Below are 576,716 nucleotides of genomic sequence, written 5' to 3' on the forward strand. Positions count from 1 at the left end.
TTATAGAAGTTAGCAAACTGTACTTATAACCTAATTTTCAATAGAAGCATCCAATTGTGGGTTTCAATATACCTAGGTGTAGGCAAACACCCTTACAGTGGCTTAGCTATTATTGGGGAGTAAAATGACATTCGTGGTGTTCAACAACACCCCAAGTGCTACAATACTCCCCTAGGGTGTTGTAAATACCATGGGTGTACATGAACACCTTTACGATGGGTGTACCTGTAACACCTCGTTTTAACAGTGTAAGAACAATTGTTACAAGATGATGGTCCGCCCCATTGTTGAATATGCATCCTCTGTCTGGGCCCCCCACACTCACACCAATATAAACCAACTTGAATCCATCCAAAGGAGAGCAGCCAGATTTTGCTACAATAATTTTTCTAGATTTAGTAGTGTAACAAGAATGATGTCATCATTAAATTTACCTACCCTCGAAGAAAGAAGAAACAAGTCTAAGATAACTACAATGTATAAGATAATTAATGGCAATCTAAGTATACCTACAAATGATCTAATACCTAATCATCGTCCATCAAGGGAAGGATATTATAAACAGCTTGTCACTATGATTGACTCCTATAAATTTTCCTTTTTCCCTTCTACAATCAGACTCTGGAACACACTCCCCCCTTTTGTAATTCACTCCCCTACCTTAGATGAGTTTTGTACCAACCTGAACATGCATTATGATCACACCTGTGCACAACAATCTTTTTGATTTCTGCACAGTAACAAATATAATAATAATAATAATCCATCGAAAGGTGAAAATTGTGAAAAACTGACAGTATAAACCAGTTTATTTTTACTCTAAAGTGCCTAACCATTGTGCCAAATAGGAAATGTACTGTTAACCTGAGGGAACCATAACTTTAGTTTTTTTTTTCAAATATTGAGTAGCTTGCCTTAAACTAGTTAATTGTTAATGAAAGTTTAAACCACTTAGCGTCTGCTTAGGTACAGTTCAAGCTAATCTGTCTGTTTCCTTTATTAGAAAACCACCCACAAAGTGGAACCGAACATAGGAGAACTTTACTAAAAGAGTGAGTCGTCTAAATTCACCCGATATTGGTGAGACTCTAAATGACATCATTTCAATGTGGCAATATATATTATACGGTGTTGCATAAGCAGGGACATAGCCAGAATCCGGATCCTCTGAGCCTATATAGGCCTTTGCATCAATCAGTGGCGTAGCCAGGCCTCCATGGATGGGTGGGCACACTCGCCCACACATTTCACCCCATGCAACTAACTAGCACAAAATGCGAGTCCATCCTTAGTGGACTCTACATACATTTGGTTTAAAAACTGTTTCAAAAGTGCATAAATGTAACTAGCTAGCTAATAATACGCTATGCTGCTGTTCCTGCAGCTTATTTCACTAGTCTAATGCTACTGCATGAATGATTTAGAAGCTAGAAATTGAAACTAACTTATTACACTTCCTTGTCTTTGTCTCCTTTCACTCATCTATACTTGTACACAACTCTTTGTACTCAGGCCTGACTTCAGATAATCGTATGGCTTAATTCAGCCACCAATTACAATTTATCACCTCCAACCCCAACACCTAAAGAATATCTGTGCTGTTGCTCACAATTCAATGTTCCAGATGTGAAAAATAGACTGGATTCCTCCTTCCTCTATTCCCAGCCTAAAATTTGGATCACGTGATGCTGTGCGTTAAATAGAAATTATTTGGATTACGCTATGTAATCATTGAACTTATACCAATATCCACAGCTGATTTACAATGATAATATCGCGCTACCAAGGTATGCACTACTTTTCTCTTGTTCGTAATAACAAAATCGGGTGGGCGCCGCTCTCTTATGGAAATTTGGGTGGGCGCGTGCCCACCCAGGCCCACCCTTGGCTATGCCACTGGCATCAATAGACTAATGCTGCATTGGGAAGCGCTGTAAGTGGTACACAGAAATACCCTAATAAAACAGACACTTCTCTCACAGCTATATATGGCTAAACTGCTGACACTATAACTCACTCTCTGATAGCTCAAATAGAATTAATTCATGGAAGAGACCTGTCATTAAAGTCATGTCATGTATATATTGTACATGCATTGGTAACAGTCTGGCTATGGCCCTATGTATCAAATGAGTTGTGATGAATGCATACATATAATTATGCAGGAATGCATTCCACTTGCTAGTTGTTATAGCTGCAGTGGTGGCCAGTGTATGCTAGCCAGTGTTCATGCTGATGCTGCTGTCAGTAATATAATGTAATGGGAAGAAGACAACTAAAACTATGTAGTAAAAAACTTCGGCAACAAATAGCGTACAAGAGACAAGCTAAGGTGAGTTAATGCATGTGTATAATGCATGGAAACAATCACTATGTAGTTACAGATAAGCCATGATAGCAGCCAACCAGAGCAGATTCCACAACCTTGTCTAAACACCATTAATAGTGACCTTAGCAGAATAACTCTACCAGGTGGTTGGATACAGATCAGAGACACACCTAACATTGTGCTATGCCATACCATCTATAACTCTAACAGCAATGTAGCCGTGCAAACTACAATAACAATATTTGATGACTTGACATGGAAATGTCACTATTATGAAAAAGAGGTTAAAAGCTGTAGCATTTTGTCCTCTCTGCCATCTCATATCTGCAATGTTGATGTTGTTTTAAAAGTAATAAAGAAACTATCAGTAGCACATGTATGTATTGGAAACTGTGATGACAATTTTGAGGAAATAGTAGAACATAGAAAAGGAAAATTTTTAAGCTTATCAGGTGAAACAGCTGCAACAATTGATAGCCATGAAATTGCATTCCAAGATAGAACTATCTCTAACACTATTCGTCGTGTAGAATGTGACATATTTGTTGATACAGAAGATGGACAGTGCAAAACATGTAGGAATTATCGCCCAATCTTAAGAGCAATGTACCACCGATATAAGCAGACAGCACTAGCAGATAACGTGAGCAGTAGTCGTACCAACAGCAAGACCTATACTCTTACAAAATTAAAGGAATGTCAAGCTAGACTGCAGGTGGCAGAGGAGCAACTAGCTAAAGCACAGCAGATATCAGATCAATACATTGAAGTTGATGAAGAGGTGCATAATGACCTCACCATCATAAATGAAAATGCTGCAGATATCAACAAAGCTCTGCCAAATAATTCATTCAGTCAACTATTCTGGAAGCAGCAAATAGATGCATTACTTTGCAGTAATTTAAAACAGATGAGATGGCACCCATTGGTAATAAGGTGGTGCCTTTCCATTAAGCTAAGATCATCATCAACATACGAAGCAATGTGTAAGTCTGGGTTGCTAAAGTTGCCATCGCAAAGAACCCTACAAGACTATACTCATGTAATCAAACCTTCATCAGGATTTTCAGATGAAGTAGATGAGATGCTTATGAAAGAGGGTAGAATAAATGAAATTGAAGAATGGCAAAAACATGTAGTATTAATATTTGATGAGATGCATATTAAAGAAGATTTGGTTTTTGATAAAACTACAGGAGAACTGAAAGGATTTATAAGATTAGGAAACATTAATGATCATCTTTTAAACTTGGAGAGTGCCCTCAGCGATGGTTGTGCTAGTCAGATACCACCACTTGCTAACTCAATGTTAACTTTTATGGTTAGAGGGATTTTTATAGACCTACACTTTCCCTATGCTCAATTTCCATCCAAGAATCTCACCGGTGATCTTCTATATCCTCTTGTGTGGGAGGCTGTTCAGCGTCTGGAAAGTTGTGGATTCAAAGTGCTTGCAACCATCTGTGATGGAGCATCTAGCAATCGTCACTTTATCCATATGCATGGCAACTACAAATCTTCACTAGTATATAAGACTGTAAACCCCTAAAGTAATGATACAAATCGTGACCTTTATTTTATGATAGATGTTCCTCATCTTATGAAGACTGCAAGAAACTGCTGGTCTAATCCAAAGAGAAAGTTATGGGTATGCTACTATATATATATATTCCTTAGTTATCCTATGTGTAACCTCATTTATCTGAAATTGGAAATAACTGTTCTATTATAGGGTATTTTGAGTGCAGGAATTATGTTATGGCTCTAGCTATGCATAACTATTCAGGGGTGTACACAGGAATTCTGAAAAGGGGTTTCCACCACAGCTAAGTGACTGTTATATTAGAGTAATTTATAATACCTGACTGCTTTATTAGAGTATCTCGATCTTTTCACCAAAATCATAATTCAGAACAAAGCCATAAGTGTTACTATCATGTGAGAAACTATTACTTAACTGTAAAAATGTGTTCTGTTCCATGACAGATCCCAGATTCTGGAAACCTGAAGTTTCAATTTCTTAATATTTCAAGTACTGTGTAAAATCCAAAGGGGTTTCCTGAAACCCCTGGAAACCCCCCTCCATAGACCCCTATTTCTATTGGTATAGCAAAAGATATTATTGTGTTTTATTTTGTAGAATGAAGGAAAAGATATTAGCTCGGGCCATCTGAAATATATGTACTACAATGACCATAACACAGACAAAAAGTCTATTGGTGTGTGTTTATCGAAACTGAAACGTGAACACCTTGAGCCAACATCATTTTCTAAAATGAGAGTGGACTTAGCTGCACAGGTTGTAGTGATGTTACATGTGACTGAAAGGTGATTTGCCATTTTGTTATAGGTACTGAGTAAATCTGTGTCAGATGCTTTGCTGGAAGTGGGGGGTGAGGAGTTTGAAGGAACTGCAAAATTTTGTGAAATTATGAACAAGTTTTTTGATGCATTAAATGTTACAATTACACTGAATGTATCACAAACCTGAAGTTCTACAGAAGACCATACAAAAAAATGCCCAAGTTTGAGGATGATAGATTCAAAGTTAGTAAATGGTTGGCAATGACAATGGATTAATTACCTTGAATCTTTTGCAGTGGCTTGAAATGATTTTATTGGGTACTTAAACAAATGGGAGGATAGTGCAAAGTCAAGAACAGGGTTCTCTGAAGGTGAAAAAGTGATGATGACTCTAAGTAGAGAAACATCAGAGGGAATTAGAATAGCAGGTAACTATATAGTACATAATTCATGCCTATTATGCCTTTTCTATTACAATGTTTACAGTGAAGTCATTTTGTGAAATGGCACAGTATCTTTTGCAACTTCCAGGAGTGGATAGCTTGTTGTCCAACAGGTTGTGTTGTCAAGATTTACTTGAACATTTCTTTGGGAAACAGCAACAACGAGGGGCAACAAATGACAACCCAAACGTCCAACAGTTTGAGTGCTATACGGGTTGCCAGCTCTATAGCTCTGGCTCCAGTTCGTGGCAATTGTAGGGGAACCAACTCAAAGAAGTGACCTGGTGAATTGTATGTTGCAAGTGAATTGGAGCTTCCACTTCCAAAGAGACCACGATACAAGAAAATCAAAAAGTCTACATAGTTGATCTGTTCTGTAATTATACATACAGCAGCAGCTGTATTATGAATTTTATCATGCAGAATGTATACCATAATAATGATAATACACTGTACATTTGTTATATTATAATCTTAAGTGATGCTTTTACGTAGGGACTTAGCTTTAGATGTGTTAAGTGAATACAGTTGTTTATGCAGTTCCATTACTGATTTAGCAAATGAATAGCATCTAATTGTTATCCACAAGTCAACTATCATTTGTAGTAGTTCCAACCTTGAATCCTCTTGAATATCTTCAAGTTCTTCTGAAAGCAGATACCAATAAAAGTATATATCCTCTGATTCTAAGAGTTTCTTAATAGCTTCTTTGCGTAATGGGATGGATTCTGTCTTTAAATTTGCTAGATTGTAAACTTTCTGTGTTTCAATCTCCAGCTGTTTAAAAAGAAGATACGCTCCATTACTGACTGGAAAAAGACCACCTCAATTAACTCTTTCTATCCAGGATTTTGTGTACGTTAAAAAATTGTTTGCGTTGGTCTCATCTTCATCTTCACACATACTCCATAAGCATAAAATAAATTCCTCCTTGTGTGGATGGGATGACCTCTCTAGCTTTTTTCTCAATGATACAGGGATGTAGCCAGCTATGTATCTGATCACCTTCTCCTCATCTTCAGACAAGACAGTACCTATAGCTTTATCCTCACAACTGGCAGACTCCGTGGCTGTGATAGGATATTCATGCCTAATGATCTTCTCAATTAAATTGCTTAAAACCATTTGCTTGAAAATTGGATCCCTTGATATGCTGTAATATAATAGTTGGGGTAGCGTTTTCCACACTGTCTCCAAATCAACAGAACTTCTAACCTCATGGAACTTTCTCCAAACACTCTCCCTCCATCCTGGCTTACCTATTTTAGACTGTTTGGCCGAAAAACAGCGCTTCAGCATATCGACCAGCATATCGACCAGCATCTTCGAAACAAGGCAAGCTTCGTGAGAATGACTTTTAGTCCATGTTAAAAATTCTGTGGAGCATTCATGTACTAACTGCTTCCTCCTAGAAGTCACAGCTATGGCTTTCGATAGCTCGCCCACGCGGCCTAATGGTTGAGGCAGTATTCCATTCACTGATTCAACAAGCATTAAATAAACAATTGTAGGCCGGAAGGAGTTGTCTGAAGCGCCACTCACATAGTTTATTCGTTTCTCGCTCGTTCCTATGCTACTATTCATCATTCTACAACTAGGTAACTATGGACAATTACGCAATGGACCTACGTCACGCGTAACGAAAATAAAACCAGAAATAGCTTGCGTTTCCTATCCCTATTACTAGGCATTCCAGCCCGATTTTTAAATGTTGGAAAAATGGACTTTTTATATGCTCAATAGATAGAGTATTGATTGCCGATCTCAGAAATATATAGTTTGTTGGGTTGGAATTAACTACTTTGGCATGCACAGTGCTTTAAAACTGAAAAAGGTACATTTTTTCTCCGGGGCTCCCCATACATTTTAAAGGGAAAAATGGCACAATTGAATCAGGAAGCCATCTAGCAATCTGGACTGTCTTGAAACTGTAGTTGCTTCTAACTGCAAGTTTGTACATATAATGAGAGTAACTTCAGATGTTATCGGATCTCAGCGATCTTTGTATGCTTTGTAGTGAGCAAATATGTTTCACCTACTGCACACTTCTCAATACAATGGTGCATACCCACAGGCAAGAGGCTATCTCAAGTAAGTAAAAACATCAAGTTAACAACTTATAAAGGTAAACAACTAAAGTGGAGGTGCCACAATGATGCAACAATACCTAAAGGTGGAGTTGTGGTTTCAATTACGGCATTGTTATGCTGACTTTGAAGTGGTTTGTATTTTTGAGCTGATGACACAGCCATCAGAAAATTGCTCTGGAGCTGAAAATCGCTAACCCGAGCAAAGTAACTACACACTTTAAAGTAAGCACCAGTGACTACCTTCCAACCGACACTACGTTTTTTTAAATTTTAAAGTATTCTACAATGCTTAAAAAGATTACAAAACAACACAAAACTTACTTATATGTAACGCGCACGACAAAACTAAGATTTTCATGATGATCAGCGTGTGGAGAAACCCCATAGCGATTTTCATCCTCATTGGAGCTCGGACTACAGAGCAATCCCAAGTTAAACGCAAGTTGTTGTTTTGTGCCAGGGTTCTATTGGGGAATATACGGAGAATTTTTTTATTTAAAAATCTCAGATACTGGAATGCCTACTATTACTCTATTATCTATGGTGATGTTTATCTAAGAATTTACCAAAAAGAGCAGTTAATGGATCAATTATTTTCACTGAAGCTTGCACTTGTTTATGCTTAGTGTGACTATAGACTACAGTCTGCAGTGGCGTAGCTACCATTGAGGCAACCGAGGCAGCTGCCTCGGTAAAAATACTCAACAACAGGCTGAGCAGGCCTGACTTTTGACACCACAGATTTTCTACTCAAACGTTACTAGACAGCATTGATTACTGTACTACACATTATAGAATCTATACTGTAGTACTAAGCAGGGCTGGAGCCCATGGTGACACACTTTCAGTTAGCTACTTGTAAAAAGATCGAGATACTCTAAAAGAGCAGTCATCGTAATATACTCTAATAGAGCATTCAATACAGATTATAGCCACTGTTTTGATTACACTTGTTAATTGTCTTTACATTAGCCACTTTTCAAAAGTTCCAATCAGTCAACAGCATGGCATTGCATTGGACTAATTGATCATGCATTAGCAGTTACAATAAAAAGTATAGCCTCCACATGCCATTTCAAAGCATATATTCTCAAAAGTTTCCTTGAGGGAGCATGCTCCCAGTCTCCCTAGCTTGACATGCTTAGCTACATGCAGTTGAGCATTACATGAAAGCAAGGGTTCATAATATTGTATGGGGCCATACAAATAATTTATTATGAACTCTTGATGAAAGAGATAATCTCTGACTTAAATATCACTAAACTATACAGTGTGCATGACCATGATCTCCCCGTTGCAGTCCTTGGGATGGTTTGACCACTAATATCTCCAGAATAAGTCAGTATTTTGTGTTGAGGTTATATACAACTAGACAGATGCTAAAAGCATTGTGGGGCAAGCCTGATCTATAGCTAAAAGACTTGTACAGCTAGCTAAACACATTAGGGATGCAACAATACAGGTAAACACCCTAATTGCGTATTGTCTTTATTGCATTCCACACCATGACTTTCTCGTAAAGTAACACTGAGAAACGAAGAATAATAAAGAAGAAATTACGTAGTCTCGTCCCAAGCCACCCACGCGCTCCTAGCCAATCTATATGAAAAGTATAATCAATTTTTATTATGTGATGAGCTATATCAAGAAACATGTAAGCAAGTAGGGTTTTTGCCTAGTGGGTCACATAAAATCCCATATTCAAAAAAACAGTATAGTCAGCTTATTACTGACTTATGTTGACATGCAACAGTTACTTTCATCTAACCAAGCAGACCTTCAGTGCTGGTTACTGTAACGTGTTAATAACAATAACAAGTATAGAGTCAACCTGTAAATGCTGTACTACCTGTACTTGAAAGTATTCGTGAATCAGTTGAGTCAGAAGCAAACCCTCTCAATCAAGACACACGGTAGTGTGTCGTGCGGCCCAAGAAGCCAGCGCGTAACACCCGTGAGTATATTGACAGGAAGAAAGAAAACGCAATTTTTGCACCTCCGTAGCTCTGTGCTGCCTTGATGAAACAAGACGATTTTTGCTGTGGACACTCCCTCCAACTTCAGCACTCCACATTCCAAATTTGAGCGAAATCGCTTCAAGCGTTCCCGAGATATGCGACTTCAAAAATTGGCTTAGTTTCTTCGTCTTTTTTTTCTTATTTTTCTTTCTCTTGTCGCACACTTACAAAAACTGCTATAAAACGCGAACGCCATATCCGATCGCCTTGAAATTTGGCACACAGAAGGGGGGTATAAAGGCGCATCTCTGTACCAACTTTGGCTGGAATACGATAAACAGGCAAAGAGGTATGAGCTATTATTCACGAAAAATAACACCAATATGTTGTCACGCCTACAGGGTAAACCGCGTATGGGAAGAAGCTGAAAATCGGTGGGTGAATAGGTTAACTATTGAACCTCAAACCTTTTGTGGTTTGAAAGAAATCGAGCTAAAAACCAGGAAGATACAACGAAAAAACCAACAGTGTGCAACAATTACGCAATCGAGATTAGCTAATAAAAAACGACTGCTTGCCACGCCTACCAGATAAACCGCTTAGGGTAATGCTTTGAAAATCGCTGTACAGATGGAGTTATCATCTTAGAAAGGCTCTTCAATGGTGTAGAAGAATCAGACTTAAAGCCACGGAGTTATAACACGAAATCCAACTTGGTGTAGAAAGTGCGAGATCGAGATACTCTAATAGAGCAGTCAACCTAATAGAGCAGTCATCCTAATAGAGCAGTCACCCGAAGAGAATTCAAGAGATCACCTAGAAACAAGTAACCTGTATAGAGATCAGCTACAAACAATTCACCCTGTGGAGAGATCAGCCACAAACAATTCACCCTGTAGAGAGATCAGCTAGAAGAAGTTACCTTGTAGGGAATTCATGCAACTATAGAAAGAGACAATTCAACTAGAAGAAATCACCTTGTAGAGTTCAGCTACAAAGAAACCACAATGTAGAGAGTTCAGCTACAAACAAATCGCCCTGTAGAGAGATCAGCTAGAAGAAGTTACCTTGTAGAGAGTTCAGTTACAAAGAAACCACCATGTAGAGAATTCATTTACAAACTAGTGACCCTGTAGAGACATCAGCTAGAAGAAGTTACCTTGTAAAGAGTTCAGCTACATAGAAACCATTCTGTGAAGAGCTCAGCTGCAAACAAATCACCTATACAGAATTCAGCTACAAACAAATCACCCTGTAGAGAGATCAGCTAGAAGAAGTTACCTTGTTGATAGTTCAGCTACAAACAAAACACCCTGTAGAGAGATCAGCTAGAAGAAGTTACCTTGTAGAGAGTTCAGCTACAAAGAAACCATCATGTGGAGAGTTCAGCTGCAAACAAATCACCTGTAGAGAGTTCAGCTACAAACCAATCTCCCTGTAGAGAGATCAGCTAGAAGAAGGTACCTTGTAGAGAGTTCAGCCACAAACAAATCACCCTTTAGAAAGATCAGCTAGAAGAAGTTACCTTGTAGAGAGTTCAGTTACAAAGAAACCACCATGTAGAAAGTTCAGCTACAAACTAGTGACCTTGTGGAGACATCAGCTAGAAGAAGCTACCTTGTAGAGAGTTCAGCTACAAAGAAACCATTCTGTAAAGAGCTCAGCTGCAAACAAATCACCTGTAGAGAGTTCAGCTACAAACAAATCACCCTGTAGAAAGATCAGCTAGAAGAAGTCACCTTGTAGAGAGTTCAGCTACAAAGAAACCACCATGTAGGGAGTTCAGCTAGAAGAAGTTACCTTGTAGAGAGTTCAACTACAAAGAAACCATCATGAAGAGAGTTCAGCTGCAAACAAATCTCCCTGTAGAGAGTTCAGTTAGAAGAAGTTACCTTGTAGAGAGTTCAGCTACAAAGAAACCATTCTGTAAAGAGCTCAGCTGCAAACAAATCACCTGTACAGAATTCAGCTACAAACAAATCACCCTGTAGAGAGATCAGCTAGAAGAAGTTATCTTGTAGAAAGTTCAGCTACAAACAAATCACCCTGTAGAGAGATCAGCTAGAAGAAGTTACCTTGTAGAGAGTTCAGCTACAAATTTAAAGAAACCATCATGTGGAGAGTTCAGCTGCAAACAAATCACCTGTAGAGAGTTCAGCTACAAAGAAACCACCATGTAGGGAGTTCAGCTAGGAGAAGTTACCTTGTAGAGAGTTCAGCTACAAAGAAACCATCATGAAGAGAGTTCAGCTGCAAACAAATCTCCCTGTAGAGAGTTCAGTTAGAAGAAGTTACCTTGTAGAGTGTTCAGCTACAAAGAAACCATCAAGAAGAGAGTTCAGCTACAAACAAATCACCCTGTAGAGAGATCAGCTAGAAGAAGTCACCTTGTAGAGAGTTCAGCTACAAAGAAACCACCATATAGAGAGTTCAGCTGCAAACAAATCACCCTGTAAAAAAATCAGCCACAAACAAATCACCCTGTAGAAAGATCAGCTAGAAGAAGTCACCTTGTAGAGAGTTCAGCTACAAAGAAACCACCATGTAGGGAGTTCAGCTAGAAGAAGTTACCTTGTAGAGAGTTCAGCTACAAAGAAATCTCCCTGTAGAGAGTTCAGTTAGAAGAAGTTACCTTGTAGAGAGTTCAGTTACAAAGAAACCATTCTGTAAAGAGCTCAGCTGCAAATAAATCACCTGTACAGAATTCAGCTACAAACAAATCACCCTGTAGAGAGATCAGCTAGAAGAAATTACCTTGTAGAGAGTTCAGCTACAGTACAAAGAAACCACCATGTAGAGAGTTCAGCTGCAAAGAAATCACCCTGTAGAAAATTCTGCCACAAACAAATTGCCCTGTAGAAAGATCAGTTAGAAGAAGTTATCTTGTAGAGAGTTCAGCTACAAAGAAACCACCATGTAGAGAGTTCAGCTAGAAGAAATTACCTTGTAGAGAGTTCAGCTACAAAGAAACCATCATCTAGATAGTTCAGCTGCAAACAAATCACCTGTAGAGAGTTCAGCTACAAACAAATCTCCCTGTAGAGAGATCAGTTAGAAGAAGTTACCTTGTAGAGAATTCAGCTACAAAGAAACCATTCTGTAAAGAGCTCAGCAGCAAAAAAATCACCTGTACAGAATTCAGCTACAAATAAATCACCCTGTAGAGAGAACAGCTAGAAGAAGTTACCTTGTTGATAGTTCAGCTACAAACAAATCACCCTGTAGAGAGATCAGCTAGAAGAAGTTACCTTGAAGAGTGTTCAGTTACAAAGAAACCACCATGGACAGTTCTGTAATAAATATATGTATTATATATATAATTTGTACATTTACTGATAAAATCAGAAATATTTAAGGTACATCTGCTTCATCTTTTCTTCTTCCTGTGGTAAAGAAAAAAAAGATAGGTTAAAAAAGTCCCAAAGCAGGCCATAGGCTGGCTTTGGGGTATACAAATACAAAAAGAAGTGAAATCTAATCCAAAACAGCCAAGCTGTAGAAAAAGTGTGCGGCCCTCAAAAAGGCTATGGTGAAAAAAGATGTGAAATCCAAGGTGGCGGCCAAGAAATGGCTGTGATGGTAGGTTAATGGTAAAATTTTAATAACGACAATTCAGGTGAATTTTGTGCCAATTGACCAAGCGGCACCAAAATTCACCTGAATTGTCGTTATTAAAATTTTTACCATTAACCTACCATTACAGCCATTTCTTGGCCGCCACCTTGGATTTCACATCTTTTTTCACCACAGCCTTTTTGAGGGCCGCACACTTTTTTTACAGCTTGGCTGTTTTGGATTAGATTATAATTACTGTAGCTAGGTTAATGCATAAACTTTGCCTCAGTACAAATTTTTTCCTGGCTACGCCACTAGTCTGGGTCCAGTATTTCAATCATAAATCAGTACACTGAATGTTGTATGCTACAAAGGAAACAAGCAGGAAGGCAATGGTGACAAGAAAGAGCCAGCTGAAGGAACTCAGTAAAAATGTAAGGAATTTTGTGCAGTGTGTGAAGCGCAAACATTCTGGCGGACTGAGTGCCACAACAGGGCTATTTTCTGTGAAAATCAATAAAGTTCATGGATTCATTAACACTGCAGTGGACTAAAACCAGTAGTGAGTTGAAATTTTTCTGTTGTATGACAAAGAGTTAGCCAAGTCTTCGACTGTTAGCCTTGAATCAATACTTGAGACCACCGACAAAATCAACCAGATCTCCTAAACCTTTCATGCATCCATGCTCATAGCCACCAGACCTTGATTTGGACCAAGATCCTAGGGATTTCTAGAGTGTAACATTTCACATGCTTCTTTCCATACAATGAAACTAGCATGTACTGTAATTTGCTGCAACAGTGTGGCTTGTGTGGGCTCCCTGGGAGTCTACCTTGAAATATAAACTACAGCAGATCTAGTGCAGAGCGCGCTTCATAGCAAGAACCTGTGATCCCACTGGACCAGCTGCATGGACTAAGAATCCTCACTCGAAAATAGTGGTGAAAAAATGTTAAGATTATTCCAACATGTGAAGTTATTTGATGTGCATACATCCACTTAGCAACATATTCAAGACAAGAAATTACCACCTTTTAATCTCCAACCTTCATCTTCATCCAAGACCCAGCTGATACCAGTCCACCTTTATTCCATCAGTGATTTTGTGAAAGTATATATCTAACCTAGCCAAAGACTTTGCCACTCTAACTCACATCATTTCTTTATAATCACCATATTGTATAATTGCTGCTATGTGTATATCTTCATTTGTAAAGTACAAAATAGCTAGGTATGTAAATTGTAAGGCAGGATTCTATTGACTGAGAAAATTTAAAATTTAGAAGACAATAATTATGACAGTCAATTTACTTTAATTTGGATATTTAATGTCTTGCAACCCAAATCTAGGCTCACTCGTCTTTGACTGCCATCTAAAAGATTACAGATTATAGTAAAGAAGTTTTCAGTCAGTAAGAAACACCAACAAGAGTATCATCCAACTCACATGTACTTGTAAATAGTACATATACTTTATTAAGTAGCACACAATAATTATAGACTATTAGAACATTTATGTATATAAGGCAAGAATTTTTACAGTTAAAAACACAGTACGATTTTCTTTTTACTGAGAGAAAAATTCTTATCAATGTCCAAATTTTGATGAATCCATGCATCTCATCAACCTTCACATTGGTGGTCTAAACTTTCTGAAAGTGATACCACGCACTATGTGTTTAAATAAAATCGAGTTATGATCAACTAGCCTTTTCCTGTCACACCAGTGTCTTTCTGGTTTCTGAAGACAATTTCAGGAAATTCTACTGTGATTATGCTCTGAAACCAATGAGATTGATTAACCTTCTAAATATTGTACTATCTCATCAATATCAGCAGAAACAATTAACTGAATGACATCATCCAATCAGCTATACTGTATATATCCAGTAACAGCCTCACAATCATGTAATAAATGAATTGAAGAGCACTACTAGGGAAACAATCATTGAGAAAGCTAATCTTGGTGCTAATGAAAACTAACAATCAATCCTTTAATATGGAGAATGTTTGATCACAAGCTGCCGCTGGAGGTCTGCTGATAACTTGTAATGAGGATAGTTTCAGCGATGAGTTGCCACAATTTGAGAAAGCACTCCATTCCATAGTTTAGTCCATCATTCCATTCTGTTCTGTACCATAGATCCCACCTGTTTAATTAATGGATCCATGCACTTATAGTGATGTTCACAGAATATAGCCTCCTTGTGGCACACAGCCCAGTCCGCCAGAATGTTTGCGCTTCACACACTGCACAAAATTCCTTACATTTTGACTGAGTTCCTTCAGCTGGCTCTTTCTTGTCACCATTGTCTTCCTGCTTGTTTCCTTTGCAGCATACAACATTCAGTGTACTGATTTATGATTGAAATGCTGGCCCCAGACTGTAGTATACAGTCACACTAAGCGTAAACAAGGTACATACTGTAAGCTTTAGAGAAAATTAGCGATCCATTAACTGCCCTTCTTAGATAAACATCACTGAGACAGCTAATCCCACAATAAGTACTTTGTTACTAATGACAACCGACAATCAGTCCTTTAATTGTTTCTATCTTTCTTGGGGCTTTGTTTAATCACCGGCTATAGGTCCATCAATAACTTGTAAGGGAAGTTTCAGCAATGGTAAGCTGCAGGCTTCATTTTGAGAAAGCGTTCCGTTTCGTAGTTTAGTCCATGATTCCGTTCCGTAGAATAGACCCCACCCGAAAAGAGGACTGAAGAAAAATAAGAAAAAAAAATGAAGAAACTAAGCCAATTTTTGAAGTCACATATCTCGGGAACGCTGGAAGCGATTTCACTCAAATTTGGAAAGTGGAGTGCTGAAGTTGGAGGGCGTGTCCACAGCAAAAATTGTCTTGTTTCATCAAGGCAACACAGAGCTATGGAGGTGTGCAAATTGCATTTTCGTTCTTCCTGTTAATATACTCACGGGTGTTGCGTGCCGGCTTCTTGGGCCGCACGACACACTACCGTGTCTTGATATAATGGAAATGCACAGTAGGGATATAGCACTTTTTATTGTTTTATTGTGATTTAATATCATGCACTACTCCAGCTTGTTTCAGTACTTTTTATCGAGGTGCTATGGTACCTACTCTAGTTGAAAATTCCAATTTTTTTCTGTGTACTTGTTATATAAAGAGAGTACATACAATTCCAAGCTAGGGAACTTTCAGCCACTACTTATAAGTTCCAATGTTGGTAACTTTGTGAAGCTACCGTAATGTGTACAGGAATAGCCAAATTTGGCAATCGTGCACATCCTGGAATGTGCAGTCACATCCTGTTTTCCCATTTTTGGTAATTTGTTTTTGTAGCTTGTGGTTTCTCATCTCTATAAAAAGGGCAAGAATTTGCTGTTTCATGCATTGTACAGACATTACAAATGCTAAGCTAGAGGTTAAAGGTCTCTGGAAGAACAGCTCAAGTAGCCAGTCCTCGCTACTCACCCCCAAAGGGATACCCTTCAAGAAGAGTTAATTCACTTGGGCAAATGCCAGTAGCCCCTTCTCCAGGTTACACCCACCAACCTGCTAGGTTGTCTGGACAGCTGGTGTCCGAGGCAGGATCTTGGTGAGGAAGAACACAGGGAGTCTGTAACTGTATGGTGCTTAAAAGACCTGTGGGGCCTGGACTAATTTGAGATAGTGTGGAGCAACTACAAATGCCTGCTGTTTGTAAACCTAGCTTACTTGGAGAGCTATCATCGCACAAGGGTGTTAGGAGCAAGCTGGCTGATGTCTCTGCCAAGGTTCGCCCTGTTCACGCAAGGGGGACATTAACCTCAGTCACTGTACTATTCCACTTGTCCAAAGGAAGAAGTGTCTGCCGATGGTCTGCTGATGAGGGTGGTCGGCAATTACACCCGAAACAATGCCACCTAGACTACTAATCTAGAAGGGCCATCCAAGATCCAACGGTGATGGATCAAAGCCACTAGCCTATTGACATCATCGTTGGGTATACTTGAATTAAAAGCTGGATGTTTTATTCTGAAGTATATAGACACGTTGGTTGTTACAGAGAGGCAGCGACGCTCCTCAATCTGAGTACTAGAGAATTTAAGCAGACTGACCTGTCCATTCCTGTACACTGTGCTACTCAAAGAATATACTGCCAGGGATGGATTATGGATGTGGTATATGCATAATGTTACCCTGTGCCACACTGCTGATGCATGTTGGAGGCTAGAACTAAGGAGAATGGGGGATGGAGTTAGCGGAGTAGATCCCGGAGACGGCCGCCCATTGATGCAAAGTACTCCTGGTTCCAATCCCCACTGATGGTATACTGAAGGGATTGTTACCTCAAGACATAAACTGTCTTGTAACATCTCAGGAATGTGCAAAAGTCACATCCTGTTTCCCATTTTTGGCAATTTGTTTTTGTAGCTTGTGGTTTCTTGTCTCTAGAATTTGCTGTTCTATGCATTGTACAGACCTAACAAAATTAATGCTAAGCTAGGGGGTTAAGGGTCTCTGGAAGAATGGCCTGAGTAGCCAGTCCTCACTACTCACTGCCAAAGGATACCCTTCAAGAAGAGTTAATTCACATCCTGAAAGTTGCCAAATTTGGCATTTCTGGGAAATAACCAATTTTGGTAATTTCTGGAATTGCTAAAACTGAGAAGTTGCCAAAGTGGTAACTTTCCAGCATGTCCATTATTGCCAAAAACACTTATATTACATACCTCTCCATAATCACCTCCCGCCCGCATCAGTTTTTGCTGCACTAGGTGACAGGAAACAAGCAATACAATATAATAATGATGGCCTTATAATGGAAATGGACAGCCCGCCCTCATGCAAATATGCCTGAGTCCAGAATGGGAAACAGGAAATTTATATGGAATGGCCTAAGCAGAAATTTCACCATTGTTGCCAATTTATACCGAATTTTCACTGAAATATCATAACCCCTGCATTGCACCAACGGTTTGGAGGGAGGCAGTAGTAATCCAGTAGTAAGACGGCATTGGCTGGTGACAACATGGGTTCAGGGTGGGGAATGCTGGCAGTACAGTAGGGTCCCCAATGAAAAAATTGACTTCCACCAAATAATTTCTTTACTATTGCAGGATACTTAGCTTGTTGTACTGATATTTGAACCACTACAAATCAGAAGCCACGAGGCACATCGTATTTCATGATTTGCAGCAAAAACATGGAATTGCAAGTGCAGCTTCTTGCAAAGGACTGAGTTGAACTTTCTTTTTAGTTGTATGTTATCTTAAGTTGTTGTGCTGTGCAAACGTGCATAGTAATGGGTAAACGTCTAGCTGGGTGGCTTTCAATGGCTCGTTTTTGTGTCTGCAAAATCATGAAAAATGTGTTTGAGTTGCTCTGGCTCCTACCACAAGAGAAGCCAGATCTTCCTCACTGCATGGTCATGCAACTGGATGTTCCCTCAGTCTATAATGCAGTTTCAAAAGAATCCTAAACTGTATGCTATCTGGCTGGTGACGACGAAATATTACGGTGATTTTACGAAAAATAATGCAGCCCACTGCTTGTGCAATTGAAACTACTTTACTAATTATGGGTTAATTGCAACACTAACCACTTACAATCAAACCAGATGGCATGAAGCTGCAGCTGCTTTGGTGGCAGAGATCGCTGACATCCCAAATTGGTGATAAAATATTTCAACATCACCAGCCAGATAGCATGCATACATCCTTGGATTCCTTCCATCTTTGCAGTATAGACTAAGTAAGCATCCAACCGTGTCACCACGTGGTGAGGAAGATCTGGCTTCTCTCATTGTAGATGGTAGTGCTTTCAAAACAATTTTTTTACGATGCTACTTTGAAGAAAGCAACCTTGTGCAAGCAATACAGCCAGTCATTTGCCAATAACTACGTACATTTGCAGAGTATAGCAAGCCTAGATAACACCTAGCAAATAAAAAAGCTCAAACCATTTCTTTGACAGTAGCTAGAAACCGGGGCTAGAAACTGACCAAGCTGAGCCTAGATCAGTTTCTAGCTACTGTCAAAGAAATGGTTTGAGCATTTTTATTTGCTAGGTGTTATCTAGGCTTGCTATGCTCTGCAAACGTACATAGTTATTGACAAATGACTGGCTGTATTGCTTGCACAAGGTTGCTTTCTTCAAAGCAGCATCGTAAAAAAATTGTTTTGAAAGCACTACAATCTACGACAAGAGAAGCCAGATCTTCCTCACCACATAGTGACATGGTTGGATGCTTATCCAGTCTATACCGCAAAGATGGAAGGAATCCAAGGATGTATGCTATCTGGCTGGTGATGTTGAAATATTTTATCGCCAATTTGGGACGTCGGCGATCTCTGCCACCAAAGCAGCTGCAGCTTCGTGCCATCTGGTTTGATATATTTAAAGTGTGAGTGGTTAGTGTTGCAATTAACCCATAATTAGTAAAGTAGTTTCAATTGCACAAGCAGTGGGCTGCATTATTATTCGTAAAATCACTGTAATATTTCATCGTCACCAGCCAGATAGCGTACAGTTTAGGATTCTTTTCAAACTGCATTATAGACTGAGGGAACATCCAGTCGAGGGGTCCGACACTCTTGAAATCTCGTACGCTTCCTCAGAAATCACATTTGAAATCATGAAATCACACACTCAAAAGAAATCAGAAATCACACTTTTGAAAATGAAAATCGTAAAACTCCGTATATTTCCGTAAATTACCGACGAATTGAACGACGCGATATTATTAATTGGAACTTAACAGAAATGATCTAAGGCCAGAATCACTTGATCTGGCAGCGATTTAAGGCTCGAATCACTTGATCTGACACTGGTTCGGCTGCCAATCTCTTGAATTTTACAGCCCAAGCTGAGTCCACTATAATGGTCAATAGCCTCCATTACTGGAGCCACACGAGTGATCTGAGAATCTATTCAGTGTTAACTAGCAATTTAGGCTCTACTTGCAGCAATAACTGACAGTACATGACTGCATGGGTTAACCGTTAATGACGAAACGGGTTAACTATGTAGAAGGTCTGCAAACTATAAGCACACTTTTGCAAAGAAAGTAGTTCCCAGCATTACTACTAGCTTCAGGACAAATATGCAACTTGTCTGAGAAAACATGTATGTCAGTACTGGTTAGTAACTACTAGGTGTTAACTATTCAAAAATTAGCTCACATATTATGATTCTGCTTGTTCAGCTGACCCACTTAACATCTTTGCACAACTCACAAGCAAACATTTCATATAAAACAAAACTCATATACAATGAAGACCATGGATGTAGCCAGATCAGTCAACTCACTCAACTGTGTACTTAAGTGTTTCCTGCTGCTGTGGTTGCTAGTCAAAATGAAATGAGATCAGGTTTGTTACCAGAGAGCCACTTTAGTTTTCAATTCCATTGTGAAAGAAGGGACGTGCACGTTACTGATGTTAGCAGAGATATTGTTCATGTAAACTTTCAGGTGTGATTTAATCTATTGTGTATTATCAAACTGGTAGCTAGTACACACAAGTAACTATTTTTCTGCATAAGTCAGCTTGGCTATTACATGTAGATTAAATACATCACATATTGAGGTATACATTCTTATTTCTTACTAATAACTATTTTGTGAATATACAATCATTGTGCTGTATAAGGTTTATACGTTCTGCTAAATTTTGCAGGTATACTCATTGCTGGCAATGAGTATACCTGCAATACTTATGCAGAAAAATAGAAATTGGTTGTTTAGGCCACTTTTTGCCAGAAACAATTGCTCAAATGGCTACTGCTTGTGAAGTGCCAAAGAAAACCATAAGATCCTTGTTTGAGCAGGCAGCTCGCATTGCTGTGTCCTGTTCTTACAGAATTTTTAATTCTAGAGCCTCCCCGGGCTGGGATCTTTTAGACCACCTTAGGTAAACTTTATATGTAGATATAGTTTTTGTTTTGTTTTGTTTTTTTTTTTGTTTTTTTTTTGTGTATTGTAATTTAATTTACCTTTAGTTAATGTAAGTCTTGCCAGGGCTCCTGTACTGATCCATCAGCACATGGTACCCCTGTGTCTAGGCCCCTGTATGCTTGTAACGTATATTTTGTCTTAATCATTAAGACGTTTATTCTCTCACTGGTTTGCATTGTATTATCTGAAGAACTGATAACACAGGATGCATTGGAGCTAGCAGTGTATAGCGCATAAATTTTGCTGAGAGCACTTACCTAATCATTACCAAGTCTATCTACCTGCCAAAGATACTGTTTTAAAATTCATCATGACTCAGTGATGATTGTAGATAAAGGTGAAACTGAAATCATGTGGACCCATGGATGACACGCAACCATGTAATAGTAACCAATTCCAATATAAGATAACATGTACAACAGTACTGCTTAATTATATCTACCGGTAAAAGGCAATGCTTTTTACTTTACAGCACAAATATGTAGTAGCTATATGCTAGTACTTTCTGACTCAATCACTGAAGTTGGCAAATTATTCCAGTCGATGACAGCTCTTGGAAAGAAGGAATGCCGGTTCATGTAGCTATACGTACCTGGATGAAGTGGTAAGGGTAGTGGTGCCCAGTTGAATATTGTGTGGCTAAGAGTATAATGGTATTGATAGTTGTGGATTGCCAGCTCAATTGCCAGCATACAGGCCAGTGCGGCATTCCTTCATCCACGCCTATTTTTACCCTTGTTAGAATGATTATAACTTATGCACGAAGTTCTGGGACTGCTTCTAGTAAATTAAATCATTTTTAAGACTCTTTTGCACTGTTAGCTTGCCTGTTAATCATCAGCACTACCATACGACCTCACTGACTCGGTGAACCACGAACCATCACCGGTCGCTACTGCCTCGCCTACTGGTGCCTGGACCTCAGCCAACCGGCTATGTTCCTAGCATCTTTGTTTCCCAACTAGTGATGATATAACTTTTACCATCCAGGACACTGATGACGAAGCTTCCAGACCTGTTCTAGCTCCATAAGAGTCAACTATGGTGAAATCACGGAAATCACGAAATCAAAATTAAAATCACGAAATCACAATTGAAATCATGAAATCACTAATGAAATCATTGATTTCAAAGAAATCACTGTGATTTCGAAATCTCGTACACCCTTCGAGAAGTGACGAACCCCCCGCATCCAGTTGCATGGCCATGCTGTGAGGAAGATCTGGCTCTCTCGTGGTAGGAGCCAGAGCAACTCAAACACATTTTTCATGATTTTGCAGACACAAAACGAGCCATTGTAAGCCCCCCAGTTAGACGTTTACCCATTATGTTTGCAGAGCACAACAACTTAAGATAACATACAACTAATAAGAAAGTTCGACTCAGTCCTTTGCAAGAAGCTGCACTTACAATTCCATGTTTTTGTTGCAAATCACGAAATACATGAAAATACAATGTGCTAATTTCTCAATCTAAAAGACTCGCGGCTTCTGATTTGTAGTGGTTCCAATATCAGTACAACAAGCTAAGTATCCTGCAGTAGTAAAGAAATTGTTACAGTTTAGTGAATACAATACATAACACAAATTACAAGTAGAATGGTAACTAAATACAAAATTAACTCTACTACTACAATTACAGTACCACTAATACTACTACTACTACTAACTAAGGGTAAAGGGGATTGTCATCATCAGACCCCTGTAGAGCCCAATATCAAAGGATCATCCTTGCATTGTAAGTCCATAAGGCAACAGACAGTTGTAGGAGGAGATTCTTTTGTGCCAACTTGGGAGGAACACCACTACAGGGGTGGTTCGGTCAGCAATGGTGTTTAAGGATCTCAAAGCAAATGGGGTTCAGACTCCAAAAGTTTCCACTACTCAGGGAATAAAATCAGCTCCCACCTTCATTACAGCTGCCAGATGTTTCTCATCCTTGGCCAACTCTCCAGCTGCAGCAGCCACCCCAGCACAGGAAGTAGAAGAGGAAACATAAGCAGGTTGAGTAGTACTGCGTATGGAGACATCAAAATAGGCAGAACGACCATTCTGGAAGTCAGGGTGGCCAGGGCGTAAGCCATCATTATAAGAAGCACACTGCTCTTTGAGAACACCAGGGTGATCTTGTGATAGAGCATTATAAAGGATGTTGACCAGGGCATCATGACGACGGATTCTCATTGGACCATGAGAACAGCCGTAACAAATGATCACCAAAGCAATCTATGGGAGAGAAGCAAATACAAAGTGGAGAATGAGGAAATAAAGCAACTCCTAACCACAGATGTAGGCCCACAACAAATTCAGGTCCAGGGATGACTAATCCAAGACAGGCTCAAGGAATAGCCTTAAACCAACCACTACTGGTACCAGAGGAATGTGCCAGGGCAGTCAAACGAGCCTGATCCCTAATACTGAAAGGCACATACAAATCACCAAACAAACGTTGATCTAAAAATGCTTGCAAATCTTGCTGAGATTATTATTATTATTATTATTATTATCAAGTCTACCAGTTGGGCACTGGAGGGTTTGCACAGAAGGCAGGGCCTGTACGAGGTGCTTCACCACTAGCCCAGGGAACCTAAGCGAAATACTGATGAGATGGAACAATCACTGGGAAAGTCAGGAAAAAACAGCGGCAGCAGCTACTGCAGCCCCTTCATCAGGAAAACTAAGCTGGTCTGCATCAATAGAAAGAAGGGTTGAAGCTAAATCATTTTTTGGTGAAAGTCGATTTTTTTCATTGGGGACCCTAAGTACAGTTGATTGCAGAATTCTTGAAAACCTGGATCCCTCCTCTCAACGCGCTTTAGATCTAGCCTCAGCCAAAGGGGCCTCCAACTGGCTTACCACCCGGCCCCTACAGGAACATGGCTTTGCACTGCATAAGTCCACGTTTCATGATGCCGTGGCACTACGTTATGGGTGGTCTCCTCAGCGGACTCCTGCTCACTGTGCATGTGGGACTTCCTTTTCAGTGGAGCATGCTTTATCCTGTCCCAAGGGTGGCTTGCCTTCTATCTGACACAATGAGATCAGAGATCTAACTGCTACCCTGTTGACTGAAGTATGCTCTCAGGTAGCTGTTGAACCAGAGCTCCAGCCGGTTTCACAGCAGGACTACCCTGCTTCTGCCAATATCCAAGATGGTGCCCGTCTTGACATCGCCATGAATGGTTTTTGGGGTGGAAGAAGTGAAAGATGTTTTGTGGATGTGCGGGTGTTCAACCCTCTGGCTGCTTCTAATGCGTCCTCTTCACTGGCCTCCTGTTATCGGAGGCACGAGAACATTAAGAAACGCGCGTATGCTCAGAGAATTCGTGAGGAGGAGCATGCCTCTTTTACCCCCTTGGTAATGTCTGCCTCTGGTGGTCTGGCTCATGAGGCTTCTGTTTTTTATCAACGCTTGGCTCGTCAACTTTCAAATAAGTGGGGCGATGATTACTCTGTTGTCATGGGGTGGTTAAGGTGCTGTCTATCTTTCTCTTGCGGTCCTCCATACAATGCATCCGCGGAGCCCGCTCATCCATCGGTCACTATGTTAAGACTCCCCCAATTGTGGAGCTGATTCGGGCAGAGTCTCAGTTTGCCGTGGACTAAGAAAGTCCCGGTTTGTCCAGCACAGGCCATTTATGTGCTGGGGGTGGTAGGCAAGGGCAGTCCATCAAGAAAAAATAATAATAATAATAATAAAAATAAAAAATAAATTTTAAAAAAAAGAATTCTTGAAAAAAGTATGCCGTACCGTGAGTGTTTCCGTAAGGCTCCTTGTGAGTAAATTTTATTGTCCTTGCCACGGATTCAACAGCAATTAAATCACACTGATCTTTTTCCTTAATACGGCTGATCCGGCGTCACTACAAATACTTCTCAGCTCACGGAATGTTTACGGCAGGGGAAGAGAAATTTCAACAATTCTCCAATCGACTGTACAGATGAAGTTTTATAGTACTACTGAGCTGATCTGTCACGACATATATGTCGCCACAAAGTCACCGATGATTAATACCTCTATAATCTATGTTAATACTATATAAATACCCACCTGTAGACTCTGAAGGGCTAGCGAAGGTGAAGCATAGCAAACACGAGAACAAACAACAGAGGAGCTGCCACTCGAGCTGTCGTTTGAAAGGTCTCCCAACCGTGCTAGTCAGGAACTTCATCACACAACAGCTTTTAGCAGTATGATGACAACAAGTTCGCTCTTTCAGCTCTTGCTTTTATAATATAATAAAAACCAATCACTCCAGCGGCGCAAAGCTGGCACTCCTCCACATCCATGCACGTGTCTTATGAAACTCCTCGATTCTGATTGGTCAGCCTTTCGCTGCCGGGGTCACACTTCCGGCAGACTTAATATTATTATTTATTATTATTACTAGGACCGCGTCGCATACAACCAAGTACATACACCAACATGACAGCCCCCCTGTTGAGGCTATTAGGTGGTGAAGGCACGATCCCCAAATCAACTCAATATGTCACAGTAGTGACAGATACAACACAATAGTGGTATCTTAACGGTGGGGTCTATTCTACGGAACGGAACGGAACGGAACGGAATGATGGACTAAACTACGGAACTGAATGCTTTCTCAAATTGAAGCTTGCAGCTTACCATTGCTGTACAAGTTATCGGTGGCACCATAGGCACTTCCAGCAGGTAATCAAACGCACCCCAAGAAAGATAAAACAAATTTAAGGATCGATTGTGGGTTCTTGTTGGTTGCACTGGGCGAAAAGTTCCATGTCCGCTTGTAGGTAATGCGTATAAAATGGCCATGAAATTTGTCATTTCAGCCACATTTCATACTTAAAACATTAGTAGATTTCAGTAAAGTTTCATACAGAGGATAGAGAAAGATTTACTGCATCTAGAATGGTGCTGGAAATGAGGCAGTGAAGAAATGTACATTTTAACACTGTGAAATATGCATGCAGCATGTAAAAAATCCTGTAGATGAAATCAACATTTTCTATATTGTGCATCTGCTTTATACTGCGCTAGTAATATAGCTAGCAATGTCTCCCTCCTGTGTTGTATTTACTACCCACAATACGTATTTCATTAATAAGTAAAATAGCACATCATTTGTACAGCAACTATAATTTTCAGTTCACAAATTGAAGTTCTTGACACCTTCAGGATTCTTTTTTTTTGAGGGATGTTACATCACTAAAATTAATGTAGATTTGCTCTTTTACTTCTGTCCGTTGAGTGCAGCTTTCTTCTCTTAATCTGTTTCATCACTAGTTATATATAGTTCTTATAGGTAGCATCTGTAAAAATGTTGTTACAATAAAAATATTGCTATAGCAATTTTTTTCTGTAACAAACCTTGAATTAATGTATACTATTCCTTGTACAGTGTCAATCATAGCTTTCACAAGATCCAGCCATGATCACAGGTTTCTCCACTGCCTAACTTCAATAGACCACAAAATACTCATTTCCAAGAACTATAGCAGAACTTACTATCTGATTTCATCTACATGATACAGTACTACCACAAGACATCATCAGCAGTCCAAGTTTTGAAAGCATCAGTAACTACTTTGTAACTTCCTTTGACAACTTTAAGTAGCTAGGTGATGTTGATGGCAGATCCCACTGCCATGCAGTGATAGATATCAAATTAATAATGAATCATGAATTAGCCACATCTTCTTACCTCACAATTGCTACAAATGCAGCTCTTCCTATATGTCTTTCTGCAAAGTTCCCTATGTCAGGGTAGCTTGCACTTGCAGTCATCTATAAAGTAGACTTAACCAATTCACTGTGAGGTAGTTGTACTAGAGATGATGAGTGCTTGTGGAATGCACCCAGTTGTCTCTCGACCCAGGGGGTGTTATCCTCTACTCCTTTTGCCACAGGGGCGTAGGGAGGGGGGTTCCGGGGGGTTCAGGAACCCCCTGTAAAATTTAGACTTCTGCAAGCAGGATCCTAACACACCATTTAGTGTGGCAGGACAAAATGAGTGAGCAATATAGTGTAATGGCACAGCACAACAATTGATAAAACTTACATTCATCTCTCAGGGAAGGATTTACAGAGGTAACATGAGCCCTCTTCAAAACTTGTTAAAAAGATCGATATACTCTAATAGAGCAGTCAGGTATATACTCTAATAGAGCAGTCAGGTATACTCTAATAGAACATGCATGTAAATATCCATGTCCATATGAAGTTTTTCAGACATTCCAACATTAAATGCAAAACTTAGCATGACCTTATACTGCTATAGCTTTGGTATGCAGTGTTTAAAGATATAGAGCTCCAGTAATTTATCACTTGTGTTATGCAAAATGAATTCATGCTATGCATATTTGTATAGTTATATTGTTTATCGTCATTTGTATCAGTGGATTCATGGCTCCTATACCACAGTGAGATATAACCATCACTTACAGATTACTAGCTATATGTGTCTCTATGTGTTATGCTGTCTGCTTCCACTAGGTGACTTTATCCAGTACTACAGTACCTTCATCCCAGGGCCACTTAATGCATCATAATTAATGTACTTTTTGCATAAAATATAGCGATTTGCTGAGTTTTGATTTATTAAAATATTGAAAGTCTCTCAGCGGCTGGGGGCTGCGCCCCCAGACCCCTGCTTCTAGTAACTCAATGCTGGTGCTGGAACCCCCCTTCAAAAAATCCTGGCTACGCCCCTGTGCCAGCAAGCAACATGCGATTTTGTAGCCGCCAAATGCGTGTAGCACTGTAGCTAGCTACTGTAGCAAAGGTATACAATTGTGGCGTCGCTAGAAATTGGCGGAAAAGGATGGAAGAGGCGATATCTATGAACGATCATAAATGCTGTGACAGTCTTTATAGCTATACCTGCAGGTAAGTCTGCCATGGAGCACAAGCACTGTAAATAAATAAAAAAAAAAACAAGCACTGTTCTAGTTCTGGATGACAACAAGCTGCATCATTGCTAGAGCCTCGTTATTAACTGCGACTAGAACAATCGGAAGAAACATGCAGCGAAGGTGATTGTGTGCAATCTGTGCATGCATGCATGCTGTTGGTATATATATACGAGCATGATAGAGCAGTGACCTCATCCATGCGCAGCCATATAGCTAGTGCGGTGGATGCACTGTGGCTAATTAGATTGTCCACACTGATTAGTAAAAATATTCATGTACTTGAATGCATTCCTGTCAACTTCTTAGTCAGCCTTAGCCTACACTAACAGAGCAAAGCCCAACACACAAACACATACAAACACACACACAAAAGACAATACCTTCTCTTCAGCTACCACTTGCCTACCTGACTGTATCTGTGTGCTAGCTACTCATGTAGGCTGGTGCTAAGAGTCATCGTAAGCATAATCCTTCAAGGGCAGGACTAGTATTATACGTAACTCACAGAAAGGTGTACCATACAGTATCTCATGTGAATGTGTGGGTATGGCAGCCCAATTAAGTATCACCTGTACCTTCACCCACTACATATATTATATTAGAGCTATGGATGGTCTGCCTCCCCAGTTGTCATTAGGTTGCCACTTAACACCTGGGTAACTGTACTGGGAATCAAACCTGGCTGAAACCTTTCAATTACCAAACTCAGACCACTTATCTTAACTGCCTCATTTACTCTCTCTCTCTCTCTCTCTCTCTCACACACACACACACACACACACACACACACACACACACACACACACACACACACACACACACACACACACACACACACACACACACACACACACACACACACACACACACACACACACACACACACACAAACACACACACACACACACTAGCTACTACACAACATTAAATTTTTCCATGTATCAAAGCACTGATTGTGCCTACCAAAGGTAATGGATTTGATAGTGACAGACTGTTAGCAGCTACAGAATTTTTTTGTGATTTATAATGTCCGTGCTTGCATGCATGCATGAGTCAAAAGCAATAGCAAAGTATAAGTCCTTTCAAACTATTGGCACACAGACTAACAGCTGTTCCTTCAAGCCATTAAAATGAATATAACCATTAACACTAATGAAATAATGTGCTGTGGTGGATTCCCAGTATGCAAATTCATAGAATTTTTTGCACTACACATCACTGCCTGCTTCGAAGAGCTTTTGCTCAATATGCTTCACACATCACTGTGGAGATTATTGTGAACACTTGGCACTTTTAAGTTAGTTTTAATATAGAAAAAGCTAGCTACCACCATTAGCAGGACACATGTGCATAGATGGATTGCATTCCATCTTAAGAGCCTCTGTGATTGAAACTTACTTTGCTACATGCTTAATGCATGTTCCTGACATGTAGGTATGTATTATAGTGCACACAATAGTTGCTAACAGGAGACTAGAAATTCATTTACAACAGAACAAAGTAATGTTATAATTTAATATGTATTCAACCAAAAGCATTTAAAAGTAGGGCTACCAAAAAAGTCACCATTTAAAAAAGGTCCCTATTTAACAACTGGGTAAACCGGAGCAATGTGAGTAACCTTTCTTGCTCAAGGAAGCAGCAACAGCAACTAAGCATTAACCCTGGCTGAAACCTTACAATTACCAAACTTTGATTGTGCCTACTAAAATTCATGCATTTGGTAGTGACAGACCGTTAGCAGCTATAGAAGTTTTTTTGTGATTCAAAATGTCTATAGACCATGCTTACATGAATGAATAGCAAAGTATATAAGTCCCTTCCAAGCATTGGCGACACAAACACACTAACAGCTGTTACTTCAAGCCACTAATTGGATATAACCACTAATGAAATAACGCTAACGGCTGTGGTGGATGCCCAGTATGGAAATTCATAGAGTAGATTACTAAGCTACACTTCACTGCCTGCTTTGAAGAGCAATGTGTTTCACATATTGCTGTGAAAAAATTGTGAACACTTGACACTTTAAACACATAAAGCTGCAGCTACCACCATGCAGGATCAGGTAACATAGTTAAGCAGGACACATGTACATAGACGGATTGCATTCCATCTTATGAGCCTCTGAGATTAAACTCTTACCTCGCTGACATGATAGAATTTTGTTCACACATTGCTGCTAAGAGGTGACCAGAAACTCATTTACAACAGAACAAAGAAATGGGCAGGTAAAAAGGTCTACCAAAACATTTGAATATAGTTATGTGTAATTCTTCAACTCTATGAATATGACCAATTAGCTGCCACCACCCTTCTCACTCATGCAGTTTCTTAGCAAATAGCTAATTTTAAGAGAACTTTATTCCTCATGCAAGTCCTTGCACATTACTAGCTACTAGTTACATGTGAATGATGATCACATCTAGTTGGTCTCATAATGTTATTAAGGCATACAGGTCTATAGCAAATCTGTGAACTAAAAAAATTTAATGTGATACTAGCTATAGACCACCATATGAGAGTGCTGTAATCCAAACATTTTGTTTTCTTACTACATCATAATTCTTGCATGGCTTCTATTTAACTGTAAACCAACATTGCAATTAATAAACCATCTAAGTGTCATTAGTGTTTTTTTCCTGCAATAAAGTTCTACCAATAACCTCTTGTACCAAGAGTCCATACTATAAGATCTCTTTATTATGAACTATAGATAGTACACATATACAATCAAAAATCAGTAATTTATTGTTATACATTACATACACTTGTCAGAAAGTGCCCAGTGGCAGTGACACAAGGACTAACACCTTTTAGTTTGACAACCATCCACTATAGGATTGCGGGAAAGACTATACCACAGTTGGCTGTGGTGCCTCAACAGTGACTAGGGGAGGTCACAACATTACAGTATACTGTGCTAACGTCATCCATGACTGACCAAAGAGTTGAGATTAGCCATATTGTATATTGTCAATGTAGACTTGCATGCATCATGTATCAGGTAATGTAGACAGCACGATGCAGCTAATGCACACAGAAACTAGCTATATGTAAAATGATGTGATATCATCATAGCTAAGTTGATAGCTTGCTTCAGTTATAAAATTAATGTAAAGCAACATTACAATAATATGTCACCCGAGCGATAACCGGGAATGATAGGATGGCATCAACTTAGTCACTGCACTGTAGCTATGTTACACATAATCACCCACATAACTGTAAAGGCATATATTCCCATTCCTTATATATACACTAGGGGAAATTTTTATGGTGTACATGTATAATATTCATAGCCACTTACATTTCCTTTATTATTATATTCATGAAATGCACTATTTCTTTTTTATCTCCTCGCAATCAAGTGCAGGTTATTTTATCGTAGTAATCAGTACCTTTCCACAAATCCAGGTATATCATTGTAGTATACATTAAAGTACATAGCATGAAGATGGTGAACCGCTGAAACAGTAAGTAAAGCCATCGCTAGATATTTACTAAAATAAACACTTTGTCACAACGCCATACTCCCCAGCTGTCTGTCACTATTCATGACAAATTCTAACATCCATATTGTACAAAGACACAAAGTGTAACACACAATTAAGGCCATAATATTTACCTTGGCATACAGTACATAACTATCCAGCTCCGCGTGTTGACTGTTTACATTGTCATGTTGAAAGCCCTAAAGGGTTGAGTATCATCACTGTATGCCATAGCTTGTTTTTTCTGTAGCACGGTAAGTCACTGAGAAATATGATTTAGATACAATTCTGGCATCACGTAAAGTTAATTTTAAAAGTAAAATAGAGCTTCCTTAGTATAACAATTCATATACCACTAAAAAGTTATTGCAGCAGCATAATATGGGTTACAGTGTTACACATTGTTATAGAGACACTCTGTTATATGATGTTGAAAGCCTATGTTGTGTTGAGAACCATGTTTTGGCTCAGTATTACACTGAGCTAAACAAAAGAAACCTGTAGTATCCATTTGATCAGTTTACAGCTGCATTTTCACTAGTCATGAATGTGGTGAAAATCTTAATACTCATTTTATCTACATTTCTTGTAAATGTTAGAACACTTTACTGCAATGTGACACTAACAGGAAATTGTACAGAAAATGTTCAAAAATGTTCAAAAACATTTCCTGCATGATAACTCAAATAGGAAATTCTAAAGGAAATCATTAAAAAAATTTCCTACATGCTGACACAAGCAGGACATCTTATAATTACTTTTCGTGCAGTGTTGTCATCAGTAACGTGGGAATCGCTGACTCAATGTGTTCATCTTCGGATGTATCAAGTAGGGAACTTAATGCATGACTTGTTTTTACTAGTATGTGAGTTGTTTTTGCTTACTTTGACTTTAAAATGTACATGTTTGGGGCCCAGCCTTTCTAATCAGCATAAATCAGTATGTAGCTACACTACAAAGGAAACAAGTATGGTGACAAGCTGAATCAACTCAGTCTAAGCAGAATCTAAAGGAATTTTGTGCAGTGTGTGAGGAGCAAACAATCAGATACCTCGAGGAGGCTACATTGTGTGAACATTAATGATTCATTAACAGAGTAGTGGACTATTGCCAGATATCTCAGCCCGAGTAGTGAGTTGAATCCAGGATGGAGTCTATTTTACAGAATGGAATGCTTTCTGAATCAAAACTTGCAGCTTGGCTAGCCACTGTCATCGCTGAAATTGCATTTTATCAGTGGAGCCTCCAGAAAAATTGAATAGGATAATAATAAAATATTAATAGCTGTCTCATGCAGTGATTGTTCTACTACCTGATATATCAAGCAGGTCTCTTCAATTCATTTATTGCATGACCAAGGCAAGTTTTGTTACTACAATACAGTAGCTGATTGGATGTCAGTTGTTTCTGCTGATCTTTACAAGATAAATAGTTTAGAAGACCATTCAATTTCTTCAGTTTCAGAGCATAATATCCACAGAGAAATTAACTAGAAAGTTACTGGTGACAGGAAAAGGCTAGGTGATCATGACTTTATTCAGTCTACTAAACAGAATATGTGGTTGATTGAGTGAGGTATCACTTTCAAAATGTTCAGACGACCAGCGATGGAGATGCATGGATTCATCGAATTTTTGTTGCGGTTGGAGACACCAAAAGCAAACTGACTATGTTTTATTAATATTCATTCACTTTCTTTATATTTTCTCAATTTTGAGCCGGTATACAAATAATTAAATTTTTCTTAGTCAATAGAAATCCTAGGATGGGAGAGAAAATTTATCTTTGTTTACCTATACTGTACAACTTCAAAGGAAAATGAAGAAAACATAAAGACAAATCAATAAAATTAGTACAACTACAATAAGGTGAATTACAGATTTAAATACTTAGAGCCTTTTAGTTAATTATTGTTCCAAAGCAAAATTGTAGATGGAAAAAAAAGACTGGTGAGATCTTGGTTAATTAACGACAGTGGATGGAGATTAAAAGGGTGGTAACTTCTTGAATATGTTGCAAAGTGGAGGTACAAATCAAAATGGGATATCAATTTCATTATGAAAACTTGGTATACATAAATAATCTAGCATTACTGTATTCATTTGTTCTCCACTTAAATATGCTACTAGTGTCGGTACATTGGCAGTCTACCTTGAAATCTCAACTCTAGAGTAGATCCAACACAGAGCAGCCCGCACTGTAACAAATACATGTGATCCCACTGTAATTTCATGGACCAGCTGGACTGGGAATCGCTTGAAAACAGACGAACAGATTTAACCTGTTTTGTTTGAATTGAAGCATGTGAAATGTTACACTTAAGAAATTCTAGAATTCTTAGGTGGTATGTAATTAATGTGAGTGTTCCATTTCAGGTCTGACTAGATATATTGAAATTACACACACATCTTGGTCCAAATCACGTTTGCCTGGTGGCTATGGGCATGGTTTCACATGTATAGAAGGCTTATAATTAAGATTTGGTTGATCTTGGAGTTTTGGCATTTAGCCTGATTCAAGGCTAGCAGTCAGACACATCCTTGAATTTGTGCAACAGAAAAAATCAGCTCACTATTGAACACAGCATTAGTCCACTGCACTGGCTGTTAATAATTCCATGCATACACTTCAGTGATGTTTGCAGAATATAGCCTCTTTGCGGTCTGCCAAAATATTTGTTCCTCACATACTGCACAGAATTCTTCAAGTTTTAATTCAGCTGGTTCTTTCCTGTTACTAGTGTCTTCCTGCTTGCTTTGTACACTGATTTATGACTTGAAAAGCTGGCCCAGACTGTTTTTTAAAGTCAAAATAAGCAAAACAGCTCATAAAAAGTGCCCTTCTTGATATATCCATAGATGAAGCATGGATGAACATCACTAATACAGCTCATCCCACAATTAATACTTCGTTACTAATGACAACGAACAAGAACCCACAATCGATCCTTTAATTCTTTTTATCTTATGTTTAATCACCCACTGGAGGTGCCACTGATAACTTGTAAGGGCAGTTTCAGCAATGGTAAGTTGCAAGCTTCAATTTGAGAAAGCGTTCCGTTCCGTGGTTTAGTCCATCATTCCTTTCCATTCCGTGGTTTAGTCCATCATTCCTTTCCGTTCCGTAGAATAGACCCCACCTATCTTAACTATACACTGTAAAAATTTAGTAGTGAATTGCTCTGCCACAATACTCACTACTTTTAAGTAGTGACGTTCACTATTTTTTGTAGTGAACGTCACTACTATCAATGACTGGAATTCATTACCCCAATCTATTGTTGATTCTCCCTCTGTCAATGATTTTAAAACACTGCTGGACAGACACTACAGTAATTGCTTATTTGATTTTGTATAGTAATTAGAATAGCTAAGTACATAATAATTATTAATTTTGTTTATGGATGTACAGGCATAAGCCTTTATCCTTAAAATACAAATACAAATATATAAATACAAATACTTGGTGGTCAATGTAGTGACGTTCACTACAAAATTAGTAATGAACGTCACTACACAAAAATAGTGAGTATTGTGGTAGACCTTATGCACCTATCAATGTATTGCCCCACTACCCCCCCTCGGGCATATATGGGGCTATAGTGGGGATTTGACACAGCCGAATGTCAAATTCCCCATAGTAGGGCAAACCTATCGTGTCAAATCCCCACCGTTGGCCCCAGTTGCAATGCGGGGTTTACTCGGGATTTGACATCAGCGAAGGAAAAAATATTTGGGTGCTTACTGAACGATCGTCAAATGCCCCATAGTGGGGCAGCAGTTTCGTGTCAATTCCCCCTGTAAAGCCCCACTTACGCCCGAGGGGGGGGTGGTGGGGCAATACATTGATAGGTGCATTAGTATAGTGACGTTCACTACATTTAGTAGTGACGTTCACTAGTTTATTTTTACTGTGTAACGGCCACCATAGATAATATATACCTCTGTCCGGAGGTATATATTATCTATGCGGCCACCAGTAGCTGTGCCAGTACATCGTTGGTGTGGTAATGGCACAGTGATGTGTACACAGTATATGTATACAAAACATATATACAGGAGAGAACTATACATTATTGCAGTATTGTATGCAGCAATACATTATAGGCAACATCAACACATAAAAATTATTAACCAATATACAGCACAGTATATCAACATCAACTAGAGCTAAATAAGATTTATTAGTGGTGTAGCAATGCAGGGGCGGATCTAGGGGGTGAGTTTTGGGGGCTGAAACCCCCCCTTCACTTTTAGGCTTTGCTTGTCAATATGCTGAGTATTATAATGAAATTTTGTCTTAGCATAATTATATGATGACTAATAATAGTGAATTTATGCTAAAGGTTATGTAACAAGAACCCGGATCAGCATTGGAGGTGTACAAGACCGAGATACTCTAATAGAGCAGTCACCTAACTACTCTAATAGAACATTCAGTGTAAGCATAAGTTGGTTCTGTTATGGAATTTTCCTGCACCTATACATACAATGAAGTGCATTGGTCTGTTTAAAAGGCTTGTTCATTTACTTGTGTAGTTATTACCGGTACCAATACGCTTAATTCAGGTACACAATTTCCATTGAAAATGCTCTCAGATTCAATCTCAAATTTCAAAATTTTCCAGTTTCAACATTATCTTGCACGCAATTGTGAGAGGGTGCATCATGTACTTGGTTGTCTGAACCTACCCAAACCTTTTCATTAGCAAATGCTGCAGAGAGCCATGCATATCTAAAGGCAGTATATAAAATATCTACAGGCAGAAATATGCATTTTATGTGGAAATGACTCCAAATTGCAGTATTTAGCATCTTTTTTTTTAAATTTCCTGGGGGGGGGGGGGGCATCCCCCCAGACCCCCTAGTTCCAGCATGCTTCACATGCTGGGAGGTGTGCTTTGCACACCTCCACCCAAGCGATTAGTACCTTGAGTTACCCCCCCTCTTATAAATCCTAGATCTGCCCCTGCAATGGCACAGTGATGGGTGACACAATGATATGCATACACAACTTGCAGGAGATAGCTACACAATATTGTAGGAGTATGCAAGCCAGAATAACTACTTCAAATCAGCCTTTACCAAAGAAAACCTGACGCATATTCCTCCCATGGTCAACTCTGGAAGTTCATTACCATGTATTCCTAATATGTGACCTGATCTTGGAAAACCTACCTTTTTGGCACATGGGTCAATTTTCTGTTTTATACCTTAAATGAGGTACTAGGTACTCATCTATCTTGTGTTAAAATTTCAGCTTAATATCTTTAAGCATTCCTGAGATATCTGTCCTGTACATTACAAACTAAGTTCTGTGGGTGATTAAGGGTGACAAATGGTGACAAATCACTTTGTTTACTAATAATTCCTTTCTTACCATCTAAAATACTTTAAGACATTTCTGATAGTTTAATGAAGCATTCTTGGTACTTTTCTGCAATTAAATGCCATGTATCATTGTCTAAGACTAAGTTTTAGCCATTCCAGCACCTGAACAAATCACCTAATTTGTAAGTTACTTGTTGTCCCACGCATGTGAAATTACTACATGGTCTGATATAATCATCCATATCGCCTAGGAAAAAGAAGCTATGGGTGTGAAACGTCACAGCAAGAAGGTTTAATAGTTGCTTTATCTAAATGTGCAAAAAATTATTAAAAAATATTGTTGAAATTTTCATTTGAGTTTTCCTAAAAAGTTAGCTTGTGCCCAAAAGGTAGGTTTTCCAAGATCCGGTCACATATTACATTTACAGTTTCTGGTATACAACATCTGCTGTCTACACTTGATACCAACAAAGCCAGTGGCCCGGACCATATATCTCCATATATATATATTAAAGCTGCAGAAGAAATATCACCAGTTTCACAAATCCTTTATTCTCAATCTCTTGACTCTGGATTTCTACCAACTGATTGGTTAGCTGCCAATGTATGTCCAATCCACAAAAAAGGAAGTCGTACAGCACCTTCAAATTACTGGCCTATTTCTCTAACCTCTGTCTGTTCTAAAGTAATGGAACACATAATATATCACACCATCATAGAACATCTCAACATCTTAATTATTAATCAACTTGGTTTTAGATCCCAACATTCTTGTGTAACACAGTTAATTGACTTGGTGGAGGACCTGTCCTTTGCTCTGGACCATCAGAGGCAAGTTGATGTTGATGTTATCCTGCTAGACTTTCCAAGGCATTTGACAGTGTCCCTCACCAAAGACTTCTCAAGAAACTTAAACACTATGGAATAAGCAACAACATCTATAATTCATAGAAACATGGCTTACTAGAAGATCTCAATGTGTAGTCCTGAATGGTATTTCCTCACATCCAGTTCCAGTTCAATCTGGTGTACCACAGGGAACTGTAATTGGTACTTTAATGTTTCTTCTGTACATTAATGATATCTCCAAGAATATTCACTCGCAATTACGTCTTTTTGCTGATGACTGTCTTCTCTATAGAGTAATAAATACTGAACAGGATACCCTTCAACTACAACAGGACCTTGATCTATTATCCAATTGGGCAGAAACATGGCAACTGAAATTCAACATTAACAAATGTAACTATAATGCGATTTACTAGGCCTACATCACCACTTACATTTAATTATCAACTCAACAATCAAGTCTTAACCACTGCAGATCAACATATTTATCTTGGTGTACTACTGGACAAGAAATTATCATGGTCACCACATATATCTCACACTGCAAGTAAAGCCACACGAACTCTAAACTTCTAAAACGTAATTAATTTAAGCACCTGCTCTACAGATGTAAAAGCTGCAGCTTACCTTTCAATGGTCCGTCCCTCAATGGAATATACAGCAGCAGTCTGGGATCCCCACCATACTGGAGATATAAACAAACCTTGGAGGAGGAACCACAGAGACAGTATAACCGGCATGCTAATGACGTTGAAATGGCCATCGCTTGAGAATCGTAGAAGACATTCACGTTTAATTCTGCTATTTCAGTTCGTAAACAAGTTGATACATATTCCTACACAGTATTTGCCAGTGCCATCCCCCTTAACAACTACCAGGGCTAACCACGATCAAAAGTTTATGCAACAGTATGCCAGAACGGACCGATATCTTTATTCATTTCTGCCAAGGACAATCCCTGACTGGAATAACTTGAATATTCAGAATTTAAGTAATTGTAATCTAGATTTTTTAAGGATTATTTATCTAGTTAATCACATACATGACCTTTTTTTGTACATTAGCGTTATACCCTTGATGGGTTTTGCTAATCAATAAATAAATAAATAAATCCAACAACGTTGAAACCGGGACACTACTGCTGACCCGGATGACCCACTGACCCGTATTTGACCCGGATGTGACCCGGATTAATAGGCGTGCGATAAGAGCTATGTTTTGGCTAGTCTCGAGCGAACGAGACTACGTTTTGAGCGTTCGATTCGTGTTGAGTAAATATTGCAACTTCAGCCTAGCTGTAGGTTGAAGACCAAAAAAAAAAAAAGTCATCACCTACTGACAATAGCTACCCCTCACATAGATACCCTCAGTTTCGTGCTACATACTGCACTTACTAATAAATGGGCGTGCCTGAGCGTATGTTGGTAACGCGATAAATGGGCGTAGCTCACGAAAGAGCTACGCGATAGCGTTTGTAAGTTTCCACGTCGTCAAACGAACAATTTCGTTTCTCACGTGATCCAATCCGGGTGAGACCCGGAGAAAATGTGACCCGGTTGACCCGACCCGGTTTCAACGCTGATATCCAACATTTGGAAAAGGTACAACGCAGAGCTACAAGATGGGCACTCAATGATTATGGACGTTATAATTCAGTTACATCTATGTTGAAATTAGGTTAGGTAATCCTAAGGCTGCAGCACATGTTGCTGCAGACCTTCAGTGCTGGTCACTGTAAAGCATTAATACAATAAATACTTTAGGATTAAGGAAGAAAATCCATCCCTCCTGGAGGAGACTGAGTGTGGCCCCGACTATACATTGGGTGACCTGCAGTTCGATTCCTGGGGTTGGAGGGATTTTTTCCTTACTTTGGCCCCTTTTCTGTTACACCTTTTCAGCTATAAGTCACTAAGTCTAAGTCCTTGAAATTAGGTTAGGTAATCCTAAGGCTGCAGCACATGTTGCTGCAGACCTTCAGTGCTGGTCACTGTAAAGCATTAATACAATACAATAATACAATGTTGGAACATTTAGGATGGGACACTCAAAAGACGCATGATTACAAGACTACAAACACTATTTAAAATATTACACAATGACTATGCACTTGAAATTCCACATCACTATCTCCACCAAACACGAACACCAGACAGTATCACTCCCAACACTTCATTATTCCAAATTCATCTACTGTAACGTATCAACAGAGCTTCTACTCAAAAACAATTAATGAATGGAACAACTTACCCACTGCAATAATTGATTATGATGATTTGAACTTATTTACTAATAACTTACAAACATTACTATAGACTCTTAAATCATTGTAGCTAGCTAAGGCCACTCCAAATAAATTCTCTGTTTCCCGTCCTGGACTCAAGCATATTTGTATGCGGGAGGGCGGTCCATTTCCATTATTTCATTATAAGATTGACAGCTTTTCAAGCCATTAATTGCCTGGCACAACCATAAAAAGCTGCATAAAAGCATACTTAACCTTTTCAAGTTACAAAACTAGTGTAAACGTGAAGTTTGTGCCAACTCGAAGACACTGTTTCAAGATGGCTTTTACTGAGCCTCTCAGTATGCAAGAATAACCGGAAAATAATGGAAGAATACGGAATAATGGAATATTTAGAGCTGACAGTATCTAGGTGCGGGCGGTGGACGGGAAACAGAGAATTTATTTGGAGTGGTCTAATACTAGTAAATTTTTGTAAATTCTTTTTTTCCTGGGAACATCAGCAGAGCTGCCTGCCCAGTAATAGTAAATAAATAAATAAGCCACATGAATCAGATAAAGGAAGACAGCCAAGCCAGCCAGAGCCTAGTAGCTAAGCCAGGTGACAGCAAAAAAGATCAAGCATGTATTGAACTGATTGCCTGACACCAGCACAAAGGAAGTTCGCCATGCCAGCTGCACAAGACAAGATTGTTTACTTGTATTTTATATGTAACTGTATTGTAAAGAGTGTGGCATTTGTTTTAATGCTTTCTTGTGTGCCTAATTCCGGACAGTTCCTAACTCCGGACACTTCCAATGTTTGGCGTCATATCTCCAAAACTATCTACAGCATTTACTTGAACGTTTAGGTGATTAATGCTTCATATACAATGATGCTGTGATCCTAAAATCAGCTTAAACATCGTGCTGATTATTTATTGCCGTGTGTGGCAAAATTATCAAAAATTATTCGATAATCGCTGCTTATCCCCAAACTCAAAGAGCTATCTGGCTGATTTTAATACAGTGCAGAGGGACAACTATAACTTACCGCTGTACCAAGTTTCGTTTGCAAACAATCAGCCAAACACTTGCTATGGACGATTTTGTAAGAGCCAGTCTCATTGAAGCTGCATAAATATTTTCGTAAATACACCTATAAATTTGAAATACCCATAAATCAGCAACGAAAGGTACTATGACTCTTAAAATCGAGTATGAGGTGGGAAATAGATGCAAGTTTAACGTGGTGGTGTTTAAAATTCAAAATCAACTTCGTAAGTGTTGTATCAGGCATGATAAAAAGCATCCGGAGTTAGGAGCATGCGCGAAATTTACACATAGTTGAATGTTGGAGCGCACAGCTCCTCGACGGATGGAGATATTTTGATGAAACTTGCAGGACTGATGCACCATAGGATAGGCTTTATAACCATATTTTAAGGATTAAGTGATTCGCTTGCATGGCGGAGATAGAGCACCCAAAGCAAAAACTGTCCGGAGTTAGGCGCACTTACCTTATTGTTTAATTACATACACTGTATGTGACCAGATTTGCAAAAAAGTACATTTACCAGTGTTTATTCTAGGATTTCTTGTTTGGGGGGAATCAGGAATTTGGGGGGTGACCAGGAGAAAGCCTACATATAGTTGTCCAAGTTTACAATTACGTAAAAAGTTGAAATAGTAAACTGGTTAGTCATTTAAGACTGTACGGGGTGTTGATTTTGATTTTAGTGTGATTGGGTGCAGTCCTACTGTTGGTAGAGCTTGATGCATGAGTGTAGTAGTGATGACATAATGATGTAATATTTTTAGGACAACCATGTACACTTCATGTACGCAATTATTCTATTAGTAGTGCACTACATTTGTTGAATCTGTTGAATAAAAGAATTGTGTGAGATTATCTATTGACCATTATTGTATGATACCACCAAGTTAAAAGATCTGCATGGGTGGATGTCTTCCAAGAAATTTAATTAAGTTATATTTGAAATGAATATTAGGTTATGGAAACTTTTTAAAATCAGATTAAATCAATGGGTATATTTGCTGGCTATGCATGCCAGGGGACACACATTTTGACAGTTAAGCATGCTATTTAGAAAAAAAACCCAAGAAACTTGGGCTCTCAGGTGTTGAATAGCCATCATGTCTGTAGGAACTTTTGTTGGTTACTAGGAGATTTTTTAGAAATTAAATGATCTGATACTAAATCTGAGAGCATTTTAAGGTTGCATTCGCAATTTTTAACCTGGGAAAATTTTACATATTAAAACACTCTGAGATTGAATCTGAGGGGATTTAGATAAATTTTGGGTGTCATTTAAAAAACAAGCTCAACCTTAAGTGTCACTCACAATTTTAGGGGGTGAGTCTGAGATTTTAGGGGGGAAGTTCCCCCCTAACAGACCTGGAATAAACACTGCCTTTTCCACACATTTTACATACCAGCAAATAAAATGATGTAACACTTGCCTCCTTATATACTGATTAACATATCTTAATATCAAACTGTAGCCAGATACTTTAGCTGCATTCATGGAAAATTTGATTGAATTATATCCAATGATAAAGTTACAAAGCTTGAAAGTTTAAAAAATGGGTCAAATTTTGTGTGTGAAAAAGGTACTGTACCTTTTTGCAAATCCGGTCACATATTCAGTTTATGTGAATGAATCCACGGCAGCTGGCATGGAGACTTGAGGCATTACAAACATAAAAACTTACTTGTAATCTTCTTGTTTACATGTAAAATGGCCTCTGGCTCTCCTGCAGTCACTCCACGGACATTCGCTAATCTCCTTCGCACAATCTGTAATTAAGCAAGGGTGTGGTATTGGGCGTTATATAGAATTACACGTATGGTCAAGTCATCAGCACGAACACGCACAACGATTATACGCTTGTGCCTTCATTCATAGGCGAATCTATCCCTGGTTAGTTCATGTCTCTACACCTCGTAGTTTTCGAGAACATAATTTATTTATTTACTTATCTAGGACCGCGTCACATACAACCAAGTACATACACCAACGTGACAGCCCCCTGGTAAGGCTATTAGGTGGTGAAGGCACGATCCCCAAATCAACTCAATATGTCACAGTAGTGACAGATAAAACACAATAGTGACATCGTAACTAAAGGCCACCAGTAGCTAAGTGCCAGTACATCATTGGTGTGGTAATGGCACAGTGATGTGTACACAGTATATGCAATTATGTATACAAAACATACAGGAGAGAACTATACATTATTGCAGTATTGTATGCAGCAATACATTATAGGCAACATCAACAGATAAAAATTATTAGCCAATATACAGTAAAGTATCAACATCAACTAGAGCTAAATATTTATTTATTTATTTATTTGTAATGTACAGGACTCAGAATTGAGTATATGGTACATGTAAACATGCAAGTAATTAGTTAAATAAGTAATTTTCTAAAAGTGTTTTGAATTTGTCCAAGTCTGGTGATGTAACAATATGTTCTGGGAGGGTGTTCCAAAGTCGGATGGTAGAGGGAAAGAAGGAGTGTAGGTACATGTTAGTTCTGGCTGCCAGGTGTATGAATCTCACACTGTGACCACGGGTGGTTGTAGATGATTGAATAAGATGGTCATGTGGTACTGATATAAGATTATCGATAATTTTATAAAACATATGTAACTTGGCTTGATTTCTTCTGAGCTCTAAAGTTGGCCAGTTCAGATGGTTTAGCATTAATGTTACACTAGCTGTTCGGTTGAAGTTGTTATGCACAAACCTCGCTGAGCGACGTTGGACCATTTCAATTCTATTTGTATCTCCAACTAGATGTGGAGACCAGACAGTTGAAGCATACTCAAGTGTAGGGAGGATGTAAGTAGTGTAGCTAGCTGACTTGACAGATGGTGGGCACTGATTTAAGTTTCTTTGCAAGAAGGCTCTAGTTGAATTGGCTTTGTTGGTTATCTTGTTAATGTGTTCAGACCATGAGAGATTGTTGGTAATAGTAACACCGAGGTATTTTGCACTGTTGCTTTGTTCAATAACTGAGTCACAGATTGAATATCTTGATGGTAGCGAATGTGTCTTATGGCTGATAGTTAAATGTATACATTTGGAAGGATTAAAACTCATTAGCCATTTCTTTGCCCATTCAGATAAGATGTCCAAGTCTCTTTGTAACATTGCTATGTCTTCAGGTGTGTGAATAATTCTATCTAATCCAAAACAGCCAAGCTGTAAAAAAAGAGTGCGGCCCTGAGAAAGGCTATGGTGAAAAAAGATGTGAAATCCAAGGTGGCGGCCAAGAAATGGCTGTGATGGTAGATTAATGGTAAAAATTTTAATAACGACAATTCAGGTGAATTTTGTGCCAAGACCAAGCGGCACCAAATTCACCTGAATTGTTGTTATTAAAATTTTTACCATTAACCTACCATCACAGCCATTTCTTGGCCGCCACCTTGGATTTCACATCTTTTTTCACCATAGCCTTTCTCAGGGCCGCACTCTTTTTTTACAGCTTGGCTGTTTTGGATTAGATTTCACTTCTTTTTGTATTTGTATACCCCAAAGCCGGCCATAAAGCCGGCCTATGGCTGGCTTTAGGGCTTTTTAACCTGTAATTTTTTCTTTACTACAGGAAGAAGAAAAGATGAAGCAGGGTGATTTCTTTGTAGCTAACCTCTCTGCAAGGTGATCCTTCTGGCTGATCTCTCTACCGGATGACTTGTTTGTAGCTGAACTCTCTACAGGGTGATTTGTTTGTAGCTGAAATCTCTACAATGTAACTTCTTCTAGCTGATCTTTCTACAAGGTGATTTGTTTGTAGCTGAATTCTCTACAGGACAATTTGTTTGCAGCTGAACTCTCTACATGGTAGTTTCTTTGTAGCTGAGCTCTCTACAATGTGACTTCTTCTAGCTGAACTCTCTACAGGGTGACTTGTTTCTAGCTGATCTCTCTACAGGGTGACTTGTTTCTAGCTGAACTCTCTACAGGGTGATTTGTTTGTAGCTGAACTCTCTACAAGGTAACTTCTTCTAGCTGATCTTTCTACAGGGTGATTTGTTTGTCTCTACAGGGCAATTTGTTTGCAGCTGAACTCTCTACATGGTAGTTTCTTTGTAGCTGAACTCTCTACAATGTAACTTCTTCTAGCTGAACTCTCTACGGGTGACTTGTTTCTAGCTGATCTCTCTACAGGGTGACTTGTTTTTAGCTGAACTCTCTACAGGGTGATTTGTTTGTAGCTGAACTCTCTACAAGGTAACTTCTTCTAGCTGATCTTTCTACAGGGTGATTTGTTTGTCTCTACAGGGAAATTTGTTTGCAGCTGAACTCTCTACATGGTAGTTTCTTTGTAGCTGAACTCTCTACAATGTAACTTCTTCTAGCTGAACTCTCTACAGGGTGACTTGTTTGTAGCTGAACCCTCTACAGGGTGATTTGTTTGTAGCTGAACTCTCTACAAGGTAACTTCTTCTAGCTGATCTTTCTACAAGGTGATTTGTCTGTAGCTGAATTCTCTACAGGGCAATTTGTTTGCTGCTGAACTCTATACATGGTAGTTTCTTTGTAGCTGAACTCTCTACAATGTAACTTCTTCTAGCTGAACTCTCTACAGGGTGACTTGTTTCTAGCTGAACTCTCTACAGGGTGATTTGTTTGTAGCTGAACTCTCTACAAGGTAACTTCTTCTGGCTGAACTTTCTACAGGGTGATTTGTTTGTAGCTGAATTGTCTACAGGGCAATTTGTTTGCAGTTGAACTCTGTACATGGTAGTTTCTTTGCAGCTGAACTCTCTATAATGTAACTTCTTCTAGCTGAACTCTCTACAGGATGACTTGTTTCTAGCTGATCTCTCTACAATGTAACTTCTTCTAGCTGAACTCTCTACAGGGTGACTTGTTTCTAGCTGAACTCTCTACAGGGTGATTTGTTTGTAGCTGAACTCTCTGCAAGGTAACTTCTTCTAGCTGATCTTTCTACAAGGTGATTTGTCTGTAGCTGAATTCTCTACAGGGAAATTTGTTTGCTGCTGAACTCTGTACATGGTAGTTTCTTTGTAGCTGAACTTTCTACAATGTAACTTCTTCTAGCTGAACTCTCTACAGGATGACTTGTTTGTAGCTGAACTCTCTACAGGGTGATTTATTTGTAGCTGAACTCTCTACAAGGTAACTTCTTCTAGCTGATCTTTCTACAGGGTGATTTGTTTGTAGCTGAATTCTCTATAGGGCAATTTGTTTGCAGTTGAACTCTGTACATGGTAGTTTCTTTGTAGCTGAACTCTCTACAATGTAACTTCTTCTAGCTGAACTCTCTACAGGGTGACTTGTTTCTAGCTGATCTCTCTACAATGTAACTTCTTCTAGCTGAACTCTCTACAGGGTGACTTGTTTGTAGCTGAACCCTCTACAGGGTGATTTGTTTGCAGCTGAACTCTCTACATGGTAGTTTCTTTGTAACCGAACTCTCTACAATGTAACTTCTTCTAGATGAACTCTCTACAGGATGACTTGTTTCTAGCTGATCTCTGTACAGGGTGACTTGTTCCTGGCTGAACTCTCTACAGGTGATTTGTTTGCAGCTGAACTCTCTTACATGGTGGTTTCTTTGTAGCTGAACTCTCTACAAAGTTACTTCTTCTAGCTGATCTATCTACAGGATGACTTGTTTCTAACTGAACTCTCTACAGTGTGATTTATTTGAGCTGAACTCTCTACATGATGGCTTCTTTGTAGCTGAACTCTCTATTAGGTACCTTCTTCTAGTTGATCTGACTACAGGGTGACTTGTTTGTAGCTAAATTCCCTACAGAATAACTTGCAATGTAATATAACTGAGTAAATTATACATGCAGCTGAATGCTTTATTAGGGTGACTGTTCTATTAGAGTATCTCGATCTCGCATTTGCTGCACGTAGTTACCTTTCGAATCATAACTCAGTGATTTGTAATCCGATTCTTCTGTACTACTGCAAGAACTTTCTATGATGATTATTCCAGCTACATACTGATTTTCAGCTCGTTGCTCTAAGCGGTTTGCCTGGTAGACACGAAAACTAATAGTTTTTTTATTCATAAAAACTGATCGCGTAATTTTGACACAGGTTGGGTTTTGTGTCATATCTCCATGGTATTTATCCCGATTCCTTTCAAACCACAAAAAGGCACTCCTACGATGGTTGCTCCATCTACATATCAATTTTCAACTGATTCTTCCAAGGCGTTTACCCTGTAGGCGTGACAGACCTTCGATCTTATTTTACGCAAATAATCGGTCATAACTCCGTGAATGTTCATCGGATTCCTACCAAAGTTGGTACGGAGATCCGCCTTAATGAGCCCTTTAAGTGTGCCAAATTTTAGCCCAATCCGAGCACGCATTCGTGTTTTATGGCGAATTTTGCGAAGTGTGCGAAATGAAGAAGATGAAGAAGAAGAAGAAAAAAACGAAGAAATTAAAACGAAATTTTGTTCGCTCGTATCTCGGAAATGGCTGGAGCGATTTTCTTCAAATTTGGTATGTAGACTCCCCTAACTGGGTGGCACGTCTCTAGCAAATTTGGTTCCAATCGGATAAGGAATCACAGAGCTACATAGGTGTGAAAATTGCGTTTTCTTTCTTCCTGTTAATATACTCACGGTGTGGCGCGCCGGCTTCTTGGGCCGCACGACACACTATCGTGTGTCTTGATATACTAAAGTGTCATCTGGCATACAGCTTAACATTGGATGAAACAGAGGAAGGGAGATCATTGATATATAGTAAGAACAAGAGAGACCCCAGGACAGAGTCCTGGGGAACACCTGACAGTACATCAACTTAGCTACTAGTAACATTATTCAGTACAACCTTTTGTGTTCTATTTGTGAGAAAGTCTTTGATCCATTCAAGTACCAAGTCTCGAATTCCATAATGTGCAACAGGTGCTGATGTGGTACTTTGTCGAAGGCTTTGGAGAAGTCTAGTAATATGACATCGATTTGTTCTCCGGAGTCAGTATGATGTGAAAAATCTTTAATAGTGGTGAGTAGTTGGCTTTCACATGAGTGGTGTTTTCTAAATCCATGCTGGTAACTAGAGAGTATGTTGTGAGTAGAGAGATGCTTAAATATGTGACTGTAAATGACGTGTTCGAAAATCTTACAAGGGATACATGTTAGTGAGATCGGGCAGTAATTTGATGGATTTGTGCGGTCCCCTTTCTTGAAGACAGGAGCAACCAGTGCCCTTTTCCATTCTGAAGGAACTTTATGCTGTTTCAGAGAAGCTTGGTACAATAGTGTAAGCATGGGAGCAACACTATGAGCGGTTTCTTTTAGCAGTCTGGGATAGATTCCATCTGGGCCACAGGCCTTATGCACATCTAGACCACATAGTAAGGAGGCAATTCCATTTACTGTAACATTGAGAGGATCTATGGAGGGATATGGAGAGCTATCTAAGTTTGGTAAATTGACAACATTTTCCTTAGTAAACACAGTTGAAAAGTAATTATTTAAAATATTTGCCCTAGATTCATATGAAGTATATGTTCCATTGCTGTCCTTCAGAGTTGGTATGCCAAAATTCTCTTGTCTTTTACTTTTAATGTAAGACCATAGTCTCTTGTGATTGGTATCATAGTCAGGGTTGGTGAGTTGCTGGAGATAACGATTGTATGCCTTGCGGCATTCTTTCTGAGATAGTGTTTTATGGGAATGATAGGCTGACCAGTCCGATGCTAGACCAGTGGTATGTGCTTTGTTGTATGCTCGCTTCTTTCGATTAGAAAGGCGTTTAATATAAGCAGTGATCCAGGGGGCTTTAAAGTGGTTCTTGGGGAGTTTGTGCTAGGAATAAGACTGAGACATTCAGAGCATATAGACTTGAAGGTTTCCTATATCACTTCAACTGGAGTGTCTGATGAATAGTTAGACAAAAATTCAGAACAATGTTGCATCATGATGTGATTGACTTGGTAAAAGTCAGCCTTATTCCATAAAAATATATGCCTAGATATTTCAGGAGTTGTCATTACATTAAGTTGGGTTTCAACATGTACAGTTTCATGGTCGCTTATACCAGGGATTACCTTGCATTCTGTGATTAAGGATGGTATATTTGTGGCAAAAATGTCGAGTATATTGTTGTTTCTTGTTGGATGGTCAACAAGTTGACAGAAACCATGAGTAATAAACAAATCTATTATAAGGTTACACAATGCAAGTGGGTAGCTGTTATCTTTAACTGTCCAGCTTTTCCAGCATATATTGGGTAAATTCAGATCACCAGCTATCCATATGTACAGCTGGCTATGCCTTTTGGTGCCACCCTGTCATTTTGACAAATTAGATAAATAATAATAATAATATAACACTATTAGGATGGTCAAGGATTATTCTTTCAATAGTTTCACTAAGAGTTTCAGCATATGAGAGATTATTGGTAGGGGGGCAATATACTGATATAATAATCAAGTTGCCTTCTTCAAGGTCAATCTTACATGATAAAATTTCACAGTCATTGGTTATGTTGATACGTGTGCATGTGTAGGTGTTACGGCAACCAAAGAAAACCCCTCCGTAACCATCAAAACAATCTTTTCTATGAATTGTGTAACCCGAAGGAAATATTTCATTGTTGTTGATGTCATCTGAAAGCCAAGACTCAGTACCAATAAAAAAGTCTGGATTGGTGGTTAATAATAGGTGGGTAATGGAATCTTTTTTGGATTTAATACTTTGGCAATTTGTCACAATCAACTTACATGTACTTGGTGGATAATTTAAGGTGTTAGAATCATGAACATGATCAGGGATGCGGGGGACAACTATTTGTCCCTCCGCACAATCTTCCCGTTTTTTATTTTGTAGTGTTTACCAGATTTATTTAACTCTAGAAGTTGTGACCTTAAAGCCTTATTTTCCTGTTGTTCCTTTGGAGTAAGGTCTGGTGTGATATAAATTCTTTGGATGTCTTCAGGATGGTCTTTGTTATGAAGCTTTGTACAGTTTTTTAATATTGAACCATAAGGTTCATCAGTGGTGTAGCAATGGCACGGTGACGGTTGACACACTATAATTATGCATACACAACTTGCAGGAGATAGTTACACAATACTGTAGGAGTATGCAAGCCAGATGAACCAGATAAAGGAAGACAGCCAAGCCGCAGCCAGCCAGAACCTAGTAGCTAAGCCTGGTGAAGACAAAAAAGATTAAGCATGTATTGAATTGCCTGACACCAACACAAAGGAAATTCACCATGCCAGCTGCACAAGACAAGATTGTTTACTTGTATTTTATAAATAGCGTGGCATGTGTTCTAATGTTTTCTTGTATTGTTAATTAATTACACATTTTATGTAACTGGCAGCTGACATGGAGACTTGAGACGTTACAAACATAAAAACTTCCTTGTAATCTTTTGTTTACCTGTAAAGTGGCCTCTCGCTCTCCTGCAGTCACTTCACGGCAGCGGCGGAGGAAGTAGTTGATATGAGGGGGGGCTGGGCTGACCCAGACTTACTTCTATAGTTTGGTAAGGTGAGACCAAAAAAAAAAAAAAAAAGGTCACAACCAACTGACAAGAGCTTTTCACCTCACTAGCTACCACTTCTAGCTGATAAACTACATAAAAATCCTTTCATAGCTCGCTACACACTGACTACTTCATTAGAGTGACTGCTCTATTAGAGTATCTCGATCTTTATCACGGTTTTCAGCCCCACTCCAAGAAAGATAATTTCGGTGTGATATCATTCTGAGGGGGGGCTTTAGCCCCCCCCCCCCTTTCCGCCGCCTATGCTTCACGGACATTCGCTAATCTTCTCCTTCGCGCAATCTGTAATTAAGCAAGGGTGTGGTACTGGGCGTTATATAGAATTACACGCATGGTCAAGTCATCAGCACGAACGGGCGCAACGATTATACGTTTGTGGTATCGTTCACAGGCGAATCGATCCCCGGTTAGTTTATGTCTCTAGGCCTCGTAGTTTTCTCAAAGATTAATAATTACATAACCAAGTAATAATAATAATAAGTGACGTCATAAATAATTAAATAATTAATTAATGTACAGCGAAACTACTTAGCACACACACAAATGCTCACCGGGATTGTGTTAGACGGTAGTAAAACAGGAAAAATAAAAAGGGATTTTTTCTTCCGTGCCTTCGTTATTGAATACAGTTTTCCATATAACGCCATCCTTTTTCAGTGCCTGACAACCAGTAACTCGTTAGTTACCACTCGTAAAACCTATTTGCGTGCCCAGAAACTAGTAAGGCCGGTTTGTAGCTCATAGCAACCAATTCAAATGCGCTGCGCCGCCTGCGCGTTAAACCAGGCGCTTGACTCCTTATCTCCTATGAGGGAAAGCACTATTATTGGTGGAAGCAACGATGTTTTCTTACTTGGAAGTTAGTTCTATGTAATGTACTCCAACTATTACTTTACTGCAAGTAGTTTTTAGGGTATTCCATTTGAGTATTAAAATGCGCAAAAGCATTAGAATACACTTACGAGATTTTAGCCAATAGTCAGTAGGGGAAAAGTCTTATTATTGGACCAAATTTACAAGTTTGTACTACTGTCAAATCACTGATACTACGCTGTGTGGTCTGTTATTTAGTGACTAGTCCATAAGTGGTGACTTACTATTTGTAGCTACTGTACAAGCGTTGTTTAGCTATTAAAAAGGTAGCAAAACAAAATTTCTATGATAAAAGACTCTGTTTACTGTGCTCAGGATCGAGTAAGGGGCACCAAGAAATAGTTTTTCATATAGAGCAGTCGTTCTTATAAGACTTGTTTGTGTTTCATGTGTATGCAGCTTCTGTAGACATATCAGTACTGTGCATGTTGTACACTAATGATGCAGACACATGTGTCATAAGATAAATAATATACTTTGAACATTTGCTTTTACCATATGCTTGCAGCACTAGATGTGCGACTGCTGGTCAAGACAAATCTATTGTAGATAACATGGCTTATAGCTACTATAGCATTCAAACCAATATTGTTAACACTGAGTAATAATGACTACAATAGCAGTGCAAATGTAGATGTAATGAGCTATTCAATTTGTGGATGGTAACAGTGTTAGTGGAGTTTGTACTAAGATTCTGTCTTATAGCAGTGCTGCCTGTTCACGTCCCAAAACAAACCCAAAGATTCACTCGCAAACAACTATAAACTTGTTGCTAACTACTCGCATAACAATAGTCTATATATCGCATACATACAGTATGCTATAGGATACTAATATAATTATGTTCTAGTTAAATGTCTGTTGTTACATATAGCTTGTAATGTATGACTGTTAATACCATACCTGTTTCACTGCCCGTACAAAAGTCTCAATAGTAGCAGTGAAATTTATCCCGTATTTCACTGACAGCAGTGAAAAAGTTGTAATTGCAATTTCATTGGCTAGAATTTATGTTAACAATGTAGCGCCAATTAGTGTCGACGCGTGTTTAGTACATAGTGACAAATTGCGTACATAGCAAAGCTAATGCAGCATATGCAGCGAGTATGGTATTAACTAGGAATAGCATGGGTAGCAGTGAAATTTGGGATAAATACCACTCTTGTTGTATTGGAAATGGTAAATTTCACTTGGCTTCGCCTCGTGAAATTTATCCCCATTTCCAATACAACACTCGTGATATTTATCCCAAATTTCACTGCTACCCATGCTATTACTAGTACGTACAGTACGTATGTATGATGACTTACGATATGTGACCGTCTCAGCGAATACCTGTCTAGTTCGCACAAGCATGAGTATTTAGAAAATAGAAATTTTAAAATAATCCGTAAAATTACACATGCTACAAGAAAAAAATATGCAAGTTTTTATCGGGCCAGTACTCAAAGAAGGAAGATTCAAATCAATTAAACTATGCACCATCTTTGTTTTAGAATCTTCCAATGGTTTGTGTGTCACGTGAGTTTGTTTACAGAGCAGTAGACATAAACAAAGTTATTGCTGTTTTTTTTTTAACAAAACTACCTTCATACCCTTATGCACAGGTGAATGCAAGGCAAAAACTATACCTTAGTTGGTCTGCCAATCCATGGTGAACATTGTAAGCCAAATTTCAACTTTGTAGACTAATCCAAATGGAAGTTACAGGGTATGACTGCGAATGCAAGCGCCTGTAGTTTATTTTTAGTTTAGTCACCGTACAAATTGATTTCCTTGTTCTTCCTACTTTCTAGCACTGTAATTCCAAAATTACTCACCACAGAAGGCTGAAACTTTGGTGAACCATTTCTTGGACTATGCAGATAATGCTGAGAAATGAAAATAAATATTTGGAGGTTGTGCGAACTAGACAGGTTTTCACTGAGATGGTCACATATGTGATTATTGTATGTACATTCAGTAAAATTAAGTAGTGGATATCATTCAATCTTTCTTTAATAATGTTACTCTGTGTTGTGTTGGCCGGTCCATCTGTAATGCTATAATTTTTATAGCATACTGTAGTATTGTTACTAGGTTTTACTGAGAATAAAGCAGATGGGGTTGATAATGGTCCTATTCAGTGTCATACTGTACATGGTATTGGGGACGTTAGCTTTATATAAGTTGACCATATAATATTATTAATTGTGTACACCGAGCACAGAGTTGACGCTTGTTTTCTGTGTAATAGTGTTGTGAACCGGTATGGAAAAACTGATTAACTGGTATTGTCTTTTGCCCACTTACTTGGTAGACTTCTGCTGACAAGTGATAATGTCATAGCATAACCTCAAAGCATGTGTAAATGCTGTGTAACAACAAAATAATATTTAGGCAATTTGCAGTTGTCAATTTGGCAAAATACACACTATTTAATTTTTATTAAATTTACTGGTAAATTGGCTCTATACTGTTGCAGATGTTGTAGGCTGACAGAAGGATGAATTTGTATCCTGAATGTTTGTTGTGCTGAAATGTCTGCCTTGTAGATTTAGTGTTCAGTCACAGTGAGCTGTCCACTGATCCCTTTCATAGGGTTAGATCATCCGATGCGCAATCAAATATCTGGATTGGATCATGTGTGCGATGGATCAATTAGTTCACGTTGAAGTGTTTTAACTTAGTCCTGCTATATACAATCTATTTTTTTGTGAGCCACACCCACTTATCGTTATCATGTACAGGGTGTGTATCTCGAAGTAATACAGTAAACCTTTGATTTCTTTAGGATGTCATATCAAGTTACACATACAGTGTTGACAATGTCATCAGTGGACTGCTTATTGCAAACTACAAGGGTTATTGAAACTTAATGCTGAGTAGATACCTGACCAACTAACACATTAAAAGTGACTATAGGTATTGCATCATCGCTTCGAGATATGCATATGCACAGGCTATATACTGAAGTAGGATACTCTCCTCTCTTTATATATTATGAACTCTTGCTAGTGGCCATGGGCTTGGCTCCATGTAAGCTCACAGACAGTATCAAACATAAGATTCATGCAGACTGTAATACTCTAATTGATAAATGAATACAAGCAGCGTCTTATAATTAGAGTGAATTTGTTAGTTTGTGCGTAAAATCACTGATACAAGCAGTTTTTCTTATAAATAATACTTGTTCGTGTTTCATGTATACAGCTTTCCTAGACATATCAGTACTGTCCATTTGGTGCATATAGGCACACACGTCAGAGAATGATAGTATAGCTTTGAGCATCTTATTTAAAGATCACTTTCACCATACCTTGCAGCAGTTTGAATGTGTGACTACTGGTTAAGACCAATCTATTGTAGATACACTTTTCTGTACACTTCGTAGAATGAAATTAATTTGTGTATGAACATGGCTTATAGCTACCATAGCAAATAAACCTATCACTTTACAATTATATTGGAGTACTGATGGCTACAATAGCAGTGCTAATGTAAATGTATTGAGCTAGTCATTTTGGGAGTGGGTAGCCATGTTGGTAGTGTGCATACTAAGATTCTATCATATAAACTATTGGCATATAGCTTATAATGTATGTGGACAGTATAGATCCTCGCTAACCCAAACTCCTGTAATCTAATCCCAACAGTAGAAATGACTGTTCTATTAGGGTATTTTGAGAACAAGTGTTTGTTCTATTACAGTATTTGAATAGGGTTCTGTATATGTGACCGAATTTTACAAAACAAGGCTTCCACACACATCCACGTTTATGACTTTGAAGTACCATAACGTGATGTAGCAGTAAGCCATTAGTCTCAAAGTTTGACCTGGTATTGTACTATGCTATGGAAGGACTATGTGAAAAGTTGAAGCCAATAGCTTGCTGAGTAGTCAAATTACAGCTGGTTAAAGTCAGAAAATTGGATGTGTGTGGAAGCCTTGTTTTGTCAAATTCGGTCACATATAGTTTATAATCTGAACAATTTTACTACTTTTATCAACTTGAGAACAGTGCTGTTCAGATTATTGAGGATCCACTGTTTAATAAATTGCTATAATATCCATTATTAGCTTACAATGTGCGACTGTTGTGTGCTCATATGATAAAATTAAGTGATGGATAACTCCCAATCTTTTTATGATAGTTTTTCTCTGTGTTGGTTGATCCATCTATTTCCCTATAATTTTGATAACATACTTTAACATTGTTACGAAGTTGTACTGAGCTTTCAGTGTCTTTGTATTGGTACTGGTGACATCAACTTTATAATATTACCATGTATTTTGTGTATGTACACTGTGCACATGGCTTTCCCCTTGTTATCTGTACAGTGGTCCTTCTATTATTTAAATTCATTAAATAATGGGAAGTTAAAACCGATTGATTTATACACAGAATTCCATTCAAATACTCTAATAGAACATACAGTGTACACTCTGAAACAAAATACTCTAATAGAACAGTCACTTCTGTTTGAATAACAAAACATTTGGGTATCGATGGCCGAACATTAAAGGGACCACTGCACTGGGGATGTGTAACCTATTAGAGTATTTTCCATTACATGAACATTCTATTAGAGCATGTGTATGTTTTATTAGAGTAGTTGAACATAACTCTATATAAACAAATGGGCTTCATTTATTTGAACAAATTCACTTAACTGGAAGCTTTTAATGTTGAACTGAAACAGATGTTCGGATAATGGAGGTCCTACAATACTTATTATACATCACAGTTAGACAAAGCAAATACAAGTTGTTTTATATGTTAACAAATTTACTTGGTTATGTGTGACCCGGTCCTAGTAATAATAATAATAATAATAATAATAATTAACTTTACAGTGTACATATACCTACATACATACAAGTTGCAGATGTTGGTATGATAGAATTGGGACATATGGCAGCACACTGATGGTCCACTGACATCCTGTGTCAGTGGCCGGAAGCTAAATTGTAGCAGTGATTAGCTACAAAGTTTACTTACTAGTCTAAGATTACTTAAGGGGGGGGGGGATTAACAGTTAAAGGGAGTTGAAGTTAGGTTGGTGAGGGATCTTTGAACACTTTGAGCATGGACATAGAAATGAAAAAGAGCAGGTGTTGTTGGTGGTGAAATTGACAGTGAAATGATTCCACAGATAATCTAAAAGTTTGGCCTTTATCTTGAGTGGGTTGTCCTGGTAGTTGATAACGGGAAGGGCATTCCAGATGCGAGGAAGCCGGTTAAAATAAAAGTTACTAGTGGAATTGTCAGGTGATCTTGTTTGGAGTAGCTTGTTTCCAGAAGCTAGACATGTGTGACCAGTTGCAAATTTAATGAAATTATTGATGTCAAATCCATTGTGGGGGTTGTGGAGATTTTTAAGAAAGAACATCACATCATTTACATCAAGAATGTACATCAGGGGTAGCATATGGAGATTAATAAGACGAGACTTGTAGTCAGTAGAGTAATCATTTAGAATGTATTTGGTTGCACGCCTCTGAACACGTTCGAGTTGCTGAATGTGCTTAATTAGGTGGGGTTTCCAGATGACCGAGCAGTAGAAAAACTGGGATCTAACAAGAGAGGTATATAGTCGAGATTTGGCTTGGACATAATTTTGTAGGGAGAAAGATCTTCTTAGAAGTCCAAGTACCTGATAGGATTTGGAGATAATGTGGTTATAGTGAACATCCCATGACAGGTCGCTTGATAACATAATTCATAGATCTTTGTATGTATCAACACATGAAATCTGGGAGGTGCCGATATTATAAGATGTTGGAGATTTCCTTTTAAAAGATAGCAGAAATATTTTTGATAGACCGAATAGAAGATTCCAGTGGGTACTCCAAAAGTTTAAATTATTTAAGTCTTCTTGAAGTTTAAGTGAATCTAGTGGTGAGGAGATAGTTTTGATGCATTTGGTGTCATCTGCAAATAGAAACAATAGACAAAATTTAATGATGTCCGGAATATCATTAACATATATGAGAAATAGAAGTGGGCCAAGTATACTTCCCTGTGGGATTCCGGATAGAACTGGGAGAAGGTGAGACAAAGAGTTGTTAATCTTCACACACTGATAACGATTAAGTAGGTATGATTCAAACCATGACCAAAGCTTGCCAGAAATTCCAAGTGATCAAAGTTTGAATAACAGTTCCTTGTGGGGGACACTGTCAAAAGCCTTTTTGAAGTCAAGATAGACTACATCAGTTTGGTCATTAGTACTATGTATGGTGTTCAACATGAGAAGCAACTGTTGCACTGTGGATCGATTTTTTAAGAAGCCAAACTGCTGAGGTGAGAGAAAACTTGAAATGTAAGAAATGGTTTTGTTGTAAACTAGTTGTTCTAATACCTTAGATGTTATACAGAGTAGAGAAATTGGACGATAGTTAGTAACTTGAGTCTTGTCACCAGATTTATGTACAGGAACAATCGTGTGTATGCGCCATTCATAAGGTATGGAGCAACTATTTAAACTGATTGTAAACAAATGGTGCAATGGCTTAGCAAGAATGTTAGCATATTGTTTGAGAATCCTTGGGCCAATACCATCACAAGGTTGGCCCAAGGATTCTCAACTAACAATATCTCCCACCCCAGATTGAGAAATTACCGGAAAAGCACAAAAACAAACCAAAATAAAAAATAATAATACTTTTAAGTTGACTTTTGTAGAAAACCAGCTACTTTCAAGTTCGATTGGCCTTTCACCCCTAATTATAGGTCATCCGAGGTTTTTGTCACAACCACCGGTTCATTCCTCCCCTACATGGACACATAGATTCAAATTACCCATAACTAGATCACTTGATATCGGGATTTTTGACTTTAAATCTCACATTCAATCTCATTACAAATCTCTTTTTGCCAAAAACTTCTTGCAAATCCCTAATACTAAAGGTACGATATCACTATCTGCCAAAACAACAAATTTCATAACTTTCCTTCACAGTACTCTTCACTATCGATGACAAAATTAATTTAAAAATTTCATTCTCCATTACTTTCTTTTTTATTTTCCAAAACCCCCTTTATACTAAGATGATTCCTTTTTTTAATATTCTAAAAGACTCCTTCATCCCAAATAACTTCCAACTTTACAATGTCTCGCTTCTATCCAAAATATTAATTGCAAAAACTTATATCGCATATTAAATTTCTATTTAATTTGCACAATTTAATTTTGCTTAATTTTAGATTATTCGTTATCTCTAGTCTCCATCTGTTGTTCTTTATACTAATTCTAAATTAATAAAACCTGAATACAAAATGGATAATCTTTGATTGTCCATTTTGTATTCATTGAATCCACAAATTGATAATTTAAATTATCAATTTGTGGATTCAGAATACAAAAATTGATACAAAGTGTCAATTTTTGTATTCATTGATTTAATAAATGGCTATTTAATACCATGAGTTGAAAAATGTATTTCAATAAATACATTTTTCAAGTCAGTTACCCAAATTTAGTTTAATTATTAAATTAAACTAAATTTGGCTAATTTATTAAATCAGAATACAAAATGGATAATCTTTGATTGTCCATTTTGTATTCATTGAATCATAAATGGCCCACCATTAGTTTTCCATTTATGATTCTGAATAATAATTAATGTAGTTTTCTCAAACATTAATTATTATTTATTTATGACGTTTAGCACAATTTATTGAATCACGTATTGTGGTTGTTGGTGGTATTAAATATCCATCGAATTACATTTGGTAGTGTCGTCTAATTCTACTGACAATTTTAAAATTTTGATTGATAACTTTTATTCTTAATGTAATTGTTTATTGTAATGAGCAGGACTCACAGGCATAATGCCTTTTTCTCTGTATTTATTAATAACAATAGATGTTGGTGGTATCGACATTGTATACTTTTTGGCAGGTGGTCAGGTTGTTTCATCACGTGATCCTCTCTCAGCGTAGGTTGGTGACAGGTGCATAGCTGCTATTGCGTTTTCGAGCCTTTGTTGTAATCTGTATGGCTCGATGTAGGATTTTTGGCCCCTGCAGCTAACTCGAGCCTATTTGGGCGAGAGTTCCATAGCCCCAAAGAAAGCCCATAGTGGGATAGCAGGGGGTTCTATTAAGTAGCTAGTTGGAGAAATTTAAACCTTGACAAAGTGATTATCTTGGTTTTCCTGTCGCCCAGATGAAGTCTTGTCGCCTTTGATAGGCGCTGTTAAGCTTTAGCACGTGTGCCTGCCTGCCTGCCTTTTCATGGCTACCTGGCCACCTCCATGTGAACCATGCCAGCAGCACGATTAGGAGCTGCAAACAGCTAACAAGGATGCTAAACTTTGTTAAACGTAACCTTTATAGATGTTCTGCAGAAACTAAATGTTTAGCCTACACCAGTATAGTGAGACCACTGTTGGAGTATGGATCGGCTGTATGGGACCCCTACTTGCAGAAGGAGATACAAAGTATAGAAATGGTACAACGACGTGCTGCTCGTTGGGTCAAGTCAGACTACCGATATAACAGTAGTGTTACATCTATGTTAGCAGATCTACAATGGCCATCACTTCAAAACCGACGATATGTGACTAGATTAAAAGTCTTCTACAACATTGTTTACTCCTCATCAGTCTTAACAGCATAGGCGGATCTGAGGGGGGGCCAAGGGGTGCTGTGCCCCCCCCTGGCCTTTCTCTGGCCCCCCTTGGACCTACAGTACTATATGTATACCAAAATTAGAATCATGCACTCACACTGTATTTAGAAGAAGAGAAAGCCAATAGGCAAATAGAAGACAACACTTATAAATGTAGTTAACATTTATAGTTAAACTGTACACCGTAAAAAAAGTGAGGCAAATAAATTTGAATTTTTGTGCAAAGATCGAGGTACTCTAATAGAGCAGTCACTACTCTAATAGAACAGTCGCAATTCTGATGTCATCAATTTACAAATCGTAGCAATGCTAGCTACTCCTTATTTTGATTTGGTATACACTTTACCATCAAACAGGTTATCTCAGATAGGCTAACCAATCTTTGTATGCATTGTAAAGCATACACTTTTTTAGCTAAATGTTATCAAAAATGCTCTGAAATTCAAACCTGGGAGGTCTGATTTTTAAAAATTTCTCCAACTACAGTTTTACAAACTGTATGTCCATCATTCATCCAGCTATATGCTGAATAAGGTTATGCAAATGAATACAACTTTATTATTATTATTATTGTTAATTAGCCAAGCCCACTAGGGGCAACACGCTAATGAGCATTACAATCACACATTATATTATATTACTTACAGCGTTCTTAAATGTTTCAAGATCTATTGTGTCGATGTTAGGAATTTGAAACTTGTGTTCTAGAATTTCCCCATAGCTCATAGTAGAATAAACACTGTTGTGTACTAAAACTTCTTGCCCCCCCCTTGGCCCCCCCTGACAGTGTCTCCTAGATCCGCCTATGCTTAACAGTCCCAAATTACTTCACTAACACCACATATCCCACCCACCACCACCACCCCTTCCATTTTGAGATTCCGTTTGCTAGAACAGATCATTATAAATTCAGCTATTACCCCAAATCTATCTGCGATTGGACCAACTGACACAATAGAATCCCAATCTCTACAAGTATTTTTAGATAAATTATAACTGACTCTTATCTATGTGATTTGTAATGTTTTTCCTTACCTGAACATATCAGTTTGTAACTGTGTTTTCAGTAATCATAATCACAATCATAATCATAATGGTTGTTGATACTGGCCGGCATAGAAAGGAACATATTTCAAAACGTTAAGTGAGTGATGTTGTATCAGTGCCATGCCCTGATCTGGCAAGCAGTCAACTGTCAGACTACGCCAGTTTCATTGATACTTAGCTGCGTGACACTACAGTATAGCTAGTACCCGGCTTGGCCTTTGTTTGATTGAAGTTTTATGGTCATATATAGTTTTGATTTACGCACATGCTAAGACTGCTATAAGTGTGTCACCAGCTAGTATGTTGCAAAGTTGGCAGTATTGGTAGCGATAGCTGTAACTTGTAAATCTATAATATACATGTGGATGCAAGTGCGTTTTAGTGGCTACACGGCCTGTTGGATTTTAGCATTGCGGTCACGTGCTCACGTGCTGACCTAGCTGATTTGCAGCTGCACTATGTCCTCAGCTCACAGTGCAGTCATAGTGAGTAATATTGGCTCAGCTACTTGTGCACTCTTGACACAACCATAATTGATGTGTTCCCCATATCCAGAGAGTTGAGGCGCAGCTCAGTCTGACGTGTCTATGTGTCACTAATCTGATACTGTTTAGAGCAATCTCACATCTCTATTCATAGTGTAGGCACCTGTGTTAAACATGCCTGGTGTGATTTCGATAAGCCAGTGTGTGATACAGCTGGCATGTGGTAATGCTCAAATAGCTTAGTACGACTTTGTCTTGTTGCCTGAAGTAGTGCTACCAGATCTATCCTCACTCAATTGTTTTGTTCAGTAGTCACCATAGCTGTTGTAGTGTGCTGCTCATCTGTCACATCCTGAGTCGCTGGATATCGAATATGCCAGTATGTTTTTTTTATTGCTAGCAGTTCTAGTCAAGGTGTTCCCAGCAAGTGAGCTGTAGTAGTAGCTGGTCATCTTGATTATCAGCTATCGATTTAGCTGATATGTGTGTACTGTACATGCATGTGCTACTGAACATCGCTGCCACATCTAGCTGGGGCAAATAATGTAGTCGGGTGCTAATGATCAAGTTGATGTCTGACTCCACTGTGTTGGTCGCTTAGCAGGTGCAGTCATAAGCTCTCAGTGCAGTGCAGCTGAAGTGTGCTTAAACTGTGGCCGCATGCAGCAGCTGCATGTCCTGTCGTTTAGTGGTAGTGATTAGCTGATGTGTAACTGTACAATGCTACAAATGTAGCTGTCCCGTCATTCAGTTAAGTGCAATAACTGATATGCCACTGTATAATCAACTGAGTAGCCGTTATGTCTACTGCCATCGATGCTATCATGTATAGCTGATACGCATCTATAATGTACTGTGCTACCACTGTGTAGCCGTCAAATATACTGCAAATGATGCTGTCAGGTGCTACTGTTATAGCTGCATGATGCAGGCACTATGCCTTTATGATTAGGTAGATGAAGAGGAGTCTTTAGAGTACATGGCTGAGCATGCTAAGTATGCAGAGACCTAAGCCCAACCTCATGCGATTGCTATGGTCCTGTAATGTGCAACTGTACTTCACTACTGACATGGCTGTCTCACCCACTATGACTGATACTGAACAATAGTGATGGAATCAGGTTTAATGCTCATGACTGTCCTGTGCTGTTACTATCTGTAAGATCTGTCAATGGTGCAGGTACTACTAATACAACTGATATGTAGCCACAATCATGAGATGGTCAGGAGTATCAAAATAGTCCTATCCTGGTATGGCTGTTACATCTGCAACTAATTCATCAGGTGTTTTCAGTATGTAACTGTGCTATTGAAATTCCTGACACTTCCGCTCGAGCTTCCGCTGCACCTGATTGCGTCAAGTGTTAGCAATATCTCTGATGTGTGGGTGTAGGATTATGGCATAGCCAGGTGTCACATCTACTACAATTGATGCGGTCAGATGTAACAATATACCTGGTATGTGACTGCACAGTGCTACTGGTGTAGCTGTCCTGTCCACTGTAGCTGATCATGATGCAGTTAGGTAATGATATAGCTGTTGTGTGGCTGCGCTGCTGACACCTCTGCCTCTGACATGTTTCTGTGCTAACAATATAGCTGATGTGTGACTGTGGCTACAGTGCATGGTAATACTGTATAGCAGTACTATGGCTGTGTCATTTTTAAATTCTATTTTTACCACTGATGTAGTCAGAAGCTAGCAATATAATGACTGTACAGTGTTGTTGACGTAGCAATCGCCTCAACTACAGCTGATGCATGCAATGTAGCTGTCGTGTAACTGTGTGATGCAGGGCCGGAGGAGAGAAAATTGAATTGGTCAGGCCATTGACTATAATGTTGAAATTGCTACTATATACATACCAATGAGAGAGGAGCTGTTGCACAGTGTGCGAAGCACAAGCATTCTGGGGGCATGCCTCCACAGGAAATTTTTGAAAATTAGACACTCAGATATGCAATTTTAGTGATATTTCACTGCTAGCTAGCTATATAAATATGCTCAAGTCTATCTTGTTCTTCAGACTTTCTATACTATGTATAAAATTATTGTAGACCTGACATACCCAGGGGACAGAGCATGAAACTTGCTGTATGGTTCATTTAGTTATAGCTAGCAATTAGAAGTTCAAGGGGGGTCTGGGAGTGCAACCCCCAGGAACTGCAGAATTTTTGCAATTTAAAGGCTTGAAAATGCCTTAAAATTTTAAATTGATGCTAAATTTTAAAGTAAAACTAGCTGTAGCAACTTGCAACCAAATTTCACAGGGAACCCATGCAGCATGGCCCCCTTTAGCTAGGATATAATTGCTATACAGTGAATTCACACAGCTACATTAAAAAGCTACACAGCTACAAAAATACAGTATACTACTATACTGGTTTGTATGAAGTGAACGGATCATCACGTATAGTAAATTAAATATACTGGTGGACAGTCACGAGACCAATCAGTATTCGAAAATGGCGTGATGTGGGTGAGACTGAGAGTTTGCTCAGTATCTCGACAGGACGAGTGGGTAGTTGAAGAGGAGTGATTTCTACTCAACATCTCATCCAGATGGCCACCATGTAATGTATGGGTGTACAGCTTCTTGCCACGGAATGAGTCATCTGGTTTGTCACTGCCAGCCCTTCGCTGGTTTGTCACTGCCAGCCTTTCGCCCAGTAAAAGAAGCCAAGAGAGACAAGCCAAGGAAAATGCTAATGATTATTTTATGAAGATTGAATTGTGATATAAGTGTGCTGGTTTAGAATCAAAGAAGGCACCTGCCTTACACGTGATAAATGCCAACTGTCAGCACACGTGATACTGTACGTAGAACCCACAATCATTTCTGTACAAAACGATACGAATGCTATGCTATACTGTAAGGTAATTGGAGGTACTATACGTGTAGTTCTGTGCTTTAGTTAGGCTGAGAAACTAGGCAACTACTCGTGGCATGCTTTTCAATTACATCTGTAAAATGTACGTAGCTGCATGTAGATGTGATCGTCCAAAGATTGCATGAGAGTAATGTAGTTCGAGCTGGTCAGTTAGTTGGTTCAACTCCAGATTATTGGTCCGGCTCAGGCCTGACCAACCGGACCGTCTCCTCCGGCCTTGTCAGATGACAAGAGGTCACATTCACTGTGATTAATAGTCAGGTAGCTGATGTGTGACTGTACTGTGATACCAACATGGCTATAACATTAGGGGGCATCTCCAAACTGATTTTGGTACGCTTATGACGTTAAGGGGGGAGGGGGTTCAGCCCATGACGTTATTAATTTTTATTAAAGCAGTTATAGTGTAAACAGCTATAGAACAGAGTGAGTGACGTGATTAAACAGCTATACTGTTTATAGAATATGTTTTCAGGTAAAGAATATAACGTTTTGTGCTTCTATTACCAATGCATTGTTTTCATAGTGTGACGTTAAGGAGGGGGGGAGGGGTCTGAAGTTAGCGTCATTATGACGTTAAGCGTACCAAAATCAGTTTGGAGATGCCCCCTTAATTTTCAGTGGCGGATCTAGGATTTTTAAAAGGGGGTTTCTGAAAGTTGGTATAGCTGAATAAGGCATCTGATGACATTTCTCCAGAAAATTTTGAGACTTTAGAAGTTCTGAGATCGGATCTTAGGCTATTTTTAATTACTAATTGCAATAAATCCAATGCTTTAAACAAACACTATTGCTAACTATTGGGCGAAGATGGTGACTGCAATCTGTAGCTTTGATTGCTCTATTAGAGTAGTTACATGACTGCTCTATTAGAGTATCTCGATCGTTTTTAATGCAGCGAGAGATGAAAAGTGAAGTGTTGCTGAGGGTTTAATACCTATAAATGGTGTCAGTTATGCATGCATACTACTGAAACACAGTGGTATATAGTTGTTTGCTATGACAAATTGTCAGTGCAACAATGTTTATGTGCCACTGAGCTAAATTTAAAAGGGAGTTTCTGTCGAAACCCCAGAAACCCCTCTAGATCCGCCACTGAAAAATTTTACTGGAATTGATGCACCCAGGTCAACGTTGAAACCGGGTCGGGTCATCCGGGTCACATTTTCTCCTGGTCATCCGGGTCTGACCCTCGGTCTGACCCGGTTTACGGGTCTGACCCAGATTGGACCACGTGAGAAACGAAATTGTTCGTTTGACGACGTGGAAACTTATAAACGCTATCGCGCAGCTCTTTCGTGAGCCACGCCCACTTATTGCATTACAAACATACGCTCAGCCACACCCATTTATTAGTAAGTACAGTATGTAGCACGAAACTGAGGGTATCTATGGTGAGGGGTAGCAATTGTTAGTAGGTGATGACCTTTTTTTTTTTGGTCTTCAACCTACAGCTCAAGCCCGTAGCCAGGGATTTTGAAAGGGGGGTTCTTTTTGACCAAAAGTGGACCTTTAGTAAAGGTCCAAATATTGTGCTGCTATAGTAAAGGTCCAAAAATTTCAGTACTGTATAGCTCGTGTGTGAGTGCTATACTGACGTATGACATCACTCATGCTTGAGTGCTGCCAATTTACCTCATCTGAGTGCTACTGACATTGCTCATGTATGGCTGCTACTAACGTAGCTCATGTCTGGGTGCTACTGATGTAACTCATGTCTGTGTGCTACTGATGTAGCTCATGTTTGAGTGCTACCAACTTACCTCATTTGAGTGCTACAGACATATATAGCTCATGTCTGTGTGCTATTGACTTAGCTCCTGTCTGGGTAAATGTCTGAGTGCTACCAACATAGTAAATGTTTGAGTATTAGCGAAGTAGCTCATGTACTGACGTCAAGCATGTGTGAGTGCTACCAACATGGCTCATGATCATATCTGAATAATGCTACTGGTATAGCTAATGTTTGAGTGCTACTGACATAGCCTGTGTTGAGTACTATCCCGACATATATAGATCATGTTTGAGTGCTACCAACATAGCTCGTGTCTGAGTGCTACTGATGTAGCTCATGTTACCAGCTTACCTCTTTTGAGTGCTACTAACGTAGCTCATATCTGAGTGCTACTGATATAGCTCATGCTTGAGTGCTACAAACATAACTCATGTCTGAAATTGAGTACTACTGATGTTCATAGCTCATGTTTGCGTGCTACTGACGTAGCTCATGTTTGAGTGCTATTGACATAGCTCATGTTTGAGTGCCACCAACATAGCTCATGATCATGTCTGAGCACAGTAGCTCATGTTACCAACTTACCTCTTTTGAGTGCTACCAGCATAGCTCATGTCTGAGTGCTACTGATATAGTTCATGTTTGAGTGCTACCAACATAGCTCATGTCTCAGTGCTACTGACATAACTAATGTTTGAGTGTTACTGACTGCTTGTGTTTGTGTGCTACCAACATAGCTCATGTCTGATATTGAGTGCTACTGATTTTTGTAGCTCATGTTTGAGTGCTACTGACATAGCTCATGTTTGAATGCTACCAACTCACCTCTGTTGAGTGCTACTGATGTAGCTCATGTTTGAGTGTTACCAATATAGTTCACTTTTGAGTGCTTACAATGTAGCTTGTGTTTGAGTGCTACTGATGTAGATCATGTTTGAGTGCTACCAATATATTTATGTTTGAGTTCTACTGTTGTAAATCATGTTTGAATGCTACCGACATAGCTCATGTGTGAAAGCTTTTAACTTACCACATTTATTATGAGTGCTACTGATGTAGCTATCGTAGCTCATATATGGGTGCTACCAATGTAGCTCATGTCTGGGTACTAACAATGTAGCTCATGCCTGATCGTGAGTGCTACCGACGTATAGTAGTTCAGTTTGAGTGCTACTGACATAGCTCATGTTTAAGTGCTACTGACATAGCTCATGTTTAAGTGTTACCGACATAGCTCATATTGTGAGATGTAGCTCATGTGTTTGAGTACCAACTTACCTCATTTGGGTGCTACCAACACAGTTCATTTCTGGGTGCTGTAGTAGCTCGTGTCTGGCTACTAGTGGTGTATATAGTTCATGTCTGAGTGCTACTGACAGCTCATGTCTGGGTGATACTGACATATTGAATGCTACCAATATAACTCAGATTTGGGTACTACCAATGTAGTTCATGTTTGAGTGCTGCTGACGTAGCTCATGTTTGAGTGTTACCAGCTTAACTCATGTTTGAGTGTTGCCGATGTAGCTCATACGTGAGTGCTACCAACGTAGCTCATGTTTGAGTGTTACTGACATAGCTCATGTGTGAGTGCTACCGACATGGCTCACATTGTGAGATGTACCTCATGTTTGAGTACCAACCTACATCATTTGAGTGCTACCAACATCGCTCATGTCTGACTACTACTGTTGTAGCTCATGTCTGAGTGCTACTGACAGCTCATGTCTGGGTGTTACTGACATATTGAGTGCTACCAATGTAACTCAGGTTTGGGTATTTCTGACGTAGCTCATGTTTGAGTGCTATCGATGTGGTTTGTGTCTGAGTGCTACCAATATATTTTTCTACTGTTGTAACTCATGTTTGAGTGCTACCAACATAGCTTGTGTGTGAATGCCTTTAAATTTACCACATTTGAGTGCTACCAACATAGCTCATGTATGGGGGCTACTGACATAGCTCATGTCTGGGTACTATCGATGTAGCTCATGTCTGGGTACTACCAATGTAGCTCATGTCTGAGTGCTAACAACGTATAGTAAATCAGTTTGAGTGCTACTGACATAGCTCATGTTTACATGCTACTGACACAGCTCATACTGTGAGATGTAGCTCATATTTGAGTACCAACTTACCTTATTTGTGTGCTAGCAACATAGCTCATTTCTGGGTACTATAGTAGCTCATCTGGTTACTACTGATGTAGCTCATGTCTGGGTGTTACTGACATATTGAGTACTACCGATTTAACTCAGGTTTGGGTACTACCAACGTATATGTAGCTCATGTTTAAGTGCTACTAACATAGCTCGTGTTTGCGGCATAGCTAGTGTTTGACTGAGTGCTACCAACATAGCTCATGATTGAGTGCTACCGGTGTAGCTCATGTGTGAGTGCTACCAACATGACTCACGTTGTGAGATGTAGCTCATGTTTGAGTACCAACTTACCTCATTTGAGTGCTACGAACTTAGCTCATGCCTGGCTACTACTGATGTAGCTCATGTCTGGGTGCTACTGACAGCTCATGTCTGGGTGTTAATGACATAATTGAGTGCTACCGACTTAACTCAGGTTTGAGTACTACTGACCTAGCTCATGTTTGAGTACTATTGACATGGCTCACGTGTGAGTGCTGCTGATGTAGCTCCTGTGTGAGTGCTATCAACATGGGTCACATTGTGAGATGTAGCTCAAGTTTGAGTACCAACTTACCGCATTTGAATGGTACTAATGTAGTGGCTACTACTGATGTAGCTCATGTCTGGGTGCTACTGACAGCTCATGTCTGGGTGTTAATGACATATTGAGTGCTACTGACAGCTTATGTCTGGGTGTTAATTACATATTGAGTGCTACTGATGTAACTCAGGTTTGAGTACTACTGACATAGCTCGTGTGTGAGTGCTACCGATGTAGCTCATGTGTGAGTGCTACCAACGCGGCTCATGATCACATTGTGAGATGTAGCTCATGCGTGAGTACCAACTTACCTCATTTGAGTGCTACTAACTTAGCTCATGTTTGGCTACAATTGATGTAGCTCATGTCTGAGTGTTACTGACAGCTCATGTGTGGTTGTTAATGACATATTAAGTGCTGCTGACAGCTCACGTCTGGGTGTTGATGACATACTGAGTGCTACCGATGTAACTCAGGTTTGAGTACTACTGACGTAGCTCATGTTTGAGTACTATTGACATAGCTCGTGTTTGAGTACTATTGACATATCTCCTGTGTGAGTGCTACTGACGTAGCGCATGGGTGAGTACTACCAATGTCGCTTATGTTTGAGTGTTACAAATGTAGCTCGTGGGTGAGTGCTACCAAGTTGAACGTAGCTGATGTTTGAGTGCTACCAAGTTGAACGTAGCTGATTTTTGAGTGCTGCTGACGTAGCTGATGTTTGAGTGCTACCAACGTAGCTGATGTTTAAGTGCTACCGATGTAGCTGATGTTTGAGTGCTACTGACATAGCTGATGTTTGAGAGTTACCGATGTAGCTGATGTTTGAGTGCTACCGACGTAGCTGATGTATGAGTGCTACCGACGTAGCTGATGTTTGAGTGCTACCAATGTAGCTCACACTGAGTGCTACTGATGTAGCTACCAATTTACCTGTCCCCCGACTGAACCAGGCCTAGCTATCATCCCCCCTCCTACAGAGGGGCTAGACTTAAAATGTGGAATCCAACCAGTTTAATTTGTAGTCGACTAATCCATAAATTCCTTCTAAAAGAAAATACCAGCAACCTTACCCTAAAAGGCCAGGTACCCTCTACGCTCACTCCAGGATTTACTATATTTCACTCCCTTCTGTGTGAAGGGAGGAGAATGGGTAACCGGCCCCGACTGGTTTGTGGGGACTTCCGGTGGTAGATGATAACTCACCCAGTGAGACGATACTGGAGGATTTAGCTACTGATAGATTCAGTTGTGTTGATCTGTGTGTGCCGCCACGGCTAGAGTGCTATTGTGATCAAACTAGTGTTGGAAACTTGCTTGAAGATCTTCATGGTATTTATTTTTATTTTTGTATAAGTCATTTAATTGATTCAAGAGTTATTTTTGTATAATTACTGCATTGATCGGGTATGCAGGCTGTGCCTTTACCCGTATTTAATCATAATCATAATCTGGCAGTTACCACTGTGGTTCGCTAGTCTGGCGGCGCCCGCCCCTTCGCATGGAGTAAGGACTTACTCCATGCGAAGGGGCGGACGCCGCCAGACTAGTGGTTCGCGGGGGTAACAGTAGAAGATGATACCCTACTAGTCATCAGGATATCGTTCCGTTTGAGGTAGAAATGAAATGTCAATGTTCTCCGTCTCGCACTTTTACGCACGACGAGTTGAAGTTCGATCACACGAGCCAACAAATGGCGCCTTCTACATCACGTGCGTGATTGGCTAGAGGCGTGCATGATTCTTTTGTGCTAACCACGGATAAGCTATTAACCTCCATAATTTTAACCACGTTTCGTATTATTCTTAGTACTTGGTTAGCACATTTGTCGAATCACATTTTGTAGTTGTCGATGTTGGTGGCATCAACATTTATATTTTTGGCAGGTGGTCAGGTTGTTTCATCACGTGATCCGGTGTCACGTGATCCCCTCTCAGCGCAGGTCGGTGACAGGCGCGTAGCTGCTTTTCGAGCCTTTATTGTAATCTGTATGACTCGATGTTGGATTTTTGGCCCCTGCAGCTAACTCGAGCCTATCTGGGCGAGAGTTATTAATTAATTAATTTACTTACTTAATTACTTATACTTAATTAATTTACTTACTTATTTACTTACATTCTAATTTAATTTGTAACTAATCATTGTACTATGCTCATGCATATGAGTCTTACAATTATAAAATATAATATAATAATAATAAAGAGTTCCATAGCCCAAAGAAAGCCCATAATGGGGTATAACTAAATGGCTAGTTGAAGTGTAAAATGATTATGTTGTTTGAGCTTAGTTTTCTTGTTGCCCAGATGAGGTCTTGTCACCTTTGATAGGCGCTGTTAAGTGTTAGCACGTGTGTCTACCTATTCGTGGTTGACCTGGCCACCTCAATGGAAACCATGCGAGCAGCATCGTTAGGAGCTGCAATTAGGTAATGATTGTTGATACTGAACAGCATAGAAAGGCCAGATGTTTCTGCCACCTTTATTGTAATTGATATGGTCTGATGCCACCTCCTCTGTAATTGATATAGTCTGATGCTAACAGTATAAACTGTATGATGTTACTGGTCTAGCTGTCTTGTTCACTGCAGCTGATCATGGTGCAGTCTGGTGATGACATAGCTGAGGTATGGTTGCTGTGCTGATGTTTCTGCCACCTTGTTGTGACCTGGTCCCGTGCTAACGATATAGCTGATATGTGGCTGTAGTTACAGTGCATGGTAATAATGTATAGCTGTTCCAATTTTTTGCCACTGATGTAGACGGACGTTGACTGTATAGTGTTGCTGATGTAGCAGTCACCTCAACCGCAGCTGATTCCTGCAGTATAGCTGCCGTGTAGATGTGTGATGACAGGTCACATTTGTGATTGATAATTGGGTAGCTGATGTGTGACTGTACTGTGATATCCACGTTAATTTTACTGGGATTGATGCACCCAGGTGCTAATGTCGTAGCAACGTGACTGAAGAGCACTACCAGCGGTGTCACATTTATTGCAGTCAGCTGCAGGTGTTACCAGCATTGCTGAAGTGTGAGTGTACCGGCTGAGTTACCCAAGTAGCTGTCATATATTTATTGCAATTGATGCAATCAGACACACGTAGTAGATGTGTGATTGCAATGTAGTTGTCCCATTTAATGCGGCAGGTGCTGCCAATTGACATTGCTGATGTGTGACTATGAACTCCCAACTTGCATGTCTGTGGGTGATGCAGTCAGGTGCTACTCATCTTACAAGTGCTACTGATGTAGCTCATGTTCGCGTGTTACTGACATAACTCATGTTACAAGTACTACCGAGGTAGCTTATGACCATTTTTGTGTGTAGCTCATATTTACGTGCTACTGACGTAACTCATGTTACAACTTACAAGTACTACCGAGGTAGCTCATGTGTAGATAGTTCATGTTTGAGTGCTACCAGTGTAGCCCTTGTTTGAGCGCTGACGTAGCTCTCGTTTACCAATGTCACTCATGTTTGAGTGCTACTGAGATAGCTCGTGTGTGAGTGCTATTGACATCACTCATAATTGAGTGCAGCCAACTTCCATCATCTGAGTGCTACCGACATAGCTCATGTATGGGAGCTACCAACGTAGCTCATATCTGTGTAATACCAATGTAGCTCATGTTTGAGTGCAACTGACGTAGCTCGTGTTTGAATGCTACTGATGTAGCCCGTGTTTGAGTGCTACGGACGTAGCTCGTGTTTGAGTACTGCCAACGTAGTTCAAATCTGAGTGTTACTGATGTAGCTCATGTTTGAGTGCTACTGATGTAGCACATGTGAGTGCTACCAACATAGCTCACATTGTGAGATGTAGCTCATGTTTGAGTATCAACTTACAGCTCATGTCTGGCTACTACTGATGTAGCTCATGTCTGAGTGTTACTGACATATTGAGTGCTACCGACATAGCTCGGGTTTGAGTACTACTGGCATAGCTCATGTGAGTGCTACCGACGTAGCTCATGTGTGAGTGCTACCGACATAGCTCATATTTAAATGATGCTGGCGTAGCTGATTTTTTTTTTTTTTTTTTTTAGTGCTACCGACGTAGCTCATGTTTGAATACTACCGATATAGCTCATGTGAGTGCTACTGACGCTGCTCATGTGTAAATGCTGCCGATGTAGCTGATGTTTGAGCGCTCCCGACGTAGCTCATGTTTGAGTGCTACTGACATAGCTCATGTGTGAATACTACCAACATAGCTCGCGTTGTGATATGTAGCTCGTGTACGAGTACCAACTTACCTCATTTCAGTACTACCAACATAGCTTATGTTTGAGTGCTACTGACGTAGCTTGTGTTTGAGTGCTACCGGCATAGCTCATTTTGAGTTCTACCGACGTAGCTCCTGTGTGAGTGCTACCAACATAGCTCACATTGTGATGTGTAGTTCATGTTTGAGTCCAAACTTACCTCATTTTAGTACCACCAGCATAGCTCATGTTTGGCTACTACCAATTTATCTCATGTCTGAGTGTTACTGACAGCTTGTATCTGGGTGTTACTGACCTGTTGAGTGCTACTGATGTAGCTCAGGTTTGAGTACTACTGACATAGCTTGTGTGAGTGCTACCGACATACGTAGCCCATGTGTGAGTGTTACCGACGTAGCTTATGTTTGAGTGCTAATGGCGTAGCTGATGTTTGAGTGCTACCAACGTAGCTCATGTTTGGGTGCTACCGACGTAGCTCATGTTCGAGTGCTACCAACGTAGCTCATGTTTGAGTGCTACTAACATAGCTCATGTTTGAGTGCTACTGAGGTAGCTCATGTTTGAGTGCTACCAATGTAGCTCATGTGTGAGTGCTACCAACGTAGCTCACATTGTGATATGTAACTCATGTTCGAGTACCGACTTACCTCATTTCAGTAATACCAACGTAGCTCATGTTTGAGTACTACTGACACAGCTCATGTTTGAGTACTACTGACATAGCTCATGTGAGTGCTACTGACGTAGCTCATGTGTGGGTGCTACTGACGTGGCTCATGTTTGAGTGCCACCGATGTAACTCACATTGTGATGTATAGCTCATGTCTGAGTACCAACTTACCTCGTTTCAGTACTACCAACATAGTTCATGTTAGAGTACTACTGACACATCTCATGTTTGAGTAATACCAACTGAGTGATACCGATGTAGCTCATGTGTGAGTGCTACTGATGTAGCTCATGTTTGAGTGCTACCAACGTAACTCACCTTGTGATATATAACTCATGTTTGAGTACCAACTTACCTCATTTCAGTACTACCACCATAGCTCATGTTACTACTGATGTAGCTCATGACTGAGTGTTACTGACAGCTCATGTCTGGGTGTTACTGGCAGATTGAGTGCTACCGATGTAGCTCAACTACTGACATAGCTCATGTGAATGCTACCGACGTAGCTCATGTGTGTGCTACCGATCGAAGTAGCTCATGTTTGAGTACTACCGATGTAGCTCATGTTTGAGTGCTACCAACGTAGCTCATGTTTGAGTGCTCCAGGCATAGCTCATGTTTGAGTGCTACTGACGTAGCTCGTGTTTGAGTGCTACCGACGTAGCTCATGTTTGAGTGCTACCAACGTAGCTCATGTGAGTGCTACCGACGTAGCTCATGTGTGTGCTACCGATGTAGCTCATGTTTGAGTGCTACCGATGTAGCTCATGTTTGAGTGCTACCGACGTAGCTCGTGTTTGAGTGCTCCAGGCATAGCTCATGTTTGAGTGCTACTGACGTAGCTCGTGTTTGAGTGCTACCGACGTAGCTCATGTTTGAGTGCTACCAACGTAGCTCATGTTTGAGTGCTCCAGGCATAGCTCATGTTTGAGTGCTACCGACGTAGCTCATGTGAGTGCTACCGAAGTAGCTCATGTGTGTGCTACCGATGTAGCTCATGTTTGGGTGCTACCGACATAGCTCATGTTTGAGTGCTCCAGGCATAGCTCATGTTTGAGTGCTACCAACGTAGCTCATGCTTGAGTACTATCAGCGTAACTGATGCATAAGTGCTACCGACGTAGCTCACATTGTGAGATGTAGCCCATGTTTAAGTACCAACTTACCCCATTTGAGTGTTTCCAATATTGTTCGCATTGTGATATGTATTGATACAGCTTATGCATGAGATGTAGCTCATGTGTGAGTGCTACCAACGTAGCTCATGTCTGTGAATGCTACCACCGACATAGCTCATGTTAGTGAGTACTACCGGCGTAGCTCATGTCTGTAAGTGCCACCAACGTAGCTCATGTTTGAGTGCTACCGATGTAGCTCATGTTTGAGTACTATCGGCGTAATTGATGTGTGAGTGCTACCGACGTAGCTCACATTGTGAGACGTAGCCCATGTTTAAGTACCTTACTCCATTTGAGTGTTTCCAACATTGCTCACATTGTGATATGTAGTGATACAGCTCATGTGTGAGTGCTACCAACGTAGCTCATGTCTGTGAGTGCTACCACCAATGTAGCTCATGTCTGTGAGTGCTACCGACGTAGTTGTGTGAGTGCTACCGATGTAGCTCATGCTTAATTTATTTATTTTATTTTCCAAAAATGTGCAGCCTCAGTTTGAGGATTAACGCACATATGAAACATGCATACAAAATGTTTTACAATATGATTGATTATGGGATTACTGATTGGTAGGGGAAAGTAATAATAATTTCAGTTGTTTAAGTACCAACTTACCCCATTTGAGTGTTTCCAACATTGCTCACATCGTGATATGTAGTGATACAGCTTATGCATGAGATGTAGCTCATGTGTGAGTGCTACCAACGTAGCTCATGTCTGTGAGTGCTACCGACATAGCTGAACCCTGTGAGTGCTACCAACGTAGCTCGTGTCTGTGACTGCTACCAACGTAGCTCATGTCTGTGAGTGCTACCGACGTAGCTCATGTCTGTGAGTGCTACCGACGTAGCTCATGTCTGAGTGCTACCGACGTAGTTGATGCGTGAGTGCTACTGATGTAGCTCACATTGTGAGATGTAGCCCATGTTTAAGTACCAACTTACCCCATTTGAGTGTTTCCAACATTGCTCACATCGTGATATGTAGTGATACAGCTTATACATGAGATGTAGCTCATGTGTGAGTGCTACCACCAACGTAGCTCATGTCTGTAAGTGCTACCGACGTAGCTGATGCCTGTGAGTGCTACCGAAGTAGCTGATGCCTGTGAGTGCTACCGACGTAGCTCACGTCTGTGAGTGCTACCAACGTAGCTCATGTCTGTGAGTGCTACCGACGTAGCTCATGTCTGTGAGTGCTACCGATGTAGCTCATGTCTGTGAGTGCTACCGACGTAGCTCATGTCTGTGAGTGCTACCGACGTAGCTCATGTCTGTGAGTGCTACCGACGTAGCTCATGTCTGTGAGTGCTACCGACGTAGCTCATGTCTGTGAGTGCTACCGACGTAGCTCATGTCTGTGAGTGCTACCGACGTAGCTCATGTCTGTGAGTGCTACCGACGTAGCTCATGTCTGTGAGTGCTACCGACGTAGCTCATGTCTGTGAGTGCTACCGACGTAGCTCATGTCTGTGAGTACTACCGACGTAGCTCATGTTGAGTGCTACTGATGTAGCTGCCAATCCACCTGTCCCTCACTGAACCAAGCCTAGCTAACATCCCCTCCTACAGGCTAAAAACACAAGAAATGTGGAATCCAATTTAATTTGTGGTCAGCTCATGCCTAAATTCCTTTAAAAGAAAATTCCAACAACCTTACCCTAACAGGCCAGGTACCCTCTACACCTATCCCAGGGATTTACTATATTTCACTCCCTTCCTGTGTGAAGGCCGGGAGGAGGCACGGTATTAAACCGGTGACTGGTTTGTGGGGACTTCCGGTGGTAGGTGACAACTCACCCGGCGAGACGATACTGGGGGATCGATCGAAAGAATCAGTTGTTGATCTGTTTGTGTGTATCAGTGCCACCACGGCCAGAGCACTATCGATCAACTAGTGAAACTTGCTTGAACATCTTTATGGTCACAATTAGTCTCGCGGCGCCCGACCCTAAAAAGAGGGTCTGGTGAAACTGTGTACAAAAAGTTTGGCGCTGCCGGAATGTTGGAAGCTCCAATCAGATCGCTCCATTTCAAATTGATTATGTAATGCGTACATTTCAAAAGATTCGCGGCTTACGGTTAATTACATCCGGTGACTTTGCCGCTTAAAATCATTGAGAAAACGGCCATACAATCCTGTTGAGTTCGTTTCAGTGTTGAACAAATAAAGTAGCGCCATTAGTTTGGTGATGCTGTAAGCGGATCTGGTTGAATGGATGTTGGTGACGTAAATATTGCACTTACGTAACACGTGAACGTCATCCAATAAACATTCCAGAGCTCAAACTTTTTGTACAGAGTTTCACCAGACCCTCTTTTTAGGGTCGGGCGCCGCGAGACTAGGTCACAATCTGACGGCTGTCACAGTGGTTCACGGGGAGACAAAAACCTACTGTAGGATATCGTTCCGCTTCAGTGAGGTAGAAATGCCATTGTTCTCTTTTACGCACGACAAGTTGAAGTTCGATCACACGAGTCAACAAATGGCGCATTCTGCATCACGTGCGTGATTGGCTGGAGGCATGCGTGATTCTTTGTGTGCTAACCGGGTAAGTGGAATTATAGGAAAGCGGATACGGGAACGGAAAACGGACACGGAAACGACCGGCGGAAAATATGTCATCACGTGATATTGCCCTGTATAGAGGCCATAGTAAATGTACGTAGCTACGTATATATAATACCGTATAGCCAGGCGCAAGGTAAAGTGCAACTGCAGCCGGTGCGCATGGTAGAGTGCAGCTGCACCTAGTAGGATGACTTCTCTAGATCCAATAGTTATTTCAGACTCAACATCGTCTGTTGACGATGATTCCAGTGAGCCTGAGAGGCTAGAGAATATTGCGAAGTATCCAAGGTAAGCCACTGATGTGTGGGACTGACCTACTAAGAATGCATGAACATTATAACATTATACGTTTCCTAGAATGAGCAACTGGAGTGATAGTGAAAGTGATGTTGAAACAGAAAGACAGCATGTAGCTAGGTCAGTGCATTGGCCGTAATTTCATTACTCAGTCAGTACACAGTAACTATATAGCTATAGCATGCAGTTATTAACTGTTTAATTTGATTTTTCAGGTTAGAAAATAGTCCAGTGTGCTTGAATAGCTACAGGTAAACATTTACATCTAGCTAATTATTATCCTATACATTAAATACATGCAGTGACTCTGATGACCAATTTATGCCAGCAGTAGTGAAGAAAGTGAAGTCACCACTCAAGTAGGTCTTCTGTATTGTTATTGTAATTGATTTAATGTATTTGAGCAATGTATATTATGGTAGTCAACTTATGTTTTAGTAGAGATACATTGCACTATTATAGTGTTTTGCACAATAATGTTTAAATTTTAAAGTGCTACTTGCCAGAGTACCATATCACAATAATAATTATCACCTAGCTTGCTTGGATATATGTTGACCTCATACAAACTTGTGACCCCTGTTCTTTTGGTCACATGGAGTAGTGATTTCATATCTTAATTGTATTCACAGACTTGTTTATGACTGCTGGATCTATTCACTTTGTGTAGGCTTAGCCTCCCATTGGTTACCACCCTGTCTCTGGTTTTGTTATTAAAGGGAAGCTATACAAGTCAGGTTGGGCCATCTTTATACACATGACCTGAACTTTGTTACTGTATGCGTTGTTAATTTTGTACTGTAAGTTAAGTAATGTAAGTCTTGCCAGGGCTCCTGCACTGATCACTTTTTGGCTATCAGTGTACGGTAACCCTGAGTCTAGGCCCCTGTTTGTATACTATATATATTGTTTTAATAATCAATAAGAAGTTTATCATCATCCAGCACATATATCCCTATATGTGCAGCTGCACAGTGCTACGGCAATGGTAGAGCACTATATCAGAGTGCTACTAAACCTACTATTATAAATTTTCTTTGATAGTGAATAATGAAAAATTGATCTCCTGTGAGTCCTGTCCACATGATAATCCCAATGTTTGTAAGCAGTCAAGCTTGTATGCCTATAATAGAGTGGTTTCAAGTGACGTCATAGGGTGCAACATTAAACTGAAACTTGTGGCATTTGTACAGGTGGAGTGTGTATATCATTATTCTGCTGCTGTAGAAACACGGACAGCCAAACAACTACGGTCGGGTAATCACTTACCAGTTGGTATTAATATACTAGAAGGTGGCACTTTCTGATATCACAATACAATGCTCCATCTACTCGCCTACGCATTTTCTAAATTTGCGCACCTATTAAATAGAACACTCTATGGAGATATCAAAAACCAGCCTAGCTACACTATCATCCTTTTAGTATGTTGATGCCAAATGATAAATGATTGTTTTACTTTGATAAAGTTGCTGTCCATGATTCTGTTGTGGCAGAGGATCACAAAACGAAATTTTGTATTGTGGTATTGGGGTTTTGGGGTTTTGCCACATATTTATTAAGCATGTAAAAAGGTGAAACCGCTCTATAGTGGTGTATAATGGATGTTCTGGAAATAAATATAGTAATATGTACAAGGAATTAGTACTAAGGTTTTATTATCTAATTTTTAAGGCTCTTGGCCTGCACAGGGTTGCTTCCCAAACTACAAAAAGAAAACACACAAACAACTACAGATACATGCATCTAAAGACAGTAATAATGGCAGTCAAATACAAGGTGACAATGCAGAGCCTGATAAATGAAGGTACAGGGGAGAGATAGAACATTGATGGAAATATAGTTCCAAAGGAACTTGTAATGGTTGACCTCATGGAAAGTGGATGGCTTCTAGGGGAAAGTGAATGGAATTTGGTAATGATAAAGTTGAGTGTAGCTAAATCATATAGTAAGCATAATGACGTTTGAGTTGCAAGGCTTGGCAATACAAGTAGCTGGTCCTCCTTGTGATAGATGGGTTCCAAGTGACTGCCACATACCCATCTACAATAGCAACACGGTACTGCATACACTTCACTCCATGCTCCTCATTAATAATGTTATACACTTCTTCTGTTTTATAAGTGGCACTTTGCTGGAACCTAGGTGGTATCATGCAGGGTTGGCCTTAAGGGTAGGAAGTTATCTAGGATAGGCAGCTGACTAGGAGTAAGGGGGCCACCAAAGCTCTAAAACTAGGACCCCAGTTTTCAGTTTTCAAATACACCCATACACTACATGGTGGCCATCTGCATGAGATCTTGAGAAGAAATCACTCCTCTTCAACAACCCACTCATCCTGTCGAAAGACTGAACAAACTCAGTCTCATTCCACATCACACCATTTTCAAATAGTGATTGATCTCGTGACTGTCCACCAGTATATTTACGTGATGATCCGTTCACTTATGTTGCATACAAACCAGTATAGTACACTGCATTTTTGTAGCTGTGTAGCTATTCACTGTATCCAGCTAGCATGTCTAGTATCCAGCTATCCAGCTAGCTAGAAGGGATATAACACTTCTTATCATTTGTTTGTCGTGCACTACTCCAGCTTGCTTCAGTACTTTTTATTGATGCAATGGTCCCTACTCTAGTTGAAAAGTCCAATATTTTTGTGTACTTTTCATATGCAACCTTGTAATCTATGTATGTAACTATTTGTATGTAACACAACAACTGCACATGGACAAAAGAACAATGATACAATAGAAAGAATACTGCTACAGACAAGTCACTTAGCTAGATAGTATGAATGCAATGTTTGGTTGTTGCAAACAAATACTATAAATAGCCCTTATAGTGTGAATGTATGCAATCAATTACTGCATAGTAAAATGATGCTGCTGAGGGTATGTTGGGGACTTACATGGATTATTCAAATACAGTGTACATTATAAACAGTGCTGTTGCTAAAAATTGGTTACTTACACTGGGTTAATAAGTTAATAAGTATAGAGCTTTTATAAGCAGTACAAAGAACACATGTAAATACTTGGTACAGTGGGAAGATACCCAACTCTTAAGGTAAGAGGTCAACAGTTCATTTCTCACTGCAGGCAAATATTATTTTTATTTAGACCACTTTTAGGAACAAGTTTTTACAAAGCACATTGACTGCTCTGTATTAGTGGGGTATTGAGAGTTCAATATATTAGAGTATGTAACACTTTCACACCTCAGATAAAAGGAATTTTTAGTGCTACAAATGTATGCACTCCCCTTATACACTGTACGTATGCACTAACCATCGGGCACTGTATGCCCTTGGACATTGTGCGTACATATCAGGCAATGCACTTCTGCCTGTGTTACAGCTATTACATATCAAGCTTTTCCAAGAAGTTTGGTTATATATCATTCTGAGGAGGAAAGCCCCCTTCATGGATTGAGGGGAGCCCTATGGAATAAAGTAATGCTGGCCTTATTTGTAAAATATACAAAAAAAATTGAAAAAGTAATAATAATGTTTATAACTGCATATATCATGATGTTGTGACACTGGTGTATGCAGTAGATAAAGCAAGCATCATGGATTACTTTTTACATCACAGGAAGAATCCATCTACTTCATGTGATGAGCCTCAGAAGTTTCTACACAGTTTGCCAGGACTTCCTATATATTCCCAACCAAACAAGCAGCTATCTACAGTGCAGTGTGTTGATATTCTCCTTCACCCCGACCTATCTAAACATTTTTTATGTTCACGAGTACCCTTTGATGTAAACTGTAATTCAGTATATGTTGTTGACATGGCCAACTTAGTTGACCCCAAGGATATAGTATGTGATGACATGGGTGCATGGAAATGGAAAGGCAGCTATCGCAGATGGATAACTGTAGATGAAACTGGATGGATTACAGTTATTGGCAAGGACCTTTCAACACCTCCACAGTTACCCTACTACCGTATATGGAAGAGGTACACAGTAAACAAATCTAGTAGTGACCTGAACAGGATGATAGTCACCATGGAAGGTATAATTAGCACAAAAGGCATATAACCATTTTAAATGAATTCCATTAATATTATTGTGATTAACAGTGGCTTGGTAGTATGTTTTGTAAGAAACTGTTGCAAATTTCATACAGTAACAATTAATGCAATACTGCATGTCAGGCTTTCAACAAAGCAAATTTATGCACACTGTTAGAGTTTTATTCTTAATTTTGTAAAGTGTGATACATAGCTACATACTCCATAAACATCATAATGCACCTAGCAATGTTATGCCCCACCCCTATCCTGGGATAGGGTGGAGATTTGACAAAGTCTAGTGTCAAATTCCCCAGTACTGGGGGCTAAGATGCTTGTCAAAAACCCCACTATGTCCCCACCTTGATAGAGGGGTTTTTGTAGGGGATTTGATTTACTTATTATTTAAATAATTTTTGGTTAGCAAACTGCCACCATCAAAAGCCCCATGGGTGGGGCAAGTGTAGATGTCAAAACCCCAGTAGGTATATGGGAACCCCGGGTGTGGAGTTTGACATTGATAGGTGCATAATAAATACTTACTTTAAATTTTAACACAATGTTATATGCCTATCTCTTTTTCTTTCATAGATTCTGATAATGACACATTAAACCTTGCCTTATTGCAGTATACTTTTAAAGACAAAGAACACAAAATCAAGGTGGCTCCACATGGCAATTCAGTTAAATCAGAGAGCTATGTTCGTACCATGCCAAGTGTAATGGAAAAGTTAAAGTGTGCGTCTTCAACAAACACAGCCAAGCATGCCATCGCCTTAGTAGAGAACACTACAGGCAGTGTAACAACAGCCTTGTCAGCTGCAGGAATACCTCGTGGCCGGCAGCAAGTAGATGACATACGAAAAAAACTTTTCAAAACTGATTCCGATCCACTGTTTAGTCTGATGACCATGTGTAAAGAAGGGGAAAGCAGTAAGTCACCAGATGCTTTTGTCAGAATAGTGACTGGTGCACCATATCCCATGATGGTATTAGCATTTGATTGGGTATTAAACGATCTTGTCAGATTTTGTGCTTCTTCTTCAACTACATTGAGTCCATTGGGTATAGATCCTACTTTTAATCTTGGATCATTCGATGTTACAGTCACTACATATCGCCATTTGCTACTAACCAAACAGGGTAATATATCCACACATCCAGTGTTATTTGGGCCTTTGTTTATTCATGTGAAGAAAGATTTCGAAGCTTATCACTTTTTTGCATCTTCATTAGTTAGTAAACAACCGCAATTAGCCAAATTACACTGCTTTGGAACAGATGGTGAGGTAGCTTTGGTAAAAGCTTTTTCTGCTGTTTTCCTGGGGCTATACATTTACGCTGTTTTCTTCATTTTCGTCAGAATATTGAGCAGAAATTACGTGAGTTTGGTATAGGTGCTGCAGCAGTTAAGGAATACAAAAAGGACATATTTGGTGATCCAATTCAATTGCAATTTGGTCTGGTTGATTCTAGCAGTGAATCCGATCTAGACAACAAGTTGGATCAGTTAGAAAAGAAATGGGATGACCTAGAAATCCCATTTAATTTCCCTCCTGAATTTCATTCATGGTTCAAGGTATACTGCAGAAAAGTCATAGCCATGTCTATGCTACGCCCAGTACGAGAAAAAGCTGGTTTGGGTTGTCCGCCTTCCCCGTATTACACAAATGACATTGAATCCAAAAATAACATTCTAAAGCAGCATCTTCACCGCAAACCTTCCGCATTGCCAGATTTTGTTGACAGTATGAAGGCACTGATAACAAATCAGCGAACTGAGGTTGAGAAAGCAGTAGCATCGCATGGTGAATATCGTTTGGTATCCCAGTATTCCAAGTTGGCGTGTGATCAGCAAAAGTGGTTTAAAATGTCAAGCAAACAGAGACTGGGTAAAATATCATCATTCATGAAAGCTTCTGTTATACCAACGTTTGAAAGTAATTCTAGCAGTGGTAGCATGCAAGAAAAACCTTCACCACTTGAAGCTCTAACACTACCTGTAAATATGGCTAGAACTATCTGGAGCCGAGCCAGATCAATCGTGGAGGATGCAGCAATCACAAATGCTCCTGGCGATGATACAGCATACATTGTAAGAAGCAACAGTGGAAAAAGACCTCATTATGTTCAACCTGCCAAAGGTGGTGGTTATCTGTGTGATGAAGAATGCCTGGGTTACAAATCCTCCAAAATTTGTGCTCACACAGTTGCAGCTAGCCTTAAAGGCACAGGGATCGAATCATTAGTAGAATGGTATAAAAAGTTGAAGTAATTTTACAGCTCTAGCTGACAGTGGCCAGCCATCTTCTGCAGGAAAGAAAAACCAGAAAGGTGTTTCTAAGAAGATTTCTCGGGTCATTTATAGCATCACAGATGAAGAAGATTTCACTAGTCGTATACCACCAGTGGATGTGGGTGAGGAAACCTCTCTGTCTGCGACAACGGATTCTGGAATGCTGGGAACTTCATCACAAAGTACATCACAAAGTACTGGTAGTTCAGTCTGCAGTAGCTATGGTGTAGTAGCCCAACCTCAATGTGGTTCAGCATCACAGAGTTCAGTGGTAGGTTCCAATCTATCATTTCAGCAATTCCATAACACATCGGTACCTGTTGGTAGTGCACTGAGACAGCAAGTTTCACGACATCCAAATGTCCAGACAAATGTCTTTAATGCCACACCTCCTGTGCAATCTCCACAAGTGCCACAACATCACTTTGGATTTATATCTGGAGTTCCACCCCCCCTTATTCCCTATACACCCCCTGGCCTTGGTCTTGTTGCTGCAATGCCACCTGTTCATCTAAATACAGCAGTTGTACAGTCACAACAACCACCTCCTGTTGCATTGCCATTTTGGATTGACTTTGCTCATGGTAACATATCTAGGTGCAATGGATGCAGAAGGAAGATAGAACGCCCACCACCACCCGATAATTTAATACTTCAACACAAGGAAAAGGTGCTTTTCCAAAACCCAAACACAGGAATGTACCAATTGAGTCGAGAGCCTAGAAATGTTTACTACCATGCGAAGATGTCATGTATATCACCCCACTTTTGTGATTTTAACCCAGCAGTTCATATTAGAGTAGATGCAACAGCCAAAGCTAAATTAACTGATGTACACATTAGACATATCAGCGAACAGTTTAACTTGAACATCAACTAGCCAACAGATTTTCTGTTTAATTTGTATAGGCAGTTCCTTGACATTGTAACCTAATAGTTACTCATAATACTTGTCACATACTTTTCATTTGAAACAAAGCATTAATTTAATGTAGCTAGTTAGTACTTATGTATGGTATTACCCTTCCATTGGTGATAATACCACATAGCCACGAATTGGCTGCTGCTGTACCAGGTCTGGTGGAAAGAATGAAAACGTGTTATTTTGAATTGTGGCATTGGACTTCTCACCGATGCACCTCGTTCTTTTCGTGGATTTAGTGGGCGCTTTATCCATGAAATTTAAATCTTTTGTAGCTCCTGTACAAGTTGTATGGAGATCGATGTCTAAATCACGAAAATTAATTTTGTTCCACGGATTTACCATCAGATATTATATACTATATAGCTAGCTAACAGCTATCCAGTTATGTTTCCGCAATTTGGCAATAGACGGATACTTTTACGTCACAAAATTGCATTAAAATGGGTAACTGCCACTAGTCAACGGGGAAAGAAGTGGGGCTTGTACTTTAAAATTTGTGTAATTTAATTTTATATAAATCACTATTAGCTACAAGAGGCTGCAACTCGGTTTCTGGTAATTCATTAAGCAACTGCATGAAACACTTATACTCAGGAGTCCCAGCGGCGGAGGAAGTAGTTGATATGAGGGGGAGCTCCGCTGAGCTGACCCAGACTTATTTCTATAGTTTGGTAAGGTGAGACCAAAAAAAAAAAAAAAAAAAGGTCACAACCAATTGACAAGAGCTTTCCACCTCACCAGCTACCATTTCTAGCTGATAAACTACATAAAAATCCTTACATAGCTCGCTACACACTGACTACTTTATTAGAGTGACTGCTCTATTAGAGTATCTCGATCTTTATCACGGTTTTCAGCCCCACTCCAAGAAAGATAATTTCGGTGTGATATCATTCTGAGGGGGGGCTAAGCCCCCCCTCAGCAGATAGAGGGGGGCTTTAGCCCCCTAGCCCCCCCCTTTCCGCCGCCTATGCTCAGGACATAGAACAGAACTCGAGAAAGCGATTGTCATGATCACAACTGAAACAACACTTCAGTAAGAAAGAATGATCTCTTGTAGGCCTACGTAGATTAGTCGATTTTCAAACTACTTGTTTTAACTTGAAATCCTTGTGCATGCCCACGCCAATTATCAGTCGTAACTCGCCCAGCAAGGATCAAATTAACCTGCACTACTTAAATATTACTCTCTTCGTAGCTCATAACGTGCAAGGCCTTAGAAAAATAAGACACAACAAACCTGAGATGAGTAAACTCGAGCTCCAATGACATGCGTACGTTATTTCGAAAGCGCATTTGGCGAGGTGATTTTACCCGTGATGTAAGTAGACTTGTGTGTTGCTATATGACTTGTGTGTGTAATCTGCAGGGCTGATCTGCTCCATTAGTAATTTACCGCTGGTCGTTTCCGTTCCCGCTTTCCGTGTCCGTTCCCGTTCCCGTATCCGCTTTCCTATAATTCCACTTACCCGTGCTAACCACGGTTAAGCTATTAACCTTCATTTGTATAATTACTTATTTATTTATGATGTAATTTTAACCACATTTCGTATAATCTTTATAGTCCAGCGCCTAAGCCAAATATTCGTTCACTTTTGATAAAAGCCGGCACCAATTTTTTTACAGAGTATATGGAGCGTGCACTAAGTGTTTTAAGAAGGGGAGGCACGTAAAAAGTCCTCAGGAACACCCCTTTTTGCACCCTGACAAGAAAACTATTTGTTACTATTAAAAATCAATCATGTTTCTATCAAGTTAACTGCTGGGCCTAGTATCATAGTAGTACAAAGCATACAGCTGGAACATAGCTAATAGCTTATTATTATTATTATTATTGTTAATTAATTAGCAAAGCCAACTAGGGGCAACACGCTAATGAGCATTACAATCACATATTATATTACTTACAGCATTCTTAAATGTTTCAAGATCTATTGTGTCGATGTTAGGAATTTGAAGGGAGTTCCATTGAAATAATTGTTCGAGGGAGGAAGGAGTATTTGTATACATCAACTCTTGTTTGCAATTGAGTTAGCTTGAGAGGATGTTGAGCATGGGTGGAGGACACTGGAGTTGGTGACAGTAAGCAATGGTCAGGTATTGCTAGTAAGTTCCTGACAATCTTGAATAGGAAGGTGAGTCTAGCAATTGTTCTTCTGTTTTGAAGTGTAGGCCATTCAAGACTGGTTAACATGTCTGTGATGCTATCATGGTTTTGGTTAGATCTGTGCCAGGGTTTGTTCAAAACAAAACGAGCAGTGCAGTATTGAATCATTTCTAGTTTACTAATACTAGTGTGATGATAAGGGTCCCAGATGGCTGAACAGTATTCTAATGATGGTAAGAGCAATTGTTTGTAGACGTGTTCTTTAATTTCTGATGGTGCATTGTGGAGATTTCTTTTTAAGAATCCAAGGAGTCGATTTGCCTTGTTACAGATGTAATTGATGTGAGGATCCCATGATAGTTTGTGGTCTATTAGTAATCTATAAAAAAAAAATAGTTTTCTCACCTAGGCAGTAAACAAAATCACTAAAATTTCCATTTGCAGGGATTCTGTTAAAGTTTTGGACCTTCAATGCTGATGATTGTGTAGTACTATGTACAAGAATCATCCTGATGTGTATCGTTTCTTTATTAAAGGGGTATAACAAAAGTTATTTAATGCTAAAGTCACAGGTGAATATCTCAACAGAAAACCATGAACTATAGCAGTTCAATTATCAAGCACATAGCTTGAACAAAAGGTCCCTTGTCCTTATACTGGGCACCATATGAAAGGTAATTAAATTTCTAGTTTAATGAAGGCAGTTGCAAGTTGTTTCAACATCTTGTTCTCAAGTTACAGTGCTTTTGAATTCAATTCAGTGTTATATAGTATAAGCAAGAAAAGCACAAGGATGTGTCATAAGGTACTTCTTAGTGCTCAAAATCTCACTTCATTCGTGGAACCCAGCTCCTTTATGTTTATTTTGAGCATTATCACAACACTAAGAAATACCTTAATACTCATCTGTGTGCTTTTCTTGCTTATGCTATATTACACTGAATTGAAAGCGCTGTAACTTGAGAACAAGATGTTGAAACAACTTGCAACTGCCTTCACTGATTAAACTAGAAATTTAATTACCTTTCATATGGTGCCCAGCAAAAGGACAAGGGACCTTTTGTTCAAGCTCTGTACTTGATAATTGAACTGCTGTAGTTCATGGTTTTCAGTTGAGATATTCACCTGTGACTTTAGCATTAAATAACTTTTGTTATACCCCTTTAATAAAGAAACAATACACATCAGGATGATCCTTGTACATAGTACTACACAATCATCAGCATTGAAGGTCCAAAACTTTAACAGAATCCCTGCAAATGGAAATTTTAGTGATTTTGTTTACTGCCTAGGTGAGAAAACTATTTGTTTTTTTGTAGATTACTAATAGGCTATTATGTTCCAGCTGTATGCTTTGTACTACTATGATACTAGGCCCAGCAGTTAACTTGATAGAAACATAATTGATTTTTAATAGTAACAAATGGTTTTCTTGTCAGGGTGCAAAAAGGGGTGTTCCTGAGGACTTTTTACATGCCTCCCCTTCTTAAAACACTTAGTGCACGCTCCATATACTCTGTAAAAAAATGGTGCTTTTATCAAAAAGTGAACAATTATGCCAATTTTAAGGGCTTATGTACTGCACTATTAGTAGCTACTTGCAATTGGTTGTATAATTAGTGATTATTGTACAGAACTCAAAGTGAGTGTAAAAGTACAAATTAATTATAAAGATTACTTAAACTGTTCTTGAATTGAGACAAGGATTCTGACATCACTACAACACTTGGTAACCTGTTCCGCATAGTCTCGCGTGGCCAGACTGCTTTTTTTCCCTTTTTTGAGTGATGGTCGGTGGAACAGTCAGTCAGTAAGTCATTAGGTCTAAGTCCCTGAAATTAGGTTAGGTAATCCTAAGGCTGCAGCACATGCTGCTGTCAGACCTTCAGTGCTAGTCACTGTAAAGTGCTAATAATAAATACTTTAGGTTTAAGGAAGAAAATCCATCCCTCCTGGAGGAAGACTGAGTGTGGCCCCGACTAGACATTGGGTGACCTGCAGTTCGAATCCTGGGGTTGGAGGGATTTTTTTCCTTACTTTGGCCCCTTTTCTGTTACACCTTTTCAGTCAGTCAGTAAGTCATTAGGTCTAAGTCCCTGAAATTAGGTTAGGTAATCCTAAGGCTGCAGCACATGTTGCTGTCAGACCTTCAGTGCTGGTCACTGTAAAGTGCTAATAATGAACGACCATCACTCAAAAAAAAGGGAAAAAAAAAGCGGTCTGGCTCCGCCGACCATCACTCAAAAAAGGGGGAAAAAGCGGTCTGGCCATGCGAGACTATGTTCCGCATAGCTACAAATAGTTGATGGAAAAAATGAATGTTTATATGAGTCAACCCTGGTAGCTGGCTGAATGAATCTATGAGGATGGCCTCGGGAGATGTTGTTTAAGTTGGAGTAAGTTAATGGTAAATTATGCTGGATATAAATAAGACATAGTCTAGTGCCCAGCCGGGCTCATGCTATTAGCGCGAGCCCTGCTGGGCACGAGTTTTATCTGGTGTCTTTCGATTGTGGTATTACTTACACGTGGGTAATGGCAGACTTCAATGACAGTGAGTTATTTTCTGTATTTGAGAAAGGAGAGCCCTCGAAAGCGGCAAAGAAAAAAGGCGCACCACCGCTAAAACGAAAAAAGGCGGCACAATCAACTCCAAGTGATTCACCAGGAAACAGCACATGCAGCAAAAGAGCGAAGAAAAGTTCTGAAAGCGCTACAAAACCGAAACCAGAAGTAGTCGTAATAAACGACACATCTGATGAAGAGCCTACAGTAAAGAGGTCCACACAACTAATAAGTGAGAACGTCGTACCACAAGAGAGCACAGATGGGTGAGCGTTATTAAGAATATGCAACGAAACTTAATTAGGCAGTATAAATAAATTCTCTGCTTCCGTCCTCCTCTCAAGCTATTTGTGGGCCAGAGGTCCATTTCCATTGTAACAGCTTATTTGCCTAGGCACAATCATAGCAAACTGCCTAAAATTTTAGTGGTAGGAATAACTGCAATCAAACTCTGGAATTCTCTACCTCAGCGCGTAATTGACTCTAAGGACATTGATCAATTGGCTGGTATAGCAACAATAATCAATTGATCAAATAATTGTAATTTGTGTATTGTGATCTGCTCATCATACTCTTCAGAGGCCTGCACAGTAATGATATAACAATAAAACATGATTGTAAATTTGTGCCAACTTGATAGCTCATTGACACGTGAGATGACCTTGGAACTGACAACCTTATGAAATCTGTTTTACTGAGCTTGTGGAGTTTGCAAGAAAAACTGTGAAATATTCTCGTGGTCTATGATCCTCCTAGCTTTTATGATACATGTAGGTAGTGTTTCCTTAACACATCAGAACCATACTTGCATAGCCAACATGTTAGGTTTATTAGGTTACCTGAAAGTCAGAGGAGGTTGGTCACGCGTCAATCCTATGACGTGAAATTATGCAACGAAGCATTGTCCTATGTGTTAAGGCTTGTTTAGAAGCTAGGAAAGCAGCGCATTATACTGAGAAGGCTTGTAATATCACCGGGACGCTCTGGTACGGATATACAATCGGTCCTTTAGAATATTAAGAGGTGTGAAGGTTGAATTAGTTCAACCTTCCTTTGAGATCACGAGATGAATGATGACGCGTGACCAACCTCCTCTGCCTGAAAGTGTTTTATACAAGCCATAAATATGTGCTCATTACAGACCCACCCCTGTTCCTAATAAAGAGACAACAACAGATCCGGTGGATGCTACAGAAGCTGAACAGGTTGCAGAGAAAGTTGCTCCATTGTTTGCCAGACCAGCCACTGTAGTGACTATTGACAATGAAGCATGTACCCATCAGGTTTGTGTTCGTGAGTGTTATAACTAGAATAAGACCTGGATACCTTTGGACCAACTGATAGTCTTGATTATCAAGTTGTCCATGTCATTTTATGCACATGTATTCCCTTACTAAGGCAGTGTCCTTGAATATTTTTAAGTGTTTTCTTTAACAAGTTCCACTGTAGTGCTGTGTTAGCTTATTCAGTAAGTGAAGTCTACCAGACTTGATTTATAGACTTGGTAATGCAAAGTTTATTACATGGAAGTTTGTAATCCTTTTTTGGCCACACTTGTACCAGTACCTGCTTTTGTGCATATATGAACTTATTGTATATTACGTACATCATTCTTACTGCATCTCATCATTCCACAGGTAGCCATTCCTCCAGGGTTTGACTATAAACCACTAGTAAAACCAGCTGGTCCACCTGCTAAAGTATGTACATGCGTATGTGATCACTGTAACAGTACTACAGTCTCATTTATGTTAATTGTTAAATTTTGGGACCACCATAGTATTGTGATCCAACTGTTGTAGCAAGTGATCAGTTTTGCCATGTGTTGTTCATAATTGGGGGTATGCATACACATGTTATATGGGCACGCATGCCAACATTAGGTGGGGTAACTTAAGTCTTACAGCCTAAAACTACACAATGATTGAAGTCTTTTCATTGGGCTACTTGGAGAAGGTTACTGTAACTACAGCAGCTTACTTGTTAGGAAGTGATGAACAACAGCGAGATCCGTGTTTAATTTCGATTGTGTTTTCACTCGTGTGAGTCATATATGCCTGATAGAAATTTTTATAATGAAACAAACGTGACTTGTTGCAAGCAGCCACCATCGAGTTATGGATCATTTTATAAAGGTGTGTAAAGGGTTTGTGTGTTTCCTTACTGAAAAGTTATTAACATGACTAGTTTTGGCCTCACTGTTTGATGTCCTAGGTATCATTTTAATCCTTGTCACATCATAAAGGAGAGTGACATAAATTGCTTAGCCATAGGATGGACACTTTGAAAGTTATCATACTTTGTGCAAGGCAAGGCATCCGTATTTTATTAATTTAAATCCTTATTCAGGTTTAAGGGTTAATGGCTGAGGTTCCACTGTACATATCTACAGTATCAGTGATGTTTGGCCTTAGTTAAGACTGTACAGTTATTTTATCAAGTACTTTCTAAAATATATCTGACTATTGCTAGTCACTCACAGCTAGTAATGTGTAATAAATCATGATGTAGTGATCAGTGTTGTACCATAAACATTTCTTGTTGTCTGTTCACAGGAATATCCATTTGTGCTGGATCCATTCCAGAAGGAAGCCATTAATTGTGTGGAGAATAAACAGTCAGTGTTAGTGTCTGCCCACACCTCAGCTGGAAAGACTGCAGTAGCAGAGTAAGCTAAGTGTACTGTGGAACCTGTGTGTAGTGTGTGAACCTGAGCAACCACTCTCAATGAGTTGGCTTTTCAATTCTGAGGTTTATATGGTAACCCAACATTTTAAACAGACACTTACTTGGTCTACTTGGTGTGATTCCAACTACAGCATATTCTATGGGGGTCTTTTATCTGTGCTACTGTATGTTGGTACAAGTAGATATGATGGAATTCAGTATTTGTTCTGTGAGTTGTATATCATTCAGTCATTACAATTGTAGGTATGCGATTGCTTTATCATTGAGGGATACCCAGAGAGTCATCTATACCACTCCTATTAAGGTTAGGGGGACAACTATACAAACATTATGAGTGTGTTTGTGTACATCTACGGTTGAGACAGGTTGATTACACTGAATGGTTTATAGGCCCTTAGCAACCAGAAGTATCGTGAAATGTACGAACAGTTCCAAGATGTTGGACTGATGACAGGTGATGTTGCTATTAACCCTAGTGCCTCTTGTCTTGTTATGACAACCGAGGTGAGTGTTAGTGAACAATGAAATAACACACACACACACACACACACACACACACACACACACACACACACACACACACACACACACACACACACACACACACACACACACACACACACACACACACACACACACACACACACACACACACACACACCACTTAATATCTGTGCAACTAACTGTATTTTGATTTTTTTTTGATTTTTTTTTTACTTTTCTATGCACAGATTTTGAGATCAATGTTGTATCGTGGATCAGAGGTATGTCTGGTAGTGTAATTTTGCTATTAATATAGTTTGAAAATAGTATGTGAGCAATGCTTTGAAGTTTGACTAAAATAGAAGTTTCTGATTCACAAAAAGAGTCTCTTGGTGCAATGGTACTAAGAGACTCATGTTTAACTGCACTGGTTAATTAGTTATCACTATGCACACAAGAATTTATTGTTTACCACTGAAATATTGTGAACAAAACGAAAGCACAACCAACTCAGTAGCTAGCTAGTGTTGTTCACCACCCGGTTATAACGGTGAGTTAACTGCAGTACCAAGGCAGATAGCTATTGGTGTCTTACTTTTCTAGAAAATGGGCTACATGGCTACATTGCCGTGACAAGTGGTATTTTAATGTTGCTAGGTTTATGACACCCACTTTCACTTTTTGTACATGAGTAGTGTGAAGCGATAACTGCTCGAGTCTTATTCATGGTAGTTGTGTGGATACTTGTCTGGTATGCGTTTCGTCCTTACTTAAACTGATGCAATACTTGTTGATGCCACTAAAGTATCACCAGTCCCACAGTAAAACATCTGGCTCCGTGTTCAAAAGGCAGGTACTTCAGATTTCCTGTACAGCGCTTTCATAAACTCTTCACTGATTTAGCAAAGCTGAGTGGCACAAGCAAGAGTATATAAAAAAAACAAAAGTGTGTCAAATAGTGTATTTAACCTGTGATTAATGATTGCATAAAATAACACGAATATTTCAGTAATATTGTTCATTTATGCGAAATGGTAATGGTAATTTGAAATGCGTATGTGGCAATGGGTCTTTGTTCGCCAGTTTTCCGTGTTATTCAACCAAGTATTCAACAGTTATTGTACCAGGAAGGTATAGTAAGGACCCCAGCTTGCTAAAAAAATACAGTTGGACAAACAAGCATGCTGTCACGCCTTCAAGGATCCGCCTGGCAGTGCCAGAACTTTAACATCAGCCATATTCCTTTAACGCTATCATGTGTTCACTTGGTTTAGTGGCGGAATTGGGCTAAATACTGCAACCTTTAATTCGCAGTATAAACGAACAATTACTGAAATATCCACGTAATCAAAGTTGCTACAGACTTTAGAAAAAAAATTATTCAACAGAATTTTCTACTGCCTGCCTGCCTGCCTCTCTGCCTGACACCTTCAGTCAAGCGTAGCAGAAAAGTGGCTACAGCTACAGCCCTAATTTTTTCACAGAAACGTTTCTAGTTCGCTTAAGAAAAAACCTTTGGTATATTGATAAGCATACAATGCTTGCGCTATTGTCTTACCTTTTATCCTTCTTTACCATGGCTATCAGTCAAGGTTCTACCGCTGAGTGTTAATAGACTACAGTACGGCTTCCATACCAGTATATATTGCATCGAACTATTCGAATACACGTGGTTGCCGGTTGCACCAAAAACACACGTACATGACTTGCTGTTGATATCGATCAGAGAGAGCAACTCACAGCGAACTATATAGCAATGTGTAAGTCAATAAAATAGTTTATTTAGTAACACTGTTAAACCGAGTCGGGTCATCCAGGTCCTGCTTTACAGATTATTCGGGTCTGACCCCACGTGCTAAATTAAATGTGGACGTGTTACTACATGTCATAGCGTAGCTCTGCTTCTTTCGTGAGCCACGCCCACTTATGTAAATTACTGTCTGTAGACATATGGTAGCCACGCCCATTCATCAGTCTGTAGGTATGCACGAATCCATGTCCATTATTGTCTGCAGGCTTATGTAGAACCACGCCCACTGATCAGTTGTTATTGTATGAGTCATAATCTAGTATAACAGTGCTGTGAGTAACTCAGCAGATATTTAGTGGTCATGAGCTTGCAAAAAAACTTCACAAACAAGTATAAGAAAAAAAATTTAAATTAGATTAGGGACAATGCAATGCTGCAATAAAAAGTACTGAAACAAGCTGGATCGGAGTAGTACGTAATGTCCAAATACTGTAAAACAATAAGAAGTGAATATCCCTACTGTGCATTGAGTGTAGCACAGTAGGGATATTCACTTATTGTTTTACAGTATTTGGACATCACGTACTACTCCGATCCAGCTTGTTTCAGTACTTTTTATTGTAGCATTATACACTGTCCCTAATCTATTCCAATTTTTTTCTTATACTTGTTAAAAAGCATAGAGCTAACACTGAAAATCATTAAGTTTCCAAGATGAAAATTTCACAGAAAGCCAAGCAACCACGAGATCCATGAAAATTATTTCCCTTGAAAATTTGTACATATACAGTAGATGGCATTACAATGACATTTTAGAGTGTATTACTGGATACACTACATCATATCATACAGGTGATGAGAGAAGTTGGTTGGGTGGTATTTGATGAGATCCACTACATGAGGGATAATGGTATACACACCACTACCACCCGTAAACTATCGATTATGGGTTTGTATTTTATACAGAGCGAGGTGTAGTGTGGGAAGAGACAATCATCTTGTTGCCGGATAATGTCCACTATGTGTTCCTGTCAGCCACCATACCTAATGCCATAGAGTTTGCTAAGTGGATATGTCACCTGCATAAACAGGTCATCCATTGATGCCAATAATTTTGTTCACAATTCATGTGTACTCTCTACCCCACTACAGCCATGTCACATAGTCTACACTGATTATCGTCCTGTACCATTACAACACTACCTGTTCCCTGCTGGAGCTGATGGTTTATATCTGGTAGTGGATGAGAAGGTACTGTGTGTCTGTCAGCTACACTGTATTTAACCCAGTTGAATTTGACCACCACAATTATGTAATTTATTCACATTAAAATTTGGTCAAGCGTCCTTTCTTTTGAATTATGTCTGTCATTCCAGGAGTATGTTATTTTGCGACTCCTTTGAGTACATATTCTCTTGTTTGTATGTGTTGTGTGTTGTTCACTTATCAGGGTAACTTTAGAGAGGCTAACTTTCAGAAGGCGATGGACAAGTTGAATGATGGAGGACAGCCAGAGACCAAAGGAAGAAAAGGAGGCAGTAAAGGTAACTGACCAATCCTTTCTAGTACTCTGTATCTCTACGTATTTCAGCTTCATGCAAGCTCTGGTACATACAATTAGAATCCTGTTAATGTGGACACTTGAAACAAGGACAATCCATGCATACACTAGAAGAAGTTGCCCTTTTCTGGATAACCAGGACACTTACCGTTACATTTGCTATCATCTCAACAACAACCCACCTAGCATGCGTTTTGAGAAAGAAGAAGTTAAAATTTCGTAATAAAATTATGCATGTCATTACTCAGAGATGCAATACTCAAACTAGACACCATCTTATTTGCTTGCTTGCGAAGAATTTGAAAATCTGTGTTTCATTTCTGACTGTAACCCCGATGGTATGCATGTCACATGTGTTTGTTTACATTCAATGCAGTAGACATAAACAAAGTTATCATCATTTCTTCAATAAAAACTGCTTTCATATGCATTTGCTCAAGTGACTATAATGCTAAAACTATACCTTGGTGATGTACCAATCCGTGCTGAACATTTTAAGCCAAATCTCAATGCTGTAGACGGAAGTGATAGCTGCAAATGAAAGTGCCTACATTTTCAGTGTAGTTTCTGTACAAATTGATTGGCTTGCTCTTCCTACTGCCTAGCACTGTAATTCCAAACCTACTCAACATAATAGGCTAAAACTTGCATTCCTTGGACAGTGGACACTAGAGATAATCAGAATTTAAAAAAGAACATCCTTAAGTTGTGCAAACTAGACAGGTTTTTTTGTTGAGACAGTCACTTTTAGTTACTTCTTCGTGCAGGTCCATCAAGTTGTTTCAAGGTAGTTAAGATGATAATGGAGCGTAACCTTCAGCCAGTGATTGTGTTCAGCTTCAGTAGGAGAGACTGTGAGGCATATGCTCTACAAATGTCTAAATTGGACTTTAACTCTGGTAAGTGGACTATGTAGTCTGTGTGTGTGTGTCATTTATTATTGTTCATGAATTTACATCTTATGAACGTATTTCAGCTGATGAGAAGAAACTGGTTGAACAGGTTTTCACTAATGCCATCGACTGTCTGTCTGAGGATGACAAGAAACTACCACAGGTAATGTAGTCAATACGTATAATATCTTGTGTGTATAGTGAAGGGTGTCGATGAGATGATCAGGTGGCCACCAAATCAGCTTTTACTATTATAACTAAGGGAATGGCAGGAGAAAAAAAAACATGAAACAAGAAGAGATTGTTTGGATTAAATCAACAACAGATCCCTATTTTGATTAACACATTAACACGGTATTAAAGTAAACAGTCAAAATAGGATTTGGGAGATTATTGGATGTAACCATGTGTTGTCCTTGTCGATTTAATCCAGCATTCCCTTCTTGTTTCATGGGTTTTTTCAGTGATCCCTATTCCTTGATTTAAAAATTTAATATGTCTAATTTGTGTACTTACTTTTATTCTTTTAAATCCACTTATGGATTAGCTAACGTTTTAAAAGAGAATTTTCTACTGCCTTCCTGCCTGATGTACTCAGTCAAACATAGCAGAAAAGTAGCTAGAGAAATTCACCTAATATCAGACGGGTTCACCCCTGACACGCGATTATACAGAGATGCATTACAATATTTCAATACTTTATACATACTCACCTAGGTCAAGGTTGTATGAGTTCCCGGATTCCTCATCTCGTCACAGCAACCTTCCAAAAAATTATCCAATTAATACGTATAATTGAGAAGAAAAAAAACAGTCAATTCATGGACACCTACTGTCCACAAATAAAACTTACATCCAATCAACAGTTTTATATTTGTAAGTTGTAGAGTAACTTATTTACTTTCTAAATATCCCCAGTTTATTTAATCAAATCCTTTTAATCACGAATTACAAATCAAATAAAATGATACATCACTGGAGTAATGATCGCACGATGAATTTAAGTATACGGAAGTATACGGGTGTTTGTTAAAGTATACGGTATACATTTCCCGTAAACATATCTAAAACTACACATACTTAATCATGTTTCCGTATACTTAAATGTATGGTGCGATTATTACTCCAGTGATGTCTCATTTTATTTGATTTGTAATTCGTGATTAAAAGGATTTGATTAAATAAACTAGGGATATTTATAAAGTAAACGAGTTACCCTACCACTTCAAGATTCACATCCAATTTTGGAGCCCATCCGATAATAGGTCAGTTACTCTATACAGTAGTTACGTTCACAGAAACACTTCAAATTCACTTACCTTGTGCAATAAATAAAACAGCCTGGAAGTGATTAAACACCTTTAGAAATTAATTACGCAGAAATTTTGGGGATGAAATAACGTGTGAACGATATAACAGAATGTGACATCATTATTTAATATACATACCTTGAAGTTAACTCGTCAAATAGAGTTATATCATTTTTGTCTCGAAATTTAGAGAACTTTTACGAAACAAAGCACATTTTCTTAATGCTTTTATGAAGCATAATCTTGATACATGTATCTGATGAGCCCTGTTAAGCCCTACTGTTTGCTAGTTTTTGTATTCCAACTAGTGTTGCACCAATAATCAGTTGAATTATTAGTAACAGCCGATATTAGCTAATTTTACAAGTATCGGTATCGGCTACAAAGTGGAAATAATTTTACCGATAAACCGAAACCCACAATCAATCGTTAATGACGGCAGGTGAAAGTAAAGAAGGTGGTGAATGTAGCAGTAAGTGGTTTGCTGTAACTGTTTTGGCTTGTTTGTTTGCACAAGTGTGGTTGCAAGGCTATAATAGGCTGTGTATATTTATCGTCTGCCCACGCAATTAGTTGATCACTCTTCACAAAGTGTCTGGAGTCCCACTAAAAACACTGTTTGATAAGCTGGCTTAGATGTTTTATAACTACTTGGCTACCTTTTCCATGAAAGGGGTTAGTGGCAAAACTGTAGAAAACATTGTAATGAATTACATTATCATTACAAATGCAGCTTATACACATAAACTTTAGGTGATTTTCTGCTCCTCCTCCTCTGTTCTGAAGAATATCAGTAAATATTGGTATATCGGTTACAGGAATAGGCAAATGATCGGTATCGGTAAATGTGGCATATCGGTGCAACACTAATTCCAACTATTGAGACTCATGTGAAATTTCAAGCCAAAAAATGCAATATTTTTAAGCAGCACTTAAAGTGCTTCCCACGTGTACCATGTGCAGTACACATGGTAGGCCACACTTAACTATTTGTGTATCACATATATACTTGTTTACATCTGATTGGATTTTAGTGCCATCTGTCTAACCAGGTGGAGCATGGAAGTAATGTTTTTCTTTCACACACACACACCACACGCACGCACGTACACCACACACCACACACACACACACACACACACACACACACACACACGCACGCACACACACACACACATCACCCACACACACGCACACACATCACCCACACACACCACACACACACACCACACACACACACCACACACACCACACACCACACACACACACCACGCACACACCACCCACACACACCACCCACCCACACACACACACACACACACACACACACACACACACACACACACACACACACACACACACACACACACACACACACACACACACACACACACACACAGTGTTGTATTCACATCCTCTATAGCTAGTCTGTACCACACATCATTCACAAAAACAAAGTCAGAAAGCTGCCAAGAACAGTATTAGAACAGGAAGTACATAATGCCGTAAAGGCTGGTCAACATGAGGCCATTTTTGTGGTCAGACATTGTGGCACTAAACATTTGTTTTAATTTTAACCCTACACTTTAGTCTTTGTGTGACAAGGAAACACTTTGTGAAGAAACGAAATTCACAACAATGAATAATCATTGCTGTGAGAATGCATGTGTATGGTTTCTGGTGTGTGTGTGCTCACAGGAAGAACCCCCATACAAAGACACCACACGCAATCTTCCAAGGGCAAGGCCAGAACCCAGCAATTTTGAGTGTGATGGACTACAATGGAGGTCATGCACACTACTTATTGATCTAATATGATCTTTATTGGTTAGAGATTATCCCAAGTCTGCTTTCATGCGATACTCAACACACACAACATGCCAAGCTAAGGGGTGTGGGGCATGCTCCCCCAGGAAGTTTTTGAAAATAGATGCTCTGAAATGGCATCTGTAGGCTAATTTACATGCAAAGTCTCTTTCTCCTTTTTGTTAACATCAGTGGTAATTTTGTGCTACAACACCTATCTAGTTGATGATACAAAGTGAAAGTTTAGTTCTTTGAGATAGAAAAAAATTAGATTGTAACTGCTAATACATGACATGCATGGTCAGTTATGCCATGCAGATGACTTACTGGAACTTTGAGTAATTTAAAGACAATACAATGGCTTACACAGCAGTGTAATTAGAACAGTGGCTATATTCTGAGTACTGTAGTGTACAGAACTATTTATGGCAAAGAAAACTTAGAAAATTTATAGTGGTTAGCAATCAGTGGAATATAAGAGTTTATTAATAGGTCGTGAACGTGTAGAAAACACTCGCTAAGAGCATGGCTTTACAGTTTTAGCATGAATATATATATGCTCAGTTTTGATCTATAATATGTATATGCTCAGTTATATGCTCATGCATGCAGTTTTGTGTGTGTACTGTCTGTTTCAGTACACACACAAAACTGATCAAATTGCAATGTGATACAGAGTCTCCTACAGTTTACTAGTACCATTTATAGCTGTCAAATTCATGCAAGCTTTGTTATCAAATACATTTGACTGTATTAGTTGTTGTTTTTTACGTGACTGCTCTATTTGAGTATTTTGATCTTGGATAACCCATCCATGTACGTGATCAGAAATAAAACCATCTTTTGTAACAATTAAGGCTTCATCAAAGATTAAGCTATCTCTGGCCTATACTGAGTTTAATAAGAACAAATTTATCATTCACAACAAGGAGCGCAAACCAGGAAGCTAAACTCTTTGATTGCAATCATTTATGACTTTGCATGTGTAATAGTAGGGTCAAAAATTGTGGTTTCGTGACCAACCTCTGGCTAACAAAGTTTGATGGTTTAATATTGTACTTTAGGGTATTTTAAACAAAATGGGCTCCCACGCCGCTTTTTAAAGTCCGGGGAAAGTTCAGTAGAACCAAAAGTCCAAAATAGCTACTAACTGACATGCGCAAAAATAAAAATAATGATAAAAATTCAAATAAAGGTTCTTTTAAAACTAATTTGGGGTCAAGCAATCCATTTCTGATGTTATTTTTGTGATTGGATGTTCTGTTAATGTAAACTTTTAAGAATTTTGCTCAATAATATGTAATTATAAACAGTGTGTTAAGTCTAATTCAAGGTTCATCCAATGACTCCAACTCATTTGTGACCGGATTTGCGAAAAGGTACCTTTTTCACACATTTGACATACCAGCAAACAAAATAATGTAACACTTGACTCCTTATACCAATTAACTTGTTCTTAGTATCAAAATGTAGCCAGATACTGTGGCTGCATTCATTGAAAATTTCAAGCAATTATATGCAATGATCAAAAAGTTATGAAGCTTTGAAGTCCAAAAAATGGGTCAAATTTTGTGTGTGAAAAAGGTACCTTTTCGCAAATCCGGTCACATTTGATGATTCAGATTCAGTATCAAAATCAGATTCAGATTCAGATGCAGCTTCAGATTCAGCTCTGAATTGGCAAAGTCATAGCCATCCTGTCACACTGATGGGACTGGAAGTGAAATTGGAAGGGCAGGTTTGTGTGGCGCACTGGCCATTCACCAATTCCCAAACATGACCTATAGGAGAGGGATGTCTTCTCAGGTCAGGGTGGCACTGAACATAGGCTAAAAAGTTGGCACATTTGATATGCTGCTCAAGATTGTCATCATCAGGAAGCAAACGCACTGAAGATTTTTTCTTTAGGCTTTTCCATTTGGTTGCACAGGCTAGATTCAGAGAGGAATTTTGTGTGTCTCCATAGATGTAGCGGATAACAAAGGACTTAAGGTCATTCAAGACATCATCACTCAGCAGAAGGCCTTCTCTACACTTTGAGATGAGGCTACCGGCCTCAGTACTTTTTGACAATTTCTCATAGAGGGATATCTTGCTGTGCCCAGAAAAACAGCTGTTGGCATCACAGCCAGACAAGACACAAAAAGGTATAAGAGATTTGGCAAAATATTCAGTACACATGCCTCTGCAGAAAAAAATTTGCTTCTTAGAGGTATTATAATACCTGGAATGTCATGTGAAATGGCTGCAGCCTGAATGTATACATCTGTGTCTTCTGCATCGCTTACTATGAGATTGCTATAACCAGGTGATATCGATCTTAGAGCTGCATAGACAGATAGCATAATTGTGTCAGCCCCACCCTGGCTAAAACTCAGGCTTTCTTTGGTGTCACCAGTTGACAGACTCACTCAGTCCTCACCCACTGAGTAGACTAGTTCCTGACTGATAGACTTAGACAGTTTTGAGAGCTGATGAGTTTTGATTAGAGCCTGGAGGCATTTCTTGTTGCCAGCAGTGCAGAGAATTGTCTTGAATTGCAGACCATGGGAAATAGATCAGCTGGCTTCATATATACATTGGGTATGGGACCTTGACCCTGAATGCGCAATTCACGCTTATCTTTGATCAGTGGACTCAGCATAGTCATGGGGATCATTGATGCAGATGATGGTGGTAATACTGACATGCTGTGCCAGGATCACAGACCCTATTTTGTTGGTGTAGTCACCCCAAGTGTGTGGAGGCCCATCACTCTTGACACATAGGTGATGCTAGGCACTACGTCTTGTCCACTAATGCTGTGTAGGAGTTGACATCAAGAGGCAGTAATGCTAACTTCTGCAGAAGTTTGCTCTTTTGAGTCTTTCTGAAAGTACCATTGGAATTGGACAGTGTTAGGTATTCTTCAGATATACGATGTTTCATGAGCTCAGGTAGAAACAGTAGACCATTGACATCAACACGGATGCTAGTATCCTGCTATCCATTTCTCCTTGTTTTATTTTTAGTGTGTTTTCAGAGACTTTTCTTGATGGAATCCCTGCAAAGGTGAGATGTGAATTACGTTTTATGCAATCATGGATGGATTTTTCTTTAGAGTAGATGTGTTCATCCATGAAAATTTTTATCGGCTGGGTCTCCCCATCTTGCTTGGCCTTCTTGAAGTCTGAAATGAGCTCAGGTGTAGCTGGAATAGCTAATTGTGAGGTTCTTAGAGCAGGCAATGCCGGATCAAATGGAAAGCAATATTAAAGCATGATGTTAGATCTTGTACAGCTTGCCCATCTCTGTGCATACGTGCTGGAGTATATTCCTCGTGCTTTTGAGAGAGTTACTTTCTATTCACCTGAGCAGCTTGAATTCAACCAATGTTGTTGACAATTTTTTGGCATCAGCCATTAATTGCTTCTCATTGCAAAGAATTGACAGTCAGCTAGTTTTAGTCAGCTAACTCTGCCAAGGGGGCCGTGTACTGTCAAGAGGGATACTATTATTGACTGTGGAGCTGAAAGAACAAGGCTTAATCACTGTAAACAGCTAGCTAATTGTTTGTTCCGGTAGCTACCAAACTTAAATTTCTAGGTTATAGGAACATCCAATCACAAAAATAACATCAGAAATGGATTCCTTGACCCCAAATTAGTCTAAAAGGAACCTTTATTTGAATTTTTATCATTATTTTATTTTTGCGCATGTCAGCTAGTAGCCATTTTAGACTTTTGGCTCTACTGAACTTTCCCCGGACTTTAAAAAGCGGCGTGGGAGCTCATTTTGTTTAAAATACCCTAAAGTACAATATTAAACCATCAAACTTTGTTAGCCAGAGGTTGGTCACGAAACCACAGTTTTTGACCCTACTATAATGGTGTTTTGATGGGCTGTTTCTTCATTCAAAAATGAAATCAAAAATAGGCCATAGACACATACAATGATCCATAAAACAAGCCTTGCTACTTATTATCCCAGGATTCTCCTTGTAATTTTGCTATACCTGTAAAACAATATTATGAATGAAAAAACAGCAAATTTCAGTTTTGTCACAAATACACTTACTGACTTCTTTTCACTTAATACTTACTAGTGGACCTATACTCATTGCAAATAACCACCAGCGAGTTGTAGAATGCTACACCTGTAGTTTTTACAGTAGGCGTGTGTTCTATTAGGATTTTTCCAAAAAAACATGGACAGTCCCTACTATGACATGAGAAGGTGTACAAGTTATTAATACTGTCACCTGCTTATGTTCATTAATTATATTGACCATACTGTAGCTGGAGTTCACCATGTTCAGTTATTGTATACATGTACCTCACTAGGTGGAGCATGTACTACCACTACTAAAGAGAGGTATTGGTATCCATCATTCTGGACTACTACCCATACTGAAGGAGACTATTGAGATATTGTTCTCAGAGGGACTTATTAAGGTGAGCTTCCTAACCTCTGTGTTGTATTGTGCTGTTTGTCCAGAGCTTGCTACATGGTACTTCTGTTAAGAGCCTGTTTTAGCCATTTTTATGAGTAAGGTTATTGGCTTGCTTGACTACCAGAGTTAATTCTCATATACAATGTGCATAAGTTCATTCACAAGCATTGTACCACCTGTTTCAAAAATGTATACTCCAATAGAATTCACACCTACATAACAGTCACTACTGTGGTCATGTTCTCTAACATGTTTTCTTCTTTTCTCTTCCACAGGCATTGTTTGCTACAGAAACATTTGCTCTCGGTCTCAATATGCCAGCTCGTACTGTTGTCTTCACAAACACACAAAAGTTTGATGGGAAGGAATTCCGCACTGTGAGTTATACTGTTGTGATGATTTTACTACTACAATTAGGCATTATTATATTCCTGGCATATGACTGTGAACTTTCTAGATCACATCTGGAGAGTACATTCAGATGAGTGGGCGTGCAGGTAGGCGTGGTATTGACGAGCGAGGCATGGTGATGATGATGGTGGACCAGAAACTGGACTGTGCTGCTGGCAAGAACCTCCTCAAGGTGAGGGAGGCTATATCAATACACCTGTCACCTCCTAAGAAAATATGTGTAGAGAATTGAATTGATTAACTGATAGAAACAGTTGCTGTGTGGTGCTGTGATGAACTGCTATACTGTATGAACGATTGTGATTAACACTTTACCGGCGTTCTGAGCACCATACAACTTTTTTTCCCTTTTATGCCAGTACTATAATCCTATAAGCAAATCAAATTGGTGAGATACTGTAAGTTAGAAAAAAATTTAAAACAAAAGCCTTCAAGAAGGATGGGATTCGAACCCACATGTGCAGAGCACAGTGGATTAGCAGTCCATCACCTTAACCACTCGGCCACCTTGTCACACTCTCTCATATCTGTGTCATCACGTGATTTATATAATCAAGTCTTAACATGACGCATTGCCAGAGTGGACACATTTGTATCTATTCATTCTAGCGTAAAACATTACAGTACAACAGTGACCTATTAAAAGTGGATGACAGCAACGAAGCAGAGGACCTCGTAGCAGATGAACCAGACAGGAAACTGTTACACTATTCTAGTCATGGTGTGTTTATTAACTGAAACTGTAAGGGCTCCCTTGGCAAAATCCTGGCTAAATTGCTAAGTGCCACAACCACATAGAAATCCAGTGAATCTGTGATAGCAAGAATGGCACACTGTAGCTAGCTAGCTCTGTTCTACTATGCTACTCATCACTGAATTATTGCTGTACATGTGATAGCACTGAAACAGCGCTGCAGGACTTTTAACAGGGCTAATGTATTGCTTACCAACCGGCTCTGCCTTAGTCGTGGTGAGAGTCTAGCGTATTTGCTGGTGGTTAGCTAAGTGTAATATGTGGGGTACATGGTAGGCAGCAAATTCTTGAGTAAATTGCTTTGGACTCACTGGTCAGTATCTTCTCATGTCTCCTTAATTGATTTTTTTATTTTTATTCTGGCACTCCCATCCTCCCCGATCTCTAGCTAGAAGTTAAACCTAATTTATAAAAAAAAGCAGCTAAACCTACAGAGCCTACACAGTCCTACAAAACACTGCATGGACCACCAGTTTAATTGTTGTCAGCCATTTATAATATGATAACTACGTTTCTCTACCAGTAATCTGACTTTCTGTACTAATGAAGAATTGACACCTGTTCATTCCAGCATGTCTCGATTGATTCCACATCAATGCACCATGCCGAAGACTTGTCATATGACTCACATGATAATTAATGGGCACAGAATACTGCTCTGAAATTCCTAAAAGAGATTATAAACTCATGATATCATTCATCTGATGGTGCCATTTGGTGATCATGCCTTTGCTGAGATGTTGCTAGTTACTAATGGTAACAACAACTGTTTTAACAGCTAACACAATCATATGTACATATTCGTATGTACTCTTGTCATAGCATAATCCCCACCATTAGTCCTTTAAAGCCATTTTTACAACTGTAATCAAATGATCAAATGATGAATCAACCATTAAGTCAGACAAAGTGTACGAAGAGATACTATTCTGTGTAACTATCACTAAGCAGTTCGTACAGCTGCTTGAATGGTTTGGATGTTATGCTTAAAGTACAAGGAAGAGTCAGTTAACTCTTGGTACAAGTGAGAAAGAAGATAGTGTGTGAATGACAAGGTGGCTGAGTGGTTAAGGCGATGGACTGCTAATCCATTGTGCTCTGCACGCATGGGTTCAAATCCCATCCTTGTCGTTGCTATTTTTTCTTTCTCTTTTATCATTCATTTTTCATACTTTCATGGACTTTCATTGAATGCTTTTCCCTTGCTTAGTAGGTCTATTCATTATGTTATGTGCTCTTGTATTGATGTTAGGGTGCGGCAGATCCTCTAAATAGTGCCTTCCACCTTACCTATAACATGGTACTAAACCTGCTGAGAGTGGAAGAGATCAACCCAGAGTACATGCTGGAGAGGTCCTTCTACCAGTTCCAGAATAACTCCTCCATCCCTGTACTAGAGGAAAGTGAGTAGTACAGCTACTGTAGTAGCATGTGGAGTACTGTGTGTGTGCATGTGTAGATGTAATTTTGTGATGTGTGTTTGTGCACTGCTCTGGGAGTTTTCATGTGGGTTATTTGCTGTGTTGGTGAAATCCCCAGGGAAGCATTCTACCCAACTGTTTTAATACCTGATGCTGTTAACTAAGAAAGTGAATGCCACATCTTTGTCTCACATACTGGGTTAGGGTATTTGGGTGCCCATAACAACACCCGTGAGGCATGGTGTAGGCCTGCTCCCATAAGAATTTGTGGAAAGGTACTGATTACTACGATAAAATAACCTGCACTTGGTTGCCAGGAGATAAAAAAGAAATAGTGCATTTCATGAATATAATAATAAAGGAAATGTAAGTGGCTATGAATATTATACATGTACACCATAAAAATTTCCCCTAGTGTATATATAAGGAATGGGAATATATGCCTTTACAGTTATGTGGGTGATTATGTGTAACATAGCTACAGTGCAGTGACTAAGTTGATGCCATCCTAGCATTCCCGGTTATCGCTCGGGTGACATATTATTGTAATGTTGCTTTACATTAATTTTATAACTGAAGCAAGCTATCAACTTAGCTATGATGATATCACATCATTTTACATATAGCTAGTTTCTGTGTGCATTAATAGCTGCATCATACTGTCTACATTACCTGATACATGATGCACACAAGTCTACATTGACAATATACAATATGGCTAATCTCAACTCTTTGGTCAGTCATGGATGACGTTAACACAGTATACTGTAATTTTGTGACCTCCCCTAGTCACTGTTGAGGCACCACAGCCAACTGTGGTATAGTCTTTCCCGCAATCCTATAGTGGATGGTTGTCAAACTAAAAGGTGTTAGTCTTTGTGTCACTGCCACTGGGCACTTTCTGACAAGTGTATGTAATGTATAACAATAAATTACTGATTTTTGATTGTATATGTGTACTATCAATAGTTCATAATAAAGAGGTCTTATAGTATGGACTCTTGGTACAAGAGGTTATTGGTAGAACTTTATTGCAGGAAAAAAACACTAATGACACTTAGATGGTTTATTAATTGCAATGTTGGTTTACAGTTAAATAGAAGCCATGCAAGAATTATGATGTAGTAAGAAAACAAAATGTTTGGATTACAGCACTCTCATATGGTGATTTATAGCTAGTATCACATTAAATTTTTTTAGTTCACAGATTTGCTATAGACCTGTATGCCTTAATAACATTATGAGACCAACTAGATGTGATCATCATTCACATGTAACTAGTAGCTAGTAATGTGCAAGGACTTGTATAAGGAATAAATTTCTCTTAAAATTAGCTATTTGCTAAGAAACTGCATGAGTGAGAAGGGTGGTGGCAGCTAATTGGTCATATTCATAGAGTTGAAGAATTACACATAACTATATTCAAATGTTTTGGTAGACCTTTTGGTTAAATACATAAACTATAGCTACCTGCCCATTTCTTTGTTCTGTTGTAAATAAGTTTCTGGTCACCTCTTAGCAGCAATGTGTGAACAAAATTCTATCATGTCAGCAAGGTAAGAGTTTAATCTCAGAGGCTCGTAAGATGGAATGCAATCCATCTATGTACATGTGTCCTGCTTAACTATGTTACCTGATCCTGCATGGTGGTAGCTGCAGCTTTATGTGTTTAAAGTGTCAAGTGTTCACAATTTTTTCACAGCAATATGTGAAACACATTGCTCTTCAAAGCAGGCAGTGAAGTGTAGCTTAGTAATCTACTCTATGAATTTCCATACTGGGCATCCACCACAGCGCGTTAGCATTATTTCATTAGTGGTTATATCCAATTAGTGGCTTGAAGTAACAGCTGTTAGTGTGTTTGTGTCGCCAATGCTTGGAAGGGACTTATATACTTTGCTATTCATTCATGTAAGCATGGTCTATAGACATTTTGAATCACAAAAAAACTTCTATAGCTGCTAACGGTCTGTCACTACCAAATGCATGAATTTTAGTAGGCACAATCAAAGTTTGGTAATTGTAAGGTTTCAGCCAGGGTTAATGCTTAGTTGCTGTTGCTGCTTCCTTGAGCGAGAAAGGTTACTCACATTGCTCTGGTTTACCCAGTTGTTAAATGGGGACCTTTCTTAAATGGTGACTTTTTTGGTAGCCCTACTTTTAAATGCTTTTGGTTGAATACATATTAAACTATAACATTACTTTGTTCTGTTGTAAATGAATTTCTAGTCACCTGTTAGCAACTATTGTGTGCACTATAATACATACCTACATGTCAGGAACATGCATTAAGCATGTAGCAAAGTAAGTTTCAATCACAGAGGCTCTTAAGATGGAATGCAATCCATCTATGCACATGTGTCCTGCTAATGGTGGTAGCTAGCTTTTTCTATATTAAAACTAACTTAAAAGTGCCAAGTGTTCACAATAATCTCCACAGTGATGTGTGAAGCATATTGAGCAAAAGCTCTTCGAAGCAGGCAGTGATGTGTAGTGCAAAAAATTCTATGAATTTGCATACTGGGAATCCACCACAGCACATTATTTCATTAGTGTTAATGGTTATATTCATTTTAATGGCTTGAAGGAACAGCTGTTAGTCTGTGTGCCAATAGTTTGAAAGGACTTATACTTTGCTATTGCTTTTGACTCATGCATGCATGCAAGCACGGACATTATAAATCACAAAAAAATTCTGTAGCTGCTAACAGTCTGTCACTATTAAATCCATTACCTTTGGTAGGCACAATCAGTGCTTTGATACATGGAAAAATTTAATATTGTGTAGTACCTAATATGTGTGTGTGTGTGTGTGTGTTTGTGTGTGTGTGTGTGCGTGTGTGTGTGTGTGTGTGCGTGTGTGCGTGTGTGCGTGTGTGTGTGTGGAGAGAGAGAGAGAGAGAGAGAGAGAGAGAGAGAGAGAGAGAGAGAGAGAGAGAGAGAGAGAGAGAGAGAGAGAGAGAGAGAGAGTAAATGAGGCAGTTAAGATAAGTGGTCTGAGTTTGGTAATTGAAAGGTTTCAGCCAGGTTTGATTCCCAGTACAGTTACCCAGGTGTTAAGTGGCAACCTAATGACAACTGGGGAGGCAGACCATCCATAGCTCTAATATAATATATGTAGTGGGTGAAGGTACAGGTGATACTTCATTGGGCTGCCAAACCCACACATTCACATGAGATACTGTATGGTACACCTTTCTGTGAGTTACGTATAATACTAGTCCTGCCCTCGAAGGATTATGCTTATGATGACTCTTAGCACCAGCCTACATGAGTAGCTAGCACACAGATGCAGTCAGGTAGGCAAGTGGTAGCTGAAGAAAAGGTATTGTCTTTTGTGTGTGTGTTTGTATGTGTTTGTGTGTTGGGCTTTGCTCTGTTAGTGTAGGCTAAGGCTGACTAAGAAGTTGACAGGAATGCATTCAAGTACATGAATATTTTTACTAATCAGTGTGGACAATCTAATTAGCCACAGTGCATCCACCGCACTAGCTATATGGCTGCGCATGGATGAGGTCACTTCTCTATCATGCTCGTATATATATATCTAATCCAAAACAGCCAAGCTGTAAAAAAAGTGTGCGGCCCTCAGAAAGGCTATGGTGAAAAAAGATGTGAAATCCAAGGTGGCGGCCAAGAAATGGCTGTGATGGTAGGTTAATGGTAAAAATTTTAATAATGACAATTCAGGTAAATTTTGTGAAGCGGCACAAAAATTCACCTGAATTGTCGTTATTAAAATTTTTACCATTAACCTACCATCACAGCCATTTCTTGGCCGCCACCTTGGATTTCACATCTTTTTTCACCATAGCCTTTCTGAGGGCCGCACACTTTTTTTACAGCTTGGCTGTTTTGGATTAGATTTCATTTCTTTTTGTATTTGTATACCCCAAAGCCAGCCTATGGCCAGCTTTGGGACTTTTTAAACCTATGTTTTTTTTCTTTACTACAGGAAGAAGAATAGATGAAGTAGATGTACGTACTTTAAATATTTTATCAGTAGATGTACAATTATATATATAATACATATGTGACCGGATTTGCAAAAAGGGGCCTTCCACACATCCAATTTGCCAACTTTGACAATTGATAACTTCAGATTGGAAAGAGCTATTGCCTTGAAATTTGGGCAGTGATGATTTCTTTGCAGCTGAACTCTCTACATGATGGTTTCTTTGTAGCTGAACTCTCTACAAGGTAGCTGATCTCTTTACAGGGAGATTTGTTTGTAGCTGAACTCTCTACAAGGTAACTTCTTCTAGCTGATCTCTCTACAGGGTGATTTGTTCATAGCTGAATTCTGTACAGGTGATTTGTTTGCAGCTGAGCTCTTTACAAAATGGTTTCTTTGTAGCTGAACTCTCTACAAAGTAACTTCTTCTAACTGATCTTTCTACAGGGTGATTTGTTTGTAGCTGAACTATCTACAAGGTAATTTCTTCTAGCTGATCTCTCTAAAGGGTGATTTGTTTGTAGCTGAATTCTGTACAGGTGATTTGTTTGCAGCTGAGCTCTTTACAGAATGGTTTCTTTGTAGCTGAACTCTCTACAAGGTAACTTTTCTAGCTGATGTCTCTACAAGGTGGCTAGTTTGTAGCTGAACTCTCTACATGGTGCATGGTTTCTTTGTAACTGAACTTTCTACAAGGTGACTTCTTCTAGCTGATCTTTCAATAGGGTGATTTGTTTGTAGCTTCACTCTCTACAAGGTAACTTCTTCTAGCTGATCTCTCTACAGGGAGATTTGTTTGTAGCTGAACTCTCTACAGGTGATTTGTTTGTAGCTGAATTCTGTACAGGTGATTTGTTTGCAGCTGAGCTCTTTACAGAATGGTTTCTTTGTAGCTGAACTCTCTAAAAGGTAACTTCTTCTAACTGATCTTTCTACAGGGTGATTTGTTTGTAGCTGAACTATCTACAAGGTAACATCTTCTCTGTACAGGGTGATTTGTTTGAAGCTGAATTCTGTACAGATGATTTGTTTGCAGCTGAGCTCTTTACAGAATGGTTTCTTTGTAGCTAAACTCTCTACAAGGTAATTTCTTCTAGCTGATCTCTCTAAAGGGAGATTTGTTTGTAGCTGAACTCTCTACAAGGTAACTTTTCTAGCTGATGTCTCTACAAGGTGGCTAGTTTGTAGCTGAACTCTCTACATGGTGCATGGTTTCTTTGTAACTGAACTTTCTACAAGGTGACTTCTTCTAGCTGATCTTTCAATAGGGTGATTTGTTTGTAGCTTCACTCTCTACAAGGTAACTTCTTCTAGCTGATCTCTCTACAGGGAGATTTGTTTGTAGCTGAACTCTCTACAGGTGATTTGTTTGTAGCTGAATTCTGTACAGGTGATTTGTTTGCAGCTGAGCTCTTTACAGAATGGTTTCTTTGTAGCTGAACTCTCTAAAAGGTAACTTCTTCTAACTGATCTTTCTACAGGGTGATTTGTTTGTAGCTGAACTATCTACAAGGTAACATCTTCTCTGTACAGGGTGATTTGTTTGAAGCTGAATTCTGTACAGATGATTTGTTTGCAGCTGAGCTCTTTACAGAATGGTTTCTTTGTAGCTAAACTCTCTACAAGGTAATTTCTTCTAGCTGATCTCTCTACAGGGAGATTTGTTTGTAGCTGAACTCTCTACAAGGTAACTTTTCTAGCTGATGTCTCTACAAGGTGGCTAGTTTGTAGCTGAACTCTCTACATAGTGGTTTCTTTGTAGCTGAACTTTCTACAAGGTGACTTCTTCTATCTGATCCTTCAATAGGATGATTTGTTTGTAGCTTCACTCTCTACAAGGTAACTTCTTCTAGCTGATCTCTCTACAGGGAGATTTGTTTGAAGCTGAACTTTCTAAATGATGGTTTCTTTGTAGCTGAACTCTCTACAAGGTAATGTCTTCTAGCTGATCTCTCTACAGGGAGATTTGTTTGTAGCCGAAGTATCTACAAGGTAACTTCTTCTAGCTGATCTCTCTACAGGGAGATTTGTTTGTAGCTGAACTCTCTACAGGTGATTTGTTTGAAGCTGAACTTTCTAAATGATGGTTTCTTTGTAGCTGAACTCTCTACAAGGTAATTTCTTCTAGCTGATCTCTCTACAGGGAGATTTGCTTGTAGCTGAACTATCTACAAGGCAACTTCTTCTAGCTGATCTCTCTACAGGATGATTTGTTCGTAGCTGAATTCTGTATAGGTGATTTGTTTGCAGCTGAGTTCTTTACAGAATGGTTTCTTTGTAGCTGAACTCTCTAAAAGGTAACTTCTTATAACTGATCTTTCTACAGAGCAATTTGTTTCTGGCAGAATTTTCTACAGGGTGATTTCTTTGCAGCTGAACTTTCTACATGGTGGTTTCTTTGTAGCTGAACTCTCTACAAGATAATTTCTTGTAGCTGATCTCTCTACAGGCAGATCTGTTTGTAGCTGAACTATCTACAAGGTAACTTCTTCTAACTGATCTTTCTACAGGGCAATTTGCTTGTGGCAGAATTTTATACAGGGTGATTTCTTTGCAGCTGAACTCTCTACATGGTGGTTTCTTTGTAGCTGAACTCTCTACAAAGTAATTTCTTCTAGCTGATCTCTCTACAGGGTGATTTGTTTGTAGCTGAATTCTGTACAGGTGATTTGTTTGCAGCTGAGCTCTTTACAGAATGGTTTCTTTGTAGCTGAACTCTCTACAAGTTAACTTCTTCTAGCTGATCTCTCTACAGGGTGATTTGTTTGTAGCTGAATTCTGTACAGGTGATTTGTTAGCAGCTGAGTTCTTTACAGAATGGTTTCTTTGTAGCTGAACTCTCTAAAAGGTAACTTCTTCTAACTGATCTTTCTACAGGGCAATTTGTTCGTGGCAGAATTTTATACATGGTGATTTCTTTGCAGCTGAACTCTCTACATGGTGGTTTCTTTATAGCTGAACTCTCTACAAGGTAACTTCTTCTAGCTGATCTCTCTACAGGGTGATTTGTTTGTAGCTGAACGATCTACAAGGTAACTTCTTCTAGCTGATCTCTCTACAGGGTGATTTGTTTGTAGCTGAATTCTGTACAGGTGATTTGTTTGCAGCTGAGCTCTTTACAAAATGGTTTCTTTGTAGCTGAACTCTCTACAAGGTAACTTCTTCTAGCTGATGTCTCTACAAGGTGACTAGTTTGTAGCTGAACTCTCTACATGGTGGTTTCTTTGTAACTGAACTTTCTACAAGGTGACTTCTTCTAGCTGATCTTTCTACAGGGTAATTTGTTTGTAGCTGAACTCTCTACAAGGTAACTTCTTCTAGCTGATCTCTCTACAGGGAGATTTGTTTGTAGCTGAACTCTCTACAGGTGATTTGTTTGAAGCTGAACTCTCTAAATGATGGTTTCTTTGTAGCTGAACTCTCTACAAGTAAACTTCTTCTAGCTGATCTCTCTACAGGGTGATTTGCTTGTAGCTGAACTATCTACAAGATAACTTCTTCCAGCTGATCTCTCTACATGGTGATTTGTTTGTAGCTGAATTCTGTATAGGTGATTTGTTTGCAGCTGAGCTCTTTAAATAATGGTTTCTTTGTAGCTGAACTCTCTCAAGGTAACTTCTTCTAGCTGATGTCTTTACAGGGTCACTAGTTTGTAGCTGAATTCTCTACATGGTGGTTTCTTTGTAACTGAACTCTCTACAAGGTAGCTCATCTTTCTACAGGGTGATTAATTTGTAGCTGAATTCTGTACAGGTGATTTGTTTGCAGCTGAGCTCTTTAAAGAATGGTTTCTTTGTAGCTGAACTCTCTACAAGGTAACTTCTTCTAGCTGATGTCTCTACAAAGTCACTAATTTGTAGCTGAGCTCTCTACATGGTGGTTTCTTTGTAACTGAACTCTCTACAAGGTGACCTCTTCTAGCTGATCTTTCTACAGGGTGATTTGTTTGAAGCTGAACTCTCCACAAGGTAACTTCTTCTAGCTGATCTCTCTATACAGGGAGATTTGTTTGTAGCTGAACTCTCTACATGATGGTTTCTTTGTAGCTGAACTCTCTACAAGGTAACTTCTTCTAGCTAATCTCTCTACAGGGAGATTTGTTTGTAGCTGAACTCTCTACGTGATGGTTTCTTTGTAGCTGAACTCTCTACGTGATGGTTTCTTTGTAGCTGAACTCTCTGCAAGGTAACTTCTTCTATTGATCTCTCCACAGGGCGATTTGTTTGTAGCTGAACTCTCTACATGGTGGTTTCTTTGTAGCTGAATTCTACAAGGTGATTTTTTCTAGCTGAACTATCCCTTTCCATAGTTGCATGAACTCCCTACAAGGTAACTTCTTCTAGCTGATCTCTCTACAGGGTGACTTGTGTGTAGCTGATCTCTATACAGGTTTCTTGTTTCTAGTTGATCTCTTGAATTCTCTTCAGGGTGACTGCTCTATTAGGATGACTGCTCTATTAGAGTATCTCGATCTCGCACTTGCTGCACCAAGTTGGATTTCGTGTTATAACTCCGTGGCTTTAAGTCTGATTCTTCTACACCATTGATGAGCCTTTCTAAGATGATTATTCCATCTGTACAACGATTTTCAAAGCATTACCTAAAGCGGTTTATCTGGTAGGCGTGGCAAGTAGTCGTTTTTTTATTAGCTAATCTCGATTGCGTAATTGTTACACACTGTTGGTTTTTTCGTTGTATCTTCCTGTTTTTTAGCTCGATTTCTTTCAAACCACAACAGGTTTGAGGTTCAATAGTTAACCTATTCACCCACCGATTTTCAGCTTCTTCCCATACGCGGTTTACCCTGTAGGCGTGACAACATATTGGTGTTATTTTCCGTGAATAATCGCTCATAACTCTTTGCCTGTTGATCGTATTCCAGCCAAAGTTGGTACCGAGATGCGCCTTTATACCCCCCTTCTGTGTGCCAAATTTCAAGGCAATCGGATATGGCGTTCGCGTTTTATAGCAGTTTTTGTAAGTGTGCGACAAGAAAAAGAAAAATAAGAAGAAAAAAAAACGAAGAAACTGAGCCAATTTTTGAAGTCGCATATCTCGGGAACACGCGAAGCGATTTCGCTCAAATTTGGAATGTGGAGTGCTGCAGTTGGAGGGAATGTCCACAGCAAAAATCGTCTTGTTTCATCAAGGAAGCACAGAGCTACGGAGGTGCGAAAATTGCGTTTTCTTTCTTCCTGTCAATATACTCACGGGTGTTACGCGCCGGCTTCTTGGGCCGCACGACACACTACCGTGTGTCTTGATACCAACAGCATGCATGCATGCACAGATTGCACACAATCACCTTCGCTGCATGTTTCTTCCGATTGTTACGAGGCTCTAGCAATGATGCAGCTTGTCGTCATCCAGAACTAAAACAGTACTTGTGCTCCATGGCAGACTTACCTGCAGGTATAGCTATAAAGACTGTCACAGCATTTATGATCATTCATAGATATCGCCTCTTCCATCCTTTTCCGCCAATTTCTAGCGACGCCACAATTGTATACCTTTGCTACAGTAGCTAGCTACAGTGCTACACGCATTTGGCGGCTACAAAATCGCATGTTGCTTGCTGGCAAAAGGAGTAGAGGATAACACCCCCTGGGTCGAGAGACAACTGGGTGCACTCCACAAGCACTCATCATCTCTAGTACAACTACCTCACAGTGAATTGGTTAAGTCTACTTTATAGATGACTGCAAGTGCAAGCTATCCTGACATAGGGAACTTTGCAGAAAGACATATAGGAAGAGCTGCATTTGTAGCAATTGTGAGGTAAGAAGATGTGGCTAATTCATGATTCATTATTAATTTGATATCTATCACTGCACGGCAGTGGGATCTGCCATCAACATCACCTAGCTACATAAAGTTGTTAAAGGAAGTTACAAAGTAGCTACTGATGCTTTCAAAACTTGGACTGCTGATGATGTATTGTGGTAGTACTGTATCATGTAGATGAAATCAGATAGTAAGTTCTGCTATAGTTCTTGGAAATGAGTATTTTGTGGTCTATTGAAGTTAGGCAGTGGAGAAACCTGTGATCATGGCTGGATCTTGTGAAAGCTATGAATGACACTGTACAAGGAATAGTATACATTAATTCAAGGTTTGTTACAGAAAAAATTGCTATAGCAATATTTTTATTGTAACAACATTTTTACAGATGCTACCTACAAGAACTATATATAACTAGTGATGAAACAGATTAGGAGAAGAAAGCTGCACTCAATGGACAGAAGTAAAAGAGCAAATCTCAATTAATTTTAGTGATGTAACATCCCTCAGAAAAAAGAATCCTGAAGGTGTCAAGAACTTCAATTTGTGAACTGAAAATTATAGTTGCTGTACAAATGATGTGCTTTTTTACTTATTAATGAAATACGTATTGTGGGTAGTAAATACAACACAGGAGCGAGACATTGCTAGCTATATTACTAGCGCAGTATAAAGCAGATGCACAATATAGAAAATGTTGATTTCAGCTACAGGATTTTTTACATCCTGTATGCATTTCACAGTGTTAAAATGTACATTTCTTCACTGCCTCATTTCCAGCACCATTCTAGATGCAGTAAATCTTTCTCTATCCTCTGTATGAAACTTTACTGAAATCTACTAATGTTTTAAGTATGAAATGTGGCTGAAATGACAAATTTCATGGCCATTTTATACGCATTACCTACAAGCGGACATGGAACTTTTCGCCCAGTGTCAGTAGCCACTACCTTAAATATTTTATCAAGGTTTAAGGCCAACACGCACAAGCCCTCTCAATAAGCAAAGGAAAAGATGCTTAGCAGTAGGCTGCTGCTATGCAATTGTAAATATATAAGCTTCGGTCGGATCTCACTGTAAAGCTTTATATAATAGGCACAGCCTATTCTGAAACCGGGAATAGCTAGATTCACTTGTGAACGATGGGACAAATGCGTAATAATTGCGCCCGTTCGTACTGATAATAATCAAGATTCACGGTAGTGAGTCGCGCGGCCAAGAAACTACAAAGCGCACGCCCAATTAAAAGACGCGCGGCCACTACTGTGAGTTATTTACGTGTAGGGCCGGTTTCGCAATATTAGTCCTAAATTATGCAACATCTCTCAATAGATTTGTATTGCGTTACGTGATAAAAAATCTTTAGGAGTCATTATAGTTTTCTTGCGACCTCGCTAAAATAAAAAGTAACCATCGCAAAATAAAAAATAGGCGTATTTCACTTTATTTCTCTACCTTATGTTACAACTACTGTCACGTTATACCAGTCAACCAGTCAACATAGCTGTGTTTGTATAGTCCATCTAGCACTGACATTATCCAATCCTGGTTTGCCTATACGCGTATTTTCTTCAATCAACCTCTAATCCCTACAATAACTTTTAAAGACACAACGTGGACACAAACTCTAATGCCTGATAAACAAGTTGTGACAGCGTGCTGAACCGTAAGTTCCCTAGGGATGGCGTTTTAAGCAGAAATCTTTTAAATTCCATTTAGTACCACACCCCATGTGAGCGTTTATAAATCGCCAGTTGTCTTATATGGTTTGAAGAACAAAATCACTAGCGAAGGTGCTTTAAGCATACTCTTCAATTCTCTATTTACATGTAATTTTTATAGATTAACCACAAAGGCCGATAAGGTGAATACAAAAGGTAACAAGCCTTTAGGGGTTACCACCTCTATGTAGTGTGTACCATGTAGCTTGTGTTGTGGCTTTCATTAAGTATTATGCACACACAAATGGTGCAACAAAATTTTGTAATGGATTGCTCGAATGTGGTTGGTGGTGTTGTGGCTCGAATGTGGCTCGTGGTTTGCCAGTGACCATGTATGAGTTGGGGTTGGTCCACACAACTTACACAATATTCAAATTTCATGATGGCCATGATAATTTCTTGCCATATGGTAAACATACAACAATGTGTAACAACGTTAATTAACATCACATCAAGACTTGACTAAAAATAGTTCCAACAATAGTGATGATTTCTTGTATGTCAGCATGACGATACTGAGACCTGTAAAAGAATAAGCAGGCACTGAAGTTAACCTTAAATTAAACACTCATGCAACTGACCTGGAACATCGGTCGCAACACCAAAAACACTTGTTTCGATATCTGATGACACAATCCAGCAGGCACTGAATTAAAAGAGAATGTACAAAAAATCAATATGCCGGGCTGTGTCAATAATAGCATGGATAATCGAAATGAACAAAAATTATATCCCAGGCTAAGTGAATGAATAACATAACTGTTGGGTAAGCATGTTAAACCAGAACATTAGGACATTAGTCAAACAAAAGTACGCTATCACAACTTGGTCATAATACAATGTTTGTACCACCGGACTTCACACTGGTTGCCCAAAAATTGTGCCATTCCGGGACAACAGCATAATATTATGAAACAAATAGTTACTACAACACAGAAGGCTTACTGTTGCACTGTCTACACTGATATACCATAATTTAAAAACATAACAGGTGGGCATTAAATACAATACACTTAATATCTGGGTACTAGGAAAAAATCACTAACATCACAACATGTAAACTGACCTGGAAATTAACACCCTTGATGCCACTACAGTCTACACTGGATACTTGTTCGAACCCATCAACACTATGCCTGATACATCTGAGTAGACTGACCTGCAAATTCACATCACTAGTATACAGTGATAATTGATAACTGCAAAAACAACAATTGCAATAATACAATTCTTCTGTACGTCAACTGCCCTGAAATTCATGACACTCAATACCGAGACCTGTAAAAGAATAAGCAGGCACTGAAGTCAACCTTAAATTAAACACACACGCAAACTGACCTGGAACATCGGTCGCAACACCAAAGACATCTGTTTCGATATCTGACGAAACAATCCAGCAGGCACTGAATTAAAAAGAGAATGTGCAAAAAATCAATATGCCAGGCTGTACCAATAAAGGATGAATAATCAAAATGAACTAAAAATATATATCCCATATGCAGGTTAAGTGAGTAACATAACTGTTGGGTAAGCATGTAAACCAGAACATTTGGCCATTAGTCAAACAAAAGTACGCTATCACAAACTGGTCACTGATAATTGATAACTACAAAAAGAACAATTGCAATAATACAATTCCTCTGAATGTCAACTGACCTGAAATTCATGACACCTCTATCTTTGTTCCTGCATGGTCTCAAATTACATATGTACCATGATCACATTCAACTGCTAGTGGATAAACCAGTATGACCAGATGGCCTGCAAAAACCAACATGCAGGTGTTAAATACAATCCACCCCAAAAACACCTTTGCTGTAAAAAAGGCGCGCCCAAGAAACTACAAGTACCTGGAACCCAATGTAAAAAAACAAAACGAAAACAGCTCAGCTGAAGTGAAAAGTAACTGGTAACTTAAAGAGCTGATATCTGAAGCGGCCAAGAATACAATTACTAAAGTTTAATCCATGCAAGAACACCTTGGCTATAAAACAGGTGTGTACATGAAAGTAACTGGCAACTGAAATGGCTGATATCTGAAGTGGCCAAGAATGAATGGTCATATACAACTAATTCAAAAATTTAACAATGAACCTTTATAATTCAGCTGTGTTCTATATTCACTCTTGCTGCATCGTAAAGTAATTTCTTTTAACTCTAATTGGCTGGTAATTTGGCCGCCTTTTTTTGCTCTATTATACTGACTATTAAAAAAGGCGGCCAAATTACCAGCCAATTAGAGTTAAAAGAAATTACTTTACGATGCAGCAAGAGTGAATATAGAACACAGCTGAATTATAAAGGTTCATTGTTAAATTTTTGAATTAGTTGTATATGACCATTCATTCTTGGCCACTTCAGATATCAGCCATTTCAGTTGCCAGTTACTTTCATGTACACACCTGTTTTATAGCCAAGGTGTTCTTGCATGGATTAAACTTTAGTAATTGTATTCTTGGCCGCTTCAGATATCAGCTCTTTAAGTTACCAGTTACTTTTCACTTCAGCTGAGCTGTTTTCTTTTTGTTTTTTTACATTGGGTTCCAGGTACTTGTAGTTTCTTGGGCGCACCTTTTTTACAGCGAAGGTGTTTTTGGGGTGGATACAATATTACTCCTTCACATAACATCCAACAAAATGCAGATATGAAGAAATATTGTAGAAGTACTGCCACAATAATACAAGATGTCTAAAAATTACAATTACATTTTACAAATTTATTCTACAGATGTAGTAATGCCTACTCGGTATTCAGTAGCAGTTTCTATTCCAGAAACAAATACTATCAGACCCAATGCAAGTGCAAAGCATAGATTAAGATGGATGAAGACGTTATTCTTCTTATCTTCTGTTCTATATCAAAAATAACAATGAATTATAACATACTGAGTGTAAATACAGAAGGATCACTTACCTAAACAACACACATGTCAGTATCACAATGGAAAGACAAAGACACACTAGAGATATTACACATCCAATATATGAAATTATTGACAATGCATCATCAGCTGGTGTTGGCTATGGAGGGAAGCAAAATTATACATCCGTATTTTATTATGCTCCCTAATTATATATCCTTACTTTTGTGCCACGTATGCTCACAAGTACAGCAAAACTAGTCAAATGAGTTGTAAAACAAGTTATTCTTGTGTCAGTAGAACTGTTATCTAATCTTAATCCTTCCTGTGACCAACCACCGGCTTGATTACTATGGACAGTATGAACAATTTGCTAATTATTACGAAAATGATTTACTATATAAATGAGATCTCTATTTGTTTAGTAACCACATTAGCCATAGTTGCTGCCCTTAAACATATTATAATGTGGTTTGCATTGAATTACGCTGAAAAGACATGTTAGAAGTAGAAACTAGACTGGGTTTGTTGCTAAGCAGTTTATTAACTCAAATGGTTTACGTTATCATCTTTTAGAGAGTGACTAAAAGTGTTGATTGCAATCAGAAAAGAATAGCTATAAATGCTGCAAGCTCACAACTGTGGTCACTGCCTACTGACACTATAATATAAGCCGCGTGTATTAAAGTTATTATGTGCACGCAGTAGCAGTGGAATTTAATTGGTAAAATCAGTAATATTGTGCTTACAGTTGCAAATCCTGCAAGTTGTGATCATAAAATTGACATGATTTGGTTCTCAGTTGTCTTGATGCAAGTGTCTACAAAGTATTTGGCAAATTGTTAGAAAGTTCCAAACTTTCAAATATCTGTGAGTCATCTTTCTATTAGAAGACAACATCATTGTTACAGTGAGTATACAGGTACTACAGTAAGTTTAAGGTAGTAGCAGTAATTATTGTAAATCATAATCATTTGACAGAAACTATCATACAGTGCAATAGTACTGTATAGTAAAGATGTGGGTGTATCCCATGAAAAAAAATCACCCAAACACCAGCCTAAGTTTTCCCTGATGATGATGAGACAGTATTGGTTAGGTGAAACTAAGCCCAAAAAAGCCTTTAGATCAACTAGAAACACTTTCAACAAGTTGTTATGGAATTTTTTTTAAATTATTAAACAGAATTTTTGTACTGACTGAGTAACTGATGCCTTCAGACAAGCATAACTTGATAATGGCTAAGGCTATGGGCTTGATTTTTTCAATGTTCGATGTCGACCAGTCATATTAATTTTATTTTGCAAAAAAAGTTAACAAACAGGTATGAAATATTGGTGGTGCTAAAAGAAAAATTAATAGTGGTGATTGTGTGTTATCTAACTAAATATAAGAACAAGTTGGATGCATATCAATTGAACTACAGACATAAATTACTTCTCAATTGTATCATGTGTAAAGTATCACAAAGGTAGTATGAAACATGCAATTTTCTGTATGGTGTATGTATATACTCACCACAGGAAATGATACCATGATGGCATTGTTTTCAGAAGTATTAACAGGTACAGGAGCTTGAATGGAGACTATTGGAGAAATTGGAAGAAATGTTTTTTCTATGAAAGAAACACAATATATAGCAGTAATGTTTATTATGACTTGCTACTGTTTTCTTATGCATTGCTAGGGTTAGGCAATTGTATCAAGACACACGATAGTGTGTCGTGTGGCCCAAGAAGCCGGCGCGCCACACCGTGAGTATATTAACAGGAAGAAAGAAAACGCAATATTCACACCTATGTAGCTCTGTGATCCCTTATCCGATTGGAACCAAATTTGCTACAGACGTGCCGGCCAGTTATGGGAGTCTACATACCAAATTTGAAGAAAATCGGTCCAGCCATTTCCGAGATATGAGCGAACAAAATGTCATTTTAATTTCTTCGTTTTTTTTCTTCTACTTCTTCATTTCGCACACTTCGCAAAATCCGCCATAAAACACGAATGCGTGCTCCAATCGGGCTGAAATTTGGCACACTTGAAGGGCTCATTAAGGCGGATCTCAGTACCAACTTTGGTAGGAATCCGATGGACATTCACGGAGTTATGATCGATTATTCGCGTAAAATATGGTCGAAGGTCTGTCACGCCACAGGGTAAACCCCTTGAAGTAATGAGTTGAAAATTGCTATGTAGATGGAGTAACCATCGTAGGAGTGCCTTTTTGTGGTTTGAAAAGAATCGAGGTAAAGACCATGGAGATATGACACAAAACCCAACCTGTGTCACAATTACGCAATCGATTTTTATGAATAAAAAAACTATTAGTTTTCACGTGTACCAGGCAAACCGCCTAGAGCAATGAGCTGAAAATCGGTGTGTAGCTGGAATAATCATCATAGAAAGCCCTTGCAGTAATACAGAAGAATCGGATTACAAACCAGAGTCAGGATGCGAAAGCCAACTACGTGTTGCAAATGCGAGATCAAGATACTCTAATAGAACAGTCACCCTAATAGAGCATTCGGCTACGTTTATAACTTCTTCCATTAAAGAATTATATTACATTGCAAGTTATTCTGTAGGGAATTCAGCTACAACCAGTTAATCTGATAGACAATTCAGCTACATGCAAGTCACCCTGTAGAGAGTTCACCTAGAAACAAACCACCCTGTAGAGAGATCAGCTAGAAGAAGAAACTATGCACCATGTAGAGAATTCAGCTGCAAACAAATCACCCTGTAGAGAGATCAGCTAGAAGTTACCTTGTACAGAGTTCAGCTACAAAGAAACCATCATGTAGAGAGTTCAGCTGAAAAAAATCACTCTGGAGAGAGTTCAGCTACAAAAAGATCACCCTGTAGAGAGTTCAGCTAGAAGAATTCACCCTATAGAGAGTTCAGCTGCAAATAAATCACCCTGTAGAGAATTCAGCTACAAACAAACCGCCCTGTAGAAAGATCAGCTAGAAGAAGTTACCTTGTAGAGAGTTCAGTTACAAATAAACCATCATGTAGAGAGTTCAGCTGCAAAGAAATCACCCTGTAGAGCATTTAAATCACCCTGCAGAGAGTTCGGCTGCAAACAGTTCACCCTGTAGAGAGATCAGCTAGAAGAAGTTACCTTGTAGAGCGTTCAGCTACAAAGAAACCATCATGTAGAGAGGTCAGCTGCAAACAGATCATCCTGTAGAGAAATCAGCTACAAACAAATTGCTCTGTAGAAAGATCATCTTACCTTGTAGAGAGTTCAGCTACAAAGAAACTATCATGTAGAGAGATCAGCTACAAACAATTCACTCTGTAGAGAGTTCAGCAAGAAGAAGTCACCTTGTAGAGAGTTCAGCTACAAAGAATCCATCATGTAGAGAGTTCAGCTGCAAACAAATCACCCTTTGGAGAGTTTCAGCTACGAAACGATCACTCTGTAGAGAGTTCAGCTAGAAGAAGTCACCTTGTAGAGAGCTCAACTACAAGAAATCACCATGTAGAGAGTTCAGCTGCAACCAAATTACCTTGTGGAGAATTCAGCTACAAACAAATCACCCTGTAGAAAGATCAGCTAGAAGAAGTTACCTTTTAGAGAATTCAGCTACAAAGAAACCATCATGTAGAGAGTTCAGCTACAAACAAATCACCTGTAGAGAGTTCAACTACAAACAAATCACCCTGTATAGAGAGATCAGCTAGAAGAAGTTACCTTGTAGAGAGTTCAGCTACAAACAATTCACCCTGTACAGAGATCAGATAGAAGAAATTACCTTGTGGAGAGTTCAGCTACAAAGAAACCATCATGTAGAGAGTTCAGCTGCAAACAAATCACCTGTAGAGAGTTCAGCTACAAACAAATCACCCTGTACAGAGATCAGCTAAAGAAGTTACCTTGTAGAGAGCCCAGCTACAAACAATTCACCTTGTACAAAGGTCAGCTAAAGAAGTTACCTTGTAGAGAGTTCAGCTGCAAAGAAACCATCATGTAGAGAGTTCAACTATAAACAAATCACCTTGTAGATATATCAGCTAGAAGAAGTCACCTTGTAGAGAGTTCAGTTACAAAGAAACCACCATGTAGAGAGTTCAGCTACAAACTAGTGACCTTGTAGAGACATCAGCTAGAAGAAGTTACTTTGTAGAGAGTTCAGCTACAAAGAAACCATCATGTAGAGAGTTCAACTACAAACAAGTGACACTGTAGAGACATCACCTAGAAGAAGTTACCTTGTAGAGAGTTCAGCTGCAAAGAAACCATCATGTAGAGAGTTCAGCTACAGTACAAACAAATCCTGTAGAAATATCAGCTAGAAGAAGCCACCTTGTAGAGAGTTCAGTTGCAAAGAAACCACCATATAGAGAGTTCAGCTGACCCTGTAGAGACATCAACTAGAAGAAGTTACTTTGTAGAGAGTTCAGCTACAAAGAAACCATAATGTAGAGAGTTCAACTACAAACAAGTTACCCTGTAGAGACATCAGCTAGAAGAAGTTACCTTGTAGAGAGTTCAGCTGCGAAGAAACCATCATGAAGAGAGTTCAGCTACAAACAAATCACCCTGTAGAAATATAAGCTAGAAGAAGTCACTTTGTAGAGTGTTCAGTTATAAAGAAACCACCATGGAGAGTTCTGTAATAAATATAATTAATATGTATTTTATATCATGTATATATATAATTTGTATACATTTACTGATAAAATATTCAAAGTACATCTGCTTCATCTTTTCTTCTTCCTGTGGTAAAGAAAAAAAAAGATAGTTTTAAAAAGTCCCAAAGCCGGCCATAGGCTGGCTTTGGGGTATACAATTACAAAAAGAAGTGAAATCTAATCAAAAACAGCTAAGCTGTAAAAAAGGTGCGGCCCCAAAAAGGCCATGTGGTCTTGGCACAAAATTCACCTGAATTGTCGTTATTAAAATTTTTACCATTAACCTACCATCACAGCCATTTCTTGGCCGCCACCTTGGATTTCACATCTTTTTTCACCATGGCCTTTTTGGGGCCGCACCTTTTTTTACAGCTTAGCTGTCTTTGATTAGATAACATCATCACTGAGTATTGTACTGGTAATTGGAAATCCCATAGTGTGACCTGATCTTGGAAAACCTACCTTTTTGGCACATTGGTAAATTTTCTGTATTTTAGCTTAAATGAAGTACTGGGTGCTCATCTATCTTGTGTTAAAATTTCAGCTTAATATCTTTAAGCATTCCTCAGATATGGCCAATTTTCTGTCCTGTACATTACAAACTAACTTTTATGGTAATGTATTGAGTTCTGTGAGTGATTAAGGGTGACAAATGGTGACAAATCACTTTGTTTACCAATAATTCCATTCTTACCATCTAAAATACTTTAAAAGACATTTCTGATAGATTAATGAAGTATTGTTGGTACTTTACTGCAATTAAATGCCATGTATCATTGTCTAAGACTAAGTTTTAGCCATTTCAGCACCTGAACAAATCACCCAATTTGTAAATTAATTGTTGTCCCACGCATGTGAAATTACTACATGGTCTGATATAATCATCCATATCTCCTAGGAAAAAGAAGCTATGGGTGTGAAACTTCACAGCAAGAAAGTTTAATAGTTGCTTTATCCAAATGTGCAAAAAAATCAATTTAAAAAATATTGTTGAAATTTTCATTTGAGTTTTCCTAAAAAGTTGGCTTGTGCCCAAAAGGTAGGTTTTCCAAGATCCGGTCACATAGTATCTATAGTGATTTTAATAAATCAAAGTAAAGAACTGTTAGTGTCCTTAATTAATCAGACAAACTATACATTACAAGGTTAAAATAAAATATACATGTTGTGGGTTCTAGTTTGCAGGCACCTACATTGTAAGTCTAGTATTAATTGATAGATAGCTCATTAATTTCTGGAACTGATAACACTGTGAAAAAGGTGGGATATAAGATGGTATTTCCAGTGGCTTATTGAATACAAATAAGCCTTAATATAAACCCTGTATTATACTCATGTTATACTTTAGTATAATGCATACTATACTATTACATATATGGTTTCAGTTTATTTACCACAATACCAAAAATAGCTTATATCAAATATAATGCCCACACTATACCATCACATATATGGTTTCAGTATGTTTAAACACATTAACTAAAGCCTTACATGTGATTGTTAGTATACTACAGGTTATATCAAGCTTTTTTGTATTCAATAAGCCACTGGATATACCATCTTATATCCCACTTTTTTCATAGTGTAAATGTTTCAAATCATTCATATAAATCATGTGTGATAGTAAATGGATCAGTTAGTCAAAAAAGTTGTTGGAACAATTAAAGAGCAATTTAAAAGAATGACAAAATTGGAGGAAATTCTAAACTGTTTTATAGAGTGTCTGTCGTCTTCTCATGCAAATTGCTTAGAGAAATCCATGAGGCTGCCCTTCATTTTAATTTGCATAAGTATGGACATGCCCCCTTCCTCTTTGAAGACATTACTTATTTCTGGTAGCCTACGATGCCAGATACGCTGGTTTTGGTTGTTTTATGCCCACATAGCCCATTGTGAAAGCCATTCATTTCATCTTCAGGAACCTGCTTCACCCGTTTTTCAAGCTGGCATGAATAAACTGCCTCAAAGTAAAAACTTACGTACCGGGAAGGTTTATACTGGCTTTGTGCAGCCTTCATCTCTCACATACAGGCTGCTTTTAGCATAAGCCACTTTGCTCACATGGGTGCGGAAAGACAAACAAATACCGTAAAGTGGGTTATTTTCGAAACAGAAAATTTTGTATAAGAAGCAAAATCTGAATTTCAAAGGATTTTAATTTTGAAGTGTGCATATTTTGAAGTCCGGATGGATTTTAAATAAACAGAAATTCACGTCACAAATTATGAAGATGCATGAATGTTTGCCAAAAACTGACGTACTGATGGAATAATTCTCATCCCTGTGCATTGGGGAAAAAAGACTGAGGGAGTTTTGAGTGGAGTAAGTTCACTGGCTCGATCACGCTTGATCGTAGCTAGCTATAGGCATAGCGTAGCTTCTAGAGCAGATTACATCAATTCCCATTCTGGATCACCTGCTTTCTGGTTATTGGCACAGTAATGATACAGTTTACCCATTATCATTAGTAATACTGAGCTAAAACTCGAGGAATACACAAGTGAATTGCCAAAAGTTGGATCGTGCTTTCACTTGTGGGAATTTATTTTCGATGACGTGGGAATTTATTTTCGATGACGTGGGAATTTATTTTTGAAGAGAAGGGTCTCTTAGAAATATCCAAAATATAAACCTTTCAAAAATTGCCAGCTATATGGTATACTACATACATACATACATAAAGCACACACAAATTTTTTGGAAAACAATTTCAGTAAACCAGGCACGTGTTCACAGCCAGCCTTTTTAATAACACTGAATTTAAGACTTGGATCATAGTGAGGAGAATAACAACACACTGTAAAGACATTCCAGACTGATTGAAACTATACTAACTGCCATTTTGCACCATTATGATCAACATATGTGTGACATTCGTAATATGACAATACAAACCTCTCTATACATGATATGGTTATACAACACACACTTACAATTCGGAAGTTGTTTTAAAACACCTTTCAATGCATCATTAGGGAATGTAAACTGAGTATTTCCACCAGTAAAGTTACTCAAGTCATCATTTTCTCTGGGAAACAGATAATCTTCTCCTGCTTGTACACTATCGTTGGATATTAGTGAAGCTTTTACGATTAAAAATAGTAATGATAATAACAGATTCAAATTCTTCTTAATGAGCATACTTACCAACATTACTCCTAATTGTAATAGCTTCTGGTGTTTCATCATTTAGTGTTCCACCTAAAAGTGTTCCAAATTGTTCAGTGCTATTAACCAAAGACTGGCTGGTTTCTGGTGATGTCTACATTAATGTATATTATGAATTTACCACAATTAAAATGTATTAAAGTATTAGTATATACTTGTGTCTATTTATCTTGGTTGCTATTATCAAGTAGATTATTAATGACTGAAGCTGTTTCCTGTTAGTATAATATTATCCACACAAAAACAGCCAAGCTATGAAAAAATGGTGCGGCCTTAAAAATCCTGGGTGAAAAAAGTTGTGAAATCAAAGGTGGCGGCCAAGAAATGGCTGCAATGATGTTAATGCTAATAAATTTTAACAATGCACACAGCCATTATTAAAAAATTTTTAGCATTAACATCATTGCAGCCTTTTCTTGGCCGCCAATTTTGATTTCACAACTTTTTTCACCCAGGTTTTTTAAGACGGCACCATTTTTTCATAGCTTGGCTGTTTTTGTGTGGATTTCACTTCTTTTTGTACTTTATAGGGTCCTAAAACCAGCCTATTGCTGAATTAGAGGTTTTTTTAAACTCACATTTCTTCTTTTCTATGTAGATACAATGATGATTATTGAAGACAGACTTATAAATGTATTTCATTGCATGATTTAATTCAATATTTGATAATATTTTTGTAATACTCTAATAGAGTGCACATTTTTTGAGGACTTCTAATAGAACATACATAGAATGTTCTAGAATAATCTAGTACTTCTATTGGTAGATCTATGAAATTACAAATGTTTGATTATTTCAACTAGAAATTTCATTTATGAAGCAGAAATTAAGTGAGGTGATCAGCTAAGGTAGCAGTGGTTCAGTGGTTAAGGATGCAGATGTTAGGTATGGAGATCCCTGGTTCAAAATCTGGTAAGTTTTTTTGACATTTTTTTGCACACCTTTTTTATCCCGTGGTGATTGCTCTATTAGAGTATCTCAATCCCGTGATTTTACACTTGCTTAGTGTTTGCTTTATAACTTTTTCGCTGTAACTATATTGCTATTCAAACTATCAAAAGGCACTGGCACTATGATCAGCCTATCTACACACCAATTTTCAAGTCATTTCTATACTTGGTTTACCCTGTAGCCATGACAGAAGTTTGATCTTTTTTACGTGAATAAATGCTCATAACTCCCTGAATATTACTCAGATTCACAACAAACTTGGTACGTGAATCTACCATTACACACTCTTCATTTGTGCCAAAGATCGAGGCAATCCAGTTACAAGTTTGTATTTTATAGCAATTTTGCAAAGTGTGCGAAAAGAAATTGAAGGCCCCATAGCCCCCCGTACGGCATAAGAAGAAAAAAACCAAGAAATTAAATTGAACACCCATATCTTGCAAATGGCTGTTGCGAATTTTATCAAATTTGCTGTGTGGCGTACCCTACTTGGTGGACAGCTATCAAGCAAAAATGGTGTGTTTTGGAGAAGGAGCCATGGAACTATGCACGAAAAAGCTGTTTTCTTTCTTCCTGTAAATATACTCACGGTGTGGTTACCGGTTTTCTTGGCCGCACGACACACTACCGTGTGTTTTGATAAACATGAAGGTGTGGTCACCAGTTTTCTTGGCCGCACGACACACTACTGTGTGTCTTGATAAACATGAATAACATAATACACGGTCTGCTCTACAATATGTATCAAAGTTTACTTACCTCAAATAATGTATCATTATAGGTTTCAACCTGGTAACCACTCGCTGACTGTTCTTGTAACACTATACATTGCATATAATCATACATATACATTACTGACATTCAATTTACTTTGTGACAGTGTCTAGAACACCAACTGCTAAGTCAATATCCTCTGCAAAAACATCATCTTCTGGAGTGGTCAAGTTGGATATGGCCATAACAACACCAGTAGCTGCATCTATTTTCACTGTTTCATTTAGTGTGGAAATGTTTTTGCCTTGAGTGAATATACACTTACTATTTGTGATACTCACTGCGTCACAAAATTACCTCATCTAACAACTCCTTAAATCTTACTTTAAAGCACTTCACAAATTCCTCCCAATCATCTTCACCTTTGCATCTCCTTTTCTAAGGGTATGTAAACATTTTAATGGGTGACACAAACCCTTAGTAAACCACTTTGGATATTGTTTAGAATGGAACTGGAACTTGGGAATAAACAATGTCATTGCTTCATAGATAATAGACTTGATAATAGCCTAAGTGGTTTCGACATCGGAAAAATACAGACAGTTTAAGATATCAGAGTTACAAATGTAAAGATTCATTCTGGGAAAGTCTGCTTTGGAATAGTCATATGCATGTTGAGTTACATTGTCTGATGGCTGTGATCTGACATGAGATAATTCAAATGTGATGGGGAAATGATCAGACGATATTTGTACATTGTCATTAGAACAGACTGAAATACTATCAATTAGATCTTCATTGTTTGTTAACTAGATCTAGAGTATTACCATGGATATGAGTAGAGCAGGTTATGAGCTGTAGCAGGTTGTATTCAAAACAGATTTCACAGAATGCATCAGCGACTGCAGAATTTCCACAGAAAGTATCCCAGTTAATTTCAGGCAGGTTAAAGTCACCTAACAATATAATGTTACAGGATGGTGGAAACTGGGACAAATGGCTTGAAAGAAACTGGATTTGCAAAAGAGTAGGATTGGGAGGTGAATGTGAGATCGAGATACTCTAATAGAACAGTCACTCTAATAAAGCATTCAGCTAATTTATTTACTCCATTTTAGGGAGTTCAGTTGCAAACAGTTAATCTTATAGACAGTTCAGCAAGAAGCAAGTCACCCTATAGCTAGAGAGTTCAGCTAAAAATATATTGTTGTAGTGATTCAGAACATTACAAGTAGTGATTCAGAACATTACAAGTCACACTGAAGAGAGTTCAGCTATAAACAAGTCATGCACCCTGTAGAGAGTTCAGCTACAAACAATTCACTCTGTAGAAGTTCTGCTACAAACAAGTCTTCATGCGTTTAACAACCAAACTCCACCATGTAAAGACTTCAGCTTTACTAACAAGTTACTCTGTAGAGTGATCAGCTAGAAATAAGAGAGAGCTCAGCTAGAAAATGTCACCTTGTAGAGAGTTCAGCTACAAACAAATCACACTGTAGAGAGATGAGATAGAAGAAGCCACCTTGTAGAGGGTTCAGCTGTGAAGTGATCACCCTAGAGAGAGTTTAGCTAGACAAAAAATCACCCTGTAGAGAGTTCAGCTACAAAGAAACTATCCTGTAGAGAGATCAGCTACAAACAAATCACCCTGCAGAGAGTTTGGCTACAAAAAATTACCCTGTAGAGTATTCAGCTACAAACAAATCACCTTGTAGAGTGTACAACTGGATACAAGTCACCCAGTAGAGAGATCAGCTACAAGAAGTTACATAGTAGAGAGATCAGCTAGAAGAAATCATTTTGCAGAGAGTTCAGCTACAAAGAAACCATCCTGTAGAGAGTTCAGCTACAAACAAATCACCCTATAGAGAGTTCAGCTACAACCACATCACCCTGCATTGAGTTTGGCTACAAAGAAACCATCATGTAAAGAGTTCAGCTGCAAACAAATCACTCTGTAGAGATTTCAGCTACAAACAAATCGACCTGTAGAGAGATCAGCTAGAAGAAGTCACCTTGTAGAGAGTTCAACTACAAAAAACCACCCTGTAGAGAGTTCAGCTGCAAACAATTCACCTTGTAGAGAGTTCAGCTATGCACAAGTCACCCTGTAGAGAGATCAGCTACAAACAAGTTACCCTATATAGAGTTCAGCTACAAACAAATCACCCAGTAGAGAGTTCAGCTATGAAAAGATCACTGTGTAGATAGTTCAACTATAAGAAGTCACCTTGTAGAGAGTTCAGCTACAAAGAAACCACCATGTAAAGAGTTCAGCTGCAAACAAACCATCCTGTAGAGAATTCAGCTACAAATAAATTGCCCTGTAGAAAGATCAGCTAGAAGAAGTTACCTTGTAGAGAGTTCAGCTACAAAGAAACCATCATGTAGAAAGTTCGATTACAAACAAGTCACCCTGTAGAAAGATCAGCTAGAAGAAGTTACCTTGTAGAGTACGAAGAAACCATCAAGTTGAAAGTTCAGCTACAAACAAGTCACCCTGTAGAGAGATCAACTAGAAGAAGTTACCTTGTAGAGAGTTCAGCTACAAAGAAACCATCATGTAGAAAGTTCGATTACAAACAAGTCACCCTGTAGAAAGATCAGCTAGAAGAAGTTACCTTGTAGAGTACGAAGAAACCATCAAGTTGAAAGTTCAGCTACAAACAAGTCACCCTGTAGAGAGATCAACTAGAAGAAGTTACCTTGTAGAGAGTTCAGCTACAAAGAAACCATCATGTAGAGAGTTCAGCTACGAACAAATCACCCTGTAGAAAGATTAGCTACAAACAAGTCACCCTGTAGAGATATCAGCTAGATACAAGTTACCTTATAAGAATCAGCTACAAACAAATCACCCTGTAGAAATATGTGTTGGAAACAAATCACCATGTAGAGAGTTCAGCTAGAAACAAGTCACTCTGAAAGAGTTCAGCTACAAACAATGGGAGTTTCAGCTACAGTTCAGTTATGTATAAGAAGTCACCTTATTATCTACAGTATGATTATCTTTCATTGTTAAATATACAAATATTTTTAATCAGACAAAAAACTGTACACAACATTTCTTCCTTTGTTCCACAATTCCTGCAGAAAAGAAACAAGTTAGAAGGAAACACCAAAGCCAGTTAATGGCCGGCTTTGTGGCTTGCAATACAAAAACAAGTGATATCTAAACCAAAACAGCCAAGCTGTAAAAAAAGAGTGCAGCCCCCAAAAAGGCCAGGATGAAAAAAGATGTGAAATCCAAGGTGGCGGCCGAGAAATGGTTGTGATGGTAGGTTATAGTAAAAATTTTAATTACGACAATTCAGATGAATTTGGTGCTAAATCCTAGTGGAGGAGGCAACGCAAATTCACCTGAATTGTCGTAATTAAAATTTATCACAGCCATCTCTTGGCCGCCACCTTGGATTTCACATCTTTTTTCATCCTGGCCTTTTTGGGGGCTGCACTCTTTTTTTACAGCTTGGCTGTTTTGGTTTAGATTATAATTAATTGTACTGCAGTTATGCACAACCTACCACTGGAAGTGTGCACATATAATTACGTTATATTTCTGTGTTACATGAAAAAGGTCTAGTTAAAGCATTTAAAATCTGTTTCATCCTTTTCTACTTCCTGTTTTGAAGAAAAAAGATAGGTTAAAAAAGCCCCAAAGCCAGCTTGGGGTATACAAATACAAAAAGAAGTAAAATCTAATCCAAAACAGCTAAGCTGTAAAAAGAGTGCAAAGCGGCACAAAATTCACCTGAATTGTCGTTATTAAAATTTTTACTATTAACCTACCATCACAGCCATTTCTTGGCCACCACCTTGGATTTCACATCTTTTTTCACCATAGCCTTTTTAAGGGCCGCACTTTTTTACAGCTTGGCTGTTTTGGATTAGATACTAATAACACGGTATTGGAAACTCTATTTCGCGTGCCAGCACTCCTTGTTGTACCTAAGTAATTAATTTGATGGTTGCATCATGTCATTAGTTTCGTCGCTATCTCAGTTGCTATGCTCTATATATTATCACAGGACGGTATTTGGCTCTTGTTCCATGGGCTGTAAATTTGTCCGTATGAAACAAAGAACTGTAATTGTTACACTGAGCCACACTCGAATACTTCAGAAATTTTCTGGAGGATGCTTAGAACTACCCAAAATAGGTGCACAAACTACGTAACTTCTCATTTGGTTAGCAATAAAAGTCTTCTGGAAAAAGCATTGAACCATACCAACGTGTGGCACAAGCCATTTGGAATTGTCTCTACTGTAATAAATTTCATTAGTTTTCACTATATGTCCTCAAAGACTTGGCAAAGAGTACACAATGTTGTTTCATGGTGTTTCCCAATAATATGTTGTGCTACAAGCCAATTTGAGCTTACAATTGCACAAAACTACTTGCTTGTATATCATCCTATGCACCTACCTTGGTTCTTCACTACCCTTAGCTAAGTTGGTATTGAAATAACCAGACTTTTGTAGCCTACACCAACTGAAAGGTAAGTCCATGAAACTATGAGGAGTGCATATTTGGTATGTACATGCTATATTGAGTTCGTGAGCGGAGCTTCCAACCTTGTGTTACTAGTCTATGGTAATATTAATTGTATTGGCTAAAATTATGTTTGACATATTTCAAAATACATCAAGGTATTATTGAGAGTATTATAATTGTAACACATTCACTTGTCAAATTAAGTCTTGTATCACATGATGCAGTGGGTGCATGCTCATATGCAATGGCAATATACAGAGAACATTATTATCGCAGTGGTAGCTAGGTAAATGATTATGTGCATGCATGTACCAGAAAATCACCAGCTATCTTTCTATACCAAAGATATAAGTCCTCTCAGTAATATATAACTCTATTAGAACATCTGTCTGCTCTATTAGAGTATCTCAATCTTTTTAAGCATTTGTCAGGGAAGAGTTTGGGGGCTAAAGCCTGTTAAGCTCTTATATGTCTTCTGCTGTATCTGACTCATGCACTAAACTCTGGTGATCATTGTTTGCAATAGCTCTAGGATGTAGCTTGACCATCTATTAAACTGGACACACAAAAAAAGAGAACAAGAGAACTATGCAAATCACAAAGACACCACATAATGTATACTTTAGAATTACCAGAAGTGCACTTGTCAAAAAGAGAGCTATCTGATCACCATTGTCACACCTATCAGACAACATGCTCAATAAAATACTGATTGTACCTTACATCTTCCTAATCATTGTTCATTATTAATGGAAACGTCATCACATTGTGTATCCCCTAAAATGTCATGTCATATTATATAGAACCAAGTACTGATATATTAACAGGTGTATCAATACTAATCTTCTTTGTTTATTGCATCAATATCTCACGTACAATCTATAGGAGCACCTGCACACATAATAGCATAACACAATAATGTTGTTAGCAAGCCACAAGTGTGCACAATGTTTATGAATTCAGCACATCAACTTGTTCATTTGTCAAGTTTTAAGCATGTAGGTCTTAGTAGGAAAGCTGTGCGCTACAATACGCAAGATGTGGAGAGTGAAATTGCCATTTTTTTAACTTTGTAAATACTTGTCTTTGCCACATTCACTATATTGTCCTAAATACATGGACAAAATCATATACAAGAGCAGAAACAAATAATCAGCTGTTGCTATAGATTTATTATCTTTAGTCATTCAACTGTTGTAATCCATCCATGTAGTACAACTGTGTATGACAAATAACCTACTTACCATCAAAATCACTCAAGATCTTGTCTTGCCTATAGGAAATGATGGTTGTTCAATAAACATCTTTTTTGCTGGCTATATATACCTTTCCCAATCCTTCACTAATACATATCTCCTTATGCCAATAAAACTCCTGTTGCTTAGCTCATTATGGCTAGTGGAAAATAACAATCATGGTAAAAATATGGCTATTACTACATATATTGCACACACCTCAATGTTGAAGGAGGAGTTCACTGATTCCAAAGGACTAATTGAGCTCCTGGTTGAAGCATCCAACACTTTCTGAAACTTTGTGAAGAATTGTTTCCTTGTTATCTGCTTCAAAGTGTTGAAACTTGACCCAGGTTGCTCAATGAATTGGACTTGCATGATTCACTGATCATTTACACCAGTCATGAAAATATTGTGTGCTGCTATCGGTGGTTGCTTTAGCAGAGCGCAACTATTCATCTTGTTTTATCAGGTGTATTGTTTTATTTCTTTGCTTGATGGATGCTTATTCATCAGTTCTTATGATTTGATGTTACGGAATCAGTGCATAGCATGTAATTTGATTGAGTCCACACTCAATTGTGTGTAACCAAAATTTAAACATCATGCAATCCTTTAAATGCATTCATGATATTACATTTATAATGGCATGCTTGCATTAGCTCATTTTAGCTGCAACCTCATGCATCATCCAACAAATACATGATAGCAATGTGTAAAATTAATGTGGCAGCCAAGTAAGTACAGTTTTACATTACTTTATGCCGTTACCATGTAAAAAATATTTGAAACTTACACAACCAACATGGCTATTACATGATAAAACAACTACATACCCAGCAATTTAAAAAAACACAACACCACATTTCAGATGTTTTAAGTATGTGTAACCACTTACGTACACTACTATGATACTTACTCGTAATAGTAGTAGTAACAGACAAGGCTTTACTTGTAGAAAACTGTAAGAAATAACATAATAGGACTGTAACAATGTAACTTATATATATATATATGCATGCATATGAGTGGCATAACCTATCTTTCAAAAATATTGGTATGTATACATATCAGGGAATATTTCCAAATATAAGTACCATTAATAATTAAATCAGGAGGTGGGAAAAGTCATGCAACATGAACTGGTAATACAATTGCATATAAGGCCACAAATAATTAATTATATATTTCTGGTTCCCTTCCTGGTCATTTTTTCTGCTGAATGAATTGCACAATCACCATATAATAATTTATAATACTTTACATCTGTTGAAAGTTTTCATGTCTTGTAAACACTGTTTTCTTACAAAGATGCACTAACTTTACACCATAACTTTTGTTTTTACCCATAATTCCATGTTAAATGTAGTGTATCACATAAAAGTTGAAAAAAAAATTGGTCACCTGGTCAATTTTGGGGAATTGGTAGGAACAGAAACACATAATTAACTTTGTACAGCCTAACCACTACTAAACAGTACTCTAAATAAATGTGTTGACAGGTATTGATAGGCACAAATAAATGAATCAAAAACTAAAGATTACCATTTGTTTTGTCATTACAAACACCCTTGAATTTCAGCTGAAAGCTCAAGCAACATTCGGTCACAGAGAGGAGTAGCCAGCAATTACACAACAAAACCAAAACACTGAAATGGCTGTTAACTTTATGTACGAATTCTCTCAATGATGGTAATGTTCAATGACTTTGAAATTTTTGTCATTATTTATTTTGTGACAACATGTTTGGTCGGGTCATTGATTGGCAATGGAAATAGGCAATTAGTTACTTACAGACATAATTCCACTCACCAGGTCATCAGTTGTATATGCTCTGACCAGTACAGCATATGTTGTGTTAGTTTGTAATTGTACATTCTCATAATTTATTCCACCAATACTTGACCTACTCTCATCCCCCACTACGTAAGGATAAGGATAGTCACTGATATCACTAGTCTCTACTATGCCAGTAATATAGGTGTAAGGTTGATCATTACTGTTAGCTGTATCAGCTTCCTCCTCATTAAAAGGACTAATATCCTTCACATTTGTACTACTTGTTTCATCTCCACCAATCACCACAATAACAGCATAATACCTATCATAAGGACAACATGAATAGTGTTATAATTTCTACAAGTATAAGAAAAATTTGAGAATTTTAAATTAGAGTAGGGACAGTGTATAGTACAACTGTCCCTACTCTAATATAAGATTCCTAATTTCTTATACTTGTTTGTGAACTTTTTTGCAATCTCCTGACTACTAAATACCCTGGAAACCATTATGCAAGCAATCAACTAGCATAACACATGTGCACCACTACATGAATTGCTAAAACGTTGGATTAACATAACTAAACATAGTGTTGGTCACAGCAAAGAAATGCATTTAGAAACACAAGCAACTTTTCCAGTTATACGATAGCTACCATTCGAATGCAACATCACTATGGTCAAGCGATTAAGACTTGACAATTAAGGGGCGTGGCAGCCGTTTCCATCGTGAGTCATCATCCCTTACCATGAGGGATAAAGACCCGCAATTGAAGCAGCTGCCATGCCCCTTAATTGGTAAGTTGTTTAATCACTCGCACTTGCATGTATACAGTACATGGTAGCTACATTCTATCATAGATTATAAAAAAATTCAGGTGAAGCACCATTCACCAAAGTTTTTTTTTGCCAATTTTGCAATACTGGGTCATCGTCAAAGTTTTTACTACCCAAGTTTTTTTGTATACAGTATCAACTGTCAATTTTGAAAACCACTAAGCCACATGTGTTCAAATAGTTGGGTGCAATGCCATGTGAATTCAAATAGTTTGATGCAATGTACACCCGTAGATGGAAGTCCTACTGTAGTCTATTAATACTATCAGCGGAGAACCTTGCCTGATGGCCATGGTAAAGAAGGATAAAAGGTAACACAATAGCGCACTCATTGTATGTTTATCAATATACCAAAGGTTTTTTCTTAAGCAAACTAGAAACATTTCTGTAAAAGAATTAGGACTGTAGCTGTAGCCAGTTTTCCGCTACACTTGACTGAAGGTATCAGGCAGGCAGGCAGGCAGTAGAAAATTCCATTGAATAATTTTTTTGTAAATTCTGTAGCAACTTGACAGAAACATTTCGGGGTGATCTGAAGACACTTTTGGGCTTAGTTCTACCCAACCTACACTGTCATGATGTTGTGAGGAAATATTGAGGCAGTTTTTTAGGTTATATTATATCACATGCCACGCCCACACCTTTGCCGTCCCTACTATTAAATCACTATTGTATAGTACTGTACAATAAGTATTCAAGCTACATAGCTCACTTTGACACCTCTAACATAAATGTTAAAGGCCAATGTACACAGAATTATTATTTTGACATATATTCCATTCTTCCCAAAGTAGACATGTGTGCATTCAAGTTCAATTTAATTAATGCATTTGAACATGTTTGAAAGATTGATTGATTGATTGAATAACCACAATGTAGCTTGGTGTCGAAAGTAGTACTGACTAAAGTTCTTTTTGTGATGAAAAATGTCTGCAAACCATGGTGAGCACCCAGTTCTGTATGAATGCTTACGACCAAAGTGTGCAATGACTGCAGCAAAATACCATCACTAAGATAATGATCAAACATGGTGAGGATACAGTATAAACTTGGGTGTGGGAAGCCATCCAAGGTTTACCCTATGCTATGATGCAAGGTCATACTTCTGTAAACCACAAGTTAGATGGATTCCAAGGATTCTATCAACAAGGATTCTATCAGGAATTCTAAACTAAGGACTCTATCAACATCTTCACTATGGTGTTAAGCAAATACTTACATAATATGACATAATTATATAACCAAGTACTAATAATAATACAAACGTGATGTCATAAACAATTAATTCACAGACAAAACTACAAGGTATAAAACAGAACACTAACCGGTATTGGGTGAAGCAATATCCAAATGTTAGATAAAATGATGGGTTTGTTTCTGCAATTCTTATTAACCAAGTAGAAATTTTTAAATAACACCGTCCTAGCAACATCAGTTCAGTTCCTGGAAACCAGTTCAAACGTATCACACATTACTAAGCACCCGCCTATGTAACCTGTTTAAGTGTCCAGCAACTAATTTATTAACCGCAATTTTTCATTCATAGCAACCAGTTTATTTGTTCTGCGCATTAAACTAGGTGTTGGATACATTGAACTTACTTGCCTCTATAATCTACGGTGGAACTTTTAGCTCATTCCCCGAACTCATGCGATAAAAACTCAATGTATTTGTACGACCAAAATTGTATAGAGCAACTCTACAGAACCAGACCTAGGCTCTTGCCTAGAATGGGAGTGTGAAGTTGAGTCGAAAACCACCATGAACAATGGAATATGAACTAAACAAAAGTGAAAACAAGCTGGCTGGAATAGAAGGTTTGCAGCTAGATAAGGCCACTCCAAATAAATTTCCTGTTTCCCGTCCACCACCCGCATCTGGTTACTGTCAGCTCTAAATATTCAATTATTCCTTATTCTTCCATTATTTTCCAGTTATTCTTACATACTGACATGTAGTTTAAAATACCTTTAAACAAAGTTAATGTTGAATTTGATGGCGGCCTCGAGCATTCACTTTTAGACACGAGACATTAATAAGAATAACGACGCACTAATAAGAATCCTAGCACATGCGCAGTAGCACGTGGCGTTAGTTGTTAGACAAGTGTTATCAATTGTTATCAAGATGCCTACGAAGGCAGTAGGAAAGAAATCAAAATCGTCCGTAAAGAATGGAACAGGAAACAATGCTCAGCAGAAGAAGAAATCCCCGCCTAAGAAGCCTCCTGTTAAAACTAGATCATCCGCTGTCTCGCCCGCCAACGAATCTTCCGCTAAGGCAGGAACGAAGCGGGGAAGTCAAGCTGAAAGTCCCAGAGCCTGACGAGAGAAGAGATCAAAGACGCGTCCCTTAACAACTGCTGACATTCCGGACATCGTGTCGGCGGTGGTCAGGAGCATGCCACAGTCTGCGGAGGCCACCCCAAGTTCCTCTACACGCCAGAAGAGAGCAAGTCGTCACAAGCAGAAGAACACAGACCAGCCTAGCCAATCAACCCGTCGTCGCGTTACTCGCACGACGCCTACTCCTGAGACGGACGACAGTTCCAACGAAGGAGACGCCGACCACGAGGATTTTGGTAAGTTATGTAGTAGTGTGTGTTATGTCCGTGTAATGTTTTGTTTTACAAAATAATAAAGTGCACTATGCAAAGCCTTCTTTATAACGCGCACCATGTAAAGGCTTCTTGTAAGGCGCACCATGCACAAGCCTATGCTTTAAATGTACACCATACTTTATGTAGCCCGCACCATGTTCTAGCCTTCAGTTAATAGCCATCCTTATTACGCCATGCCTAAGCCTCTTACTGCCAGGCAAATTATGGCTTGCCAATCTCATAATGAAATAATGGAAATGGACCACCCGCTCAGGACGGGAAACAGGAAATTTATTTGGAGTGGCCTAAGTGTTGGAGTTAAATAGGGGTGGGTTCAAGAGGTAGAAAGAAGATGGCAATTTACTATTAACAAATTTACCAAATATTTGTTTATTCTATAAGCATTTAGTTAGTTAGTTCTGTTGAATAACCTTTATTAGGGAGAAGGTAAAGCTTCAGAGTTGTTTCTATCTCCTCTAAAATAGAATTTTAAATATGCCACTTTTCTCACAATCTTAAGTTTCAAGACTGGCTTTGTCCATTTGATCACAGTGTACAAATTGAAGTGCTAATGAATATTGGAATGGTGTGTTAACAAACTGAATTGTTTCATGCTGATCCAATAGTTAAATAGCTGAATAATTGTTTCAGCACTAGGTCAAACCCATTGAGATACTCTAATAATAAAAACAAAGAGATGCTGAAAGTACAGCAGGTAGGTGGGCCCTAGAGCTGTATTGCTGTAATTATAACCACACCTTCCTTGTCTTGCCCATGCAGGTCAAGGGTGGATCCAGGGTTTGGCAACGTGGGTGCACCAGGGTGGGAGGTATATGGAGCAGGGGTATAAGAGTATGGGATGATGCTGCAGATAAAAGTTTTGCTCACCATTAATCACCATTAGCCATGGTGGATTTGGTTATCTGCAGTAACTGTTGTATTAGAGTATTTGACTTTTGACTGACTGCTCTATTAGAATATCTCAATCTTGCATGCAATTTTTTGGGGGGCACGCACCCCACTTGGATCTACCACTGCATGTATCTTTTTGTGGTCCAGCTTTGTTGCATGTGTTTGAGGACATACCTGTGTTTTACTGGTTGTCACATTCTGCATTATATAACAAATGATAGATCAGTCAAGTTATGCTTTACTAGAGCAGTACAGATCAACAACTAGATATGGTAAACAAATGATGTTTTGTAGCTGAGTTCTACTTTCAAGAACCGATGCCATAATATCTTTAAACTACATTCAGTGTACTGGACTGTATCACATGCAAAATTTCATTCGAGTTTGGTCAGCTACAAGTACATAAAATTATGATTGTTGCTTAATTTAATAGCATAATATTATAACTAATACAATATTTATAACAAAAGATAGGTGCAGCATGATTATTTCATGTCTCCTCTGTGGTTTGAAGATGATGACATTGAGGACATGAAAAACCTTATATATAGTTAAGGAGGGTGCAACATGATGATTTGATGTCTCCTCTGTGGTACAGCATGTTTGAAAGTGATTACATTGAAGGAGGGAGGGTGTGGTGAAAACTCTACAGTTTAAAATCAACAACAGATAAAGTGAACATATAAATAGCATTTATCAGCCAGATAGACTATTGAAGATGTAACTCTAGTTTTAACAAATGCTTGACTAGTGTTGTAAACTTGTACCACACGTGGTGTACAGCACACGTATGTGTGATAAATATCACATTGCCAGTGGTGTAACTAGACTAACATGATGCCAGGGACAAATGAAGTGTATATATATAATCAATAGTTGAATTTGCACCAATAGTGTGCAAGTGGCTCTCATGAAATTTTTGGAATTTACATACTCTGACAAGGGCATATGCAGGGGGGTTCGGATGGTTTGGATGAACCCCCCCTTTCAGAGGCAGAAGTTTTAAAATTAAAAATCACACCAATCTTACAGCCCTGGAGCTCTCCGGTAGCTACTTGCCCACTGGCACTCCTCTGTACTACTCTTGAGGGTCACATCACATTAATACTGAACCATTGCAAAGCATATGTGACCCTATTTTGGAAAACCATACATCTGGGCACATTGTCCAGTTTTCTTTTTCATAGCTACAATGAAGCACTGAGTGGTTATCTACCTTGTGTGAAAATTTGTGATGATACGTTGAAGCATTCCAAAGATATGGCCAATTTACTGTCTAATACATAACAAACTAACTTTTCATTATCAGTTTATAGAACTGAATAGTGATCAGATGTGACAAATTGATGACAAATCACTTTGTTGACAAAGATTACCATTCTTACAATCTAAAATTAATGAAGAGATTCTTGAGAGTTTAATCATGTGTTCTTTGTGCTTTTTCTCAATTAAATCACTTGTAATATTGTGTAAAGTCAAGAAAATGTTTGGTTTTGGGAATGAACAAATCACCTAATTTGTAAGTTAATTGTTGTCCCACGCATTGTGAAACTACTACATGGTCTGATATAATTCAGTATATCTCCTAGATAAAAGAAGCTATGGGTGTGAAATTTCACAGCAAGAAGGCTTAATAGTTGCTTTATCAGAATAATGTAAAAAAATTAACTTTAAAAAAATCACTAAAATTTTCAATTGAGAATTCCCACAAATTTTGCATGTGCCAAGATGTATGGTTTTCCAAAATAGGGTCACATATATCTATGCATCACATGATCAATTGTGTTCGTGATGCATGGTTGAAATGGCACGAGTAAGGACTGTTCAAAGGTGGTTGAGACATAACAAGGTAGCAGCTACTAAACTTGAGTGGTCGTGTTATACATGTGTCAGGTTAGCACAAATTGTGAATTGTTGATGTATATTTACTTGATGAATAGTTTGTTTATTTGTTACATGTTGTGGGCATGTGATGTCTCGAACATATTGGAGTACAAGCCAAGTCAGAATTTATTGACAATCAACAGGAAGAGGACCAGTTGAGAATAATGTATAGCTGGAAAGAAGTATTGCCAATTAAGTGACTCCAGTGTGGAGGGCTTCCATGTACTAGGAAATTGAAGTTGGTTGTCAGTATATTATGCTGTCTGAAAGTGAAGATTAATAGTTTTACAATAGGTTTATAGTTTCTTAAGCTGCATAAACAGCAGTGTGTAGGTTTTAGCTAGTTAGATGCACAAACAGCACCTTTTAATGTTACTGCGTAAGGGCAAATTTTGTTTATGCATCATTTTCATCCAAACATGGTCTAGGGGAAGCACCCAGGCCTTCTCTTAAGACAATCCACTTTAAATCCAAACCCCCAGCTACGCCCCTGTCTGATATTGCACCTAGTGCACACAAGACTCCTTCAGCAGCTTTAAATTCATGTAGCCACATGCATTGTACCTTTGTTGTAAAACTTTGTACAATACACATTGATTGCTCTATTAGAGTACAGTGGAGAGTTAATTCTCCAAACTAATGTGGGGGTAAGGATGTTCAAATAACTGAAAAGCATGTAAAATCAAACTTCCATACATTTATATGCTGTGCATTATTAAATTTTATTAGCATTAACAATATTGCAGCCATTTGTTGGCCACCACCTTTGATTTCACAACTTTTTTCACCCAGGCTTTTTCAAGGTCAAACCTTTTTTCACAGCTTGGCTGTTTTTATGCAGATATATTATCTAATCCAAAACAGCCAAGCTGTAAAAAAAGAGTGCGGCCCTCAGAAAGACTATGGTGAAAAAAGATGTGAAATCCAAGGTGGCAGCCAAGAAATGGCTGTGATGGTAGGTTAATGGTAAAAATTTTAATAACAACAATTCAGGTGAATTTGGTGCCCCTTGGTCTTGGCACAAAATTCTCCTGAATTTTTGTTATTAAAATTTTTACCATTAACCTACCATCACAGCCATTTCTTGGCCGCCACCTTGGATTTCACATCTTTTTTCACCATAGCCTTTCTGAGGACTGCACTCTTCTTTTACAGCTTGGCTGTTTTGGATTAGATTTCACTTCTTTCTGTATTTGTATACCCCAAAGCCGGCCTATGGCCAGCTTTAGGGCTTTTTAACCTATCATTTTTTCTTTACCACAGGAAGAAGAAAAGATGAAGCAGGGTGATTTCTTTGTAGCTGAACTCTCTACAAGGTGATCCTTCTAGCTGATCTCTCTACCAGATGACTTGTTTGTAGCTGAACTCTCTACAAGGTAACTTCTTCTAGCTGATCTTTCTACAGGGTGATTTGTTTGTAGCTGAATTCTCTACAGGGCGATTTGTTTGCAGCTGAACTCTCTACATGGTAGTTTCTTTGTAGCTGAACTCTCTACAATGTAATTCTTCTAGCTGAACTCTCTACAGGGTGACTTGTTTCTAGCTGATCTCTCTACAGGGTGACTTCTTTCTAGCTGAACTCTTTACAGGTGATTTGTTTGCAGCTGAACTATCTTACATGGTGGTTTCTTTGTAGCTGAATTCTCTACAAGGTGACTTCTTCCAGCTGATCTCTCTACAGGATGACTTGCTTCTAACTGAACTCTCTACAGGGTTATCTGTTCAGAGTGGAACTTTCTACTGGGGGATTTGTTTGCAGCTGAACTCTCTACATGATGGTTTCTTTGTAACTGAACTCTCTACAAGGTAACTTCTTCTAGCTGATCTCTCTACAGGGAAATTTGTTTGTAGCTGAATTCTCTACAGGGTGATTTGTTTGCAGCTGAACTCTCTACATGATGGTTTCTTTGTAGCTGAACTCTCTATTAGATACCTTCTTCTAGCTGATCTGACTACAGGGTGACTTGTGTGCAGCTGAATTCCCTACAGAATAACTTGCAATGTAATATAATTCTATAATGGAATAAATTATAAACGTAGCTGAATGCTCTATTAGGGTGACTGTTCTACTCAGCAAGCAGCTCGTGTTCCAATCTCTTGCTCATACAGGATCTTTAACTCCCGTGCTTCCACTACTTGGGATGTAGTTGATCTGTTTACCTGTTGAGAAGCCATGTATAATTGTTTAGTTTTGTATGTAGTTTTTTTTTTGGTCTTGCCAGGGCTCCATACTTTTTAGAAATAACTTGTTAACCCTGAGACTGGACTCCTGACCCCTTGTAATTATTTGTTCATGTAATTGTCAATTATTATGATGTTTATCTCTCTTAGAGTATCTCGATCTCGCATATGCCACACGTAGTTTGCTTTGGAATCATAACTCAGTGGTTTGTATTCTGATTCTTCTGTACTACAGCAAGAACTTTCTATGATAATTATTCCAGCTACAAACCGATTTTCAGCTCACTGCTCTAAGCGGTTTGCCTGGTAGGCATGAAAACTAATAGTTTTTTTATTCATAAAAATCGATCGCGTAATTTTGACATAGGTTGGGTTTTGTGTCATATCTTGATGGCAATTCCTTTCAAACCACAACAAGGCACTCCTACGATAGTTACTCCATCTACATAGCAATTTTCAGCTCATCCCTTCAAGCGGTTTACCCTGTGGGTGTGACAGACCTTCGACCTAATTTTACGCAAATAATCGGTCATACCTCTGTGAATGTTCATCGGATTCCTACCACACTTGGTACTGAGATTCGCCTTAATGAACCCTTTACGTGTGCCAAATTTCAGCCCGATTGGAGCATGCATTCGTGTTTTATGGCGGATTTTGCAAAGTGTGCAAAAAGAAGTAGAAGAAAAAAACGAAGAAAAAAACCCTAACTTTGGCCACTCGTATCTCGGAAATGGCTGGAGCGATTTTCTTCAAATTTGGAATGTGGTCTCCCCTATCTAGCCGGCACTTCTGTAACAACTTTGGCTTTAATCGGATAAGGAATCACGGAACTACAAAGGTGTGAAAATCGCGTTTACTTTCTTCCTGTAAATATACTCACGGTGTGGCGCGCCGGCTTCTTGGGCCGCACGACACACTACCGTGTGTCTTGATACAAGTAGGTTTCCCTGTTTGTGTATATACTTGTTAAGTGACCTGTTTGATAACTGGAAGCGGTATACTGGAATAAATTTTAGTGATTTCTTTGAGTTCAATAAATTGTGTACAAGGTCGCACTCCCTAACTTCAAAACTGTATTATGTGTTCTTCTACTACCAATGTTTTTCATTATTTTTTGTATCTGTTGCATTCTTGTGGAACACTATTCCAGTAGATATTTTAGTGCAAAGTTAGATTAAATATTTCAAATTTAAACTGAAACAGTTTCTATTCTAAAGTATTGTGATTTTTAAAAATTTTGAAATTGCATCGTGTATATATATGTTGTTTTGTTTTTGTATTTTTTGTATTGTACCTGTATGAATTGTATGTAAGGGTATCACCTTGTACAGGCATCTGCCTTTTGTGTATTTCTTTAAAATAACAACAATGTAATGACATAGGATGTAGCCATGACAAGTCAATGGCATTGTATTATTCACCATAAAAATTGGATTGCATGTACTTGGTTATATGTGACCCAGTCCTAGTTATACAACCAAGTACTAAAGATAATACAAAATGCAGTTAAAATTACATCATTAATTGACACAATTCCACCACAATTCCATCTGACACTAGTTCTGACACTGGTTCTACCTTGGTTGCTGAATCACCAACCAATACTCTCAGCCTTATTAGCTCTTCTCCTGGAGTTGTCTGCTGTCCTTTATGCGACAAAACCACCACTACTGTTTCTTCCCTCTGGCAACATATTAATAGTGTCCAAAACTTGTTCTCTGTTCCCACCCTCGTGCTGGTAAAAAGAAGCGCTATTTGATTGGTTCTTTGTTGTGTGATCGTTTGAACAAGTGGAAATCTGGTGTTGATGGTATCTTAGATCTTTGGCAAACTGCAGGTGCTCTGAAGCGGGGCTCTTCAGCTCGATCTGTTGCTACTTCTGCTGAGTCTTTGGAAAAGGGGAACATTAGACGTGCTTTGCGCTGGGCCTCAGATGGATGTTATGGCAATGCACTACATGCCCTAGGCTCTAGGGGTGTTGCTTCCTATGACAATGTTGCAGCTCAGGATGATTTGATCCGTCGCCATCCTCAGAATGTAGTTCCTTCCCAGTCCAGTGATGTCCCTGTTTCTCTTGTAGTCGAGCCCTCGGTTGTGTTGTGTGCCCTGCGTTCCTTTCCCAAGGGAACCTCTCCTGGTAGCTCAGCTCTCCGTCCTCAGCATTTATTGGATGCTGTGTGAGGTTCAACTTCACCAGCTGCTTCTGAATGTCTGTCCAACCTGACAAGATGTATTAATGCCTTGCTTGCTGGTAAGCTTGATTCCCATCTTGCTCCTTGGTTTTGTGGTGCACCTTTGACTACATTGGTGATGGATTTTGGTGCCTTTCTCCTGAGACCCTTTGTCGTTTGGTCAGCAAGGTATGCTGTGTGTCTGTGCATGATTCACTTCCTAGTTTGCTACTTCCTCATGGTAAGGTTGGTGTAGGTATTTGTAATGGATTAGAAGCTGCTGTACATTCTCTTCATACCATCCTTGCTACTATGGGTTCTAATTGTGAACTATGTCCCTTAAAGGTGGATATGACCAATGTATTTAATGAGTGTGGCCAAGATTCCTTTCTATCACGTTGTCAATCTGATCTCCAGGAATTGTTTAGCTGGGTGCAGTGGTATTACTGCTGCATTGGGGAACTATGTTTTGGCCCCCACCGGATTGCATCCTCAACTGGTGTGCAGCAGGGTGATCCCCTTGGACCATTACTGTTTTCCCTTGTCCTTATTGATTTTTTATCCAGTGTTACTTTCCCAGCTGGACTGGCTTTTCAGTTGTGGTACTTGGATGATGGAACCTTGGTGGGTACGCGCTCTGGCCTTGCCTCCTTTTTGCAAATGCTTGTACGGCATGGTCCGAGTTTTGGTCTCTACCCTAATTTATCTAAATGTGAGGTATTTTGGCCTTCTGGTAATCAGTCGTTTCCGGAGTTTCCATCGTCTGTCACCCGTATTTCCTTGTTGCAAAAGGAAGGAGCTGCCTTCTTGGTTCCCCTGTGTGGGGATCCTCTGATTATTTCTTGTCATTTGTTGGCAAGGTTGTCGATAAGGTGGCTTCTCTTCAGGACTGTCTTGAGGGTTTGGGGAACCCTCAAGTTGAACTCCATCTTCTCCAAAGTTGTCTGGGTGTTTGTAAACTTAATCATCTCTTGCGTACTATACCCCCAAATTGTGCTATCTCTCAACTCAAAAGTTTTGATTATAATTTTCGATCTGCTTTAGGTCATATTTGCAAATCTTCAATATCTGACATAGCTTGGCTGCAGGCTACTTTACTGTGTTCTATGGGAGGATTGGGTTTGCGTGAAGCTACCAGTACCTCTTTAGCAGCTTTTTTAGGCTCTTGTTTCAGCTCCCAAGAATTGTGTTTTCGTATGCTCCGGTCTTTTAGTGGGGGTGCTGACATGTTTCTTTCCATCCAGTTACTACCTCAATTCTGCTGCCCTTGATAAACAGTGATTCCCTTCCTGATCTTATCCATCCAGCTTGTGGGCAGCATGTTTTCCAACATGAACTTGATATTGCTCGTCAGACCCTTTTGCTTAATTCATTTACCATTCGGGACCAAGCCAGGATTCGTTCAATTGTTGCTGACCCCTGTACCAGTTCATGGCTTCGAGCCATTTCTTGTGATTCTTTGGGCCTATCCATGTCCTCACAGGAGTTTGTATGTTCTCTTCGATACTGGCTTGGTGTCCCTCTCTTTTCTGACACTTCTCCAGTTTGCTGCCCATGTGGTAGTGTTGTTGATCAATTTGGTGATCATCTACTGGGCTGTGGACATGGACCCATGCGTATACATAGGCACGATACTTTATGTGATGTGATATATCATACTTTACTTCAGGACAACATTGGTTTCCATAAAGAGCAATGGTGTGCTGGCTCCTAATTGGATCACCTGGGTGATGTTTTTCACCTTGACTTTGTGCATGGGAAGCCTACATACTTCAATGTTACTGTACATTGTCCATTACAGGAATCTTTGTTGGGTGAGTCTGCAGTTTCAGCAGGTGTGGATACTGCTAAGGGAGAAGAAGACAAGAATGCTCACCATGATGAGCTTGTGCAGGCTGCTGGAGGTATCTTTGTCGCCCTGGTGGTTGAGTCCTTGGGTTTCTGGTCTGCTGCTAGTCATCCTGTCTTGCAGGATATTGCTTTGAGGACAACCACCAGGAGTGGCATTTCTCGTAGCCTAGCATACCGCCATCTGCTAGAGCAACTCTCTGTTTGTCTGTGGTGCCACAATTCCCGGACATTTTTATACCTATTTAGCCTGTTGCCTGGCAGTCCTTTGTTGGAGTTGAACTTTGTTTCATGCTCCCACTCCCTGCAGTTTGGTCAGTAGCCTGCAGGGCTTTCTTCTTAAGGCCCCTGTCCGGGGGTTTTGCTGTGTGTATTCTGGCGGTCCATGCAGTGTTTTTGTAAATCTGTGTATGCTCTGTAGATTTAGCTGCTTTTTCTTGCTTTTTGTCATATAATAAATAAATTATGCAATCAAGACAAGCTAATAAAAAACTACTACTTACCATGCCTACCAGATAAACCGCTTGGAGTAATGCTTTGAAAATCACTGTACAGATGGAGTAATCATGTTAGAAAAGTTCTGTAATGGTGTAGAAGAATCAGACTTAAAGCCACAGAGTTATAACACGAAATCCAAACTGGTGTAGCAAGCGCGAGATCGAGATACTCTAATAGAGCAATCATCCTGATAGAGCAGTCACCCTGAAGAGGGATCAGCTAGAAACAAGTCACCCTGTAGAGACATCAGCTAAATGCAGGTTTCCCTATAGAGATCAGCTACAAACAAATCACCCAGTATATGTGCAGGAAACAAATCACCATGTAGAGAGATCAGTTAGGAACAAGTCACCCTGTAGAGAGATTGGTTGCAAGCACATCACCCTGTAGAGATTTCAGCTGGATACAAGTTACCCATAGAGATCAGCTACAAACAAATCACCCAGTAGAAATATGTGACGGAAACAAATCACCACGTAGAGAGATCAGTTAGGAACAAGTCACCCAGTAGACAGTTCAGCTAGAAGCAAGTTGCCCTGTAGAGAGATCAGATACAAACAAATCATCCTGTAGAAAGATCAGTTGGAAACAAGCCACCCTTTAGAGATATCAGCTAGAAACAAGTCACCCTGAAAAGAGTTCGGCTATAAACAATGAGAATTCCAGCTACAGTTCAGTTATGTAAGAAGTCACCTTATTAACTACAGTATAAGATAATCATTCAGTGTTAAATATACAAATACTAAATCAGACAAAAAGCTATACAAACAATTACTTCTTTAGTTCCACAATTCCTGCAGTAAAGAGAAAAAAACAAGTTAAAAGGAAGCCTCAAAACCAGTTTATGGCCTGGCTTTGTGGCTTGCAATACAAAAAGAAGTGATATCTAAACCGAAACAGCCAAGCTGTAAAAAAAGTGTGGCCCCCCAAAAAGGCTAGGGTGAAAAAAGATGTGAAATCCAAGGGGCGGCAGCCAAGAAATGGCTGTTATGTAATAGTTTTACCATGGCTGCGAGGGATTTTGCTGATATATACACCCAAAGCACGAGGGCCGCAGGCCCGAGGGCTGCGGGTGTATATGTCAGCAAAATCCCAAGCAGCCATGGTACAAGTGATATATATCACTTGGGGCGCACTCACCTAATAGGTGAAAGAACTAACGAGAACTCATCCCATTTGTTTTATACAGTAGCATCTGAAGATCGATTGTGGTTTTAATAGCGTGGGCTAATAGCCATCAAAACGTTGTCCATACGTTAAAACGTCATTAATACGTTACTATGCTTCAACACGCAATGTTAGAAAACTTGCGATTGTGGGATGGAGTTTATATTGTTATCAATTTTGTACTAAGTTAAGCCAACTAACTTCGCTATTGGGACAGTAAGTAAGTTATTATATTAAGTTAAGTACTTAGAATTGTAAGTTACTAACCTATTTCAACGTAGCAGTAGTAGCTTTGCTGTTCCATGGTCTGTTCAAAGGTTGATACGCGGTGGGTAGAAATACGCATCCACAATCGCCCAAACAATTATTTTGTGCCTTCATTATCCTTTAGTAACAACCAACTACTCTATCTTAGCCTATGTACTACTAAGCTTAGCAACCTCTACAAAACCGAGTCCCACAATACAAAGCTCTATGTCGCTCAATATAACGAGTCAAAGCACATCGATTCTTTGAACTGGCTGGGTATCAAAGTCATTGGCAAACCGCTTTCCCATGATATTGCCCGGGCAATATGCAAGTTAAACACCGAGCGGTGCCTTTGAACGCCCACGCTAAAGTGGTATATGATAGGTTAATGGCAAAATTTTTAATTACAACAATTCATGTGAATTTGGTGCCAAATCCTAACGGAGGAGGCTAAATAAATTCACCTGAATTGTCATAATTAAAATTTTTTCCATTAACCTATCATCATAGCCATTTCTTGGCCACCACCTTGGATTTCACATCTTTTTTCACACTGGCCTTTTTTGAAAGCCGCACTCTTTTTTTACAGCTTGGCTGTTTTGGTTTAGATCAAGACACACGGTAGTGTGTCGTGCGGCCCAAGAAGCCGGCGCGTAACACCCGTGAGTATATTGACAGGAAGATAGAAAACGCAATTTTCGCACCTCCGTAGCTCTGTGCTTCCTGGATGAAACAAGACGATTTTTGCTGTGGACACTCCCTCCACCTTCAGCACTCCACATTTCAAATTAGAGCGAAATCGCTTCAAGCGTTCCCGAGATATGCGACTTCATAAATTGGCTTAGTTTCTTGGTTTTTTTTCTCTTATTTTCTTCCTCTTTTCGCGCACTTACAAAAACCGCTATAAAACGCGAACGCTATATCCGATTGCCTTTAAATTTGGCACACAGAAGGGGGGTATAAAGGCGCATCTCTGTACCAACTTTGGCTAGGATACGATAAACAGGAAAAGAGTTATGATCGATTATTCACGAAAAATAACACCAATATGTTGTCACGCCTACAGGGTAAACCGCGTATGGGAAGAAGCTGAAAATTGGTGGTTGAATAGGTTAAGTATTGAACCTCAAACCTTTTGTGGTTTGAAAGAAATCGAGCTAAAAACCAGGAAGATACAACGAAAAAACCAACAGTGTGTAACAATTATGCAATCGAGATTAGCTAATAAAAAACGACTACTTGCCACGCCTACCAGATAAACCGCTAGGGCGAATGCTTTGAAAATCGCTGTATAGAAGGAGTAATCATCTTAGAAAGGCTCTTCAATGGTGTAGAGGAATCAGACTTAAAGCCACGGAGTTATAACACAAAATCCAACTTGGTGCAGCAAGTGCGAGATCGAGATACTCTAATAGAGCAGTCATCCTAATAGTACAGTCACCCTGAAGACAATTCAAGAGATCAGCTAGAAACAAGTAACCTGTATAGAGATCAGCTAGAAACAAGTCACCCTGTAGAGAGATCAGCTACAAACAATTCACCCTGTAGAGAGATCAGCTAGAAAAATTTACCTTATAGGGAGTTCATGCAACTATGGAAAGGGATAGTTCAGCTAGAAGAAATCACCTTGTAGAGTTCAGCTACAAAGAAACTACCATGTAGAGAGTTCAACTACAAACAAATCGCCCTGTAGAGAGATCAATAGAAGAGGTTACCTTGTAGAGAGTTCAGCTATAAAGAAACCATCATGTAGAGAGTTTAGCTGCAAACAAATCACCTGTAGAGAGTTCAGCTACAAACAAATCTCCCTGTAGAGAGATCAGCTAGAAGAAGTTTCCTTGTAGAGAGTTCAGCTACAAACAAATCACCCTGTAGAAAGATCAGCTAGAAGGAGTCACCTTGTAGAGAGTTCAGTTGCAAGAAATCATCATGTAGAGAGTTCAGCTACAAACTAGTGACCTTGTAGAGACATCAGCTAAAAGAAATTACCTTGTAGAGAGTTCAGCTACAAAGAAACCACCATGTAGAGAGTTCAGCTGCAAACAAATCACCTGTAGAGAGTTCAGCTACAAACAAATCTCCCTGTAGAGAGATCAGCTAGAAGAAGTTACCTTGTGGAGAGTTCAGTTACAAAGAAACCATCATGTAGAGAGTTCAGCTACAAACAAATCTCCTTGTAGAGAGATCAGCTAGAAGAAGTTACCTTGTGGAGAGTTCAGCTACAAAGAAACCATATTGTAGAGAGTTCAGCTGCAAACAAATCACCTATAGAGAGTTCAGCTACAAACAAATCACCCTGTAGAAAGATCAGCTAGAAGGAGTCACCTTGTAGAGAGTTCAGTTACAAAGAAACCATCATGTAGAGAGTTCAGCTACAAACTAGTGACCTTGTAGAGACATCAGCTAAAATAAATTACCTTGTACAGAGTTCAGCTACAAAGAAACCATCATGTAGAGAGTTCAGCTGCAACGAAATCACCTGTAGAGAGTTCAGCTACAAAAAAATCACCCTGTAGAGAGATCAGCTAGAAGAGATTACCTTGTAGAGAGTTCAGTTACAAAGAAACCACCATGTAGAGAGTTCAGCCTCAAAGAAATCACTCTGTAGAAAATTCAGCCACAAACAAATTGCCCTGTAGAAAGATCAGTTAGAAGAAGTTACCTTGTAGAGAGTTCAGCTACAAAGAAACCATTCTGTAAAGAGCTCAGCTGCAAACAAATCACCTGCACAGAATTCAGCTACAAACAAATCACCCTGTAGAGAGATCAGCTAGAAGAAGTTACCTTGTAGATTGTTCAGCTACTAACAATTCACCCTGTAGAGAGGGCAGCAAGAAGAAGTCACCTTGTAGAGTGTTCAGTTACAAAGAAACCACCATAGAGAGTTCTGTAATAAATATATGAATTCTATATATAATTTGTACATTTACCGATAAAATCAGAAATATTTAAAGTACATCTGCTTCATCTTTTCTGCTTCATCTTTTCTGCTTCATCTTTTCTTCTTCCTGTGGTAGAGAAAAAAAAGACAGGTTAAAAAAGTCCCAAAGCCGGCCTATTTGTGGTATACAAATACAAAAAGAAATCTAATCCAAAACAGCCAAGCTGTAAAAAAACAGTGCGGCCCTCAAAAAGGCTATGGTGAAAAAAGATGTGAAATCCAAGGTGGCGGCCAAGAAATGGCTGTGATGGTAGGTTAATGGTAAAAATTTTAATAACAGCAATTTAGGTGAATTTTTTTCCAAGACCAAGCGGCACAAAAATTCACCTGAATTGTCGTTATTAAAATTTTTACCATTAACCTATCATCACAGCCATTTCTTGGCCGCCACCTTGGATTTCACATCTTTTTTCACCATAGCCTTTTTGAGGGCCGCACTGTTTTTTTACAGCTTGGCTGTTTTGGATTAGATAATATATTGCTCTACAGAATTGTCGTAAAACTACACATACAGAAAACTTTGGCTTGCAAGGGACATACAATTCTGAGGATCTACCAGACACTAGCTCTGGTAGCCTATGTAGTTAACTAACTAGCTATCTAATTACAATTACCTAAAATAACTTACAAATAACTATAATATTATTGCTTGGTGCAGGAGTCTTGGAGCATCGAGAACAAGGGCACAAGTAATGAAATCTACAGGGAGTATTGTCAAAATTGGCTAGAAAATGGTTCCATAGAAATCTCTTCAGCTTTACTTTGATTACTTCTAAAGATTGAGACAAATCAATTATTGGTAGGGAATTCCACAGTCTGGGTAGGTCATAAAAATATGAATTCATAATAGGGTTGGTGTGGGCTGTCTTAGGGTAGAGCTTAGAGCCAGCAGATCTTGTAGTACCAGTAGTAAATTAACATAGTTTAGTATAGCGAATTTATCAGATGGATGTTTGATGGATTTGATAAAGAATAAGATGTCAGCAATTTCGTAAGACATGTTTCCACAAATCTTTGAAACATATGAGCCTGTTGTCAAAAGTTACTCCCATTTGTGCTTTAAAGACTGATAGAGGAGTATTATCATGTAGAATTGGAGGTTGGAGAAAAGAAGGTGGCTTATTAATACTGAACCACATTACACTATGTTAAGCTTCGTTTTACTGGTGGTAATCCATCGTGACAAATCACATAAATCATCTTGAAGCACCTGAGCAACAGCATCAGCAGAGTCATCAGAACAAATAAAGCAGGTGTCATCAGCAAACTGCATGAAGTAAACAGCCACGTGACTGTTGCAGAGGCATGTCATTTATATATTGAAAACAGCAGAGGCCCAAGAGCACTGCCCTGTGGGATACCCCGAAGTACAGTACCCCAATCCAAATATTGAGTCCCCTTCTTTACACGCTGTTTACGATCACTTGAATAGTAAACAAAGCAATGAAGCTCAATGCCAGAAACTCCCAAGCCAGACAAACAGTTCAGTAAAAGATGATGGTCTAAGGAATCGAATGCTTTCCTTAAAGTAAAGAAAGCAGTACAAACATGTTTACCATGGTCTACTGCCTGTACAATCGTATCAACTGTATATGACAGAATTTGGTCAGCAGATTTCCCGTCCTATAAGACACCTAAAGAAGGTTCAATAACTGATGGTGCTCCAGGTACAAACTGAGTTAAGAGGCAATATATCTTTCTCTAACAGTTTTGCTACAATTGGAACAACAGAAATAGGTCAATAGTTCCCAGGATCATCAGTGCTACCACCCTTATGGACAGGAGGGGGATAGGGAGTGACAAGAAGTCGCATGCATGTGGCAATGGTGTCCATTGTGTTTGTAGGTGGTATGACTTAAACCCTGTGTATAAAATATTCTTTGCATATTGGTTAGAGTAAAGTTTACAATTGCAGAGAACAAATGAAAGTAAAAACTATATAGATTGGTAGATATTTGAATGAATGTGCAAGTCAAAGATTTTCTGCACAAGTTTTAATTCTCAAGGCTAAGTCTTATAATGAGCAAAGCGTTACTGTACATTAATATGCATGTACATCTGATGTGAGAACATAATAGCATAAGTCTACAGCAATCACAAATAATTTAAGGAAACAAATACAAGTTGCTTACATGACATGACCAGGCACCGGCTGTATTCCTATTTGTACAGTAGTATCATCAGTTGTCGATAATTTTAGAATGACAGGAGTAGGAGGAACTGAAATAATAATATCAATATCATATCAATATCATACAGTACAATAGTACTGTATCAGCGTTGAAACCGGGTCAGGTCAACCGGGTCACATTTTCTCTAGGTCATCCGGGTCAACCGGGTCACATTTTCTCCCGGTCATCCGGGTCAACCGGGTCACATTTTCTCCGGGTCATCCGGGTGCGACCCGGTTTACAAATTATCTGGGTCTGACCCGGATTGGATTGCGTGAGAAACAAAATTGTTTGTTTGACGACGTGGAAATTTATAAACTCTTATTGCATAGCTCTTTCGTGAGCCACGCCCACTTATCATGTTACAAACATACACTCTGCCACGCCCATTTATTTGTAAGTGCAGTTTATAGCATGAAACTGTGTCCGTTGCTGTCTGCAAGCTTACATGGAGCCACGCCACTAATCGATTATTGTACGAGTTGTGTATAGTCTAGTCTTGCAGTAGGATAAGTACTTTTGTGAGCCACACCCACTTCAATATATCGGGAAATTGTAATACTAGGTATCTACGAAGCTAAACCCAATTGCTGTCTGTAATTTTTTTTGTTTGTAACTTTTTTTAGTTTGACAATGATAATATAAATAAACACTTAAACAGTGGGCAGAGAGGCAAACTCTGCCCAGTCCTGGGATGATGGTATTGTTGCCATTACAGAAGCAGCATTGTCAGTAAATTCACAGTAGCTACGTAGAACCAAAATGTGTGACCCACTGACTGATATTGAATTATAAACTTACCGGCTTAGTTACATAACTACTCGTTTACTCAACACGAATTGAACGCTCAAAATGTAATGTCGCTCGCTCGAGACTACCCGAAACATAGCTCGTACTCGAGCTCTTATCGCACGCCTCGGCTTTAATTAATCCGGGTCACATCCGGGTCAAATCCGGGTCAAATCCGGGTCTGACCCAGATTGCTATCTGGGTCAGTGGGTCATCCAGGTCAGCAGTAGTGACCCGGATTCAACGCTGTGCTGTATAGTAGGGACCAGAAAGGTTTGGGCATTATAATGATTAAAGTACCTGGTAAAGGCAGAGCCTGTATACCAGAAGGCCTTATAAAGGCCTAAGATGTTTATATTAACTGCACTAAGTATGTTGCATGGCACGCATGAAAAGAACATCACCCAAAAACCAGCCTCGATGACAATGAGGCAGTATTGGTTAGGTGAAACTAAACCCAAACAAGCCTTCAGACCAATCCAAAACACTTTCAACAAATTGCTATGGAATTTTAAAAACGTTTACTAACAGAAGTTTCTAGTGACTGACTGACTGACTGACTGACTGACTGACTGATGCCTTCAGACAAACGTAACTCAATAATAGCTAAGGCTACGGACTTGATTTTTCACTGTTTGACGTTGCTTCAGCCAGATACATGCCCTTTGACATACCACGCAGTACATACAATGCATTCTTCATGATCCTCCTTTGTGTTGTGTCCCATTCATCTTTTCTGACAGCAAAACATGTTGATTTGGTGTTAGCGCGTGATGGTTTCCCTTCATAAACAGATATCTTTCTTATTTTTTTATAAAGACTACTTTGATTGCAGAGGTCCTTTTTGAACAGTTCTTGGTTCATAATGCTGTGTAACAGGTTGAACATAGTTGAACATAGTTGACAACTAAACACAATGGATACTTCATTTTTCAAACGATACTTGATAGCTGGGGTGCACGGTGCCATTTCTTTCTTTTGATGCGGTATGTGTGGGGTCACCAGTCATAATAATTTTATTTTACAAAAAAATTAACTAACAAGTGCATGAAAAAGTTTAGAATTTTCAACTAAAGTAGGGACAATAATAAAAAAAAAGCAAATCAATAAAAAGTACCAAAACAAGCTGGAGTAGCGCATGCACAATATTAAATCACAGTAAACAATAAGAAGTATTGTATCCCTACTGTGCATTTCCATTATGGTATCTTGAGCACAGTAGGAATATAACACTTCTTCTATCCCACTGAAGCCATACATCAAAGTAAACAACTGGGGCAGTTAAACCCTGGTGCATGGTAGTTAAACCCCAGTACATTATGGAAATTACACATTAAGTTAAAAGAAGTGCAATCAAAGCAAATTGAAGCCATACATACCATAAAATCTACAAGTTTAGCAACTTTGAAGCAATACACACTATGAAAATACATGTTCAGCAAAAATTGATGCCATACCATTACAAAAACTACATATTCAGCAAACAATTAAGCCATACACAACTGACATGCTTATTAACACATTGTTTTTGAACTTGACTGCTTCAAAGTGTGGGATAGAAGCTAGTTAAACCCACCTGCACTCGTAGGATATCTAGTTATCAACACCTTGGCTTTGCCTCGGGTGGTTGATAAGGTGGTTGATAACAACGATATCCTGATATCCTACTCGTGGTGGGGTTTAACTATAACTTATTGTTTTACTGTGATTTAATATTGTGCACTTGTTTCAGTACTTTTTATTGATGTCATATGGTCTCCACTCTAATTAGAAATTCCAAATTTTTGTGTACTTGTAAGAAATAAAAGTCAGTGAAATAATGCAAACAAAGCAAAAAAGATTTATTTTCAATTGAAAAAAAAACTATTTTGGAAAACAAACATTTTAAAATAAAAATCATAACATAGAATACAGTTTTTTAATGAATCATAATACTGTATACTGGAGAACCTGTAGAACAATATTCTTCAAGCTTCAAGATTTGTATATCTTTTCTTATTTAAAACAAAACCATCACAAATACCAAAATACAATGGTTACACAAAATGTTGTAGGTTGTTTAATTTTACCAACCATCATGTAGTGTAGACACTGAGATCATTGCTTCAGGTCCTGGTCCCACATTGGTATAAGCCACAATAGTGAACTGGTACTCTGTACCAAGTCTCAGATCAGTAAAATTCAGTGAAGATAAAATAATATTGTCATCAGCTAAAACAGTGGTTGAGTTATTGATGCTAAATGTGCCCAATTCACCAGTTGTTTGATTGAAGTATGTTACCATGGCAATATATGACACCTACACAAGAAAAATTTACAACTACTACAAAACATGATATTAAGACACACAGTAGTGCCATGCGGCCCAAGAAGCTGGCGCACCACACCGTGAGTATATTAACAGGTAGAAAGTAAATACAATTTTCACACCTTTGTAACTCCGTGATTCCTTATCCAATTGAAACTAAAGTTGCTACAGAAGTGCCAGCTAGGTAGTGGACTCCATGTTCCAAATTTGAAGAAAATCACTACAGCCATTTCCAAGATACGGGTGACCAAAGTTTGGGTTTTTTTTCTGTAGAGAGTTCAGCTACAAAGAAACTACATGTACCATGTAGAGAGTTTCACTGCAAACAAATCATCTGTAGACAGTTCAGCCAAAAACAAGTTCACCCTGTAGAGAGATCAGCTAGAAACAAGTCACCCCGTAGACAGATCAGCTACAAAGAAACCATCCTGTAGAGAGTTCAATTGCAAACAGATAACCCTATCGAGAGTTCAGCTAGAAACAAGTCACCGTGTAGAGAGATCAGCTAGAAACAAGTCATCCAGAGATCAGCTAGAAACAAGTCACCCTGTAGAGAGATCAGCTAGAAACAAGTTACCCTGTAGAGAGTTCAGCTAGAAACAAATCACCCTGAAAAGAGTTCAGCTACAAACAATGAGAATTTCAGTTATGTAAGAAGTCACCATATTAACTACAGTATGTGATAATCATCATTCAATGCTAAATATATAAATATTTTGTCAGACAAAAGCTAGACACACAATCACTTCCTTTGTTCCACAATTCCTGCAGTAAAGAAAAAATAACAAGTTGAAAGGAAGCATCAAAGCCATATGGCCAGCTTCGTGGTTTGCAGAAGTGATATCTAACCAAAACAACCAAGCTGTAAAAAAGAGTGTGGCCCCCAAAAAGGCCAAGGTGAAAAAAGATGTAAAATCCAAGGTGGCGGCCAAGAAATGGCTGTGATGGTAGGTTAATGGCAAAAATTTTAATTACGACAATTCAGGTGAATTTGCGTTGCCTCCTCCTATGAATTGTTGTAATTAAATTTTTTGCCATTAACCTACCATCACAGCCATTTCTTGACCGCCACCTTGGATATCACATCTTTTTTCACCTTGGCCTTTTTTGGGGCTGCACTCTTTTTTACAGTTTGGTTGTTTTGGTTTAGATTGTCACTACTTACTGTATAGTTGGTGATCAGTCCATTAGGAGGATCAGGTCTCTGCCATGAGAGGGATATACTTGATTGTGTTACACCAGTAGCAACAATATCACAAGGCTCAGTGGGAGCTATAATTAAAATTAACAATGTTTTATGTGTCATTAACAGACACACAGAGAATTTTTTAATACAAAACTCACTTCTTTGATTTGTAATAATCACTTTTTCATCTGATCGATCTCCAACTATGTTGTTTAATGCAACAGCTGATACTTGAATCCTGTATGTCACTGATCCATTAAGATTAGTTAGTGTACCAGAAGTTCCAGTAAAGTCCATAGCAAACTCTCCATCTTGTACTAGTTGTCTCTTCCTCCTATTACTAGTTATAATAGGACCATAGGGACCACTCACTGGCAGGTAGAACACTGTGTAGTGAGTAATAGCACCATTTGGTATATCAGGCTCCATCCAGTTTATTGTTAACATAGAAGATGATATGGATTGTATAGTAACACTAGGAACAGGAGTAGGAACTAAAGAATATTAATATAATATATAGAAGCATGAAATTCTTATCTTAGCTTACCCTCTGGCAAAGTCATCAAAGTTATCATACTACTAAATGGTCCTATTCCCACTCTAGTATATGCTCTTATTTGAAGAGTATATAATGTAACAGGTGATAATCCTTCAACAGTACCCATCAGTGTATCAGCAAAGTTAACAAGTAATGTTGTACTGTTAACACTATACTGTACTTCATATTGTATGATGATCCCATTAGGAGTATCAGGTGGCATCCATGACAATGTCATAAATCTTGACTGGATAATGTCTGCTGTTAGTAAACGTGGAGCAGTAGCAGGTCCTGAAATACATCCATAAAATTTAATACATTACAACAATTCACTCACTGTCTTGTCCAGATAGTCCATACACAACATCACTGAATGGCCCAGTTCCATTAACATTAACAGCAGCCACTTCTCCTGAGTAGTTGACAAAAGCTACTAATGCTGGTATGACTGATGTACGCAATCCTCTACTACTGTCACTAATTGTTATCACTTGTGATATACCACTACCCACTCTGGTGTATCTGATCACATATCCAGTCACATCACCATTACGTGATGATGCTGGTGGTGGTCTATATCTTACTGACAACATTGCTGGATCAGTATCCATTATTGTGATATCTCGCGGTGGACCATCTGGAACTAAAAGGTATAAAAGAATACCAGTTTGTTACTAAGGTTACTAAGGAAAAATTAGAAATTTAACATTTGAGAATAGGGCTGGGTGATAGTGAATTTTTCAATGTCTGATAGTAAGACACTGTTCACGATAGACAATAGCATAACGATAGTGAAAATCTACTTATAACCTTCACAGATATATGCAAGGAGGGATGTACATATGGATATGTTTTTGACTAAGAGACTAAACAGCCATTTTTAGACTGATTTTTTGTTTCCAAATATTATTTTAACAAGTGTTTTGCATGAATATTTGCATATTTTAACATTTTAATTACTGTCCGATAGCAATGTTTCAAAAGATAAGTGATACACGATAGCGATACTATCCCGATATTTCAATATGTTCATACTATCCCCCAGCCCTATTTGAGAAGGGATCAAGAGGTCATATCCACCTGTACTACCCTTGTTTCATTGCTTTTATTTCTGATTATAAATCAAACAAGCAATAATTTCTTATTTTTTCTTACACTAGTTTGTTTGCTTATTTGTAACATAATTTATGTCTGCTAAACCAGTGCATGCATACTGCATCAAAGGAAAGAATGGCATCCGACATTTTTTTTACAATTTGACTGCATGACTGAGCTATATCTCCTTAAAGGATATTGAGTCTGCCTCAGTCTTTTTGTATTTTGTATTGCAACTATCATGGATGGAGGAAGCACTTTTTCAGCATTAATTTTAAAAATATATATCCAAGTCGCTGGTAGGCACTGGCTGAATATGCTGGTGTGTTTTTGGGAATGATAGATGCCTAAAGCATCATGCAAGCATTGTGATATAATGCCAGTAGAATGTTTAGCTGTCAAATCCTTTCCCATGACTATCAATCATGGAAAAGATCAAAACACTCTAATAGAACAGTCACCCTAATAGAGCACTCAGGTATCTACTGATTTATTAGTCAAATGCTTTATGAAGCTAGCAAATATGCATGGAAGGATACAAATTGGATGAATATTTGAGCACTGCAGCATAGCATGATAGAGTAAATATTAAGCATATAGCTTGGTGCTCAGCTAACTATTCACTTAGTCCGGTAGTCAAATGCAAAAAAAGTCATGTACCCGGAAAGAAATGGTATAAAAGAAGTTTTGGTACCATTCTGTGTGAAATGTAATGGAGAATAACATATCTAATCCAAAACAGCCAAACTGTACAAAAAGTGTGCGGCCCTCAGAAAGGCTATGGTGAAAAAAGATGTGAAATCCAAGGTGGCGGCCAAGAAATAGCTGTGATGGTAGGTTAATGGTAAATATTTTAATAACGACAATTCAGGTGAATTTTTGTGCCACTTCACAAAATTTACCTAAACTGTCATTATTAAAATTTTTACCATTAACCTACCATCACAGCCATTTCTTGGCCGCCACCTTGGATTTCACATCTTTTTTCACCATAGCCTTTCTGAGGGCCGCACACTTTTTTTACAGCTTGGCTGTTTTGGATTAGATTTCATTTCTTTTTGTATTTGTATACCCCAAAGCCGGCCTATGGCCAGCTTTGGGACTTTTTTAACCTATTTATATACAGGAAGAAGAAAAGATGAAGTAGATGTACTTTAAATATTTTATCAGTAAATGTACAAATTATATATATAATACATATGTGACTGAATTTGACAAAACCCGGCTTCGACGCACAAAGCTTCGTTAGGAGATATGGCGATTTTAAGTAATCATTGTGTAATAACTTCCCAGTGCCTACAGCTGTGCGAACAAAATTTGCACCAAGTATGCATCTATTTACTAGCTATCACTGAGTGGGTGTATACATTTCTTATACCCAAAATTAGCCCTGTTTTGGGCAGCTTTTCTCGAGTGAGTAATAATATCACAGGTGATAGTAATAGGGTGGGAGGGTGGGGGTGGACGGTGGTCTTAATATAGGGGTATAAAATGAAGCAAGAAGACGATTGGAATCCAGAGGCCAAGTTTGGGCTCTCCATGGCCCTCAAATCACTCCAAATTGACTGAGAACACTATTGGTGAGCTCTCTGTGAAGTCCCAGCTCACTACACACCATTATCACAAAGCCATGGCCATTCAATGGCGCCAATCTCCCACTCGTGGCTTTGACAGGGTCGGAAGAAAGCTGCCACAGAAACCAGACTTGCCAGTCCTGAAGGAAGTACAGTGTGGAATGTGATAGTGTATTAGGCCAGCAATCCATTTCTGGTAAAAACGTAAGTTTGATTTTGCGTGTGTGGAAGCCTTGTTATGTGAAATCCGGTCACATATGTGACCGGATTTGCCAAAAGGGGTCTTCCACACACATCCAATTTGCCAACTTTGACATTTGATAACTTCAGATTGAAAAGAGCTATTGCCTTGACATTTGGACAGTGGTGAGCACCACTATAGCTGAATACATGGTGAAATTTTCAGGTTAATATGTTACTTGAACACTGAGTTATGGTCTCCAACGTTTACGGAAATGGATGTGTGTGGAAGACCCCTTTTCGCAAATCCGGTCACATATATTGATTACAGAAATCTCCATGGTGGTTTCTTTGTAACTGAACACTCTACAAGGTGACTTCTTCTAATTGCTCTCTCTACAGGGTGAATTGTTTGTAGCTGAACGATCTACAAGGTAACTTCTTCTAGCTGATCTCTCTACAGGGGGATGTGTTTGTAGCTGAATTCTGTATAAGTGATTTGTTTGCAGCTGAGCTCTTTACAGAATGGTTTCTTTGTAGCTGAACTCTCTAAAAGGTAACTTCTTCTAATTGATCTTTCTACAGGGCAATTTGTTTCTGGCAGAATTTTCTACAGGGTGATTTCTTTGCAGCTGAACTATCTACATGGTGGTTTCTTTGTAGCTGAACTCTCTACAAGGTAATTTCTTCTAGCTGATCTCTCTACAGGGAGATTTGTTTGTAGCTGAACTATCTACAAGGTAACTTCTTATAGCTGATCTCTCTACAGGGTGATTTGTTCGTAGTTGAATTCTGTACAGGTGATTTGTTTGCAGCTGAGTTCTTTACAAAATGGTTTCTTTGTAGCTGAACTTTCTCCAAGGTAACTTCTTCTAACTGATCTTTCTACAGGGTGATTTGTTTGTAGCTGAACTATCTACAAGGTAATTTCTTCTAGCTGATCTCTCTACAGGGTGATTTGTTTGTAGCTGAATTCTGTACAGATGATTTGTTTGCAGCTGAGCTCTTTACAGAATGGTTTCTTTGTAGCTGAACTCTCTACAGGGTGATTTGTTTGTAGCTGAAATCTCTACAAGGTAACTTCTTCTAGCTGATCTTTCTACAGGGCGATTTGTTTGTAGCTGAGTTCTCTACAGGGTGATTTGTTTGTAGCTGAACTATCTACAAGGTAATTTCTTCTAGCTGATCTCTCTACAGGGTGATTTGTTTGTAGCTGAATTCTGTACAGATGATTTGTTTGCAGCTGAGCTCTATACAGAATGGTTTCTTTGTAGCTGAACTCTCTACAAGGTGATTTGTTTGTAGCTGAACTCTCTGCAAGGTGACTTCTTCTAGCTGATCTCTCTGCAGGGTGATTTGTTTGTAGCTGAACGACCTACAAGGTAACTTCTTCTAGCTGATCTCTCTACAGGTGATTTGTTTGTAGCTGAACTCTCTACAAGGCGATACTTCTAGGTGATCTCTCTACAGGATTCCTTGTTTCTAACTGAACTCTCAACAGGGTGATATGTTCATAGCTGAACTTTCTACTGGGTGATTTGTTTGCAGCTGAACTCTCTAAATGGTGGTTTCTTTGTAGCTGAACTCTCTACAAACCTGATTTGACACGAGAAGAAAGAGCTATTGATTCTGCCTTCTTAAAGACTAGATGGAACTTAATTCAGAGTGGCACAGATAAGAAGTACATCAGGCTAAGAGGCACCAATATATACATCAACAAACAACTTTATGCCAGATTGGACAAATCTAAAGATGGTTCATTTGTGGTTAATATCATCGATACCAATCTGCCCACCCCTTCCTACTCACAGGACACCACACACAGTAATTCTACCTCCATACCCACACATACCCAACACTCAACGACTTCTAATTCCAATAACCCCGAGCCCATGATCACTGCAGCTTCATCTGCATCCAACAATAACCAATGACTAGCTTCTGTATTTTACATCAACGCTAGAAGTATTGTAAATAAACTTGACAAATTTCAATCATTGATTTATGCAAATTCGTATGATATTATTGGAGTGTCCGAATCCTGGCTGACCAGCGAGATATACAGCAATGAAATCCTTCCACATGGCTATTCAGTGTACCGTAACGATAGACCATCACGGGGAGGTGGTGTGATGCTTGCTATCCATAACAGTATTCCGTGTCAACTATTGGCATCCCCTGTAGATATCGAAATCATTTGTGTTAAATTGAACCTGCAACATCCAATTACCTGCTGTGTAATCTACATCCCCCCTAACTCATCATCCTCTTATTATGACTCCCTATTTAGTACTCTTGCTGACATCTGTCACAACCCATCAGATATCGACAATGTCCACTTCCTCTTCCTCGGAGACTTCAATTTCACCGATATAGAATGGAATACCTTAACAGGTCAATCTCACGTATCTCAACAATTTTGTGATTTAGTTTTTGACATCGGTCTTGATCAACTCATAAACCTTCCAACACACATCAAAGGCAACACCCTGGATTTGCTTTTAACCAACATGGATGATAGTATCGATTCTATAAAGGTTCATTCCGTCCCTTTACTTTTCCCGTCTGATCATTATAGCATAACTTTCAACTTGTCGTTTAGTAAACCACCTGTCAAACAAGTTACCTATTATTCTTACAATTACTCTAAAGGAGACTACCAAGGAATTTATGAACATTTGTCATATCACAACTTGAGTAGCTGTTTTCTGTCACACGATGTTGAATTCATTTGGGAAACATTAGAGCTGATTATATCCAATGCTATGAGACTATTCATTCCTTTTACCAAAATTCACTGTAATAACCAACCCTGGTTCACTGCCAATATTAGACATCACATCAAGTGCCTGCGCACTCTTCGCCGCAGGTATAAGCAACAACCTACTAGACATCTCGAAGAGAAGATCAAATTATCTCAAGAGTCACTCCAAGAGGAAATTGCTAACAGTAAAACTAACTATGAGACATGCCTCATCAGAGAGTTTGCATCTCACCGCAACAACAACATTTTCAAGTATATCAGGAACCTTACCCAATCCAAGAACTTTCCTTCTGTTTTACAGTTTGACAACGAAATCACCGAATCTGACACTGATTCTGCTAACATGTTCAATCGCTATTTTCATTCAGTTTTCTCAGACTCATCTGATCTATCCAATGTTGATAACCGTTCAGAGCCTACTGATCACATTGATTTTATTTCAATCTCAATAGAAGAAGTATATGACGCCCTTGTATCTTTGGACCCTACCAAAGCACCAGGCATTGACCTTATTTCTCCAAAAATTCTTCAGACATGTGCTCCAATTTTGTGCCAGCCGTTGCACCATCTTTTTTCTATGTCTCTCCAATATGCATACATCCCCTCGAGCTGGAAGATCCATAAGATTGTACCTATCTTCAAGGCTGGTGATAAAACTTCGGTAAAGAACTACAGACCCATCTCATTGCTTTCCAGCACATCAAAAGTACTTGAGCGATTAGTGTATAATAAAATAGTAAATCATCTGGTAACTCAAATTAATCCCTGCCAGTTTGGCTTTATAAAAGGAGCTTCCACCTTACAACAGCTTTTAACATTCTTTGACTTCTTGACCAACAGCCCAACGCAAATTGATACTATATACCTGGATATACGTAAAGCCTTCGACACTGTTTCACATGGAATCCTACTAAATCACCTCTGGTCTTTTGGCATTACTGGTACCCTATGGTCGTGGTTTAAATGCTACATCACTGACCGAGTACAGCAGGTATCTATCAACAATACCTTATCTGACAGTGTACTACCAGTTATATCTGGTGTCCCCCAGGGAAGTATTTTAGGTCCCCTGTTATTTCTAGTTTATATGAACAACATCTCTTCCAGTATAGAAGTTAGTCAAGTTTTGAAGTTTGCTGATGACATGAAATGTTTTATGACCATCTCGTGTGATGAGGACTGCATCAAGCTCCAGCAAGATGTTGACTCTATTATTCACCAAACATTCCTTTCCAATCTAACTATCAACTTTACCAAGTGTGTACATGTTCCCTTCAAATCAACGTCCAATACCAGATACCTTATTTCCAGCACAGAAATCAATTGTCATGAGACTCAAAAAGACCTGGGAGTGATTGTCTCCAGTGACCTGAAGTGGTCAAATCACTACAATTCTATAATATCTAAAGCATATAAATCGTTGGCTCTGATACGACGTACTTTTTGTTCCAATCACTACCCATCAGTCAAGCTACATCTGTATATTACTTTAGTTCGTCCTCATCTTACCTATTGCTCTCAGTTATGGCGACCGTACCTAATCAAGGACATCTTATGTTTTGAGCGTATTCAACGTCGAGCAACCAAACACATCTTGAATAATTATAATATCAACTACAAATCCAGGTTATTAGAACTTCATCTTCTACCATTCATGTATATCCTCGAGATTCAGGATGTTTTGTTTGCGATCAAGTCACTTAAGTCACCCACAAGAAACTTTGACATTAATAGGTACATTACATTTACTCAGGGTCACACCAGATCCTCTACACATAATAAACTCAAACATCATCTCCATAGTACAAACTTAAATAGAAACTCTTATTTCCATCGCCTTCCTTGTTTGTGGAATGCTCTTCCTGTAATCAATACCAATTTATCAATTGCAACCATCAAGGCTAAACTAAAGAAATTTATGTGGAATCATTTTGTAACTCATTTTGACGATGACAATCACTGTACCTACCATTATCTATGTCCGTGCAGCAAATGTCACGATCTCTCGCCACCATCAAACTTTCAAACACTATAGCTAAGTTATAATTAGTTAAAGTAATTATAATGTATGTATAACTTGTGTTTTAGGCTGCAAGCACCAGTTGCTTGCAGACCTTTGGCATACTTGCCATAAAGTAATAATAAATAAATAATAAATAAAGGTAATTTCTTCTAGCTGAACTCTCTACAGGGTGACTTGTTTCTAGCTCATCTCTCTACAGGGTGATCTGTTCATAGCTGAACTTTCTACAGGGTGATTTGTTTGCAGCTGAACTCTCTACATGGTAGTTTCTTTGTAGCTGAACTCTCTACAATGTGACTTCTTCTAGCTGAACTCTCTACAAGGTGACTTGTTTCTAGCTGATCTCTCTACAGGGTGACTTGTTTCTAGCTGAACTCTCTACAGGTGATTTGTTTGTAGCTGAACTCTCTACATGGGAGTTTCATTGTAGCTGAACTCTCTACAATGTGACTTCTTCTAGCTGAACTCTCTACAGGGTGACTTGTTTCTAGCTGAACTCTCTACAGGTGATTTGTTTGCAGCTGAACTCTCTACATGGTGGTTTCTTTGTAGCTGAACTCTCTACAAGGTAACTTCTTCTAGCCGATCTTTCTACAGGGTGATTGAGTTTTTTGCAGCTGAACTCTTTAAATGGTGGTTGCTTTGTAGCTGAACTCTCTAAAAGGTGACTTCTTCTAGCTGAATTCTCTACAGGATGATTTGTTTGCAGCTGAACTCTCTACATGATGATTTCTTTGTAGCTGAACTCTCTACAGGGTGATTTATTTGTAGCTGAAATCCTTACAAGGTAACTTCTTCTAGCTGATCTTTCTACAGGGCGATTTGTTTGTAGCTGAGTTCTCTACAGGGTGATATTTTTGCAGCCGAACTCTCTACGTGGCAGTTTCTTTGTAGCTGAACTCTCTACAATGTGACTTCTTCTAGCTGAACTCTCTACAGGGTGACTTGTTTTTAGCTGATCTCTCTACAGGGTGACTTGTTTCTAGCTGAACTCTCTGCAGGTGATTTGTTTGCAGCTGAACTCTCTACATAGTGGTTTCTTTGTAGCTGAACTCTCTACAAGGTAACTTCTTCTAGCTGATCTTTCTACAGGGTAATTTGTTTGTAGCTGAATTCTCTACAAGGTGATTTATTTGCAGCTTAACTCTCTACAAGGTGACTTCTTCTAGCTGAACTCTCTACAGAGTGATTGATTTTTTTTGCAGCTGAACTCTCTACATGGTGGTTTCTTTGTAACTGAACTCTCTACAGGGTGATTTGTTTGTAGCTGAACTCTCTACTGGGAGATCTGTTCGTAGCTGAACTCCCTATAAGGTAACTTATTCTAGCTAATCTTTCTACAGGGCGATTTGTTTGTAGCTGAGTTCTCTACAGGGTGATTTGTTTGCAGCTGAACTCTCTACATGGTAGTTTCTTTGTAGCTGATCTGTCTACAGGGTGACTTGTTTCTAGCTGAACTCTCTACAGGTGATATGTTTGCAGCTGAACTCTCTACATGGTTTATTTCTTTGTAACTGAACTCCCTGCAAGGTGACTTCTTCTAGCTGATCTCTCTACAGGGAGATTTGTTTGTAGCTTAACTCTCTACAGGTGATTTGTTTGCAGCTGAACTCTCTACATGATGGTTTCTTTGTAGCTGAACTCTCTACAAGGTAATTTCTTCTAGCTGATCTTTCTACAGGCCGATTTGTTTGTAGCTGAACTCTCTACATGATGGTTTCTTTGTAGCTGAACTCTCTACAAGGTGATTTCTTCTATAGCTGATCTTTCTACAGGGTGATTTGTTTGTAGTTGAATTCTCTACATGATAGTTTCTTTGTAGCTGAACTCTCTACAAGGTGATTTCTTCTATAGCTGATCTTTCTACAGGGTGATTTGTTTGTACCTGAACTATCTACATGATGGTTTCTTTGTAGCTGAACTCTCTACAAGGTAACTTCTTCTAGCTGATCTCTCTACAGGACAATTTGTTTGTACCTGAACTCTCACATGATTGTTTCTTTGAAGCTGAACTCTCTACAAGGTGATTTCTTCTAGCTGATCTTTCTACAGGGTGATTTGTTTGTAGCAGAACTCTCTACAAGGAAACTTCTTCTAGCTGATCTCTCTACAGGGAGATTTGTTTGTAGCTGAACTCTCTACACGTGATTTGTTTGCGGCTGAATTCTCTACATGATGGTTTCTTTGTAGCTGAACTTTCTACAAAGTAACTTCTTCTAGCTGATCTCTTTACAGGGTGAATTATTTGTAGCTGAACGATCTACAAGGTAACTTCTTCTAACTGATCTCTCTACAGGGTGATTTGTCTGTAGTTGAACTGTCTACAAGGAAACCTCTTTTAACTGAGCTCTGTACAGGGTGAATTGTTTGTAGCTGAACTATCTACAAGGTAACTTCTTCTAGCTGATCTCTCTACAGGATGATTTGTTTGTAGCTGAACTATCTACAAGGTAACTTCTTCTAGCTGATCTCTCTACAGGATGATTTGTTTGTAGCTGAACTATCTACAAGGTAACTTCTTCTAGCTGATCTCTCTACAGGGTGATTTGTATGTAGCTGAATTCTGTATAGGTGATTTGTTTGCAGCTGAGCTCTTTGCAGAATGGTTTCTTTGTAGCTGAACTCTCTACAAGGTAACTTCTTCTAGCTGATGTATCTACAGGGTCACTAGTTTGTAGCTGAATTCTCTAGATGGTGGTTTCTTTGTAACTGAACTATCTACAAGGTGACATCTTCTAGCTGATCTTTCAACAGGGTGATTTGTTTGTAACTGAACTCTCTACAAGAAAACTTCTTCTAACTGATGTCTGAACAGGGTGAATTGTTTGTAGCTGAACTCTCTACAGGGTGATTTGTTTGTAGCTGATCTCTATACAGGTTACTTATTTCTAACTGATCTCTTGAATTCTGTTCAGGGTGACTGCTCTATTAGGATGACTGCTCTATTAGAGTATCTCGATCTCGCACTTGCTACACCAAGTTGGATTTCGTGTTATACCTCCGTGGTTTTAAGTCTGATTCTTCTACACCATTGAAGAGCCTTTCTAAGATGATAACTCCATCTGTACAGCGATTTTCAAAGCATTACCCCAAGCGGTTTATCTGGTAGGCGTGGCAAGCACTCGTTTTTTATTAGCTAATCTCGATTGCGTAATTGTTACACACTGTTGATTTTTTCGCTGTATCTTCCTGGTTTTTAGCTCGATTTCTTTCAAACCACATAAGGTTTGAGGTTCAATAGTTAACCTATTCACCCACCGATTTTCAGCTTCTTCCCATACGCGGTTTACCCTGTAGGCGTGACAACATATTGGTGTTATTTTTCGTGCATAATCGCTCATAACTCTTTGCCTGTTTATGGTATTCCAGCCAAAGTTGGTACCGAGATGCGCCTTTATACCCCCCTTCTGTGTGCCAAATTTCAAGGCAATCGGATAACGCGTTCGCGTTTTATAGCGGTTTTTGTAAGTGTGCGAAAAGAGGAAGAAAAATAAGAAGAAAAAAAAACGAAGAAACTAATCCAATTTTTGAAGTCGCATATCTCAGGAATGCCTGCAAGCGATTTCGCTCAAATTTGGAATGTGGAGTACTGAAGTTGGAGGGAATGTACACAGCAAAATTTGTCTTGTTTCATCAAGGCAGCACAGAGCTACGGAGGTGCGAAAAGTGCGTTTTCTTTCTTCCTGTCAATATACTCACGGGGTTGCGCGCCGGCTTCTTGGGCCACACGACACACTACCGTGTGTCTTGATCCAAAATCCCAAAAAATCCATCTTGGGGAATTTTTTTTTACTGTTGTTTAAATGTTTGCATGTAATTTCTGTAAGAAACGGTTGACAGCTGGTGTCTAATAGAATAGTAATCACCAGCTACAGCTTACTTGTTGAGTTGATATTTGAGGGAAAATGGATCACAAGCACAGTACTATAGTTGTGCATATGCATTAGTTTGGAATTGGCAAGTCTAAGTGATAGCTGATGAAAACAAGTTTGTACATGTACATGCAGTACATAAAGGACCCTCCATGTAACGTACACTCTACATTTAACCTACTTATGAAGGACAGTTTCTGAAGTTCCTGTGAACCTCTATGATTACAATTTTACCTCTAAAAAGGAATAACAGTAAAATTTCAATCCTCTTGCTTTCTCCAACAACTTCATCTCTTATATTTTGTCTTAAAGAAACATGACAATATCAAATCTCGTAGCACATTTGTGAGGTTGAACATGCCACTTTTAGATGCACCCATCACAATTAGCTCACGAAGCTATTATCTTTTATAAGCCTTTGGCTTTTCTTTTGTCCACTAAGTGAGGGCTGAGTATTCAGTAGTTTTAGGTTTGCTTCATGATTGCATGTCTGAGATTTTCATCGCTTTGATCAGCTATCCACTGTATTTGTAGGGCATGTTCTTCTATTGGTGTATACACTAGGGCTCCACTGTTAATGGATTTGGTGAGTACGGAGTCCCTTGTCTTAGTAATGTTTGGGTGCTGTCTCTTTGATGGTCATGAATATTTTAATATTGGTGCCATGATTATGGTAAATTTTATATCAATACATCTGTATAATCACACACATTCCTACTGGAAAACTGAACAAAGTATATGATAGCTGTACATGGCAGATGACATAAATGATTATAATTCAAAAATGGCTGGCACAAAGTTTGTCAACAGTAGTGTGAGTACCTCTCCGACACTGGATGTCTCAAGGTAAATACCCACCCATGCCGCTAAGTTCATGTCTTTCAAATGTGTTACTGTAAATACGTGATCAGCTTCACCTCCCAGGAACCATAGTAAGGGATTTGACTATTATACAATCAGATTCCCTATGCACATTGCATCATTTGCCATCATATCCCCATGCACTTATAAACCTGGGCTACTGTAGGGGCATTGTTTGAATACAGTAGAACACAATAACGATATAATCACTATGACCATAATATGTACATAGGCTCAGAAGCCATGGCTAGCTACTATCACCCTCTATTATTCTTGTAAGAGGAGAGGAGGGGAATAATATTGATAAGTACATTAATATACAGATATTCCCTTCCTGTTACGAATAAGTGAATGATTGCATTAAACTTTAGCCTGTGTGAGATGCATTCATAACAAATGTAGTTAGGTATGTAACCATAAGCACTGATCTTGTTTCAGCTACACAATGATCAAAATATTGATGATGCTTTTTTTGTCATTTTCAAATAAAACTGCAGAGCAAGGGTGTGCAATATTTCTCAAGATCAGAGTATGTAAGTGAGATTTAGTACATCTTCAAAATCAAATGACCAGAATGATTTTATGGCAAAAGATGGCACCATAGGACCTGTGATGAACTGTGAGCAATATAAGGATGAAGGCACATACTGTAGCATCAAACCCTTTAAATGGAGTGCTGCAGTTTTGAAAGTGTTTTCTTAATCCTGATACTGATAACGACACAGCTGTTGTAAATAAAGCTGCAGGTAATTAGCTTTTGCTACGTAGTTTAAAAGCTGATGGAACCAGAGAAGGCTGAGATGCATATACTCTAAATAACCAAACACCTGTACTACATCTCAGCATGCATTGATCTCAGAGATCCAAGTAAGGTTTGTGAAACCAAAATTTCTATGATTCAACTAATGCACAGTTCAAGTAATCAGGAGGATGTGAGATTAGGAGCTAACATCAGTAGCGTGCTGCAGTGCAGAAGGCATGTAATCAAAACTAACTGCTTTTACATAGCTCTTTAAGTAAAACAGAATGCACTGAGCTAGCAGTAGCTTCTTATCATTGAATGGGAGGCGGAGGCATCAACTGTCTAACTTACACATACATAACATGTTAGCTTGCAGGATTACCTACGTATGTAATGTGCAGCTTTTCTTTGTTGCTGGTATAGTGAAGGAGAACTGTGCACAATGCTATCATTTTGAAAAACAGCTTTCCAATTATCACTATACTAAGAAGTCTTAGCTAATGCTTTCCCTGTAACTTTGCAGAATGAAATCAACCATACATTACAGTATGTCTATTAGCATCTTATAGTGAGGCACTAGGCCAGTTGTTTCCAAATGAAAAGGTGCAAGAAAGCTTGCAACTGATAGGTGACTACTTATATCTGGTGTAAATGCCAGCAGCAGAGTGAGGCATCCTATTGAGTAAAACTATTAGCCTGCCACACCAAGTCCATACCAGTTTGCTAGTTAAAAGATCAGAATTTTCTTTAGCTGCTTTTTCATAGGAGCCAGATGCTTCAGTAGTATCCTTAGCCTCCTATCCAGCTACAGTAGCCACCCCATGGGAAGCACAGGAAGCAGAGAAGGAAATTATATGCAGACTGAGTAGTACTGCAGACAGAGACACCAAAATAGGCAGGATAGCCATGTTGATAATCAGGATCAAATATAACTCCTGCATTCTATAGGTAGCTACTGCAAAATTAGGTTACACTAACATGTAGGATTCTTGCAGATTTGGTCACAATTTGTCAACGCAATTACTACAGATCATTTGTGAACAAGTCTCTGCTATTGAACTCAGTGTTTAGAGTAATAGCTTTTAAGAGGAGGTCATTTCATTCCACTAGTTGTGGAATCTTTTAGGGTAAGGACACCTTTTTCACCATCAATTCCAAGATCAATTCTTAGACCCATTACTGATCATAGTTCCGTGGCTAAGAGGAACTTACATCAACAACTTTCAGTGTGTTCATGCTGAACAAGCAATGCCAGGATTATTTTTATGATATCGGGCTCACAAGGTTTGGATGATGACTTCTCCTTTTCCCCATAATTGTAGTCTCGTTGTTATAGTCATATCATAGTTGTTATACATGTAGCTATAGTTTATAGTCACAATTTGTAGTTTCATGTGTAATCGTGTAAAATAGCTGCGGTTTCCCTCTGATTTATGAACGCAATGCCATTGGGTGAAATATTTTGGAATTATTTGAGCGCTTCTTTCTCAATGAATGAAGGTGCTAACAGCAAAAACCTTGATATCATCGTGATCCCCAAAGCAATAGGAGTTTGTAAATCTTTGTTTCATGTCTGTACCCCCAAGGAGACAAAAAGTATGAGCATTGGTCTGCCTTGTGTTGAACAAGCAGATCACCATAGTTGTGTTCTCACGTTGTCAATTTTGCCTGGCGATGGTTGTAGGAAGGGCATGGAAGACAACACTTACCCAGGAATGGATTCGCCTGTTCATAGAGAATCTGATGATGCAAGTTGCATCTTGGTAGAGGACTACACGCGTAAGTTATGACCGTTTAATTAGGTGCCTGTAGTTTATATTCTTTTTTGTCACTGTACAAATTGATTTTAGTTCTGTTATTACCACTTTGTAGCACTGTCACTTCAAAAGTGCTTGGCTTCTAGAGCTGAAACTTCAGTTTACCATTCCCTGGCTATCAAAAGAAAATGGAAATACAAAAAATGAACTAGAACTAGTACTGACATGTGGGGTTCTTGCAGACCCAATCACGATTGTTAGCAGCTGCTTGTTCTTTGCACATACTGATTGAAAATACCTGGAAATTTTAAACTGATATAAAACAAATACCCCAAGGGGTATTTTTTGGGACTTTGGATATGTTGTTCTATGAGAAAAGAGCTTTAAAATGATACCAAACTTTCTTTTATACCATTTTTTTCCGGGTTACAAGTTTTATCTACCAGACTAACTGAGGTGTGACTTTATCATATTAAAATTAGTTATGTTATATAGCTATCAGTTTCAAATGTTAGACTCATGCTGCATGCGTATGGCTATAACAAAAGGGAACAATACTGTATCTACATGTGTTACAACTGTATAATGTAAGAAATTAATGTGAATACATGATGTAGGCCTGCCTAGCTACATGCAGTGAGTTTTACACAAGTGTTAGTTAATAATTTGCTGGGAAATTTACAGCTGAAAATATCTCAGATTTAATACCAGAGCATGCAATTTTGAAAATTTTCCTGGGGATGCATGCCAGCAGACCTCCAGTATTCACACAAGTGCTCAGCATTTCACTGCCTACCCTTGGCCTGATCACTTTCGAATTGCTTCCTCCGGCCCTGACTATGGAGGGTCACATGAATACCAATTAATTAATTTTACTTCACTCACCTGTAAACATACAAACCATCCACTCTTCTTTCTTCAGCACCATACAGTGCCTAAATTCCCACCACTCTCAAATGATTGTCGTTGGGGTTGGTAGGTGTACAAGGACTCTGTCTGTCTGGGAGTAACCTAATAGGGAACTTTTCTGTTGATCATTAACCATACCAGCATGAAGCTTTATAGTTAACTAGGATAGCTCAAATGGTATGAGAGCAACTGCACAAAAATACTTGGGTGTTATACCGTTGAAACATTAATCATACATATACCCTTAAAGCCATACATTAGACATCATGTAGGGAGTCAAGTAAGGACCTATACTTTGCAAATTATAAACAGACACCTAGTGGAGCCCTCATTCGTCACATCCCACTCTAAAGCAGGATGGAGATGTCAACTAGGCAACGGCACTGGTACTGCTCCTACCAAGTATAGCACACCCTTGACACTTTTATTTTTGAATTGTTTTATACCAGGAGGAATTGAACACGCCTTATTGAACCATTAGCTGGTGGTGATGGAACGAACACACTTACAAAAACTACACTGTCACATATGCATTAGATTTGCACTGCAAAATCTCTGTGCATCTTAGGCAATGGCAAACTGTTCAGTTAAGTGAGCTGTTTGGATAACTGAAGCCCATACATTTATATAGAGTTCTGTTGAAATACTCTAATATAACATACATCTGTGCTCAAAATACAATAATAGAACAGTTATTGGATAAATGAGGGTCAGATAACTGAGGGTCTACTGTATCTACAGACTGGTGCTGCTACTATCAGGCAGGACAACTGCAACAAGAATTTTATACCAATGACCACTGCTATTTTTGATATTTGAAGGAATGATTAGCTGCCTACTAAAGAACAGTAATCAGTTAATGGGCAGTCACTCATCAGTGAAGTTCTTCTGGTCATTGATTTACACCACAGGAGTTGAACTGATGTCCTCACAATAGCGGAAATATCTATTGTCCGGGGTTTACTTTCAAAGCTCCTAGATGCAGGATAGTTAACACATAAGTAACATACTCATGTACATAGTTAAAAGTCTTAGAAGGTGAGACAAACCTGACTACTTTCGTTAGAGTTGACTCTAGGTGACAGCTCTGTTAGAGTATCTTTACTGTTTCCTGTACTGAATTCTCTTTGGTACATGCCTCGGCTGCCTGAATTGTAATTATGCCACTACATACACACTTGGTTGTAACTAAATGTGCAAGTCAGCTATGGAGTGTCATTCCATTGGTAATGGGATAAACTGTGATAACATATATCTGTTAATATTTGTTCATTTGGGTGCGGCGAAGCAATATTCACAGCAGTTTGATCAAGCTCCACAATGTTAACTCAACTGCAGCCCAAATGAGTTTGTTGGTGGGAAGCTTCCCACTGCCAAAAAAAATGTCATAACCTAACCAACAAATTCACTGTAGTTCTCCAGGACTATCAATTGGTACCCAATCAGAACAGGGGTGTGGTGAAGTTGTTTCCACATATGTTACAAACCCTTGAAGGAACCCTGCAATGACTCAATTTCAACAGAACACTAGTTTCCGAGGGATTTAAGAAAGTGCTATTCCCCAAACAGAAGAATTAAATCACTGGTCTCCTGTTTTGTAATTGTCCACTGGGATATCAATCAACCCGACACTATTCAAAGCAAAAGAAGGATGTATGGTCAAAGGGTAGCAGGACAGCAAGTGGAGAAGTGCCGAATCTACCCATGTGTGTCAATGTTTACAGTGCTACTGATGCAATACAGAGTAACATTCAGAATGTTTGGAGAATGCTTAGCATGATATATATTATTTTGTTTGTGTGTTTTATTGTAAGTTATTCACTAATTGCTCATTCAGCACACAGGACCTCACCCACATGTTTTAAAGAATGGTATTTTAGAACAATTGCTGATTCAGTACACCAGCATTGAAACCAGGTTGGGTTACCCGGGTCAACTGGGTTACATTTTATCTGGTCAGACCTGCTTTAAAAATTATCAGGGTCTGACCCACATTGGATCAAGTGCGAAGCAAATTGTTTAGTTTGACTGTACAGAAGTTTATAAAAGCATCATAGTCAGGTCCTGATACAACTCAGCTTCTTTAGTGAGCCATGCTCACCTATCAGTCAACTGCCTGCAATCATACATGCAGCCACAACCATTTATTGGTGATATTAAAGTCTACAGGTGTGCACAAAACCATGCTCATCATAGCTGCCTGCTGGCTTATGTGGAGCCACGCTCACTAATTGATTGTTATTGTACGAGATAGGTCAAGGTCAGTTTCTTTGTGAGCCACACTCACTTACTATTAATGTCATACTTTTAAAAATTATGGAGTGTTAGGTATGCACAAAGCCACACCTACTTGCAGGAAACGTATCTTGCTTTTTGTAAACGTTATACATGGAATTGTGCCTACTGACTACCATCATTAAGTATAGACACCCTTGTGCTTAACACACTAGTCGGCACTCAAAACATAGCAATTGACACATGCCTCACTTTAAATTATTCCAGATCACATCCGGGTCAAATCCAGGTCTGACCCGGATTGCCTTCCGAGTCAGCATGTCATCTGGGTCAACAGTAGTGACCTGGTTTCAATGCTGCAGTACACAAGATCACCCATAGCATGATTGGAGAATTTAATTAGTGTGCAATAAACAACACGTGTACTACCTTGTAAACATGCAGAAGCACCACCATGCAACAAATAAGTAGCTATCACTACAAGGCCGGAGGAGACCGTCTGGTTGGTCAGGCCTGAGCCGGACCAATAATCTGGAGCTGAACCAACTAGCTGACTAGCTCAACTATATTACTCTCATGAAATCTTTGGACGATCATATCTACATGTAGCTACGTACATTTTACAGATGTTATTGAAAATGCATGACATGAGTAGTTACCTAGTTTCTCAGCCTAACTATACTACATGTATAGTACCTCCAATTACCCTACAGTACAGCATAGCATTCGTATCATTTTGTACAGAAATGATTGTGGGTTCTACGTACAGTATCACGTGTGCTGACAGTTGGCATTTTATCACATGTAAGGCAGGTGGTTTCTTTCATTCTAAACCAGCACACTTATATCACAATTCAATCTTCATAAAATAATCATTAGTATTCCTTGGCTTGTCTCTATTGGCTTCTTTTACTGGGCGAAGGGCTGGCAGTGACAAACCAGGTGACTCATTCCGTGGCAAGAAGCTGTACACCCATACATTACATAGCGGCCATCTGGATGAGATTTTGAGTAGAAATCACTCCTCTTCAACTACCCACTCATCCTGTCAAGATACTGAGCAAACTCTCAGTCTCACACACATCATGCCATTTTTGAATACTGATTGGTCTCGTGACTATCCACCAGAATATTTACGTGATGATCCGTTCACTTCCTACAAACCAGTATAGTAGTATACTGCTTTTTTGTAGCTGTGCAGTGTAGCTTTTTATTGTAGCTGACTAGCTGTGTGAATTCACTGTATAGCTATACAGCTAGCTGCGTAGTTGATTAATTATATCCTAGCTAAAGGAGACTATGCTGCATGTGTTCCCTGTGAAATCAGAAAAGTTGCAAGTTTCTAGCTAGTTTTACTTTAAAATTTAGCATCAACTTTTAAGGTGTTTTCAAGCCTTTAAATTGAAAAAATTCTGCAGCTCCCAAGGGCTACACCCCCAGACCACCCTTGAACTTCTAATTGCTATAACTAAATGAACCATACAGCACAAGTTTCATGCTGTGTCCCCTGTATGTCAGGTCTACAATTATACATAGTACAGAGAGTCTGAAGAACAACAGATAGGCTTGAGCATATTTATAATAGCTAGCTAGCAGTGAAATATCACTAAAATTGCATATCTGAGTGTCTAATTTCAAAAATTTCCTGTGGGGGGGGGGAGAGGGGGGGCATGCCCCCAGACCCCTCTGGAATGCTCATGCCAGAGTGTGCTGCGCACACTGTGCAGCAACTCCTCTCTCATTGGCATGTATTATGATTAAAGTACTTGGTAAAGGCAGAGCCTGTATACCAGAAGGCCTTGTAAAGGCCTAAGATGTTGATATTAACTGCACTAAGTATGTATATAGTAGCAATTTCAACATTATAGTCAATGGCCTGACCAACTCAATTTTCCCTCCTTTGGCCCTGCACTAAAATACATAATATAGCTATAATGGTTGTCATTAAACCATTGGTATAGCTACAGTTTTCTCAGCCGGTAGAACAACACATATGAGCTACCATACACCAAACCTTCTTCCTCTTCACCGAAGCCATCCTATTCCTACTCCTCACCATCATCTTCGTGGCCCTCGGTGTACATGAAGCGAGGTGTAACATTGTGTAGAAACTTTAACAACACCCCAGCCTTGCAGCGGGTATCATCGTTCCTGCTAGATCACTGTTAGTATACTGTTTCATGCATCCCAAGGTGCTCCCACTTGACAATGGTCATTCTGGCTGGTCCTTTTCCGAATGTGATGCCAAGGTTCAAGGTGGCCAGTTTGGTTCGGTGGACCGCCAGAGGATGCTTCATCAGTGGGCAAGGTCTTGAATGTCAGACAGAGCGGACTTCTTCATTTCACAACGTGGCCTAACAGATACAATCTAGTAGAAACCACAGGAAAGGAATCAGCTGACAATTGGGTAGTGCCAACATTTTGCCGAGGTGACAGATCAAGGTGACAGATAATGATCATGAGCCCACATTGCGCATGCGTAACTCCTAGTTGCAGCTGTTTCTGTTGACTGCAATTACCCCATCCATTTCATAGTCTAAATGTTACCAATGTAAACCTCATATAATACTATGCAATTAAGGGTAGGTGGCACTTAAGCGTGTCTAACTTCCTCTGGTTTTAGAATGGATGTTGTCAATAAGTAGAATAAACAGACCGTGGACATGAAGAAAGGCTATACAGTTTTTGTTGCCAAAAAGTGCTCAGATTTTCTTGTATGTTTGTGGAAAAATATTAGAAGAGGATGAACAAATGTTCCTTTATTATTTATCTACACACCAGAGCTTTTACTGATATATGGAAATGCATATTTTACAGCTACCGTATGGGCTTTTCTGCAAAAAAAATTATTATGCAAAAACCAGCCTCCAATTCCTTCTTGACAACTTGGAAATTAGGCATAATCAAACCCAAACTAGTGCTGCCACAATACATAATATATTAATGCATCAATAGTATTGATATGATATGATATTGATGATTAATATGCTGCATAGTATAATGATGCGGAGGAGGATAGACATATGTTATTTGGCATTTAATTAAGTTATGTGTTGATGGTTAAGTGGTGACTCCAAGCCATGCCTAAAGTAGGGAAAGGAGATTTAGTGGAATGGCAGAAATGGTGGAATTGGCAGAAGCAGCAGAATCATTGTTTACAGATTATGGACAGCCTTAGAACACCCACTACAAATTTGCTGTTCACTGTTACATATATAAATACAACTACATAGAACTCACCACAATTGAAGTGCATGATATTTTTAGTGCCAATTTTCCGTCTTCTTGCAGCTTCTGTGGCAATAATTTCCTAGAGTGTAGTCTTATCTCAAGCCTCATCGATCATCAACACACCGTATTTCGAAGTACATGTCACTAGAAGCATCTTATAGGTACTCAAGGGGGCACTTATATTTGAAAACCTGTAAACGCCACCCCAAGTAAATAGAGTCTGGCCACGTGAGACTAAGCCTGACCATTCAACACCAATTGTTTTGCAATTCAAACCATGGTAATCAGTAACATAAGTTTAAGAACATTCTAAAATACTCTTATTACATGTTGGGTACCTACATCTGAGCTACATGTAAGGCGCTTCTAGTAACATGCATTTTATATAAGATGTGTTAATTGAAAGGTGATGATCGATGAGGCTCAAGATAGCTAAGACTACAGTCTAAGAATTGATTGCTATAGATGATGGTAAGCTGCAAGAAAACAGAAAATTGGCACTACAAAGACCATGTGCTTCAATCGTGGTGAGTTCTATGTAGCTGTAACTATTTATACAAGTGCAAGAAAAAAATAGGAATTTTCCATATGAATAGGGACTGCAGCAATAAAAAGCACTGAAACAACCGCTGAGACAAAATACAACTCAATGATTGCATTTTAATCCCTACTTTAACCATACATCATAGCACCTTGAGGTATGTTCCTGAACCACTGTTGGCAGGTTCTACTTTTTGCTATTTTTGGCAACTTCAAAAGCTGCCAAAATTGGCGACTTTCAAAGCTGCCAAAATTGGCAACTTTCAAAGCTGCCAAAAACTGGCAACTTCAGAAGCTGCCAAAATTGGTAACTTCAAAAGCTGCCAAAACTAGAAACTTTTAGAGCTGCTTCAGAAATGTATCACTAGCAGTTCTACGATATTTCCAAAAGTGGCATAAATTCCATGTCCTTTTATAGTTGCAAAAGTATCTTTTAATTGTGGGATTGAATTTCAGTTTGGGGTTTCAAAACTGGAAGCTTTTATAGTTACCAAAATTGGCAAGTTTTTATAAAATTTCCAAAATTGGCAAGTTTTGTAATATCCAGTGTTAGTAAGTTTGAATTTCCAAAATTGGTAAGTTTGAATTTCCAAATTTGATTTTCCAAAATTGGCAAGTTTGATTTTCAAAAATTGGTAAGTTCTATAATCGGTTGATATGCAAGTTTTAATTTCCAAATGTGGCAAGTCAAAACTATTTCTAAAATCAGCAAATTTTGTTATGACCAATTTGTACATTTCCAAAATTAGCAAATTTGGTAATGTTAATGCACTGTCACATTTGGCTTCATGATTGATTTAAGAACCTACATAAATACAAAACTGTGGATTATAAACATAACAATTACACATTACATTAATTCTCCTACATAGTCACCAACTTTTAAAAATGTATATGGAATCATGTTGATAGATGATCATCTTTTGGAATGCCTAATTTCTTAGTAACATCTTGGTTTTTTATGGCTAAGAAGAGTGATACAGTGTGCATGAAATTTTCATGTGACATATAGGCTAACTGGCTTTTTATATGCTGCAAACCAGCATTGGCTTGTTCGTTGACTTGACTGGTGATGGTGTTTGTCAGTGCTGATTTGTAAAGGTTAAGATTGTAGCCTGACGAACAGCCTACATGACCTTTCCAGTGAAATCGATCCACAGAAAATTGTGTGTAACTGAAAAAGCTGGTTCATGATTAAGACAGTATTGATGTAATTTGCAGGCATTATCATAGATGATTAACTTTGGGGCACTTGTAAATCTAGAGTGAAGATTTTAAATGGATAGCGTGGTGATTCATGTGATCCATTACTTGAAAACCATAGTAAATTCCATGCTGACAATATATGGTAAAGATTCCAGGTGTAAGAACTGGGTGAGAATCTGGATATTTGTGACATTCATCTGATGTAGATTTAATGTTGAGGTGATTAATAGCATAGTTTCCTCGGCCAACTAATGCAGGTAAGTTTGGAAAAAAGCTAAGTGAATCTTCTTGAGGGGGTAAATAGTGAGATGGGGTGGGCTCTGGCATAGTATTTGGTGCAACCATATGTTCTATGATATCTCCAATAAGTGCTTGAACTAAGGGAGGTATATGGTTTTAATTTTCTCTATAACATTTTGAGAGAAATGATGCCAGAAGAGGAACATATTGCTGTACAATACTTAGTTCATAATGCCTGGAAGAATGAATTAAACAAATTTGATCATGTTGTACACTCTTTAGGATCTCTAATACTTTCTTCTTGTTGAGATACTGAAATGATCCACAAACAGGAGAATTATGAGCAAGCTTGCAAAATAATTCAGCAAAAGATACAGGTGCTATATGTGTAATGTATGTAGTGAATGAATTAATAATTTTAGCAAGAGCTGAGGGATCCTTTTGGATAATAGTCACCAATGATTTAAATTCACTTGTACCCAGGGGTTTAGGGGCTATCAACTTGTTCTGATCTTTGTTGCAACCACTGTATTGCAGCAACAGCCTTCTACCTTGAGCTGTTTTTATAAAAACGTGGTCATTGTGCTTGCTTCCATGGATAACAGGGAGGGATTGTACATCTGGTTCATGAAGGATAGTTGGAAGCATATCCTTTCTGAATCCCAATGAAGTACCACCACAGATAACCACATCAGGCAAGTTTCCACAAGCAGCACATTGAACAATTCACTAAAATTTAAGTGTTGAAAAGCATCCCATGCTGCACGGAGTAATTTTAATGATGGTGCCTTAGTAATATCAAGATTGTCATGATTATGAGGAAGGGATCTGTTAAATGCAGCTAGTGAATTTTTCCCTTCTATCATGATATGAAGATACTGAAAGAACATGTCATAGTAGAATAAGTGATGATTATCAAGGTTCAATAGCAGATCTTCTTGTCCATCATAGTAGAGCCTGCAATCACACCCAATGGCTTTGCAATAGAAAAGTTTCATTTCAGGTAGCATAATAGATGAAGAAAATTTGTGCACAATCACATCATTAGAAATAGCCCAGCCAGCTGAATTAGGATTTTCACTGCTATAAGGATTTCCATGAATACAAGTTTGCTTAGTGTCATACATAAGAAGCAGAATGTTTTTAAGCCTGCCTCATAAGCACTGTGGAGTAAGCGAGGGTTTTCAGGTAGAGGATAAGGAATTTTATTGTTTGTAATGGACTTAATCGGGTTTATCCCTGGTTCTTTATCATTGCTTTCTGGGTATACTCCTTCTGTAAAATTTTCTTCTGTATTATTTTCTTTTATCCAACCTATAAAGAATTCAATGTGGTTGCAGTGTTGACTTGTACACATAACACAGTAGTATTTTGCTCTATGATTTATTCTATATTTTGTTGATAACTCCATAATTTTGCCCATTCCACACACCTGCTAAAAATGGATCTATTGATAAAATATCAACACTAGTTTGAGGTTCATCAGCATCAACATCCACAGGTTGGTGAATAACCTTTTCAGATAGAAGGAAGGATAGAGCTCTGATGTGAATACAGTACAATGATCTATGGATCCAACAGAGAATGCATATAAATCTGGTATTTAATTCTTGACAACTTATGCTAGCATTAGTTACCAATGTACCATACTATTGGCAAGAGTTCATAAGGAGAGTTCATAAATAATATTATGAACTCTTGCTATTGGTTTAATTGTCATTTAACTGCCTATGCACCTTTCTCATTCAAAAGTCCTTCAGGTGATTCTGTGATGCATGAGTCTGTGAGAAGTAGTCACTCTTCATGTAATTGTGAACCATCACAAGAGCACAACAGTAAAGCTAGCTTCTGACTAGGCGCACAACTGGAATAAAATATCTTCTGTTGAACCAAACAGTATGATCTTGATAGTTGTCCACATGTCTTAAGGTCAGAAACAACGTATGCCAAACGTTTGTCCAGCTTGTAGTATGAATTACACATTTTCAAGTTTTCAGCATAAATCTTTTCTACTGATAGCACATTAATCTGAAAAAAGGAGTGACATGTATACATCAGCGATGAACCGGGTCGGGTCATCTGGGTCATCCGGGTCAACTGGGTCACATTTTCTCCGGGTCATCCGGGTCCGACCCGGTTTACAAATTATCTGGGTCTGACCCGGATTGGATCGCGTGAGAAATGAAATTGTTTGCTTGACGACGTGGAAACTTATAAATACTATCGCATAACTCTTCCGTGAGCCATGCCCACTTATCGCATTACCAACATATGCTCAGCTATGCCCATTTATTAGTAAGTGCAGTATGTAGCACGAAACTGAGGGTATCTATGGTGAGGGGTAGCTATTGTCAGTAGGTGATGACTTTTTTTTCTTTTTTTTTTGGTCTTCAACCTACAGCTAGGCCGAAGTTGCAATATTTACTCAACACAAATTGAACGCTCAAAATGTAGTCTCGTTCGCTCGCTCAAGACTAGCCGAAACATAGCTCTTATCGCACGCCTCAGCTTTATTTAATCCAGGTCACATCCGGGTCAAATCCGGGTCTGACCCGGATTGCTATCCGGGTCAGTGGGTCATCCGGGTCAGCAGTAGTGACCCGGTTTCAACGCTGGTATACATGTATATCAAATTCATATAAGTTGTTTGACTAGCTAAAACATATTTAATTTATTGTACATATGTATATACCTTTTCTGAGCCACTCTGAACTTCATTAGTTGATTTTCTCTGGTAACATTTATGCCCTTTTTGATCTTACTCTGTACAGCTTGCTTTTTTGAAAACTTTTTCCAACCACTGCTTTGCCACTGCCTGATGCCATCTTACTGTCACTAAATGAATTGCCTCATAAATAATACATTATTTATAAAAGCAAGTTGTTTTTTATAAATATCTTATGATAATCATCACCTAAGTAATGTGATAAAGCTATCAAAAATGTCTCTTGCTTTGAAATTTGCTTTGAAGTTGCTGTGCTTGCTAAGACATCATGTGCAAAGGTCAGCTGTTTGATCTCTATAAAAGTCAAGAATTCATTATTTTCTTTGCTGAGAGTGAAGGATGGCTTCTAACAATATGTTGACAAGAGATATCAATAGAAGAGTGGGTGTAATTGAGAAGAAAATTGAAGATCTTCAGAGATGGGGTGTACCATGTGCATTTGTATATGCTACATGCTGGACAGGAAGACTTTATGTATGTGGTGATAAGAGGATAACAGAGCAAATCAAGGCATCAACAAACAAGTTTCTTGAAACATTGGAGAAGACTTCTGAGGAATACCCAAAGGTTTTGGAGAACAAGTTTTGTCTACCATATTTGCCTGGAAAATAGTTAGAACTAAATGGTAAGACTATTTGCAGTATGCTAGTTGGCCTTGGAAAGACCTAAAAATTCCTGGAAAGAAGACCCACCAACTTGGTGGCCATCAAATATTCCTTATCACCATCCTAGAAGCTCTGTTACAGATGGAAATAGAGGTAAGTAGCTATACATAAGCGTTTATATAGGTAGTTCACTAAAACTATGATTTACATAGGGCAATGGATAAGACAAAATGAAGGAAGTTATACAACACCTTTATGCTCACTATGGGATAATGAATACTGATGAATATGTGATGGTTGCTGACCAACATGCTTTACAGCAGACTAAGAAGAAACAAGATGTTCCAGAAAGAGAGTCATCCACAGATTGTGATGATGTTGCAGAAAGACATTCATCTCCAGCTGATGGCATCCCAGAAAGACAGTCATCTCCAGTTCCTGATGGCATCCCAGAAAGGCAGTCATCTCCAGTTCCTGATGGCCTCCCAGAAAGACAGTCATCCACAGATCCTGATGATGTTCCAAAAAGACAGTCATCTCCAGATCCTGATGGCATCCCCCCAGAAAGACAGTCATCTCCAGATCCTAATGGCATCCCAGAAAGACAGTCATCTCCAGATCCTGATGACATTCCAGAAAGACAGCCATTTCCAGATCCCAATGCTACAATAAACTATATACTAGCAGAAACAAATTCCTTTCCACCTATTTCCCCATTAAACACACCACCAATAAAAAAGAAGACCAAGAAGAGACGTTTAGCTGAAGACTTTACTCCACTTGCTATCAGACGTCCTTGAAGAAAATGACTTGCATAGTTATATAAGTAAACATAGATTTAGTGTATTATCGTTCTCATTAGTATGCATATTAATGATTAAAGTATAATACAAAAGTTTGATTGGGGAATAACAAATTGATTGTGGGTTTAAGCTTGTGGTATTCTAAGTGGTGAATCAGTGATTTGTAAATTTTTTGCACAGACTATAATAATTCATGTAGTGATAGCATTTGCACTGTTGTCAATATCAAAATGCAGACTTGAAAGTTGCCAGTTTTGGCAGCCTATAAATTGCCAGTTTTGGAATTTGCCAGGTTTGGCAGCCTTGAAAATTGCCAGTTTGATAGCCTTGAAAGTAGCCAGGTTTACTTGAGCAGCCTTGGAAATTGTCAGTTTTGGCAGCCTTGAAAGTTGCTCTATTTAAATTGCCACAATTGGCAATTAGATAATTTCCCATTACTACCAAAATTAGAATCTATACCACAATCAGATATATCACACACCAATATATAAAGTACAATATAAGTGTGGTATTGTGCAAAGTTGTCAATATCAAAAGCCAGACTTGAAATTTGCCAGTATTGGCAGCCAGCCTTGAAAAGTGCCAATTGTGGCTTCTTTTTTTTTGAATTGCCACAATTGGCAAATAGATAATTTCCCATTACTAACAAATATGAATCTATACCACAATCAGATATATCACACACGAATATATAAAGTGCAATGCAAGTTCTGCCAATTTTGGAACATTAGTGTTACCAATGGTTAAACTATGAATTTACCAAATAGCTACGGCTAGATATAATTTGCAAAAAGTTGCCAGTTTTGGCAGCTTTGAAAGTTGCCAAAAATGGCAAAAAGTAGGTTTACCAAAACCTGCCAAAAATGGCTTGTGAACATACCCCACAGGGTGATTTGTTTGTACCTGAACTCTCTAAAAGGCGAGTTTTTTCTAACTAATCTCTCTACAGAGTGACTAGTTTCTAACTGACATCTCTCTACAAGGTGACTTGTTTGTAACTGATCTCTCTACAAGGTAGCTTGTTTGTAGCTAAAATCTCTACAGTGCTATTTCTTTGTAGCTGAACATACCTGCATAGCAAGCTAAAGTAGGGATTAAAATGCAATCATTCAGTTGTGTTTTGTCTCAGCGGCTTGTTTCAGTACTTTCTATTGCTGCAGTCCCTACTAATATGGAAAATTCCTAATTTTTTCTTGCACTTGTTTGTGTGCTTTTTTTGCAAATTTTTATTGAATAACCGTACTTAGTAATTCCCCCCTCTGCAATTCTCGAAATACACAGCAAACGTTCCTAAGGATGCAGATTTTTAACAAACCGCTTTAAACAACACATTACCCACAGAAGTATCTTTTCAACTGTTTTATAGTATGTCTACAATATTGATTTTCCACTAATTCTCTCAACAGAGCCTCAGGGCTGCTCTTACTTTTAGTTCGCATAAGTACGGGTCACGCCCACTTTCTATACGACGAGATACGCAAGCCTATGAGGCCTACTACGGTGTTTTTCAGTTGCAGTATGCCTGAAAAGTGTTCTGGGAAAGCTACCCATAGAGTTTATAGAGAGGCGCCATATACAACCGGTTTTTAAACTCGGAAAAGAAACCACCTTCAAGCCAAAGCAAACACTCTAATCCTTACACGTGTAGTGGCGATGTTGAACAGGCTGCAGCATATCCCGAGGTGTATCCCAACATTAAAATCACGTGCTTACTACAATTATGCTACACGTTTATTCCAATATGTTGGGGCGCTGTGGTGTGCGTGTTTTGATGGAAGCCGTACCTATGAGAGATGGCCATGATAAAGAAGGATCAAAGATAAAACAGTAAAGACAGTAGCGCACACATCGTAGGTATTTAATATTGTGAAAGGTTTTTTTCTCCACAAAATTCAAAGCGTTTCTGCCAAAGAAGCAAGGCTGTAGCTGTAGCCAGTTTTCCGCTACGCTTGACTGAATGCATCAGTGAGGCAAACCGTGAGGCAGTAGAAAATTCGCTAAAATAATATTATTTTTAAACTTCATAGCACCTCGTTGGAAATGTTTTGGGTCGTTCTGAAGACACATTTGGGCTTGTTTATACTGTGAAATGGCCATGAAGGATTTCTGAAGATGATTTTGAGTAGATTTTTCTTTGTGGACCACGCCCACACCTTCATCGTCCCTACTATACAGTACTATTGTACTGTATGATATGTAACAGTAAGCAGCTAACTGGTAGTGGGTGTTCTAAGGCTGTCCATAATCTGTAAACGATGATTCTGCTGTTTCCGCCAATTCCACCATTTCTGCCATTTTGCTAAATCTCCTTTCCCAGTGCTGTGCACCCCAGCTGTATCAATTATCATCTGAAAAATGAAGTAGATCCAATAATCAGCTATGTTCAACCTGTTACACAGCATTACAAATCAAGAACTGTTCGAAAAGCACCTCAGTAATCCATGCATGCCCCATCAAACAAAAATGATGCTGTGCACCCCAGTTATATTAATTATTGTCTGAAAAATGAAGTATCCGTTATGCTTCATTATCAGCTATGTTCATCCCATTACACAACAGTATGAATCAAGAACTGTTCAAAAAGTAGCACTGCAATCGAAGTAGCCACATGAAAAATAAGGACAATTTCCATTACAAAGGGAAGCAATCATGTGCTACCACCAAATTGACACTTTTTGCTGTCAGCAAACATGAATGGGACATAAAGGCAAGTCCATGAAGAATGCATTGTACGTACTGTGGTATGCCAAAATGTACCTCTCGGGTTGAAGCAACGTTGAACAGTGAAATTATCAATTTTGTAGCCATAGCCATTATTGAGGTATACTTGTCTGAAGGCATCAGTCAGTCAATCAGTAGAAAATTCCATAAATCATTTCCTTTTAAATCCCGTAGCAACTTGTTGAAAGCATTTTAGATTGATCTGAAAGCTTAGTTTTACCTAACCAATACTGCCTCATTGTCATCTGGGAAAAGTGAGGCTGGTTTTTGTAGTAATATATGGTTGTAGTTGTATGTTATATTATGTGGTTGTTAATGTGTGGTTGTAGCTGTATAGTTTCCTATTGTATTATGGTTTGTTGTAAAGGTTTCACATTATTCTATTGTTGTAGCTGATCTATATCTATTGTATGTATGCTATTGTTTGATCAGTTATTGTCTAAGTAAAGCTGAGAGAAGTCACGTGTAGCTAGCTAGGCGTCATATAGCCAGATATTACATGGTGTCAGAAGTGGGATCCATAGGATGGCCACATTTCAAGTAGCTTCACCCACTAGCTTCAACTTTGCTAGGCCAGAAGAGTGGCCTAAGTGGCTTAAACGTTTCAAGCAGTTTAAACATGCTTCAGGACTCGCAGAGAAGTCAGAAGAAAGTCAAATCAATACATTGATCTATACAATGGGCTCCAAAGCAGATGACATTTTTCAATCCTTCAACTTGTCGACTGAGGATCAGAAAAAGTATGACAATGTTGTTACCCGTTTCCAAGATCATTTTATTGCTCGCCAAAATGTTATTTTTGAGAGAGCTAAATTTAACTCTCGCATACAAGAAGAAGGAGAATCAGCAGACTCTTTTATTACTTCCTTGCATGGACTAGCAAAACACTGTGGGTTTGGTACACTACATGACGAACTAATTCATGATTGTATTGTTGTGGGAATCAGAGACACTAGTCTATCAGAGAAGCTACAAATGGATCCCAAACTCAATTTACAGAAAGCTGTTGATGCTGTTCGCCAGAGCGAAGCTGTAAAATCACAGTAAGCCACAGTAAGGGGTGTGGCTAACTCCTCTGATGACGCCATTGATGTTCTGCAAAAAGGTAGACACCCGAAGAAGGGGCAGGGCTACAAAGTCCGCAAGCAGTTCGGCAGATATAGCGACAAACTACCAGTGCACAAACCTCTCAGCAAGTTTCATAGTAAGGCACCGAACAATTACAACTGTTCTCACTGTGGACAATTGCCAATGCATCCACAACAGCAATGTCCAGCCAGAAATGCTACCTGTCACCGTTGCTCTAAGAAAAGACACTTTAAGTCAGTATGCCGATCTATGGCTGTGGATGACATTTCAGGCAATAACTCCGATGTTACCTTAAGCACTGGAGAACTATCTTTCCTTGATACAGTTTCTTCAGAAGTTTCTGTTGTACATGGAGGAAGCCAACCATGGACTGTTGTACTTGGTCTGAACAGTAGTCAGACAGAATTTAAAATTGATACTGGAGCAGATGTTACAGTTGTGCCAGAACATGTTTACAACAAGTCTAGAGATGGACCTTTGAGCTCCTCAGACAGAATACTCCATGGCCCAAGCAAACACTCCCTACAAGTATTGGGCAAGTTTCTAGCCACTTTACAGAAGGATCAATCCAAAACACAAGAGCAAATCTATGTTGTCAGAGAGCTACAGAAAGCACTTCTAGGAAGACCTGCAATTGAATCCTTAGGGCTACTAATTCTTGTTGACGAAGTGTTGTCAAGTAAAACAGTTGTTGTTTCCAAATTTCCTCATCTTTTCACAGGCTTAGGCTGTATGAAAGGAGCTTACCACATTGATCTCAGACCTGATGCTACTCCGTTTGCTCTCACAGTACCTCGTAGAGTAGCTATACCTCTCATGGAGAAAGTCAAAACTGAACTATAATGAATGGAGAAGATGGGAGCGATCTTTCGAGTCTCAGAACCAACCGACTGGTGTGCAGGTATGGTAGTTGTCCCCAAACCTGATGGGAGAGTCAGAATTTGTGTAGACCTCACCAAACTAAACCAGAGTGTGCGACGTGAGCAACACATACTACCATTTGTTGAGCAAACTCTAGCTCAGTCGGGGGGAGCTACCATATTTTCAAAACTGGATGCAAATTCAGGCTTCTGGAAAATTGAACTGACCAAAGAATCAGCACTGTTGATGACTTTCATAACTCCTTATGGCAGATATTGTTTCAATCGCCTCCCATTTGGGATTACTTCTGCTCCTGAACACTTTCAGAGACGTATGTCAGATATTTTACAAGGCCTTGAAGGTGTTGTTTGCCTTATTGACGACATTTTAGTGTATGGAAAAACCCAGGAAGAATATGACAAACACTTGACTGTTGTTTTACAAAAAGTTGCTGCTGCAGGCATTACACTCAATCCAGCCAAATGTGAGTTTTCCTGCAAAGAAATCAGATTCCTGGGACAGTTGGTTGATACACAAGGCGTCCGTGATGACCCTAGCAAAGTCAAAGCCATACAACAGATGAAAGAGCCTAAAAACATTTCTGAGTTACGCAGATTTCTAGGGATGATCAACCAACTAGGCAAGTTCACACCAAATTTGGCAGAGAACACTAAACCTCTTTGTGATCTACTGAGTACTAAAAATCAGTGGACTTGGGGGAGTACACAACAAGAGGCATTCAAACAGCTACAAAGTCTGGTGAGTTCAAACTGTGTACTTACCTTGTTTGATCCTTCAGGAAAACCTGTGTAAGTGCAGATGCGTCCTCGTTTAGCCCGGGGGCCATGTTGACTCAACAGCAACCATCAGGCGAGTGGAGGCCAGTTGCTTACATTTCAAGATCTATGACTCCAACAGAACAGCGTTATGCCCAGATCAAAAAGGAGGCTTTGGCAGTGACATGGGCATGTGAAAAGTTTAGAGATTACTTAATTGGTCTTTCTTTTCACATACAGACTGATCATAAACCCCTTATGCCGTTGTTCACCTCCAAAGGCTTAGATGAACTTCCTGTTCGTGTTCAACGCTTTCATCTTCGTCTGATGAATTTTAACTTCACTGTATCACATGTACCTGGCTGGCAAAGACCTCGTAGTGGCAGATACACTCTCAAGGGCACCAGTTTCATCAGGAGTTACTGATGATGAAGAGTTTCAACAAGAAGTAGAAGCTTATATCAATCTCACTGTGCAACAGTTACCAGCTTCTGAACACAGACTGAAAGAGATTATGGCTAGACAGCAAGAAAATGACACATGCAAAACACTAATCAAATACTGTCATGATAATTGGCCACATCGCAGCCATATTGCAAGTTGTGCTAAGTCTTACCTTTCAGTAGCAGCTGAACTTTCTGTGTGCAATGGCCTTCTACTCAGAGGTGACCGAATTGTTATTCCTCAATCACTGCAGCCAGAAATTTTGGGGAAGTTACATTGTGGACATCAGGGAATATCTAAGTGCCATGAGAGAGCTCGTCAATCTGTTTGGTGGCCTGGGATCAACAAAGACATAGAAGTCATGATCTCCAAATGCCTGATTTGCTGTAAGCACAAGCAGCAAAACACAGAGCCATTGAAACCAACTCCACTTCCAGAATATCCCTGGCAAAAGGTGGTCACTGATCTGTTTGAGTGGAAGAAAACCACATATGTTTTAGTAGTCAATTACTATTCACGATACATTGAAGTGTGTTCCCTCAGAAGTACTAGTTCTGCAAGTGTTATTCACAAGCTTAAAACTGTCTTTGCTCATCATGGTATTCCAGATAGCTTAATGTCAGACAATGGTCCACAATTCTCTTCACGAGAGTTTTCCAACTTTTCCAAGGATTATGGTTTTGATCATGCCACCAGTAGTCCCAACTATCCACAGACCAATGGAGAAGCAGAACGAGCAGCGCATACTATCAAAACTCTACTGTCTAAAAATGATGATCCACTATTGACACTACTAACATACCGTTCAACTTCTTTGCAAAATGGATATAGTCCAGCTGAATTGTTAATGGGTCGAAAACTCAGAACTACTTTACCTACTATCTCACAAACTCTCCAACCAAAGTTACCAAACAAGAGAACTTTACAAAGCAAGGAGGATGATATGAGAAATAAACAGAAAGCCAATTACAATTGTCAACACAGAGCAAGAAACTTAGAACCACTACTTCCAGGAGAAACAGTGTGGTTGCCAGATCGTGAGTCTAGTGGAACAGTAGTCGAAGAATCTAGTCCACGATCTTATACAGTTCAAACCCCCAATGGACAGTTTCGACGAAATCGCAGACATATCATTTCAACTCCAAGTAACTCATCATCAGAGTTACCACCCAGAGCTGAAACCATTCCAACTAACAATGATTTACCTACCAACAGTAACAACCAAGAAGATTCAATACACACTCGTACTAGAAGTGGCAGAGTATCTAAACCACCAGATCGATTTATTTCTAGCGGAGTTATTTGAACTGGTTTGTTAATTTTTGTATGTTTTATTTATCCCAGAAGGGGAGATGTAATAATATATCTAATCCAAAACAGCCAAGCTGTAAAAAAAGTGTGCGGCCCTTGAAAAGGCTATGGTGAAAAAAGATGTGAAATCCAAGGTGGCGGCCAAGAAATGGCTGTGATGGTAGGTTAATGGTAAAAATTTTAATAATGACAATTCAGGTAAATTTTGTGAAGCGGCACAAAAATTCACCTGAATTGTCGTTATTAAAATTTTTACCATTAACCTACCATCACAGCCATTTCTTGGCCGCCACCTTGGATTTCACATCTTATTTCACCATAGCCTTTTCAAGGGCGACACACTTTTTTTACAGCTTGGCTGTTTTGGATTAGATTTCATTTCTTTTTGTATTTGTATACCCCAAAGCCGGCCTATGGCCAGCTTTGGGACTTTTTTAACCTATGTTTTTTTTCTTTACTACAGGAAGAAGAAAAGATGAAGTAGATGTACTTTAAATATTTTATCAGTAAATGTACAAATTATATCAAGACTCACGGTAGTGAGTCGCGCGGCCAGTAAAGCAGAAACGCGCGCCGCAGACAATAAATGACGCGACCACTACGTGAGGATTTTACAAGAACGAACGTTCTCAAATTTGGCCTTCCTGTAATCCACCCGTCACTTACGCTATCCCTCTGAAACTCTGGAGTTGAACTCATCATGTCACTAGTAACTACCACACAAGCAGTGAAGCAAATCCATGCCGATTGTTTCGTGATCGAGATTGCCGACATGAAAGGGGACGTTTCATTTTTTTTTATTTTTTTTTTTATCGCATGCGGTTAGACGCAACCGCAGGTGTATGCCTTGCGTTCCTTTGTGCATTCCGAACATTGATCGCCCTGTTATCGCTTCAGTATTCACTCAATCACCTCAAGATTCACATCATCGATTTCACCATACATGATTACCCTACAGTCGTGATTTCAGCACCAAACGAAGTTTCAGTCGTCCTCAGTCGACCTAGAGGCCAAATACAAATCCCAGATTGTTGTTTTCCGCAATACTCGCTTGGCATGTAGGGCAATGTGTCTTTAAACTGTTCTGAAAGTTTCGTTCAGATTGAAACATTTGTTTTCGAGAATGGCTAGTTTGAAATTTGAATTTAGTCGCCCCCACGTCATTTGCTCTCTAAGAATTTTACTCGGAATTTAAAGAATGACGCAGAGCACAACTGCGGTCTCTGGGTATTGATGAACTGGCGCTCTATGTAGTTAATCAGTACATATAGCCACCAAGAAGTGTGCTGCCATAGATTATAGTCCATAGATATAGCTAATCTATGGTGCTGCATACCATCCTTCGTTTTGAAATTAGTCGCCCCCACATAATTTGTCCTCTAAGGGCGCGGCTTAAAGAATGACACAAGAGTACAACTGCGGTTACCAGTTGTTGACACAAGCTGTGAGTAATTAGCACATGTAGCTAGCTTAAAAGGAAGTGTGCAAAATCGCCTAATACAATTGTCACCATGCATTATTGCATTTTATAGCACCCCCACACAAAATTACACATGTAATTACAACATACAGAGGAGACACATGAATACCAAACACTTTTCACAACAATAATGTAAGAATTGTACAATAATGACTGTAATATAACTGCTATGCAAATGTTTTCCAGTGGCCCGCCATGGTAGCAAGTCTCACATGACGGCATGTATATTCATCCAAACACAATGGGAGTAACGAGTGAGTATGATGACAACAAGTTGGTATGACTCCATTTGTAGAATCCAGATGAGTGGGTGTGGCTCCAGTATGTCTAAACGGTTAACAAACATTCCTGTTATAAATACGTGCTAGAGTTGCAATATAATAGTATAGTATTTAAATGCAATAATACACAGTCTCCATTGCATCACTATCAAACGACACTAAGTGGAGGATATTGTTGCATCTCTAGTATGTACACTCTATCAGTACAACCTATCTTAATGGCCACTAGTATAGAAAGACAACCACTCTTGAAAAGCCAATTCCAATTGAGAATTTATACACTGTTACCTGCTGAATGAGTGAAGGTGGCAATAAACAAGTTCCACCGTAATTTATACACGTGATCTGATCCTGTATATTCTGTCAGTGGATGAGATCCACTTGGCCAGGACAAAATGTGACTCAAGTGCCCTGGATGATCCATACTCAACCAACTTATGACCCAGTGGCACAATGGAACTGACTATTTATAGAGAATACAATTACATTTATTTCTAAGATGTGTGGATGTGTGGACACATTACAACACATTACATGTACATACAAGACACGCTACGTACTGTTTTAGCATTTCAAGTCACCACATTATACACGTACCAGTCAACAATGCTTCATAGTGCCCATCAGTAAACCTGAAGAAAAGTTACGAAAAATAAAAATTCACATAAGTACAATGAAACCTCATTAATATGGCAGGCTGTGGGACCAAAAAATTTGGCCTGAATAACAAGGTGGCCTTATTAATGAGGTCATAAGTAATGCTTAGCTATATTTGGGACCTACTAGAGGTGGCCAATATAATGAGGTGGTCTTATTAAAGAGGTGGCCACTAAGTGAGGTTTCACTGTACATATAGTTCACAATATTGTGAACAATATTAATGGTTAACGATATACACTGAAACCTGCAGGTCACTTCTTGTGGAAGATTGCTCTCTACACAAAATGACACATTCAGAGATTGTATTTAGATGGATGATACAGTAACGCATTGTGACTTCAATACTCGTGATGTGTCACTGCTAGGCAGCAACCATATACACGGCACTGCCACATCGCACTTGCTCGCACACACAATTTTGCTAACGATTTTACAAATTGATAATTAAGGGGTGTGGCAACTAGCTGTTTCCCTTCTGTACAAGTGGCCACCAAGACAGGTCCACTGTGGATGAAAGCCAGGCATTAGATATTTGGTATTTCATGTGTTGAAGACATTCCAGGGCTTCTGGTAGTCTCAAATCTCACCACAGTTTAACTCAGGCAGTGTTGTGGTCACCACTAAACTACTGGAATGCTGTGTTATGTTCATCTTATGCTTGGCTACTATATTGTAGAACTGAAATGGATACTCTGAAAAATATATCCTATGGATAATGACTTCATCACTTTCTTCATCAGGAGCTTATAAGGACCAACAGTGAAACTTTTTACACTTGGGGCTGACAGTCAACTGCCTATGTCTGAAGCAGTGCTTTTGGTGCTCTAACAGATTGGCTGCCCCCTTGCTGCCAGCACTCACTGTCTCATACGCTGTCATACACTAAATCCATCTCTATAGCCAGTTAGAACAGCATGCTTCTTACCTTTTTTTTAAGGCCGCATAATGCAGCCACCTCTTTAAAAGGCAAGGTTAGAAAATTTTGTCCCTACGGCCTGAATAATGACCAGTTTTCACTGTACTATTAGTGATTAGTGATCATGGGGGATTATTTATTAAGATACTAAGATATACAAACGCTACAACCTCTAAATATAGCAGTAAATTTTTTACCCTGGTCCAATGTCTCATAATAATCGTGACTTCGTGAGAGACTCTACTGTGACAAATACATGTTTATCATGATATGTGCTAATCGCCTTTTTACAATTAAGTTTTACAACACAAATACATGTATAGTTAAACTCACCAATTGCGACTAAATCCCTTCAACACGAAAAGACAAATAATGAGACAACCTTGGAGACAACAGCCACACAAGCCTATTCTGGTGCGTTTATTTAGTAGTAATATAAATTTTAAAGGCGTTTATTTACAACAGGACATAATTACGCGCCCCTCTATTGTCTCTGTACATACTTGCCTTTTCTTTACTATTCTCATTTCATTTCACAAGATCTCTTGGCAGGGGCGTAGCTTCTTCACTTGAATTAGTCAATGCTTGAAGTAGATCGAGATACTCTAATAAAACAGTCACATTTCTACAAGTGCCATATTTTTATATTGTAAAGTCTGTAAGTAGCTAGTAATTTAAACTATACAATCCGATGCTAAGCAGAAGTTGTAACTATGCTAAATATTGATTGCTGTGTTCAGCGGTGGAGCAAGTAGTTGATATGAGGGGGGCTGGGCTGACCCAGACTTATTTCTATAGTTTAGTAAGGTGAGACCAAAAAAAAAAAAAAAAAAAAAAAAAAGGTCGCAACCAACTGACAAGAGCTTCCACCTCACCAGCTACCATTTCTAGCTGATAAACTACATAAAAATCCTTACATAGCTCGCTACACACTGAATACTTTATTAGAGTGACTGCTCTATTAGAGTATCTCGATCTTTATCACGGTTTTCAGCCCCACTCCAAGAAAGATAATTTCGGTGTGATATCATTCTGAGGGGGGGCTAAGCCCCCCCCTCCCCCCCTTTCCGCCGCCTATGGCTGTGTTACAGCTGTTTTGTGACTGCTCTAATAGAGTATCTTGATCGTTTCAATGCAGTACAAGATGAAAGGCAAAGTGTTGTTAAGGGTTTACTAGTTAAAATGGGCGTTAGTTGACTGCAGTTGCATGCCACTAACAGGGCCGTCCAGAGAAATTAGAGGGCCCAGGGAAAAGAGTTAAAGAGGGGCCCAGGGGCAAGGAAGGGTCTAGATCCTGACTGCTCTATTAGAGTATATCGATCTTTCTTTAAACAGGTATTCAAGTGGCCCCTTTCAGGCTGTGGTAGGGGGGAAAATACCCCAGTTACCCCCAATGTGGGCGGCCCTGGCCACTAAAATTACAGTTATATTTTAATATTCTGTCACTGTAATCTGGGGTTTCTGTCAAAACCATGGAAACTACTGACTCACCTACTGTTATCAACAGTGCATTGCTTATTCTAACAAAAAGTATTGAAATCCCATCCAAAAACAGCTTATAGCTGTAAAAAAAGTGCGCGTCCAAGTAAAGCAGAGTTAACTGCGACAAAAGTAATGATATCATAATGCGGCCATGTGCGAGGTGTGCAAGTTGTAATATTAGCTAATCAGATAATACAATGTTATTGTTAAAGTGTTAATGAGAACTATGTGATGCTGCTAGTTTTGAAGTGTGTGAGCATCTTCATAAATGCCACATAAATTTAATTCTCAATAAAGCAATGTGTATAGATTCTCTGATAGTAATAAATAGTTTGAGTTTGGCCGCCTTTCCTGTATACAGCAATGCTACGAACAAAGGAAAGGTGGCCAAACTCAAACTATTTATTACTATCAGAGAATCTATACACATTGCTTTATTGAGAATTAAATTTATGTGGCATTTATGAAGATGCTCACACACTTCAAAACTAGCAGCATCACATAGTTCTCATTAACACTTTAACAATAACATTGTATTATCTGATTAGCTAATATTACAACTTGCACACCTCGCACATGGCCGCATTATGATATCATTACTTTTTGTCGCAGTTAACTCTGCTTTACTTGGACGCGCACTTTTTTTACAGCTATAAGCTGTTTTTGGATGGGATATATAATACATAAGGGACCGGATTTGCGAAAAGGGGCCTTCCACACACATCCAATTTGCCAACTTTGACAATTGATAACTTCAGAATGGAAAGAGCTATTGCCTTGAAATTTGGGCAGTGGTGATTTCTTTGCAGCTGAACTCTCCACATGATGATTTCTTTGTAGCTGAACTCTCTACAAGATAATTTCTTCTAGCTGATCTCTCTACAGGGAGATTTGTTTGTAGCTGAACTATCTACAAGGTAACTTCTTCTAGCTGATCTCTCTACAGGGTGATTTGTTCGTAGCTGAATTCTGTACAGGTGATTTGTTTGCAGCTGAGCTCTTTACAAAATGGTTTCTTTGTAGCTGAACTCTCTACAAAGTAACTTCTTCTAACTGATCTTTCTACAGGGTGATTTGTTTGTAGCTGAACTATCTACAATGTAATTTCTTCTAGCTGATCTCTCTACAGGGTGATTTGTTTGTAGCTGAATTCTGTACAGGTGATTTGTTTGCAGCTGAGCTCTTTACAGAATGGTTTCTTTGTAGCTGAACTCTCTACAAAGTAACTTCTTCTAACTGATCTTTCTAAGGGTGATTTGTTTGTAGCTGAACTATCTACAAGGTAATTTCTTCTAGCTGATCTCTCTACAGGGTGATTTGTTTGTAGCTGAATTCTGTACAGGTGATTTGTTTACAGCTGAGCTCTTTACAGAATGGTTTCTTTGTAGCTGAACTCTCTAAAAGGCAACTTCTTCTAACTGATCTTTCTACAGGGCAATTTGTTTGTGGCAGAATTTTATACAGGGTGATTTCTTTGCAGCTGAACTCTCTACATGGTGGTTTCTTTGTAGCTGAACTCTCTACAAAGTAATTTCTTCTAGCTGATCTCTCTACAGGGTGATTTGTTTGTAGCTGAATTCTGTACAGGTGATTTGTTTGCAGCTGAGCTCTTTACAGAATAGTTTCTTTGTAGCTGAACTCTCTACAAGGTAACTTTTCTAGCTGATGTCTCTACAAGGTGGCTAGTTTGTAGCTGAACTCTCTACATGGTGGTTTCTTTGTAACTGAACTTTCTACAAGGTGACTTCTTCTAGCTGATTTTTCAATAGGGTGATTTGTTTGTAGCTTCACTCTCTACAAGGTAACTTCTTCTAGCTGATCTCTCTACAGGGAGATTTGTTTGTAGCTGAACTCTCTACAGGTGATTTGTTTGAAGCTGAACTTTCTAAATGATGGTTTCTTTGTAGCTGAACTCTCTACAAGTTAACTTCTTCTAGCTGATCTCTCTACAGGGTGATTTGTTTGTAGCTGAATTCTGTACAGGTGATTTGTTTGCAGCTGAGCTCTTTACAGAATGGTTTCTTTGTAGCTTCACTCTCTACAAGGTAACTTTTCTAGCTGATGTCTCTACAAGGTGGCTAGTTTGTAGCTGAACTCTCTACATGGTGGTTTCTTTGTAACTGAACTTTCTACAAGGTGACTTCTTCTAGCTGATTTTTCAATAAAGTGATTTGTTTGTAGCTTCACTCTCTACAAGGTAACTTCTTCTAGCTGATCTCTCTACAGGGAGATTTGTTTGTAGCTGAACTCTCTACAGGTGATTTGTTTGAAGCTGAACTTTCTAAATGATGGTTTCTTTGTAGCTGAACTCTCTACAAGTTAACTTCTTCTAGCTGATCTCTCTACAGGGTGATTTGTTTGCAGCTGAGCTCTTTACAGAATGGTTTCTTTGTAACTGAACTTTCTACAAGGTGACTTCTACAAGCTGATTTTTCAATAGGGTGATTTGTTTGTAGCTTCACTCTCTACAAGGTAATTTCTTCTAGCTGATCTCTCTACAGGATGATTTGTTTGTAGCTGAATTCTGTACAGGTGATTTGTTTGCAGCTGAGCTCTTTACAGAATGGTTTCTTTGTAGCTGAACTCTCTAAAAGGTAACTTCTTCTAACTGATCTCTCTATACAGGGCAATTTGTTTGTGGCAGAATTTTCTACAGGGTGATTTCTTTGCAGCTGAACTCTCTACATGGTGGTTTCTTTGTAGCTGAACTCTCTACAAGGTAACTTCTTCTAGCTGATCTCTCTACAGGGTGATTTGTTTGTAGCTGAACGATCTACAAGGTAACTTCTTCTAGCTGATCTCTCTACAGGGTGGTTTCTTTGTAGCTGAACTCTCTAAAAGGTAACTTCATCTAACTGATCTTTCTACAGGGCAATTTGTTTGTGGCTGTATTTTCTACAGGGTGATTTGTTTGCAGCTGAACTCTCTACATGGTGGTTTCTTTGTAGCTGAACTCTCTACAAAGTAATTTCTTCTAGTTGATCTCTCTACAGGGTGATTTGTTTGTAGCTGAATTCTGTACAGGTGATTTGTTCGCAGCTGAGCTCTTTACAGAATGGTTTCTTTGTAGCTGAACTCTGTACAAGGTAACTTCTTCTAACTGATCTTTCTACAGGGCAATTTGTTCGTGGCAGAATTTTATACAGGGTGATTTCTTTGCAGCTGAACTCTCTACATGGTGGTTTCTTTGTAGCTGAACTCTCTACAAGGTAACTTCTTCTAGCTGATCTCTATACAGGGTGATTTGTTTGTAGCTGAACTCTCTACAAGTTAACTTCTTCTAGCTGATCTCTCTACATGGTGATTTGTTTGTAGCTGAATTCTATATAGGTGATTTGTTTGCAGCTGAGCTCTTTAAATAATGGTTTCTTTGTAGCTGAACTCTCTCAAGGTAACTTCTTCTAGCTGATGTCTTTACAGGGTCACTAGTTTGTAGCTGAATTCTCTACATGGTGGTTTCTTTGTAACTGAACTCTCTACAAGGTAACTTTTTCTAGCTCATCTTTCTACAGGGTGATTTATTTGTAGCTGAATTCTTTACAGGTGATTTGTTTGCAGCTGAGCTCTTTAAAGAATGGTTTCTTTGTAGCTGAACTATCTACAAGGTAACTTCTTCTAGCTGAAGTCTCTACAAGGTCACTAATTTGTAGCTGAGCTCTCTACATGGTGGTTTTTTTGTAACTGAACTCTCTACAAGGTGACCTCTTCTAGCTGATCTTTCTACAGGGTGATTTGTTTGAAGCTGAACTCTCTACAAGGTAATTTCTTCTAGCTGATCTCTCTACAGGGAGATTTGTTTGTAGCTGAACTCTCTACATGATGGTTTCTTTGTAGCTGAACTCTCTACAAGGTAACTTCTAGCTAATCTCTCTACAGGGAGATTTGTTTGTAGCTGATCTTTCTACAGGGTGATTTGTTTGAAGCTGAACTCTCTACAAGGTAACTTCTTCTAGCTGATCTCTCTACAGGGAGATTTGTTTGTAGCTGAACTCTCTACATGATGGTTTCTTTGTAGCTGAACTATCAACAAGGTAACTTCTTCTAGTTGATCTCTCTACAGGGTGATTTGTTTGTAGCTGAATTCTGTACAGGTGATTTGTTTGCAGCTGAGCTCTTTACAGAATGGTTTCTATGTAGCTGAACTCTTTACAAGGTAACTTCTTCTAGCTGATGTCTCTACAGGGTCACTAGTTTGTAAATGAATTCTCTACATGGTGGTTTCTTTGTAACTGAACTCTCTACGAGGTAACTTCTTCTAGCTGATCTTTCTATAGGGTGACTTGTTTGTAAACGAATTCTCTACATGGTGGTTTCTTTGTATCTGAACTCTCTACATTGTGGTTTCTTTGTAGCTGAACTCTACAAGGTGATTTCTTCTAGCTGAATTATCTCTTTCTATAGTTGCATGAATTCCCTACAAGGTAACTTCTTCTAGCTGATCTCTCTACAGGGTGAATTGTTTGTGGCTGATCGCTCTACAGGGTGGCTTGTTTGTAGCTGATCTCTATACAGGTTACTTGTTTCTAGCTGATCTCTTGAATTCTCTTCGGGTGACTGCTCTATTAGGATGACTGCTCTATTAGGATGACTGCTCTATTAGAGTATCTCGATCTCGCACTTGCTACACTAAGTTGGATTTCGTGTTATAACTCCGTGGTTTTAAGTCTGATTCTTCTACACCATTGAGGAGCCTTTCTAAGATGATAACTCCATCTGTACAGCGATTTTCAAAGCATTACCCCAAGCGGTTTACCTGGTAGGCGTGGCAATCAGTCGTTTTTTATTAGCTAATCTCGATTGCGTAATTGTTACACACTGTTGGTTTTTTCGTTGTATCTTCCTGGTTTTTAGCTCGATTTCTTTCAAACCACAAAAGGTTTGAGGTTCAATAGTTAACCTATTCACCCACCGATTTTCAGCTTCTTCCCATATGCGGTTTACCCTGTAGGCGTGACAACATATTGGTGTTAATTTTCGTGAATAATCGCTCATAACTCTTTGCCTGTTTATCGTATTCCAGCCAACGTTGGTACAGAGATGCGCCTTTATATCCCCCTTCTGTGTGCCAAATTTCAAGGCAATCGGATATGGCGTGCGAGTTTTATAGCAGTTTTTGTAAGTGTGCGACAAGAAAAAGAAAAATAAGAAGAAAAAAAAAACGAAGAAACTGAGCCAATTTTTGAAGTCGCATATCTCGGAAACGCGCGAAGCGATTTCGCTCCAATTTGGAATGTGGAGTGCTACAGTTGGGGGGCATGTCCACAGCAAAAACCGTCTTGTTTCATCAAGGAAGCACAGAGCTACGGAGGTGCGAAAATTGCGTTTTCTTTCTTCCTGTCAATATACTCACGGGTGTTACGCGCCGGCTTCTTGGGCCGCACGACACACTACCGTGTGTCTTGATGTGGTTGTAGTTGTATGTTATATTATGTGGTTGTTAATGTGTGGTTGTAGCTGTATAGTTTCCTAATGTATTATGGTTTGTTGTAAAGGCTTCATATTGTTCTATTTTTGTAGCTGATCTATATCTATTGTATGTATGCTATTGTTTGATCAGTTATTGTCTAAGTAAAACTGAGAGAAGTCGCGTGTAGCTAGCTAGGCGTCATATAGCCAGATATTACAGTTTTGAGTGATGGTTTTTCATGGGTGACTCCCACATCTTTCATGTCTCTACTATACAGTACTACCATACTGTATGGTAACTACAATTCTACATACTGACTAACTGATTACCTGACTGACCTTTATTATTAATGCTTGGTTTTTTTGTTGGATGTCATTTCAGCCTAGATGATGTCTTTTGGCACAAAACATGCCCACATTATCTTTGTCCTCTTTCATGTCTTGTTTCTTTTCACAAAGTGTTAATTCGCAGATAGCGTGTCAATAGCTTTGTGAGTTGCCTATCAAACAAAACAGTAATGAAAAGGGAACCACTCATAACTTTTGCACGTAACCTCCAATCAGCAAAGAAAGAAAACTATTCTAGGATAGCTCTGTGTATTGTTTTCTACGTGTAGGGTTGTGTAACAAGTAGAAATAATTAAGCAATACTGGCTATGATTAATAGTAATTGGCATGTTTTATCATACATTTATATTGCCAGAGTGAAAAAAAGAGAAAAAGAAGAACAGCCCTTAGCTGGATTCTAACTCGGGATCCTGTATTTATGAAGTGTGTGCCCTAAACACCAAGCCAATTATCTAACATTAAAAGTCAGTGACTGACCTGCTTACTATTATGGACCAATAACCGACCACGTTGCATGCTAATCAGTCTTTTTGACAGATCAATTATACTGAGCACTGTAATTTGTTATCAAACCAGTACAGGATAAACTACTTATGCGAATAAGCTGAAAATCTGTAACCATGCATTGTAACTAACCTCTTTAAAAGTAACCGGAGCAAGAGCAAAAGCTTGGTAATGAGGGTGCAGTTTTAAGTTTATAAAAAATTGATGTTTGCCATACCTACAGAATGAACTGCTTAAGGGATCACATTGATAATCATTGTGTAGCTAATCAACCCAACACTGCTCAAGCCTTCAAGTAAATCAGTGTACCAGCTACAGAATTATAATGAAAAATCTAACATGTCTAAAATGATGGTCCAATAACAGAACAGTCACCTCAATAGGACATCCATGAGAATACACCCAATCTGCTATTACTGTGGAAAGGACTACAACCTGCCTTGGGGCTTGTGAAGTAATATCTATACCAAACAGCAGAGTTGTGAAGAAAGAGTACACACTCTAAAGCTAAAGTAAAGAAGTTGTGAGAAATGGATGCTTGGAATAGTACGTAATAGGAGGGGTTTAAAATGGAATGCAAAGCCAGTTCAAAACCTGTGACGAGAGTGATTCCTGGGAATGCATGACAGAAAGAATTATCCAAGTTTCTCAGCATTCATATTAGTGAAATAGTATATATGAATCTGTTGTAAGCTTGTTGTGTGTTTCTGAATTGAAGTGGTAAGATCACAGAGGATATGCAAAACCATTGCTACATGTAAATGGTGGTAATGCTTGGTTTTGCTGCATGTGCTTTTCACTTTTTGACCATGCAACATATTACAGTGGAACCTCAGTTACTTGGATCTCACTTATCTGGATTCTCGATTAACCGAATTACAGAAATGACTGCTCTATTAGAGTAGTGACTGTTTTATTAGGGTGGTTAAATAATACTGACCTGTATTACCAACATTTCTTATGCGTATTTACACACAGTTTCAGAGATATGGACATTTCAGACCTATGAACCATCCCTGGTCCCAAGGGATTCGGATAACTAAGGTTCCACTGTACCATGGGTCTTGATGTACATAGCTATACTGCTATGGCTCAAAATATGCCAACCAATAAACTGTAACAATCTTTCAGCAGGACTTCTAATTCTGTATAATAAAACCTTGTAAGTGAAGCAATGAAATACAGAAATGTACTTTGAGAAATTTTAAGCTGATCTGACATAATCCGATATACTGAGTCTAAACACTGAATATAGATACCATGATATACCCCTATAATAAAGTGTAGCCATTTAGCTTGGAGAAAACTAAATAGGGAGCTTTTAACATTCTATTTACCCCATCTGGTTAAGATATGCTTTAAAAAGTAGTTCAAAGTGCTAACAATCAATGGCAATGCTTGCCTCAATTAACAACCCAAACAGTAATGTACCCACAAATATATTAATGCATAAGATTGGTCTGAATTAATAGCTTGTATGGCTGGTTGTATAAGTTGTGTTTGTAGTTCATTCATCCTATAGCTGCTTTGTATAGCTTACCACTATGATTGTTTGTTGAATGGTTGTTGAACAATGAATGTTAGCTGCATGCATATATCTATGGCTTCTTGTAGAACACAATCATATAAAAACACACAGTAACCATAATTAGTCTAAATTATTGCAGAATCGTCATTGTATGATGGAGCAATTACAAATAATAGTGTAGTACATACTACTGTTTCCCCAACCTTGCTAGCTATATGACAAAGACTATAATGTGGCTCAACCATGGCAAAGACAATTCAGTTTTATATTGGTATATCTTATCGATTTTTGGTAACTATATCGGGACCAGCTGACATTGGCAAAATCTCCATATCAGGCACCGGTACAATATGTATCGGTATATCGGTATAACCCTAAAGAAATTCTTGTACAATATTTTACTTACCATCTGACCAAGTCATCACCCTCACTGGATTGGAAGGAATATTTCTTGCATCATACACTGCTTGTACTGTGATGTCATAACTAACAAACTCTTCCAATCCATTAATAATAGCCCTAGTGGATGATCTATTCACTGTCACAATGCCATCATCTGCAAAACCTTCCGTGCCATTATATAATATGATGTAAGCACTGACATCATTGATATAAGCTTCAGGTGGATCCCATGTGACCTCAATACTACGAGGTGATAATGTCACAGCATTAATATTAGTGGGAGGACCATCTACAAAACAATTTAAAAGCTACATGTATCATGTGTGCCACTTAATATGTAACTACTAATAAATTTACCAAATCATACCATGACGACAAATCAACACATACAATAATGTACCACGTGATCAAGGAAAGCCAATGCATCCAAACACATTACAGAAAAGTGTGTATTATACAGGAATCAGAAAAACACAGTTTTCATGCATTTGTACCTGGTAATAGTTGGACAGAATAAGACCATTTTTTCTGTGGAACTTCTGGATATCAAATTTGACCTAACTCAGTCTTGCAGTCTTTGAGATGTACCCTCAAAGTCTTCATCACATTTTTCCTAATCTTCTTCAACCAAATTTTCTTTTCACCACATGCCATAGCTCATGAAGCTTTATTGGTTTCTCTTTAAATATGGAGGGTGAAAAGAGCATATTAAAGTGCATTTATCTTCTAATTTGGGTACAGATTGGTAAAGTAGTACCAAGTTACAAGCGATTTTCGGTGCGACTTTTTGGTAATAAACCACTTACAGAAATAAGTTAAATCTGCAGATAGGTTAACAACTGTAGCACTTGTGATTTGAAAATACTGAGAGTATAGCTAAGGAGGTATAAAAGTAGAACCAAACATGTGAAATAAGTACGATCAAGATACTCTAATAGAACAGTCACCGAGAAGCAAAAAACATACTGAAAAAAGGTGCCCAGAGTTCAAACCAGGGACCTCCACAGATACAGTTTTAAAGAAAGCGGTTTCACAGTTTCTGGAAATCAGTCAGCTTTTTAAAATGAAAAGATTGGTATGCTCTAATAGAACAGTTGAAATAAGCTAAAGCCAATTTTTTTTCTCTGGCTAAGATTTATTGCATGACCAATGAGATTAGTGGTGAAACCTCATAAATAGATTTTAATTACCCAAAATGATTCTCTAGCCAAAGGCATAGCAACTAAAAGTGAGGGGGATAAGCAGGGTGATACAATTTGAATGTACAATGTGTAAAGCTCACTCAAAATACAGACCATGGGAGTTCTAGGGAGATCTGAAGACATGTCCCTCAGGAAATTTTTTTTTTTAATTAGCCTTTTGAGATTGAATTTTATAAAAAATTGGCTAAACTTTGTACATGACTGCTCTATTAGAGTATTAGACTGTTCTATTAAAGTATTTTTTACAAGTGGAAGGGCTAAGCCCTTTCTAAAATAAGAGTGGGGTACTCTAGCCATGTAACTCCTCCTGGTTGCTATGCCTATGTCTCCAGCACTGCTAAGCAAATTTTAAGCCCCTCTAAATAATTATCACATTAGTGATATAAACTTTAGAGACTGTGTTGTTAGGTATGACCATAATTATAGGTAAAGCTGCTGCTCTTATATTTTGGAATCAGAAATTAGTCAGCAAATTTTCTAGAACTGCCCCTGGACCCCCACATCATAATAATTATAATTATGGTCAATTCAGCTACTGCTTCATCTCACTTAATTTTTACCATATATATGAAAGTTCTAGTTTACTACATCAGAATGGTAAACTTATCAGAGTAAATTATAGATTTCTCTATGTGCGTTGTATAAGAAGTCCTCAGAAAAGGGTGCTTTATTAGAGTACTACATAAAAATATTAACAGATAGTCAAATAAAATAGGCTATGCCAAACATATAAAAATCATGTATTTGAGATACTCTAATAGAGCAATCAGCAATAGTGTGGTTTGTTGTCATAACTAAACCGCTTAAGAAGCAAAGCAGTTAAATTTTCTTGCACATTCTATCAAGGTGCAAACTTTCATATCAATGAAAAAACAACAACAAAAAAACAACAACAAAAAACAACCACACATGTATGTAACAAGTGCATTGTGAGATATCTTATTAAAACACAGTGGGATCTCCTTTATCCAAACATCTGTGTGCCAATTCAATCATAACAATGTAAATTTGTTCAAGTAAATGAAGTCCATTCATTTATATACAGAATTCTGTTCAACTACTCTAATAGAACATACACTTTACCTAACAGAACGTTCACCTAATGACGAAATACTTTAATAGGGCAGTCAGATTTGGATAATTGAGATCTCACCACAGTCAAACATGTAACATAATATGAAATAATACTTAGGTACCAGATATATAGTTTTGAAGCTATCACAAATGAAGCCACACATCCCACAACAAAACTTGATATGTGATTAGTGCTCATGCAATAATTACTAGCGTAAAAATAATTTTAAAATTTAAAACACAGGAATAGAAATCACTGAAAAAGTAAGGAAACAAGAGTCAAACAAGCCAGGATGTTAAACACACAGAGATCTCTCTTTGGACTCAATGGATATGGCATAAACTAAGGAAAAAAACAGTAGTTTCTCTATAAATCCGGGCAGATAAGTACTGAGAATGCTTCTGTATAAATGTTTATTTGAGTCCAAATAGAGATCTCTGTGTATTTACATGCTGGCTTGTTTGATTCTTGTTTCGTTACTTTTTCCAGCGATCTCTATTCCCATGTATTAATTTTTTTAAATTATATTTACACTAGTTTGTTTACTATAATTAGAGGTGCTGGTGGTGCTTGATATTACTCAGTATCAAGTCAGTCATCATGTACATTAGCAGTTAACTAATATTATCAGTGCTATCAAACACCATTGTATTGTTTCCTTACTATTGAATGTATACTTTGTACTACACAGCTTTGATATACCCGACTATAGACAATGTATAGCATGCTGTGGGTAGCAGAAGTTTAGGTAGCGGTTAGTTTAGGAGTAGTACACAACAACATTGCTGATGTGGTATGAACTTAATATACTGTGATTTATAAAATGTAGGTAATGATAAAGTTTCCAAATGAACAAGTTAATGTGAATAGTACTTATCAACATATATTAACACGTTGGTTACCCTTGCAGAGACTAAGTCAATGGTAAAGTGAATCTAAAAGAAACATATTTGTTTGAAAGTGGATGTAAACATTACAACATTTGGTCATGGACATGAAGAAAGACATAGGAAGGCAAGTTATATAGTTTTTATCCCTAAATAGTACTCACATTTTGCTCTAGCCCTGTGGTGAAAAAGATTTTTAAAAGTACTTTATGAGGTGCTTTTGACTTCATCTTTGCTAGTGGACCTAAACGTCTTCCAAATTAAAGCTCAACTGAAATGGAAAAACAATTTTTGATAAATGAGGTTTACATGCACATTTAAACCAAGTTAATGTAGGAGCTATTAATTATGCACGCATTGGTTAGAAATGTTAGTGAGCATTCACTGGAATTTGCACATGCGCAGTGTTCAACACGTGCCTCCTAGTGTGAACAGCGTGACTTGTTAATTGTTGAGGGTGAGCCATCATGCCACAGACAGAGGACAAAAGGAAGATTCCAAAGAACAAAAGGAAGACCCCAGCGAATTGAAATTTATGGGTGAGCGTCTTCTCTTTATCGCCCATGCGAAACCAGGAGAATATACATACGGCAAGCATCTTCTCCGAGGATTTTGTCTCTGCCGAGCGCAACAGCGAAACCAACGGGCTGAAGACGGAGGATAGAGATTGGATAACACGAAACCCTGGATGGTGAGCACCGCTCTGAATGTGAGGGAGGAGTGGCATCATCGCCCGGTCTATACTACACGTCAATACGCGTTGATAGACGGTGGCATCATACATCGTCACGGTGGAGAACATCTCGATACAAGCAGCACTGGATCGAATGGTGATAAAGGTAACTGATCTAACACCCATCTCAGTAAGTAGTGGTGATGGTGTTTAATGTGTTAAACAGCTAGCTAGATTAATTTTTGACGTTTCCATTGGCAGCTGTGTTCTTATTACAAGTGGTGTAATAAATTAGGGTAATGACGGGCTTACTAACAACAGAAACCAGTAGTGGCTGATCATAAACGGCTTTGGATTGTGGCTTGTGGTAACAGACTGTGGCTAGCAGGTTATGAGCTACTTAGCTTCCAGGCATTGCAATACCACTACACTGTAAATTAGGAAGGTGGGGTTCGTGCTGGTGATGTGCTGCTTGTGTTCGCTTGGTGTGGTATGCGTAATTTTGAAATAATTATGTGGATCATACTGGGTGGCATGCCATTGGTGTGGGCTTCGTGCTTCTGACGTGGGAATAGCTTTTCAAAGGGTCGGGCATATAGGCAATTTGTTATGGTTTGTGGTGATCACAAGGAACAAAACATGATGATTGGACTCTTCGTGATCAATTTCTGAGCAGCAAGTTTGATTGTAGTACGTGTACAACCGAATAGCTTTATAAATATTACTTTTACTGTATTGTGCGGTGAAACATTTAGACCCTTACGATTTTGAGTGGGCATCAGTAGACCATTGCACAACAAAAGACATTAGCTTAGTCTGAAAAGTAGAAATCACTGCAACCCATGATCTTTTAGTTTTATACATTTGCATATAGCTGTTTGGAACAGACTAGGTAACAGCAGGAGCATAGAATAAATATTATATCTTCAGAGCATATCAAGTTCACTTATTACACCAGTATACATAATTACTTGATTAGTCTGTGATGCATGATGAAAGACATAACACATTGATTGACCCATAATATTGTTAACACCGATTTCAATTATAGTGATTCTGAAAGGACTAGATTTTATTACCAGTAGTGTGTAAAAAGTGAGTAAACGTGTTGAGGAAACTAGTATTATTAAGGTGCTTCTTTGGTGTAATTATCGAGTTATGACACCTCAAAATTGTGGAAGAAGATTTGCGGTTATTATTGTGGAAGCAACATCACAATACTTCACCTCAAGCGGAAGTGTACGTGATGACGAAGGCAGTAGTACAACTATAAGAGAGCTTATCATCACTATCACATACAATTGTCAAGTCTTAGTTATGTCTTGACGTTGCATTGCTGCTGATAGTAAAACTACTAGCGGGATGGGGTACAGTTTGCACTTGTTCCCTACAGACGAGAATATGCAATGACGGTGGACAAATGCTGTGAAGTGATACAGAAAAGACTGGGATGGCCCCTCCACAAGCTCCCTTTTGTGCTCAATGAATTTTACTGAGGATTCTTTCGAGACAGAAGGATCTCTGTATCATGATATCTTTGGAATTCCTGCCCAGAAGCACCTAAAGCCAGACGCTGTACCTACCATATTTCCAAAAAACATCAACCAATTGCACACTAGCAGCAGCAGTACTTCACATAGTCATCCATTATCCGAAAGAAGAGAGCAAAGATCGGTAAGCCCATAGCTACGTAGTACACATGCAATGGGTATATCATTATACAAGTTAGCTAGCTATATATTATTACATTTATAATTACAAATGATGTCAGTATTAAAATTATTGCTGTGATACAGGTGGTAGAAGAACTCCTCTCTGCAACTACAAGTGCTGAATCAACTCTTGAGCATATGGATACCACAAATTCCACTGTACAACTTCCTTTGTGTCACACTTCAACTGACAGTATGCGTCACTCCTCAATTCTCCCTTTGTGTCGTGATGCTATGTGTCACTCTTCCACAATGCCTGATCCACCTACATAAGAGAAAAACCCTAAGAAGAAGTCTGTATCTGTGACTGTTCGTGTCAAAGGGAAGAATAAAGGTATAAATTATATACAGGGTGTAATAGTATAGCATGATATAATAACATCATGTTACTCTATGATAGCAACACAGACTGACACTTGTCCTCTACAAATCAGTATTGGCACACAATGTAACTTGTTAAATGCCCCACCTCTGCAAAGGCTTCCACAGGTGACATCACTTGATGATTCCTTTGTCACCGAAGAGGAAACACATCTGGACACATCATTTTTGTTAAACCAAGAAGACTACACCACAGAGTAAGCATGCATATAATAGCAACACAAAAATTGAATAATATGCCTTTGTGATGTCTTATAGTGTGTTTACACTAGCAGTTGGGCACGGTACGGCACAGTACAGCATGGCACGGTACGCTTAAGTTTGCTAGTGTAAATGGGTATCTATCCGAGTCAAACCGTTACGTGCCGGGCTAGCCTGGCCCTGCTACTTCAACCGTGCTGGCTTGGCACGGTAGACAAATTGAAACAAACCTTGCTATATCCTTGGCTGCTGTATGTAAATACGATGGCTTCTACCATGGCCAAACGTGAAACAAAGTCCAGTTACCACGTTCGACTTGAAATCAGCTGTCCACCGAGTGGTAGCCGCTGATATTGTCCCTCAAACGGATTGCTGGTAACTTGTACAACAGCAACAGCTTGAAACGAACTTGAAAACGGCAAGGGCATTTTGTAGGACAATACTTTAGCCATCACATGCTTATGTATAAACTTTCCCAGCACGATTATTTCCTTACCAATGTAAACGCACACTTAAAACGTAACGTACCGTACCGTGCTGTACCGTACCGTGCTGTACCGTACCGAGCTGGAGCTACTAGTGTAAATGCACTAATAGAGATGACACACAAGAGCTACCATCTCAGGATGAAGTCAAGTTCCTTGTGTATAGGTCCCATCTGTTAAGTCTATTCACAGCTTGCAGATTATGCCACCAACTATGTGATGGTGAGGTTGCCAACCTGAAAGGTACTTTTATTAGCATAAGACAAAGCTGCCATCACTGTGGATACACAAGGGTATGGAACAGCCAGCCATTTATCAGAGATACTCCAGCAGGAAACATACTGTTGTCTGCAGCAATTTTATTTAGTGGTTTCACTCCTGGAAAGATTTTCCACTTTTGGGGTGCTTATGTGTAGCATGCACCACAGATAGAACATTTCACCTCCACCAATCACAGTATCTCCAACCATAGATATTAGAGCCTACGGAAACGGGATTAGAAACGCATCACGTGGGCTCAATACTGCTGTTGAAGCACTCCTCGTGGTGTGATTGACACTTTTGTGAATGTGTGAAGAAGTTGCTGTAGCGCTTGGAGTAGCAAAGGAGGATCAGTAAGTAAGCTAGGCAAAGAGACCTTGTTTGTTTGTGTGATTTTATCGTTTGAAGTAAGAGATTCTACCCAGAATTCTCTATTTTAGCGTTATTTATCATTTTTTCGTCCTACAAGCCTTTTTGTCCCCCTTTTCCATCGAGTCTGCTACTGTTAAAGACCTGTTTCAACTTGCATTTTCATCCTTGATCTATGCTGCTTTGCATAAGACCTAAAGTAGTCCGTTTAACAAGCCTATATATCATTTATTTGATTTGTACTTCCAGTTACAGTCTATTTTACACATATAATTTGTCTCCCTCCTAGTGTACTACCAATATAGTTAAGGGTTATTGTTTGCATTTATCTGAACCTTCTATAGTGTAAGTTTTGCATGATGACTTTATTTTTCAGGTAAAGCAATTTCAGGTGTCAGGAAATGCCTCGAAAATTCAAGCTGTCTGTTTGCCGAAAAATGAATATAGAAAGAAAAGAGCCCTTAAAATTGCTGCAAAGCAGGAATCATTGCAAGATGAGGATGTAGCCCAGCCTGATACTCTGCCAATTTCTTTGCCCAATTTGCAGCAGATTTACTTTGATGCAAGCACACCATCTCTGTTACAGCTGAAGCACCGTGTAGAGAAGACTGCTGTGTTACCTAAAGGTACTTAAGTAGAATTTCTTGATTAATTAAGTAACATTTTAATGCTGTTTAGGATGGATAGAAGCATCAGAAGAGATGAATAGCAATGAACTGTGGTATTCAAAGCTATGCCATACTGATGAGGGACATCCATACCTTGAACGTACTTTAGTGATACACACTGATTTCTCATGGCATGTAAACTACAGCACAGCTCAAGTTCCATACTCTGATGTGTTCCATTCTCTTCCTTCTACAATCGCTTCAGTCTCTGCCTGTAAGGAAGCATTGAATCTCCTCGATACATTTCCTTTGTGTTGTGGGAATCCAGATGAAAAATTTCATGTACTTGCTGAGCAAAGAGAAGGAGTCTTTACTAATGGTAAATTAGTGGGCTATCAGTGTATTAGTATAATATTGAAATTTTGCAGGAACCAAACAAACAGCTTTTTATGATAAAAAGAAGGATTCAATATTTACCAGTAAATGTGCAATATTTAGTGAGAATGGTGATCGTTGTGAGCAATGCCATGCTTATCGCCAAGTGTTGAACAAAATGTTATATGCTAAAGAGCATCCTAAAGACCAGGATAGATGCGATCCCAAGAGCCATACGAACTACAGGCGTCTTAGTAGTTCAGAGAAGAATGAACGTATGAAGAGACTGCATTCACAATGTAAAATGTTAAAGCAAGAGATCAGCAGAATCCAGGAAAAGCTAGATCATGCACTTGAGCCTAGGGGAGTTAGCATTGGTGAAGATCTCCATGAAAACCTTAAAGCTATTGTTGATGATAAATCACCTTTAGTGGCTGAGAATTACCCAGAGCATTCATTTGCAAGGATGTTTTGGGAAAGCCAGAAGAAAGCATTATCCTTGTCTAACCCTAAGACGATGAAGTGGGACCCTCTCATGATCCGATGGTGTTTATACCTTCGGCACTATTCACGCGGTGCATATGAGATGTTGAGGGAAACCAATGTTATCAAGCTACCATCACAGAGAACTTTACAAGATTACACCTATTACACTAAGGCTTGTGTAGAGTTTTCAGATGACGTCGACCAGCAACTAATGGACCAAACAGATATTTTGAATTGTGAAGAAAAGGATAAATATGTTATTCTTTTGATGGACGAGATGCATATTAAGGAAGACGTGGTATACGATAAGCATACAGGTATACAACAAACTAAACTGCTGCATTTTAAAATATTAATTACAGGTGCCATCACTGGATTTGTTAACCTTGGGGACATAGAATCACATTTGTCTGATTTTGAGAAAGCTGTTCAACAAGATGAAACAGGAGAGCCACAACTAGCAAAGCCGATGCTAGTGATAATGGTTAAAGGCTTATTCACAAAATTAGAATTTCCATATTGTCAGTTCCCTTGCGCTGCTCTGTCTGGTGATCAGATGTACCACCCCTTATGGGAGGCAGTTGAACGGTTGGAGCTATGTGGTTTCAAAGTGATGGGTTTAACTTGTGATGGGCTTGCTGCTAACAGAAGATTATTTCGTCTTCATGACCCTAAGGCCAAATCTACTTTTGTCCATAAAGTTTCCAATCCCTATACAGATGATGACAGGCCTTTTTTTTTCTTTTCTGATCCGCCACACCTTATGAAAACAGTGAGAAACTGTTGGGCTAGTTCCAACAGACATTTGTGGGTATGTGTGATATTGTGCAGTATTATAAATTCACTTATTTTTGTATACATATAGAATGGAAAGGATATTTCTTGGAGCCACCTGGTGAACTTGTATTATAACAACCGATCACGAACAAGTGCTGGCTTAGCATTAGTCAAGAAACTAAAGTATGAACACGTGTACTTGACAAGCTACTCAAAAATGCGGGTAGACCTAGCTGTACAGGTGAGTACTTGCAATTTGTTGTTTACTACAATAACAAACATTGCATAGGCATTAAGCGATACTGTGGCTGATGCAATGAGGAACAGAAAAGAGGATTCACTGACAGCAACGATAACATTCATCGAAAAGTTTGATAAGTTTTTTGACTGTCTGGATGTGAGGAACATGTCAAGTGGTAGAAAGGAGAAGAATCTTTTTAAGTCACCTTATCGAAAAGCAGGTGATTTTCGTGTGGAGGTGAGTCATGTAAGCATCAGTGCATTTTACGCTGGTTGAATTTGTATTTGCTATCTATGTAGTGGTTGAAAGATGTGTTTTTAAAGTACCTTGATGATTGGGAGAAAGCAGTGCAAGAAAGACCAGGCTTCTCTGCAGAGGAAAAAAATACTATGCTGATAAGTCATGAAACACGTCTTGGCCTTAGAATTACAGGTGAGACCTACACTGTGAATGCAAGTGTTAGTATTATCTTTGCTTCTTGTAGTACATTCATTCATAGAATTCCTGCAGTACATCTTCAAGATACCTGGAGTAACGCTGTTTCTGAGCAATAGGTTGTCTCAAGACCCCATTGAGAAATTTTTTGGACAGCAAAGACAAAGGGGGTCATCTAATGACAATCCTAATGCAAGTCAGTTCCAGAAGAACACTCAGACGATAAGAGTTGTCAACACCACTTGTTCCAACATCAGGGGCAACTGCCGGGGAACGAATAAAGCCAGTACTCTACTAGGTCAACAGATGTGGATTGCTGGAAAAGAGAACAAGCCACTTCCTAAGCGGAGAAGTATCAGAAATAAAAAATTGTGAATCACATTTATGTGCATAATATTTGGTGAAAGTGTATAATTCTGTCATTATCAGTTATTTAAAATGAAAATATTTATAATGAGAATGTATTATTGGCTTGATGACAGCTTCGTGCGTAGTCCCTTCTTCTTTTGCAAACTTTGTTTGCTGGCTTGCTTATATAATTCAAGACAAGAACTGGCAAATGCATGACCTCTTATGGTAAGGTACAACTCTGCAATTTGTTTTAGTAGTACTTCTGATAATTCTGTATCTACCACTGTCCTCACCACAAAGCACCACTGAAAAAGTAAATCCTCATCACTTAGTATCTTGTCAACAATCTTTTTCTTTGTGCCTTCATCTATCTGGTCCGCAAACTCTTTCCTTAGGATTGGTCGAATAAGTTCTTCCATCATAACAAAAACACTGTACACGTCATCATTTATTCGCCACAGCCCTCCTCTATTCACCATGCTGACCCACTCATTGCAATCTAAATCATCACCAGTGTTGCTGCTTATGTCCAGCAAACATTGGATCATACACCACTTGTTTGGGATTTTGCAATGTGCACTTATCAGGTTATCTTTAACTTTGCTGCATACATATCCTGCAACATATCGAAGTGCATTTTTTTCTGTTGTTGTTATTGTGTCAGATGTACCCTCCCCATCTGTTTCTGTTACAAGTGGAAATTCCAAGTTTATCAGTTCTGTAAATACCTTATGAGTAAGGTGCTGGAAGAAATGGATATTTGAAACTCTTATAGATGCCTCCAGAAACTTTTTCCACTCCAGTTTAAAAGCAGAAGAAGTACGAAGCTGGTGATACTTGCCCCACATCCGCTCCTTTTTCAAATGCATAGATTTAGCTTTAGTTTGAAAGCATGTTTTGAGTTGATCAACTAAATACTGAGCAAAATCAGTTGTTGGTTGATGCTTCTGTGGCTCACTGTTCCACAGTTTTACTAGGTCTTTAGCACTCTTGAGTGCAGTGATGGCTTGAGGTGACGGTAGTTGAAACTTTCTATCAGTCAATACGGATTTAACTGCAATAACAAGCAATCGTGCAGGGCCTAAAATAAGACAGCACATTACTGGGAAATCTAGTTACAAACATGCAGCTTAGTAGGCTCTAATATCTATGCTTAGATATTACAGTAGTAGGCTATGCATGTCCAGTACAATCAAGACTTCTTATACAAATCTAATCCCATCATCAGAACTGATGATTGCATCATAGATATCTACGATTGAATGGTCAGGTTTATATATCACGAATACATAACTCAAACCTTAGAGCCACAATATTAGTGGGAGTGCTTTAAGACCGTAGTCATTCATTAGCTCTGTGTACATCCAGCACCAGTCACGGTGTTCAAGGCCAGCGCACTCACCTTCCATCGTTGAAATTAGCCGCTCTAGTGATTCACTGAGGTCTTTTGAGCTCGTTTGTAAGCATGATTCAGTGGTCACAAGCCTCGCCATGGTGCTCGGAATTATTTAACTTCGATAGATTTACGCTTGGATTTACGTTATTTAAGAGAATTGATTGTAATTCGTAATTGGAGCAATCACATGCGGAGTGAGGTGTTAAATAGGTGCCAGACGGGCTGGTTGCTTATCCCGTTCCTCTAATATCTATGCTCCAACTGGCTGTTATATCTGTATGGAATCACCACCAACATCAGATACTTTCAGCCATCACAAAGAAAGACTGCCCTCTTACAGTTGGTGGAGATGGAAGAGCTGACAGTCCAGGTCATTCAGCAAATATGGATCATATGGTGTTATTGACCTGGATACAAACAAAGTTTTACATATCGAACTTGTACAGGTATAATTGTCAAGCATACACTTTAATGTTTCAATTAAATTTCTGAATTACTTACAGAACAATGAAGTGAAATCCAGTAATCATATGGAGAAATTTGGATTGGTAAATGCTCTTTAGTTTTTGGCGGACAATTCATTGCAAGTGACAACTATGGTAACTGATCGTCACAAGTAAATTGCCAAGTACATGTCTGAGGAAAAGCCAGATATTGAACATCGTTATGATGTGTGGCACATATCCAAAGGTGTGTAATATGTGAACAGATTTTACAAAACCAATCTAAATCGCACATCAGGCAAAATCAAACTAACACCTCCAGTGGATAGCTACACTATTGTACTAGTAGTTTTGACACTCAGTACCACTCAAGCTACTCGAGGCTGGTTTCAACAGACATCTTTTCTGGGTGGTGTGTAGAGCTTGAGTGGCGGTTTTAGGCCTTGTGAAGGACCTGGCTTTGCAAGAAGCAGTGGTTTACCGGTGGACAGCCTGATAATGTTGGCCGGACATTTTTTCTGTGGATTTTGCTACATATCAGCCACTACGGAGCCAGCACAGCCCTGTAATCTCGTCTCTGGACTCCAATCGTGGTCTGCCTCCATTTTGAGGTCTAACGCTTGCCTACCCCGCCACCCCCCACCCCTTTGTGAAAACTCGTGATGCTACTTCGCTCGTCCAACTGCTCAGATTTTCTATCTTATTTGGCGGGAAACTCTACAACACAAGTACTGGAAGTGGCCTGAAAGGTAATAGATTGATGCATCTTTTGTGTAAATTTCATACGCGTGCTTGCTATCCTTGGAGACTTATGCTGGCTTGACTTCTTTAAAACCGTTTATCTCAAAACTTCTAATGTGCGATTTGGATCGTTTTTCCAAAATCCAGTCACACATATATATATACACCTGCATAATAATAATAATTAATATCATTGGTTAACAGGAATTAAAAAGAAGTTAGCACACTTAGCAAAGACCAAGTAGTGTGACCTCATTGGAGAGTGGATTAAGAGCAATACCAATCATTTGTATTGGTGTGCTGCCTCTGCTCCAGATGGCGATAGTGAAGTGGTGAAAGTCCTTGATGTACCATGTTTGCAACACACATGAAGATTGTTACCATCACCCTCTAGATAGCCTAGAAGAGAGATGAAAGAAATGGTTTATACCAGGTCAGCATTAACTCCACTTTTATTTAACATGTACTACACTGTAGTCAATCACTTTGCCCCTAAGCTATTGGCATTTTCAGACCATGGAATGTATGCAAGGTGACTGATGTGCAACTGAGCTCCATTGTGTAAATTAGATTACTGATAGCAGCACTACACTTCAATGAGAATTTTGGGAGGGAACAAGCTACAACTGCAGCTGGAGCAGAACGAAAGCGAATCTGTTTTTCTAAACCTAAACAGGGGGAATTTGCACCAAAGCCAATTCCTGTTCCTAAAACCTACAGTTAGCTGTGTGTATTCGTTTATTGTTTGATTAATGTATAGATTACGTTGATGAACCAACTAAAAAGACCATACAGTACTGCATGAAGGATGATGAGGATAAGCCCACACTACCCCCTCATAAACCATCATTAGCAAGTGTATACATACACCCAGGTAAAGACCACATACCATTATTTTCATGTTATAAAAAATAAAGAGTGACTTGATATTAATGTAATTTATAGACATGCATATGTACATACATTACTATGGTGTTGGTGGCAGAAATTGATGACCTGTGTAATCATCAGAAGGGAATTCACTCCTTATTTGTGATACTGCACAAGAAGGAAGTACCACACGTCTGTGTCAGCCCAAGTAGCCCCAACCCCACCATGCCAGTTGTCTGTATGCCAGAAACCTAAACTTTCTATGAAGAAATAATTATTTATAATTATAAGACTTCATGATTAACAATGGAAAAATCACCTGTTCTCCTCAGCAGGGATATCACTAGTTTCATAATGGTGTCGGTGGCCATGAGAAGCTATCAACAACACAACTCTACACAAGCAAGCATTGGCAAAGTCCATGTGCTGTGTGATACAAACAGGGACAGGATCACCAACCAACAGATCTTTGATTTCGTCAATTTCTTGACAGCAAACAGATTCCCTGGCTGTTGGCATTGGCTGGCAGTGATAGCACGTGCACCTGAACAAATAGCTTGACTAACTGAGCATCAGATAGTCCCCATTCACTTACCAGTTTGTGTTTCCAATTCACTCTTCGTCTGAGTCACCTGTTACTACAGCCTTTTCATCTTCAGATTTATTGTAGGTCCCGGAACATCTCTCTGGTTTGAACAGATATTTTGTCATGGGATTCGTCCACCTCCTCTGGCTCTGATATCGCTTTGCTGTCTTCACTGAGATCTGTCGAATAATGCACAGAGCCTGACAGTATCGAATCGCCATCAGACTCAGAGAGAGAACTCGAGGTTAACACTTCACCCGCCACTGTCGAAATATGACGGTGTAACTGTTGTACAACTTTTACGCGGTGGCTCGAGTTGACGTCATAAGGTTGTGGTTGATTTTCCCAGTAATGACGTTTCGCTGCTTTTAAGGCTTTATAACTCGATAATTACAAATAATTGAATTATAAAAATTGTTGTTCTGTGCATTGCATGAGTAAACAAACATATTTAGCAAAAAATTTTTTTCATTTCAGTTGACCTTTAACTTATAAGGCTTCTTTTGAGGTTGGAAAATATTTATAAGGTGGTGTTTAGTTGAGTGTTCTATTAGAATTTTGGAAAAAAACATAGGCGATCCCTATTATGAACCACTAGTGTGGTTCATGAAAATCGCTGTTGCTCATCCTAAGCCACATGGCTTTGTAATAGGTTGTACTGGTTTGTGAATAATATTAAAGAACACATCCACTAAAGTACGTAGACTAGTTTAAAACCTTTGTTCAGGGGAATTTGGGTTCTTTGTGTGAAACTTTAGTGGCATGTGGCTTTTGTGGGTTTAGTATGGTATACTAGAGTGTTAGTACAACTTACTGCATCAGTTTTCCCTGCAAACTAGTGAGAGAGACATCTACATTAGTGTAAAATAAGAGTGTGGTAATAGTAACAGGGTTGCATGTTGAGAAAAAGATTTTGTACTGCCTATTAAGATTACAGTGGGTTTTAGTTTAGGTCCTTCATAGTGGCCAAAATCTTGTAAATGTTTCAGCCAGGTGTCAGCTCAAGTTGTGTTCATTGTTCCCTGCTTATGTTGCTAAAGAATATATTCCACAAATTACTGGCTTTAATGTATAACAATCTTTGTAATAAACTGACGCCAAAAGTATTTTCGCATACTCTTACAATTGGTAGCTGTTTAAAATCTGGTGGTCTACAAATCAGCATGTAGATAGAGGAACAGCTGGTCAACAATGTGGTGTTTTTGCTTTAGTATATATAGTTCTCCAAAACTGAGTTTCAAAAACACTGTATCCTTTAAACCAGAAATTATCAGGTAACCGCTATCTTAAAATCTAGTCATTTGATTTTGTGTGCGTGTGCAGCGTGCAACCTTCAAGGGTGAGGTTGTAGTCAAGAAATGGCTGCAATGATGTTAATGCCACCAGTGATTGCAAAACCTTTTGCCTACACCACACAGACGTACGTTCAAACACATAATTTCCTCAAAACGATTTCAGTAACCTGACACATAAAACTGGCTACTGATCTCACACCTGATTGTGTTTAAGTCAGCCTGTGCCATGTATCGTCACTACCATCATGATAAACAGCCTTGTTTGCTCCTTGATCCTCCTATTGTGTTCGGAGCACAACATAGTTACAACACACGGTGTAAAGACTGTTTTACCAACCCACTTAATTACCATTTATCAACCACCAAAAAATACTTCTGTTCCTCTGCTACAACATGGTGGAATTCTCTTATAAAATCTATTCCAATTGATTGTAATTACAATTCCTTTGTATTCACTTTTATCTCAACACTCAAATTTAATTTATTGTGATTATAGTTAGTTTCTTGTGCTTGTATTGTTTTGTAATTTGTATGGCTGCTTGTGTTTTTGTTTTTGTACTCTGTTGTATGCGTGCTCCAATAGGGAAGAATAGCTCTGCCGACTACTGCGAGGATAAACAATAAATCAAATCAAATCACACATATCCCAAACCCAGCATTTAACCAGTTGCAGGAGATGTGTCTGATTAAAAAGTGTGCACAAAAGTTACATATAATTAGAAGAAATTATGCCACGAGAAAGATTCAAACCATGAGTCCATGACTATCTATAATTACACATTATATTACTTTGTATCCACAGCCTTAAGCTGTCACATGTGCAACTACCACCTTATCACATGATATAATTGTGTTATTGGACTATGTGTAAATCTTGGTTATAATTGTATTCAAGAGAAAGAAACTGGTCAATAAGCTGCTTTGTTACTTTGTTGTGGTGATAGGCGTTACTCAGTGGATTAGTAACCGGATTAGTAACTTTATTACTTGTAGTAATAAAATTACTTAATGTTATACATACACTTCATTACTTAGGTGATTCGTTACATTTGTAAGTAAAGTATGTTGATTTCTATTACTAGTTTTTATAGCATATCTACTTATTACCACAAAATTATTATATAACTTATTGCATAAGTAACTCGTTACCCCCAGCACTGACCACACCAGTGTGTATTAATAACAAAAAAATGCAATTTTCATGCATGTGTAGCCCTGAGCTGCCTATGTTAAACAAAATGACATTTACCGTGAAAGTGCCTTCAGTAGTCTGCATTCCAAAGTTGAACATGATTGTTCCAGGCATTCCTGAAATATGACTTCAAAAATCACCTAAATTTCTTTTTTCCTTCTTATTGTTCTTTTGGTGCACACTTATAAAAGCTGCCATAAAACACAACTGCATTAACCAATTGCCTTGAAATTTAGCACACATGTGGGTGATTTAAAGGAAAATATTGGTATCTACTGTAACTGAAGGAAGATTTTAAACTATGCATTAATTCTTAGCATGTTTCATGTTTCGTTTTACATACTCTAAGAAATGTGACCCAGTCTGGGAAAACAAGTCTTATCACCCATGTCAACAGATTCGATTTTTCACCCAGAACACAAAGCTACTCGAATAAATTATTAATCTCACAATCAAAATCAGCTGCTTTTCTCAAGCCCAGTGGTGATCCGTACATGCGGTTTGGGGCCTTGATGAGGCTGTGGTCAGCTTGGGGATAGCTGCATGTGGTTGTACAGTTTTGTGGTGTTGAATAAGTATCATTGCTGTGAATTTCTTTCCATTTTAGCCAATTTTGAGACCTAAATGGCCCATAACGTGGCCTAATTCATCCCTATGCCTTCCTTTTCAATTTTTTGAACAGCCTCTTGCCCTCCTGTTGGGCCCCCGTCCCCCTTCCTTTTGGAGCTCACCTGATACAGTCAACCACGGTTTTAAAACTATCTAAAATAGCAGGAAACCTAGTTGTTGGCTACTTGCACAGTAGATGCTCTGGAAGGTAAGGAATTGGTGTAAAACATGTGAAAATTTAGTATGCACAGCTTCAACCATTGGTGAGCTACAACACATTAAATACTTAAAACCAAGAAGTTACATTAGGTAACAAGGTGACTTCTTATACATAACTGAACTGTAGCTGAAACTCCCATTGTTTGTAGCTGAACTCTCTTCAGAGTGACTTGTTTCTAGCTGAACTCTCTACATGATGGTTTCTTTGTGGCTGAACACTCTACAAGGTGACTTCATCTAGCTGATCTCTCTACAGGGTGACTTGTTTGTAGCTGAATTTTCAACTTGATGGTTTCTTTGTAGCTGAATTCTCTACAAGGTAACTTCTTCTAGCTGATCTTTCTACAGGGTGACTTGTTTGTAGCTGAACTCTCTACATGATGGTTTCTTTGTAGCTGAATTCTCTACAAGGTAACTTCTTCTAGCTGATCATTCTACAGGGTGATTTATTTGTAGCTGAATTCTCTACAGGGTGGTTTGTTTGCAGCTGAACTCTCTACATGGTGGTTTGTTTGTAGCTGAACTCTCTACAAGGCGATTCCTTATAGCTGAGCTATCTTATCTACACAGTGATCTTTTCATAGCTGAACTCTCTACAGGGTGATTTGTTTGTAGCTGAACTCTCTACAAGATGATTTGTTTCTAGTAGATCTCTCTATAGGGTAACTTGTTTGTAGCTGAACGATCTACAAGGTAACTTCTTCTAGCTGATCTCTCTACAGTGTGATTTGTTTGTAGCTGAACTCTCTACAAGGTGATGTTTTCTAGCTGAGCTCTCTCTTGTTTCTAGCTGATCTCTCTACAGAGTAACTTGTTAGTAAAGCTGAAGTCTTTACATGGTGGATTTTGGTTGTTAAACTCTCTGCATGAAGACTTGTTTGTAGCAGAATTTCTACAGAGTGAATTGTTTGTAGCTGAACTCTCTACAGGGTGCATGACTTGTTTATACCTGAACTCTCTTCAGTGTGACTTGTGATGTTCTGAATCACTACAGCAATACATTTGTAGCTGAACTCTCTATAGGGTGACTTGCTTCTTGCTGAACTGTCTATAAGATTAACTGTTTGCACCTGAACTCCCTACAGAATAAATGTAATGCTATGCCAAAAACAGCCCAGCTGTAAAAAACGGCGAGGCCAAGAATGCACAAGTACATGTTCATGGTGTAACTACAACCAAAAGACATGATATCAAAATCTGGCCAAGAAAGCATTTACAGTATAGGCACTTTTGTGCATTCATTTTCTATATGCTTCACATTATCACATCCAGCTAGCTGTACATGTGTGCTTGCAATATAAACAATACTACTGAGACGATAAAAGATGATTACACTGCATTGCTACCAAAATTAATTTAACTAAAAATTTACAATTGGTTTCTACTTGGCCATCTTTTTATTTTATTATACAGTGCAAAAAGATGGCCAAGTAGAAACCAATTGCAAATTTTTAGTTAAATTAATTTTGGTAGCAATGCAGTGTAATCATCTTTTATCGTCTCAGTAATAATATTTATATTGCAAGCACACATGTACAGCTAGCTGGATGTAATAATGTGAAGCATATAGAAAATGAATGCACAAAAGTGCCTATACTGTAAATGCTTTCTTGGCCAGATTTTGATATCATGTCTTTTGGTTGTAGTTACACCATGAACATGTACTTGTGCATTCTTGGCCTCGCCGTTTTTTACAGCTGGGCTGTTATTGGCACAGAATATCACTACTTTTTGTTGAATGGAGAACATACAGTTACTAAAGATTGGCTATTATATTACAGTGGCGGATACAGGGAGGTCGCAATGGTTTCAGCTGAAACCCCCCTGAAAATAGCGCACGCCCCAAATTTATTGACGAGTCGTTGTGTGGGTGATAAAATCGCTACAAGTTATACACAGTGTGTTACAGAAGGACTTTCTACTGGTGAAACTTCACACCGTTGCCTTTTAAATGACAATTATGACGTCCAACAGTAGGTTGTAACCTTTTTTTTTTTGGTCTTCGACTTACAGCTAGGCTGAAGTTGAGTGGAATCTGAAACCCCTCTGGAAATTTCTAGTTCTGCCACTGTATTACATAGGAGACACTGCATGGATGCATGCATAATAACAGCTTCAGTATCAGATTAGCTAGCTAAATCAGTAGCAAAAGCTTCAAGTTCAGTGTTTAGAAGCGCTACTAAAAGTGACTTGCTAAGAGAAAACTTCAAACCGTTCAAATTTCCCTCAAGGACTCACGTGATATTTTGCGTGATGTTTCACGTGAAAATAAGAACCGGGGATGGTGACAAAGTCGAGGCTACCATCTTAATGGTTTTTCCTGAAGCGGTGGGTTGGTGATATAACTAGGCTTTGTGCATAACAAGTGGAAGTGTATCGGCTGCAAGTTGTTGCTGAATGTACGCCTTGGAATGGACATGAAGGCACTGAATGCATCACACTATTCTCCCAGCGAATTGCCGAGTAAGTTCGTGTATAAGTCATTGTAAACGGATATATAACTACCGTCGTAATTTTAGACAGGAATCCCCCACGCCATAGTAACTTCCTGGGATTATATATCTATGCTTTCGTAGGCCAGATCCTTGCAGCTGGCTTGTTCTAGCAGCTGTGTGGGTCAGACCGCGAACAAGTTGAGCTGAACCCTAGTGAGAAAACAGCTAAAATTGAAAGAAGATTTTTTCTCAACATTTCAACCAACCAGATTGCTGGTGATGACAACGAAGTTGTCAAGAGCAGACAAATGCTTCCATCAACAGTTCAAGAAAGGCTATATACTTTTATGGCTTCCTCTAATGTATGGTGAAATCTTTGGCTATAAATAATGTGTCAGGCATTTGAATGATTGACAAGTAAGTCAATACTACAAAACTAATAAGTTAATATTTTTGAGGGCTCAGCTCAATGCGTACATACAGTATACCATAATTACTATGCATCAATCGATTGATGTGATGATAATATCTAATCCAAAGCAGCCAAGCTGTAAAAAAAGTGTGCGGCCCTCAAAAAGGCTATGGTGAAAAAAGATATGAAATCCAAGCCAAGCGGCACAAAATTCACCTGAATTGTCATTATTAAAATTTTTACCATTAACCTACCATCACAGCCATTTCTTGGCCGCCACCTTGGATTTCACATCTTTTTTCACCATAGCCTTTTTGAGGGCCGCACACTTTTTTTACAGCTTGGCTGTTTTGGATTAGATTTCATTTCTTTTTGTATTTGTATACTCCAAAGCCGGCCATAGTTGGGACTTTTTTAACCTATCTTTTTTTCTTTACCACAGGAAGAAGAAAAGATGAAGTAGATGTACTTTAAATATTTTATCAGTAAATGTACAAATTATTATAATACATAATTATATTGATTACAGAAGTCTTCATGGTGGTTTCTTTGTAACCGAACACTCTACAAAGTGACTTCTTCTAGATGCTCTAGTATCTCTACAGGATGAATTGTTTGTAGCTGAACGATCTACAAGGTAACTTCTTCTAGCTGATCTCTCTACAGGGTGATTTGTTTGTAGCTGAATTCTGTACAGGTGATTTGTTTGCAGCTGAGCTCTTTACAGAATGGTTTCTTTGTAGCTGAACTCTCTACAAGGTAACTTCTTCTACCTGATCTTTCTACAGGGTGATTTGTTTGTGGCTGATTTTCTACAGGGTGATTTCTTTGCAGCTGAACTCTCTACATGGTGGTTTCTTTGTAGCTGAACTCTCTACAAGGTAACTTCTTCTATCTGATCTTTCTACAGGGTGATTTGTTTGTAGCTGAACTATATACAAGGTAATTTCTTCTAACTGATCTCTCTACAGGGTGATTTGTTTGTAGCTGAATTCTCTACAGGTGATTTGTTTGCAGCTGAGCTCTTTACAGAATGGTTTCTTTGTAGCTGAACTCTCTACAAGGTAACTTTTCTAGCTGATGTCTCTACAAGGTCATTAGTTTGTAGCTGCACTCTCTAAAAGGTGGTTTCTTTGTAACTGAACTTTCTACAAGGTGACTTCTTCTAGCTGATCTCTCTACAGGGTGATTTGTTTGTAGCTGAACTCTCTACAGGTGATTTGTTTGAAGCTGAACTCTCTAAATGATGGTTTTCTTTATAGCTGAACACTCTACAAGGTAACTTCTTCTAGCTGATCTCTCTACAGGGTGATTTGTTTGTAGCTGAATTCTGTATAGGTGATTTGTTTGCAGCTGAGCTCTTTACAGAATGGTTTCTTTGTAGCTGAACTCTCTACAAGGTAACTTTTCTAGCTGATGTCTCTACAAGGTCATTAGTTTGTAGCTGCACTCTCTAAAAGGTGGTTTCTTTGTAACTGAACTTTCTACAAGGTGACTTCTTCTAGCTGATCTCTCTACAGGGTGATTTGTTTGTAGCTGAACTCTCTACAGGTGATTTGTTTGAAGCTGAACTCTCTAAATGATGGTTTTCTTTATAGCTGAACACTCTACAAGGTAACTTCTTCTAGCTGATCTCTCTACAGGGTGATTTGTTTGTAGCTGAATTCTGTATAGGTGATTTGTTTGCAGCTGAGCTCTTTACAGAATGGTTTCTTTGTAGCTGAACTCTCTACAAGGTAACTTCTTCTAGCTGATGTCTTTACAGGGTCACTAGTTTGTAGCTGAATTCTCTACATGGTGGTTTCTTTGTAACTGAACTCTCTACAAGGTAACTTCTTCTAGCTGATCTTTCTACAGGGTGATTTGTTGGTAGCTGAATTCTGTACAGGTAGCTGAGCTCTTTACAGAATGGTTTCTTTGTAGCTGAACTCTCTACAAGGTAACTTCTTCTAGCTGATGTCTCTACAAGGTCACTAGTTTGTAGCTGAGCTCTCTACATGGTGGTTTCTTTGTAACTGAATTCTCTACAAGGTGACTTCTTCTAGCTGATCTTTCTACAGGGTGATTTGTTTGAAGCTGAACTCTCTACAAGGAAACTTCTTCTAGCTGATCTCTCTACAGGGTGAATTGTTTGTAGTAATCTCCCTACAGGGTGACTTGTTTGTAGCTGATCTCTATACAGGTTACTTGTTTCTAGCTGATCTCTTGAAATGTCTTCAAGGTGACTGCTCTATTAGGATGACTGCTCTATTAGAATATCTCGATCTTGCACTTGCTGCACCAAGTTGGATTTCGTGTTATAACTCCGTGGCTTTAAGTCTGATTCTTCTACACCATTGATGAGCCTTTCTAAGATGATTACTCCATCTGTACAACGATTTTCAAAGCATTACCCCAAGCGGTTTATCTGGTAGGCGTGACAAGCAGTCGTTCATTTATTAGCTAATCTCAATTGCATAATTGTTACACACTGTTGGTTTTTTCGTTGTATCTTCCTAGTTTTTAGCTTGATTTCTTTCAAACCACAAAAGGTTTGAGGATCAATAGTTAACCTATTCACCCACTGATTTTCAGCTTCTTCCCATATGCGGTTTACCCTGTAGGCGTGACAACATATTGGTGTTATTTTTCGTGAATAATTGCTCATAACTCTTTGTCTGTTTATCGTAATGTAGCCAAAGTTGGTACCGCGATGCGCCTTTATACCCTCCTTTTGTGTGCCAAATGTCAAGGAAATCGGATATGGTGTTCACATTTTATAGCAGTTTTTGTAAGTGTGTGACAAGAGGAAGAAAAATAAGAAGAAGAAGAGGAAGAAGAAGAAAAAAAACGAAGAAACTAAGCCACTTTTTGAAGTCGCATATCTCGGGAACGCTTGAAGCGATTTCGTTCAAATTTGGAATGTGGAGTACTGAAGTTGGCAGAAGTGTCCACAGCAAAAATCTTCTTGTTTCGTCAAGGCAGCACAGAGCTACGGAGGTGCAAAAATTGCATTTTCTTTCTTCCTGTCAATATACTCACGAGTGTTGCGTGCCGGCTTCTTGGGCCGCACGACACACTACCGTGTGTCTTGATGTGCAGATCTGAGACAACCATGGACCCTACTATATAGTAACTGGGCAGATATATAAAGTTATGTATACTGTGATATAATTGTTGAGTGTTGTAGTTTGCCAATGGTCAAAGCTAAATTAGCCATTTTAGATAGCTTTTTGTAATGTTGAAGGTGTCAGGCAAACTCCAGTTAGGGGCAGGCAATAAAGATCATTTTTCAAAACAGGAGAGGAACATGCTTAGGCCCGCAAGGTAAGACTTAATCTACTTACCCCAGTAGATGCACCATATTATATATAATGCACATATCAATGTATTGCCCTACTAACCCCCCCCTCCTTAGGGCTATAGTGGGCACAACCGAATGTTAAATGCCCCATGGTAGGACAAACCTATTGTGTCAAATCCCCATTGGCTCCAGTTGCAAGTGGGGGGTTTGACATAGTGTAGAAAAAATACTTGGGTGCTTAATGAATGATTGTCAAATGCCCCATAGTGAAACAGCAGTTTCATGTCAATTCACCTTGTAAAGCCCCACTTACATCCAAGGGGGTGGTAGTGTAACACATTGGTAGGTGCATAATGAGTTTGCCTTGTCTTGAAATTTAGTCTGTCTTGCTTTTTTCATGCTGATAGCAGCTAATGTGCTTATCCTCAAACAATCAGGACTAAAAAACTACAAATTGTCTTCTACTTTTATCTATAAACTATCTAATCACAGCTAGTTTATTAAAATTTCCTTTTTTATCATTATGCCATTACCATTAGTCCCTCCTAGTTTATATGTCTCCTAACAACAAAAATTGTTATGTCAACAATGTAGGTGAGAACCACAAAGATATAATGTAAAAACTGGGCAGAACAGACTGCTCTTGCCACCACCCTCAGCACTGGTTGTCAAAGTGCTGGACAGATGGAAACACCAAGGCAGCCAGAATCAAGATGACCCTTGAAGTAGATCAACATTAGATGGTATAGGATGATTAGTTGATAACTCCTCAGACACATCACAGCAAATCTTATTAACGAAAAACATTACCTACATTGCAGCCAGAACAGACATTTACACTCCACTTATCAGTCAACATGAAGGCAAGTGTGCTAGACACATTAGTAACAGCCAGAGCCATGCCACTAGTAGCCAGCCACAAACATCAGTCGTTAAAAGCATGCTCTTTCAACTTCCCGAATACATTCAAAAATCAACAGTGTGTAACAGTCACTTAATCAAGTTTTGTTAATAAAAATCATTTAGATACCACGTCTACTAGGCAAACCGCTTTTAGGAATGAATTGAAAATTGGTGCATAGGTGGATTAATCATCACAGAATAACCTTTCAGTGGTTTAAAAAAGAATTCACAATAAAAACACTGTGAAAACCAACACTACACATGTAACAAATGCAGATACTCTAACAGGGCAGTCACCCTATTAGAACATTCCATAGGTAGTCAGCCTATAGAGAGTTCAGCTACAATAAAGCGACCAGTATAGAGTTTGGCTAGAAACAAGTCAGCCTGTGGAGAGTTGATTGATATGATTTTTTATTTATCCTCACAGTAGTTGTCAGAGTTGTTCTTCCCTACCAATGAAAACTACACAATATAAAAAATTCATACAACAACGAAAAAACACATATGAGAGGCAATCACAAAAGTATTGGCACAGTTGAACTCTCTACAGAGTTTACCTACAAACAACTAACAAGTCAGCCTGTTGAGGGTTCAGGTACATACACTGTTGTCACCCTGTAAGTAGTTCATCTGCAAACGAGGTTCCTGTAGAAGGTACAGCTACAACCAAGTCATCTTGCAGAAAGATACATTACAAGCCACCATGTAGAGAGTTCATCTACAAACAAGTCACCTGTAGAGAAGTTAGCCACAAACAAATCACCCTGTAAAGAGTTCAGCTACAAAACAAGTCAACCTGCAGAGAGTTTGGCTTCAAACAAGTCACCCTGTAGAGAGTTCAACCAAGAGAGTCACCCTGTAATAATTTCAGCTACAAACAAGTCACCCTGTAGAGAGATCAGCTGCAAATAAGTCACCCCGTATACAAGCAAGTCACTCTGTAGAGAGTTTAGCCACAAAAAGTCACCCTGTAATAATTTCAGTTACAGACAAGTCACCTTGTACAGAGATCAGCTACATGTACACCATGTAGAGAGTTCAGCCACAAACAAGTCACCCAGTAGAGAGTTCAGATACAAACAAGTCACCCTGTTCAGCTACAAACAAGTTACCCTGTAGAATTCATGATATCATGTTTTAGAATGGCTATGCCTAGACGTATCTCCAATTTCAATTGGGTGAACTCTGGAGTTCTTATCAAATGCAATTATGCAGTTGTTTAACAATGGTTAAAAGACAAAAGGATCATGTGGAAGTCTGTCAAGCTAAGGGAACAACAGAGATCATATGAAGCAGACTTATATAAACATTGGTGACCATGGTCCAGCAGCAGCCTTGGTGCAGAGAACAGCTTTTCTAATACCAAAATCATCAAGAGATTTGATTTTATAACATGGTGACAACTCTCCAAAGGAATATCGTTTACATTAGAATATTTGTACATGATGAAAAGTGCATTTTAATAAGTTCATTTGAAACATCCAACCTTACTTAAAGTGGAAGGAATAACCCACATGAAATGGTTTGAGAGAAAGTGTAAAGCCGCTTTGACCTTCCCCTGAAACATCAGGATATCACAGGAAGTGGAGGAACTATTACTTTGCAATTGCTGTTGAATATGCTTCCCTCATATAAAAGAGTAAAATATGTCTCCATTGTGCCAAAGCTGTAAACAATGCTATAGATGTTTGATATGGTAACAAGACTTAGAGTTTGATTGTGGTTGCTGCAATAGTAGAGCAGGTATGACCATTGCACATTTCAATGTGATACATTCCATGGCATATATAGACTGAACCATATTTATTTAAAAAACTTTGACAGTGCCATACAAACTCCTTTGCTGCTCTGCAAAATGGTATCATAAACACGTTCTGTCTCCAATGAACAATTTTGTCACATAGAGATGTTACACAAGCACAAAATTCATTTCCCTTCCATGATGAACTCCACAAAAACAATTTTGATTATGAGCATGGGTGTAAGAGGGAAGGGCTGGTGAGTTGAAACACACTGAGCAGATAAAAGGCTCACCAGATTGAGACATAAGCTTACCCTCATTGGGAGAGATAACAACACAATCCCTATGCACAACCAAACTACGTACCAATATTTTAGGTGCAGGTTTGCTAACAGAGGAAGGTCAAACTCTAGTACAATGATAAAGATCAAGGCTACAAAGAGTTACAGCTCGTGATCATGAATTTTACAAACATTTCAGTTGATTTGGAGTAGAATATCTTAGTTTGAAGGGTGTGGTCATCATGTTATACTTTCAGTTATGTGTCTATCATAAAGCAAGACCTCCCCTAAAAGGAATTGTAGGTGAGGTTCAACTTGCACATCATGACACACCTCAGATAACAACTTGGCAGTCAGTTTCCTTATATCATTACAGTGCAAGATGGGGAAAGCACCATCTATGCAGCTAAAGGCATGAGACACAAAATAATCTTTACCACATACACAGTGAAAAGGAAGATAAGGTTGCAATGAAGGTACAGGACATCAAAAAAAATTCACCCTTGTGAAACGAACAGCCATACAGCTCTAAAGGAAGGTGTAAGAGACAGTAAGAGGCCCTTTTTTCCTGACAGCACTCCCAACAGAAGTGAGAAGGACAAAAAAGACACAACAGATCTGTAGAAAAAACTGATTTTCAGCAGAGGTAATATGCTTAACAGCTCATTTTGATGATTGATTACCTCAATGAATTGCTGGTATAAGGTAAGGGCAACCATAGTGTGCAAAAGTTCTTTTGAGAAATTATACTTCTCATCAAACATTTGAGTTGGATCACAAACTTCAAGACCCCCAAGATGCACTGGAAGTGCAAACAGCTCAACTTCTAGATCATTGGGAGGATTGGGGAATGACTTGGTTAAGAAACTGATGGCAGATTATAGACTCAAGTTGAGAAAGTAGTTGAGGAGCGGTGCAAAAATAGTATTTCCATTTAGACAGAAAACCATGAAGAGAAACTGAATAGGGCTGACTTTCAGCAACTGTTGATAAGTGAGACATGCCTTCACATCACTGGTTTAACCAGATAAGGTCAACCAGTCAACGCCACCTGGATACCTGTACCTGTAAATAGTCATCTAATCCAAAACAGTCAAGTTGTAAAAATAGAGTGTGGCCCCCAAATATGCTATGGTGAAAAAAGAAGTGAAATCCAAGGTGGCGACCAAGAAATGGCTGTGATGATAGGTTAATGGTAAAAATTTTAATAACAACAATTCAGGTGCATTTTGTGCCGCTTGGTGTTGGCACAAAATTCACTTGAATTGTTGTTATTAAAATTTTTACCATTAACTTACCATCACAGCCATTTCTTGGCTGCCACCTTAGATTGCACACCTTTTTCACCATAGCTTTATTCGGGGCCACACTCTTTTTTTTACAACTCGGCTGGTTTGGATTGGATATCACTTCTTTTTGTATTTGTACAACCCAAAGCCGGCTATAGAGGGCTTTTTTAACCTATTTTTTTTTCTTTACCACAGGAAGATGAAAAAGATTTAATCATAATCATAATTAAGATTTAAAGTAGATTTTTAATACTTCAACTGTTTTTGATTTTATCAGCAATATTATACAAATTACATATATTTATTACATACAAATTATTTCCTACATATCTCTCTACTGTAGAAAGATCAGCTAGATGAAGTTACCTTGTAGAGAGTTCAGCTACAAAGAAACCATCCTGTAAAGAGTTCGGCTACATTTCAAGTCAGGGTGACTTGTTTCTAGCTGAACTCTCTACAGGGTGATTCGTTTGCAGCTGAGCTATCTACACGGTGGTTTCTTTGTAGCTGAACTCTCTACAAGGTAACTTCTTCTAGCTGATCTCTCTGCAGGGTGACTTGTTTCCAGCTGATCTCTTTATGGGTGAATTGTTTTTAGCTGAATTCTCCGGGATGATCTGTTCGTAGCTGAACTCTCGACAGGGTGATTTATTTGTAGCTGAAATCCCTACGGGTTTGCAGCACAACTCTCTAAAGGGTGGTTCCTTTGTAGCTGAACTCTCCAAAGGTAACTTCTTCTAGCTGATCCCTTGTTTCTAGCTGAACTATCTGCAGGGTGATTTGTTTGTAGCTGAACTCTCTACAAGGTGATCCTTCTAGCTGATCTCTCTACAGGATGACTTGTTTCTAGCTGAACTCTCTACAGAGTGATCTTTTCATAGCTGAACTCTCTACAGGGTGATTTGTTCGCAGCTGAACTCTCTACATGGTGGTTTCTTTGTAGCTGAACTCTCTACAAGGTAACTTTTTCTAGCTGATCTCTCTACAGGGTTACGTGTTTCTAGTTGATCTCTCTACAGGGTGATTTTTTTGCAGCTGAACTCTCTACATGATGGTTTCTTTGTAGCTGAACTCTCTACAAGGTGACTTCTTCTAGCTGATCTCTCTACAGGGTGACTTGTTTCTACATAGGTGAACTCTCTACAGGGTGACTTGCCTGTAGCTGAATTGTCTATCAGATTAACTGTTTGTAGCTGAATTCCCTAAAGAATAACTTGCAATGTAATATAATTCTATAATGGAGTAAGTTATAAACGTAGCTGAATGCTCTATTCGGGTGACTGTCCTATTAGAGTATCTCGATCTCACATTTGCTACACATAGTTGCCTTTCAAATCATAACTCAGTGGTTTGTAATCTGATTCTTCTGTACTATTGCAAAGGCTTTTTATGATGATTAGTCCAGTTATATACCAATTTTCTGCTCATTGTTCTAAGCGGTTTGTATGGTAGGTGTGAAAACTAATTTTTTTTACAATTCATAAAAATCAATTGCAAAATTGTGAAACAGGTTGGGTTTTGTGTCATATCTCCATGGTCTTCATCTCGATTCCTTTCAAACCACAAAAAGGCACTCCTACAATGGTTACTCCATCTACATCAAGACACACGATAGTGTGTCGTGCGGCCCAAGAAGCCGGCGTGCCACCCGTGAGTATATTAACAGGAAGAAAGAAAATGCAATTTTCACACCTATGTTGCTCTGTGATCCCTTATCCGATTGGAACCAAATTTGCTACAGACGTGCCGGCCAGCTAGGGGAGTCTACACACCAAATTTGAAGAAAATCGCTCCAGCCATTTCTGAGATACGAGCGAACAAAATTTCGTTTTAATTTCTTCGTTTTTTTCTTCTTCTACTTCTTCATTTCGCACACTTCACAAAATCCGCCATAAAACACGAATGCAAGCTCGGATCGGGCTGAAATTTGGCACACTTAAAGGGCTCATCAAGGCGGATCTGTGTACCAACGTTGGTAGGAATCCGATGAACATTCACGGAGTTCTGACCGATTATTTGCATAAAATAAGGTCGAAGGTCTGTCACGCCTACAGGGTAAACTCCTTTGAGGAATCAGTTGAAAATTGATATGTAGATGGAGCAACCATTGTAGGAGTGCCTTTTTGTGGTTTGAAAGGAATCGGGATAAAGACCATGGAAATATGACACAAAACCTGACCTGTGTCAAAATTACGCGATCGATTTTTATGAATAAAAAAACTAATAGTTTTCGTGTCTACCAGGCAAACCGCTTAGAGCAACGAGCTGAAAATCAGTATGTAGCTGGAATAATCATCATAGAAAGTCCTTGCAGTAGTACAGAAGAATCGGATAACAAACCACTGAGTTATGATTCGAAAGACAACTACGTGTAACAAATGCGAGATCGAGATACTCTAATAGAACAGTCACCCTAATAAAGTATTCAGCTGCATTTATAATTTACTCAATTATCAAGACACACGGTAGTGTGTCGTGCGGCCCAAGAAGCCTGCGCGCCACACCGTGAGTATATTGACAGGAAGAACGAAAACGTCATTTTCACACCTTTGTATCTCGGTGATCACTTATCTGATTGGAACCAAATTTGCTACACAGTTGCCCGCCAGCCAAGGGAGTCTACATTCCAAATTTGAAGGGAATCGCTCCAGCCATTTCCGAGATACGAGCTGCCAAAGTTTCGTTTATTTTTCTTCGTTTTTTTTTCTTCTTCTTCGTCTTTTCGCACACTTGCAAAAATTGCTATAACAAGCAAACGCGTACTCCGATCGCCTTGAAATTTGGCACAGAGAAAGGGAGTCCAAAGGCGAATCCTAGCATCAAATTTGGTACAAATCCGATGAATGGTTCAGGAGTTATGACCGATTATTCGCGTAAAACAAGATCGATTTGTTGTCACGCCTACAGGGTAAACCGCTTCATGGAATGAGTTGAAAATTGCTATGTAGATGGAGTAACCATCGTAGGAGTGTCTTTTGGTGGTTTGAAAGGAATCGAGATAAAGACCACGGAGATATGACACAAAACCCAACCTGTGTCACAATTACGCGATCAATTTTTATGAATAAAAAAGTATTAGTTTTCACGCCTACTAGGCAAACCGCTTAGAGCAATGAGCTGAAAATCGGTGTATAGCTGGAATAATCTTCATAGAAAGTCCTTGCAGTAGTACAGAAGAATCGGATTACAAACCACTGAGTTATGATTCGAAAGCCAACTCCGTGTAGCAAATGCGAGATCGAGATACTCTAATAGAACAGTCACCCTAATAGAGCATTCGGCTAATTTATTTACTCCATTATAACATCACAAGTTATTCTGTAGGGAGTTCAGCTGCAAACAGTTAATCTTATAGACAGTTCAGCAAGAAGACAGTCACCATGTGGAGAGTTAAGCAAATATATCACTATAGAGATTCAGAACATTACAAGTCACACTGAAGAAAGTTCAGCTATAAACAAGTCATGCACCCTGTAGAGAATTCAGCTACAATTAAGTCACTCTCTAGAGAATTCAGCTACACAGAATTCAGCTACACACAAGTCACTGTGGAGAGAGTTCAGCTACAAACAAAGTACCCTTTAGAGTGATCAGCAATGAACAAATCAACACAAATCTACCTGTAGAGAGATAAGCTAGAAACAAATCACCCTGTAGAGAGTTCAGCTACAAAAAATCACCCTGTAGAGGCATCAGCTAGAAACTAGACACAATGTAAGGAGTTCAGCTACAAGCAATCACCCTGTAGAGAGTTCAGCTAAAACAAATCAACCTGCAGAGAGATCAGCTACAAACAAATCACCTTATAGAGAGTTCAGCTACAAACAAATTACCCTGTAGAGAGATCGGCTACAAACAAATCAACCTGCAGAGAGATCAGCTACACACAAATCAACTTGTAGAGAGATCAGCTACAAACAAATCACCCTGTAGAGAGATCAGATACAAACTACACACAATGTAAGGAGTTCAGCTACAAACAAATCACCCTGTAGAGAGATCAGCTACAAACTAGACACAAAGTAAGGAGTTCAGCTACAAGTAAATTACGCTGTAGAGAGTTCATCTACAAACAAATCAACCTGTAGAGCAATCAGCTAGAAACAAATCACCCTGAAGAGAGGTCAGCTACAAAAAAATCACCCTGTAGAGAGATCAGCTACAAACAAATTGCCCTGTAGAGAGATCAGCTACAAGCAAAACACCCTGTAGAGAGTTCAGCAACAAAGAAACCACCATGTAGAGAGTTCAGCTACAAACAAATTACCCTGTAGAGAGATCGGCTACAAACAAATCAGCCTGTAGAGAGTTCAGCTAAAACAAATCAACCTGCAGAGAGATCAACTACAAACAAATCACCTTATAGAGAGTTCAGCTACAAACAAATTACCCTATAGAGAGATCAGCTACAAACAAATCAACCTGCAGAGAGATCAGCTACACACAAATCAACTTGTAGAGAGATCAACTACAAACAAATCACCCTGTAGAGAGATCAGCTAGAAACTACACACAATGTAAGGAGTTCAGCTACAAATAAATCACCCTGTAGAGAGTTCAGCTAAAACAAATCAACCTGCAGAGAGATCAGCTACAAACAAATCACCTTTTAGACAGTTCAGCTACAAATAAATTGCCTTGTAGAGAGATCGGCTACAAACAAATTAACCTGCAGAGAGATCAGCTACACACAATTCAACTTGTAGCGAGATCAGCTACAAACAAATCACCCTGTAGAGAGATCAGCTAGAAACTAGACACAATGTAAGGAGTTCAGCTACAAGCAAATCACCGTGTAGAGAGTTCAGCTACAAACAAACCAACCTGTAGAGCGATCAGCTAGAAACAAATCACCCTGAAGAGAGGTCAGCTACAAAAAATCACCCTGTAGAGATATCAGCTAGAAACAAATCACCCTGAAGAGAGGTCAGCTACAAAAAAATCACCCTGTAGAGAGATCAGCTAGAAACAAATCACCCTGAAGAGAGGTCAGCTACAAACAAAACACTTTGCAGAGAATTCAGCTACAAACAAATCAGCTTGTAGAGAGATCAGTTACACACAAATCAACCTGTAGAGAGATAAGCTAGAAACAAATCACCCTGTAGAGAGTAGCTACAAGCAAAACACCCTGTAGAGAGTTCAGCAACAAAGAAACCACCATGTAGAGAGTTCAGCTGCAAACAAATCACCTTATAGAGAGTTCAGCTACAAACAAATCACCCTGTAGAGACATCAGCTAGAAACTAGACACAATGTAAGGAGTTCAGCTACAAACAAATTACCCTGTAGAGAGATCGGCTACAAACAAATCAACCAGTAGAAAGATCAGCTACACACAAATCAACTTGTAGAGAGATCAGCTACAAACAAATCACCCTGTAGAAAGACCAGCTAGAAACTAGACACAATGTAAGGAGTTCAGCTACACGTAAATCACCCTGTAGAGAGTTCAGCTAAAACAAATCAACCTGCAGAGAGATCAGCTACAAATAAATCACTTTACAGACAGTTCAGCTACAAACAAATTACCTTGTAGAGAGATCGGCTGCAAATTAATCAACCTGCAGAGAGATCAGCTAGACACAAATCAACTTGTAGAGAGATCAGCTACAAACAAATCATCCTGTAGAGAGATCAGCTAGAAACTAGATACAATGCAAGGAGTTCAGCTACAAGCAAAATCACCCTTTAGTGAGTTCAGCTACAAACAAATCAACCTGCAGTGAGATCACCCACAAAAACGCACTTGTACAGAGTTCAGTTACAAACAAATCACCCTGTAGAGAGATCAGGTAGAAGAATTCACCTTGTAGAGAGTTCAGCAACAAAGAAACCACCATGTAGAGAGTTCAGCTGCAAACAAATCACCCAGTAGAAAGATCAGCTAGAAGAAGTTACCTTGTAGAGAGTTCAGTTACAAAGAAACCATCATATAGAGAGTTCAGCTACAAAGAAATTACCCCGTAGAGAGTTCAGCTAGAAGAAGTCACCTTGTAAAGAGTTCAGCTACAAAGAAACCATCATGTACAGAGTTCAGCTACAAAGAAACCACCTGTACAGAATTCAACTACAAACAAATTACCCTGTATAGAGATCAGCTAGAAGAAGTTACCTTGTAGATGGCTCAGCTACAACAATTCACCCTGTAGAAAGATCAGCTAGAAGAAGTCACCTTGTATAGTGTTCAGTTACAAAGAAACCATCATGTAGAGAGTTCAGCTGCAAACAAATCACTTTGTAGAGAGTTCAGCTACAAAGAAACCGCCATGTAGAGAGTTCAGCCTCATACAAACCACCTTGTAGAGAATTCAACTACAACAAATCACCCTGTAGAGAAGAAGTTACCTTGTAGAGAGTTCAGCTACAAAGAAACCATCATGTAGGGAGTTCAGCTACAAAGAAACCACCATGTAGAGAGTTTAGCTGCAAACAAATCACCTGTAGAGAGTTCAGCTAGAAGAAGTCACTTTGTAGAGAGTTCAGCTACAAAGAAACCATCATGTAGAGAGTTCAGCTGCAAACAAATCACTTTGTAGAGAGTTCAGCTACAAAGAAACCGCCATGTAGAGAGTTCAGTCTCATACAAACCACCTTGTAGAGAATTCAACTACAACAAATCACCCTGTAGAGAAGAAGTTACCTTGTAGAGAGTTCAGCTACAAAGAAACCATCATGTAGGGAGTTCAGCTACAAAGAAACCACCATGTAGAGAGTTTAGCTGCAAACAAATCACCTGTAGAGAGTTCAGCTAGAAGAAGTCACTTTGTAGAGAGTTCAGCTACAAAGAAACCATCATGTAGAGAGTTCAGCTACAAAGAAACCACCATGTAGAGAGTTTAGCTGCAAACAAATCACCTGTAGAGAGTTCAGCTAGAAGAAGTCACTTTGTAGAGAGTTCAGCTACAAAGAAACCATCATGTAGAGAGTTCAGCTACAAAGAAACCACCATGTAGAGAGTTTAGCTGCAAACAAATCACCTGTAGAGAGTTCAGCTAGAAACAAATCACCCCGTAGAGAGATCAGCTGGACGAAGTCACCTTGTAGAGAGTTCAGCTACAAAGAAACCATCATGTAGAGAGTTCAGCTGCAAACAAATCACCCTGCAGAGAGTTCAGCTACAAAACAATCACCCTGTAGAGAGTTCAGCTAGACGAAGTCACCTTATAGAGAGTTCAGCTACAAAGAAACCATCATGTAGAGAGTTCGGCTACAAAGACACCACCATGTAGAGAGTTTAGCTGCAAACAAATCACCTGTAGAGAGTTCAGCTAGAAACAAAATACCCTGTAGAGAGACCAGCTAGAAGAGGTTACCTTGTAGAGAGTTCAGCTACAAAGAAACCATCCTGTATATAGTTCAGCTACATTTCAAGTCACCCAGTAGAGAGATCAGCTGCAAAAAAATATCCTGTGGGGAATAATGGGCATGTAATAAATATATGTATATAATTTGTATAATTACTAATAAAATCTAAAATAATTGAAGTACTAAAATTCTTCTTTAAGTTCTTTCTTCTTCCTGTAGTAAAGAAAAAAACACATGGGTTAAAAAAGCCCCAAAGCCAGCCATAGGCCGGCTTTGCAGTATACAAATACAAAAAGAAGTGATATCTAATCAAAAACAGCCAAGCTGTAAAAAAAGGTGCGGCCCCCAAAAAGGCCATGGTGAAAAAAGATGTGAAATCCAAGGTGGCGGCCAAGAAATGGCTGTGATGGTAGGTTAATGGTTACATTTTAATAACAACAATTCAGGTGAATTTGGTGCCAAGACCAAGCGGCACAAAATTCACCTGAAATGTCGTTATTAAAATGTAACCATTAACCTACCATCACAGCCATTTCTTGGCCGCCACCTTGGATTTCACATCTTTTTTCACCATGGCCTTTTTGGGGGCCGCACCTTTTTTTACAGCTTGGCTGTTTTTGATTAGATATTACATTGCAAGTTATTCTGTAGGGAATTCAGCTACAAACAAGTCACCCTGTAGAAAGATCAGCCAGAAGAAGGTACCTAATAGAGAGTTCAGCTACAAAGAAACCATCACGTAGAGAGTTCAGCTCAAACAAATTTCCCCTGTAGAGAGATCAGCTAGAAGAAGTTACCTTGTAGAGAGTTCAGTTACAAAGAAACAATCATGCAAAGAGTTCAGCTGCAAACAAATCACCCAGTAGAAAGTTCTGCTATGAACAGACCACACTGTAGAGAGTTCAGTTAGAAACAAGTCATCTTGTAGAGAGATCAGCTAGAAGAAGTCACATTGTAGAGAGTTCAGCTACAAAGAAACTACCATGTAGAGAGTTCAGCTGCAAAAAAAATCACCCTGTAGAGAACTCAGCTACAAACAAATATACCCTGTAGAAAGATCAGCTAGAAGAAGTTACCTTGTAGGGAGTTCAGCTACGAACAGATCACCCTGTAGAGAGTTCAGCTACAAACAAATCACCCTGTAGAGAGTTCAGTTACAAAGAAACCACCATAATTATAGAGAGTTCAGCTGCAAAAAATCAATCACTCTGTAGAGAGTTCAGCTAGAAGAAGTCACTTTGTAGAGAGTTCAGTTGCAAATAAATCACCTTGTAGAGAATTCAGCTACAAACAAATCACCCTGTAGAAAGATCAGCTAGAAGAAGTTACCTTGTAGAGAGTTCAGCTACAAAGAAACCACCATTTATAGAGTTCAGCTGCAAACAAATTGCCTGTAGAGAGTTCAGCTAGAAACAAGTCACCCTGTAGCAGGGTGGATCCAGGGGGGGGGGGGGGGGGGCTTTGGGGGCTGAAGACCCCCCCCCTTCATATTTAGGCTTTACTTGATCAATATGCTGAGTATTGTAATGAAATTTTGTCTTAGCATAATTATATGATCACTAATAATACAAACACTCATAAACCACCTTATAAACATCTTTCCAAGGTATTATCAGTGGATTTTTGCTAAAGTTTATGCAACAAGGACCCGGATCAGCATTGGAGGTGTACAAGATCGAGATACTCTAATAGAGCAGTCAGCTAACTACTCTAATAGAACATTCACTAGAAACATGTAGTTGGTTCTGTTATGGAATTTTTCCAAATCTGCCTGCACCTATACATACAATGAAGTGCATTGGCCTGTTTAAAGGGCTTCATTCTGCTTGTGTAGTTAATATGTATGGAAATACCTAATTCAGGTACACAATTTCCATTGAAAATGCTCTCAGATTCAATCTTGTATTGTTCAAATTTCAAAATTTTCCACTTTCAACATAACATGCACCTATTCAGTGTTGTGCAATTGTGAGAAGAGTGCATCATGTACTTGGTTGTCTGTACCTACCCAAACTTTTCCATTAGCAAAATGCTTCAGAGAGACCTATATAATCTAAAGGCAGTATATAAAATATCTACAGGTATGAATTTTATGTGGAAATGTCTCCAAATTGCAGTATTTTAGCATCTATTTTTCAAAATTGTCCTGGGGGAGCATGCCCCCAGACCCCCCTAGTTCCAGCATGCTTCGCATGCTGGGAAGTGTGCTTCACACACCTCTACCCAAGAGATTAGTACCTTGAGTTAGCCCCCCCCTTTTATAAATCCTAGATCCGCCCCTGTGTAGAGAGATCAGCTAGAAACAAGTCACCCTGTAGAGAGTTCAGCTAGAAGAAGTCACATTGTAGAGAGTTCAGCTACAAAGAAACTACCTTGTAGAGAGTTCAGCTGCAAACAAACACCCTGTAGAGAACTCAGCTACAAACAAATCGCCTGTAGAAAGATTAGCTAGAAGAAGTTACCTTGTAGGGAGTTCAGCTACAAACAAATCACCCTGTAGAAAGTTCAGCTACAAATAAATCATCATGTAGAGAGTTCAGCTGCAAACAAATCATCCTGTAGAGAGTTCAGCTATGAAAAGATCACCCTGTAGAGAGTTCAGCTAGAAGAAGTCACCTTTTAGAGAGTTCAGCTACAAAGCAACCACCATGTAGAGAGTTCAGCTGCAAAAAAATCAATCACTCTGTAGAGAGTTCAGCTAGAAGAAGTCACCTTGTAGAGAGTTCAGCTGAAAAAAATCACCCTGTAGAGAATCCAGCTACAAACAAATCACCCTGTAGAAAGATCAGCTAGAAGAAGTTACCTTGTAGAGAGTTCAGCTACAAAGAAACCACCATTTAGAGAGTTCAGCTGCAAACAAATCACTTGTAGAGAGTTCAGCTAGAAACAAGTCACCCTGTAGAGAGTTCAGCTAGAAGAAGTCACATTGTAGAGAGTTCAGCTACAATGAAACTCCCATGTAGAGAGTTCAGCTGCAAACAAATATGCCCTGTAAAAATATCAGCTAGAAGAAGTTACCTTGTAGAGAGTTCAGCTACAAAGCAACCACCACGTAGAGAGTTCAGCTGCAAACAAATCACCCTGCAGAGAGTTCAGCTAGAGTCAAGTCACTCTGTAAAGAGAATCCTGTAAAGAGTTCATCTACATACAAGCAGATCACCCTGTAGAGAGTTCAGCTACATTTCAAGTCACCCAGTAGAGAGATCAGCTGCAAATTATCCTGTGGGGATTAATTGACATGTAATAAATATATGCAAGAGTTCATAATAATTATATGCATTATATATATAATTTGTACATTTACTGATAAAATCAGAATGAGTTAAAGTATTTATAAAATCTGCTTTATCTTATTCTTTTTCCTGTGGTAAAGAAAAATATATAGGTTAAAAAGCCCCAAAGCTGGCCATAGGCCTGCTTTGGGATATACAAATACAAAAAGAAGTGAAATCTAATCAAAAACAGCCAAGCTGTAAAAAAGGAGTGCGGCCCTTGAAAAGGCTATGACAAAAAAAGATGTGAAATCCAAGGTGGCGGCCAAGAAATGGCTGTGATGGTAGGTTAATGGTAAAAATTTTAATAACGACAATTCAGGTGAATTTTGTGCCAATTGACCAAGCGGCACCAAATTCACCTGAATTGTCGTTATTAAAATTTTTACCATAAACCTACCATCACAGCCATTTCTTGGCCGCCACCTTGGAATTCACATCTTTTTTCGTCATAGCCTTTTCAAGGGCCGCACTCCTTTTTTACAGCTTGGCTGTTTTTGATTAGATTTCACTTCTTTTTGTATTTGCAATCAATCCAGTCACTACAAAAAACATAAATGATTTCCATTATAAATGTAAAGGGAAGCATCACACACTACCACAAATCGACATCTACTTGATGCTTGATCATCAACCATAAAAACTGCAATAAATTATTGTGTCACCAAAAAGTTGTCTTTAAAGGTGTCTGATTGCTACTTTTAGGGATGTCTTGATTCACTGCACCCCCTCGATCTTTGATTGAATCTTGATCCTGGTTGTAAGTGTTTCAACAGACAGTATAGGACTGACTACCCCTTGCAAAAGTTATAGAGTGCTCAGAAAGTAATGGCATTTTATAATCAATTCTGCCATATGGCGGTGGGTGGGTTTTAAGTGAGGGTTCTGTAGAATGTGTGAAGTTATAGCATACATGTAGCTACAAACAGGAGAGCATCAGTTATACACACAACAGTTTGCTATGGTATGTATGTAGCACACCACAGCATGTTTGATCTTCCCACGCAGTGTGGTATATAACAGTAATCACCATACCTCTTATACAAGTAGTGTTAGTACCATTCCAGGTACAATTATCTTGACATCTTCTACTAGCACTACCTCTTAGTTCATAACCACCATCACATTTGAAGAGACAAAGCTGCCCAATAAGATACCTTCCTCCTTCCGATAAACAATCAATACTCCCATGATCAGGGGCAGCAAGTGGTGGACAAGTTATAACTATAGGTGTATACAATACATTGCCATTATTTCACTATATGAATATTTGCAGGTCAATATTAGTTTTAACATTTATAAGGAGAAATACATACGTACAAAAGTTGATAGGGTTAAAATCATAATGAAGGATTCATCATTGAAAATTATTAGGGATAAGGCATTTATATCAGCAATTGGAATCAAGGCATTAAAGTTGACATAATTAATCATAAAGCAGTTAGAAACTCTAATAGAACATTCATGCAGTCATAAAAGGTTAGGTAAGGTTGTCCATTATCTAGGGACCCGCCAATTATGCTAGCATAATTATGAGCATAATTATGAGCATAATAGGTGCTTGAAAGCATTGAGCATAATGCTAGCATAATAGGAAGAATATTTGAGCCATACTACAAATCCTTGGTGGTCAAAATAAATATCACAGAAAAAGATTGATATACTCTAATAGAACAGTCAGCTGCTCTATTAGAGTAATAAAATATCGATCTCTTCTGCTACATACATTTTGAAGAGCAAGGATGTGCTTCAGCCACTTATTATGTGCCCATAGCTGCAAATTTATTAGCTAAACATGGAAATGACGTATAAAGCTTGAGCATAATTTAAGCATAATGGGTAAAATTTTTGAGCAGTGCAGCATAGCTTAATAGGTAAAATTTTGAGCATAATAGGCGTGTCCCTACCATTGTCTCCCAGTGAATAATTAATATCTACACACTGTTGTATTCTGTAACAGTCCATGAAATATATGTACCTCTTTCATACCACAGATCAAAAGGAATAGCCAGTATTATGTTGTCCACACAAAAACAGCCAAGCTGTAAAAATACGGTGCATCCTTAAAAACCTGGGTGAAATAAATTGTGGAATCAAAGATAGTATCCAAGAAATGACTGCAATAATTAGCATTAACATCACTGCAGTCTTTTCTTGGACACCACTTTTGATTTCACAGTTTATTTCACCCAGGCTTTTTATAAGGTCGCACCATTTTTCACAGCTTGGCTGTTTTTGTGTGGATTTCACTTTTTTTTACTTTGTAAGGCTCCAAAATCAGCCTATGGCTGACTTTGGAGTTTGTTTTTACTCATATTTCTTCTTATCTATACAGACATAATGATGATTATTGAAGACAGAATAATTATATTGTATTGCACAGTATCACTGTACTACTCTAATAGAGTGCACATTTTCTGAGCACTTCTAATAGAACATACATAGAATGTTCTAGAACAATCTAGAACAATCTAGAACTTCCATTGGTAGATCTATTCAGTGGCAGACCAAAGGGCCTCCTCCCCAAAAAAAGAAGGGGAAAAAATTGAGATACTCTAATAGAGCAGTCAGTCAGATACTTTAATAGAACAGTTTCCACACAAGATTATTAGGACCCCTCCATAGTTGCTGAGTATGAAAACTAGCATCTGCAGCACTATCCCATGCATGGGAACACTTAGCCTGCTAAGAATATTTTGTAAATGAAATGCACATTGTCTTGTGTATGCCATTCTTTAGGCTAGCTAGCTCGCTGAACTACTCATGACAGCCATTTTCAGTTCACTTAGAAAACAGTTATATATTTGTGCATAAACCACTGCACATTAAAATTTTCAGTCCTGAACATATGAAATAGCTTCTGTTGGGGCAGACTCCACTCTGGATTTGCCCTGCTTTACTTCGATATTTGGTAACACTACTGTAATACTCTAATAGTGTACATTTTTGAGGACTTCTAATAGAACATACATAGAATGTTCTAGAACAGTCTTGTACTTCTATTGGTAGATTACAAACATTTATCAGCAGATTTAAACTAGAATTTTCATTTATAAAGCAGAAATTAAGTGAGGTGATCAGCCAAGATAGCAGTGGTTCAGTAGGTAAGGATGCAGGTGTTAGGCATGGAGGTCTCTGGTTCAAACCGTGGTAAGTTTAGTCAGCATTTTTGTGCACCCTTTTGCCCTGCGATGACTGCTCTATTAGAGTATCTTGATCCCACGATTTTATACTTGTTTGATTTTTGCTTTATAACTTAGTGGCTGTAGTTCTATTGCTTTTCAAATCACCAAAAGGCACTGCTACAATGATCAGCCTATGTACACACCAATTTTCAAGTCATTCCCATACTCAATTTACCTTGTAGCTAGTCATTACAGTCAGTCAGTCAGTCAGCTAGCTAGTCATCTGTTTTACATGAATACATACTTATAATATTCATCAGATTCGCTAAAAATGATATAAAATGCAAACGTATAACTTGATTGCCTTGATATTTGGAAAAAATGAAGAGTGTATGTATAAAGGTGAGTTCAACAGTTGATGTTTCTCACTATATGAAAAGTACAAGCACTTAGCATGATAGCTAGTCATCACAGCCACAGGTAAGCCATATCATGTTATTGCAAATCAACACCTTGCTTTGTCAGTTAAAAGAACTGGGACACAAAGGAGGACAGCGGTAAGTCCATGATGCATGTATTGTACATACTGTGGTTAGCAAAAAGGCACATTTCGGGATGAAGTGACATCGAACAGTGAAGAAATCAATCCTGTAGCCTTATACATTATTGTCCAGTTATACAAATTAAAAAAAGAAAATTTCATTGAAACTTGTTGGAAGGACTTTGTCATTGATGTTTTAATATGTTTTAGGGTGTATGACATTCATCAGTGAAGGATTAGATCTGTCAAGAATTATCCAATTCCATTCCTGTTGCTGGTAAGGTGTGCCACAAGCTTGTGGGCTGGTGTAGGTGAGGAGTGCACACGAGAATAAAACTCAACCAGGCAGTGGATAGTTGATAGATACATGAGTAAGCATTATGAGAGAGTACTATAAACTACTTCGCGGTAGTAGTTTATAAAGAATAGCATAATGCTGACTGTCACAACAAATTTTAATAAATCATGTGATAATTTTCTATCCCTTCTCTCTATAATCTATGCTTTTGGGCTTTGTTATACTTAAACAATACTCTTAAGGTGCCAGGATGGTACTGTGAAGCTGGTTTTGGGTGATTTTTTTGGCCAGAAAAAACCAAATTTCAATAATTATTCTTTCACAGACATAGCAAAGTTTACAAGGAGAATTATGGGATAAAAAGTGGCAAGGCTTGCTGAATGGATCGTTATGCATGTCCATGACCTATGTTTGATTTAGGTTTCAGATGGAAACAGCCCAAACCAGGTCATTTATTCTTACCAAAATGCCATTACCCACACAAAGCCATACAAAATTGCACTCAGAGTTAGGTTTTCTGGTGTGCACTGCTTTTTGCTAATAAATTATGTCCTTATTAAACTCAGTATAGGCCAGGAAGCTTTATCTGTGCTGAAAGACTTTGTCACAAGGTGGTTTTTTTCACTCCATGTTTATTGTACATGCATGGCGGGTTATTTAATGACTTTAATAGAGCAGTCACTGACATAACGTAAATACTATAATAATGCAGTCAAGTGGATATCTGATAACAACTTTCTTGCACCAAATTTGATAGCTATTAAAGGAACTAGTAATGTAAATTCTAACTCATATTAGGGGACGCTATAGGGTCATTCCATGTCAAATCAACAAGGAATTTAGGGTCACCTCTCAGATTTTGACGAAACTTGGTATGTTGGTAGTACCTGTGGTGCTTATCACTCATGCAAAATTTTAGCTCCATACATTCCATAGTTTCTGATTTATAACCACAAATATTTTGAATATTTCATGAAAATTTGGTCCATCTCTAGTTATAAAATTGACTGCAACTTTGCACTGTGTAAATATTTTTAAACACAATTTTCACTGATGCAAGACTGTTGATTGACCTTTCCAGTGATCCCTAAATTATGGGATATCTACTTAATTATGATTCAAAAGTACTTCATTGAAAACTTTAATCCTTTATATTTTGAAAAATGCTGCTTGAAATTTTTTGAATTCTTTTGTGAATAATGATTGGATCATAGTCTATGTTTGATAAAATTTTTGTGGTGGGACCACAATGGGCTCAAGAGATATAATGAATTATGTTGTGGTATGCGATGGAATTTGCAGTCTATTATTGCTGTATTGGAGTCTACACCTCCAATAACCACTCGCAACAAGGCCATGCCAAGTTTATCTTACAGAGTGAAGGTATCTAGGTACATTGCAACCTGTATTAGTGACCACCTGCATTGAAAGGCCATCTATGTGCTGCAGTCAAGTTATACTTCTTTAATGTATAGCACCAAAGCATCAACCCTTTCTAGCAAATCCAACAATGGTCCTTATTAGACAGGTTGACTATTAATTACAGATCTGACCACCATGTGTCCATAAACATCATGTAAATGTTGTACCATCTCTTCACAAGTACCTTCTTTATTAAGTTGAATCCCACTGTAGTGGACTTAGCCATATTTAAGTTCCGTATGTGGCTGCATAGGTACATACAACAGAACTCCTCAGAAGGGATACCTGGATACCTTGATAACCAAGACACTCGTTTATACACTGTACTCCCGCCCTAGCGGTGCACATACATTTAAACCAAGATACTTCTGTGGCTTCTGTAATATGAGCACTTTATTATGGTCCTAGGGATGGAGGAGTTTTACTGTATACATGCAATACATCTCAATGTGTGAAATTAATTACTAAATTACTTTACATTCACGACCACTTTGAAGATCAAGCCATAAATTCATACACATACTCACGTAGGAAGTAAACATGTTGACCACATATTTAACATTTACCTGTAAAGCTCCTCAAGATGTGAACGCAAAATACTTTGAAAAACCATTAAGTTTAGTAATTACAGTACTATAAATCACACATTGAGGTGCAAGCAAGTGTTAATAATATAAAAATTCTTGGTACAAGTAATTCATCTACCGTATATAGTGTAACTCTTCTATTCCCTGGACCATTGATGAAGTGTTCATTTTTGAGAAACCACAGACTTGTCTTAGGTCCAAAATGTATATACAATTATAAAGTAAGATCACGAGGCTATCAAGGTGCCCAGATATCCTTTTTGAGGAGGTCTGTTGTACCTATGCAGCCATGTACGTAACTTGAATAGTGTAGAGTGGGGATATGTATGTAAGTGCATAACGGCAAGATTTTACTTAATAAATAAGGTATAACTGAAGCGATGGTACAACATTAATGTGTTTATGGATGCATAATGATCTCATTTATGGTCAACCTGTCTAATAAGGACCATTTTTGGATTTGCTAGAAAAGATTGATACTTTGGTGCTATGCATTAAGATCCAATTAAAGTATAAATTAGCTGCAGCTTATAGATGGTCTTTCAATACAGGTGGTTATTACTACAGGTTGCAATGTACCTAGACACCTTCACTCTGTAAGATAACCTTGGCATGGCCTTGTTGTGAGTGGTTATTGGAGGTGTACACTCCAATACAGCAATAATAGACTGCAAATTCCATCGCATACCACAACATAATTCATTATATCTCTTGAGCCCATTGTGGTCCCACCACAAAACTTTTATCAAACATAGACTATGACCCAATTATTATTCACAAAAGAATTCAAAAATTTCAAGCAGCATTTTTCAAAATATCAAGGTTTAAAGTTTTCAATGAAGTACTTTTGAACCATAATTACGTAGATATCCCATAATTTAGGGATCACTGGAAAGGTCAATCAACAGTCTTCCATCACTGAAAATTGTGTATAAAAATATTTACACAGTGCAAAGTTGCAGATGATTTTGTATCTAGAGATGGACCAAATTTTCATGAAATATTCAAAATATTTGTGGTTATAAATCAGAAACTATGAATGTATGGAGCTAAAAATTTGCATGAGTGATAAGCACCACAGGTACTACAAACTTACCAAGTTTCATCAAAATCCGAGAGGTGACCCTAAATTCCTTGTTGATTTGACATGGAATGACCCTATATGCACATTGCAATCTGATCAGTTTCATGTGTGTACTGAAATGTTGACAGTATTACTATGCAGAATGCAAAATTTACACTATTTACAACAATCTTCATTATCAATAAAAGAAATCTATCAAGGATTATAAAAAGTGTACAAACTAGATAAATAAAAATTGAAAATTTTAAAAGGGGAACAGGGATGGCTAAAAAAAGCCAAGAAACAAGAAGGAACACTAGGGGGAGGGGGGTAATACAAACCACAAATCCCTATTTTGACTCATCTCACTCAAAATTTATGATAGAGAGTCAAAATAGGGATTTGTGGTTTGCATTATCACCCCCGGTGATCCCTTCTTGTTTCATGGCCTTTTTTAGTGATCCCTATTCCCCTTGTAAAATTTGCAATTTTTTATTCATCTAGTATTATTATTATAGTATTTTAAAATTTAAAAATGAAGTAGGGATCTATGAATGATAAGTAGCGAAACAAGAAATGAATGATGGTATTGCAGCATAGCTCAGTGGGAAAGTCCCTACTTTGGCACAAAAAAAATTTTAAATACTACTTTGTTTAGTTTTTTTCTTGCTGCTAGCTACAATGTAACTTGTGACTGTTTGAATAGAATATCATACATGACTGTTGTATTAGAGTATATCTTGAGTCAGCCAAGAGGTGTGCAGCTAGCTAGACCAATATGGGGTGAGGTCATCTTGTTTACTGTTAAGTAAACAGCTAGATTGTTAAGAGGTGTGGTACCCATACTCTATTGCTATTAGTCCACCTAGATCTTTAATTGATGGGCGTGCTCATGAACCTATCGCAAACGGGATCCCAATCATGAACTTGCAGATATCTAGCTAGTATAGCACTGGGACTAACAATCTAGCTGTTTACTTAACAGTAAACAAGATGACCTCACCCTATATTGGTCTAGCTAGCTGCACACCTCTTGGCTGACTCCAGATATACTCTAATACAACAGTCTGAAATCCAGTTCTAAAATAATTCTGTGGCGTCTATATACGTATGTTGCTAAAAGAAAGTGTTGGTACGGAAAATCAATGTCTTGATATGGTTTCATTGGATGAAGAAGACAAGCAGCCTGATTGAAGATAAAAGACAAGGTGCAGGGGGCCTACTCTTGCTAGAACCCCAGAAAGTGCATCCTATTGGTGAGTTTGTTATTGTGGCATAAAATGGTGGTCATGGGCTGCTTCGCTTAGCCTCTAACCTTGTGACTGTGGTCAGTGAGGCAGTGAGGCAGTAAGACTAAAATTCAAGTTGTGGCAATTTTAAAAAATCCTATATATGGCCACCTGTAGCTAAGTGTTTTGTTATATTTAATGCTGTTTTATATATTACTAGTATATTAAAAATTATAAATTTAAAAAATGAAGTAGGGATTCAAGCATTATCGCTTTGATCCCTACTTCATTTTAATTTTAATATACTAGTTTGTTTAGTTTTTTTGTTAAAGCATACAGCTAGCTATAAACATGCGACTGTTCTATTAGGGTGACTGCTGTATTAGAGTATCTCGAGTCATGTGTGCTTGCCCAAAAGGAGTGTGGTCATTGTGGTTTCGACTGATTATTAGAATAGAGTATCTCGAATCAGCCTACCAACTTGAAGGTGTGTGGTCACAAATGCAGCTAGCATAAAAGGGCGTGGTCATCGTGGTCTTGATATTTAGAATAAAGAATGGGAGTGATATTGTGACCTATCATGAAGTACTGGTACCTCCGTACATTAGCGTAGTCTAAGCGCCTTAAATAATTTTGTGGTGTCTATTATGCTGTTTAAAGAAAGTGTTGATATGGAAAATTAATGCCTTGATATGGTTTCTTTGGATCAAGAAGAAGACAAGCAGCCTGATTGAAGATAAAAGAAAAGACAAGGCGCACAGGGCATACATTCATCGGAACCCCAAAAGGCACATCCCACCAGTGAGTTCATAGTTGTGGCGTAAAATGGTGACCATGCACTGCTTCGTTTGGGCTCTAAGCTTGCGACTGTGGTAAGTGAGTGAGTGAGTGAGTGAATGTGAGTGAGTGAGTGAGTGAGTGAGTGAGTGAGTGAGTGAGTGAGTGAGTGAGTGAGTGAGTGAGTGAGTGAGTGAGTGAGTGAGTGAGTGAGTGAGTGAGTGAGTGAGTGAGTGAGTGAGTGAGTGAGTGAGTGAGTGAGTGAGTGAGTGAGTGAGTGAGACAAAATTTTGAGTTTTAATGATCTTTTAAAATTCTATTCCTGGCAACCAGTAAGCATTTTCTTATTTTTAACACTTCATTTGATCTTAGATGGACTAATATATTCCATAAAGGTGATTTTCGTCGCGTAAGAAGTTTCTAGGCTGGTTTTTAAAGGCGGTATTTTTGGCGGCACACGTCACTTTTGATGCAAACCCTACTTAAACAGTACTATCGTACTGCTTGATATGGACTAGTACTATTCCGTAAAGTTGATTTTCATAGCGTGAAATGTCTCTACAGTAACTTTAAAAGTAGAATTTTGGGCAGCATGCAAAATTTTCTAGGTGATCCTGCTTAAATGGAACTACCATACCATTTGATTATTCATAACATTATTATTCTTACTAAAGTTTACAGGGAGAATCCTGGGATAAAAAGGAGCAAGGCTTGCTGAATGGACCATTGTGCATGTCAATGACCTATTTTTGATTTCATTTTTGGATGGAGACAGCCCCGTTACTTCCCTAAATGCCATTACAAGTGCAAAGTCATACAAGATCGCACTCAGAGTTAGGTTTTCTGGTGTGCATTACTTGTTGCTTATAAAATCTGTCCTTATTAAACTAATTAATCTGTAAATATAGGCCAGCAAGCTAAATCTGTGCTGAAGACTTTGTTGCAAGGTTTTTTTTGCTCTGTGACTATCGTACGTGGGTGAGTTAACCAAGATAAATACTCTAATAGAGCAGTCATGTAAATACTCTAATAACAGAGGCTTTCAGAAGATTATATACGAAATCACGTATTTCATCGTATACGCATAATCACATAGAGGATTACGTAGCTAATAAATTACGTACAAGAAATTGTAGCCATTTTGGATGCATTGAACTCGCTGAGAGATTTTTTTGTTGAAGGCAAAAAGAATCGCTGTGGGACTACTGTTATGCAGTGAGTTTTTGTCTCAGTTTTGTTTAGCTAAAACATATTGTGTACATGTTTAAGAGCTATTTTAAATGATGCTCAGTCTGAGTACAGAGAGTCAGAGCCCTTTCTCAAGCTAGTCCAGTACCCGTCTCCACCCTCCTGTGCTTTCTCAGACAGGGTGCATGTGCTCTTAGGCATGTGTGTGTTGGATAGCTTGGCTATGACTGTTTTGATTAACCGTATACAGTTATTACAATGATGTGTGTTTTTTCCACAGAGTTCATGCACTAACACACCTCTCTAGAACTTAGTGAATATACACAAGGTCTTACCAAAAGAAGCCAAAGAGAGATGTGGAAAAGTTACAGAAAGTTGGGTGCACCATGGATCCTTACTTGGGCTACTACACAAATCAAGTATCTTTACTACCAACTGTGAACTCACTGGCTACTCTCATATCTACAATTTCATTGTGGTCAATGGAAGTGATCCACAAATGGTATTTATAGCCCTTTGTGAATTACTGGAAAATGGTTCAGTGAGTGTACATGTGCTAATAGACATGTTTTAACTGCAATTGTACAGTTCATCATTTGCTTATAATGTATCATTAAATGTGTAATGTATATGATAATTTATATTGTATTGTATATAAATGTAACATTTAAATTTTTTTATTATTATTATTAAGGCTTTGCAGCATGAGTGCTGAAGGTCTGTAGGACACCTGGTCCTACAGCCTGTTTAAAGTTGTTACATAAAGTGTGTTTGAAAAGGTGGGAAAAGGAGAAAAAAATCCATGGCTGTACTTGGGCAGCCTTAAACCTGCAGCCATCCGATTAACGTTCAAATTCTTACAGGAGTCTGCCAGGTGGTTGGGATGTTTTCCCTTCGTCAATTTCATGTATTTGTATCCACAGGAACTCTAGAGAGTGACTTATTATCTCTAAGTACTAGGTACAAGGGTTCACATAGGTTACCTAATGCTAGGTTACCTTATAGTATTAATTTTTTCCTATAGTACCCAGTTTTGTTGGTGTATTTTACGTATTAATTACCCTGTTGGTTTTGCAGGCAGATATCTGGTCATAGTAGTTTTCAACAACTAGCAGTTGGATATAGTCATGGTAAGTCATTTGGGACCAGGCAAAAATGCTTGCTTGTTTTACAGGACTGGTCTCTTGTGTCGTCAGATATCCAAGCAAGTTGTGTTTTGTGGTGACCACAAACCCATCCCTATATAAACAGTGATAATTGGAGCCCAGCCCAGTTGTCTGATTAGCAGCTTTGACTTAAGGTATGTGCACAAGCTCACAGCATTAACCTGACATAAGGTATAGGTTGTAAAATGGGGTAAACAATATCAGGCATTGACTTAGCTTAAAAAGTGGGAATTGGTACAACTCTCATCCTGATTTTCCTGTTGTATATAGCTAAGTGATATATTTATCATGTCGTACATTCTGTTTGGTGGTTGTTTGATAGGTTTCCTTATGTTCATGTTTACGTATGTAGGCACCAAACATTTATATTACATTACCTCTGGTACACTAGCCTTGAATATAATTTTTTTGTATGTTTAATTCAGCGCCTGCTGGTTCTTTTACAGGGCTCACTTAATCTTGTGTCATCATGCAGACATCCAAGAAATCATCACTTTTGGTGTTAAACTATTTGATGTGATGTTTATTAAATTTGTGCTACGTGTTGTATTAGCATTGTTATATAAGGCAAGAAATTTTCATGGATTTTGCAGCCATCTTATCTGCAAATAGATTCGCCTTATTTGTTTTGTTTGTGGCTATCATAGCAGTTTCACACTTCCACAAAGTACTAATTAAGGTATAAAGCTCATGTTGTGGCTTTCATTATGTACACACTGTAGGGCAATAAAGTTTTGCCTGGAATGTGGTTCATGGTTTGTGACTTTGTGTACATGAGTTTTGGTCATTCCACACAACTTGCAATATATTTCTTGCATGGTGCATGGCGCTAAATGGAATATTGACTAATGATTTATACACCTTTCCTAGAGTGTCTGTACATTTTCACTCATGTACACCTTGTTTATAAGACATCTGTTGATTATAGACGCTCGCATGAGGCGTGGCACTAAATGGACTTTTAAAGATTTCTGTTTAAAACGCCTTCCCTAGGTAACTTACAGCTCTGCACGCTTTCACAACTTGTTTGTCAGACATTAGGGGTGGTGTCCACATCCTGCCTTTAAAAGTTATTGTAAGGATTAGAGGTTTGATCAAAGAAAATATGCATATGAGCAAACCATTAGATGATGTCAGTACTAGATGGACTGTACAAACATGGGTATGTTGACTGGTACAATGTGACGCTAGGTGTAACACAAGGTAGAGAAATAAAGTTAAATATGTCTAAATATGTGTTTTTATTTTAGCAAGGTCGCAAGAAAACTACCACTATGACAAGTAAAGATTTTTATTACATAACACAATACAAATCTATTGAGAGATGTTGCATAATCGACTAATATTGCAAAACCGTCCCTACACACAAACAACTCACAATAGTGGCCACACGTCTTTTAATTGGGCATGCACTTCAAGTTTCTTGGCTGCGTGCCTCACTACCCTGAGCCGTGATCATTTAATAAAGTTACCACATAGTGAGTTCAGCTACAAACAAGTTATCCTGTAGAGATATCTGTTACAATCAAGTCGCCAAGTCTAAAGTTCAACCATAAACAAATCACCCTGTAAAAGATTCAGCTATGATCAAGTCATTGTGTAGAAAGATCAGCTGCAATGAAGTCACCATGTAGGAAATTCAGCTACAAACACATCACGCTGTAGATCATTCAGTTATGTAAAAGTCACCCTGCAGATAGCTCAGCTATACATACGTAACACTTTGTACAGGATTCGGTTACATAATAGATCGTCACCCTAATAGCTACATGGTAATCCAATTTACAATGGACACATAGTTGTACACCTTTTTCTTTGTCAACAATTCCTTAAAAGGAAGCTGCAAAGCCGGCCATATGCTGTCTTTGGGACTCGTAATTATAAAAAGAAGTAATATCTATAAAACAGCTAAGCTGTGAAAAAGGATCCAGCCCTCCAAAAAAAACCATGGTGAACAATTTTGTGAAATCAAAGATGGCGGCCAAGAAATGGCTGCGATGAAGCTAATGCCAATGATCACATCATTAAAAATGATTGGCATACTGCTAATTTTGTAGTTCGCTATTGAGCGACATTCCTATTACAAATAAATATTACTGCAATCAAATGTTCTGAATGCATGCGTGTATACAATATGCACAGTGTATATTATGTTCAATACAATACATACCTTTCTCCTGAGTGTAAGTGTAACCAAATGAAGTCGCTCTGTGGTGCATATCTCGATTGGTAACAGTTGGAAAGAAAGGTACCAGGTATTCATCTATGTTATGACCAGGATCCACATCATAGCTAAAATTGCTGGGTTGAAAGCTAGGAAAGCTTTTGTTACTGAAGGTGTTTAGCCATTCTTCATATAGACGGTCAACATTGGAATGATGTAAATAAAATATTGGATCATTAGCAGATGCTGGAACACTAATCATTGTTCCTCCTACATAGATGTGCACCCTGTTGTGAAGTTCTGTGGTACTAAATCCTTCTACAAAATGTGTACATACATTTTGATTTCTTGGGATTAAATAGTTGAATCCCTCTAAAGAATTTCTAAACCCCATGGTGTTGTTATTAGCATGATATGGAACATGATCATAAACTCGTTGCTTCAATGCTATTTTGAATTCCCTTGTATCTGGCAACATTTTTTGAACTCGACATTGAACACCAGTAGTTCCACCAATACACCTTTGAATTTTACCAGAACTTTTGGTTGGATTACACAATTGATTTTGTGTATTGCACACTATTTGTTGAGAATCTGCACAAATTGTACTCCAGTTAGAAAAGTGGCCATTTATTGGTGCTTGAGTAGTATTGCTGTTTGCAGGAGGCTCAGCAAAGATACCACAATTGCTAGATCCCATATATGCAATGTTCCAAATATTATTTCTCGTTTTCTCATCAGTCCAGTCCCAGTATGGAAAACCAAATGTAGAATCATTTAACACCCTTTGGATTTCTGTTTCTACAAACAACATAAATTTCCTATGCCAGGTAAGTAAAGCAGGACCCTCATGAGCATAATCAACTACTGGGCATGGAGTATGAACATTGCAAAACTGTGATATAGTCGAGCTTTTATTACAGGAATTTATATCTTCATCTCTGGCTGCATTGAAATGAAAAGATGCAAAAAGATCAAAAAGAGAAATTTCAGAAAAGGAGTCTCTGGATTCTCTAGTAACAGGCTCTATAATGGCCACTGTATACCCAGATGTATTGCTTGTTTTAATTGTTTGTAACACTTCTAAAAATCTGTCCAGTTCTCTTTTAGTCAGGTTCAACACATTTTTCCTTACTACTACTTGTGAATGAGAGCAACTTTCACCGGTGTAACCTCGTTTGCATCTCATGCAATTGTAACCATCATAGTTACCGGAACAATTACACACTTTATGAAATATTTGGGTTGGCCAATTGTACCTAAAGTCTGTTCTGTTAGTGCCAGGCCTATTCTTAAGAAATTCCTGTGCTAAACAGTATGTACTGTTACTGTTATTTCCTTTTTCACATTGACCTTCAGCATATTTATTGGTAATGTCAACACATGATCCTCTGGTAGGTCCTCCACACACACCAAGTGTAGTATTAGGACAACACTCAAAATCAAATACTTCCTTGTCCAGGGTGCATTCTTTTGGAAACTGTCCAAAGCTTTAAAGTTAAACACAGGTAGTGAATTACATAATAGACTATAATAATTCATGATACCCTTTAGTAATTAACCCATTTGGATTAGATACTAGTAGCAAACTTATTTAAACTGAACCAATTAAGTCCAGCTGCACAAAACAATTTGTTTCAACCCACACACTTAATGAGCTATTTTAGGGTGGCCCAAAACTTTGCTAGTGTACAACTTAATCTACGCTTTAAAAGCTGTTGTGATAGCCTGTGATGCTTTAGTTTAGCATACAAAGTTTAATGAAATAACATGCCTTCACTTTTCGCCTATAAAACTCTCAGTTTTTAACCGGATTTTTAAAATAACTTGGCCAATGAACAACCTAGCGCTAAGCCACTTCAGTTCCAACCATTTCTCATCGTGTAGAACAATTCTACGCTTTTCTTTTCACTGATAACAACATGCATGGAAAGTAGTGAAAACGCACACCTATGGGCTACAACATTGGCTAACAACTCCATCAAACCCGAATCGCAAAAATTCGAAGTGTACTATAGTAGAGTATTGTTTACCCAATGCCTATACCAAATTTTGATGGTCTGTGGTGCATAATTTTGAAGTTTTTTAAGGAGAAAGGAAACGGTGTGCCTAATCAGGGCGCGGTCCGTATAACAGTAATCATGCGATGGCAGCTGGTGCCGTTCACCAGTGAATTAACCAGAGTTGTGACAAGCTAATAGTTTTAAAGCGTGAATAACAACGAAGTAGCTGGGCTATCTGACAGAGCTTGTTCTGTTAGTCAACTGAGACGTTTTTCTGTGGTCTATGAATTTCCACGTTTGTTCGCGCATTACCACAAACATGCTGTACAATTAACTTTGTGTGGCTGCCCTTAATCGGTTCAGCACCACCTTAACCTATCATGGTTTTCCACTTTTTAAACTTTGCTACCTAGTACTTTTCTCATCAAGATACAAGGTAGCGTGTCATGCAGCCCAAGAAGCCATTGTGTCACACCAGTGTGTTATTGACAGAAGGAACAATAATGCAATTTTTAGGTGGGGTCTAAACCACAGAACCACGAAATGGAATACTTCCTTAAATCAAAGCTTGCAGCTCACTATTGCTTACAATATATTAGCACCTCCAGGCAATCAGACTTGTCACACAAGTATATGGAAAAGAATATCTGTGCATTGAGTTTCCATTAGTAATAAAATATTAATTATGGGATTAGTTGTCTCAGTATTGTCACCTACTAATATATCAAGTCAAGAAACTTCGATTCTCTCAATGCAAGCTTTGTTACTGCAATAACTATTGTATGTCAACTGGTTCTGCAATGATAATAGAATACCAATCAGTCTCAGTTCTAGCAAATTTATAAATTATTAGTTTAATAGCGTAAACAACCAATTATCGATGGATCAAGACACACGGTGGTGTGTCGGGTGGCCCAAGAAGCCGGCGCGCAACACCCATGAGTATATTGACAGGAAGAACGAAAACGCAATTTTCGCACCTCCGTAGCTCTGTGCTGCCTCCATGAAACAAGACGATTTTTGCTGTGGATACGCCCTCCAACTTCAGCACACCACATTCCAAATTTTAGCGAAATCGCTTCAGGCATTCCCGAGATATGCAACTTCAAAAATTGGCTCAGTTTCTTCATTTTTTTCTTTCTTCTTATTTTTTTTCCTCTTTTCGCACACTTACAAAAACTACTATAAAACGTGAACACCATTTCTGATCGCCTTGAAATTTGGCACACAGAAGGGGAGTATCAAGGCGCATCTCTGTACCAACTTTGGCTGGAACACGATAAACAGGCAAAGAGTTATGAGCAATTATTCATGACAAATAACACCAATATGTTGTCACGCCTACAGGGTAAACCGCGTATGGGAAGAAGCTGAAAACAGTGGGTGAATAGGTAAACTATTGAACCTCACACCTTTTGTAGTTTGAAAGAACTCGAGCTAAAAACCAGGAAGATACAACAAAAAAACCAACAGTGTGTAACAATTATGCAATCGAGATTAGCTAATAAAAAAAACGACTGCTTGCCACGCCTACCAGATAAACCGCTTGGGGTAATGCTTTGACAATCATTGTACAGATGGAGTAATCATCTTAGAAAGGCTCTTCAATGGTGTAGAAGAATCAGACTTAAAGCCACGGAGTTATAACACGAAATCCAACTTGGTGCAGCAAGTGTGAGATCAAGATACTCTAATAGAGCAGTCATCCTAATAGAGCAGTCACCCTGAAGAGAAATCAAGAGATCAGCTAGAAACAAGTAACCTGTATAGAGATCAGCTACAAACAAGTCACCTTGTAGAGAGATCAGCTACAAACAATTCACCATGTAGAGAGATCAGCTAGAAGAAATTACCTTGTAGAGTTCAGCTGCAAAGAAACCACCATGTAGAGAGTTCAGCTACAAACAAATCTCCCTGTAGAGAGATCAGCTAGAAGAAGTTTCCTTGTAGAGAGTTCAGCTACAAAGAAACCATCATGTAGAGAATTCAGCTACAAACTAGCGACCCTGTGAAGACATCAGCTAGAAGAAGTTACCTTGTAGAGAGTTCAGCTACAAAGAAACCATTCTGTAAAGAGCTCAGCTGAAAACAAATCACCTGTACAGAATTCAGCTACAAACAAATCACCCTGTAGAGAGATCAGCTAGAAGAAATTACCTTGTAGGGAGTTCATGTAACTATGGAAAGAGATAGTTCAGCTAGAAGAAATCCCCTTGTAGAGTTCAGCTGCAAAGAAACCACCATGTAGAGAGTGAAGCTACAAACAAATCTCCCTGTAGAGAGATCAGCTAGAAGAAGTTTCCTTTGTAGAGAGTTCAGCTACAAAGAAACCATCATGTAGAGAATTCAGCTACAAACTAGCGACCCTGTGAAGACATCAGCTAGAAGAAGTTACCTTGTAGAGAGTTCAGCTACAAAGAAACCATTCTGTAAAGAGCTCAGCTGAAAACAAATCACCTGTACAGAATTCATCTACAAACAAATCACCCTGTAGAGAGATCAGCTAGAAGAAATTATCTTGTAGATAGTTCAGCTACAAACAAATCACCCTGTAGAGAGATCAGCTGGAAGAAGTTACCTTGTAGATAGTTCAGCTACAAACAAATCACCCTGCAGTAAGATCAGCTAGAAGAAATCACCTTGTAGAGAGTTCAGCTACAAACAAATCACCCTGTAGAGAGAGCAGCCAGAAGAAGTCACTTTGTAGAGTGTTCGGTTACAAAGAAACCACCATGGAGAGTTCTGTAATAAATATATGTATTATATATATAATTTGTACATTTACTGATAATATCAGAAATATTTAAAGTACATCTGCTTCATCTTTTCTTCTTCCTGTGGTAAAGAAAAAAGATAGGTTAAAAAAGTCCCAAAGCCGGCCTATTTTGGGGTATACAATTAATAGTTATACCATGGCCACAAGGGATTTGCCTGATATATATGCCCAAGCCCGAGGGCCGCAGGCCCGAGGGAAAGGGCATATATATCAGGCAAATCCCGAGTGGCCATGGTATAAGTAATATATACCACTAGTAATATATACCACTCTGGCATGCTCACCTAATAGGTGAAGGAAGACAAACCTGCATTCACCACATTACTTTTATACAGAGGTTTGCAAAAATCGATTGTGGGTTTAAATTGTGGGCACAAAAAAGAAATGATTGTGGTTTCACTGGTTGTAGTGATACCATTTTAAACCAAATAACCACTTTGTGGATAAATAAAGTTACCTAAGGTGCTAAAATAAACACTTAGACATATAGGGTGTGAATGTTTGAGGCATCTTTTTATGCAGTTGAAGTGTACTCTGTAGAAAAACAATCCCCACATTGCAAAAATGATTATTTAGTGATGCTTAGTAACTGAACTATGCAATGTTGACTCACTCAATTCTTTTTACTTCACAACAATGCCCCTAACTAAATCTACATGTTTAACTCAAACCCACAATGCAAAACTTTAAGCAGCTCTAATTCAAACACACTATGCAAACTTTAAGCATCTCTATATAAATAATCAAAGGGAATTGATGCTTTGTAGCTGCCTCAAAAGGCAGTTGTGGTCAGGGCAATATGTGATATATAACCCTGTGGTTTCCTTTGATCTGAGGTGTACGTCAAAGTGGTATATATATAAAAAGAAATGAAATCTAATCCAAAACAGTCAAGCTGTAAAAAAAGAGTGTGGCCCTTGAAAAGGCTGTGGTGAAAAAAGATGTGAAATCCAAGGTGGCGGCCAAGAAATGGCTGTGATGGTAGGTTAATGGTAAAAATTTTAATAATGACAATTCCAGGTGAATTTTGTGCCAATTGACCAAGCAGCACCAAAATTCACCTGAATTGTCGTTATTAAAATTTTTACCATTAACCTACCATCACAGCCATTTCTTGGCCGCCACCTTAGATTTCACATCTTTTTCCACCATAGCCTTTTTGAGGGCCGCACTCTTTTTTTTACAGCTTTTACAGCTTGGCTGTTTTGGATTAGATATTTATTATCAACAACAATGAGGCATGCGTAATGTAAACAGTAATATATCGAGAATAGTAGTACAGTGGATTAAACAAGGAATAAAATAAGTAGTTTTCTTTACTGGTAAGTATTTCTTGTATAGTCTCTAGAATTTCTACTAGTCCTAGGTTCTAGTTACCAAGTTATCGTGAATAATTTGGTGGTTTTCACCAACTTGTAACATAATAACAGAATGATGGTGTAGCATAACAAAGCCAAACTTGAGCCATTTACTCTTCAAGGTTATCCCCACATTATATAAAAATCTTTTGTAAACCCATAATTACACAGAAAGTTAGAGGGAAAAGTCTCCAAATCGTTGATAATAGATCTTTGGTGATGCATTGGGCAGACAATAACACAGCTGGAAAATTTTCGATACCAATAGTCCATTTTCAATAAGCAACCAAGGAATCTAATTAAGTTTATGGCTTCAGTGGAGTACTTTATTTTAGTTGAGAAATTGTGTTTTCCAATGGCTCCAATGTGTTTTAGCCTTTTCTTTCTACGCATGCTACTTGAGCATAATTCACAGTATTGGTGACTGCTATGAAACTTTATAAACTATAAGGAATACTCTTTAAGCCAGTCCATGTTGGTGGTTCATACCACAAAGCATGACACTAATATGCAGCAGTATAAATAATGGCTCACATATTAGTTATGACATCATTTAGAAAGCAGGGAAGACAAAGGCTAGACCAGTAAGGAAGGTTACCAGTAACAGCAGTACAAAGAAAACATCAATTACAATCTCTAAACTTTATGGTTAGATAAAGGCAAACACCACTATCAACACCATCACATGTGAAAACTAGGTTTACTCCGTTGGCAAAGCGATACAGCACTTGTTAATGGCTACAAGGCCAGAGATCATTCAAACTCTTCACTACTAAGTGCCTACCTTACAAAAGAGCTTTCCTCTCACCTGTTTTAACTGCTAATGACAACTTGCACACAAATGATGTCATAATAAACAGGTCACCGGTAGGTATCGCTGCATATTATTGTCCCAGCACTATTCAACAAGGATCAATTAGTAGAGTGGTTCCAGAAGCCTGTACACACCAAAGTTATGGGATTAACAGCTGATCAAAAGTGATGTCAAAATACATTGAAGCCTTTCAAAAACAGGTGTGGTAACTTTACTCCAGTAAAGCATACAAGAAGCCAAAAGTGCACTACATACTTTAGCCTTATTGAAAATGGGCTATATTGGGAATTGTTCAGCAATGCCACTCTTTAAATTGAGATTTTGAACAATAACAGTACTGACCAATGTTGGTAGTGTTTGAAATCCCAATATAAACATTTGTATTGCTAAACAATTCCCAAGAGCTGCTATTGGTATTGGTTGTACATATAACAGCATATTATGTGTGTCCCAGTCTGGGAAAATCAGTCTTATCACCTATTTAAAAGTATTGAGAAATGGCAGTTTTAAGTATTTAGTATGTTGTGTAGCTTACCGATGGTTGAAGCTACTTGTATCAAATTTTCACACTTTTTACACTAATTCCTTACCTTCCAAAGCATCCACAGTAGAGGTAGCCAACACTTAATTTTCCAGCCATTTTAGATAGTTTTTAACTCGATGTTGACTGTACCAAGCAAGCTCCAAAAGGGGTGGGAGGTGGGGGCCAGAGGTGGGCAAGGCATTGTTTTAAAAAATTAAAGAGGAAGGCGTATGGATTAATTAGGCCAAGTTATGGGCCATTCAGATATCAAAACTGGCTAAAATGAAAGCACATTTACAGTGCAGGTATTTATTCAACACCATGGAGCTCTACAGCCATATACAGCCACCCCCAGAGCTCCATTAGGGCCCCAGACTCACACGGATCTCCACTGTGCTTGGGAAAGGCAGCCAGCAAAAGCAGACTACTTAAGTCTAGCTGATTTTGATTATGAAATTTGATATTTTATTCATATAGCTTTGTGTTCTTAGTGAAAAATCAAATCTGCTGTCATGGGTGATAAGAACGGTTGTCTCAGACCCAGTCACGTATTACCTTTGGGTCTAAAGAGAAGATTTAATACAGTGGTTTCCTTTTATTCTAAAGGAAAAATTTTATGCCCACCAAACTTTGTTTTATGTACTTGGCGTAAAACCCAATGAAAGCAGTCTCTACAGTATCATACATAATGGAATAATTTATGCCAAACCCCACACGTTGCATAGCATGAATAATAGTATCACAGATTGACATGGTTACTATGGAAATAAGAACAAACTACATTACTAGGTAACCATGGTAACAAGAATGCATATTATGTGCCAAAGGCACCAAGTAGCCAATCAGCTAAAGCTATATACACACAGAGAAATACATACTGTACATCCATACAAGAAGCCATACAACCATCACGCAAAAGCACTCTCTGGGGTGTGGTATCACCAGTCCACTGCAACTGTCAAGCCGTTCAATTGTACTGTATTAATCACAAAAACTCCTGTAATTTTATTTCTGTTATGCTTGCACATGATATCTGTTGTTCAAATATTTCCTGGATCTCATGCAGTGAGAAGTTTAAATAGTAGAAAGAGTGCCACATCTATAGCACTATGATTATGATGTGGGAAAGATTTAACTTGAATTGAGGGTAGTAATAGATCTAAGAGGGCAGTCTTACTGTAGAGTGCAAGTGTATGATAGTTGATGACTACCAACAATTAAACCAGAAATTATGAAGACTTTGGTGAATTTGATTTATCGAGTAGTCTAAAGAGAAACATACAAGGGTGCTGAAAATGAAAGTGGCCAACTGTGAATGCAGTGTGGCATTCATGCGATCTGCACTTAGTTTGAGAACACCTGCTAGAACAAGCATCCCAGCTTGTTAAATTTAACGATGTTTCACTTTGCAGATAACAACTATTAATGTTGTAATCTTTGTAGTGTGAAGTATGTAAAGCTAGCATAAAGAGAAGACCCATGATTTCTCACATGATAAACATATCTAATCCAAAACAGCCAAGCTGTAAAAAAGGTGTGCGGCCCTCAGAAAGGCTATGGTGAAAAAAGATGTGAAATCCAAGGTGGCGGCCAAGAAATGGCTGTGATGGTAGGTTAATGGTAAAAATTTTAATAATGACAATTCAGGTAAATTTTGTGAAGCAGCACAAAAATCACCTGAATTGTCGTTATTAAAATTTTTACCATTAACCTACCATCACAGCCATTTCTTGGCCGCCACCTTGGATTTCACATCTTTTTTCACCATAGCCTTTCTGAGGGCCGCACACCTTTTTTACAGCTTGGCTGTTTTGGATTAGATTTCATTTCTTTTTGTATTTATATACCCCAAAGCTGGCCTATGGCCAGCTTTGGGACTTTTTTAACCTATGTTTTTTTTCTTTACTACAGGAAGAAGAAAAGATGAAGTAGATGTACTTTAAATATTTTATCAGTAAATGTACAAATTATATATATGTGACCGGATTTGCGAAAAGGGGTCTTCCACACACATCCAATTTACGAACTTTGGCAGTTCATAAAGTCAGATAGGAAAATAGTATTGCCTTGAAATTTGGACAGTGATGAGTAACAACATAGGTTAATACATGAACAAAACGTCAGGTTAGTATCTTCTTTGAACACAAAGGTATGGTCATTCAAGTTCATAGAATTGGATGTGTGTGGAAGACCCTTTTTCGTAAATCCGGTCACGTATAATACATATGTGACCGGATTTGCGAAAAGGGGCCTTCCACACATCCAATTTGCAAACTTTGACAATTGATAACTTCAGATTGGAAAGAGCTATCGCCTTGAAATTTGGGCAGTGGTGATTTCTTTGCAGCTGAACTCTCTACATGATGGTTTCTTTGTAGCTGAACTCTCTACAAGGTAATTTCTTCTAGCTGATCTCTCTACAGGGAGATTTGTTTGTAGCTGAACTATCTACAAGGTAACTTCTTCTAGCTGATCTCTCTACAGGGTGATTTGTTTGTAGCTGAACTATCTACAAGGTAATTTCTTCTAGCTGATCTCTCTACAGGGTGATTTGTTTGTAGCTGAATTCTGTACAGGTGATTTGTTTGCAGTTGAGCTCTTTACAGAATGGTTTATTTGTAGCTGAACTCTCTACAAGGTAACTTTTCTAGCTGATGTCTCTACAAGGTGACTAGTTTGTAGCTGAACTCTCTACATGGTGGTTTCTTTTTGTAACTGAACTTTCTATAAGGTGACTTCTTCTAGCTGACCTTTCAATAGGGTGATTTGTTTGTAGCTTCACTCTCTACAAGGTAACTTCTTCTAGCTGATCTCTCTACAGGGAGATTTGTTTGTAGCTGAACTCTCTACATGATGGTTTCTTTGTAGCTGAACTCTCTACAAGGTAACTTCTTCTAGCTAATCTCTCTACAGGGAGATTTTTTTGTAGCTGAACTCTCTACATGATGGTTTCTTTGTAGCTGAACTCTCTGCAAGGTAACTTCTTCTATTGATCTCTCCACAGGGCGATTTGTTTGTAGCTGAACTCTCTACATGGTGGTTTCTTTGTAGCTGAACTCTACAAGGTGATTTTTTCTAGCTGAAACTATCCCTTTCCATAGTTGCATGAACTCCCTACAAGGTAACTTCTTCTAGCTGATCTCTCTACAGGGTGACTTGTGTGTAGCTGATCTCTATACAGGTTTCTTGTTTCTAGCTGATCTCTTGAATTCTCTTCAGGGTGACTGCTCTATTAGGATGACTGCTCTATTAGAGTATCTCGATCTCGCACTTGCTGCACCAAGTTGGATTTCGTTTTATAACTCCGTGGCTTTAAGTCTGATTCTTCTACACCATTGATGAGCCTTTCTAAGATGATTACTCCATCTGGTCAACGATTTTCAAAGCATTACCCCAAGTGGTTTATCTGGTAGGCGTGGCAAGCAGTCATTTTTTTATTAGCTAATCTCGATTGCATAATTGTTACACACTGTTGCTTTTTTCGTTGTATCTTCCTGTTTTTTAGCTCGATTTCTTTCAAACCACAAAAGGTTTGAGGTTCAATAGTTAACCTATTCACCCACCGATTTTTAGCTTCTTCCCATGCGCGGTTTACCCTGTAGGCGTGACAACATATTGGTGTTATTTTTCGTGAATAATCGCTCATAACTCTTTGCGTGTTTATCGTATTCCAGCCAAAGTTGGTACAGAGATGCGCCTTTATATCCCCCTTCTGTGTGCCAAATTTCAAGGCAATCGGATATGGCGTTCAAGTTTTATAGCAGTTTTTGTAAGTGTGCGACAAGAAAAAGAAAAATAAGAAGAAGAAAAAAAAAACGAAGAAACTGAGCCAATTTTTGAAGTCGCATATCTCGGGAACGCGCGAAGCGATTTCGCTCAAATTTGGAATGTGGAGTGCTGCAGTTGGGGGGCATGTCCACAGCAAAAATCGTCTTGTTTCATCAAGGAAGCACAGAGCTACGGAGGTGCGAAAATTGCGTTTTCTTTCTTCCTGTCAATATACTCACGGGTGTACGCGCCGGCTTCTTGGGCCGCACGACACACTACCGTGTGTCTTGATATACTAGATAAAGCACTGCCGCGAGTGCTATACGAGAAATATAGCACAAAATGAGTGGGCGAGAGACAAATATAGCACGAGGCAAAGTTGAGTGTTATACTTCATCTCGAGGCCACTCTTTGAGTGCTATATGTCCCGTATAGCACAAGCAAATGGCAGCACTTTATCTGGTATAGAGAACTGTCAACTTGAGGTACAAACAAGACACACGAAACAATTAGAAACTCACGGAGTAGTGTTATCATCAGTAGAATAGGAATTGTGCCTGTGTTTCACCTGTGTTGCACTGTGCGCGCCTTCTTTAGTCGTTTTGTGAGTCTAGTCCGTCTTCTCAATACTAAACGTTTTCGGTTGTGGTACTTTAATAAGCATATTTCTGTGATACTCCTATAAACACACGTATGAACTGGGTACAGGAGCCATGGCTCATATCAATGGGACCCTGTGTGTGTCGAGATGAACTAGAAACATTTATTATTATTATTAGTAGTAGTAGTAATTATAGAATACGTAATGCAAGTTATTAATAGATTGTAATCACGTGATTTGCATGCTTGTACATGTGATCATTAAGAGTTATAGGGTGATATTTGTATCGTCTTCCTCCTGAGTAATTCTATGCAAGTGAGCCACTAACAGAGTTTCAAGCAATCACTTTGACCACCACATTAGAAGGTTTACAAAGCAGGAAGGACATTTGATGAACCTCAAAGGAAAATAACAGTGCTGATTGAACAAAAAGAAGAATTACAGACAGACATCTACAAATGCGAAGAAATTCAAACCAGTATTGTCAAAAAGATTGCTCAACTCCAGTTTCTACTTTGTTCTCAATCTCAAACAACTTGTCCTTCAAAACCAGTATCACCTGCAGTTACAGATGTTTCGTTGACCTCAAAACTGCCAGTCACTCCTCAAACCTACAAACACTAGTTCACAGTCTGTCACTAATCAAGGAGATCTAACTAACACAGAAGACACTCCACAACAGCCACCCATTGATTCAACAGCCACTATACCCCCACAGAACCCAGTCTCTAGATACAATGTGAGCCATTTACCTAAGCTTAATGAGACCCCCTAATGTAGCAACCATTTTAGGACAGTTTTGATGCTGCTATCAACTCAAACCTTGTAATAAGCAACATACAAAAACTTAACTATCTCTTACAAGAGGACACAGCCAGGGTGATATCAGGTTTTCCTCTCATCAATGACAATTATTTACCATCAGTTGAACTGCTTTGTAGCCGATTTGCTCAACCTCACAAGTTATTCAATGCTCATATGTAGACACTCATTGACCTGCCAAACTCTAGTAACTCTCTCACTAGCCTGCAACAGTTTCATGATTCAATTGAGAGCCACACCAGAAGCCTTACTGCACTTGGAAAGAACAGTGACTCCTATGGCGATTTACTTGTGTAGAACTAACTGTTTTATAAGTGTTGTGAAATATATTTTTATATCATGTATGCATAGCTATCAACACCTACCCACACACTTGATGTAACACCAGACTTGTAAATAGGAACAAAAAGAATTAGTTGTATTGTGATTTGTGACTGAGTTGTTGTAAAAGAAATCACTCGTACTACTACACTTGTACCCATCACTCTTGGGAAACTGCCTACAGAGATTAATTAACCCCCTCGCGGCCAAATTTGCAGAGGCCTCCGATCTACTGCTTCTAAACTGCAATAACTTACACATCATACCAAATAATCCTATAAAACTAAATTTACTGGCTATAGAACAAGGAATTCGATTATTGAGTTGTTGTTTACACAAGAGCAACCACAAAGCCATTATATAACTTCGAAGTGCAAAAATCTGCCTAAGTGAAACCAAATGTAAAATTTCACTACTTTACAGGCTAGGACTATTAATAATAACACAATAAACATCGCTAACCTGTTTACAGTTAAAGCAATGATCACCATATCTGGTTTTCCAGCATTTGAGCAAGTGCGCATGCGCATACAGGCACGAGGTCACTGTTTTGAGGCATACAAAAGTTACAACACACTACTCCAACCTATATAATCCTTCTCCTTACTATTTCTCTTCATTATTAGTGCCATTATCGCATTGAAGAATCGTCTACAATGCTTGTTATCAACATTCTGAAAGTACATGATTGTATCACCTAAACACTCGATAGTGCACGAGAGACCAGTTACACCTGTTCCCGTTCACTTAAGGGAATGGCCGTTACAGGATAAGTGCAGGAGCTCCTAAAATGCTTGACTGAAGTTACAGAGCACTTAGAATGTGATGCTATGGGTGTTTATATATTGAAACTGCCATATGGAGGTTATGGCGGTGAGAGAGTTAAGAGAAACCTAGCCGGAGAGTGACGCAGTGAAGAATGAACACTTAGTGAGCTACAATCTGCACTACTTGTGGAAATCGCATTCTAGAAATCACTACCTCTAGTTCCCACAAGCATCCTACTGCTTCATTCCTTGTTAACTCCCATAACACTAGCAACCCAGAGATCAAAAAGAAGTATCCATGTGTTTATTGGTTCTCACCCTCCATCCAATTGTTTAGTCACTGCTGACCCTAAAAAGTGTCTCAAACAACAACGACTCTGTTTTAACTACTTAGCTCATCACAAGAGTTCGCAGTGTCAATCAAAGAACCAGTGCTGCAACTGTAAACATAAGCACCACACAAGTCTTTGCACAGCTGCTGATAGTGAAATAAGTTCCAAGCAACCACAAACTCCACCACCTGTAGTACCACCTCCTACCACTGAGACTACCACACAAAACCCAGCTTTGCCAAATACTGCAGTTCCCACTGTTTCTTCTATCTCACCAGAGACAATTCTTCACTCTAACAATAGAAACTTATGTCTACTCAAAACTGTTGTTGCCCCTGTTTCCAGTTCTAGTTGTCGTGCTGGAGCAAATGTTTTATTTGACGAAGGCTCACAGTGATCTTTCATGTCACAGTGTCTAACGAACACTTTACAGTTACAACCACTCAAGAAAGAGATGATTTATCTATCAGCGTTTGCATCACAGACACCATCACCTCAGCATTTGCAAGTAGCAAAGATCTACCTTGAAACTAAGACTGGCACTAAGCTACCATTATTCTTACCAACCATTGCTTCCCCTCTTCAGAACGCTGTTCAATCACAACTTACCCAGTTACCATACCAACAATGGTTTACACTTGCCCACCCAACCACCTCTGAGAAAGAATTCGAGCTTTCATTGCTTATCGGAGTAGATCATCATTACTGGGACATCATCGAAGATCACATCATCCGAGGAAGTGGACCCACAGCCATGAAATCAAAATTATGATATGTACTTTCAGGGCCACTCCCACACTCTATTAACACAGCCACAAGTGCTCTTCACATTGCTGCTGTACAGACCAATGAATATGACTTGCAAAGGTTCTGGGCTGTTGAAGCATCTGGTACATCACCTTCCTGTACCACCAACAACGAATCCATACAGTACTACATTGACTCTTTCATTTCGAGAAACAATGATGGATCCTACACTGCAAGATTTCCGTGGAAGGAAAATCATCCTCCCTTACCAACTATTTGATCTATATGTGAGAAAAGAACACTCTCCTTAGTCAACAAGTTGGTACAAACTCCTAAACTGTTATAAGTTTATGACAGCATCCTGAATGAATAAGGTTTTATTAAACAAGTACCAACACTGACATTCACCAAGAATTGTCACTACATACCACATCATGCAGTCAAGAAGGACTCAACTACAATGCCGATAAGAATTGTTTACGACTGCAGCTGCCATGAATCCAAGGACTCAAAAAGCTTAAATGATTGTTTAGAGGTTGGCCCAACTTTTCTTACTGACATGTGTTCTGTTCTCCTTAGGTTCAGAGGTCATAGTTTTGGTATCTCAACAGACATTGAGAAGGCCTTCTTCCATGTCCAGCTCCACCCCCATGACAGGGACTTCACATGATTCCTATGGCTGTCAGATGTAACCAACCCCAACAGTGAGTTCAAGGTGTACCGTTTCAAAGTAGTATTGTTTGGTGCAACCAGTTCACTATTTATATTACATGTTGTACTGTTTCACCACCTACAACAGTCATACACTCTAACAGCAGCTAACATGTTAAGAAATCTGTATGTCAACAGCATAATCACTGGATGTACTACACCACAACAAGCCACTCAATTCTATCGCGAATCTAGATCCATCATGTCTGAGGCAAGATTTAATCTTCGAGCTTGGGCATCCAATTGTACACAACTCAACACTCTAGCATAACAGGAGAATGTGGCTGATAGCACTACCTTAGTCAATGTACTTGGCTTGCAGTGAGGCACTGTTACTGATAAACTTCACTTTATCCCAAAGATGATCCTTCTTCAGAACCACACTACCATTGTAGTCACAAAGAATGTTTGATCCTTTAGGTTACCTGGCTCCAGTCACAGTCCAGGCTAAACTGTTCCTTAAGAAACTCTGGCAACACAAGATCAATTGGGATGACCCACTAAAGAACAGCCCTAAGGATGAATGGCTTACCATAGCCCATGAAATTGAAGATGTCACCACTGTTTCCATGCTGAGACATTATTCTGCTACTAACAGTTCCAATACAAGTCCACAACTACATGTTTTTGCTGATGCCAGTTTGAAAGCTTATGGAACCATGGCTTACCTCACAGCTGGAGACAAAGTAACTTTCATTATTGCCAAGTCCCCAGTAAAGACATTGACTTTACGAGATTAGAGCTGATGGCTGCCATACTTGCTAGCAGGGTAAGCAAGCTTATTGTAACTCCTTGTCATTACAGGTCATACCACTACACCCTTGGTCAGACAGTCAGATCGTCCTCTACTGGATTCAATGTAGTAAGAAGCTCCCCTCCTTCATTTCTCACTGTGTCACTGAGATTAAGGATCTTACCAGCAATGCACCATGTAGGTACTGCCCAACTGATGACTGAGTTTACACATGATGAAATCGTCTACACTTTGGTCATCTGGCCCATCATAGCTTACAAGAGACACTCTTTGGCCAACATGGAAGTCCTCACCAGACATTCAAATTCATGCTGCTGTAATCACTGCTGAAGAATTTACTCCATCTCAGCCTACTACTGAACCAATACACTGTGTCATTGATCTGAAGAAGTTCATAAGCTTGTTGTCACCACTGCTTATGTCCTCCATTTCATAGCAAACTGTAAACCTGGTGGAACCAAGCAAACAAGAGCACTGATACCACAAGAACTGTATCATGCCAAGATAAATGAAATAGGTGAAGAGCTGTCAACTTCAAGTATACAGAAACAATTGACATTGCTGCGGCAGTTACGTTTTTATCCGATGTGGAGGGAGAATTCATAATGCACCACTGAGTCAACTTACCAAGTTTCCGTACCTATTACCACCTAAACACCATCTTACCACCTTCATTGTACCAGTACTCACATCACACTGTACCATGCTTGTGTCAATAGCACAGTTACTGCTATCAGACAAGAGTATTGGATTCCCACAGCAAGACAATATGTTAAGAGCTTACTGCATTACTATACCTAATGTGCAAGATATCAGGGGAAGCCATACATGGCACCAGATCCAGCACCTCTTCCACAATCTAGAACACAAGATTTACCTCCATTTACAGTATCTGGAGTAGACTTCACTGGGGTGCCCTATGTTCAACAAGACAGGAATGAGGTGAAAGATTGTGTCTGCTTGTTTACGTGTGCCACAACCAGAGCTATACACCTGGAAGTAGTCACCGATCTGTCAACTGAAACATTTTTATTTGCTTTTCGCAGATTTACCAGCCACAAAGGTTTACCTTAGGTTGTTATCTCTGACAATGCATCCACTTATCTGTCAGCTACAGAAGAATTAACTGAGCTGTTCAATTCAATAGATCTAGCAAACACACTGAGTAAACAAGTGGAAATTCATACCAAAGAGGGCCCCCTGGTATAAGGGTTCTGGGAGAGGTTGATCGTACTAATGAAGAGCTGCCTTAAGAAAGTCTTGGGAAGAGCACATATTAATCTCCTAACTCTACAAACTCTAATGGTAGAAAGTGATGCCATTCTAAATGACCAACTCTCACCTATGTCTCAAGTGATGCCCTGGACCCAGATCCGTTAACACCTGCTACCTATCTACCCTATAGACATGTTGAGGAAGATGAACTGACGGATCCTACTAATGGAGATGAAGCACAGATCCAGAAGAGAGCTAAAAAACAAGCACCGATCATAAAACACTTTTGTTCCAGATAGAAGTACGAATATCTGACATCAGTAAGAGAATTTCATAAAATTTCCAGCAACAACCAACAGAAGGTCAAGACAGGTGACACTGTGCTAATACATGATGATAAACCCCGTGTAGATTGCAGCTGGAGACTAGCTTCATTGAAGATGGTGGTAATGGACTGATTCGTGCAGCAAACATACGCACTTCAACCGGTAAAACAAGCAGACTGATCACTAAGTTATACCCACTAGAAGTCAACATTAATGTGGACACTGCTGTACTTAATACAGAATCTGATGATCCTACTTCTAGCAGCAAGATGTGTACTACTGACTCCTCCACCTTACCTGATAGTCATCCTCAGAGAGAAGCAGCCAGAAGGGGAAGAATGTGAGTTTCAGAGTGGACCAAAACTTTACGCCCCCCAACCCCGGAGGATGTCGCGATCGAGATGAACTAGAAACATTTATTATTATTATTACTAGGACCGCGTCACATACAACCAAGTACATACACCAACGTTGCAACCTACCCATTGGGAAAGTATAAACAGTGCCATAGGCAGCACTCAGAGTAGTGTGTGTGTACCAGTGGAAATGATACATATGCATACATACACAGGCAAGGGAGTTTAACTGGCATCAGAAAACCACAATACTAAAACACAACCTACACAAAAACCAAGTTAAGTTAGCTATATTGAAAGTAACTATATATTGTAGGTGTGACATGTCTCTGAAGATGACTCAGCAGTGAAGTGAGGCTATGCACAACAAGGGACATGGTGAAGGCACAATTAGCAATTGGTACCAATCAAGCCAATATGGCACAACAGACTCTGTTGTAACTAGAGGCCACTGGTGATGTGCCAGTATAACAGCGGTGTGGCATTGGCACAGTGATCACAGTCTATAATATTATGCATACAGCCATGCACAACATACACAAGATAGTTACACATTGTTGTATATGCAGTACTGCATGGATGTCTTGTTTAGCTATTACAGACTCACAGTAGAGTAGTAGTTAAGCTGAGTGGAAAATAATTCCAGCCGCTAGCAAGCCAGATGAAGGATGAAGATGTATAATACAACTACTGGTACAAGTATTACATTACTCATTACTCATTACCTTGTTGTTCCAGCTGGTTGTTTACCAGCGCATCAGCTGGTATCCCAACTGGTCATCAGCTGGTAGTTCACTGCATGATGCCTGGAGCACATATCCTGCATACAAAATACACATTTACAAACATTTAAACATACTTGTAATGTTGTTGTTTATGTGTAATCTTCTCCTTTGAGCAATCTGTAATTAAACAAGGGTGTGGTGCTGGGCGTTATATAGAATTACACATACGGTAAAGTCGTCCGCATGAACAGGCGTACTTATTATATGGTTGTGCCTTCATTCACAGGCGAATCTATCCCCACTTAGTTCAAGTCTCTAGACCTCATAGTTTTCTCAAACATTATTTATTTATTTATTTCATTCATTATTAATGACGTAATTTTAACCACATTTCGTATTATTCTAGTACTTGGTTGTATAACTAGGCCCGGGGCAAATACAACCAAGTACAATCACCAACGGGACAACCTACCAATAAGGCAGTGCATGACCAGTACAGTGTGTGTGTGTGTGTGTGTGTTGGCACATAAATGCAATTATAATCAGATACTTAAGCTTTATTGGGTATAATCAAGACAACAGCCACATGCACTCTAATATCATTATACACATATATAGCAGTCCCTCAGAATTCATACTTAATTAAGTCTAGGATATTAATTTATGCACCTGTACACAATTTGTGTCCTCCTCATGTGATACCAGTTGTTTAAATGAGGATGGATCAGGGTGATGGATTAAGACATGGCTGGAGTTGCCAAGAGCAGACCACAGTGATATCCGGGACAAAAGAAGCTGAGTATTTCCACTATGTGTCACACACAACCGCTACCTGACTCAGTCCGCTGAGTTACATTTTTAAGTATGAGATTGGTCAATATGTCAAAAAATGGTCAGATGGTGTCAATTGGATACACTGCAAGATGAAATAAAATGTGTAGCAGAACGCTGTGAAAGGTGGCAGTGTCTTCAAATGAATACTCATGGATATGACACGTCAGTGGTGTGCAGACACTGAATGGTAGCTACAGTAGTGATTGGCACTTCACAGCAACAGGAGATAATATTTTATGTATTGTTACTGGGTAGTTAAATACAAACACAGTACAAACAATGCAAACAGTATTACATGAAAACATAGTAGCTATACCTCTGTTAATAATCCACCTGAACGCATGTACTGGCAGCTGGCATGGAGACTTGTGACACTTACAGCGGCACCTGGCACTTGTCTGAACAAAGATCTGGACACAAACAATTAGTAGACAAATTAATAGTAGACTTGTGGATGGTCACTCATGGTCGCTAATCTTCTCTGGGCCTTTAGAAACATGGGTGTGGTGCTGGGTATTATATAGAATTACACGTCCGCTCAAGTCATCAGCACGAACAAGTGTAATTATTGTACGTCTGTGCCTTTGTTCACCAGCAAGTCGAACCCCGGTTAATGCAAGTTCACAGGCCTTGTAGTTTTCCCAAACATTATTTATTTATTTACTTATTTCATTCATTATTATTATTTATGATGTAATTCTAACCGCATTTCGTATTATTCTTAGTACTTGATTGTCTAATTATTATTACTAGGACTGCGTCACATACAACCAAGTACATACACCAACGTTGCAACCTACCCATTGGGCAAGTATAAACAATGCCATAGGCAGCACTCAGAGCAGTGTGTGTGTACCAGTGGAAATGATACATATGCATACATACACAGGCAAGGGAGTTTAACTGGCATCAGAAAACCACAATACTAAAACACAACCTACACAAAAACCAAGTCAAGTTAGCTATATTGAAAGTAACTATATAATGTAGGTGTGACGTGTCTCTGAAGATGACTCAGCAGTGAAGTGAGGCTATGCACAACAAGGGACATGGTGAAGGCACAATTAGCAATTGGTACCAATCAAGCCAATATGGCACAACAGACTCTGTTGTAACTAGAGGCCACTGGTGATGTGCCAGTATATCAGCGGTGTGGCATTGGCACAGTGATCACAGTCTATAATATTAATGCACAACATATAGGAGATAGTTACACATTGTTGTATATGCAGCGCTGCATCGGCTTCTTGTTTAGCTATTACAGACTCACAGTAGTAGTTAAGCAGAGTGGAAAATAATTCCAGCCGCTAGCAAGCCAGATGAAGGATGAAGATGTATAATATAACTACTGGTACAAGTATTACATTGCTCATTACCTTGTTGTTCCAGCTGGTTGTTTATGAGCGCATCAGCTGGTACCCCAACTGGTCATCAGCTGGTTGTTCACTGCATGATACTTGGAGCGCATATCCTGCATACAAAATACACGGTTACAAACATTTAAACATACTTGTAATGTTGCTGTTTATGTGTAAGGTGGCCTCTGGCTCTGTTGTAGTCACTTCGCGGACGTTACTAATCTTCTTCTTCGAGCAATCTGTAATTAAACAAGGGTGTAGTGCTGGGCATTATATAGAATTACACATACGGTAAAGTCATCAGCACGAACAGGCGTACTTCTTATACAGTTGTGCCTTCATTCACAGGCGAATCTATCCCCACTTAGTTCATGTATCTAGGCCTCGTAGTTTTCTCAAACATTATTTATTTATTCATTCATTCATTATTAATGATGTAATTTTAACCGCATTTCGTATTATTCTTAGTACTTGGTTGTATAATTAGTGGTAGTAGTAGTAGTAGTAGTAGTAGTAGTAGTAGTAGTAGTAGTAGTATTTGCCTCGCTATTGAGCGTATTTATTTGCCTCGCTCTACATGTAATTCTTTTAATGAAAAGTAGTAGTAGTAGTAGTAGTAGTAGTAGTAGTAGTAGTAGTAGTAGTAGTAGTAGTAGTAGTAGTAGTAGTAGTAGTAGAAAGTGAAAGTAAACTTGAAACACCCCCGGAGGGCTCATTGCAAATGAGAGATACTTCTATTGATGCTGTGTTGCGTCCTGTGCCATTGGAGGACGAACCAAGTGGGTTTGTACAGTTAGTGGGCTGTGTGGAGGACTGTTTGTCTGATGTTACTATTACTGAGGAGCTGAAAATTGCGTTTAAGCAGTTACATAGCTGTCTCTTGGAGATTGACACTTTGGACCTCGCTGAGAGGCAGGCATTGCCAAAATTGATTGACAACAAAGTTGGTAAGAAGTGGCTACACATGATGAATAAGTGTATAGATGAATGTGTTCAGAAACAAATTATTTCAATCTCTCAGTGTGATTGTTTAGTATATGCAGGTGCAATGGCGGTCATCAGGTTGTCTGGCCAACATGTTGAAAAAGCTGGGAGGAGGGGTCGACAGGATGCTTGGAAACTCCGTCTGGAGTCACAGATAAAGAATTTTAGAAAACACATATCACAACTGTTGGCTATCCATCAATCTCCTATGTTAACTGCTCGATTGCGACATTTGAAAGCTCACTTGTTTAAACTCTATCATATAATGGATAACCCAACTTTTTTGATTACGTTAATGTACCTAATAAGGAGCAGGAGAAACTAACCAAATACCAACCACTTATCCGGGAGTTTTCTGAGTGTCATGGTCAGCCTGTTGGCATCATACCTATTGTTTTTGGTCATTCAGGTGTGGTGTCAGTTAATCAACAGGATTACTTGAAGCAAATCCCAAATTACAATGAGAACTTGTTTATTTTATTATTATTATTATTATTATTATTGTGATTTTGCTGCTGAAAGACATGGATACAAACTGGGGGGTTGGTATAAAACTAAACTAGACTATAAAATACAGCAGCTGGTGTGCTGATAAGAGCTATCAGCACCCAATTATAAGTTAAGATTACAAGGGAGCAACTAAAAATTACAAGTAAACTAATTAATTAACAAAGGGGTAATTGGGGTGGAACTACACCTATGACAAGGACATACAACATGATAAGTACAGTAATTATTGTCATCAAAGTTTGAAGTGAACATGGCCCAGAAGATGTTGTTTAACTGTCTCTTTAGTGTTGCTATAGATAGATCTAGATTTAAAGGTGGCAGTACATTCCATAAACGTGGTAAACGGTTAAAATAAAAGTGGCGGGAGGTGCTATATTTCGTATAATTATGAACTAGCTTGGAATGGGTTGATGATCTTGTAGAACTGTTGCTGTTAAAATGGACCCACTTGGAGATGTCAAAGTGTAAAGATGGATTCTTGATGGATTTAATAAAAAATAACAAGTCATTTAGTTCGTAAGTAAACATGAGGGGAAGCATCGACAACTTTAATAGTCTAGTTTTATAGGATGAAGTATAATCATTAAGAATGTACTTTGTGGCTCTCCGCTGAACCCTTTCCAAAAGCTGGATATCTTGAACAAGATTGGGTCGCCAGATTTGGGAGCAGTACATAAGTTGAGAACGCACCAAGGAGATGTATAATTGTTTCTTTGTCAAGATACAGTTGGTTGTAAAACTACGACGGATTAAGCCTAGCTGTTTGTAGGCTCTGGACACAACCATATTACAATGAGCAGACCAGGAGAAGTCAGTAGATATCATGATCCCAAGGTCTTTAATCAGTTCTGTCGATTCAATATTGTTATTGTTGAGGAAGTACTGAGCAGTACTATTATTGTTGCACCAAAAGTGTAAAACAGCACATTTGGAGCAATTAAATGATAAATTACGTAACACGGACCAGTTGCTGGCTATGTTAAGGTCCTCTTGTATAATGTTGAAGTCTTCAGCAGTCTTAGCTGTATGTATACACTTGGTGTCGTCAGCAAATAAAAAGGGCAGTAATTCTTTTAATAGCGAAGGAAAATCATTGATGTAAAGAATGAACAAAAGAGGACCAAGGATGCTGCCTTGTGGTACTCCTGATAATACAGGTAGCACCTCTGAAATAGAATTGTTAATACGTACTCGTTGTTGTCTGTTGAGAAGATAAGCCTGAAACCAATTCCACAGGTCACCGCGAATTCCCAGGGACCATAACCTGGTCAATAAGTCATTGTGGGGAACAGAGTCGAATGCTTTTCTTATATCAAGATATATCACATCAATGGGAGTGGATAATTCATGAGCTTCAATTACAGAGTTGATAAAGAGGAGTAGTTGTTGTAATGATGACCTGCCTCTAACAAAACCAAATTGTAATGGTGAAACAAGCTTGATTACTTTGTCAACTATCTTGTTGTACACTAATCTTTCCAAAATTTTTGAAAGAATACAAAGCAGTGAAATTGGACGATAATTTTTTATGTCTGTCTTCGGACCTGACTTGTGTATGGGAACTATAAGATGAGTCTGCCACTCACTAGGAAGAGAGCATGAAGTGATGGACAAGTTAATTAAATGATGGACAATAGGAGTAATTGGACCAGCACACTGTTTCAGTACCTCAGGGCTCATGGCATCAATCCCAGCTGCTTTACTAGCATCCAAGGAAGACAGACATTCAAAAACTTCCTCAGGTTGGATATCAATTGAGGACATAGCAGGTATGTCAGAAGGGTTGTCTGCAGTCTGTGGTTGGTCCATAAAACTTTTGGTAAAAACTGAGTGAAAGTATTTATTAAAACCATTGGCTATACCAAGATCATCATTACAAGAATCAGAGTCAAGCGACATGGCTGCTGGAATAGACCGATTGTTTTTAAGGCTTGAGATAAATTTATAAATTCTATTGGAGTTTGATGAGGAATATTGTTCCACTAGAGAGGATTCATAGGCTTGCCTTGAAGATGTTATGAGCTGTTGTAGGTTTTCCTCAGCTGATTTCAGAGTAGATTTATTGTGTTCTGTTGGATTACGTTTAACCTTTTTACGTATTGTGTGTAATTTGTTCAGATAGTGTTGTATTTCCGAAGTAAACCACTGGGGCCTATTGGGCGGACGTTGTTGTTTCTTTGGGATGTACTTGTCCATAGATTCATGTAATAGGTCCTTCAACCTTGCCCAAGCAATCTCAATGTTATCAGAATAGAAAATGGCATCAGCATTATTGAATGCAATAAATTGATTTAGGCCCAACCAGTCTGCTTTATTCAAGTTGTATGTAAGTTGCTTTCCATTTCTAGAGTTATGATGGTGAACAGAAGCATGAATAGAAAATGTTATTATAAAATGGTCAGATTGTAGTGGAAAATCAGTGAGGGGATGAACGACTAAGTCATTGATCAAGTCAGTATCACTGGTAATTACTAAATCCAAAATATTTCCATGAATGTGTGTGGGCACAGTAACATGCTGGAACAAGTTGTGATCAATTATAAGATCACAGAGGCGGTCAGAACTGTCAGCAGTAGAGGCAAAAGTTTGCCAGTCTATATCTGGAGCATTAAAATCACCGAGCAAAATGACATCCCCTGAGCAACTTAATGTTGTGATATAGGAGTAAAGGTCTTGAACATGATCAGTTTTGTAATTGGGTGGCAAATAGACAGCACAGATAATTAAGTTATGATGGGAGTGAACTGAAATTGTTACTATTTCTAGATTATCTGGAGAAGCAAGTTCAGTGGTTTTAAAGGTAGATTTCACTGCTAGCATGACACCCCCACCTTTGGAACAATGGTCTTTCCTGTATATGGTATAGCCAGTGGGGAGAATCTCATTGTTGTAAATGTAATCATGAAGCCAAGTTTCAGATATTACAATAAGACTAAAGTCTTGCGTATATATGAAAGATTGAAAATTTCTCAGTTTGTTAACAATACTACGTGAGTTCCACAAACAAGCAGTTAATTTCAAATGCTTGCTAATTTGATTTACAGGCAACAATTAATAGCCTCCAGAAAGCTGCTATCTTGGGGACCGTAAACATCTTAACATCTTTGAACATTGGCTGTACTTAGGCTTATGCTTGTATTGTCATTGTATTTCTGTACATACTGTACATGTGTGTCAATTCATTTGAATGAAAAGTAGTAGTAGTAGTAGTAGTAGTAGTAGTAGTAGTAGTAGTAGTAGTTGCCATCACGCAAATCAGTCTGCTCAAGGGCGGATGCTTATGTCGCAGCATTATCTGTTGATATTGATCTAACTCAGGCTACAGCTGATGAAATAAAGAATTTAGTCTGTGATCGTCAGAAGGTGTCTCGTTGGGAGACTTTGAAGAATAAGCCATTACATGGTAAGTTTATTAACTGGTTTGGTTCCAACCCTGTGGATCTATCTAGAAGTTTTCGTTGGCTTTGTGAGTTTTTACATAGTGAATCAGAAAGCACCATCTTTGCTATTCAGGACCAGGTTGTGAGGACTAGGGTGTATGAGGCAAAAATAATGAATCTGTCAGTACCAACTTTGATGTGTCGCTTATGTAGCAGTCATGAGGAAACTATTCAACATCTGATGGCAGGGTGCCCAATGCTAGCACCAACAAGTTATATCCATCGCCATAACATAGTGGCATCGGTGATTCACTGGCATCTATGTCATACTTTTGGCATTGGTGAAATTGCCAATAATTGGTATTCTCACCAACCATTGCCAGTGGTTGAGAATGCCAGCATCAAGATGTTGTGGGACTTTGACATCATCACCGTGTCCCACATCCCGAGCAATCGTCCAGACCTGGTAGTGTTTTTGAAGGAGACTCCAGAGAAGATTTTATTAATAGAGGTCTCTTGCCCGGCTGACATTAATGTACTGGATAAAGAAAATGAGAAGATCACAAAATATCAAAGATTAGCTGGAGAGATGTCAAGAACTTACTGTCAGCCGGCAGTGATTATTCCTGTTGTGTTTGGAGTGTCTGGAGTGGTTTCAAATAACCAGAAGAGACATTTGGAGAAGATTCCAGCCTTTACCCAATTAACTTTTGCTAACTTACAAAAGGCAGCCATATTGGGAACAGTTAATGTTCTTAATAATATCAATTTACGTGTGGTGTAACTTAGGCTTTGCTTGTTTCACCATTATTGTCTGTACAATGGTACATGTTAAATTTTATCAAATCCGTAGTAGTAGTAGTAGTAGTAGTAGTAGTAGTAGTAGCTACTTCACACTGTTTATATGTTTTCCAATGATGTTTGTCTCACCTTTGGGCTTGACAAGTGTGCAAAGTCCTCTGTAGTGAGGGGAAAGGTGGTTTCATCTGATGATGTTCCCCTATCAGACGCTTGCTCTATACGTGTATTGGGTGTTGGTGAGTCATACAAGTACCTGGGTTTTTATGAATCTGATGGACTAGATTGTGTCAAGAGTAAGGAGATGCTTACTGATTTATATAACCATTGATTGAAGCTAGTATGGAGCTCATTGCTCAGTGGACCTCGTAAGACAAGAGCTACAAACTCATTTTATGTTCCACTCTTGTCCTTTGGCTTTGGAATTGTTCCCTGGACTAAGAAAGAGATCCAGCAATTTGATGTTAGCACAAGGAGGATCCTATCAGCCAATAACAATCATCATCCTCGTAGTGCTATTGAGCGTATTTATTTGCCTCGCTCTGCTGGAGGTGTTGGGTTGGTGAACATTGAGAACTTGTATAACAGAAAGTTAGTCTCACTTGCTCATCATCTCTCTGTTTCTTCTGACCCTCTGGTCTTATTGTGCAGTAAGATTGACAGTGATTTGCCAAGGCGGAGCTCTGTGTTGTTCAGGGCCAGGGAATATTGTGCATCTCTATCTGTTACATCAGACTTCCAAAACATCTTGTTCTCTTCACTGAAGTCTTTGATTCGTGACTGTCAGTTTAGCCGGCTAATGTCCTCTATCATCGACAAACCTCTTCATGGTCAGTATTATGCACTTTTAAACAAGAATTCAATTGACAAGACTAGAAGTGTGTGCACGTGCTGGCTGAAAAGCCATGTTCACTCAGAGTCGGAGTCTACAATACTTGCCATTCAGAATCAGGCCATCACCACCAGAGTTCTTCAGGTTAAGATTATGAAGATGAGCATTCCTTCTATAATGTGTAGATTGTGTGGAGAGCATGAAGAATCTGTTGTTCATTTGTTGGCAGCTTGTCCATCATTGGCTGCCACTGCTTATTTATATCGTCATAACTTAGTAGCTGGAGTGGTGCATTGGCATTTGATGAGGCTGCATGGATTTTTACCTGGTTCCTCGTGTTGGTTCACTCATAGACCCCCTGCTGTGGTTGAATCATCGGCAGTGAAGATCATGTGGGATTTTAGCTTACAGTCTGCCAGTCACCACCTGAGTAATCGTCCAGATATTGTTTTATTTGACTATGACCTTAAGAAGATCTACTTCATTGAAGTTTCTTGTCCAGCTGATGTAAATGTGCCCTCTAAGGAGCAAGAAAAGTTACAGAAGTATCAATCATTGGCACATGATTATCACTTGATGTACAGAATGCCGGTGATAATTATCCCTGTGGTGGTTGGATGTACAGGTGTTGTATCTTCTAACTGTATTACTCACCTTCGTCGTATCCCAGACTTTTCTAACAATTTATTTTGTACCATTCAAAAGGCAACCATAATTGGAACTGTTCATGTCTTACGGTGGCCAAATGTCACCAATACAGGGGTTTGCAAAGTTCTTGCAAATCCCATAATTCAAATTCTCGCACATGTACATTACTGTTCTTATATTTATTTCAAGATTTATTGTCACAAACACTAGTGTCATCTACTAGAACTGCATACTCATATCTACTAGTGGGTATTTTTACATGATACAGTACAGTACTTCTTGTAGACGGTACCTCGTAATTCAAACTATTGCACATGTGCATTGTGATTGTGATTGTTATTAACCCATTAATGGCCACTGCCGCCATATGGCGGCATGGCATCATAACTCACTCATTGAATAAACTTTAGCCTCGCTATAACTTGTAAAACACGTTTCATAGCAAGATGCGCTGGTACTGAATGGACAAGCCTATGGAGGTCCCGTTTCTGGGATAACTGGATCCTTCCCAGACTAGTGCATGTTTGTTATGAAATAGCGTAAAGTGTAACCTGTTATAATAGGCAAATTAAATCGTTCTTCGACTTACAACCTGGTAGCTTATAACAAAGAAAGTGTTATACATCGATGGAGACAGGTAAAGTAGACAGTCGGCTACTTTATCCCAGACATGGCATGGTGGATGCGAGTGCAAATACACATGCGCAACAGCAGAAATGGGACGCATCACGAAGAAACTGGCTGTAGAATGTATCGCACTGTAAGTAAACTGTATAAAATAGTTCTTTGGAGTGTAACACACCTTAGTAAATAGCTAGTTGAGATTCCGTTGTTTGTTCGGGCTGGTTTTTACCGAAGTTTAGACTTTGTTGTTCAATAACTTCGTTGTGGTTACTGTTATGTAAACAGAAACAGCACAGTTGACCTCTTTAGTTTATAGTGAGTATTTAGATATATGGTTACTAAGTAATTCTATGTACTGGACGGTTAGTATGATGCGATTCAGCAATTCGGCCAGGGGTCCTGGAGAATTTGGCCGTCAATGGGTTAAAGTATAGGGTAGAGGCACAGCCTGTATACCCAATCATTTACACAATTACAACGATATCTATACAAAAATAAGTTTAGAATCAACAAGAAAAATTGTCCAACAAAGATTTAAAACTATTTATAGATCTAGCATTTACAACATCTGAGAGAAATCTGTTCCAATCATTAATAATCCTGTTGAAGTAAATACAGTGCATTTCAAATTCCTAGGCACAAAGCTAATAATAGCAATGAACTACTGTAGCTCAACTGTGTCATATTTGAACACTATCATTTGTAGTACTGTATGTAGACAACATTCATCTCGAGATAGACATAAAAACAATAACGCGCATGTACAAGTGTTTGAATTACAGAATTTGCAAGAACTTCGCAAACCCTGTAGAACAGGACAGTATGCTAATAAACACAGGTGCGTGCATAATGCATGTGAGAAACTCCAAGACGTGTAAATTCTCTGTACATCAATTTGCGGGATTTTGCAACATTAAAATTTAAGCACATGAGCACTTGGATCAAGAAAACAATCAATTATTCAAGGGCGGATTTAGGGGGGGGGGGGGGGGGGGGGGTACTTGGGGAGCTGAAGCACCCCCCTCCAAATTTTTACAATGAGCAAGCTAGAAAGCTTCTAGAAGCTGTAGTACAAGTGCAGTTGCATTTTATACACACGTATGGGCAATGAAAAGATGAAAAGAGCAATGGGAATAGCTAATCTTATCCAAGAATTACTAAGACGGGTTCAAAATTATACTTTTGGAGTAAGTCTTACCTTAGAAGCTGCTAAAATCGAAGTACTCTAAGGCCAACATTTATCAATACCTTGTTTCCCGTCCACCGCCCACATCAACTATTTGCTGCTGCATAAGTAATTATTATGTATTTCAAAATTTTAAAATATTTTGAAAAACACTTTTTTGATCTAATATTTTCGTTGCCACGTGTATACAGTGTTGATGTATGTAAGCATTCAAATAGTAACTTTTGGTCGCCAGCTAATTCCTTGGAGTATTGTAGAACTGTGTGAAGAAGACCAGATGTTTGCTGATTTGTTTTGTGTGATAAAAGCTGGCCAGTTTGATACTATTGTTGTTACAGACGATTTGAAATGCGCCCGATTAATAAAGACTTTTGTTGGTAATAAACCTGAAGCCTTAATGGTAACTGCACCAAATCATCGTGTTTTTACTGTGTGCATGCAGTTCGGAACTCTCATCAAGTTTTCAGTTGAATTACTAGCCGAATTGGCAACCCCTATCGCTTTCAGTTCCAGCACAAGTCAGCAGCGGAATGCATTTGCAATTTTTACTGCTTCCCAAAAGCAACTTCAACTTGGAGACAATGGGCTACCCTTTTGTGTTAAAGTAAAAGATAAAAGAGATTGTATGTACAATGATATACTTGCTCTCATGAGAAAAATGGGTGTTCGCTGGACTGATCCATTGGAGCATGGTGTGTCATTTTTGAGGTCACTTCGAGATACACTGTGGTACATAGACGGACATCACGACACCATTGCTGATAGAGCACCAAAGATTCCAGAAGTATTTGCTTCCTTTGTGGGTTGCAATTGTCCAGAAGCTCACAAACACCGCAAGCGTCCAATTGAAAACCTTAATCGTACTGAACTAAACCATCATGCACTGATCCTTCAGGATAAATTACAAGCTAGTTGGTTTAAGAAGGAAAACTTCAAGCAGCTAAAGGAGGCTGTCACAGGTTTAACGTCATCGATTCATTCATATACAGCATACTTAGAAGAAAAAAGCAAATACCAGAAAAGGCATCATGAATTGCTGTGCCCTTCATCAGCCACTGATTTTTCCCACACAGAATTTCTTCCGAAGATCTCTGCTAAAATTTCTTCATGTCTTAAGCCAACTGATAAAGCACTTAAGGAAATTGAACCATACACACCAGTAGCTATGATGGATTTTGCTCCAGAAGATAGAAGACGTAGATACGAGTAAGTAAATTCTAGTTACCACATGCACTACTATGATAATGTATACATGCCAGACCAATTAAGTGTGACCACTGGCATGCTACATATGTGATAAGTGTACTGTATAGTGTTATGTATTTTAAGTGAATTGTGAATGTCTGTTAATATTTAGGTACATGAAGGAATTGGAAAAGGGTCTTACTATGCCTAGCATGTTGTACACTTATTCTTCTAAAGGAAGTGTTTTAAATCACGATTTTCTTTGGAGGTTACCAGACAGCTCTAGTCCTCAAGAATCACTCTCATTAAATCAAAAGATAATTTTAAAGTTATCTGAAGACATGCCTGTGTTTCATACAAGGGCTATGAGACGGGAATTCATCAACCACTTTGGTTGTCTCATGAACGGAACTAAGCCATACGTCCTAAGAAATATTTACAGCGAACTAACGAAAGATTGTTGTTCTGCACGAACTCTAGAGGAGAGAGAAGTGGATGCCAGAGTTCAAGAGGTACTCTCAGCAGAAGATCCAGACCTAATCATTGATTTGAGATATTTTAATCATGGCCCTCCAACAAGGTATGCAGTGTTTTGGGAAAAATGTACCCAGTATATTTCAGAATACACTGCAGTGCATGAGAGTCATCATGGAGATACCTGTTTTATGGCTAAGGCTATATCTGTTCGTGATTTAATCAACCAAGTTTCAAAGCTTTGCCCACCAAATACTGCTATACCATCAGAACCATGGGTAAGGTTAAATTTTTGTCCACAAAATCCTCATGCTAAGGTCTCTGAACTACCACAGTAAGCTGAATGTCAAGCATGTAATTCAAAAGCGATTATTTTGAAAAGACCATCCAGATGCACATTATTGTGCTGCACTTTTTTGCTATCAACGTGAACTAGCTGTGAAATTTCGAGAGAATTCAACCTTTGTTTCCATTGACGATAAGCATAGAATTAAGGTTGGCGAGCCAGGGTACCTGTGGCTGCTGTTGAGCGAGGAAGACAAGTCATTGTATCAAGAATTGAAACTTTTGCAGTTGGAGACCATGACTTCACAAAATTTTCATTGATACCAAGTGTTATATTGCGAATTGACATTCCTGATAAATTTGAGGGCTCTTGGTATTCAGGCCAGGTACTAGTTGGTTTGAAAGATGCTGTATTCCAGGCTTCATCTCCATTACAGCATGCCACAGAACTACATTCTGTACTTAGACACAGTATTGGCTCCAGTACGGTGCTTTTATCTACAGTGATGGAGGTCCAGACCACAGGTTAACTTATGTGTCTGTTCAGTTGACTTTAATAGCTTTATTTTTGAATCTGAATCTTGATTTTTTGGTAGCATGCAGGACCGCACCAAATCATTCCTGGAAGAATCCAGTTGAAAGAGTAATGTCTCTGCTAAACATAGGGCTTCAGTGTGTAGGGATTATGAGATCAAAAATCTCAGATGAGACTGAGGAAAAAATTAAGAACTGCAACAGCTTAAAATAGTTAAGAGAAAAGGTTGGATCCAAACAGGGTGAAGTGGCTTTGTCTTTAAAACCATGCACTGATATGTTGAATGATATATTTAAGAGATTGGAATTGAAAAAAAAAAGGGTTTTGAAATATTTGATCTGCAACTGAAGATGAACTAGAAGATTTCTGGTCAGTTCTACTTTTCATTGACCGTACACTTACCTCTGATACTACTACAAAGAAAGCTCTGAAAAGCAAAGCAGATATATGTGCATTCATTAAGCACTGTTGTCAAATTCGGCACTATTCTTTTCAAGTAATGAAATGTGGAAACACTTCTTCTCTAATTTGTAAACCAGTTCGCCTTGATTTAGAGATATTTAAATCACTACACTACTTACCAGATCCAGTTCCTGGTGATGATGGCCATTATAGAAGCTTCAAAGAACTCTATGGGACCATCACAACTGAACAATATAGACCTTCTTTGAGTACAACAAGAAAACCTACGTGTGATGAATGTAAGGAATCAGGGATCAATCCCATCAAAAAGCCTGCCACCAAAGAAAAGTAAACCCTTTTTATGGATGTAGTTACTTTATGTTCAGTTTTATAGCAAACCCTCTTTCAAGTATGTAGCTACACGTTTTATGACAATAATGAATTTTAATTAAATAATAATAATAACCTCCTGCCCTTCCCTGCTTGATGCTTTTTACAGGACGGTAAACAAGGTATTGATAAATGTTGGCCTAATAGAAGAGTCAACTACTCTAATAGAACATCCATCGTTAAAACTATAATTTCAAGAAGTTACCAGAGTGCAAGCTGAAATAAGCTTATTCTTCTAGACCTGTGCACTGCTACCCTCACCATGTACCAATCACTTTTAATAGAAAGATTTATACCTTAAAATTAATGTACTAAATTATTGTATAAAACATCATTAATTGAAAATCTATTCTGAAAACAACTTTTCTGTCAAATAGCTTAAGTTTTTTAGGCTCTGCTACAAACTTGATTCTTGGGTTGAAATGCTTTCTCTTGCAAGTAAAACAATAGTCTTATATTTATAATAGTGAATTTCTTAGCATTTATAAAGTTTACAGGGCTGCAACATCTGAGAGCTGTTTGTTTTTGTTTCCTTTACTCAATCAAATTCCATGCTACATTTATCTAAATCTGGCAGCTTCTGGAGTTTGCATTACCAAATCCCTTGAAACTCAACTTTAAGCTTAAATTATACTGCAGCATTTATGCTGTCATGATCATTGTGTGCTAAAAAGGGGCTAGTTGCAGCCAAAAACTGGTTGTATTTGTAGACTAGTTGTAAAAAAATTATGGTAATGGATGGATCCATCACTTTAAAAGTTATATTGAAATAGCAACCTGCACCACAGAACAGTGTTCAAATATATGAAGTATGCAGACTCTGACCCCCTAGCACAGGTGAGTATGCTTCTTTGCACGCTCATGCATAGGTGGCGAAAGAGGGGTGCTGCAACTATTTTACTGGGGTGCTGAGCACCCCCAACTCAAAGCTGTATTGTGCAATAGTCGTCACATGAACTTCCAGAAACTTGTCAATCATTATATAAATACTCTAATAGACCAGTCATCCCAATAGAGCAGTCACTCTAATACAATTCAAGCATGTATTAAAATAAAATTAATAGTACTAGTGTTTGATTAACAGCTGAAACCACCGAAAATGCCTCCAAATTTAATTTCCTGACATGTAATTTTCAAAGTTTACTGCACGGCATGCCCCCAGACCCCTTAGAATTCACACCTACTGCTACCACCATATATTTTGGGCACCCCCAACTGTAGCATCCTTCCACCTCCTATGCAGTGGATATGTCCACCCTCTAAACTGGAAACCTCCTTTATAAATTCCTAGATCTGCCACTGGACAGCTAATGTAGTTTGAGCCATGCATGAGACTGTAAATGTGACTGGATTTCTGAAAAGCTATACTTCAGGACACTAAAATTGATCATGTGCAGTTGATACCCATATGTTTCCACTACTACTTCTTTAAGATGTTTAAATTTTAGCTACTGGCTGTGCTATTTAGTTATATTGACAAAGTGTAGGAGAATAATGGTATCACATAAAAAGTGAGACATCATTTTTACTCAAAATTATTACCAAATTCAATATCAGTAGGCCAAATTTGTAAAATTTCCTGTGGGGGCATGCCCCCAGACCCCCCTAGATAGAGCATATCTCACTAGTTGTATTAACTTTCTTGCCACATAATATATATATATAATGTCCATGTTAGCACCCCCCCCCCCACCCCCCTTCTGAAATCCTAAATCCACCCCTGTTATTCATTACTTTTCAAGCACTCCAAGTAATCAGACGTCTATTTTAGATAGTGGTTGTTCTTCAGGATGTCAGAAGAAACAAAATTGGTGAGTCATAGACTATTTAAAGTAGCCATTGTGACGAATGTATGCATGTATTTAAATTTAAAGATTGCAAGAACTCCGCAATTCCCTGTACAGTATACAGTACTGTATTGTAATGGCAGAGCATTGTGAGCATGCCCAGTGCTTGCAACACCTGCTGGCGTGAACACGCTTACCTTTGAATTCAACGATATTGTATCTTACTTACTTTGGTATAGGACTGTTGCTACAGCAGGTAAAGCATTATGCATGCCAGGGGAGTAGATATGACTCATCTCTGTATATCCTTTGCCATTTTAAAATCTCAGAATCCGTGTACTCAGAAACCGTCGATAAAGAAGTTTTCTGACAATTACTTGAACAAAAGGGTGTAAGCTTGAAGACATGACCGACAATGAGCTATGTGACTACTTTTCCACAGCAGTAATATCTGTTGGGTAGCTAGCTAGTTTGCATTTTAAGCAAAAATAACTACTTTTACAATGTGATCAGGCATGATTTATAATGAAAGGCCGAAGGGACATTTCAGGCCAACCATCTAATTCTGTAGTATGCAAGTATGAACACGTAGACTGCTGTCATCATTCATCGCTTCTTATACTGTACTTTTAAAACACATTTATAAATCTGTAAGCAGCATGCTATAGCCAGCTAGCTACAGTCCATAAAAATTTTATCCTCGAATTTTGTTGTCGACGTGATTTGTACACTCTATAGGGAAGAAGTTTGCAGAGAATAGCTCTGCAGTTGCCCCAACTGGACATTATAATTTCATTGCATTCTTGCATTCCCACTTTAAACTCACTTATCTTAAAATACATTTTAGAATTGCAGTTACCTTCAAAAAGAGCAACTCTTGGCAAACAGAATGATACCAAATGAAGCTCAGTAGAGGAAAGATCTACTCATCAAATCCACAATACGGGATACTATCATTCACAATTATTGTTTCAATTAAAATTTCTAACAATTCCTATGTATATATATTCACAAATATCTCATGACATGTTTGGGATATCCCAGATTCACAGCTAGATTCTTGTAGCACAGTCTTGAGCGATTCTAACAAGCTTTAATATGTTGGTTGTTGTGGCCCACCCCTGGGAGTAGTGGCAACCACCACCATTCATTGAGGATTCTATTACACACATGTGCTCATATATACACAGTCTAGCATTTTTACCTAGTTATACACACCACACTGAGCTCTATCATTGCCTACCTTGCCCTAATGCTAATTACAGAACATTTTTCAAAAAGCCAGTAGCATATGTAACAATACACAAGAACACAATGATACCACAATAGCAAATAACATCAAAACTCATGGTAGTGAGTCGTGTGGCCAGTAAAGTAGAAATGCGCACCACAGACAATAAATGACGCTACCACTACATGTAAGGATTTTAAAGGAACGAACATTGTCAAATTCTTCCTGCCTGTAACTCACCCATCATTTACAGTATCCCTGAAACTCTAGAGTTAAACTCATCGTGTCACTACCACACAAACAGTGAAGGAAATCCATGTCAATTGATTCGAGATAGAGATTGCCAACATCAAAAGGAGGGTTTCGTTTTTTTGTTTGTTGTTTTTTTATCGCATGAGGTTATATGCAATCAGAGGTGCATGTCTTGCATTCCTTTGTGCATTCCGAACATTGATTGCCCTGCTATCGCGTCCATTTTCTCTCAATCACCTCAAGATTCACATCATCGATTTTGCCATACATCATTACCCTACAGTCATAGTTTCAGCATTAAACAAAATTTCAGTCAACCTCGAGGCCAAATACAAAACCCATATTGTTGTTTTCCACAATACTTGGCATGTAGGGAAATGAGTCTTTAAACTAGTGCTGGGACAAATGTGAAGGATTCGAAGGTTAGTCCGAATGTTACATAATTTGAATAGAGATACACATGATTTGAATCCATTAGGAAAAGCTCCCTTTGTCTGATTGAACTGTTTATGTGTGCATTTTAATAATAAATCTAGATAGCTAAAAAACAAAAAAACAAAAGAATGAGTCATATGCACATTGTTTATAACCGAGTTAAACGCCATGGCATCTGGTTCAGGCAACGGTTTGGATTTCGGCAACTCTTCCTGGCGTAATAGGTCGGATGTGTGACAGTACTTTAAGAAGGAGGGGAGCAGAAATGTTATTTGTACCCTTTGCAAGGGCAAGTTTGCTTACCATGTCGGCACGTCAAATTTATGGAACCACCTGCAAAGAAGCCATTCCACTGTGAACGCTCATGATTCTGGACAGCCCAAGATTGATTCGATAATGAAAGTACAGAAGTGTAGCCCAGCACGTGCAAAGATTCTAGACAACCTGATAGTTGGACTGACTGTTCACGATTTACGACCAGTGAGAATGGTTGAAGGACAAGGATTTCAAATGCTAATGGAGTACTGTGAGCCTGAATACACTGTACCATCATGGAAACATATCATGTTCGATCGATACAAAAGTGGAAAAGCATTAATCACTGACAAACTTCAATCAGACGTGTTCTCACTCTCCCTCATCACCGATATATGGATGAGCAGTTCTACAGAAGCTTATATTTCACTTACTTGTCATTTCCTTACTTCACAGTGGGAATTTGTTGATTGTGTACTTGCTACAAGATAATTTCTTGACCACCACACAGGAGAGAATATTTCTTCTACTATAAAGGAGGTACTAGAATCTTATGAAATTGCTAACCGCACAGTAAGTAGTATTGTACACGATCAAGGATCAAACATGAGACGGGCCACTGATCTGTTGCAAATTGAAAAAGGATGGGCTAGAGTGAACTGTTCAGCTCACATCCTGCAACTTTGTATTAGTGATGGATTTAAAAACAATGTGTCTATTGATAGAGCTCTTGGTGCTTCCCATAATTAGTAGGCCATTTCCATCACAGCACATTGGCAATGGCTGAATTATACAAGCAACAGTCTCCAATGAATATGAATCAACAAAACTCAAAATAGATTGTCTGACGAGATGGAATAGTACCCTATATATGATTCAGCGTTTAGTAGCTAACAGGTGGCCAGTCTCTGCTGTACTTTCAGATACTACCATTACAAAAAGGCAAGACCGTACCCTTGATCTCACAGCTCATCAGTGAGTTTTACTGGAAGAGTTAGCTAAATTGCTTAAACCATTGGAAGTAGCAACCATTTTCTTTTGTACAGAAAGAAAGGTGTCAATATCTTGCATTTTGCCAATAATGCATAATGTGTTTACTAGCATGGACAGTGAGGAAGGTGATTCAGCAAGTATCATTGCATTCAAGACAGCTGTTAGAGAATCCATCATGAGAAGGTGGAGCTTGGATGGAATTGAACTGGATTCACCACTTGTGTTAGCTGCTGCGTTAGATCCTCGATTCAAGAGCTTGAAATTTCTTACAGATGACTTGAAACAATCAGTCAGAGAAGAGCTGTTGCAACGGAAGGATGCTAATTGTGGAAACCCCACTTTTCAGTGTGTTGCTATCAAAGAGAAGGAACCATCTGAAACTCTACCTGCAAAAAAGAAAAAAACAGCATTGGATATATTGTTAGAAGATGACAATGACTCGATCAGAGGGCTCTGAAAATGATACAAAACTTGAAGAATTTTTGCTTGAGAAGTCACTACCTCATAATTCTGATGTAATGGTTTGGTGGAATATGAACGAGCACAGGTTTCCAAACCTAGCTAAACTTGCTAAGGTTTACCTTGGCATACCTGCTACACCTGCCTCTTCAGAGAGATTATTTTCTAAAGCAGGAATCATAACAGCTAAGCACTGAAATTGTTTAAAAGCCAAGACTGTTGAAGCCATTGCTTTCTTGAACAAAACTCAAAGTTTCTTAACCAGTAGGCAGTAGTTACTTACTAATTAACTATATTTTTCAAGTTCTTAAGTTGTAATTATGTAGTTTTGTATAGTACCCTTGACTCACATACAACTTTGAAACAGTTTTTAAAAGTGTTTTGTTATATGAAATGTAAGAAACAAATAAATAAATTCAAACATTCGTTTACTTTATTTATAGAATATTCGAATGTAGAAAATTTACATTCGTCCCAGCACTGCTTTAAACCATTCTAAAAGTTTCGTTGAGATTGTTACATATTTTGAGATTGGCTAGTTAGAAATTTGAATGTTGCCCCCACGTAATAGGCCTTTTCGTTTAACTAACCAAAATATGTCATTAGTATTACTTACTTCCTTCACTTTTCCGGAGTGCAATATTGCTAACCACAACTCACAGTTCCCATTGACTCCTGTACAAAAATATATTCTTTTTAAAAAGCTGAAACATTTTCATTTTACCGTATATGCATCCCAAGTTTCTTTAAATATTAGATGTGGTCTTCCTCTCTCAGGAAAACTTTGTCTCATTACATTACAACAACCTGTCTTCGAGTTACAGAAGTTGTATAAACAGCTGTTCATGTCCTTAATCACTTCATTTAGCACTGCAGTTAATGAAGTCACTAGTGATAAGTCTAGTGCAAATAATAGTTAACTACCATTCTCACCACTAGTAGCCATTCAAGCCAAGCTAAGGATAGCAATAACAGAAATGGTGGTCTTATAGAAAATGACACACTTGGACCAATGGTGGAGGTGCCGTTTGACCAGTGTACTGTTCCCAAACTTTGATGGTAGTTATTGTATAAAGAAATCAGCGTACTAGAGAGGCTAAAGAAAGAAAAAATAGCTGGCAGTGGTACTAGGAATCTACGCACTGCTGGGAATTTATCTGATGCTATTGTAGCTCTTGGATAGCTTGTGAGTTCCATGCTGTTAATCTAAGCTACATTGTTTAGCTACCTGTATACAGTATGCTCTTTTCATGCTATTTCAGTGAATGATACAGGACTAGCATTCACCTAACATGACAACAAAGCTAAGATGATTCAACTTGATAATCTCACTAATAACTCGCGAATTAGCACTGAAAATAATAATCCACCACTCGCCAATGCTTACCCATTGACCGCCAATATCAACGGTAGTATATTAGTCATTGAAGGTAACATCGCACTCCGGAAGCCACGTCATAGACCAATTTGTCGTCACAGTCTAACCACAACATTCCACTGCCTTAAACAAAAAGGCCTATTTGCTCTCTAAGGATGCAGTAAGAATTTAACCCTCTCACCGCCACAACCGCCATATGGCAGTTTCGATTATAAACACCCATAGCATCACATTCTAAATGCTCTGTAACTTTATTCGAGCATTTTAGTAGCCCCTGCGCTTATCCTGTAGTGGACACGCCCTTAAGTGAACGGGAACAGGGATAACCGGTCTCTCGCGCACTATTGCACGGTTAAATAATGCAATCACGTACTTTTGGAATGTTGATAACAAGCATTATAGACGATTCTTAGACGTGATAATGGCACTACTAATAAAGAGAAACAGTAAGGAGAGGGATTATATAGGTTGGAGTGGCGTGTTGCTACTTTTGTATGCCTCGAAACACTAACCTCATGCTTATATGCGCATGCACACTTGCTCAATGCTGGAAAACCAGACTTATAGATACTCGCTTCAACTGTAAACTGGTTAGTGATGTTTATTGTATTATTATAAACAGTGCTAGCCTGTAAAGTAGTGAAATTTCACGTTTGGTTTCGCTTAGATCGATTTTCGTACTTTAAAGTTATATAATGGATTTGTGGTTGCTCTTGTGTAAACAAAAAGTTCATAATCAAATTCCTTGTTCTATAGCGAGTAAATTTATATATAGTTTTATAGGATTATATGGTATTATGTGTAAGTTATAGCAGTTTAGAAACAGTAGATTGGAGCCTCTACAAATTTGGCAGTGAAGGGGTTAAATTAAAGAATGACGCAGAGCACAATTGCGGTTACCGGTTATAGTAAGTGTAGTTAATCAGTACATATAGCCATAAAAGAAGTGTGCAAACAACTATGCCATCATTTGAAAATGGTTAGTTTGATATTTGAATTTAGTCACCCCCACGTAATTTGCTCTCTAAGGGCGCGGCTTATAGAATTTAAAGAATGATACAGAGCAAAACTGTGGTCACCGGTTATTGAAATGGGCTGTGTGTGAATAGTAAGTGTAGTTAATCAGTGTGCAGAGTCAGCTGCTCAAGTACATGCAAGCAGTGTTGAAATGAAGCTGCTTGCAGGTTTGAAAAGAAAACGAAGTACAAGTACAAGCTTGAAAAGGAAAAAGGTGGAAAAGACTATGTAGAAAGTTTGTGATAAAGGTCAAGCAGAAGGTAATAAGCTTTTCATTGATTTGGAGGAAAATGCAAGAAGCTGGATTACGAGATGTAAATGGAGCAATAGTGGAGAAAGGAAGAAGCTGAAAGAATTTCATCACCACAAATGTTGTGCAGAATACATCATGCAGTAATGATGTGCGGTACATTAGATACATCAATGTCATTACACTTTCTTGATCTTTTCTACTTGGCTTTTAGTCGAAATGCATTTTCTATGACCATCCAGTTATAGTTATATCACAGCAGGAGTAGAATATCTTAGTTATAGACACAAGTCTGAGAGCACAAGTGTTAATAACTAAGATATTCTACAACTGCCGTGTTATAACTGGCTTACCTAAGTAAAAAACTGTCAGTACTTTGATGTGTATGGTTTCATATACAACCAAAATTAATATTGACCACTGCTGTGATATAACTAGGTAAAGTCTGTGGGCAGTTTGATATATACATATATGTATTAGATAAAGCACTGCCGCGAGTGCTATATGGGAAATATAGCACGAAAAGAGTGGGCGAGAGACAAATATAGCACAAAGCGAAGCCGAGTGCTATATTTTGTCTCAAGACCACTCTTTGAGTACTACATTTCCCGTATAGCACGAGCGAAAGGCAGTGTTACATCTGGTATAGAGAACTGTCAACTTGAGGTACACACAAGACACACGAAACAATTAGAAATTCACTGAGGAGTGTTATCATCGGTAAAATAGGCATTGCGCCTGTGTTTCACCTGTGTCATACTGTGCTGTGCCTTCATTAGTCGTTTTGTGAGTCTAGTCCGTCTTCTCAATACTAAAAGGTTTTGATTGTGGTACTTTAATAAGCATATTTCCATGATATTCCTAGAACTCGTCCATTTATGTGAACAAAACGTACTAAGAACGTTCACTGCTGCTGACCACAAGCAAACCATCATCGAAATCTTCAAGTGTCTATAAGTTAAATCCAGTGGTTTTGTTCTTACTGGTTGGGTTGACTGGTCAGCCAGTGCAGTCAGGCTATCAGCCTACACTGGCTTGGTTGATTGGTTGTACTGGCCAGAATGAGTGATTGCTCACTCAAAGTAGGCTATCAGCCTACAAAATAGACCTGGTGGTTCTATAACTACCTGATATAGAACTGTGGTCTATTAAAGTGTTCTATAACTGCCCAATATAGAACACTTGGGCTTTTATGGCAAATATAGAACACTTTTTTGCTTTGATACTCCCACGCAAAGTTCTTTATATATGGGGTGACCTAATTTTAGAAAACGTCGATATCCAGGTTTCAAAGTCACACCACATACTTCATTAGCTGGTAATGCTGAATGCAACAATAAATTGCTATGCTTCAATCATGTTTACAGCACTGATAGTGACAATTTTGCCCATGACTGCTATCACCTGAGTTTATTAAACACATAGTTTTAAGTGCAGGGCTTGTTGTTGGCTCAAATTCACTTTTTTAGGCTTGTTTTGAGCCAGTCCGTTTATGAGTCCATTTTTCCCAGTCTGTTCTGCACTTTAATCATATCCAACTACCATAATTATTGTCCAAGCAAATCCTTTGAAGTATGGCTTCACTGGGATACAATAAAATTATAATTAAATTTTTTTGTCAAAGCAGTGTTGAATGCAAATGGAGTAATTCATAAGTAATTTTATCACATAATAGAAACAATTTTTTGTCTTGTATTCCATCATAATTACAATCAAGGATTTTTACTTGTGTTAATTAGCAGAAACTCTTGCGTTTCCTTCACATAATGGAATAATCAAAAACTGTCTGAAAAACAACTGAGTACAATGTGCACCATTTTCTATTGTAGTAGCAGGAGGCATTACAGGTATACAGTGTATGACATCCATCTAAGGATCCTATACACTCAAGGGCGGATATAGGATTTATAAAAGGGGGGGATAACTCAAGGTACTAATCTCTTGGGTAGAGGTGTGCAAAGCACACTTCCCAGCATGCAAAGCATGCTGGAACTAGGGGGGTCTGGGGGCATGCCCCCCAGGAATTTTTGAAAAATAGAAGCTAAAATACTGCAATTTGGAAACATTTCCAAATAAAATTCATAATATTTTCTACCTGTAGATATTTCATATACTGCCTTTAGATTATAGGTATGGCTCTCTAAAACATTTTGCTAATCGAAATGTTTGGGTAGGTACAGACAATGTACCAAGTACATGATGCACCCCTCTCACAATAGCACAACACTGAATAGGTGCATGTTAGAATAATAATGTTGAAAGTGGAAAATTTTGAAGTTTGAACAATACAAGATTGAATCTGAGAGCATTTTCAATGAAAATTGTGTACCTGAATTAAGCATTGCCATATATATTAACTACACAAGTGGATGAATGAAGCCCTTTAAACAAACCAATGCATTTCATTGTATGTATAGGTGCAGGCAGATTTGGAAAAATTCCATAACAGAACCAACTACATGTTTCCAGTGAATGTTCTATTAGAGTAGTTAGCTGACTGCTCTATTAGAATATCTCGATCTTGTACACCTCCAATGCTGATCCAGGTCCTTGTTGCATAACCTTTAGCATAACTCCACTGATAATACCTTGGAAAGATGTTTATAAGGTGGTTTTATGAGTATTTGTATTATTAGTGATCATATAATTATGCTAAGACAAAATTTCATTATAATACACTCAGCCTCTGGATCCGCCCCTGACACTGTATCATTCCAACTTTGACTTGAACCTAGCTCTTCACCAAATAGAAAATGAAAATTTCATGAAAGTTTCTGTGGTGTTTTGAAATGATGGCTTTGCAGGTACTATGTATTGTCACACACGCAGTACAACATGCGGCTCCTCCAATTTTCTATCTTCACAGCATGTAGCCAGACACCACAGAGCGATTGTTAACTGTTTATTATCAAGTATAACATTACAAAAGTTGAGTGTGACATCTGATGACTGATCCCAGCCTTTGACATAGCAAGACGTCTCCTGACTAACCCGAAAAATCTCCATTTAATGTAAAGGTACTTAAGACAATATAATCCCATCAATAGAATGACCTTTTTAATGCAACAAGCTTCAAATATGTGTTTAATATGACTAAAATTTACACAAACATCTTTTACATAAACCATAGATACTAGAATACATAATGGATTGGAATTGCAATACATTTTACGGTTACGGGCTCGATACGGTCATGTGATGACATTCACAAGGTAAAGCAGCATTTTAAATAGAGCGTATTCACATGACATCACAAATTTGGCACTTATTTAAGACACGTGCAGCATTTATTTGAGACGTGTTGATAAAGCTCCAATGGTACAATAGAAAATAATTGCATCTTCATTCTTTCTAACAGACCTTATACAGGAGCAGCTATTTTGTGACTATGTGGTAACCACCTATGAATGGGTAACAACATACTAGAAGCATGAACTTGTAGGCGCGTTGTACTGAGAAGACGTGTAAATGCCCTGGGACGCTCTGATATAAATATAAAATCTCTACTTTAGAACATTAAGAGGTGTGAATGTTGAATTAGTTCAACACTTTTGTTGAAATCACGAGATCAATGATGACGCGTGACCAACCTCCTCTGGCTACTATTTAAATCGAGCACGTGAAAGCCTAATTATAAGTAGTCCCTGTGAATTACGTTCTACTGATAGACTCCACTTGCAGCTTCCTCGAGCAATTTATTTTTATCATTATTATTATAAATAATTATCAAGACAGAAACAATAATATCAATAAAATATATCCAATCAACAGTTAAACAATGGCAGTGATGCATATCAACTACTCCCAGACTCCTCCACTTCGTGCAACTGCCATGCACGCAAAGCAATGTAGCTCAAAGGGTGGTGAACAAAAGGCGAGCTCTAACCCAGTGAGTAACAATACTATAAGGACATTCCCATTTCATAGACAAACAGTCACTAAGTTCAAATGGAACATACAAAAGAATTAGTGACAGAGAATGTGCTATACGTATCAATTCACAAAGCCGTTGGGTTTATTATTATTATTATTATTATTCAGCTTCAACACACAGGAGTGTACGGGAACTTAACAGTGAGAATAAGCTCTGCTTATAGAGAAAAACAATCAGTACAACCATATTCATTACCCACAGTTAAATGCATTCTTAATAGTTTCTTTCTACAATGCTAAAAATAGACAAGCCCACAAGCTAATTTATGATTACATAGTTGAAACAAGTGTAACCCGTTTTCTCTGCTGGACACTTTCGGTATGCAATAGCCAACGGGGTGAATTCAATTTATTTATTTATTATAGCTAAATAATTATTAGCAATTAATAATAATAAAAAAATAGCTAAAAATAAAATAAAATAAAATATATTTATTTATTTATTTATTTGGGGGGAAAGAGCAGGCAGCAAAGCTGATTAAGCCCAAACAATTACAAATTCTATAAGTACTGTACAATCAAGTTTGAAAATGTAGCTAAAGTGCTCAGTTCAATTAGTTGCCGGTCGGCAGTGTCAAATCCAATTGCCACAACGTCGAATTCAACTACGTAGCTAGCTATAGCCAATAAAATACTGCAATATGCACACGGTATGTAATACTCAATTCATCAGCTAGTTTATACACACACGACAAACTATAGACATGCAGCTACGTATTTGTGCTACCTTAGTGAGAAGGTGTAGATCACTAAAACAGCCCAGAATTCGAACATGTTTTCAGTTTCGCAGTGTCTATTCGTCCGGCTGGGCAATCAGAGTTGCACAATCAGATTCATGAATTATTGGAAGTATACGAAAAACTGAGCAGACGAGTTGCTCACAGGACGTTTAAATGTTTCTCTTCAAAGAGGATTTCCAAATCTAATAAATGGGAAGACATTCAAGCGTCGTCAGCAGTCTCTAATTGCTTGTAAACAGAGTCGGCATCATAGGGATTCAGGTCAGCAAAAAATTGATTTTTATGTACTGTGCTGCTGTTAACAAACAAAATATGTAGTACATTCAACTGTTCACTATCAAAGTACACCTCCTTTGAGGGCAACTGGTGCTGCTACATCTGTTACTAGCCTGCTACTTCCACTGGTTCCACCACAATATCAGCTCAAGTGCCAGAAGTAGTCATCTCACCTAGTAAGCTAAGTAAACTTAAATGGCCACAAGTATATATGCCGGAGTTAGTTACTCTAGTTGTTTCATTAATTTCACCTCTGTCATCTTATCCAAATGTTGTTACACCTTCTACTTCTGCTGTCCGTATTTCTACTGGTTTCACCACAATGTCAGCTCAAGTGCCAGAAGTAGCCATCTCATCTGGTAAGTTAAGTAAATTAAATACTAACTATATAGTGGTTACCCTAGTTGTTTCATCACTTTCACCTCATCCAAACGTTGTTATACCTTCTATCTCCACTGAGGTAGTGCCTGGTATTTCTACTGGTTTCACCACTGTGACAATAGCAGCTCAAGTGCCAGAAGTAGCCATCTCACCGGCCTGGCCTGGAAAGTGAATTCATATATGCCAACAAATTTACGACTAGTTACCCTAGTTATTTCATCAATTTCATCTCCACCATCTTTTCCATATGCTACCACATTCACTCAACAATCTAACACACCATCTCCATTGCAAACATCGGTTTCATTACCTCAATTGTTTGAGTTTCCATCAATTTCTCTGGGACACTTAGCTACTATCTGTTTTTCTCCAGTGTGTTCCCACTGATCCACTTGCATCAGCAGCTTCAGTGTGCTCCCCTCCACTATGCGATTATGCAACTTCTCGATTCTGATTGGTCAGCCAATATTTTGGCTGGATCGCACTTCCGGCTCGTGCTCAGCCGGGCTTACGATATTAGCGCGAGCCCAGCTGGGCACGAGTGTCTTTCGATTGTGGTATTACTTACACGTGGGTAATGACAGACTTCAACGACAGTGAGTTATTTTCTGTATTTGAGAAAGGAGAGCCCTCGAAAGCGGCAAAGAAAAAAGGCGCACCACCGCTAAAACGAAAAAAGGTGCCAGAATCAACTCCAAGTGATTCATCAGGAAACAGCAAACGAGCGAAGAAAACTTCTGAAAGCGCTACAAAACCGAAACCAGAAGTAGTCGTAATAAACGACACATCTGATGAAGAGCCTACAGCAAAGAGGTCCATACAACTAATAAGTGAGAATGTACCACAAGAGAGCATAGATGGGTGAGCGTTATTAAGAGTATGTAACGAAACTTGAATGAGCACTCCAAATAAACTCAGTTCCTCAAGCTATTTGTTGGCAGGAGGTCCATTTCCATTGTAAGAGCTTTTTAATCCATTATTTGTCTAGACACAACCATAGCAAACCGCCTAAAATTTTAGTCGGCAGGAATAATTGCTATCAAAAACTCTGGAATTCCTCTATCCCAACATGTGATTGACTCTAAGGACATTGATCAATTGGCTGGTGTAGCAACAACTATTAATTGATTAAGTAATTGTAATTTATTGTGATCTGCGAATCATACTCTTTTCAGAGGCCTGCACGGTAATGATATAACAATAATCACAATTGTAAATTTGTGCCAACTTGATAACTCATTGACACGTGAGATGACCTTGGAACTGACAACCTTACGGAATCTATTTTACTGAGCTCGTAGAGTTTGCAAAAAAAAAAACTAAACTATTCTCATGGTCTATGATTTTATGATATATGTAGGTAGTGTTTCAGTTGCATAGCCAACATGTTAGGTTACCTGTAAGTGTTTTATATAAGCCACAAATACAGTGTACGTATGTGTTTATTACAGACCCACCCCTGCTCTTAGTAAAGAGACAACAACAGATCTAGTGGATGCTACAGAAACTGAACAGGTTGCAGAGAAAGTTGCTCCATTGTTTGCCAGACCAGCCACTGTAGTGAATATTGACAATGAAGCATGTACCCATCAGGTGTGTGTTCATATTCTATGTGAGTGTTGTAACTAGGGTAATACCTGGATACCTTTGGACCAACTGATAGTCTTAGTTATCAAGTTGTCTGATCATCAAATTGTCCATGTCATTTTATGCACATGATGTCCTTGAATATTTTCAAGTGTTTCTTTAACAGATTCCACTGTAGTGCTGTGTTAGCTTTAATCAGTAAGTGAAGTCTACCAGACTTGATTTGTAGATCGACTTAGAAATGTAAAGTTTACTACATGGAATTTTGACTTTTGGCAACACTTGTGCCAGTACCTGCTTTTGTGCGTATATGAACTTATTGTATATTGCATACATACATCATTCTTACTGCATCTCATCATTCCACAGGTAGCCATTCCTCCAGGGTTTGACTATAAACCACTAGTAAAACCAACTGGTCCACCAGCTAAGGTATGTGTGTGTGTGATGACTGTAACAGTACTACAGTAACTATGTCTCATTTATGTTAAATTGTTAAAATTTTTAGGACCACCATAGTATTGTGATCCAACTTGTAGCAAGTGGTCAGTTTTTCCATGTATTTTAGTTTATATATTTAACCCTTAAATCTGCAAAAAGAACTTTTGGGGGAATGCATACACATGTTACATGGGCACACATGCTAGCATTAGGTAGGGTGACTTAATTCTTATAGCCTAAAACTACTACACATTGATTAAAAGTCTTGTCATTGGGCTACTTGGAGAAGGTTAAATGAACACTGCAACTACAGCGGCTTATTTGTTATGAAGCGTTGGACAACAGCGAGTCACATATTCGTGTTTAATTTTGATTGTGGTTTTACTTGTGTGAGTCGTATATGCCTGATAGAAAATTTAATAATGAAGCAAACGACTTGTTGCTAGGTAATAGGAGGAACCACCATCGAGTTATGGATCATTTTATAAAGGTATTAAAGGGTTCCTTACCGAAAAGTTATTGACATGACTAGTTTTGGCCTCACTGTTTAGTGTGCTAGGTATTATTTTAATCCTTAATTGTCACATCACAAGCAGAGTGACATAATTTACGTAGCCATAGGATGGACGCTTTGAAAATTATCACACTTTGTGCAAGGCAATTAAGGCATCCATATTTTATTAATTTAAATCCTTATGCAGGTTTAAGGATTAATGGCTGAAGTTCCACTGTACGTATCTACAGTATCAGTGATGTGTAGCCTTAGTTAAGACCATACAGTTATTTTATCAAGTACTTTATAAAGTATATCTGACTATTGCCAGTCACACACAGCTAATAATGTGTAATAAATCATGATGCAGTGAGTAGTGTTGTACCATAAACATTTCTTGTTGCTTGTTCACAGGAATATCCATTTGTGCTGGATCCATTCCAGAAGGAAGCCATTAATTGTGTGGAGAATAAACAGTCAGTGTTAGTGTCTGCCCACACCTCAGCTGGAAAGACTGCAGTAGCGGAGTAAGCTAAGTGTACCATGGAACCTGTGTGTAGTGTGTGAACCTGAGTAACCACTCTTGATGAGTTGGGTTTTCAATTCTAAGGTTTATATGGTAACTCACCTTTTTAATACAAACACTTGCTTGGTCTACTTGGTCTGATTCCAACTACAGCATATTCTATCAAGTCTATGTTAGTACAAGTATATGTGATGGGATTCATTATTTGTTCTGTGGGTCAGTTCTGTCATTCAGTCATTACAATTGTAGGTATGCGATTGCTTTATCGTTGAGGGATACCCAGAGAGTCATCTATACCACTCCTATTAAGGTTAGGGGGACAAGTATAATATTATGAACATTATGAATGTGTTTGTGTACATCTACAGTTGAGACATGTTGATTACAGCAAAACATGTTATTGGTTTATAGGCCCTTAGCAACCAGAAGTATCGTGAGATGTATGAACAGTTCCAAGATGTTGGACTGATGACAGGTGATGTTGCTATTAACCCTAGTGCCTCTTGTCTTGTTATGACAACTGAGGTGAGTGTTAGTGCACAATGAAATAGCACACACATGCGCGCACAACGTACACACGTACACACACACAACAAAAACCCTTAATTTCTGTGCAACTAACTGTATTTTGATATTTTTTCTTTACTGTGCACAGATTTTGAGATCAATGTTGTATCGTGGATCAGAGGTATGTCTGGCAGTATTAATATAATTTGAAAATAGTATGTGACCAATGCTTTTAAGTTAGAAGTTTCTCATTTGCAAAAAGAGTCCAACAGAAGTCTCTTGGTACTAAAAGACTCGTGGCTAACTGCACTAGTTGATTAGTTATCACTGTGCACACAAGAATTTGTTGTTTACTGCTGAAATATTGTGGACAAAACAAAAGCACAACCAATTCATTAGCTAGCTACATAGTGTTGCAGTGCCAAGGCAGGCAGCTATTGGTGTCTTACTTTCCTAGAAAATGGGCTACGTACGTTTCCATAACAAGTGGCATTTTAATGTTGCTAGCTTTATGACACCCACTTTCACTTTTTCTACATGAGCAGTGTAAAGCGATAACTGTTCGAGTCTTACTCATGGTAGTTGTGATGAGGGTACTTGTCTAGCATGTGTTTCATCCTTACTTAAACTGATGCAATACTTTTTTGATGCTACTAAAGTATCACTAGTCCCACAGTAAAACGTCTGGCTCCGTGCTCAAAAGGCAGGTACTTCAGAGTATCCTGTGCAGCCTTTCATAAACTCTTCACTGACTTGGCAAAGCTGAGTGGCGCAAGCAAGAGTATATGTGACCCAGTCTGACAAAACCGGGCTTATCGCCTATTTAAAAGTATCGAGAAATGCCGGTTTTAAGTATTTAGTGTGTTGTAGCTCGCCAATGGTTGAAGCTATGTGTACCAAATTTTCACATGTTTTATACCAATTCCTTACCTTCCAGAGCATCCACTGTGCAAGTAGCCAACAACTAAGTTTCCCACCATTTTAGATAGTTTTTAAACCGAGGTTGACTGTGTCAGGCGAGCTGCAAATTGGGTGGGCGGCGGGGGCCCTGGAGGGCGGGCAAGATGGTGTTCAAAAATTGAATAGGAAGGCCAAGGGATGAATTAGGCCAAGTTTTGAGCCAATGAGGTTTCAAAACTGGCTAAAATGAAAGGAAACTCACAGCAGAGGTACTTATTCAACACCACAGAGTTGTACAACCACACACAGTCATTCCCAGGCTGACCAGAACTCCATTAAGGCCCCACACCACACGTACGGATTGCCACTGGGCTTGGGAAAAGTAGCCAGCAAACCCAGACCACTCAAGTTTAGCTGATTTTAAATGTGTAATTAGATAGTTTATTCATGTAGCTGTGTGTCCTGGGTGAAAAATCGAATCTGCTGACATGGGCGATAAGACCGGTTTTCTCAGACTGGGTCACATATGTAGAAACCAAGAGTGTTGAATAGTGTATTGGTCTGTGATTAATGATCGGATATTTCATTAATATTGTTCGTTTATACAAAATGGTAATTTGAAATGCATGTGTGGCAATGGGTCTTTGTTCACCAGTTTTCTGTGTTATTCAACCAAGTATTCAACACTTATTTTACAAGGAAAGTGTAGTAAAGACCCAAGATAACTCCAGCTTGCTAAAAAAAAAAAACAGTTGGACAAACAAGCATGCTGCCACGCCTTCAAGATCCACATGGCAGTGCCAGAACTTTAACATTAGCCATATTCCTTTAACGCTATCATGTGTTCACTTGGTTTAGTGGCAGAATTGGGCTAAATACTGCAACCCTTAATTCGCAATATAAACGAACAATTACTGAAATATCCACGCAATCATTAATTATGGGGTAATACCAGACATGGGGCCAAGTACATTTGAAAGTACTTAAGTAAAGTACAAGTACTTTTGAATTTTCCAAGTATAAGTACAAGTACTCTGGCGACAATCAAGAGAGTACTTAAGTAAAGTACAAGTACATGCTGGAAGTACTCAAGTAAAGTACAAGTACATTTTGCTGTAGCAAAATATACACTTATTCAGTGTATTGTAGTATGTAAGTGTACCTAGTGGGATTGGTACTTTCAGGTTTTTGTCAACTATTCACTCTCTTAAACATTTAAATGCACTAACTTTAGCAGCAGCATTGTTTTTATTTGCCAGAATTTTATGACATCATTAATCGTGGCTACATGATACATAGTAAGGTTAGTGAAGGCACTAGAAGAATTGTACTATGCACCTTCATGCAATTTTGTTAAGTACCCACTGTGTACAAACTACGTACAATGTTTGCAGTACTTACAAGTACTTAAGTACTCAAGTACATACAAGTACTTAGCAAAGTACTTGAGTATAAGTACAAGTACACTGGGGAAATTAAGGAAGTATTTAAGTAAAGTACAAGTACTTTCAAATCTGTACTTAAGTGTACTTAAGTATAAGTACTCATGTACTTGGCCCCATGTCTGTCTGGGTAATACACCAGTTCGATGCTTTTGGTTACTATATACTCTTGGCACAAGGCATAGCTACATTAACTTGTCCCAGACTGTCCATTTTCTAGAACACTTAGACTTTAAACACCAGTGTCTTCAAGGCATAATGCTGAGTAGGAAGTGTTAGAATTCAATAGAGCTAGCTCTGCATGGGCTTCAGTTATCTGAACAATTTACTTATCTGAACACTTTTATCGTTGTCTAAGAACTAAGGGGTTCGGATAACCCAGGGCTCACTGTCCATGATTTTCGTGGGTCAATAAATTTCAGAATTTTTGTGGTTTTGTTTTTGACAATTACTCGTTTTTACTGAGGCTACCTATTAAAAAGCATGGAGCTAACACTGATAATCATTAAGTTTCGAAGATGAAAATTTCACAGAAAGCCAAGCAATCGTGAAATCCACGAAAATTATGTCCCTTGAAAATTTGTACATATACAGTAGATGGCATTACAATGATATTTTTAGAGTGTATTACTGGATACACTACATCATATCATACAGGTGATGAGAGAAGTTGGTTGGGTGGTATTTGATGAGATCCACTACATGAGGGATAATGGTATACACACCACTACCACCCTGTATACTAATTATGTATTTTCTACAGAGAGAGGTGTAGTATGGGAAGAGACAATCATCTTGTTGCCGGATAATGTCCACTATGTGTTCCTGTCAGCCACCATACCTAATGCCATAGAGTTTGCCAAATGGATATGTCACCTGCATAAACAGGTCAGCCATTAATGCCAATAATTTCGTTCACAATTTATGTGTACTCTCTACCCCACTATAGCCATGTCATATAGTCTATACTGATTATCGTCCTGTACCATTACAACACTATCTGTTCCCAGCTGGAGCTGATGGCTTGTATCTGGTAGTGGATGAGAAGGTACTGTGTGTCTGTCAGCTACACTGTATTTTATCCAGTTAAATTTGACCACCACAAATATGTAATTTATCACATCAAAATTTGGCCAAGCGTCCTTCCTTGTAAATGATGTCTGTCATTCCAGGAGTATGTTATTTTGTGACTCCTTTGAGTACATGTTCTCTTGTTTGTATGTGTTGTGTGTTGTTTACTTATCAGGGTAACTTTAGAGAGGCTAACTTTCAGAAGGCGATGGACAAGTTGAATGATGGAGGACAGCCAGAGACCAAAGGAAGAAAAGGAGGTAGTAAAGGTAACTTGCTTTACCAATCCTTTCTAGTACTCTGTATCCCTATTTCAAGCTCTGGTACATAAATACATTTAGAATCCCGTTAATGTGGACACTTGAAACGAGGAGAATCCATTCATACACTAGAATAAGTTGCCCTTTTCTGGATAACCAGGACACTTACTGTTACATTTGCAACCATCTCAACAAAAGCCCACCTAGCCTGCATTTTGAGAAGGAAGAAGTTAAAAATTCGTAAAATTATGCATGCCATTACTCAGAGATGCAAGACTCAAACTATACGCCATCTTATTTGCTTGTTTGTGGAGAGTTTGAAAATCTGTGTTTCATTTCTGACTGTAGCCCCAACGGTATGCATGTCATGTGCGTTTGTTTACATTTAATGCTGTAGACATAAACGAAATTGTCGTCATTTCTTCAATGAATACTGCTTTCATACGTATTTGCGCGATGACTACAGTGCTAAACTATACCTTGGTGATGTACCAATCTGTGGTGAACATTTTAAGTCGCATCCCAATGCTGTAGACACTGATGCAAACTGCAAATGCAAGTGCCTGTATTTTCAGTTTAGTCGCTCTACAAATTGATTGGTTTACTCTCCTACTGTCTAGCGCTATAATTCTAAACCTACTCACCATGATCAGTCGAAACTTTGGTGATCCATTGACAACAGAGATAATAAGAAACTTTTGTAAAATAATTTCTAGTTGTGCGAACTAGATGGGGTTTTGCTGAGACAGTTACATTTACAGTAGCTACCCATCCGTACAGGTCCATCAAGTTGTTTCAAGGTGGTTAAGATGATAATGGAGCGTAACCTTCAACCAGTGATTGTGTTCAGCTTCAGTAGGAGAGATTGTGAGGCTTATGCTCTACAAATGTCTAAATTGGACTTTAACTCTGGTAAGTGAACTGTGTAGTATGTGTGTGTCATTTAGTATTGTTCATGAATTTACATCTTATGAATGTATTTCAGCTGATGAGAAGAAACTTGTTGAACAGGTTTTCACTAATGCTATTGACTGTCTGTCTGAGGATGACAAGAAACTACCACAGGTAATGTAGTCTCAATACGTATAATACCTTGTGTGGATAATGAAGGGTGTTGATTAGAGCTGAGCGATACTGCCATTTTAGTATCATGATCGATACTAAAGCAACTATTCACGATACTGAATAGTTCACGATACTTACAAATAAGTCAATCATAGCTGGTGCTACATAGTGTATTCCTCAGTATTCCTGCAGGAAGTCTTTAAAAGTAGCATCAAACTAGCCACTGTCATCCTTGTTTACAGTAACAGTTATTTTAACACATGCTTTGAAGTTATGTTATGGTATTCACACCTCTCTGCAGGGGTAACCAGGTTATGACTTACAAGGATTCTTAGCCTAGTACTGCATAACAAATGAATTTTCAATGACAATAATGTACAGACATGGTATCACGATAGTTAACTACAAAATATCGCGATATCGATACTTTCAAAATATCGCGATATATCGCTAAAACGGTAGTATCGCTCAGCCCTAGTGTTGATGGGATGGTCAGGTGGCTACCAAATCAGTTTTTACTATTATAACTAAGGGGGATGGCTGGGAAAAAAAAAACATGAATCAAGAAGAGATTTTTTGTTGAATTAATCGACAAGAACCACCCACAGATCCTTATTTTGATTAACACAGTGTTAAAGTAAGCAGTCAGAATAGGATTTGGGAGATTATCGGGTGTAACCATGTGTTGTCCTTGTTGATTTAATCTAGCAATCTCTTCTTGTCTAATGGGTTTTTTAGTGATCCCTATTCTTGGATTTATAATTATTAATATGTCTAATTTGTGTACTTTCTTTTATTCTTTTAAATCCACTTATGAATCAGCTGAAGTTTACAGAGATTTATTAGAGTAACAGATTTACCAGAGTAGCTACCAGATTGCTTTGGTATCTTGTGATCAGCCATGGCATGCAAGCCTATAAGGATTAAATGCAAATATCTCGTACTGTATATAGTAAGGACGACAAAGGTTTGGGCGTGGCCATGATAAAATAACCTCCCCCAGTTTCCCGTCACGACAACATGATAATGTTGGTTGGTTAAAATCAAGCCCAAAAGTGCCTTCAAATCGACTCAAAGTGTCTGATGCAAAATTTTAAAACCAGGTGTGTGCCCATAGCTGGCCAAAAGCCGGCTTTGGGCGTATGCCTGGTTTACTGAAGTTGTTTTGTGTGTGTGTGTGTGTGTGTGTGTGTGTGTGTGTGTGTGTGTGTGTGTGTGTGTGTGTGTGTGTGTGTGTGTGTGTGTGTGTGTGTGTGTGTGTGTGTGTGTGTGTGTGTGTGTGTGTGCGTACCTACCTATCTACCTATGTGTCTATCAATGCATAGCAACGTAATTGAAGAATTACAAAAAATTCCATGAATTACGATATCCAAAATCACAATGACTTAATTAATTGATGCATTATTGCAAAACCAAAAATCTATTAGCTAAAAATAATGACATAGCAATACATAGTTGGTTAATTACAGGCGTGAGTTAGCTACTGTAGCTAGCTGCATGGCACCTGGCTTTTAGAAGTAGCACAACATCAACTTGTTTAAAGAGAATTTTCTACTGCCTCCTGCCTAATTGATGTGCTCAGTCAAGCGTAGCAGAAAAGTTGCTATAGCTACGTTTACAGAAACACTTCAAATTCTCTTAAGAAGCTTGTGACATATTGTTCTTCCTTACTGTACCGTACCACCATCAGTCAAACACAGTACAACTTCCATCACGATGTTATTGTGCCAATATATTGGAATACATGTACCTTGTGCAATAAATAAAACAGCCAGAGAACATTGGAAGCAATTAAACACCTTTAAAAATTAATTACGTAGAAATCCAATTTTTGGGGGTGAAATAAAATGTGTAAACGATATAACACAAAGTGTTGCATCATTGTTTAATATACGTACCTTGAAGGTAACTCATCAAATAGAGTTACTGTATATCATTTTTGCCTCGAAATTTAGGGGCCTTTAAAAAACAAAGCACATTCTCTTAATGTTTATATGAGGCATAATCTTGACACATGTATCTGATGACCCCTGTTAAGTCCTACTGTTTGCTAGTTTTTGTATTGCGACTATTGAGGCTCATGTGAAATTTCAAGCCAGGATACACCTGTATGTGAGAAACCGTCGATATACACACAATAGTACTTTTGTAATAAAACGCATTCAAAAACAATTGGTAAAAAATGCAAGCTCCAGAAAAAAAATTTACACAAGTTTTCATTGCCTTGCTGGTCGGTTAATTGACACTCCAGTGGACAAATCCTGAGCATCATCGTGTTCCCCTATTCACAGGGAGTTCAAAAATCCTTGTTTCATCTTCATACACAGGTGGGTTTCTGAGTTACGGACGTTTGATTACATTACGGTGACGAAAGAATTTATGACAATTTTTCTTAGCCTTCCTTCCAGATCACAGAAGAATACCTTTGGCAAAAACTATACCTTAGTGTATGCACAAATTCATGGTGAATACGATAAGCAAAGATTCAACTCTATATGCCATTGTATCAGTAAGTTATGATTGTTTATGTAAGCGCCTGTAGATAGGGTTTCCAATGTAAAAATTCGACACTTCTTCAAAATAATTTGCTAACTGTTGTTACATGTTGGACTAACTCTCACTTGAATACAGCTGCAGTGGCAATAAATTCCATTGCCTTCTTGGGATAGAAATCAATCGAAATATCTGCAAAATCCGACATTACGAGCTGTAACTCTCAGAAGCCTTGATCCTTTATCACAATACTGGAGTTCAACCTTCCTGTGTGAGTAAACCTTGACTTAAAAGCATTGGTAGTTTGATTGGTGAGGTAGATTTCCTGTTGATGCATCATTTGAGCACGATTTTGAGTTCCAAAAACGGGTTTTCGTCTACAGACACCAAACGATTGACAGCCTAAACTTCCTCACACCACAGTAGTAATCATCCATCGATAAAGAAGTCACATACGAAGTTTGGCTAAGTTGTGACATCTCTAACCATCTGGGTGAGCATGATATAGGGTAAAATTAGCCAGAAATCACACCTTGACTACATAACTTGCCCACTCAAATAGAAATCTTGGTGTAAAGCAACTGTATGATCCCTAAAGTACAGCTAGAAGTGAGATTATCTTCGTCAGGAATCGTAAAATAAAATTTAATGGCACTAAGGAAATTACAATTAAGCTCGCATGATTTCTGCCATTTCAACACTTGATGTCTTATGCAGTGCTACGACAACTGTGATTTATCCCTCAATACAAATATTGCCTGCCCAGTAATAATAAAAATAAAAAAAAATAAATGTAGGTAGTGTATCATTACTGACCACACCCAAGCCTAGTCACATGAGCCTGATTGAACAGGCCGCTAAGCGTTGTAGCTGAATTGCAGCGACGATAACTTCGCTATTAGTTATACTTTATGGATCATACAGTTGTTTTACACCGAGATATCTATTTTTAAACAGTTGAGTGGACAAGTTATGTAGTTACGGTGTGATTACCGGCAAATTTTGCCCTATATCACACTCACCCAGATGATTAGAGATGTCACAACTTAGCCAAACTTCATATGTGACTTCTTTGTCGATGGATGATTACTACTGTGGTGTGAGGAAGTTTAGGCTGTCAATCGTTTGGTGTCCGTAGACAAAAACCCATTTTTGGAGCCCAAAATCTGTGATGCATCGACAGGAAACCTACCTCACCAATCAAACTACCAATGCTTTTAAGTCAAGGTTTACTCACAGAGGAAGGTTGAACTCCAGTATTGTGATAAAGGATCAAGGCTTCTGAGAGTTACAGCTCGTAATGTCAGATTTTGCAGATATTTCGATCGATTTCTACCCCAAGAAGCCAATGGAATTCATTGCCACTGCAGCTGTATTCAAGTGAGAGTTAGTCCAACATGTAACAGCAGTTAGCAAATTATTTGAAGAAGTCGAATTTTTACATTGGAAACCCTACTGTAGATTATTTTCTCGATGTCTTCTGTACATATTGATTTATTCTCTCGTCCAGGTGTCTACTGTTGTATTTCCCACACTGCTTATGTTATGAAGCTGAAACTTAGCCAATCCATTCCTCTGTCCCTGTAGACAACAAAGAACCAATAAAACGAATTTTGATAAATGTGCATATACATGTATCAACTGTTTTCTAAAATTAGGTCACATATGCAATTAAAATAATATTTTAAAGCAGCACTTGAAATGCTTCCAACCTTCTCAGGGAAACAGCATATGAAAGTTATATAGGCAACATGTGTGGTACATATGGTAGACCACACTAAACTATTTGTGTACGATGACATACTTGTTTACATCTGATTGGATTATTTTAGTGCCATCTGGCTAACCAGGTGGAGCATGGAAGTAATGTTTTTCTTTCACACCAGTGCTGCACACACACACACACACGCACGCACGCACACACACCACACACACACACCACACACACACACACACACACACACACACACACACACACACACACAGTGCTGTATTCACATCCTCTATAGCTATTCTGCACAGTAGTATAGTAGGTAATCTTGCTGCTCACATCATTCACAATAACAAAGTCTGATAGCTGCTAAGAACAGTATTAGAACAGCAGCAATCAGTCAAACACAGTACAACTTCCATCTCCATCACGATGTTATTGTGCCAATATATTGGAATACATTTACCTTGTACAATAAATAAAACAGCCAGAGAACATTGGAAGCAATTAAACACCTTTAGAAATTAATTATGTAGAAATCCAATTTTTGGAGATGAAATAAAATGTGTAAACGATAAAACAAAGCGTGACATCATTGTTTAATATACATACCTTGAAGGTAACTCATCATACACTAGGATAGTAGTGTATAGTAGGGACCACAAAGGAGTAGGCATGGCCCACAAAATAACATCACCCAAAAAACCTCAATTTTCCCAGATAAGGCAGTATTGGTTAAGTAAAACTAAGCCCAAACAAGCTTTCAGATCGACCTGAAATGCTTTCAACAAGTTGCTACGGAATTTTAAACTTTTTTATTCAACGGAATTTTCTACTGACTGAGTAACTGACTGACTGATGCCTTCAGACAAGCGTAATTCAATAACAGCTAAGGCTACAGGCTTGATTTTTTTCACTGTTCGACGTCGCTTCAGCCCGAGAGGCTCCTTTGGGCATACCGCAGTATGTATAATGCATTCTTCATGGACTTACCAGTGTCCTCCTTTGTGTCCCATTCATCTTTGCTGACAGTGAAAAGTGTCGATTTGGTGGTAGCACGTGATGGCTTCCCTTCGTAACGAAAATCATCCTTATTTTTCATAGTGACTACTTCGATTGCAGGGGTGTTTTTAAAATAGTTTTTGATTCATACTGCTGTGTAACGGTTGAATGTAGCCAACAACGAAGCGTAATAGATACTTCACTTTTCAGACGATAATTTATATAACTGGGGCGTGCGGCACCAACCCTTTCTTTTGGTATGCATGGGTTGCAGAGATGCTTTTCAAACTGCTCTTGATTCGTACTGCTGTGTAAAGGGTTGAACATAGCTGACAGCAAAGCGCAATGGATACTTTACTTTTCAGACAAAATAGCCAGGGGTAGGGGGGGGGGGGGGGCACAGCACCATTTCAAATGTGGTGTGCATGGGTTCACCAATCATAATAGTATTGTTTACAAAAAAGTTAACAAACAAGTATTTCAAATTTTCAATTAGAGTAGGGACCATAGCACATCAATAAAAAGTACTGAAACAAGCTGGAGTAGTGCATGATGTTAAATCACAGTAAAACAATAAGAAGTGTTATATCCCTACTGTGCATTTCCATTATGGTATCTTGGAGCACAGTATGGATACAACACTTCTTATTGTTTTACTGTGATTTAATATCGTCAAGAGTTCATAATATTAAAAAGGTCCTTTTTTGTATTATGAACTCTTGATATCATGCACTACTCCAGCTTGTTTCAGAACTTTTTATTGATGTGCTATGGTCCCTACTCTAGTTGAAAATTCCAATTTTTTTGTCAAATAGAGTTATATCATTTTTGCCTCAAAATTTAGGGAGCCTTTACAAAACAAAGCACATTCTCTTAATGTTTATATGAGGCATAATCTTGATACATGTATCTGATGAACCCTGTTAAGTCCTACCATTTGCTAGCTTATGTATTGCGACTATTGAGGCTCATGTGAAATTTCAAGCCAGGATATGCAATTAACTTAATATTTTTAGGGATGGTATATTTAGTGGAATGGCGGAAACAGTGGAATTGGCGGCCTTAGAACATCCATCACCAGTTAGCTGCTCACTGTTACATATATAAAATACAGCTACATAGAACTCACCACAATTAAAGTACATGGTCTTTGTATCGCTGACTTTCTCTCTTCTTGCGGCTTAACATCATCTCTGGCAATCAATTCTTAGAGTGTAATCATATCTCAACCATCACACCCTGTATTTTGAATAACATGTTACTAGAAGTGCCTTCAAAGGGGATGCTTATGATTGAAAATCTGTAAAAGCCACCTCGAGAAAATAGAGTATGGCCACCTGTTTGATAACTAGCTACTATTAGCATGCACTTTAAAATATGGTGTGTTCACTGGAAGGTGATGATCAATAAATCATTAAATTAATTGATGAGGTTCGAGAGATCAGTCTAAGAATTGATTGCCACATATGATGGTAAGCTACAAGAAGACAGAAAATTGGTGCAACAAAGACCATGCGCTTCAACAGTGGTGAGCTCTATGAAGCTGTACTTATATATGTAACAGTGAGTAGCTAACTGGTAGTGGATGTTCTAAGACTGTCCATAATCTGTAAATGACGATTCTGCTGTTTCTGCCATTCCGCTAAATATACCATCCCATATTTTTAAGCAGCACATGAAGCACTTCCAACCTTCTCTGGGAAACAGCATATGAAAGTTATATAGGCAACATGTGTGGTAAATACGGTAGACCACACTAAACTATTTGTGTATAATGACATACTTGTTTACATCTGATTGGATTATTTTAATGCCATCTGTCTAACCAGGTGGAGCATGGAAGTAATGTTTTTCTTTCACACACAAGCAGGGCTCAACCCAGACTATTAAACACAATGCAAACAGGGGCGGATCCAGACTTTGGAAGGGGGGGTGCACTTTGCTGAAAATTTGAAGAGCAAAAAAAAAAAAAGGTCACAGCAATAATGGCTACCCTTTACCAAATGTATTTACTATAAAGTATATAAAGATCCTTATTCATAACTTCATAGTTAAGCTATACTGCCTCATAAACACTGTGACTGCTTTATTAGAGTGACTGCTCTATTAGAGTATCTTGATCCTGTATGCAATTTTTTTTGAAAGATGTGAAGGAGGGGGGGGGGGCACGTGCTGCCCACCCCCCCCCCCCCCTGGATCCACCACTGGCAAACACACGCGCACGCACACACAGTACCGTATTCACATCCTCTATAGCTAGTCTGTACAGTAGTAGAGTTGGTAGCCTTGCTGCACACATCATTCACAATAACAAAGTCTGATAGCTGCCAAGACAGTATTAGAACAGGCAGTACATATTGCCATAAAGGCTGGTCAACATGAGGCCATTTTTGTGGTCAGACAATGTGGCATCAAACATTTCTTTTAATTTTAACCCTACACTTTAGTCATTGTGTGATAAGGAAACTTCTCCTTTTTGTTAACATCAGTGATAATTTTGTGCTACAGCACTTATCTAGTTAGTCTTATTTTGATGATACAAAGTGAAAGTTTAGTTCTTTGAGGTACAGAAAATTTAGATTGTAACTGCTATTGATTGCATGACATACATGATCAGTTGGCCCAATACAGGTGACTTACTGGAACTTTGAGTATTTTAAAAACAATCACCAGTAATGTAATGGCTTACACAGCAGTGTAATTAGAGCAGTGGCTATATTCTGAGTACTGTAGTGTACAGAACTATTAAAGGTGAAGAAAACTTAGAAATTTATAGTGGTTAGCAATCAGTGGAATACAAGTTTATTAATAGGTCATGGACATGTAAGAAGCACTCGCTAAGAGCATGGCTTTACAGTTTTAGCACGAATATATAATACTGTCTGCTTCAGTATACACACAAAACTGATCAAATTGCAATGTGATACAAAGTTTCCTACAGTTTACTAGTACCATTAATAGCTGTCAAATTCATGCAAGCTTTGTTATCAGATACATTTTACTGTATTAGTTTTTTGTTTTGTTTTGTTTTTTTCATGACTGCTCTATTAGAGTATTTTGAATAACTCATCCACATACAATGACTATCTTTTGTAACAAAGGCTTCATCAAAGGTTAAGCTATCTCTGGCCTATTCTGAGTTTAATAAAAACAAATTTATCATTCACAACAAGTAGCGCACACCAGGAAACCAACTCTGAGTGCAATCATGCATGTGTAATGGTGTTTTGACGGGCTGTTTTCTCCATTCAATAATGAAATCAAAAATAGGTCATAGACATGTACAATGATCCATAAAACAAGCCTTACTACTTATTATCCCAGGGTTCTCCTTTTAAACTTCGCTATACCTGTAAAACAATATTATGAAGATGAGCATGAACAAAACAGCAAATTTCAGTTTTGTCACAAATACACTTACTGATTTATTTTCACTTGATACTTACTAGTGGACCAATACTCATTGCAAATAACCACCAGAGAGTTGTAGAATGCTACACCTGTAGTTTTTACAGTAGGTGTGTGTTCTATTAGGATTTTCCCAAAAACATGAACAATCTCTATTATGACATGAGAAAGTGTACAAGGTTTTAGTACTGTCACCTGCTTGTGTTCATTAATTATATTGACGATACTGTAGCTGGAGTTCACCATGTTCAGTTATTGTATACATGTACCTCACTAGGTGGAGCATGTACTACCACTACTAAAGAGAGGTATTGGTATTCATCATTCTGGACTACTACCCATACTGAAGGAGACTATTGAGATATTGTTCTCAGAGGGACTTATTAAGGTGAGCTTCCTAACCTCTGTGTTGTATTGTGCTGTTTGTCCAGAGCTTACTACATGGTACTTTTGTTAAGTATCTGTTTTGGCTATTTTTATCAGTAAGGTATTGGCTTGCTTGACTACCAGAGTTTAATTCTCATATACAATGTGCATAAGTTCATTCACAAGCATTGTACCACCTGTTTCAAAAATGTATACTCCAATAGAATTCACACCTACATAACAGTCACTATTGTGGTCATGTTCTCTAACATGTTTTCTTTTCTCTTCCACAGGCATTGTTTGCTACAGAAACATTTGCTCTCGGTCTCAATATGCCAGCTCGTACTGTTGTCTTCACAAACACACAAAAGTTTGATGGGAAGGAATTCCGCACTGTGAGTTGTACTGTTGTGATGATTTTACTACTACAATTAGGCATTATTATATTCCTGGCATATGACTGTGAACTTTCTAGATCACATCTGGAGAGTATATTCAGATGAGTGGGCGTGCAGGTAGGCGTGGTATTGACGAGCGAGGCATGGTGATGATGATGGTGGACCAGAAACTGGACTGTGCTGCCGGCAAAAACCTCCTCAAGGTGAGGGAGGCTATATCAATACACCTGTCACCTCCTAAGAGAATATGTGTAGAGAATTGAATTGATTAACTGATAGAAACAGTTGCTGTGTGGTGCTGTGATGAACTGCTATACTGTATGAATGATTGTGATTAACACTTTACCGGCGTTCTGAGCACCATACAACTTTTTTTCCCCTTTTATCCCAGTACTATAATCCTATAAGCAAATCAAATTGATGAGATACTGTAAGTTAGAAAAAAATTTAAAACAAAAGCCTTCAAGAAGGATGGGATTCGAACCCACATGTGCAGAGCACAGTGGATTAGCAGTCCATCACCTTAACCACTCGGCCACCTTGTCACACTCTCTCATATCTGTGTCATCACATGATTTATATAATCGAATCTTAACATGACGCATTGCCAGAGTGGACACATTTGTATCTATTCATTCTAGCGTAAAACATTACAGCACAACAGTGACCTGTTAAAAGTGGATGACAGCAACGAAGCAGAGGACCTCGTAGCAGATGAACCAGACAGGAAACTGTTACGCTATTCTAGTCATGGTGTGTTTATTAACTGAAACTGTAAGTGCTCCCTTGGCAAAATCCTTGCTAAATTGCTAAGTGCCACAACCACATAGAAATCCAGTGAATCTGTGATAGCAAGAATGGCACACTGTACTAGCTAGCTCTGTTCTACTATGCTACTCATCACTGAATTATTGCTGTACATGTGATAGCACTGAAACAGCGCTGCAGGACATTTAACAGGGCTAATGTATTGCTTACCAACCGGCTCTGCCTTAGTCGTGGTGAGAGTCTAGCGTATTTGCTGGTGGTTAGCTAAGTGTAATATGTGGAGTACATGGCAGGCAGCAAATTCTTGAGCAAATTGCTTTGGACTCACTGGTCAGTATCTTCTCATGTCTCCTTAGTTGATTTTTTTTTTATTCCGGCACTCCCATCCTCCCCGATCTCTAGCTAGAAGTTAAACCTAATTTATAAAAAAAGCAGCTAAACCTACAGAGCCTACACAGTCCTACAAAACACTGCATGGACCACCAGTTTAATTGTTGTCAGCCATTTATAATATGATAACTACGTTTCTCTACCAGTAATCTGAGTTTCTGTACTAGTGAAGAATTGACACCTGTTCATTCCAGCATGTCTTGATTGATTCCACATCGATGCACCATGCCGAAGACTTGTCATATGACTCATATGATAATTAATGGGCACAGAATACTGCTCTGAAATTCCTAAAAGAGATTATAAACTCTTGATATCATTCATCTGATGGTGCCATTTGGTGATCATGCCTTTGCTGAGATGTTGCTATTTACTAATGGTAACAACAACTGTTTTAACAGCTAACACAATCATATGTACATATTCGTATGTACTCTTGTCATAGCATAATCCCCACAATTAGTCCTTTAAAGCCATTTTTACAACTGTAATCAAATGATCAAATGATGAATCAACCATTAAGTCAGACAAAGTGTACAAAGAGATACTATTCTGTGATACTATTCTGTGTAACTATCACTAAGCAGTTCATACAGCTGTTTGAATGGTTTGGATGTTATGCTTAAAGTACAAGGAAGAGTCAGTTAACTCTTGGTACAAGTAAGAAAGAAGATAGTCTGTGAATGACAAGGTGGCCGAGTGGTTAAGGCGATGGACTGCTAATCCATTGTGCTCTGCACGCATGGGTTCAAATCCCATCCTTGTCGTTGCTATTTTTTCTTTCTCTTTTATCATTCATTTTTCATACTTTCATGGACTTTCATTGAATGCTTTTCCCTGCTTAGTAGGTCTTTTCATTATGTTATGTGCTCTTGTATTGATGTTAGGGTGCGGCAGATCCTCTAAATAGTGCCTTCCACCTTACCTATAACATGGTACTAAACCTGCTGAGAGTGGAAGAGATCAACCCAGAGTACATGCTGGAGAGGTCCTTCTACCAGTTCCAGAATAACTCCTCCATCCCTGTACTAGAGGAAAGTGAGTAGTACAGCTACTGTAGTAGCATGTGGAGAATTGTGTGTGTGTGCATGTGTGTAGGTGTAATTTTGTGATGTGTGTTTGTGCACTGCTCTGGGAGTTTTTATGTGGGTTATTTGCTGTGTTGGTGAAATCCCCAGGGAAGTATTCTACCCAACTGTTTTAATACCTGATGCTGTTAACTAAGAAAGTGAATGCCACATCTTTGTCTCACATACTGGGTTAGGGTATTTGGGTGCCCATAACAACACCAGTGAGGCATGGTGTAGGCCTGCTCCCATAAGAATTTGCCACACTGACTCATAACACCTGAGTAGTGCACAGGTGTTCCAGCAAGCATGTCACCAAGTACAGTCTTCATGACTACATGCTGTAACAACAGCAACCAAAGGCTTGATTTTGTATGTGTGTATTTACTTTTAAAGCCTTAGTGTGTTTGTATAATGAAGTACGTACTTTCTGTCTCCATGTTAGAGATCGGTGTTCTACAGAAGAGGTATAACGAGATGGACGTTCCTCGTGAGGAAGAGGTAGCCACCTACTACAAACTGAGACAACAACTGGATAAGTTAGGAAAAGAAATGCAGCAATTCATTGTGATGCCGAAGTATTGTGTGCCCTTTCTACAACCAGGCAGAATGGTGAAGGTGAGACACTTTGAATTAGTATACACATGGTTATACTGGGTTATACTGGGTTATACTGGGTTATACTGGGTGAAGAAGTTGGTATCTTTTTAGACTAGTGTATAGAAATTATTTGCATAGAAAAAGTGAATAGGATTTTTTAAGACTAAACTGTTAAGGTATTTTGGATACCTTAACAGTTTAGTCAAATAAATAGGCATATATTTGTGTGTGCTTAGGGCTAGAATGAATGTACAAATACATCTTATTTTGAAAATGTTGCCGAAGCTTTGTTACAAATGTTATGTCAACAATTAATGAACACAATTGAGGGTGTACACTGTAGTACAAACTCCTACACTTTGTTAAAGCTACAAGTTTAAACTATAACTACACCAAAAAAATACGTACTGTAAATGGCAGCTTCCACAAGAAGTGACTATACTTGTACAATTGTTAGTGTCCGTGGTAATGAAGCTTTAGTGCAGTATCCCAATGTTATGAAACTGAACGAAGCTTCAAATTCTAACTATTTGTCTCACCCTAGTGTGTACTGCATGGCCACTTGTATATTGTACAAAGTTAAAGTTTATGATATGATGGCACATTATTAGTTTGTTTATGCAGGTTGAGAATGGTGCTGAAGATTTTGGCTGGGGATGTGTTGTAAACTTTCAGAGGAAGTCCCAATCAAAGGTAAACAATTCTACTTTTTCTATATCTGGCATACAGGTGTATTGGTATTGAAATAATGTTACTGTAGTGTTCTGCTTGTTATAGAGCATAACAGGGCTGGTATATGTGGCAGAGGTGTTGCTACGTTGTGCTAGTGACAGTATCAAACAAGCTCCCGGTCTGCCCCCTCGTCCACCACCTGATGGAGATAAGGGAGAAATGTTGGTGAGTAGAAAAGTTCTAATTGTGTGTCTGCATGTTGGTATTTCTGTCCAACACCCACGTCAACAAACAGGCTTGAGTAACCTTCATAAGGAGTGTTTACAATACTGCATTGAAGCTTAACTTTCTGTTTTTGTCATGTTTACTGAAGGGGGTGTGGCCAGTAACTGATGAAACAGTTAGCACATGTGCTGTAACTAGCTCACACTGTATAACAACTGAAAAATGACATAACAGGCTTTGTAAGCTGCCAGGAACAGTTAAGAAGATACTTCTGTGCTTAATTGTAGTTTACAGTGGTTCACATGATACTAGACATTAAATAAAAGTTCTAGTACCGGCTAGGGATTGCAGTATAACAGACACACCCATTTGCAATAGATCGTTTGTGTCATTCAGTACTGCTGCTATGCACTTTCCAAACTTATTAGAAAGATAGCACTTAAATGGAAGAAAACTTGTAACTTGAAAGCTAACACCAAAGCTTTGAATGCTCAAACATTTTATTAGCGAGTGTTTGAAGGTAAAATTCAATATTCATCCCAGCCCTAGTACAGTTACCAGTTGATTTATAGAGGCACAGGCCCCAGAAAGTTCTCTATTACACACAAACTTGTTATTGACAGAAAAATACAGTGTATGCTTGTTGTAGTACAAAAACATTGGGATGTTTGTTCACCTCATTGATGTTACTGGTATTCAGAAATTTAGTTAAAGATGGACAACTAATAGCAAACTAGAACCCACAATCACTTTATACAAATATCTATATAATTACTTAACTTTGATTGCTAAGATGGTGGATTAACATAAGCTTGCATGCAGCAATGTTCCATATATTTAGCAATTACAAATATTTGTACCAAAACATGTATATACCTGTTGCAAGTTTAGCAGTTAACTTTGTGGACAATGTAAACAAAATTGCCAGGTATCCAAATTTTCACCTTTTTATGACAGCACTTGGTACCGAAGTATCTGGCATTCCAGTATTAGTATCAATTATTTTTATTGCACACCCCTACCATATGTAGTATAGGAGGGAGGGAGGGGGGGGCACCGAGAGACTCAACTTAGCCCTGTGCTGTATATTCTTTCTGCATAACCTGGTAACAACATGTTACTCCAATACTAAGTGTAGGTTAGGGACTTCTAGATTTATGTAAAATCCAACAAGTTTTTTGAGACCCCAAGGGTGTGGTCTCTAACTGACCTACATAATGGGGGCATTTTTACGTACAGTATTTGAGTACAATATATAGGTGGAGTCACTATGGGATTGAATTATGTTGTAAAACCTCACACAATGATATTTGTTGTGGAAGGGTGAAGATGTTTTATTGAAAGCAATAAATACTTTAAAGTTCGTACCAGAGTATTTGATAAAGCAATATGGCGCTCCATTGGCCCAGTTTGAACACATAGTGACCCACACATCTCATGGCTTCTGCACCAAATTTCTTAACACTAGTTCAGCTTTGTGACTGATACACATCAAACACAAGCTGATTGGCCCAGTGACGTACTACTAGTGGAGCAGTAGATGTCTGGATTGGGCCAGTTTGGCTCAGAGTTGAAATACTTATCAAAAACCCTGGCTTGTACCTTTCCTAAACTATACTTGGATCACCATGGAAAAGCAGCAATAGTGGAGATAATATCAACAAAGAATTTTATGAGTTGTTGCCTATGGCATTACAGCAGGACGTATTGTATTTTGTGGACTGGACTCATGGACCGAGCTGGAAACAACTTCTCAACAACAATTCAGAAGTTACCTAGCTCTTGTAATGCTGGAGACACCATTATTAGCTTGGTATTGCTCTTACTTAAAGGTTGCACCAAGAGTTCATAATATTTGTATGAACTCTTGGTCACACATGCCCTAAAATGTTAGAATGTGTGACAGTAGTGGGATGGCATGGCTATTCCTACACGGTTTAACTGTAATTTATAATGAATACACACCGTATAAACTTACTATTCGATATTGAACAGACAGTGGCATGAAACTACGTGGCTGAATTGAGACTTCTTTCTGGCTCATCACTGAAGCCTAAACATTGTTGCAAAGTATTAGAGCAACAGAGGAACAAGTCTGTATAGTACCACAATAGCCTCTGTCACTGCTGGTATGCACAAGTACACGTGTTTCGTAAATAATTCAGTAGTGCATGTACAACCGTTGTGACTTGTAGGAAGAGGAATATCAGCAGTTGTATCTCAGTAATGGCATCTCCAGCATTGTAGGAGCTAGATTATTGTTAAGATGATGTTTTCACTCAGTTCATCCTCAAGTCCATGAAATATAGTACATCTCAAGACAGTATGAAGACCAGACAGTTTTAAGACACAGCTAACATGAAATGGCGACAAGTCACAACAGCGGTGTGTTTTTGAATACAGACCACACCCACAATACAGATAATACAAAACACCATTCTACAAGGAAGCTTACCCATCAGGTTCTGGACTTGTCCATTTATCATGATGAAGATATGTAGGCTACAGGCTACAGCATTACCTCCCATAGTTGATTTTCAAGCATGCTTATAATGAATGTAGTGGCTGAACTTGTGTTGTTTAGGTCAATGGTCTCCTGCCGCATGAAAAGCATAGCAAATTAAGGTCTTTGCTGGTTCACTATTTTCCTGGCATAACCTCTAATCCATAAGTGGCGGAAAGGGGGCTAGGGACTGCTGAAGCCTCCCTCCCCCCCAAGATGATATCTCTTCAAAATTATCCTTCTTGGAGTAGGGCTGAAAACTGTGAAAAATATACTCTAATAGAATGATCAAATACCCTAATAAAGCAGTCAAAGTGCTTCATAGAAAAATAAATGTATGTTGTAAAAAAAAAGGTGCCTACAGCAGGAATCAGACCACTGTCCTTTTACTTTGAGAGTTGGTGTCTTACCACTAAATTAATTCTGGTGAGCTTTGAGACATTGTGAAAGCTAAAATGGCTACAGCTTCAAGGGGCTGTTGACCCCTGCTGCCTATACTCCCCCCTCACATCAACTACTTCCTCCACCACTATTCTAATCCAAGTATTATCAGATGAAGCATTGTTGTGTGTGATATGTGATGTTAGCTAGTGCACATGCAGTTATGCACTGATGAGGGGGAAGAGATTTAACCTTTTTAGTAATATATTTGAAATATACATAATGGCCCATAGTAATTACCAATCCACAGAAAGTTTTGTGTAACACTACAATTTTTTTCTTGTATTTTTGTCTTGACCTCTTGATGTTATGTCTTGACCTCTTGATATTATGTCTTGACCTCTTGATATTATGATGTAAATTTTGTTGTTTAGGTTAGTAAATATCTGCCAAGACCAATACTGATGTTTGCAGTCTGTCGATTATTTGGTCTTATAATTGTAGTCCCATAGTGCATGTGGCCATTGTGACCATAATTTAATAAATCTGATTGGCTACCCTATTAATTGTATGCTTCATTGTAACAATTTCTCACTACAGGTTCTTCCAGTGTTACTCAAACACATCACAAAGATGAGTAGTGTACGACTGTACCTACCCAAGGACCTCAGACCAGCTGATAATCGGTTCAGTGTTGGCAAATCCATCCGAGAGGTGATCCGTCGGTTCCCAGATGGGGTCCCTCCTCTGGATCCTGTAGAGGACATGAACATCAAAGATGAACAGTTTAAGAAGATTGTCAGGGTATGTTTTGTTGTACACACGTACTTTATTGTAATGACATAACAAGTTAATACATTACTTATGATATTGTGTGTAGATACAGTATAGAGCCTTTATAGAGCCACTAAGGGACACAATGTAAGTGACCTCATTAATGAGGTGGCCCTAGTGCTGAAAACCTTATTGATGCAGTCATAATGGAAGTGGCCTCATTTTTGAGGTTTTTCAGTGTGCCAACATTTACATTTCATTGAATAAAATGCCTGTCTTGATTATAAGCCAGGGGGGCAGAGGGAGGGGTTTTTCAGCACATCTGCCTGGTATCAAATAGAGGACTGGGCTATTATTTAAGTTACTGTTAGTGGCTTTAATTCTATCCCTTTCTGGTGCTCTTTCTTCAAACTAGTTAACTATTTTAAGTTTAGAGCCACCCGAGTGATGAAGTTGCTACAATTGAAAGATCTTACATACAAGTCCATATACATGTAAGCTCAACTCGAATTAGATTAAACGCCGGGTGTTACTCAGACATATCCAAAATAAATGCCTGGTCTTAGATAAAGGCCCTGTTCATTACTGGTCAAAAATGCTGGAAAAGCATGAGGAATCTTTTACATGAGAAAGTACAATATTATTTATGTAGCTATACTAGTGTAATAGAACAGTCACGTGTTGTCAATATCACATGTAATAGTAAAGTACTCTAATAGAGCAGTCACAAACTAGTTGTGAAAATATACTTTAATAAAACAGTCAAATGAAACTCATTAACTGGGACCTACACAGTAGATTGTACAGTACATGTACTTATGTGAGTGAAGGAACCAGTCATAGCAGAATCCCTACTAGAATAAAAATAATAAAACAAGGTGGATAGCAACACAATTCCTAAATGTATAAATCCCAGATGAGAGTTTAATGCTGAAGAGGTAACAAACAGGTCACAATGTTATCTTGTAATGTTTTCCTCTTACAGAAGATAGAGGCACTAGAACATCGTATGTACACACACCCACTGGACAAGAATCCTCAACTAGCGAAACTGTACAACTTGTACTCTGACAAGTCTGAGGTGAGTTAACTGTATCAACTAATTGTTTAGTGTACTATCATGTACTCTACGGGAGCTTATGGGTTAGACCCTACTTTACAATGAGGTTGTTGTACTTGAAATGCAGTGGTACATTTCTTTTCTGAACACCTTAACTAAAATGCCTATTCCACAGTAACACTTATATGACAAGTCATAATATTATGTACCAACTCATTGTAGTGTTCATTATAACATACTAACATATTATGGTGTTCAGTGATGGTGTGTTGTGGGTGTACTTGTAGATTGAGGCACAGGTCAAGGCAGCACAGAAGGAGTTGAAGAAGGTACAGACCATCATGCAGATGGATGAACTGAAGTGTAGGAAGAGAGTGTTAAGACGGTATGCTCTCCCTAACCTGTGTATGTGTTGTAATGTGTGTTTAGTGTTTTCTATTGAGGGATATATCAAGGTCACCATTAATGCACTGCATCATCCCCACAGGTTAGGTTATGCTACTGCTGCTGATGTGATTGAAATAAAAGGAAGAGTGGCGTGTGAGATTGACTCGTAAGTACTGCAATACATACCCCCATCACTCTGTTGCACCTGTTTCTCCCTCACGTTGCTGTGGTGTATGTTTCCTCTTCCTCAGTGGGAAGACATTTTACTTTTCATATTTTCTGTACTACCACACTTTATTACATCCCATTGTATAGATTGTATAGCTAAAAATTGTCTGTGTACACATGCAACTACTCCCTTACATTGTTACAGTACACACACCATACTGCCAGCACTATTGTACTAACACATTCACTGCTACACAGAGGTGATGAGTTACTATTGACTGAGATGATATTCAATGGAGCCTTCAATGACCTCACTGTGGAGCAGTGTGTCTCCCTACTGTCCTGTTTTGTCTTCCAAGAGAAGGTACTGTATATGCCCCCTCCGTGTGTTCACTGTACCACCTGTGTGTGTTCACTGTACCCCCCATGCGTTTATATGACTGCTCCCCTTGTTAAAGAAGCATTTGTAGCATCTTTAGAAAGGAATCTCAGTACAGTGGAACCTCATTTCCGAATCTCTTGGGACCAGGGTGGTCATAAGTCTAAATAAATAGTCCATATCTCTGAAAATGTGTATAATTTAAAAAAAAATATTAGCTACCCTAATAGAGCAGTCATTTCAGTAGTTTTGTTGACCAAGATTCCGGACAAGCGGGGTCCGGATAACTGATGTTCCAGTGTATAGCACCTCTGTGTGTGTGTGCGTGAGTAATTTGTTGTTCTATGTTAACACAGGCCAGTGATATGCCTAAACTAACAGATGAGCTATCTGGACCATTAAAATTAATGCAGGTCAGTTAAAACTACTTTGTTAGTGATACCTGTAAGCTACCCCATCTTATTCCAGGACTCAGCTCGGAGAATTGCTAAGGTATCAGCAGAGGCAAAACTGCCAGTTGAAGAAGAACAATATGTCCAGTCTTTTCGGCCTCACCTAATGGACGTGGTCCACCTGTGGACACAAGGAGCTCAATTCTCACAGATCTGTAAGATGACTGATGCATTTGAGGGCAGTATCATTCGCTGCATCAGAAGACTAGAAGAGTTGATGAGGCAAATGTGTCAAGCAGCTAAGGCCATCGGAAACACTGAACTTGAAAAGAAGTTTGCAGAAGGTGAGCCAGTTATGTGGATACTTATAAACCCCTCAATACAGCAGTCGCATAGAATATTGGGTGCTTTAAAAATTCAACCTCTATATATAGCAATCTTCTGTGTATAGTTTTACAGTTGTAACTATATACTTTATTTCACAGGTATAGTGAAGATCAAGAGAGACATTGTATTCGCAGCTAGTTTATATTTGTAGCAGACAACAAAAGTTATAATAACTACGCGGTTTATTAATCAAACAATCACTTTTTTGTTGTTTTTTATCCACCATTGTCAAATCAATCAAAAAAAATAATTACACCATGTCATACAATAATTGTAATTATTGCCACAAATTGAGTAATTACATTAATTATTGGGTATAATTACAAATAATAATTTTACATAACCAGACAATAAAAATGTATTATCTGTGGGTTGAGGGGTATACACTATAACAATGTTTCTGATGGTTCACGGTAGACTTGTAGTACAACTTTAGTACCAGAGTTCTGTAATAATCCAGCTGCTTCTTCATGTGTCACATTAGTAACATCATAACCATTGACCTGTAGAATGAGGGTGGGAGAAATATACGTATGAACCAAACATCTGATGAAACAATTATGTGACCTGCTGAGTGAAAACCCACCTAGTTTGAATTTTTCTTGAACGTTTTTTTTTTTTTTTGTGACTGTCTAGAAGAAAAACCAATGGACTATTACGTTTCAATCTAGTGGATACTTCTGGAGGCTGTTCAAGTTTAGAAATGGGGATAATATCCACAACTCGTGCTTGCTTCATGATACAGAAATGAGATACATGTATTCTCGGTCTCCATGAAGAGGGGCTAATTAAATCTGATAGATTCTAGCATAAAATATTTTTAGTCACACATGTCCCTAATCGAACTTAAAATTTCTAATTTTTCCTTTAACTTGTACTGATAGGATTAGTCTGGCTAGTTTTAGTGATTTATATGTGATCAATCGTGGGATTCATTCCTTACATAACTGCGCTGCATAACTGTACTGCATTAGCCCAATTATCCACACAACTGTGCTGTATGACTCACACAGTACAGTTATGCAGCTAATTGGTACAATATGGGAAATACAGCACGCAGCGGCACTTTGATCCTCCCACGCAAAGTGAAATAATTAATGTTAAAGTTTATGGCCGTACAATTGGCAAGTGACTGCCAATAATTGCACAATGAATACTAATTGGCTTTATGCCACATTATTTATTTATTAAGGCTTTACAGCACAAGTGCTGAAGGTCTGTAGGACACCTGGTCCTACAGCCTGTTTAAAGTTGTTACAGGAAGTGTGCATGTATATATCATAAGTTTAAACAATTGCTTACTGAAATGATTTTGTCTCCAATTTCAATTTGTCCAGATAGTTGGGCTGGTTTACCCTCCGCCATATCGTACACAAACAAGCCGGGGTCACCATGGTGCCACAGGTTCTCCCCATTAATGCCCCCCGTTATGCTGATACCCAACGCTGGGTTCTTGAACAGCTCAATCATTATCTGTAAGGGAAGATGATAACATGAACGTGGTGGAATTAAATAGTAGCAAAATTTACTGCACTAAAATATTTGGTTATGTACAGGCAATTTCTGTTAACAGATTCCACTTAACATACACATTTTTACACAGAATGATAGTACATCAAACTAACCATTTTTCCTTCCAAGCCAGGCACTCTAGGGGTAGGTGTGTTGGTCCTCCCAAACTGAACTACACACACAACACAAATAGGATCACTGGTGTTCACATACACATCATACCAATATCAATCTACTAAGATATTTTATTATCACAAAAAGCTATATAACCTCACCAGCAGATCCTGTACTGGACAGTTGGTACTGGAAATGTCTCACTGGAGTAGCCCGGCCGGAATGATGAGGTGAAATACCCTGTGCTCTGGTGGGGGAGTCTGACCTCCTGCGCATCCTATCCATGAGGTAATTAGGAGCAACACTGTTCACAGGTAGGGTAGTACTCTTCTGATACTTTGGTTTAGCATTAGGGGACAGGTACCAGTCTGGTTCAATGTTCGTATCAAAGTTTGGTTCACTATGATGGCTGTGTGGTGGATTAAAGAACTGGTCAGAATCACCAATGATGTCTGCACTACGTTGTCTCATGTGCATTGAAGGATTGTTGTTATTCTGTTGGTTGGGAATTGAAGGGATTCTGTGCGGAGGCGCTGACGGCACTCGCTGGTTTAACCTTAACATGTTGTGACCATCATGAAACACTGCATCTGGTGATGGAGAGAATTGTACAAGATTGTCCCGACTGCCTGCTCGGTAAGGTATGGCTCCATGTAGCACATCAGCACCACTACGTCCTGAATTATTAGTGTTCATCACAGCACCATTAATACCATTCATTGTTTGCTTGTAATGATGAGTTGACTCCGTACTCTCTTGGCTAGCACTGATTGTTAACAAATGTGTAGTGTCTTCAACCATTAAATGAGGCTGATCATGTTCGTAACTTTGTTGATTATTAACCATTCTCTGTTGCGGGGGATGAAAAGGTATTGTAGCACTCGTATCAAACCAGTTTAATGGACTTGCTACTGATTTGGGTGCATCTAACAGTGGCTGGTCTATGTCCCCTCCCACAGTTGAGTCTGGTGATCTCATAGAGTCGGGATATGTGCTACTGCTGTGGTGGGCACTACTTGAAGAATACTGTGGTAAGATACCATTGCTTGTTTCCATTATCGTTGGCACTTCTGGTAGCTGTGGTAACATCCCATCTTCTTGGAAATGGGCTGGTGAACTAGGAACCTCCTAAATGTAATACACGTACATAAACCATTACACAGGTGATTTTTGAAGCAACAGAAATGACTTAATTCTAAAAGACTCGGTTGTCAAACAAAATTATAGAAAATCAGTAGTACTAATTTCAGCAATACACATAATTTTATTGAGGTTTGGTTTTTATCAAAACACTACAACAAACACTAAATATATGATAGCCCATAAATTGTAATGGTGTTGTCATGTGGGTCACATGAAACAATTGACTGTCATGTTAATCACATGGATCAGTGTGTGGGGGTCATGTGTTTGGGGGAGGAAGTACATTTAGATATATCTGAAATGAGGACATTTTTATTAATACAGTTGTAAGGATACTTCAGCATGGTACTAAGGTGTACCAATGTATTTTCAAAATATTAATTCTAAGTATTGAATACACAACATTGCACAGATAATAATCAATTTACAGTAGCTATACACTCCTGTAACTCACATCAGAATCAAGGGCCTTTAAGAAGCTGTATGGTCTGTTGATACTCTTGTTAGCATCTCTGTTGAGTCTCATCCTAATACCTGAATCAGTCTGTGACAGGCACCAATAATGTAACAAAATGAACTATATGTAGTGTACTTATACCTATATAGATACTAGATAGTAACACTATCAGTAAAAATTTAAGGAACCTGACAAACACTAACACTACCAACAAACAAGTCACTAGCTGTACTGCACAATTATACAGTAACTATATACTCACACACACGCATACTTGTTCTCTATATGGTGAGTTGGTTATTTTAGGTGATTTACCATCACCAGAGTCTCTACTTGTCCTTCTTGCCATAATCCTGGAGTGAACCTCCTTAGGATAAGCTATGGAGTCCTTGGGTATCTATAAGTACAACATTATAGTTCATTAAATTTACATGTGTACATGTAGTATACAGTGTGTGGCACCTACTACATTGGAACATGACAACTTCACACACACAACATGTACACTGTATTGTGGTCAGACTATTATAAATGCCTGGTCCAGTTGGTTGGTTAGTTGGTGGGCCTCATAACAGATGAGTTTCAAATAAACATTGAGACTCAAATGAATGCCTAGTGCAGTCATAAGTTCTAGTTCTAACATTTCCGTGCAGTGCATTGCAATTGAATGACAAAGTGAAGAATGCTACACAGACTTCCTGTGAATCTGTGAAATACATGTACTGAGGAAAACACAAAAGTGAATATAACACTGAGAAAAAAAGTTATTCTAAGTGAATGCTGAACTTGTATATAACACTGGTCTCTATAATTGAAAGCCGCTGGAAAGGAATAAACACCCAGGCCATAATTCGAGACAATAAGGTATACAATTGAGCCATTCAATGTAGAGTTTAAGTTTTTAAACAAGTATGAAAGGCTGTCAAAATCATGGTAAGAAGCCCATTGGGACTGTGAAGCAAATTACTCTCTATGTATCCACTAAGAACAATGATTGTAAAAGACTCCAATGGGTCTATCTCCATCTCCTGTAGGTCAATTAGTGTCAATTAGGAACACTTCACTGTACACAAACACACAGACTGCTGACCTTATCATCAGCCACATTGAAGGCTATAGCACTAGACTTCTTGGGAGTGTCTGATAATGAAGGATGATGGCCCGAGTTAGCTGATGGTGGAGGAGCTACAGTGAAAGTGAGAAAGTGAAGTGATGGTCATAACACTCACACAAACACACACATACATGCAAGCACACACACATACATGCAAGCACACACACATACATGCAAGCACACACACATACATGCAAGCACACACACACACACACACACACACCGATATTAGTGTTAGTATCATCGAGACTTTGTTGCGGGAACAACACACAGGTCAAGACCAGTTGTCCTCTCTCATCTTTCTCTGATTGTAGGTCCACCATTGGCTTTGTCTGTAACCATGACAAATATAATCTGCAGCTGTTTTGTAAAATGTGTGCATGTGTTATGTGTGTGTGTGTGTGTGTGTGTGTGTGTGCGTGTGTGTGTGTGTGTGTGTGTGTGTGTGTGCGTGCGTGCGTGCGTGTTTGTAGCTACCTGATGTTTACTCAACCATATTGCTGACAAGTGTCTCAGTGAGGTCAGACTGAACGGTAGAAACTGAAGCCTACACAACAACACACAACACCACATTACAATGTTATCACTTTCACTAGAAATGATAACCTAGTATATCACTTTATCAATATGATACTACATGAGGTGTCAGAAATATATAGGATACCAAAATACCAAACATTTGGCATGATTCAATGCTAAAAAAATTAAATAAAATTTGCCAACCTACGTACCAGCAATTATATTGTAATTGGTCAGTTGCAGGTTAACTCTCCCCAAACGTTCATCATTTACAGGTGTGTGGTACATAGTAAATGTACTCGAAAAACATGACATGGTACCAAGTCAGGAGTCTGACAACAATTTTATTTATCAAGAACAAATCTGACGTACTTATACACACTAGCAGTCATGCATAAATATTGAATTACTCAACTCTGAAAGTTTTTGGTCATTTTGGTAACGAAACAACCTGCCTGTGAAATATCTAGGTAACTACTTACCAGCTATACTACTAGTAAGGTAAAAAAATGTTTTGCTCCGATGGGCACCACTGGGCACAGGGCTTCAACATACATGATGTTATCATGACTGATGTGAGGATGTCAGTCTCTGGATCCTCATTAAATGACAACAGTTTACAATTCACATAATTGCTTTAGGATGTACAGTCAGCAAAGAACACCTAAATATATATCCTTACACATTAATGTAGCTATACGGGCTGTTGGGCTGTACTGAAACACGAGACTAAAGTTTTACTATTTACCAGGAATTATGAAAACAGAAATCCTTTTCTCTGTCATGAAAGTTTACCATTATTTAACAACAACACACACACCTTATAACATGCACAGAGATATGTCATTAGACAATACCTGTTGTCCACTAGATTTAATACTGAGAGATTGTGTAGAAATCCGAACTCGGTTGGTAAGGAAACAATCTGGTTATCTCGTAGTGACAGCACCGTCAACTTGCTACAACTGCCCAACTGCAACAACACCATATATGGTAATGAGTTAGGTATCACATCATACTAAAACTACATGTGGCTTACAATATGTTCAACACCTGTCTTAAATATAAAGGCACAGGCTTATACAGATTCGAAAAGTAGAGTACACTTTTTGTGATGCAACATGCTGAAGCTACGCAAGTAGTCACAACATCATAAAACAGTAGGATGTATTCATATCATGCAGCTATGAGTATTCAGTGTTTATTCTATTACAGATGGTGTTGCTCAGTGCTGCTCAGTGCTGCTGGATGGTAGCAGCCATAACACCAGATGACATAATGCCAGAAAATTTGTTTGCTCATGGAGTAAAACAAACCAGTTCAAAAGACAGTTGGTCACACTTATCAACCATCTCAAAAAAGCACGCATGCACACACGCATGCAAAGACACACTCAGCCATGAAGGTTCTACAAGACCGAAATGTACACATGTAACACAACAGCTAGCTATATACATGCATGTAATTTGGTCTCCAGGAAAACCAACAGTGTGACTTGGAAAAACTGATGCATTACAAAATAATATTGGTGAATCATAGACTATTGGCTGGCAGGCAGGCAGGCAGTTTGATAATAGTAATTATATAGATCTTCTGAAATCCTGTTAAGTACAGGAATTGGTTAATTTCCTTTCCAAGCAATTATTCAAGTTTCCAGAGAATGATGCGATAATTCAAGAGCTAGAAATTATACAAATTTAGCTGTAAGCAAATTTTGACAGCCTATACAGATACTAGTTACCTCACAATAAAATCATGTGATAGAGAGTGTATGGATTGAAGCCATTTACAATGAGCAGTTTTTGTTCAAATTATTCCCGTACTATTCATTACTAACATACAACATTGGACAAAACAAAGCAAACACACACACACACAAACTACACACATTACAAAACACACACACTCACTTGTGGAGGGATATAGGTGAGGTCATTCTCATCAATGATTAAAGTGGACAACTTCTTGAGATATCCAATGTTACGTGGCAACTCCTGAAAGAGAAGATATGTATCAGATAAGATATATAGTTTCATGTGTGAGGGTGGATTAGATACTGATGAGGAATTGACTATACAGTGTGCAACCAGATACACCACACTCCTGATAAAAGAAGTATTCCATGTACTATAGTGTAGCATTACAGAAATGTGTGTCAGTATGTAGGTGTGTATTGTGTGTACACGTGTCATACACACACGTGCCCAATCACACCCATGTACACACTATATACACATACAACACAATACTTGTTCCACTCATACACAACACAACATACATACCTGAAGGTTATTACTAGTCAAACACAACTCAGTGATCTCCTCCAGCCTGTAACACAATTACACTTTGATAAAACAAAGAGGGTACACACACACAAACACCTACACTACATACACACATGATATATGTCACAATCACGTTGACTACACTAGACCACTGGACAGTCTTCTCTATTGAGAATATTTACTACAAATATGAACACAAACGGTACTACAACTGAATCACTAGCTGTAGGAAACACACTTCACTACTTAATAACAATAAGTGTGGAACTAATAGCAGCCATAAAAATTCGAAAACAGAAACAAGTGAAAAACTAGTTGGTGATTGGCTTTAAAACTTTTTTGTCAATTGATCAGCTTACTGTGCACTAGTTGTCTCTGTGGATGCATAGAACTCACCTCCCAATAGAGGCCGGTAGCCTCATCAGTCGATTTCTCTCAATCTTCAACACTGACAGATTGCTCATTCCACCTACCCCAGCAAAATTTAAGACATATACACCAATGAAGTGATATATGTATTCCAAACATACAGTTTATGTGTGTGCGCGCATGTGTGTGTGTGCGTGCGTGCGTGCGTGCGTGTGTGTGCATGTTGGCTATATTATTGTGCACATATTGCATACATTTTACATGCAACTTACACGACCTCCTAAACAGGTATGTTATATGTATAACAAAAAACAATCACACCACAAGTCACCTATAGTTTCAGGTAGTTCAGCTAATAAGTTGTCACTGAGGAAGAAGTCTCTTAACTCAGACAGGTTACCGAGTTCCGGAGGGAGTACCTCCAACTTGTTCTCTGACAACTCAAGAAACTGTAACTCCTGCAAGCGACCCAAATCCTGCACAGACAATAACACTCAGTGATAAATGTACAACAATTGAGCAACTAGCCAACTACATTGTATATGGAGCTATGTAATAAGACTGGGACAAATATACTCTCTAAAGCTTCATCAGGAAGATCCAGTATAACTTTGTCTACTGACACTGTCATGGTGAAAGTGGACATGCTAACTTTTCCTTACCACTATACTTTCAGCATACCATATTTGTAGGAAACATGGACTAGTAGTTCCCTTTCTCTATCATGTACCAAGTATAGTTGCCCACTAGCAGCTGAGTGTTTTGGATACATATGAACACACTAATACCAAGATGAAAATATTGATTGGAAGTTGTTGATGTTCCCAGGATAAATAGCAAATTATACGTCAACATGTTGTACCCCACAACAGCTTATGGCCCCTCCACATTTAAGTCAATTTAAAATCCTACAAGGGAAACCTCATGGTTGCTAAACTGGGCACATCCCAAAACTTTAGAAATTCACTACCTATAACACACACGTAGGTCTTCCTAACAACAGGTCTTGTAACTAGAGTAGTTGTATGGTATCTGTTGTAGGGCAGTTGATCACATCAACACTGCTTGATGGATATTAGCACCAACATGGCGTTGATAAGCTTCGGCTTTGAGATATAATTCTCCAAATGATATTCCCTTTGTCGCATGATTAACAACAACTGCACCAGCTACCATTAATTTAATGGAAGGAAAAATTTGGTGCAATTGGTAAATTTGTCATTTTGCCACACACTAAATATTTAATACTAGCTCTACTGTGTACATCCATTCACTGAGTGTTGCACTAAAATTTAACATGCAAATGTCATATAAACAGGATGTACTGTTTGCCACAATTTCCCCCCCAAACAAAATTTCACATTCAGAAAGTTGTGAACCCTAACTCCTCCAATCAACAGTTTATATTATGAACTCTTGCTACAACCAATGACATCCCACCACATGTAACCTCTACCGTCAAAATATTCAGTTAATTAAGAGCCAATATAGAATTTCTATTTTTTATGTAACAATAGCTACTGTATCTAATTCTCTTCAATAACAAAAGATTAAAACGTAGTGCTACATGTTTACATCCTGGTTGTTATGATAACAAAAACAATATATGGAATAGCATCTGTATTATCAACCTACCACTGGTAGTCGTGATAACATGTTGATATCAGCCCAAAACTCCTTCAAACTGATCATGTTCCCAATCAATGGCGGCTGTAATGGGATGATGAGACGTACATGAAATACAATAAAAATAGTTAGGGGCTTATATGGTAATGTTTTATAGTATGTGCCAACACAAATTATAAAATGACTACATATTTCAATTCCTAACACATATTCTGTGCTTACCAAATTTTCAAATTCATTACAGCCAAGATCTATCCTCTCCAAATGTAATAACCGAGACATTGATCTAATAGTACAACACAGTACAAACTCTTTAATGCAAGCACACATAGTCAGCCCGTGTAAGTCCTCCAAAAAAGATAATCATACGCACACAAATATCAATGAATGCTTAATACATTTAAGAGTTTTGTGGAATTTACATAATTAGATAGCCCATCAGTTACAACATTCCCACAAAGAGACTGTTATTATTACTAACACTGGTACACCATTATCACATCAAGTGGTGTTAAAATAAACACATCAATTTCACATCAACGAAACATTCACGACAATTGGCCCATCATCCCTGTAAGTCAACTAACAGCCAACAACTACAGTCTGATAAAAATGCCAAGTTGATAGGTAACCATTTGTCACACTTAGTTACTCCCTCCCTTCTTGTTGCAATAACTTGACAAGCGATAATATACTACTGTCTACCTTTTTGTTTAGTACTATCCTAGTAGGGACTTGTGAGAAGGACAAAAAGCACACAGGAAACAATATTTATCCAAGAAAAGTCTTACAGATTTCTCTAGCCAAATTACAAATTTGTTAATTACATATGTAATAAATCATACATACAATGATGATCTTATTTCCACAAATCCTCATATTTTAAAATTAATTTCTTTAATTTTGTACATTGTATTTTACAACTATTACACACACAGTGAGCACTTACTCTGGCAAATCACTGAGGCAGTTCTCTCGTAGCTCTAAAACAATTAGTTTCTGCAACCTACAAAACAAATACAAAGGAAACTCACCCACAAAATACATCGCAAGTACACAAAGCTATATGCCCCAAAAACCATGTAGACCTTAAAACATAGACACTTAGATATTCAGGACACTTATCCATGGTTCCATTTTTACAAGTGTACATACATACCTACGCACATACATAATACATAACAAATTTAGCTTTCTATCAAGGCACCTATTTCAAATAAGCCCATTTTGTGGTGAACTTTTCAAAAGCTAGATTCACTCCTAATAAGTAAAGTCACAAGGTGTGGACACAGAATATGATAACAGAAAAGGTGATAATCTCAAACACTAGGTTAACACCAATCTACTACTTGATTGATGATGACTAACTTTCCCAAGCTGACTGGCAGAGTCTCCAAGCAGGCATCATTCAACAGCAGAGTGTGTAAATTAACCAGAGCAGTTATTGAATCTGGCAATCTGTAATAATCAAAATACAATAGATAAATTGAATGAACATTACACAAATGAAATTGTTAGGGGTTAAATTTCAGTACTGGAGTTTGAACAATTAAAAGTCTTCTTGGAAATAAGTAACCAAGAACAATAAGTAACACAGATATGTGGTCTTGGGTGATTTTAAGCTAGTAGAGTCCATATATAAGTGTTCTTTCCCCTACCCCAACAAGTATCAATTTCTCCATCACACTTGTGGAACAGCTGGCTACATGACCACAGTCCAACCAAGTCAGCCAGCCAGTCTAATAAGTAGTCTCCAATGGGACTGGACTACAAACCCAAAGGTTTGTTTACCTATAACTTTTTCAATTTGAAGAATGTGTGTGGTTTAATCATTTAACTAAAGGATATTACGTGTCCACTATATCATGTAATGTAATACTTCTGGTCAGTTACGTTTATCACACACTACATGCACACACACGAGTCATGCAGACACACACACGAGCCATGCAGACACACACACGAGTCATGCAGACACACACACGAGTCATGCAGACACACACACGAGTCATGCAGACACACACACGAGTCATGCAGACACACACACGAGTCATGCAGACACACACACGAGTCATGCAGACACACACACGAGTCATGCAGACACACACGCGAGTCATGCAGACACACACGCAAGTCATGCAGACACACACACGAGTCATGCAGACACACACATGAGTCATGCAGACACACATACACACATACATACAAACATGTATATGCATTGCACACTTCAGATTACATACCTTCCTAAAGGATTAGTACTGAGATCAAGGTAGGTCAATTCCTTGCAGTTATAAATGACACTTGGTATTTCGCCCAAAGCTATAACCAACACAACAATATACATTACCACAGGCAACTTGATATCTTGATAACTATTTAGTGGTTAACATGCTTAGCTATGAACCAGTGACCACAATAATGATCCCTCACTAAATGAGGCACTCCAACTCAGATACAAACAGTTCTGGAATGAGAGAGTCCATAGAAAATGTTTCCAAGTTCCTGACTAAGGAAGTGTCTATGATTAATTGGTTACAAGTGCAGGTCTTAGCCACATTGTGATTGATACCCAAAGTGAAACATACCTCACACAACATAACCACTATTACAATGGCTGAAAACAAGGTTCAGTTGTTTAGATATGTGGTCACGTACTGTCTAATTATAACAAGATGTCACATAAGTGATAAATGTTTATTGAACTTGTGACCAAGTCCCGAACTTGTGACCAAGTCCCGAACTTGTGACTGAGTCCCCTAATAATTGCATAGCATATGTACATCTGTTGTGTTGTGTGTGTGTGTGGGTGTGTATGTACGTGTGAGTGTGTGTGTGTGTGTGTGTGTGTGTGTGTGTGTGTGTGTGTGTGTGTGTGTGTGTGTGTGTGTGTGTGTGTGTGTGTGTGTGTGTGTGTGTGTGTGTGTGTGTGTGTGCGCGCACTGCATGCAGTACACCCATACAGTCATGTATCCTACAAGCCAACTGATAACTCACATCACTGACACATGTCATCATACCCTTACAAGTCAACACAACAGCTGCCAATGTCTAACCACCCAGATTCTGATTACAGGGACCAGCCATATTACATATTTCTCACATCAAGAAACAGGCTAAAAGCTACAAGTCTGGACATTAAAAAAAAAATCATCCATCGGTGAGTCATAATAAAGGAATGCTGGTAATATTAAGACGTTAGCACTATCTCTTTAACATCCAGTCCACACCATTAATGAGATCGCTTTGATCTGTTCCCATGACAAACATGTTTGGTATCCAAACATCTATGACTGCTGTTTGGCCACCAATTCCAGTTACTAAAACAATGTCGTCCAATTTTAACCCACAACTTAGCTGCCCTGCCCTCCCCACCCCACTAATATATAATCAACACACCAACTCAGACAGCTCAAACAGCACTTATGTGAAACAACTTAATTTCACAATAGAATTAAAGTTTAACAATTATAACTACTATACAATACGAGGTAAGGCTTCATGAGTGTGTAGTTTGGTGCATGGCTGTAGAAAACTGTAGCTACATTAGTACTAAGCTATGCATGCCTGACCATATTACTCGAGCAACACAGCCGCTACAATAACAACACGCACACTACACTTATAAAACTAACCGTTCTTGCTAAGATCTAGGTGTTCCAAGTTGACTAGATGCGATATAGCAGGCGATAGATACATTATATCATTGTCGCTCAGGTTCAAATAGGTCAATAGCTGCAGGTTGAAGACAGCCTACACGTGGTACATCACGTACAGTATTAATAAATGCACTTCACGTATTTGTACCACCTTGGGTAATTCTGATATTCTGTTACAGTTGAGGCGTAGAATTCGCATCGTTTCTGGATGTGATAGTGGCTCGTTGGGTACTTGCGTTAAATTCCTGTGTTCCTGGACCCATTCTTCGAGTGTCCGTCTCCGGGATCGCTTCTTTCTGAACAGCGAAATGCAAAATAACGACATCTTCAATAATATCAGTCCTCGACGTGACGAACAACACCCTAAAGTGTGATCAATCCTCTTTAAAGCGCACCTGCTTGATAGCGCTCATTAAATATGAAACTGCCCTCAACACAAGCGCCAGTTAAATATATTTATTAACATTTATAAGAATTCATTATTGATATTTAATTTCATGTAATGTTTTTCTTCATTTCAACAGTCATTTTCACAGCAGCATCATATTTCCAGCCGTGTTCCTTTAGTGGACCACGAGCAACTTCAATGTACTTTGACAAACATACCTGGCCAAACTGCAGTGCATTAAAGGATTTCTCCCAGTCACTGGTAAACTGTTCTCCACACAAACAAGTTACTACAATGGACACTTGTGATGGGTTGGGCAGTAAACTAGCTGAGGCACCAGCACCAGGATACAGTAGGCTACCAGGGGAGTATAGCAAAACTTAATAATATGCACATGGTTACACTTACATACAGTAAAATTACTCAAACAAATATTCTCCCAGTATTCAAACACAAAGCAACTAAACTTTGAAACTGGATTTCATTTTTACTTGTGTTTCTAATTATATTCAGTAGTGAATGTAATTGCTGAACTACTACCATGGAATTTAAATTAGATTGCTAGGGCAGGACTATATAGTACGACCCACAAAGCTGTACCATGTCTCACAGATGAAGGTGGGGGCACCTGAAGAGTCCCATCTAAACCTTACCCATTATGCAAGATGTGTAGCACACACACACACAGACATGCACGTACGCGTGCACACACAGACACGCATGCATGCACACGCGCACACACCTGGCAATGGCTTGAGATGATGATGGTGTCAGATTGTTGACTGTTTCATCACCAGTCAGTTTCATGCTTTCCTGCCAGTACCAATAACACATCTCACCAGCGTACATCAAACTGAGCATGTGAACGTCACTAAATATACCTTAACAGGAGAAAAGGAAAAAGAAAGGATGGGTGTGTACCACGCATGTGTATAGGAGGTAGTATATAGGACATGTGCTAAAGTTCACTTCAAAGCTTTAAAGGTGTTTAAACCATAGTCAACTCTGACCACAGCTATGCAATGTGGTCTGCTCTCACAAGAAATGCATTCATTGCCTATCAACACTCAGCATGCAGTAAATCACTATTTCACCATCTATAATGTTCAGTGGGATATAAAAAAACATACAAATGGTCTGTCCAGTAACCCAGTGGGCAAACCAATAGACTAACCAGCTACCAAGTCAGTGTTCTGTTTGTACATTACAAGTGTGTGCATACCAACAAGTATATGTGTGTGAATAAGTGGAATAGAATTTGAAAAATGGACTATCCAACAGTTTGTGTTATACAGCAGATGTGAAGTTGAGAAATAAAACAGTTATTTCTTCCTTGTTGACTATTCAAAAAGCATAACTTAATGATTTTACATTATTAAATGAATTAATTGGTAATAGGGCTGATGATTTTAATATTTCACCATATATGGTGAATTAACAGTAATAGACACATTATCACCAGCTGCTAACATGTGAGAATAAACCTGTTTGGTGTACACTACAAGATTTTGGTCTGGTCAATATTTCACAGGTGATTATCTAAAACACTCTGGGACCAATAATGGTACATGAGCTAAAACTATACACGAAACAGTGGGACAAGTCGTGTACTTATCCTGATTATCAAGGTGTCCACATTATCAGGGTACGATTGCCTATAAAGCATGTAACTTGCCCAGATTTCACAGCTAGCACCACTTAAAAGTCGCCATTCATATTTGTAGCCAAAATAAATTATGCAGTAGTACATACAGTTACAGCAGTCAGTACAAAAATAAAAATTTGCTCGATTAAACATATTTGAGGTTAGCAATAGAAATTAATCCTTTCCCTTAATTAAGAATTTTTTTATTTATAAAGCTGCACACATGTAAGTGCTGTTATTTTGCATGTATACTTGTACATGTGTGTTCATGGTAGTATTTGGTTTGATTGCACACATGACATTTCCATATCTGTTGCATGTAAACACTCATATTTGTATCTCTTAAATTAGTAATTCACATATACAAGAAATACATCATGCAATACAAAACTACAAGTCAGTTACAACCCACAAACCATCTGATCGGTCCCACTACGCACAAATTTTTCACAGTGATGACCTTTTGTTGAGCTTGCCCGAAAGCAAAACTTTAATGTAGAAATTCTATAGGTACAGACAAGATTCCGTACAGGTCCAAATACTCTGCTGCTCTGTGTGTGTTTTCAATAGTACATTTCTATAGTCTTCAAGTCAATGGTTAAAAATTGCTATGTTACAGAGAAGCCATAATGAACAGTAGTGACAGTTTTTGATTCATACGTTTCTCCACCTGTAACATGACTCTCAAGACCGTAGTGTCTAATCACTGGACTGGACTACTGGACTGGAATACTGGAATGGACTACTGGACTGACATATTTTAAAGTTTTACACATTTTTAAGGGTGGGGTTACTGTGCATTTGGGTGACTTGTGACAACATTTCATCCTTGAGTAGTGAATATGATACTAAAAAGGACGTACAGTGCAGCTGTAATAAGTCAAATGGGTTCAATTAAATCTATCCTAATCACTGCTTGACAGTGTCTGTTATAGATAGTTGAACCACAGTGATCACATGTACCTAACAGTGAGAGAAACATTTTTGGGCACATACACATGTCAGTATGTCAGCTATACAGTAACATATATGGTGTGTGTGAACACACAAACTAGACCCCATCGCATAACTGGTTATATTTTATTACTGGAATGAAATGTCTGTATCCTGTTAATTGTATTACAATGTCTTTTAGCTGTTAATAGGAGTAGAAAATTGCATGGTCATAGCACAATGGCATACAGTACGTGCAAGTTGTAAAAGTAATGTGCCCCATTACACACAATTACATATCATGGACTCCAGTGACTAGTCACCAATTCGCAATATGCATATGTTATAGAAATTTGTATAACAATAATCACGTGTGCCTCTAAGAGTGAGAGAAACATTTTTGGGTATACCACTATACCTACATGTCAGTATCTGCTATATAGTAGAGTAGATATCGTCAAGTAGTGAATAGAATACATTTAATTGAACCCATTTGACTTATCACAGACTTTTAGTATCGTATTCACCACTCAGTGCTGAAATGTTGTCACAAGCCACCCAAGTGTACAGTAATCCCACCTTTAAAATGTGTAAAACCAAAAAAATGTCAGTCCAGTAGTCCATTTCAGTATTCCAGTCCAGTGGTTAGACACTACCTTAAGAGCACTGCATGCATGTAATTGCAAAATAGTTGCACACAAAATTTTCATAAGGGTAATTAATTACCTTTCCTTAGTAGACCAGTGACAGTAGCATCATGGCTGATAACATCTTCATCATCAGATAATGGTGTCCTGATACTAGCCATCTTTTGTAAGTGACATACTCCAATACAACAACACTACAACCAACAAAATGATAAATACTTAACATGTCCTATTAACACACATAGGACATGCGTATATAACATCAGATAGACAGTGAAACTGGTAAGGCTTAAGAGTTTTGATTTTCAGGAAACACTGAATACTACCAAAGGCAACTAGTCTAGAAGAACTAAGGGTATGTCCCCACAGGAAAAATTGCATGTTAGGAGGATTTGGTATCTGTAGGATTGTGCTCTTACGTCTGTAATAACTTTAGGCAGGGTCTTCCCTAAAGAGTGGTAGTGCTCTACTTTGCTCAAAATTCCTTTGATGTAGTAAAATGTGACTACAGTAGAGTGCACAAAAAAACTTTGCGGCATGGACGAGATATTTCATGAACATTCATGAAGGCTTACTTGTCATGAACAGTTGGTGAATTCATGAACTGTTCATCAAGTAAACTAGCATGCATCCACTCTATGTTCATGAAACTATAGTAACTGTTAATACTAGTCCTGTAAAAGTAAAGGTTGAAAGAAGCAGTTAGGCTAGGTGAAATTTAAGGACGATTCATGAACTTATGACTCTATGAACTTCAGAAAAGAAGCAACAGAACTCTAAACAGCCGTGCAGCTATATGCAACTTTAGTCAATTAACCAGTCCATGAATGTTCATGACAAGATCATGAAACGTATTTTGTGAATAGTTCACAGCATACCCTTGGAGCAGTGTTCATGAAAATTCATCTCTTAATTGCAAAGTTATTTGTGCATCCTATCGTAGATCTACTTATATAATGCTTTCTATAGCTACAATACACACCTTATGTATATTATACTACAGAATAAAACTTCAGTGCTGTATTTTAGTCAATCCTTCATGATGTTAAATTTCTTGAATATAAATACATACAACGCTATTGTGACCTATAAAAGTTTCTAGTACATTCACATTTTAAGCAACGTAAATCACTGATGATCAGAAATATTGTCAAAGGCATTAGTGGTATGAGATATAGGATATTTCCTATCACAATTATTGCACAGATCATATCACGATACGATATATATCACGATATAATGCTCAGTACTCAGCTTGTGTATTTACACTGATGACATTTGTGACACTGATACAATATGGTACACGACTAGCATACAACACTGCAAGTCCATTTATCAAAAAAAGTACAGTGTACAATGACATCTTGGGTACATTTTTCTCTAATTATAGCTAAAATCTATACCTAGGGATATAAAGATTCTATATCATATCACAATATTAAAAAAAATATCACAATATTACGATATATATCACATATCGCACATCATTAAAAGGCATGTACTGCACCCTAGGTGCTTACAAGTTGAATTTAATTACCTTTAGTAACATTCTACGTTCCTTCTCAATTCTTCCTGGGGTATCCCTTACAGTGTGACAGTACATGTAGAATAGTGCCCCAACACGCCAGTGAATACACTCTACCACATCCAATGTCAGGTGTTCAATTAGCTAAAGAAAATTACAGCAAAACATGACCATTACAATCAACACCACCTGCAGTCTAAATTGAAGTCACATACATACCTACCTATGTACAAAATGATGCGTTTAATGAAACCAAATTTGTCCCAAAGACAGAAGTCTAGAATTCACAGCAGTACTGTGAAACCTGGACAGACATCCAGGTCAGTTTAGTGTATGTAGTAAAAAACTACTGTAGGCCGACCTCAAAGTGGATTATATAAGTGTCCCTGTCGACAAGATAGCTATTCAAACAGTGTGTGTAGTTTATTTACCTTCATACAAAAATACACACATATATTGTACCTAACGTACATCCTTACTTCTTTTTCTGATGGTAGCCTGCCCAAATGTTTCTCCAATAGCTGACTACACTGAGTCATTAGACCTGCATGGATACAAGTGCAAGTATGCAATAAAATATTTGGAGGGACAACAGCCAATAAAAAAGGAAGCCTCACAACAGCCATACTCACCTAATATTTCATTCAGCTGAACTAAGACCATTTCAGGATTGAAGGCACTTTCTGTCAACTCATTTTCACGGAAGTAGGTCAGGTCCAGTATTGACTGTACCATAGCAACACAACAGTATAAAATTAAGGCATATTATTTCTCTGGCTGTCTGGGCACATACTTTCGAAAAATTTTCAAATAATTTTGCTAGAAGATTCCTAGAATGTGACACAAATAGATACATTTGTAACATTTTGATTCCAAACCTTTTGAAATCTTCCAACGCAATGGAAGCATACGATAGTGCATTTTCAACTGACGCATCTGGTGAGCAGTATTTAGAGTTGGGTAACAACAGTAACGATAGAGCACATGTAGTTCTTACTGTTCACGTTAGTTTCGCGTAACTTCCTACACCGTTCATGCTGTTTTTCTAGAATAATTTCCATAACAATCGCATAGTAAACGCGCATGCGCTTAAATCTGCTATAATTTTCAAAGGCGTGGCTACAGGTGTATAAAATAGATGATTTCGCGGTGAGGACATCAAAACAATTGAAAATGAGCGACTCGTCGTTATCCAAGAGAAGATTAACAATTTGTGTGGTGGGGAGTGGCGGAGTTGGGAAGAGTTCTATCACCTTGCGATACTTGAGCGATCAGTTTCCTGAGGTAGGTATTGGACGGGGTTACGGGGCAACTTCGTAAACAACACAAACGCACCCCTTTGTTGGTATAAAAACAGGATTGATTTTCATGATTACTGTGTGCGTAATTTAATCAGTTTGTGAAGTGTGCAACAACACCTCGAATAGAACGCACGCAAAATCAACAAAAATTCCCTGCTGGTTTTTTAACTGCGCTGCCAATGCCCCGTGGTTGCGCATGTGGTAAATTAGTGGGAATTTATTAATAAGATCGTTGTTGAACGTATAACGTGCCCTCTATACACCGCAGTGTGTTAAATATGTATCTAAGACAGTGCTACAACTATTAAAGTTGTAAAATTTTCACCATGAACATGTCGTACCCATGACAACATATAGCTATTTTTACAAGCTGCAGTATAGCTGGTTATAAAATTTTGTTAGTTTGCAAACAATTGTTGGATTGTAATGGAATAATTTTGTTTCTACCAAGGAGTTGGCTATTATCTACATTCCAGTAGGTGTATGTTAAGTTTGGCAGTTATGCTGGGCAGGGGTAACACTAAATGTGTTGATGTCTTAGAAATTTTTATAATTAGTGTCTATTAAGGGTCGCTGGGTGTCAAAAGTTCACGATGGTGTCACCATTACGATCCACAAGTGAACTTGTTTACAGTTAAACTTGCATGTCACATTATGTAAACTGTTATTACAAGTGTACACCCACACCCATGTAGTTCTATGATCCGACAGTGGAAGAAAGTTACATCACGAAGGTGAGTGGTTGTTTGTGTATGTGTGGTCATCTCTTGTTGACCTTTATAGCGGAAAGCAACTATTTTAATTTTGATGACTCATAAGTCTAGGCAAGATAACATCACATATGATCTTAGTAGTTCACAGTTTAATAGCTAAACATTTCCAGGACAAACACGCTGAAGTAATTTTAAAATTTATTCTTATGTTTGTAGGTTGAGTATGGTGCAAACATGCATGATGTTGAGATTATTGATACTGCGGGACAAGAGGAGTTTATGTCATTCAGAGACTCATCAATGGCACACGGGGATGCCTTCCTCGCACTTTGTGCCATAAACTCTTATTCCAGCTTTGTTGAACTGAAAGTGTTACGAGAAAAAGTTATCAGAGAGCATGATGGAGACACTGATGTCCCCATGGTGATTGTAGCTAATAAAAGAGTAAGTGATCTTGCAATATCATTGCATTGTGTTTATTTGTTTTTGTTAGGACCTGGAGAATTGTCGACAAGTATCAGTTGATGATTTAGTCGCTTATTGTAATCAAATTAACTGTCCTTTCATGGAAACCTCAGCAAAAGTGAGCACAAAAAATTACGTATATAAATGTATACACAATAGGCCTGCTCGGCTGTTAAGTTATTCCCTATTTGTTTGTCTTCTATTCACAGACAAGATTAAATGTTTGTGAGAGTTTCAGACTGTTACTGGACAGGGTAAATCTACTGAAGCAAAAGAAATTCTACCAATCCATCATACCAGAGGAATCAGAAGACTACATACCAGACCACACAGAAAAGAAGTGTGTTATTTCATAAAATATTAATTTTTGTAATATACACTGAGCAGTATTTAATCGAATTATATTTATTGTATTTCAATTTGCATACAATACAAATACAGCACATTATAATAATTATTTTAGATGACATAATATAAAAACGTACGTAGCATATAAAAATATTAATAATATACACTCAACACAAAACAGACACACTCAATCACAGTCATTATCACGAACTGTACTACTACAAGTGTGAGATGGAGGCTGGTACAATTTCGGTAACAGGTGATACGATATTGGACTGAAGGCATATCGGTAGTGTGACGTGTTTTTGTAACAGTTGTACAACCTAGTACCTTTACTATAAGATTTAAGAGATAATTGTAGCTTTACATTTCAAAATTTCTTTACTTACCTTCTAAGAGTCATTAATATGTTATCGAAGTGACTTTGGAGTACGCCATGATTGTTTACAAGGTGTAAGGTTTCTTCTAATGTTACTGCCATCGATGAGCGATCCTTTGCACTCTTACAAGAGGTAAGTCTTCCAGCATTCAATACTCGACAGAGCTATTTAGTAAACCATTAGACGATTAACAAAATTAACAATGACTCACCGCTTCAACAGAGCTGATAAACTCCACATTTTTAGTTTTCTGTGCAATATACATTTCTTCAATTTTTTGTAACTCAGTTTTTAATCCTTGCAATTTGTTGCTTTGAGCTACAAATAATCATAAGAACTTTATAAGCTATTAATAGATTATAGCACCATACATAATTCTAGACGCTCGTAATTGTCAATGTATTTGCTGAGAATTTTAAATCCTTTAGCATTAATATCATCTTGAAACTGGAGACTAGAAAGCAAAGTCTTAAAATGATCTCTTTACAATATCAAAAATAACTTACTTTGATAGTACCTGGATATCATGTACACCTTGAGTAAACATGACTGGTACTACTCGTACAAGTTCGCCACTTCTAATGGCATCATGATTCACCAAACGTAAAAGAACATTAGGTAACAGCAACTGAACTACTAAGTTGTCTCTGAAACCAAGAGTGTAGTGTATAGTACACAGTAGAAAACTGTAGGCATACCTTGTGCCTGATATTTGTATGTATAATGAAGATCTGTCCGAGACGAAGTTTTCACATATCTACAGAATGAATAAATAGTGGTTAAATCACATCTACTTTCAGCGAGGTTTCTGTGGTGTAGTGGTTATCACGTGCGCCTCACACGCGCAAGGTCCCCGGTTCGATCCCGGGCAGAAACTTCTTTTTTTTTTTCCGTTTCTGTATACCCTTTTGTGCACACGTTTTTTACAAGCGTACCTGAAATGACACTGATCTCAACTCCTGAACAATAACCATCATGTCTTCAAGCATGCCCTGTTCATCACCTAAAAATGACACAGGCTTTTAATAACTATTAAACAATGATGCAGTAGAACCTCTGGACCGATTGGGACACAGAAACTTTTTGCAACATACAGAGGAACCCGAGTAATTTGGACACCTTTGCACTTAAGAAGTAGCAGATTTTGGAAGTGACCTTAATTAAGGTCCCAGTGTAGAAATTTTACCACCTTCAAATATTTAAAGTTTCTTAATGTTTGCCAACTTGGATTAGAGGCTGCATGCTTAAAATAATTATTGGTAAGTCCTACACAACGTACCATTACAACTCAACAGACTAGAAAACTGGGCCAGGAATCCACACTTGCTAATCTGCTCCAGAAAGGCATTATCGCTCACTCGTTGGCTGAGTGTTAGATAAAACGATGTCACCAATCCAGTTAGCTGTAATAAAGATTACATATGATTGGTACTACTTCATCAATTAATGTGTAACACTTACAGCTTGAGAGAACACCACGTCTCGTCTTCTCTTCAATACCTTTACTCCCTGAACCAAGCAATCCAACTAAAAATAAATATACCATATCAGCAGTCATGCCATAGTAGAGTTCTACTCAATATAATTATAATTATGTAGTTCGTTTCTTTGGAATTTACATCCAAATTCCCAGGCATGTTGTAGTATACCATGTGACAATCACATACGTATAAGAACAAGAAATCTGCTTCAATGAAAAAGGAGAAGACCGCTTTTAAATAACAAGCACACCATTTAAAAATGTATTGGAAATATTGTGAAACCTTCACCTGCATGAAACACAAAGGTACGTATGTGCCACTGAAGTGGGCAAATGTACAATATCACTTTCTCTATGCACACAGTGTGGCTTACCTGTAGTAGGGAGAAAGTCAAGCTGGTCTTGGCAATGGAAAATAATCCATCCAGGGTTTGGTAGAGTTGTGCTACAACTGGTATCAACTCGTACGACCAACAATAAGCTGCAATCGATAATACACACATTACACTACTCACTATACAATGTACACATCTATTATTACTGTACAATTATTTGACTCACTTGGACGATAACTTGTTACTCCACCAGCAGCAACAGCTTCATGTTCTGTTGTAAGTTATAAACACATATATTATACCATCACACACACACACACACACACACACACGCACACACAAACACACCCGCATTCAAGTTACAGTACAAGTACTGTACAACACATACATATACCATAAAACAGAAACACAATAGCTTCAACGTGTACTCACGTTGTTCAACAGTCAACAGTGTGGCCCGTTCAACCACCTCCAATAAGTTGATAAGAGATTTCTGTACACGCTGTGATGTCTTGGTCTGTACCATACCACAAAATCAACTCCATAATATGTACATGCAGCATGAATGAATATCTACATACACTTATGCATACATGTAATGGAAAATGACATGTACATACAATTAGGTTATTGCAAAAATAACTTTTTTAAGATAAGCACACCCTAAAGATGCATTAAAAATGACTTGCCAAATACAGCCACCACCTGTTTTAAAATAAGTACATGTACATCAGAAAAAGTTTTATTTGAAAGCTACGTACATGTGTGACAAGGTTTCACCACTACCACGTTGAGTAGATATCACTCACCAAACTAAACTGAGTACTGAATTGTAAGAATTCTCTGCCATCCCACACCCAGTCTGTGTACAGAAACAATGTACATGTTTATTTCAGTGTGACACAGAAAGAATTGTAAATATTGACCAAATATCATTATCTACTACTACTTTGAAAATACATGATCAAAAGACCATTATGTACAGTAGATTTGTGCAAACAGTGTAAGTATACACAAAAGAGGAATAACTACAGTGAAAATAAATTCAAATGATTTGTTATTATGTTACATACATAGTTTGATTGTTTGTGTACTCTATTTAACAATTATTTTAAGTTTGAGTTGGGACAAAAAATGTTAACTACAGTATTAACTGTATGTAAGGATCATAGAAATGAGAGGTCGTCTACAGCTGCTGCTACAGTGTATACACTAACGCACATTACATATACAGTCTGTCAATAGTGTAGCTCATGTACATACATGCTGCAACATTAGAAAAAGTGCACAGCAGGCATTAATCTATGGTCATTGAATGATTTCCTTACCAGATGGTCCAGATCCTTGTAAAAAAGGAGCATCATCGATGGAGCTGCCCCGACGAAGTGAGCTGACATAGTTTCCCGGTGGCAGACGAGCTGATCGTAACTCCTTGATCGCTTCCATCACCACTCCTGTCTGCATCTGCCACAACAATTGTTGCACCTCACTACTGATGCCTTGTAGAGCTTCATTCATCCCCTGAGGGTCTGCATTACCAGTGTACCTGAAATGTAAGTTAAAATGTATTTGTGCACAACAGTGCAGGAAAATATACACATTCTGTACAGAGTGTGAGAAATGTTGCCGTAAAAAACACTCGGTGTGTTATATACTAATCTATTTCCATCTATTTACAGTATACACAGGGTGCTCTAATTTCAAAATCCAACATTGTGATATTGGGGGTAGGGAGTATGTAAATATATAATAGTAGTAGGTGTGTAAAAGTGAAGCTGTTAAGATACTATACATAATTATGTACTACTGCACACCATACTACACTACACACAATAGAATAGTGTACAAAGAACTCACTTCAACAACAGATCACGATATCCAGCTGTGTTCTCCATTATCTGTTGTAGTGATGCTGTGTACATGACAGGGACGACATAACAACTGAACTACATATACGTACGTACGTACACCATACATAAAGTATATATGCTTCTAAATTGTGCTACACAAATAACCTGTACTACAAAATTTTTAAATTTGAAAACCAAAAAAAAAACTTCGTTGATAAGCAATAATAAAATTTTTCCATGTGTCGTATACTACACACTGCAAATGCACAATACATGTATGGTATACATACAGTAGCACCCCTCAGTTATAAACACCGTGCTACTAACCAAGTGTCTGTTTGATGGTAGATGCCTTCGATCCTTCAGAACAATTGATAAAACTAGGACTAGTTGGATAAAGAGAAACTAAATAAAACAAAAGAACAATCTAACTATGCAACAATACTTGCTCCTAGCTTCCTGTAGCAACTTCTTCAGTCCACCATTCTTAAAACCTGCTGGATGGTCTGCAGGACATCCTATTGTTACTGTATGGCAAACCCTCTCTAAGCAGAACAATAAAATATTTTACATAAACAGAATTCGCAGAGAAAGCATCTTGCAAATGCAGTATTTAAAAACAGATATGCATATATAGTATGGATATATACATACAGTACTGCTCAAATGCAACGTCATCTCGGGAGAGGGTGAGCAATTTAAAAACTCACTAATTGAAGAGCGTGGCACCCATTTCGCTTGCAAGTATTTGTCCCATTTCATTTGGGATGAATACTCACAACAAAACAGGTGCCACGCCCTTTAATTAGCAAGTTTTTCCATCACTTGCACTCTCACGAGATGACATGTTTGAGCGGTACCGTATGTGCTGTATGTGACAAAGGTCATGAGTTTCTGTGTACACTGACCTCTGACGTTAGGAGCTGGTTGAACTCGTAGCGTTTGTATGTGAAGATTGGTTGGTATTAATGACAATGTGTGGTCCTTTCTGCATGTGCTGCGCTTGAACCCGTGAGCCCCTAAGAGAGGGTAAATGAATAGTGCAACAGTGTGAGAGCCTTGTAAATGATATGTATAGTAAAGGTGTGGACATACACACACACGCACACAAACACAGACCTGTGCATGCATGCACACAAGCAAGCAAGCGCGCACAAAGCCACACACACCTTCCACAATGAAGGACTGAAGATCTTGTGTTGAGGCTTGATAGAAGCTAACAGCCTCCATTAGTATAGCCTGTGCAGTGATGAGGTGATTGTTCCATGGCTCCATCAGCTTGCCCAATCCTTGCAGCTCTTTCAACCATGCCATGTCTTCTCGACTATAACACTTCCTGTAACCAACAAACAACAAACTGTTGTAAAATATGATGGGAGTTTTGTAAATGTATACAATATAATATATACTACATGGCAAGAGCTCATAACTTCTTTTCACTGACAGTGCAAGGTGTCAATTTGATATGAAGGTACTGTATTGTAAGGCTGGTTTTTGGTCAATATTTTTTTGTGAGAAAATGTAAACCTCCTAATAAACAGTACTACTGTATCGTATGGTACAAGGAGTCTACAATCTATTGCCATGTGTGATTGCAGTGCATGGCAACTAGTATTGAGCCATTCCTTTCAAAAGTTTTATAAATGACTTGCCTGTGCTAACTGCTTGTACAGTAACTATACTTTTCTAAGATAACCTGTAAAGTTTTGTGTATGTACATGTTTGGACTAGGTGTGAATATAAGTTTACGCTCCTAAAGAGTCGAAACACAGAATTGTATATACAGGACATACAAACAGACGGACATATACAAGACGTACACATGTACAGACAGACAAGAGTACATACACCAGTTCCAGTGGTATCTGAATGTTAAACACACTCTCCCCCATCTCTTCTATCACCTTCAGTGTGCCTCCATCTCTGTAAAAGCACAAGAGGAGCTTTGATTGTAACCGTTGTGAGTGAGTTCACATTGTACCACGTATTATATGAACACTGGTACTTCATGGATACATTACCTGCAGGGAAATCTGAAGTGTTTCTCATACGAATTCTTTAGTGGTGATCTATGTATTAAATTTAACAGGTAACACACAAATGCATAAAATACTCTTATGGAACACACAATGGCCACAATGTTATTTGAGCGGTTACACATAAACTCACGGTAGGGTGAACTCCTGCGAGATAGTTTGTGCCTACAAGAGAATGGAACAGAGTAAAATTGGTATCATCAAACACTCTAACAGAACATGACACACACACACATAGGTTGATGAGGTATCCATATACTAGCACTGCCATACAACAGAAAATTTTGACTTTGACAAATCAGTTGATTTATCAAATTTTAATTTGTCAAATGCCCCACAAGTCAATGTTTAGATATGTGATTTCTTGCTATTCGTCAAATTCTAATTCATCAAAGCTGATCAATTGTGAATTTGTCAAATTTTACTTTTATTAATATTTCCTGTTGTATGGCACAGTACATGTAGTAGTAATTCAGTAATTTAGTGCATTATAAATACAGTACACAATTGTACACTGTATATTACCTGATGTAGCTGATGTGCAGGATTGGGGACATCTCCAACTTTAGTGACAATAACATTAAGACAACACGGGATCACTGTATCTGTATTTCCTATGCTGTAGGCAATGAAAAATAAAGACATGTGTAATGTAGAACATTTGTAAGTTATTGATGTACATACATGTTCACAAAATTTTTTGAGAAAAATTGTTGTACTTGTCATGAAATATGCTTAAAAAGTTGTAGTTAGTGAAGTATGGAGGCAACCGGAACACAGTCTCAAATAGAAATATGTGACCGGTTTAAGAAAAGGGGTCTTCCACACACATTCAATATGCCAACTTTGACAACTCATAACTTCATATTGGAAAAGGCAATTGACTTGAAATTTGGGCAGTAGTGAGCACCAATGTAGTTTAGAGGATGGAGAAATTTTCAGTTGAATATGTTTTTTGAGCACTGAGTTATGGTCTTCCGAGTTCATAGAAATGGATGTGTATGGAAGACCCCCTACTGCAGGGGGTACATGAATATCATAAATTAGGTCACATACATATGGAAAATGAGTTTGAATAAACATTACACCAATAGAACAGTCAGCTAGCACTGAGATCTGCTTTCAATTTTTTTTTCTGGCAGCACACTCGGTAGCAAATTTTCAAACAGGCATCTCCTGATTTCAGAAAGTGAAATGATTTCAGTTTGAAGGTGATTCAGTAAGTACAGCATTACGGAATAATGTGTACAGTCACAAGCATTAAGCTTGTCAACGCAGTAAATAAGTGTCTATGCAGTATATTTCTTAATGGGTCCCCCACCCGACCCTTATATGCTCCCATCACTTCAGCCAACTGTTATAACTTATGTATACAAACATGATTTTAAAAGGTAGTAGGATAAAGTACTTACAAGGGGATCCCCCTTGTAAGTACTTTAATTAGTAAGTACTTTAATTACAATAAAAGTACTTACTAGGGGATCATCAACTCTAGTGCAAATTTAGTAGCCCATACCATATATGGCTGTTGAAGCAATTTCTATTCTACTCGCTTATAAAATTCCCTTGTTTGTTAATTTTGAAACATAATTCATCAGTTGCAGTACATGTACATAACTAACACTGGATCCAATGCTGGTAGGCAAAGCAAAATATTTCGCTTATGTACACTGTACATTCTGCCTGTTACGTATGGAGCAGCACATCTACAATCAATCAACATAATTATTTTGACTGTTGGAGGTGTGGTATAAAATCATTGATGATGTCTGTTTATTGTTACGTACATGATAGACAACACACAAAGCCATGGTGTGCTACCTGCAAATCAATACCTTGTGCTGTTAGCAATAAGAAATGACATGACAAAGGTAAGTCCATGATGCATGAATTGTACATATGTATGTACTACAGTATTGTAGTCTTTTGTATCTGCGTTTGTCTGAAGGTACCATTTCATAAAATACTGTAGTTAAAGTTACTCAGCCAGTAGATACATAATTCAGTGAACAAACAAAGATCACAATTGAAAGCATTTGGACCATCTTGAAGGCATGTTATTGCACCCAACCATTACTGTCAAAAGCCCATGAATGTATGCATTGTAAGGCTGGTTTGATTTTCTGGCTGACATTTATTTTTTTTTTATGGGGAAGTGTAATACCATTCATACTCCCATTGTATACTATCGTAATCTATGATGTGATTACTGTACCTGATGAGTAGCTTGAGACCATCATGGTCCTTTGATGATATCACATCCTTTATAGTGCACTCTGCATGGCCCATCAGTTTGGCCTGGAGTAAAAAAAAGCAACTGTACTTTGATCTTGTACTGCATATGTAACACCTTATATGGACATGATACACACACTCACACGTGCATATGCAAACAGCTGCCAAAGACTGTTTGATTTTGTATGGTGTGTAGTGTGCGTATATGTGCGTGCATGCGTGCATGATGTAGTGTATGTGTGTGTCTATGTATGTGCGCATGTATGTATGTGTAACCATTCTTTTAGGCCGGGCAAAATTAATTCACCGTTTTTATCATTGCCTGTGTGATATTTCAAAGTTTTACTAAAACCTTCACTATGTATTATTTCATATTACCACATACAGTAATAGCAGTTGCCTTGTATGTACTGTACATAGTCCAGTCATGTACATACTGAAGGTGTAGCAGATGAGGCAAGCCAAAGTCCCTTTCACTGAAGACTTCTGTTGATCAATATACTCTAATAGAGCAGTCATGACTACAGTGTAAATTGAAAATGCCCGCCTGCACCCTAACACACACTAAGGTTGAGACAAACAGTTTAAAGCTTCGAAGATTCATTTGGTTTCATAACATTCAAATGCTGCTTTACCCCACCAAAACTTTGTTACCATGGATAACAAGTTAAACCAGTTGTACAAGTATTGTCACTCCTTGTTGAAGCTACCATTTACATATTTTTTTTTGGTGTAGTTATAACAGCTCAAACAATGGTTATACTGGAGCTATAACAAAGTGTAGGAGTTTGTACTACAGTGTACAGTACCCCTAATAACCATCAATTGTGTTCATTAATTGTTGACATGACATTTGTAACAATTAAAGCTTCGAAGCTTCAGAAACATTTTCAAAAGAAGCTTTGGAGGATCTATTTGTGCATTCGTTCCACACACACACACACACACACACACACACACACACACACACACACACACACACACACCTGAGCATACTGGTCACTCTCTTCTTCAGTACAACCCTCTAAAGAGCTCTGGCTGGCGATAAACAATAACTCCTTGGGTACAGAATAGACCTCAAACTGTAACTGACACTGCTGGGGTATACGAGGGGTCACCTCCAGGAGAACCAGCGTGAAATAAAGAGGATCACATGATGACTAGGAGGGAAGAAAACACAACTTCAATCAATAAACGTAATGACTGTAGGAACTAGAACTTGTGAATTATGAAAAGTGACACTAGACTGCGTTTTAAGTCAAACACAATCATAAAACATGAGTTCTCACTGGCAAAATTCACTTTTTAAAACATGCATGTAAAACTATTGCTTTAAGGAGTACAGGAGAGTCCACATGTACAGCAGGGTATTTGATAAGGCAATATGGGGCTCATTTGGCCCAGTGTGAACACAAATCTCCATCGCTTCTGCTCCATTTTTCTCGGCACCAATTCAGTTTTGTGGCTAATACACATTAAAATTGAGCTAATTGGCCCAGTGGTACGTATCCTACTAGTGGAGCAATAGATGTCGGGGTTGGGCCAGTTTGACTCAGAGTAAAATACTTATCAAAAACCCTGACGTACAGGAATATACCACACACACACACCTCTATCACTTCAGTACATGACAATCCTAGAGGTCCCTGGATTCCACGTGGTACACGAATCAGGTTGGTCCGAACAAATGTGTTTGGTGGCTGTCCACCTTCCACCAGTGGCAAACAACTACAAGCTGTGAAACAATAAGAATACAAATTATGTATACATATATTATAATATGCACACACAAACAACACAACTAATTTGCAATGCGCAAAAAAAAACAACATAACAAACATGCTGTTTGAAATGGCTACACCACATACATATGTATTCGACCGTACATTAGTTGTGTGTACATAAAACACTAAAATATATTTTGCATAATCCATAGACCATATTCCACTAGTGTTTCAAACTGGCAGAATTAATTTCCTTGTTACAGTTTCCTGTAAGCATATACAAAATTATTGCATGCACGTAGTACCTGTGAGATTCAATCAGCGATAGTTCTCATTATAGAGCTTACACAAATGCTCATGCACATGTATATCACATGTGCATGTATACTGTATTAGAGACATACTGTATTAGAGACACATACACAGGTGTACTACAGTACACACACTTACATAACGATAGCTCATATTTAGGGTACTGTTTCTGATCAAGTGATGTAGTAGGTTGACCACCGATTTGTGACAGACGGTTTACTAACAATCCAAACAACAAAACCACAAGGTAACATATCACACAGCTACAGGCTGGTAGATCACAAATCATAAACTCCCACATAACATACGTATTGTATGCATTATCAATTACTAGGCAATAACCTCGAATGGGTCACCATTTATGGAAAAATATTAGACAGGTAACTAAGTAAGTAGTACTGCATCAATATAGCAGATAATTGTGTACACACATTAATGTCTCAGAGAGATTCAAGCTACACAGGTGAACTACACAGCAATCTGTGTAACATGTACCATAGTACAAATGCAGAAGAAACTACTGAAAGTTTATGGTAAATGCTTATCTAGTTGCAGGTTTGGTAAAAGTGATATAGATAGTACATAACAGGTACTGTACTGCACAGTTTAGCCTTACTGGGTAGCACATGCAAAACAACATGTACGTACGTCAGCAGCTCTTTGGTACCTTGCACCACTGGATTCATGCATACAAACATACGTGCCATACATGCTACGGAGCTAACATCTTTTCTGCGTTCCTCTTGGTTGTCTTCTCGTTACAAAATCCACTGTGGAGAAACAAGTACACAATCAAACACAAGTCAATACAAATGTTTGGAAGCTTTTACCCTTAAGACTTATACCTGTTAGCAGGTACTATAATTTAAGAAATCACGGTAATTGAAAGAAATATTATGGAATTTAAGGAAATACAGTGTATTGAAATTACTGTACACGTACAGTAAGTGATCAAAAAACACCAAGCAATAAACATCACATGTACAATATGTCATATACTGTATGTAGCACGCATACCCATTTTCTTTGGCTTCTTCACAGATTCATGTGACAATCCTTGAATATTCAGTGGGTCCTGGAAACACACATCAAATAATTACAGTATAAGTATGCATACACACATACAGACACGCAGACTTAAACACACAAATCAAACATGCACTGTACTACACACTGTATGCATGCTACACCCACTAAATGCATGCACGCACGTACGCACGCACGTACGCACGCACGCATATACATACATACACATACAGTACCTGTCCAGTTAACATAATCATTTCATTTTGCAATTGGTAGAGCATTGACCGAAGACCCTCATAGCTATAGTGCATACAATAACAATGCTAAACACAGTACAACATAATCACACTAAATATAGATTATAAGCCAGTTTTATACCATCGTCACCAAATTGATTTGGCTGTGTTGCATTGCATACAGGTGGTGACCGCTAACATTGCATACAGGTGGTGACCGCTAACATTGCATACAGGTGGTGACCGCTAACATTGCATACAGGTGGTGACCGCTAACAGATCTACGTACGTAAATTGCTCAATAATTACAGCGAGGGATAAAATAAATACAGCAGGGTTACTGTAGAAACACTTTTCTACATGTAGTGGTAAACTCTGGGAAAACTCCAAAGAGAATTGATAAGCTACATACTAGGGCTGCACCGATTCTAGTATCGGTATCGGTATCGGGCCGATACTACTGTTTTCATGAAGTATCGGAATCGGCCATTATATTGTTACAGATACCGATTCTTATCACGTGCGAGAATAAAATAACGTTCGTTTGTACCATTGCTCATTTTGCTAGCACAGTGGACGCCTAAAAGCATCAAGTATAACACTAATAGCTAACTACCAGTAAAATTACTGATCTATGTTGAAATCTACGTGTGAAAACACTTTACTGAGAAAAGGATCGATATACTCTAATAGAACAGTCAATAACTCTAATAGAGCAATCAGGTAGAAGTTACTGTTTCAGTATTAGAATATTCTGTGTTTTTGTAAGCACCATTATGATATCTACACTTCTCCAGAAGAATACTGGAATATCCACTGGTTTGAATTTCAGTAACTTCCTTCTTTGTGAATCTTGATTGCTACTTCATTATAAACATGAACCATACTGAAAATGTGTACAAGAATACCATGAAATGCACTATATAATAAATGTGTGCACTATGAAGTAGTGACTTTAAGGTACTTGGTATCGGTACTTGTACTTGCAGATACTTTCCAGCTGAGTACTTGGTATTTGAAGTATCGGTAAAAAGTGGAATCGGTGCAGCCCTACTACATACGTACGTACATATGATGTACATCCCTGTAGCAAATGATAAAGCTATCAAACCATTGATAAAGAATTATAAGGAAGAAGCCCATTTAGAAGCTTCTTAGTGTACATCGATCCCAACAAGGTCTAGCTGGCTTCGTATGCGTGTGGAAAATGTGTATAACTCCATTATTGCCGCAAAAATACATGCCCAACAGTCTAGCCCATGAAGACAGCATAAGTGACATAGCAGCGCTAAATTATGGTACTGCCTAAGCGCAATGTCGCACTCGCCCGTGCCTTGAGAGTGCAAGGGATATTAAAACTTGCTAATTAAAGGGAATGGCATCCTTTTCGTGTGCAAGTCTTTATCTTCAATTTGAGGGATAAAGGCTCGCTTGCACGTGAAATGGGTGCCGCGCCCTTTAATTAGTGAGTTTTTAAAAATCCCTTGCACTATTAAGGCGTGGGCAAGTGTGACATTGTACTTGCTTGTTAGTTTCTAAAGAAGAGTGGTTATATGTTGATGGGTTAAAGTGTAAGTTGAGTGACTACATACATGCATCACAGGTAAATGTGATTGTTAGCATAAGGAGATGTACTGTATCAACATTGCCAGTTAACACCTGTTAGCATAAAGTTAACTAACTGTGTACAGCTTCACCCAATTATCCCAGCCATCAATTCAGTATGTGATAGTAGTGGAGAGCTATATGCTACAGCTCTGAAGCAATATGTCACTTCTGGGCTCTTGATTTATATTATGTACTGCACATGTATATGAATTGAATTGTATATTGTGTAACTGTTTCAATATGAACTATTTCCTTCATGTTTCCAAAGTGAAAACGCATGGCATGTCTTGGTGTTGTCTCTTATTAAAAATTTAAAATGAGTTATACAGGTCAGGTATCTTGTTTAAATGTACATATATGTATACATGTGATGCATTTTATTCTACTACTACACACCTTGCAGTTCTGATAGCACTTATCCACCGATGCATTTCATTTTCTGACGATGCAGCCAAATCATAACTGCGACTCTCCTCATCTTCAAACCCTATATGTGTGAGAATACACAATGTATAGTCATAGTCTTATGTATGTAGTACTGTGTACAATGTGCACATATGTGTACATACAACAATGTACACATACACAATACACACTTAAGCACACACTGTGTAGCAAGTATTATACCAGTACAAAACTTACGAAGAGAGAAGCAAAACGGACGAATGTCACTAGGTGACTTCTGAACTTGACACCTCTCTAATATTATAACTCCAATAGGAGACTCTCCCGATGATTTCTACAACACAACACATGAGTGTAATAGTGTATGCTATTGACACTATGTAGCTAATGGTGTGTCCTACAGTGACTATAGTATGTTGTCAACTTCTCAGGATAATCGTATAGCTTAGTGTAATACTGTATGTATGGTACAGTGGTGTTGGACACAAGTTAATATCATTCTTAGAGTACAAAAAAGTGCACTCTATGAGCTACTTTCTTTGTAACATGATGATATTACAGCATATAGAGTGCAGAGTGAAGTAAAAATTGACACACTCTATTAATACTGTACTTATGCATGCAACCTATTACAATAGACAGTTATTGTGTACTGTGTTAACCCCAGCTTTAGACCACCTCAATAAATTACACACAGTATAACATCTTATACACTCAACCATATATTTCTATGGATTAACTGTTCAAGTTTCTTTGATAAGGCAAGTCACATTTGGGAAATACAGTACTTATTGTAAGTGTAATTCACATGGCCACTCGTGTATTTATAATTTAATCACACATAAATTAATCATGTATTTACATTGTAGGAGTGTGTGATGGACAGGAGCGTCTATCAAGTGACTTGTCGTACATAAAGGTAATAAGGTAGTCACTGAGTGAGCTAATTGTACAAGCACTCCAATTTAGCGCATGCATGACGCACGCACACACACACGCACAAGCACACATGCACTCTCTCTCTCACAGACAGACACCATTCAGAGACTATAATACTGTTACAATAAACAGACTTGCATTAAGTAATGAGCCTTGTAGAGTTGCTGATGTGTGCACCAAGTAAGTGTGGCAAATGAAGTGATTGCCAGAGAAGTCATCAAAAAGATACTACCCATGCAACTTATATATACACAATGACTATAATGTGAAGACCATGAACATCTCAGGAACACACAGAGTATCCGTAATTATAAAAATAGTAACCAAAGAGTATTAAATGATTGCATGAAGTAACACAAATGTTTCGGTAATTGTTGCAACAATCAGTCCCATGTAGTATCCACTATAGGTCATTGCATAGTATGAAAGCTATTGGGGTCAGGTTTTGGAGTTCATTACACTAAAATTAGCTATTTATCCACAAGGCATACTATATACAAGGGGTGTGTAAGTGTTAATTGTATGTGCATGTTAATAGATGCATGTATGCACAGCCACAGACACACAGTATGAATATACACTCCCTATACTGTAGCTTGATGTCGCCTGACAAACAAACAGATACGTTGCCCCTACATCACAATTAACACAACTTCACTGCTACTTGAGAAGGCCCACAAAATGGACTGTTCATTGGCACAAAATGCTATTCACTATCAATGCAGACAATATAAATGGGGCTTCAGTGTGTATGAGTACATGTAAGTGTATAGGAACATCTAGTCAGTGCATTATCATTGATACTAATCAAGTCATTGGACAATGAACATATACTCTATATGAGTAGACAATCTGATAAGAGATTCCAAGTATAAAACACACACACACTCGCTGAGTCCTACACATATACACAAGCACTTGCACATTAGGAAAGGTTTTTCCCTATAGCACTGCAAGGTTTTCCCAATTAAATAGTGCATACACCATGTTTACCATAGAGCTGTAGGGTTAATACACAAACATCAACTTGACTATCACAACAGTTAGGCTACTCACATCCCAGTTTCCGAGCTCAGTAGCCTTGAAGTAGAACAGCAGATTACCTTTCAGCCTAAACCACCTTGGATTATAGCCTGTAACATGAATTAACAACAGTAACACCCAGTAGAATTGTACAATTGCTAACTTTGCACAAATTAAACTAGGCGTTTACAATAATAATAACCTCAAAAAGCACTAACTCGTATGCACAAATTAACGTGGTGGATTATTCTAACATCCAGGCACTGTATACAATTTGCTAGTACCTTTCGTACTTCCCTTTCCCCTTTTATCTAGAAGTCCTTCTATATCGGCTTCGCAAGTGCAGGCCAAGTTGGCCATCTCTTTTTCGTTGAACCTCATCTCACAGTGCTAACAAACATTATACCTTGTGGAACACTGCCCGTAGTATTTCAAGGATAGCCTCAGGAATAGTAAACGATTTTCTAAACTTTATTTACAGCTCACCACGATCAAAGGTTCTTCCCATAATTTATTTATAACAATTTACCGGTAATTGGCGATGATTTATAATTCCGGTTTCGCATGGTTCAGTGCACGTGCTTTGATTCTAACTAAAGCACACCAAGAAAGGAGTGCATGGAGCGTTTTCGTAGCATTTTTAGGTACCAGATTTGGTCCCAGTTGGCAGCGCGACTTAGAGCTACAAACGAAGAATTAATAGGATTAAATCAGGTATTGGCAGCCCAGGAAAAAGCTGAGACAGAGAGAAAACGATTGGAGGCACTTCACGAAGTTATTGTACAAACGAAGGGCGAGATTAAAAAGGTAGAAAAAGAATGGGAGTTGTTTCAGAATCAACGTGTTAGTTACTATCAGACTGACGACAAGATAAAAAATCCCCTCGTTTTACAGCAACTAAATCAAAAGGAATTCGAACTGACTGTTAAAAGACAAGAGCTACAAGAACTGTTAGAAACTAATGAACAAAATGAAAGAAGTTCTTTTAAACAGCTTTCAGAAACAATGTGGGATGCCCACAAGAAAGAAATAGCTCAACATGAAAGAGTAAAAGTGTATAACAGTTTTGCTGTTACTGCTAGAGGGCTTGTTGGTTTAATAGGAGCTGTGTTTGGGTTCTTTGGGTCAGCTTGGATCATGCGCAGAAAGGTTACAAGACTTGAAACAGAGGTTATCAACTTGAAATCACTGACAGAATCTCAGATTACAGCTTATTCATCTGTTACTGAACAATTCTCAGAATTACAAAAGTCAGTGGAACAATGTGGAGACAAGTTGAATGATTTTCATGGAGTTTTGGTCAACAGACAATCGCCTTCTGATGAGGAACATGAGCTAATTCCCATTGAAGGCAGTGGACATCTTCCTAGGCAACAATTGGATCATTATGTGATGGTTGCACTAGCAGCTAAAGTGTTACTACTGATAGGCATATCTTTGTTAAGAACAAGCTAGTCACTATAACACATAAGAGTAGAATCTCAATTGATGTGATGTACATGTGTATAGATGGGTTGTACATTAGTGATGTGTATATAAAACAGCGTTAAAACCCCAGCCATGACCCTAAAACTGAGGCATGTGCCACGAGTTTTTTGTGAAGGGGAAAGTGCTGCCAGACTAGCAATTGTGTACATGGACAGTGAAAAGATGGAGAGAGTGAGAAGAGCAGGAAGGGTCAAATTATAGTTCAAGGGTATAACAGCTAAACATCAAATACTCTAATAGAACAGTAAACTACTATAAGAGAACATTCATCATTAATTTTTTAAACTAGACTCCTTTAACAAACTTAAACCATACTGCAGCATTTATGCCATACCCTAGTTACTACGCACTGCTAAAAAAATAATGATATTACTTTAATAGTTCAAGTGGCTCACAATGCGAGATTCAGTCAAAGCTATTACCAAATTATATATCAAAAACTAAGTTAACGAAAAAAGTTCCTGTGAGAGCATGCTCCCAGACCTCTCTAAATAAAGCATGTTGAGTGTGCTTCACATGCTGTACTACTGGTTGTATCAAACAGTTGCCACTTTTCTTAGTCCTCACTATAACTGATCATGAGCACCCCCCTTTGGACATCCTAGATCCACCCCTGCTAAGGAAGTGGATGGGATGGCTAGCCATCCGGGCCACCTTGCTGTGTCATGGGACTACACAGGTATTACTGAAAACTAGCCACCCACCATGTACGCTGGGTCATGCAGTTACATAGCTACTTGTATTACAGTGGATACTTATGTGTTTGTGGTATATACTGAAAAGATGATGAACTCAATCATATTAAAAGCATCCTTTTAGTGTTCATCACACAAAAAAATCTCAGTGTTTCAACATGTAAGATTTCAGTAAAAATGTTTCCATTTCTAATCTCAGGAAGTCAAATATTTTTCTCTGGGGGAGCATGCCCCAGAAGACGTGTTTTACATGCTACAGTGTCCTCAGACAGTTAGCGGTTGCCTAGACTGCGGCCATGGATCAAGTCACTGCATGCATTGTTTGATTATAACAGTCTCAGTAAACTGTTATTGATGACACATATGAGCAATAACACTCCTAACTCAAACCTACTCTAATAGAGCAGTCAGGTATATACTCTAATAGAGCAGTCAGGTATATACTCTAATAGAGCAGTCAGGTATACTCTAATAGAACATGCATGTAAATATATCCATGTCCATATGAAGTTTTTCAGACATTCTAACATTAAATGCAAAACTTAGCATGACCTTATACTGCTATAGCTTTGGTGTGCAGTGTTTAAAGATATAGAGCTCCAGTAATTTATCACTTGTGTTATGCAAAATGAATTCATGCTATGCATATTTGTATAGTTATATTGTTTTGATTGTAAGTCATTCCATTTGTATCAGTGGATTCATGGCTCTTATACCACAGTGAGATAACTACAGTATCACTTACAGATTACTATGTGTCTCTATATGTTATGCTGTCTGTTTCCACTAGGTGGCTTTATCTAGTACTACGGGGCACTTATATGCATCACAATTAATGTACTTTTTGCATAAAATATAGCAATTTGCTGAGTTATGATTCATTAAAATATTGAAAGTCTCTCAGTGGCTGGGGCTGCGCCCCCAGACCCCTGCTTCTGGTAACTCAATGCTGGTGCTGGAACCCCCCTTCAAAAAATCCTGGCTACGCCCCTGCCTTAGGTAACTTTATTCATCCGCAAAAGTGGTTATCTGGTTTAAAATGGTATCACTACAACGAAACCCACAATCATTTCTTTTTTTGTACCCACAATTTAAACCCACAATCGATTTTTGCAAACCTCTGTATAAAAGTAATGTGGTGAATGTAGGTTTGTCTTCCTTCACCTATTAGGTGAGCATCCCAGGGTGGTATATATTACTTATACCATGGCTACTCAGGATTTGTCTGATATATAATATTAAGGCTCAAACGATTAGTCGAATATTCGGATTAATATTCATTTGCTTTGTAGCCGAATAGTAAAATTAACAAACGATTATTCGCACGTGATCATTTATATGGTGACACGTGATTAACTGTCAGTAATTAACCATAGAATTAACGAAGCTGAAGTGATGTTAATGAAAGTAACAGAAAGGAAAGGACTACGGTTATAAAGCGAAGAGTAGTAATAGAATTAGGCAGCCACTAATTGGTGAAGGTACTAATTCCACGGTGAATCGCAAAACTTCGTACGGATTTGTGGCTTACTCCAGGTGCTTCTACTTTGTTACAATCACTTTCTATCACAGTATCGCTGTGATAATCCTTTCAGAAAGGAAATTATGGCATCTCTTTCTTAGTAAAGTTATTCATATGAAGCCACAAAGCTGTTTGTGGTTATTTGTAGGCTTCTTGGTAGTGGCCACCTTAATTACTGAATTGCAATGAAACCTTACACCGATTATTCGACTAATTTCGTTAGAGCTGAGCGAATATTCGAATACAGTAAACCACTATTCGTTTGAGCCTTAATATATATGCCCGTACCCTTGGGCCTGCGGCCCTCGGGCTTGGGAATATATATCAGGCAAATCCCTCGTGGCCATGGTATAACTATCAAATATACATTAACTTTATTTATCCATGGCCATGTATTACTATGTCAAATGTAGTGTACCACATCAAGAAGTTGGGAAGCCTGGTTACATGAGACATTTTTTGGCTTTCTTTAAGTGAAATTTGCTACACTTCAGAAGTGATTGCTGATTCAATACTGAACTGGATTTTTCAACTTGTACATGTTTTGCCTACTCATCAACTTTTGTGATCTGCATTATACGTATATGTGTATATATGTGTTTGCGAAAATGATATAGCTACCTAAAGCTGTGCCACTTTTAGTAAAATGGATATAAGGTCATGCAAAGTTAATTATATGTTTTCTGGTCCTACCAGATTATAACTTCAATAATGCCAGTAAGTTTAGCACAGTGGTGTAGGGAAAGCAGCGGCCATGAAGAAATTCCATTCCACATGCTCATGCATGAAGAATTTACAGTTGAACCTCTTTAATCTAACACCTGCATAATTCAGAATCCTCTCTAATCTGACCAAAATGTCATTTACCAACATTTTTGTATAGAAAACAACCTCTGTAATCTGACACTTCTGTACTCCATAATTGGACACAAAATTTGATTACCTAGACTTGGAAATACATTGTTTTCGAACTTTGTAATCGACGGAGAATAATAGTGACATTAAAAACAATCGCAGAAAATAATTTTTAAGCAACCAAAGTATTTAATTGGTTGACAACAATAGAAGGAAAGCTGTAATACTTGCAAATTCTAAAATTAATTCATGTTAAGAAGATTGTGTGATCCATTTTACCTGTAATTTACTGCATAATCTGACATAATTCTAGATATTGTACAATGTCAGATTACAAAGGTGACTTGATAATCCAACAACCTCAGCAAAATTTATGGCTCCCATTGAGCTTCAAATTAGTGAGGTTTGACTGTATTGGACATTTTAAAAATTTCATTTATTAAGGCTTTACAGCACAAGTGCTGAAGGTCTGTAAGACTCCTGGTCCCTCAGCCTGTTTAAAGATGTAACAGGAAAGGTGGATAAAGGAGAAAAAATCCATGACTGGATTAGCTTGAACCTGCAGCCATCTGATTAATGCTTGAACACTTACAAGAGTCTTCCAGCTGCAGGTGGTCAGGATGTCTTCTCCCTGTTAATTTCAAGTATTGGTATCCATAGGAACCTTAGAGAGTGACCTTAGTATCTCAAAGTACCCAAGTGGAACCACGTCACGTGGATATTATTTTGTTTATTAAGACTTTACAGCACAAGGTCTTTATAGGACTCCTGGTCCTACGTAAACAGCCTGTTTAAAGTATCTCCCTTGCATGCAGTCTTAAACTGTGAGTCTTAGTGACAGCTAGCTATAATTTATACAAAAGATGTGAAATTTGCATTTGCAGCTAATATCACTATGGAAATACTGAATTTTTTTTGCAAATAGAATGCATCAGTGACTGTTCTGTTAGAGTATTTGATAATCTGGAGGATGATAGCTTAGTTTCAATAGTCTTTCACTGACCTCAGCCAGAAAATTCAGTGTAGAGGATTTTTAAACAGTATAACATATTGAGTTTAATTTAAGAGCATCAAAATAAAGCACGAACTATTAAAGTTGCAGAGACAATGCTTTAAGGGCTTTTAGCTTGCCTGCCAGCCCAGATGTTCGAGACTGTTATTTCTGAGTTATATTATTTTACATAAAAAAGGAATTGGAAGTAGCAGTCTTGTGCCCAGCTCCTGAGTCACAGCATATGGGCAGCTGGTGATGAGACTATGTAAGATAAATTATATCTTGCCAATGGTTGGGTCATCAGGCACTGAACAGATCCAGAAATATCAAAGGGGGTGCTGGTCCATATTGATCTTTTTAACAAGTTTTGAAGAGTCCTAAGGCTCATGTTACCTCTATAAATCCTTCCTTGAGAGATGAATGCAAGCTTTATCAATTGTTGTGCTGTGCCATTACACTATATCACTCACTCATTTTATCCTGCCACACTAAATGGTGTGTTAGGATCCTGCTTGCAGAAGTCAAAATTTTACAGGGGGGTTCCTGAACCCCCCCGGAACCCCCCTCCCTACGCCCCTGCTAAGGTGCTAAAATAAACACTTAGACATATAGGTTGTGAATGTTTGAGGCATCTTTTCGTGCAGTTGAAATGTATTCTGTAAAAAAATAATCCCCACATTGCAAAAATGATTATTTAGTGATGCTTAGTAACTGAACTATGCAATGCTGACTCACTCATTTCTTTTTACTTCACAACAATGCCCCTAACTAAATCAACATGTTTAATTCAAACCCTCTATGCAAAACTTTAAGCAGCTCTAATTCAAACCCACAATGCAAACTTTAAGTATCTCTATATAAATAATCAAAGGGAACTGATGCTTTGTAGCTGCCTCAGCATCAAAGGCAGTTGTTGTCAGGGCTATATCATGATATTGCCCTAACCACAGGGCGATATCTAGATATCGCCCTGTGGTCAGGGAAATATGTGATATATAACCCTGTGGTTTCCTTTGATCTGAGGTGTCAAAGTGGTATATATGAAGTTAGTGCATCTTTATAAGCAAAGAGTGTTTACAAGACATGAAAACATTTCAACATAGAAATATTGTATGGTAATTGCACAATTAGTTCAGCAAAAAAATGACCCGCAGCTAGGAACCAGAAATATATAATTGTAAAGTAGCTGAGAACTGGGACTGTAATAAGTAACTGGTGATGATGCGTGATGATGCAACCCTGATGTAATTGAAACCTTATAGAAACAATAAACAATTACTAGTATAAAAAACACTGATTTTGTAAATTTATTGCTGCTGCATATTGATGTGCTGATTCTTTTAATGCTGGATAAATGAAGTGCTGATTCACAGTGGAGGTCCTACCGAGATCTTGCAGGCTTACTTTGTGTAGTAATTGGCAAGAAACTGAACTCTTGGCTTTAGCAAGAAGGACAGGGAGGAAAAGGTCAACAAGACAGGTACTGCTGGTATAACATACAGCTTACTGTGAAGAGACAACTCCCATGAACTTTTGGCTTTTTGGCTTTCAGTGTAGGAGAATTTCTTTTAGTGAGAATGGACAATACAGTTGGAACAGTGAAAGGGACAGCCTACCCTTTAAGCTCGAAAAGGCTAAAACTCCAGCACATTCAGCACTTGGCAAGAGCCCTTGACTTGCCAGCAGCAGCCCCAAGAAGTGACCTTGAAGTAATGATTACTGGAAGGATAGCAGAAACCCGTGGTGAAGAAGCACAAGTTCAAGTCATTATTTCCCTGACTGAGGAAGGAGAACTAGTTTCACTGAGAGACATGGAGGGTACATTTTTGATTGCTCCACCACTGCCAGCCTTGCCTAGTAGAGGATCTAGCAGAGTATCCAGAAGGGCATCTAGTATGGCTTCCAGTATGGTGTCTACTTCTAGCGAGGAGCTTGAAGATTTGGACATAGCAAAGGACTTGGAGAGTCTAGCAATTGAGGTAACCCAATTACGTAATCTTCTTCAAGTGAGAGAGGAAGAGAGTGGAGCTTTAAGTGCCAAACTCGAGTTAATGAGAGGTGAAATAGATGATCTGAAGGCTGAGCTCAGTATCGCCCAGGATAGGATCCTGGAACTCTGGCAGGAAAACTGTGAGCAACTAATACAGTACGATAATGCTATGTCCGAGAAAGATAAGGAGCTGCAACTTCTGAGGGAACAGTTGCAAGTGAGAGAGCTGGAGCTAGCCAGGTTGAAACTGTCGAGTTTGGAGAGGCCAGAAATTCTGAGTGATACTGCTAAACTTCTCAAGGAGGAGTCAGTGAGTTTACTTGATGGTAAAAGTGTTTCTTTTCCTACAGGAATTGCTCGAGACAACCTACCTGGAGGAGGTCTCCAGAGAAGCCCTGATGTTAATTTTACTTGTTATCCAACTACTATGGCTTCAACAACACCAGAGCAACACAGAGGTCAGACCTTTGTACCTGTAGCACCACTAACAACAACAACAACAACATCCTTACCTTTGGGACATGTGACAACAACATCAGCTGATATTTTACCTGTCACAACAAGAGCAGCCACATCTAATCCTTTCCAACAGCTATGGCCATTACCTACCAGCTGCATACCAACAACAACCCAGGGACAGTTGAACAAACGTGAACGGAGTGGTTTTCTAGGAAGTGCTTATGAGCAGAGCTTACCTTCAACTGGTCAAGAGGTAACCAATATAAGTGCATCGTTATCTGATGCCCTTTCTGTCAGCAGACCTATAAACTCTATTGGAATTGCTAACTGTAGTAAGCCGGCTACCGACAGTCAGACTTATTCTCGCCGAGGGAAAGCACCCCCAATAGATCCTTTCAATGCTGAAGAGGTCACAGTAACTTTTGAGGATTGGCTACTGACACTAGAGAGAGCAGCCCAGTGGAATGAGTGGACCACTGAAGAGACACTGATGCAGCTGGCTGGCTACTTGAGAGGAAGAGCAGCGCAACAGTGGAAACTACTACAGCCAGAGAAGAAGAGGACATACCAAGCTGCCATAGCTGCTCTGAAGGAGAGGTTAGACCCGGGAAATCATACTTTGGCAGCTCTTGATTTCCGTCACATTTCACAGCACATAAATGAATCTGTTTCAGATTTCATAGGTCGACTAGAACAGGTGTTCCAGACTGGATTTGGGCGTGAACAACTTTCCAATGAGACAAGGGAGATGTTACTCTTTGGGCAACTACAGGAGGGCCTACTCTACACTTTGATGGAGGCACCATCTGTGTCTGGTGCCCAGAACTACAAGGAGCTTTGTTTAGCAGCCAAGAGAGAGGAGAGGAGGCTCAATGAGCTTAAGAAGAAGCAGCATTACTTGAAGAATGCTAAGCAATCGATCATTGGCTCAACCTACAAGCAGCCTACAACCTCACGAAGCTGGCACTGGAAGCCAGGGAACAGGTCGCAGAAAGATAGTAGCAGCCCAGTCTTACAGCAGAAACAACGAAGATGTTACATTTGTGATAGCCCAAATCACTTGGCTTGGCAATGTCAACAGCCAAAGACCGAGAGCTCTGGTAAGAAGTCAACACAGACTAAATCATCTAGTTCTAGACCTGGTGCTAATGTAATTCGAGCTACTCCTCACAGTCACCCTAAGTGTGGATCCCGTAGTGTGGAAGTCAACATTGAAGGAATTCCCATAACTGGTGTTATAGATACTGGATCCGATATCACAATACTAAGAGGAGATCAATTCTACAACATAGTTTCAAAAGCTGGCTTGAATGTACAAGATCTTGAAGTTGCTGAACAGATTAGAGCCTGCACTTATGACCAGAAACCAATACGACTAGATGGACAGATGAAGATGAGTCTTAGTTTTAGTGAGAAGGCAATTGTTACTACTGTTTATATCAAGCTAGTTGCACCTGACGAATTACTATTGTCAGAAGAAGTTTGTCACCTCTTGGGAATTGTGAGTTATCACCCCAGTGTGAAGTCAGCTGAGAGGTGTCAGCCTACTAGTGAAGAGAAACCTCTGAAAGAAAAGAAGGAATTCCCAATTAGCATTAATGAAGCCTCAATTTCTGATCAGAGTAGCTGTGATTCTACTAGTGATAAGATTCCAGTAGTAGATATGAATCAGTCTTCTGATACTCCAGCTATTCATGTTCTGCCCGATGCTAAGGAAAGTGAGTCAAAATTGATAAGTAGTGATGGATACCCACCTTCGAATGATGTTGGCGATATTTCTAAAACTCAGCCTGCACGAGTGAAACTGATTACTGCTGTTCGACTACCAGCTTATTATTCAGCAGCTGTACCAGTGGAGGTTGAAGCAGTGAGAGGACATGTTCTGATAGAGTCAGAATACTTACCTGATGATTGTTTGAGCATTGATGATTCTCTGGTGAATGTTAATCAAGAGGGACGAACCACTGTAATAGTTTCCAACAACAGCAAAACACCTTATCAACTGAAGAGTAGTATCAAGCTTGCATGTGCTAGTGAGGTGGAGGTGGAATCAACTATAGAGAAGAGTCAATTGTCAGACCAGAAGTGTTGCTTTGAAGATGATGCTACTATTTCTGATGTTTCTTCACCTAGTATGCCAGAGTCGTTACAACCAGCTTCTGGACAGTCGAACGTATGGACTATAAATACATTGTCCAATAACCATCTTAGCTCTAATGAGCATATACGATGGAGACAGCAACAGCTTAGAGGAATCTTAATAAAGTCTAACAGAGAGCTATCTGATGATAAGTCCACGCAGTTGAGTAAGATTTTATCTGAGTACCATGATGTATTCAGCCTGAGTGATGATGAAAGGGGAGAGACTGATTTAGTCGAGTTCAAAATTGACACTGGAGATTCACAGCCAAGGAAGCAACCAGTCAGAAGAGTCCCTTTTGGGGCTCGGCAAGAGATAGCCGATCAACTTAATAAGATGCAGCAAAACAATGTGATCCAGCCATCTGAAAGTCCATGGGCAAGCCCCGTCGTATTAGTGAGGAAAAGAGATGGAACACTTAGGTTCTGTGTGGATTATAGAGCTCTGAATTCACTAACAAAGCCAGATCTTTTTCCACTTCCAAGAATTAATGACCTGCTTGACCAACTGGGGAAATCAAAGTATTTTAGTACATTAGATCTCAAGTCTGGATACTGGCAGATTAAAGTTAGTGATGACAGCCAGGAGAAGACCGCATTTATCACTCATAAGGGCTTGTTTGAGTTCCGAGTGATGCCATTCGGGGTTACCAATGCCCCAGCAGTCTTTCAACGTTTGATGCAGCGAGTGTTGTCCGGATTACAGACATCATCTACAGTTGAATTTGTCTCTGTTTACTTGGATGATGTGATAGTGTTTTCTGAGACTCTGCAAGATCACATCAAACATCTTCGAGCTGTGTTTGATCGACTAAGGAAAGCTGGACTGATGCTCAACCCTAGTAAATGCAAGTTATTGAGCAAGGAGGTTGAATATCTGGGACATATTGTGACACCTTGTGGACTCCAGCCCAATAATCGTAACTTGGAAGCTGTGAGAAATTTTCCTCAACCCACCACCTTGAAACAGTTGAGACAGTTCCTTGGTTTGACTTTGTACTATCGAAGGTTTATTCCTGGCTATGCTAAAGTAGCCCATCCACTTCATGCCCTCACTAGGAAAGGAGCAGTGTTTAGCTGGTCAGCAGAATGTGAAGTGGCATTTGAATCCTTGAGAGTGAAACTGTCCTCTTCACCACTGCTTGCTTACCCTGACTTTACCAAGGACTTCACACTGGAGACTGATGCAAGCAAACTGGGACTGGGTGCCATACTATCGCAATATCAAGATGATCTGAAGCTACATCCTGTTGCTTATGCCAGCAGATCCATATCCAATGCTGAAGCAAATTATGCCATAACCGATCTAGAGACCCTTGCAGTAGTATGGGCTGTTACCCATTTCCGCTACTATCTGTATGGTCATAATGTTATTGTTTTTACAGATCATGCTGCAGTCAGAGCCATTCTTGGTGCACCAAACCTCACTGGAAGACACGCGAGATGGTGGAGTAAAGTCTATGGTAGCGGCATCAAGCACATTGACATAATTCATCGGTCAGGTAAAAAGAACCCACATGCTGATTGTCTCTCTAGACAGCCGGTCATGGCTGCACCCTCAGATAAAGATAGTAACACTGAGGTACAAGTTGCAGCCATCTCTTGTGAGCTACCAGCCACTATCAGTGATGTGCTACAAGAGGAACCCAGAGAAGCGGAGCATAATAGTACTGCATTTTGTGATGAGCAGATGAAAGATCCAGAACTGAGTTCAATTATTCTCTACCTAAGAGATGGAACACTACCAGGAGATGCTACTCTGGCCAAGAAAATAGTAGCTGAGTCAACTCTGTATGCTTTGTGTAACAATGTGCTATACTTTGTAGGTCCCAAGCAGACTGAGATTTCACGAGTGGTGGTGCCACAGCATTTGCGTCATAGAATAATGCAGGAACACCATGATGGACCATTGGCTGGTCACTTCTCAGGACCCAAGTTGTACAAGAGTGTGATACGGTGTTGGTGGTGGCCACATATGTATACTGATGTGATGAAGTATGCTGACAACTGTCCACAGTGTGCCATAGTAGAAGGTACAGGAAGGAGACAGAAACCACTACTACAACCCATTGCTACTGAGCGTCCCTTCCAAATACTTGGAGTAGACATCATGGAACTACCTGTCACCACTAGAGGGAACCGTTATGTGATTGTTTTTCAAGATCTGTTTACCAAGTGGCCCATGGTCTTCCCTGCTCCAGACCAGAAGACAGAGCGTATAGCAAGATTACTGGTTGAAGAAATAGTCCCATGTTTTGGTGTACCTGAAGCTGTTTTGTCTGATAGAGGAACCAACTTGTTATCGTATCTTATGAAAGATGTCTGTAGAATGCTTGGAATAGAGAAGTTAAACACTACAGCAAATCACCCACAGTGTAATGGGGCCATAGAAAGATTTAACAGAACCCTCAAGACCATGTTGAGGAAGCACGCAGCTAAGTTCGGGATGCAGTGGGACCAGTATCTCAGTGGAGTTTTATGGGCTTATCGTAACACCCCTCACAGTTCCACAGGGGAGAAGCCATCATTTTTGTTGTATGGCTTTGATTGTCGCACTCCCACTGAAGCTGCGTTACTGCCAACCAGATCACTGAAGGCTACCAATCTGAATGATTATCGGGAACAGATGGTACTGTCCCTATCAACTGCTAGGAACCTAGCTAAAGAAGCTAACAAGATCTCTCAGAAGCGGTACAAGACCCAATATGACAAATTAGCTAAACCATCTAAATCCAAAGTTGGAGATTGGGTATTAATCTACTTTTCTCAAGATGAGACGGGAAAAAACAGGAAACTCTCTCAGCCTTGGCATGGACCATACCGGATAGTGTCCCAAGATGACCCAGATGTTGTAGTGACCAAGATTTATTTCCCTGATGATCCGGCCATTCAAGTCCATCAATCCAGAGTACAACCTTGTCCTCCATCCTTACCAACAGGCTTCTTCTGGTATGGGAACAAGCGATCAAAACCTGGTAGACCACCAAAGAAAGTGCTGAAGCAATTGGAGAACCTGGACGCTGAAATGAAACATCAATCAACACCCGGACCAAAGATCATGGACAGAGAGTCACTACCAGAGCCAACAGCCACAGGAACTTTTCCAGCAGAGTCATTACCAGAGCCATCACAGACTAGTTCAACTAATCCAGCAGAAGTTCCACCAACAAGTGCTTCCCAAGTTAAGGAAGTCACATCAACAGATACAACCAATGATGAGCACCGATATTTTCTAAGAAGTCGAAAGAAGCCTAGTGCAGAAGCTCGGGTCGAGCTTATACCGGCGAGGAGATGATGTAAAGTAGCTGAGAACTGGGACTGTAATAAGTAACTGGTGATGATGCGTGATGATGCAACCCTGATGTAATTGAAACCTTATAGAAACAATAAACAATTACTAGTATAAAAAACACTGATTTTGTAAATTTATTGCTGCTGCATATTGATGTGCTGATTCTTTTAATGCTGGATAAATGAAGTGCTGATTCACATAATTAGCCTTTTGTGGCCTAACCATTGTATAAGTGTGATGCAGGATTACTGCTATACAGTACGTGACTGATATTACACTGAGTTTATCCAGAAAATGCATAGCCACAATGAACTCAGGGGTGTGGACCCTTCAGAATTTTTTTATAGTGTTGCCTCATTGAACATAACTCGTATATATAGGCACCTGAGACATAATTCAAACATTCTTGATGCAGTTTATGACTGTATATATATATATAATATATGTCTCTAGCAAAGTTCTACCCATATAGGCATAACACAAGGGACACTAGGTGGGTTAGAGCCCCCTCTACATTTAGAGTGAGATACTCTAATAGAACAGTCATTTATTCTAATTAAACAGTCAAGAGTAGCATAATTATAAAACATTGTTTGTCAGTTTAAACAACTATATATAATGGTGAAATGCTTGCCACAGATCTCACTGGAAAATGGCTAGTGAAATTCACCAAAAATTAGTGAAATCACTAGCTAAAATTAGTGATGGTCACTGGAATTTATTCCCTCACTACTTGCCAGTCACTGTTCTTCACTTTGATGATGTCTTGTGCTTTTCTACTACAAGTAACATCAAGATGAGTCCAACTGTTAGACTCTGCAAGATCATCATATACAGTAAACACTATCATAATATTGTACTTCAGCTGAAATAAAACAAGAATACTAGTACTGCTACGTATAGCTGTAGCCTCATTGTCTTTTTGTCGGATATTGCCATGAACTTCATGAAGTAGAGTTGAGAGCTTTGACGCAGTGTGTTTACAGTAAATACACACCTTCACGTTGGATGTGCTTGCATTGGATGTCACATTATGCTGTTCCCAAATAACCAACACAAGAAACATTGCAATTGCTTAAAAGTTGATCCCAAGTTCCAGCATTTAGTTCTCTATAGTCCACTGCAGATCAGTAAATAACATGTATTAAAAATTACAGTGTAATCAGGGCAATAAAGTCCTGCATGTAGGGCAGATACCAGTGCTACTATACAATATTTTACCATGCAGTAACAAAAGGTTGACAGCAGAAACAGATAGATTTCATCTTTCTCTACCACTTCTGTAAAACATATATAGACACTACTTCACCTTATGTGCCACACTAAAAGTGCAGAGGATAGTTTTTATTATATAATAATTATGATGACATCACACACATTAAAAAACAATAATAAACTGTATTCAACCAGAATTACATTCATTGTAGATGCAACAAAATTGACAGTAACAGCAGTGGGTACATCAGAATATTGCAGCAAATTGATGTGAAACCCTACATGGTTGATATTACGTGCCAAACACTGTTTTTTTCAAAAGTTATGCATGACCTTGCATGATATAAAACAATTCCTGACAACACAACAAATGGCTCACTACTTGAATGCATCACTTGAACACCAGGGTGGCTGTAACACACAATTCGGAACACTCCTATAGTATGTATGCATTGAGCTGGATCCTCAAAAACGTTTAATAACTCATGGATGCAATTACACATGTTCTTGATATTTGGCTCATTGTATAATACTGCTTGACCTGCTAAAAATATTTCACAATCTTTTTGTGCAAATGCCTGACACAATATTTATGGCCAATCAAAATTTTCACCATACATTTCCTGTGGGGAAGCCATAAATGCACCATCCATTTTGGCACTTTCCCAAACTTCTAATGGAGGAGCCAAACCATGCACACATGACTGAAGTGCCTGTATCATCTATATATAAGCTCCTTCAAAACATAATGCATCTCAATCAGATGGTGATCTTTGGATTATACTAAACACACAAATTATATATATATTACAGAACTTTTACACTTCAAAATTTTTGACTATTCACAATTCTCGATCCTTTCCACTAGCTCCTTATGTATCTCCACTTCTTTAATTTCCTATTTTGCTGTATTGGCATTTGTGTGGGTGTTTTATACATGATAGCAACTGTTGGTAGCTATTCATGTTCTTCACTGAATCTGTCCAAATAGTATGCCATCTACAAAGCAAAATTCACTGTAAATTGTCAGTGCTGGCATTATAGCTAAATATTCATCACCAACGTTACACATAACTAAGGGGGCATCTCCAAACTGATTTTGTTACGGTTAACGTCATAATGACGCTAACTTCAGACCCCCCTCCCTCCTCCTTAACGTCACACTGTGAAAACAATGCACTGGCAATAGAAGCACTGACAAAACGCTTTATTCTTTACCTGAAAACATAGTCTACAAGCAGTATAGCTGCTTAATCACATCACTTTCTCTATTCCTAGCTGTTTACACTATAATTGCTTTAATAAAAGCTAATAACGTCATGCACTGAACTCCCCTCCCCCCTTAACGTCATTATGACGTTAAGCGTACCAAAATCAATTTGGAGATGCCCCCTAATGCTGGCCTGCTTTGGAGACACTTTATTATGGCACGTCTCTGAACTTTGTCTACTATTTCCATATCTTTGGCCAGGTACGGGTTCCAAACCAACAACGTGATTATATCATCACGCAAAACGCCTGTTTTCAAACGGGACTGAAATCCCCGGTACTAAAGTGCCACGCCTTATCCGGGTTGCAAATGAACGGATGATCACAGATGATCATGAAAAGACAGATGATCACGCTACTAGTGGTTTTATTGTGCTACACAAATAAGTTAGTATCAGCTACTGAACAATGTGGAACTTATCAATTCAGTCATCCCTTATATCCTGGAGAGTCTTGTAAGGAGATCTATGACTGGAACCCACAAACTCACAGCAGGTCAGGATATTATTGGCTTATTAATCCTGCACGTCATGTATACTGTGACATGGAGCAACGAGTAGTGTGTGGCAGTATTGGTGGATGGACTAGAATTGCTAGTGTTAACATTACCAGAGGAGATGAATGTCCAACTGGATGGAACAAGAGATCACAAGATGGCATCAGTTTCTGTAGATCACCAAGTGACAATGATGGATGTTATCCTACAATGTTCTCCTCTAAAGGAATAAATTACCAGAAAGTTTGTGGAATGGCTAGAGGCTACCAGAAAGGAACAACTGATGGCCTGGAGAATGATGCAGTATTCATATTAACTAGTAGTAACCAACCTCAGTACATATGGGCCTACGAAGCTGAATTCATTGACGATTCAAGATGTAATTGCTACTCAACTTTACATCCTCTGGTTGGCTCCAGTTACTACTGTGAAAGCGGACTTAATAGTGGTTCATATAATCACGATACGCTTTACTTGTCCGATCCTTTGTGGGACGGTTTAGACTGTCATAATGGTAATAGTTGCTGTGATAACCCTAACCTACCATGGTTCTATAAGGAATTGGATACGGCTACAATGGATGATGTGGCAGTGAGGATTTGTACTGATGAAAATTATGCAAATGAAGCAATCTTGGTGGACCAGTTAATACTCTACATACAGTGAAGTAACTGATCATGCTGCTTGAACTGTATCTACATATTTTATGCTAAGTTGTGAATTGCAACATGTTACCTGTTATGTATATACACGTATTAAAGCACACCATGTATAGGCTAAGGTTTTAGCCTATCTTGTATTTATTTAAGCTTTGTAATACACATACATGCATCAGAGACTATACATAATTAAAACTATATAGTCTAAATAATCAATAGGTTCTGTCCATAACATCTTGACATCTATCTGTCTATCTATCTATCTACCTATTATATATAAAGCTGAAAAGTTGTCCGTTTGTCTGACCATCTACATTCCATTTGAGTTCACACACTTTTCTCGCTAACTGCTGAACATATCAAAGCAGTTTTGCAATAAACAAAGCACTCATCATCTAGGAATAAGCTAGCATTTAAATGAAACTTTTCTAACTGCCGTCGTTTGTCGTTTACAGCACATTTAGTGCAAGGGTGTAGAGCAAAAACTTGCTTGAATTTTTTCTGTAAACCACATGCAAACCCCAAGTTAACACCTATGCCAGTCAACTTATCCATGCCTAGTTTATAAGATGGTTTGTAAGGCTTACCATTAATGTTGGAGTGGTCAAGGCATGCACTTCATAAATACAAGGTCCCTAGTTCATCCCAGCCAAAGACTATTTTCTTTTTCTTTGCTCTGGCAACCTTTTTTTCCTGTTACAAGAAACTTTTCGTTTCTCTGATTCTGAACCTTGTGATGCAGCAACATTCTTTTCTGAATGTGTGCCATTTTATTTTAACTCAGTGTAAACACTTTGACATCAACTTGTAATGCTTTTGTATAGAAATAAGGACATTAGGCCACAAATTATTGTAGACTTCTTGTTTCCTGTCACCCACCTGCATAGTAATTTTAGAGCCTCATGCAAATTTATTAGTACATTTGGGTCACATGCCCTAAATATTAATACTGGCAGGGAGTTCAGTTGTGTGGTCGTGTCATTGGGGTATTAAAGACTAGTGTCATGGTGTATTATTGATAGGTGGACTCTGATGTGAGTTTCTGATGTTAATTAGTGCATGGCATCTGGCCTAATACTAGCAGTGAATCTCTTCAAGTTCAAGTAGCCAGCTAGCCATTGATAAACTTGAGATGAGCATATTAATCAACACGAGTCCCATTCTCAATCTGTTATTAATGTGTGAAACATTTGAAAATTCGTACTGTACAAGTCAGGCTAGTAAGTACAGTATACATACATACTAGCTAGCATGTGTCACCACAAGCATGGCAAACCCAGCAGCTCTATGCGTAAATGCCTTTCTGGCTGCTCAGGAAACACTGCAACACTACAAATCTAACCTTCTAGAGGTATGCATCTTGTTGAATCCCAGTATAATCTTAAATCACAACTAACCTTGAATCTAGCTCTCCTGAATCTGAGAGAAAAAAGCAATTTGGAGTTAATGGACTCCTTTTAATATCTTTGATATTATAATTATAGATTTTAACAATATAATAAATAATAGCTGTCTGCCCGCATGATATTTTTTTTGTCTGACTAAGACAGGAAACAAGGAATTTACAACTTTTGGCCTAATTGTAATGAGCTCTTGCTGGAAATACATGAGACTATAGAGTAGACTTTGTTTCAACATTGAATGAGTATCCTTACCATTGCATGTCAATAACTCAAGTAGTGTAAATATAAGAAATGAAATCCTGCACATATAAGACAGGCTTAATTAACTGATAGGTGCATGCAGGATGTAGTACTGCTGGAGTGTAGGTGTTACTGTACTTGCAGTACATTACACAACATACAGTTGGATGTTTTGCATAATTATATTATGCTGTGTCTAAATAGCCAGCATGACAAATATTGCTTGAGTGTTAGCTAACATTTAGTTCTTTCCAGCACTAATTAAGTTACACTGTATGTGTATAAGTGTACTGAAATAATGTTCCATGCAGGACTACCGACTTTGTTTCAGCATTATACTTACATCCTACTAATTTAACTATGAGGTAATGAAGTCTTGCACATAGGGCAATGAAATCCAGCACTTACAGGGCAGGATTAATCAATTGTTGCAGTATTGCAGGAGCGTAAGTGTGTTTACAGTAAATTACACACCTTCACGTTGGATATGCTTGCATTGGATATCACATTATGCTGTTCCCAAATAACCAGCACAAGAAACATTACTTAAAAGTTGATCCCAAGTTCCAGCATTTAGTTCTCTATAGTCCACTGCAGAGCAGTAAATAACATGTATTAAAAATTACAGTGTAATCAGGGCAATAAAGTCCTGCACGTAGGGCAGATACCAGTGCTACTATACAATATTTTACCATGCAGTAACAAAAGGTTGACAGCAGAAACAGATAGATTTCATCTTTCTCTACCACTTCTGTAAAACATATATAGACACTACTTCACCTTATGTGCCACATGAAAAGTGCAGAGGATAGTTTTTATTATATAATAATTATTCATATTAAAAAACAATAATAAACTGTATTCAACCAGAATTACAGTCATTGCAGATGCAACAAAATTGACAGTAACAGCAGTGGGTACATCAGAATATTGCAGCAAATTGATGTAAAGCCCTACATGGTTGATAACACGTGCCAAACACTGTTTTTTCAAAAGTTATGCATGACCTTGCATGATATAAAACAATTCCTGACAATGCAACAAATGGCTCACTACTTGGACGCACACTTGAACACCAGGGTGGCTGTAACACACAATTCGGAACACTCCTATAGTATTATGTACGCGTTGAGCTGGATCCTCAAAAACGTTTAATAACTCATGGATGCAATTACACATGTTCTTGATATTTGGCTCATTGCATAATACTGCTTGACCTGCTAAAAATATTTCACAATCTTTTTGTGCAATTGCAAATGCCTGACACAATATTTATGGCCAATCAAAATTTTCACCATGCATTTCCTGTGGGGAAGCCATAAATGCACCGTCCATTTTGGCACTTTCCCAAACTTCTAATGCACCTATCAATGTTATCCCCCACCTCCCCCCTCCCGGGCGTAGTGGGGGAAATGGTGGGGATTTGACTTTTTGAAAAATCAAATTCTCCACCCACTGGGGAACAACTAGTGGTCAAATCTCCATGTAGTATCGCTGGAATAAACTTTAGGAAACAGATCAATTCTTATAGCTCACAAGCTAAAGCAAACACCTAAAATTTCGAACGGTCAAATGCCCCACTAGTGGGGCAAAATTTCTGATCAAATCGGTGAAAATCCCCCACTAATCCCTTAGTAAGCCCGGGAGGGGGGTAGTGGGGCTTAACATTGATAGGTGCATAATGGAGGAGCCAAACTATGCACATATGACTGAAGTGCCTGTATCGGGGGCGGATCCTGGGGGGGGGGGGGGGGGGGGGGCTTTGGGGGCTGAAGCCCCCCCCCTTACTTGATCAATATGCTGAGTATTATAATGAAATTTTGTCTTAGCATAATTATATGATCACTAGTAATACAAATCAGCGTTGAAATCGGGTCGGGTCAACCGGGTCACATTTTCTCCAGGTCATCCGAGTCTGACCCGGTTTACAATTTATCCGGGTCTGAACCGGATTGGATCACGTGAGAAACGAAATTGTTCGTTTGACGACGTGGAAACTTATAAACGCTATCGCGTAGCTCTTTCGTGAGCCACGCCCACTTATCGCATTACCAACATACGCTCAGCCACGCTCATTTGTTAGTAAGTGTAGTATGTAGCACGAAATTGAGGGTATCTATGGTGAGGGGTAGCTATTGTCAGTACTGAGGTGAAGACCTTTTTTTTTTTTTTTGGTCTTCAACCTACAGCTAGGCTGAAGTTGCAATATTTACTCAACACGAATCGAACGCTCAAAATGTAGACTCGTTCGCTCGCTCGAGACTAGCCGAAACACGTCTCGGCTTTAATTAATCCGGGTCACATCCGGGTCAGTGGGTCATCCGGGTCAGCAGTAGTGACCCGGTTTCAACGTTGATAAAAATACTCATAAAACCACCTTATAAACATCTTTCCAAGGTATTATCAGTGGATTTATGCTAAAGTTTATGCAACAAGGACCCAGATCAGCATTGGAGGTGTGCAAGTCAAGATACTCTAATAGAGCAGTCAGCTAACTACTCTAATAGAACATTCACTGGAAACATGTAGTTGGTTCTGTTATGGAATTTTTCCACTGCACCTATACATACATGAAGTGCATTGGTCTGTTTAAAGGGCTTCATTCATCTACTCGTGTAGTTAATATGTATGGCAATACTTAATTCAGGTACACAATTTCCATTGAAAATGCTCTCAGATTCAATCTTGTATTGTTCAAATTTCAAAATTTTCCACTTTCAACATTATTATTCTAACATGCACCTATTCAGTGTTGTGCAATTGTGAGACGGGTGCAGCATGTACTTGGTTGTCTGTACCTACCCAAACTTTTCCATTAGCAAAATGCTTCAGAGAGCCATACCTATAATCTAAAGGCAGTATATAAAATATCTACAGGCAGAAAATATTATGTGGAAATATCTCCAAATTGCAGTATTTTAACATCTATTTTTCAAAATTTTCCTGGGGGGGCATGCCCCCAGACCCCCCTAGTTCCAGCATGCTTTGCACACCTCTACCCAAGAGATTAGTACCTTGAGTTAGCCCCCCCTTTTATAAATCCTAGATCCGCCCCTGTGTATCATCTATATATATAAGCTCCTTCAAAACATCTCAATCAGATGGTGATCTTTGGATTACTATACACACAAATTATATATTACAGAACTTTGTACACTTCTAAATTTTTGACTTCACAATTCTTGATCCTTTCCACTAGCTCCTTATGTATCTTCACTTCTTTAATTTCCTATTTTGCTGTATCGGCATTTGTGTGGATGTCTTATACATGATAGCAACTGTTGGTAGCTATTCACGCTCTTCACTGAATCTGTCCAAATAGTATGCCATCTACAAAACAAAATTCACTGTAAAATGTCAGTGCTGACATTATAAGCTAAATATTCATCACCAATGTTGCACATAACTAATGTTGGCCTGCATTGGAGACACTTTGTGGCATGTCTCTGAACTTTGTCTCACATTTCCATATCTTTGGCCAGGTACGGGTTCCAAACTTGTACACAGTACTACAAGTGGGGTCGTGCATACACCTTGTATAAAAACACAAGCATATTGCATAATGACATGGCTATAGTCTAGTGGCTTGTTAAAGTATGTAGTTGCCACCATAGATTTATAAACCCCAGGGGTTTCTAATCTATGTTGCCACTGACCCTACTATATTATAATGCTCACATATTTTAACCTTTCCTTTGATGGCTTCTATCGCGAGTATGTCATCATGAACAGAAAATTTGACGAAATTGACTGACTCAAGGGTCAGCCTGGGCCGAGGAATCGGCCAACACGGCAGTCGACAACTTTCCTTACAGGGCCTTGTGTGACTCCTTGGCACTATCACAGCACATGGACCGGTTCATGCCATAAATATAACATCCAGATTATTCGCCGGATTATCAATGGTAGCGGCACATTGCATACTATAAAGCTAGCTCCTGCTAGCTTAGACTGATACTGAGGTCGGCATACCCACAATCGATTCTGCAAAGGACACGTGATGTAGTTACTCTGCCGTCAACGATCGACTTCTTACGGTAGGCTACGAAATGTGTAGCGCTGTGGTTTTGAATGTATTATCAACGGTATAGATCAACATGAGCCAGCAGCACACTAGCAAGGACTTATTCGCGGGCGACATCAACTCAAAGATCGATAAACTCTTACTTCTAAGTCTTAAACAAACCCAAGCACTACAGAAACTAAGTGATGAATCAACAGCAAGTATTTCCCTACTGTCTAGGAAACTACAGTCACTGGAAGAGAAGTTGAATTCAATGTCATCAGCCATATCCTCATCTATACCAATCACTGGGTCTGGACAGGGTCCCGCCAGTCAAACCTCAGAAGGGCTAGGAGCAGCCTTAGAACTGCCAGAAAGTCTTAAGGCATCACTGGAGAGTCTGGAAATTCCCAGAGGATTACTAGAAAGCTTCAGTAGTAGTAGTGTTGCCAGTGCTCCAAAGACAACCCATCAAAAAGTTCCCAGAGAGTTGTCGGTATGTTACATCAGTCATGTGCAGTCTAGGTTGTCTATATAGGCCAAAAATGCAAAAATCACGTGAATAAAAATAGCCAATGAAATTTCACTCCTGGCGGATGGCACTATGCATAGTTTAAACTGAAGGCTACTGATCTCATTAGCTACTTTCAAGTGCATGACTTTTAACGCTTTGTTTCCCTAGTCAACCAACCAGAAATAGGCTCTGTGTGGTGTGTACATGTAACCATAAATACTAGCATGCATGGTGTATTGGAAACAATATATTTATAGGTTAGGGGCTCAAGACAATCATATGATAACATTTATGGGGTACAGGCCGGTGCACTTTCAATGTCACAAATACATTTTTATCAAAATTGCCTAAAGTTTTCAAAATTTGCTTGATGTTATATACATTTTGTACTCTTGAAGGTAAGAACATTTTATTAATACAGCAAGTTACCTGCCAGGAAGTTCCTACAAAAGTACGTTTCTGTCATGTATCTCGCCTACTTAAAATTTGACGTTTTATAAACCCTATCACATAGCGGTCTCAGCATTGCAAACAAGTGGGTTATCTACACCTGGTAATGTTTCTATAAATCACATGACTGTAATCGTAAAAATAAGTGTGTATTGTGTTTCCAATCCATCTATGATAAAATTACACAGCACTGCAGTTTGGCAGATTTTATGCACCCTGGTCTGGCACTAAATTATGTCCCCACCCTGTCTGTTAGATGGCTTGCAGGCTGCCTCACCCCTTATTATTCTAGCTAGTTGCACACCCCTTGGCTGACTTGAGATATACTCTAATACAACAGTCATGTATGATACAAGTTACATTGTTCTGGTAGACATATTTCTATAAGAAAATGAATCACGAACACAATATAAAAACATTATTGTTCTTAAGGAGACAGGTGCCCCTTAGCAACAGCAAGGTCGACAGCTGGAGGCACACAGGGATGCTTGGATCTAGAATGCAATCCCCCCTGATGCACATTATTGAAAAGCGCAACAAGGCGAACTCCAAACTACAACAAAGCCAGCCCATAACCACAGAATATGGGGAACTCCACTTCTCACTGAGCAAATGGGCAAGATGTTTATAAGTGATAGTATCTGCCTCCCCATACCTACTGATGTGGAAAATACAAGTGGACTAATACAAGTTACATTGTAGCTAGCTGTGCCACAACAAAAAATTAAAAAAACTAGTATTTTAAAAAAAATGTAAGTTTAAAAATGAAGTACACCTGTAGGGATCTATGCTACAAAAACTAGTGAAACAAGAGATGGATGCTGATATTACAGCATGGCTCAGTGGGAAAGTCCCTACTTTGGCTATTATTTTATTCAATGCCAAAGTATGGACTTTCCTATGCTGTAATACCATCATCCATTTATTGTTTCACTACTTTTTATTGCATAGATCCCTACTTCTTTTTTAAATTAATAATTTTAAAAAAATACTAGTATTTTGTGAGCATACGTACATGCAAACAATCATTCTATTAATATCTTTCAATTTCAGAGAAAAATAAAGGAATTCTATAGGGAGAATGATTTGAAATTCAACAGAGAAGAACAGTTAAGTCATCCATGAGAACATGTACGTATCATAATCTGCTCTGTGTGTGCTTGCAGGTTCCAGTCAACGCATAACAGCCAAGTAACCAGGCTGCTTAAGGAACAGATCAATGAACGCATCACAGAAAAATATTCTAGTCGAGAAATACACAGTGAGTGAGACATGTGAAACCTGGCTACCTTGTTGATAAGACCATTTCATTATAATGACCATGTCAAGTAGGTCCCTAACATGTACTTCATGGCCTCATTAACATAACCACCTCATTATAGTGACCATCTCAAGTAGTAGGTCCCTTATGATATAATCTTCTGGCTGTATTTTTGATCTCATCAATGATCCAATTAATAAGACATTATTGTATAGAGAAGCCTATTCAAGAATGCTAGTAGCTATGTGTACATCTATACAGGAGCTGTGCATCGCTACTATGAGTCTCAACGTAGACGTTTAAATGACAGTAAGCCAGAAAGGAGGGACATAGTAAAGAAGCACAAAGTTAAGACAATAGTGAAACACAGGAAGAAAAAGGTCCATATGATGTAGTACTTATATTGTAGACAAGAAACTAAATGTGTGTGCTGCAGTTGTTGTACACACGTGTACTGTGCATGCCATATTGTGGGCTTTAAGTAGACATATTTCTGCAAGTTTTTTTTTTCTTTTTACTGTATATAGGATATATTTACAACTGAAATGACTTTTTTGCTTGTTTACATCTACTACCATGTAAATGTTTTATGACAAACACATGTACAAATGTACAGAAAAGTTTTTCCAAGGCTGTAATTACTTCTCTGGAAACAACTGCTTTTCAGTTTTACAGTGGAACCTTAGTGGAGCCTCAATTATCTGAACCTCTTGGGACCAGGGGTGGTCCATAAGTCTGAAAAGTCCATATCTCTGAACCAACCTTAAATTAGCATAAAGAAAAAAATTCAAAATATCAGTATTGTCAATTATCCTAATAGAACAGTCACTACTCTAATAGAGCAGTCATTTCCGTAGTTCAGTTAGCCAAGAATCCAGATAAGTGGGGTCCGGATAACTGATGTTCCACTGTACTATCTAATGAGTACCACACCCCCAACCCCTTTGAATTTGAAGGATTTACTATTTCTGGTGGTCTACGATGTCAGTTCTATATGAGTTCATAATGACTCATTATCTTCCCTTTTTGACACTGCATATTGCAAATGGTGTCACACGTCAATAATTTACTATATCTGTACTTTGAGTTGCTATGAAGAGACCACCTTATAGTAACCAGATCAGACCTATGTGACCAGATCTACAAAAACCCGGCATAATGGCACATTTTTCAAATTCTTTACTATTGAGTATTTATGATCTGCTTAGCGAAGTGTATGCTCAGGTCAAGTTTCAGCCTTGTATGCCAACAAGTTTTGGAGTTACAGCCCTACAAAGTAGCATCAACAAAAGATCGATTTGTACAACAAGTGATGGGAAAATAAATTACAGGTGCTTACAAAAGCAGCTGTAACATACATGTACAGAGTTGCAACTTACACCATCATGTTCGCCATGAATAGGGGAGTCCATTACTGGGTAGTGTTTTCCTTCTATCACCTTCTTTCTTCTGAGACAAAATCAGTGAAGAAAGATTGATTGCAAACAATTGCTTTGATGTGATGTAAACAAAAGCTTATAACTCACATTAGTCTACTGCAACGAAACAAAGATTTTCAAGTTCCCCTTGAGTAGGCAAATAAGATGATATTCCAGGTTTTTATCATTAGACCCTTTTTTCACAAAGAACAAAGTGTTTAAAAATTTTTATTGCACAAATATTTTACTCATTGCAATCAATGGCTTATACTAAAAATTTAGGTTTGCACCATTATGTCGGGTTTTCACAGATCCAGTCACATGATACTGTATGTGTAAATGTACACAGCAAAACAAAACAATAAAAATTAGGGAGAATTTATGTATAACCACTAAAAATGGTCAGGCTGGAGTTTTGCTGGGTATAGGCAAGACCCTGGTTTAAAAATTGGAAAACTACATACATGTAACTGACCTCTATCTAAACTTAATAATTGACTTATCTTATATTTGTTCTTGTACATACTTGTATGTATAGGTGAGTCACACAAACACACATGCACTACATACAGTAAATGCACATGTACTTGCTGGATTGTTCTGTACAGATGTACTCAGACAGACAGAAGTTTGTTGAGCCCTTAGAGAAGGATTTGTGGGACAAGGTACCGCTAGAAGCCATGAGTTCTGAAGAAGATGCCTCTGATGATAATGAAATTATTTACCATTATTCACCTTCCTGGCGTTCTGATGGTAATGTTCCTGTTTGCTTTCTTGGTTCTATGGTAGAATACGTATACAGAATTGAATGATTTCATCAAAAAGCTTGACCAACGAATAGAACAGCATTCATATGGGAAAAGATTGAAAAAGAAAAGAATCGAATGTCCACCTCATGATAGTCCTGCTCCGTTTGGGTTACCGCAATGGATGGTGAAGCCACGCAGTGAGTGTGAGTGAATGTGAAGTGTGTAGTGTATTGTGTGCTTGTGTGTGTGTGCGTGCGTGCATGCGTGCGTGCGTGTGCATGTGTGTGTGTGCTTTGTGAAAGTGTGGGAATGTGTGTGCGTGCATATGCTTTGTGCGAGTGTGTGTTGTGTGTGTGTGTGTGTGTGTGTGTGTGTGTGTGTGTGTGTGTGTGTGTGTGTGTGTGTGTGTGTGTGTGTGTGTGTGTGTGTGTGTGTGTGTGTGTGTGAGTGTGAGTGAGTGTACTGCATGTGTGTACTGTGTACTACTCTGTGTGTGCATGCATGATTGTGTGTGAGTTATTTGCGTGTGCATGTGAGCTTAACTGTGTATTTCCCTTGTAGCTATGATGGATAGCCATGCAGTTCCTGACTCACAAGGTACATAAAGCATTTCATAGGATGCCATACACAGCCGGGATACCTCTGGGACCAATAATGTGGTCACCATAGTGATGTGAACTCATTCATGAGTACAGTATTTATGAAGTATACATTCTGTATGCTTGGGACTTACTTGAGGGTGTCTACTGGAATCAAGTGTTAACGTCGTACTGTTTATATTTGTAACATTGTAACCAAATTAGTACTTTAGCCAAGTAGCTAGTTTTCACAAATATCCCAAATGTTTTTAGTATGTGTTGTAGGAAGAATGGCGAGTGCCTTACTCAGTAAACAATGGAAGTACAGTTACAATCACAAAGGCTTTCCAAAGGGTACTTTTGTATGGGTTGCTTACAAAGCTGTGTAGACATTTTCAAATAAAGTTCTTGTATGCTGTGTGACTAAGATGGCTGCACTGATACCGGTTTTTATTATTGCTGATGTTTCAAGTACTTAGCTAAAAGTATTTGCAAGTACGTATCAGTACCAATAGCCAAATACCAAATACCTGAAACAGCTACTAACACATTTATTAATAACGTCATGCTTGTTTGTTTCAATAAGGGCCAAAATGAAGTGAGAGAGCAAGGTCACTGGAATATAAAGCAGTTAAGTTATAGTAAAGTACTCTTCTGTGCTCTACTACTTAGGCTTGAGAAGAACTTCTGAGATGGGCAGCTATTTGAGAACTAGTAATACTCTTATTAAAACAGCTGTGACAATCTGTACCTGATTACTTTGCTTGTCTGACAGTCATACATTATTACGGAAAGATTCAGACAATCCTGACTATTGCACTAGTGTTAATTTTAGAGTTTTCAAGCACCCATTGTGCCAGCATCATAGCCAGTTGCAAATGGAAACTGCTTCACCTTACATGTAGTGAGATATTCGGCTTAGCTGAAAAGCTTCCTGGTAATGCCAACAACAAATGATAAGTGAAGGATTAACCGCACAAACCTGGCTATAAAAGACCATTGTGTACTATAATTACTGATTCTGATACTATGTAGAACTAGTACTAGACTAATCACTAATCAGTTATGGTAGAGAATTTTTCTGTTAGAGGAAAGAGGCACGTGCACTGTACCCTGTACTCTCTGAAATGTATGTAGGAAGACACAAATGTGACTGGTAGAGCCTCTACATAGTACAGTCAGTCAATATGGTACATGCAGATCTTTTTTTGTGGTAGAGGGAATTCCTCTGTGGTGTGAAAAAATCTTGCATAATTATACTCTTGTTTGTAAAGGGGTAAGTAGAATTCTAGGAAAACGGAAAGCGGGAATGGAAACGACCAACAGAAAATGCCTGATGATGGTTATCATGTCAATATACGGGTAGATTTTACAGCATGATGCTTCTTTGTAACATTGTTGGACCCTTTCGCACTGTTCCGCTAAAGTGATCGAAACTCTCTAATAGAGCAGCTAGTCACCGTAAAATACTCTACTAGAACAGTCAAGAATATTTTGTAAACTATGCGGACCTTTAAACCTGTGAATGATGGAGCAACTATGGCTGGCAAAGATTAGGTATGTAGACTAGCTAAGTCATCAACACTGACTGTTAACTGTTCCTTTAAAACTATAAACATTTTAAAAGATTCAACACTGAAACATGCTTGAAGAAGTTAATTATATAGACTGAAGACAGTGTCTATATAAGCTATGCACTTACATGCAGCTTCCCGATAAGAGTTATGTATGATAAGGTATGCTGTTAGCTTGCTTGTCAGCTCCAAGACGTGCATGGCTGGTCTCATATGGCAAACATTAGCTATATCATCATTATTTAAAAAACTGAAAAAAACTATACTCCTTGAAACCATACAAAAGATACAACAATTAAGAATGAAGAGATTTACAAAGTATTCTACTTAATTGACAGTGTTTACATAAAGATGTAAGAAGGTGTATGGCTGCAACCTTGTCAAGATAAAAGTTAGGTATGTGGTAGATACAGTGTGTGTCAGGCTGAGGTGACTCCAATGAAGAGGCTGAGGGTTGCCAGCTATAGTACAATGATTCACAAGCTTTCAATACTAAAAGGCTCCTGGTGAGATACATGATTTGCAAAACATTCTGTGACTGCTCTATTAGAGTATTTTGATGGATGGTGACTGCTCTATTAGAGAGTTTCGATCGTTTTAGTGGAACAGTACGGAGGGTCCAACAATGTTACAAAGAAGCATCATGCTGTAAAAATCCAACCCGTATATTGGCATGATAACCTTCATTAGGCATTTTCCATTGGTCGTTTCTGTTCCCGCTTTCTGTTTCTGTTCCGTTCCCGTTTTCCTAGAATTCTACTTATCCTTTGTAAAGAACACTGAATTTAAACATTCTTTGGTGTCATATCCACATTGCTATCTGGGTCAGGGGCCAGCATTACTCAGACGAGTGTAGAACTCAATTGTGATATTTTCTTTTTCATGTAGTATCCATTGATGTCACCACCAGTAAGTGCACTGTATCACATGGTAAGAACTTGACTTATCATTATTTGGACCACCTGCAGTGTACTTTATCCACTATGACATCATGAGCACAAAATAGCTGCTAGGTGCCTATAGAGAAAAAAGTTTTAGCCGATCAGCTAGGAAAGGAAATATTGAGCTCTAAGCAACAGATATGGTTACAAAATAAAATAATACAATAAAAAGTTAATAATTTTTTAGATATTGTTTGTTTGCAATGGCTTTTGTTACTTTATACCCATACCTGCTGGTTACTGGTTTTTGCTTGACGACTGAAATGCGATCAATTAAAACAATTTCTCCATACATGCCTGTACATTAGTCCCCCAATATTGCAGTCTTATTTGAGTTCATGATTGTCATAGTGAGACAAAGTCCATATGGGATCTAAAATAGTGTTGTTACTTAAATAATGAGGTGAGGTGGTTTTGTTGACGTTGTCTTGAAGTAGCTAGCTATGTTAGAGGATGGTCATTATGACAAGGAGGATTGATTAAGGAGATGGCTACTAAGTGAGATTTTACCTTGTAAGGTATTTTGTAACATTTTATTCTAGTGATGCCTCACTGGGTAATCACCTCATAATAATAACTCAGGGGCATATATAGTACCAAAATTTAAAGTAAGCAAGCAAAGAAAAAATGAAAACTGGTTGATGCAATTTTCAAAGCTTGCACGTACACATCCAGCATGTGTGTGTGTGTGGGGGGGGGGGGGGGGGGGGGGGAGTTTGGGGGTATGCCCCCACAAGAAAGGTTTGCCTTCTGAAATTAACAACTGTGATTAAATTTTATTTGAAAATGCAACTGAATGTTTTATTTGAGTACCTGACTGCTCTATTAGAGTAGAGTAGATGATTGCTTTATTAAAGTATGTCATTCTTAAAAGTGGAGAGGCTAAGCCCCTTCTAAAATAAGAGTGTAGGGGTCCTCTATCCCCTCCTACCATAGCCCTTTATTTCTGCGTCAATAAAACTACTTCATTATTGTCTGGTACTATTTGTTAGCCGTGGTAACATATACTGTGGCAATAATGCCAGAGGCCTAAGTGCTGCTTGGCACTTAGGCTCCTAGTGAATGACCAGTTTACATTCATTATACTATAGCAGCTGCTAATGGATCTCAGGATGGCCATGGTGTTAACAATGCCACATCAACGTCATCATCTTTCTCCCTTGAATATGTCGACTCTGAAGAAGAATCTTCATCATCCGACTCAACATTTGAAGTAGATGATTAACAACAGACCTGTAGTTCCTGACAGTTTTCTATACACACTTATCCTTTCAATGATTTTTACTTTTAGACTTTCATGTTATAGAACATTTTCATAGTTGTTATACAGTACAGCAGTGACCAGTTTGAATATTAAGTATTGATATTGATTGTTAACTCCATTGAGCAATCAACTTGCTATAGGGGAGGAGGATTTGGCTAAACAACGCTAATGGAAATAAAGTTACTACCTGTATAAGACAGTGGAACCTCAGTTATCCTGATATTTTAAATGTTATTTATACAAAATTTCAGTGATACGGACTTTTCGGACTTGTATACCAGCCCTGGTCCCAAGAACTTTCCACTGTATAAAGTAACTTGTTGGGGTATATCACATGTATACACATTAATATTTGGGGTTACATACCTGACCGCTACAAGTGTATGTAAATGATTACATATATACTTGACAGGGCACAGTGTTAAAGCCACATTTTCATCAGTGCCTAAATCTATGGTTCATTTATCTGGTCCTGCTTGCAGCCACTTTTGATTCACCATGATGAGCTTGTGTAACTGAGCAAGAAAATGGAACAATCAATTTTTAGTGTCATGTTGAAATAAACTTGTAGCTATGCCAAGTATAGAATGGTGGTGATAGTTTGCCTCCCTATAGGCTGAACTGCATGTGCTCTGCAGAGAAAAGTAGACATCTGTTCAACCTAAATTCCTTTTACTACAAGTCGAGCTATTGTTATTATTTTTATGTTTTAAGACCCCCTTCCTGCATTGCTATGTCTCGCTAGTCATCAATATGAGTTTTCACCATTATTTTCATCATCTCAATGTTATTTACCGTGTAAAATCTCAAAGTGTTTATAACACAAATAATCATACAGTGGTGTGGGATATAAATACAGTTCAAGTTCTTGTTTAACATCATCAGTTTCTTAGCGATCCCATAATTTTACTATATAGTGAGGTGAAGGTTAAAAAAAAATATATATATATATATATATGTGTTTCTAATTGGTGGAATAGCATAACAATGAGAGTGACTGTGAGTACATGAGGTTAAGGGAGTTAGAGTCATAATTGATGAGATCATAAGTCAATTTAAAGAGCATAAGTAGTTTAAGGTAGTTTCTAATTCTTTGTTCTAAAGTTGACTAGCTGCAGGATAGGTGATCTGGTTATGCTACTGTACCTGAATTGAGAAAAGTCATTCATAACAAACAGGTTGGACATCATCTAGGTGAAGGGAGTAACAGCATGTCCTACAATTGGTCTCATAATACCTTGTAGCAGTTGGATTTGGACATTGATGGAGATTTTGTCTTAGAAAACCCTTTAGTTACAGAGTTTGCATGCTTTGTGATGGTCTTTCCAAGTGCTGGTTAATATTTACTCCTAAATACTAACGTAGCTGAAGTTGCTTGACAATTTGTTGGTCATAGATTTGATAAGTGTTTTAGGATCTTTTGTTTGTTATTGCACGTTTGAATTTAACCTGCCATAATAGATAGGTCACTGAAGACTGATGCCATCAGCTTCAGATTGAATTGATCTATATCTATAATATTATTAAAACATCATCGGCATATAATCTGATAGTGGTTTCCTTCATTATAACTGTCTGTGATCTAAACCTTTATCCAGGATAGTTAAAGTTAGATCATAAGTAGCTTATGGGCATGGCTTGCAGTGGCAGACCTTATAAAATGCCTTTGCAAAATCTAGAAATAGTGCATTTAGCTATATTGCCACCACTGCGTGTTTAAACATAACTGCATGGAATCATTTATGACTCTTACATGTATTGTTGAGCTCCACATTATCTTTGTGATATCATTATGTAGTAGCTAATTTACTAAACTGAGCTAAGTTCATATCAATAAGTTTATAATTCACTCTAATTTACACTCTGAAAACATTACACACAGCACACATTTATATATAGTTTTCTTTAATAAGTATCAAGTACAAGTAACTAATAGCTAATTATATTATTCATGAATGTTAGTCTACATACTTACAGATTATCACTAATCTCTATACAGTTCAAAGTCTACAATACCACATCTCTGTGTGTTAAGAGTGAATTTGTCCATCAAAGTTAAGTGCAGGACTGTCTGGAGGTTGGCATTGTCATAACAGATAATGTCTTTCAGGAGGTTCTGTTGTAGCTGGGTTAGTCGTATGTTGTTCACAGTTAGTTTCTGAGACAGTGATATCCTCAGGTGGAGAGTAAGGATAAGTGTCAATGTCAACAGAGTCAGATGAGGTGGTATCAGGTGTAGCTATAGCCTTTGAAGTGACTATTCTATGACATAGTTGATCTATGTCAGTGACATTTCGCATTTCTGCCATTGCAACACTAAAACTCACTGGACCCAGTTTCTGTAGGAACATGCCAGGTATCCACTTGTGTGGTCCATGTGTTCTCTGACAAATGTAATAGTGTCTGGAAACATGGGTTGTGATCTGGAATGTTTGTCATGATGTTGCTTTTGATCTGCTTGTTTACATGTCACTTGTTTTGTATTTGGTATCATCAAGTCAAAGCATGTTCTGAGTTTTCGTTCAGTAACACTTTAGTCTTCACAAGGAAAAACATTATAGTAGGGACATGAACATTGCAGTGAAACGTACTCTGAAGGCTAGTTCCAATGATGGAAAATCAATTTACTATCGCTTAGCAGAATTCTTGTTTAAATATTATGCAACTCCTCTTTGCACAAAGCGTTTGGCAAGACCATTTGAGGTTGGATAGTAAGGAGCGCTGAAGATGCGTGTAATCAGATTGCCTTCTAGAAATTGTGTGCATAGGTGAATTAAAGACCACACATTGTCTGATACTACATGTAACTGTTCTGGCAATCCATGACAAGCAGACATGCAGTGACCTTAGGACTTCAATTGTCTTCCCAGAGGTAGTAGTAGTTGACATCACTTCTACTTCTGGCCACTTTGAGTGTGCAACTACAACAATGAAAAACATGTAACCCAAGGATTGCCCTGCAAAGTCAACATGAATGCTGTACATCTCCATGCGGTGTCAGGAAGGGTGTAGAGGCGCTGCAGCTGGATTGGCTTGGTTAGCTTAGCATGACTGACAAGATTTACCCACTGAATCCTTCAATTGCTTTGTCTAGTCCAGTCCACCAAAAGTAGTTTTGTGCAGCAGTTGCCTTCATTCTTGTGATTCCAGGGTGATTGTCATGAAGTGATTTTAATACTTGTGAATGTAGTGTCTGTGTAACAATCACACACATACTCCACATCACACAGCCATTCTTTATATGAAGTTGATCATTGTAAGGTTGAAGTTCCCTGGTACCTTGGTAGGCCATCCCTTTTGTACATAATGGTAGACTTTCCAAGTATGGTGTCACGTCGAGTAGCTTTCTGTCTTCAAAAGTTACAGGTATTAAGAGCTGGCATTGATCATATAAGTCTGGAAGTAATAGACCCATCAGCATTACCATGGTTTGTGGTGTACTTGTATTGGATATAGTCATATGCTGACAGTAAAATTGCCCATCTATGTAAAAATGCAGCTGCTAGAGAGGATATATGCTCCCATGATTGTAACTAATGGTTTGTGAGCATGAAATTATTTCCATAGAGGTAACAGTGAAACTTTTAATATTAAAGATCAGTGCCAGAGCTTCCTTTTCTAGCTGTGCATAGTTCTTTTCTGCACTTGTTAATGTACGGGAAGCAAAAGCTACTGGACACCTGGAACCATCTGAGAAAATATGAAAAATAGCTGCCCCCACTCCATACACAGAAGCATCAGCTGCTAAGGTAATTGGTAAATTGGGGTTATAATGAGTGAGTACACAAGCTGATGATAGCTGGTTCTTGGCATTCTGAAAAGCTTTGGAACACTCAATTGACCAACACCATGCATTTCTTGTTTGATTGTAAAAGAGAGTTCAAAGGGTGTAAAATTGTAGACAAATTTGGAATAAACTTTCCGTAATACCCCAAATTATCTTAGTTGTTGTACATTGGCACGAGGTGGGGCTATTACAATGGCCTCTACCTTGGAAGGGACAGGTTCAATACCATCTTTAGTTATCACATGTCCTAAGTACTTGATAGACTTAAGTAGGAACTCACACTTCTCCAGTTTCAGTCTGAAACCATGCATGAGTATAGTCGGTGGAATAAACACTTGCTCAAGGATATGGAGGTGACTGTCTTCATCTGAGATACTGACCAATATAAATATCATCAATATAGCAGCACACTCCAGAATTCCTTGTAGAACAGTGTCCATTAGTTTTTGAAAAATAGCTGGAGTGGAGGAAATGCCAAAAGGCAAGCAGTTGTATACATTCAGACCTAGATGGGTGTTTATAGTTAAGTAAGGCTTTGAGTTGTCTTCCATTGGTAACTGTAAGTAGGCTTGGGACAAGTCTAACTTACAGAATATTTTCACTGCTGATAAGGTAGAAAACAGCTCTTCAGGAGTTGGTAATGGATATTCTTCAATTGACAAAGCTTGTCATTTTTTAATCTCCACAAATATGAAATTTCCCCATCTTTCTTTGGGATTCCCGGAGAATACAGTTTATGCCAGATAAGCCTTTACATTCAGGTTTAAGCTTTTAGCTAATCTCTTCAGCAACCAGAGAGAATTGACAATAGTTATTTTTTGTTATCAAGATATCAAGGCTCTTTTATAGACTAAGTGAAATCAAACAATCAAGATAAAATTTCGGCAACCTCTGAAAAACTCTTGATCCCCAGTCTCAAGTGAATCAACCAGGCCATACTGATATTACACTGGGCCACAACTGGAAAGCAAGTTAAGTTCCAATTTTGTAAATGCATACTGTAAATATGTATTTATAAGGTAGTTTTTTTTTTTACTGTAAGGCCACATAGCTATTCAGTTATTGTTGATTTTCTACTCCTGCTCGCACTAGTTATATGGCTACTCATTTTGGAAAACTATAGCTACAGGAATTTAACCTGAATCAGACTTCATCAAGTCATACTTGCAAAGAGCAACCTTGTACTTCAATTTGAAGCCAACAAGTTTGATGCTAAGAAGCAAGTTGCATTGCAGTGTTACCTAGTTCAGTTGGTGCTCCTATTTACACTCTCCTAAGTGATCTACTTCCTCCAGCTCTACCAAGTAAAAAATCATTTCAAAAGCTCTACATGATCAGACGATCACTTTGAACCGAATGTCTCTGTAATTTACAGAAAGATTTCATTTTCATAAACATGATCAGACAACTACTGAGTCAACTGCACAGTATGATGCAGCCTTGAGGAAGCTTGTTATTCATTGTGCATTGCACACTGTGAAAGAAGCCTTACATAATTGTTTTGTATGTGGGCTCCTTCACAAGCCATACAATGCTGTCTATTAGCAGAGACTAAATGACTTATACGAAATCATGAGGAGGATGAAGTCAGTTTATAATCGTTAAGAAGACTGACACAATCAATGCAATGAGACCACATCCAGCAGACCTAACCGACAATCTCAAAGGTGCTACCATTGTGGGCGTGCAAATCAAACTGTAAATTTAAAGAGGCCCAATGTCACAACTGTGGTAAGACTAAATGCATTGCCCCTGCCTGTCACTCTAAGGCTTCCCATACCAAAGTCCCACAAACTAAGTCCACTCATATTTGTATTTTAAGGAAACAAAAACTCAAATCAAGACTTGCCATTTACAAGATGACACACAAATATCTGCTGATGAAAATGCCAATAGCAGTGAAGATAAATTTGGGCTCCATAAAATGGACACTCGTTCTGCTGACCCTTTCATTATCTTTACTAATGGACAGAAACTTGACATGGAAGTTGATACAGTGGCAGCCTTCTCCGTCATATCAGACGCTACCAAACAAGCTATGTTTAGAAACAAAACTCTTCACTCATCTAATCTGGTACTCAAAACATACACAGATGAATGTACGAAGGTAGAGGGCACACTCAATGTGACAATGAAGTATGGCAACCAAACAAAGAAACTGATGCTAATGGTTGTAAAAGGGAAGTCTCCTAGGCAGAAATTGGTTGAAACACATTCAACTTGACTGGCACAACATTTTCACTATAACTGAAGTCACTTAACTCACTTTTACAACAACATGAGACACTGCATGTTTTGGAAAGATTCAACTATTCACAGCTTCTCTGCACATAAAGCCATGTGCTGCTCCACAGTTTTTCAAACCATGACCAGTTCCCTTTGCAAACAAAGATTATTATTATTATTATTATTGTGTAGGAATCAATGACAGATTATAACGCACAAATGTTATGCATATAAGTATCTAAGTTAATACAAAAATCATTAAGTGTGCATGGGAGAATTGACTACAGGTGGAGGTAAACTATTCCATAATTTAATTACAGAAGGAAAAAAATGAAAATTTATAAGAATCAATTTTTGTAGAGAGATGAATATAGTATCCTCCTCGAAGTTAACATTGTTTAGGTACAAAGTGGCTGGCAGGAATGTCTATAAGGTAATTTAATTATCTTGAACATCATAATACATTTACTTCCCTTTCTCCTTTGCTGTAGATTAGGTAAACTGAACATTCTAGAAACACTGGAAAGTTTAAAATAATTATTGTAACAAAAACTTGCAGCAGTTCTTTGGATACTTTCTAGTAAGTTAATATTTAGGTGGGTGTGGGGGTCCCAGATGGTAGAGCCATGTTCAAGTATTGGGCGCACCATGATCTTATAGATGTTACATTTGACATGTGTAGGACAGTTAGAAATATTGTGACGTAAAAATGCATTAACTTGCCTTGCCTTATTGGTTACTTTCAGAATATGTTCATTTCATGATAGCTTTTCAATTATAACTCCCAGATATTTAGCATGTGTTACTTGTTGTATGACTGCATCACTGATGGAGTACTGGTATGTGATAGGATTCCTTTTATTTGATTATAACAATGTTTCCTGGGATGACATGAATGAGTTCTTCACCCAATACGACTTTGTCTTAGCACTAAACTCCAGCAACACCGAATTTATTTGGCTATTCCTTAAGACAGCAATTAACAGTGCGTTAAATCTCTTTGTACCAAAATTACCTGTTAAAGAATCTAATCAACCCAGATGGTTTAACTCAGCTATTCGTCATAAAATTAAGTGTCTCCGTACCTCCAAAAGACAACTTACAAGACACCCTACTACCAGGAAAAGACTCAAAGTAACTAATTTACAAAACGAGCTACAACAGATGATAATAGAAGCCAAGGCCAATTATGAGACCAATCTTGCACTTAGTTATGCTCACACAAACAGTAACAAAATCTTTCAGTATATTTCTAGCATCAAGGGTCGAGAAAACTTTCCAGCCAACATGAGTTACAATGATGACTGTGTATCCTCAGACTCAGATAAAGCTCAATTATTCAACAACTACTTTTATTCTATATTCTCCACATCTGATGATGTACCAACAAATGAAACAGATTATCAGCCCAGATCTCCCATTGTACAAGACATTAATTTCTCTAATTCTGATGTCCTTGAACTGCTCACAACCCTGGATGTCAGTAAAGCATGTGGTATTGACAGCTTCAGTCCAAAAATTTTTAAATATTGTGCCCTACCATTACTTCAAGTGATTTGCCATCTTTTTCGTACAAGTTTATCATTCAGCACCATACCCCAGGACTGGCGCACCCACTGTGTGATTCCCATATATAAATCTGGAGATAAGACTTCTGTTTCCAACTACAGACCCATTTCACTGTTATGTATTCTCTCCAAGGTAATGGAAAGATTAGTGTACAACAATATTATTGATCATGTACAGAAACTCTCCACTAAATGCCAATTTGGTTTTCTTCCCAAAAGATCTACATTACAACAATTGTTGGTATTTGCTAAAAACGTTTTAGAGCCTAAATGTGAAGTTGATGTTGTTTATATGGATTTTCGAAAAGCATTCGATACAGTTTCTCACGATCGTCTTTTACAAAAACTATGGGCTGTTGGAATAACTGGAACAGTTTGGAAGTGGTTCCAAGCGTATCTGAAGCAACGATACCAATGCGTCAAGGTTGGGGACTCATTTTCAGATCTATGTAATGTTTTATCAGGAGTTCCTCAGGGAAGTGTCCTTGGACCCTTACTGTTCGTCATTTTCATCAATGATTTACCCGAACATATTCAATTCGCAATTCCCTTTATCTTTGCAGATGACACCAAGTGTCTATGTAAGATTAGATCTTCTGATGACACTGAGAAATTACAAACAGATATCAACAATGCCTTTATCTGGAGTATTACATCAGAACAATTTTTTAATTATTCCAAATTCGTTCATCTTCGCTTCTGGGCCAAAGACTCATTAGACCATTCAATTTATAGCATTAATGGACAGCCAATCCCTCGTTTATCACACCACAAAGATCTTGGGGTAATATTCACATGTGACTTCAACTGGACAGCCCACTATTCATCTATTTCTGCAAAAGCTTATAAAATTTTAGGCCTTATCAGGAGAACTTTTAAAACCAATTGTATGGAAGCCAAGAAAAACTTGTACATCTCATTAGTAAGATCCCAACTAATCTACTGCTCACAAATGTGGAGACCTGTCATGCTACAATCGGTCCCCCCAAAATCGGTCCCCCCGGACCAGTTACAGCAACTATACTTGGTCCCCCAGGACTACTTGCAGCACTGCAACTTGTCCCCCCCAGACAACGTACTCCGCCACAGTTGGTCCCCCTCTGCCATAAGTGGTCCCCCACTATAAACTCAATCGTAGATATTTGAGAACGCCTATAGAGCTAGGCACACAGTGCCCCACTGTGCCGTGGCCAACCTAGCTTCTTTTATGACCTTCCAGCTTCCACTGTGGCCTTACTAGTATGCGTACGTGTTATACAAGATCGAGATACTCTAATAGAGCAGTCAGTCAATACTCTATTAGAACAGTCATCTAACATTTACAGTTGTATTGGTACATTTAGCCTGCTAAGCATATCTTGCAAATAAAATGCATGCGATCTTGTGTATACCATTCTTTAGGTTATAATAATTATAGTTAAACTGCTCGTGATTGTCACTTTAATGTCCCTATGCAACTCTTGATCAGCATAAAAAGCAGTATGATTTAAACCACTCTACATCAAAATTTTTAGTCCTGTAAAAAGCTTTAGCTTCTGGGGGCGCTGTAGCTAGCTAGTACATACAGTTAAGCTAGCAATGTAGCTTTATTTTGACAAGATAAATTACATATAAACAAAACTTTAGCTGATACCATGCATTATTAGTAGAAAACTGTTAGTGTTCACAGTATTGAAGTCGATTGGCACAATCCACTGGCAGAGCAAGAGGCTACTAGAGGTTTATCGGCTGTGATGCCTGAGCATATAATGTACCCACATACATAAACAGCTACGATGTTATCTAAATGATGATGAAAAGTATAATGGCTTAATACATGTCACCTCTTGATGTCACATAAACACAATTATAAGAGGTTCTTGGAGAGGCAATCCTATGTTGTTGACATGACCCATGAAATTAGGAGCTGGATTTCCCTATAAGTACAGTAACACTTTCACTGATATCATGCACTATACTATACAGTCCACGATGAGCTGATATTGTAGTCATAAAGTCACCAGGAAGGTCAGTACCATCTGAATCAATATGTGGCAGTTGTAAACTGGGACTGCAAATTAACAATATAGTAATTTCATCTCCTATATTGAGCTCTTTACAGCTACCAACAATATCACCCTGTAGATAGTTTTGATACAAACAAATCACCCTGTAGAGAGTTCAGCAAGATAAAAGTCACCCTGCAGAGAGATCAGGTCACCCTATAGAGAGGTCAGCTAGAAGAAGTCACCTTGTAGAGAGTTCAGCTACAAAGAACAGAGAGTTCAGCTAGAAACAAGTGACCCTATAGACAGATCAGCTAGAAACAAGTCATCCTGTAGAGAATTCAGCTACAAACAAATCATCCTGTAGAGATTTTAGCTACAAACAGATCGTCCTGTAGATAGTTCAGCTATAGATACAAGTCACCCTGTAGTAGCAGAAGTCACCTTGTAGAGACCAGCTACAAAGAAACCATCCTGTAGAGAGTTCAGCTACAAACAAATCACCCTGTAGAGAGTTCATCTATGAACAGATCACCTGTAGATAGTTCAGCTATACAAGTCACCCTTTAGATAGATCAGCTAGAAGAAGTCACCGTCTAGAGAGATCAGCTAGAAGCAAGTCACCTTGTAGAGAGTTCAGCTACAAAGAAACCATCCTGTAGAGAGTTCAGCAAGATAAAAGTCACTGTATACAGAGAGATCAGGTCACCCTATAGAGAGATCAGCTTGTAGAGAGTTCAGCTACAAAGAACACACTCTGTAGAGAGTTCAGCTAGAAACATGTTACTCTATAGAGAGATCAGCTAGAAACAAGTCGTCATCCTGTAGAGATTTCAGTTACAAACAGATCATCCTGTAGATAGTTCAGCTAGATACAAGTCACATTGTAGAGAGATCAGCTAGAGGAAGTCATCTTGTAGAGAGATAAGCTAAAACAAGTCACCTTGTAGAGAGTTCAGCTCCAAAGAACCCACTCTGTAGAAAGTTCATGGTACAAACAAGTTACCCTATATAGAGATTAGCTAGAAAGAAGCCTGTAGAAAGTTCGGCTACAATCAAATTACCTTGCTGAGAGTTCAGTTACAAACAAACCACTTTGTAGAGAGATGAACTAGAAACAAGTCACCTTGTAGAGAGGTCAGCTACAAAGAAACCATCCTGTAGTTCAGCTACATTTCAAGTCACCCAGTAGAGAGATCAGGTGCAAAGAGATTATCCTGTGGGGAATAATTGACATTTAATAAATATATGTATATAATTTGTATAATTACTATATAATAGAATCAAAAATAGTTGAAGTATTAAAAATCGTCTTTAAGTTCTTTTCTTCTTCCTGTGGTAAATATAAAAAAAAAACAAATGGGTTAAAAAAACCCAAAGCCAGCTATAGGCCGGCTTTGCAATATACAAATACAAAAAGAAGTGATATCTAATCAAAAACAGCCAAGCTGTAAAAAAAAGTGCGTCCCCCAAAAAGGCCATGGTGAAAAAAGATGTGAAATCCAAGGTGGCGGCCAAGAAATGGCTGTGATGGTAGGTTAATGGCAAAAATTTTAATTACGACAATTCAGGTGAATTTGGTGCCAAATCCTAGTGGAGGAGGCAACGCAAATTCACCTGAATCGTCGTAATTAAAATTTTTGCCATTAACCTACCATCACAGCCATTTCTTGGCCGCCACCTTGGATTTCACATCTTTTTTCACCATGGCCTTTTTGGGGGCCGCACTTTTTTTTACAGCTTGGCTGTTTTTGATTAGATATTTATTACATGTCAATTAATTCTCACAGGATAATTTGCAGCTGATCTCTATACTTGGTGACTTGAAATGTATAGTTGAACTCTCTACAGGGTGATTTGCTTGTACGTAGATGAACTCTTTACAGGATTCTCTCTACAGGGTGACTTGACTCTACCTGAACAGGGGCGTACCGAGGGGGGTTTCCAGGGGTTTCACGAAACCCCTTTGAATTTTACACACTACTTGAAATATTAAGAAATTGAAACTTCAGGTTACCAGAATCTGGAATCTGTCATGGAGCAGGACACATTTTAAACTTCTATCTCAGTTAAATAATAGTTTGTAAGATGATAGCAACACTTATGGCATTGTTCTGAATTATGATTTTGGTGAAAAGATCGAGATACTCTAATAGAGCAGTCAGGTAATATAAACAACTCTAATATAACAGTCACTTAGCTGTATATAGTGGAAACCCCTTTTCAAAATTCCTGCGTACGCCCCTGCTGAACTCTACAGGGTTATCTGTTTGTAGTTGAACTCTTTACAGGGTGATTTGTTTGCAGTTGAACTTTCTACAAGGTAACTTCTTCTAGCTGATCTGTCTACAGGGTGACGTGTTTCTAGCTGGTCTATCTACAAGGCGATTTGTTTGTAGCTGAATACTCTACAGGGTGATTTGTTTGCAGCTGAACTCTCTATATGATGATTTCTTTGTAGCTGAACTCTCTATAGGGTGATCTATTCATAGCTGAACTCTACAGAGTAATCTGTTTGTAGCTGAAATTTCTACAAGGTACAGTATCTTCTTCTAGCTGATCTCTCTACAGCGTGAATTGTTTATATCTGAACTCTCTACAGGGTGATCTGTTCGTAGCTGACCTCTCTACAGGGTGATTTGTTTGCAGCTGAACTCTCTATATGATGATTTCTTTGTAGCTGAACTCTCTACAGGATGAATTGCTTGTAGCTGAACTCTCTATAGGGTGATCTATTCATAGCTGAACTCTACAGAGTAATCTGTTTGTAGCTGAAATTTCTACAAGGTACAGTATCTTCTTCTAGCTGATCTCTCTACAGCGTGAATTGTTTATATCTGAACTCTCTACAGGGTGATCTGTTCGTAGCTGACCTCTCTGCAGGGTGATTTGTTTGCAGCTGAACTCTCTACATGATGGTTTCTTTGTAGCTGGATTTTCTACAAGGTAACTTCTTCTAGCTGATCTGTCTACAGGGTGGTTTGTTTGTAGCTGAACTCTCTACAGAATGATTTGTTTGCAGCTGAACTCTCTACATGGTGGTTTCTTTGTAGCTGAACTCTCTACAAGGTGACTTCTTCTAGCTGAACTCTCTACAGGGTGATATTTTCTTAGCTGAACTCTCTACAGGGTGATTTGTCTGCAGCTGAACTCTCTACATTTGTAGCTGAACTCTCTACAAGGTGACTTCTTCTAGCTGATCTCTCTACTGGATGACTTGTTTCTAGCTGAATTGTCTATAAGATTAACTGTTTGTAGCTGAACTTCATACAGAATAACTTGCAATGTAATATAATTCTTTAATGGAGTAAGTTATAAACGTAGCCGAATGCTCTATTAGAGTGACTGTTCTATTAGAGTATCTCGATCTCGCATTTGCTACACGTAGTTGGGTTTCGAATCATAACTCAGTGGTTTGTAATCCGATTCTTCTGTACTACTGCAAGGTCTTTCTATGATGATTATTCCAGGTACACACCGATTTTCAGCTCATTGCTCTTAGCGGTTTGCCTGGTAGGCGTGAAAACTAAAACTTTTTTATTCGTAAAAATCGATTGCGTAATTGTGACACAGGTTGGGTTTTGTGTCATATCTCCATGGTCTTTATCTCGATTCTTTTCAAACCACACAAAGGCACTCCTACGATGGTTACTCAATCTACATAGCACTTTTTAGCTCATTCCTTCAAGGAGTTTACCCTGTAGGCGTGACAGACCTTCGACCTTATTTTACGCGAATAATCGATCATAACTCCGTGAATGTTCATCGGATTCCTACTAAAGTTGGTACTGAGATCCGCCTTAATGAGCCCTTCAAGTGTGCCAAATTTCAGCCGGATTGAAGTACGCATTCGTGTTTTATGGCGGATTTTGCGAAGTGTGCGAAATGAAGAAGTAGAAGAAGAAAAAAAAAACGAAGAAAATTAAAACGAAACTTTGTTCGCTCGTATCTCGGAAAGGGCTGGAGCGATTTTCTTCAAATTTGGTATGTAGACTCCTCTAATTGGCCGGCACTTATCTATCAAATTTGGTTCCAATCGGATTAGGGATCACAGAGCTACATAGGTGTGAAAATTACGTTTTCTTTCTTCCTGTTAATATACTCACGGTGTGGCGCGCCGGCTTCTTGGGCCGCACGACACATTATCGTGTGTCTTGATTATATTATCTGTATTACCGCGCGTAAATCTCGAACTGCTCCTGCATTGTAGTTATGATGACGATTCTTTTATCCGTTTCTGTAAGAGAAATTTCCTAGGGTATGTAGCTAATGAGTTAGTAAAGTAGCTCGTAAGTTGCCGGCTATACTCTGGAAGGTGCGATAGCAGTACGAGTACTGGCTGGCTGTGTAGCGCAGTAACACCCTCGGTTATTGTATTCCCACCAAGATTCTGAGTGAATCCATCAACTAATACCCTTGGCTATCAGTGTTGGAAGTAACGCGTTACGTAATATTATTACTTTTGTGGTAACAAAGTAATATAACGAAATACGCTATAAAAACAGGTAATATAACGCAAGTTACTTTACTTACAAATGTAACGCGTTACCTAAGTAATATAGTTACTGTAACGAGTCTAATATTACGTAATATTATTACTACAAGGAACGAAGTTACTAATCTCGTTAGTTATCCTCTGAGTAACGCCTAGCCACAACGAAGTAACGAGGCCTACTGAATGAAGCTTATTACCAGCTTCTTACTTATAACCAAGATTTGCATATTGTCCAACAACGCAATCATGTCACGTGATAACGTGGTAGTTTCACAAGTAACAACTTAAGGCTGTGGACACAAAGTAATATAATATGTAATATTATTACAGTTACCGTACTTTATTTTATGGGTAATATGTAACTGTAACTAAATAGTTCAGTTGCAAGTAATATGTAATATGTAACTAGTTACTTTTACAAAGTAACTTGCCCAACACTGGAGTTAATGTACATTACATTTTTCATTGGGACGTGATTTAGAAGATTTAAACTGCATAGCTGATGGTTTCACCATTATCCGTGGTGAGCTTTTAATAGAGTATGGTGTGGCTTGTTGCCAGAGGACTTATGTCCGCAAGAAAGCTAAAAAAAACTGTTTATATATAAGCTATTAGAAATAAAAAAACAAAATCATAGGAACTTTTGTTCTCATGCTCAATCATTCCTCCAGCATGTAATGTGCTCACAAGTCACAATCATAGTCTTCGTTGTCTACAAGAAGTGGATTTTTCACAGAACACCTTCACCAAAAATGATGTTTTCATTCAAATCCTTGGGCTTACGCTCATGAACATTGTTTTCCTACCAGTAACAGTTTAGAGTCTTCATTTGATCTGCAAACTGCTGTGCAGTACTTTACAGATACTTACAGTGATGTTAAGTTGGACTATCATGGTCTTCCCGACTGTATTCTCCAGCATTTACTAACTTCATTTAACACTCCTTTTGACAAGACTCCAATTACACCTAGCTTGGTTCGCCAGACTCTCAATCAATGTTCTTTGGAGTCATCTCCTAGCTGGTTTCGACAGGGTAACTTATGCTCATTTGCAACATCTGCCATCGTTTCATCACTTTCTGGCTACTCTGTTAATACAGGCCGGTATATCATATTCGCCAGTACATAAGTGAGATTCTACTGACATCCCTGGGATTTTCCATCCTATTGCTTTGACTTAAACCGTTTCACAAGATTTTAGCTGCTTTCCAGAATGCTTTTTGCTATCAAACTCAGTTGTTGACACATCCTTACAGAAAGAATTTATTTATAATTTTCCAGATATATTTGAACATATCTTCAGTATTTTAGAAGCAGCGTTTTCCTCCAAGTCCCCTCTGATGATAACATTCAGCAATGCTTTTGGATCAGTGCCACACAGTTATATCTTTGACATGCTAAGGGCTGTACAGATTCTAGTCTCTGTTGTCACTGCTTATGTGCAATCTCTGTATTCACAGTAGCGAGCTGTGGTTAAATGTTAAGTATGGACCACATATATACTGTGAAGTCTTTCACGGTGACACCATGTCACCTATAATTTTTATCCTAGCTTTTAATCCATTACTTTGCTTGGCAGAAGTACTGAATCATGGTCATGGGTTTTGTTTCCAATTGATAGTTCCTAATTCTCACAATTATCCTCCTGTTAATGCTTAGTATTACTTACATTTATATTAAGTGGCTGGAGCCAAATGATGAACAGCCTGGAGGTACCGTGCTAAGGTGTTGGTGATAGTTCCTGTATTGTGCTTTACAGTGATACACTTGATTCCACCATAACAGAAATTGTTGGCCTCTCAGATATGGAATGGGTTCCATGTTATCAACGATCTGCTCCATTAGTGCCTATTTCATCTTAGCCAAAGCCAGTGAAACCCCGTTGGAAGAAAAGGCCTTTTATGTTGATTCTCAAGAACATTCAGTGAAGGACTATATATGCAGATGATGCCACAATGATTCCTACCTCAGAAGAGATCCATAGTAAAGTTTTGTCTGAAATTGATTCAAAAGCAAGAGAAATTGGTTTGTTGCTTAAACCATCTAAATGTGTTTCAGCATTTTATAATGGTTCAAAGTATTTTTCACATGGTATCTCCCTCCTGGGAGGTGCAACTAAGTCAATTGTAGAGGGTTCAACAAAGTTTTTAGGGAAGCTGATTGATGTAGCAGTGCATTCCACTAAATTTGTGGCTGGTAAGGCAATGGTTGATAGATTCACTACCCTTCTCAGGAACGGATCTAGGATTTATAAAAGGGGGGGGGCTAACTCAAGGTACTAATCTCTTGGGTAGTTTCCCAGCATGCTGGAACTAGGGGGGTCTGGGGCATGCGCCCCCCCCCCCCCCAGGAAAATTTTGAAAAATAGATGCTAAAATACTGCAATTTGGAGACATTTCCACATAAAATTCATAATATTTTCTGCCTGTAGATATTTTATATACTGCCTTTAGATTATAGGTATGACTCTCTGAAGCATTTTGCTAATGGAAAAGTTTGGGTAGGTACAGACAACCAAGTACATGATGCACCCTTCTCACAATTGCACAACATTGAATAGGTGCATGTTAGAATAATAATAATGTTGAAAGTGGAAAATTTTGAAATTTGAACAATACAAGATTGAATCTGAGAATGGAAATTGTGTACCTGAATGAAGTATTGCCATACATATTAACTACACAAGTAGATGAATGAAGCCCTTTAAACAGACCAATGCACTTCATTGTATGTATAGGTGCAGGCAGATTTGGAAAAATTCCATAACAGAACCAACTACATGTTTCCAGTGAATGTTCTATTAGAGTAGTTAGCTGACTGCTCTATTAGAGTATCTTGATCTTGTACACCTCCAATGCTGATCTGGGTCCTTGTTGCATAAGCTTTAGCATAAATCCACTAATAATGCCTTGGAAAGATGTTTATAAGGTGGTTTTATGAGTATTTGTATTATTATTAGTGATCATATAATTATGCTAAGACAAAATTTCATTATAATCCTCAGCATATTGATCAAGTAAGCCTAAAAGTGAAGGGGGGGAGGGGTTTAGCCACCAAATCCCCCCCTGGATCCGCCCCTGCTCCTGGACAAAGTTGATAAAATGTGTTTATGACCAGAATACAAAGTGCGGATTAATTAGGATTACATTCTTTCTATTTTTCATTTTCATCTTGCAGCAAATTGTGTTGGTCCATCTGCTATCACTATTTGGCAACCAAATACCTTAAACAGTGGCTCAATTTACCTTGAAGTGCTTCCAGAGTCATCCTGTATTATCCTGGAGCGTGCTCTCAAAGTGTTTCCTTAACTGTTAAACATTGCAAGCTAATCGTTTTGGCCAATATTATGTTGCACAATCTTCTGATCCATTGCTTCAAGAATTAGTGACGTTGGTTCTGGTTTGCTTCAGATTAATAATAGTCATCATGAAATTCTTACCTAGACCAGGAAGCAATTAGTTGCCACTAGAATTTGTATCTTGCTAGTAAGAAAGTTGCTATTGATAAGGAAACAGCTCAGTGTACTCATAAGCTTGAATTCCTGAGTGTGCAGTGTAAATTAAAGGATGCTGCTTCTCTTGAAACTTCAAGCCATTTGTGGAACAGACCTTTACTTGGTTTTCATCCTGGCCAACTATCAATATTACATGCCTCCTCTGATACTCTCCCAACTCCTATGAATTTACATCAATGGCAAAATCAAGCTAGTTCTGTTTGTCGCCTTTGCAAATCCTCTCGACCTACAATTGCACATATTTTGAATGGCTGTTCTGTGGCACTTCAACAAGGCAAATACACCTACCAGCATGATGACATTCTGATGTGTTTGTTGTCAGATATTTGGTTACACTGTGGAGATGCTGTAGTTTATGCTGATATCGATGGTTGCAGGACTACTATTTCCCCTTTGGCTACTATCTCACCATCTATAGTAACCACATCTTATCGTCCTGACATTGTTATTTAAAATGAGCAACTTCAGCTAATTATAACATGCCCATCCAACACCACTAAAACCTACAAGCCACTAGTGAGTGTAAATCTAGCAAACCTGAATATCAATTATTAATTTCAGAGCTGGATTGGTTAGGGTACAGTACTCTATATTTAACAATTGAAATTGGCTGCTTGGGCCACTTTCTTTCTACCTTAATCAGAGCTCTGCAAGCTACAATTGAACAGTCTGTGGCAACTTATAAATCCAGCTGCTCAGAAAGCTATCTCTTTATTGCAACACATATTGTTAGCACATGATTTTCCTGAATGAAGCACTTCATTGTAATTTAGTTAGTCATTCTTAATGTTTATGTGTTCATCTTGTATGTTATATATAATTTTTGCCATGTGTATTATGCATGTATAGTCACATGTGTCTGAGGTATTTGTAATTGTGTGCTTTGAACATCTTTATGATGGTTTCCTCTCTCTCTTTCATCTCTCTCTTTCATCTGAATGCTCACTCCAACTACCAATTACTAGGGACCTGCTGATTATGCTGGCATAATAATGAGCATAATAGGTGACTGAAAGTATTGAGCATAATGCTAGCATAATAGGTAGAACACTTGTACTAGTTGTACATTACCACAGAGTATATCGATTTATTCTGTGACATGCATTTTTACAAGCAAGGATTTAGAGTCTGTGCTTCAGCAACTTCCTGTTTTCCCATAAAATGCAAATTTACTAGAGAAAAACATGGGAACTGAGGTATAAATATTGAGCATAATAGGTAAATATTGTGCATTGATAATTTAAGCATAATAGGCAAAATTTTGAGCAGTGCAGCATAGCATAATATGTAAAATAATGAGCATAATATCAGTCGGTCCCTATCAACTACTGACTCGAAAGTGAAGCTGTTATTGTGCTTTGCTTTCAGCTATGGTCAGCCTGTTTTTACACAGCACTACAAATGAAGAACAGAAGGAGAAGCGCCTCTGCAATCAATCCAGCCACCACAAAAAATACAGACGATTCGCATGCTTCAACTATCAACTACTGACTCAAAAGTGAGGTGGTCTTTATGCTTTTTGCTTTCACATATTTTCAACATGTTACACAATGCTACAAACAAAGATGCCTCTGCGTTTTACCAAGGAAAATAAGACAATTCCCGTTTACAAACAAAGGGAAGCCATGCATCACACTACTGCGAATCGACATCTTGGACAGTCAGCAAAAAGAAATGGGACACAAAGGAGAAAAAAGGTAAGTCCATTATGCATGCAGTGTACGTGCTTCAATATGCCAAAAGCCACGTCTTTGGTCGAAGTGACGTCAAACAGTGAAAAGATTAAGCTTGTAGCTGAGTTATGCTTGCCAGGCAGTTAGTCAGTAGAAAATTTCATTGAATAGTTTCTTCTAAATTTTGCAGGTGATATAGTGCAGGCAGTCATGTGCATAAAAAACTTAGATGAAAAACCTAAGGAAGTGAAAACAAGTGTACTGAGCTGGGGCTCGAACCTAGGCCTCTGTACTCATAATCCATGCTTGTACCATTGTACCACCAGTGCTGCAGCTACCCACCTCCCTTAGTTTGTACCTTATAAACGTCCAACTGAAGTGACTTGTATATATAACAAGAGTGAAGAAACCAAAGTTGAACCCAACCCTAATTCTAACGGTAATAACTACTATTTGCATGCCCTAAAGTACAAAACCCAAGGCAAACTACTGGTTGCATGCCCTAAAGTCAAATACTCGGAGCATACTACTAGACGTGTGCCCTAAAGTGGAATGCTTGGGGCATATTGGATGCGTACTGACCCTAGCTCGTCTTGATACAACTGGTGTGTTTGATAGTCCAGTTAAATGATGGACCAGTGTTGGTATAATAGCCTTTCACATTCATAACCGGTGCCAGTGCTATATCCACTTACTTTTAAATTTCGTTCTATTACATTGCAAGTTATTCTGTAGGGAGTTCAGCTGCAAACATTTACTCTTATAGACAGTTCAACTGGAAGCAAGTCACCCTATGGAGAGTTAAGCTACAAATAATCCTAAGGCTGCAGCACATGTTGCTGTAGACCTTCAGTGCTGGTCACTGTAAAGTATTATAATAATAAATATATCACTGTAGAGATTCAGAACATTACAAGTCACACTGAAGAGAGTTCAGCTATAAACAGGTCATGCACCCTGTAGAGAGTTCAGCTACAATTAAGTCACTCTCTAGAGAATTCAGCTACACACAAGTCACTGTGGAGAGAGTTCAGCTAAAAACAAATTACCCTGTAGAGAGGTCAGCTACAAACAAAACACTTTGTAGAGAGTTCAGCTACAAACAAATCAACCTGTAAAGTGATCAGCAACAAACAAATCAATTTGTAGAGAGATCAGCTAGAAACAAATCAACCTGCAGAGAGATCAGCTACAAACAAATCAACTTGTACAGCGATCAGCTAGAAACATATCACCCTGAAGAGAGGTCAGCTACAAAAAATCACCCTGTAGAGAGATCAGCTACAAAAAATCACCCTGTAGAGAGTTCAGCTACAAACAAATCACCTTGTAGAGAGATCAGCTACAAACAAATCACCCTGTGGAGAGATCAGCTAGAAACTAGACACAATGTAAGGAGTTCAGCTACAAGAAAATCACCCTTTAGAGAGTTCAGCTACAAACAAATCAACCTGCAGAGAAATCAGCTACAAAAAAAACACCTCGTAGAGAGTTCAGTTACAAACAAATTACCCTGTAGAGAGATCAGCTAGAAGAATTCACCTTGTAGAGAGTTCAGCTACAAAGAAACCATTTTGTAAAGAGAAACAAATCACCTGTACAGAATTCAGCTACAAACAAATCATCCTGTAGAGAGATCAGCTAGAAGAAGTTAATTGTAGATAGTTCAGCTACAAACAATTCACCCTGTACAGAGATCAGTTAGAAGAAGTTTCCTTGTAGAGAGTTCAGCTACAAACAAATCGCCCTGTAGAAAGATCAGCTAGAAGAAGTCACCTTGTAGAGATTTCAGCTACAAAGAAACCACCATGTAGAGAGTTCAGCTGCAAACAAATCACCCTGTAGAAAATTCAGCTACAAACAAATCGCCCTGTAGAAAGATCAGCTAGAAGAAGTTACCTTGTAGAGAGTTCAGCTACAAAGAAACCATTCTGTAAAGAGCTCAGCTGCAAACAAATCACCTGTACAGAATTCAGCTACAAACAAATCACCCTGTAGAGAGATCAGCTAGAAGAAGTTACCTTGAGATAGTTCAGCTACTAACAATTCACCCTATAGAGAGATCAGCTAGAAGAAGTCACCTTGTAGAGTGTTAAGTTACAAAGAAACCACCATGCAGAGTCGAGAGTTCTGTAATAAATATATAAATTATATATATAATTTGTACATTTACTGATAAATTCAGAAATATTTAAAGTGTTTAACATCTGCTTCATCTTTTCTTCTTCCTATGGTAAAAAAAAGATAGGTTCCCAAAGCTGGCCATGCTGTAGGTCAGCTTTGGGGTATACAAATACAAAAAGAAGTGAAATCTAATCAAAAACAGCTAAGCTGTAAAAAAAAATACGGCCCTCAAAAAGGCTATGGTGACAAAAGATGTGAAATCCAAGGTGGCGGCCAAGAAATGGCTGTGATGGTAGGTTAATGGTAAAAATTTTAATAACGACAATTCAGGTAAATTTGGTGCCAAGCCAAGCAGCACCAAAATTCACCTGAATTGTCGTTATTAAATTTTTTACCATTAACCTACCATCACAGCCATTTCTTTTTTTTCACCATAGCCTTTTTGAGGGCTGCACTCCTTTTTTACAGCTTGGCTGTTTTGGATTAGATCAAGACACGCGATAGTGTGTCGTGCGGCCCAAGAAGCCGGCGCGCCACACCGTGAGTATATTAACAGGAAGAAAGAAAACGCAATTTTCACACCTATGTAGCTCTGTGATCCCTAATCCAATTGGAACCAAATTTGCTAGAGAAGTGCCGGCCAGTTAGGGGAGTCTACATACCAAATGTGAAGAAAATCGCTCCAGCCATTTCCGAGATAGGAGCGAACAAAATGTCGTTTTAATTTCTTCGTTTTTTTTTCTTCTACTTCTTCATTTCGCACACTTCGCAAAATCCACCATAAAACACGAATGCATGCTCCAATAGAGCTGAAATTTGGCACACTTGAAGGGCTCATTAAGGCGGATCTCAGTACCAACTTTGGTAGGAATCCGATGAACATTCACGGAGTTATGACCGATTATTTGCGTAAAATAAGATCGAAGGTCTGTCACGCCCACAGGGTAAACCCCTTGGCGGAATGAGTTGAAAATTGCTATGTGGATGGAGTAACCATCGTAGTCTCGCGCAGCCAGACCACTATTTCTCCCCACGGCGCTTATCGTAGTCTGGCTGCGCGAGACTATAACCATCGTAGGAGTGCCTTTTTGTGGTTTGAAAAGAATCGAGATAAAGACCATGGAGATATGACACAAAACCCAACTTGTGTCACAATTACGCGATCGATTTTTATGAATTGATATACACAAATTCAGTTTCTTCCCAGCTACTGTCAGATTGTGGAATAGTTCACCTGACTCAGTTGTTAATTTGGATTCCCTTGAAGCATTCCGTAGATCTGCTACTGATTTCTTAAACAATTTATAATTTATAATTCTTTTTATACTTAATTAACTACTTAACTTAACTACATACTATATTGCACGTATACTCTTTCAGAGTCCTGCAATTATTATAATAATAATAATAATAATTATTAGTTTTCACGCCTACCAGGTAAACCGCTTAGAGCAATGAGCTGAAAATCAGTATGTAACTGGAATAATCATCATAGAAAGTCCTTGCAGTAGTACAGATAAATCAGATTACAAACCACTGAGTTATGATTTGAAAGGCAACTATACGTGTAGCAAATGTGAGATCGAGATACTCTAATAGAACAGTCACCCTAATAGAATATTCAGCTACGTTTATAACTTACTCCATTATAGAATTATATTACATTGCAAGTTATTCTGTAGGGAATTCAGCTACAACCAGTTAATCTGATAGACAATTCAGCTACAGACAAGTCATCCTGTAGAGAGTTCACCTAGAAACAAATCACCCTGTAAAGAGATCAGCTAGAAGAAGTCACCTCGTAGAGAGTTCAGTTACAAGGAACCTATGCACCATGTACAGAGTTCAGCTGCAACAAAATCACGCTGTAGAGAGATCAGCTAGAAGAAGTCACCTTGTTGAGAGTTCAGCTACAAAGAAACCATCATGTAGAGAGTTCATCTGCAAAATAAATCACCCTGGAGAGAGTTCAGCTACGAAAAGATCACCCTGTAGAGAGTTCAGCTAGGAGAATTCACCCTATAGAGAGTTCAGCTGCAAATAAATCAACCTGTAGAGAATTCAGCTACAAACAATTTACCCTGTAGAGAGATCAGCTAGAAGAAGTCACCTTGTAGAGTGTTCAGTTATAAAGAAACCACCGTGTAGAGTGTTCTGTAATAAATATATGTATTATATAGATATATATATATAATGTGTACATTTACTGATAAAACCAGAAATATTTAAAGTATTTAACATCTGCTTCATCTTTTCTTCTTCCTGTGGTAAAGAAAAAAGATAGGTTAAAAAATTCCCAAAAGCCGGCGTATACAAATACAAAAAGAAGTGAAATCTAATCAAAAACAGCTAAGCTGTAAAAAAGGTGCAGCCCCCAAAAAAACCATGGTGAAAAAAGATGTGAAATCCAAGGTGGTGGCCAAGAAATGGCTGTGATGGTAGGTTAATGTAAAAATTTTAATAACGACAATTCAGGTGAATTTTGTAAGACCAAGTGGCACAAAAATTCACCTGAATTGTCATTATTAAAATTTTTACCATTAACCTACCATCACAGCCATTTCTTGGCTGCCACCTTGGGTTTCACATCTTTTTTCACCATGGCCTTTTTGGGGGCTGCACCTTTTTTTACAGCTTAGCTGTTTTTGATTAGATCAAGACACACGATAGTGTGTCGTGCGGCCCAAGAAGTCGGCGCGCCACACCGTGAGTATATTAACATCAAGACACACGATAGTGTGTCGTGCGGCCCAAGAAGTCGGCGCGCCACACCGTGAGTATATTAACAGGAAGAAAGAAAACGCAATTTTCACACCTATGTAGCTCTGTGATCCCTTATCCGATTGGAACCAAATTTTCTGGAGACGTGTCGCCCAGTTAGGGGAGTCTACATACCCAATTTGAAGACAATCGCTCCAGCCATTTCTGAGATACGAGCGAACAAAATTTCGTTTTAATTTCTTCGTTTTTTTCTTCTTCATCTTCATTTCGCACACTTCGCAAAATTCGCCATAAAACACGAATGCGTGCTCGGATTGGGCTGAAATTTGGCACACTTAAAGGGCTCATTAAGACGGATCTCCGTACCAACTTTAGTAGGAATCTGATGAACATTCACGGAGTTATTACCGATTATTTGCGTAAAATAAGGTCGAAGGTCTGTCACGCCTACAGGGTAAACCCCTTGGAGGAATCAGTTGAAAATTGATATGTAGATGGAGCAACCACCGTAGGAGTGCCTTTTTGTGGTTTGAAAGGAATCGGGATAAAGACCATGGAGATATGACACGAAACCCAACCTGTGTCAAAATTACGCAATCGATTTTTATGAATAAAAATACTATTAGTTTTCGTATCTACCAGGCAAACCGCTTAGAGCAACGAGCTCAAAATCAGTATGTAGCTGGCATAATCATCATAGAAAGTCCTTGCAATAGTACAGAAGAATCGGATTACAAATCACTGAGTTATGATTCGAAAGACAACTACGTGCAGCAAATGCGAGATCGAGATACTCTAATAGAACAGTCACCCTAATAAAGCATTCAGCTACATTTATAATTTACTCAGTTATATTACATTTTAAGTTATTCTGTAGGGAATTCAGCTACAAACAAGTCACCCTGTAGTCAGATCAGCTAGAAGAAGGTACCTAATAGAGAGTTCAGCTACAAAGAAGCCATCATGTAGAGAGTCAGCTCAAATAAATCACCCTGTAGAGAATTCAGCTACAAACAAATTGCCCTGTAGAGAGATCAGCTATAGAAGAAGTTACCTTGTAGAGAGTTCAGCTACAAAGAAACAATCATGCAAAGAGTTTAGCTGCAAACAAATCACCCAGTAAAAAGTTCCGCTATGACCAGATCACACTGTAGAGAGTTCAGTTAGAAACAAGTCATCCTGTAGAGAGATCAGCTAGAAGAAGTTACCTTGTAGAGAGTTCAGTTACAAAGAAACAATCATGCAAAGAGTTTAGCTGCAAACAAATCACCCAGTAGAAAGTTCCGCCTATGAACAGATCACACTGTAGAGAGTTCAGTTAGAAACAAGTCATCCTGTAGATAGATCAGCTAGAAGAAGTCACTTTGTAGAGAGTTCAACTACAAAGAAACCACCATGTAAAATAGTTCAGCTGCAAACAAATCACCTGTAGAGAATTCAGCTACAAACAAATCACCCTGTACGAAAGATCAGCTAGAAGAAGTTACCTTGTAGAGAGTTCAGCTACAAACAAATCACCCTGTAGAGAGTTCAAATATAAACAAGTCACCATGTAGAGAGTTCAGCTAGAAGTTACATTGTAGAGAGTTCAGCTACAAAGAAACTACCATGTAGAGAGTTCAGCTGCAAACAAATCGCCCTGTAGAGAATTCAGCTACAAACAAATTAACCTGTGGAAAGATTAGCTAGAAGAAGTTACCTTGTAGAGAGTTCAGCTACAAACGAATCACCCTGTAAAGAGATCAGCTAGAAACAAGTCATCCTGTAGAGAGTTCAGCTAGAAGAAGTTACATTGTAAAGAGTTCAGCTACAAAGAAACTACCATGTAGAGAGTTCAGTTGCAAACAAATCGCCCTGTAGAGAATTCAGCTACAAACAAATTACCCTGTAGAAAGATCAGCTAGAAGAAGTTACCTTGTAGAGAGTTCAGCTACAAACAAATCACCCTGTAGAGAGTTCAGCTACAAACAAGTCACCATGTAGAGAGTTCACTTAGAGAGTTCAGCTACAAAGAAACTACTATGTAGAGAGTTCAGCTGCAAACAAATCGCCCTGTAGAGAATTCAGCTAAAAACAAATTACCCTGTAGAAAGATTAGCTAGAAGAAGTTACCTTGTAGAGAGTTCAGCTACAAACAAATCACCCTGTAGAGAGTTCAGCTAGAAACAAGTCACCCTGTAGAGAGATCAGCTAGAAACAAGCCACCCGTAGAGAGTTCAGCTAGAAGAAGTTACACTGTAGAGAGTTCGGCTACAAAGAAACTACCATGTACAGAGTTCAGCAAAAAAAATCGCTCTGTAGAGAATTCAGCTACAAACAAATCACCCTGCCGAAAGATCAACTAGAAGAAGGTACCTTGTAGAGAGTTCAGCTACAAACAAGTCATCCTGTAGAGAGTTCAGCTAGAAGAAGTTACATTGTAGAGAGTTCAGCTACAAAGAAACTACTATGTAGAGAGTTCAGCTGCAAATAAATCGCCTTGTAGAGAATTCAGATACAAACAAATTACCCTGTAGAAAGATCAGCTAGAAGAAGTTACCTTGTAGAGAGTTCAGCTACAAACAAATCACTCTGTAGAGAATTGAACTACAAACAAATCACCCTGTAGAAAGATCAGCTAGAAGAAGTTACCTTGTAGAGAGTTCAGCTACAAACAAATCACCCTGTAGAGAGTTCAACTACAAACAAGTCACCCTGTAGAGAGATCAGTTAGAAACAAGCCACCCTTAGAGAGTTCAGTTAGAAGAAGTTACATTATAGAGAGTTCAGCAGTTTAGCTGCAAACAAATCGCCCTGTAGAGAATTCAGGTACAAACAAATCACCCTGTAGAGAGTTCAGCTAAAAACAAGTCACCCTGTAGAGAGATCAGCTAGAAACAAGTCACCCGTAGAGAATTCAGCTAGAAGAAGTTACATTGTAGAGAGTTCAGCAGTTTAGCTGCAAACAAATCGCCCTGTAGAGAATTCAGGTACAAACAAATCACCCTGTAGAGAGTTCAGCTAAAAACAAGTCACCCTGTAGAGAGATCAGCTAGAAACAAGTCACCCGTAGAGAATTCAGCTAGAAGAAGTTACATTGTAGAGAGTTCAGCAGTTTAGCTGCAAACAAATCGCCCTGTAGCGAATTCAGCTACAAACAAATCACCCTGTGGAAAGATCAGCTAGAAGAAGTTACCTTGTAGAGAATTCAGCTACAAATAAATCACCCTGTAGAGAGTTCAGCTACAAACAAGTCATCCGGTAGAGAGATCAGCTAGAAGGATCACCTTGCAGAGAGGTCAGCTACAAAGAAATCACCCTGCTTCATCTTTTCTTCTTCCTGTAGTAAAGAAAAAAATGACAGGTTAAAAAGCCCTAAAGCCGACCATAGGCCAGCTTTGGAGTATACAAATACAAAAAGAAGTGAAATCTAATCCAAAACAGCCAAGCTGTAAAAAAAGAGTGCGGCCCTGAGAAAGGCTATGGTGAAAAAAAATGTGAAATCCAAGGTGGCGGCCAAGAAATGGCTGTGATGGTAGGTTAATGGTAAAAATTTTAATAACGACAATTCAGTGAATTTGGTGCCGCTTGGTCTTGGCACAAAATTCACCTGAGTTGTCGTTATTAAAATTTTTACCATTAACCTACCATCACAGCCATTTCTTGGCCGTCACCTTGGATTTCACATCTTTTTTCACCATAGCCTTTCTCAGGGCCGCACTCTTTTTTTACAGCTTGGCTGTTTTGGATTAGATTATATTTACATGATAATCTGCTCACTTCATCACAGGCTAAACTCTTCCAGACAAACCAGTATAGTATACTGCATTTAAAAACTTATTGTAGCTATGTAGCTACGTATATTAGGCTTTTATTGTAGCTGTGTGGATTTACTTTATATCTGCTACTAGCTATATACCTAATAAATAATAGACATGATAGCTAAACTAATCATAGGTTATTCTAAGAGGATCATGCCAGCTCCCTGCAAAATTTTTGAAAAATCTTGGTGGAAAAAGTTGCACTTCATTGCTACACTTGTGAGTATTCATCCCAAACAAAATGGCATGAATACTTACATATGAAATGGGTGCCATACCTTTTAATTAGCAATCTTTTAAATTGCTCACACTCTCGCTTTACATGCTTATAGCATAAATTTTAGGCCTTTAAATTGCCACAGCTTGGTCTGGAACTTAATACTGCCATACAGCAAATTTCATGCTGTGCCCCACTGTATGTCAGGTCTACAGTTACCATAGAGTATAGAAAGTCTGAATAATAAGTAGGCTACATGATTTGAGCATAATTATATAACTATAGCAGAAAAATATCACAGTATCTGATTTTTTAAACTTTTCCTGGGGAAGCTTTTCTCCGGGTCATCCGGGTCTGGATCACGTGAAAAACGAAATTGTTCGTTTGACGACGTGGAATTTATAAACGCTATCGCGTAGCTCTTTCGTGAGCCTCGCCCACTTATCGCATTAACAACATATGCTCAGCCACGCCTATTTGTTAGTAAGTGCAGTATGTAGCACGAAACTGAGGGTATCTATGGTGAGGGGTAGCTATTGTCACTGTGTGAGTAGGTGAAGACCTTTTTTTTTTTTTTTTGGTTACTCAACACGAATCGAACGCTCAAAATGTAGACTCGTTCGCTCGCCCGAGACTAGCCGAAACACGTCTCGGCTTTAATTAATCCGGGTCAAATCCGGGTCAGTGGGTCATCCCGGTCAGCAGTAGTGACCCGGTTTCAACGTTGTCCCAGAACCCCTAGAATGCTCATGTTTCACACTGACATTGTAGAGTGTGCACACTGCGCAGCAACTCTTCTCTCAGGCACCACAGCGCATATCAAATAACAACTACAATGGCCAGATCAACTCAATTTTCCTTCCTCCAGTTCTGTCCTGCAGTGGTAAAGAAACTACAGTATTTGGTGAAGGTAGATATTTTTGTTGGGAACCATGCCAGGGCCGGAGCCCACGGTCCGGCCGGTCCGGCATTGGCCGGACCACTTTTCATCTTTATAAATTAAAACTTGATGAATTACATTTGACTGTGGTTTTGAGTTGAACTGCACGTGCAAGCCGGTAGTTAACCGCCGCGGTCCGCGTATTAACATGGCAACAGCTAATTTTCCTAGTGCTCCGCATCAACCAGCAAGACTAAGTTTCCCAAAGCGATCTTTTGGGAAGAAAGCTGTAGCCTTACGCGCGTTTCAAGCGTCATGGTTTAGCATGTGGAAGTGGATACACTATGACGAAACGAATGATAGAGCATACTGTTTCTATTGTGTGAAGGGATTCAAAGAGGGCAAGCTGAAGGCACCTAACGCTGATCCAGCATTTGTAAGTACATACAAAGATTATAGAGTCTCTGACTAAAGTGGCCTCCATTCTACTAGCTATAGCTAGTTGTTACGTAGCTATAGTTACTGTACGTACGTTTGACAATTTTTATTGTACGTGAAAATAAATGCATAATGTGATTTATGTAGGTATCAAAAGGATTTTGCAATTGGAAGGATGGGACATTGAGTTTCAGAAAGCATGAACTAAGTGCATGCCACAAGGAAGCCATCGAGGTTATGGTTACTTTGCCAGCAACTGTGAAAGATATTGGAGAACTATCATCACAAAGCCATGCTAATCAAAAGGCAAAAAATCGACAGTTATTTCTTCAAATCTTGTCAAGCCTTAAATTCTTAGCCCGCCAAGGCTTGCCCCTTAGAGGTGATAAGGATGAGAAAGATGGAAATTTTATGCAAGTCCTTAAGCTGAAATCAGAAAACAACCCAGCTATAGCTGATTGGTTAGAGCGAACACATCCAAAGCACACAAGTCATCAAATTCAGGATGAAGTCCTTGGGATAATGGCAGAACATGTCATCACGAAGATCTCTTCTAGTATTCACGATGCCCCTTTTATTTCAATAATGAGTGATGAAACAACCGATATAACAAATAAAGAACAGTTGACAATTGTCATCCGTTGGGTAACAGATGATTTCGAAGTTCATGAGGAGTTTGTTGGGCTATATGTTGTACCATCAATCGATTCAAATACCATCTTTGCCAAAATAATCATTGTTCTTGAACTATTAAATTTGTCAGTGACTAAAATACGTGGCCAATGCTATGATGGAGCTAGCTCAATGTGTGGAATCAGAAATGGTGTAGCTAAACAAATAATGGATCTAGAGCCTAGGGCTCTTTATACTCACTGCTATGGCCATTCTCTTAATTTGGCCGCTAGTGATGTAGTAAAACAGTCCAAAATTTTACAAGATGCACTGGATACTACCAGAGAAATAACAAAACTCATAAAGTACTCCCCACGAAGAGATAACATTTTTCAAGGCATACAGGACATGATGTCAGCTACAGAGAACTTACCTGGAATCCGGGTGCTCTGTCCGACTAGATGGACTGTGCGAGCAGATTCCCTTGCAAGTGTAACTAAGAATTACACAGTATTACAAAGCACTTGGGAAGAGGCTCTCGAAGCTACCAAAGACAGTGAAACCAAAGCCCGTATTCAAGGAGTAGCATCACAAATGCTTACTTTCAAGTTTCTTTTTGGCACTATGTTAGCTGAAATGGTTTTAAAACACACTGATAACCTTAGTCGCACTTTGCAACACAAGGCCATGTCTGCAGCTGCTGGCCAGAAAGTAGCTCAAATGACTGTGCAAACATTGCAATCAATACGAAATGATGAATCTTTTCACTTGTTTTGGGAAAAAGTATCTTTGTTTGCAAACTCCTTGGAAGTGGATGACCCACAATTACCTCGTCGCCGCAAACGACCTAATCGATATGAAGAAGGAACTTCAACAGGTGACTTTCCAAGCAATCCAAAGGAGGTCTTTCGCCCGCAGTATTTTGAGGCTATTGATTTGGTCACTGCATGCATCAAAGATCGATTTGATCAACCAGGCTACAAAGTATACCACCAAGCAGAGGAGCTAATTTTAAAAGCTAGCAGGAAGGAACCATTTAATTCAGAATTAGAATTTGTCATCAAATTTTACAAAGATGACTTTGAACAATGTCTGTTGGAGGCACAACTTTCTACCTTTGGACTGGACTTTAAGTATGATGGCAAATCTAATATCAGCATCCTTGATGTAAAGGAGTACTTTCAGTCTCTTTCCACAAGTCAAAGGGCTTTGTTGTCAGAAGTCAGTCGTTTGTTACAAATAATATTAGTAATGCCTGCAACCAATGCCACATCAGAACGTTCCTTCAGTGCTTTAAGGAGGGTAAAAAGCTACCTTAGAAATTCCATGGGGCAAGCAAGGCTCAACTCCCTTATGGTGCTCCATGTACATAAAGAGTTAACAGATGAATTAAATCTTAAAAATGTGGCAAATCAATAATTGTTAATCGACATGAGTCTAGACTCACTTTATATGGACAGTTTAATTAATAATAAAGTTATATTATGACTGACATGTACGGTGATGTACCTGTATCATATACATGTATCCACAAAATTAAATATGTATCAATTTAATTAACAGTACTGCTGGAAAAGTTTTCCTTGTAACTTGACTGCCATTGTATATGCATAGAAGTGGCTAATACACAGTTTCATCATCATTCTGTAAAAGAAACAATACAGGTTACTGGTACTGTTCAAATAATAGCATGTAGCCATGCATAACAAGATAAAATTGAGCTAACATCTACTGTACATGTAACACAAAATTCTCAGGATCTATGTAGCTATAATGTCAATAAAGAGTTTTTTATGTTAAAATAGCCATCATAGAGTATCTAGTTTTTAAAATTTTCCTGGGGGGGCATGCCCCCAGACCCCCCTAGAAGGCTCAATGCTTCGCATTTCGTAGTGTGCTTCGCACACTGTGGTGAGACAGAGTATGCCCCCACCCTTAGCAAAATCTCTACCACTAGATGAAGATGGCCTGACCACTCAAAATCTCTGGGCTCCGGCTCTGCATAATGTATCTAGCTGGCAAATAATACCAAAGCTGTTCCTGAAGCTTACTTCACTAGTCTAATGCTACTGCATGAATGATATAAATGCTAGAAATAAAATTAACTTATTATACCTCCTTATCTTGTTCTCTTTTAACTAACCTGTACTACCTGTACACAACGCCTTGTACTCCATCCTGACTCTTGAGTTAGTATATGGCTTAATTCAGCCACCAATTACAAATTTTCACCTCCAATTGACTTAACAATTTAATTTTCATCTATCACTTTAGGTCGTAAACAAAAAATCCATGCTGTTACCCACAACTCAGCATTCGGATGTGAACAAATAGACCAGATCTCCTCCTTAATTGTGTTCAAACCTCTTCCCCACCTAAAATTTGGATCACATGATGTATGCATTTGTGGTAGAATGAACTGAACTGTATGTAGTTATAATTTAGTTGATCATATTGTAATCATTAATTGGTGTTGCATATGTAATGTTTATAATTGAGTTGCGTGATTGTAACTTTAATTGGAACGTCTTGTACATGTGTTGACTGTTGAATGAATCATTGATCACATTGTCTAATGTCACATGGTGACAGGAGTGGGATCTCAAGTATGATACTTCAGCTACAGCCTCTGTCCCATTTGTCTAATGTCACAACATTAAATAGAAACACTGAAACTATTTGGATCCCTTGATGTATTTATTGGACTTATCTGCTGATTTACAATGAAATATCACGTTTCCAAAGTGTGCAGTACTTGTCTCTTTGTAATAGTGAGTGGGTGCTACTCTTCTAGGGAAATTTGGGTGGCCATGTGCCCACTTCACTAAATAGCTTATAGACTGAACTTCGAGAACATGTACATTTCAATATTTTGGTGCAGTAACATCATAAACGTGTTGAGATGGATGCTGTACTATTCTTGACTAATGGCCACTATGGTATGTAGGATAAAACCAAGACAACAGTGTATCTGTATTACTATGGTTATTGATATGTCAAAGGTGTCTTCTAAATTGAATTTGAATCATTTCTGTAAAAGAAGTAGCGCTGTAGCTGTAGCCACGTTTTCTGCTAAGCCTGACTGACCACATCAGGCAGGCAGGCAAGCAGGCAGGCAGTAGAAAATTCCATTGAATAGTTTTTTTTGTTGTTTTTTTTAATCTTGTGACTTTATTGGGAGCCTTTAGGATCACACTGAAGGCACTTTAATTTTGGGCTTGGTTATACCTAACCAATACTGTCAAGGAGCCAGGATGGAGTTGTGAAGCTGGTTTTTAGGTGAATTTTTTTGGCCAGGAAAACCCAAATCTCCATGATCCCTCATATAAAGTAGCTACTACCATACTGTATGATAACTTGACTCCCTTATGAGACAGTCACCTGCACGTTTATCACTTAATTTATACATAGCTGCATGCAGCCTGCAACAAACCACATGCATCAATAGTTAGCTTTAGAAGGTAGCTATCCGGCTGGGCTTGCATGGAGTAAACAACAGATCATTTGATACAGTGTATTAACTGTAATTTATGCACAAACCACTCCAGAGTGATCAATGCCCGCATAATGTAGTTCAAGGATCCTTCTACCAGGAGGGGGGACGGAGGTAATACCATCATGATGATCATGACGAAAGTATACATGAGGGTAGGTTGGCTAGCTATGTGAATCCTCGGACGTGACCATGCACAAATCTGATCAACATGAAAATTAAATTCATGGCAAGAAATGGGCTTTGTAAACAGCCACCCGCATTCCTCATTGTTGTGATATACTGGGGATTTCAGCTCCGTTTGAAAACAGGCGTTTTGCGTGATGATGTAATCACGTTGTTTTGAACCGGTTGACGTCATCACGCAAACAGTGACCGCTATAATTCAGTTTCAAACGGAACTGAAATTCCCGGTACAATATCACAGTCATGCATCATTTCTACTACATCCGCACAATTCACATCATGCAGGTGGCGGGCGAAGCCGATTAAAATACTTCACTATTGGCATAAAACCGCTTGGTATCTGTGGTTGTGCCAGCTACATCTTGGATACGTCTAGAACTTGACGATTGTTCCTATAGATATTATCTATGATAGTACGTCGAAGTGACGTCTAGATCTGATAACGCCCAGCCTCCGGCACCGATTATTGATACGATTCCCAGCAGCCGGCTATCGTTTACCGATACTCAGCACTATAAACATACCAAAGGTAGCTATCATTTATCTGTTCAGTACCTGTAACGTCACGGCGGTTTGTTAAAACCACTTGATTGTAACGTAAATAGGCGATTACACTGGATCTTCAGTAAAGCAGTAGTGTAATCCACAGTGTTGTATTGATTGATTGTATTGATTGATTGTATTAAGTCAACACAAGAAAATTTTGAGGGGGGGGTTTTAGCTATTATTGTATTAAATGCTATCCCACTAGAGACATGTGAGATTGTACTGGGCAGTCAGCTTAGCTGGTAAGTGCCCAGGAAAAAAAACAACAGAATTACAAAGCATGCATACAATCATGGTACTTAAGGATAGTTGTAAATTGTTAAAATGTGTCATAATTAGTTGTGTTAAGGATAGATGTAGGTAGGTTGTTCCATTCCTTAATTGTTCTTGAAAAAAATGATTGTAAATGGGATGTGGTGAATATAGCAGTCACAGTATTCAGAGTAGTGTAGCAAACTATGAAGTTGTGTAATATTATTTAGTGGAGAATAGCCATTCTTAGGAGGTGTCGACCTTTTTTTTTTTTTTTTTTTTTGGTCTTTACCTAAAATCTAGCTGTGCTTTTGATCAGAAACCAGTCACCAAAAATCCTGGAGCCGCCTTGTGTACTAGTAAGATAGCACAATTTCAAGTTGATTTTATTTTCAGCAAGCCTAGTATAGGGCTGGCCTTAGAGACTATGTACACATATACTTGTTGTGCAAAGAATATCCTACAGTATGCATGGACTGCATTGTGACATTTGATACTAATAAGTACTATAGTCAACTATGTGTATGCATAGTGCTGTTTCTGAAGTGTATTCTTTATCACCAGCTAGTTCCACTATTATGTATGGTTGTGTTAAATCATTCTGTTTTGTTGTGTTCTGTGAGTGCTACCCCACTAGGGACATTGCTTATAATTATACTCTGTTGTACTATGATGATCATCTTCAATCTTTGCAGTCTTGCTACCCATAGGCATCTGGTGAGAAACGCTTGGTTGTACCTGAAAAAAAAACTGCTGTCACCAATTAATGCCTCTGGCGTTAGTTATTCTTTTCTTTCACACAACTGGAATTCACTTTTTGCCTCGTACTGGTCAACAATCATAATTATGTTTCTTTACTGTAGTATTGTAGCATCACCACATCTCAAGAAGAAGTGTTTCATTGCCACAATATTATGAGATGGCATGCGCCATAGTATGTGATGTTATAAGTAATGTTACAAGGCTTTGCAATTCTACTATTACATACGTGGAACCAGATCCTGGGAATTAGACTGGAGTCTTGTCATAACTTGGAGCAGTCAGCTAACCATGGCCACTTAGCCTGCATGCACTGAGTAGCCTGACCAGGTACATTCCAGCTGCTCTTAGATTTTTAGTGGAGTCCTTCCAACAAGTCTCCAACTCAGCATCACTGGTTCAAACAGAACACTCATAAAAGTATCCATCGTGTTAGCTGTAATCAATTGTCATCATTTTTCTGTAGACCCAGAAAATTAGTACGTGCAATTGAACTTACATGTGTATAGAATCCTCCATCTCCACGGTAGTGAGCTGAAGTTTCATGATTTGCTGACTTGTGGTCATTAGGATGACTTTGTCTGAAAGCTAATGACAGTAAATAAATTCCTAATTTGTATAGCTATGAAGTGCAATGAATAATAATATCATTCGTAGCTACTAATATGTATATTCCAGGAGTTACTCTATAGATGGAAATTTCAAGGGACAAATTCCCTCAAAAATTTCCATCTATAGAATAACTACTGGAATATATTAGTAGCTACGAATGATATTATAATTCATTGCACTTCATACCAGGATGTAGCTATACACATTAGAAATTTATTTACTGTCATTAGCTTTCAAAAATTTTCGAGGGACAAATTTTGTATCTTTCGTGATGTTGACGGTTTCATGAAAATACTACTGTAGGTTATAGTATACACGTAGTGCCATTGATTGTTCCTGGCATTTTGTGAATGAAAAAATGCAAAAATTGTTATTTTGTACATTCCTATAAATATATACTCTGTCAAAATTTTTCTAGCTATAGAGTATAATGCTAATTGCTTGATTATATGAAGAGACAGACAGAATCATAGACAGGTTCCTACTCTACCTCTGGTCCTGATTTTCAAACCTCCATAAACTCCATTCAAGGTAGTTTTATGCTATAGGGTGTAGTTTTATTTTATTGTCAAATCATTTTTACTTCCATACCCACAGACCTGTGCTGTGTACATTAAGTATAACAACTTAACAGTTGTATTATACATATATAATTGCGATGCCTCAAATTATGGCCAGTCTTGTATAAATGCCTGGTTTCATTTACTGGGATAGAAAACATCATGACCACAATAAATGCCTGATTCAAGTATTCATAACTTTGTAGACACCACTTAACACCAACTGAAGCCTGCAATGTGACTAACAGAAGCCATTTATTAACCTTAGATCAGCCTTGTTTTCTCATATAGAAGTCACATTCAAATAAATAATTGCCTGTCTCAATTAGTTTCCAGCACATTGGGGAATAGACACCTGGTCTCAAATAGGCCTGAGCTATTAATGGAGTCGTTAAAGTTTAGAACCATTTGAGGGATCAAGTAACCATGTGAGTGGTTTGTGTGAGTCCACATGCATGCAGATAAGTGCGTATCATGCAACTGTTTTCCAATCATTTTAGGCCTTAACTACACTTGTTTATGTAGTCAACACACTGTCCAAATTAATGCCCAGCCTCAAATAAAGGCTCTATTTGTTTACAGGCCGGGTAAAAAAATGCTGGGAAGTATTTTAAAGCCTGTGCCTTTTTGTGAGGAAATATGCTACTTAAGAGAAATTCCCACACTACAATTCAGCTAGTTACAACTATTAATGATTTAGGCTATATGTCTATAAATCCATAGTGTTCTGTAGCTATATATGCATGTTTCTTTATAGTGAAATTTTAGGCAAATTCCACATTGCTGAAGTTGCTGTTATGGATGGTATCAACTTACAGCTCCATATGTATTTAGTAGCGCTTACCACGTAATATGCATTATCAAAGGTGCTAAATCATGCAAAGAAGTTAAATGTCTGATCAAATGTGTGGGAAGTTGTTGTGAAATGTGTTTGACTTGCGTATAAAGTTTGAATGGCATAATATGTGTGAAGTGTATGTGAAAAGTGTGGGAAGTTTACATTACCAAACATATTAGCAAGAGTTTCCCAATATATTTATTTACAGAACACATTGATCAGGAAAGATTATACTAGGATGTATTATGTAAACATGGTAGACAAGTTGGCTAAGCTATTGTCAATTTATGATGTACCATTGATGATAAAGGAAATGCATCAAGTGTCATAAGTGTCATTCCATAAGGGACTTGTGACAAGGCTAAAAGCCTGTAAATAAAATATGGAAAATTCACAAGTTAGAAAGGAAGAGCATTGCATCATTGGTTTTTTTTGCCACTTTTTATTTAAAGATCTCAATTTGCTGTGATTCTGTGTACTATGAAACCATCTTGACTCATTTGTATCAGGAAAACTGTGGTGGGGGGAAATTTGACAGTTAGTGGAATTAAACCTTATAACAACTGTCTGTATGTAGAGTGTACTGCCATTATTTTTTTCGTACACAAATTGTGTAGCTATCTGTTTGATCCCGCATAGTTTCTTCCTACCAGATGTTTTATATAACACTTTTATATGGTACTAAAGAAATTCTGCTGTTTTTAAAGTTACTTGTTCTCTGTCCTGCACATCCTTGTGGCACTTATGAGCTTCTGTGTATATTCACTATGCTGTTGTTACATCATTTTGAGGTAATAGGTTATGACAAATTAAGGTAGTCAGATTTATGTCATGTGTATACTGGTGACAACATAGTAGTGTGATGGCAGAAATGCATGGGTAATCTGATATTTTATTTGTTGCTAAGCAGAAAGTTACTGTAGGCTGTGCAAATCAGGTCAGGTACCTGGGTCAACTGGGTTAACTGGGTCTGAATCATTTGGATCTGGACTGGTTTATAGGATATCTGCTGGATCAGATCATGTGTACATGAGCTGAACATGAAAGAACAGCTTAAAAAGAAAAGTAGATTTTTCTTAGCATTTCAGCCAACCAGATTATTGGTGACACCAAAGGTGTCAAGAGCAGACATGTGCAGGTTGACCCCATTACTAGTTTGGGGAAGAGTAATAGCAGACCATGCCTTTTCCATAGGAGATGCATGGTTCAACATGCACATACTAAAGTCTAGTCCTGCTGTCTTTTGTGTTAATGGCATACATGGAACCTCACCCATTTATCAATAGGTATACTGCAGTCTGTAGAACGCATGAATCCATGTCTATTGTTGTCTGCAGGCTTTTGTGGTGCCATGCCCACTAATCGATTGCTATTGTATAAGGTATATATAGTTTCACCTTTCCCATAATCAAAACGGAATTATAAGGTTGGTTTGAGTCTTGAATATAATAACCTGTTTATAATGGCCATAGACACTAAAATTCTGCTGACCACCCTATGCTCTCCACCATAATATATATATATATATATATATATAAGTTAAAACTTTCTGGCACAAAAGCAACCAGGTTCCACTGTATAACAGTGAGAGATAGATCAGTATGTGACTTGTTATCAACGATCTATTCATTCTAACCTCTATAAACAAATTGCCAAATATTTCTGGGAATCCAAGTTGTCTCAAATCGAAGATGTATACGAAACAACATTCTTGGAATTCCTAGAGTGCTCTGGAATGTGATTTATGGGAAGTAATCCATTGTTAATGGTACTAGCATTGCTACCTACTCTTAGACTACATGCAGTAACAAATGGGTACCTACCCTACATCTAGGAAGTGATTAACTAAAGCTCTATACTATTGTAATCAAACTAAACTATTCATTTGAAACATCAATGCCATTCATGTAAGTATGCAGCATGTACATGTATGGTGATGAGTTTCAAAGTAGCTAAACAAACCTTATGTTATCCAGCTAGTAGATTTAAATTGGTGAACTGCTGCTCTGACACCATCTTTTCGACTGGTACAGTGATAGCATTTGTCTATCCACAGTCTTGTTTGCTAGATTTGTCAATCCTTCCTTCTACAGCTACTTTTATTTGTGCTCATTATTAGACTATACCAAACCATGAGCTCATGAACACCAGATAAACCATACACACTGGTACTGTTTCTGTTACTGTGGTAATACATGTGTGACATTTATATATCAGGTTGTTGTATTCTTAAAACAATGAATTCGCCTCTAAAATAGCACAGGGTTTATAGCATCTATTTCAACTAAACATTCATGATGATGAGGTGCATCCATATAGCTGATTTAACTGCTTTAATCATGGAAGATGTTTTGCCTATAAGAAACCATAGTCATTCCTTCCGGTATGGCTTGCTTGATTGCCTATTAAATTAAACAGATGGTGCAGTTTCTGAGAAATGTATCTAGTGTCATTTTTATATCAGATGGCTATGCAATAATTCTTACATAATTGTTAATTCTATCATATTATTGTTTCTGTGACACCATTGGTAAGGTTTAATATACATCGTTACAAAGGAATGTGCTATTCCAAGAATACTATGCTAGATTAACTACTGTGAATTTAATGACATCCTTTTAATACCACCCTAATAATCTCTTAGCATCAAAGATTTTGCCGAAATGAAGCCATCTGAACCTTATTGATCTCTTCACTAGAGCTGGGAGATAATTTAGATAATTATCTAGATACCTAAATCACCTATCTTAAATGTGAAAACAAATTTGCTTGTTAGTGTCACCGTACCCTCACTCACCAGGGACCTGTGAGAGCCTGATAGTCTTCATAATCAAACCATAAAATCTAGTTAGATGGGAAGTGTTCTGACTTAAGAAAGCACTACTTGGCTTATGTCAACAAATATGTAAACTGTGTTTACAAACAATCCTATGATATCACATCATTATTGAGATAAATAGTTATAGGTTATCACACAACTCTACTCTTCACATGTAATCAATTGAGGTGCGCAGATACAACTCTGTGTGTGTGTGTGTGTGCGTGTGTGTGCATGTGTGTGGTGTTTGCTGAGAGCAGTGTGAATTCATTTAACACCAAAATACCAAGTACTAAGTTACTTTTAGAAATCTCATCTTACAATCCATTCTCATTAAGTGGTGATCTCTAATGCTAATTCGAAACTATACAATAATAAGCATAATATCAAATGTAATAGACAGTACCAATTTAATAAATGGATAGGTGGATACATGATGGTGTCACTTTATCTACCAGCTATGTTCTATAATTGGTACTCTTCATAGTTAACTGCCATGCGTAGACAATGTCTTCAACAAAAATTTACTAAATTTTATTTATAAACATGGTATCTGTCCTATACAGTTCCCAAAGTGTTTTGTTCCCTTACTGACAGAAATTGTTATCAATGTATTAATGGCTTTCTCACAATTACCTGGTGGGATAGCACTTATCAATAGAACGGTTCCTCTTAAAGTAATCATGTAGGTTTTCCCAAACTGCACTATTAACTTCCAGTTAACCCTCCTACTATTGAGTACATATTTGTGGTCTTTAGGAATAGAATCATGTTTTGAAGCTGCTATAGGAACAAACAATGTATAGTTTACATTGAGAATATATGCTCAATAGATTGTAAATTTTCTAACGAATCTCTTCCATATGCTATGCAATTATTTTGCTTGTATGAATGAAGTTTGTTGTTCTTAAAACCAGGATAAGCTAATAGTGTCACATTTAAAACAAGAGACACACAATTAATTCTAACAGTAAAGTGTTTAGTATGAATATCAGTCGCTTCCTTCCACAGCTGTGCTTGACTGATCTACCCAAACATTCATTTTAATGTTTTGTGTGTAAAGACTTAAACCCTTACATGTGAACAAGGCTCAACAAGCCATGACTGTTTGTTTCCATGGTACATAGCACTGATGCAGTGAAGTGAATCATTGTCACGTATTTATAGTTCAAATAGTTTGAATATATAAGATGACAATATTAGATCAATCAAAGTTGTATTCTTCTTTCTTCATTCTGCCATTTGGTATTTAGCTCATAAACAGTTATGGTGGTACCTATTGTGTTATTTTGTTTACAGATTTTGTCTTTATAGATACGATGGAATTATCATCCTTGGCAGATAGTACAAGTGAGAGTGTGAAATCTCCCACCTCAAAGGATTATGATAGTAGTGATGGTTTGCCAAAGTACAGCACTCTTCAGTCTGAGTGCACCACTCTTCAGTCTGAGAGTTCAAATGATTTACCATTTCATGACGTTGAACTTAAACCAGTAGTGAATAACATTGATCACGAATCAAATGGCATTGATCATAAATCAAATGGCATTGATCATAAATCAAATGGAATTGATCATAAATCAAATGGATTAGATCATGAACCAAATGAGATCTTTCACCAGAAGGATGAGAAAAAGTTTGCTCAGCAAAATATCTGCTTTAGAAACTTCTTTAGAACTAAACTTTTTGGTGGCGATAGCAAAGGGGCTAAAAGAAAGAAGAGGATCCGGTGTATCATGAAGTCGATTAACAGTGTTGAAACTAACATGCCTGAGTACCCAGCTGATGATGGCTCATCCTGTTGTAGGATCAACCGCAATGTGAAGGAATATACTCTGCTTATCATAGGCATACTAATGGTTGCTGCAGCTTGTTTATCCCCAGCACCACTCCACTATACAGCACCCATACCTCCACACCCAGAAGATTATGGTCATTTTAGTGACTCTATCAAAAATTGTCATCTTCACCTTGTAAGTTAGTCTAGTACATGTTTAGTATGTATGAACAAATGTTGAAACTGGATCAGTACTTCGGATGACCCACCGACCAGTATAGTACTCTGGGTCAAACCCATAGATGTGACTCTGTTTAATTAAAAGGAATGCACTACGTTTGTGATAATTGTCTGTATTTTCTGCATTTATTGCAGTGGCTCTTCTTGTACTGTTCTTCATTTGTAATGCTGTGTAACAGGCTGAACATTGTCGTAGCTGAGAACATAATGGCCACTTGGCACTTTTCAGTAATTCATTGTTATGGTGTGACGTCATTCTTTCTTTTGATGCAGTATGTGCAGGTTTACCAGTCTTATTTATGCAGACTATTGCAAAAAAATTTAAGAATTTTCAGTTTAATTAGAAATTGGTGCTGCTGTGTGTGCTGGTTTATCACTATATCATCAGATCAACACATGACTGTTTATTAATATAATTTTAATTCTGCATGTGTAACATATTAATCTCACTCATGTGTAGGATTGATAATGATTCAAATGCGTTTTACATGCTATTGTTCAGCAAGCTAATCATGCTTTACCACATTATAATATTTTGGCATTAATTGTTTGTTTATATGGACTATCTCCCATACAAGTGCTTCTGCCCGAAAATCTGTAAAGAAATTAATATAATTATTCTAATAGGACAGTCACTTAGACAATTAAGTGGTGGTGACCTTTTGGACACTGTTGTGCTTTATTGACCTCACCCATCTCAAATAAGCTTATAATGTTAAATTTGAAGTCCACACAACCTCTAACTTTCAGTAGAACCTGAGACTAGTACTGATCTTCCAAAGGTTGAGTCGTTTATCGGACGGTAGTAAAACCTCCTGAAGACAGAGTCTGAACTCCAGTCTGCTGCCTTAAGGATATCATTTGTGGTGATACCAGCACCTACAGCAGCTGAGGTTGAGGTGCCCCAAACTGAGTGGCATGGCCTGAGAAAATACTCACATCGATGCCAGCAAGCCTAAGCACTTCTGGCAACCATCGGGCTATGTTTTCTGAGGATACGGGTTTGTGAGGCTTGACTAGGGCAACGAGTAAGTTGCTATTATTGTGTGGGGTCCAAGTGTAGAGGTTGCAGCCTCATACTGTTTGAGGGTCTCTACTGGACAGAGCTCAGAGTTATGTGGGAAGGAAGGAAAAAGAATTCTTTCAGTAGTTTTCCTTGCCTTGATTGCTTCGCCAGCGCTGCTGGGAGAAACACCACACCTTCGGGGCTAAACTGTTGATGGTCTACCTGCAAAGAGGCCAAACCTGCAGAGTGAGATGGCCTGGTTAATGCCAATAGCATTGTCAGCTTGAAGGTGATGGGCTTGAGTGACAGAGATGCAGAGGGTCCTAAGTTCTCCAAGTAATGTAAGACTGTCTGCACATTCCAGACAGCTGTATAACGTGGCAAGGGTGGTCTGGCATTGAAAGCTCACTTGAGCACCCAGCATATCATGGGGTGCTTGCCTATCGTAACTCCATCTACCTGGTTGTGAGCAGAAGAGATGACAGACCTGAAGGCATTTAGAGAACTCAACTGGTAGCCCTGCCTGCCAGAAAATTTGCTACATCAGGGGCGGGTCCTGAAACAGGATTGCGACCCCTTTCAGCACACCACATGGCCCATTTTTGAAATTGTGAGTTGCAGGAGTGGGCTGAGTTGGCCCTCCATGACTGTAACAGGAGTTTAGTAGCTTCTTCTGAAAGGCAGCTACTTGAGAATCTTTCCCAGAGACAGGCCACACAGTTAATTGAGGGGCCATCTCCATCCGGGACCCTGACGGCCTCTGGATTAGGTCTGGGACTGGGGAAACCAGCCTGGGAAGGTCCCACAACATCTCCAGAAGCACTGGGTACCAGGTTTGACCCCTCCACACTGGCACTATTGGCACTAACTGAGCCTGTTGGTGACGTACCTGGCTCAGTACTCTGCTGATTAAGCACCATGGTGGGTTGGCAAACCCCCTCAGAGGGCCCCAGTCTTGCTGGAATGCATTTGCTGCCTTTGCCAGAGGGTCTGGTCTCAGCTGAAGAAGCAAGGTATCTGGTACGTCAGTCTGGAGGCAAATAGGTCCATGTCCAGGGGCCTGAAAGCTTCCTTGATGGCTTGAAATATGCATGGGCAGAGCATCCAATCTGACCTGTCCCGGACTGTCCGGGATTCTATGTCTGCTATGGTGTTGGACATGCCTGGAATGTGTTGGGCTCACAGGGCAATGTCCCTGTCTAGAGCCCACATCCATAACTTCTTCACCAGTCCTGCCAACTGGCACGACACTGTGCCTCCATTTTGTTGATGTATGCCACTGCTGTGGCATTGTCCAGTTGAAGGGAGTATTGAGATCCTGAGGCATGCTCCAGGAAGGTCTTCACTGCAAGTGTGGATGCTAACAGCTTCAGGGAGTTGATGTGCATAGCTTGTTCCTGTACAGACCAGGCTCCCCTGTGCATGTCTCTGTACAGGTTGCTCCCCAACCCAGCTGTGAGGCATCGGAGCTGATGGTCACATGCTCTGGTTTCGGTTTGAGAGGTTTCTCATTCCATTATAGATGTTCTCTCCACCAGGACAGTTCTTCTAGAGAAGCGTGTGAGAGCATTAGGTGGGCCTCGTAGTTCTGATTGCTGTCTGCTAAGGCTGCTTGTAGGTCTCTCTGTAAGCAGTGGTAGAACAGTGGAGCTGGGGGGATAGCTTGGGTTGCTGCACTGAGCTTTCCCAGAAAATGAGACAAGAGGCGGGCTGACAAAGTAGTCATGTTGGATATTCTGACTGCCTCTGCCCAGATCTGCTTCACCTTGTCTCCTGAGAGAGAAACCAGCAGTGTTGTTGTTCACCATAATACCTAGGAATTCTAGTTCTTGAGTCGGCGTCATTACCAATTTCTCTTGATGATAAAGCCCAGGCACTGGAGGATGCAAGTTAAATACTTTTAAGTGCTGTCCTGCTTGCACTGCAGACTCTGATATAATTAAGATGTCATCGACATAAATGACAATTCTGGTCCCCCTTGACCTGAGCAAGGCCACTACTGCCTTCATTATCTTGGTGAAGGCCCACGGGGCACATGTTAGCCCAAAAGGAAGGCAGGTGAACTGGTAGTTTACTCCCTCTATTGTGAACCGGAAGTAGCATTGATAATTTGAATTCATGCACTGGTACTGTAAAGTAGGCATCCTTCAGGTCCACATTTATCAGCCAATCTCCATGCCTCAGCAGGTCTTGAAGAGTGGTTAATCCTTCCATTTTGAAGTTAGGGGTCTCTTACCTATTGATTGGGGACTTTGAGATTGATTACTGGACTCATTTACCCATTCTTTCCCAGAAATAGGACAGAGTAGAACTCTGTCTGAGGGAAGTAGTGACTGTCTACTACAGTTATGGCCCCTTTCTCCAATAGGGAGAAAACTTCCTCCCTTATTTGAGCTAGTTGCTCTGATAGGAAGGAAGGCACTCTTGGCTTCCTCTCCTGTACTGGCTACCTACAAAGGGAGTTTGAATTTGACTGCTTGTAGTACCCAGCTGTCATTTGTCAACACCTTCCAGGTGTTGACAAAGTGGGCCAATCTGCCTGCCACCCTCAGAGAATGCTCTGTCTGAGGTGGCTAAATGAACCCACATACCCTTTGCCTTGGCCAACATAGGATTGACAATCACAATCAACTTGGCAACATTACAACATTCCATGTACAATACAAGGAACAGTTTCTAGTCATTTCTTCGGGAGAGCTCTCTTCCTCAAAGAATGAGTCTTCTTGAAGTTGGCTGGTCGAGAGTACGGTGGCTGCTTCCATGGCTTTGGTCCTCTGCCCCCTCTTCCCTGACTCAGTGAGAGGGTCTGCCGAAAAACCTGGGTTGGCTTAGACTTCACTTTCCTAATTAACTGTAGCTACTGTAGGTAGTCTGCTGCAATTTGGACCAAAGAGTCGAGGGGCTGCACTGGCCCAATTTCTCTCCTGAGCTGAGGTGAAAGGTACCAATTCTCTATTATACTCCTCCAGGATCTTGGATCTCCTCATCAGAGAGGTCTTGTTAGCTGCATTGGCTAGGAGACTGATTGCCGTCACAATGGCGTAACCTATTTTGATCCATTGATACATTTAGCTCCAGGTCATTCACTGCTTCTTGAAGCTGATTGAGTGGAGTGATGGCCTCCAGGATCAGTCCTTGTAGGGTGAACAGGGAACAGTCAGTTGACTTTATTTACTCAAGCACTCTGAAGCCATCATAGCATCGAGAAAGGAGCTCTTGTCAGCTCGTTCTGGGATAGAGTGTAGTGGCTACGCAACTCGCTTCTCTCAGCACCGATCATCTTACGGGTGAAGGCCTCAATTAGAAATGTAATAGTCCACACGGTCACTGGGACAACATTAATTGGTCTAATTCCTGCCTCTGGATCATCGTCATCTAGCAAAGGGTCCTGGTTGTCCATTTCCTTGGCCCACGAGGAGCTCTGGGCCAGTGTTTTTGGGTCACCAGGCTACTGTTGTTGCTAGTGAGTAGCTGGTTAGGGGGCAGGACAGAATCATCTGCCATTTCATCTGCGGCCTCTGTGTTGAGCTGAAACGAGCTCGCACGTTTCAGCCCGTTGATGTCTTAGCATATCAACGTCATTCCATCTATCAACAACTTCAGCTGTGACATGATTTCACTATTGGTAGCTTCCATCAAAGACGCAACCAAAACAATTCGTGAGCTTGAAAAAAGTCAAAATATGACCATGCGGTTGGGTATTTATAGGGCAGTTTCTACGCATACATAAGCCATTTCCAGTGTGCATTACATAGAACTGAACTACCAACAAGCTGTAGGAATTAGGCCAAACACCATTGATATGTGAGACTGAGCCTTCTGAAATAAAATTGATATTTTTTGGACAGAAGGTCACTGCAGCCACACAATATACCAAATCTTTTCATATTTTGTTCATGGAGTTTTAGTTATAGTCCATAATAGCAGTACAACAAGTGATTGAGTTCTATTGCTAATTGTATCTGAAAACACATGGTAGCAAAAATTTGTTGTGTCTGCTCTATTTAGAATACCATCCCAGAACAATGTGTAGCAAATCGACTGGAGAATATACAGCACATTTCATAGAATCAGGATCATATAGTACAAGAATTATTTGTTCTAATATAGTGTGTGCATAAAAATAATTTTTAAAAATTAGCACGTTTTTCATACCAACATAGAAGTATGCATATCAACCAGCCTTTGCTCAACTCCAGTATGCATTGTTTAATAATATGTGGTGATGCCTTTATTGTTGTTGTTGTTGTTTACAGGAATCTTGTGACAATCATACCAGTGAAGCCTGTGATATAGATGGGAGATTTAGTCAGCTATCACCTTTAATGATGGAAGATCCAATCACAACTGAGTCTAATTTAACCAGTATATTTAATATAACATCTCGTAATCAAGTATGTTTAGATAGTGTAATGGATTTCTTCTGCAATGCATCATATCGACCCTGTGACATTGAATCAGTGTTCTTGCCATCAGAAGAAGAATGTGAAGGACTAAAAGATGTGTGTACAGATGAGTGGAATGCTATTCTAAGTGTGTCTCCAGTTTTGGCTGACTGTGTTTTGTATGCTCCAAGGAATTTAACTTGCCCAGATCAATTTGGGATATTTTGTGGTGATGTCTGTCTTCCACTCTGCCATGAATTTTCACAAAATACTGCAGCACTGACTACCCTTGTTATTGCTTCATTTGGCATCACTTCATTCTTTATGATTATCTCCGGCATCGTTGTGTTTGTAGTAGCTGCTTTCAAACATAAAAGCATGTAAGTGATACATAAAATTCTTTTACAAAAATGATTTTTGTTAAAATGCAGGTTCCACTTTCCAAATGTGATAATTCTATACATTACTGGGATTTCTATAGTTTATTGTAAGTGCAGCAATATAATGTAGCTTGTTTCTGTGTACTGACTGTGTATTGTTTGTAGCAACAACACAGCTCATTCCAATACTGGGAGGCAAGGATACTACAGATTATCTATTTTGCTCACACCGAAGTATCATAGTATCTTTTGTTGAATCAACAGCATTCTGTAAAATATATGGTAAAGTTATAGAGTGTGTTAGTTGTGCTGTAAGTTACTTTATACATTGTTTATTTGTTTACAGGATTTGCTATTCAAGCAGCGTTGATGGGATTTGTTGTGGTCTGGTTGCTGTTTATTTTCCATTTGTTTTTAAAAGTAGTTTTTCCGATGCCAAGCCAAAATTTGTTCAAAAACCATGGTACAAAGCTCTATGTAGCAGAAGTATTGTTGGGATTGGTCACCAGCTTAATAACACCTATTGTCACCATTACTACAGATGACTTCTTCATAGCCAGGTTTCCTCCAACCCAGTGCTTCTCTGATGCTTCAATACAGTTTCATGGTGTTATCCTACCAGCAATGTTGATCACTATTGTGGGAATATCATTGATATTAATCACTGTCTTAGCTGTCCATAGGGTAAGTTGTTGCATCAAGACACACCATAGTGAGTCATGTCAACCAATAAAGCTGATGTGCCACACTGAGTATAACAACAGGAGAAAAGGAAATGTGACTTTAAGGTCACAGCTAGCAAAAAGGGGTTACGTAGCACTTGGTTGAGTCAATAAAATGTACCACTGCTGCCACTATAGTCATGTAGGGAATATTATCCCTGGATAACACAACCTAGCTCTCACATTAGTATTTTATTCAATAAAAATCTTTGGGTATCATTTTCTTGTTGCAACCTCTATAATAGGTGTCATACAATATGATAGTACTTTATACAATAGGGATTATTATATTATGGAGGTTTGCATTTCTCACAAAATATTGACCAGAAACCAGCCTCACAATATCTTCATTGCACCTTGACAGTATTGGAGTCAAGGCCAAAAGTGTCTTCAGAGTGACCAAAAATGCTTTCAATAAGCAACTGTCTTTTTTTTTCATTGTAGAAATCACTCCAACCCAATAGGCTTACTACATGGTGACTTATTTAAGGCAATCTTCCTTGTTTTATTACTTTTATGCCTGTGATCCCTATGAAATTCTGGTACTTGTTTATTTAATAATTATGACGTGTGAACTAGAGCATACTACATCAAAAGAAAGACTTAACGTTTACATCTCAACATGTGATCCAACTATCAACTACTGACAAAGTGAAGTGGCCAATGCACTATGTTTTCAGCTATATTCAGCTTGTTTACACAGTGTCATTATGAGAGGCCTTTGCAATCAATCCAGTCATTACAGAAAATACGGACAAGTTCCATTACAACAGTAGACTACTAGGGAAGCCATTGCTTGCTACTGCAAATTGAGGGTTCAACTACAAACAAGTCACCATGTAGAGACTCTAGAGTTCAACTGTGAACAATTTACCCTGCAGAGACTTCAGCCGTGTAAAAATCACCCTGGAAAGACAAGTAAAGCTATTACAAAAGAAGTGATATCTATCAAAAAAAAACAGCCAAGCTGTGAAATAAAGGTACAGCTCCCAAAAAAGCCAGGAAGAATAAAGATAGTGAAATCACAAGTGGCTGCCAAAATATGGCTGTAATAATTTTAATGTTACAATCAATTTTAATAATGACACAAACCACATCATAAAATTGATGTGGCGTGTTATTATCATAGTATGGTAGTACTGTATATTAGGGATTGTGGGGGTTTGCACTTTAGAATATTGACCAGAAATCAACCTCACAATACCTTCATGCTGCAGTGACAGTATTGGTTAGGTATTATCAGGCCTTTGGTATATACAACCTCAAAAAGGCTTACAATAGTTTGCTATGAATTATTTAATCAGTGGAATTTTCTAATGCTTGACCGACCAACCAACCAACCGACTGACATACTTACTAATGTCTTCAGACAGCTGTAACTCAATAATGGCTAAGGCTCCATTCTTGATCTTTTCACTGCTAGATGTCACTTCAGTCTGACAGGTGCCTTTTGGCATACTGCAGTATGTATAATACATACATCATGGACTTTATGGGAATACTGCAGTATATACGATGTACTTACTGTACCTTGTCCAATTTTGTGCTCTTTGCTGACAGTGGAAGGTTCATGGTAGCATGTGATGGCTTCCCTACGTTTGTAGTGGGAATGGTCCATATTTTCCATACTGACTGGAGACACTCCTCGTACTGTTTTTGTTTGCTTGTTTGTTTGTAACACTGTAATGGGCTGAACATAATTGAAAACAAAAGCGCAATGGCCACTAGCCTATCACAACATCTACAATGGATGCATCATTTACCTTTGTGTTGCGTTTCTTTCTCTGCTACCTTGTATCTGGTGATTTGCTGGTAGCATGTACAACTAACTATCATGTTTATACAGAAACTGTCCTTAATAAGTGTCTATAGAGGTGTTTTTTATATTGTTCTTCATTTGCAACAGGCAAAATGTAGCTGAAAACAAATCAAAATCGCCACTTCTGTTTCAGAGTATGTAATAATTGGTACAGATGTAAAATTTTGTTTTGTTTTATTGGCACCATTTTATCCTTTTATGAGTACATACAGATTCACCAGTCATAATCATGTTATGTTTTACAGAAAAGCACTTAAGTAATCCAAAGCATGGTGGCTGCACATATGTATGTCATTACGTTAGTATACTTGTACTTGGTTGTATGTGACCTGAGCCTAATAATAATTTGGACCTAACAGACAAAAATAGGAGACTTTAAGACAACTACACTTAGCTAAATATTGTTCACGTGTGTTGTATATCTCCTCTAGTCCTCCGTTTGTGGCAAAACTGTCTCACCCCATCTGTGTTGTATTTTTGTACACTATATTATATCTTTCCAGTCATGTTATTTAACTTAATTTTTGCATTCTTTAGACAACTGGATTATTCAAAAAAACAAAGAAAAGAAGTTTTAAGCAGTTTATTCCTGAGATTAAACTAATGATGATTTCAGTATACCTGACAGTAATTTTAGCATTTACATGGATTGTGTTCACAGTTGGCTCTCATAACCAAGGCATTTTTAGTTCGATCCTAGACTATGCGACGTGTGTAAGAGAGCATGGGGACAGTAGTAAATGTGACCATTATAGGGATGATTATCAAAGAATGTCCATGCCACTTGCTGTTTTAACTATTATGTCTAATGTACTTGTGATGTTTCTGAATATCATGGTCTTACTGTTCATAGTACAGATCAAGGATGTCAAGGTACTTACTAAAAGAGTCACCCAGAGCTTCATCAATTCAAAAGATAACTTGTAAAACTCATGCACTGCACTTTTGTGTTATCCCTTGACCAAACACACATAATACATAGTTCATTGTATGTTCACTGTCAGTATATCTTATTTTTAAAAGTGTCTTTTTATGAATGTTAATTAATGTTAATTGCTTGCAATAAACCATCCTAGGCTTGGTGGTTCATTTCTCATCCACGTGATGTGCTCTAATGTTCACTGAATCCTGTGTCATTCAATCCTCTGATTACAGTAGGGTTTGGTAGGTGCATGAAGTTCTGTCATCATGCTTGTGCCTTTTAAAAAGCTTTAGGTACATCCCACACAATGCAGTACATCAACACTATTTATTCCATGAAGTTCATCATTCTTGACTTGGGTAATAATGGCAAGTTATAGATTTTTAATCTAGAATGGAGAACTGACTCCTAAATAGGACTCCACGCTATCACATCCTTGCTATATATCAGGAATGGAGATAGATTTTTAAACCACTATGTATACAACATTTGCTGGCATAAATGCTTTTGTTGACTCAAATATATATCTGTGGCTCTAAAATTTACTGGCGCAAGTGCCCTTGACAACTATTGCTTGCACCAAACTGTACAACTCTAATGCTGACTCATACTGGCTTGAAGAAAGATGACACATAATGGTTGACTCTTGCTGCTATACACAACTTTGTTAGAATACCCCACTACTATTATAGAACTTGCTGGCAACTGCAATAATTTCACAACTTCAGTTTCAGCATTACACTTAAAATATATGCTACCATGAACACACAACAAATGTTAGGTATTGCGTGCACCTTCCAACTGGCATGCGAGGCAAATAGCATTCTAGTTAATGCTCTTCTCTGTGCATTTATAGGGTAACACATGCACATCCATTCCTCATCCACTTGATGCATCCTGATATTCAACAAATACTGCACCACTCAAAATGGCTACATTCAATCGCTATATTTATATTAATTAACAAAGGCATTTACACTTGCATGGAAACAGGTGGAAGGAGTCTTAGTAGTGGCATAATATACTTCTATCAATCCAGTATTGTATATGTATATATAGGTGTAATTCATGTAAAAAACAAGAAGGCATATCACAGTGTAGATATATACATGCAGGCCAGGTCCTCAGGGTTGCTTATTTGGAGGGGGGGTGCATGGGGGCTGCAGCTGTTAGTACTTACATAGCCTCCCTTGGGTTACCTATCCATCACTAGTATAAATATTGTTCTGAACTCTGATGATGCAGCACTAGCTCTACTATTGCAGCACTATTTGTAGCCCAGCAAAGAAGGTCAAACCAGCTTCCCTTAAACAAGTGCTGACTTGTAGCAGCTTGTTGATTTCCCCAACATCCCCACCTCTTAAACTTTTTAAATTTTAGGCTAGTTTAGACGATTCATTTTATTGGCTGACTAGTACTACCCCCTGGGCCAGAATGAGTTGATTATGTAACAGAAGTTTTGCTCAATGTATATCATGCAGGAGTTGCCATTCTGTGTTGCATTTCAATCTGGAGCAGAGGTGGGTCTAGGATTTCCCAAGGTGGGGGGTTATAAGCTATAGGGGAATCTATAGTGGGGCTAGAAAACATGGCGACTGGTTGATACAACTAGCACTGCAATGTGAGTAGCACATAGCATGAGGAACATGCTTTATCTAGGGCATCAAATAATATTGACTGAACCTTGTTGAATAAGCTAAGTGAAATCATTATAAGGGCACAGCATAAAGAGTCTATTGGGAGTTGGTCTTCATTCTTTATAGTTTAAAGAATTTTAATGATAGATGTTCTATTAGAGTGGTTCACTGTATTCAATGTTTAGCAGCTCCTTTTTTACCTCTTGTTGTTCCTAGAAGAAATTAGCTCTGCTTAGCTTTAGATGCAACTGCACCTGTACTGTAGCTTCCACTTTCTAGCCAGCACATAGAGAAACTTTGGAGGGGATTGTGAATAAGTAGTCAGTAACACATGAATCCCATTAACATAATGAAGTCACTGTACCTTGAACCTGAGCAAGAGGAGGGTCTGCACTGAAGGTTTCACAGAGGACACACTTTTACTATTCAAAAGGCTGCTGTCTTTCTTCCACTGAAGTAGCAATGTGCTTTAAACACATACTAAAGCCAATAGCTGTACTGTTGGCTTTAATTGAGAGGTTGTAGCTGTTGCTATGGTACACAATATCATAGCAACAGCTACAACCTCTCAATTAAACCTTTTACCTGCGGTTAAGTAGAAACATAAGGATTCTAGCAGATATGCTGAATAGTAAAAGCAAAAGTGAGACCAAACTAGCAGATAATCAGTATCCTGAATACTAGCTTAGTACTGCATAGTGTGCATGAGAAATAACATATGACGATAACGATTACATAAGAAAGCAATGGTGCTTGATTAAAACTGTACAAAAATACTATACACCACTATATGAAAATTTTACAAATATATTGCACTTATATCCTTGTGTGTTAAATTTGTGTAGTCTTAGGTTCAAATTCCTTGGAAGATGTAAAACGTCTTGTCAATGTACGAATTGTTCTGTTTACTTCACAGAACTGCAACACAAACAGTACATTGGTCAAGTTCACTAAACCTGTCATGATTAAACCGTCATGATTAATGATAAAGCATTCAGTACAGGAAAAGATACACTTCTTACATCATCCAAATACTAATCACACTCTGGTTTGTCTCCATACTTTACACAACTGGAGTAGTCATCTATAACTGTGAACAACCTGTTTCTGTTCAGTACTTGAACACTGGAGTCAGACCAGAATATAAATTGAGTAATAGTGAAGTAGAAAAATACTATAAGCAACTTTACTTCTGGTGTACTTAATTTTAGAAATGACAGTTTGTTTTTTCCTCCTGTTTTGAAGATTCCTTTCCTCTAAAGGAGAAAAAGCAACAAACTTGTAAGTGCACAGTGATGTAACTGTATACAGTGGAGGATTATATAAGTGACAAAATACTAGTTATCAAAACACTAAAATAATTTCAAGATTGGAGTATTTGTCAGCAGGCACGTGTTCTGTTATAACAGGATTATGCTCACCTCGTAACAAAACAAATGATCTCCTTCATTCATTTTTCCCTTCTAGATAGCTTTGTGATCTTGAGTACTTTACACCGTTTGATAAGTGACATGTGTGTGTGTGTTGTGTATGTATGTTGTGCATGTGTGTGTTGTGTACATGTGTATGTGTTGTGTTGTGTGTGTGTGTGTGTGCATATGCATGTAGCTGTGCTGAAGTTTAATACAAGCTTCATTTAGTGTTTAATTCTCACACAATGGTTGCTTTTACTGTTAAATGGATTTGCTCATGTGGTTGCATACAGAAAAACACAGGTAGATGGACACATAGATAGATAGGTACATACATGTTTTATGAAATACAGTAAAGCAAGTGTGCACCCACAGCTAGTAGCTTAAAAAGCAGACAAACATAACTCTTAACAACTTGCTAACAGGACATATACCAGAAAGATACTGATGGTGTTGCATACTCTATTTTCCACAGGAAATTAATGTTTACAACTTCAACAAATGTTTTACTTGTGAGAATTAAACTGGAAGTTATAGTATCACAAATCTGCAAAAAAAAAACACAATAGTGAATCTGGGATATTTTAGTGCTGTGATAAAAAAGGCTGCTATGGTGTCTTACATTACATACTGACGATGACTTCACAAAATTTTCCACACATGATAACTCTTGACCATGCCAGTAACCCTTGACCATGACCTTGATCATCCCTTGGTATTGATGCAAACAACAACAAAATCAAGATCACTCCTGTGGCCATCACAATAATTGTAGGGAGTATACATTGGCATCAGCACACACTGTGTTGGAGGAAAGTTGACAATGTTGTACTTGGATATTCCCACAATTATAAATGGGACAAGGAGTCCGACAAAGACTTGTGCTGTAAAGCCTTAATAAATAAAAAAAGACTATAATAATTATCTCAGCAGCATGTATTTTGCCACAATGAGGGTGATGGTCCAGATTACGTGCACGAATTGGAAACAACAACAAATGGATAATAGATGCCAAAACCCAGAGAAAATCAAGACTCCTCCTTGGTTGGTAAAACCTGAGAATAGATAAATTAATAATAACATGATCAACATCTCATTGCTTTCCAGCACATCAAAGGTACTTGAGCGATTAGTGTATAATAAAATAGTAAATCATCTGGTAACTCAAATTAATTCCTGCCAGTTTGGCTTTATAAAAGGAGCTTCCACCTTACAACAGCTTTTAACATTCTTTGACTTCTTGACCAACAGCTCAACGCAAATTGATCAAGACACACGGTAGTGTGTCGTGCGGCCCAAGAAGCCGGCGCGCCACACCGTGAGTATATTGACAGGAAGAACGAAAACGTCATTTTCACACCTTTGTATCTCGGTGATCACTTATGTGATTGGAACCAAATTTGCTACACAATTGTCCGCCAGCCAGGGGAGTCTACATTCCAAATTTGAAGGAAATCGCTCCAGCCATTTCCGAGATACGAGCTGCCAAAGTTTCGTTTTTTTTTCTTCGTTTTTTTTTCTTCTTCTTCGTCTTTTCGCACACTTGCAAAAATTGCTATAACAAGCAAACGCGTACTCCGAACGCCTTGAAATTTGGCACACAGAAAGGGAGTCCAACGGCGAATCCTAGCATCAACTTTGGTACAAATCCGATGAATGGTTCAGGAGTTATGACCGATTATTCGCGTAAAACAAGATCGATTTGTTGTCACGCCTACAGGGTAAACCGCCTCATGGAATGAGTTGAAAATTGCTATGTAGATGGAGTAACCATCGTAGGAGTGCCTTTTGGTGGTTTGAAAGGAATCGAGATAAAGACCACGGAGATATGACACAAAACCCAATCTGTGTCACAATTACGCGATCGATTTTTAGGAATAAAAAAGTATTAGTTTTCACGCCTAGAGTAACTCACCTAAAATCGGACGGGCTCCAAAATCGGACGTAATTACTCGAGCTACAACAGGGATTTTTGAACAACTCATATGTCTTTAGATAGTTCAAGGCTGTGGGACTTTGGGCACCAAGTATCAGCTTTCTCGACTTCTTTGTCTGGTGGCAGCAGCCCTGCAAAGTCATTTCCGATTAATACGTATAATCGGAAAAAACAGTCGATTCACGGACACTCACCGTCTACATATCAGACTTGGATTCAATCAACAGTTTTCTACCTTAAAGTAGTAGAGTAACTCATCTACTTTCTAAATATCCCTGGTTTATTAAATCAAATCCTTTTAATCACGAATTACAAATCAAATAAAATGAGACGTCACTGGAGTAATAATCGCACTATAAATTTAAGTATACGGAAGTAAACGGTGTTTGTAAAAGTATACGGTGAACATTTCCCGTATACGTATCTCAGACAACGTATACTTAATCAAGTTTCCGTATACTTAAATTTATGGTGCGATTATTACTCCAGTGACGTCTCATTTTATTTGATTTGTAATTCGTGATTAAAAGGATTTGATTTAATAAACCAGGGATATTTAGAAAGAAGATGAGTTACTCTACTACTTTAAGGTAGAAAACTGTTGATTGAATGCAAGTCTGATATGTAGACGGTGAGTGTCCGTGAATCGACTGTTTTTTCCGATTATACGTATTAATCGGAAATGACTTTGCAGGGCTGCTGACACCAGACAAAGAAGTCGAGAAAGCTGATACTTGGTGCCCAAAGTCCCACAGCCTTGAACTATCTAAAGACATATGAGTTGTTCAAAAATTCCTGTTGTAGCTCGAGTAATTGCGTCCGATTTTGGAGCCCTTCCGATATTAGGTGAGTTCCTCTACTAGGCAAACCGCTACGAGCAATGAGCTGAAAATCGGTGTATAGCTGGAATAATCTTCATAGAAAGTCCTTGCAGTAGTACAGAAGAATCGAATTACAAACCACTGAGTTATGATTCGAAAGCCAACTCCGTGTAGCAAATGCGAGATCGAGATACTCTAATAGAACAGTCACCCTAATAGAGCATTCGGCTAATTTATTTACTCCATTATAGAATTTTATTACATCACAAGTTATTCTGTAGGGAGTTCAGCTGCAAACAGTTAATCTTATAGACAGTTCAGCAAGAAGACAGTCACCATGTGGAGAGTTAAGCAAATATATCGCTATAGAGATTCAGAACATTACAAATCACACTGAAGAAAGTTCAGCTATAAACAAGTCATGCACCCTGTAGAGAATTCAGCTACAATTAAGTCACTCTCTAGAGAATTCAACTACACAGAATTCAGCTACACACAAGTCACTGTGGAGAGAGTTCAGCTACAAACAAATTACCCTTTAGAGTGATCAGCTACAAACAAAACACTTTGCAGAGTGTTCAGCTACAACAAATCAACCTTTAGAGCGATCAGCAATGAACAAATCAACACAAATCTACCTGTAGAGAGATAAGCTAGAAACAAATCACCCTGTGGAGAGTTCAGCTACAAAAAATCACCCTGTAGAGACATTAGCTAGAAACTAGACACAATGTAAGGAGTTCAGCTACAAGCAATCAACCTGTAGAGAGTTCAGCTAAAACAAATGAACCTGCAGAGAGATCAGCTACAAACAAATCACCTTATAGAGAGTTCAGCTACAAACAAATTACCCTGTAGAGAGATCGGCTACAAACAAATCAACCTGCAGAGAGATCAGCTACACACAAATCAACTTGTAGAGAGATCAGCTATATACAAACAAATCACCCTGTAGAGAGTTCAGCTAAAACAAATCAACCTGCAGAGAGATCAGCTACAAACAAATCACCTTATAGAGAGTTCAGCTACAAACAAATTACCTTGTAGAGAGATCAGCTACAAACAAATCAACCCGCAGAGAGATCAGCTACACACAATTCAACTTGTAGAGAGATCAGCTACAAACAAATCACCCTGTAGAGAGATCAGCCAGAAACTACACACAATGTAAGGAGTTCAGCTACAAGCAAATCACCCTGTAGAGAGTTCAGCTACAAACAAACCAACCTGTAGAGCGATCAGCTAGAAACAAATCACCCTGAAGAGAGGTCAGCTACAAAAAATCACCCTGTAGAGATATCAGCTAGAAACAAATCACCCTGAAGAGAGGTCAGCTACAAAAAATCACCTTGTAGAGAGATCAACTACAAACAAAACACTTTGCAGAGAGTTCAGCTACAAACAAATCAACCTGTAGAGAGATCATCTAGAAACAAATCAACCTACAGAGTGATCAGCTACAAACAAATCAGCTTGTAGAGAGATCAGTTACACACAAATCAACCTGTAGAGAGATAAGCTAGAAACAAATTACCCTGTAGAGAGTTCAGCTAAAACAAATCAATCTGCAGAGAGATCAGCTACATACAAATCACCTTATAGATAGTTCAGCTACAAACAAATTACCTTGTAGAGAGATCGGCTACAAACAAATCACCCTGCAGAGAGATCAGCTACACACAAATTAACTTGTATAGAGATCAGCTACAAACAAATCACCCTGTAGAGAGATCAGCTACAAACTAGACACAAAGTAAGGAGTTCAGCTACAAGCAAATTACCCTGTAGAGAGTTCATCTACAAACAAATCAACCTGTAGAGCAATCAGCTAGAAACAAATCACCCTGAAGACATGTCAGCTACAAAAAATCACCCTGTAGAGAGATCAGCTAGAAACAAATCACCCTGAAGAGAGGTCAGCTACAAAAAAATCACCCTGTAGAGAGATCAGCTAGAAACAAATCACCCTGAAGAGAGGTCAGCTACAAACAAAACACTTTGCAGAGAGTTCAGCTACAAACAAATCAACTTTTAGAGCGATCAGCAACAAACAAATCAACTTGTACAGAGATCAGCTAGAAACAAATCAACCTGCAGAGAGATCAGCTACTAACAAATCAGCTTGTAGAGAGATCAGTTACACACAAGTCAACCTGTAGAGAGATAAGCTAGAAACAAGCTACAAGCAAAACACCCTGTAGAGAGTTCAGCAACAAAGAAACCACCTTGTAGAGAGTTCAGCTGCAAACAAATCACCTTATAGAGAGTTCAGCTACAAACAAATTACCCTGTAGAGAGATCAGCTAGAAACTAGACACAATGTAAGAAGTTCAGCTACAAGTAAATCAGCCTGTAGAGAGTTCAGCTAAAACAAATCAACCTGCAGAGAGATCAGCTACAAACAAATCACCTTATAGACAGTTCAGCTACAAACAAATTACCTTGTAGAGAGATCGGCTACAAATTAATCAACCTGCAGAGAGATCAGCTACACTCAAATCAACTTGTAGAGAGATTAGCTACAAACAAATCACCCTGTAGAGAGATCAGCTAGCTAGACACAATGTAAGGAGTTCAGCTACAAGCAAATCACCCTTTAGTGAGTTCAGCTATAAACAAATCAACCTGCAGTGAGATCACCTACAAAAAAGCACCTTGTACAGAGTTCAGCTACAAACAAATTACCTTGTAGAGAGATCGGCTACAAATTAATCAACCTGCAGAGAGATCAGCTACACACAAATCAACTTGTAGAGAGATCAGCTACAAACAAATCACCCTGTAGAGAGATCAGCTAGAATCTAGACACAATGCAAGGAGTTCAGCTACAAGCAAAATCACCCTTTAGTGAGTTCAGCTACAAACAAATCAACCTGTAGTGAGATCACCCACAAAAATGCACTTGTACAGAGTTCAGTTACAAACAAATTACCCTGTAGAGAGATCAGGTAAAAGAATTCACCTTGTAGAGAGTTCAGCAACAAAGAAACCACCATGTAGAGAGTTCAGCTGCAAACAAATCACCCAGTAGAAAGATCAGCTAGAAGAAGTTACCTTGTAGAGAGTTCAGTTACAAAGAAACCATCATATAGAGAGTTCAACTACAAAGAAATTACCCCGTAGAGAGTTCAGCTAGAAGAAGTCACCTTGTAAAGAGTTTAGCTACAAAGAAACCATCATGTACAGAGTTCAGCTACAAAGAAACCACCATGTAGCGTGTTTAGCTGCAAAAAATCACCTGTAGAGAGTTCAGCTAGAAACAAATCACCCTGTAGAGAGATCAGCTAGAAGAGGTCACCTTGTAGAGAGTTCAGCTACAAAGAAACCACCACATAAAGAGTTCAGCTGCAAATAAATCACTTGTAGAGAGTTCAGCTACAAATAAATTCCCCTGTAGAGGGATCAGCTAGAAGAAGTCACCTTGTAGAGAGTTCAGCTACAAAGAAACCATCATGCAGAGAGTTCAGTTACAAACAAATCACCCTGTAGAGAGATCAGCTAGAAGAAGTTACCTTGTAGATAGTTCAGCTACAACAATTCACCCTGTAGAAAGATCAGCTAGAAGAAGTCACCTTGTAGAGTGTTCAGTTACAAAGAAACCATCATGTAGAGAGTTCAGCTGCAAACAAATCACCCTGTAGAGAGTTCAGCTACAAAGAAACCGCCATGTAGAGAGTTCAGCCTCAAACAAACCACCTTGTAGAGAATTCAACTACAACAAATCACCCTGTAGAGAAGAAGTTACCTTGTAGAGAGTTTAGCTACAAAGAAACCACCATGTAGGGAGTTCGGCTACAAAGAAACCACCATGTAGAGAGTTTAGCTGCAAACAAATCACCTGTAGAGAGTTCAGCTAGAAACAAATCACCCCGTAGAGAGATCAGCTGGACGAAGTCACCTTATAGAGAGTTCAGCTACAAAGAAACCATCATGTAGAGAGTTCAGCTACAAAGAAACCACCATGTAGAGAGTTTAGCTGCAAACAAATCACCTGTAGAGAGTTCAGCTAGAAACAAATCACCCTGTAGAGAGACCAGCTAGAAGAGGTCACTTTGCAGAGAGTTCAGCTACAAAGAAACCATCCTGTATATAGTTCAGCTACATTTCAAGTCACCCAGTGGAGAGATCAGCTGCGAAAAAATATCCTGTGGGGAATAATGGGCATGTAATAAATATATGTATATAATTTGTATAATTACTAATAAAATCAAAAATAATTGAAGCATTAAAAATCTTCTTTAAGTTCTTTTCTTCTTCCTGTGGTAAAGAAAAAAACACATGGGTTAAAAAAGTCTCAAAGCCAGCCATAGGCCGGCTTTGCAGTATACAAATACAAAAAGAAGTGATATCTAATCAAAAACAGCCAAGCTGTAAAAAAAGGTGCGGCCCCCAAAAAGGCCATGGTGAAAAAAGATGTGAAATCCAAGGTGGCGGCCAAGAAATGGCTGTGATGGTAGGTTAATGGTTACATTTTAATAACGACAATTCAGGTGAATTTTGTGCCACTTGGTCTTGGCATCAAATTCACCTGAATTTTCGTTATTAAAATGTAACCATTAACCTACCATCACAGCCATTTCTTGGCCGCCACCTTGGATTTCACATCTTTTTTCACCATGGCCTTTTTGGGGGCCGCACCTTTTTTTACAGCTTGGCTGTTTTTGATTAGATACTATATACCTGGATATACGTAAAGCCTTCGACACTGTTTCACATGGAATCCTACTAAATCACCTCTGGTCTTTTGGCATAACTGGTACCCTGTGGTCGTGGTTTAAATGTTACATCACTGACCGAGTACAACAGGTATCTATCAACAATACCTTATCTGACAGTGTACTACCAATTATATCTGGCGTCCCCCAGGGAAGTATTTTAGGTCCCCTGTTATTTCTAGTTTATATGAACAATATCTCTTCCAGTATAGAAGTTAGTCAAGTATTGAAGTTTGCTGATGACATGAAATGTTTTATGACCATCTCGTGTGATGAGGACCGCATCAAGCTCCAGCAAGATGTTGACTTTATTATTCACCAAACATTCCTTTCTAACCTAACTATCAACTTTACCAAGTGTGTACATGTTCCCTTCAAATCAACGTCCAATATCAGATACCTTATTTCCAGCACAGAAATCAATTGTCAGGAGACTCAAAAAGACCTAGGAGTGATTGTCTCCAGTGACCTGAAGTGGTCAAATCACTACAACTCTATAATATCTAAAGCATATAAATCGTTGGCTCTGATACGACGTACTTTTTGTTCCAATCACTACCCATCAGTCAAGCTACATCTGTATATTACTTTAGTTCGTCTTCATCTTACCTATTGCTCTCAGTTATGGCGACCATACCTAATCAAGGACATCTTATGTTTTGAGCGTATTCAACGTCGAGCAACCAAACACATCTTGAATAATTATAATATCAGCTACAAATCCAGGTTATTAGAACTTCATCTTCTACCATTCATATATATCCTCGAGATTCAGGATGTTTTGTTTGCGATCAAGTCACTTAAGTCACCCACAAGAAACTTTGACATTAATAGGTACATTACATTTACTCAGGGTCACACCAGATCCTCTACACATAATAAACTCAAACATCGTCTCCATAGTACAAACTTAAATAGAAACTCTTATTTCCATCGTCTTCCTCATTTATGGAATGCTCTTCCTGTAATCAATACCAATTTATCAATTGCAACCATCAAGGCTAAACTAAAGAAATTTATGTGGAATCATTTTGTAACTAATTTTGACGATGACAATCACTGTACCTACCATTATCTATGTCCGTGCAGCAAATGTCATGATCTCTCGCCACCATCAAACTTTCAAACACTATAGCTAAGTTATAATTAGTTAAAGTAATTATAATGTATGTATAACTTGTGTTTTAGGCTGCAAGCACCAGTTGCTTGCATACCCTTGGCATACTTGCCATAAAGTAATAATAAATAAAATAATAAATAAAAATCTACCTTAAATAAAATGGCACCCTCGTTGCCATTAAAAATTATACACAATGGAAAACGTTTTCATGGAAGAGCAGTGTTGGGGGTTGTGTAACGCATTATGTAATAATATTTTTTTGTGGTAACTAAGTAATATAACGAAATACGCTATAAAAATATGTAATATAACTCAAGTTACTTTACTTACAAATGTAACGTGTTACCTAAGTAATATAGTTACTGTAACGAGCCTAATATTACATAATATTATTACTACAAGTAACGAAGTTACTAATCCCATTAGTAATCCACTGAGTAATGCCTAGCCACTACTAAGTAATGGAGTCTACTGAATGAAGCTTATTCACCAGCTTCTTGCATATAACCAAGATTTGCACATTGTCCAACAACGCAATCATGTCACATGATAAAGTGGTAGTTTCACATGTGACACCTTAAGGCTGTGGACACAAAGTAATATAATATGTAATATCATTATAGCCTTTATACTTTATTTTTTGGATAATATGTAACTGTAACTAAATATTTCTGTTGCAAGTAATATGTAATATGTACTGTCCCAACACTGTGGAAGAGTTACATCAACCCAGCTCCTGACCATAACCAAAAGGTGAGAAACTATAAACTACACAACACACAACCACTATTGAAGGAAAATCCTTTGAAATTGAATAAATTATAAGTACAAGGCAAAGAGGGAATCACTAGGGATCCTGGAAGGCTAAACCCTATTAATCAAAATATAATAATAAACCACTTACCATATACTTTACAGAAAGCAGATGGCTCTGCAACAGTTGAGAAAAGATCATCATGTGTACAAAACACAGAATGACTAAAGCTGGCACTGTGATAATTATCACTAAAGGAAGAGAAAAGTTATTAGCAAAAATGTTTACATTTCCCAAATGGAAAATATGCTAAATGCGTCTATGAGTGACCAGACCATACTGGACTGAGTCTGTGGTGTACTGGTAGTAGTTTATAGAAAACTTTTCACAAGGCTTATATCAACTCTACTCCGATTAAGAAGACATGTTCAGTCTAGTACTCAAATTCTACAAGATTTCCTGCATTAAAGCGACCTTCTATGGTACGTATATGTTCACACAGAGACATTCATGTGTACTATATATATCATTTATTTAGATAAAACAAGAGATGTGTCTGATAATTAATAATACTAGACTGAAAGAAAAGTTTGTTCATCAGTGGGTGGAAGTTTATGTTTCAGCAATCATAGAATATGGCACTGCTAGTACTAAAAAAGCACTCCGTACTTTGATGAAGGAATTGGTTGTTGATAAGGAAGGTAAATAAGCTAGGTGTTAGGCTGTTATAATATTTTTTCATTACAGATGATGTAGCAATGCAATTAATTGCTTTGAAGGTGTTGGCCACTGCATTGGGTAAAGGTAATTAGTCATTGATTTACTTATACAAGGAGCATAATGTAAGTGTACAGATTTTGCTATTAAAAGTGGTATTGTTATATGCCTGCACATAGTTTATTTGCATACCTTTTGCAGGAAATGGAAAGAGTTGAGAATGCGTGTCTTGGTAATCCAGTCCGCAATCAACCTTGGATTGCCGCTTTTCCTGGGAGATGGTGCAGCACAATATGTTGTTGTATTTGAACAAAAAAGCTACACTAAGGTGTCTTCACTGGAGATGGCCATCTACTTGACATTTTCTCTCTACTACTGGTTAAATTTGGAGTATCCAGATGAAGCCAAATTGATCTTCTCTTTTTTCCAAGACTTTGTCTTAGAGGAACCGGATAAATGTCATACATCAGCAACTTACCTTAGTGTCACCTCTGATATTAAGCGTCGTCTTTCAATATGACTTCAAGTTTTGATGTAACGTATATAGTGTCTAACATTCATTTGTTATTGAGTTGTTGTAACACTGTACTATGCATAATGACAATGTATTTAATTTTAACTGCTTAATTATTATTTAAAATATAGAAAAGATGTGGGTATTTTGACTTTGGATAGGAAGAATGAACTAGCCATTGTGTGCAATAAAACCCAACTAGTTACACTTTAAAATGATTATTTTTCCAGTAAACTTGACCAGATGGCTTAGCGATACTTACCATTTATTGGTAAGGTTGACTATATGACAAGGTACATACAACCAAAGCTATATGATTTAAAGTAACTGCCTCAGCTGGCAGTTAATATATTCTCCAACAATAATGTTAAAATAACCAAAACTGAATTAATTATTTTAATAGACACCTATGCAATTTATTTGACCTAAATGGCTTTGTGGTTTATTTGACTGCTATGTAAAAGTGTAAATGACCACTATTATAGTGGTTAAAATAGCCACCTTGAATACAGGGCATTATTACCCATCAACACAGTCATTTGAATTGCAGGTAAAACAACCCAAAAAATTGGGTCATTTCTACCCATTTGAATTTACAGTGTATATGAGTCATATGCATGCAGAATATGTGTAAGGTTGTGCAATTGCTTTTGCAGTCATCTTAAGGTCAGTACATGTGATTATGTGTAGTCACAAACTCCATTCAAATTTTACATGTAGGATATATACTCAAAATACAGTTTCCATGCAGGTAAAACATTATTCAGTCATTCCAGTGTCTTTCCAAGCTAGCATAATTATTATGCATGATGCTTTCCTCCCATTGTGACTGGCATAATTTAAGCAACATGTTTCTGACTCCCTGGTACACAGGCTTGTTGTAGCATTCTTTGCAGGTCCCTAGTGGGATAGTGACTAATAATAATAATAAATATAATTCCTTTTCAATGTAATGTAAGGATGTACAGTAAGCACATATCATTCCTTGGAAATTATTATTATTATTATTATTATTAACACTTTACAGTGACCAGCACTGAAGGTCTACAACAACATGTGCTGCAGCCTTAGGATTACCTAACCTAGTTTCAAGGACTTAAACTTAATGACTTATACAGTAGCTGGAAAGGTGTAACAGAAAAGGGGCCAAAGTAAGGAAAAAAATCCCTCCAACCCCAGGAATCGAACTGCAGGTCACCCAATGTCTAGTCGGGGCCACACTCAGTCTTCCTCCAGGAGGGATGAATTTTCTTCCTTAATTCTAAGGTATCAAAACACAATGTATGTACAACTCTTGTTCACTAAACTAACTAGCTATACATGGGGCTAATTTTTACAACATGTCTTACACTTGAGTGAATCTAAAATTTGCTTCATTTCTGCAAGTCATAAAATACACATAGTGATCACAATATGTATATTTGCAAATGTGAACAAACCTGTAATGTTATGGCTAGCAAGATGGATCATCAGCACTGTCACTTACAGGATGAGGAATCACTAAGCATTAGATTAACAGACTAAGTACACAAGCTACCAATGTAGGCAATGTACTGATAACTGTACATATACCAATAGAAAACATGGTATCACAGTTGTACACATGGAAGTATTCAGTGGCGGATCTAGATGGGTTTCTGGGGTTTCGACAGAAACCCCCTTTTAAATTTAGCTCAATGGAAGTCTAAATGCATAAACATTGTTGTACTTACAATTTGTCATAGCAAACAACTATATATCACTGTATTTCAGTAGCATGCATGCAGCTGCACTTAACTGACACCATTTATAGCTATTAAACCCTCAGCAACACTTCACTTTTCATCTCCCACTGCATTAAAAACGATCGAGATACTCTAATAGAGCAGTCCAGTAACTAAACTCTAATAGAGCAATCAAAACTACAGCTTGTAGTCACCATCTTTGCCCTATAGTTAGCTATAGTATTGACAGTTTATTGCTAACTAAAAGTAGCTTAAAATCCAATCTCAGAGCTTCTAAAAATTTTAATCTCAAAATTTTCTGAAAAATGTCATCAGATGCCTTAATCAGTTATATCAACTTTCAGAAACCCCCTTTTAATAATCCTAGATCCGCCACTGAGTATTAGTGCACAACAGGTTGTTTACTTAGCTGTACAAGGCAAAGGTTTGCCTGGTACACTAAACACACAGATACAAATATTGTATTAAAATAGTGTTTCATAATTCCGGTATCAATCATTCACAGACATGCCTGAAATGATGGCACACTTGACTACCGCCATCATCTTTAGCAGAGATGGCCAACTAGCTTTTTTCAGCTCTTTTACCATACTTTTGGTCATGTTTCTTTATAATTGCCTTGTGCTTTCATTTTGTAAATATAACTCTACACAATGCAGTCTGATGTCATAGCATGGGCCCCACTTTAGTGTTACATAAGTACTTGAAATCTTGCAAAGACTTTAACACAAGTACCTTTGATTTTTGCTATCAACCTGTTACGTACAAACAAAGAAATCTGAAGATCATCCATTATTGTATTTTTTAATATCCATCCCAAAAACACCTTCACTGTAAAAAAAGATGCGTCCAAGAAACTACAAGTACCCGGAATTAACCCAATGTAAAAACAAACAGCTCAGCTGAAGAGAAAAATAACTGGTAACTTAAAGAGCTGATATCTGGAGTGGCCAAGAATACAACTAACTACAACTACTAAAGTTTTAATCCATGCAAGAACACCTTGGCTGTAAAGAAGGTGCTTATACAATTAACATGAAAGTAAAACTAACTGGTAACTGAAATAACTGATATCTGAGGCCAAAAATGAATGTTCATCCATCCCTCCTGGAGGAAGACTGAGTGTGGCCCCGACTAGACATTGGGTGACCTGCAGTTCGAATCCTGGGGTTGGAGGAATTTTTTTTCCTTACTTTGGCCCCTTCTCTGTTACACCTTTTCAGTCAGTCAGTAAGTCAAGTCATTAGGTCTAAGTTCCTGAAATTAGGTTAGGTAATCCTAAGGCTGCAGCACATGTTGCTGTCAGACCTTCAGTGCTGGTCACTGTAAAGCGCTAATAATAATTAATTCAAAATTAACACCGAACCTTTATCATTCAGCTGTGTTCTAAATTCACTCTTGCTGCATCCTTAAGTAATTTCTTTTAATTCAAAAGAATTGGTTGGTAATTTGGCTGCCTTTTGAATTAAAAGAAATTACTTAAGGATGCAGCAAGAGTGAATTTAGAACACAGCTGAATGATAAAGATTCAATGTTAATTTTGAATTAGTTGTATATAAACATCCATTCTTGGCCGCTTCAGATATCAGCTGTTTCAGTTGCCAGTTAGTTTTACTTTCATGTTAATTGTATAAGCACCTGCTTTACAGCCAAGGTGTTCTTGTATGGATTAAAACTTTAGTAGTTGTAGTTAGTTGTATTCTTGGCCGCTCCAGATATCAGCTCTTTAAGTTACCAGTTGTTTTTCTCTTCAGCTGAGCTGTTTTGTTTTTTTTTTACATTGGGTTAATTTTGGGTACTTGTAGTTTCTTGGACATACCTTTTTTACATTGAAGGTGTTTTTGGTGTGGATATCACTCATTTTTGTCAGTGATAGGCTCTACAAATTGGTGAAAAAGATAATTTTTAGATGATATTTAAAAATGAGCAATGCAGAATATTATCTTGGAGAGTCAAAGATGCACCTGTCATCTTGTCTGACAGTGTTATAAAAGCCATACATACTAATGACTGTTTCATAACATGGTAAATTCAGAAGAATGAATTTACAGTGTAGTATGACTGTTCTATTAGAGTAAATCTATCTTTACTGCATGTGATAATTACTGTATCTCATATCTAATTAAGTGCTTCAGAGACCTTATGCTCAAAACTAAACTTGCAAGTGCCTAATTAGTTCACAGTTGCTATATACACAGCTATAAATACATATATTGTCACTATTATCAAGAGTCCTTAATAAGAGTACAATATGGACTCTTAATTGTTATCATACAGTATTTTATAATCATTTTTTAATACTGTGGTCACAGCTTCAGGATTGGAGCTGCAGAGAAAGGGATAGAGGACTCATGATCAATCATCAAGACTCAGGGAAATGGAATAACTATGGACATGCAATGCCAGTAATAACTCCTCAAGGATGTCACAGTGCAGTATAGATGCAACCAGCTAGTGCGTAAGACCAGAGCCTCAATGATCATCACCTTTTGACTGAAATTAAGCAAATTTTTATACCTGATGAAGCAGTTGAAACTAAAAAGTTGCAGTACTTATACTTTCCTGAGGGAGCATGCCCCCAGACTCCTTTGCCTGTTTAGCAGAATAATAGGATTGAGCCTTACTTACTAGCTACCACTGTCACCTTTATTCTGGTGGCCCGGACTATCAGCATCATAATACAGTAGCTGTATAAAACGCTAGTTAATGCCCCTAGGCAGAGCTATAAGGGTGGCATTTTCCCTTATCATCACAGTAGTTTTTCTCGCAGTTCTTTGCCCGGCCATCAACTGCTGTCAAAACATTAATCTCGTCCCCCAGACCCTTCCTCAAGCATGCTTATCACACAAAAAATAACTTAGTTTAGCAGTACACAAACAATTCTTGACAGCTTATACCATATTCAGGGCTGGGGGAAGCATCAAATTATTGGTGAGGCAAAGCTATCAAAATAATATGATAAATTTTCATGGATAACTTACTGTTACAGTAAAATATTGGTCAGGCTCTTGCCTGGGCTGCCTGAGCACTTTCCCCAGCCCTCTTGCCAATGGTGGTAGCCTCAGTGGTAGCTATAGCTATGCATGTACCAAATTTTCACGTGTTTTACAACAATTTATTACCTTTCAGATCATCCACTGAATTAGTCAACAGCTAAGTTTCCCATTATTTTAGAAAGCTGTTATTGCTGACTGCTGACCAAATTTTAAGTCAATGGTCTTTTCCAATCTGAAGTTAACAATTTAGCAAATTGGATGTGTGTGGAAGACCCCTGTTTACTAATCCAGAATTATAAACCATGCAGACATGTAGGCTCGGTTTATAATATATTGGCTATGTCCAGAATTAACACTGAACCTGATCTGTGTATTGTGTACTAGCTGCTTTAGCTACCACCATGCAATAATCAATCAGTCAATAAAGGCCTAACAGCTCAGTCGTTTGGTCTCACAATCAGCAGAGAACACGATTGACCAAACTGCAACTGAAAAGTCTGGTAGCTAGTGAAAGAGAAAGATCTATTTGAACTTTGAAACTGATTGACAGTTTAAGGCAACCAGTACAGCCAATGGGTGAACAGGATTTAAAGATAACTAATGTTGTACTATAATATTATTGGTGTAGGAAAATGTCAGCAAAAGGATTAAGTATCTGTATGATAGAAACCCTTTTTTACCCACTCATCTGGGTATAAATGTGGTGAAGAGATTATGTAACTGTGAGCTGTTTTAGTCTGCCAAAAATTACTAGTGTGTAAATTTCCATTGTCCATCGAATATCTAGATTCTGTACTTTCTCCTTCCTTAAGCTGTATAGTATAGCCTTACTTAAATAGTCAGGGATTGATTTAGTTCTTAAAGAAATTCTATATATACACATGTACAATGTTGTAAAATCATTATCATCACATAATTTCTTAGTATTTTGTAGGATATTAAGCTATCACAATTTTATTATGTGAGAAAAAAACTTAGCGTGTACAAATTAAATTCACCATGCAAGGTTTTCAAATTCCCACAACTGAATGTGGCTCATGATCAGTCTCTAACAAGATTAACATTAGAAACCATAAATTCTGACAAGAAGTGGCAATTGTGATGTAAATCTTGTATATCGTAGCCTTTTAGGAAACTGACATAAAAAGTTATAGGACAAGCCACAGGTAGTTTCTTTATGTAGCCAGTTGAAGTAACCTACACGCACTATAAGAACCTCTTGCTCCTTGTATACCACCAAACTGTAGCCTCACCATATGTGGGACATTCTACCTAACCAAAGTACCCCTTTTGACTGGAAACCATGTCTGCCAAGAGAACAGTAATAACCAACATACCCCAAATTTCTCATTATTACCATTACAAGTTGCATGTATAGACCATTATGATTCTTTTGTATTGAAGATGTACCACAAAACCAGATAAGTGGGGACAAGTATGTGTAGCATCTTTTTCATTAGGTGGACCCAGGGGGTTTTCAGGGGTTTCAGGAGACCCCTTTGGATTTTACACAACACTTGGAACATGAAGGAAAAGTGGTACTATATATATAGAATTTAGGATTCATCATGAAACACTTTACAAACATTTTATGTTAAGTAATGATGTCTCACACAATAGCAATATCAATTTAGTGCAGTAGTAGTTTTATAACAATGAAAAAGATTTAATATAGCATGCAGTCAGAAAACATCAACTACTCTAACAGTCACTTATCAGCAGTGGACACCCCTTTTCAAAATTCCTGCGTATGGCCCTGCAACAGTGCAACTGAAATTGTTTTGATATTGATGCTCTGTAGTTGGTACTGTAGTGGCTACCAGGTCTAGAGTCGTGACTTGTGTATATGTACATGGTGCATGTATGTACACATGTAAATAAAAATTACAATACTTATGGATATATAAAAGTGGTTGTATATTGTAGTGCTGTATCAATACAAAATTAATAGGCTCACAGACAAACGTGTATAAATGTATACATGCACGCTTACTTTATAATTCAGAACTAAGTGCAGCAGTATATACAGCCTGAGTAGTTTAAGTTACAGTATGTACATATAGATTTGAAGCGTATCTTTCTAGACAGTATGTTTTGCTGTACTTTTACAGTTGCTTATAGTGCTGGTAGCAGTTATTCGTATAAAAAGACAGTACATCTCTAATAATTTAGACTCATGAGTATAAATGGTGTAGATACAGCCATGCATTATATGCCAAAGTAAAAGCAGTATCTGTATGTCAAACTACAGTATCTATAATAAATTGGTGCATGTGTAAGTGTGCATGCATGTACAAGTGATTTACAAAGGATAGGTGTACAAATAGTACAGAAAATTGCCATATTTGGTTTTTGTGTGAGTGCATACATGCAACATGGTTAATAGATTTCAACATGGTATTTATTTATTTATCAAATCCTACAATACATTGAAAGAAGTTAATGCTTAGTGAAACTATGTCCATTGTATGGATACAAGTCAACAAATACAAGTAAACAGATATAACAGTTCCAAAAATGTTATCCCCTTGAGTATACTGTACAAAGGTGCTCGCTTGCATTGTGGGTTAGCATTGTTCATAATAAGTGCAAACAAACCAGGCTAGAAAACAAACTGCATGTGCACTTGGTTTGGTGAAAGAATTTGAGTATTGAGGTACAGTGAATTAATTTTATTATTGAAATGTATGGACATACATTTACATGTACGTATGTGTGCTTCAAATCACAGCAGGAAAGAATATCTAATTGTAGTCTTGTTCAGGTGAGTCAAAGGTAAAGACTCCAGTCAAAAACTTATGATTGTTGGCTTTTACTGCATGGCTTCCTAAGCTGTTTCCTTTGATTACTTTCCTTTGAGCTCATATTATCATCTTACTGCATGGACTGTCTATATGTCCAGGCAGTTATTTCTTTGATATCTACATGGGATATAAGCTCAGTTACTGTAATAACCAGCAATTGTTGTACTTAGTTTGTTATAGAATGTATGATGCAGTTGTGTTGTTGATTTTCAAACATATTCAGCATTTACATATCTACTGTTTATTAGGTATTTACTGTGTGACAATTTCTGGCAAAAGTGGAATGTATACATAGTACTGCTGCTGTTGCTTCCATACACAAACTGTCACTAATGCCATAAACTACAAATCATGCTGTTACCACTCCTTTTATCATCATTACTACACATTACAACTTGCACTGTCTACACTGTGATACCAGATCATGATGATCCTAACATTGCATGTCATCATTGTCATAACCTACATCACTACCTGGTCAATGCCACCAAATACTTCACCTCTAACACTCAACTGTTCTTCTTGCCAGGAATACATCACCTTGACGCAGACATTATCATACAAAACGTACACAATATATCTCTTGTTGGTAGTACAAGAAATGGAACAACAGTCATCCAGTGTAAAACTAATTGCAGCATAGTTCTGGAGAACTGCTCCACTGTGACTATCAATAATTTATCATTTAAGAACACTTCCATTGAAACACATCATTGTCACCATTTGTTTCTACAAAGCATTATTGTAACATACAGAATAATTGTAGCGAATGCATTTGGTAATTCATACATCTCTGATTTTAGCAGTCAACATTTACAAATACTTTACTCTGATGTGGCAATTAAAACAAAAAATCATGCGATAACAGTTCAAAACTACAAACCCCTCAATACAACTTCCTTCAAAGCATTATTACTAACTGAATTCCTACAAGTCAGTTATGCTGTTAACATGAACATTATTGATAGTACTTTTGAAAACTTTCCAATGGAAGGAGAACTACGCTCTCTCTTGATCATTAGAAGTGAAAGTTGTGGAGGTCACATAAACACAATAATTATATCCAACTGTAACTTTCTCCATAGCATCAAAACGTCTCCAAATAGTATGATGGATGAACTCATTGGTAAGCAAGTGGTTCGCATTACATTACCACTATGCGTTCATCGACATACAACAGTACCACAACCTGGTAACACACGTTTACTGTTCAATAACACAACCTTCATTAACAATAACATTAGTATGCAAACTGACCAACAAACACATGCAATAATTCGATGTATTTGGCACATGTTGGTTACTGATGCAGTAAGTAAAGTAACTAAACAAATAGTAATAAAGGATTGTAAGTTTGACAACAATACTGTTACACATGTTCTCTACTTTCAAACGAATAGAGTGATTATGAATATTGTTTATATCATTCATACAAACTTCACATCAAACATACCTTACCACCAAAAGCCACCAAGAACATACATCTTATCACCAGGAATGATACCATATACACCTAAACCAACAAGCAGAGGTTCAATAATAACATCAGACTCACAAGTAACCTTGGCAGGGCCGATCACATTTTGCAACAACAGTATGGTTAAAACCTTGCTTAACACTTCAATTCAACTTCAAGGGTACATAGAATTTTCACAAAACAAAGTAGATTATTTGGTACTCACATCAGTTTATACAACGATTAACTTCATTCAATATGCCACGCTGAATATTACTGGTAACAATGTTGGCAAAACAGTATTTCATAGTGAAGCCCCAAATGATGAGGACATCATTCCTCCATGCTATTTTCAGTTTTATGCCAGCCATAAACAAAATTTCACAATGTCAGTTAACTTGTACAAGATAATGATTGCTAATACAACCTGCAACCAGGTGTTTGCCAAAGTTGCACAAAACATAAATTGCAAAATGTTCCCCAATTCAGTGTTTTATGGACATAATCCACTGCATGTTTACCAACACATCATAAATTTCAAAAATACAAGTAAAAACTACAATTCATCACTGTTTGATACAGGAACACTGTGCTATTGTTCCGAAGAAGATGATCAGTCATGTCAGACTAACACACTTGGTACTATATATCCTGGACAGACAATTACAGCACATTTAAGAATAAATTTAGAATATTCAGATGAATATGAATTTATTGATTTGCTTCCAGTTAACGTTGAAATGCATCATAACTACTTACCACCAACACACTGCAAAGTATCTTTTACAAGTGAAACTTTTGTTCTTGTCAAGAAAAATTGTACTAAACTATTTTACACGATATTGTCAAGTAATGAAGGACACTGTGAATTATATCTGAATGCTAAATATTACAATAAACTTACAATTTTCTTTATCAATTTGCACAAGTGTCCAATAGGATTTTCATTCATTGATGCTACAGGTAAGTGTGAGTGTGAACCATCATTGAAGACAGTGACAGCACAGTGTAACATTAATGATCAGACTGTTCTTCGTCTTGCTAATAGTTGGATATCTGCAGAATCTAACAACAACTCCCATTCTTATTACATATCCCATAGTTGTCCATTCCACTACTGCCTACCTCATTTGTCATCACTTGACTTTTCCACTCCTAACTCACAATGCCAGTTTAACAGGTCTAACCTGCTCTGTGGAGAATGTCAACAAGGTCTCAGTACTGTATTTGGTTCCTCTCATTGTCAACACTGCTCCAATGTATACCTCCTTCTCATCCTACCTATCATGATTGTAGGTATTTTACTCGTCTTACTACTTTTCCTTCTTAACCTCACAGTTACCGAAGGAACTATCAATGCATTTGTCTTGTACGTTAATATCATTAGTATCAATAGTGATGTGTTCTTTGCTAATGCCAAACATGTTCCTACATCTGCTACTTATATATTCATATCACTCGCAAACCTTGACTTGGGTACTAAAGTATGTTTCTACAATGGTATGGATGACTATGCTAAGATGTGGTTACAATTAATATTCCCCATTTACCTCATCTTCATAGCTACATTACTCATCGTAACAAGTCGATACTCTACCACAGTACAGAGGCTCACTGCACGTAGAGCACTACCAGTTCTTGCTACACTCTTCCTATTGTCTTATACTAAGATCTTACGTACTGTATCCAGTGTCTTGTTCTTCTACTCCACAATCACTCACCTACCTAGTAAACTCACTAAATTAGTGTGGTCAGTAGATGCTAATGTACTTCTGTTTGGAGTTAGATTTACTCTGCTGTTCATAGTGTGTCTCATCTTTTTCTTGATACTGTTGCCATTCAATATCATCTTGCTGTTTACAAGAACCCTATCAAGATTCCAGTTAGTCAGCAAATTCAAGCCACTATTGGATGCTTATCAAGGACCATATAAACTGAACTTTTACTACTGGACTGGTCTACAGCTTGTAATAAGAGCTGTGTTCTTTGGTGTAGCAGCCCTAGACAAGAACATCAACCTCATTATTGGAGGCATTCTCCTCAGTGTGATGATAGGACTACATGGATTATTGAGACCATTTAAGAACAGTGTTAAAAATTATCACGAACTTGTGTTCCTTATAAACCTTCAAGTATTGTATATCTTCTCACTGTCCAGCATAGGAGCTACTGCAGTCGACGTAATGATTGCTATGGCTGCACTTCAATTTACCATCATTTTCACAAATAACATGATTTCTTACATGTATGGTGGAGTGATTGGGAAGAAACTCCAAGACTACACTAGTACTGTAACAAAGTCAATGCAAAAGAAAATGAAGATGTCAAAAGTTACAACTGAACAAATTATTCTTCAAAATATTCCTGACAAGACTTATAATTATCAGGAATATCAAGAGCCACTTCTTGGTGAAGATTAACTATCATTCGCAATCACAAGTATAACACACACACACGCACGCACGCACGCACGCACGCACGCACGCACGCACGCACGCACACACACACACAACATGCAGGGTGATATATTATATGTTTAGGAGCCATTGCATTATATGTTTTTGTTGCTGCCAATTTAAGGTTAATGTTATACACAGCTGCACGAGACTATTTCATTACAATGTACAGTATATAATTATAAGAAGACAGCTTTATTTGTACCATATAACAAACCACAATTATTGCTTTGTATATATTTGATGTAAAGTTTTAGTAGTCATGACATGTATGCTGTACATATGAGCTGAACTTATGGGGCAATATCAGCTGTTTGAAAAGGTTATAATTTGAGCACAGTTGTGGAATCTGTGGAATTAATCTTGCTTAGCAATGTAGAGAACCTCGTTCAATTGTGGGAAATCTTAGTTGGTTTGTTTAACCATTGAATTTTGCTAGGCAGAAAGGTATCAGCTTGTATGCAGAAATGTTTAAATTTAAAAGCATTAAAATACTGATTGTGGTTGCCCTGCTGGTATTATATATGCAAAGACTTCTTATTATCATCGCTCATTTACTAGTTACGTTTACTTCTCTGTAAGAACAAAGAACTGTGCTGGGTACCATTGTGAATAATGGACTAAATGGAGCCATCTTTGCTGGTTGTCTGAAGCTCAATAATTGCCAGTATTTGATGTATGCAAACTTTTTCTGAAATATTGTGCTCACTACAACACAGCAATGAAGCTTAGAGCATGGGTACATTTTTAAAGCATATTTTAGCTACTTAATTGTGTGTATGATTTGGATGTACAGGCTACGCCTCTATCCAAAATTTACAACTAAACACGCCTACATCAGTCACTGAATTCCCATGCAAAATTACATGTGGTAGACCACTGTGATATCAAGTTCATAAAATTGTTGAGGAAATTAATACCCATTAAATTTCGTACATTATAATTATTACTATAGTGTCTGTCCAGCAGATTCTTAAATTGATTAGGGGAGTCAATCACTGATTGGGGTAAAGAATTCCAATCGTTAATCACTCTAACTGAAAAGAAAGATGATCTTGATAAGCAATTTGTTAGTGGCTTTAATAATTTCATGTTGTGTCCCCTTGTTGTTGTGATTGTGGGGAATGACAATAAGTTCTCTGTATTTATACTATAGAAATTATTGATCATTTGATACAAAAGTAGTAGATCTCCTCTAAGCCTTCGGTACTGTAAAGATGGTAGTGCAATTGAACATAATAAGACAAATCACGACAGGTGGTAATCATTCTAGTGGCTCTTCGTTGTATAGCTTCTATCTTATGCTTATCCATGATGTACGTAATATGGCCCCCAAATTGCATTGTTATACTCAAGCAGTGGGTGCACTAGGGGTTTGTATAGTTTAAGCATAATATCTGAGTCCTTACATTCAAATACTTTAGAAATGAGACCTAAAATACGGTTAGCCTTATTTGCAGTAAAATCTGTGTGAATGTGGAACTTAAGTTTAGAGTCCATAATTCTCAGATCACATATGTCCTCCAAAAGTTCAAGCATAACACCATATAGTGCATACTTGTGGTTGCAGTTAGCAGCAGGATTACCAATATGTAAGATTTTACACTTAGCGCTATTACAAGACAAAAGCCATTTTTCAGACCATTGTTCAAGAATATCTATAATCATGTTGTAACTGCAAACAGTCCTCAGGAGAGCGAATAATCCAATAAAGCTAAATGTCATCGGCAAACTTTAAAAGGGAACTGGAAACTAGAATTTGCTTTAATAAATAGAAAGCTCTCCCAAGCTTTATTTTATGCACAATACTTCGAGACCTCTTTGGGTGTCTCATCAACATTGAGTCTAATATAGAAATTTTCTGATAGGAAACTAGTTGTTCTGTGGTAGAAGTTGACATTTGTCTAATATTTGGGTGTATAGATTGTTTGCACAGACCTGGTACATTCATTTGTTTTGCACAATGTATAGCACAAATCTGATGTCATTCGGTAGACAAGATAGTGACTGGTAGTTTTTCATCATGCAGTGGTATATACATGTTCTAAGAAATATCTGTTAGAACCGATTTGGAGAAATCTCATTTGTTTTATTGTAGCTGGTCACAATCCATGTGTGAGAAAAAATAGAAAGTTTATGTTGCTCTATTACAATAGATACCATACCCTAGCTCATTGCAAGAGATTAACCATGTGACCAAGAATCAGGGGCGGATCTATGTAGGATTTGGCAAAGGGGTGCACCAGAGGAGTAAGCATATGGAGTAGGGGGTCTGGGAGGGTTCAGTCCCCATTATGTTTTAGGACTGAAAGTTTTGATGTAAAGCAGTTTTATTCACTAATAGTAATAAATAATGCTAATTGGTCTGAATTGATCAAGAGTTGTAGGGGTCAGTGACAGTCAAAAGTAGTTCAGTTATGTCATATAGAATGGTATACAACGGGCCATGTGCATTTCAAGTTCTCTAGCTGACTTAGTGGCTAAATGTGTCCATGGGATGGTGCTGCAGATGCCTGCCAGTATTCACTGTACAGGATTCTTAGTAGTAATGTGGTGACTACCCTATTAGAGTTTTGACTGACCGCTCTGTTTTAAGTGTTTTCCTTTTTTTTGGGGGGGGGGGGGGGGGGGTGGTGGTGGTGGTGGTGGGAGGAGAAGGGGATGCATGTGCACCACTGAGAATGAGGCATTAAGGTTAGTGCAATTGACTAGTATTCTACATACGGTCTTGCTGCATTCCATTATACTCTAATTGGTGCCAGTGACAAGCATTATTTTATAAAACTAAACTATTTTCATCATTTCTGACACTGGTTATTTTGCATGATGCCTTCACTCTCAACTTCTCTTATCCCTTAAACACTTTAATTCTGAGTCCTCGCCTCCCCCAGGTATATGACCTTATAGCTGTAGAGTGCTGAGGTTAAAGCTACTTTCCCTATTTCTATTGATTGGCAGACAATGTCTGCCTCACTAAATCCAACTGCTGGTGTATTTAGCTTCAATACTGTCCACCAAAACGTGCATCCATCCTTGCTTTACAGTATAAAACTACAGTGCTCCCTCAAGTATCCAACAGTAGAAATGACGGCTCTATTAGAGTATTTTTTTGTCTAAGACGTATGTTTTATTAGAGTATTTGAACAGGGTTCTGTATAAACGAACGTCTTTGATTATTTAAACTTTTTGATTATCTGAACATGCCTTGGTCCGGATAATTGAGGGAGCACTGTAAGTTAAGTATGTACATTATACATGATGTGTTACCAGTACAATTCTTGTTATCTCCTCGCGAAATATTATTACATGAACATAAGCTACTAGTCACTAGCAACTATCAAGTTGAATTGTTACCACGTGATGGGCTTAGGCACAGCCCAGTCACAGTTAGCCTCTATTCCAAGATTGTTAACACCACGAATTATCCTAGGAAATTTAAAAATGATAAACACTTCACATGTACAAGTGTGATGTCTTACCTAAACCATCCTCCTTCTCCCCAATAAGTGCCCCCTGTCAGGAAAAGTTTATACAACTAAATTTTAATGATATGGTTACTTACAAGAGTTTCGTCCAATCCAATACTTCGTACCATCACTAGTTACACCATAACCAACCACTGATATCTCATGATCTAATGCCTGTAAGAATACATGGAGCATGTACCACAGCAAGTATAGAGTAGTTTCTAATAGCACTATTAGAGTATGGTTAGCCAAACACATAAAACGATTGCTACATTAGAGTAGTGTACATTCTGTTGGAGTAGTCCTCCTGAATATAGATCATTTACTGTACAGAAGAAGTTTTGGTGAATCATTAGAACTCAGCCCAAGTTTAAACCTGTTCATTATCTCAAAGTACCTGAGATTATCATTTTTATAACTGAAGGTTGAGCTTGAATGTGCCAAAGTTTGGTACGCCAATAGCAATTTAACTAGCTATTTGTTAAAGTGTACCCTCTATATGGTATCAGCAAATCTGTCTGTCCTAACACCATTGTCGAACCTAACCACAATGCCTAGCATACACAAAACCACTTAGAACACCAGGAAATTTATAAATCAAAACAGGCAGATTCTAAGTAGCAACACTTACAGCCTGTACACCACATGAAGCTATGAGGGGCAGCAACTTGGAATATGTACATACACGTACCTTAGCTCCTGTCTTGTCTTGGAATATTCCTGAAGTGTAGGCCTCAAACTCTTTAGTGACAGCAACAGTGCAGGCAATTGGCCCTCTGGTGACCAACTCTGCCATCATTGCCACTTCACCCGAAATATGGCCATGTTCAGTGATGTGAAACTGAATTAGAAAGAAGACAATACTTAACTACACTAGCTACATACAAGATCTACTACATTTTAGCTCACAAGTGTATACACAACTATTATTACCGTGTTGAATTTCTTCACAGCAAAGCAGCCGTCAAAAGGTGCACAGTTACGACAGATATCTTTTGCAGTGCACGCTTCATTCTTTGCAGTGTATATGGAGCAGGTATCATCAGTGATTCCATTGGCTAGGATCCATGAGTATGCTGCAGTGGGGTCACCTCCCTGACACCCATGAGTATTGTTAGCCTACAATGTAATACAGTGTATGGTATGTAGTCTTCAGGATACGTATATTTGTACAAGATTTACAGATACACTATATTCAAACACTTGGAACCAACTGATACTGTTTTCATAAAATACTCTAATACAACAACCACTTTGCTGCTAGTCTTAGCACTTCAAGTCACATAGGCTGCTACATTAGCTGTTATGTATGGTTATAAACAAAGTGTGTTTCAAAATATTCTACCTTTAATCTGGATGCATAATTTAAATTACTGTACTGTATGTCACTTTGCTCAAGATTAAAATGATACGCTCACACTATAAGAAACTTATGGGGACTAAACTCACTATGAAATGACTTATCACTAAGTATGCATACAGACCACTTACATGCCTTTAAAATGGTGTACAGTGGGACCGCAGTTATCTGAACTTCGATATCTGAACAGTAGCGGTGACTGTTCTATTATAGTATTTTGTCAACAGGTGTATGTTGTATATATCACAGTAGTTGAACAAAGCTCTGTATATAAAATGGGCTTCATTTATCGAAACTAAATTCACTTATCTGAGCACTTTTGTGATTAAACTGGCACACAGGTGCTCACATAATGGAGGTCCCACTATACAATTAATTATGTATGGAATAAGTTAGGTCATATAATTTAGACCACAAACAAAATGTCTGCTTACACAAGGTGTATGTTCGTATATAAAGTAGTGAATAACTGGTAGCTGCTTTTACTGCTTAATAACAAATAAGCCACTGCTATTACAATGATAATTCAGCCCAAATACTCCTTTACAGTGCTATATTAAAGCAAAGCAAGCAAGTCACATGCGTACGTGCTACATGCTACACACTACACACACGTACATGCACACACACGTATATGCACACACACGTACATGCACACACACACACACACACACACACACACACACACACACACACACACACACACACACACACACACACACACACACAAACACACACACACACTCACTGTAACACAGTCAACCAACACTTGTGGAGACAAATTGATGTCTGGAAACTTTCCTTTACGCATCAATTTGAACCTATCAGCAAGGGCTGAAGTAGTACCATGTGCCCAGCAAGAACCACAATCTGAAACACATAACAGAAAATAAACATGGTAGCACCAGTAGTGTCTCCAAACATGCACTGTCAGCTACTTTGGAATTTAATACTACAGGAAAGGCAGGATTAGAGTGACTAATATCGTGGGAACACAGCTACTTTTGTAAAATTATTATTGATGCAGTCTCTGCCTTACATTGTGGTATGTGCTGATTTCGGTTCACAGTAGTATAATCCTTTCCATCAATGTTACGTGGATCAAAACTAGTTGGCAGGTCCTCCGGTGAAATGTAAGTATGTGGGAGTGGAGATGTCACATGGGTTGGAATGGGAACCTGAAACGTGATAAATACAAAATCACATACACACATACAGCACACTCACCACACTCTTCTTCACACCAGGGTTGCTGTAGTCAAAGTATGTTCCCTTGGTAACCTCTTTGTTGACCTCATAATCACTATCTGAGGGATATATTGGTACTCCCCAGCTACACTCCCTTTCTATGCCAAGATTGTGCTAAATAGTAGATAAAAAGCATGTACACTTGAAAACCAGCTAGACTAATCCTGAGTAGCTAATTTATAAGTATGTGAAACTGAAACTAACTCCACAATTAGTATTGTGCCACTTGTTTGCTAATGATTTAATGATTTGAAGGGAGACTACATCAGTTCTAAGAACTGCTTTTCAGCAGTGCCCTAAAATATCAGATATCAGTTTATTGACTAGATTTTAGAAAAAAATTGGTAATTAGTAAGAATAGTATAGTAGACCCTCTCATTTAACCATACTCTTGTTTTTATCTGAAATCGGATATGACTGTTCTATTAGAATATTTTGAGTATACAGGTGTATGTTCTATTAGAGTATTTCAGCAGAGCTCTCTGTATATAAATCCAAACAATTTACTTATCTGAACACTTTTACCATTACCTGAATTAGGGCAACCAAGGGTCCACTGTAATTCTGTAAATGAATTGGATTTTACTAAATCACAATTAACCTTCTAGATTCTTTGCAAATTACAGTGTACATTGGCTGATCAAGAACCTTTACTTTTTTTTGTAATAAATTCACCAAATTTCCTCATATGTGGTACAGTGAACCTCCAGATCTAGGGCCACCTCACTATAGTGACCACCACTAGTTGGTGTTGAACATAGCTAAGGTACATGACCTCATTAATAACACCACCTCATTATTGAGGACATTTTGATCCAATAGGTAGCCCTAGGTACAGCATTAACCAAGTAATGTAAAATACAGCCACTACACTAACATATTGCTTCAGGGCTTTGCCTGCACTGGTCGGCTTAGCCAAAATAGCCATCACTATACTTTGCATAATTGGTACAGTCTAAATCATCAATACCTGATTATTGTGCTTTAAAACACTTTCTGTCAAATTTGGCCACCATTCTGAGCAGATCTTGTTGCTTTATAAACTCTATTTACCTTGTGCATCATGATGCGGGCAAATCCATTCTCACCCCAGTAGGTACCCCATGAGTTCCTCACATGCCAGTACTCCACTCCATTCTCAACACCCCAGCCAACTATCTGTACCAGACAACAACAAGTATCAAATGTTATATGCACACATGCACGCTCACACATTACACACGCTATTACATAACACCAGTACGAATACTTACTGACAACTCATGGTTAATAAAAGGAAACAGCTTCTCTTCAGAGAATATTCCACCAGTGTATTTCTCTAGTTTACTGGTAGCATCAATGCCACAACTTAAGGGACCACGGGCATGAATCTCTGCCTTCATTTTGTCAGCATCACGAACAGCTCCATATTCCTTGACTCCATAAGACAAGTGCTTCTTTACTTCTGTGCACTGGACAAGAAGAAACATGTGTCACATAAAATAAACTAGATAAGAAAAGGTTGGAATTTCAAGTTTAATTAGAGATAAAAGGTAATAAAACAAGGGGAAGTTGAAGATACGATATACCAGTGGACATTACTGAGAAAAGGAAGTGGCCATTATGCTTCATCTTGAGCTTGTTAGACCATAGTAGAGCAGCATAGCTGTGCACTTTGTACAGAAAGTATGAAACTTTGCACATACTATCTACCTACCATGAAGTGTATTTTGAGATGTGGAGCCATCGTAGATTTCACCTTTGGTGTCCTCTACAGTTCATGTTATGCTCAAAAAATAGTGACCTTTGTCTGTATATCACTCATACAACACTCAATTTGCTCAAACTAGGTGCCAAATTGAAGATCTTTATCGAAGAAAAAAGTTGATACTTATTGCAAGTTCATAGCTTATTTTATTACAAAATTATGGTATTTTTCCAGCAGCAAATTCACATAAATTCAACCGCCCACACAATTACACCCTTCATCTACTTTCTTTGTTTGCTATTCAATTTTATATATTTTTAGCTAACCATGAGTACTGCAGGTAACCTATACGACCAAAAAGTGGAGAGATATTCAGGGGTGGGGCATAGGGGTATGTACTCTCCCTCTTGAGGTACAGTAGTTGAACAAAGCTCATATACGTATGCTTGTTCTACCAACAGTTTTAACTACAATGGGAGTTCCATAATACTAGCAGGACTTCATTTAAAGGGGGGGAGGGTGCTCACCCCCTTTGACAAACTCCTTAAATTTTTAATCAAAATCTCAGTGAATACATCAACAACACCTGTAATATTGAATTAAATACATGAAATGTGTATTTGCCAGGTACAATAGCCGAGAACTGTACCTGAGAATACAAGCATAAGATTACTTCACATCATTCTCAGATACTTGAGAGGCCATTCTCAGATACCTGAGAATGTACCTGAGAGAGTCTAAAATATCCTGAGTGCATGGCATGTACTTTTAGATGCCATGTGTGTAAACTATGAACAAAAAGATCTTTATACCATCATCCCCTCCTTACTCTCATAAAACCTCATTGTATGTGATTCCCCTTAAGTCATTTCCCAGATGAAGGTCTGGTTGATAGTATTGTTTCTAAAACCTGTATGCTATTTTTTGATTGCTGTAAAATTCTTTTTTGAAGTTGTTAGCCTTATAGGTATATTTGCATGGAACACATTTTGCTATATAGAACCAACAGAATTGTGAAACACAAATTGTCTAGTTGGTTATGCCTTCAGACTCCTCCACACCTTGGATGTGTCTCTAAAGGCAAATATTTAAGGGGATACAAGATGTAGGTAGCTTAGAATCATAATCTCCCTGTCGTCAGTTAACAAAATTAACTATCAATACAGTATGTTCAAGAGTTCATAATTTTATATTACAAACTCTTGGTATGATAGATACATATAAGGTTTTTCAGCAAATGTGACTGGTAGTAGCATGTATAGCCTTTAAGCTAGAGTTGTATGCATCAAATATATATAGAAGCAGATTATAGCCCATAAACAACCCCCAATCTGATATCAAAACAACTACACACGGCCTTTGTTGATTACCTCACAAGAGGAGTGTACATGACCCCTATGCCCCACCCCAGGATATCTACACTTTTTGGCTGTATATGTTACCTGCAGTGCTCATGGTTACCTACAAAATGTGAATGGCAAGCAAAGAATGTGGGTGAAGGGTGTAATTGCGTGGGTTGTTGAATTTTCTGCTGGTAAAAATATCATAACTTTGAAATGGAATAAGCTATGAACTTGCAACAAGTATCCATTTGTTTCTTGGATAAAGATCTTCAATTTGGCACCTAGTTTGAACAAACTGAGTGTTGTATGGGTGATATATAAACAAAGGTCACTATTTTTTAGCATAAAATGAACTGTAGAGGACACCAAAGGTGATTGGCTCCATATCTCCAAATATACTTCATGGTAGGTAGGTACTATGTGCAAAGTTTCATACTTTCTGCACAAAGTGTACAATATTTTGCTATGCCACTCTACTACCAGAGTTACATTGTTACACAGAGCTACATTATACCGCATTGTGAGGCTGGTTTCTGGTCAACAGCTTTAGAGATACAGTAGTACAAACATCTATGATCCCTAATATACAGTACTACTGTAACTGTACTGGTAAGGTACGGTAGAACTTCTATTTTTATTCCGATTTCTGGGACTAAAATTCTTGCAGAAATGTTACTTCCTTTTTGGAAGTAACATAATTCTGCATGGAGAATTCCATACGTATCTATTACATTATTTATTGCCTACAATTCATACTGTCCTACAGAGACTTCAGTGTAACAGACTTACCCCACTTCCGGGTGCACAGGTCTCACACACACCGTGTGGTTTGCACTCACCATTAGTAGCCTGTGGGATGTATACATGTACAGACTTACACTTTTAGCATTTGCAGTTTTGTTACCTCATAATTCTGGCAGGTTTCATCAGGGATACCATGCTTCTTGATGTACTCATATGCACGACCAGGATTACCACCTGTAAAATTAAGTGTATACAAATTGATGAAGTAAATATAACTAGCTACTTCTCAGTGAGCGAAGTTGATCAACGATGTTATAATTGCACACAGATTTCATTCTACAAGTGTCTTATCAAAGATCCCTACAACGTCTCATTTCATCTAGCTATAAGCTTTTAACCATAATTTACTGTGGTCAGACTGATACAATTTTAAGCACTGGTGATTTAATGGAATCATCTACTTAGTTACTAATAAATGTCTAGACTGGCCAATTTGTTCAACATGCTGTGTGGTTATCAACATCTTCTAGGGATCTCTGCAATGAGGTGACATAGAGTTTATAATTCTGTACTCCTTGGGATTCTGTGTGTAGAGTAGGTTGAGCAATCACAATCATATGACAGGTAACCAAGGTAACAATTTGTACATGTTAGAGCAAACATTACATCAGAACTAAATGCTTCATCAGTTGACTTTTCTTACTGTATAGGCACAACAGTGTTATGTGCTGAATGTGCTTTTCATTTATAGTAAGACAACTACACGTTGCTGACTATACTAAGTATATAAAAAAAAACTTGAGCCATCTTGCAAACTTGACAGGATGTGATCTCATGCTGTTGATGATCTATACTATTAATACAATTACAAATTACTAATAGAATTACTAATAGAATTACTGATAGAATTCCCCCACAACAAGTCATTTTTTACAGTAGTACCTCTATAGAGAACACTCTGAAATGAAATCATTAGAATACAGGAGAAACGTATAGGTCCCGACATGTCTAGCTCCATAGAAATTTATCAGAGAAAAAAAATTCAGCACAGATGGGTTTTGGTTCTCCCTACATACACTAGAGTTGTAGATAATCAGATCAGTAATCAGTAGAAGCCAATAATTAACTGTTTTTACCATAATCGGGAAATCGGTTGTATTGGGTTGTGGCCAGCAGATTATTACAGACGTTTGCACAATCTTTGCAACACAAGACCACCAAAAACCAAAAACATGATGCAACCTCTTTGAAAATGTGGCGAATTACCGTAACAATCTCACATTTTCCAGTGACTTCCTGTGTTCCATAGATTCTGCAATCATCTATAGTCTATTCAGCTTCAGCAGCTGCAGTACCACTGGACGGCTGGTGTCAAAGACTCTGGTATTTACTTAGGTGATTTTTATACATGTTTTGTGGCAACCACAAGTGATGGTTCAGGCCCACTTGTCTGACTAGCAATTTTGAGTGTACGATCTCACAGCATTGGCTTTACTAGCTCTACTTTTAGTGGAGTATGCAGAAGTATAACTTGTAGAGACCTACAATCGGGTATTAGTTAACTATTGATAAAACAGGCGGATATGGGTTTTCCCTAAAAAATGGGAATCGGTACAACACTAACATATACACAGCTTACCATCACAAGTTCCTCCACCATGGCAGTTGATCAGGACTTGAGGAGCAAGATTGACTTGAGGGTAGCCATTCTTTCTCATGATGGAGATCCTGTCACCAAGAGCTGATGTGACACCAAATGCCCAACAACCTCCGCAATCTGTGTGATAAACAGTAAACGTTAGACAACCACTACCAAAATTGTAAATAGTTAATTGTAGTTCCAAAAATGACACTAACAAACACACACTAGCACAGCTATCACTCACACTTTGGCACGTGCTGGTTCCTTGTTGCAGTGAGATAGTTCACACCATTCACATCGGCCCAAGTGAAGTTAGCTGGGAGGTCTTCAGGCTTCAAGTACTCGTGAGGTAGAGGTGACAAGATTAAGGGACCATCCTCAAAGGTAGCTAGTAAAAGTGAAATATGTTTTGTACTGCTACAAAAAATAAAACTTGCATGCGTCTCCACCCAGATACCCACACATTCAGAAAATCTCAAATCTCAAAGATTATGGAGTCTATACCATCAATGCTTAATGGTATGCATGCTTGAAAAAAAGAACTTCTATGCAGTCGATGTACATGCAGCAACACACGATGAATGTTTAATAAGGGCTTAGACTGAAACCATAGTAACTCTTTATGAGCAGCGAAAACGTACAGAAGTGGAATATTTTCTCGGTTGAGCATGCCGGCAATGCTACAATAAAGCATTGCATGCTCAACCATAACTTAAGGCTATTTTGGTGCATTTGCAAGCATTTCCAAATGTAATATATGGAGGTCTAAATATATTAACCTGTTAGCTCGTAAAAAGCGAAAATTTTCTCCCTAGATCGCCCTCGGCTACAGTACGCTTATAACGACGTACAACTTACTTTCGGGAGTTCTACACGGCTGATAAGCACTCACTGCTGTAAACAGAGCCACGATCACCAAAGAGGTCACGAATACCGCCATAACTGTTCTGTTTCAAGACGAGGTTCAAGAGGACCAACACTGAATCATGTGATCACAATGTCAATGTGATAGCGTGCATTCTATCTTGTCTAGCGCGTGAAATTTCAGGAAAATACCCGGTATCCGGTACCGTATAGTCTAAATATTTCGAGGGGTAAATATTTCGAGGGGCAAATATTTCGAGGTTGAGCAATGTTGCTAAAAATAAAATTTTAGCGGATTTGCAAACATTCCCAAAATGTATTAGACTATATGGAGGTCTAAATATTTCGCTAGACTATATGGAAGTTTAGACTATATGGAAGTCTTAAAAAAAAAAAAGACTATATGGAGGTCTAAATATTTCAAGGCTAAAATTTTCGCTGATAACCCCCAAAACCGCGAAATCAGCGAAAATTTCCCCCTCGAAATATTTAGGCTATACGGTAATTTGTAATTGTGATTAATTGTAAATGTAAATTTTGGATAAAGGCATAGCCTGTACATCCAAATTGTACAAACAAAAAAAAATCATACATTATATTACTATAGTGTCTGTCCAGCAGATTCTTAAATTGATTAGGGAAGTTGGACTGATTGGGGTAAAGAATTCCAATCATTAATCACTCTAATTGAAAAGAAGGATGATCTTGATAAGCAATTTGTATGTGGCTTAAATAATTTCATGTTGTGTCCTCTTGTTGTGATTGTGGAGAACGACAATAAGTTCTCTGTATTTATGTTATAGAAACTGTTGATAATTTGATACAAAAGTAGTAGATCTCCTCTAAGCCTTCGGTACTGCAAAGATGGTAAATTGAGATAGTGCAACCGATCATATTAAGACAGATCACGACAGGTGGTAATCATTCTCTAGTGGCTCTTCGCTGTATAGCTTCTATCTTATGTCTATATCCATGTTGTAATATGGTCCCCAAATTGCATTATCTCAAGCAGTGGGTGCACTAGGGATTTGTATAGTTTAAGCATAACATTCGAGTCCTTACATTCAAATACTTTAGAAATGAGACCTAAAATACGGTTTGCTTTATTTGTAGTAAAATCTGTGTGAATGTGGAACTTAAGTTTAGAGTCCATAATTCTCAGATCACGTATGTCCTCCAAAAGTTCAAGCACAACATCATGTAGGGTATACTTGTGGTTGCAGTTAGCAGCAGGATTACCAATATGTAAGATTTTATACACTTAGTAACATTAAAGAACAAAAGCCATGTTTTAGACCATTGTTCAAGAACATCTATATCATGCTATAACTGCAAACAGTCCTCAGGAGAGCGAATAATCCAATAAAGCTTAATGTCATCGGCAAACATTAAAAGGGAACTCTGACTGGAAACTAGAGATGGCAATTTATTCACATACAGGGCAAACAATTTACCAGTATTTATTTATTTATTTATTTATTTATTTGTAATGCACAGAACTCAAACATGAGTGTATGTGTGCATATATAATTAGACAAATTGTTTGTAAACTAGAAGAAATAGAGTCTAACTACATAATTGATTTTTCAAGGTGTTAATCTGTCATTGATTCTTGCACAGTAATACTAATACTAATAATAATTTGTTTTCACACTTTTTCTGACTTCTCCAGACTTCTCTCAAACTTCTTACAAGATTTTTCTTCTAGTCTCATCACCCAGACCCTTCTTCAAGCGTGCATCGAAAATCGATAAGCACGCTTCATGCAGTGTTCAAAGGCTATAGTCTCGCATAGCCAGACCGCTTTTTTTTCCTTTTGTGTATGGGTGGGGAAAAAGAGCTGCTACACCAAAGAACACAACTCTTATTACAAGCTATAGACCAGTCCAGTAGTAGAATTTTGGTTTATATGGTCGTTGATAAGCATCAAATAGTGGCTTGAATTTGCCGACTAACTGGAATCTTGATAGGGTTCTTGTAAACAGCAAGATGATATTGAATGGTAGCAGTATTAAGAAGAGGATGAGACACACTATGAACAGCAGAGTAAATCTATTTACTCCAAACAGAGGTACATTAGTATCTACTGACCACACTAATTTAGTGTGCTTAGCTACTAAGTAGGTGAGTGATTGGTGAGTGATCTACAGCTTGTAATAAGAGCTGTGTTCCCACCCATACACAAAAGGAAAAAAAAGCGGTCTGGCTATGCGAAACTATTCAAGGGCGGGGGAGTAATGGATTGATCAAGTAGGAACGTTTGAAGAGTGGGTAGAATATCTATGATTGAAGTATGGAGGCGAAGAACAGCAATCAGCTGCTGAATGAGTGTCAGATTGCATGCCTGGCTGACGGTTGAGAAAGATTTGAATGCAAAGCTGCAGACCCCTGAGTCGCTCTTCATTTACCAGAAACATCAATTAGATGTTAATTCTGGTAGAACTCCTGTGCAAAGAGTGAATGTATTGCTCTTGTTAATTTTTCTGGGCCGCGGTGGAGCTCATTGTGCTGTCCTACTTGCGATACAACTGAATAGCTGTGTCCAGTGTCCTGCTCTTCTACTCCACAATCACTCACCTACCTATACCTAGTAAGCACACTAAATTAGTGTGGTCAGTATATAGATATTGCTAGTGTATCTTTGTTTGGAGTTAGATTTACTCTGCTGTACATAGTGCATCTCATCCTCTTCTTAAAACTGTTACCATTCAATATCATCTTGCTGTTTACAAGAACCCTATCAAGATTCTAGTTAGTTAGCAAATTCAAGCCACTACTGGATGCTTATCAAGGACCATATAAACTAAAATTCTATTACTACAGCTTGTAGTAAGAGCTGTGTTCTTTGCAATCTTTGGTGTAGCAGCTCTATGCAAGAACATCAACCTCATATTTGGTAGTGTTCTCCTCAGTGTGATGATAGGACTAGACGGAATATTGAAACCATTTAAGAACAGCAATAAAAAATTATCATGAACTTGTGTTCTTTATAAATCTTCAAGTGTTGTATAGTATTATTATTAACACTTGAGTGACCAGCACTGAAGGTCTGACAGCAACATGTACTGCAGCATTAGGATTACCTAACCTAATTTCAAGGACTTAGACTTATATAATGACTTATAGTTGATAAGGTGTAACAGAAATATCTTCTCACTGTCCAGCATAGGAGCCACTGCAGTCAATGTAATGATTGCTATGGCTGCACTTCAATTTACCATCATTTCACAAATAACATGATTTCTTACATGTATGGTGGAGTGATTGGGAAGAAACTCCCAAGACTACACTAGTACCATAACAAAGTCAATACAAAAGATGCTGAAAGTTCACAACTGAACAAATTATTCTTCAAAATATTCACAAGATTTATAGCTACTTATCAGGAATATCAAGAGCCACTTCTTGGTGAAGATTAGCCATCATTCACAAGCATAACACACACAATTAACATGCAGGGTAATTACTGATTATAATGTTTTTGTTGCTGTCAATTTAAGGTAATGTTATATATAGCTACACAGCTATATGAGACTCTTTCATTACAATGTACAGTATATATTAAGACAGCTTTATTTGTACCGCATAACCAATTACTGCTTTGTATTTGATGTAAGTTTACATTCAATAGTAGTCATGACGTGTATGCATACATACATATGAGATGAGCTCATGAGGCAATATCAGTTGTTTGAAAAGCTTGCAATTATGAGCATATAGTTGCTACTTATTGTCAGAATCTGTGGGGTCTGAACAATTATATTGTTAATCTTGCCCAGCAATGTAAAGAACCACGTTAAATTGTGGGAAATCTTGAAGTTCATCAATTTAACTATTAAATTATGCAGCTTGATACCTTGTGAAGATGACCAGACTAGGCAGAAAGGTATCAGCTTGTATGCAGAAAAATTTAAATTTAGAAATACATGAAAATGATGATTGTGGTTGCCCATTTATTATATATATTATGTTTACTACTCTGTAAGAAATATGCCAGGCATCATTCCATTCAGGGGTGGATCCAGAAGCTGGAAAGGGGAGGGGCACAAACAGTGTAAGTTGTAGGTGGCCAGATTCTCTAGTTCAGTGCTGCATTTTTGAAGTAGCAAATAATCACCTCTTAGTAGTGTCTCACTGTTGATTTTTGCCATTTTGCATGGCCTTTTCAGATGGTTATGAAGGTTTAAAGGGCTCTGAATGTATTACACCATATGCACCATGCAAGAGTACTCAATTAACATGCTCTATCTAGATAGCATGCCCCCCCGTTGCAAGGGATTGAGCTAATTGTGTGGCCAACAATGGGGGGCAGATCCAGGGAGATGCACCAGAGGAGTAAGCATATGGAGCTGGGGGGGTGCAGTCGCCATTATATTTCAGCACTGAATGCACTATTATGTCAAATTGGTCTGTATTGATCAAGAGTTGTAGGGGTCATAAGTAGTTCAATTATGAGCCAATTGTCATATAGAATGGTGTGTGCATTTTATCTGCAAAATTCCTAGCTGGCTATTAGTGGCTAAATGTGCTGCTGCAGATGCCAGTATTCTTGTATACTCAGCAACTGTGGAGGATTCTTGAGGTGACTGCTGTTTTAAGATTTTTTTTTTTTTTGGGGGGGGGGGGGGGGTGGGGGGTGGGGCATATGTCCCCTTGAATCCACCACTGAGAATGTGGCTTAATGCAATTGACATAATGGTTTTCCCATTTTACTCTAATTGATTGCCTTTTAGCCAGTGCAGATCATCATTCCTGATACTGGTTACTTTGCATGATACCTTCACCTTGCAAACTTTCTACTTCTGAAACACTTTAATTTTATAGCTGTTGAGTGCTGAGGTTAGAGGTACTTTCCCTACTTCTATTGATTGGTAGACTACAGTATATCTGCCTCACTAAATCCAGCTGCTGGTGTATTCACCTTCAATGCTGTCCACCAAAATGTGCATCCATTCTTGCTTTACAGTACATAACTAGCCTACCAACTGTATGTTAAGTATGTACGTTACATCACATGTTCTGGGTATAATTCTTGTTACTTGGCAAAATATTATTAGCTACTAGTCACTAGCAACTATCAATTTGAATTGTTACCACGTGATGGGCTTAGGTACAGCCCAGTCACAATTAGCCTCTATTCCAAGATTGTTAACACCACGAATTATCCTAGGAAAGTTTAAAATGATAAACACTTCACATGTACAAGTGTGATGTCTTACCTAAACCATCCTCCTTCTCCCCAATAAGTGCCCCCTGTCAGGAAAAGTTTATACAACCAAACTTTAATGATATGGTTACTTACAAGAGTTTCGTCCAATCCAATACTTCGTACCATCACTAGTTACACCATAACCAACAACCGATATCTCATGATCTAATGCCTGTAAGAATACATGGAGTATGTACCACAGCAAGTATAGAGTAGTTTCTAATAGCACTACTAGACTATGGTTAGCCAAACAAATAAAAACGATTGCTATGTACATTCTGTTGGAGTAGTTCTCAATATAGATCAATTACTGTATAGAAGAAGTTTTGGTGAATCATTAGAACTCAGCCTAAGTTTAAACCTGTTCATTAACTTGAAGTACCTGAGATTATCATTTTTATAACTGAAGGCTGAGCTTGAATGTGCCAAAGTTTGTTACGCCAAAAGCAATTCAACTAGCTATTTGTCAAAGTGTACCCTCTATATGGTATCCAACAAATCCGTCTGTCCCAACGCCTTTGTCAAACCTAACCACAATGCCTAGCATACACAAAACCACTTAGAACACCAGGAAATTTATAAAATCAAAACAAGCAGATTCTTAAGTAGCAACACTTACAGCCTGTACACCACATGAAGCTATGAGGGGCAGCAACTTGGAATATGTACATACACGTACCTTAGCTCCTGTCTTGTCTTGGAATATTCCTGAAGTGTAGGCCTCAAACTCTTTAGTGACAGCAACAGTGCAGGCAATTGGCCCTCTGGTGACCAACTCTGCCATCATTGCTACTTCACCCGCAACACGGCCATGTTCAGTGATGTGAAACTGAATTAGAAAGAAGACAATACTTAACTACACTAGCTGCATACAACATCTACTACTAAGTGAAGTGTAGACACAACTTTACCGTGTTGTATTCCTTCACAGCAAAGCAGCTACCACCAGGGGCACAGTTACGACAGATATCTTCTGCAGTGCACGCTTCATTCTTTGCAGTGTATATGGAGCAGGTGTCATCCGTGATTCCATTGGCTAGGATCCATGAGTATGCTGCAGTGGGGTCACCTCCCTGACACCCATGAGTATTGTTAGCCTACAGTGTATGGTATGTAGTCTTCAGGATATGTATATTTGTACAAGATTTACAGATACACTATATTCAAACACTTGGAACCAACTGATACTGTTTTCATAAAATACTCTAATACAACAACCACTTTGCTGCTAGTCTTAGCACTTCAAGTCACAGGCTGCTACATTAGCTGTTATGTATAGTTGTAAACAAAGTGTGTTTCAAAATATCCCACCTTTGATTTGGATGTGTAATTTACAGGTACTGTACTGTATGTCACTTTGCTCAAGATTCAAATGATACACTCACACATTAAGAAACTTATAGGGACTAAACTCACTATGATATGACTTATCACTAAGTATGCATGCATGAAAAGTTTGCATGCTTTTAAAAATGGAGTACAGTGGGACTTCAATTATCTCAACAGAACAGTAGTGGTGACTGTTTTATTAGAGTATTTTGTCAAAAGGTGTACTTTCTATTAGAGTAGTTGAACAAAGCTTTGTATACTGTATTTACTTGGTTAAACGCCATGGCTACTATTAGCCTAAGCTCCAAAATTGATGCGGCTACTATTCAAGGGCGGCTACTACTCGAGGGCAGCGCTTATTGTACTTGAGAACTTATTACATGTGGCTACTATTTAATCCAAAGCCCAATTCGAAATACTTTGCCATGTGTTTAGCCAATTGTCTTCTGCACCTACAGTGTGGTTTATGGTAACCTGTGCCATACAGTGTGAATGTATTCAAGGGCGTGCACGAGGATGTGTATTAAAATAATTTACGAAGGTGTAACGATGGGAGATGCTGTCACTTATGAATGTTTATAAAGCTATATGGAATCCTGTCATACGTGAAACTTGATTAATAGCTGTGGTGTTTATTCAAGGGCGGCGTCTATACTCACAACTGAAACATTCATTGTGGCCACTATTCAAATGCGGCGACTATATTGAGGTGCACCATTTAACCAAGTAAATACAGTATATGCAAATGAATGGGTTTCACTAATTCACTTATCTGTGCACTTTAGTGATTAAACTGGCACACAGGTGTTCGGATAATGGAGGTCTCACTGTACAATTAATTGGGCTCCACATGCATATAAGGAATTTAGACCACAAACAAACTGTCATTACAATGCTAATTCAGCCCAAAAACTCCTGTACAGTGCTATATTAAAGCAAAGCAAGCAAGTCACATGTGTACATGCTACACACACACACGCACACACTCACTGTAACACAGTCAACCAACACTTGTGGAGACAAATTGATGTCTGGAAACTTTCCTTTACGCATCAATTTGAACCTATCAGCAAGGGCTGAAGTAGTACCATGTGCCCAGCAAGAACCACAATCTGAAACACATAACAGAAAACAAACACTGTAACATCAGTAAACATGCACTGTCAGCTACTTTGGAATTTAATGCTACAGGAAACCAACAGATTATATGGCAGGATTAGAGTGACTAACATCGAGGGAACACAGCTACTACATTTGTATATTATTGACGCAGTCTCTGCCTTACATTGTGGTATGTGCTGATTTCGGTTCACAGTAGTATAATCCTTTCCATCAACATTACGTGGATCATAACTAGCTGGCAGGTCCTCCGGTGAAATGTAAGTGTGTGGGAGTGGAGATGTCACGTGGGTTGGAATGGGAACCTGAAATGTGATGAATATAAAATCACAAACTACATACAGCACACTTACTGCACTCTTCTTCACACCAGGGTTGTTGTAGTCAAAGTATGTTCCCTTGGTAACCTCTTTGTTGACCTCATAGTCACTATCTGAGGGATATATTGGTACTCCCCAGCTACACTCCCTCTCTATGCCAAGATTGTCCTAGATGCGTAGTAGATTAAAAAAAAAACATGTACACATGAAAACCAGCTAGACAAATCCTGAGTAGCTAATTGTGGTTCTTTGAGCTCACTATCTTAAATATGTGGAGTCCAGAATTAGTAACATGCCTAAAACATCAGAAATTGGTTTATTGACCAGATTTAGTATACTGTTAGCAATACAGTATACCCCCTGATTTAACTGTACTCTTGTTTATCTGAAATTGGAAATGACTGTTCTATTAGAGTATTTTGAGTAAATGTGTGTTCTATTAGAGTATTTCAACATAACTCTGTCTATATATGTATGGGCTTCAGTTATCCAAACAATTCGCTTAACTGAACACTTTTACCATTACCTAAATTAGGACAATTGAGGGTCCACTGTAAATGAATTGCATTTCACAATAAACCTTCTTTAAAAACTACAGTGTATATTATTACTGTTTGCATAATTTTTGCAAATTTCCTTATGTGCATTGCAGTGAACCTCACCTAACAACCAGGTCTAGGAGACCACCTCACTATATAGTGACCACTGGTGTTGAACAATAGCTAAGGACTACATGACCTCATTAATAACACCACGTCATATCGTATAGCCTAAATATTTCAAGGGGCAAATGTTTAGAGGTTGAGCATTGTTGCTAAATAAAATTCTCATGCATTTTTGGACACTCCCAAAATGTATTAGATTATATAGAGGTCTACATATTTCAAGGATAAAATTTTCACTGGTAATCCCCAAAACTGCAAAATCAGTGAAAATTTCCCCCTTAAAATGTTTAGGCTATACGGTAATTGAGAGCATTTTGATCCAATAGGTAGCCCCTGTTACAGCATTAAGCTTACATGGTTACCATGAAGCACTACACTGACTCACGTTTTGGATAAGCCTGCACTGGTTGGCTTAGCCAAAACGACCACTATTACAGTTTGCATAATTGGTACAGTATAAATCATCAATACAAGTTGTATTGTGCTTTAAACACTTTCTGTCAAATTTGGCCACCATTCTCATCTTGTTGCTTTAATTTATCATCATTTACCTTGTGCATCATGATGCGGGCAAATCCATTTTCACCCCAGTAGGTACCCCATGAGTTCCTCACATGCCAGTACTCCACTCCATTCTCAACACCCCAGCCAACTATCTGCACCAGACAACAACAAGTATCAAATGTTATATGCACACATGCACGCTCACACACTACACACACTATTACATAACACTAGTACGAATACTTACTGACAACTCATGGTTAATAAAAGGAAACAGCTTCTCCTCAGAGAATATTCCACCAGTGTATTTCTCTAGTTTACTGGTAGCATCAATGCCACAACTTAAGGGACCACGCGTATGAATCTCTGCCTTCATCTCGTCAGCACCACGAACAGCTCCATATTCCTTGACTCCATAAGACAAGTACTTCTTTACTTGTGTGCACTGGATAAGAAGAAACATGTATCACATAAAATTAACTAGATAAGAAAAGGCTGGAATTTTAAGTTCAATTAGGGATAAATCATAAAAGGTATAGGAAGTCGAAGATATGATATACTAGTGGATATTTCTTTATGCTTCATTTTGAGCTTGTTACACCAGAGTTACATTGTTACACAGAGCTACATTATACCTTGCCAAAGCATCATGAGGCTGTTTCTGGTCAACAGTTTTTGCAATACAGTAGTACAAACATCTATGATCCCTAATATACAGTACTACTGTACTGTATGATAAGGTAGAACCTCTGTTTTATTACCAATTCTGGGACAAAAATTCTTACAGAAATGTTACTTCCTTTTTTTAAATTAAAAAGCTTCTGCATGGAGATTACTGTACGTATCTATATTATAGAGTTATATTGCTACAATTCATACTGTCCTACAGAGACTTCAGTGTACCAGACTTACCCCACTGTTGGGTGCACAGGTCTCACACACACCAAGTGGTTTGCACTCACCATTAGTAGCCTGTGGGATGTATACATGTACAGGCATATACTCTTGGTGTGTGCAGTTTGTTACCTCATAATTTTGGCAGGTTTCATCAGGGATACCATGCTTCTTGATGTACTCATATGCACCACCAGGATTACCACCTGGAAAGTTAAGTGTACACAAATTCATGAAGAAACTAGTTACTTCAAAGTATGCGAAGTTGATCAACAATGTTATAATGGTATACAGATTTCGTTTATGTGTCTTATCAAATATCTGTATGTGATCAGACTGATACGCACTGGTGACATAGTGGAATCGTCCACTTAGTTAGTAACAAATGTCTATACTGGCCAATTTGAAATGAAAACAGGGGTTCTCTGCCAAGGCAATGAGGTGACACACATAACTCTGTACTTCTTGGGATTCTGTGTGTAGAGTAGGTTGAGCAATCATATGACAGGTAACCAAGGTAACAATTTGTACATGTTAGAGCAAACAATTACATCAGAACTAAACGCTTCATTAGTTGACCTTTCTTACTGTATAGGCACAACAGTGTTATGTGCTGAATGTGTTTTTCATTTATAGTAAGACAACTGCACGTTGTTGACCATGCTAAGTAAAAAAAAAAAACTTGGTAAAGAGGCCATAACAAGTCATTTATCATTAAATATGTATTGGTCCCTAGCTCCACCACCGCCAAAATTTTTTTTCTTATTTGCAGCATATGTAATATATGCATATATGGGTTTTGGGTCTCCCTACATATACACTGCTTACCATCACAAGTTCCTCCACCATGGCAGTTGATCAGGACTTGAGGAGCAAGATTGACTTGAGGGTAGCCGTTCTTTCTCATGATGGAGATCCTGTCACCAAGAGCTGATGTGACACCAAATGCCCAACAACCTCCGCAATCTGTGTGATAAACACATACACTACCACTGTCAAAATTGCAGCTTATTTTATAACCATAAGATAACTAAAACTGCAATTGTAACTCCTAAAATAACACCAACAAGCACACACAGACAGTACACAAAGTAAAATATGCTATTACTTACACTTAGGCACATGTTGGTTTCTCGTTGCAGTGAGATAGTTCACACCATTCACATCGGCCCAAGTGAAGTTAGCTGGGAGGTCTTCAGGCTTCAAGTACTCGTGAGGTAGAGGTGACAAGATTAAGGGACCATCCTCAAAGGTAGCTATTAAAAGAGTGAAATATGTTTTGTTAACCGATACCTTGCATGCGTATCCCTTACAGTCCCACCCAAAAGTCTACACATTCAGAAACTCTAAGATCTCACAGGGCTGAAGGCTATGCCAATACCATCAATACTTACATTTAATACCATGTTTGGATAAAATTTAAAAAAAAAAACTTTATTTAGTCATAGATACATTTTTGTAGTATCTATGATCATAGATATTAGATATGATTCAGTCTTTGTACAAACAGCAATATACGATGAATAGTAATAAGGGTTGAGGCTGAAACCATAGTAACTCTAGTATGAGCAGCAAACGGGTTTACTCGGTATAGCCCTACGGTTGAGCAATGCTGTAATAAATTTTGCAAACATTTCCAAATGTACTAATATGGAGGTCTGATATTAAACTGTTAGCCTCGCTGTTAGCTCGAAATCAGCGAAGTATTTCCCCCTCGAAAATATTTTGGCTATGCGTTAATAACAACGTACAACTTACTTTCGGGAGTTCTACACGGTTGATAAGCACTCACTACAGTAAACAGAGCCACGATCACCAAAGAGGTCACGAATACCGCCATAGCTGTTCAAGAGGACCACTACTGAATCATGTGATCACAACGTCATGTGATTACAACGTCATGTGATCACAACGTCATGTGATCACAACGTCATGTGATTGAGTAGACTAGTGTGCATTCTATCTTGTCTAGCGCGTAAAATTTCAAACAATTATTTTTTTCAAGGCGTTAGGTTTATTTTCACACCCTTTATCTGACCATAGATAATCTGACTATAGATTATGATCTGACTTCTCTCAACCTTCTCTTCACTTTTCTTCAGTGTTCAGAGGCGGCCGGGGAAGTGATGGATTGATTTCAGTTTTAAGTAGAATGTTCATTATTGAAGTATGGAGGCGAAGAACAGCGATCATCGGCTGAATGAGTGTGAGATTGCCTGGCTGACGGTTGAGAAAGATTTGAATGCGAAACTGCAGACCCCTGAATCGCTGAAATATGGTAAGCAAGCTCTTCATTTACCAGAAACATCAATTAGATGTTATTGTTGCAGCACTGGTAGAACTCCTGTAGCCAAGAAATGAATGTATTGCTCTTGTTAATTTTTCTGGGGACCTGCATTATGCACAGTGCTACTTGCAACACAAATAGCTAGGGGCAGTAACCAGCGTGTTACTTGCTTATGCTCGATGGTTTTACCTTTTTTTATGTTATTTATTAGCATTACAGTGTTCGGGAAGGAATCCCTCAGAGAAAGCCATCAACCAGTACTGGTCCAAGTTTGAAGGTAAGATGTGTGATTATGATTGTTAATTTTAATGGTAGTATTGATGGGGTAATGGAACATTGGTATCACTAGGCACATTGTTCCAATTAATATGTTTTATTATTGTCACATCCTTATAGGATCAATCTCATTTGACCAGTTCAGCACTATAATGCACAGTGAGAAGCGTACTACAATGGCTGACTTGATGAAAGCCTTCAGGAAGATCGACCTTAATGGAGATGGGTTTATCAGCCATGATGAACTCTACAAGACATTAACTAAAGTATATAATGATTGTTTGTGTGTGTGTGTGTGTGTGTGTGTGTGTGTGTGTGTGTGTGTGTGTGTGTGTGTGTGTGTGTGTGTGTGTGTGTGTGTGTGTGTGTGTGTGTGTGTGTGTGTGTGTGTGTGTGTGTGTGTGTGTGTGTGTGTGTGTGTGTGTGTGTGTGTTACTGGTACTTTCTAGCGAGGAGAGAAGTTGACACACGAAGAAGTACAGGCCATCATTGATGAGGCTGACTATAACAAGGATGGAAAGTTGGATTATGCTGAGGTATATACACTGTGGTAGTCTTAGTAGAGCGAATACACACACATTTGTACGCACTACACGGTACATGTTTCTATATCTCATGAGTTTTATTACATGTATGTATTGCACATACGTTTTACACATGTGTTATATCTGATTGGCCAGTTTTGTCATATTCTGCTCTCCACGGCTACCGAGTGTCAGTCACTAAGCAACAAGAAGGCTAGTAAGACATTAAACAAAACAGTACACACTTCAAGTAGCAAGAAGACAACATCCATCCCCAATACTAATGGAGTATTAACATCATCTCAGATAGACAGATCACTACCTCCACAAGATGACAGGATATCATTATCCAGCAAGACTAGGGTACAGCAACAACTGATGAAGACCTCTCATCAGAGGGACAGCGTGCCTAATGGCTCCGCTGTTAAAAAATATGTGAGTAAAAAGAGTGTTTCTTTTAATGACACCTTCTGTATGACTAATAATAGACATTTTAAAATTGCTAAAGCCCATTGAACATCCTTGGATAAAGAACGTTTTCTTTTTGTATTTTGTAGAACAAATCAGACAGATCCACTGGTGACCACAGCAATGCTGCCACACACAATGGACCAGTCACCAACTCAGTACAAACTGTTCATAATGGAACAAGTTTGGTAAAAGGAGATCAAACTAAAATGGCAGCTAGTGAAGATGTTAAAGTAAAGAACAAAGTGTCCACAGCTGACAGTGAATCAGATAAGGAAGTTGAAGAAGAACTTGATGAAAGCTCCAACCTTGGAGACAGCATATTACAACAACTGCCATTATCATCCACACCAGCTACAGACCATTCTTCTGCTACTAACAATAAACCAGAACAGAAAACATCACAACTTTTTGGGTCAAAACTACCGCCAATTGGAAAGTCAAACCTTCCACCTCTGACACTAAGCTTACCCACAACTGATATTCCCCCAATAACAACTAGTACAGCTATTAACCCAGCTACCAGTAGTACTACTACTATCACTCAGTCTACTACCACTAGTTCCAGTAGTATAGAAGTGTCCTCAACTGTTGCTGATACTAACACTGAGGGTCCTGCTGCTAACAGGACAAGTCTAGTACGTCAGGAAGGTGGTAGTGATGTTACTAAGGTAGTGAAGGATGGTGAAGAAGGGGTGAGTGGACAGGGTGATGATAAGGAGAGTAGTCATGATGGATTGGTGACAGTGACGCCATTAAATCATACTCTGTCCTCTGAACTGTCTGGAACTTTAAGTGATGATAGTGTAGCTGTGACCCCCACTGAGTCTATTGATATAACTGAATCTGGTGTGTACGTGTGTTAGTGTGTGTGCTCACGCGTGCGTGCGCGTGTGTAGTGGTTGTGTGTATATGCATGTATTTGTGGTATAATATAAAGTTCATGGCATATGTAGCTATACTACTTTATTAAGTTCTCATTTCCACACAGACACAGATGATGGTCACAATGATAAAACAGTACAAGAACTACCACAACCAATACAACCCGATCACTTACAACAACAACAAGAAGATAAGAAAACCTCCATAGCAACTACCACTGAGTCTAGTACAGTAGCAACATTAACAACAAGCACAACAACAACAACAGCAGCAACAACAACAGTGAAGCAAGTGGCAGAGACAAACAAAAAGCAGTCCCCAACAAGTGCTGTTTACCAGAAGCCTCCAAAAGTACCTTCAAATTTAGAGGTGAGCTACTGTACGTTACCATAGAAACTACACATTGTTCTGTATCATACCCCTTTGCAGTCATGGTACACTATCAGTGGTAAGGGATGTTTCTACATCAAGAGACTGGAGGGTAGTCACATCAGTGATGAACTAAGTTATCATATAGTCAGTCAACAATATGGACTACACCTACCTCAACCAAGTTGTGTGTTTGTTGAGATACAAGTTGTTCCTCCTGGTAGGTGATGACTGTATGTATTTAGTCAGTGCTCTGTTCAAATATACCTTGACTAGTCAATCTAGATCTGTCAAACAATTGCAAATGTATCTTGACTCTGTTGAAATAAAAATGTGAGCAAAGCGTTCAAGTCCTCCTGTTTTCATACATACTGTAAATTCCCATGGTCAATGTACAGCTACATGATAGTGGACAATAACTGTGTGTATTAATGGAGTACAACTGATGGACCATATGTAAATGATGGTGCTTTCTCTATACACTGTAGGAGATGAATTATTTGATGTTGCTCTATTCTTATTCAAATCTGATTCAACCAATGAAACGGCTACAGACTTTATCACATTCACCGAACATCAAATTGATAAGGTATAAACTCATTCTATAGAGTAACTGTTAATTTTATGATGTACATGTGAAGTAGAACCTATTATGGGTGCCATGGCAAGCTAGTAGGAGCCATGGTACTTCACTAAATTCATAGTGACCGTGTCAAGTATTGTAGGTCTCAAACACACCTGTACTTCCTGACCTCAGCATCTATAAATTTCAGTAGTGAACTATTTGAAAGATTGACCAACTCATTTGTAGAAACTACAAGTATATCCCCTCCATATGTGTTGTCCTCAAAGTTAATGTGTACTGGTTGTTGCTGTTTGTTCTGCTTTACAGAAGTTTGTCTGTAAGTTAGATCTGGAGGCAGGTAACTACACCATGGTGCCATTTACTGGTGGGTGTCGTCTTAAACCATGTGATGATGATGAATCACATGATCCAGTAAGCCTACTAACACCTGACTCATCAAAGCTGACAGAAGAATGTGTGTAAGTAGCTCTGACTGTGTGTGTAGTGTGTGTTTGTATTTGTATGTGTGAGTGAGTGTTTGGTGATTGGTGAGGGCTACCATGATCTGCATACTAGTGGTGTGCGATATATCGAAAAAATATCGATATCGCGATAATATCGTATCGATTTCTATACCACTTAGCAGATTTCGATAATTATCGAAATACCTTGTTAGGTTAGGTAATCCAAAGGCTGCAGCACATGTTGCTGTCAGACCTTCAGTGCTGGTCACTGTAAAGCACTAATAATAATAATAATAATAATCGCAGAAAATTTCGATAAATCAACAGCATTTAGTGTGTGATTGTACAATCACGCTAGAAATGAAGGTTGGTTCTGTACAATCTAGCCACTTTAAAAGCTTGTCTACCAGTTTTCTAGGCTTATTATTAGTTATATGCAATAGTTTTGGAAATTGTATTTGAAGCATATTTATAAATATCGGATGCCCACGCAATTACTCAACCCACACAATTAAAAATAATATTATTGAAAATCGAATCGAAATTTCGATATTTACCCTATTATCATATCGATATCATATCGAAACGAAAATCCTGATATTGCACACCATTACTGCATACAACATATATCTGTATATGCTTAATGAGTGTATGTATACACTACACATCAACAGACAGTATAGACCTTGATGGCTATGTTATGCTTATAATTACCATGCTACTAATCTGCTGTCCATGTAGGAAGGTCTTGATGGAGATATTCCACAGAATAGACCTTGATGACAATGGCTTCATTAGCCGACAAGAATTTGACCTTTTCCAGGTAACACCTGTGTGACATAACATTACCATCTGTGTGACATAACATTACCATCATGTACTGGCAGTATGTGTAATTTATTGTTATCTCTAATAGGAGCACACCAGTGGAGAGGTGTGTGATGATGATGCTTGGCAGGTCATCCAAGGTATGGTTTAGTTTCCGTAGTAACTACTATTCAGTATGGTTTAATTTCAAAGTATTTCCTTACCATTCAACTAGTATACTGTTTTACATAATTATCTCTCTCCCTTGTCAGTTAACTTTGACCAGAACTCAGATGACGAGATTACTGTTAAAGGATTTCTTGACCTCCACTTGATGACTGCACAAGACACATCAGGAGGGAAGGAGGCTGAATTGTTGATCATCCTACAATCAATGGGCTACAATAATCAGTTGATATTGGATGAGGTATATCAGTGTAGTTGTAGTTTTGTACTTACTTTTGTACACTGGAATACGGAGTTGGCATAATATGGACACCTTAGATTCTTTGAATCAACCCAAAGTGTCTTGATTATCTGGTACTATGGGATCTTAACTACAATAAGTTGAAGTGTCATATGATCAGGCTGAACTCATAAGTGATTTTTGCAGTGTACACTTGATAAGGACATCGCTAATATGCTTAGTTAAGGTGTCCCATTTGCCATACTTAAACTGAGTCTAGCTGACCTGGAAAATCAGGACTTGAACACTTTTCATAGGTCCCAGTTTGTCCATATATAAATTTGTCTATTATGCTGGTCTGTATTAGTTTGTGTATTAAAATTATATGTACCACTCTGCGTGGGCAGTTCAAAGGCACCGCCAGTGCCATAATTTGTATATTGCACTGCTGCAGACCGCAGCGAGTGCATTATAACTTATAACGCACTGGTTGCGGTTTTGTAGACCACAACGAGTGTATTATAAGTTATAATGCACCGACCGCAGTGCAATATACAGATATTGCACTGGCTGCGGTTTTGTGCAGCATAGCACAAGTGCCGGTGGCGAAGACCACTACGACACCTCACCTAATAGGTGGAAGGACACTTCACAGATCAATCGAATTCTTTTATAGCCTGACATGTAAAGGTCGATTGTGGGCCATAACGTCACCAATATGTATAATGTTTACAAGCAGCCAATGGCGATCGAAAAAGCCAGCACGGGTGGCCACATCTCTAGTCTACATATATATATATAAACGTACTTATACACCTTACTAGTCTGGTGCCATCTTAGCCCGGATTAAACTGTAGTCCACTTCGACAATGACTCAATAAAAATATATTCTAAATAATACTAACCTTTACGTTCAATTGTGGTAACCAGTTTTGTCATGCCACCAGATTCGAGTTTAGCCAGTGTGAATAGTAAGAATTAGACTAGTATCGTTTAGTAGTTGGGTTTTGTTTACTTAAAACGTCTATTTAGCTACTTTTTTTTCGCTCGAGGGAATCACTATGGCGATTAGTCTGGTGCTTAGTCTATATGGCAATTGAGTGATCACGCTGGCATGTTGAGCACTACATAATGAGAGTCGAACAGCGAATGCACGTTAGTGATATAACCCATAGCGTACTAGCTTTCAATATCTCAGGTGGCTGCAGTACTGCAGGGGGAACGTCATCGCAACGTCCGGCTTGGTTACCCACAATCGATGTTAGAAACCTGGCCATTATAAGTGTTACAGCTGTCTTGTGAGACTCTCCCCACCTATTAGGTGAGTGGTACATAACAGTTATACAACGTGCACTCGTGCTCTGCCTGTATAAACACACGAGCCTGAGGGCCGTTAAGGCTCGTGCGTTTATATCAGGCAGAGCACTCGTGGCCGTTGTATAACTATATAAAATATAGTTATTCTAAATGCAATATTATTATTGTTTTTAGAGCTCTAATTGTTTAATACTAGGCTTGTCCATTCAGTTTGGACGTACATGCAGACACATGTGAAGGAGAGATCATTGTCATGGAGACGCAGCCATTTGCATCACTAATCAACCCGGTCTTGTGCCAACTGGCTACAATGAGGGGCGTGGCTAAACCAGTGAGAGGTGGGGCTGAAGACCAGGTGATGCTCTACACGTACACCTCTCTATATCATGCCACCATCGTTATTGAGAATAAGGTAAGCTTGTGGCAGAGACACTGTGCCATCCAGAATGTGGCCTACTTTATAATATAGTATGTACACATTGTCAAAAACATTTAATAACTCATGGATGGAATTACACACGATCTTGAAATTTGGCTCATTTGTAGCACTGCTTGACCCGCTAAAAGTTTTTCTAAATCATTTCGTTCCAATGCCTGACACAATATTTATGGCCGATCAAAAATTTCACCATACATTTCCTATGAGGAAGTCATAAAAGTGCAGTATCTACTATCCATTATAACCCTTTCCCGAACTTGTAATGAAGCCAAACCACATGTGTCTGTTGTTGACACTTTTGTCATCACTAATCATCTGATTGGCTGAAATGTGAGAAAAAATCCACTTTTCATTTTAGTTGTTTTTCTCAACTTATACATACTAGCACTTACTGTTGTAAATTACCCCTTTAGCCCCAAAGCTTGAGTTCCCCACTTCTTTTACCTCCACATCTGACACCAAAATTTCACTGTAATGGTACAGCACTAAACCTTCATGCTGGCTGACATTGGTTATGAGAGTTCTTTTTTTTTTGTGCTATCTCATCTCATTGTCATCTTTACTCCAGACAGGGAAGAAGGTTTCAGTACAGCTGGACTGTAGTGGTAGTACCAACTTCCTGTACAACAGAGAGTGTTGTGTACAAGTGTTGGAGGTGCAGGCCAACTCCAGTGTGGTGAGTAGAATGATCGTATAATTCAATGCACACACGACCACTGAACGCAACGTGTACATGAGTGAACTAACAACATTAGTGCTAAATCACAAGTGAACAAGCCTTGATATTATTGTAAACTGGATGCCACTCCCACAATGACCAGATCCCATCTAACACAGGGGACAGGGGTAACAGTTAAAAATTGGCTGAGTGATTGGTAATCGCCAAGTTTTATCCCTATCCAATGTGATTCATAGTTTTTTCTTACCTCTTTATCCTAATTTTCTGTGGTAAAGTTATTTCTCCTGAATCCCATATTCCAAGCAATTATGTATGTATAATTAGAATAAATACTAAAACCTTATCCCGTTTACTCTTGAATATGCACTGGTGTAACGGCCTGGTTGGAATTTTCAAATTTGTGAGACACAAGGGAAGCAGGTGACTTGCATGGGAGTGTTCCAAGTGCTATATTGTCACCATTGTGTGACATGTACTTGTATACCTGGTGTTTTGTTCCTTCATCACAGCTTGGCTTTCACCTGATGCCAGAGAACCCCAAGAAAGACTGGAAACCATTGTGTGTAGCAGAACTGATATTGACTAAATGAGAAATTGTGCTATTAATTTATCACTCATAATTGTACATTGCTCAAAAATAATGGAATACATCTGAAAGACATGGATAACATCATTAACAAATTCAAGTGAACCTTCACAGATTTTAAACCTAGCCATTATAGTCTCTCCAGACGTCTTGTACTTCATCTCCCTCAACTTCTGTGAGTAGCAACAATGAAATTCACTTTGCACTGTCTGCAGAAGTGCAGGAAAAAGTTTATATGCCAATCCACTCGTGTGTTTGGTATATTAAGTCACGTATGCTTGTTTCCCATCATGAAAGGTAAACAGATTTTTTATTTTTCAATTATACACTATAACAGATTATAATTAGTATATAAAATCCTAGTTGACAAAATAGAGAAATCTTTTCAACTGGTGCCGCCAATTTTCTCGCCACTTCGTGTCTTTGACAAGAAGCTTTCCACCATCTTAGCATAAGTCTGCTGATCCATCTACAACAGAGAAACAACATTTTACAATGTTTTACCGAAATCTCAAACCACTTACTGGTTTATTGGTGGTTTGTTGTAGAGCCTGGGCCAGTGCTTGCTGACAAATACTGGTGATTCTGTCAGTGGTTATGCCCTGTAGGGGAGACATGGAATTGAAACAGCATCCTTCTTAAATATTTAGGCAATTTCATTCCCAACTGATGTATCATCAAACATTGTTACCCTTGAAAGAGGTAAGTAACCTTTTTACTGGTATGCAGCTGAAGCGTCATACTGAAATGTAGGTACGTGCCACATGTGTTTTGGGACCTGGACTTTTAAACATCCAATGGGGCGGGCTATCAAGGGGGAGCCAACATAGGTAATACACAACTCACATGTTTTGATCCTCCACTTTTACTGCTGCTGGTGCCACCACGACTCCTGTACTCCTTCAGGTACTCGTCATAAGACTGTGTGGAATACATTATGTATGTTTTGATGTACTGGGTAAACATCAATGACAGCTAGCTTAGTTAAAATTCCCTGATGAAAGAGGTAAGCAACTCTGCTGGCCTAAAATTACTTGTTACAAGTGCAGAGTTTTGGGACTTGACTTTTAAACAGCTGATGGGGCTTGGGAATTTTAGTACTTTGACTTTAAACAACAAAACAAACACAAAACTAACTGCTTCCAACTAACAAATAGACCTACACCTCCCTGTGGGCTAAGTAGTAATGTGAGAGATTTTAAAGATATTGATGGTTTGAAGTAGTAACAAAGTCTTAAGTGGAATAATGCAAAGTAACAGTGCTGTTGCTAAAGCATTCAACCACTATTGATAGGAGTCTGTACACTTCAAAGGAAGGAGCCCTTTTAACAACCACCAACAAAGTAAACAAAACCACATTACTCCTTTGTGTAGCACAGCCAACACAACAGCCCACAGACTTACTCCATGTAGAAGCGTCTCTTTCCTAACTCCATATTCTTCTTCCATTGAAGAGTCAGACCCAGAACGGGACCCAGATCTGGAAAGTTGCAATAATTCAATGCACAACTCCATTTTCTGTATGTACCTTCTTCTATCCCTGCCCTTATCACGGTGACTTGTTGGCCAATAGTCTGATTTACTGCGACGGCTACCGCTCTCACGCTCGCGACTCCTGCGTCGTTCCCTGCCCTCACGATGGCCACTGTTTCGTCCCTCATGAGAAGTACGTGATGAAGAATGGTATCCTGAAGCACTCCGAGATGAAGACTCATAGCGGCCTAAAGTAATTGAAATACAACACATGGATTAAGCAATATTCTATGACAAGCTAACACATTTTAAAGTACATGCACCCTTTTGCCAATCCTAACTTGAATGAGATCTCCTTTCTCTATCTCTGTCACCTTCACTTCGTCGCTTCTTTGATTCACTGCTACTGACATCATCCAACTTGTGTTTACTGCTACAGATCATCAGGGAGTCAGGGTACACACGTGTACATACAACAAACACCCCCTGCCTGTCATGTATTCTGACATAACATACATGGGGTAACATACAAAACTATTCAAGACTTTTTCACATGAATTTGTATGTAATGCATTGCTTAAACCGTAACCCCTTCTACAGGGTTAAGTAAACATCTTACACATAAGGAACCACAAAATGGGTAACAGGTAGGTTTGTTACCATGAGCACAAAACACTAAAGCTAAAACCACTTTATGAAACAGAGAAACCAATTTGGAAAAGATTTTGCCACAAAGTTGAAGTCCCTCTTTGAACAAAAGCCCATCTTTTTTTTATGAACACATCAGCATATAGCACAAAAAGTTTCATGTCAATTTCAACACATATGCCAAGACAGTGCAATATGGTACAGTGAGCAGAGAAGGTGGACAGATATGTGACGTGCAAAATATTGTGATGTTTGTGCTGTACAATGTGGAAATACGTGCAACAATTTATAAAAATACAAAAACAAGAAACTGAAAAAATCATGACACAAAATACCAACACAAAAAATAGTGACCCAAATTATTAGAGTCAAATCACTTTAAGACTCATTAGATGAACAGTTAACAGTCCAGACACAATAAAATTAGAACACAGCAAACAACCAACTTTCCTATTTCTCGTATTACCAGTGATAATGTGAGCATTGATGGTGTGCTCCAAATAGAAAAGTTCATTCATAACAGTTCTTATTAATGCCATACATTTCTTGGTCCCTTATCATTCATAAACTTATCTATTAAGTGAAAGGTAAAGTCCTGAAAACAGTTCTCAATAACAGAATGTCCTTGTGTATTAGTCCAAGGAAATTGTATGCTTGAATTGGATTCCATTGAAGTATCAATTTTTTATACTGTAGCTAAGTCCAAAAATTATTTTAAACTGTATTTTTTAAGTCCATAGGAGAAGTCCATTTATTGATAATATACAATATTTTTTTTATCTAAAAGATTACTAAAAAACAACTTCTTCAAAACGCTATGTCCTTTTTTGTGCCGGAGGTTTGCGCATTTGTTTGGAGTATCGATGATGCCCGGCTGACCTGCTTGACTGTGGGTATTGTGGATGATATCCGCCCATCATTTGATTGAGGACTCCACTTCGTTGTTGGTGTGCCATAATCGCCTGAACATGGTACGCTGCTGGGTGCATGAACGGATTCGGTGCTGCATACATGGGATGGGGTGGCATATGGTGGTGATGATGATGATGGTGTGGCATTGTCTGTGACATGTGGTGAGAACTGCCGCCACTGCTGCCACCACCACCACTGCTGCTGTTTACATTTCCCAGACGAGACGCAAACTTGAGTTGTGTGGCACTCATGCCTCCACTGCCAGAGGATCCACTCGGATGTCCATTGCCTTCTTCACTGACACTTTTCCACAATCGACACAATTGTTCACCAACAGATGGCTCTACTTCCTAACAAGAGAAAAAGGTCTACATGTACATTAGAACTGAGGATTGTATCGTGTACAAAACATAAGCCAAACATTAGTGTCTGTTTATCGATGAGAACATGAATGTTATTAGGTGGCTATAGAACAATTTATAGACAAGGATAATTCTTTTACCATATTAGGAAGTTATACTACTACTGTTTATAGATATGCACAATAGGACTTACCTGTCCATCTCTACTAATTTTTACAGGCTTGTTATCATTCCATGGGTTCTTCAAGTCCAGCGTGTGAGAGAATTCCAGCTCTCCACTAAGAGAAGACAACACACAAATAAAGTAAAACATACAGGAAGGCTTGCTGTGTTGCTACTATACAGGTACTTGAGATGGAAGTCATGCAGACAAGTTCTCCTATACTACGTCTCACAGGTGAAGGTGTGGACACCTTAAGCACCTCATCCTTTTACAGCAAGTGAAGAAAAGATAGCATTAACTTTCCCACGTAACACACGGTCTCATAAATACAACTGGAGCAGAACCAGTAAAGATTCTAAGGAACAAACATGTTAACTGGGCATTGGACCTCAGACCATTAACAAAAAGTTAAAAACATGCTTACACACAGGTAGTACAAAACTTTAGCATTGCAGTAGAAGTAATCAGCAAATACAATGGCAAATACCAATTATCTACATGAACAACATGATACCAGTCTCATACCGATGGATCCAGTCAAGTTTGAAAACACCTCCTAGTTGCTCTATGGATAGGCTGGCCGGTAGCACCCATGGGGGATTAGGGATATCTCGCCGAGAATCAGAAGAAAGGCGTGCAAAGCCTGCAATACACACAACATTCAAACATGTTACCAACATAAATTATTATATAACATTATCTAGACTCATCAAACAACAAAATTCTGTACCTTGAAATCTTCCACTCTCTTTGACAGAAAATATTAGAAGCACATTCTTGCATTCCTACTCAAAAGTAATACAATTGTAGAACACTTTGACAACCACATCACAACAACCATCAACACATGCATGGACACAAAAACACATGACGCTCAGTACAGATACAATTACTAGACAACCAAGATATTAGACTATGTAACACAAACACACAAACACACATACAACATACCCTATAAGACTTGTTCAACTTTTTTTCATTGTATGGAGGAGTAGCCCACACACTCTACACAAAAAAAATACAAGCAAAAATTGCAGATTGAAATATAGCATTAAAAAACACAAATAAGTATAAATCAAAATGTCTACATATCGAGACTGTAAAACAGTCTGCAACATTTGGTCAAAAAATTGTTAACTTTATCCATGCATTTTGCAATCTACTAGTACCAACCTTGGCTTTGGCAATATCAACATTGTCATAGTTGTTGCTCTTCATTACAAAGTATCTTGTGTTTACAAAGATCTTATCAACTATCTTGTGAGGTCCTGAGTCTGTGATTAAGTAGCAGTAACAAGTTGTAATGGGCATTAATTAGAAATTACCTGAATCATTACTCTTTTCTTTATCTTTCACTTCACTGACACCTGGAGAACAAATAAAAGGATTAAAAAAAACAACACAAAAGCATATATTAGCAGTGTTTAAAATTCTCACTTGCATGTCGTGCATACATTTGTATTTCTAAAAGAGAAATGTACAACAAATTCTCTTTTCCAGGTGGCAAAAATAATAATAAATGTAAGTTAACTGTTCCAAAATAATGCTACAATATTGACAGTACATGACTAGCTATATCCCCCACACAGAAAATTTATTATTAATTAGTACAGTTTTAGTTTACCGTCATCATTAGAGCTGAACTTTACTGGTGAGATATCCTTCTCTTTTCTCTGAGAGCTTGAAGACCCTGTCATGAATAACATGACAAAAACAAAAATAATTTAATCCTAAGCTCTACATCTAAGACAAAGTCACTACCACAAAGTGATACTACCCAACTCCGTGGGTGCCCTAAACTATAGGTACAGCTTGAAACAAGCACAATGCAGTCATCTGAGTGAAGAGATTTCTATTGAAACAGGGGCAGCTGGGTAAGTTTACATGGAGGAGTCTTGAAAAACTACTCAGGCTATAAATTAATACCATATGTACAACTTGTGCGATTGGGTGTGTATAGATGATGACAATTAGGACTTTTGGCTCCTACAATTGTTCATGTAATTTAAAGCCACTAATGGATTTCAAGTTTTGAACTACTTCACTGCATAGTCAGCCAAGTAGCTACATACAAGCATTTTTATTATTTATTATTTAGACTTGGTAAAATTTCACGTATACATTCTGACAGTCACACATTATAATCATGTTGCTATTTACGGACAATTAGAAGCAAGTTAAATCCTAAATCTAAAGATTTATAAGACTACAAGAGCTGAGTAGCAGGTTCTAACCTACTAATGCTTACATAGCTACAACCAGACACGATTTTAATATAACACAAAACATGATGTTGGTCAACACAAATGCTGAGCATTAATTAGACAAAACACTAAAAAAATACCTTTACTGTCTGATTCTCTTGATCTTGACTCTTTGTCTCCATGAGAACGTCCCTCACTTGAGCGTTTTGATCTTCGACGAGTGTCTTCAGAAGACAACGGTTTCTTACCTTCGTCAAAATTGTCAATATTGTCAGTGTCCCCAGCACTGTCTAATACTTCAAATTGATCATCAATAGTGGCATCTACTCCAGCTTGTAGTTCTAAGATATCTTCATGATCGTCTTCTCCAGGTTTTCCTACTACATCATCTTCATCCTGTCCAATGTCGTCTACCGCCTTCGGCGACTCGATCAAGAAATTTTCCATCTCACCCAGTATGCGGTCGCTGACACTAGTTCTTTGCGGTTCGTTTCCCGCGTCTTTGTGTGCGGAGTCTTGCGAATGTCTTCGCCCGTCCCCGCTGCCCAGTTCGTCGCTGTTTCGACGATAAATCTTGTCATTGGTAGATAGAGAATCGGCCTCGTTCCCAACCATGAATTCTGATTCTTCCGAGTTCAATTTGCCGTCCAATCTACCATCCTTTTCCGCCATTATTCAGTCCACCCTAGTAAAGTATATTTGATCTAATCAACGAAGTAGTAACGCTTTCCACTTTACGAAGATAACATCAACCTGACGGCAGCCATTTTGATTATTACCATATCACATCTGAAGACTCGTTGATACAATATTTCCCAACGATTATTCCGCTCACCAGTTTAAAGAGTTATAATAATCGGTAGTATTGGTCACCAAACTTGTTCCTTTCGAAGACAAAACTTGGAGAAAAATCTAGAAAGACACAGACCAGAGTAATCACGTGCTATAAGGTTGGTTAGTCACATGCAAAGTCGTAGTAATCGTCCGGATAATTTAGTTTGATCTTGACCTGATTCGCACAGCTTGATCGAAGCTTGATCGATTGCTTATAATATTACTGCTGGCATGGCTGCTGAGAAAGTCGTATTGGTGTTTGGAGGGTCTGGAACGATAGGGTCTGGGATAATTAAGGCACTGTTGAAGAGCGGGAAAGGTCTGTCTCGCAACATGGAGATTAATTCACTGACTGTACGTAGTTCCTAGAATTGTTTCGGTGGCGCGCACTTCCGAAAAATTGGCAGCTATGAAGGATAAGTTTGGAAATCTTCCTGAAGACAAGCTTTTAATTGTGGAAGGGAATGTGGGTGAGTACTGGACTTTATCATCCAGCTAGTTTACAACAGTAATTTTAAGCTTACATCTTTTTACAACATGCACACATTTTACAACATGCACACAACACTCAATTATGAGGTACGTGCATTAAACAATTAGATATCCAATACTACGGGGTCACTCATTAAGCGAGCTCATAAGTAGGGGATCAATATATTGATCATCACTTGATTGCTTGGTTTCAGTTAAACTTTATGTATAAACTCAAGTTGCTTGATTGCTTGTTTTTAGCAATGCTTGATTGCTGGATGTAGCTTAACTTCTAATCTTGATTGCATTTTGATCCCGGGACCAAGTGCTACCCCAATTCATATAATAAAATTTAGTTATTTCCCTAGAACAATTGAAGATTGGAATCACTTACCCCATTATTTAGACTAATTTGATTTATATGTAGTTGCATGCATGTACAGCACCTACCAGAGGTAACGTTACACTCGCGAGCAGTTGACACTCGTGTAGTCCATTGTTAAACCGTGGGTTTCTTTGGCATGTGTGCGCTAGCTAACTCACCAAGTGTAGCCACAACACGCGAGCTCCCTCCGGTGGCTGCTCCAGCAACCACATGTCTTCGCATATGATGTGTTCCAGTCGTTCGTTGTGTCAAGTCATGGCCTGGATTTGAGCACTCGCGAGGGATTGTAACGTTATCTCTGGGCGGTACTGTAAGTAGTTAGCTAATCATAATGTATGTGTGTATTTGATTTTTTTTTTCTTGGGGCTGGTCCCCCTGGACGCATCAGTAATATTACTGGCTGTCCAGTACAATAAATAAATAAATCTATAGAAGTGACTACCCCTTGTTGTAGATTTGGTTGTATACAACTATGTACCACATCAATGCCCAGGGAAGCCATTACGCACTAGGTACCACGAATTGACACTTGCGGTGTCAACAAAGATAAATGGGACACACAAGAGGATACAGGTAAGTCTATGATGTGTGCATTGTTCATGCCAAAAGGCACTTGTGTCAGGCTATAAAAGTTTCGTAGCAACTTATTGGAAGCATTTCAGGTTGTACTCATAGCACTTTTGGCCTTAACCAATACTGCCAAGGCACCATGAAAGTATTGTGAGGCTGATTTCTGGTCCTTATTATTTGTGAGAAAGTGCAAACCCTAATATACAGTTGCTACTGTACTGTGCTTTTGGAAAGATACAAGAATCAAACAAATTGTTTATGGGTTTGCTTAGTGTTCACATATTGACTCCAAGTGATAGTTTGTTCACTGAGTTTGGATAAAACTGGATAGCTATTTTGTGACATGTCCATGGACGTAAGCACAGAATAGTGTTACAAGTTTTTGTGATCATCACAAACACAACACACATATATATATATGCATGCACACACACACACATACACACACAAACACGGTACATACATACACAAGGTCCTCCCAAGTAATTACTGGACACCACAGATCCCTAGTTGTCCATTGCTGAAAATTTGATAGAGTAAATTATTGGTTCTCAGATACCATGTACAGTGATAGTAGCTCTTGTAAACTCTATCTTATCCAAAACAGCCAAGCTGTAAAAAAAGTGTGCGGCCCTCAAAAAGCTATGGTGAAAAAAGATGTGAAATCCAAGGTGGCGGCCAAGAAATGGCTGTGATGGTAGGTTAATGGTAAAAAATTTAATAACGACAACTCAGGTGAATTTTGTGCTGCTTTGTCTTGGCACAAAATTCACCTGAATTGTCATTATTAAAATTTTTACCATTAACCTACCATCACAGCCATTTCTTGGCCGCCACCTTGGATTTCACATCTTTTTTCACCATAGCCTTTTTGAGGGCCATACACTTTTTTTACAGCTTGGCTGTTTTGGATAAGACTTCATTTCTTTTTGTATTTGTATACCACAAAGCTGGCCTATGGCCGGCTTTGGGACTTTTTTTAACTTATCTTTTTTTCTTTACCACAGGAAGAAGAAAAGATAAAGTAGATGTACTTTAAATATTTTATCAGTAAATGTACAAATTATATATATAATACATATATTTATTACAGAAATTCCATGGTGGTTTCTTTGTAACTGAACACTCTACAAGGTGACTTCTTCTAGATGCTCTCTGTACAGGGTGATTTGTTTGTAGCTGAATTCTGTACAGGTGATTTGCTTGCAGCTAAGCTCTTTACAGAATGGTTTCTTTGTAGCTGAACTCTCTGCAAGGTAACTTCTTCTAGCTGATGTCTCTACAAGGTCACTAGTTTGTAGCTGAGCTCTCTACAAGGTGACTTCTTCTAGCTGATCTTTCTACAGGGTGATATGTTAGAAGCTGAACTCTCTACATGGTGGTTTCTTTGTAGCTGAACTCTACAAGGTGATTTCTTCTAGCTGAACTATCTCTTTCCATAGTTGCATGAACTCCCTACAAGGTAACTTCTTCTAGCTGATCTCTCTACAGGGTGAATTGTTTGTAGCTGATCTCTCTACAGGGTGACTTGTCTGTAGCTAATCTCTATACAGGTTACTTGTTTCTAGCTGATCTCTTGAATTCTCTTCAGGGTGACTGCTTTATTAGGATGACTGCTCTATTAGAGTATCTCTATCTCGCACTTGCTGCACCAAGTTAGATTTTGTGTTATAACTCCATGGCTTTAAGTCTGATTTCTTCTACACCATTGATGAGCCTTTCTAAGATGATTACTCCATCTGTACAACGATTTTCAAAGCATTACTCCAAGCGGTTTATCTGGTAGGCGTGGCAAGCAGTCGTTTTTTTTATTAGCTAATCTCGATTGTGTAATTGTTACACACTGTTGGTTTTGTCGTTGTATCTTCCTGGTTTTAAGCTCGATTTCTTTCAAGCCACAAAAGGTTTGAGGTTCAATAGTTAACCTATTCACCCACCGATTTTCAGCTTCTTCCCATACGCAGTTTACCCTGTAGGCGTGACAACATATTGGTGTTATATTTCGTGAATAATCACTCATAACTCTTTGCCTGTTTATCATATTCCAGCCAAAGTTGGTACCGAGATGCGCCTTTATATCCCCCTTCTGTGTGCCAAATTTCAAGGAAATCGGATATGGCGTCCGCGTTTTATAGCAGTTTTTGTAAGTGTGCGAAAAGAAGAAAAATAAGAAGGAAAAAAGAAACGAAGAAACTAAGCCAATGTTTGAAGTCGCATATTTCGGGAACGCTTGAAGCGATTTCGCTCAAATTTGGAATGTGGAGTGCTGAAGTTGGAGGGCATGTCCACAGCAAAATTCGTCTTGTTTCATCAAGGCAGTACAGAGCTACGGAGGTGCAAAAATTGCGTTTTCTTTCTTCCTGTCAATATACTCACGGGTGTTGCGCGCCGGCTTCTTGGGCCGCACGACACACTACCGTGTGTCTTGATCACTAAGCCACTTGATACAAACTATGATGGTAGTTAAGAGCAAATTGCAAAAATCAAGAGATTCAGTGCAGTGATTGACAAGAAATACTGTATGGTGTACATCTGTAAATAAATAAGTTTTTTGCTCTTCATAATTAAGACACTGTTGGTTATTGCCAAGGTATCCTAGTTAAATGTTGTATTACTAACAAACAAACAAAGCACTATTTATTTGTGCACAACATCAACTAATTGTATGTACATGCGTAAATTGTTTGACAGCATCGGAAGAGAACGCTGCTAAACTGAGAGATGATATATTAGCCAAGACTGGTAAAATCACTGATGTTGTTTCCTGTATGGGGTCCTGGTGGCAGAAAGGACCATTGCTAGACCAGCCGTTGAGTGAATTCAAGGAAGTGAGTATAGAAATGCATCTTTGAGACAACCAAGTGATTCGTATACACACATGCTATATACTTACTCACAGCAGTACAGACATTCTCAAGCACACGTGCGTGCACACACAATGCACAAATAATTCACTTGTAATGTACAGTAGAGTATTGAAAAGATTGAATAAAGCTCCATCCTACATGTTGTGTACCCATAGGTGTGTGATAGCTTGTTAGGTTGCCACTTCATTGCTGCTAAAACATTTCTGCCCTTGATTGGAGATAATGATGGATCGTCATATACTTTCATTACAGGCAAAGTTCTATGTGTAGTGCATGAGTCTATAGTGTGTGTGTGTGTGTGTGTGTGTGTGTGTGTGTGTGTGTGTGTGTGTGTGTGTGTGTGTGTGTGTGTGTGTGTGTGTGTGTGTGTGTGTGTGTGTGTGTGTGTGTGTGTGTGTGTGTGTGTGTGTGTGTGTGTGTGTGTGTGTGTGTGTGTGTGTGTGTGTGTGTGTGTAGTATATATGCACAGTTACATACCCATGTATATTCACAGGCTCACATCATATTGTGTACTTTAGGTTCTGAAAATTACTTGTATGTTCCTAACATTGGGTTATTGTCGATATTTGCTGCTGGCCTTGTTCGAATGATTCACTTCATAATGCAGGAATGGGAACAGAAGTCAGTCAGAATCAATGCGGTAATGCTAATAACTATGAATATATTATATAAATATATACTGTATTTGTATTTTTTATTTCTTTTTCTTTTGTCTGGTAAAAGAAGTGTGCAATGCTAATTTTAAAATGAGGTGCCCCTGCATGTAGTCCATCTCAGAGCTAAATTTAGGAAATTAATTGTTGCAATATTACATACTGTGGTACAGTACATTGTGCAGTTTTACAGTGTTATTACTAAGTGACTTTTAGTTGTGTAATAATACATATAACGTAATCATTGAATTAGTTATTGTAACTAATTAATTATTTAATTACATTGCTGTGTACTAACTACTAATGAAGCTTAACTCAAACAAACCACTTATAGCATACTATCTGTTTCAACTGTTTTATTGTGTTTTCTGATGAAAATTCTAGACAAAGCCTCAAAGCTGGCCTTCATTTTTGTATGTGTAAGCAAGGGACATGCCCCTCGTTTATTTTGAAGGAATGTGCTATTCCTGGCAGCCTACAACAGCAGCTTCACTGTAAGTTTAACATTTAACACAGGCCTTATTCAGCCTTCATTCCCATGTACTTAGCATAAAATTTTTGTTTGTGCATGGTGGTGAATAAACTTAGAAACATACGCACACGTATAGGCTTGGCTGTGAGGATCCTTTCCGAATGAAAATAAAAACTTAAGTCTTTTGAGTGAAGTTTGTCAGTTCTGAATATATAAGTTCCTCCTGACTATTGTACTGTATATAGGATATCATGGAAATTTGCTCTAAAATAATATTGACCAGAAACCAGCTTCACAATACCTTTCATAGTGCTTTGGCAGTATTGGTTAGGTACGTATAACCAAGCCCAAAAGTGCTAGTATGACCCAAAATGCTTCCAATGGATTGCTAAGAGAATTTTTTTTGTTCAGTGGAATTTTCTAATGCTTACTTACATACTTACTGATACATACAAGCATAACTCAATAATGGCTAAGGCTACAGGCTTGATGTTAGATGTCACTTCAGCCTGACAGTAGCTTGTGGCATACCACAGTACATACAATGCCTGCATGATAGACTTACTTTTGTCCTCCGTTGTGTCCACTGACAGTGCAAGGTGTCGATTTGCAGATGCATGTAATGGCTTCCCTACATTTGTAATGGGAATTGTTTGTAATTTTCATAGTGACTGGATTGATTGTAATGGTTACTGCTTCTTGTGCTGTTTTTTGTTTACAACACTCTGTAATGGACTGAAAATAGCTGAAAATGAAGAGAAATGGCCACTTCTCTTTTTAGTAATTGATAGTTGCCAGCTTTTGTCACCTTCACAGTGAAAGTATCATGAGCGTTTCCGAGCTACATACAAGGAAGTATTTCATCCTGCATTCATCTTGGAACCCTGCCACACAAGAGTCAAATTCTTCTCAAACACTCCTGCAATACTGTATGTCATGCTTCCACATGTTTCACATCCACCTCCTGTCTACAACCAACCCATTGATACATTAAACTACACAGTACTACTGTACTTCACTAGTAATGTTACCAAGTCTGTCAAAACTGGGAATATGGGCATTTTTTATTCCCGGGCTAGATGGAACGCCCTTGCCACCACCCCCAGCACTGGCTGTCAAGTGCTGGACAGCAGGATACCACCAGCGACTATTACAAACAAAGCTATTCTAGGGCATCAGCATTTAGCCTGCCCTCAGAATAGGCCAGATTGATACTGGCAGATGTAGGATGGTATGCAGAAGAACGACGGCCCCTCTAATACATAATGGCTGACCTTAATAGAGAGAAGCAGAGTCTGTATCTCAACCAGTGCAAATGATGACTATAATTCGTTTTCCCACTTGTCAGCCAACATGGAAGTTAGTTTCTTATACACTGTGGTTGTAGTCGGTCCCATACCTCCACAAGCAGAAAAAAACCAGAGGAGAGAAGCAAGCTTTCACAACATCTCTCACTGTCTCATTATAAGCATGTCTCTTCTCTTGCCCATTAGTTACATAGCACAGGGACAATGGAGAACGTGAATAGGAGCTTGCAGATGGGTTAAACACCCTAATGTCAAAATGTACACTGCCTATTTGGACCCCAAAAGTCCCAGGCTACTTCAAGTCATGCATTATCCTCCCGATTAGCAGTATATGGGCATTTCAGTTTTCTCAAAATGCAATAATTAACTCATGATGTTTCATACCATTAAGCTGTAACCCTGCAGTTTTCAGCTCTCATTAAGCTGTCTATTGGCTCTGTAACAGAATGCAGATACTCAATTTTGTCACTGAGATATGAGTTTTCATGTGAAGGGATGTAGTTTTTGTCCACATGTCTGGTTTTTGCTAGCCAAGTGCTGTTTTTCCCATGGTACAACTAACAAATACGGAGATTGTCCTCCATAGCTCATTATGTAACTTTGTACTGTATTGTATTGTATTTATTACTGTGTAGAACCTCCACCAGGGAGTATAAGCACAGGAAATTACAATTATGCACAATAAATTGGACTAGTTAAATAAAATTATATGAAGTTTATCAATCGCTCTAGTGTTGTTCCTGCTGCAGGTGGTAAGTTGTTCCATAACTTTATTGCTGATGGGAAGAAGGAGTGTAGATGACAGTATATTCTTGTTAAGGGTCTCATGTAGCGGTAATGATGGCCTCAAGTTGTGGTACGGAGAGGGATTAATTCATATTGTTTTGTATCTATCAGTTTGTTATGAAATGTTACAAGTTTCATGTTACGTATCTCTTCTTTGCGATAAAGGTGGGAGGTTTAACTTGCTTAACATTTCAGTCACACTTGCTTGAAAGGAGTAGTTGTTTGTAATAAAATGGGCAGCTCAATGCTGTACCATTTCAAACTTATGTATATTTACTTGTGTTTTTGGGCTCCAAGTTGTACAAGCTTAATCCAAAATTGGCCGGACCATGGTAACATAACAATTCTTTTTGACTGTTAAAGTACAAGAACTTAGATTTCTTTTGAGAAAACCAATAGTTGCATTTGCTTTTGCTACCACTTTATCAATGTGATTAGTCCATTTTAAATGTTCATCGATAGTCACTCCAACATATGTTGCATGGGATGACTGTTCAATTAAGTGCTGGCTAATATAACATTTGCTAGCTAATGGGAATGTCTGTTTGATATCTTTAAGTGAACACATTTAGATGGGTTGAAGGACATTAGCCAATGGTTTGACCATTAAGTAAGTGCATTCAAATCTTCCTGTAATGCCAGGCGGTCTTCATTAGTATGAATTGTCCTATACAGTAGTATGTGATCTGCATATAGCCATACTTTGGATTTAACTGTTGAAGGTATATCATTCACATAGCAAATAAACAACAAGGAGGCTAGGATGGTACCTTGTGGAACTCCTGATAACACTTCACTTGAATCACTAGAATTTCCTTTGAGTATTACTGACTGTACATGTGTTCTACCAATAAGAAAGTCTTAGATCCAATTTGGGCACAAACCATAGTTAACTAGCTTGAGGAGTAATCTACAGTGGGAAACCTTGTCGAATGCTTTTGAAAAGTCTAGAAACAGAGCATCAATCTCTTCTTTGTTTAATGATTTTGCAAAGTCTATATGAGCTGAGATTCACAAGATTTACCTTGCTGGAAACCGTGCTGTTCTTTACAGCTAGATAACCTCATGAGTCTTCCAATGTCTTGATATTGATGAATATATGTGACCAGATTTTACAAAACCAATCCAAATCGCACATCAGGCAAAATCAAACTAACACCACCAGTGGATAGCTACACTATCGTACTACTAGTTTTGACCCTCAGTACTACTCAAACTACTCAAGGCTAGTTTTAACAGTAGTAGAAGAGCTGAAATACAGGAAACAAACGGAGAAGTTAATTTAACTATTAGAAATGGTGCCATTATCCTCAAGCACAAAACTCTCATGATTAAGGTGGTGACAAGACCCCTCCTAACACCACAACAAATTTGTGACACCTTACGCAAGAAATGGATGATTATAGGACCGAGAATCCTAACTTGCATAAACTTACTGCAGCTGTTAGCTATCAACTGTCAAAGTGTATTTGCAAAAAGGACAGACTATGAAATTTTATAGAACATGAATACCCAGATATCATAATTAGTAACGAGTCCTGGTTAAATCCTAATATTTATTCTAGTGAAGTGTTCCCATCGGAATATGGGTTTGGAGGAGTGTTCGTAGTCTGCCATCACAAACTAACATCTAACCTTTAATGAGGATAGCGGTAATGAGATAGTTGCTGCACAGTTACAATCACCTAATACATCCAAGTTTGCTTGTGTTTCATTCTCTGGCATTTGGACCAATCTGGAGCAATGTATATGCCCTTAAACCAATCATGTCTCCTAAGATAGGGGGCATGGGAAATGATTGTTTCTGTGTCTTGTTGTATACTGAAAAACAAATAAGCTTAGGTCTAAGTTTGTCTTCAAACTTTTTGCCAAGTCTGATAGCTTTTGTCATATTCACATTCATGTCAAAAACAGTTTTACTAAGGTCGGAGAAGAAGGCTTTATTCTTTGAGATGTCACCAGACTCTGGAAGGTTGTAAACAATAAGATTGTTTCTCCTTCTATCTCTATCAGCAATTTCCTCAACAATGTCATGTGCAGCAGCTGCTGGTGATTCCAGTACTTGATTAGCAGTGCTAGGGGTACGATTTTGTGGGTTCAGAGTTTGAAGTTAGATTTTGCAACTCTGCGACCCTTATTTTGCACGCATAGATCTTGAATTTGCTTTTACAGGACATTGTTTTGAGAAGCTATATCTTCTAGTTTGAATGTAATTTCAGAAATAATACAATTCAGGTTAGTTTGCTCTGCTTGGAAGGACCTGAGTGATGGAATGTCTGCACTTTGCCTTATGAGTTCTAAATGTTCTTGGATTAGCTTCTTATTTAGAGTAACACACTGGTTCAGGGAACAATAGTACACTATATTGTTTGTGCTATTTGTTAAATGCATCAGTTGCTTGTACTGGTCCTTTTTAAGGCCCTCACATGCTGCATGGACCCATGAATAGCACATGTCAAACTGTTTAGCCTCACTCAAAGCCTCTCTATTTGTACTTTTTATTACAATGTCCACATGTGTCTGCATTCTTACTTTGTAAAATGGTAGCTGTAACTTGATCAAAACGAAACGAAAAGCTGCAAGGTGTTAAGCTCAATATACATACATATAGTCATGTAGTGTTCATAATTAGCTATGTTTATGTGGAGTGGTATGTATTGTATATTGTCTGTTATTTTCCATTGTAGATTCACATTAATGTGTTTGTGCAAGATCCACTCAATACTTTGCCATATAGTGATCCAAACTCACCAGCCATTGATCATGAAGTAGCTGGGAGAGGCATTTCTGGGGTTGTGCTGATACCAAACGCTCGTGGAAAGAAGCTACCAATCTACAGTGAAGCAGATTTTGTCAAGCTAGCCAAGACTGGCACTCTTTAACAGTTACACTAATGTGTTGTACATCAGATAATCTTTAGATTTATATGGAGTTTTGTAAAGCTGAACTCTTAAAGTCATGTTTTTCTTTATCATCTATGTAATTTTCCTTTTACCATTGACCTTTAGCCATAGTTTCTGGAACATGTCAAACTACTTTGTAATAGAAGCTGTAAAATATGCATAGCTATACATTTTGTGCATTAAGAAAAGTTTCAATTTCAAGGTTCTCACTTTGCTATACAGGCTTTTAGTGCTAGGGCAGTATAATCATGTTGCTTTCTGGGTCACCTACTGAATGACTTTTGACTGGTATGGTGGGAAGAGATCCTAGAAGACCCAAGTCAGAAAATTGCAACAATTAGAAGCAATTGCGATAGATGATGCCAATATCCAAGAAGCTTCTCTATACATATAGATTTAGCTACTGAGAAATCAATGGATCAATGCAGCTGTGATGATACTGATCATGAGACAACCTTGTCAACATAATCATCTATGCATGAGGAGTTGTCATCAATCAGAATGTTATACAAGACATATACAGTGCTTGGGACCAGGGACAAGCTGACTCGTACAAGGGAGAAAGTGATAATGTATGAACAGAGGTGTGATTTCTGTAGATGTAACATAAGTACAACCACCTTGTATTTGACTCGGAACCTATTAATACCTGATGCTCAAAATTTTGCCCAAAATATTTTCAGGAATTTCCTCAGTGTTCCCAATATTCTGCTACTGTTAACGGCTCTTGAAACATGCATTTTAATCAGTGAATGCTCTATTAGAGTGTTTCACCACATAAGTGAATGTTCGATTCTGTTAGACAAGGAGCTATGTACAATCAAAGAGTTCATGATGAACTCTTGATAGTATCATGCTCTATCACAGTTCGCAATTATGACTGTTGGAGTATCGATCTATTTTCATGGAATTAGCTATAATTAAGTTTGAAATATCCACCTAATGTGCTACCTAGCATTATGCTGCACAGTGGCTCAGTGCAGCCGCCACCACCCCTAGCACTTCAACATCTAGTGCTAGGGGTGGTGGCAAGGGGTGCTGGATACCCTGGGAAAAAAATATATATAAAAAGCCATATGGGGTGTCTATTATCTATGCTGCAGCTATATCAATCGATAAGCGCCGCGCGAAGAGTAGGGTCTGGCCACGCGAGACACGAACGCAACGTCAAGAAACGTCATTGCAGGGGGGATTGTAGATATCAATCGAGCATCAAAGTGGCGAGTACTGACACTTTCAACTACCCTGGGATGGAGAGATGGAAGGTAAGAGTTGCTATTGCCACTGGAGCATCCGCTGGAATAGGATACGAACTATCGAAGAGACTAGTTCAACTCGGAGTAGTGTGCTAGAAACATCGCAGCCATTGAGGTGAGGAAAGGGCTAATAGATCTGGTGTACTATTACGAAGCCCACACAGAGCTTATCTCAGGAGCTAAGTACATCAGGAGGCAAGCTGGTAGCCATGAAGTGTGATGTTAGAAAGGAGGAAGACATCTTGTCTGTGATAAGTGCAGTAAAGTCACAGTTTGGAGGAGCAGACATCTGTGTCAACAATGCTGGACTGGCTAATAATGCTCCATTGTTATCCGGTACTACTGAAAAGTGGAGAGAAATGATGGAGGTGAGAGTTAAGTAATGCACAGATTAGGACACTGGGACACTATAATGCTGACCCACGTTCACTGACCTGGGTAGCAATCCGGATATAGTTAAAACCAAGGCATGTGCCAAGAGCTACATTTTGGATGCTCCACTAGCAAATTAAACGGATAGCTGTATGATTTATGATTAACAATCAGTGGGCGTAGCTCAGTGATCTTTGTGTAAAGTATATAGTTATAAGCCATAGTTTGGACCCTATAATTTCAACACACCATCTGCTTGACGTTGCTTCAACCGGACATGTGCCTTTTGGCTTACCGCAGTACGTACAATGCATTCTTCATGGACTGACCAGTGTCCTCCTTTCTGTCCCATTCATCTTTGCTGATAGCGAAAGGTGTCGATTTGGCAGTAGCGAGTGATGGCTTCCCTTCGCAACGGAAGTCGTCTGTATTTTCATAGTGGCTACTTTGATTGCAGAGGTATTTTTTTGAGCAGTTCCTGATTTGTACTGCTGTGTAACAGGTTGAACATAGCTAAAAACGGATACTTCACTTTTCGGACAATAATTGATATAGCTGGGGCGCTCGGTGCCATTTCTTTCTTTTGATGCAGTATGCGTGGGTTCACCAGTCATAATAATTATTGTTTACAAAAAGTTAACTAACAAGTACATAAAAATTTTGGAATTTTCAAATAAGAGTAGGGACCATTGCACATTGATAAAAGTACTAAAACAAGCTGGAGTAATGCATGATATTAAATCATAGTAAGACAATAAGAAGTGTTATATCCCTATTGTGCATTTCTGTTATGGTACCTTGAGCACAGTAGGGATATAACACTTCTTATTGTTTTACTGTGATTGTGCTTGTTTCAGTACTTTTTATCGATATGTGCTATGGTCCCTACTCTAGTTAAAAATTCCAAATTGTACTTGTGTGAAACACAGTCTAGTCTGTGGATCTGACCCAGATTAGATCACATGTGAAATGACTGACAATATGGAATTGTATTAACACATTGTAGTCTTATAAGGGATGTCTTACTGCTCACTTCGGTTTGTGCACCAAATAATAATTGATTAGTGGGCGTGCTCCAACAGGTGGCAAGGAACAAGGATTTTTACATATCTACAGTCTGCAACGTAAAATGGGTGTGGCTCCTTGTTTGCCTAAGACTGTGATGTGTTAATAGATTTCCTAATTAATTAATTAATTTCAAATCTGGGTCAGACCTGGATGTCCTATAAAGCGGCAGATTACCCGACAAAATTTGACCAAGATGACTTCAACAACATTTAGTGGTTGATACTCAAAGAGTTTGATCAAGAAATTTTGATGACTTCAAATTAATTGATACTGAGGTCAGAAAGCCTTGTGACATTTGGGTTTTCAGGCCAAAAATATTACCCAAAAACCAGCTTTACAATACCATCCTGGTGCCTTGACAGTGTGGTATAACCCAGCCCAAGTGCCTTCGGTACGACCCTAAATGCTTCCAAAAGGCCGATATCAACAATGAAAAAATTTGATGTCATAATTGACTAAATGGTCGTGTTAGTATGGGGGCTTCAGAGACTTTGGCACACAGCAGTGGCATAGTCAGGAAAATTTTTTACCGAGGCAATGTTTATACATTGAAACCACTCAGGCCCTTAGTAGCACTCTCACTGTGTTCGGGGAGATTCCTCCAGGGTTACTAAATCACATGAAATTGGTTTCCTTGGTTTTGGTGTTAAACTGTTGTTTCATTTGAATCATTAAATATTTTTCAATAAAATTGACATATGAATAAATCAGTCCTGGGTTCTAAGCTGGGGGCTTTCAACAGATATTTCAACAGATAAAGATGGTCTCAAATCTGCTTGCTGAGCTTCCCTCCATCTTATATTTATATTTAGACTCATGATCAGGTGATACTGAGCATTAAATGAAAGTTGTAGTTGAGCTTTGTTTAATTGCACAATTTAATTGTTTACCCATTATCTACATATTAATTCTCGAACACCCACGTACATGTATTTCAAGCACTGTTCCGTCATTCTTGGTCAGATTCCAATCTCATTGGTACCATTGTAATCTACAACTAGTATAATAAAAATTTTAAATTGTGACCATCTCAGCAAAAACCCGACTTGTTCTCACAAGCATGCGTATTGAAAAAATCGAAATTTAAAAATTCGTAAAATTACAAGAAAAATAACTAAGCAAGTTTTTATCGGACCAGTACTCGAAGGAGAAAGACTCAAATCGATTAAAACTATATACCATCGTATTCGCCTGTTCATGGAGAGTTTGAAAAGCTTTGTTTCATTTCTCTAGCTCCAATGGTATGCATGTCACATGTGTTTGTTTACGATGCGGTAAACGTAAACAAGATTGTCATCATTTCTTCCAACAAACCGCCTTCATATCCATATGCGCAAGTATCTATAGAGCTAATACTATACCTTGGCTGATGTGCTGATCCATGGTGAACGTTTTAAGCCAAATTGCAACGTTGTAGACTAATCCAAACGGAAGTTATAGCTGCGAATGTAAGCGCCTGTAGTTTATTTTCAGTATAGTCGCTGTACAAATCGATTACCTTGCTCTTCCTACTGTCTATCGCTATAATTCCAAAACTACATACCACAGAAGGCTGAAACTTTGGTGGTCCATTCCTTGGACACTGCTGATATTGCTGAGTGAATAAAAACATTGTTTTTAATTGTGCGAACAAGTCGGATTTTTGCTGAGACGGTCACAATTTACAAATGAAGTAGGGATCCAAGCAATAAAAAGTAATGAAACAAGAGATGAACAATAGTAGCTATTACAGTATTGCTCAGTGGGAAATCCCTAATTTGGCATTGAACACAAAATAATTGTTATACCATTTCAAAGTAGGGATTTCCCACTGAGCTATGCTGTAATAACTACCATTGTTCATCTCTTGTTTCACTACTTTTTATCACTTGGATCCCTACTTCATTTTTAAATTAATACTTTTTATTATTTAGTTTTTTTTTTTGTTAAAGCATGCAGCTAGCTATAAACATGTGACTGTTCTATTAGGGTGGCTGCTGTATTAGAGTATCTTGAGTCAGCCTGCAAAGATGTGTGCTTGCCCAAAAAGGGGTGTGGTCATCGTGGTTTCAATCGATTATTAGACTAGAGTATCTCAAATCAGCCTACCAACTTGAAGGTGTGTGGTCACAAATACAGCTAGCGTAAAAGGGGCGTGGTCTCAATCGATAGATCGATAATACGTAGAATAAAGAATGGGCGTGATCTTGTGACCTATCATTGAGTACCAGTACCTCCGTACAGTAATGTAGTCCAAGTGCCTTAAAGAATTTTGCGGTGTCTATTATGCTGCTTAAACAAAGTGTTGATATGGGAAATTAATGCCTCGATATTGTTTCGTTGGATGAAGAAGACAAGCAGCCTGATTAAAGATAAAGAAAAGACAAGGCGCACAGGGCGTACAATCGTTGCAACCCCAAAAGGCACATTCCACCAGTGAATTTGTTGTGGCGTAAAATGGTGACTGTGCACTGCTTTGTTTGGACTCTAGGCTTGTGACTGTGGTCAGTGAGTGAGACAAAATTTTTAGTTTTAACAATTTTTTAAAAAAATTCTATATCCGGCCGCCAGTAAGCATTTTCTTGTTTTTAACGATGTTAGATGGACTAATATTATTCCGTAAAGGTGATTTTCATCGCGTAAAAAGTTTCTAAGCTGGTTTTTAAAAGGTGGTATTTTTGGAGGTGCATGTCGTTTCAGGGGATCCCTACTAAATAGTACTACCATACTGTTTGATAGACAAATTCCATGGCTTTATAGCATATAGAAATAACCATTGCCCCTAGCAACCTGAATTTCCAGGTGATAATGTCTGAAGTAACAGCTCCAAATTTTGAAAGGATAGCATATATATGTCATAAGATATGACAATTTGAAATTTGTGGTTTTCTCATCCATCTCTACATGTATCTGAGAGGGCTACTGTTGCCCCTTTGGGCAATCACAAAAATGAGGTATTTCAATGTATGCAAAAGCCAAAAATTCAAAAGTACAATTTTACGTAATTTTGTAGGTGTGAATGTCAACTATAATCTCTCCAAGTTTTAAATGATTTAATATTTAGGTTGCTAGGGGCAATGGTAGATTTTTCATTATTATGAAATTTGTCTATTGAAGGCGAATCTGTCGATCCGGGTTGGGTGGCGATTCGCTAAACTAAGGAAATACCCCCTTTTAACTGCCATTTGCTAACAGGAGAAGTTACAAATTCCTCTGAAACTCGCTAGACTTTCATAGCATGTAGACAGCCATCTGAGTGTGCCTTTGTTAGACACCCTGCCCTGTAGTTGCCCAGACTGAGGAAAAGTAAAAATTGAAGCCATAAAATTTTCTACACAAACTCCTCCTGGTTTTTTCCCCTAATCATTCAAACTCGCTCCACATACCTCCCATCCAAATCAACGTGTCAAAATGTGGTTTTCGTGCCTATCCGTACTTGCTAACCTTGAGTATGGGAGCAATTCTCTTAAAAATCGCCATTATAAGTTTAAAGAATAGGTTCAGACTTATGACATCATTATCTAAAAGCTTAAAATATAATGGGACAATTACTTTTTTACTATTTAGCTAATCACATCAAAGAGTTTGATCATGTAATCTAGTGTGTACAATATCATCTGTCAGTCACACCCACCAGTATTATAAAAGGGAGAATTCTTAAGTAGGCGTGTGAAGATTTTTGCCTCCCACTACTTACCGTAAAACACGTACAAAATATTGCCAGCACAAATAAAAGGACAAGATTTTGCTATCACATCTCTGCCTGACACCATTGTGAGCAATGAAGAATGGAAGATTACACTCATAGAACGCACATTTACCTTACCAGGTAACGAATCATGGATGAGATCATGAAATTGCCATTACAGTTTTCAATGTTGGGAGATACATTTTCACCCCCTGATTAACTCTACAGGGACAGCTGAAACTTGCACTTCTCTGACGCTAGAAGCTCTAATCTATTTAACTACTCTAATAGAACATACATCTACCCTAATAGAACACACACACGACCCCTAATTGAGAAACCACTCTTCATATGAAGGATTCTCTTGGGCTATGCTGATACCTTTCTTCTGAAAGCAACTATCAAAAATAACTAACATTATATAAATATGTTTACCTTCTTGCTACAGCCAATTAATTTGAGTACTTACATAATTATATACATGCAACAACAACAGTACCATGAAAAAACAGAAACTCCAATTCAGTTACTCTAATAGAACACACACTGATAACAACATCTAAAATGGTCATTATAAACCACTCTATGTGAACATACAAGTTGAATTCAACCATTAGTGATGGAAACTGATTATGCCTATGAGTAATCCATGCCAAGGCAAGCCTCATATCACACTCAAGACAGTTTGCTCATGCAACACCATCATCCAAATGAAGTAGCATTTTTTCAAGAACCCGTAACTTTATGAATGGACACATCTTGATATGAGGACTGTGTATAGATGTTTAGGAATGTAGGTCTCTGTGTATGTGGCATTTTAAAGAGCCTGTAACTGGAACACATGCATCTTGATATACCATCTTCAAGAGTACTGCACAGATGCTCAGGCAGAGCAGAAATTCCAGTGCACAAGGCCAACTGACATAAACAAAACTATGATATCAGTCACTATTTATGTGCCAGGTCATGTTGGTGTGCAACATAGGGGTGGATCCAGGAGCTGGCAAAGGGAGGGGCACAAACAGGCTAAGTTGTAGGTGGTTGGGGAGAGCAGATCATTTGTTAGTTGTTGTATTTTTGAAGCAGCAGATAATCACCTCTTTGTAGTGTCTCACTGTTGATTTTTGCTTTGCAGATGGTTTTGAAATCTTAAAAGCTGTATGAATGTCTTGAACACGAAACACCAGCAACACGATAATTATTTTAGAGGCGCTTAATATGCACAAAGGTGCTGGGTGACAGTTTGACAGCAGTTTCGACTTTGATTTCAGGTGAGTTTGCATATTTTTCATGAGTTAAAAATAGATTTTGGCCTATTAAGGTTTAGTATTTCTTCTCAAAAGAAGTAAGCTATGATTCCTACACAAGGGATGACATTTGCCCCAAATTCCCCATCCTGGATCCGCCATTGCAACACACCTTTGAAGAAACTATACGTGCACATCAGTAGCTATGCCAAAATCATGTCTTTGTTAGTATGTAATATCAAGAGTTTATAATGGTGTAGGGAGAGTGTCAAACTTTGCTATGCCCTGTGAAATATGAGCCCGTAAAGTCCTATGGCATTGTTCAAATGACTCCGTGATTTGTGTTGATTAGTGACTAGTTATAAGTACAGTAGGCGCACACACATATACTGAGAGACTGAAGCTACAAAGTGAAAGAACAGTGTACTCGAGAAAAGTATGGCACAATGCACTGAGGAACTCGGTACAAAGAGAAAGACACGGCCAACTAACCTGGAAAGCCATAGATATCAACTTTCCGTGTGACGTCTTAATCATGCCTCGACAGTTCTGATAGTGAAGTGACACTTCTAGATGGGGTTTTGGCCATAGGGATTCAATATGGACTACCCGACCAAACTAAGAAAGTGTTAAATAATCTGGGAAATCAACAGCGGTCAAATTTACAAGAGGACACAAAGGTATGCAGGCTACTTCACGGGCTTATTTTTTATTGGAGTTTGATACTCTCCCTATCACATTATAAACTCTAATATGTAGCAATGTTATTACTCTTCTATCAATTGTAATGTTCAAATGTAAGTGTATTTACACAATAGCACATTACAACTGTCTTAGTATCAAGCGTTTTTTGTGCAGGTACAACTAGTTATGTATAAGTAAATTCCCAGTCTCAAATATAAGCCCTATAAATTTAAAGGTCGATTGGGTAGGAAAAAATAAAAGCCCATGGCAGGGAGTTTATTATTTTGAGTATGGATAAAATACTAACAGTTTAATATTTACTTTTCAGGTGAATGTCCTTGGACTATGTATTATGACTAGAGAGTTTATCAAACAACTCAGGGAGAGAAATGTGGACGATGGACATGTGTTCTTTATAAACAGGTTTGTGTTGGTGTATCATACCGTACTGTATATCAGGAGTTTGGGTTTTTCTGGCCACCCAAAAACCAGCTTCACAATACCATCCTAGTGCCTTGGCATTATTAGTTAGGTGGTATAACCAAGTCCAAAAGTGCCTTTAGTACGACTCTAAATACTTCCAATAAATTGCTACAAAATTTTAAAATTAACTTTATTCAATAAAATTTTCTGCTGACTGACTAACTGCCTGTCTGCCTGATGCCTTCAGATAAGTGTAACTCGATAATGGCTATGGCTACAGGCTTGACATTTTCACAGTTCAATGTTGTTTCAGCCTGACAGGTGCCTTTTGGCATACCACAGTATGTACAATGTACGCATCATGGACTTATCTTTGTCCTCCATTGTGTCTCATATCTTTTTGCTGACAGCCCAAAGTGTCGATAAATCGTAAACATATAAGTACCGTATTCTTCGTATAAAAACCACATACACCTGGTCCTAAATAAAGACCAGGGGTGCTACCTTAATACAAGGGATGGTACAAGATTACAATAGCGTAATTTGTAGAACAAGCCTTACTACATCTACTGAAACCCGTGAATTGTCAAAAGTATGTCAATAGCAGCTGCTACAAGAAGCAATAAGATTTTTCAGCTGGTTCAAGAATGGATTATAAGAAATAAATGTCCCCGGGCTTTGACGGAATCATGGGTATAGGGATAAAATGTCCACTGGTATATCTGCAGGTGTATAGGTAACCCCAATCAAACTTAAAATTCTTATCATACTTAAGATGGTATTAGGTATTTCACTAGTTATTGTCGATTAAAGAATACTTATGTGTGTAGCCATGTTGTGCAGGGATATTTCATAATTGTACGTATATATTACATAACTACTTGGACTAATTGTAATACTTTGTAGAGCATTTCAGTCCTATGTAAGGTATAATGATATTTCTTCTAGTACGGTTGGACATCATCCAATAGCTTCCTTCGGTGCCTCATTCTATTCAGGCACAAAATTTGCTGTAACTGCACTGACTGAAGGACTAAGGAAGGAATTGCGGGACATTAAATCTAATATCAAAATCACTGTGAGACATATAATCAATCAATCAATTGTATCACAACTGCTACCATAGGCTGTTTCCCCTGGAATTGTTGCCACTGAGTTTGCTCCACGTCTAATGAACATGGCCAATCCAAAGGAGGCTGTTAGTACAGCATATGATCAGTTTGGTATTACGGTGAGTACACTGTAATGTTCATTATCCAGGTGTTGCATAATACCTGGAAATTCATTGGCTAAATTTTTGTTTTATACAAACTTGTATTACACAGTCACAGTATGCTAGTACTGTATCATGGTTGAGGTTTGTGTTTTCCCACATGTATATCACTTTATCGTCCTTCACAACAACTTGTTAGGTATAAGTGACATGTTGGAGTGATGGCATTGTGGGCACCATTCATTTCAGGGGGATACCCTACTAAACAGTACTACCATAAAACAAAATTGTTCATAATTTTCTTCTGCTGTTAAAAACCATCATAGAAATATCATGTGAAAAATCACCTTCTTCAAATAAAACAAGTTGATACATGTTGTGAGACTCCTAAAAACCAGGTGCCATGCAGCTAGTTAAAACTCATTTGGAATTAACCAACTCTATATAACTCTATGTAGCTACAATACATCAGTGGATTTCATAACTCATGAAACTTTCATAAATTTTCAATTACGTTGTTATGCATTTGTTAAGGAAGCATTTATTAAACAAATCGCTTTTAACAACATGTTATGCACAGAAGTATCCTCTAAACTGTTTTATGATTTAACAATCTTATATTTTCTTGCAAATTCTTTCAACAAGGCCTCAAAGCTGCTCTTTATTTTTGTTCATGTATGTGGGAGACACGCCCACATTCAACTCAAGGGATAGGCTATCCCTGCTAGTCTACGAGGCCTGCACTGTTGTTTTTCAGTTGTTAAAACCACTTCAGAGCAAAGTTTACAAGTTTAATACAGACTTCAGTTTGCTTTTACTTCTTACGTGCAAGCTGCTTTTACCATTGAACTATTTTGCACACAAGGGTAGGTACACACATACGCACGCACACACACACACGCACACACACTTTTACGAAAACAGTGAACCAGGTGCACACCCACAGCTGGTGACATATGCCTGGTTTAAAAACAACAAGAAAATGCTTACGGGACAAATATTACATTTAGAAAAAATCGCCAAAATCCAATTTTGGCTTGTCTGCCTGCCTGCGCCTGATCACAGTCAGGCCAAGTGAAACAGCGCATGATATGGCCACCATTTCATGCCATGATAACAAACTCACATGTGGCAATTGTCTTTCTGGTTCAGATGAATATCTGTCTTTTGCACTTTCCTTTGCTTTTATCTTCAAACTACATGGTCATCTTCAAAGAAACCATACCAAGGCATTGATTTTCTGTATCAACACTTTCATCACAAGGAGCATATTTTATATATTATGTAAGACTCAAAATTGAGCATAATACATGTAAAATTGTAAAGTGTTAATAAGTCAGGTGGTCTAACAACTTTCTCTAGTTCCATAGTTGAATGGCTGTAGGTAGAAATAAATGACTGGTAGAAGGCTTGTGGATACAGGATGATGGCTGGTTTTCTATGAAGATGATTACAGAAACAATGTGATCTTTTAAAACATAGTAATGGTGGTGCTTTAGCTCTCCTATTTTGATGTTACAAAACTATGTGAAGTGCTTATGTTATCGTATAAAGAAAGGGTAGATACCTGTAGCTGCACTTATAAAATGATCACATAGTGGCCACGCCTATGAAAAATCAAATCAATCAGAGCACAGCAATCACGACCCTTAATGATGTAGCAAGACCTCACCCTTTAATCTATTCCGTAGATCACTCAAGATAAGCAATGATATCACAATGCGCACAGCCACACATGTACAGTGGAACCCCTCTAAGACGGATACCATTGGGGAAATGAAATATGCCTTTTATATGGAGGTGTCCTTATTTAACGGTTTTCTAACATTTTAAAATTATCAGTTTTAATGCATGAGACTAGAGACCAAGTGGTGGAGCAAGATGGGTTATGATACCATGTGCACTAGATATGAACAGTTTAATAGCAACAGAAGTGATGTTATTAAGCAGGTTTCCGATGGTGTGTGGCCTCTGCTACACTATCCAGACAATTATGCACCACAAAAATTTATACATGCTCCCATTAAGACTTGTCCAGATTACTCCATATTTGATTAGATGGTTGGCTATACAGATTATGTAGTTTATCCTGTAGTGCAGTTTATTCTTTAAAGTGCACCAGCTACTATTTTCAGAAGACCTGGATAGAACATTAACAGATAATTATGCATTCATATGGCTTCTTGTAACTTCAGTGCTTTGTCTCACACTTTGTAGAATATGCAATAGCCACAGAGACAATGCTTTCTACATTAAATGATGTAATTTGATTGATTGTTGTTAACTGGCAATGAACCTTTATTGTTTGCGTCCGTGATTAGTGAGGTGTTGTACTGTAGTGCTTGCCATGTCTGGGAATTGTGCAGTGTCCGGTTCATGGAATAGAGAGGTGTCCGCTATTGAGGGGGCATTAATACACACAGGTATTGGAAATTGCATTTGGGACTTTATTAATTGTCCGTTATAAAGAGGCTGTCTGCCATTCAGGGGTGTCCGTTAAGAGGGGTTCCTGTATATCATTACTATGCTATAGCAAAAAAAATAGTTAACAAAGTAAAATAGGGTTTAAGTAATAAAAATCAGTGAAACAATATATGTGACCGGGCCTGCGAAAACAGGGCATGTGGGCACAAACTACACCCAGTCACACTACAGGTCATATCTCAGTATTGGAACAGTATATTTGCATTCTGTAACTTGCCATATAAAGCCAATTCAACGCTTCCTAAGACCTGAAAATTGCATTGCCATAGCATAATGGTATACAAAGTTATGTGTGATGGAAGTTTGAAAAAGTAGGCAAAAATCATGTGCCCATATGCCCTATTTTTGCAGGCCCAGTCACATATATGAAACAAGTCCCCATTATACAGCACTACCATACTGTATGATAAACAAGTACAAGGAAATGTTACAGTGTTTAATTTGTATAGGTGCTTCAGCCAGAAGATATTGCCAACTGTGTTTTGTATGCTCTATCAACTCCTCCCAGGATGCAGGTATAAACATCAGTCATTGTTTGTATTGTATGTGCATGACAAGTACTCACGGGGTCACGGGGTAGGCGGATCCAGGTGGGTTTCTGTGGTTTCGACAAACCCCCTTTTAAATTTAGCTCAGTGACAGTCTAACTAGTTCGTTATTGTTGTATTGACAATTTGTCATAGCAAACAACCGTATATCACCGTGTTTCAGTAACATGCATGCAAATTGCATTTAACTAACACCATTTATACCATCAGCAACACTTCACTTTCTCACCGCATTAAAAATGATCGAGATACTCTAATAGAGCAATCAAAGCTACATATACAGTTTAGTCACAACTTTTGCCCTATAGTTAGCTATAGCAATAATGCGTTAGACTTATTGTAATTGTGGCCTAAAATCCAATTTCAGAGCTTCTAAATCTCAAAAATAACTTCAGATGCTTCAGCTATACAAAATCCCATTTTTTTTAAATCCTAGATTTGCCACTCTACACTGTACACTACAGATTCCCAGACGGAAAACAGATGTATTAATTATATTCTGGTCTCTACATATGTTGCTGGGCCTTCCAAATCTGACTTGTTAGTACCAGTAGTGTACTGAGATTACATTACAAATTGACAGCTACATTCGTACACTGACAGGTTCCTTGCTTCTACCAGGGCTGCTTTTGTGCAAAGTTGTAAAACATGTGAATGGCAGTCTGAGGTATTCCCATGCCTGAGCAGGTATGGTTGGTACAAAGGGTCTGTGGTCTTGGGTAACTGCTGCACTCTGCTTGTAATATTTTCAGCCATCAGTGGCTCCACTGGGGCTGGTTTTTTGCCTTGTGGGTCTTACACATCCATTAATGATAGCTTAAATACTAAAGTGTACAATCTTCTGTGCATAAACAAGTCAGCTTCTTTCAGATCCAGTTGCATATTATTATATTTATCTATTACAGATTCATGACATTTTGGTGCGGCTGACACAGCAGGCATGAAGTGGATATGGATAGAGAATCTTATATGCTATTGTGTGTTGTGTTACTTTGATTGGTATATAAATCCTTCAGCATTGTTAGGAGTGTTTTGAACTATGCAGTAAAAACTGCAGGCCTGCAGGCAAACTGCAGGTAATTATAATTATAAGTGATTTTTTTTTTTCAGAAACAGTTTAATAAAGTTACATCTATTTCCACTGTACAACAATGATGTATGCAGTGAGCTCAGATTTTCCTATGCCATTGTTGTAAGGAAAGGATAACTGAATCAAGACACACGGTAGTGTGTCGTGCGGCCCAAGAAGCCGGCGTGCCACCCATGAGTATATTAACAGGAAGAAAGAAAACGCAATTTTCACACCTATGTAGCTCTGTGATCCCTTATCCGATTGGAACCAAATGTGCTAGAGAGGTGCCGGCCAGCTAGGGGAGTCTACACACCAAATGTGAAGAAAATCGGTCCAGCCATTTCCGAGATACGAGCGAACAAAATTTCGTTTTAATTTCTTCGTTTTTTTTCTTCTACTTCACTTCGCAGAATCCACCATAAAACACGAATGCGTGCTCGGATCGGGCTGAACTTTGGCACACGTAAAGGGCTCATTAAGGCGGATCACCGTACCAACTTTGGTAGGAATCCGATGAACATTCACGGAGTTATGACCGATTATTTGCGTAAAATAAGGTCGAAGGTCTGTCACGCCTACAGGGTAAAACCCTTGGAGGAATCAGTTGAAAAGTGATATGTAGATGGAGCAACCATCGTAGGAGTGCCTTTTTGTGGCTTGAAAGGAATCGGGATAAAGACCATGGAGATATGACACAAAACCCAACCTGTGTCAAAATTACGCGATCGATTTTTATGAATAAAAAAACTATTAGTTTTCGTGTCTACCAGGTAAACCGCTTAGACCAACGAGCTGAAAATCAGTATGTAGCTGGAATAATCATCATAGAAAGTCCTTGCAGTAGTACAGAAGAATCGGATTACAAATCACTGAGTTATGATTCGAAAGGCAACTACGTGCAGCAAATACGAGATCGAGATACTCTAATAGAACAGTCACCCTAATAAAGCATTCAGCTGCATTTATAATTTACTCAGTAATCTTACATTGCACGTTATTCTGTAGAAAATTCAGCTACAAACAAGTCACCCTGTAGTCAGATCGGCTAGAAGAAGGTACCTTATAGAGGGTTCAGCTACAAAGAAGCCATCATGTAGAGAGTTCAGCTCAAATAAATCACCCTGTAGAGAATTCAGCTACAAACAAATTACCCTGTAGAGAGATCAGCTAGAAGAAGTTATCTTGTAGAGAGTTCAGCTACAAATAAATCACCCTCTAGAGAGTTCAGCTACAAACAAGTCATCCGGTAGAGAGATCAGCTAGAAGGATCACCTTGCAGAGAGGTCAGCTACAAAGAAATCACCATGTAGAGAGAGTTCAGCTGCAAAGAAATCACCCTGTAGAAAATTCAGCCACAAACAAATTGCCCTGTAGAAAGATCATTTAGAAGAAGTTACCTTGTAGAGAGTTCAGCTACAAAGAAACCATTCTGTAAAGAGCTCGGCTGCAAACAAATCACCTGTACAGAATTCAGCTACAAACAAATCACCCTGTAGAGAGATCAGCTATAAGAAGTTACCTTGTAGATCGTTCAGCTACAAACAAATCACCCTGTAGAGAGATCAGCTAGAAGAAGTCACCTTGTAGAGAGTTCAGCTACAAAGAAACCACCATGTATAGAGTTCAGCTACAAAGAAACCATTCTGTAAAGAGCCGGCTCAGCTGCAAACAAATCACCTGTACAGAATTCAGCTACAAACAAATCACCCTGTAGAGAGATCAGCTACAAGAAGTTACCTTGTAGATTGTTCAGCTACAAACAATTCACCCTATAGAGAGAGCATCTAGAAGAAGTCACCTTGTAGAGTGTTCAGTTACAAAGAAACCACCATGGAGATTTCTGTAATCAATATATGTATTATATATATAATTTGTACATTTACTGATAAAATATTTAAAGTACATCTTCTTCATCTTTTCTTCTTCCTGTGATAAAGAAAAAGAAGATAGGTTATAAAGTCTCAAAGCCGGCCATAGTTGGGGTATACAAATACAAAAAGAAATGAAATCTATTCCAAAACAGACAAGCTGTAAAAAAAAGTGTGCGGCCCTTAAAAAGGCTAAGGTGAAAAAAGATGTGAAATCCAAGGTGGCGGCCAAGAAATGGCTGTGATGGTAGGTTAATGGTAAAAATTTTAATAACGCAATTCAGGTGAATTTTGTGCCAAGACAAAGCGGCACCAAATTCACCTGAATTTTCGTTATTAAAATTTTTACCATTAACCTACCATCACAGCCATTTCTTGGCCGCCACCTTGGATTTCACATCTTTTTTCACATTAGCCTTTTTAAGGGCCGCACACTTTTTTTACAGCTTGTCTGATTTGGATTAGATAATATTTATCCACCACGAAAACAGCCAATTCATTGAAAAACTATATTATTGGGGCGAGCCCCACACTAGGGAGTCAGCGGTGTAATGGACACGTTTACTATAAATTACGATATAAAGCGGATACCTTACCCGTGCTTCCAGACCATTCTCCTTATACGGTGTGCGTAGTCCATACAAGTGCGTGTAATCGTCCATTCCACGGGGTAGGTAAAAACAGTTGACCCGGGACCAGGGGTAGCGATTCCGGAATTCCATAAATTTTGCATAAAATTTTCTCCGTGAATCTTCCATTGGAGAGTTGGCACAATCAATTCGCTGCCGTACGAGTGATTGATCAAACAATTGGATCATTTCTAGGGTTTCTGGGGCAAGGAATATGATGGTGCAGTTATTTTTCTGCTACAAATATGTTTGTGTGTAGTTTTATGCCAATTATAAGATTATTTTGCAATATAGCCACCACAATGTAATGTTCTCTTTGCAAGAAACGACCTAGCACATGTTAGTTACACCAAGGTGAGCATTTTTGTACATGTAGTTTTCAATATTACTATGCTAAAAGTTAGCAAATTTGCACCACAAATAGCTCATCTCTTTGATGCACCATTTTGGTAGCTGTCAAGGATCTGTGCGTTAAGAGAAAAAATAACCATATAAGCAGCTATAAATCAACAATACAACTCCTTGCTTTACATGCACATTGTATTTTTGAGTGGAGGTGACTGGAACAGAGTGGTTGCACTTCACCATGTGTATGCTGCTTTGCCTTCCGCAAGATCCTAAATGCATGCAACTATTTAGTGGCTTTCTATGGAGGTGACCTTTATTCAGAGGGTCTTACAAGTAAGGTTACACTGTGGTCCATGTATTAAGGTATTGATAACAGAAAACAGAAGTTCAAAATGTTATTGCAAAGCTCAGTTATAAGCATTCATTCAATTGTGCCATTATCGGGACTATTTTCAATGGAAAGATATGGAGAAAATTTTGCCTATTTTCCAGGACAAAATTGCTTATAACTCCACCATCCTATGACGAATTTTTAAAAACTAAGTATTTATGAGATCCTTAGGGAGTACTGCACAAGGCTATCCTAAATAAAAACTATTTCCATTAATTTTAAAATTCTCCTGGAATCGCTACCAGGGGACCCACAGAAATCCAACTCTTCTTGGGACTTTTTACACTTTACAGTATTCTATACTTGTACTAGGTACCTCTGCAAGCAGTCTTGCATGGCCAATCCACTTTTACCCTCCTCGCGGCGTCTCGCACGATGTTTACACATTAGGCCACTCCAAATAAATTCTCTGTTTCCCGTCCTGGACTCAAGCATATTTGCATGCGGGCGGGTGGTCCATTTCCATTATTCATTATAAGATTAGCAGCTTTTGAAGCCATTATTTACCTGGCACAGCCATAAAAAGCTGCATAAAAGCATGATTAAGCTTATTCCTTCCATTTAAGTAGCAAAAATAGTACAAACATGAAGTTTGTGCCGACTTGATAGCACTGCTGACACGTGAGCAGACATGGTTTCAAGTGAGCCTGTCAGTATGCAACAATAACCGGAAAATAATGGAAGAATACGGAATAATGGAATATTTAGAGCTGATAGTAACCAGATGCGGGCGGTGGACGGGAAACAGAGAATTTATTTGGAGTGGCCTTATATATAAGCACCTCTGAAAAAGTGTCTGAAGCTGACTGCATTGATTACAGGTCACTCGCTATTTTTCCAGAGTAGCTATTTGTTTGCACAATGTTTACTTTAGTAGCTAGGTGACATAGCTAATAGACTAGCATGCTCATTGTGCACCAGGCGAACAATTACCAGCTAAGTCAAGCTGAGCAAGTTCCAGTAGCTCTTCATACGTCATGATGCATTTGCACAATGTTCCTAAACTACTCTAGTAGCTAGGCGGCATAATAGACTAGTATGCTTACTGTGCAGCAGGCAGTGGCCTATAATGCACTCAGCTTCAGTCACTTTTTCAGAGGCGCTTATAATTTCTAATTGGTGTAAACATCGTGTGAGACGCCGCGAGGGGAGAAAAAGTGGATTGGCCATGCAAGACTACTTGCAAAGGTACCTATAGTACAAGTATAGAATACTGTGAGGTGTATAAAATTCCAAGCAGAGTTGGATTTCCGCGGGTCCCCGGGTCCCTGGTCCCCGAGTCCCTGGTCCCCGGGTCCACTGTTTTTACCTACCCCATTCCACGGAGGATTTACCGCGTAGATTACTGCTTAGCCATATTTGGTATGAAGATAAATATGCTATACAAAATTCTAACTAGCTTAACTACCATGCAAACTAAGTACTGTAACTACAAAACTAGCTATGTGTAATGGTTCATTTCACGGAGGAGTTAACAGCGTAGATTACTGCTTAGCCATATTTGGTATGTGTAATTGTTCATTTAACGGAGGAGTTAACGGCGTAGATTACTGCTTAGCCATATTTGGTATGTGTAATGGTTCATTTCACGGAAGTTAACGGCGTAGACTACTGCTTAGCCATATTTGGTATTTGTAATGGTTCATATTACGAGAGTTATCGGTGTAGATTACTGTTAAGCCATGTGAGTGATGTCTGGCCACGTGTGACTATTGAATGGATACGGAGGAACGTCTTAGATGTAGGAGGGAGCAGTACAGGCTCAGAAGGGATGCAGAAACTCCTGAAGAGACAGAAAGGAGAAGGCATAGAAACCGTGAATAGCTATATGCGGTGTCGTAGAACTACAATGACTTGAAAAGAAGTGGTTAAAGTAGCAGATCAAAGACTTGACCTTATCAACACCTATCATACCATCAATAAAAGCTTTACAGATGTGTACATAGTGATTTTGCACAGGCTATATTGATTCTTAGACAGTCTCCTCCATAATGTTTCAGTAGTTTTCACTGCCATCAATACTTCAAAATATACACTCAGGCTCGCCCCACAATGCTGTTAGCATTTGTCTAGTAATCTTGCATTAGTTCTGCAGTGTATGTCATGACTTTGTTGATCCACACATAACAGGCTCTATTCTTTACATAACTACTGAATTCTTCATGATTCTTTCATAATATTTGTGATAAAAGTTCACCACCTCAGTTTTGAATATCCTATAGTGTTCTTTTTCTAAATTTATAGTTAGTTTTGCATATATATAGTTTCATCAAGTGGTGTGCTTGTGAAATATCTGATGTGGTAAAATATTTGCTGAAATTCACCACAAGCAGGAAGTAGTTCACTGTATGTCTTTTTGCATATGCTGAATAGACAATAGACTTTAACTTTTTTTTCATTTTAGCTGTTGATAATATTCCACTAAATAGGTTGTTTTTATTAAAATGTGGTAATAACAGTTTAATGAGTTTTTACAAAAAGTTGTTTAAAGCCATGCAGCTATAGTTTAAAAGTGCATATTATAAATTGTATTCTGAATTGTGCTCTGTGAAGATTTCTTCAAGACTAGCTTTGTCCCAGCACTCATTCTCATACATATAACTATGCACACAGGTGAATCACACCACACTTCTGAAAACAACTAACTAGCATTTTGGCCTATCCAGTATATGAGAAACTTCATACTGTATTCATAATTGCTATTATTTGTATGTTAGTGACTCGGGGGGGTTTCATCTATTTCATGCACCGATAATTGGTTCAATAAGCAACCATCATCACCGATATTGGCTACTATCCAACACAGGCGGCGGAAGGGGGCTTAGCCCCCTCAGAATGATATTACAGCGAAATTATCCTTCTTGGAGTGGGGCTGAAAACCGTGATAAAGTAAAGATCGAGATACTCTAATAGAGCAGTCACTCTAATAAAGGAGTCACAGTATTAGATCTAGAATTATGTAAAGATTTTTATATAGTTTATCAGCTATAAATGCGTAGCTGGTGAGGTGGGCAGCTATTGTCACTTAGCTGTGACCTTTTTTTTTGGGGGGGGGGGTCTCACCTTACCAAACCAGAGACAATGTAGTGCCTTAGTTCATTTCCGCCCCTGGTCAGCCCCCCCCCAACCCCCCTCATATCAAGTAATTCCTTCACCACTGCTATCCAATACTAGCTGATTAATCGATTTAAGTTGATTAACTGAAAACCGATGTTAATCTCTACTACGCTACATGTGTAGTATAATGATAGGGGGGGGGGGGGGGGGGGGGGGGGGGCATAGACATAATAAAATTCAACAATGGACAATTTTAGAATAAAACAAAGCTTTGTTAACATTTATGTCGGGTCATAACTCAGCTTTAATTTATTTAACAGAAGGCTCACATTTTGCTTACTAAAGCACAAATAATATAGTGTTATAGCTAGAGGTCTCACTTTTGGCATTAGTTTTAGCAAGAGTACATAATAATAGAAGAGGGCTCCCTCTTCTATTATTATGTACTCTTGGTTTTAGTAAGACTTTAAGTTATGAGTATATAGATTGAAAGGCCTTGACAATCTTTTATTTTGGTTTTGCAGTACATTTATAATTAGGTCTCAAGAAATAATTAGTTTTTGGTTGTAGTAGAGGCCCTGAGAAAAATTTTAGTTACAGTTTTAGGTAAGGCCTTAGCTTATAGTTTTAGTATTAGTTATAGTGAGATCCTCAATTTAAATAAAATGGCTTACTAAATATATATCTATGAAATACATGCAGCTGAGCATGTATCCATGCATAGTGGAATAAAAATTGTAGTTCCAATGGCAAGCCTATGTGCAAACCATAACCACAAGTACATACATTGAGTGCTACAAGCAGTATATAGACACCTTATATTTACCAGAAAAGCTTGAACATTCACAACTATAATGAACTTCTTTTAAAAACTTGAGCATAAGGCCACATAAACTTAATCCCCGCCTGCATGGCAGTTTTCCTTACCTAGGCCTGATCAAGGATTTTTACACCACTGGTGGCTGAGTGCAGCTAATCCAGCACCTTCTATTGCTAGACCAGTCTAAGAAACTGCATTCTGAGCCATTCTAGCTAGCTAATTCAGCTATCTAGTCTATAAAATAAAAATCCACTCTCCCGCTCTGCTATTTTGAGTACAGGAGGATGAGAAACTAATAATTAAGTTTATGTGGCCTAAAATCTGTGGCATGCACCCTCATTAAAATCATTACTTATCAATTCTTCATAATTACTATAACGGACCACAGCAAAGGCTTTGCACATGTCTAGCTAGTTTTGCTTTATTTTGTGATTACTGAATGCAATATAGAACTATTTTCATTATTTCTAGTTGTGCAGTGTGCACAAAAATAGCTAAATACTGTAGTAATATATACTGTACGTAGATTCATTATAATCAAATGTTTATGCATTCTTAGCTTATAGCTTCTTGTTAGGTCACATGAAGCTGAAATTTTACCATGGAATCCTATATGTCATTTAGTAACCAAAAATGAGACCAATGCAGGGAGCTGGCAAGTGGAGGGGCACAAACAGAATGATTGGAGAGAGCAGATTCTCTTGCTAGTTGCTGTGATCATTCCTTAGTGGGTTGATTTTTGTCGCTATACATGGCTTGCCCTTTGCAGATGGTTGTCAAGTCTTAAAAGCTGGCTATGAAAGTCAACACCAGCAACATGACAATTATTCTAGAGGCGCTTGTATCGTATGTATGAAAGTGCTGGGTGAGTTTGACATCTATATATTAATTTTTAACTTTGGTTTCAGGTGATAATATGCAGTTTTAATGAGTTATATATAAATTGATTTTGGTCTGACAAGGTGTACAGTATTTCTATCAAAAGAAGTATGGCTTTTCTGGGGAGGAGGGGGGTGACCAAAATTCCCCATCCTGGATCCGCCATTTACAGTGAACAACATAATAACTTAATGAAAATTCTAATGTTTAAAGAACATCAATTGTGAGGGACTGACAAGAAAATTGTTAATAAGTTGTCTAATATAATTGCTAAAATACAACTGCAATATAACATAATTAACCTAAAACAATTTTATGGTCACACCATTATATTTAATTCATACATATATGTGTTATTTCATACATATAATATGTATATGCATTTTAACATAATAATATGAGTGCATGATTTTTATGATATTTCATGACTTTAACAGCAAATGTATTTGTAATTGTTACATTTACAATCATGTGTACTTCAAGCTCCATGGCAAAAGATGTATAGCTAGTTATGCAATTTTACTTGTTTTAATGCACAGATACCACATCATAACAGGTATTTGTGCATTTTTTAAAATGCATGAACTAGGGTGTTACTGGCTTTTCTAGTATACCAGTGAAAGATCCAGCAATTAAATTCACTATCAAAGATGCAAATTCCTTACTACTGTCATAAGGGGGTAGCTAATGGTACCTACAGTCACCTAGTATGATGTACATCATACTAAGTGACCGCAGGTAGCACACTATTAAAGTAAGTTAAATAATGATGAGAATGAGTGCTAATTAGTGCTATTGTATACCAGATCAGTTATCAGTATTGGCTAATTATGTTGCATAATATTGGTTATCAGAATAATCGGCTAATTTGGTTATCGGTGCACCACTATTATTTATGGTCAGTAACACCAGAGCTCACTCATTATACACATGCAGTTAGTCTTGACAGTACTTCTTCACCAGTGTTGACATTGCTAATCTGGAACATTGCCTTCAATCATGGTGATGATTGCCATCATGTACCATGCTGCTAAATCGGATAGCAGGGCTTTGATTCCAACTTAGCAATAGACCGACTCTAGGAAACCGGTGACAGCAGATTTGATTATTCCTCATGAATGAAAAGCTACATGAAACTATTAATTTTCATAATCAAAATCAGGTAGAGTTGAGTGATCTACTTTTGCTGGCTGTTTTTTCCAAAGTACAATGGCAATTCATATGAGCAGTGTAGGGCCCTAATGGAGCTCTGTGGGCCAGCCTGGGGGTGGCTGTATCTGGCTGTACCACTCTGGTGGCGTTGAATATGATGTAATGTCTTTTCATATTAGCTATAGTTTTGAGACCTGAATGACCCATAATTTGACCTAATCATCCCTACGCCTTCCTCTTAAATTTTTTAAACAGTTCTCCTGCAGGTGATACTGTCAATCTTGGTTTAAAATTAAGCTATCTAAAATGGTGGGGAAAACTTACAGCCATTGGCTACTTGTACAGTGGATGCTCTGGGAGATAAGGAATTGGTGTGAATGTGTAGCTTCAGCCATTGGTGAGCTACAACACACTGAATACTAAAACCAGCATTAATACTTTCAATAGGCGATAAGACCGGTTTTGCCAGACTGGACCACATATAAGATTCAGTTAATGTGAAATTCTAAGACTCCAGTGTATATATTAAATATACGTAGTAATTAGGTGCTCTCAATCATTATTTTCTAGCATGACTGAACAACTAGACAACCAACCTTAACAAGCTCTCTAAATTAAAGGCAGCAACAGAAAAAAAAGCTCCATAATAAGGGCAAAGAAAGAGTACTACATAATAAGAATAGGTCACAATTTCCTGCCCACTGCAGTGTTCCACTGTATGTACATACACCTATAGATACCTGGAGTGTATCTGCCATTTTCATATTGCTTCTGCTTTGAGGAGTTTGCAGCAAATGCACATAGCTACTTATCATAATAACAAAATGAATGGTTTATGATTTCAACAAGCAATGTGTCAAAATAACAAAAACATACAAAAAAGAGGCCTGAGCTATACAACTAAAATCTAAAAGTCTGTAACTAGTTGTGCCAGTTAACAATCTAATCAACTATTATAGTCACATTGCTTTTCTGTATGAAATTATTGGATGTAGAGAGACATTTGGGAAACAATAGTTCCTTCATTGGACCAAGACTGATCACCACAAATCCTCACTTCAATATCATCCCTAATGGTATATCCTGGTATAAACTTGTAAAACCATGGAGACTCTACTTGTGCACAGCAGTTGTTACCATATCTACATTGCATATTCTTAAATACAGGATACTTGTAATAGTATGTTGAAGCAGATGGGCAACCACTAGTTCCTGCATCACAGTAGTAATCATTTCTCACAAAGCTAGGAGGAGCTGGTCCAGGATATTGAGCACACGGACAGTTATATTTGGGACTGTTATAATTATCGCTAAACCCAACAGCATAAGAAAACAGATGCTTACGTTCTTGTCCCTTGGAAGGGTTACCGTGTGTTATAGAAACTCCATCAAGATAAGGGCCATCTATCCATCTGTCACCATATTTCCTCTTAGCTGCAATGTTAGCAAAAGCATTTGTGGTTCCCTTCTGATATGCAACTACAGAACCAGTTACATGACCATATCCACTGCTGCATGCATTAGTTGAGTAGAAAACTGAGCAGCAGCCACCATAAGATGAAGGAGGTCTACACCCAGGTATTGAAGTGCCAGGAATTTTGATAGAGGTCCATCCTTTTGGGCATACACCATTGTAGACATAAGCAATCCGAACCCATCCACCTTTCAAACCACCAGCAGACAGCAGCATTTCGCAGTATACCTGTAATTATACATGTAAGATTATACCATACTGTATAATTGATAGCAAACATTTCTAATCCATACAGTACAATCAGAAGCTACCAAATTCAAGCACATCCCATTACCATGCAGGTTAGCATTATTAATAAATGACATGTAACACATCCAAAATATACCTAGCTAGTGTACAATTTGAAATGTTATATATGTGTACCTTAATATTCCCTTCTGCTGATTTAATCCAGTAATAACCTGAGCGGTTCCTGCTGTCAAAATTCTTGTCGTATATTTCCCTACAGGATTCTGCAGCAAAGTCTTCATCCATTCCTAGCCTATTTTCTGTCTTTTTATGTTCTGAGAGAGTGGATTCTTCCTCTACCTCCAAGTAATCCTCTTCTATCTGCATGGTGTCTCCTTCTTCCTCCAGTTTGGTATAGTCAGTCCCCACATCTAGAACATTCTCCAATCCTTCTTTCTGCAACACTGCTGCATTAGTAGCTGCCACCAGAAATGCAAGAGTGAGATAGTAGGCAAAAAACATTGTTGCACAGTATGAGTGAACAACTGCATGCATGTGTACATACCTTCTTTTATACTTTACTTCCCTCCCCTCACTCCTCAAAAACCATACACAATACTTTTGTGAATAATATAAATGAATTCTTGGTTAATGATCTGACAATTATGGGGGAGAGTAATTTATCGGACAGTTAATTTGTTCATGAGCTAATTTTCCGGGTAAACTGTGACACATTCTCCTCTGCTGATAGGTTCAATAAGGTAACAAGCACGTCAACTCATAAATTAATGATTATAATTTTTAAAAACAACATTTCTATATAGTAGAGTGGCTAAGTGAAAAAATCATTCGCTTTTTGATAAAAGCACCAAACTTGGTACAACTTCATATTATTTCATATTAGATATGGTGCCATTAAAATTACCAATCATATTATGCTCAAAGTACCTGACAAGTAAAATAAAAGATGTGTGTATTGTGGAAGCCATAAAAGTATCATATAGGAAATATACTGAAACACTATGCATCTGCATAGACGAGCAAGGGATGGTTATATCCAAAAGCTGATGAAGGGAGGTGTCCATCCAGGTAATTAGCTTGCCATGTTAAAAAGCATGGAGGGTCATGGTATATGAAGCCATAGATGTGCAATGTATTATTTCTGTGCCCGTACTTTTGTTACTAAAATATAGGTTCCATTAGAAATGTTCAAAAAGCTGCTGCATTTTAAAGATTTTTTGATTGCATCTGTAAATTTGAAATACTTCCATGTGATTTAAGCAAAAATGAAGATTCTGAATGCACTTGTATGGTTTCCTGGCCAGCTAGAAATAAGCTTATAACTCGGCGTTAAAGTTACAAAACATGCCCTAAGACAATGAGTTTGATGTGGCACCGTATCTCAAATGATTTAGTATACCTTACTCAGCTTCCACAGAAAATTTGGTGCTTTTAATTATCACAAAGTGAACGATTTCATCAAAATTTGTTGCTTAGCCGCTCTACTAATACCTATGGACTCTGCATGCTGTTCATTTATATAACACTTTAGCATGGGCATTCAAAGGTGCCGCTTGGACTTTATTTTGCATATTGAATATCATGAGAACGCGGTTTGCTCGTAGCTTTGATGCCCAACCAGTTCAAAGATATGATATGTTTTGACTCGTTACACACAGAATTGATTCAGTATTAGTTTCTTAGCTTTTGCTGTGCATGTGTTAATAAATTTTAATATACTATTACAAGCAAACAAACTATAAATGTCCAAACTAAGGATGGAGATACTCCTCATGCATAGTCAGGCCAATCATCAAGGGATCAGGCAGGTGTCCAGGGGAGGAGCGGCAACCAAGCAAATACAAGCGTATTAAGGAAAGTCCTATATGGCATCAAAGCCAGTAAAGCTGTGACTAGGTTTCTGAGTGTACAGTCGCAAAATTACGTCAAGATGAATGTTAACAAACTATTTTCTATGATGAAGGATCACTAAACGATCAATTGGGCAATGCAAGAATACATACTTATATGCATCACGTATTAGCCATAGAGTAGACCATGGAGCAAGATACTATATTGAAAATATAGGTCAGTAACTTATGGTCCTAAACACCTTACTTAATATATGTGCATTTCATTGCTAATACTATGCGTGACTGTTCTATTAGAGTATCTCAATCTTTTTCATACAAAATGCGCTAATTATAAGTTGCCATTTCTAGGTGCCCATTTTTCCAATTTTCCACCTATTTTTCCAGAATTTTGCTCTTTGCTTTTACTAACGTATTTTTCCAAACGTTTTGCCGGCAAAATCGGCGAATCCCTAAAGGCAATCAATTTGTACAGCAACTATACTGAAAATAAACTACAGGTGCTTACATTCGCAGCCATAACTTCTGTTTGCATTAGTCTACAACATTGCAATTTAGCTTAAAATGTTCACCATGGATTAGCAAAGTGAACAAGGTATAGTGTTTGTCCTGTAGTTACTTATCCACATCGGTATGAAGGTGGTTTAGTTGAAGAAATGATGATGATCTTGTTTAACAAATACATGTGACATGAATACTGTTGGGACTACAGAAACAAAACAAAAGATTTTTGAACTCTCCATGAGCAGGCAAATAAGTTGGTGTATACTGTATAGTATTAATTGATTTGAGTCTTCCTTCTCTGCCCAATAAAAACTTGCATATCTTTTCTTTGTGTAATTTTACGAATTTTTAAAATTTAGTTTTCCTTAATATGCATGCTTTTGCAAACAAGTCAGGTTTTTGCTAAGACGGTCATGTAAAGCTATTCACTATTATATTACTGTCCCAATAACAAAGTTAGTAGCCTTAATGTTGTGTAAAAGAGTAGAAATAAAACTCACACCCACAATGATAACTTGTAATGAAGCATAATGATGCATGGATAACATTCTTAAGAGTAGTAGCCCATGCTTTTACAACCACAATCAATCATCAGATACCGGTGTATAAAACAAACAGGGTGAGTGCTCTATAGTTCTTTCACCTATTAGGTGAGTACATGATATATATATATATATGTGTACCACTTTCACACCTCAGATCAAAGGAAAGCCAGTGCATATATATCACATATTGCACTGACTCAAAATGTTAACGAGATATACGCACTGCGTATATCTCGTTAAGACAGTGGGTATATCTCGTTACACACTGCCTTAACGAGATATACGCACTGCGTATATCTCGTTAACTTGAGACATTGCATACCTAATAGCTATAGGTGTGCACACTATATCCAGAAATCATCAGATTTCTTTAATGTTTTACTGTTATCCTCTTCTCTTATATAGGGAATCAAGCAAGCTGCACTCGTGCTTTGCCTGTATATACGCACTCGCCCTCGGGCCTGCAGCCCTCGGGCTTGTGCGTATATATCAGGCAAAGCACTCTTGCCCATGGTATAACTATTACATATATATATATAGATATATATAATATCACTTATACCACAGCTCCTTGGGATTTGCTGATATATACACTTAAAGTCAGAGTGCCATAGGCCCAAGGGCGTTGGGTGTATCTATCTGCAAAATCCTTCGCAGCCGTGGTATAACTATTGCATGGACATTGTTATAGATCATAAACACACTGATACTAGAGCTTTCTCAAATTCAAATAATTATTAGAGCTAATAAAACTTGTGATCATCATCAAGACTTACCGAATTTAAGGATAAACAAAATAGTACATAGCTACCCACCATGTGGGAGGTAGTATTAGTATGTGGGTGAAATGACAGTGATAATATGGATCATTAACAAGTAGAAAACTACCAAGGTCTACTAAAATGTATTTTATTAACTTGCTGGCATCACCGTAAACTGTAATTATAGTCACCCAAAAGAACACTAACATAGCTCTGTGAGGAGTGAGTATTACTTAAAATACATGGATTTAAACTTAATTAATGATAGCTTTTAGGAAGTGGGTAATGTTTACAACATAATTAGGAATGTGCTGGCTGGTTGCTAAATCTTCCTACAATAAACCAAGCTTTTCCCTATCATTCCAGCCATTTGCACGCGTACAGTCACTGTCTGCCAGATTCTGGTCGTACATACTTCCAACTCTTCTGGAAGAGATTCTCCTATCAGATATCTTTAAAATGCAAGCAACCATAAGATCAGAGAGAAATATACAATCTAGAGTAAATACCTTGGATCTGCTTTAGATGTGGAAAAGCATGCAAAAGATCCAAAACAGTGGCAACTCAATCTTTTAGCAGCATACTATCTAACGGGTGTACTGTGTCAACAAAGAAACACATTATGAAATTCAAATTTAACCTTAGCAACATCAATTGTTGACATCATAATAGTGTACAGTGCTAGGTGGGAAGACTTGAGTTTTAACTACTTTCATAACAAATAACATAACATGGGATCAGTCGATCACTCATGCACAATGCGCTGTTACAATATCATACCACTGATAATGGTGCATTAAATAACTGTACATGTACATTCCTGAGCAACCATGCATGCACGTATACAATCCTGATATATATGTATATATGCTAATATATATGTGCTTGACAGTTATAGTATGTGTACCCAGGCAAGAGTATTATACGTAGTTCTTTTTGTTATACCTCTTGATCCAAGAGGTCAGATACTCATGGCTGCTGCTCAGTATTTATACCACTCAATGCATCTCTTACCAATTGCTATAAAATATATAATTATATGTAACACTTTCACACCTCAGATCAAAGGAGCCGCCCAGGCTACATTTCATATGTTTCCCAGCTAGCCAGGCTACATATGAAATGTAGCTGGGCTACAACTGGGCAGTGATTATATAGACTTTGAAGCCAAAATCGATTGTGGGGATTGATTATACTCTCATGTTTAGGATGCACAACTTGGATTTCGCCATGAAAACCACTCAGACAGAGAGCATTTTGTTATCCTCGCCATCCTATGAGTTGAAAAACGTTGGGCTAAGGTGAGAAGTAGTGCTATAACTTATTCACCGATTGTTTCCACACATTTTCGAATACAGACACGTCCCACAGGCTATCAGCCTGATAAGTGTTACATATGTGACCGAATTTTGGAAAATCACCCATATGGGCGCATTTGACACCTAAAATATTTAATGATCAAATCTAAACTTTATAGTGCAAATCTACTTGTTGGTGGTTTTAAGCCATTTTCAATGCCTTAAATTACAAGAAAATTCTTGAAATATTTTCAAAACTGTACCCTGCTCTTATTAGCAATCCACTAAACATGAAAATTCTAATTATTTCACCCATGCCCATATGGGTGATTTTCCAAGATTCAGTCACATATTAGCTGTAACATGGGGCATTCAGGCTTTGCCTTATATGTATGCCCTCTGCCCTCTGCCATACATATCAGGCAAAGCCCTCATGCCCGTATGTGTTACAGCTATTACATATATATACATACACCTGCATGGGGGAGGGAAGAAGGAGAAAACTGACAGTACTAGTATCTCAAAATAAAAGTATTTAAGAAAAGTATTTAAGGGGGTGAAAGAAGTACATAGAGAGTTTGCAAGGTGAAGACATCATGAATAATAACCAATATAGGATTAGTAGTACGTGTTAGAGGAATGAGCTTTGAAAAGTGAGTGTTCAATATTAGAATGCTTATATAACCTATATATAGCTATATGTACACTTATATGGATAAACAGATTAACGGAAATCTGTTGTTGATGTATAACGAAAGATAAAATGGAATGTATGTGTATGCTTGTGAATTGTGTAGTGTGTGTGTGTGTGTGTTTGTGGCATACTTGTAATATAGTAGGCTGCAATTGAGTGTTTGTAAAGTGCATGGATAAAGTGTAATGGGAAAAGTGTGTTATTGAAAAATGCAAGCATTGTAACACATTTCATAGAACTTTATCAATGACTACAATTCTGTATAACCCAAAAGCAATTGCTACTAAGAATTAATTAATGATGCATGAGGTTTGCCCCCTAATGGGATTTCAAAGAATATGCATATGTTTATAATTTAGACTATTCACACCCTATACACAACAATTATGTTGTCAAAATAATGGTGTGAAGTAAACATTATACTTATCACGTTAGCACCTCATTATTATGATTAATTGAGTTATGATAATGCACATTTTAGTGCAAATCGAACATCTGGTTTTGTACTAAGAGAGGATTGTACAAAGTTTTATGCAAGGCAACTGAGTCATCTGTTCAATGATATGAAATGGATGTATTATGCTTCACTATAATTATGAGCATGCATGTATACAGTGATGTGGCAATATAATAATTTATGTACTGTGTTATGAGACAAGACAAAAAAGTTTCTAGCAAAGAATGGCAGGGGCAAATTTGCTATACTTGTACTGTCACAGTACTCCAAGTTAGATCGTACATAGACAAGCATATTGATAGTTAAAATACCTTCTGATCAGACCAAGAACCTGGGAAGTCTAATTTACTGCAGCTCACTGACAGTGTAAGGATGGCTTTAGAGTTTAGATCCATTGCTTGTACACCAGATGCCACTTCATTAACTACTTCTAAATCAGTAGACAGGTTGTCAAATTTGGAATGGAAGCTGAAGAAGTTCCACAGCAAACATGGTTAATTATACTGTGTTCAAGCACTATTGAGTTACAGATACATAAAAACTGCATTTTCTTGGTTCTGTAAAATGAGTCTTTTGTGCGACTTTACACACTACTGTGCGTCTTGATATATTATTTTTGTCATATTCTAATAAAGCGCACATTTTTTATGAGCACTTCTAATACAACACAGAACATTCTAGAACCATCATTGAGTGAGGTGAGCAACTGACAAAAGTGACAGAGTTGGCCACACAACACACTATCGTGTGTCCTGGTCTAAAATTAACATTTATAGTATTACTCAGCTCCTACAGTGTCTGAGACATGAGCAACCAATTTGAAAGTTGCACATTTTTCACACAATTTTCAAAACTTGCTATCAAACACAAACACATTAGTTATCCAATCTTGTTGAAATTTGGTACGTCTATCTAAAAGCATATTCTAGTACCAGTTTAATGTTTCTTCACTTACAACAAGATAGATTAATTACCACATCAACATGATAAACCACTTCAAGGAATGAGTTGGAAATCAGTTTGTAGATACAGTAGATTAACCATCGTAGGAGTAGAGTCACCAAAACTAGACACAAAAAGATTGTCACCTAGGTCAAATCTTTACCCACCACAATAGACCAGTTTCACAACAACATGATTGGTATTTTAATTATAACCACATATCCCATAGCTACACACATTACTGACAAAAGTAAGTGAAAATAAAATAATAATACAACCACTAACAGACAATGCAACAATACAAAAGCTAGGATGTCACTTAGCATCATCATTATCATCGTCACATTGATCATCACCTGTAACAATTTTTGTGGGAAATCCAACAAATGATAATGTTCCTACCAACAAATACAAAAGCACATAGATAGCATTAAGCCAGTTGCATGTAAGGGAAAGTATTTTAATTGATATTTTAATTGCGTTTGCGCAACCACTAGATGCTGTGGTTAGGCATAAAAATGTACAGAAACCATTGGGAAACGGACGACCACGGACACAAAATCTATTGTCACCTTAAATCTAAAGATGGTATCCGAGTTTTTTAACCAGCACTGGAAACTACATTGATTCCTACGCCCTGTGATGTTTGTCTGATGTAAATACGCTAAGCCAATAGCGAGTTATGAGCCAGTAAAGCGTAGAATTAGTGATGAAGATGTTTTTCGGAGACGACATAAACAGGCAGATGCTTGTTTTCGTTGTTTACCACAGGTACAGTACAAGAACAAGTGTTACAATCACCTGGATGATGTAACTTGGCCTGCTGAACACGCTATTAACTTAGTTGGCTGCTATGTCGATTCAGCGCTTTCCTGCGAAGCGTTTCACTACAAACTTATTGTTAAGATTCGTTGGCATTCTTGAACGATTTTCTAACTCTGAACTTACGAATAGCAGCTGTGAAAAGCCTTGTCTGATAAATTTTCTAACTTCACGGCCCTATAACTCAGGCATCTTTCATCCTATTTACAGCGGATAACCACGAAACGACAGAGAAATCAATGTAGATTCTTCCCGTGTACAGGAAATTGGAACATACCGTATACTTTGCAGGTAACGGAAGTTTTACTGTAGGTTATCATCGTTTTCCCAATGGCTTCAATACATTTTTATGAGTATCCACAGCATCCAGCGGTTGCGTAATGGGCAATTAACACTGATTGCATTCCCAAGGCCTTACATGCAACTGGCAAGATTAATAGGCCCATACAACCAAGACAGAATAAAATTATGTAAATTAAGAGAGACTTGTTTCTAAGCATGCAAACAACTTTCACTCTTCTTTGTATTCGCTTCTTGTGGTGTTGATTAACATGTGACAATAGTTTTATTGACATGTAAAAATGAATCCAAAATTGTCTGAAATATTGCACCAAGAGTTCATAATATGAACTCTTGATTGCACCATTCCTTTTTGAAGTGAGAGTACCATTTTACATAAGTATAACAGGTATACTCCAGAGTGATTTCTGCATGCAGTGCACATAAATTTCTATATACAAGCAATCTTGGATTGTTACAATCTCTTATATTAACTACATTTACTTCAAGCATGCAAAGGCACCACTTGGAGTTTAACTCACATATATCATGGAAACACAGTTTGCACATGGCTTTGAGTTCACAGATATGATACGCTTTGAATTGTTATATTGAGTGACATGGAGTGTTAAATTGTGGGTTTGGGTTTACAGGTTACTAGCTAAGTTTTGATTAGTTGACAGTTACTAAATGAGGTAATTGTTTGGGCAATGCGTGCATGCGTATTTCTACCTAACACATGTCAGCCATTGAGCAGAACACGGAACAACACAAAGAGCACAGCTACGTCAGTAACTTATAGTCCTAACTACTTAACTTAATAGATTACCTTACTTACTGTCCCAATAGCAAAGTCAGTAGGCATAATGTAATACAAAATGCTAATGCTAAAAAACTGAATCCCACAATCGTATTTTTCTGGTGCTGTATGTAAAGCATAGTGACGTATGAATAATGTTCTAATGGTTATTAGCCCACATTATTAATCAATCACCAGATACTAATGTATAAAAGGAACAGGGTAAAGGTTCTGTAGTTCTTTCACCTATCAAGTGAGTGTGCCTATAGAGTGATATATTATCACGTATACTACACCTGGCTGCATCTGGTTTTTCTGATATATACACTTCGAGCCTGTGGCCCTTGTGTTTCAGGTGTATATATCAGCAAAATCCCTCGCAACTATTAAATATATAATACATATATACTTACTAAAGCTGGCTGGTATTTACTTCCCCTGTACTTTTTCCAAACCGATAGTACATTCAACAGCAGTTTCCAGGAATAATACAACATAACAAAACCCAGTGGTAGTAGTGACATGAATATCTCTATCCAGATGAGCTCTTCAGATGACTTGTTGGTAGAAAAGAGATAATGTTCAATTATCAAGATGGTCAGCATTAGTAGGTAAATTACAGAATATGCAGCATTGTCCACATATCTTTTGAATGGCATTGCCAGTACATGAATTAGTAAGATACCTAGGAAAAAGATGATCATAGCGAAAAGCAAACCATCTACATCTGGTGTTGATGCTGCTACCACAATCGTAAAGAAGATAATTCTATAAAGAAATGAGTGTAAACCAGCAAAGAAAGATAAATTGTCTTTGTAATCCCCTTGAAATGAATCTAAAACTGGTTTTAATTTGTTAATCAATAGAATTTTATTGACACATTCTACACATTTACTATTTCCCCATTTGAAATAAAAAGCAACAGTTATCATAATGGGATGCAGCACTAAGATCAGAGTTGGGAAAAGGAGGACTGTTACTATTGTGATAAGAGAGTCAGCTGCATATACATCATATTTTGCATCTTTGAAGTACTCAATATCTCCTTGAAGGAACACTACTCTCCTGAACGTTGGACCATTGATGTAAGCCAGGTTGGCTGATTTCAATATTCCAAATGCAAGTACATTAATTTTTGCAAAGCAGAGGACCAGAAAAGCGCAGATTCCATGAGTCACTGATTTAGTGGACAGCCTGAATGTGCGGAAAAACCTGTATTTGCAGTTACAGTAGTGACACAGTAGAAAGTATTCAAATATAAGAATCACTGGGTAAAAGGATAACAGCAAGTTAAATGAAATTATATCTACAGTTCCAGCACTTGGAAACAAACAGTATGAAAAGACATTGTGATTGAAAAACTCAAGGTTGGTGATACTATAAAGTGTTACCACTACATTTGTAGCAGCTAAAGAATCATCAGAGCTACCTTTGAGGGTTATTACAAATGCAAAATGATTTTGACTGCTAATAATTTGTGAAAAGAATAAAAAGGCCCCGATTGGTCCAGTGGTCATTCTTACATTGTAGGCCATTATGAAACAAAAACAATCTAGTAAATGGAACTATGTAAGACAGGAACAGATACAAGATTCCCAAGTAATGATTTCTACAGCTGAATCATATCCTATCCAATAAAACTGATTAAAGTATGCTTGAAATGATGCAAGTTCACAGCCACCTATAGCAGGACTGTGATGTGTGCAGTTCACCAGACATTCACACTGTGCTTCTTTGTCATTATATGTGAAGCTGGGAGGACAGTTTAACAATGTAACTTGTAGTGTAGTAGCAACTTGATAATCTGTATCAGTTTGCAGGGTTAGGTGACTAGACTCCCTGCAATTTGAATTGTTCCATTTGTGATCTGATAAAGTGGCAGTACATATGGTGAAGGAGATTCATTACAGCTTGCTATAAAGATAGCTGTGGTGACATTTTGACCAAGTTCATCTACTAAATATACTGGCAAATTGGAAACCTCTCTTGGAACAATATAAAATTCACCACTTGTGTTTAAAAATTTAAACATGGCAGGTGAAGTAGCTATTGTGTTGTAAGAGCTAGTAGGATAACGGTAAAATTGTTCAAGATCAAATATATTTGATCCTATCGTATAGACCTTTAGACATGGTTGTAGAGTACTTGCAAAAATTATGTTCTCACTTTGACCAGTCGTATTGTTACAGAGTAAAATAAAAGTGACATTCCACTTAGCAGGACAGATATTCTCAAGGAAGTACCTTACAAAACAAACATGAGAGAGCAGATAATCAAAGGTGTTGTGAGTTTCACATAGATGACCCTTCCATAGTCCACAGCCCTGTTTCGTAAAAACACTAGACTACTGTTACAGTGGCTAAAAAAACTATTTTTTACAACTAGCCGTAATCTGAGACTGGCGGGTGAGTTGTTAACATGGTGACATGCAAACTTGCTTTTGTATATGAAGTACGTATTTTGAGCTCTGTATTGTAATAGTTAAAGTGATAAGAGAACTTTCAGGACCTTCACCCACCCACCCACACACAAAAGAAAAAAACGTGGTCTGGCTATGCGAGACTAGAGCAAGAAAGGTCTGCCTCCCAATGGCCAACATGGAGATTAATTCACTGACTGTATGTAGCTCCTAGAATTGTGTTGGTGGCATGCACTTTCGAAAAATTGGCAGCTATGAAGGATAAGTTCAGAAATCTTCTTGAAGACAAGCTTTTAATTGTGGAAGGGAATGTGAGTGAGTACCGTACTTTAGCATCCAGTTTATATGGTCGTTCATTAAGCAATCTCATAAGTAGGGGATCAATATATTGATCATCTTTCAGATAATCAAAAAGTTAGCTAGGATAAATGAAGTTGATGAAGCCCATTTACACTCACTCTTAGTACTATATGTATAAATTAATTCAGATCACCTTAACTGAAATTGACTAATCATAGAGGTGCACTGATATGGAAGTTTATTATATTTTTTTTATTTAGGCATTACAGTATAAATGCTGAAGGTCTGTAGGACTCCTGGTCCTACAGCCTGTTTATAGTTGTTACAGAAAGTATGTTTGAAAAGGAGAAAAAAAATCCATGGCTGGACCTGAATCTGCAACCATCCGATTAATTCTCAAATGCTTACAGGAGTCTACTAGGTGGTCAGGATGTTTTCTCCTTGTCAATTTCATGTATACTAGTCTAATAACTGATAAATCTGCTACGAAATATTGCTAATTCCAATACTGACATTTTTGTAGTGGAACATTAACTCTTGTCAGTATGCATGGACACTACAAAAAATTATGAAACTAAGGTAGTTGCCAAAAACAAACTTGTGAAAAGGTCTGAGCAAAGAAAAATTGAACCTTTGGCCACTTAGCATCTGCAGCCTCAAGCTTTACCCACACATAAGATTAAGCAATTGTACCTATTTCTTCTTACTGATTTATATTATGATATCAGCACTGATACCAATACCAATATTTATATCACTGTAGCCATCTCTTAATAATCATTGCAGTGCTGAATAGACTTTAGCTTTTTTTGGTTTTAGCTATTGATAAATACAGGTTGTTTTTATTAAAATGTTAAAATGTGGTATTAACAGTTTAATAAAAAAGTTGTTTAAAACCAGCTATAGTATAAAACTACCTACATAATTGTCTTCTGAATTGTGCTCTTGGAAGATTTCTTCAAGATTAACTTTGTCCCAGTACTCATTCTTATACAGTACATATAACTACATACGCCACACAGGTGAATCATACCACACTTCTGAAATCAACTAACCAACTGGAATTTTGGCATATAAGAGAAACTTCATACTGTATTCATAATTGTTATATGTGACCAAATTTGACAAAATAAGGCTTCCACACACATCCAATTTTCTGACTTTAACCAGCTGTAACTTGACTACTCAGCAAGCTATTGGCCTAAACTTTCCACAGAATCCTTCCATAGCATAGTACAATACCAGGTCAATATTTAAAATTAATGGCATACTCCTACATTGAGTTATGGTACTTCAAAGTCATAAAAGTGGATGTGTGTGGAAGCCTTGTTTTGTCAAATTCGGTCACATATTTGTGTGTTGGTGACTCAGTTTTTCATGCAGACTCATTTTTTGAACAAGTGAATGATCTAGCAAATGCCTTATTGAAGAGATTCCAGTGATCTCAACTAGCCTTCCATGAGGTAGTCGGTATAGAGGCATTGCCAGCATTGTGTTGAATTTCAAGTGCTCATGGAAAGAAACTGTCAATCAATAGTGAGCCATGGGAAGAATTTGTCAGGCTTGCAGAGAGTGGAACCCTTCTACAAGTAATTGTAGAAGGTAAAATTTTTAGTTACTATAGTTACTAGAATGATTATGAATGCAGATTCTTTATTTTGATTTACTTTGTATTGCAGCATAATATTATACATATAGCTATATTCTACTAATATTTTTGTGCTAATATTTATAAAACCCAGTCGTACTTATATGTTCAGGGATGATCTATATGATTTCCAAGGGAATGTGAAATTAGTTGCAGTAAATAGGGGATATGGAGACTAGCTCAGTTTTTGATTGTCAAGCTAATTTGTGCCCTCCAGATCCCAGTTTGTGGAGGGTCTTTGAACAGTTTGAACATGGACATATAAAGGAAAGGTTATAGTTGTTGGAATATTAACTCAAATACTGTACAAGGAAAAATTACCTCAGTCAGAAATCACTGACAGGAAAACAAAACAAAAAACAGGTATAGTAGTTGGAGGCACTGCATGGCAGTTAATAACTTCCTTCTTGATGGTATTTAATACATTCAGGATGTGCATAACTGTTTGATACAGTATTTACTGAAAGACACCAAAACTTTCCTCTGTAGTATGTGTTCGTATACTAGTGTGACTTTCATGGAACTTTGAATTCACTTACGTATGACTTCACAGTAATGAATTCTCTTCACAAAAATCATACATACTACATCATATTCTATGCTGGAGCACAGCATTTGCACAAACATGTTGATAGTTACTTGAAATAATATTGTTTATTAGGGTTCAATAAGCAACCATTATGAGGTATGGGTCAATATTGGTTACTAGCCAGTACTAGCCGATTGATCGGTTTCAGTTGATTAAATGAAAGCCAATGTTAATCTCTACTGCACTGTGTAGTGTAATGATATGGGGATAGACATAAGCTGTCATTTTAGACATAAGTTAATTGGATCTACGTTTTTTGGTTTGTAATTTATAATAATTTAGCTAATCATTTTAGGTATTGCAGGAACAAATACAACCAGAGAGTGGAATGAAATCCAGGGGTAAGTCATAGGGGATATGTACCCTCCTCTTTTGAGGTAGTTTAACAAAGGTCAATATTGTTCTGAACCCAAAATCTGGGGTTGTTTACGGCTAAAAATTTGTTTCTATAATAGTATTGTTTCTAAAACCTCTGTTATTGTGAAAACTACATGCTACTAACTTTTAATTGAGATTGCTGTAAAGCTCTTAATGTTTTATGATTTCAACAAGCAATGCATCAAAATAACAAAAAAATACAAAAAAGAGGCCTAAGCTATACAACTAAAATCTAAAAGTCTGTAACTAGTTGTGCCAGTTAACAATCTAATCAACTATTATAGTCACATTGCTTTCTGCATGAAATTATTGGATGTAGAGAGACATTTGGGAAACAATAGTTCCTTCATTGGACCAAGACTGATCACCACAAATCCTCACTTCAATAACATCCCTAATGGTATATCCTGGTATAAACTTGTAAAACCATGGTGACTCTACTTGTGCACAGCAGTTGTTACCATAAATTATCTACATTGCATATTCTTAAATACAGGATACTTGTAATAGTATGTTGAAGCAGATGGGCAACCACTAGTTCCTGCATCACAGTAGTAATCATTTCTCACAAAGCTAGGAGGAGCTGGTCCAGGATATTGAGCACACGGACAGTTATATTTGGGACTGTTATAATTATCACTAAACCCAACAGCATAAGAAAAGAGGTGCTTGCGTTCTTGTCCCTTGGAAGGGTCACCGTGTGTTATAGAAACTCCATCAAGATAAGGGTCATCTATCCATCTGTCACCATATTTCCGCTTAGATGCAATGTTAGCAAAAGCATTTGTGGTTCCCTTCTGATATGCAACTACAGAACCAGTTACATGACCATATCCACTGCTGCATGCATTAGTTGAGTAGAAAACTGAGCAGCAGCCACCATAAGATGAAGAAGGTCTACACCCAGGTATTGAAGTGCCAGGAATTTTGATAGAGGTCCATCCATTTGGGCATACACCATTGTTGACATAAGCAATCCGAACCCATCCACCTTTCAAACCACCAGCAGACAGCAGCATTTCGCAGTATACCTGTAATTATACATGTAAGATTATACCATACTGTATAATTGATAGCAAACATTTCTAATCCATACAGTACAATCAGAATGACACGAAGCTACCAAATTCAAGCACATCCCGTTACCATGCAGGTTAGCATTATTAATAAATGACATGTAACACATCCAAAATATACCTAGCTAGTGTACAATTTTATACTATTAAAGTATAGCACGAGCAAGGCTATGCTTTAAATGATTTATGGAACTTTCTAGTCGTGTATAGCTTCACCATACACTAGGACTCGTAATTAACAAGCGTTGCACGAACTATTAGCAGCCTGAACGCACACAAACTAGTTTAACAAAGTAACTCACGTGTATTTCACCATAGTTTGGCATAGTAGACGTTCATCGCGTCTTTTGGCAGGTTTTGCTCGCAACCCACAATCGATTCTATTGCGAGTCACATGGTGAATTATTTCCGTGATATCTCCAGGACTTGTCCGTTTACATTAACAAACGTAACAGCAACGTTACCTTCTCCCACCCATCATCGAAGCATTTAGGTATGTCTATAAAAGCAATCCAGTGGTGGAACTCGTATAGGCTGGGGTGATTGATCACTCAGCGCGGCGAGGCTATCAGCCTTCACCGGCTTGGGTGATTAGTCGTACTGGCGCGAGCCCCGTAGGCTATTAGCCTACACTAAGGCACATGGGCAACTGTGCTTTATGAAATTTAAAGTACACCTTTTCCTTTGATCTCGCCCATGCAAAGTTCTATAAGAAATGTTACATGTATGTACCTTAATATTCCCTTCTGCTGATTTAATCCAGTAATAACCTGAGCGGTTCCTGCTGTCAAAATTCTTGTCATATATTTCCCTACAGGATTCTGCAGCAAAGTATTCATCCATTCCTAGCCTATTTTCAGTCTTTTTATGTTCTGAGAGAGTGGATTCTTCTTCTACCTCCAAGTAATCCTCTTCTATCTGTATGGTGTCTCCTTCTTCCTCCAGTTTGGTATAGTCAGGCTCCACATCAAACTAAGGATGGAGATGCCCCTTGTGTATAGTCAGGTCAATCATCAAGTGGTCAGGTAGGTGTTCAGGGTAGGAGTGGCAACCAAGGAAATACAAGCATATTAAGGAAAATTCTATATGGCATCAAAGCCAGTAAAGCATGTGACTGTAGGTTTCTGAGTATAGTCGCAAAATTATGACGAAATGATTGTTAACAAATCATTTTCTATGATGAAGGATCACTAAATGATCATTTGGGCAATGCATGAATACGTACTTCTATGCATCATATATTAGCCATAGAGCAGACCATGGAACAAGATACTACCGTAATTTGCTTTTTTTTGTTGTAAAATAATTTTCATATGCAAAAGCTTGTACGAAAATTTCTTACATGAAAATTTTTACATAAGATCGAACTACTATAATAGAGCAATCATTCATGTAAATCATATGAAAATATTTTTGCACCAAATTTTTTTGCACGAAAATAAAGTGAATTATGAATAGGTCAGTAACTTATGGTACTAAACACCTTATGTGAACGTCTCGGCAAAAACCCAACTTGTTCGCACAACTTCCGAAATTTTATTTTATTTGTATTATTTTCAGTGTCCAGGGATCAGCAAAGTTTCAGCCTTCTGTGGTGAGTAGTTTTGGAATCACTGCACTAGACAGTAGAAAGAGCAAGGCAATCAATTTGTACAGTGACTATACTGAAAATAAACTACAGGTGCTTACATTCGCAGCCATAACTTCCGTTTGCATTAGTCTACAACATTGCAATTTAGCTTAAAATTTTCACCTTGGATTAGCAAATCAACCAAGGTATAGTGTTTGTCCTGTAGTTACTTATGCATTTGGGTATGGAGATAGTTTAGTTGAAGAAATGATGACAACCTTGTTTACATTTAACAAATGCATGCGACATGGGGCTACAGAAACAAAACAAAGATTTTTGAACTCTCCATGAGCAAGCAAATAAGTTGGTGCATAGTTTTAATCAATTTGAGTCTTCCTTCTCCGTCCAATAATAACTTGCATATTTTTTTCTTTGTAGTATGCGTAATTTTACAATTTACTTTTAAATTTTGTTTTTCTCAATACACATGCTTGTGCAAACAAGTCAGTTTTTTGCAAAGATGGTCACATATAGCTATTTACTATTATATTACTGTCCCAGTAGCAAAGTTAGTAGTAGTGCAAAAGAGTAGAAATAAAACTCAAACCCACAATCACAACTTGTAACATTGTGTATTTATGCATAATGATGAATGGATAACATTCTTAAGGGTATTAGCCCATGCTTTTAAAACCATGATCAATCATCAGATACCGGTGTATAAGACAAACAGGGTGAGTGCTCTAGTTCTTTCACCTATTAGGTGAGTACATGATATATATATATATATCACTTATACCACAGCTGCTTGGGATTTACACCCAAAGTCCGAGTGTCATAGGCCCGAGGGCTTTGGGTGTATCTATCTGCAAAATCCCTTGCAGTCGTGGTATAACTATTGCATGGACATTGTTATAGATCATAAACACACTGATACTAGAGCTTTCTCAAATTCAAATAATTATTACATAATCAGAGTTAATAAAACGTGTGATCATCATCAAGACTTACCAAATTTAAGGATAAACAAAATAGTACATAGCTACCCACCATGTGGGAGGTAGTATTAGTATGTGGGTGAAATGACAGTGATAATATGGATCATTAACAAGTAGAAAACTACAAAGGTGTACTAAAGTGTATTTTATTAACTTGCTGGCATCATCATAAACTCTCTCATTTATGTAATACTATTGTCACTCAAAAGAACCCTAACACAGCTCTGTGAGGTGTGAGTATTACTTGAAATACATGGATTTAAACTTAATTAATGATAGCTTTTAGTATTAAAAGGAAGTGGGTAATGTTTACAACATAATCAGGATGTGCTGGGACTGCTGGCTGGTTGCAAAATCTTCCTACAATAAACCAAGCTTTTCCCTATCATTCCAGTCATTTGCACATGTACAGTCACTGTCTGCCAGATTCTGGTCATACATGCTTCTAACTCTTCTGGAAGAGATTCTCCTATGTGATATCTTTAAATGCAAGCAACCATGAGATTGGAGAGAAACATACAATGTAGAGCAAATGCTTTGGATATGCTTTGGATGTGGAAAGTATGACAAAGATCCAAAACAGTGGCAACTCAATCTGCATACTGTCTAAGGGGTGTACCAACAAAAGGAACACAATATGAAATTTAGCACAAAAACAACTTTAATAATATTGTTGACATCAAATAGTGTATAGTGCTAAGTGGGAAGACTTTTGTTTTAACTACATTCATAACAAATAACATAATACAGGAACAGTCAATCATACATGTACAATTAGTGCTGAGCGATAGTAAAAAATTTACTATCACGATAGTTACTCATTAAATATCGCGATAGTGAATACTATCCCGATAGTTTATGAAACACTTTGCTCTTAACAAAGTCATAGTTGTATAGCTATGATTTGCAGTCATATAGAAAGTTATTATGCATGCACAGGACATTTGTTAATTAACTGCGTGAGCGGCCGATGAATATGGACTTTTGGTTAAGCTTTTACAGGTCACTCCTTTGTAAGAAAGCTGGTAATACCAACTGTAAAACAGTATAGAAGGGTTGTTAATACCATTTTAATGCAGATCTGAGCTTATTATAACTATCATGATAGTGATATCCCTACTATCGCGATAACGACAGTGATTTACTATCGCGATATATCACACTATCAATACTATTGCTCAGCCCTATGCACAATGTACTGTTACAATATCACACCACTGACTTTAATGGTGCATTAAATAACTGTACATTCCTGAGTAACCATGCATGCATGTATGCAATCCTGATATATGCTTCACAGTTACAGTACATGTACACAGGCAAGAGTATAGTTCTTTTGTTATACCTCTTGATCCAAGAGGTGGCTGCTACCTAGTATTTACACCACTCAACACTTCTCTCACCAATTACTATATACACACACACACACACCTGCATGGGGGAGGGAAAAAAGAGAAAACAGTACTAGCACTCAGAATAAAAGTATTTAAGAATCTGTTGTCAATGTATAATGAAAGATAAAATGGAATGTATGTGTATGCTTGTGCTGAATTGTGTAGTGTTTGTGGCATACTTGTAATATAGTAGGCTGCAATTGAGTGTTTGTAAAGTGCATGGATAAAGTGTATTGGAAAAAGTGTGTCACTGAAAAAAGCAAGCATGATGTTAGACTTGTGACACATTTTCATAGAACTTGATCAATGACTTCAATTCTGTATAACCCAAAAGCAATTGCTATTGAGAATTAATATTAATGATGCATGAGGTTTTGCCCCCTAATGGGATTTCAAATATGCATATGTTTATAATTTAGACCATCCACACCCTACGCAATATATTGTTAAAAATAATGATGTGAAACAAATATTATAATTTATACCTATCACGTTAGCACTTCATTAATAGAGTTAAGATAACACTGCACATTGAACATCTGGTGTTGTACCAAGAGTTCATAATATAAAGTAGCACGAGAGAGTGTCCAACAGGAGTACATTCCAGCAAACACACTGAGTAAGATAGAATATCAACACTTTGGTTTGCACAAAGGTTTCACCATCTCAACACATATCAACACTTGCCTTCCACCAGTAAATGTGTCAATTAGATCAAAACTTTCAAAAGTCTAATTTTACTCAGTGTGTTTGTACAGGCTGTATTGGCAGTTTGACACTCTTCCTTAATATTTTTTATAGAACTTTGCGTGGGCGAGATCAAAGGAAAAAGTGTACTTTAAATTTATAAAGTACACACTCAGCCGGCCAACTGCTTCATCGACCACAAAGAGTGCTTTATTGCACCGCAAAGAGTGCTTTATTCGTTCAATAAAGCACTCTTTGCGATGCAATAAAGCACTCTTTGTGGGCAATAAAGCACAGTTGCCCACGTGCTTTACTGTAGGCTAATAGCCTACGGGGCTCGCGCCAGTACGACTAATCACCCAAGCCGGTGAAGGCTGATAGCCTCGCTGCGCTATGTGATCAATCACCCCAGCCAATACGAGTTCCACCACTGGATTGCTTTTATAGACATACCTAAATGCTTCGATGATGGGTGGGAGAAGGTAACGTTGCTGTTACGTTTGTTAATGTAAACGGACAAGTCCTGGAGATATCACGGAAATACTTCACCATGTGACTCGCAATAGAATCGATTGTGGGTTGCGAGCAAAACCTGCCAAAAGACGCGATGAACGTCTACTATGCCAAACTATGGTGAAATATGCGTGAGTTACTTTGTTAAATTAGTTTGTGTGCGTTCAGGCTGCTAATAGTTCGTGCAATGCTTGTTAATTACGAGTCCTAGTGTATGGTGAAGCTACACGACTAGAAAGTTCCATAAAATAAGATTTATAGTATTTCTTAGCTCCTACAGTGTTTGCTAGAAGTTTTTTTTGTCTTATTCCATAACGTAGTACATAAATTATTATACTGCCACATCACTGTATACATGCATGCTCATAATTATAGTGAAGCATAATACATCCATTTCATATCACTGAACAGATGACTCAGTTGCCTTGCATAAAACTTTGTACAATCCTCTATTAGTACAACCAAGAGTTTATAATATGTATATGTTAAAGCATAGCCGCGAGTGCTATATGAAAAATAAAGTACGAGGCGCTTGGCCTCGATGCTAATAAAGCACTCGGCGAACAATACAAAGTTTTATGCAAGGCAACTGAGTCATCTGTTCAATGATATGAAATGGATGTATTATGCTTCACTATAATTATGAGCATGCATGTATACAGTGATGTGGCAGTATAATAATTTATGTACTGCATTATGGAATAAGACAAAAAAAACTTCTAGCAAACACTGTAGGAGCTAAGAAATACTATAAATCTTATTTTAGGTCAGGACACACGATAGTGTGTTGTGTGGCCAACTCTGTCACTTTAGTCAGTTGCTCACCTCACTAAATGATTGTTCTAGAATATTCTGTGTGTTGTATTAGAAGTGCTC

General features: G+C 38.3%; 21 protein-coding genes, 8 long non-coding RNA genes and 5 other non-coding genes across 67 annotated transcripts; 19 read left to right on the forward strand and 15 right to left on the reverse strand.

Annotated features, from left to right (window-relative positions):
- Positions 1-2,260: 2,260 nt before the first annotated feature.
- On the forward strand, positions 2,261-5,236 carry LOC136256433 (uncharacterized). Its single transcript, XM_066049389.1, has 5 exons — positions 2,261-2,332; positions 2,379-4,628; positions 4,680-4,876; positions 4,930-5,061; positions 5,120-5,236. Exons 1-2 carry the CDS (start codon positions 2,261-2,263, stop codon positions 3,876-3,878), a joined length of 1,572 nt encoding a protein of 523 aa, XP_065905461.1. The 3' UTR covers positions 3,879-4,628; positions 4,680-4,876; positions 4,930-5,061; positions 5,120-5,236.
- A 20,421-nt stretch (positions 5,237-25,657) lies between these two features.
- On the reverse strand, positions 25,658-26,473 carry LOC136256611 (uncharacterized). Its single transcript, XR_010701563.1, has 4 exons — positions 26,278-26,473; positions 26,082-26,216; positions 25,944-26,031; positions 25,658-25,885 (listed from the first exon to the last, which is right to left on the reverse strand). It is a non-coding gene; the product is annotated as an uncharacterized lncRNA (long non-coding RNA).
- Positions 26,474-36,958: 10,485 nt separating this feature from the next.
- On the reverse strand, positions 36,959-37,660 carry LOC136256631 (uncharacterized). The gene is made up of 3 exons (XR_010701573.1): positions 37,595-37,660; positions 37,276-37,531; positions 36,959-37,228 (listed from the first exon to the last, which is right to left on the reverse strand). It is a non-coding gene; the product is annotated as an uncharacterized lncRNA (long non-coding RNA).
- An 18,947-nt stretch (positions 37,661-56,607) lies between these two features.
- Positions 56,608-57,347, forward strand: LOC136255871 (uncharacterized). The gene is made up of 3 exons (XR_010701165.1): positions 56,608-56,841; positions 56,890-57,095; positions 57,159-57,347. It is a non-coding gene; the product is annotated as an uncharacterized lncRNA (long non-coding RNA).
- A 19,729-nt stretch (positions 57,348-77,076) lies between these two features.
- On the forward strand, positions 77,077-84,512 carry LOC136256630 (uncharacterized). The gene is made up of 6 exons (XM_066049607.1): positions 77,077-77,210; positions 77,280-77,339; positions 77,435-77,470; positions 77,522-77,578; positions 80,816-81,240; positions 81,830-84,512. Exons 1-6 carry the CDS (start codon positions 77,110-77,112, stop codon positions 82,633-82,635), a joined length of 1,485 nt encoding a protein of 494 aa, XP_065905679.1. The 5' UTR covers positions 77,077-77,109; the 3' UTR covers positions 82,636-84,512.
- A 4,560-nt stretch (positions 84,513-89,072) lies between these two features.
- LOC136255908 (exosome RNA helicase MTR4-like) lies at positions 89,073-337,004 on the forward strand. Of its 5 annotated transcripts, none has more exons than XM_066048826.1 (28): positions 89,073-89,397; positions 90,273-90,414; positions 90,769-90,831; positions 91,687-91,799; positions 92,063-92,123; positions 92,210-92,323; positions 92,551-92,583; positions 94,905-94,962; positions 95,019-95,143; positions 95,205-95,303; positions 95,503-95,596; positions 316,888-317,019; positions 317,093-317,172; positions 326,064-326,174; positions 326,446-326,547; positions 326,628-326,753; positions 328,596-328,746; positions 329,221-329,393; positions 330,000-330,068; positions 330,153-330,272; positions 333,757-333,960; positions 334,916-335,011; positions 335,278-335,375; positions 335,478-335,543; positions 335,804-335,909; positions 336,281-336,337; positions 336,393-336,660; positions 336,802-337,004. In XM_066048826.1, exons 1-28 carry the CDS (start codon positions 89,102-89,104, stop codon positions 336,852-336,854), a joined length of 3,210 nt encoding a protein of 1,069 aa, XP_065904898.1. In that variant the 5' UTR covers positions 89,073-89,101; the 3' UTR covers positions 336,855-337,004. The 5 variants fall into 5 exon arrangements, with proteins under 5 accessions (XP_065904898.1, XP_065904897.1, XP_065904900.1 ...); XM_066048825.1 differs by lacking the exons at positions 90,273-90,414; positions 90,769-90,831; positions 91,687-91,799; ... (5 more) ...; positions 95,205-95,303; positions 95,503-95,596 and adding exons at positions 310,332-310,473; positions 310,837-310,899; positions 311,816-311,928; ... (5 more) ...; positions 315,726-315,824; positions 316,023-316,116; XM_066048827.1 differs by lacking the exons at positions 89,073-89,397; positions 90,273-90,414; positions 90,769-90,831; ... (6 more) ...; positions 95,205-95,303; positions 95,503-95,596 and adding exons at positions 309,433-309,741; positions 310,332-310,473; positions 310,837-310,899; ... (6 more) ...; positions 315,726-315,824; positions 316,023-316,116.
- Trnas-gcu (transfer RNA serine (anticodon GCU)) lies at positions 104,897-104,978 on the reverse strand. Its single transcript has one exon. It is a non-coding gene; the product is annotated as a tRNA-Ser (tRNA).
- Trnas-gcu (transfer RNA serine (anticodon GCU)) lies at positions 106,269-106,350 on the forward strand. Its single transcript has one exon. It is a non-coding gene; the product is annotated as a tRNA-Ser (tRNA).
- On the forward strand, positions 115,873-117,067 carry LOC136256154 (uncharacterized). 3 transcript variants are annotated; one of them, XR_010701352.1, is made up of 5 exons: positions 115,873-116,007; positions 116,051-116,264; positions 116,322-116,569; positions 116,620-116,707; positions 116,765-117,067. It is a non-coding gene; the product is annotated as an uncharacterized lncRNA (long non-coding RNA). The 3 variants fall into 3 exon arrangements; XR_010701351.1 differs by having other exon boundaries at positions 116,051-116,373; positions 116,435-116,569; positions 116,765-117,061; XR_010701350.1 differs by having other exon boundaries at positions 116,051-116,569; positions 116,765-117,065.
- On the forward strand, positions 118,112-119,105 carry LOC136255916 (uncharacterized). Its single transcript, XR_010701203.1, has 2 exons — positions 118,112-118,169; positions 118,219-119,105. It is a non-coding gene; the product is annotated as an uncharacterized lncRNA (long non-coding RNA).
- LOC136255906 (uncharacterized) lies at positions 118,467-308,399 on the reverse strand. Of its 19 annotated transcripts, none has more exons than XM_066048820.1 (32): positions 308,211-308,399; positions 262,156-263,639; positions 249,625-249,813; positions 209,797-210,081; positions 162,559-162,864; positions 162,231-162,512; positions 161,842-162,177; positions 161,663-161,769; positions 160,446-160,488; positions 160,263-160,400; positions 157,362-157,449; positions 137,977-138,265; positions 136,384-137,126; positions 136,256-136,324; positions 136,174-136,202; positions 135,562-135,706; positions 130,790-130,870; positions 130,589-130,736; positions 130,478-130,539; positions 128,747-128,861; positions 128,533-128,682; positions 122,477-122,574; positions 121,708-121,841; positions 121,182-121,308; positions 121,012-121,118; positions 120,842-120,950; positions 120,669-120,786; positions 119,754-119,858; positions 119,436-119,703; positions 119,164-119,375; positions 118,679-118,743; positions 118,467-118,619 (listed from the first exon to the last, which is right to left on the reverse strand). In XM_066048820.1, the coding sequence occupies exons 1-13, from the start codon at positions 308,255-308,257 to the stop codon at positions 136,977-136,979; spliced, it is 3,744 nt and encodes a 1,247-aa protein (XP_065904892.1). In that variant the 5' UTR covers positions 308,258-308,399; the 3' UTR covers positions 118,467-118,619; positions 118,679-118,743; positions 119,164-119,375; positions 119,436-119,703; positions 119,754-119,858; positions 120,669-120,786; positions 120,842-120,950; positions 121,012-121,118; positions 121,182-121,308; positions 121,708-121,841; positions 122,477-122,574; positions 128,533-128,682; positions 128,747-128,861; positions 130,478-130,539; positions 130,589-130,736; positions 130,790-130,870; positions 135,562-135,706; positions 136,174-136,202; positions 136,256-136,324; positions 136,384-136,976. The 19 variants fall into 19 exon arrangements, with proteins under 19 accessions (XP_065904892.1, XP_065904893.1, XP_065904894.1 ...); XM_066048821.1 differs by having other exon boundaries at positions 136,384-136,682; positions 137,084-137,126; positions 160,263-160,488; XM_066048822.1 differs by having other exon boundaries at positions 136,384-136,777; positions 137,084-137,126; positions 160,263-160,488.
- Positions 198,289-201,720, reverse strand: LOC136256240 (uncharacterized). The gene is made up of 3 exons (XR_010701396.1): positions 200,456-201,720; positions 199,107-199,178; positions 198,289-198,592 (listed from the first exon to the last, which is right to left on the reverse strand). It is a non-coding gene; the product is annotated as an uncharacterized lncRNA (long non-coding RNA).
- Positions 219,589-220,412, forward strand: LOC136256823 (uncharacterized). Its single transcript, XM_066049862.1, has 3 exons — positions 219,589-219,762; positions 219,825-219,957; positions 220,010-220,412. Exons 1-3 carry the CDS (start codon positions 219,601-219,603, stop codon positions 220,333-220,335), a joined length of 621 nt encoding a protein of 206 aa, XP_065905934.1. The 5' UTR covers positions 219,589-219,600; the 3' UTR covers positions 220,336-220,412.
- LOC136256877 (uncharacterized) lies at positions 308,491-309,306 on the reverse strand. The gene is made up of 5 exons (XR_010701695.1): positions 309,191-309,306; positions 309,087-309,130; positions 308,899-309,036; positions 308,751-308,855; positions 308,491-308,672 (listed from the first exon to the last, which is right to left on the reverse strand). It is a non-coding gene; the product is annotated as an uncharacterized lncRNA (long non-coding RNA).
- Positions 327,014-327,095, reverse strand: Trnas-gcu (transfer RNA serine (anticodon GCU)). The gene has a single exon. It is a non-coding gene; the product is annotated as a tRNA-Ser (tRNA).
- Trnas-gcu (transfer RNA serine (anticodon GCU)) lies at positions 328,394-328,475 on the forward strand. Its single transcript has one exon. It is a non-coding gene; the product is annotated as a tRNA-Ser (tRNA).
- Positions 336,901-349,905, reverse strand: LOC136255911 (leucine-rich repeat-containing protein 1-like). Its single transcript, XM_066048831.1, has 21 exons — positions 349,653-349,905; positions 349,478-349,595; positions 348,086-348,164; positions 347,211-347,300; positions 346,792-346,848; positions 346,065-346,128; positions 345,852-345,926; positions 344,548-344,692; positions 344,244-344,316; positions 343,845-343,890; positions 343,473-343,556; positions 342,420-342,535; positions 341,521-341,590; positions 341,267-341,375; positions 341,020-341,114; positions 340,204-340,326; positions 339,927-340,016; positions 338,491-339,457; positions 338,329-338,387; positions 338,006-338,176; positions 336,901-337,206 (listed from the first exon to the last, which is right to left on the reverse strand). The coding sequence occupies exons 1-21, from the start codon at positions 349,824-349,826 to the stop codon at positions 337,090-337,092; spliced, it is 2,922 nt and encodes a 973-aa protein (XP_065904903.1). The 5' UTR covers positions 349,827-349,905; the 3' UTR covers positions 336,901-337,089.
- A 38-nt stretch (positions 349,906-349,943) lies between these two features.
- LOC136255912 (RAB7A-interacting MON1-CCZ1 complex subunit 1-like) lies at positions 349,944-355,749 on the reverse strand. Its single transcript, XM_066048832.1, has 9 exons — positions 355,637-355,749; positions 355,518-355,575; positions 355,433-355,469; positions 355,272-355,365; positions 355,119-355,183; positions 354,652-354,783; positions 353,194-353,308; positions 350,632-350,770; positions 349,944-350,246 (listed from the first exon to the last, which is right to left on the reverse strand). The coding sequence occupies exons 1-9, from the start codon at positions 355,722-355,724 to the stop codon at positions 349,997-349,999; spliced, it is 978 nt and encodes a 325-aa protein (XP_065904904.1). The 5' UTR covers positions 355,725-355,749; the 3' UTR covers positions 349,944-349,996.
- Positions 355,750-355,763: 14 nt separating this feature from the next.
- Positions 355,764-357,648, forward strand: LOC136255915 (ras-related protein Rap1-like). Its single transcript, XM_066048834.1, has 5 exons — positions 355,764-355,923; positions 356,636-356,674; positions 356,870-357,097; positions 357,147-357,236; positions 357,328-357,648. The coding sequence occupies exons 1-5, from the start codon at positions 355,813-355,815 to the stop codon at positions 357,472-357,474; spliced, it is 615 nt and encodes a 204-aa protein (XP_065904906.1). The 5' UTR covers positions 355,764-355,812; the 3' UTR covers positions 357,475-357,648.
- On the reverse strand, positions 357,508-373,586 carry LOC136255910 (type II inositol 3,4-bisphosphate 4-phosphatase-like). Its single transcript, XM_066048830.1, has 34 exons — positions 373,340-373,586; positions 373,089-373,165; positions 371,331-371,427; positions 371,085-371,175; positions 369,081-369,144; positions 368,836-368,893; positions 368,544-368,588; positions 367,957-368,037; positions 367,393-367,517; positions 366,769-366,942; positions 365,763-365,845; positions 364,073-364,166; positions 363,681-363,712; positions 363,533-363,580; positions 363,360-363,434; positions 362,681-362,847; positions 362,420-362,530; positions 361,957-362,056; positions 361,839-361,897; positions 361,519-361,573; positions 360,990-361,207; positions 360,471-360,523; positions 360,094-360,178; positions 359,888-359,932; positions 359,701-359,807; positions 359,308-359,373; positions 359,126-359,249; positions 358,782-358,849; positions 358,545-358,603; positions 358,353-358,493; positions 358,218-358,300; positions 358,058-358,164; positions 357,856-358,010; positions 357,508-357,801 (listed from the first exon to the last, which is right to left on the reverse strand). Exons 1-34 carry the CDS (start codon positions 373,434-373,436, stop codon positions 357,654-357,656), a joined length of 3,192 nt encoding a protein of 1,063 aa, XP_065904902.1. The 5' UTR covers positions 373,437-373,586; the 3' UTR covers positions 357,508-357,653.
- Positions 358,651-358,723, forward strand: Trnav-cac (transfer RNA valine (anticodon CAC)). Its single transcript has one exon. It is a non-coding gene; the product is annotated as a tRNA-Val (tRNA).
- A 19-nt stretch (positions 373,587-373,605) lies between the features above and the next one.
- LOC136255913 (uncharacterized) lies at positions 373,606-374,640 on the forward strand. The gene has a single exon (XM_066048833.1). The coding sequence runs from the start codon at positions 373,674-373,676 to the stop codon at positions 374,508-374,510; it is 837 nt and encodes a 278-aa protein (XP_065904905.1). The 5' UTR covers positions 373,606-373,673; the 3' UTR covers positions 374,511-374,640.
- Positions 374,641-395,743: 21,103 nt separating this feature from the next.
- LOC136256106 (uncharacterized) lies at positions 395,744-404,636 on the forward strand. 4 transcript variants are annotated; one of them, XM_066049040.1, is made up of 10 exons: positions 395,744-395,808; positions 395,863-396,270; positions 397,792-397,847; positions 397,905-397,999; positions 398,261-398,379; positions 400,026-400,170; positions 400,220-400,369; positions 400,728-400,763; positions 403,207-403,248; positions 404,351-404,636. In XM_066049040.1, exons 2-10 carry the CDS (start codon positions 395,869-395,871, stop codon positions 404,482-404,484), a joined length of 1,179 nt encoding a protein of 392 aa, XP_065905112.1. In that variant the 5' UTR covers positions 395,744-395,808; positions 395,863-395,868; the 3' UTR covers positions 404,485-404,636. The 4 variants fall into 4 exon arrangements, with proteins under 4 accessions (XP_065905112.1, XP_065905113.1, XP_065905114.1 ...); XM_066049041.1 differs by having other exon boundaries at positions 404,354-404,636; XM_066049042.1 differs by having other exon boundaries at positions 400,220-400,363.
- Positions 404,637-433,720: 29,084 nt separating this feature from the next.
- Positions 433,721-435,981, forward strand: LOC136255065 (zinc finger MYM-type protein 1-like). Its single transcript, XM_066047785.1, has 2 exons — positions 433,721-433,948; positions 434,098-435,981. Exons 1-2 carry the CDS (start codon positions 433,721-433,723, stop codon positions 435,979-435,981), a joined length of 2,112 nt encoding a protein of 703 aa, XP_065903857.1.
- Positions 435,982-438,532: 2,551 nt separating this feature from the next.
- LOC136255837 (uncharacterized) lies at positions 438,533-455,998 on the forward strand. The gene is made up of 7 exons (XM_066048728.1): positions 438,533-438,770; positions 445,941-446,599; positions 451,906-452,414; positions 452,466-452,521; positions 452,580-452,696; positions 452,761-453,098; positions 455,493-455,998. Exons 2-7 carry the CDS (start codon positions 445,946-445,948, stop codon positions 455,880-455,882), a joined length of 2,064 nt encoding a protein of 687 aa, XP_065904800.1. The 5' UTR covers positions 438,533-438,770; positions 445,941-445,945; the 3' UTR covers positions 455,883-455,998.
- A 28,199-nt stretch (positions 455,999-484,197) lies between these two features.
- On the reverse strand, positions 484,198-505,229 carry LOC136255066 (uncharacterized). The gene is made up of 29 exons (XM_066047786.1): positions 505,093-505,229; positions 504,447-504,590; positions 504,163-504,300; positions 503,467-503,540; positions 503,353-503,412; positions 502,688-502,885; positions 502,488-502,592; positions 501,305-501,439; positions 501,118-501,256; positions 500,823-500,944; positions 499,415-499,600; positions 499,183-499,332; positions 498,597-498,675; positions 498,514-498,547; positions 498,389-498,460; positions 492,675-492,847; positions 492,428-492,565; positions 490,949-491,022; positions 490,834-490,893; positions 488,268-488,465; positions 488,068-488,172; positions 486,994-487,128; positions 486,806-486,944; positions 486,515-486,636; positions 485,340-485,525; positions 485,098-485,247; positions 484,502-484,580; positions 484,419-484,452; positions 484,198-484,365 (listed from the first exon to the last, which is right to left on the reverse strand). Exons 1-29 carry the CDS (start codon positions 505,172-505,174, stop codon positions 484,290-484,292), a joined length of 3,387 nt encoding a protein of 1,128 aa, XP_065903858.1. The 5' UTR covers positions 505,175-505,229; the 3' UTR covers positions 484,198-484,289.
- A 95-nt stretch (positions 505,230-505,324) lies between these two features.
- LOC136256959 (EF-hand calcium-binding domain-containing protein 7-like) lies at positions 505,325-513,479 on the forward strand. Of its 3 annotated transcripts, XM_066050039.1 has the most exons (16): positions 505,328-505,612; positions 505,833-505,898; positions 506,018-506,163; positions 506,347-506,433; positions 506,578-506,856; positions 506,979-507,738; positions 507,881-508,143; positions 508,204-508,363; positions 508,632-508,732; positions 509,036-509,187; positions 509,914-509,995; positions 510,089-510,140; positions 510,252-510,406; positions 511,899-512,114; positions 512,710-512,817; positions 513,330-513,479. In XM_066050039.1, exons 1-16 carry the CDS (start codon positions 505,504-505,506, stop codon positions 513,408-513,410), a joined length of 2,817 nt encoding a protein of 938 aa, XP_065906111.1. In that variant the 5' UTR covers positions 505,328-505,503; the 3' UTR covers positions 513,411-513,479. The 3 variants fall into 3 exon arrangements, with proteins under 3 accessions (XP_065906113.1, XP_065906112.1, XP_065906111.1); XM_066050040.1 differs by lacking the exons at positions 512,710-512,817; positions 513,330-513,479 and adding an exon at positions 512,555-512,702 and having other exon boundaries at positions 505,327-505,612; XM_066050041.1 differs by lacking the exons at positions 512,710-512,817; positions 513,330-513,479 and having other exon boundaries at positions 505,325-505,612; positions 511,877-512,087.
- Positions 513,480-513,697: 218 nt separating this feature from the next.
- LOC136256960 (YTH domain-containing protein 1-like) lies at positions 513,698-520,160 on the reverse strand. Of its 5 annotated transcripts, none has more exons than XM_066050045.1 (16): positions 520,004-520,160; positions 519,309-519,853; positions 518,589-518,654; positions 518,290-518,331; positions 518,138-518,238; positions 517,916-517,969; positions 517,695-517,749; positions 517,490-517,607; positions 516,995-517,079; positions 516,407-516,789; positions 515,221-515,309; positions 514,935-515,127; positions 514,811-514,886; positions 514,253-514,327; positions 513,931-514,008; positions 513,698-513,875 (listed from the first exon to the last, which is right to left on the reverse strand). In XM_066050045.1, exons 2-16 carry the CDS (start codon positions 519,838-519,840, stop codon positions 513,792-513,794), a joined length of 2,031 nt encoding a protein of 676 aa, XP_065906117.1. In that variant the 5' UTR covers positions 519,841-519,853; positions 520,004-520,160; the 3' UTR covers positions 513,698-513,791. The 5 variants fall into 5 exon arrangements, with proteins under 5 accessions (XP_065906117.1, XP_065906114.1, XP_065906115.1 ...); XM_066050042.1 differs by having other exon boundaries at positions 515,221-515,312; XM_066050043.1 differs by having other exon boundaries at positions 515,221-515,312; positions 519,309-519,921; positions 520,004-520,149.
- Positions 520,161-520,169: 9 nt separating this feature from the next.
- LOC136256962 (3-phenylpropionate-dihydrodiol/cinnamic acid-dihydrodiol dehydrogenase-like) lies at positions 520,170-530,617 on the forward strand. Its single transcript, XM_066050048.1, has 6 exons — positions 520,170-520,321; positions 520,365-520,472; positions 524,120-524,256; positions 524,451-524,547; positions 524,814-524,935; positions 530,201-530,617. The coding sequence occupies exons 1-6, from the start codon at positions 520,234-520,236 to the stop codon at positions 530,393-530,395; spliced, it is 747 nt and encodes a 248-aa protein (XP_065906120.1). The 5' UTR covers positions 520,170-520,233; the 3' UTR covers positions 530,396-530,617.
- Positions 530,618-531,666: 1,049 nt separating this feature from the next.
- On the forward strand, positions 531,667-544,507 carry LOC136255068 (dehydrogenase/reductase SDR family member 11-like). Its single transcript, XM_066047787.1, has 7 exons — positions 531,667-531,759; positions 531,828-532,040; positions 539,039-539,133; positions 540,082-540,211; positions 540,260-540,364; positions 543,280-543,345; positions 544,284-544,507. The coding sequence occupies exons 1-7, from the start codon at positions 531,667-531,669 to the stop codon at positions 544,320-544,322; spliced, it is 741 nt and encodes a 246-aa protein (XP_065903859.1). The 3' UTR covers positions 544,323-544,507.
- A 4,289-nt stretch (positions 544,508-548,796) lies between these two features.
- LOC136255544 (uncharacterized) lies at positions 548,797-552,765 on the forward strand. The gene is made up of 3 exons (XR_010700947.1): positions 548,797-548,874; positions 552,188-552,428; positions 552,472-552,765. It is a non-coding gene; the product is annotated as an uncharacterized lncRNA (long non-coding RNA).
- A 1,646-nt stretch (positions 552,766-554,411) lies between these two features.
- On the reverse strand, positions 554,412-555,867 carry LOC136255564 (uncharacterized). Its single transcript, XM_066048357.1, has 2 exons — positions 555,492-555,867; positions 554,412-555,296 (listed from the first exon to the last, which is right to left on the reverse strand). The coding sequence occupies exons 1-2, from the start codon at positions 555,849-555,851 to the stop codon at positions 554,577-554,579; spliced, it is 1,080 nt and encodes a 359-aa protein (XP_065904429.1). The 5' UTR covers positions 555,852-555,867; the 3' UTR covers positions 554,412-554,576.
- A 6,357-nt stretch (positions 555,868-562,224) lies between these two features.
- Positions 562,225-565,785, reverse strand: LOC136255069 (uncharacterized). The gene is made up of 2 exons (XM_066047788.1): positions 564,682-565,785; positions 562,225-562,492 (listed from the first exon to the last, which is right to left on the reverse strand). The coding sequence occupies exons 1-2, from the start codon at positions 565,783-565,785 to the stop codon at positions 562,484-562,486; spliced, it is 1,113 nt and encodes a 370-aa protein (XP_065903860.1). The 3' UTR covers positions 562,225-562,483.
- A 3,962-nt stretch (positions 565,786-569,747) lies between these two features.
- Positions 569,748-572,807, reverse strand: LOC136255565 (uncharacterized). Its single transcript, XM_066048358.1, has 2 exons — positions 571,411-572,807; positions 569,748-570,633 (listed from the first exon to the last, which is right to left on the reverse strand). Exons 1-2 carry the CDS (start codon positions 571,519-571,521, stop codon positions 570,070-570,072), a joined length of 675 nt encoding a protein of 224 aa, XP_065904430.1. The 5' UTR covers positions 571,522-572,807; the 3' UTR covers positions 569,748-570,069.
- Between the last annotated feature and the right edge of the window lie 3,909 nt (positions 572,808-576,716).

This window comes from Dysidea avara, chromosome 5 (genome assembly GCF_963678975.1).
Source record: "Dysidea avara chromosome 5, odDysAvar1.4, whole genome shotgun sequence".
In the NCBI taxonomy this organism is placed as follows: domain Eukaryota; kingdom Metazoa; phylum Porifera; class Demospongiae; order Dictyoceratida; family Dysideidae; genus Dysidea; species Dysidea avara.

Bases quoted from the DNA above. Each gene is read 5' to 3' on its own strand.
- LOC136255565 (XM_066048358.1), bottom strand. From the start codon at position 571,521: ATGGATGAATACTTTGCTGCAGAATCCTGTAGGGAAATATATGACAAG. The intron at 570,634-571,410 runs GTACATACATGT...GTATAATTACAG, and splicing joins CAGCAGAAGGGAATATTAAG to GTATACTGCGAAATGCTGCT.
- LOC136255068 (XM_066047787.1), top strand. From the start codon at position 531,667: ATGGAGAGATGGAAGGTAAGAGTTGCTATTGCCACTGGAGCATCCGCT. The intron at 540,212-540,259 runs GTGAGACATATA...CTGCTACCATAG, and splicing joins AATCTAATATCAAAATCACT to GCTGTTTCCCCTGGAATTGT. The intron at 540,365-543,279 runs GTGAGTACACTG...TAATTTGTATAG, and splicing joins ATGATCAGTTTGGTATTACG to GTGCTTCAGCCAGAAGATAT.
- LOC136255912 (XM_066048832.1), bottom strand. From the start codon at position 355,724: ATGCGCGTTTACTATGCGATTGTTATGGAAATTATTCTAGAAAAACAG. The intron at 355,576-355,636 runs GTAAGAACTACA...ACTGCTCACCAG, and splicing joins ACGCGAAACTAACGTGAACA to ATGCGTCAGTTGAAAATGCA. The intron at 354,784-355,118 runs GTAAGGATGTAC...AATTTTCTTTAG, and splicing joins GGCTACCATCAGAAAAAGAA to CTAATTGAACACCTGACATT.
- LOC136256433 (XM_066049389.1), top strand. From the start codon at position 2,261: ATGGGAAGAAGACAACTAAAACTATGTAGTAAAAAACTTCGGCAACAA. The intron at 2,333-2,378 runs GTGAGTTAATGC...ATCACTATGTAG, and splicing joins CGTACAAGAGACAAGCTAAG to TTACAGATAAGCCATGATAG.
- LOC136255913 (XM_066048833.1), top strand. From the start codon at position 373,674: ATGGAGCGTTTTCGTAGCATTTTTAGGTACCAGATTTGGTCCCAGTTG.
- LOC136255564 (XM_066048357.1), bottom strand. From the start codon at position 555,851: ATGCATGCAGTTGTTCACTCATACTGTGCAACAATGTTTTTTGCCTAC. The intron at 555,297-555,491 runs GTACACATATAT...GTATAATTACAG, and splicing joins CAGCAGAAGGGAATATTAAG to GTATACTGCGAAATGCTGCT.
- LOC136256960 (XM_066050042.1), bottom strand. From the start codon at position 519,840: ATGGCGGAAAAGGATGGTAGATTGGACGGCAAATTGAACTCGGAAGAA. The intron at 517,970-518,137 runs GTTGGTACTAGT...TTTTTTGTGTAG, and splicing joins TTGATATTGCCAAAGCCAAG to AGTGTGTGGGCTACTCCTCC. The intron at 516,790-516,994 runs GTAAGTCCTATT...TTCTCTTGTTAG, and splicing joins AAATTAGTAGAGATGGACAG to GAAGTAGAGCCATCTGTTGG.
- LOC136255065 (XM_066047785.1), top strand. From the start codon at position 433,721: ATGGCAACAGCTAATTTTCCTAGTGCTCCGCATCAACCAGCAAGACTA. The intron at 433,949-434,097 runs GTAAGTACATAC...TGATTTATGTAG, and splicing joins CTAACGCTGATCCAGCATTT to GTATCAAAAGGATTTTGCAA.
- LOC136256630 (XM_066049607.1), top strand. From the start codon at position 77,110: ATGACTTCTCTAGATCCAATAGTTATTTCAGACTCAACATCGTCTGTT. The intron at 77,340-77,434 runs GTCAGTGCATTG...TTGATTTTTCAG, and splicing joins GAAAGACAGCATGTAGCTAG to GTTAGAAAATAGTCCAGTGT. The intron at 77,579-80,815 runs GTAGGTCTTCTG...TTTACATCACAG, and splicing joins AAAGTGAAGTCACCACTCAA to GAAGAATCCATCTACTTCAT.
- LOC136255910 (XM_066048830.1), bottom strand. From the start codon at position 373,436: ATGAGGTTCAACGAAAAAGAGATGGCCAACTTGGCCTGCACTTGCGAA. The intron at 362,531-362,680 runs GTGTGTGTGGCT...ACCCTCTCTTAG, and splicing joins TCAGTCCTTCATTGTGGAAG to GGGCTCACGGGTTCAAGCGC. The intron at 361,208-361,518 runs GTGAGTTCTTTG...CTTACATTTCAG, and splicing joins TATCGTGATCTGTTGTTGAA to GTACACTGGTAATGCAGACC.
- LOC136255069 (XM_066047788.1), bottom strand. From the start codon at position 565,785: ATGACCACTGGACCAATCGGGGCCTTTTTATTCTTTTCACAAATTATT.
- LOC136255906 (XM_066048810.1), bottom strand. From the start codon at position 308,257: ATGTTCGAATTCTGGGCTGTTTTAGTGATCTACACCTTCTCACTAAG. The intron at 161,770-161,841 runs GTGAGTTTTGTA...TTTTAATTATAG, and splicing joins GATTATTACAAATCAAAGAA to CTCCCACTGAGCCTTGTGAT. The intron at 157,450-160,262 runs GTTGGTAAAATT...TTATTATTTCAG, and splicing joins AGTGTCTACACTACATGATG to TTCCTCCTACTCCTGTCATT.
- LOC136255915 (XM_066048834.1), top strand. From the start codon at position 355,813: ATGAGCGACTCGTCGTTATCCAAGAGAAGATTAACAATTTGTGTGGTG. The intron at 355,924-356,635 runs GTAGGTATTGGA...ACACCCATGTAG, and splicing joins TGAGCGATCAGTTTCCTGAG to TTCTATGATCCGACAGTGGA. The intron at 356,675-356,869 runs GTGAGTGGTTGT...TTATGTTTGTAG, and splicing joins AAGAAAGTTACATCACGAAG to GTTGAGTATGGTGCAAACAT.
- LOC136256106 (XM_066049040.1), top strand. From the start codon at position 395,869: ATGAGCCAGCAGCACACTAGCAAGGACTTATTCGCGGGCGACATCAAC. The intron at 398,380-400,025 runs GTCCATATGATG...TGTTCTGTACAG, and splicing joins TGAAACACAGGAAGAAAAAG to ATGTACTCAGACAGACAGAA. The intron at 400,764-403,206 runs GTACATAAAGCA...TTTTTCATGTAG, and splicing joins TGCAGTTCCTGACTCACAAG to TATCCATTGATGTCACCACC.
- LOC136256959 (XM_066050039.1), top strand. From the start codon at position 505,504: ATGGAGGCGAAGAACAGCGATCATCGGCTGAATGAGTGTGAGATTGCC. The intron at 505,899-506,017 runs GTAAGATGTGTG...ACATCCTTATAG, and splicing joins GTACTGGTCCAAGTTTGAAG to GATCAATCTCATTTGACCAG. The intron at 506,857-506,978 runs GTGAGTAAAAAG...TGTATTTTGTAG, and splicing joins GCTCCGCTGTTAAAAAATAT to AACAAATCAGACAGATCCAC.
- LOC136255837 (XM_066048728.1), top strand. From the start codon at position 445,946: ATGGAATTATCATCCTTGGCAGATAGTACAAGTGAGAGTGTGAAATCT. The intron at 446,600-451,905 runs GTAAGTTAGTCT...TGTTGTTTACAG, and splicing joins AAAATTGTCATCTTCACCTT to GAATCTTGTGACAATCATAC. The intron at 453,099-455,492 runs GTAAGTTGTTGC...TGCATTCTTTAG, and splicing joins CTGTCTTAGCTGTCCATAGG to ACAACTGGATTATTCAAAAA.
- LOC136256823 (XM_066049862.1), top strand. From the start codon at position 219,601: ATGAGGAACAGAAAAGAGGATTCACTGACAGCAACGATAACATTCATC. The intron at 219,763-219,824 runs GTGAGTCATGTA...CTATCTATGTAG, and splicing joins CAGGTGATTTTCGTGTGGAG to TGGTTGAAAGATGTGTTTTT. The intron at 219,958-220,009 runs GTGAGACCTACA...TGCTTCTTGTAG, and splicing joins TCTTGGCCTTAGAATTACAG to TACATTCATTCATAGAATTC.
- LOC136255911 (XM_066048831.1), bottom strand. From the start codon at position 349,826: ATGTCGTTATTTTGCATTTCGCTGTTCAGAAAGAAGCGATCCCGGAGA. The intron at 346,129-346,791 runs GTAAGTGCTCAC...TTGTACTATTAG, and splicing joins TGCCTCAGTGATTTGCCAGA to ATCAATGTCTCGGTTATTAC. The intron at 343,557-343,844 runs GTATGTATGTTG...CTTCTCTTTCAG, and splicing joins TGACTAGTAATAACCTTCAG to GAGTTGCCACGTAACATTGG.
- LOC136255066 (XM_066047786.1), bottom strand. From the start codon at position 505,174: ATGGCGGTATTCGTGACCTCTTTGGTGATCGTGGCTCTGTTTACTGTA. The intron at 486,637-486,805 runs GTAAGGCAGAGA...TATGTGTTTCAG, and splicing joins AAATCAGCACATACCACAAT to ATTGTGGTTCTTGCTGGGCA. The intron at 484,581-485,097 runs GTACGTGTATGT...GTATTCTTACAG, and splicing joins AAGACAAGACAGGAGCTAAG to GCATTAGATCATGAGATATC.
- LOC136255908 (XM_066048826.1), top strand. From the start codon at position 89,102: ATGGCAGACTTCAATGACAGTGAGTTATTTTCTGTATTTGAGAAAGGA. The intron at 95,597-316,887 runs GTAACTGACCAA...CCATCCGTACAG, and splicing joins AAGAAAAGGAGGCAGTAAAG to GTCCATCAAGTTGTTTCAAG. The intron at 329,394-329,999 runs GTGAGACACTTT...TTGTTTATGCAG, and splicing joins AACCAGGCAGAATGGTGAAG to GTTGAGAATGGTGCTGAAGA.
- LOC136256962 (XM_066050048.1), top strand. From the start codon at position 520,234: ATGGCTGCTGAGAAAGTCGTATTGGTGTTTGGAGGGTCTGGAACGATA. The intron at 520,473-524,119 runs GTGAGTACTGGA...ATTGTTTGACAG, and splicing joins AATTGTGGAAGGGAATGTGG to CATCGGAAGAGAACGCTGCT. The intron at 524,257-524,450 runs GTGAGTATAGAA...GTGTACCCATAG, and splicing joins CGTTGAGTGAATTCAAGGAA to GTGTGTGATAGCTTGTTAGG.